Source organism: Rousettus aegyptiacus, unplaced genomic scaffold (assembly GCF_014176215.1).
Source record: "Rousettus aegyptiacus isolate mRouAeg1 unplaced genomic scaffold, mRouAeg1.p scaffold_m13_p_8, whole genome shotgun sequence".
Taxonomy (NCBI): Eukaryota; Metazoa; Chordata; class Mammalia; order Chiroptera; family Pteropodidae; genus Rousettus; species Rousettus aegyptiacus.
The window spans coordinates 8,247,101-8,772,718 of record NW_023416311.1 but is presented as its reverse complement, the minus strand read 5'-3'; the positions used below and the strand labels follow the sequence as shown (position 1 = coordinate 8,772,718).

At 50.5% G+C, this 525,618-nt stretch overlaps 10 protein-coding genes, 1 long non-coding RNA gene and 4 pseudogenes across 33 annotated transcripts in view; 4 read left to right on the top strand and 11 right to left on the bottom strand.

Moving 5' to 3' along the window:
- The first annotated feature begins 19,965 nt into the window (after positions 1 to 19,965).
- On the top strand, positions 19,966 to 20,084 carry LOC118606976 (annotated as a pseudogene).
- Positions 20,085 to 44,152: 24,068 nt separating this feature from the next.
- Positions 44,153 to 89,066, top strand: CIITA (class II major histocompatibility complex transactivator). 16 transcript variants are annotated; one of them, XM_016159647.2, is made up of 20 exons: positions 44,160 to 45,031; positions 66,642 to 66,785; positions 67,000 to 67,095; positions 69,356 to 69,418; positions 69,602 to 69,679; positions 71,552 to 71,605; positions 72,700 to 72,852; positions 73,299 to 73,442; positions 74,384 to 74,548; positions 75,104 to 75,172; positions 76,023 to 77,673; positions 78,459 to 78,617; positions 79,297 to 79,368; positions 81,964 to 82,044; positions 82,630 to 82,722; positions 84,135 to 84,221; positions 86,744 to 86,827; positions 87,005 to 87,088; positions 87,734 to 87,831; positions 88,393 to 89,066. In XM_016159647.2, exons 1-19 carry the CDS (start codon positions 44,749 to 44,751, stop codon positions 87,807 to 87,809), a joined length of 3,636 nt encoding a protein of 1,211 aa, XP_016015133.2. In that variant the 5' UTR covers positions 44,160 to 44,748; the 3' UTR covers positions 87,810 to 87,831; positions 88,393 to 89,066. The 16 variants fall into 16 exon arrangements, 15 of the variants coding, with proteins under 15 accessions (XP_016015143.2, XP_016015138.2, XP_016015140.2 ...); XM_016159646.2 differs by having other exon boundaries at positions 44,162 to 45,031; positions 69,599 to 69,679; XM_016159649.2 differs by having other exon boundaries at positions 44,164 to 45,031; positions 71,552 to 71,596.
- A 785-nt stretch (positions 89,067 to 89,851) lies between these two features.
- Positions 89,852 to 89,970, bottom strand: LOC118606997 (annotated as a pseudogene).
- Positions 89,971 to 92,556: 2,586 nt separating this feature from the next.
- On the bottom strand, positions 92,557 to 104,469 carry DEXI (Dexi homolog). Its single transcript, XM_016159662.2, has 2 exons — positions 103,541 to 104,469; positions 92,557 to 93,190 (listed from the first exon to the last, which is right to left on the bottom strand). The coding sequence occupies exon 1, from the start codon at positions 103,973 to 103,975 to the stop codon at positions 103,688 to 103,690; it is 288 nt and encodes a 95-aa protein (XP_016015148.1). The 5' UTR covers positions 103,976 to 104,469; the 3' UTR covers positions 92,557 to 93,190; positions 103,541 to 103,687.
- A 2,040-nt stretch (positions 104,470 to 106,509) lies between these two features.
- CLEC16A (C-type lectin domain containing 16A) lies at positions 106,510 to 305,837 on the top strand. 6 transcript variants are annotated; one of them, XM_036226101.1, is made up of 25 exons: positions 106,510 to 106,734; positions 119,564 to 119,692; positions 122,773 to 122,906; positions 128,326 to 128,474; positions 131,151 to 131,256; positions 132,571 to 132,576; positions 132,982 to 133,105; positions 135,819 to 135,993; positions 137,485 to 137,538; positions 140,971 to 141,084; positions 157,059 to 157,290; positions 169,697 to 169,823; positions 173,702 to 173,802; positions 186,478 to 186,600; positions 190,087 to 190,196; positions 190,950 to 190,994; positions 194,350 to 194,400; positions 197,441 to 197,569; positions 206,044 to 206,164; positions 253,694 to 253,845; positions 256,113 to 256,317; positions 258,011 to 258,178; positions 292,389 to 292,550; positions 299,037 to 299,160; positions 302,556 to 302,680. In XM_036226101.1, exons 1-24 carry the CDS (start codon positions 106,655 to 106,657, stop codon positions 299,111 to 299,113), a joined length of 2,874 nt encoding a protein of 957 aa, XP_036081994.1. In that variant the 5' UTR covers positions 106,510 to 106,654; the 3' UTR covers positions 299,114 to 299,160; positions 302,556 to 302,680. The 6 variants fall into 6 exon arrangements, with proteins under 6 accessions (XP_036081994.1, XP_036081992.1, XP_016015119.2 ...); XM_036226099.1 differs by lacking the exon at positions 299,037 to 299,160 and having other exon boundaries at positions 157,059 to 157,242; positions 302,556 to 305,837; XM_016159633.2 differs by lacking the exon at positions 299,037 to 299,160 and having other exon boundaries at positions 302,556 to 305,837.
- A 434-nt stretch (positions 305,838 to 306,271) lies between these two features.
- Positions 306,272 to 307,598, bottom strand: LOC107518188. The gene is made up of 2 exons (XM_036226103.1): positions 307,275 to 307,598; positions 306,272 to 306,976 (listed from the first exon to the last, which is right to left on the bottom strand). Exons 1-2 carry the CDS (start codon positions 307,488 to 307,490, stop codon positions 306,449 to 306,451), a joined length of 744 nt encoding a protein of 247 aa, XP_036081996.1. The 5' UTR covers positions 307,491 to 307,598; the 3' UTR covers positions 306,272 to 306,448.
- A 21,947-nt stretch (positions 307,599 to 329,545) lies between these two features.
- On the bottom strand, positions 329,546 to 329,664 carry LOC118607390 (annotated as a pseudogene).
- Positions 329,665 to 341,742: 12,078 nt separating this feature from the next.
- SOCS1 (suppressor of cytokine signaling 1) lies at positions 341,743 to 346,848 on the bottom strand. Its single transcript, XM_016159682.2, has 2 exons — positions 346,747 to 346,848; positions 341,743 to 346,186 (listed from the first exon to the last, which is right to left on the bottom strand). Exon 2 carries the CDS (start codon positions 346,134 to 346,136, stop codon positions 345,498 to 345,500), a length of 639 nt encoding a protein of 212 aa, XP_016015168.1. The 5' UTR covers positions 346,137 to 346,186; positions 346,747 to 346,848; the 3' UTR covers positions 341,743 to 345,497.
- Positions 346,849 to 357,721: 10,873 nt separating this feature from the next.
- Positions 357,722 to 357,840, bottom strand: LOC118607471 (annotated as a pseudogene).
- A 246-nt stretch (positions 357,841 to 358,086) lies between these two features.
- TNP2 (transition protein 2) lies at positions 358,087 to 358,548 on the bottom strand. Its single transcript, XM_016159630.2, has one exon. The coding sequence runs from the start codon at positions 358,546 to 358,548 to the stop codon at positions 358,087 to 358,089; it is 462 nt and encodes a 153-aa protein (XP_016015116.1).
- A 4,226-nt stretch (positions 358,549 to 362,774) lies between these two features.
- Positions 362,775 to 363,368, bottom strand: PRM3 (protamine 3). The gene has a single exon (XM_016159632.2). The coding sequence runs from the start codon at positions 363,357 to 363,359 to the stop codon at positions 363,006 to 363,008; it is 354 nt and encodes a 117-aa protein (XP_016015118.2). The 5' UTR covers positions 363,360 to 363,368; the 3' UTR covers positions 362,775 to 363,005.
- A 37,751-nt stretch (positions 363,369 to 401,119) lies between these two features.
- On the top strand, positions 401,120 to 405,869 carry RMI2 (RecQ mediated genome instability 2). The gene is made up of 2 exons (XM_016159631.2): positions 401,120 to 401,461; positions 404,868 to 405,869. Exons 1-2 carry the CDS (start codon positions 401,155 to 401,157, stop codon positions 405,014 to 405,016), a joined length of 456 nt encoding a protein of 151 aa, XP_016015117.2. The 5' UTR covers positions 401,120 to 401,154; the 3' UTR covers positions 405,017 to 405,869.
- Positions 405,870 to 430,804: 24,935 nt separating this feature from the next.
- LOC107518212 lies at positions 430,805 to 443,735 on the bottom strand. 3 transcript variants are annotated; one of them, XR_004952330.1, is made up of 9 exons: positions 443,534 to 443,735; positions 443,209 to 443,316; positions 442,452 to 442,554; positions 442,160 to 442,221; positions 441,988 to 442,045; positions 441,565 to 441,709; positions 440,904 to 441,070; positions 431,861 to 432,042; positions 430,805 to 431,732 (listed from the first exon to the last, which is right to left on the bottom strand). It is a non-coding gene; the product is annotated as an uncharacterized LOC107518212 (long non-coding RNA). The 3 variants fall into 3 exon arrangements; XR_004952331.1 differs by having other exon boundaries at positions 440,923 to 441,070; XR_004952329.1 differs by having other exon boundaries at positions 431,861 to 441,070.
- A 46-nt stretch (positions 443,736 to 443,781) lies between these two features.
- On the bottom strand, positions 443,782 to 475,115 carry LOC107518211. The gene is given in 8 exon segments (XM_036225878.1): positions 443,782 to 445,177; positions 445,180 to 445,291; positions 446,615 to 446,692; positions 451,209 to 451,345; positions 454,898 to 454,980; positions 455,959 to 455,988; positions 465,902 to 466,099; positions 475,021 to 475,115. Coding segments are annotated over 8 exon segments (975 nt in total). The 3' UTR covers positions 443,782 to 444,935.
- Positions 475,116 to 508,143: 33,028 nt separating this feature from the next.
- The window catches only part of LITAF (lipopolysaccharide induced TNF factor), a 25,630-nt gene continuing 8,155 nt past the window's right edge, over positions 508,144 to 525,618 (bottom strand). Inside the window, exons 2-4 of the mRNA XM_016159638.2 lie at positions 513,911 to 514,135; positions 511,353 to 511,509; positions 508,144 to 509,765 (exon numbers count right to left, since the gene is read on the bottom strand). Coding sequence (XP_016015124.1) covers positions 509,657 to 509,765; positions 511,353 to 511,509; positions 513,911 to 514,130 — 486 coding nt within the window. The 5' untranslated portion in view covers positions 514,131 to 514,135 and the 3' untranslated portion in view covers positions 508,144 to 509,656. The remainder of the gene's footprint in view (positions 509,766 to 511,352; positions 511,510 to 513,910; positions 514,136 to 525,618) is intronic.

Sequence of the window (525,618 nt, the reverse complement as noted above, 5' to 3'; positions counted from 1 at the left end):
GAAAAGCGTTGGGGAGAGAAACCTTCTGGTTTAAAGAGATTTAACCATATGCAAGGTGTGGACCTTGTTAAGAATCTATGCAAACAAACTGGGAAATAAAAATATTTATGAGGTAGTTAGGGAATGAACTCTGACGGAGTGTTGGAGAATACTGAGGATTATTACTCATTTTTAAAAGCGTTATAATAATATCGTGGCTTTCAAAAATTGAGATATACAGTGGGTCCTCAAATGACGTCGTTTCGTGCAACGTCGTCTTGTTCTAACATTGATAAGAACAAAAAAAAAAAAAAAAGGATTCCTAGCCTAGGCCACTGTCTCCCTACGTCTGCGTGGGTTTTCTCCAAGGACTCCAGTTTCCTCCCACATCCCAAAGATGTGCATGTGAGGTGAATTGTCACGTCTCGGTTGTCCCAGTCTGAAGGAGTGTGGATGTGCACGTGAGCAACCCCGTGATGGGAGGACCTCCTGCCTTGCATCTTGAGCTGTGACCCCCTTCCCCATGACTTTGAACCCAAATAAGCGTGTTAGAAAATCATTATCATACTCGTTTCTATTTATTTTTCTTAAGTTTGTGAATAGCTCACATTAATTTCATTCAATGTTTAATCTGAGAAGTGTTTTGGGTCTCCATTCAGAAGTTTGGTGATGTTTTCGTGACCAGAAATGTGCCGTAGGTACTTAACTGTTTTTCATCTCAATTAACCTATGGTAAAATTGGTTTTGTGTTATGTTGTTCCCTTAAAGTTACAGTTTCCAAGAAGCTATTGATGACGTTAAGTGAGGATTTACTATAATTCGCATACCATAAAATTTATCCTTTTACAGTTTAACATTTAGTGGTTTTTAGTATTATTTACAAAGTCATGAAATCATCAGCACTAATTCCAGAAAAATTTTATCGACCCCAAAAGACACAATTTAATAATTAGCAATCGACCCATCCCCAACTCCCCCCCCCCCGCCCCAGTCCCTAGCCACCACTAATCTACCTTCTGTCTCTATGGATTTGCATATTCTGGACATTTTATGTAAGTGGAATCATATAATATGTTGCTTTTTACATCTAACTTTTTTTGATGAGCCTCATGTTTGCAAGGTTCACCTATGTTGTAGCAGGTATGAGTACTTTATTCCTTTTTATTGCAGAGTAATAGTTATTGTATATTATTCTGGGATACTGATGGATATTTGGGTTGTTTTAACCTTTTGGCTGTTATGAATAATGCTGCTATGAACATTTCCGTACAAGGTTTTCTGTGCACATGTTGGGTACCTGCCTAGGAGTGGAATTGCTTGTGGCTTTGTTTTTCAAAAGAGTCAATTTTTAGATCTACATACCAAAATATGAAGGTGAAATGATAAGATGTTGGGGTTTGCTTTAAAATCACATGGAAGGGAGAGGAAGGAATGTATCAATGCAAAACTAAAAGGCTGTATGAGCTGAGAATTTTGAATTGGGATGAATATATGGGGATTTATTATGCGGTTTACATTTCTTTAAATATGTACATAATTTTTTTTAATGTTGGGGCTCAGAGCGACTTCCTGTCCTCTTTTTAAATTCCTACCCAATCGCTCTCTAGTAATAGAAATATAATGGGAGCCACATGTGTTATTTTAAATTGTCTAGTAGCCACATCTAGAAAAATAAAAACAGGAGAAATTGATTATGATCATAGTTTTCTTTAACCTGATATCCCCCAAACGTGATCATTTTAACATATAAGCAATTTAAAAATTCTGAAAAGGGTATTTTACATTCTTATTGTTCCTACTGGGTCTTCCAACCCCAATGTTGGAAGTTTACACTGACGGCTCATCTCTATTCGACCTCACCCCATTTCAAGGGTTCCATGTGACTCATGGCTTCCAGATTGCACAGGATAGCTTTGTTTGGTGGTATTTAGTGCACTTTTAAAAAAGCTCGTGACTTTTTTTTGTACTTGGTTGTTTTCTGCCCATTTACAACTAGAATGTTGGCCCGAAGAGGGCAGGCACCTTATGTGACTCGCTACATGCTGTGCCGCGTGCCTGGGCCAGTGTATCCAGCACAGAGTAGTTGGGTGAGCTGGTGAGTGAAGGACCCTGGAGTGTGTAGAGCAGCGATTCTCTCCCACGTGTATTTGCAAAGTTGGCGAAACAGAGGTCCAGGCACAGTTGAGATCCAGGACTCACTCCACGCCCCCGGCAAGATGAATGAGAGCCCCGACAGCAGCCCACGGAGGGGCCCTGCCCCCTTTTCGTGGCCCTCTGTTCTGCCTTTCTGGGTTTCCTGCCCTGGCTGCCAGCATGGAGAAGGGCAGGGGCCGGGTCAGGTGGAAGGAATACTGTGACATGGGCACAGGTTGTTCCAGAGGCAAGAGGGTAAGAGGGGAAGGGTCAGATGCCTAGCCACCAGGGTGGAGCCCCAGGCTCGTGAGTCACAGGGCTACCAGGTGAAAGACAGGACAACAGGTAAACTCGAATTTGAGATAAACAGTTGATCATTTTTTAGTATAAGTATGTCCCAAATATTGCATGGGACATACTTACACTATAAAAAATGATTTGTTCGTTATCTTAAGTTCAGTCTTACCAGCTAGATCTGGAAACCCTACCTGGAGTGAATAGCGGGGCCATTGCCAGGTGGGCAGATCTTAGGGACTAGCAGGATCTTAGGGATTGCCACCCACGGGGAGTGCCAGGCTGAGGGTGAGGAGTGGCTGCTGGCCTGTGAATGACAGGCCCAGGGGGCCACTGCTCCCACATTGCCTGATAGGGGAACAGGAGCAGCTCAGAGCCTTTTCTGAAAGCCCCAGGTCTGATGCTCACACTTCCTGCCCTCACTGCTTAGCCCTCTGTGCCAACTGCTCTTCTCCTGCAGACATTCTGGTATTTATCCCAGGCATGGCCTGGGATTTAGTTGGTTATCTGATGGGTGACTCAGTTTCCCCACTGGCAGTGCCTTAATGATATGCGCTCCTCCCTGATGGGATGGTGTAAGGATTTGCAGACCGATCCATGTCAAGTGTCTGCCACAGAGAAGCTGTGTCCTGGCTGTCCATTCTGCAGCTGCCACACCTGTGCCCTCCATGTGGTCTCTTCTGGGTGTTCGCTCGTTCTTGCTGAGGCCTTCTCTGCAGTCCTGTGATACTTCCTGTCTGTGCTGGAAGTTGACCCCCCCCCCACTTCCAGTCTTCTCTTGCCTGGGGTGGGAGGCCTTTGCTAGTCCAGCTGAGTGTTCTCCTGAGGGAAAACTTCAGGCCAGAGGACAGAAGGGACAGCCAAGCTTTGATATGTCCTGCTTGGCCTCCCAAGCATTCTGCCATCTTGTCAGGACAAAGAGGATTTGGCATATGGGCCAGAGAAAGCATCTCATTACTCCAGGGCTGGGACAAGGGGTGGAGGTGTCAGGTCCACAGCAAGGCTGGGCCTTTTCTTCAGGAAGCTGGGAGAGCTGGCTGTCCTCCTGGAGCTCAGGCCTCCTCTTGGAGTAGCAGGAGGTGGCAGGTCCCTCCCATGGATGCAGTGCCAGGAAGATCATAATGCTGGTCTCTGCTCTAGGAGCTGGAGGTCTAGTCAAGTGACCCCCATTAGAGAAGGTGGCCTTCACTGCTATGCCCTCATCGGGCCCTGCTTGGTGGGCACCTACCTGCCAGACTGTCCCACCTTGCCCTCCACCACTCATCATGCTCTGGTGACACTCACCAAACTAAGATTTGCAGAAACTTCCCACCCCCTTCCTACCTCAGGGCCTTGTACACCTGCTGTTTCGCTCGCCAGAAGCCCCCCTCCCCTCCATCTTTTCTTAGGACTGAAAATACGAGATTTCCCTTTAAGACGCCTTCCCTGGCTCCCAGTTCATGTCCCACCCAATCACTCAGTCCCTCTCTAGTCTGGGATCTCGACGCAGGAGCTAGCACTTTCCATGAACTCTAATTGTCTTGTTTTCTTATGAGTTTGGCAATCTTGCTCCTCCTCATTTCTGCGCCCCCCCCCCCAAGGTATTATCACCATAAGAACAGGTGGCCCTCCTGTCCGCCTAGCATGCTGCGGGGCACACTGTGGGCACTGGATATGTGCCTGGTGAGTAAGTGAAGAAGAGACAAACAGCGCTGGGAGATGTGCGGAGACATCGAGGCCCATTGCACAGAGGACGATGCTTCCGGTCAGAACAAACAGAAGCCTGGATTCCCGCCCAGAGTCTGGTCCGGAGCTAGGTTTTTCTCAAACACCACAGACACAGATTGGGATGGGGTGGGCCGCGGGGACTAGTTGGCCCAGGCCCCAGCTCTGAAGCCCTGGCCTGCGCTGACCTCATGGAGGAGGAGCCCGGGCACCTCCTGGCTGCTGGCCAGGCCTCTGCGAGCCAGCAGGCAGGGAGCCACCACTTACGGGAAATGCTTGACTGAGGAGAAAAGGTGGTGTTGTTTGGCTCCACATGGGCCTCATCCAGATGGGTCAGGAAGCATGTGCAAGCATGTCAGCCCACGCTGGGTTGCTCCCAGGAGCAGTAGCTGCTGACTGAGAAAGCTTGCCTTAAGAGAAGGCTGCGGGCCTCCTATCCATCCCTCCCTCCCCATTTACAATACCAATGATAATAATAACAACAATAACAGCAATAATATTGTTAATAATAACATTAATAAAAGAAAAAGCAGTGTGTAAAGTATTTTAACACCTTCTGAGAGGCAGCCATGTGTGGTGGCTGACAGACTCGGCAGTCAGCGTGCCTAGATCAGAAGCTCAGTTCCACCACCTGTCAGCTGAGAGGTCTTGAGAGTTACCTGACCTCTCAGCCTCAGTTCTCTGGTGAGTGAAATGGGGATAATTATGGCACCTCTTTCCGAGGGCTGGTGGGAGGAGTCAAAGAGTTAGCATTTGCCCACATGCTTAGGACATTGCTTGCACATTGTGTTTGCTAAAGTAATTATGTCAGTCTGCCTTTATGACCACCCCAGGAGGTAAGCAAGGTGAGCGAGATGGTGCCCATTTTACGAATAAGGAGACTGAGGCTCGGATTGGTTCTTTTTAAAGCAGATGCGCACAGGCAACAGTGGTAGAACCATGAGCAGATCTCGGGTCTCCTGCCTCTGGCTTAGAGCTCTGCCCATCACACAGAGGTGGGGTGTGAAGTCCTGCCAAGCTCTTTTTCCTTGTCTTTTCTTTTTCTTTTTTTTCTTTTTTTTTCTTTTTTTTTTTTTTAGCATCACATCCTTAGGCTTTGTTCTCTTATTTAAAGTATTTTTATTTTTCAATTATAGTTCACATATAATATTATATTAGTTTCAGGTATACAACATAGTGAGTGATTAGACGTTTATATAACATTTATATAACTTTTACATAACATTTATATAACTTAGGCAGTGATCACCTCGGTAAATGCAGTACCCATCTGACACCACACATAGTTATTACAATATTATTGACTATATTCCCCATGCTGTACTTTACATCCCCATGACTGGTTTGTAACCACCAATTTGTACTTCTTAATCCCTTCCCCTTGGTCACCCTCCCAACACCCCCCCCCCCCATCTGGGAATTCTCACAACGTTCTCTGTATCTGTGAGTTTATGTTTTATTTGTTCACTTTGTTCTTTAGATTGCACATGTATGTGAAATCATATGGCATTTGTCTTTCTCTGCCCGACGTACTCCACTCAGCACACTGTCCTCTAGATCCATTTATGTTGTTGCAGATGGCGAGATTTCATTCTGTTACGCATTTCTTTGTTTATCTTTATAGCCGAGTAATATTCCGTTGTATAGGTGTACCACCTCTTCTTCATCAATTCCTCCATTGATAGACGCCCGGGTTGCCTCTGTGTCTCAGCTATTGTAAATAATGCCGCAATGAACATAGGGATGCACATGTCCCTTCAAAGTAATATTTTCGTTTTCGTCAAATAAATACCCAGAAATAAGATTACTGGGTCCTTCTTTATCTATTGTTATAGCCTTTGTTTTAAACTCTGTTTTGTCTGGTGTAAGTATTGCTACCCCAGATTGTTTTTCATTTCCATTTCCATGATATATCCTTTTCCATCCCTTTGCCTTCAGTCCGTGTGTGTCTTTCAATCCGAAGTGAGTCTCTGGTAGGCAGCACACGTAAGGGTCTTGTTTTCCTTGCCAAGCTCTTGACCCGAGGTTGCAAAGCAGGGGCTTGAGGTGCAAGACGTGTTTGGATTCGACCTAAGTAGTTTAAAAGAACAAACAAACGAATGGAGTTAATGGAGTTAATTGCGAGCTTATAAAAAAAATCAGATACCACATTTTTATTTTGAAATCCACATTTCCAGTTTCTCTTGAGAACCTGGAAGCTCAGGCAGCATCAAGCCTGCGTCCCCCGTGGCGGGAGCTGAGCAGCGACTGTCTCCCTTTAGGTGGCGTTCACTCTACCCAGTGACGAGGTAGCTCGTTTACATTCTCCACCTGCCTCTGGTAAGATGCCATCTTTCCTTAGAACCCACTGTCTTCGGTGAAGTTTCCCAGAAGCTGACGTTACCCTGTGACAATGATTCAGGTGAATGTGAGGTAGTAGGCAGTGTCCCCAGGGAGCGCAGGGCTATGTGCTGTGACGGAGGAAGGCCACCCAGGCATGTGATATTAGGCAAAGTCCCACAGAGGCGTATCAGTCTCCTGGGGCTGCCATGACAGGTTGAGTGGCTTAAATAACAAAAGTTTTTTGTCTCATAGTTCCGGGGGCCAGATTGGGGTGTTGACAGGGTCACGTGTTCTCTGAAGGCCCTTGGGAGGGGACCTGTCGCAGCCTGTCCCCCGGCTTCCGGGACTTCCTTGGCTTGTAGCACCATCCCTCCAGCTCTCACGTGGCATTCACCCCATGCGTGTGTCCCTATCCACATTTCCCCTTTTTATGAGGATGCTAGTCACGTTGGATTGAAGGCCCACGCGACTCCAGCATGACCTCATCGTTACTAATCCCAATACCGTTACATTCTGAGGTACTGGAGGTTAGGACTTCAGTGTGTAAATTTAGGGAGGGGGAACACAATTCAGCCCGTAAAAGAAGGTAACCATGGCTCACTTCGAGTCTCCACTCAAATGAAGAAGTGGAGGTATTTATACTCCCCCACCAGCAGCCATTGGCTAAGGGCTGTCCCCAGCAGGGATGGGAATTCCCAGGCACTTCCGGCTCTGAGCACACACAGGCGAAGTGAGAGGCTTGTCCTTAGCAAAGAGGCGCAGAGGGTCCTGTTGTGGTGCAGCGGGCACTCAGGGGTGGGGAAGAGGTCAGAGGATGTGGGCGCCCGCTGCCTGCCATGCATTGGGCGCACTAGGTGGAACCTTCACTTCACACCTGCCATCCACTTTCTTTGTGCTAATTGACCCCAAACGAGTCCCTGGCCTCTCAGCGCCTTCCTCTCTCTAGGTACAGGCCACACGAGCTGGGTCTGGAGCCCCTGGGGATAGAGGTAGACCATACTCACTCACCCCCAGTCCATGTGTACCCTGAGTCAGCTGGCACTCAAGGACCGTTGGCAGGCAGAGGTACGCAGAGCCCTCATGCCCGTCAGCCTCATTTATAGAGGGGCTGAGGAGCCCTGGAGAAAGGGGACCCCTCAGCTCCAAAACCCCTCCTTGTGGATGCTCAGTTATAACCAAACACAACTCGTGAAATGCGGCATCTGTACGCGGGAAGGGGCACCAGAAATGAGGACAACTGGCAGGAAATAAGGGTCTCACAGTGGGAGATTTGACTTAGCACCAAGGCTTGGGGTCAAGGAAGAGTGGCGGCTCCAGGCATGTGAACAGCGGCGCCCAAATCAGTCCCCACCTCAACCACCTTGGCACTTAAGTGCTTGTGTGCAGTGTGCCTGGGGGCCCCTGCAGTCTTGCTGTGGGTCACCTGCTAGAGCATGACATGAAGAGGGGGGCGGCGATGCTGTCTGGGGAACGGGTGACCCAATGCATGGCAGCGTCATCCCGCGAGAGCATCAGGGTTTGAGCTGAGTCCCCGCTTGGCTGGCAGCCCACCCGGGATCTCTGTGCCCTGTCCAGCTCCACAGACAGTGGCAGCAGTGCAATGGCCCCGGCTCCACCTTCTGCCACCTTCAGCAGTGGCTGTGGTCATGAACCTGTGACTCTAACCCCACCAGCAGTTGAGCGTAGCCAAGGCCAGCAGAGGTGAGAGAATGAACCAGAGCTTGATGCGCTGGGGACGTTGGTGCTTGTAGAACCAACCTCATGGCCATACACCACGGCACATAAGAGCAGACACTTCAGGAGTCTGACAGCCTGGTTCAGATTCTGGCTCTGTCTCGTTCTGAGCACTGTGAAATAGCCCAGGCTGGGCTGCTGTAACAAACAGGCCTTACATTTTCTAAGCCTTCACATGAGGGAAATTTATCTCTTGTTCCCTTAATAGTTGTGGGCTGGTGTTCAAGCTGGCAGGACAGTTCTCTGCTTGGAAGAACCCAGTTTCTTGCTATCAGGTGTTTCCACTGTACCCGAGACTCATTGTCCTCCATATCCAGAAAGTGGAAGAGGAAGGAGAACATGGAGGAGGCAGAGCCAACTCTCTTAGGGGACCCAGAAGAGGCAGAGGATGCCACTGGAGAGCATCTGGTCATATGACCACACCCAAATGCAAGGGAGGCTGGGAAATGCAGTCCCGTTGTGTGCTTGACTACACTTCTGTTTTTATAAAGGATAGAGAAGATGGCTTTCAATGGGTATCTATCAGCATCTTTCACAAGGTGAATTAATGTGTCTGGGGTTCTATCTCCTCAGCTCTAAAACAGGAGTGATAACCATCCTTTCCCACATAAAGTGTCTGGCAGATGGTAAACTCGTGATAAATGAGTACTCACTGTTACAGATACCTATAGCCAGCCTTGGGGCCTTGGTTGTATTTGAGAAGGACCATGGACAAGGCTGAACCTCCTGGCACCCAAGCAGGCGGAGTGGGGGCACATCGAGATTTGGGGCATTAACTGAAACAGGACGGCACTTGGACACCATCGGGAAAACCCAAGCTTCTGCTGTTACACAGCCCTCCAAGAATTCAGTTCAACATTCCTCATGTTCAGATGTGAATGGTGAGTCGGTGCCGTGTTGCCAGTTACGGAGACTAGTCAGCCATAACTCCTGCCGCTCAGAGCCTTGGATGAGATGACCAGCAACCCCAGGGCTGGTTGGACGTGGCCAAGGTACCCTGAAGACTCAAGTCTTCATTTCTCAGACTCACTTCATGCCTTCAGGACACTGCATTCATCATTCATAATTTTAGCTCAGTTCACTTTCGGAAAAACCCTGCCATACGGCAGAGGCCCCACCCTGAACTTGATTGGCCCAGGCATGGCCACTTCTGCCTAAGGGGCTGTGTCAAGACTTCTCCCTCTGCTCCAGCCACAGCCAAGGGGGCCGTCACCCAACTGTGCTTGAGGAACTTCTGCTCACAGGATCTCAACAGTCACCAAATATCCTTCTGAAGCACATGAGGCAGACGAGGCCAGGCTTGTTGGACTCACTTTTCAAATGGGAAGTGGGGGCCAGAGAAGAGGAGGGACCGGACTGAGGCCATAAGCTGAATGAGACAGAGCCAGGCTCCTCACAAGGCAATTTCTCCACTTTGCCCTTGACTCACCTTCCTGTGATCCATTTCCCAGGCCACACTGAGAGGTTGTTGTCAAACAGTAACCAGATTCTGTCGAATCCTGCTTACAGCTCTGCAAAGGCTTCCCATCGTCTGCGCAATCCAACCCCAGCCCTGAACTTGGCAGCACTGCAGCCCTGGAGACTTCCCCGATCTGGCTCCTTCCACCCTCCCTGGCTCACTGACAGCAGCCACACTGCCATGCTTGCTGTTCTGTTCTGGGAGTGCACGTGCTCACTCCTGCCTCAGAGACTTTGCCCTTGCTGTGTCCTTTGCCTGGCATGCCCTCCACATGCCCTGGCACCTTTTTCTCATGTGGCTAGCTCTTTCATAGACTTCAAGTGGCAGTTCAAATGTCACTTCCTAGAGTAGCCACAGTCTGTGTCCCCCCTGGACCTCTCAGCACTCATGGTCCCCATGCCTGCAGACACCCTCTGTTTTTTGTTTAGGGGTGCTCTCTCTCCTCCAGAGCCTTCTAGGCCCAGCAGTGGGTTGGCAAAGCTCAAAGGAGCTCCCCCACCCTGTGACTTTTATCCTACCCGTATGGGGGCTAAATGCCCCATAGCCCTTGCCCCCCCACAAGTAGCTGGGTATCTCTGAGGCTCCTGTTGCATGAAGTCTCCCGGAAGTCCCCAGCAGGACTGAGCCCCAGTTGCCCACAGTGCTCATTTGCTTAGTAACACGCCCCAAATTGGCTCCCCCCCCAGCTCACTCTCCCGTCTCCCAGCCCTGCTTCCTTCCATCCCCTCACATCCTTGCCTTGGGGTCGCCTTCTGGAATGGTTCACACGGAGACACAGCCTATCTAAGGGGGGCCGAATGCAGCCCCAGAAAACATATGTCCACAGCCTAACCCCTGGAACTAGAGAACGTGACCTTATTTGGAAAAAGGGTCTTTGAGGATGTAATTCAGAATCTAGCGATGTGATGATCATTCTGCAGTCCCAGGGTGGGCCCTCAATCTAGTGACTGGTCCTTACAGGGAGAGCAGAGGATGCACAGAAAGAAGGAAGAAGGCCATGCGCGGACAGAGGCAGATATTGGAATGACGCATCCACGAGCCAAGCAATGCCAAGGATTGATAATGGCCCCGGAAGTGAGGACAAGTGTGGGACAGATTCTCTTTCAGGGCCTACAGAAGAAACCAACCCTCTGACCCCTTGATTTCGGACCTTTGGCCTCCAGAACCATGGGAAAATAAATTCCTGTCGTTTTGAGCCGCCCAGTCCATGGTGTGTTATGTAAGCAGCCCAGGGAGACAAACGCAGCACCCACATACTCTGCACCCCACATGACCCCGTTCACTCGACACATCACACAATAGAGCATCTTCTCTGAAAGGATCCAGGTGGTGTCTTTGTTTACTGCCAGTGTCTCCACCAGCATGAAAGCAGGTCCTGACTGTTTCCCCCACCCCCACCCCATATCTCCAGCCCCAGGACAGTGCCTGACTCATGATTGGCCCACTATACATAATTGATGAATGAACTCCAGTGAACCCTAGTCCAGTGGTCCTTGTTTACTCCTGCTCAGATCTCGCGTGACCCAAAAGACAAAAGTTCATTCCCAATTAAACTTGGCACGGTGCATTCTCTTCAGGCCCGGGGACTCTGAACCCATTAGAATCCCCTGGACATGTTTTCACAAGACCCATGCTCTGCCCCACCCTGAGACTCTGAATGAATTGGTCTGAGATGGGACCCTGGCAGCATTTTTAAAAGTTCTTCTAGGTGACCTCAAAAGAAAGGGATCCCCCATGCCTCTAAGAGAAGCCCATGGGTACCCAGCTTAGGCCTTGGATGCCAGAAAAGAGGGGAAGGGCCACAGCTGGACTTGGGGTGGGGCAGGGGTCCAGGGCTCCGACCAGGCCATCTACCGCTCCCCATCCCTCTCCCCAGCAAATAGGACTCTAAATAGAAGGCTTTTCCCGTGTGGCTTGTGGGCACTGCAGATTCATTGTGAGAATCTTTCAGGGTTAGGCTGGCTTTGTTTTCTCCTCAGCATCCTCTGCCTGGGCTTGACATATAGTGGGTGCTCAGTGAACAGGCTGAGGTAATGAAGGCATGCAAGAAATTGATAACCCGTCAGTTGGAAACAACCAGGTCTTTCCCCACTTCTCCTGCTCCACACATCCAGTGCCTGCTCTGGGTGGATAAAGAGTTGATGCTTGATGCATGTCTGTTAGGTAACCAAAGGAAAACGTTGACAGCTCTTCCAGAGGCACTTCTTCCTGACTCTAGCCTCTTGCCCATTACCCTGCTGGGGTTTGGGAGGCTTCTCCTCCCACCACTTAGTCTGAGCATTCATCCAATCACACAAATAAAAAGAAAATTTTCTCTGTTCTATTCTTAGATGTGGCAAAAACTACTAGCTGACCTCAATATCTTCTTACACTGAAAAAGAATTTTAGTTGGCTCATGCCCCAATCAATTGAAGACTATCTTTCTTGGCCTCCCCTACAGTTAGTGTGGTCATGTGACAAAGCTAGTAGAAGTTAGTTGTACCACTTTGAGCTGGTGCCTTTCCCCCTGGAATGCAGTTGTGATGACAGGAACTGGAGCAGCTATTTTGGATCCTGAGGTGGAGGCTGTGAGTGAAGATGGGAAAGCCAAGCAAAAGAGGGAGGCTGGATTTCTGTACCATGGAGCCACTCTTCCTGTTCTGGATGGCTTGTACGCACACTGTTACATGAGAGAAATACACTTCTACATTGGTCTTCGTTATAACAGCCATATGTGTATCTTTTCTCATGCCCTGCAACCTGCAAAAATGGTGAGATGGATGTTCATCCATTGTGGAGTTATGTTTGGGATAGTTTGAGTTAAATGTTGGCTTTGTGGCCCGTGTTTGGGGACACCTCTTAAAGGGACAGGCAGTCATCCAGGCCCCGTAGGAGCAGAAACCAGCCATGATGAGAGGTTCTCGGGACTGCCAGACAGAGAGGGGGACCTTCAGCATTAAGATGCTTGCCACAAAAAAACAGAGGCTTCCTTTTGAGTCCTGATCTAAAAGCCACAAGGGCAGACTCTCCAGAACCCAAGTGCTCCTTCTCTCATGGCCCAAAGACGTTAAGCACCTTGGCCAAGGTTCCACTGGTAAGTGGCAGAGCTGAGACCGAGTTCAGATGTGTGTGACCCGAACCTCAGACTTGTCTCCAGATCACACTGCCTCAAAATCTGGGGCTCAGGTTGAGGAGCGGGGGCTGCTAAGACTAACTCCAGGCCCTAGTGATGGTCCTGGGTTCTTTCCCCATTGCCCATTGTTTGAGGTAGGGTCAGGGAAGAAAAGATCTATAGCAGGGTTGGAGCGGGGCAGGCGGGGGCCCTAGTCCTGTTGAGGGGACAGTCATTACTGACTAGCATGGCGTCAGCCTTCTCTGGGTGCACTCAGGGCTTGGCTAGAACTCACTCTTAGCACCCTCCTTTGCCCAGGTTTCCACACCATGACCCTAGGGACACTTTGCCAGAAAACTCTACCGTGGAATCTTGTCCTGTGCACTGTAGGGTGTTTACCTACCATCTATACGCACTGGATGCGCAAGCATCCACCACCCAGTGGTTACAACCAAAAATGTCCGCCGACATTGCCAACATCCCCCAAGGGGCTCAATGTCCTGGTGGAGAATGCTGCCCCGACGCCTTTCCTGTGTACCCTCCAGGTAGGGGAACAGGCCTGCGGAGCCGAGCTCGCCCAGGGGTCTGCAGCGCCTGAGGGCCGCTCTCCCACATTCCTTGGTACACACAAGTCTAGTGCACGCCCAGTAACTCAGTGCAGATGGTGGCCATCCTCACCGTGGGCTCTCCGCCTGTGCTGGGCAAGAGGGAGGCGGCGAATCCCCAGGAGCAGCCCTGGGGTGGCGGATAAACACCCCATCTCCCTCACTCTGCGTCTCCACCACTCACTTGTTCTGCTTTCCTTTCCTTCGTGGGATCCCTTCTCGAATAAATTATGTCAACCCTCACCCTTCTCCCAGGACCCCTTATCCAGGGAGCCCAGGAACTGGGTCCCATTCTTTGTATACCTCCTGCGTTCAGAATTCTTGGTTCCCAAGAATTCTGGGCCTGAGAAGCGAACAGACCACTGTGTTTGCCCTTTGGCTGGGGTCACCTGGTCAGCACTGGTGTGGCACCGCAGGTGTACCTGGCCGCTGTTCATTTGGATGCTATGGGTCCTTTCCACCACTGATGCCCTGCTGAATTTTTTTTAGAAAATTTTTAATTAGAGTTGGCATTCAGTATTATTTTATATTAGTATCAGGTGTACAGCATAGCAGTTAGACATTTATATAATTTTCAAAGTTATCCCCCCAATTAGTCTAGTACCCACATGGTACTATACTTAGTTTTTACAGTATTATTGGCTATATTCCCTGTACTATACTTTATATCCCCATCCTACTGAATTTTTTATAACAGCCTTATCGAGATGTAATACCTATACCATACACATTGTGTATTTAAAGTGTACAATTCAGTGGCTTTTAGTCTATAAACAGAGTTGCCCAGTCACCACCACAATCAATTTTAGGACACTTTCATTACCCTAAGATACCGTACACCCCTTATTCGTTATGTCCCAAACTCCATCCGTTCCGCCCCCACAGCCGTAGGTGCACATTTATCTATTCTCTGTCTCTATACATTGCCTACTCTAAATATTTCATACAAGTGCAGTATGTCGTCCTTCGTGTCTGGCTGCTTTCACTGAGCATAATGTTTTCGAGGCTTATCCATGTCGTAGCAGATATAAGTACTTCGTCCCTTTCTATTGCCAAATGATATTCCATTGCATGGCTGGACCACATTTGATTTATCCGCTTGTCTGATGGTAGATGTTTGGTTTGTCTCCACTTTTGGCTGTTAGGAATATGCTGCTATAAAAATTTATGTACAGGTTTTTATATGGACATAAGTTTCCATTTCTCTGGTGAATACTTAGTGTACTTGCGGGGTCAGATAGTAATTCTATGTACCTTTTGTACCTTTTGAGTAACTACCGGACTGTTCTCCAAAGCTTTACTGAATCAAAAACAACAACAACAATTTAATGGAAGTATAACATAACACACATACAGAAATCATAAATGTACAAGTTAATGCGTTTTCACATGGGGAGCAGTCCCGTGCAACCAGCAGCACCCAGATGGAGAAGCGGGCCATTTCCAGCCCTGAGTCCCCATCTCCATCCCCTCCCTGCAGGGAGACCACTGCCCTCCCTGCCTTCCAACAGCATGGTTCTGTTTTCCTTTCCGGATTTAAAATATTCTGTACCCTGGTAAAGGGTGACAGCCCATTGTTCATAAGCCTCTCCTCCCAGGAATCCCTTTTTCCTGTTTCCATGTCCAAAGGAAGAAGCCTCAGGGTGGGACTGCGCTAGAGGGAAACCACACCCCCACATCCAGAGCCTCCAACCGCCGCCACCGGGAGTTTTAGGGGATTTCCTGAGGTTGCAGAATCAGGAGATGTTTTGAGTCTTTGGCCATAGCTTGGCCTCAAGAGCCCACACTCAGCCTGAAACTGAAAGCTGGGGTTTGGACCAGACTGCTACTTCTCTTGTCTGGGATTTGGCCATGGACAGACACAATCACTTCAAAGCCTTAACGTGCTGAATCTGAGAGGCACGAGCAGTGCACCTTATGATGACATCAGAATCACCCTGAGAGCCCACGTGTCTCAGTGTGGCTGGGACTGGCTGGATGGGAGGGAGCATGCGGGACTCGGGAACACGTGCTCCGCAAGCAGGGCTTTTTCAGGACTGTGCTAAGGTAAAACAATGACACGGCTGCTGTTACACTGTACTGAGAAGACCCCAGAGGAAGCTGAGTGCGCCCTTCTGCTGCCCTCCAGATGGGCCCTTCCACCTCTGCTCCCTTCCCCACCTGCACTCTGCAAGGGGCACAGGTTGGGGGCGGGGTGTGTGGCGGCGGGCAGACAGGCGAGGACTACTCAGCAGACAGGCTTCCAGGCCCCCTGGCTTCCACTGGCCAATGAGGACCCAGACAAGAGATGGGAAAGTTCAAGGAGACTAAACTAGAGGTAGCTCTTCTTTTGGCTCCCTCCATTAATAATCAACAAAACTAGACACTCATTAACAAAGTGCTGAGGACCATTTTTTCCAGTCATGCTATTGCAATCAGCCAGAGGGCCCAGCGAGAACTGGACTCAACGTCCCTGAAATAAAGAGCTGGCATCTGTTAAGGGAGAGGCGCTGAGGGATGGAGAGGGGGTTTGTCCATGTGACCAGACCACCTACCAAGATTTGTTAATTGATGCTTATCTGGAGGAGAAACAGACTTCTGCCATCTTTACGACAGGAGGCAATGCTGCACATTGAAGCAAGGTGCCCTGTGAGCTTATGCCCTTCCTCGGGACTGGAGAGGGTTCAGCTCTCCAGTGTTTGCATTTCAAAGAGACAACACTCAGGTCCTGGAGGAAACAGTTTGGTGTGGTAGATTTACATCTCAAAAGGCAGAGAAAGGATTTAGAAACTTCTCTCCAGGATTCAGTTAGATCTCTGTGACCTCCACAGCCCCAGCCCTTAGGGGTGATCTCCAACGTGCTCATCTCTGGCATCACGTGTTGGAAACGCAGAGTCTCAGACCCACTGAATTAGAGTCTGCTTTCAAAAGATTCCTGCAAGATCTTTGTGTGGATGAATACTGCTTTCAACTCTCAATCAGTGTCACCTTGGTTGCTCATTGGAATCACCAGGTACCTGGGTCCCATCCCTGAGAGTTTGATGTAGTGGGCCGAGGTGCGACCTGGCCATCAGACCCTTTAAAACGCCCCAGGTGATTCTAATATGGAGCCAGACGTGAGAACCATTGGTTTAAGTCTTTGTTTCTCAGTCTTGGCACCACTGACATTCAGGGCAAGATAATCCTTTGTTGCTGGGCTGTCCTGTGCCCTGAGGGATGTTTAGCAGCATCCCTGGCCTCCATCCATTAGACGCCAGTAGCACCACATCCCCAGTTGTATTAACCAAAAATGTCTCCAGACATAGCCATTGTCCCTCTGGGGGAAAGTCGTCCTTGATGGAAAACCAGCCTTCTAAATTCTCTACTAACCCTGCTCCAAACACACAACCAATGGCTTTCCCGCTTGTTCCCTCTGCTTCTTCTCTCTTAGTTCTTCTCAGTGTCTCTGGGGTTTACTTTTTTCTAATTGGCCCAGTTGTTAGATCCTTTACAGCTGCGGTTCTTCCTGCGTGTTCTGGAACCAGCAGCCTCAGCATCACCTAGAAACTTGTTAAAAATGCAGGTTCTCAGGCCCCATCCAGACCTACTGATCTGTAAAGTTTGGAGTTGGGGACCAACAATCTGGGATCCAGCACCCCTCCAGGGAATCCCATGGCGTGCAAATGTCCAGCCACCCCGTGAGAGAATATTTTTGTCTCCCTTTCCATTTTATGAAGTGGAAACTAAGGGGTCCAGAAGTAGAGCCATTGCTCGAGGTCACACACATTTGAATCTAGCTCTGTCTTTAGCTTCCAGGGCTGCCATAGTAAATTCCCACAAAATGGTGGATAATAACAACAGAAATTTATCCTCTCACGGTTCTAGAGGCCAGAAGCCCCAAATCAAGGTGCCAGCAGGGTCACGCTTCCTCTGAAGGTTTTAGGGGAAAGTCTTTCCTTGCCTCTTCCAGTCCTTGGTATCTGTCAGAAATCTTTGGTATTCCTTGGCTTGTGGCAGCACAACTCCAAACTCTGCCTCCATCTTTGTATGCCCTTCTCCCCTGTGTCCTTATGTTTCAAATCTTCCTGTCCTTTCTCTTACAGGGTACTAGTTGTTGGACTTAAGGCCGACTAACTCTAGGCTGAATTCATCTACAAAAAATCCTGTTTCCAAATGAGGTCAAATTCACAGGTACTAAGGGTTAGGATTTAGACATATCTTTTGGGGGGCTACAATGCAACTCACTACACTCTACTTTCTTCATTTCTTTCCACCATTCTGCTTTCTATATCGAGCAAGAGGGGAGGGGGGTGCAGAAAACCTGAGGTACATAAGACAGGCAGGCCTCTTTGCTCATTCTTCTTCTTGGGAGAAATCTGTGAACAGTCTTAATCACTATCAACATAACTTACGTAGGAATGGACCAAAAAGAAAAAAAGAAAGAAAAAGAAAAAGGAGAGGGGAAGAGAGAAAGGGAATAGGAGAGGGGATAAAAGCAGGCAAGGAGAATCAACACATTTTTGGAAGGTAAAGCTAAAGAAGATGATTGACTCGCAGAGCAGGAAAAGGGGACCATCTGAGAACTGACAAGATCAGATGCCAATGGGGCTGTACCTTACCTCCCAGAAAGTAGAACAAGAGGACCAAGATGCAGAAAACAGGAGGAAAGGGGTAAAATTCCAGGCTCGATCCAGGACGCCTGACATTTGACTAGAAGAGATTCCAGAAACTGAGAACTGAAAGCACAAGGGAGGAAATTACCAAAGAGATAATATAAAAAATTTCCTGGAACCGAAGAACACAGAGCGGCAGATGAGTGATGGTTCTTAAAACAGCTTGTGCCAATGAATGTGGCGAGACAGCACCTTGAAGGTGGTGAGCTTGGGAGTCATTTGAGGTGGAGGATCAAGAGTAATTCTTACCAAAACTGATAGGATACAGCAAAAGCCGAGTTAAGAGGGAAATTTATAACTAAATGTTTACATAAAAAAGAGAGATCTCAAATAAACAGCCTAACTTTATAACTTAAAAAACTAGAAGAAGAAGGACACACTAAACCCAAAGCTAATCCCGGGAAGGAAATAATAAAATTATTATATTTTAAAAATAAATATTGTTTTTTAATAAATAATAAAAATTAAAGCAGAGATAAAATAGGGATCAGAAAAACAATAGAGAAAATTTATGAAACCAAAAGTTGTTTTTTGGGAAAGATCCACAAAACTGACAAACCATTAACTAGATGGATTAAGAAAAAAAGAAGACCCAAATTACAAAAATTAGAAATGAAAGCGGGGGCATTGCTACCAATTCTAGGGAAATAAAAGGAGAAATAAAAGGAATTATAACAGTAGTATCAACATTCATACGCCAACAAATTGGATAAACTAGAGAAAAATGAACAAATTCTAGAAACACAAAACTATCAAGACTAAATAATGAAGAATAAAAAATCTGAATAGACCTAAAAACTAATAATGAGGTTAAATCAGTAACCAAAATCTCCTAAACAAAAATAGTCCTGGACCTGATGGCTTCTTTGATGACTTGTACCAAAAATTTAAAGAAGAACTAACACTAATCCTTTTCAAACTTTTCTAAAAAATTGAAGGAGGGAACACTCCCTAACTCATTCCTTAAAGCCAGCATTACCCTGATACCAAAGATAAAGACACTTTAAGAAAACTACAGACCCATATCCCTTATGAACATTGATGCAAGAATCCTCAACAAAACACTAACAAACCAAATTTGAGAGCATATTAAAAAGATTACATACTACGACCAAGAAGGATTTATTCCTGAATTGCAGGGATGGTTCAACATATAAAAATTGATCGGTGTAGTCACCACACTAGCAGAATGAAGGGAGAAAAACCACATGGTCACCTCATTTGATGCAGAAAAAGCATTTGTCAAAATTCAATAAACTTTCATGATAAAGACACCAAAATAGGAAGAGAAGGAAACTTCCTCAACATAAAAACTGTATGCGAAAAACCCGAAGTGAACATCATATTCAATTATGAAAAACTTGAAATCTTTTCCTTTAAGATCAGAACAAGGCAAGGATGCCTCCTTTTGCCACTTCTGTTCAACATAATGCAGGAAGTTCTAGCCAGGTCAATCAGCCAAAGAATAATAAAGGGCATACAAACTAGAAAGGAAAAAGTAAAATCTATTTGTAGATGATGTGATCTTAGATGTAGAAAACTAACAATTCCACACAAAAAGTTGTTAGAATAATCAAATTCAGCAAAGTAACAGGATACAAAGTCAACACACAAAAATCAATTGCATTTCTATACACTAACAATAAACAAACCAAAAAGGAAATTAAGAAAATAATTTCATTTACAATAGCATCAGAAGGAATAAAATGCTTATGAATTAACTTAAGCAAGAAGGTGAAGCATTATATGGTGAAAACAATAAAACATTGTTGAAAGAAATTAAAGAGGACATAAATAAATAGAATCATCCAGTGTTCCTGGACTGGAAGACTTAATTTTGTTGAGATGTCAATATTACCCAAAGCAATCTATGGATTCAATGCAATCTTTGTCGAAATCCCAAAGGCCTTTTTTTTTTTTTTTTTTGCAGAAATAGAAAAAACTGTTCTAAAATTCATATGTAGTATTAAAGGACCCCAAAGAGTCAAAACAGTATTGAAAATGAACAAAGCTGTCTACGGCCATGCTATACTGAATAAGCCCGATCTTGTCTGATCTTGGAAGCTAAGCAGGGTCGGGCCTGGTTAGTACTTGGATTGTAGACCACCTAGGAAGACCAGGTGCTGTAGGAGTAAAAAAATAAAAAATAATAAAATAAGGGATTGTAAGCTGAAAAGGTCCTTGCAATCTGTGAGGTTAACCAAGAGTTGCCTCTTCTAAAAAAAAATAATAATACTAATTAAGAAAAAGAACAAAGCTGGATGACCCATACTTCCTGATTTTAAAAGTGCAATACTTTTAAAGATAGACATATAGACCAATGAACTAGAATAGAGCACCAGAAACAAACCCTCATATATAAGATTTCTGGAGGTTTTTGAAAGAGTGCAAAGACTATTCAGTGGGGGAAAGGACAATCTTTTCAACAAATGGTGCTGGGAAAACTGTTTATCTGTATGTGAAAGAATGAAGTTGGATCCTTAAATAGCACTAGCTATAAAAATTAACTCAATGGATCAAAGACCTAAATATAAGATGTGAAACTATAAAACTCTTGGAAGAAAACATAGGAGAAAAGCTTCACAGCACTGGATTTGGCAATGATTTCATGGGTATGACACCAAAGGCACAGGTAACAAAAGAAAAAATAGACAAATTGGACTGAACAGAAAATTTTTAAATGTGCATCAAAGGCCACTATCAACAGATTTAAGAGACAACCCGCAGAATGGGAGAAAATGTTTGCAAATCTTATATCTGATAAGGAAATAATATCCGCACTATGTAGAAAACTCCTAAAACTCAACAACAAAAAACCCAACAACTCCATCTATATAGTGGCAATAAATGCATGAAAGGTGCTCATCATTACCAACCAGTAAGGAAATGTAAATCAAAACTATAATGTAGGAGGGTTGCTATTATCAAAGGGGTGAGAGAGGGAAAGAGGGGAAGGCAGGCAGGCAGGAAGGTAGGGAGGAGAGAGAGAGGGAGAGAGAGAGAGAGAATCAGAGACGTTGAGAATGTCGAAAAATTGGAATCCTTGTGCATTGTTGGTGGAAATGTAACATAGTACACCTGTTGTGGAAAACAGTATGGCAGTTCCATAGAAATTAAAAAAATAGAATTACCATGTGACCCAGCATATATACCCAAAAGAACTGAAAGCAATGCCTTGAAGAGATATTTGTACACCCATGTTCATAGCAGCATTATTCACAGTTGCCCTAACGTGGAAGCAACCTGTGTCCATGGATGGATGAGTAAAAAAGGAAAATATGGTCTACCCATACAGTGGAATATTATTCAGCCTCAAGGAAGGGAATTCTGACATATACTACAATATAGATGAATCTTGAGGACATCATGCTAAGTGAAATAAACTAGTCACAACAGACCAATACGGTGTGATTCCTATTCTATGGGGTACTTAGAGTAGTCAGACTCATACAGACCAAAAGTAGATTAGTGGTTGCCAGAGCCCGGGGGGAAGTGGTGAGTGAGGAGTTATTAGTTAATGGGTGTAGAGTTTCAGTTTTACGAGGTGATAAGATTTCTGGAGATGAATGGTAGCGATGGCAGCACAACCTCGCGGATGTATTTAACCACGCTTAAAATGGTTAAGACGATCCGTTTCATGTTATGAGATTTTACCAGGAAAAAGAAATTGGGAGAAAAAAAAAGTAGCTACCTTTTTTACTTTCCACAAGTAGCGTTTCGGTAGGTACAAACTCAAACACCATCAGGAGAAAAGAGGCGATGCAAATGAGTAAAGCGAGCCCAGATCAGGCGATAGGGAGTGGCAGAGACTGTGTCCAGCTAAGAGGACATTCCCGTTGTCTTAGTCTGCTAGGGCTGCCATGACAAAGTACCACAGAGTGGGTGGCTTAAACAACAGAAATTGATTTTCTCGCCATTCTGGGGCTACAAGTCCAAGCTCAAGGTGTTGTCAGCCGGGTTGGTGTCTCCCAAGGTCTCTTTCCTCGGCTTGTGGATGGCGGTCTCCTCCCTGTGTCTTCACATGGTCTTCCCTCTGTGTTCCGGTCTCCTCTTACAAGGACACCAGTCACACTGGATTAGGGCCCTCCCTAATGACTTAACCTAGTTACCTCTTTAAAGACCCCGTCTCCAAATGCAGTCACATTCAGCGGCACTTGGGGGCTAGGATTTCAATAGACGACTCTGAGGAGGGAGAACCAATTCAGCCCACAACACCCTCCCTGAGTGTTGCGTTAGAGATGTCTGCTGGACATTCACGTGGAGATGATGCATGGACTGATGGGCATGCAGGTCCAAAGTTCATGGAGGAGGTCTAGGTTGGTGATGTCAGTATTGGAATCAAGAGCATATGGATGGCATTTAAGGCCATGGCACTGGATGTGATCACCGAAGGAGTGAGCGTGGCTGGAGAGGAGAAGTGATCTGGAGACAGAGCCTTGGGTGGTGGAGGCAGTGGAGAGAAGCTATAGGAGAAGCAGCAGCCCCAAGTGGGGAAAGTGTTTCAAAGAGAGAGAGTCGTGGACTATGCCAGATGCTGCTGGTTGTTCAAGTTAAATGTCACCACTGGTTTATTTATTAATTAAAATTGTCGGGGTGACATTGGTTAATAAAATCAGATAGGTTTCAAGTATACAATTCAATCATATATCAAATGTATATTACATTGTGTGCTCACCACCCAAAGTTAAATTTCCTTCTAGTCACCAAATATTTGACCACTTTTACCTGTATCTACCTCTGTGATCATTGGTTTTAACAGCATGGAGGCAACAGGAACCTAAATTGCTCTTGACAAGAGCAATTTCAGTAGATTGTGGGAGCGCCAGCCTGATCGGGGGTATTTAAGAGAGAACGGGAGGAGAGGAATTCGAGACATAGGAGTGTAGGTAATGCTTTCAAGGAGTTTGACTTTAAAGGGAGCTGAGAGAGATATCACCTCATGCCTTTTCAAATGGCTGTCATAAAAAAAAAAAAACAAGTGATACAAGTGCTGGTGAGAATGTGGAGAAAAGGGAACCCTTGCACACTGTTGGTGGGAATGTAAGTAGTGCAGCCACTATAGAAAACAATATGGAGCTTCCTCAAAATATTAAAAATAGAGCTACCATATGATCCAGCAATTTCACTTCTGGGTATATATCTGAAGGAAATGAAAACAGGATCTCGAAGCGGTATCTTCTCTCCCATGTTTCTTGCAGCATTATTCACAATAGCCAACATATGAAAACAAGTGAAATGTTTGTCAACAGATGAATGCATAAAGGAGATGTAGTAAATATGTATGATGGAATGTTATTCAGCCGTGAAAAAGGATGGAAACCTGCCATTTGCAACAACATGATGGACCTAGAGGGTATTATGCTAAATCAGATAAGTTACACAGAGAAAAACAAACACTGCATGATCTCACTAACATGTGGAATCTAAAAAAGATGAACTCATAAAGACAGTGTAGAATGGTGGTTAGCAGGGCCTGGGAAGTGGAGGAAATAGGGAGATGCTGGTCAGAGGGTACAAACTTCCGGTTATAAGATGAGTAAGTTCTTGGGATCTGACACAGAGTATTGTGAACATAGATAATAGTGCCGTACTATGTACTTGAAAGTTGCTAAGGGAGTAGATCTTAAATGTTCTCACTACAAAAACAAGTGGTAATTATGTGATGTGATGGAGATGCTGGCTAACACTACGGTGGTGATCATATTGCAACATATAAGTGTATCACATCAACACGTTGTGTGATGTTGTGTGTTAGTTATATTTCATTACGTTGGAAAAAAATCAAAAAGAAAGAAAAAGAGCTGAGTAGTGGAGCTGGGGCTGGAGGGAGACGTGCAACTGAGCGGATACCTCAAAGGACTGTCCTCTCTTCCTGGCCGTCCTTAGCTCCCGGCGCTATCCCCCACTTGGCATCTCACATGGGCTTAGCACTAAATGTTTGTAAGATAATGACTATCATAGCAATGCCAGTGACCAGTTGCATTATTCCCACAAGATTGTTAGGGGATCATTAGAAGTAGAACAAAAGTAGCTAAGAAAGCTCATCGTTAAATGAGATTCATTCTTCTCACGTATGGTGCGCGTCATCATCATGGGCAATGTGATTTCTTCTCTCTTTCAAAAGCCTTGGCTTCAAGGCCGTGTGCTGTGGTTGGGAGAGTGAAAACAGGTGCAGCGTTTTGGGAGGGCCAACTGGCTCTAGCCAGCACCGTCTAGGCATCGCGAGGTGAATGACCATTGCGGCATTGTCCGTAACAACACCGAACAACATAAATGGCCAACAAATGGCCAACTTTTGGCCATTAAGAGGTATCGGTTAGGTAAACAAAAGAGTATCCATTCTGTGCAATGTATGGAGCTATTACAAAGAACGGAGGTTTGCAGGTACAGATATAGAAGGATGCCCAAAATACATGAAGAGGAAAATGTGAAAATCAAGTCGCTTAGCAGTATGCGTAGTATGATGTTAGAAAATTTCCCTAAGTTGCTCTAGGAAGAGGGACTAAACGTGGATAGCAGAATTTATTTTTTTTATCAGTTTTAGGGAGAAGAAAAGAGGCAGGGACTGTGCAAGAATTGATACCACTTTGAAGATGGGGTTATTAGTTTCCAGAGAACAAAGCCAACTCTTAAACCCCCTTACTGCACCTGAGGCTGAGCAGCGTGAGAGAGGTGATTCTTAGCTTCGGGGCACCTTCCAGGGAACAGTGGAGGTGACTTCACCCCAAACTGGGCTTTCCCAAGCATACCACTTTTAAAATTCCCCAAGCCCCCCTCACTTATTAGGGGAGCCAGGAGAGGTATGTGGACAAACACCATCTCCCTGCATCTGCTGAGAGCAAACAGAGCACATCCCTGCGGCAGACTTCTCATCCACTGTGGCAAGTGCTGTTCCGTCCCAAACTCAAACCAAACCCCTTCTAAAGGAAACACCCCTGGCCCGATCCTTCCCAAGCCTTAGCTATGACAGGACCAACTTAGAAACCCAGGCTTCTAGCTTCTTTGTTCATGTCTTCATTCATTTATTCACTCATTAAGTTGTTATTAGATGCTTAATCTATGCCAGGCCCTATGGTAGGCATTAAAAACAGAAAGACGAATAAGGTCCATTCCTAGCCAATAAGGGACAATTTAGTGAAAACCCAAGGATTTCGTTATAACCCCTATTCCCTGCTTGGTGATGAGATTGCCTAGGAAATCAAAAGTGATCATTACAAGAAAATTTTAATGAAGTATCTGGTCATTTATAATTTTAATTTATACATTTCATTCTCATGCATTTATTCTCCATGTTTCCTTAGTCTCTGTGTTTCCTTAGGCTCCTCTTGGCCGTGAGTTCTTTTTATAATATTTTTAACTTTTATTTTTGAAATAATTATAAGCTCATAAGATGTTGCAAAAGTAGCATCAAGTGGTGTATTGTGTCCCTCCCTCAGCGTCCTCCAATGGCAATGTCTCACATAACTACGGTGCATTATCAGACCCAGGAAACTGACACTGGTCCAATAGAATCAGCTACACTGTGGATCAGCCGAACTCCAATGTCTGGCTCTGTTCATCACATCAACATCCTCTTTCTTGGGTATTGGTTAGTCTGTCTGAGCATTTGCAACCCTTTGCAAAATAAAATTGCCATCTTTGCAAAGTTACAGAATTTCCTGAAGTTAATGTAAGTGATGTTGGAGAACTACTCAAAGCATTCCCAGAAATACTGACAAGTGAACATTTGGCTGATACAATTCTCAGACCAAGAAACAACTTAAGAAGAGGGTATTGGTATGAAGAAGACAAGACAGGTGCTTGAAAGAGAATAACTTCATTATGAAAATACTTAGGCCTGCTGGGAAACAGATAGCATCCTGTATTTTTGCAAAAATGATTCACGGTATGATCATGTTATGAAACTTGTAAGAAAAGGATGTCATATCATGCTTTCAAACAAATTTTTGTCAGGAAATTATTACCAAAAAAAAAAAAAAATACATAGTCCAGGCTTTATCATCTGTTTAGTCTGAACAGAATTGCAATTGTAATTTTGTTAGCTAAAGATAGAATAATGTCCATAAATTTTAGTTTCATTTAGTTCCATTTTTAAAGAGTCTCAATCAAATCCTTTTTGTTCCTCCTTGATATTTACTATGAAACTTTGTCCCATTCTCACTGGATTTACTTTTACTTGCCTTTTTCTAGTCCTAATGATCCTCAAAGATCAAGAATTTTCTGCAAAGGTATTATAGAGTGAAGGACACAATGATTAGTTCTACCTGGGAGAGGCCAGGAGCATGTTCTACTAAGTAACGTTTGGGCTGAGTAGTGAAGCATGTGTAGGAGTTCACTAAGTGAAGACGAGGAGGTGATGCATGCATTAGAGAATAGTGTGAGGTGAAGTCACAGAAGGATGGAGGCGAGTGGCTTCTCTGCGGAGACCGTGAGTAGGCTTCAGTGCAACTGTAACACTGTGGAACAGGTGAGGGGCAGTTCTGCGCAGTACGAGATGAGGTCGTAGAAACAGGACGTGGTGGGTGCTGCCATTTAGAAGACTCCTCCAGCTGCTGTGGGGGGAGAGTGAATTAGGGGGAGGCTGAAGGTAGGAAAACAGATTTAGAGAGTGGTGGCTGAGGTCGAGGCCCTAAATTAGAGCACTGTGCGGAGTCAGGCTGTACCACTGACTGGCCCTGGGACCCTCACTTAACCTTTATAAGCCTCAGCTTCTTCCTCTCTACGGTGGAAATGGTAACAGTACCACCTGCCTCGCAGGATTGCTGGGAAGATTGACTGTTAACTAATGTGCTGTTAGATGAAGAGCACATAGGAGGCTAGATGAGAGCTGATGGGGAGGATTTAGATGAAAGATTCTAACTTAGTCTGGGCAGAGATGAAGGAGGAAGGTGGATGAGACACTCCAGAAATACTTTGATCATATAATTCAATGACTTGGGAACACAGTGCCTGGATAGGGAGGACATGGGACAGGAGGAAGATGGACTCCAGGTCACTGACCTGGCTGCCCAGGTAGAGGGAATATCATTTGCTGACTCTGGGAACAAAGAGGGAGAAGCAGGTTTCGAGCCAGTGGGCTTGGCTTTGAGCACGTATAGAGTGAGATGCCATATCATAGGCAGCTTTATCTTCGTGTTAAAAGTGCTTTTATTATGCAGTTTGTCATAAATAGTTTCAGAAGGAACTATAGCAACTTATAGAGGCTATCTCAACTATTAGGAATCATGCCAAGCTTTTATAGTCTGAGGAACAACAGACTTTGTTCAAGGGAGGAGAGGAGGACTGACTGAGAAAAAAATTCTAGTAAATCTCACATACCTTCGTCACTTATATACTAGAAGTAATAAAGAGACGTCTAAATCTAGTACGATGGAGGATTAAATACCCTACTACTCTACTCACTGAAACAACCAAAGTGCTGGATAAAGTACTTGAATGCATCTTTTAAACACTTTACTCATCTGTTCTAGCATGAAGGTAAGGAATCAACAGTTCCCAGAGACACGGAGTCAAGGATGCTGGGTCGTGAGCACCCACCCGAACCAGTTATCTCCTGAGAGTTTCTGCCAAACTCTGGAGAACTTGAAGTTCTGCTTTAAAGGCTACAGAGTATGTAAGGGCAGGACATAATCTAGGGCCCACTCAAGGAGAAGATTTAACAATAGATCCCTTGTAGAGCTGGGCCCCAGAGAACTATACTCTCTTTGTGAGGACAAATGAGAAATAAGCCTTCCCAGAAAGAAAAGACAGCTTACAAAACTTACTGTATCAATCTTAGGGCTAGGCAGAGGGGAAGAAAAAGTCTCACCAGAGAATTTGTCATCTTCAGGGAGTCCTCACTCATGTTTGTGGCCTGAATTCATGCTACCTAGGTAGTCAAAAAAACCTCAAAACCTCAAGCAAATTGAAAGATGTCACGAGTTGGAAGTAGGGTTCCCAGGGATAAGCAGACGTGAAGTCAGTTGCTCATCAATGGAACTTACCTTTGTGTTCGAACTCAAAGGTCATCTACAATGAAGTTCTAAAGATTGAATAGTTCACAGACCAAAAGATCACACATAGAGAAAAGGAAGCACAGCACCACGAGGGAAATGACTAGAAGCAATAGAGTGTAGAAATGGATCCACAGACTTCAGACACTGGAATCTAAGTACAGACGTGTTTAAAATCAGTGATGTGCTTAAGTTGGCTCATGCCAGCTCCTGGGAGCCAGTGGTGAGCATTACTTCCCAGCTCCGTGTTCAGCAGCATCATGTTGGGAGCTTGGCCATAGTGGGAGTATTTACACTATGGAAGTTGATAAACACTGTAAATTAGGGTATTTATTTATTTGTTGTTTATTTATTTAAAATCTAGTTTTGGAGAGAGAGCTGGCTGAATTCAGTCAGGGCTTCGACGTGTGCCGGAACTCCCTCCAGGCCCATGGAGGGAGCAGCGACTGCGTCCCGACGGTGGTACCAGCGAGAGACACAACGTGCGCACCTGGCCCTGCGGAGGAGAGGTTGGCAGCTGTGGGGACTCGACCTGGTAGCGCACACCGTACACGTTGGCTGGGGGAGGCAGCGCTGTGGTAGAGGAGGAGGCGCGAGGAGAGGGGCGGGGACGAGACATGCCAGACCTGGACCCCCGCCTTCTCCCCTCTTTCAGTGGTGTGTGCCCACCGGCCTGGCTTGTCCCAGGACCACAGGAGATTGAGTAGTTCCCCCTCACCCAGGGGCGCGAGGAAACCCACCCATCCCAGTGGATGTCCCATTGCGAGTCTCGGCAGATAACTCTTTTCCCAGGTGTGACGGGGCTCGGTGTTCTGAGCAGCGCGGCACGCTGATCCAAGGTGAGACTCGGGGCGATGGCTGTTTCCCAAGGCTTCCGTGTCTTTACGGCACTGGGCGCCTCCTCAGGGGTCCCCGGTCTGGCACATGGGGCACTAGGACTACTAGTTGATCACTGAAATGTATTAAAGCCTGGGGTAGTACATCAATTAGTCTGCCAGCCAAGGCGGTTTTCCTTGTTAGTAAATTAATCTGATGCTTTAATATTCTGTTTGTCCTTTTCGTTGACCCTGTTGCTTGTTGGTTAAACGAGAGATGGACCCTCCATTCAAGGTCATGTTCTTTTGCCCAGTCTTGCATATCATGACCTTTGAAATGTGACCCAGATCATTATCTAGTCATTGAGGGTGTCTCCATATCTGGTACTCAGTAATGGTGGCAGCCTGGTTTGCATGGTGACAGGGGAAAGCTGGGGTTACACCAGATGCGTGGTTACACCACACAAACCAGGGCATGTTTAGAACCCTCACCCTCAGGGAGGCGGCCCATATGGTCAATTTGCCAGTCCCTCATTGGTTGGGAACTCTGGTGGTTGGCCCCGGACTCCTTTGGCAGTTGCTCTGAGCACACACATGACATGCTGCCACTGCATTAACCAAGTCACTGTATTTAAAGGGCAGTCCACACCCTTGCCAATGTGCCATCCCAGTAGTGCTGTCGTGGCTACTCTTTCTGTGCACCCGATCTGCTGTCTCTGCTGAAGAGTCTGTTGCTGAGGTTCGTTCTCAAGCCAAGGCATCAGCTTCCTGATTGTCAAGGGTGTTGGTGCCATATGAGCCGGGACGTGGAAGACAGTGAGACTGCTTCAGGGTCTTACAGGTGAACCCCGATGTCCCTCCATACATCCTGATACCTCATAAAGGCCCACGCATCAATCATCCATCCTTCAGCTTCCCATTGTCTAAGCCATGAGGTTAATCTCTTTGGAACAGCCGGCTGTCAGTGCAGAGGGTTAATGGCCAGGGCTTATGAGTGGTCACCGGCCGAACCACTCTGATTTCAGCCCACCGGCTGCGGCCTTCCCTCCCTTCCTTCCTGAGAAGCTCTACCTGGAGGGAATGCTCCGTGGTGTAATCAGGTTTCTGACCCCTTCCAGAGCTGGGACCAAAATCCTGAGGGCATTCTCCCCTCTGTCACCTCTCCCACAGTGCCTGACTCATGCCTTGCGGAGCCACAGGCATGTCTTACCTGCATGGTAGCTGCTTGAGAGATGCCCAGAGCTGTAATTGGCTTTACTAGTATTTTGCCTTCTCAAAGGTGGCTTGCTGTCCTGATCCCCAGTCCCCCATTTCTTTAGAGGCAGCATAAGGAACAGAGGCACTGTGCCAGGTAGGGAATGAAAGTCCTCCCAAACCCCCAAATTCTTACAAAATCTGGCATCCTCTTATATTCTCGAGGGTTGGATAGGCTCACACGTTATCAGTCACAACTTCTGGGACAATGTGCATCTTACCCAACCAAAAGACCCCCAAAGCCTTCTGGTGGTGCCGAGCCCTTGAATTTTCTGTGGGTTCACTGCCCATCTTCTCCCTCAAAGACGTTCCGGCAAAGCTTGCCCAGTGTCCTGCATGGACAGGTATTCACGTGCTCACATTGTGTCATCAGTTTCATGGGACATTTTCCTGGTATGGGGAATGAAAACAGGGGCAGGTCCCAGGCCACCACCCCAGGCTCGTTGTGGGGCTGTGCAGGTGGCATTGGGGAGACACTTGAAAGGTTCATTATTGTCCCTCCCATGTGAAGGCAAATTGATCTTACTTAGCAGAAACCTGCACTTGTCAGAATCTTTCCACGAACCTCCTTGAAGCTGAGACGCCTCGGCATGAACACTTTTTAGAAGAAGCATCAGAGTAAAGCAGTAAGTGTCTGCAAATGACAAAAGACTTCAAAGTGGCCATGGTTAAAGATCAGGTGAGAGTTCACACACATGCCAGATGATGCAGTTGACTTAGTTGTCTGTTCCACTCAGCGTGGCCACACACATAATTCCTTTCTCAAGATTCCTTTTCTCGGAACTTTCTGCCATTTCCACAGATCTTCTGCCACGTTCATGGACCTTTCAGCTTTTGTTCTTTTTATTTCCTATTTTGAACTATTCATTTTACTTTAGGACAAAATTATTTTATTTTTTTTCTTTACAAACAAATAAACAAAAAAACCCATATCCTTTATACTTCCTTATCCAAAAAACACATTCTACTTTCATTTCCCTCAACAAAAATACATTCCCTTTTTTCATACCTTCTTTTACGAAAAACGTATATCCTACTTCCCATATACAGTCATTATCTTTTTTTCTTTTACAGTCATTATCTTGTATCTTTATTATTTTCTGGTAGTTTTGTAAAAGGCCTTAGCTCTTTTTTACAAATCAGTTTGGGCAAGGGAACTATATTTTTAAAAGCCCTTTTTTTATTTCCTTTATTCTCTGTGGGCAGTGTTTCGGTTAGATTCTGGGTGTTTACATTGCAAAGATAAAATAAGATTTACAACTTTAAGAGACAGAAAGACTTAACAACTATAACTGAAAAATAACAAATATTATTTTTTAAAAAAAGAGAAAGACTGCAGGTTTTCTCTTAGCAATTTTGGGTTATAGTTCTCTAATATCAGAAGTCTAGGGTAATTGCTGTGTAACATTTTTTTTTTTTTGTATTAGGGTCAGATGACAAGGCGGACTCCATTCGATTCATTGTCCGTCATTATTACATCCTACCCTTGCCTCTCCTCAGTTTTCCAGGATTCCACCTCTTAGTCCCAGTCGGGCTTTGCTACAAGCTCTCGGACATTAATCCTGGGCAGCGTGTGCCCCCTTGCTTTACCAATGGCACACAAAGGTCTCCAGCTGGTCATCCTGCTCTCCCACCCTGTCTGCCAGCCCTGAAGCTAGCAGAGTAGTGGATAACTGCAGGTCCTTCTCCAATTTCACCCCTTTTTTGTCAGCTTTCTAACTTGAGTCCTTTTCCCAGAGCCCATTTCTTCAGTTTCCTGGCTCGCTTGCCAATTGTTGGGTTGAACCTTTTCGGGAGTTTCCCAGGTATAATCTGAAACCAATCCCCATACACTGAAGGCTAGAAGAGACCAAAGAAAAAGGCAGGCCACGCCAGGTTGGTAGGTGGCAGGTTTAATAAGCAAAGAAACTTTACTTATGAGACTCATCTTAGGAAACTGCAAGGCAAGTAGTTTTGTACACCTTCCCACAAAATCTATTTTTTAAATATTTTTATTTTTCACTTGTAGTTGGCATACAATATTGTATTAGGTTCGGGTGTGCAACATAGTGATTACACACCTGTATAACTCACAAAATGATTACCCCAATAAATCTAGTGCCCCTCTGACACCATTCATAGTCATTGCAATATTATTGACTGTATTCCTTATGCTGTACTTTACATCCCCATGACTAGTTTGTAACTATCAATTTGTACTTCTTAATCCTTTCCCTCCTTTTCACTGATCTCCCAACCCCCTTCCCATCTGGTAACCCTCAAAATGTTCTCTGTATCTACGAGTTTGTTTCTTTTCTTTCTTTCTTTTTTTTTAATGAGTATTTGTTCTTTAGATTCCACATGTACATGAAATCATATGGCATTTGTTTTTCTCTGACTCCCTCCACTCAGCGCAATACCCTCTAGGTTCATCACGAAATATCTTTTTTCATCCTCTTACTTTCCATCTACGTGTGTCTTTTAATCTGAAGTGAGTCTCTAATAGGTAGCCTGTGTAAAAGTCTTGTTTTCTTATCCATTCAGCTACCCTGTCTTTTGATTGGAACGTTTAATTCTTTTTCATTTGAAGTACTTGTTGATAGATATGTAGTTATTGGTGTTCTTTTTTCATAGTTTTGATACATATTTTTTCTTCTTCTTAAAGAAGTCCCTCAAACATTTCCTGCAATACTGGCTTGGTGGTTATGAACTCCTTTAGCTTTTTCTTGTTTGGGAAGCTCTTTATCTGTACTTCGATTCTAAATCTGAGCTTTGCTGGGTGGAGTAATCTTGGTTGTAGGTCCTTGCTTTTCATCACTTTGAATATTTCATGCCGGTCTCTTCTGGTTTGCAAAGTGTCTGTTGAGAAATTGGCTGACAATTTTATGAGAGCTCCCTTGTATGTAACTAATTGCTTCTCTCTTGCTGCTTTTAAGATTCTCTCTTTGTATTTAACCTTTGGCATTTTAAATATGCTGTGTCTTGGTGTGGCATTTTAATTATGCTGTTTCTTGGGTTCATCTTGTTTGTGACTCTCTGAACTTCCTATGGTTGTATTATTTCCTTCACCAGGTTAGGGAACTTTTTTTAATCATTATTTCTTCAAATAAGTGTTCAACTCCTTGCTCTCTTCTCCTTCTGGTACCCCTATGACACAAATATTGTTATGCTTGATGTTGTCCCAGAGGTGACTTAATCTATCTTCATTTTTTAAAATTGTTTTTTCTGTCTCTTTGTTAAAGTTCCCACTGAGTTCATCTACACTTCCCCTGAGTTCACTGAATATCCTTATAACCACTGTTTTGAACTCTGCATCTGGTAGATTGCTTGTCTCCATTTTATTGAGTTCTTTTTCTGGAGCTTTGTTCTATTCTTTCTTGTGGGACATGTTTTTTTGTCTCACCATTTTGGATGCCTCCCTGTGTCTGTTTCTTTGTGTTAGATAGGGTTCCTAAGTCTCCCGGTCTTAGTAGAATAGCTTTTTGTAGTAGGTGTCCCGTGGGGCCCACTGGCAAAGTCTTCCTTGGTCACCTGAGTAAAGGTGCATCCCTTGTGTGGGTTGTGCATGCCTTCCTGTTATAGTTGGGCCTTGGTTGCTGTTTGTACACCATTGGAAAGGATGGACCCTCGGGCTAATTGGTTGCGAGGCTTGATTGGTAAGAGGCTGACCCTGTGGAGCAGGATTCCCTTTAGCAGGGCCTGTCCAGTCTGCCCTTCAGGTATGGCCTTCTCAGATGCAGCCCGGGGTGGTGCACACCCACTGGGTGTGCCAGCCCAAGGGCCTCCTGGAAGGTCCAGCTGCACGCCAGGTTCAGCCACAGCCTATGCACCTCCAGGGCCACCTGTTAAGAGTCACTAAGCAATTTACAGATGGCTGCCACCCATGCTTGGTTTATAGGTACCTTGAGAGGCCAAGCCAAGAATCAAAGCTGGCTGTCATTAGTGTGGGGCTTGGGGCTACTCAGCAAGAAGTACGGGACACACCAAGGCCAGATACTGCTTTTGGGGGTTTTATGAGCCTTTGAGAGACTTTAAGAAAGTCCACAGCAAGAGCCAAGACAGGCCATATGTATGGCATAAACCTCTGGAAGCGGCTTGGGTGAGCCCACAAGTCGGGAGACGTGGAGCCTTAGGGGATCACTCGGGTGGAGCGACCTGTGTTATTCAGGTTGATGGAGACTCAGATAGAGTGGCCACCTGCATCCACACTGGGAGGGGTGAGGGCTCAACAAAGGAACAGTGGACAATGTTAGCACTTCTGTCTGGAAGAAAGCTGCCCCTCCAGCCCTCATCCTGAAACCCCACCACTCAGTGTCTCCCCATACAACCCTGGCGCTCCTCAGGCAGCTGCCCCAGTGCTGGAGCTCAGAGCAGGTAAGTCCTCACTGGCCCTTTAGGAGGAACGGCTGCGCCTCCCACAGCCCTTCGTCTCACTCAGCTGCAATCTGCACTACTTTTCACAGCCAGAGGTTGTGAGGACTGCTCTTCCTGGCCCCGGAACCCTGGGCTGGGGAGAACAATGTGGGGCTGGGACCCCTCGCTCCTCAGGTTGAGGAGAGGCTCTGCAGCCAAGATAATCCTTCTGATTCTTGATTGCTGTGTGCAGTTGTGGGACTGGGCTCTTTCTCAGTTCCACCCCTCCTACTGGTTCAAGGTGACCTCTTATGTTTGTCCCTAGTTATAGGGCTTCTGTTCAGCCAGACCTCAGGTGACTCCCAGTGATGGTTGTGTGTGTAGTTTTGTTATAATTTGAGTGCGGTTGGAGGAGGAGGTGTGCGTGGAATCTACCTTCTATGCCGTCTTGACCAGTCCTCGCCCACCTACCAAATCTTAAAAGTTTGTATGGAGGTGCTAACTGGGTTCAGACACAAGCCCAGGGGGCCTTAACGGGGGTCAGTCACATACCCAGTCCAGATAGTCTCATCATCACACTTCTGTCTCCAGGCTGTAACCTCGGAGCTGCTCCGGAAGCAGGGAAGGCAGGCAGAGTGCACATTCCAGAGGAGCTTCTACTTGGCCTAGGTCCAATCCTTGGGTCAAACTGGCAGTGACTTTTCCAACAGAAGCAAGAGGCTATAAAGAACGACTGAACATATTGCAGGAAGAATAAAAAAGAATTGTAAATAAAAAATATAATATTGAAAAATTCAAACTCAGTAGACAGATTAAATAGTAGATGGTTATATTTTCTGGTTCACTTACTCTTAAGAAGGATATGAAAGATATGTTAAACGATATGGAGAGTATGATAAGTCTAATATAAAACACATTGGAGTTTCAGAATAATGAAGAAATGGGAAGGTAACATTCAAAGATATAATAACTGAGAAGTCTCCAAAATTGCTGAAGATACCTGATCCTACTTATAGGTACCTCACCGAATCAAAGGACAAAAAAGAGAAGCTGCGGAGCAACGGAGCATAAGAGAAAAATCTCAGAAGAAGGCGGAGCAACGGAGCATAAGAGAAAAATCTCAGAAGAAGACAGAAAAATAAAGGACAGATTTGCAAAGGATAGCAATTCGTCTGACAACCTTTTACTCAATTGCAACATGGAAGTCAGAAAAAAGAGTGAAAGAACAGTACTGAGAGAAAATAGTTGTCAATTTAGAAGTGTTTAACCACCAAAGTTATCTTTTAAGAAAAATATCTAAAGGGAGATAGTTTTAGACCAAAACCGAGTCTACCACCAAAAAATCTTCATTAAAGGAGATTCTAAAATATGCTTAAGAAAGAAGGAAGATTCCAGCTTAAAAGGCCTACGATTCAAGAAGTAATGATGAACAAAGATATTGATAAATATGTAAGTGAATTGAAACAAAAATTAACTATAGAACAATTATAATGTCCAATTTGGGATTAGAACTAAAGTATTAGATTATAGTATTTTATACCTTAGGAGGGAATGATTGATGTTCAGGTATTTTAAGGTTCTTATATTGTTTTGGAAAAGGTAAGACAATTGATTATTTTTAGACTTTACAAAGTATTTTTGTTAAAATAGTTATATAGTGACCACCAAAAAGAATGGAAGAGGGTGTTTAACTTCCAAATTAATTCCAAAATGTGGAATGGTAAACAGAAAAAAATTAAAAAAAAGGCGCCAATCCAAAAGAAGCAAAGAAAGGAGGGAAGGAAAAAGAAACAAAAATAGTGAGACAAAAAGAAAGCACATGTCTTATTAATATATAAAGATAGATCTGTAGTCATGGTAAATGCGGATGGATCAAACTCTCTAGTTAAAAGACAATGATTTTGACTGGTTATATTATGTAAAGGGTTCTATTTAAAACTTAAAGACACTAGAGAGATGAAAAGTGAAATGATGGGGAAGATATATAGTAGGTAAATACAATAAAAATAAAGCTATTGCCACCATATTAGTATGAGACAAATAGACTTCAAGGCAAAAGCATTTTCAGAGGAAAAGAGAGTCAATGCATAATAATAATAAAATGTTCAATTCAGCCAGAAGATGCAACAATTCTAAACGTCAATACATCTAATAACACAGCCTCAGAAAAAATAAATAAATAAAGCAAATATTCATAAAACTACAAGGAGAAATGGAAAACTCTAGCATCGTTTTAGGAGATTTTAATGAGAGGCAATTGCCTCTCATTAATTGATAGATTAAACAGAGTCCAGTGCAGAGAAATAAGATATGAACAGGACAATTAATAGGTTCAATCTAAGAGGTATATGTAGAAAATTACATTCCAGAGTTGGGGGAATTCACATTCTTTTCAAGCATACATAGAATCCTTGAAAAAATTGACCAGGTAGTAAAATCAGCCTTAACAAATATCATTTGTTGCTACATTCTCTGACCACAATACTATTAAGTTAAAAATAAATAATGGAATAATAACTAGAAGAATGAAAAATCAGACTGTATGCATTCAAAGAACATTTATCTTTGACTCTTTTGATAATGGGACTTCATAAAAGGAACAAAGTGTACTCTGACCTAGAACCTTCGACTTTAGCTTACAAAATCCAACTAACTCACTTTGATTATGCAGTCTGCGCCCCGCTAAAACTTCAGGACAGAGTTAGTATGTTGGCCAACACTGGGTGTCAAATGCTCCAAGTGATTGCTTCCTGGCTTTTCCTTAACTAAAGTTGATTTCCCTTTTAGAGTTCTAGTCTCATATTTTTTCCTTCTCAAAGTGGAGGCTTATCTTATTTGGTTTTTACAGCTGTTAAGATATCTTCAAGATATTTCAGATTTAGCTTTAACTAATTGGATTCTAAGTTCCATGAGGAATTTTGGTCTTTTTTGTTCATTGCTCTATTTTCAGTACCTAATATAGTGCCACACTTGGGTTAATGAATGAATTTGTCGGATGCCTACTATGTGGCAGGCCATGTGTGTAGATGTTTTATGCTAACTTCAATAATTTAGCCCTCAAAACAGCCCTGCAAGGTTACGATCTTTAACACCATTTCAGAGATAAAGAAATTAAGGCATTAAAGCACAGAGAAGTAGAAGGGTCTGCTCAAGCTCATACACGGTGGAACAGGGATTCAAATCTACATATGCTAACTACAAACCAGCCACTCTTTCTTATCCCACATCTCCCTCTCAGTTAGCATGGGCCAGATGTGTATCACTGCAGTTGACTTATAATAATTTTATAGTTGCTGGAGAGAATAGTTATGTTAGTATATACTCATTCCATCGAGCTAAAGAGTGTGCGTCTCTAAAGTCAGGTCTTATGGCTAGGAAGGAAAACAATTCCCTATGCTCTGACAGTACAGACTTATACCTTTGTGTCATTTGAGGCCCTTTAGGGGAAGCAGACACCAAGATAGAGTTGGGGTACAAGGTATTTATTTATAGAGGATAATGTCTCTAAAAGATAAAGGGGAGAGAGAACAGAAATAGCAAACAGAGGAGAAGACAAGAGGGGAATTGCCTCAGGCTGTGGTTTAGTGCTGAGAAGGCTTGGCCAGATCGCCAGGAAGCCTGGGTACACAGATTACCCATGGAAGAGTCTCACACTTCCCAGAAATAGCAAGTCCTCGTGTCACTGCCATGCTCAGTCATTGCCCGGGGGCTGCCTAGGAAGCACCTGGCATGAATTTACAAGCCGAGGCAGAGCTGACTGTATACCTCTGGCAGGTTTTCTCTTGAAGACAGCTGAGTGACACATCTCCATGGCTGCCACAGCCTTGATCGTTTGCAAAGAACTTGTATCACCCCAGCTCTGTGACGAAGGCAGATTAAGCTTGTGATCCTGTAGGCTTTGACTGGGCATACACTCTGCTTGAATCCTGCCAGTTGCTGGCTGGGTGACCTTGAGCAGGACACTTGATGTCTCTGAGCCTCAGGTTCCTGTGATTCCCAAACTCCTTTTGTAGGTGTTGACTCACTTGTAGAGAACTGTTTGATCCTCTCTGTTTCTCCAGAACTAACCCACAGGGAGAAGTAGAAGGTATCTCCACATTGGATCAATGTCAATAAGTGGTCCCAACACCTCTTTGTTAAGACTATCAAGAGGAATCACACAGATCTGATTTTGAATCTTCTTCAAGCTTCATTATATCTTGGAGATAATAAGGGAACCCCTTTATAAGCTGGTATAGACATTTCTCAGTTGACGTGGATGAGGCATGGTGCCTGCCGGAAGTAGTGAAATTGCTGTGATAGGAACAGTGCTCATCATGGTGGAGGTGTGGAGCTGGTGGAGGTGACAGTGATCGTGAAAACGGTAGTGATGACAGTGGATATAAGAGAAGTGGTGTGTGGTGGAGAAGGTAAAAATGATAGAGACGGTAGGAATGATGATGTCGAAGGTGATGGAGATGATGGTGATCATGAGAGTAAAGAGAATGATAGAGGCGGCAGAGGAGGAGTTGCTGCTGGTGAGAATGGAGTTGTGGGGAGATGGGGATGGTGATGATAGTGGCGGCGGAGGGGGATGGCGAAGCCGACTCCAGCACCCCACTTGGCCCGGGTCTCCTGACTCCCACTTCTGGCCCATATGAGTCTCAGCAAGTTGTGTCCTCATCCTACATGGACTACATGCTGCTCTCCACCCACCCTTCCCATTCTTTCTGCAGTCACAAGCCAGGAATGAACTCCACGTGCCTTGGGGGAAAACCCAAGAATCAAAGGCAGCAGTCCACTTCCCTGAGCGGCAATCAAGGTGACTCGGGCTGAGACGCAGCAGCCTATTTGCTCTGGTCTGTGGGCAGACGCACGGCAGCCACAGGGACCAGCGCCGCCATGCCCACGGAGCCCATGGACCCAGGAAGTTGGTCTTCCTGTTCTCAGGAGGAAGCAGCTAGGCCCTCTTCTTCTTTTGCAAACCCACAGCTTGGAATTCTTTCCCAGGTTCCTGCTGTGGTTCTGTGACATCACGTCTCTGGGCCACATCTATTAATGGATATGGTTAATGCTTACCTTGTGGTGCCGTCGGTGATAGTGACACCATGTACAGAAAGCACCTAAGCTCCCAACTACTCTCAAGAAATGTATTTTAATACATCATCATTATCATCGTTGATCTCCAAACCAGAGGAGCAGGTGATAGAGAGAAGGTGATTGCCTCTCACTCAGCAGGTAGGTGACCTCAGGAGCTACCTGAGCCCTGACCTTGATCTGGGGGCCTGGAGCGTGTGACTCGGCTACACTGCCTCCTCTCTGCAGACCCCTCAACACCCTCTCCTTCCCCTGTGTCCAGCCTCAGACCGCAAGTTTCTCATCCCCAAGACCAGACCACAGGTCTCAATTCATGACAGAGCCATGTCAATGTTCACTAAATCGGTGTGTCCCAAAGTGCGGCTCCTTCATTGCCCTGCTGGGAACCAGATGGCTGGAGAGGAAGTGTTCACCTATAGGCTTTAAATAACAGTGGGTTACATGGCAAGAAAGAGGGTCCCCTTTCAATTCTTTATGATCATCACCATTATCATTTTATATCACACCATAAGAAATGGCTATTTTTGTAGATTAAACCAAACAAATAGCAATTTCATATGGCTCAGCCTAATAGGATATTTTAGACATACGAGAAGTTATAAAAAATAAGAATATGAATGAATAACTATGTAATCTCAACTCTTCTGTGAAATAAAACGTTTTTGCAGTCCCCTGTGAATTTTCCCCTGATGCTGTTTCACCTCTCCTACGTTCTTACCCCCTTTGCTCTAGAAATACCCCATCTCCTGAAAGGACAGTTGATAATTTTCATGTGCGTCCCCTCCTCATCTGTACCCCATCTCTAGATAATTCTGGTTTTTTTTTTTTTTGTTACATTTCTGAGCTTGGTATGTTAATATATGTAGCCCTAGATCATGTATTTTAATAATTATGTGAGATTTCATCATGGGAATATATTGTAACTTGTTACTTTCTACTTCTGAAGGATATTTAAGTCATTTCTAGGTTCTTGAGGTGATTATTTTATAGTCAGTGAAATGGCTATATTATTGGTTTTTGTTTATATATTATGTTTCAACTTTCAATAGCGAAATTCAGTAATTCTGATTCTATAATTGCAAAACCTTGCTTTACACATTATTTTCATGTTGCCAAAGTCAACAGCCACACAAAACATCACGGGGGCTTAATTGACTCTGTGCATAGTAACATCATATAGGAAATGGCTAATCAAATTACAAACATTCAAAGATGAAATTACAGATGTGCACGGTATATTTGTCACTGTTCATAAATATTATAAATACCTTCCTCTCTGAGACAGGCATTCTTAAGCCTCAGATACAATGCATAGACATTTACTATTAGCATAAAAACCATCCAACTTTATAATAGTAATCAAACCATTTCAAGAAACATAGAATATAACCAGAATTGGGAACGGAACTCAAACCTTCTAACGTCTTGCTCCGTTTCCAATAGTTGCCATCCATGAGGCGGGTTTAATTTGATCATTTTACTGTTGTGGGATTGTTAAATAGAAACCACTTAAAGATTCTATCCTTCAATACATAAAAAGGTGAACAGCACTTTTCTCTAAAATTATCAGGTTTTTTTTGGTGTGATTGCAGATAGCCCTAACGCTGCATAACTTGTAATGATTCTGGAAGGAATTACAGGTGTGTCATCATGAATGACCAAAGCCACAAAAGGAATGGAGATTGTACTAACAGCTGAGCTCATGAGAACGCCTATAGCTGAATTCAGAGCCCTAAGTAACTCGTTTTACAGGCCTCTTCTTAGAAATATAACACTGTTAAGGATTTAGCAGCCTCCAGATTTACTTAGCTGTAACACCATACTATTATAAAACAGAAGGAGAAAACACTGTAAAGACTCGACCATGAAACTTTTAAGACTTCAGTTATATTCCAACATGTAATTGATTTAACTTCATTTTAACCACCATTAAATTCCTTCACTTCAAGTGGGTCCATTACGTTTAATTCATGAAAGCCACATATACTTTGGAGTGTTTATAAAAGACATTTATATCTGTTCTCGTGTTGATTTATATTTCTTAGTTTTTACCATCATAAATAATGCTGCTTCGTGTGTCATACACACGCGGGTAGGAATTTTCCTGGGGTATATTCCGAGCAGTGGAAGTGCTAGGTTGTAAACTTCTCACTTCTTCATAGGCATTGCCAAATTGTTACCCAACGTGATCACACCGTTCTATATGATCTCTAGTAAAGTAGGAAAAGTTCTCATTTTTCTGCATCCATACTGGGAGCTTCAAAATTGTTTGCTAGTTTGCTGAGGCAGATGTCTTCAGCTTAGTGCTAGCCTATCTTTAATACCTCTGTAACTATGGCTAACCACACTTTGTCACAAAGAGAAATGGGACCTCGGAGTGAAAAACTTTCACAAACAGAAGACTCTAAACTTTTGTATTATCATTTTACTTTCCCTGTGGTTTGTTAGAGTAGCCTACTACCCTTAGGCATGTGATATGATTTTCCTTTTATGATAAATTAAGCCAGATGAAAGTGAAATATCTGGTAAATAATAGTACAGGTCATCACATGTGATTATGAGAAATAAAATCATGCAAGGGGACCTGAGTGACTGTCAATGGGAGAAATGCTCCCTTCGAGACTAATCACAGAGGCATGTCATGGAAACTCTACTAAGATCAGTGGGTTCTGCAGCCAGGTGACAGGTCCCTGAAAACAGCACCATTTCAGGAATGAAAGAAAACTTAGGGATAGTGTAATCTGACTCACTTATTTCACAGGTGATGAAATCGTGGTCCAGAGAGAGGAAATGTATTCCCTATGGTGGCACAGTGAGTCAGTGGCCGAGGAAAGGCTGACGTTCAAATTTTTCTGACTAAACTCACGACTGGTTAGAGGCTGGATTAGTAGGAAAGAAAAAAGTCGCCTTACAAGTGTCTAGGAGACCTTACTCTAGTTCCTGTTTCTGTACACTCAGTGTTTGCTTTTTCATTACTCATGATCCCTTGGAGGCTTGGGGACAGATTCTCAAGGCCTGGTCCTCTCCTCTCTTTCAAGTGCCTCAGAGGTGAGGTACTTAAAAAACAAGTTTCTTATCTGTCCAAGTAACTGACGCCTGCCAGCTTCTCCATGCATAGCTACGGCTGAAGATTATATACCATCTATTTCATCTATTAAAATTCTCCTTTGATTCTTTCTTTCCTAACTCCTAAGTTTTAAGCTCCTCGAATCTCTTTTTCGCTCAGGGCTAATTGATGGGCATTACCTCCTTGTCCAAGAAACCACATAGTCCTCTAACTGCTGGGAAAAGAAATCTCAGAAAGAAAGAGAGAATAAAAAGGGGAGAAAGTTTCCTCTCCCCCTCTAGCTGCAGTAAAGCAGCTACTGTTCTGCATCATAGTTAGTTCTGATAAAGTTGAGAATATGAGCATGTTTTCCTTTACATTCTTTATGTCTTTTTCATTTATGCGTATAGTCACTGCTTTAAAAATCCCCTACTAATTTCAACATCTGGGTTTTCTTGAGGTCAGTGTCCATTAATTGTCTTTTCTCTTGTGAATGGGTCCCTTTTTCCTGTTTCTTCAAAATAGTCAAGTAATTTTGGATGCTTGCTGTATGTCACGAATGATCGGTTATAAATACTGTGGATTCTGTTTGTTGTTGTTTCAGCAGGCTCATAAGTTGGCTAGCATCAAATGCTAAGTCTCCTACCCCCTCCCCACCCACATAGGAGGTGGCAACTCGAATCCCAGGTCAGTTGCTTTAGCCTTAGCTGAGCTGTCTGGACGCTGACCATAAATGATACATGGTTCACTGGTCAGCCAGATATTTAGCAGTTTATACACAAAATTTGGAGCAACTTCTCTCCGTCTTGCTTCTTTCTAGATTTCTACCCCCACTTTCCAGCAGCTATTGTTATCCCCAAATTATATCCCCTGGTCGTTTAGGGCAGTAACACTATAAACATTTTAACAGACTTTTAGTAGAGGGCATAACCGTGATTGGGATGAACCTTCAAGCTAAACTCATGAGCTGGGAATTCACCCGTGGTATTCTTATCTTCCCTTCTACTACCTGCTTCCTCTGGTCACTCTCCAGTGCCTTCAGGTAGTTGGTCTTTGGGGTTTTTTTTAAATTTTTTTTTTCCAGAGTTTATAGTTTTTATTTATGGTTGGGTTGATCAGATAGGAGCCACTCAGCCGTACTGGAAGTGACAGTCCTTATTTGTCTCATTTAAATGAACAATGCAAATGGTTCCATCTAAGAGGTGGTAAAGCTGGGGCCAGGAGAGGAAACAAGGTCACGGGTGTGTTTCAGAATGGGCAGGATGGGCAGGTAATCAGCTATGATAAAAAAAAAAAATTGAGTTGGGGACTTTTTGAGTGAATGAAATCGTAAAACAGACTGGCTCCTGTGTAAAACCTCTATTTTGTGCATTAGTAAATTGGGGGTAATATTAGTATATAGTCAGTGTTCATTAAGTGCTTACTAGGTCTAATGCTAAGCCCCTTAAAGGCATCATCATCTTTTAATCTTCAAGACAACTCGGTGAGATTGGATTACTTTTATTAGGAGATTTTGCAGAGGTGAGACTGAAGTTTAGTGAGGTTACGCCCAAGATGACAGAATTGTTTGCATGATTAACCAATAATAATAATAATAATAATAATGGCAATAAAAATGGTTTACATTTATTGAACTATTGTCATATCATGGGTAATGTGAGGTGTTCTATATACATTATGTCACTTAACCTCCCTCCCCCCACCATAACTCTAGGAGGTAAGTACCATTATTCCCACTCCATCCAACTCTATGAGGCAAATATTGTTATCATCACTCTGTCTTTTCAGATAGAAGAATGGGGCTAGAAGAGGCTGAGTAACTTGCTCAGAATCACATTAGTAGCAAGGAGTGGATCTGGGATTTAGCTCCAGCAGATTAGCTACAAACTTAATTGCTTAACCTCTATGCTCTAATTGCCTTCTTGTCAGTATAAAACATCTGAAAAATCCCATCACTTTAATGTTTTCAAGAGGGTCAGGTTCCCTTCCTCTTGGTAAATACTGGCTTAGATCAAATAGAATTGTAGGCTGCTCTGACATATGCACACAGATGGTACCTGAGAATATCTGTGGGGTCAGCCCAGGAACCCTCTTCCAACCATTCACCGGGCGCCCCAGCCTACAATGCAAATGAAGAAATCTTCCTAAGCAGGAATAAACTGCAACAAACTACAGTGGTTCCCTCATCCTGTTTTTCACTTCATGTTTTGGATGCTACAGGCTGGGTGAGCAGAGATTCCAGGCTCTGGCCTGGACATCTGTGGTGCCTCCGAGTGCCACCATGAACCACTTCCAGACTATCCTGACTCGGGTCCAGATGCTGCTCTCCAGCCATCAGCCAAACCAGGTGCAGGCCCTCCTGGACCACCTGCTGGAGGAGGAGCTTCTCTCCAGGGAATACCACTGTGCTCTTCTCCACGAGCCAGATGCTGAGGCTCTGGCCAGAAAGATCTCCTTGACCCTGCTGCAGAAAGAAAACCCAGACTTGGCCCTCTTGGAATGGGCCTGGAGTGGGCTGCAGGCCCCAGCCGCCAAGAGGGACCCCAGCTACAAGGACTGTGGTGGTGAGTTGGCATCCCCTTTGCTCTAGGAGCTCTGACTAGCCGCAGGCAGCTCAAGGATGTTCCTCTCCTCTCTGAAAGAGAAGTCAATGTGGTCATCCCCGTTCCAGAATGGGAAAGCAGACCTGGACAGCAATCGGGGCCTCTGGCGGAGCTGGCAGGGGTGGCAAGTGCTTGGAGAACTCAGTCTGTGTTGCCTTGTGTGCTGGAGGCATACGGCATACTTCCCACTCTGCTTAAGAGGAAACCCTCCTGGATGCACACAGACAAATGTCCACTTGGTTTACTCTGTGAGCCGCCTTGATGTGTCAGGCACTGTACTGGGCACTGCAGGGGTGGGGCACAGATGGACAGATCAGCTCTTGCACGCAAGGGGTTCACAGTCTAGTGAAGATGGATGCAGGCGCAATCAGTGTGGTTCAGTGATGGAGAAAATGAGGTGGCCCAGACGAGAGGGGCCAGAGAGCCCGGCAGCAGAGGATGCTGTGTGTGCATATGTGTGCATGTGTGCGGGTGTGTATGTGCATTTATGTGTGCGTGTACATGTGCGCGTGTGCGTGCATTTGCATGTGTGTTCATTTGTGTTGTGGAGAGAGACAGAAAGCCAAGGACAAACAGAGAGAGAAAGGAAGGGAGGGACAGAAGAGAAAGAGACAGACAGACAGGAGAGAAGAAGGGATGGGGAGGAAGGAAGGGAGAGTGGGGAGGAGGAAAAAAAGAGAGAGAAGGCGCAGGGGGTGGGAGGGAGGAAGCGAGAGAGCCAAGGAATAGGAGCCGGGGGAGAGCCGGTCTTATTTTTCAATTGGTACATTTGATGTATCCGAAATCAGAAAAAAAACAGGCCTACACCGTACTGTTTTAATCACAGCCTTGGCTCCTTAATCATCTCATTAGATCTTCTTTCCCAAGATCAAAGAGGTCCTCTGTTCGTTTGTTTGTTCTGTCTCCTTCTCTACACAAATCTGTGGTTTTCTAATTTTATGACTTGGAGTCATAAGTTCCTAGCCCTTCTTGGTCCCTTTATAGTTTTCAGAGTAACTTGAAATTTGAGGTAATGACAGTGATTCATATTTCTTGAGTACTTACCATGTACCAGGTATATCCCAAGGCCTTTGAGGATCTCCATCCTTACCTTACACATAAAGAAGAAAACAGACTGCCCAGAAGTGACACAACCTTGGGTGCCCAGGTGGGAAGTGGTGGAGGCAGGATTTGAAGACAAATAAGCTTCTATACCCAGCCTGGCCTTGAGGTGTGAAATGCTTTCGATGGTCTTGACTCTGCACCAGGGTGGTGTTGATATTTCTCCAACTCTTCTGCCAAGACACAAGCTTGCACGGCGTGGGCTCTCCTGTGCTTAACTTCTCCCTGAGGTGGTCTGCGGGACACATCTTTTACTTGCCCCCTTCTAACAGACCTCTTGGGGAATGGGCATCTTTACCACCTGAATGATCTCCTGGACTTCTTAACGGAAGTGCCCACAGCCTGTGTGGTTTCATTGAGGGTGCAGAGGCCAACCTGGGGCAAGGAGTCAAAGCCTTCTCTCCTTAACACATACTCCCCTGCAAGCTCCACACTCCTTCAGATACATCTGCCCCTCCCCCCTTCTCTCTCTGGTTCCTGTTATTTAAGTGTGTTTCCTCCCTGAGGTTTAATATTTTTATTTCTGATCCCATGTGACTCTAGAAAGGGAACCAGGCTTCGAGAAGCTAGAAAGTTAAATCTCTTTCTTTCTTGCTCTTTCTTCTGCCCTGCAGGCCAGCTTCTCTCCAGGGCTGAAGGCTTGACCCAGGACTAGGCAGGTGTGCTGCTGTGGCGCAGGTAGGGAGGGGGCAGCCTTCAGAGTGAATGCAGGAAAACCAGGAGAGAATTGCATGGTTTCTAAAGAAAGGGCACTGACTAGTTTTACTGGGGCTGCACAAAAAGGAAATCAAGTGAAGTTTTTGTAACTCCACAGCCGGATAACGATTTTCACCGGCCTGATAACGACTTCCACCCGCCCGACCCGCTCTCACCCCTGCACTGGTTCTCAGCGCCCCTCACAGGAAAAGTGAAAGCCAGACAATGACTCAGGAGGCCCTTCACACTCTGGCTGTCATCACCACTTGCTCTCATCCCCTCCTTCTGCCTTGCTCGCGTTCCAGTCTTGCTGGTTCCCTGCTGTTCCCGGGACAGGCTTAGGACCCTCCACCTCAGGACCTCTGAGCTGCTGTTCCCTGCGCCCAGAACACTCCTCCGGATGTCCTCTTGGCCAATCGCCTCGTGTCCTTTAGCTCTTTGCTCAGGTGTCCCCTTCTCACGGAGGCCGACCCTGACCACCCCATTGAGAATTGCAGTTTCCCCTCCACACTCTGAGCCCTGTCCCTAGATTGACATTTCCACCTCCTAATTATTTTACTTCGGTATGTTTGTTGTTTATTGTCTGACTTTCCCACAAAGTTCCACGTGGGCAAGGATCTATGTTCTGGTCATAGATGCATCCCAATTATCTAGCATGGTGCCTGGCACAGGACAGGTGTGCAATATGCATTTGTTAAATGCTGGGTAGATGGATAGGTGGATGGAGAGATGGATGGATGAGTGGGTGAACTGGGTCGATGGATGGGTGGATAGGTGATGGGTAGAAGGATGGGTAGGTGATGGATGGGTGATGGGTAGGGGAATAGGAAGTGGGTGGGTGGATAAGTGGATAGATGGAGGATGGATAATTCATGTACTGCCATTATTCTCACTTTATAGCTGAGCCCACTGAGGCACAGAGAGGCTAAGTGATTTGCCTTACGTCATAGGCTGGAGGTAGGGAGGGCTGTTAGAGCTCACTGAGTCCAGTTCTATCACTGAACTTCTCGCTTGGCTGCCTCTTCTAAACAACTTAACCGTAAATCTACCAAAAACAGACTGTCTGGCTTCAAAATGAAACTAGCCTAATGATTCAGAAGGCATCTACAAAGACTATAGTGCTTCAGCTGGAATTGTGCAGAAAGACCACTTCTGGGATGTGGCCTTGGGAGTTTAACTCTGTGGTACACAGAGCAGAACATGTGGATCCAGCTCCAGGCATGCTTGGGAGAGGCCTGAGCATCAAGGTCGTTGTCCTGATGGAACTCAGTTTTCCTGGGGAATCAGAGCAAATACTCGGGCATTCTTTGATAGACAATGGGCGACAACCCCTGTTAGGGCAATCCAAGGCCAGAGAAGAGAGAGTTGGGATGGCAGTGATGGAAAAAGAACCAGGCTGGAAGCTGGACCCCTCTGGGTCTGGGTCTGGGTCTGTGCTCTCCTACTTACAAACCATGTGACCTTCGCCTTGTTACTAGACCACTCTGACCCTCGGTTCCTTCATCTCTAAAATGGGAGTGATGATATAAATCTCCCAGGGCTATAGTGAAGGTTGAATGAGATGGTAGCTGCGAAAGTATCCAAGGCAATGAACATGATGACTGTGGCGAGGTCAAATACAGCCGGCCTTGGATTTGTGAATGGAAAGAGGGCCATAGCAGTGCATTTTGGGTATTCTTTCTTTTCTTTCTTTTTTCTTTCTTTTCTTTTTTTCTTTTTTTTTCTAACTCTGCCTTTATTTTTTTAAAATAATTTTTAAATTTTTCAATTACTGTTGACATGTATTATTATATTAGTTCAAGGTGCACAACACAGTGATTAGACATTTATATCACCTAGGAAGTGATCACCCCAAGAAATCTAGTACTTTTTCTCAGAAGCTGTAGAACCTTCCCAGCCCCCCTTCCCCTATCGTTTTATATTTTACTGTTTTCTTTGGCTTTCCTTTGTGGTTTTCTGGCTCTGTTTTCATGATGTGGTGCTTTTGCCCACAAGAACTCTGTTCTAGAAAACACAGAACAAAGTCTCCCTCTAGGATACTGCCTGATTTATTGGAAAAGGGAGGGACACACGCCAGGCAGCCAAGCTCTTCCTCTGGCTTCCTTCCCCATTTGGCCCTCTGGAGAGGCACCGGAGCGGAGGCCATGGCGAGGAGAGGGGCTGCGGCCTCCCTCCCTCGTCCTTCCTTTCCCCAAAGCCATTCCTGCTCTGAACTGGGGGTCCCGCTTTACCCCCTGGAAGGAACAATGTCGACAAGGACAACTGCCATCTTGTTTTACCTTGGGTGGCTTCCCAGCCAGACGCACTTCACCTTCACCCCCAGGAACCACAGAAAAAGAAACACCTGCACCCGGAAGTTGGCACTTCCCCATGGGTTTTCCCAGGCTGACCAGTGGCCTGTTCCGTACTTGGCGGGGCTCCAAGTCTGGTGGCTGACCCAGCTGGGGACGGTTTCTGTTCTCTGTTGTAGTTACCTAGAGCGGCTCACCTGTGTCCTTACTGCCTATTGGTCTCTCCAGCCACCTGCCCAGCTACCTGCCTGCCTGCCCTCAAACCTACCTGGTCTACCTACTCACCTACATCTAATTAATTCATCAACTTATATCTACTATCTACTTATATCTACTTATCAATTCATCAGTCTTTCTACTTATCTAGTTGCCTATATATTTAATGTATAATTTACCTGTCTTTCTGTAACTAAGCCATTTGTATATTATCTACTAATAAGCTTATCTTCTCATACACCTCCCTACCTGCCTAGTTTGGATACATACCAGTTTTCTTCTCTCTACTCACCTACCTCTACACTTACTAACCTCTTTTCCTTTTTTTCTTGCCTCCTTCCTTTCCCCCTTCTTAATCATGTATTTAGCACCAACCAGGGATCGTGCTGGTCACAAAGAAGCACAAAAAAAGCACGTCCAACCCAGTAAGGGAAGACTCTTCATCTATCTGGAGCATGAGTCTACCCTTATCGTTCAAATCCAGACTTCGCCCATTCATACAAATGAGCTTGGAGTAGTGTGTCTTCTAAATGAGAAAATAAAACGTGGGGTCCCGAACATTAATGCCTTAATGATCTAATCTGAGGCAAGGGGCTGTATTCACGAAAAAGGAAGTTCACAATGTATTGTCGAATACCTGACGATGAGTTTGTTTGTTTGTTTGTTTTTGTTTTGTTTTTAATGCACAAAGCAGAAGATTGTTGTTAGCTGGAAAAGTCAGGAAGGTGGGAACTCAGGCCTTGAAGGATGGCTGAACTACAGCCTGATGGAGAGGAGGCAGGAGTGGGCTCCTGGGAGGGGATGCTGCTTGAGTAGAGGTACCCAGGTAGGGCCAAGCCAGGTCTGTTTGAGGAGACTGCAGCAAGGGATGTCGAGTTTTGTGGAATGCTAATCTTGCTTGGAAGATCAAGTTCCCCCCATCTCCTCTTCTTCAGACTTGGCAGGGGACCCCACACTGGCAACCTTATCAGTGTTTCTTTTGGTAGCTAGTGAGTGGTCTTTGTCATGCTAGATCCTGACTTGAGACAAAGCCAGTCAGATGCCCAGGGCCAGGCTGGCTTCAGTAGCACTGAGAGGGCTTTTCAGACAGGAGGGAATTGAGTCCTGAGCTCAAGAGAATGGTCACCACCTCTGGGGGAGTTTTGAAGAGGAATGCAGAATGCTCTCCTAGGGAGAAAATCTGAAGTCGGCTTAAGCTTTCCACCCCACTCCTTGTTCTATCCACTCCGTCCAGGAGGCTTGTCATTCCGCCTCTGTGCCAGCCTGCCGCCATCCTCATCTCTCTGTCTCCACTGCCTCTGCTCGAATTCATACCCCCATCAGCTCTTGGCTGGGCACCACCGTTCCTCCTGCCTGGTGCCTCTATCCCAGGCCTTCCTCGTGCTCATCTGCTGCCTGTGTCATCAGCCAAACACACAGGCTGTCACATGTCACTGCCTGGCTCGGACACCATCCGTGTTGACAGAGCCATGATTAGATTCGGGTCTTTTTGTGGAGTGTGGGTACGGAGGGGTCAGGGAAGATGGAGAGAGACCGGGGGGTAGGCTGTGGCTCTCGTCCAGACGAGGTGATGGCACCCAGGCAGGGGCGCCTCCAGGCCTGGCCGACTGTCGTTCTAAGCTCTGCCCTGATGTGAAGATGATTCAGAGCTGCTTTGGCCATGGCCATTGGAGCTGGCTCCCTCTGAGGACAGGAAGGGACTCCTATAGGTGGCTGTAAGAAAGCCGAATGGCCAGGGGTGCCTCTCCCTTGGCACCGGGTCATGGGACAGTGACACTCCCTGAGATTTCTAACATCCATCCCTTCCGTTTTGTCGGCCTACAAAGTCAGGCTCTGTTTCAAATTGACTGTTCGCGTTTTTATTTGTCTGCCTACTTCCCCCCTGGGACTTCTGAAAGCAGCACCCGCTTCAAAATAACCACCGTGCAAAGACAGACCATCACTCTCCTCATTTTATACACAGGGAAACTGAGACCCGTAGGAAGTAAGGAGTCCCAGGTCGCACCCCTGCTGGCGCCAGCAGGGGCTACGCCCCGGCTCTTCCCCTAGTCGTGCTCTTTCAGTAATAACGTGCGAGGCACTGAAGTCACTGCTCCCCAAACTTCGTTCCTTTCAGTTCCACCCTCGCGGTGTCAGCATGCCAGCCGCGATGTTATTTACTTGACAGTGTTTTTCAAAAACACTCACATTCTCATTCGGCTTCATTTTTTAAGGAAGGTTTCTGTCTATCGCAAATGAAAAAGAATGCCACGCACAGACGGTAACCGTGAAATAGGAAAGCAGAGTACTGTTACTTGATTCTAGCCAAATACTGTGATCTGCCCACGGCTTGAGGCGGGGTGGGGGTGGGGGTTGAGGGGGGGGCTGCTCCGTGTGAAACGGGGAGATTGTACATTAGAAGAGTTAAAGACATTCTAGCCCCACGCTGAGACTCTCCCAGATGCCGTCAGGAGCATGGGCACTGACTTGCTTGTGTGAGTGAGTCCATGTCATTTGACACCACACCTGTGTGCCATCCCCAACCATCTGGCACATGTACCATATTTTGGGTAACACCTTTTTATGTGCAATTTATGTTTCAGTCCAATGTCTTGGAACAAAAATGGTGAACAGACCGCTCATGATCTGCAGGTAAACTCGGGGCAGTTTGGTGTGGGCTTAGTGGTAGAGGGGAGTGGGATCTAAGAAGCCCGCCGGAGCCCAGCAGGGACTCTCAGCTTGTCTAAGATTGTGGGGCTCTGATCCTGGCCCCACCCTGCAGAGGATGGCAGATATTGGCATCTGGTGCCAGCATGGTACCATTGTGAAACATCATTTTCAGAATGTAAGTGTGTTGAAGGTCCCTCCAACAGACAACTTTGCAACCTTCTCTAGCCACCCGGTTTGGTCCATAACAAGGAACTGAAATTAACATCCGAGGCATGGGGGCAGTTTAAGGGAGCGTGGACAAATTAGAGCATGTCTAGACTTGAGAAATCTGAGGGCACGAGGCTACCTTGCAGGGGGAGAGTTTTCCACCAGTCCCTTACTTGCAGACTTTGCATACTGACTTAGTCTTGGTGGGCTCCCGGCTGGCATAGGGAAACAGGCTAGAGATGAGGCTGCCTGCTCCTGAGCTGGACATCTGAAGGCACCGTGGGGCAGGCTGAGGGCGCTGGAAGGGACCACTAGGCTCACCGCGCTTCCCACACCATGCGTTGCTTGGCTCCACACCCTGCGGGTTCCTACCTGCCCGAGCCCCAAGGTAAAAAGGCGGAGCCCCAAGATAAAAAGGCGGGTGGGTGGAGGAAGCTGGGACTGAGAATGCTTCTTAATTTGGAGTGAGGTCTTAGATGGTCTTGCCATCCCAAATGAACAGAGACTTGCTCTGAACCTGGGGACCGGAGTTGGAGAGGGGTGTCCTTGTCCTGCAGGGGCTGTTGGAAGCTGTGAGGTGGTTGGTTATTTCCTTCCACCTGAGAGATTCTCGGGTCAGCCCAGAAGCCTGGAATGTGAGAGGGTTTTATCAGCCCTTGAAGGGTTCCAGAGGGCCCACTTTCAGGGGCCACTTTGTTAGCTCTCAGCGTTGATAGCCTGGCTCAGCCAACCACAAGGTCCTCTCTCTGCCAGGTAAACACTGAGGGGTGCCCTTGAAGGAAAGGGCCCTTGCCAGACCCCACGCCCAGCCCTGGGGAAGCAGGGAGACCAAAGCCAGAGTCGGCCCCTGTGTATAGTCGTCGAGTCCAGCCAGCTGGCAGTACTCACCCGGATGGATGCTGCCCTCCCGCCAGCTTCCAAATGGTGTTTTGGGGGAGAAATGGGGAACAGATGACGAGAGGCAGCATGGCACGGACGTCCGGCGCCAGCTCCAAAGTCGGAGCGGCACCTTTGGATCCCAGCTGCGCTGTCCACCGAACGGGTCGCCACCCCTCTCGGAGGCTGCTTTCTTAGGCCGTGCAATGGGGCGAGGGGAAGAGTTATGGCGGGTAATGGGGAGGGGTCGCAGGATCTGGCCCAGCGCCTGGTGCACTGTAGGAGCTGGCTGTCACCGCAGGAGCCCAGTGACGCTGGTGGTGTCGTCGTGCAGTCAGAGGGTTGCGACTCCTTTCCTCAGACACTGCTGAAATATGTGACTTCCCTTGAACCCCCAGACTGATGACAAGTTTGCTGGCTCCTTGGCCACAGCCAGAGCTTGCTGGGGGAGTTTCTGAGGAGCGGAAAGAGAGGTCAGAAGTTACCTGACCCAGCCCTTCAATCCAGATGAGGAAATCTGAGCCTGGGAAGGGAAATGAACTCCCCAAGTTCTGCGGTGGGCGGAACAGGGGGCCAGGACCTCTGGAGGAGGAGGGGCTGGAGTGATGCCGATGGGGGCCGTGGCGATGGACGCACCAGGTTGCTGGGCTGGCGCTTCCGGCCATTGAAAATCCCTGAGGAATTTTCTCTTCCTGCCCTTACTCTCTGGGTCCATGCGCCCTGCAGGGGCGGTTTGCTTCCCTCACGGTGGTGCTGAGCTAGAGAGCAATCAAGGGCCACCCTGGAGCGAGGACAGGAGTGGGGACAAGCTCGCGGCAAGCCAGGGCTTACAGAGAGCACACCCACGAGTGCTCTCCCGCTGCAGGGGACTGGCCATTTCAAAGATCTGACTGGATGCTCTGGAGGTGCCACTGACCAAAGCACTTCCGAGAAAGCACATGGTAGATCCAGCAAGGGGTGGCTTGGGTGCCTGCCTACTCCCCAGCCCGGCCCAAGCCCCGCGGTGCGGTGCAGACAGAAAGTGAAAGAGTACAAGGGCTGTTGCAGGGGGTGGAGTGGCTTGGCCAGGTGACCGACTACCCAGGCTCATAGCAGCCCCAGAGCTGCAGAGAAGAAGAGGCCACAGGCAGCGCGGGAGTCCCTGGAGCAGTGGTAGGTCACCGAAATCCCCTCTGCAGCCCCTAAAGTGGGGCTGGGAATCGAGACTCGAGACAGGCAGCTCTACGTGCCCGAGGTTACAGAGCGAGGCTGGGAGCAGCGGGAGGGAAAGTGCAGAGAACAGACCCGGGAAACTCCTCGTTTCCAGCATCCACTGAAGGGCTGCACACAGGAGCTGGAGCGGGCACCTGGAGCCGGGCTGCGGTGCCCAGAGGGCGGGCCGAGGGGAGGTGGCGGGGCGAGCGGGAGCAGGAGCGTCTGTGGAGGGGCTGGGATGCAGAGGGAGCGCAGAGCAGAGACAGGTGGTGGCGCCAAGCCCCGGCCGGCGCCGGTGCCGGGCGCTGTGCATCCTCGATTCTGTGGAGGTATGCAGGGGTGCGCGGAAGGGACACGGTCTCCCTCTGCAGGGGACCTGGGACCAGGGCCACCCCACGTTGGATCACAAGAGGGCTGTGGGGGGCCGGAAGAGTGGGAACTTTAGCGAGCAGAGAGCAGATTGTTGAGAATCCTCGCCTCTCTTTGACCATGTTGGGAAGCAGGGGCTTTCTCAGACTGCCTTGATGGTTAGCATATCTGTCTCACTTTGAGGTCCTGAGCCACACCCTCTAAGCCTTAGAGTCTAAAGAGATAATCAAGGGTGCCCAGAAGAGGAGAGTGGGACTGTCTGGGGTCCCAGACCACTGGAATTGGAGTGACATGTCTAGTTCTGTCTGGGACTCTTAACGCCGCAGTTCTCACCTGACACAGGGCAGGGGACACAAGCCTAGGAGTCCTCAGCGCCCCATCCCCAGCCGCAGCCAGGAGTTCCTCACTTTGGCAGGAAGTCTTCCATCCCTGCGCCCACCCCCGCAAAGAAACAGCACTTCTGGTCAGACAGAAGATTAAGGAAATCGTTGCTTCGTGCTCTAGGGCCTGGTGGAGCTGAAGCGGGAGAGGAGGACACCCCAGCAAATCATCATTTTCCAAACCCCGGGCTGCCTTTGGCAAAGACCTTGTCTCCAAGGCGCTGGGAGGTCAAGTGGAAGAGTCCTCAGAGATCACTGAGCTGGAGGGCGGGCCCAGACTTCTTACACAGGGGAATCACCTGGGAGGCTGTTTAGGGTGTAGGTTTCCAGGCTAGGCCTGGGGCGGGGCTCCCAATAGCAGGTGAAACCATCTATCTATCTATCCCAGGCAACTCCTATGTCAGAGGTCCAGAGGTCATACATAAATTGAGAGGCACAGATGTGGTCAACCTCTGTACTCTCTCCATGTTACAAAACCTCTGGGGGACTTCCCCGAGAGATTCTGTCAAAGTTCACATAGCCGAGAAGTTTGTAGAGTCAGGATTTGAACTCAGGTGTCTGGAGCAGACTTTGACACATGCATGGTGAGTGGTCCAGGACGCTTCCCAAAGAGGCATTAATTGACACTGGTTCTTGTAAGGAGGGAATTGGTGCTTTTCTGATTTTTTTTTTCATCCTTTTCTGTTTTTATGTGTAGGGATCTTTAACAGCATTCTAAATTATAGTACTTATTAAGTTTTCTTTTTAACAAAGCAGTGGGGCAGCTGACATTGTTTTGATAACATTGTTTTGTTTTCAATGGCAAGCGATACCTTCCTTTTTCATTCCATGTGAGGCTGTGATTAAAAGTTTTTTAAAAAAAAATAATAACAAATGTTACCAATGTGACCATTTTAAATGTGCAAATCAGGGGCATGAAGTACATTCACAGTGTTGTGCAACCATCACCACCATCCAGCTCTAGAACTTTTTCATCGTCCCCAACTGCAGCTCTGCCCCCGTTAAACAAGAACTCCCCATTCTCCTCTCCCCTCAGCCCCTGCCAACCACCATCCGGCATTCCGTTTCTATGACTTTGACTGATCTAGTTGCCTCACATCACTGGAATCATATCATGTTTGTCCTTTTGTGTCTGGCTTCTTTTCACTTAGCATAATACCTTCAAGTTTTGTCCATGTTGTAGCACAGGTCCGAACTTCATTCCTTTTCATGGCTGAATAATAATAGTGTGTGGCTAGATCACATTTTGTTTGTTCCTTCATCCGTCGACGGAGACTTGAGTTGTTTCCACCTTTTGTCTATTGTGAGGAACGCTGCTACAAACATTCGTGTACAAGCGTGTGTTTGAGCCCTCGCTTTTGATTCTGGAAAGTTCTGTTTTAGATGAAATATATCTGTTTCTTTAAAAATTCTAGAATAGGTGGTATGAAGATATGACCCCCAAATTGTCAAGGATGCAGAAGTTTGGGAGACACTAGTGGTAGCAATTAAAATGACCCAGGGGGGCTGCTAGATCAAAGGCATGGCAGCTAAGGGACTTTTGGAAGGAAAAAATATAAGAATCGACAAAGCATCCAATGGCGGCAGAAATGTAGGGTCCACTTAGGGGAAGGAGAATTGTAGACTTTCTGGTGTTCTAGAAAAGCCATTTATACCAAGAGTCAGTGTCTTCTTGGCAACACAAGCTGCCTTGGAAATCAAACCTCTCTTAGTTCGCAGAAGCACTGTGTATGTGTGTGTGTGCGTGTGCGTGTGTGTATCCCAGAGGGGTGCAGAAAGGGGAAGCTCATTTAAAAGTTCGGAATTCTGGCCCCCACCCCAGACTTACTGAATCAGAATTTCGAGAGGTGAAGCTGTGTGTTTGGCAACTTTTCCAGGCAATTTTGATTTATAGCCAGGACTGCCAACTCCTGGGCTCTGTCAACAAATCCTGGCAGGCTGGGCTAGCCCTTGATTCATCTTGGAGTCTCCAGGGCCTGGTACTGGCGTAGGTGCCATGTTAGGTTGAGCTGGGGACCAGGAATGAAGTTGGGGGCCTGACTCGCATCCTCAGTCCCCAATCCGCCCCAGCGCTTGGCTCAGGTTCTCTTCCCGAAAAAAACTCGTTGGACTCCTTTCTAGGCTATTGTTGAGTACAGCTAGGAATGTTGGGATGTGCAGAGAGAAGGCCACCTGGAGGTGGGAGAGGCCAGGTGAGGCTGAAGGGGGCTTGCATTCCGGACCAGCGCTGAAGGCACCCCTCCACCCCTGGCCATAGCTCTTACAGTTTGTGTCCTTCTCATCCCGGGACCACCTGGCTCCCCACTCCCAATAACTGAGCTGTTTACAGGCACATGCACAAACTGGGCTGGTCTCATTTGAGTTCCGAGATTTCTCAAGTTGTGATGACATGGCTGTCCTCAGTGGGGCTTGCACTCAGCGGTGTCCGGAGAAGACAGGTGGTTAACCTGAGTTCTCAGAGGTGGTCTCCATGGTGGGTCTTTTGTAGGGTTCTTTATGATTTCCAGGCCCCACTCGGGGAAAATCAGAACCGAGTTGTCTCAGGTGGGGTTCCCTGGAAAGCAGACTTGGAGATGGGGATTTGCACAGGAGAGGTTTCCTGGGGAAAGTTCAAGAGGGGAGAAGGAGGAAGCAGGACCGGGCAGAGGGAGGGGTTGGTTTGCAATACAGTCACAACAGAAGTCTATGCTAGTCCCGTGTGGAGCGCCGAAATTGGGATAGGCTTCAGGGTTATCTCAAACTGAGGCACGGAGGCCAGACCTTGGTACCCACCAGGACCAGTCATTGCATGCGGGCTACCTCTGGGGAACGGCCCTGACTTTGGGCTATTCCAAGAGAGGTTGAGTGGTGAGCTGTAAGCCACTTGCCCTCCAGCAGCTGGTGCTAATGAGGCTCATCTGAGCAGCAAACCACAGCAACTGTTATACAAGCTGAAACTGTGAAATCAAGAGTGTATCTGGAGGCCGAGGCCGTAACTGTTATCTGGGCGTGTGTTTTTAACTGTGCTCTGGGCAGCCCCCTTGGAGGAGCAGAGATTCAGCCTCCCCTAATCCCATTTAATCAGACAGCTCCATCATCACCTGTTCTGAGATCTGGGGTCCTTGTATGGCTTCGCGTGAAAACCACTGCTTTGGAGTGCCGGTCTTATTTAACAGAGGGTGGCACTGGAGAGAGCAGAGAGGAAAAGGGGCTTGGCTCGGGTCCTAGACTGTCAGACACAGAGCAGGCGCAGATCTGAGGTTTCATGACTCTGTGTGGATCCCACCCCACCGTCTGTTGTAGTAAACTCAGCTTGTCGCCATGGCTGTGCCGGTCCACTTCCTCCATGCGCCCTCCAACTGCTGAGAAGCCCTGCGAGCAGGGACTGGAGCCAGTCTTGCTTCAATTTTTGGCTTTCCTGCTCGGAAGTCCCTTTGTCCTGGCACAGGCTGGTCCCAGCACGGAGGGGCTGGGGAGCTGTGATGGGAACGCCAAGATTCTTGAGGGTGCTGGAACTCGGGGTGGGGGGAGGGGTTGAGGTAGAGCAGCAGGCTGGATCCAGTGGAATCCAGTGGCACTCCATGCCCCCACGGTTCTCAGACAGCTTATCTCTTAATCCCCTTAGTCTGAGCTGGCACGGGAGAAGCCGCAACTCCCATGCTTCCCGCTCCTGCCCTTTGCGGGACTGGCCAGTCCCCTCTGAGCCCATCCTTAGAAGAGACCCTCCTCTACATCTCAATTCCATTATGGACAGGACAGAATTTCATCCTTCCTCTTCCTGCCCCAATCACACATCCGTCCCAAGCCATTATCTTTCCAGCAGGTCAGAGATAGAAGGGACATTAAAGGGCTTCTGAGCCAAGGGTTGTGAACCCAAATACCTAAGGGGCCATAATGGTGCAAAATGGGGCAGGCAGCAGACAATAGGGAGTAACGGGGACTTTGGCAACAATCACTTGTATACTCTACGTGGAGACAGCGTGATGGTAATTAAGACACACATGCTCACACTGAAATTGCCTCGGGAAATAAAACACCGAGGTCTAGGGGCCTGACTCTGCTCGTTTTCGATCTATATTCCAAACCAAGTCCCCGAGGCACAGATTAGGAGTCTGCAGTCAGAGTCGGGTGCCAGAGCTGACCAACAGCAGTATTTCCAGACCTCTCCTGACGTGAATCTTGTCTGGCCTGCCGCCCCCATGATATGCTCACACACGCACATGTGCTACATGCACACGTCTGTAATCTCCCTGCCTGGAGGAGAAGCGACCAAAACCTCCAGCCACCTTCCAGCCCCATAAGCCCCTTAGCGTGGCCACCTACCTCATTTTCCCCTCTGTCTCACGTGACTTTTGCAAGCTCTTCCCGGAAGTGAAAGTCTTGAGTGAGACTAGCGGTTTTTGAAAGTTGTCTCTGTCTCATTTTCCTGGGACGCCCACACTGAGCTGGCAAACAGCGTGGGGCTTCTTCCTCTACAGATGGCACTTGCCTTCCCCTGTCCGTCTCCAGGTCCTGCACATTCTCATCTCTTCTGCCAGGATCGGGGGCTCTTGGGCCCAGATCGCCCCCTCCTCAGACAGCCCACGGAGCGGTGAGAGCACAGGTGTACCTTTTGAGCTTCTGTGGGTGCCAGGCTCTGTGGAGGCACAGTTGGGGAGCCACGGAGGTGGCCCACCCTGGGAAGCGTCCATCCTCTTTGTTTCTGCTTTGCTTTCTGTAAACTTCAGGAGCCTTTCCACCTTGGGTTAACTGCGTACCTCACCCCATAGTACTCTGTGATCTTGGGTCCACACGAGGTAGTATCCCTTTCCCCTTTCCGGCACCCATTCCAGTGCATTCAAGGTGTGTTTGTTTGTTTACATGTATCCGTTTTTAAAATGAAATCTGTTGGAGTAACATTGGTTGATACCGTTACATAAGTTTCAGGTGTAAAATTCTATAATGCGTCGTCTGTATCTTGTGTTGCTTGTTCCCTACCCAAAGCCTAGTCTCCCGTCTCCATGTCGTTGACCCCCTTTGCCCTCTTCATTCTGTTTGTGTGTGTCTTTGTGACACACGTGTTGCCTTTTCATGTGCGTGCGTCACTCTGCACACCTCGAATTGGGCCATCAAGAGGTCATTCTGTCCCTTGCTTTTTTACTCTGTGTCATTCAGATGCACCTGTGTCGCTCTCTGCGCATTTGGTCTGCCGCTTCTAATTACTGCATCGTCCTCCGTGGATTGTGGCTGCTGCTTCTTCCTGTCTCTCCCCCCAGCAATAGACACCCAAATGGCCTCCCATTCCCTGGCACTGCAAATAGCACAGTAGTGAGCATCCTCAGATGAGTCTCCTTGTGTGGTTGGAATATTTCTTTGGGGTGTATATACTCAAGAACTGAATTGCTGGGTTGTAGGATCTACACATCCTTAGGTATGCTAAATGGTGTCAGTTTCTTCTCTGGGGTGGCCATACCAACCCATTCCCATCAACCCATTAGAAAGCATTGCCCAGCTTTCTAATTTTTGCCGGTCATGTAGTGTCAAGCGACACTTCCCTATTTTCATATCGGAGCTTACATCTTAGTAGCACTTCCTGGATATGTCACTTCAGGCAAATCACAGCAAACAAGGGAGGTACACACTATGCCAGCCAAGTGCAGGAGGTTTCACGGCCCACTGAAGCCGAGTAACCTACATGAAGTCACACCGTTAGAGCAGAACTGGGGTTTGAACCCGGAGTTTGCCCTCTTAAACTCTGTACTGTTATTATCATGTTTTGTCTCGCTTCTGAAATATTATCTGAGTCTACACAACAAGCTTCTTGGCAGGGACTGTGTTTTTTACTTCTTTAGGGCCCCTGGAGACTTGAACCCAGTGACTTTCTCATAGGAGATGCTCAGTAAATCATTGTTGCAGATTTAGAGAAGAAAAGTGCAGGAGATGTTTTAGAGTTTATCTGGAGGACTACAGGGTTTAAGAGGAAAAGAAGAACCAATTTGATCTATGAACCCCACAAAGATGCTGATTGGGAGCTGGTCATGGTAGATAAGTATTTCTGGACTCCTGCTTCCCACCACCATCTCACCTCCAGAAGCAGCTTGTCATGAGGCTGGGGAGCAGGGCAGTGTTGGGGGGCTGGCCCTGGGGTCATAGCAAGGGGGGAAGGCCGACAGGTAATGAGGAATCTAAGGTCCCAAAATGACTTAGTCGAATGAGCTACCACATGCAGCCAGTGAAACTCAGGCTCAGAGGGGTAAAGAAATGTACCCAAAGTCAAAGGCAAAGCTGAAACTCAGACCCATGTCTCCAGACACGGTTCAGAGGTTTTCCATTCCCTTCTCAGGAGAAGTTTATAGTCAGCAAATAGGGAAGCATTCCTTCTCACGCTCTCATCACAGTGCAGAGAAGGGCCGAAGGCTGTTGAGGGCAAAAAAAGGAGCCCCTTTTTCCCTCTCAGTACCTCTTCAGACTCTCAAAGATATATTCCCCTTTCTGGGGGATGGGGGAAATCATCTGATAAACTGAGCCTAACCTCATTGTCATCTTCTGTTAAATGGGTATGATAATACCAATTTCCCAGAGTTGCTCTGACAACAGAAAGAAGATAATAAATATAGAGTACCCAGCATAGCCCCAGACACAAAAGAATCTTCCCAGCAGAGACGGGTGTGACATTGACACAAGAAGAGGCTGTATAAGCTGAACATCGAGTTGCTTAGGTCTGAGTGAGGACATTCTGGCCACACTCGATTTCCCTTGGGAGAGAGAAATGAATTTTATTTCAGAAAACATTTTGGTGCATACGCTCTTTCCAGACATGTGGTATAGTGTGAAGTGAGAGTGGAAACAAACCCCAAAAGGGACTTTCGGCGGCAAAAGGATTAGTAATCTTTTCTCAAGTTGGATGTAGAAGGTGGTGGCTCCGGGGAAAGGGCAGCCTCTAAAAGGACGTTCTAAAAATATTGCTCATTTACCAAAATGACACAACCACTCCTCAGCTGTGCCTCAGACGTTCCTCAAAAGGAGAAATCATCTTGCCACCCACACTTTCTCTCACCGAGTGAGGGCAGCCCCCCTGGGGGCCGGGGTCCAAGAGCACCTAGAAGAAGCTGACTTTGGAGCCAGGGAGTTGGTTCAGATCTCAGCTTCCTACTCTCCTCTCTGAGCCTGTTTCTTCATCTGAGAAGCGGGAATATAAATAGCTAATGTGTAAGGTAGACTAAGTGGGATAATGTCTGTCCATCATGTTGTTTGGTGCCTGGCACTCACTTGTGAATTTTAGTTACGCATTGTTCCTGTTGGTGGAGGGAGCCCGCCAGGTGCCGGAGCAGGCTGGAGCCTGTGGGTAGGGGAGCGAGACAGATGAGGACCCGCCCTCCCAGAGCTCCTGGCTTCTATGATCTGCCCTGTGCTGGGCAGCTGAAGGGCACTTTCTTCACTCCAGTGGGGTGATCAGGGCCATTTCTGTCCCCAGTCCCCTCTGGAATTGCAGGTGGGGAGAAAGAGTCCAGTTGAGGGGCGTTTGAAGCATTTCCTCAGCATCTAGAGACACAGGAAACATGGATGTGGGAACCCTCGGGGAGAGAGGGTGCTAGGCTGAATTGCACGTAGATCTTGGCATGAGTGGGAGGCTGTGGCTTGTGGAAAGAAGTAGACTGGGAACCTAGACTGTTGGGTCTGAGTCTCAGCTCTGAGACATCCCAACATCATGGGCTTCCTTTGGCTATGGGCCTCCTGTGTGCCTGGTGCACCACCCAGAATCCCTCTTGGCCCTTTGACGATCCCACAAGATAAGCTTCGTTATCCTGATCTACTGGTGGAATCTACGGGAGGCCTAAGGCCTCCCCGCCAGAATTCAACCTCAAGCTCTCCAGCTAGGTGATATTAGACAAGCTATTTCAGCCATTTCAGCCAGGCGTTTGAGTACCTTCCTCTGTCCAGTGTGCATGACACTCCATCCTACCTTCTCCCCGAGGCTCTTCGGGAGCTCAGATGGTGAGGGCACGGTGGAGGCAGAGTCCATTGTGAGCTGCAAATCCCTGTCTACTCAGAAGGAAATGGATAAAATGCAGAGTTCATCTTGGGGGAACAGGAAGGGAGGTGTTGTGATATATGTTAGGGGTGTCTGAGAGATTTCTTCTTGTCCGAGTCGAGCCAGCAACACAGAACTTGGTCCCGGGGATGACTTTTCTCCCAGGCACCTTGTCAGTGATGAAGAAGGGGGTGTGACTGGGCCTTCCAGGTTGCACTGCTGACCGAGGGCCTTTCTTGTTTCCGTGGGGTTTCCTGCCTCAAAAGAACAGAAAGCTTGGCTTCACAATGTGGTGACTCAGGCAGGAGTCAAAGAGGTAAGAGGTGGGTAGTAATAGTAATAATAACAACAACCACAACCACCATCATCCATACTGAGCTCATCATGTATATTTTGGATGCTGTTCTAAGTTTTCTTTCATGAAGTGCTTATTAAGCCCCAGTCACCTTCCTAAGGGCTCTACGTGAATTAACTTACCTAATTCTTATATGAGTTACCAAGTAGTAGTATTCTCATTCTACAGTTGAGGAAACTGAGGCTGCAAGAGGTTTAAAACTTGAACTTGTCCAGGTTTCAGTGAGTTGGTAGGTAAGAATAGTTTCAGAGTGAAGCAATTGGACTCTAAACTGCCTTCTTTCTCTCTGGCGTTTGACCACATTTGGCGATGTCGCCCAAGGTTTGAAGCTGAGCTTGTCGATAAGTGAGGCTGGGCTAGATATTTTCAGGCTTCTCCCCATTGCATACCCTGCCATCGCCCATCTGTGATAGTTGCTTGTCCCTGTTCCTGCACCTAGACACAACAGGGGTGCTCATTTGAATGAGAACATTTTGATTGGCAAGAAAGAGCAATGGACTGGGAGTCTCGTGCAGGAGGATCAGGTGCAGGCTTGGCCACTGGCAGGCCGTGAGGCCTTGTGCAAGGCATGTTCCTTCTCAGGGTCTCATCCTCTTCTCTGTAGAATGAAGGAGGTTGAAGGTCCCGGGCATCCTGATGGCCTATGAGAAAACGGAGTTTGAGTAACTTGACCAAAGTCAGACGATTCATTTCTAGATTTGCCGGGGTCACTTCCAAGCTGCTGTCACTAGATATTACTGCCTGGAAAAAAGAGGCAGATTGCTACAAGTTAGGCAGGCTCTCAATAACTAGCATAGAATGGAAATGGGAGGCAGGCAGCAGGTAAGGTTTGGGGCAGGGAGGTCTTCTCTTACCGTCCTTGAGAGAACAGTAGGTTGCTTGGCTAGCTCTCAGGACCACCCAGTGTTCGGAGAAATGGAGCCCTTTTCCCTCCCCCTCCTCCCAGCCTTGGCCTCCCTCCAAGTAAAGGGCGGTAGGTCTGTCTTTCAGTTCTGCTTCCTCCAGTCATAGCTGGCTGGGCTTTTGATGCAAGCCTGCAAGCCTGTTGTTTGCATCTTGCAGCCGCAACCCAATCTGTTATAAACAGACAGTTCCACCCAGGACCCCTTGTACTGGGAAGTTCATTTGCTGTGACATCTGGGGTCTGTGTTGAGACCCTCCGTAGGTAGTGAGAGTTGTTGATGAGTGAAAGGAAAAGAAGCAGCTGGAAGGTGGTGAGTTGTGTGTGTTTTTTCATAATGTTATCCTCCACTGTCCTTCCACGCTTCGACTCCATTTTCTTCTGGGCCAGGCGGGGGCACCAGAAGGCTCCTCACATCCTCTGGTCTTCGGAGTTGGCTCTCTTCTCACTTTCTCCAACAGACTTCCTCAGATTCCTTCCAGCATGTATGTGTCCCATGAACCGTGGGTCAAATGCCCCCCCCCAAAAAAAGTATGTCCACATCAAATCCCTAGGGCCTATGAATGCTACCTGATTGGGAATTTTTCAGATATAAGTTAAGGATCTTGAAATAAGATCATCCTGGATTATCCAGTAATGACGAGGGTCCTTATAAGAGAAGGGCAGAAAAATTAAGATACAAATAAGTGCTATAACCACTGAGGCAGAGAAAATAGTGGTTTGGCCACAAAGGCACATGTCAAGGAATGCCAGCAGTTCCTGAAGCCGGAAGAGGCAAGGAAGGACTCGCCCCTGGAGCTTCCAGAGGGACTGTGGCCCTGCCAACAACATGATTTTGGACTTCTGGCCTCCAGAGCTGTGAGAGAATAGGCTGTATTGTTTTAAGATCCTTGGTTTATGGTACTTTGATGCAACAGCCCTAGGAATTGAACACACCATGGAATTTTAGACTCTCTGAACAAGGGAGCCGGCCAGGGCACTGGCGCCGCACAGGTGAGGTTTCATATTGGCCCTTGCTGGCAAGAGTTTAACCTCTCTGAGCCTCAAGCTTCTGACCTGCAAAATGGAGACAATGATGCCTACCTTCCAAGATTAGTGTTTTGTTTTGTTTTAAAAGCTTTATTGGGATATAATTCACATGTCGTACAATTCACCCATTTAAAGTGTACTTTCCAGTGTTTTTTTTTTTTTTTAGTATACTCACACAGTTGTGCAACTTCTCCATGGTCAACTTTAGAACATTTTCATCTTCCCCAGGAGAAACCCCCATACCTATTAACAATGGTTTTTTTTCCCCCTACAAATCTCCCCTAACTTTAGCCAACCGCTAATCAACTTTCTGTCTCTAAAGATTTGCCTGTTCTGCATATTTCATATAAATGGAATCATACGATATGTAGCTCTTTGTGTCTCGCTTCTTTCACTGACCATAACTGTTTTCCGTTTGCATCCATGCCGTAGCATGTATCAGTACCTTACTTCTTTTTGTGGCTGAATAACCCTCCATTGTATAGGTTTACCACATTCTGTTTATCCATTCACCTACTGATGAACATTTGAGTTGTTTTTGTGTGTTGGCTGTATGAATTATGCATCTATGCAGTTATGCTCTGTATACAAGTTTTCGTGTGGACGTGTTCAGGGTTGTCTTGAAGACTAAATGAAGTAGCATCTAAGATATCCGATGTGTCCTTCAACAAATGATAATGTGGGATCTTACAGAGAATCCGTCCCAACCACTTCAATTTACAGATTAGGGAACCGAGGCATAGAGAGGGACAGAGACTTACTCGAGGTCACCCACAGCAGTAGAGCATAACAGATAAATGCAGGCCCGCCAGTCAGACTGCCCAGAACCAAATCCTGGTGCCTCATGAAGCAGAGTTACCTTATGTAAGTCACTTTACCTCTCTGAGTCTCAGTTTACTCGTGTGTAAAATGAAGGCAGTAATAGTACCTGCCTCATACGGTAGTTAATGTGAGGATTAAACATGCGAACCCGTGTGTCTGGCACATAGTAGGTGCTCTACCGGTCTTAGCTGTCACTCTTCATGGCAACACAACATATGGAACTCAGGTCCTCCAGCTCACAGGTGTAAAACATCTTGACTCTGCGCTTCCCCGGTTTGCTCTCCTGTATCATGGGCATCTTCCTGGTGTGATTTTAAGTTCCTTAAAAAAAGGGAATGTAGCTCCCTCTCCCCACTGCTCTGAGCATGTAAAAGGTGCTAAATGAACACTTTTCTCACTTTCTTTGGCTCCTTCCAACCCTGGCCTTCACCGAGTGACCCGGCTGGACACTGTGGTAGGCGTTAATTCTCTGCATCTTTTCAACATCCCTTCCAGGCAGTGGACAGTGTGCTGCCATGGATTTGGGGCCCCTAGAAGGCGGGTACCTGGAGCTTCTTAACAGCAATGCTGACCCTTTGCAGCTCTACCACTTCTATGACCAGATGGACCTGGCAGATGAAGAGATCGATCTCTGCTCAGGTGGGCTTTCCTCCCTGTGGCCCCATGCCCCCCCATGGCACACCGCGGGAAGTGCCGGCGGTGGAGCTCCGGTCAGCACCACGGATAGCTCCCGTGCCTGCGTGATGCTCTCCCTGAGGCCCTCTCTCCCAGCCCCGCTAGGTCTCTCACGCCTTCCGCGCCAGCCCCCTTCCCAGATCTTTCCTGCTTCATTCAAGAGGCTTTCCCCCCACAGAACCCGACACGGACACCATCAACTGTGAACAGTTCAGCAAGCTGCTGTGTGACATCGAAGGTGATGAAGAGACCAGGGAGGCTTATGCCAATATCGGTGAGGAAGTAGCCTGAGCCCAGAGAAAGGACAATCGAGAGGAAAGGTTCCCCCCCACCACCCGCTTTTGTGAATCTCATTTATTCTCTATCAGAGAGCAGGGCAAAGGGCATGTGGGGTGGCAAGGGTTAAAAGGACAGAGACTCCAGGGAAGAGGGGATGTGGGAAAGAGTGCGGGATAGACCCCTTCACTAATGACCCGCGGGCAAACAAAAGCTCACTTTTACATCCTCTGCCTCCATTTCTATACCTTTCTCTATTTCTTGCTCTTCTTTCCTTCTTCCCCACAAAGCCCATACCCTACACCCTCCCCCTCTTTTTCCCCCGGCCAAACTACTCTAGTATTTTCACTGTTGCGTACTAATCACTGGATGTGGGTTATCACATCAGATTCTCACAACAAAGGGAGTAGACACTGTTTACATCTCCATTTTACAGATCACAAATGGAGATTCAGAGAGGTGAAGCAATCTACCCAAGGTTGCATTAGAGATAGTAATGCCCATGTCTGAAATGCTAACCTATATCTTTCTCATTTCAAAGTCCTTATTTTTAACCACAAAAAGGGAAGTATCTAGGGTGGGGAGGTTTGGTGAGGCGTAAGCTGAGAGGCTGGTTTGCAGCTTTAAAAAAGAGCCACAGTTTTCAGATAAAGGAAGAACTCTTTGGGGAGAGGTGTTTCTGCTGTTCTTGTTTTGGGGGGGTGGGGACGGGGTAAAGGATCTCTCCTCACCAGGGTCACCACTGTCTCATACAGAGGCTTTATCGAATTAGAAAAAGATGCCCTGTCTTCTGGAGGACACAGCCCCCAACAGGAAGTAACATCTGAATTATCGAAGTGCAGGCTCCATTTCCTGCCCCCATTTCCCCTCTTAGCTGTGCGCCTTTGTACCATAAACAACCTGTACAATTCTTTTTAGTGGCCCTTTTCCTGGTAACCCAAGAACCGCATCACTCAGGAGATCTGTGCTCGGCACAGATGTGGCGAGGCTTCCCCCAGCGCGCAGCTAACCCGGCATCGCACAGGGGCAGAAAATGGCAGGGAGCAGTAACTGCGTGTCTCAAAACGACAGAGCCGAGAGTCTGCCTGCTTCCTCACCTTCCTGGGACTTCAGTCAGGGGAAGCAGAAGTGTTTGGGGCTGAAGGCACTCACACTTCCTCACAATCAGAGGCAGTAAGAAAGGATTTGAGGATCGCTTAGGATTTTCCCTTAGGGACAGCTACACGGGAAATGGAGCCTCCTGAGTAAGTGGAGGAGGCAGCTTCACTCGTGCGCTCCTCAGGTCTGCTCCTAGAAGGCCGCATCCTGGCCTGGGCATGCGCTCATTGAAGCATCCCGAAATACTGTGTCAGCTTCCACATGTGTAAAATGGGAATGGTAATTACACCAGTCTCATGCGATGGGCGTGAGGGTTAAATAAGTTCTGTGCGTAAAGTAGTTAGAAAAGGAATTTGCAAAGAGTAAGCATTCGGTAAGTAGCTCCACTGTAATCATCAGCATTGCCATCACCACTGTTGCTGCCCTCACTTCATTCTTCAGCTCAGAAGCCTTTCGTGGCTCCCTGTTGCCTCTAAACTCAAGTCCTAGCTTTCTCCAACATGAAACGACAGACAGCTCTCTGTCAGAATGCACCACACATACCCCGAACACCTTTCCCCACTGCTCAGAACGCCCTCCACTTTCCACGGTTCAGACACACTCCATCCCACTATATACTCTACCCCCTCCTCCAGCCTCCTGCTGCAATAACTGTCTTCCCATTGGTTCCAAGCCATGTTCTACTTCATATAATTAACCACTATTTGTTGAGTGCCTGCTGTATACTGACTACTGTGTCGGAGGCTTTACATGCAGAGCCTCCGATCTTCACCATCCATCCCTGGCTTATGGGCGTTATTTACTCTCATTACCCAGATGAGGAAATAGAGGCCTCGAGAGGTTAAGTAACTGGCCCAAGGTCACACAGCTCATAGAGCTAATGTGCGGTAGAGCTGGAATTTAAACTCAGCTGCGTTGCGTTCCACTACTTTATAACAAGAAATGAGTTTTCAACCTCATCCCTTCAATTAGATTAAGGGCCCACAAAGGCTCAGTGTTTCTTCATTAATTTGACCATTCGTTCCGCAAACATTTATTGAGCTTTACCATGTGCCAGGCCTGGAGGGTCACAGCTCGCTGATGCATAGCCCAAGGCCTGGTACACAATAGGGATTCCGTGAGAATGCCTTGATTGACTGTACTTTTCCTTGTCTGGGCAGCGGAACTGGACCAGTACGTGTTCCAGGACTCCCAATTTGAGGGCCTGAGCAAAGACATTTTCAGTAAGTTGGGGAGCTCTTGGTTCAGCCTGCATTTCTTTCCTGTTCCTTGGGGAGCACCACAGTACCCGATGGCCACCCTTCAGTGGGTGGTCACGTCCCTCCCCGACATGGGAAGAGTGGAGGTCCACCTTGGGTGTCCATTTGACTGGGCGCGTTCGTGTCTTCGGTTTTTCTTCAAAGTAGAGCACATAGGCTTGGAAGAAATAATCAGCGAGAGCCTGGAGGTGCTGGAAGAAGCAGGACAGAAAAGTCAGAAAAGACGTGAGTGAGCCCCTCCCCGATCCGGCCCAGCCCTGCCCGAGTCCTGGCCCTGCCTTGGCCCCAAAGCCTGTCGTGGCTCCCACTCCCTCACTGAGTCCTGTCCAGTCCACCGGGGTCTGGGTATCCCACTCGCCTCTCCCCTCACACTGCTCTCCAGGGAGGAAGCAGATGGCCGGGTGCAAGTGGCCACTCTGCTGCTGGATCTCTGTCCCTGGCTGTACTGATTGCCATTTCCAAAGGGACTTTGGGCTCTAGCTTCCCTTTCGTTCTTAGTTGTCACTCTTACATTTGAGAGAGGTCTCTTCCAGCACAGGTTTTGGAGTCAGCACGAACTGGCTTTTAGTCCTCTGTCTGCTGTTTGTGGTCTCTGTGACCTTGGCAAGTACTTGTACTTCTCTGCCTCCTCAATCTGGCCTCACCTGGCAGCCAACATGAGCTTTTAAATGCATATCAGATCATTTCATTGCCGTACTAACCTTCCAATGGCTACAAAATACATACAGCAAGGCCTGCATGACCTAACCCTTCCCACCTCTCCAAACTCCCCATTAACCAACTCTGCTCCAGACACACTGGCTTCTTTCCTTTCCTGTAACCCACGCACCCTTTCCAGCTCAGGGCCTTTACCCTTGCTGTTCTCTCTGTATGACATGCCCTTCCCCTACTTCTTTTCATGGCGGACTCCAAATCTTTTAGGTCTTGGTTAAAATATCACCTCCTCCTGGAGGTCTTCCTTGACCACTGCTTCACATAGATTATTTTTTTCCCCTTGTTTGTGTCTCTCTTAGCACCTTAGCACTTGTCACAATCTAGACTACTGTATTTATTGCCTTTGGAATTGTCCGGAGTTGTCTGCAACCAGGGAACACCCCTTCCTTCCTTCATTTCTTTCTTGTTTCCATTTGATAAATATTTTTCCTCTACATTTTATTATGCAAATTTCCAACATACGGCAAGGGTGAAAGAATTGCACTACAAACAACCCACCACTTACATCCTATAGTTAATGCTTGCCTATAGTTGCCTTAACACATCGCTGTCCATCCCTCTCTCCATCCAGCCATCCATTTGTTTTATATTCGGAACATTTCGAAGTACACGCAGACACCAGTACACTTCCCATGGCTCCTTCAGCATCCTCGTACTTTTTCCAGACCGCATGATATTTCATTGGTGGGTGAACCATAATTCGTTTGCCCCTCGGGTCACAAGGGTTTTTCTTCATTGCTGTGCTGAATGCTTGGTGTTCACACACATTTCCAATGTGCTCCTCCTACAAGGTACAGGAATCACCCCTACCCCCATTTCACAGATGAGAGATCAGAGGCTCAGAGAGGCCGTGTTGCAAAGATACACAGTTAGGAAGGGATCAAAAGCAGGTTGTTTTTCATTTTTTATTTTTTATCTTATTATTATTATTTTTTTTAGGTGAGGCAACCCTTGGTGACCTCACAGATTTCAAGGACCTTGTCAGCTTACGATCCCTTACTTTTTAAATTTGTTATAGCTATAACAAGCACATGGTCTTCCTAAGTGGTCTACCACCCAAGTACTAACCAGGCCCAACCCTGCTTAGCTTCTGAGATCAGACGGGACCGGGCTTGTTCAGGGTGGCATTCATTTTTATTTGTTTAAACTCAAACTCATCTTGTTTGTCACCTTTGTGTTTCTGCCACTTCCAGTGCCTCACTGCCCTGCGAGCCTTGAAGTGGTGTTGGGCAGGAATGGTCAGTGGAAGGGGAGAGGATGAGACCCCCAGGGCCACTTCCCAGCCATGTAAGGCAGAGCTGTTTGGCCTGCTGGGGTCCAGGAGCCCTTCCTGGCTTGGAACATCCCTTCCCGGGGGCTGATGAGCTCGTGTTCTCTCTGCAGCCTTCCCAGAGGAGCTCCCCGCGGACCTGAAGCACAGGAAGCTTGGTGAGCAGGGTGGGTAGGTCCAGGGAGATGTCGAGGCTCAGGCCTCCTCCGGTGCGCATATAAACTGGCATGTGAAAGCAGAGGCTCTGAGAGGTGGAGCCACTTATCCAAGGTCACACAGCTAGTGAGAGGTGGAGCTGGGAGACTCAGCTTCTCCTACAAAGCCTCTTCACTAACAGCCTCGTCTTCTTTATGCTGAGTTGAGCTGAGCCCCTGCCCCTAGCCTCATTTCACTGCCCCTCCAGGCCATACTTCTTTTGGGGTGCAGACTCCCCAAGGGTCAGCTGGTTACCCACTGCCCTCCTTCCCTCTTTAGAACCCCATGCCTCAGTGAGCCTCCTCCCTCAAGCTCACCAGCTCCTTTCACCAGATACTTCTTCCCCTTCCTTCCCACCCCCCTTCCACTCCCCAGCCCTCTTATCTAGTCCCTTCCCCTCCCCTCCTTCTTCCCTCTCCTTGTACCCAGTTGTCACTACAAAGGTGGAAAGACCAGCCCCTGGGTGGGGATGGATGGACTAAGGAATGAAAGGCTCTAGTAGAGGAAGCCAGGTCCCAGCCCTCAAAGAGTCCCAATCTGATGGGGAGAAAGCAGCCCTGCCCGTGAAGACCCCAGGACAGTGGAGAAGTAGAAGGACCTCCCAGTCTGATGTGGGGGTGGGGGTGGGGGCAAGTCTCTACCCTCTTAGTTCTCCTCATTAAACGGAGAAAAACCCTGTCCCAGTCTGATGAGGGTACAACCCCTCCTTTCTTTGGGAAGTGCTTGGGGCCTTTTAGGGTCCCCCTGAAGGGCTTCCTGACTGGCTGTAGAGGTTGTAGGGGCCTGAGACAATAGCCCTAGTGGCCTAATGGGGCCGCCAGTAGCTCTCCATCTTGGGAAGCTCTCAGGGCCCAGTCACAAGGAGAGGGCTGGCGGCAGGAGGCTGCCTGGCACAGAGCAGCTGCTGATCAAACGAGCTTCACCCAGGGCTGAGAAGAGGACAGGCGTGTCCTCCACCTGCCGGGAGAGGTCTGCCCTGCTCCTGGAGCTTTCCCCACCCTAGGGAGGCCCCTCGGGGCACCTACCCAGATCTCATGCAGCCTCTAACACCACCCTTTCCTCACAGCCGAGCCCCTCGCCGGGCCCATGGTGACTGGCACTTTCCTGCTGGGGCCAGTGAGTGACTCCTCAGCTCTGCCATGCCCATCACCACCTGCTCTGTTCAGCAAGGATTCAGCATCCAGCCAGACGTGGCTGGAGGAAACCGTCCCAATACCTGGTATGTGAGGGGCTTGGAGAAGGTGGGCTTGCCCCCGCCCCAGCGGTGCCTAAGACTGAGGCAGGGGCCACCGGGACAGGAACCCCACTGCCAACCACTGTCACCCTTTTCTGCCCCAGTCAGTCCCATCTTCAGAGTCCCCCATCGGTTCAGTCCGTACCAAAGAATATGCCCTGGAAGGAACCTTGTCCCGGGAGGCACAGCAAGGAAGGAATCCTTACCAATTAGGGACTTCACCCGCCTCAACTATGGAAGGAGCACTTTTCTGTGCCGGCCACTCTGCTAGGCACTGGGGACACAGCCACGGCAAGACAGACATAGCAGCCACTCTTTGGGAGATGAGAGCCCTTGAGAAAGGGAGTCGGTTGTTATTAAATAATCGCAAAGCAGGCTTGCAAACATAGGGGCTACGGAGGACCTCACCTCGCTGCCTTTGTCCCTCGCAGTGTCCTCCTCCACTTCCTTGTCAAGCTGCCTGAGTCTCTCGGCTGGACCCATCCACATCATCCCCGCTGTCCCCACGCTGTCCCAGGGGTTCTGGCAGATCTCAGGGCCTGGGACAGGGGTCTCCAGTATACTCATCTACCAAGGTGAGTGAGCGAGGCCTCGCTCCCCACTCCTTCTTCCTGCTCCCTAACTACTCCCGGACCCTGTCCCCACCCCTCCCGCAGGCATCTGACCATCGTAACCCAGTACTTTCTCATGATCCTCCTGACCCAGAACAGCTTTCCATGTCCCTATTTCCTAAAAAGCAAAGCAGACGAGCTGAGCTCCCCAAGGTGGTCTGGGTGAGTGACCCACTGAGTAGCTGTGCAGCCTTCTATGTCACTTTCCCCTACTGAGCCTTAGTTTTTCCTTCTTTTTTTTTTTTTTTAACTTTATTATATTTTTAGATCACAACATCAAGACATGCTCATTAACAAGCCAAACAATAAGAGATGCTTAAAAGAGTTACTGAGTCTCTTCCTCACTCTTTTGGTTTACCTTGTATGCAGTTTGATGTGCATCCTTGCACAGCTTTCTCTGAATTACCTTGTTTCTTGATCAGTCAAATGATTCCTTCTGACTGCCACACTGACAGGTTGTGAATGGTCCAGGAGAAGGCATGTTTGGGTTCTTAGGGGCGGGAGAGAGAATGAGGCCAGGGGAATACTTCTACTCATTTGAAGAGCATACTTTGAAGGTTGCATGCCAGTTTTTGTATGATGCACCGGTGTCCCAAGAATCAAGAGAACGTTGTATGCATCTAGGAAAATGAGCACTGACCATACAGTAGGAAAAGTACCATAACAGCACTTGTCCTAAGCTTCCTATGAGCTGATTATGTCCATTTCACAGATGGGGCTCCAGGAGCTAGATGTAATTCTAGGGCTCTCTCCTCAACTCCATCCTGAAATGCCATCTTTTGGAAGTTCTCCTGTCCTCTCCTCAGTCTTCTAAATCACACAGCCTGATTTGGGGTGGGAGATGACCTAGTGGGCTCCTGAGTGGGCACCGGGTTGTTCTTACACTCCCTTCTCCCCCAATGTAGGCAGGATGCCTGAGACCAGTCAAGCACCCCCTTCCAGCAGCCCAGCTGTCCACAGCCTCCCAAAGTCCCCAGATCGGCCCAGCTCTTCCAGCCCCTTTGCCCCATCTGCAGCTGACCTGCCCAGCATGCCAGAACCAGCCCTGACCTCCCGTGCCAATGTGACAGGTAAGGATCTCGGGGCCCGTAAAGGTTCCTAGAAGCAGGATTCAGGGCCTGGGAGAGGAAATTGCCTCAGACAATTATTAGATCCTCAAACAGCTGCCTACAAGGACAAGCGGGCTGTGTTGATGTAAAGCGGGGCAGCAGGGGTCTCCAGGGAGTGGAGGGCATGGGGGGTCGGGCGAGGGGGACACCTTTCCCATGTCCCACCTAAACGGGGCCACCAGCTTTCACCAGCTTGTCACCTGGCTGGAAAACTGGCCCAGTGTGGCCCAGATCCTCCGAATTGTTAGCAGAATCTGGAAATCTTGATTTTTTACATAGGTATTGTCATTTTTAAAACATTGGTGAAAAAATTTAAAAGTACAAAGGCCAAAGGCTAAAGAAAGACATTTTTGAGCAGGATACAGATTCGGGTCACTATCATCTGATTTCCTTCTTGGGGAGACCCAGCCCATGTAGGCTCTGCCCTCTAGATGCTCAGAGGACCGAATGCCAGAGGGAGGGAAGATTCTGGGGTACCCATCACCCTAACTCTGACACCACCTTCTTCGTCTCCAGAGGACCAGATGTCCCCCACCCGATGCCCAGCAGCTCACGAGGTCTCCAGCAAGCTTCCAAAATATCCTGGTGAGTGGGGGCAGGGTCCTTCTGCCCTGGGTGCCAGAGGTGGGAGCCCAAATTTGGCTTCACTTTACTCATTCACTCAACACGTATTTGTAGGCACACTCATTTATTCACTTACTCATCTGATTTCACCATCATTTCAGCATTCATTCTGTCACTCACTTATGCTTAAGTAATATTTTTTGAGGACCTACCTCTCAATAACCCCACCACATCTTGTTTGTGAGGCTGAGAAAATGAACCAAGGGAAGAACGGGTGATGGAGTGAGTGGGTGAAGGAAGAAGTCGATGACGGGTATGAGCGTGATGGAAGGTGAGAATGAAAGAGCAAACAAGAGAATGGCCAAGTTACCAAGTGCTTACTCTGTCCCAAGTGTAAGCATATTATGCCAAGTCCTCGGTGTCGCACACAACCCTCATATCATCCCCATTTTACAGAGGAGGAACCTGAGGCATAGTGGGGTATATAACATGCTCAAGATTACACTGATAAGCGGTGGGACTAGGATTTGAATCAGACACATGGGCTCCACAATCTTAACTCTTAACATCTCACCAATGGCTACCCTATCGTACGTAAGTGAGCGGCAGAAGGAGAAAGTTAGTGAGTAAATGAAGAAGTGGAAAGATAAACGAGTGAGAAGACGAGTGAGTGAATGGGGATGGGAATGAATGAATTAATAAATGAGTGGAGAACTGAATGAGGCAACTGATAAAGAAGGCAGTCGGTGAAGACTGCGTGGTGAACTGATGAAGAAGCTAGTGACGGTGGCCTGGCCAGCCTCTCGGCTGCCCTCATCACGGCCACTAGCATCCTTCCCTACCCTAACACACACCCCCCTTGGCTGTGCAGAGAGTGTGCGGCAGTTCTGCCGCTCGCTGCGGGACAAGTACCAGGCCGAGCCCGCAGGCCCAGAAGGCATCCTGGTTGAGGTGGACCTGGTGAGGACGCGGCTGGAGAGGAGCAGCGGCAAGAGCCAGGAGAGGGAGCTGGCCACCCTGGACTGGGCAGAGCGGCAGCCGGCCCGCGGGGGTCTGGCCGAGGTGCTGCTGGCTGCTGGTGATCGCCGGCGGCCGCGTGAAACACAAGTGATTGCTGTGCTGGGCAGGGCAGGACAGGGGAAGAGCCACTGGACCCAGACAGTGAGTCAGGCCTGGGCCTCTGGCCAGCTGCCACAGTACGACTTCGTGTTCTACTTGCCCTGCCACTGTCTGGACCGCCCAGGGGACACCTACCGCCTGCAGGATCTACTCTACTCCCTGGGCCCACAGCCAGTGCCCGTGGACGACGAGGTCTTCGGTCACATCCTGAGGAGGCCGGACCGCGTTCTGCTCATCCTGGATGCCTTTGAGGAACTTGAAGCCCAGGATAGCCTCCTGCACAGTACGTGCGCGCCCACTGTGACGGAGCCCCACTCCTTCCGGGGGCTGCTGGCTGGCCTCCTCCAGCGCAAGCTGCTTCGAGGCTGCACCTTGCTGCTCACGGCCCGGTCCCGGGGCCGCCTGGCTCAGAGCCTGAGTAAGGCCGATGCTCTGTTTGAGATGTCTGGCTTCTCAGCTGAGCAGGCCGAGACCTACGTGGTACGCTACTTTGAGCAGACAGGGATCGCTCACCACCGAGAGAGAGCACTGGCACTCCTCCGGGGCCAGCCGCTCTTCCTCAGTCACAGCCATAGCCCCACTGTGTGCCGGGCTATGTGCCAGCTCTCAGAGACCCTCCTGGAGCTGGGAGAGGAGGCTGAGCTGCCCTCTACACTCACAGGACTCTACGTTGGCCTACTAGGCCCAGCAGCCCGTGACAGCCCCCCAGGGGCCCTAGAGGTGCTGGCCAGGTTGGCCTGGGAGCTGGGCCGCAGACACCACAGCACCCTGCCGGAGGACCAGCTCCCTTCGGCGGAGGTGAGGGCCTGGGCTGTGGCCAAAGGCTTGGTGCAGCCCGCCCCCAGGGCCCCGGAGACCGAGCTGGCCTTCCCCAGCTTCCTTTTACAGTGCTTCCTAGGGGCCGTGTGGCTGGCTCTGAGCAGTGAGGTCAAGGACAAGTTGCTGCCACAGTATCTGGCATTGACCCCGAGGAAGAAGAGGCCTTATGACAACTGGCTGGATGGTGTGCCACGCTTTCTGGCCGGGCTGGTCTTCCAGCCTCCCGCCCTCTGCCTGGGAGCCCTGGCAGGGCCGGCAGCAGCCACCTCGGTGGACAGGAAGAAGAAAGCGCTCACCCGGTACCTGAAGCGGCTGCAGCCGGGGACCCTGAAGGCAGGGCGGCTGCTGGAACTGCTGCACTGTGCCCACGAGGCACTGGACACCAGCCTTTGGCAGCATGTGGTCCAGGGGCTCCCCACCCACCTCTCCTTCCTGGGCACCCGGCTCGCACCTCCTGACACCCATGTGCTGGGCAGCACCCTGCAGACGGCGGGCCGTGACTTCTCCCTAGATCTCCGTAGCACTGGCATAGACCCCTCTGGACTAGGGAGCCTCGTGGGACTCAGCTGTGTCACCCATTTCAGGTAGGGGCAGGGGATGGGGAGGGGGCTTCTCTGCACTGGGCGCAGGCTCTGGTCTTGGCACCATGCTGAGATGGCTCTGCGGGGTCTCAGTGTGCACAGCAGCCAGCTGGGGGCAGCAGTGATTCCCTCCTCTTTTAAGATAAGGAAGCTGAGGCTCAGAGAGGGCCAGCAGCTTGCCCAGCGTCACACAACCATGGGGCAGCATCATTCTTTCAACTAATACGTGAAGGCCTGCATGTGCCAGGCACTGAGCCATGTCTAGAATCTAAGTCTGATCTGGCTTCAAATTTGTTTTCTTCTATTTCCTGATAAAGCCACCATTGCATCATGGTTAGATTAAAGCCACAGCCTTCCCTCCCCCTCCCTGCCTCCATTCTCTCCTCTTCCACTCCACTTTATATTTAACCATCAGAACAATCTTCCCAGAACTTGAATTTGACCATATTCCACCCTTACTTATAATACTTCAGCCTAATCTCCAGAGAATCTCTCCCACCTTTTTAAACATACTTTACCTAAGCTATAAGGTCATACACCATTGTAGTGGTTTAACCAATAATTTAGCACTGAGCTTCCTGGTAGCCAAAGCAAAAAGGGAAATAAAAACAGTGGCAGAGGAGGAATCAGTGAGGGTGGGAGTAGTCATGGAAAGCTTTCTGGAGGAGGTAGGGGTTAAGCTGAGGAGGGAAAGTATCTGAATAGATAGGATGTCCCTTCATGTAGCTGCTGCTCCATTATGGTCTAGCCCGGTCACTGTGCCTGGGTCTGAGGCCTTCCCTCCACAGGGCCTCCTTGAGCGACACGGTAGAGCTGTGGGAGTCCTTACAAGAGCATGGGGAGGTCGAGCTCCTCCAGGCAGTGGAAGAGAAGTTCACCATTGAGCCTTTCAAGGCCAAGTCCGTGAAGGATGTGGAAGACCTGGGCAACCTTGTGCAGATCCAGAGGTGAGGTGGAAAGAGCATGGGAGGCAGTCCATGCCATGCAGTTCGAAGGCATCTAGGACCTAAGAGCAAGCTTGCCATTAGCATTTCCAATGCCTCCTCTCCTTTGGGACATCCCAGCACCCCTCCCCACTCCCCATCCCCCGGGCAATGGCCACCCAGAATCTCTCTCACTGCAGTCATCACCCAAGCAGAGCCCCCCAGGACTTATCACTTTTTCCCATTCAAAACTTGCCATCATGTACCTAATGCTTTCTCAGCTAAAGCCAGGGACATACTCTCTCTTGCTAAGAGTCGATGAGCTGCCTTCTGCATCTAGTAACAGAAGTGACACCTATGGCCACCTTTCAAGGCAGCCAGAGCCAATATTGTCCCCGTTTTATAGGTGGCAGAGCTCTTAAGGTCCACAGGGCAGAGGAAACTTGACTACAGAACAACTCTTTCATTCATGCCTTTATACATTGTTCGAGCACCTACTGCGTGCTGTCTAGGGTGGGTGTTGGTACGTGCCCACTCTGAGGCTCTTCTATAACACACACAGTAATGCCTGAATAACATCCGACCAGAGGTTTATATTTTTAATGGGAAGCGGCGGGGCAACAATAGCCACGAGGAACACATAGGTAGGGGCTCAGCAGAGGCAGAAAGCCTGCTACCATGTCATATTGCCCATTCTCTCCAGGACAAGAAGCTCCTCAGAAGACACAGCTGGGGGACTCCCCGCGGTCCGGGACCTAAAGAAGCTGGAGTTTGCGTAAGCAAAGGGGTGGATTGTCTCGAGTCCCCACAAGGTGTCTCCTCCAGTGTTAGCTGGGCTTGTGCCAACTGAACGAAGATAGGTCCTTAGAATCATTCTTACTCTTTGGTCTCACCCCTGTGGGAACCAGTTTCTGGCAGCTGGGGCATGTCAGGTCTGGTGAAGCTACTTGGTGAACATAATCATTCAGATTCATTCCATATACCTACTCAGGTGACCAAGGCCATCGTCCTCCATGACCTTGCAGTCTCGTGTAAATAGACAGTTACCCAGTGGCAGGGAACTCAAGGCTGACAACTCAGACTTGGAGGAGATCAGTAGACTTTCCTGGAGGAGGCTGTTGAATCATTACAGCTTGACAAAAGAGTGGGAGTGAGCCAGGTGGGGAGGCCACTCAGGGCAGAATTATTATTATTATTTCCCCATTGTACAGATGCTGGACACTGAGGCCCAGAGAATGTGAATTGTCCAGAGTCACAGACGTCAGGTCAGCCTGGCTCTTGCTCCAGCAAAGAAGCTAAATTCATGTTCGGTCCTTGTTAGGGAATCTGCAATCATCTAATGATCAGAAAGGAACTATTAAACACCTACAGAGTACTCAGTGCATTTTGTATATAATCTCGTTAATTTCAAGAGAGTCGTTATCTTCCCCATTTTACAGATGAGGAAACTGAGGCCCAGTGAAGTTAAGTGACTTGCCCAAGGCCCCCGAGCTACCTGTTTTTTCTGATCACCACTTCCCCCGCACCCCAGAAAAAGTAACATTTTCTTGTTTTGAACAGAGACAAGTTGCCAGATTTGTGCAGAGTTAAAAATATTGCTGAAAAGAGGAAACGTATGAAAAGAATCACTGAAGGCCCCTCTAGCTCAGAATTATTTTCAGCTTAAAAAGCCCCTAGTTCTAGGTCGGAACTGTGCTCTATAGAACAATAGCCGTGGGGTGGAACAGGAGACCAGCCACCTGGAGGCCCAGAAGCCCCAAGAAAGTTCTGAGGAAGGAAGGAAGTTAGGGAGGGAAGGACGATTTTGGTGTGTGACCGGCAGCCACTGCTCCAGGCACCGTGTAGAGTCTGACCCCTCAGCCACCCAGAAGCCCGAGGGACAGCGTCTGTCGGCAGGATCCTTCTCTGCTTCACCTTTACCTCCTGTCCTCTCTCCCTTGCTCCCTCCACTCCAGTCACGTGGGTCTCCTTGCTGGTTTTCAGTCTTACTAAGCATGGTCCAGCCTCTGAGCCTCTGCATTGGCTGCACCCCGGGCCCAGGATGCTCTTCCCCAGAAATCTGAACAGCCCACGCCCTCACTTCTGGTTTTCATTGAGCAAGGGCTTTTCCGACCCCCATTTTTAAAGGTAAAGTTCCACCCCACTTACCACTGTACTTTTCTCCGTATCACATATTATCTCCCACGCCAGACAGTTTACCAATTTCTTTAATGATCCTCTTGTCCACTGGACTGGCAGTTCCAGAAAGGCAAGGATCTCTGTGTTTTATTCACGACTGTCTTCGCGATGGGCTCTGTGAGCCTTGGCTCATAGTAGGAAAACAGTCAATATCTGATGAATGAATTCCTTAGTCCTTCCAACAGTTTCATAAGATGAGGGCTCAATTGGAAGAGATTGCGATTCAGAGGTGAAGGGATTTGCCCAAAAGACCCCAGGGGAGGGAAATGACAGAGCCCAGATTCCGTCGAAATTTCAGACTCACCTCTTATGACCTTTCACTAAGACCAGCGGTTCCCAGACTTTGGGATTTCAAAGACTGAACGTATTTCAGAGTGAATTTGAGTGACTACGTGCATTTACCATCTTAATTTTTATCAAGTACGTTCATTGAAACAAAATAACCACTGCTGATGCCATCATTTTATCAAAATTGAACATTTTAATGTTAAAAACTTCAAAGGATATAATTTCAGAATAAAAGATAGCTTTTTCTTTACACTGAGTACATTTAAATGTATTTTAAAAACAGATCAGCCCTCCGTTGTCTTTATTTTTTTCATTCCCTTGAAGTCTCATCTAAATGTCGATCCAGGCTATGTGACCTCGTATGAGTTAACCTTTCTGTGTCTCTATTTCCCCACCTGTAAAATGGGGTTAAGAAGTGCCCTTAGCTCAGAGTCATTGTGAGGATTAAATGAGATGTAATCTGAGTGAAAGACACTCGGTGTGCGCGGCACATAATAAGTCTGCAAGAAATGGTTCTATTTGTTACTGAAACACGATGGTAGCTAAGTAAAGCATCTTTCTAGGGACCAGTGGTGGCCTCAGGCCAGCATTTGGGGACCACTTTCCCAGGCCAGGGCTGGAGAAGGGCGCATGTAGATGTTGGCAGGAGTGAGAAATGGCTCCCCCACTCAGAGATAAAAACTGGGGAGCCCCCAGCTGGCCACTTGAGGGGGCTTTGTGAAATCTTCCTAGAGCAGAAAGGACTGGGGTTCCACCTGGGAGGAGGTAAGGAAGGCGCTGAGGAGGCAGGAAGGGGAGGGGGCCTCAGACAGACACACCTTCCACGCTCTGTCTTTGCCTCGCCCTGGGCCAAACTGAGGGGCCATGGCCATTTAGGATCTTACCTCTGCTCTTTGCTTCCTAGGCTGGGCCCCGTCTTAGGCCCCCAAACTTTCCCCAAACTGGTGAGGATCCTTGAGGCTTTTTCCTCCCTTCAGCATCTGGAGTAAGTACAGGCGCTGGAACCCTCCCCTTGACCTCAGGTTTTGACATCTCCAAACCCTACCCGTAAGAGCAGGGTCTCCCCTTTGTCCCGTTCTCTCCCTTCCCTTCTTTGTTTTGCTACCTCCTCAATGTGTCTGGAGCGAGTGCCCAGTGACCCCACTGCAGGGAAGGGACAGCAGATGGGAATCCCTGATTATTAAAACAAACAAGCAAAAAATCGAATCCTTTTGTCAGCTTTGAAATTTTTCAAAGAGTTTCATGTGCTGCTCCCAGCAGCCCCATGGGTAGGCAGGGTCAGGAAGCATGATCCCAGGGTACAAGTGAAGTCCCAAGAGGTGAAAGAAGTTGTCCAAGTCCGTGGGGCTCCCAGGAAGCAAAGTAGAGATTCGGGTCCTTTAGGGGCTAGAATCTTGTCCCCTGGCTAGCCCATCGGTGCCCCTGGGTGATGAAAATTTGCTCTCAAAGGCTTGGAAGCAGATGTATGCTATGGTGTGTCCAGGGGTAGGGGGATGGGTCAGAGGGAGAGGGAGGGCCAGGTGGTCTCTAGGGTACTGGCTGATGGCCCTCCATCTGATTTCACCTGCAGCCTGGACTCACTGAGTGAGAACAAGATCGGAGACGAGAGTGTCGCACAGCTCTCGGCCACCTTCCCTCAGCTGAAGGCCCTGGAGACACTCAAGTGAGTGAGCTAGGCTTGCCCTTCCTGTTGCATTTGGCCCCCACAAGGCCAGCTGGCTTTTGAATTCTTCCATTTACTTATCCATTCAATCATTTATTCATGTTGTCATCCATCCATCCATCTGTCCGTCCATCCATCCATCCATCTATCCATCCATCCATCCATTATTTATCCATTGACTCATTCACTTCTTTATTTAATCACTCATACAGCCACTTATTTATTAATTTAATCAACAAACATTTAAAGAGCACCTACTATGTGCAGGTACCATTCTAGGCCCTGGACACCCAACTTTAAAGCAAAAAGAAACAAAACATAGCTCCTGACCTCAGGAGTGTTCTAATGAGGAGACACAATAAATAAGCAAACAAACAAATCCATAATTATGAAGTAGATAGTAATGAACATAAACAATGTTTAGTGACAGAAAATTATGCCGGAGGTGAAATAGGAGACACAGATTAGTATTTATCATTAAACATCAAAATAGTACATTTTTGTTTTTTTAATGACTTTTGGGCCTTGGGAAGTAAGAACTACATATGATGTAGAAAAATCAGTATTTTTTTTTACTGAATCTAGAAGGTCTCATCCAAATTTATCCACAGTCCACTTCATAATTATGACAGAATGGCCACAGAATTCTCTAGAATTCACTTAGGGATCTCTTTGATGGTAGGACAGTGAGACTTCTCAAGTAGTTTATAGTGGTCTAGGTAACACTGTGAGTAAGCTAGATTTTCCTCCCTTAGTCCTTCTTTCTCCCCTCCCTCCCTCCCTCCCTCCCTCCCTCCCTTCCTTCCTTTCCTTCCTTCGCTCCTTCCTTTCTTCCCTCTCTCCATCTTCTCTCTTCTTTTCTCTTTTCTTCCTTTTCCCCCACCACTTAAATTTTTATTGAGCACCTACTATGTGCCTGGCACTGCTGTAGGCACAGGGATACAGTAATGAACAAAGCAGATGCGACCCCTTGCCTTGTGGAGCCCACGGCCATTAAACAAATAATAGGAGCACTTATTTAATTACGGTGCTGAAAAGTGGTTCAAAGAGGATGCTATAAAATCGTGAAACAGGTGTGGGAAGGAGAGAGCTCGCCCTCTCCCCCTCCCCTCCCTCTCTTATCTGCATCTTCACAGCCACAGGACCTAACAGTACCTTTTAACGTATTGAGTTAGCATAAGTCTACACACAGCTCCATTCATAGTTCATTACTCACAGCTCTCTTGGAGTTCACTGTCATGTGTTAGCTACTTCGGGCCACCCTGTGAGGAAGTGAGAGTTTCTCAGCTCTGCCCCCGGAGAGGTGGGGGTGTGTGTCAGGCGGGGGGGGGGGGGGCGCGGCGGTGGATGCTGATGGGGAAAGGAGATTGCAGGTGTGGCCCTGAGCCCTTCCACTTGCTGTATCTCTGCAGCTTGTCCCAGAACAACATCACCAATGTGGGTGCCTGCAAGCTCGCCAAGGCCCTGCCCTCCTTGGCTGCGTCCCTCCTCAGGCTCAGGTGAGTGGGTCCTGCCAGGATCAGGCACCGAGCCAGCGGGCTGGGGAGGGCGGAGAGCTCCCTTTGTGCCAGCTGCAGAGTTGCACCCTGGGACCCTGGGAGCATTCACTACAGGTTGTTCTGCTGCATCTGTGTTGCACAATTTCAGGGAGTGGGAGGTCGTCTTAAAATCCAGTAGGAACACAATTTCCTGGCGCTGGGCAATGCCTCCTCATTCTTGATCTGGAAAGTAGGCACCATTCCAGTGGCCTGTGGAAAGCACTTGGTGCAACGAATGCCTGGTGCTGCTGCACAATAAATATTTGTCCTCTTCCCTCAGGGGATGGTGGGATTGAGCTTTTTCTAAGTCCAGGGATAGTGATTTCTAGAAGGCTGACCACCTTCCAGCAGCCCTGGCTGGCTTCGGGGGGACGGACGGACGGACACGGACGGACGGACACACACACACACACACACACACACACACACACACACACACACACACACACACACACACACACACACACACACACACACACACACACACACACACACACACACACACACACACACACACACACACACACACACACACACACACACACACACACACACACACACACACACACACACACACACACACACACACACACACCACCCCCCCCAGTCAGTGCCTACACTGCCATCTTCTGATAGGCCTTGGTATAGCACCTCTTTTTATTACTTCCAGCCTGCTGGCCCCTGGTAGTACCAGGAGCTAATGAGGGAACTGAGTGAGCTTGGATGGGAGCCCCGGTCATTCAGCTCAGCGCTGCCAGCTCGCCTCTTCTACCAGGCTTGGAGGGAACTTCCCTCTTCTTCCCCAACCCTCATCGCCTGCCAAGGACAGACAGCCAGAGTCAGATTCCCAGGGGAGATGGCATCCGGTTCATTTAGTTATCTATGTCCATTCTTTATCCTTCCATTCCGGGCCAACGCGTGTAGCTGTTTAGGCTGTGTATTGTGCAAGTCGTAGTCTCTATGATCGGCGTCGAGAGTTGTGCCGGGCATCTCGTGTTCTCTGATATCAACCACGGGACAGAACCTGCGCTAGGAACTAGATAAAGCTACAGACAAAACAGATGTAGTTCTTGCTTTCTTTTTTTTTCCCTGCATAATAAGTAAGCATATGCATAAATAAAATATTTTAAAATAGTGATTCATGCTGAGAAGGAAACTAACAAGGGCCCGGGGGTAAAATAGGGAATACGAACTCGCCAGAGAGGTCAGGGGACCTCTGAAGAGTTGGCCCTCCCCTTTCTATGAGAAGCTGTGGGGGGAAAGTATTCCAGGAAGAAGGAACAGCAGATACAAAGGCCCCGAGGTAGGAAAGAAGTTAGGTCTTGAGGGCTAGAGGGGCCCCTGTGGCTGACTACAGTGAGCGAGGGACAGAGGGTGGCAGATGAGGTGGGAGAGGTAGGTGAAGGCCAGATCATGCTGGGAGGTCGGGGCTGGGGTGGAGTTTTTCTTCTGTGAATGATGAAATGGATGGAGTGTATGGAGGTGACACCTGCCCTGATCGACTCTTTAAGAAACCTCATATTTCATGGAGTCTAAGATGCCGTCCTTGTAAGACATCATCAAGAGGACAAAATGCTGTTAATTACACTACGACACTCCATGGATTATTAGACAGATCCTGATCTCAGTGTTATTCAAAGATGAGCACGTGCATCTCAGCATTAATGAAATATAGGGAGAGGGAGGGGCCTCCTGGGTTCTACGACCCACCCCAGGAAGAGATTACAAAGCCCCCTCCTGGTGCCTGCCCTGGTACTAGCCAACTTGTGACATCAGGGGATGCTGAAGTGTAGCCCGAATCCACTTTGCTGCAGTGTAGACCTGCCGCTTTTACATGTAGCCCTGAGGCTGTCGTGGCAAAGTCATAGCCTTGAAATTAGAACTATGGCAGCACGTGGCTCATTGAAAGGATGCTCAGTGATGAGTGTAGCTTCAGTCAGCATCAGCAACATCCGTTGAGCTATTTTCAACACCACAAATGGTGGCTGTGAATATACCACAGAAACCTGAGCTGGCTCGTGATTGGGTTTTTCTCTCTTCTTTATCATATTTTTTACAGTAACTCATTTAACTCCCATAAAACTGCCCAGGGTAGTAATAACCGTAGTTAACATTTAGTATTAACTATTCTGTGTGTTTTATCAGCATTAACTCATTTGCTCCTTCTCAGAATTACTCTATCATGCTCATTTTATGGAGGAGCAAACTGAGTCACAGAGGAGTTAAGTAACTCACCAAAGGTCACATAGACCATGAGTGGCAGAAGTGGGATTTGAACTCAGGAAGGTTCAGCCAGGAAGCTACCTCCTCTTAGTCCCGTTGCTTCCTTGGACTCACTGCGTGACCACGGAGAAGCAGCCTCAACTCTCCGGGCCTATGTTTTCCCCTCTCTAAACTGGGGCAGTAATCCCAGCAGGGCATGGGTCCCCCTGGGTCCTGAACTCCTTCCCCCTAGCCCCTGCCCTGACTTTTGTTTCTGGCAGCTTGTACAATAACTGCATCCGTGATGTGGGAGCCGAGAGCCTGGCACACGTGCTTCCAGACATGGTGTCCCTGCGGGTCCTGGAGTGAGTATGGGAGCCTGGGCAGTGGGTGGCAGTGGCCCAGTGCTTAGGGTTGCCGGGGTCTCTCTCTGGCATCATGAGAAGGACCGGGTGAGGTCCGGTTGTCGAGAACGTGGTGGTGGCCGTGGTCTGGGCCTGGATGGTTGAGGGCCAGACTCCACAACGGGCTTCTCTCCCCAGTGTCCAGTACAACAAGTTCACGGCCGCCGGGGCCCAGCAGCTCGCAGCCAGCCTGAGAAAGTGCCCTCACATGGAGACACTGGCGTAAGTCTCTGCAGCCCCGGCGGGCGGTTCCCTGAGCCCTGAGCTCGGGTCCTCACCGATGCACGGCCTTGGGTGAGCGGTCACCTCACCCTCCGGTATCAGTTTCTTCGTCTGTAAGATGGGGGTGATGATGGTATAGGCCCCCAAGCAGTTTGGTGAGGTTTAAATTAGTCCAGATGTGTAAAGCACTTAGAATAGAGTCTGGTACACAGAGTGCTGAATGTGTTAGGTTGAACAACATGAAATCGCTTATATAAGCCATTTTTGACCTACAAAATTAGCAAATTTATATGTCTCAAACTTATCATGTTACCATGATGTTTAATGCTCAATACTAGTACTTTATACTCTTTCAAAGCCCTTTCATTTACATAATCACTTATTATCTTCTAAGAGGGATTTTACAGACAAGGCGAAAAGGTACAGAGAGGTTAACTAACTTTTTGGAGGTCACACAGCAAGTCAGCAGCAGAACCAAGTCTAAAGAAGGGTTCCTAGGCCTCTGCTGTCCCCGTGACCCCATACCGGTCTGGTCTGGTCCTGTCCCAGTCTGGGCGGGAGGAGAGATTTGGGGGCAGCTTCTATTGGGGCTCCAGCCACGGTCTCTCCTGTAACCTGGCCTCTGTGCCCATGTCCCCATCACAGGATGTGTTCGCCCACCATCCCGTTTGGTGTCCAGGAACACCTACAGCAGCTGGACTCCCGGATCAGCCTGAGATGATCCTGGCTGTGCCCGAGACAAGGTAACTGGCATGGGCTTGGGAGGACAGAGCCGCAGGGGCGGCCGGGCTCAGTGTCCCGGAAAGGCAGAATCCATAAAAGTGGGCAGGGCAACAGGCGGGGTCTGGGTGACCACCCTTGGACCGTGCACCATCTGGCGCCACCCCGTGTCTCCGTAGGGCTCGGTGGAGGTGTCCTAAAGGCTTTGTGGCTTGGGCCCTGAGGACCCTCCCGGTGGTCAGACTCGGAGACTGGGGCAGGGACAGGGCAGGTGGGCTGTCCACGTCCCACGGCCTTTTGGGGACTTCCAGGGCATCTGCACTGCTATTTCAGCTCGTTGGTCGCGCGATGTCTCAAATTGTCCTCCTAAGAACTTGCTCTATGAATTTCTTGCCTCTCACTGTGCAGATGACTGTTTCCCTACCTCCCTGCTCCCCGACCGGCAAGGCCCCCCTTCAAACCCTCTGCCCCCTTCTCCACTCCCGCCATCCCTTCCCTCCCTGATCTCGACAACACTCTCTCCAAGTGTCCAGCTGCCCCCTCCTAGAGCCTTCTGACCTGCCCACTCTCCCTACCCCCCACAGAACATTCTCGGAGGACGCTGACCACGCTGGACCTTGAGCTGGTTATTTGTGGACACAGCTCTCCTCAGGTCGCATCCTGTGAGCCTCGGTGTCCTGGCACCCAGCCACGCCTGCTGCGGAGAGGACCCAGGCCCAGCTCCAGGCTCCTGTGGGACTCAGGTCAATGCCAGCCCTGCTCAGCTGCTGCGTCCCTGGCAGACGGACAGGCGCCTGGTGGCAGCTGCAGTCGACCCAGGAGCCCTGATGCATTTTCCTCAGGACACTCCACATAGCTGTGGCCAGGCCAGAGAAGAGAGTGAGGGACTGAGGCGGCCACATCTCTGCCTCTCCAGGTCCCTGCCAGCCCGGGAAGACAGCACTTCTCCAGGCCGCCGCCCCGACAGGGCATGCTCAGCGTTCTAAGGATACCGGCGGGGAACCCCCACCCGCTCATCGCCAAGCTGGGACGGGCTGGGACTCTGTGGCAGCTGATCTCTGTCTTTAGGACTCACTGTTTTGCACTAACTTTGTTTGCTAAGGCCAAAGCTACGCTTGGCCAGATGCACTGGACCTTAGCAAGATAACAGCTGACAGTACACTAATGGAAGAGGGAGGGGGATGAGCTGGAACCGCATCTGCCTCTGCCTTCACGTCCTGTGTTTCTTCACTACATTATAAACGGCTCGTTTAATCCCCCAGTGTTTGAATCTATGCCAGGATCACTGTTTTGGGATACCCACTCTTCCGATGATCTAATGCATCACAAACCACCCCAAACCGCAGAAGCTTAACACACACGTTTATTCTGCTCGCACACCCATCTTTTAGGCCGTGCTTGGTGGGGGCAGCTTGTCTCACTTCACTCTGTCAGCTGGGGTCACGTGAAGGCTCATTCACTTGATGCTGACTAGCGGCCGGGGCCTCAGTTTTTCTAAGGAACTGTCAGAGCAGGACCTCTCCATGTGGGTTAGTTTGGGCTTCCTCACAGCATGATGGCTGGGTTTCAGGGTGGTCACCCCAAAGGAAGAGAGCGGTGGGGCACAGAGAGAGGGAGAGAACAGAGAGGAGTGGTATCCTTTTTATCACCCAGACTTAGAAGTCACACAGCATCACATCTGTCATAGTCTTTGTCCAGTTTGACAGGGGCCATCGTTCCTCCATCTCTAACCCCACATGTACACACATGCAAGGCAGAGTCCGCCTCGGCTCAAATCCTGTCCCTCCTTCCCCCCCTCCCTCCCTCCCTCCCTCCCTCCCTCTCTCTCTTTCTTTATTTCTTTTCTCTCTCTCTCTCTCTCTCTCTCTCTCTCTCTCTCTCTCTCTCTCTCTCTCTCTCTCTCTCTTTCTTCTCTCTCTCTCTTTCCCTCTCTTTCTTTCTTTTCTTTCACTTTTTATTTTTTTTAGGCAAGGCAATCCTTGGTTGACCTCACAGATTGCAAGGACCTTGTCAGTTTACAATCCCTTATTTTTTATTTTTTTAAGCCGATAGCACCTGGTCGTCCTAGGTGGTCTCCCATTCAAGTACTAACCTGGTCTGACCCTGCTTAGCTTCCGAGATCAGATGAGACTGGGCTTGTTCAGGGTGGCCTGGCCATAGCCAAGTTCTGTCTTTTCACAAACAATTTTCTTTATGGCATCCTAAGATTTGGCAGAAAATGCATTATTAGGGGAACAGCAGGGACGAAGCAACTCTGTGAGCCTTGCAGAGGAGGGGTGCTTCCCTCGGCCTCGGCCCCTGCTGTATGCTGGGGTCCCCTCCTTAGCCCAGCTGGGCGCTTCCTCTGGCCGGATCGCGGCACTCCTGGCAGGAGAGCTCTCTGCCCAGAGAACTGCCAGCTTGACTGTTGTTTTTCACTGGGGCGTGACCTGTTTGGTCAGAAGCCCAGGTTTGGGATGACTTGGCTTTCTCCTGGTGGCAGTGGGAGCTGTCCATTCAGCTCTAGCCCTGATGCCCAGGCCCCAAACTCTTCTCCTCTTTCCAGCAAGTGGGAGTCAGGGGTAGGGCGGGCCCAAGGGACTGAGACCCAGCTGCCTGGTTGGCAGTCTTTGCAGAGGCGGGTGCCTTCTGCCTTGGCCAAGCTGCCAAGGGCATCAGGCATCATGACCCAGGTTTGGGCTTTAAATAGCTTGGGCATCACCAATGAGGGTGTCCTCACATCTGTGGACTTTGTGGAGTCTGTGGGGCTCCCATTTGTGTCGCCACAGGAGTGAGCACCTAGCCCATCTCCCTCCAACCTTGGCACCACCCACTGCAACGACAGCCGTGCATCGGCCAGATCTGTCGAGGTGACAAAATGATGCCAGAGGCTATAATTACTCAGAGTAATGATTTTAAATGAGAGCTGCCGTTCATTAAATGAGTTGATACATGTAAAGCACTTATCACAGTGCTCAGTAGATATTAGCAATGATTATTACTTTGTGTCAGGCACCATGCTAAGCCCCTCCTACTCAGGAGGCACCGGAGCCTCATGTCAGCAGCAGAGTGTAGAGCTAGACTGCTTGGGCTCAGTGCCCAGCTCACCACTTAGGCAAATTACTTCTCTGTGCCTCAGTCTCCCTATATGTAAAATGGGCACAATCACTGTACTGTCATCATATGGAGTTACGGTCAAGTCAGTGAGCTCATACAGAGAACGGCTCAATCCATATTAGTTGTCCTGATTACATTTGAATATGTTTCACTCATTTCTGCCTGGAATATTCTTCCCGGCTCTTCACGTGACCAACTTTTTCTCATCCTTTAGTACCCAGTTGACAGGCCAGCCCTGCAGGAAGGTGTACCAGGCCATTGTTAAACACAGACACCACTACCGCCCTGCCCACCCCCCCCCAACCTCGTCCCTAAGTTTATCTTTTTCACACTTACTTGTTGTGTTGTCTGCTGCCGTCCTAGGCTCTGAGCACCAGGGGCACAGGTGACTTGTCCTCGCTGTCCACTGCAGTGCCCTCTGCTCCCGGCAAGGTGCCAGCACATAGTAAGTGCCCAATAAACTCACGGAATGAACAGGCAGCCTCGCCACAGCCTCTCTTTATTCATTCCACAAAGAGGGACCAAGCACACAGGGATGAGTAAGACGCTCTGAGAAGTCTTGTATTTTAGTAAAATGGTAAAAGTCTCCAGGCACGGCTCTCGGGTACGGTCGGGCAGTGTGTGCTCTGAGCAGAGGGAGCGAAGGGGCCGCGCCCCGGTCTGTGCTCCTCGCCGAGCCCAGTCCTGGTGTGGCGCTCTGCCTGCCGGGAGGGGCACCTTCGTTATCACTAACACAAAGCCGCGTTATGAGGTCGGTAAGTTACTGTCCCCATTTCCCAGACGTGACTTGCCTAGGGTCAAACCCGTATAAAGGAGGCCGTCAAGATGCAAACTCACCTTCTGGCTTCTTTGGAGGGTCTCCCGGTGCTGGAACTGCTCCCCGAGCCTCACTTCTTCTTGGGCAGGAGAAGCAATGCTCACAGGAAGCGGGCATATGACATCTGGAGTCACACTGGACATTGATGGCATGTTCTACATTTAGTGGATTTCGAGTCCATGCATCTTTTAAACCCCCACTTTTCCCCTCAAAACTCCCAAAGCTCCCTTCTCACACTCACCTAGGGCCTCTTGAATGTCTTCTATCCCCATTTCTTGGCTCCTGCCAGACCTTTGTCCCCCACGCGCCATCTCCTCACCTGTAGGACGGAACTGTCTGTTCCTGGTTTAACGTGGTGTGCGTGTGAAGGTGCTTTGAAAAGCAGTAGAATGAAGCTATTTTCTTTTCATGAAACTGCAAGTGGACCCAGTTTCACTCATTGGTTCGTTCCTTCCCTCCCTCCTTCATTTTTACTGAAGTCTACCATGAGCCCAGCCTGAGGGTACCGCACCTCTGACTTCTCTGAAATTTGGGCCTGATTTCCAGCTCAGCCAGCAGGTCTTTGCCACCACACCCCAAAAGGCTGGCCCTGGCTTGTCAGGCTTGTGGAAGTCGGGAGGGAGGCTCGTCCAGGCCAGCCAGCTTGGGTGCTCCCCAAAACGGCTGGACCTCCAACATGGGAGGCCCTGACTCTCCTTCCGCCTTTGGTCAACCATGAGGTTTTCTGCTTAAGGATACCTTTCCCCAATCTCAAAGAAAAAAAAAAAAAAAAAAAAAGGCAGGGCCCCCAGGGGTAAGCCTGGAGGGGCACCTTTGTTATTAACACAAAGCCATGTTATGTTGGAGTTGCATACATTTTTTTAATTGAGAGGTTGCCTCCTAAGTATTGCTTTTACAAGTTTATCGAAGTCAAGTATTTATACCACTCGCACTTTCTAAAAATATTTCTGGCCAGAGGAGCAATGTGGCCCTTCCCCGGCACGATGGATCAGTTCTGGCAACTTGATGAACAAGCAGCTTTAAATGAGTAAGTCAAAACCCTACCCTCAGCCCCCAACACGGTCCTCGCCTCTTCTCCTGAGCCACTCCCGGAAACGGTCGCTGCATCTAAGACCAGCCTGGTCCAAACCCAGCGGGCTCAGGGCTCCACGGGCATCAGCTGGATGTGTGTGTCTGTGGTTGGAAGTGTCCTCTTGAAGGTTAAGTGGGGGAAGCAGGTGCAGTTGGGGGGTGAAAAGCAGGGAGGCAGACGCTGGCTGGTTCCTGTAAACATCCATCGCAACGGCAAAAGGTCAGAAGCCAAGGCAAGGCCATTTGTGCGAGTTGCAGGTGGGTGAGGTTTTCAGATGCCCCAGCCTTCTCCTTTTGGGGAGGGGGGCAAATGCACTCAGTCTCAACCTCTCCATCGCACTGTCCTGGGTCTGGACAGGAACCTCTCTGTTGGCACGGAGCTTTCGAGAGGAGCAGGCCTAACAAGAGGGAAAAAAGGGCATTACCAGCATGGAAGCACCGTCTGTCACCCATTCTAGGGAGATCTGGACTCCCCACCCCCCGCCAGGCCCCAGGAGGCTTGGGGTGGGCCAGGAAAGTCTTCCTTCATCTCTCTAATTCAGGGAATTACCAGAAGCCCCAAACTCAGGCTGGGGGTGTTTTCTGATCATTTTTGTGAAAAACTAATGAATTTGCCTGATTTCTAAGGACCCTGGGCTGAAGAACTGGTGTGACTGACCTAAGAGAGGGACTGTCCATTACTGGGGAGAGCAGTCTGCTCAGGAGTCGCCCAGGACCTGCTGGCTGACTTGAGCTGCAGGTGGCTGAGCGAGCTCTGGGTAGTGGGCAGGGCTTGGCAGCACCGCCCATGTTACCCGGAAAACGCTTTGCAGCCTATAGGAAGGCTGTGGCCACACCAAGCCACTCAGCAGCCCTGCTTTGCTTGTCCTTCTGGGATACACCACCATCCTCCACCTGGCCCCTGTTCCCTTCTCTCTGTGTCCAGCTCGGTGCCAGTGTGTCTGCAGCATCTCACACTACCGTGCCCAACCCCCTGCTCTGGGTCTCATCTTTGCCAGCTCAGCCTATTCCTTCTGCAAATGTCATCAAGCACCACATAAAATTTCCGTTAAACACCCAACACGTATTGTGCATCAGGGTGCTATCGACATTTGGGGTAGGAAGGTTCTCCAACGGGGCGGGGTGGGCTGTTCTGGGCATTGCAGGATGTTCAGCAGCATCCCTGGTCCTTGACCACTAAATGCCAGTAGCACTCAGAGGTATGTTGACTAAAAATACCCCCTTGCCCCATTACCAAGGACCACCCAAGAAGGCAGAATTGCTTCCACTGAGAACCACACATCTCCTGCAGGTGGAAGCTGCCTGTAGTTCCTGTGATCGCTTTCCAAAAAAACAATTTGCACTTGAATCTTTGTCCCAGGGTCTGCTCCCGGGAGAGTATACCCGAGATGGAGCCTCACACAGGTGATTTCATTCAACCCTCCGAACGACCCCAGGAGTTATATACCATTAATGAATCCGTTTTACAGGTGGAGACACTAAGAGAGGGTAAATGACTTGTCTAAAGATGCCAACCTCTCCAGGTCTCTGTCCTACTGGAGATCTTAAAGACTGCAAAATCTCACACCTCCCATGTGCCAGGTCCTGAGCTGGGTGCCAGGGACCCCGCGAGGAGTGTAGCTCCTGCCTTGGACACACAGTCTAGTGAGAAATTTCAGCCCAAGGTAATATGCCTGACAGTAGGAGGAAGATGGGAGGGATGGAGCCCAGAGTCTGGGGAAGGCTGTGTACAAAGGGCGCACCAGGAGGGCATGCAGGCGACCAGGGCACAGCAGGTCCTGGAACCTCCTGTGGTTTGGAGCTGGGTAGGGGGAGGGGCTAGGCGGCAGGCAGACAAGGCTAAACAGGTTAGCAGAGGCCAAATCGTTCGAGTTTCTTGTGACCTGAGCCAGATCCATCTCCTGGAGGCCTGCTGGGATCATGTCCTGCCGATGCTCTGAGACATTCCCTGCTTCACGATGACACAGGTTAAGCCCTCGTGTCCTCAGGCCCCATCCCACCTCCCCACTGGACCTGGCAGGCAGGAGGGGAAACTGGGGCCACAGCCAGAGCATTGGCAAGCTCAGTGCTCTCGAGAGGGTTCCCCTCCCAGCCCGCCAGGAGTCCCCCTTCGGCTCATCTCCCTCCTCTTCGGAACCCCTGGCGGGGGGTGCGGGGATACAGTCAGCAGTGGTGCGGGGAACCCCGATGTCTGCGAACCTGGAGCAGAACTCGTTATTCAGATTCACCCTTACCCGGGCTCACGACGGCCATCTCCGAGGCAGGGGACCCTACTTGAGCCCATTTGACTTGTGGGGACAGGGTGTTAGAGGACACAGAATCACTCCGCGGAACAGGGACTCTCTCCTTTCCCAGTTCTTGTGACCGCAAACAGCACTGAGTCCCCGACACTGTCAGTCTGGCTGGAACGACTCTCACGTGTGCTCATGTCTGTCTGAACAGGGTAAGGGCCCGGCAGGCGCTGGCTCCAGCTGGAATTCACTAGCTCTTCCGTTTTCAGGAAGCTTATCTGCAGTCACTTTCTATTTGTGGCAAGTGATGCCAATTTTCCATATTTGCTAGTAATATGAAGTTCCTCTCTTTCCAGAACATTAATTGCACTTTAAAAATTTAGAGACGGTTTAAAGAAAACAACTACATAAATAATAGTTCAGGCAGTAGGACCATAGAGCAAAAATTGTTGACAGTGTCATATGAGGTTGGGAGACATTGAGCCGAGTTGGTCCTGCTCGCTTCACAGAGACTGAAGGGGCCTAGAGAGGGGGGTGATGTGCCCGAGGTCACACAGCGAGTTGAAGATAGAGATGTGGTCCCAGGGCTCTGAGTGAAGTCCTGGAGCCTCTCATCTGTGCCACCCACAGGTGGCTGTTAGAGATCAGTCTCCTTGTCCCTTTGACTCCCAAGTCTGGCCTCACAGTAAATATCAGTGAATATAGCTGACGTCATCAATCAAGTACTTTATGCTCGCCTTATACTATCTGCTTTAGAGTTTTAGCTCATTTATTTCTCAAAACAACCTTAGGAGGTGGGGCCAAGGAGAATCATCATTCCTGAATTTCAGATGGGGCTCAGAGAGGTTATGTAAATTGTACAAGGCCACACAGCAAGAAGGGGTAGAGCCAGGATTTGAACCTCTGTGGTCTGACCCCGAAGTCTTAATTCCTTTCAGCACCTTAGGTTCATCTCTGTCCTCCAAGGCATCAAAAGCCCCAGCTGAAAAGCATCCTGGGGCTGCAGCTTATAGAATCCAAGGCAGTGGGTTCTCCAACCTTCTAACACCATTAGAATATGAGATAATTCATTAGCCATGGGCTTTTTTTCTTTCTGAAACTGTAAACTTTCATTCCAGGCCACTCCCCAGAGCTGGACAAAAGGAGAGGTGGCTATCTGACTGGCTTCTGTCATTAGAATGACAGTTGAGCACATGATGCATTTTTAACCAGCAAGGTCCCAGCTTGCTACCTCTGCAGAGAACCTGCCCAGTTTGGAGCAGGGCGTTAAGAGGGCGTGATGCTGAAAGGGGATTCTTTTGTGCAGTTCAGCCGTCCCACTGTCCTCCTCCTCTGGGGTGGCCAGGACAAGGTCTGGAACTGTCCTGCCTTGGGTAATGCTGGCTCTGCCCCTTCCTAGCTGTGTGATCTCAGGCGAGCCGCCTGATCTCTCTGTTTGCTCATCAGAAAGGAAGACAACAAATGCCTACCTCAGTGAGCTGTCTGTTATGAGGATTACACGAAATCGTGGGGATGGAATGCCTGCCATGCCTAGCACACAGGAGGCATCACTGCCTGCTGGCTCTTCTCCTTGTCCTCACCTGCTGTCATTCAGAAGACGCCGGGCAGGGCGACCTGCTCAACGCTGGGGGCCTTCTGAGAGGAGCAGCCCTTGTCCTCCTCCGCAGGCCTTGCCTGCTGGAAACCCATTACTCGTTCCCCTCCGTCCACATATCAAACGACCAATTGAAGTGGCTAAGTCACCAGAGACGTCACCCCGACATGATTTGCCCAGCATCTCCACTGTCATCTCCACGACGCAGGGGCCTCTGCCTTGTCTAGTTGACGAGTGCCTGGCCGGAAGGGGACAGGAGAGGAGAAGCTTCCTGTCTGCCCGGGTCCATGTCCCTGATGGAAGCCAGCATCCTGGAGAGACAAGGACCAGTTTCTCAAACGTGGATTCTGGTTTACGTGTCAGCTGTCGATGCTCATCAGTCATGGGTTTTGCGAAGATTTTTGGTCCAGAGGCTACCTCCAGTTAGTTGGTGCCCAAGACTCGGTGAGGCTCGTAGGGTGGCATTTGCCAACACCTCCACGAGTCCTGCTACAGCCAGGAACCACATGGACTGCTCTTTGTTTAACATTTTCAACCAACATGCCTTTCGTTAACTCCAAAATTTTAAAAAGAACCTTCTTTTGGAACTATCATGAACAAAAAGTCGTATACTTTGTCATAAACAAGACAATGTTAAAAATAAACATGATGGAAATGAAACTATAAATTCTAGAGAGATGCCCCCGGCCTGCAAAGGTGAGCCTGGGCTTGGTTTCTCTGATCAAAGGGAAAAGGAGCGAGTGCCACAAAGATGGCAGACAGCTGACGGCTGGGTGGCACTCTGCCTCGGTGTACCCACTGCCTCCCAGGATGCCTATGACAGAGGACCTCGCTGGGGAAGCACTGGGAGTGTGGCTGGCGGCCTGACTCAACCACCTCACAGCTGGGCGTCTGGGGTGAGTCACTGAACCTCCTCAAGCCTCAGTGTCCCGCCCTGCATAATGGAGCTAATGAGTCCTACCTACCTGGCTTTACTGGGTGACCTCAGGGGAAGCTATGGAAAAGTGGGGGAGGCAGTTATTTTTAACCACCCCACCAAGTCTCCTGCCAGGAAGGAATCCCAGGAATGAAGCCTTCCCCTTCTGGAGGTGACTGGAACTAGAACCAGCTCCCAGCCACCCTCAGGCTCAGGGCAGGGGGTGAGGGCTGTGGGGGGCGCAGGTTATCATCCCCGGGCTGCCCACACAGATACACCCTTCTTGGTGACTGGCCCCCAAGAACAGCAAGAGAGCCAAGGAAAGGGGAAGGCCTCCTGGGCTAAGTCTGAGTCTAACACACGATCAACACTGGCAGCACCATTTATTAAGAACTGACTACATACCCGTCCTTCGCCATCTCATCCACCGTGCACAAGCCTTTCAGTGGATACTGTTATCCTAGGGAGGCGAACTCACTTGTTCAAGGTGGTGGCGGAGCTGAGATTTAAACCCAGATCTGACTGCAAAGCTTCTATGCCACAATTTTAGGAGTCTATGGAGATGGACTCAAACAAGACCGCGGCACACGCAGCAAGCAAGCTATTTGCTTTTTGGTTCTAGGTCAGTCCTTATGATTACTTCCAGGAGAAAGTTCCACTTTGGAGCTGGGGTATCTTTATCACCTGACAGTTGCTAATCTGTCTTTTTAACAAAGAGCAGGCCAGAAGCCCAGAGCCTTTAGTTGGGTTTAGCATTTGGCCAGAAGCTAATGACTTTGGCACTTACTGTTTTTATCTGTGCCTGGTGATGCTGGTTTTCTCTTTTCAGTGACATAAACCTTCTTTAAAGAAACAGTAACTTTACAGTGGAAAGAACTGACAGACACCACCTGAGCCAAGTGATCAAAGTTAACATCACCAGTAATGGGAAAGACAGGTATCGTGTGTCTTCTGATACGATGCACTCAGAAAAACATGCATCCACTTCTCTGTGGTCTTCCTGCCAAAAAAGCATCCTCTGAATCTAATCTCAGGAGCATGCATCAGATAAACCCAAATTGAAGACACTCCACAAAATGCCAGACTTTTGCTCTCTAAAAATGTCAATGTCATGAAAGATACCAACAGACTAAAGAGCTGGTCCAGACTGAAGGAGGCAAGGAGACGTGACAATTCCTGCAAGGAATGATCTGGGGCTGGATCCTGGGCCTCATCCCCGCCACCTGCACCCACCCCCCTGCTTTTTATTGTGAAAGGACAACTGACGAAACCAAATAAAGGCAAAGATCAGATTGGTCCTACGATTGTTATCAGTGTTAAATTTGCTGATTTTGAACAATTGTTTTGTGGTTATGTAAGTGAATGTCCTTGTTCTGAGGAAATACACTGAAATATTTAGGAGTAAAAGGAGCATAAAGTCTGCAATCTGTTTTCAAATGATTTGGAAAAAGAACTACACGTGTGTGTGTGTGTGTGTGTGTGTGTAGCTTCATACACACAACAGAGTAAACATGTGTCTCATCCACAAGCAAACGTGGCAAAACGTTCATCAGTGCAACTGGTGAATTGGGGTGAGGAGTATATGGGAACACGCCTCTTATAACCTTTGTCTAACTGTAAATTCCCTAACAGTTTTATTGAAAAAAAAAAAAAAAAACTCAGAAAAAAGGGACGAGAATGCACGAGGCAGGCCCGGCAGAGCCAGGAGTGGTATTCCAACGGCAGGGTCGGAGCCCCTCCCTGGAGGTCCCTGGACCCCCAGCACTGGGTGGGAAGCTCAGCTATCTTACTCTGGCCCCTCACCCCCCGTTTCTGGGCCTCAGTTTCTTTATTTGTGAGATGGGGATAATGATGTCTGTCCCGTGTATGGTGATTTTGGTTTCCCAAAAGCGAACTAAACGTATAGAAGTCCCGCGGGGAAAAGTCAGCAGATACGGCAGGAATACGAAGGTCAAGTCGAGAGGAGCCCTTAATTTCTCATCTCCATGAAACAGACACAGGGCTGTGAGGGTGTCCCTCGGACAAGATCTCCAGTTTGCGCTAAAGGAGCGGGACCTCTGACATCTCAGCTACCTTGAATCACCTAGTGGGGTCTTCCCCTGTGCGAAGGGGCAGCCAGCACGAATGCACCCTGTGGACGGCGGCCTTCCGGGTTAGCTTCATGTCAGGAGGGAGCTGGAAGTCAGCAGGTCTGGGGACGCACATGCCTACCCGCCATCGTCACTGCCTGTCTTTCCACCCGGACCCCTGCCGGGAGCTCCACCAGCTGCCTGGGGCATCTCCCAGGACCTGAATCTATCATGCCCGTGTCCCCAAGGAAGGTCTGAGCAGAGCAGCGATATGTCCAGCCTGTGTGTTCCACTGATGGCACAGACCACAGATGGCACACAGGGAGCCGGGCAGGTAGATCAGGAAGGAGCAGCTGCAGCCCCCATGGGGAGACTGAAGCCTGGGAAACCTTGTAGTAAGTACACTGCTGGGTCTAGTTCCCTGTAGCTCCAAATCTGAGCTCCACCAGGCCACACTGACTCTGGCAGTTGCATTCTAAAGTCTCTCCATTTCCAGCACAGTGAGGCTCCTCTCCACAGCCCTCCCTCTGTGCCAAGAGAGGGCTGGCAGGCACCAGCGGCTTTCATCAGGAACCAGGACAAATCAAACAGGCTGAGCTGCCTCCGCACCGGAACTGCTGGGACCTGCAGACTCTCACCGGCTCCCAGGCCAAGCGCAGTGGCCCCCTCTCCTGGGAGGGAGGGAGCTCCTGACTCCCCACCCCATGCTCCAGGGCAACGTTTAATGCTCTAGAACAGCTCTCTCTAGGGCTCCAGATCTGGTGGCCACAGGGCCAAGGGCAAGGTCTCCCGAGGGTCCTGGGCCTGGAAGGCAGAGTGGGAAGCCTGTCTCAGTAGTCCAGACCTGCACCCACCCAGCATCATTCAGCCAGTTCTCTTTTGCTCATCGTGGGACATAAATATTCTCACACAGCTGTATGTGCAGATTTAGGCATTGCAAGGGCCCTACTGTACACATTTTCCATTATACCTGACTGTTAATAATAATAGTTTATTTTAATATTTACTATATGCAGGACAGTCTAAGGGCTTTACATATATCTCATTTAATCCTCACCAAGAGGTAGATTTTCATTATCCCTACTTTCTAGAGAGGGAAGTATGCTGCATGTTCAAGGTCACAGGTAGGATTGGGCATCTGAATCTGAGGTCCTCGACCTTAACACTGCCTCCTTAACTGTTGCTCAACAAGTGTTTGAGGACCTGAATGATGTGGGTACACACATAAGAGAAAAAAAAGGAGAGGGAGCAAAAGTGAGTGCATCTTTTTATCTTGAGATCCACCTGCATCCGCACTGCCTGGCACGTCCCTCACCCGTAGTCAGTGTTTCCTTGTGTGTAACATGAGACTGTGTCCACGTGAGAATGAGCGAGAAAGAACAAGATTTGGCCACTGGTGTTCCGCTGCTTATGGAAAGGGGTCTGGAGATGGGGAGTGGTCATATCATCTTTAATCTTTCCCAAAGGTGTTTCCTTCTGCCAGCAACCCCTCCCCCACCCAAGACTGGGCTTCTGAGGTCCTTGGGGCCAAGGTAACCTTGGCTTGGCTTAGGGAGTGAGGAAGAAGGAATGCTGTGTGTGGCTTCTACCATTTCTCTGGGCACAAGTATTTCCCACAGCATCGGGCCTCCCCACCTCCTAGGGTCTGGCCCTATCGCTTTGAAAGCTTTGCAGGGGTGTCCCTGAGACACACTTCCTCTGTTTCTGCTCAGACAATGTTTGCTGCAAAGTATGTCAAAGCATTTGGGCTTCAGTTTTTGGTTCAGAGTATGCCAATGTTTTCACTTGGAAGGGGAAGTGTTTCTGTTGATATGGTAAAGAGATAAAATAAGACATTCTTCATCAAGTTACACTGTCTGAAAGTCAAGCATTTGGCTTGGGAGCAAGGATTCATCTTGGGATCTCCAGGGCTTAGCACTGGGCTTGGCAGAACAGCAGGCAGGGCTAATGTTTGTTGAATGACTGAATGAGTGAATATGCAAACAGTCTAGAAGCAGGTGTGGTAGGTGATCAATATCAGTACAGGTTCTGAATGGCTCTCATAGGTTCTACCTTCAAAAGGTGTTCTCCTTCTGTTTGTGTTTCTCCATCTTCACTAACCTGGGCTCGTCCAAGCCTGTCACCTCTGGCCCAAGCCACTGAGCAACTCCTAACTGGCTTCCCTGTTTCCACATTTGCCCTATAGCCCATTCTGCCAATAATTGCCAAAGCCAGCTTTGTAAAGTGTGAACTGGAATAGTGTCGCTCCCATGCCTAAAATCTTCTGATGGCTTCCCACTGCTCATGGCTACTTCCATCAGTTTAGGGCTCAGCTCAAATGTGGCATCTCAGAGGGGCCTTCTCTGACCCCCGAATCTGCAGCAGCCTGTCTCTATTCTTTTGTGTCACTCACTCACTAGATATTGAGCACCTACGAGACACCAAGCATTATTCTAAGTGCTGAGGAAACAGCAGGGAACCCAACAGGAGATGCCCATGTCCTTCTTACCTGCCTTCATAGCCCTCGAAAAAATCTGATTATCTTGTTTGGGAGCCTGCTTGTCTTTCTCACCAAGTGCCAGGAGGGCTGGGGCTAAGTCCATCTTGTTCTCTGTTCCCCATCAGGCACAGTAGGTACTCAGTAAAGATTTGTTCCATCAAAGAACCAATGGATGGATGGCGGGCAGACTGGGTAGGTATGCAGAGCAGCTCAACTGAAGCTTTCTTCAAAGAAATCTCACTGCTAACCCGTCAAGGGAGCCCGTGGCCCACAGCGCTACTGGCAGTAGATCCAGCCCCACCCTCTTGGTCATCTTGGCTCAGACAGACAACAGAGGAGAGGTGTTACTGCCTGGAGTCAGGGGCATTAGTGTCTGTTTTCCAAAAGAAGCCCTTGCCCACGGCCTCAGTACCCCCACCCACTGCCACTCAGGCCTTGTGCCTATTGACACGCCAGCACTGGCCAGCTGACGGGCTCCAGCCAAGGAGTTCCTGCATGCCCCATGACCCCTCGCCATACCCCAAAGTCTGCCAGTCTCTCTCTCATCTAGTTCACCAGCCTCTCTTCCTTGCTATGTGACTTTGGCCAAGTTTTTCACCTTTCTGGATCTTCATTTCCTTCCCACCAACACACAAGGTGGGGCTGCACACGGCTTCCTGGTCGCAATCCACAGGAAGGACTTTAACATTTCAGTGCCGTGATACTGCGGTTCCTTCTCCTGCTGGCCCAAGAGCCCCCTGAGGCCTTGTAAACACTGCAGGCAAAGCCAGCCCAAGCACCAACCCCCAGCTTGCCTGCTTGATGAAGGCAGCCTGTGAAACTGGCAGCCCCTGCAGATTTGAGCTGCAGAATTGCTGAGCTGGGGCACCCTGAAACCTCATTCCAAAAAAGCAAACCCAAGGCCAAAGGTAGTAAGGGTTCTTTGTTGAATTCTCCCCTCATAGTCAGGAGCCTTGGTCTGAGTCCCCATCCAGCCCCCCAAGGGGCCACGGGACAAAGGCGGTCAGTGCCTGGCTTCCTATCTTTTCTGACACTCCAAGTCTTTATCCTTCCAGGACTAGTGAGGATCCCCCCTCACACACACACACACACCCCAAGGTCATCATCAAGCCAGGCTGAGGATGGGAAGAAGAGCTGACAGCTCTGCCTCCAACCGATATGGGTGCAAAGGCTTTTTTCACAAGCTGTAGCAGTTAGTACGCCAGCTAACCCAAATGCCACCTTAGGCCCTGCCTCCCTTCCCTTCTTGAACAGCTGTCACCTTCGTTAGGGAAAGCTTTCCAACTCCAACTAAAGACCTAAGAGGAGCCCAGCCATTCCTGGCACCCAAATAGACCTGGAGGAGGTAGACGGAGCAATCAGAAGGCTGGGGGAGGGGTGTGTGTTCGGCTTGAAGATGCCTCTCTCGTAATCACCAGTGCCCCAACCCACCCTCATTCCACGCAGAGAGGGCACTTACAGGTCTTGGAGGCCAGAGAGGGCCTCGTCCTGGAGGTCCCATCCCTGGCCAGACGATGCCCTCAACCAGCAGCGGCGGCATGATCTGGGCTCCTGGACCTGGCGGAGGGTTGCGGGTCTCAGGAGGAGTGGGGGACCGGAGCCAAGCCTACTCCAAGTAACCATCGAAGACGTCGAGCTCTGAGTCGGCATCGTAGAGTCCCGAGCCGGGGTCGGAGAGCACGCCGAGGTCCACGAGCGCTTGGTCCATGTCCTCCGGCAGGAAGACGAGGCCCACGTTGAGGACGATGTACTCCATGAGAAAGGCGTAGTACAGAATCAGCACATTGACGAAGAACAGGCCCACGTAGAACATAGAGGGCAGCAGCGGCGGCGGCACGTTGGCGACCAGGGGGCCCAGCGCGTCCAGGTGGGCCGCGACCCGGGCGCCGGGCATGCAGGGGACCGCAAAGACCGCAGCGGCCCGGCGATCTCAGCGAGCTCAGCCGCTGTGGTGCCCGGGCGGCCGGCGAAGGGGCAGCTCAGCCATCCAGGGGCGCCCTGGGGCTCGACCAAGGCGGCGCCCCCGGCGGTGCCCCCTGGGAATGTGCGGCGGCCGCTGCGGCCGCGCCCCGGCTCACGAAACGTGACTGGCGGGGTCACCGCACCCTCAGATGTGCCCACACAGCCCTCTCGATCAGCCTGGCTGCCAGGCGGGCCCCCTGAAGTGGCTGGCGGCTCCCTGGCTCCTCTGACGCGACCCGCTTGCAATCACGGGCCCTCGCAGAGCCGGCGGGGACCCCGCCGCGGCTCAGCGCCGAGGGCCAGTCACGGCGGCGATCTCTCTAGCTCAGCCAGGCAGTCCTTCGAGCCCCCTTCGCGCCCCCGCAGGCCCAGCGCCCATGTCTGCGGCCGCCGCGTCTCCCTGCTGGTCGCGTTCCGAACTCCGCCTCCGGAGCGACCCCGCGCTCATTGGTCGACCGCCCCCTGCCCGCGCTCATTGGCCGGCTCAACGCCCGCGCTCATTGGCCCGAACAGTACGGGGGCGGGCACCTACTAGCTCCGCCCCTAGGGTTCAGACCTCTGAGTTGCTTTCCTGGTCCCGGGCTGGCCCGTGGTCTCAAACCCAGTTTGCTCTGCGAATCCCCCACGGAGTAGGGGGAGGGGAAAGAAACCCAACACAGCTCAATTCTAGACATATCCTAAAGCGACAGAAGTTGGAGGAAACTGCATCTTCCTCCGCACCTTGTTGGACTTGAATATGGCCTCTTTGGGACTCAGTTTACCAGGTGAAAAAAGGAGACAAGATAGGGAAGGGGCGGTGACCTTTAATAGTGAAAATCTTTCCCAAAGTGCCAATTTTTCGTGATAGGGATGATCAGTTAGTGCCCCCTTCCTTTCCAAATTCTGGCTGCTGGAAGCTCTGCCCATGGCGGGAAGGCGGGGAGGTAGGCAGGTGGACTGCATCATAGGGACACCCAAGTAATGAGACTCAAAGACAGGTCAAACCTTCAGCCAGTAGGGTTGCTTCTTGTTTCTTTGTACTTTGTGAACCATGTTTGAAAACAATAATACATGTGGTTAAACATTCAAGAAGTACACAGAAAAGCGAGTCTCTCTGCCATTGGCTGATTTTCCTCTCATGGGCAACCTCGTATATCCTCTGGAGACTGCTTTCTCACAACGCCTTCTAAAGCAGTGTGATAAATCTTTTACTCTCAGGCCACACTGAGCTGCTGGGTGCTTTACATGTGTGGCTTAGTTGAAGTCAGACAGGACACAGTAGTATGTTACCCCTTTTTACAGATGAGGAAACAGAGAAATGGAGGGACCCTGGAAGATACTGGGCCCACCAGTGTTCGGAGGCCAGAACCTGCCCTCTTGTCTCTATGACAATTTCTTGCCTTTTAGACGAATTACAGAGCAAACCATTAACCGTCTACTACCTAATTTCTCAAACCGCACAAGGCGAAACAAACCTTCATTTATTCATTCACTCTGCCGATATTTGTTGAAAAGCCATTATGTACCAAGCCTTGTGCTAGACATTGGAGAGAATGTTGGCCCCAGCCCAATTCTGTCCTGAGCCCAGTAAATGGGACACAGTAGACCTTAGATAACTATGAGGTATAGAAATAAGTAAATGAATGAATGATGAACAGGGTCATCTTACCTCTGCAGAGCTTCCAATGCCTTATCCAGGAAAGAAATTTAGCTACATCTTGGCTCACTTAGGAAGTTGAGTACTTCTTTTTTTTTTTTTTTTTTTTTTTAATGTGGTAGTTTTGGAAGTGGCATGGATTTGGGGTGAAGACCAGAGAAATCCTCTGAAAGTACAGGAGTTTTAGTTTTGGTACACTGTTACTTGAAGGCCTTTCAGTATGTATTTTTTTAATTGGAATGGAAAAAGAAAAAGGCTGTGAGGACAACAAATAAGACCATTATCGATTTGATTCAGTTTATTGGGAGATAAAAATAATGGTGCCTGGGTTTGAACTCTAGTGCTGCCACTTACTAGCTGCATGATCTTAGGCAAGTCAACCATCTCTGTGATTTAGTTTCCTTGACGGTAAAAGGGAGATTATAATAGAACCCACCTCATAGTGTTGTTAGAATTAAACAACTGTACAGATGTAAGCGCTTAGGAGAGTGGCATTTTGTATACTCTATGCAATGGCTATTGTTATTCTTATTATAAAACTAATAATTGTTAATATTGCGGTTACTTTTATTCCCCGACATCATCAATTTCCTTCTCTGAGATCTGCTTAGTTTTCACATTCCCGCCCACCCAAAAGATACGGCGGACTCTCCTCTAGCTCCGCCTTTTCTCAAAGGCCGCAGGCTCGATGCTGAGCGATGCACGCCGGGTCTTGTAGTTGGTTCACAGAGTCCTGTCGGCTGGGGCCTCGCAGGTGAACTGCATTTCCCAGCGTTCCTTGTGGCAGCGGCCGTAAAGCGCGACGGTCGAACGGCCGGTTCCGGCTGAATGTCAGTGCGGGGCTGTGGGCCGGGGAGGAAGGTGGTTGGCGGTCTCTTCACCACCTCCGCGGCTTGCGTTGCCGCCGCGGGCTCCCGGCCGCTCGGCCGCTGGGACATGAGACCGTGAGGCGAGCGACGGGCCGGGGCCGCCAACATGTTTGGCCGCTCGCGGAGCTGGGTGGGCGGGGGCCATGGCAAGTCTTCCCGCAACATCCACTCCTTGGACCACCTCAAGTGAGTGTGTTGGGGGCGGAGGTGGGAGGCCGCGGGGCCGGACACGGGGATCGAGGAGCATAGCGCCGGGCCGCGGGTCCTGGGGGATGTGAGAGCGGTGGTGGAGGGCGGAGAGAGGCGCCCGCGAAAGGCTGTGCGGTGGTTAAGAGGGAGGGCTCTGGAGTCAGGGCGCCTGGGTTCGAACTCTGATCCCGTCACTCCTCGCTGTGTGACCTTGGGCAAGTCGCTTAGCTTCTCAGAGTCTCAGTAGTCCCATCTATAACAGAAGGGCATGAAATTTTTAGCTTACAGACGCAGATTTCGTTCTTGTTGGGGCAGATCGTGGACACCAAGTTTTCCGGGATCATACTTCTTAGGCTGGACAGCTGGGGGGTCGAGAGTCAGAGGTCTGGATCCAGGAGTCGGACGGATCTGGATTCGAATCTATGTGTGAATTTAGGCCTCAGGTTCCTCAGTTGTAAAACGTATTGTGACAGCACCCGCTTTGTACGATTGTCTTGAGGGCTGGATGAGAGAATGCACGTAGAGCTGGAAGCGCATACAGGTGCTCAGTGAAGGGCAATAATTAAAAACAATTTTCTTGGAGGAGTCTAGCGAGGAACTGTCAGAACTAGAGCTCTGGGGGGAGGACAGGTGCAAACAGGGTCGAGGTAAGGAGTACACAGAGTGGCTTTGCATTCAGACCTGTATTCAAATCCTGGTTCCACCACTTAATGGCTGTGTGACCTTGGACAAATTACTTCACCTCTCTGAGCCTCTAGTTGCCCCTCTGCAAGTGGGGATGGTGAAACATTGTGCAAGGACTCAGTTGTGTCATGCACAGAAAGAGATTGACCCAGTGTCTGTTACACAGTAGGTGGCCGGTAGTGGTAGCTGTGTTTATCAGTTAGGCAAGGCCTTCTCAGACCACCCACCTAAAGTGCTTCCCCCTTACCATCAATGCATCTCTACTATCTGCAGTTTTCCTGTTTGTTTTTACCACTTTTCTGTCGGCTACTAAACTGGTACTTCCAGGAGGGCAGAGACTGCTTGCTTTGTTTAGAGTTGTATTCCTAGCATCTAGCGCTATGCCTGGCACATAGTAGGAGCTCAACAAATACTTAAAAAAAAAATAAAAAAAAATATGAATGAACTGGGAAGAAGTGCAGAACATAGAGGCTGAGCCTAGGATTTTTTTCTGGTGAGGCGGGGGATATGGAAAATAGAGATCTTTGAGGAGGGAATAACTTCAGGGAGGGAAATCTAGCGGGGGTGGTGGGAGGGGTGAGGTTGGGGAAGGGAGTTGGATGGAGGAGGAGGCAAACCTTTGGTGGTGAGAAATAGGCTGGTTTCCAGAGGGAGCTCCCAAGATTACTGACGGGAAAGAAGAAGGATCGAGGGGGAAGGTGGGGAACAGCAGGAGGGAGACAGGGGTCCATGGAAAGGATTGGTGGGAAGGAAATTAGTTGGGGGCTTCTCATTTGGCCAGGGATGGGGGTGCTGTGATTCTCAGCTATGTCCTTTCTAGCATGGAGCATGCATTTAATAAATGTCTGGATCTCAGAGAGTGGGGGAGCAGGAGGGCAGATCCAGGGTGAGGGATGATTTTAGGGAGTGGTGGTGTGAGAAGACATGGGGAGGAGAGAGGCCCAGGACAAGGAGGGGGCGTGTGTAGGGAAGCAGTAATCTTAAAAGGGAGGGCAGCTGGACGGGAAAGGGAAGGGCTTAAGGATTTCAGGAATGTGGAGAGTGGGTGGATGTGGCTGAGGGAGGAAGGGGGGTTGGGCCTCCTGCCAGCACTCAGGTACCTGCAGGCTCTCACCTAACTGCCTGGCTCTAACCCTTTTACATTACTTTAATATTTACTGAATGCATTTTCTGTGCCAGGTACTTGCTAAGGACTTCCTGTGTGTTGTTTTTCCTGTAGTCCTCACGAGTCTATGAGTTATAGAAACTATTATTGTTTCCATTTTATAAAAGTGGAAACTAAGGTTCAAAGAGGTTAACTACTTGCCCCCAAATGACAACAGCTGGAAAATGTCAAAACCAGGATTTGACTTGGGTACTTGTACTCATTACACTGTCTTTTTGAATGAAGCTTCCTTGTAAGACGATTTGGGAGACTTTCACTTGGGTTGAGTCTCACTGCCCAATGGAATACCTTCACCTTCCTGCCAGCCAGGTAATGGTAAAGGTTCTCGGGTTCCTTTAAAGTATCCTGGGAACTGCCCAGGTAATTGATTAGGTTGCATGGCCATCAAGCCCTCTTTGGAAATCTGAGCTACCTGCCCTGGATCAGGCAGATCAGCTTAATCCATATTACAGCCTGAATAACCTGGCGATTTATGTACTGATGTGGGGCTTAGCAGATCCCAAGGTGACTTGGAAAAGAGTGCTACAAACAGCCAGTGCCCACCCCAACACTGGTGATGGCTTCCATTTGGCTCTGTAGTAAACATTTTGGGTTTTGGGTACAGAATAGCTCATTCCCTGAAGGATTTCGCAGGCCGATGGGAGAGAGCACAGAGCCAGCGACTGCACTTCATGGCAGGTGCTGGGACCGCTGTAGGCACAGGGTTCTGTGGTCCCGTTTGGAAACTTTCTGGAGGAGGCAGCACCAGAGTGGAGTCTTCAAGGTTGAGCAGGAACCACCGTGTGGGGCAGCAGGCTGTGTGTGTGTTAATGGAGGGGGGACCCTGGAATTTGTGGGGTTCAAGGCGAGACTGGTAGTTGTGGGAAACAAGGCTGGAGGTGGAATGAGGCTTGGGCTTTATCTGACACGTGGGGCAACCTAGCATCCTGGTGTGCCTGGGACTGAGGGGTTTCCCAGTGCATGGGACTTTAAATATTAAAACTGGGAAAGTCCTGGGGATGTGGTACAAATTAGTCTGCCTACCAATGACAGGTGACAGTTTCTAATTCACTCTTGCCCAGACCTAAGAGAAATTAAGATATGTAAAAGAAAATATTAAGATGTGTAAAAGAATTTAGAATTGACATTTTTTGAGGGCACACAAAGCATCTGCGAATGCCCCCCCCCCTTTTTAATGGACTTAATTTTTAAGAACAGTTTGAGATTTACAGAAAACTGAGATAGTCTGGAGAGCTAGAAACCAGAGTGGAGTCTTTTCGAACCATGTTATTCTACATAATATTCCCAGCTTTGAGACTAGAAAGGAACTTTCTTGTTAGACAGTGTTTTACTTTTGCTAAACAATGGAAAACTGTGTGCCTGTGGTCTTTGTCTACTGAATCGAGTTCGTGATTTAGTTGAGGCAGATTGAAATACTAAGAGGTTATTTGCAGCACGTCATGGGCGGTTTATTGCCCAGACTAGTGGCGAGGCTGTGACATTGACTAACAAATGCATACCGCTGAGCAGAACCTTTACTGAGAGTCCAGTGATTGTTACTGAAACATCACCTGAACCAGCAACTGTGAGTCCACAACTGATGAAAATTTTTTGTTCTTGTGTTGTGATTGCCATAATTCCGATCACCTTTTTGTATGGCTTAAGATTCTTGGGTGCAAGTAACAGAAACCCAGATGGAATTGCCTTAAGCCCCAAATGGAACCGATTGGCTCCTTTCTGTCCTGGCTCCGCCATGGCTGAGTCCAGGTGTTCAGGTGAAGCCATCTTCCCGTTTCCAGTTATCTCTCCTTTCTCCTGTATTGGTGCAATTCTCAGCAGGATCTCATGCCCATCCCTGAACTAGTGACTATGGCAGGGATTGTGGGGTGCTCCAGTTGGGCTTTCCCTGGTCCTGGGGTGGCATCAGCTCTACGCAAGCTAGTGGTCAGAGAATGAGAGGAAGGGGTGGTTCCCCATGGGAAAATTAGTAGTTATTACCCAAAGAGATAGGGAATGTATACCCAGCAAGCAGATGTTCACCTAATTGGTACATTCAACTTTTGTCTAAAATAGCACTGATTATTTTTAAAGCTTGGCGTACAATATTGCCAGATTCATTTTCTTAGAATATTCTATTCCCTGTGGTGGGTCCAAGGCACCCACTATGTGAAGTCAGAGTTTTTCCAGGCCTTTAGAGTGCTCCAGACTCTGTTCCCATCTATCTGGTTTGGTAGCACAGAGGAGGGTCCTCAGAGCCAGGCTAGGGAATAGGAGCATCCTTGGTAGCTGGATACCCATTTAAACGGAGACCCGAAGGATGAGTGGTTATCGCCGTGCTGGGGTGGTGGGGCTCAGGGTGGAAGGGAGGATGCTCAGGCAGAGGAAGCGGTGTTTGAGAAGCCTGGAGCAGAGAGACCTGGGTTGTTCAGTAAGGGCTGTGTATGTACATGGGTGAGGAGGAGGTGTAGGACTCTGGAGGAGAGTAATAAGGCGGAAGAGGTGACAGAGGCCAGGTCCTGCTGGGCCCTGTAAATTGTGTTATGGAATTAGAACATTAGGCTGAGACCAGTGGGGAGCCATTGAAGGTTTTTAACCAGAGCAGTGCTATGGGCCTGTCAAAGTTGGAGAATGGAGTGGAGGAGGCGAAACTGGAGGCGAGTGTCCACTCGGGGGGGCTGCTGCCATCTTCTGGTAAATTAGGGTAGCAGCCCACTGTAATCCAAGGATATTTCGGTGCCGTTTCACACTGACGGTCCTTCATACTCACTGTTATTATGTGCATCACATATGCCCGCCTGTCCGCATCTTTGTTCCCTCCACTAGAGCTCCCCTCCTCTTTCTGCCCATCCAAATGCCTAACTATCCTCGAAATACCAACTCTTCCATAAAAATTGCCCTGGTAACTTCAGCTAAGAAAAAGTTTTACCATCTTCTCTAACTTCCCATGTTCTTGTCCTCGCTGTCTCACTCAATTAACACATTGTCGTATACACTCTTCTCATAGCCAAAGAGTTAGAGTAGCCGTTAGATGCTTTATCCCTAGAAAGCTGGCCAGGGTTCCTCAGGCATGTCCTTTTGCCATCAGAAATGGTCTTACTTGGTTATATATTAGGTTGTCTGTCTCCTAATTTGAATATAAGCTTCATGAGGTCAGGGATGTATGTGGCTTGTTCACCTGGAAATTGTCAGATGCCGGCACAGGGCCTGGCATGTAGTAAGTGATCAACAAGTATTTGTCACAGGATGAACACAAGAGGCAAGTTCTTGCCAAGCTTTCCTTAACAACAGCCTGTCCTTGCCAGTTTGGTTACAGTGTTCGTACTGTGGCTGCGACTTTTTCTAGGGCCAAAAGCCCTGCCTACACGCATGCTGGCCATGATTGCCAGCTCCCTGGCATCTCGGACCCAGTCTCACTCGCTGGCCCTGCTTGACATCTTTCAGGGTGATTCATCAGGGGAAGCACCGCCTGTAACACCTTTCTCTAAGCCTCTAGTGCGGTTCCACGCTGGTTGGAGCTTCTCCTTGTCCTTCTGGCCAGAAGGCCGAACACTGACCAAATGGAGGTCACAGAATGGGACACTCTGGGGGAATATCTGGGGCATCTATCTACGCCTTGGTGCTGAGGAGGTCAAACAGGCTCCATGTACCCGCCCTCTCCTCCACACTAGATATCGTTATTTGGGGGGGATGTGCTTTGGGGCAGTGGATTTCTAGCCCCCGAGGCCTTTGTCACTCCATTTGTCCTTTCTCACACTGTAGCTTGCAGAAGGTTTCAGGATCTTCCAACAGGAACATCCTAAAGGTATATTATGTTACAAGTCATAAAACTTGTATGAACTTGAACTTAGTATATCTGTCTCTGAAGTGGACATAATTGTTATTAACTGTAATGGTTTAACTTGTGAAATAAGTGACTCTCTTGGGAAAGCAGGGTCTGTTGGGGTAGGATTTGTTTACTGTCTGTAGTCCTAGATGATGAGCCTCTAGTGTGTTGGTTGCACATTGGCAATAGGCAGTAGTTCTCCAGTCTCCAGGCGTTTCAAACTCTTAAGCTCGTCTCATGGTAAAGTTTGGTAATATGCAAGGGTCGGATATTGGGGCTTTACATTCTATACAGCTTCTGTTAAGAGATATGGTAATGCTGGCTGTTTTCTGAAGAAATGGAGTAAGGGCCAGTTATAAGACTTGCCTTAAGATCTGATACTTATTTTCATGCCTTTTTGGCTCGTTTATCTATTTGATTTTCTTGTATGCCAGGCATTCATGACTTCGTGTAAATGCTTGGCTAAGAAAAGTGTTGTTTACTTCATCATTTGCATTTTCTATACTATGATGGGTATAAGCGTGGGGTCTGGAGTCAGGCTGCCTGGGTTCTCTCTGTAGGGACTCTGGGCAGGTTCTAGCCTCCCAGAACCTCAGCTCTCCAGAGCATCCACTGGGTTTAATGAGTGACTGCATCTGAGGCACTCAGAGCAGGATCTGGCCGTAGGAGGCTACAGCAGCTCTGGTGATGATGATGATAAAAATGTGCACACAGAGTTTGAGGGAAAATGTTATCATTGTAACAGTTGTTATATTGTAAGAGAAAAGTCTTCATTTGCTGTAGTTAAGTGTCCAATCACTCTGTCCTGGGGAAACTTATCTGAGATAGGGATACAACTTTGTAACATTGTTGATCATCTAAACCCTTAAAAATCCCAATGCTCAGCAGAAGAGTAACTGCCAATGTTTGTCTTTTCAATGGTATACTATGTAGCCATATAGATGTTTGCAACAGTTGTCAGTAACAACAACAAAAAATGCTTTTATTTTAGCCAGAGGTAGGGAGAAAAGACGGGCTTGGAAATTGACATACAACATGAACTCAACTGTATAAATATCCATAGCAAAGGAAAAGACCCAGGGAAATACCTTGTATTTCCGACAGTGGTCATCTCTGGGCAGTGGCATGATTGACAGTTGTCATTTCTCTTTTGTTGTTGTTGAAGTTTCCAACCTTTCTAAAATGAGTGTTACATTTCTAAATAGAACGTTATTAACCTATGTTAATATCCTGGAGGTGGTTGAATTACTTGATTTTCCAAAACACTGGGATTAGATACAGCATTAAAATATTAAATCCTAATCCATTAGGCTTCTCCATCCCCTCCACCCCCCAGTATGTTTAAGCAAACATACATTGAGGGTCTCTTCTGAAACAGGGGTTCCCAACCTCCAGGCTGTGGACTGGTACTACTGGTCTGTTGCCCGTTAGGAGCCAGGCTGCACAGCAGGTTAGCAGTGAGCCAGCGAAGCTTCATCTGTATTTACAGTTGCTCCCCAGCACTAGCATCACCGCCTAAGCTCTACCTTAGACCTTCAGGCACTAGATTCTCATAGGAGCACCGGTCCTTGGTGGCAAAAAGGTTGGGAACTGCTTTTCTAAAACATTATCTAAAACAGTGTGCTGTGCTGGGCATAGTGGAGAGAAAAGATGAGCAGGTACGTGTATAATCATCGTAGAACTTAAGAGCTTGAGATCTAGTGCATATTTCTATTTACCAACAATAAACAATTAGAAAATGAATATTTCAAATACTACAATTTATGATAGCATCAAAAAACATTGAATATGTAGGACTAAATCTAACAAAAGATATGCAAGACCCCTCTCCAGCAAATATTGAAAAAAATGTGGTGAATGTCATAATGTCACACTACTGTAAAGGTATCAGTCTCTCCATATTTAGCTATAGATTTAGGTCAGTCTTAAAGGAAATCTTAGGTGTTTTTGTGGAAATGGAGCAGGTGATTTTTAAATTTACATGGAAATGCAACGGGGCCAAGAATACAATAATGAAAAAAGGAAGGAAAGAAGTCAGAGGACTTACATTGTCACATAGCAAGATTTATTATAAAGCTGTAGTAATTGGACAGCATGGTATTGGCACAAAAGTAAACAAATACATCCATGGAACAAGAGCATCCAGAAAGTCCCACATGTATAGTCACCTGATTAATGACAAAGGTGACATTGCAGTGCATTGGAAAGACGAGGACCTTTTCAGTAAATGACGATGAAATACCTCACAGCAAACATAAAAATCAGTTCTAAGTCAAAGCGTGAAAGGTAAAGCAGTGACTTTTTTTTTTTTTTTTTAGAGATAATAGCATTTCTTCCTGATCTTTGAGTTGGGAGGGATTTCTTAAGCTCGATTAACACTATCAAAGGGAAAGACTGATAAATTGGACTACATTAAAATTAAGAACTTCTGGTCATCAAAAGACCACTATAAGAAGAGGGAAAAGGAAAGCCACATTCAGAAAAATATTTGCCATATACATATCCAGTACAGGGTTTGTGTTCACAATATATAAAAAACTCTATCAAATAAATAAGAAAAAGGTAACTCTACCTAATAAAAAATGAGCACAAAGACTTGCACAAGGACCTTGCAGAAGATATTCAAATAGCCATAAATATATGAAAAGGCACTCACTTCAGTTATTATGCAATAAAGCCCCAATGCACTGTCACTGTGTACCCAGCAGAACTGCTCCACTGCAATAGGCAGAGGGCCACATGTGTTGGAGGGGCAGCTGGGACAGGCGGAACTCTCAGACCGGGCCCCGTGGTGGCCCTTTGGCTGTGGCCGAGCTCGTGAATGCCCCTCGCTTGCTGTCCTGGCTTGTGCGGCGATCACGATTTGCACATCCCCAAGTTACTGCAACTATGAACATGCGAAGCCCTTCACACAGAACCAGGCATGTAGGCCACACGCCGCACATGAGAGCTTCTAGAATTTTCTTTTCAGGACTTGCTACCCTGCTCTTTCCCCTGGGTTTGTCTGTACGGGCCTCCTCAGAGTTACTAGAATTTTTTCCAGAGGTTATTTAATGACGCAGTGATGTTAACGACAATAATAATAGCCAGCACTGGTGTCGTAGATAGTAACTGCCAGCTTAGATGTCTGTCTTTTTACTCACTTACTCCTCCTAACGACACCGTAATGGGCAGGTACGAAAGCATCGTGACACTGCTGCTTCTCCCATTTGACTGGTGAGAGAACCGAAGTTCCCAGAGATTACGACTTGCTCAAGATCACCCCGCTAAGGCTAGATTTTCTACTCGCTGCTCTGGTTTCTCTGTACCTTCCCATAACTCTTCCCTTAACGTCTTTTTATGACCGTTTAGGTCCGGCCTGATCTCTCCTTCCTAAGTTTTGGAATATTCCTCGTATACCTTAATAATGATGTTAATAACAGCCCCCACGTAACAGCCACAACATAATAATAGTAGTAGCTGCCACCTCTGCATCTGCTGAGTGTCACATGCCATGCTTGGCTCTTTTTGTGCATTGTCACATCAACTCCCTGGAGCAACTCAGTGAGAGGTCCTTGAACGTCACCACTGCTTCATGGAAACAGCTCTGAAGAGAAGCGCCTTGTCCAAGGCCACAGTTAGGAAATAGCAGGGCCAGAGGTCAGCTCCAAGTCTGTCCGTCGGACTCTGAAAGCCTGAGCTTCTCTCCACTCACTGACACTCGCTGTATTTGGCTTTTGGACCCTTGACTGTGTTCAGTCTTTGAAGGTTCTGATGTACCTTATGTTTATGATGACACCCCCCCCACCCCCACCCCCCCAGCCAATTCAGCACTTACTGAGCACTTACTGAGTACCAGACATTTTGGAGTATATTGGGGCACCAAGATCAATAAGATGATAATTCTGACCTTGACGGACTGAAGTCTAGTCAGGGAGGCAGATCACTGCAAACGAGGCTGGTCTGTGCAGCAGCAAATGCATATGGTTACGGAGATGCCAGAGAGGAGGGAACAATCAAACCCACTTGGGTAGGAGGCTGGGGAGGTTCTGTAAGGAGTGCTGTACCAAGAGCTGCCTGTGCTGGGTTTTGAAATAGGATTAAGAGTTGCAGCAAGGGCATTCCGGGCAGACAGCACAGTGTATAGACGTCAGGGCTAGTCTTAAAAGTTTTCATTTATTTATTATTTTATTTTATTTTATTTTATTTTTTAGGCAAGGCAACCTTTGGTTGACCTCACAGATTGCAAGGACCTTGTCAATTTCTAGTCCCTTATTTATTTATTTATTTATTTTAATTTTTTTTTTTTTGCACCTGTAGCACCTGGTCTTCCTAAGTGGTGTCCCATCCAAACAATAACCAGGCCCAACCCTGCTTAGCTTCCGAGATCAGGGGGGATTGGGCTTGTTCAGGTTTGTGTGGCTGTAGACTAGTCCTAAAGATTTTAACTCTACTATCCCTACCAGGGGTCTTTGGAGCAGACCCACTCAGCCAGGCCACTGCCTCCCATGGGACCGGGGGTATGAGAGCGTGATGCTCATCGCTGTTATCCTCCACACAGAAGGAAACACCAGAGCGGGGAGGCTCTGCCTCTCCCGTGGTACCAACGGTGCCTGTCACAGCAGGGAACAGGCATGCTGTGGACTGCGTGGAGTGTCGCTGATGGCCACGGTGTGAGTGACTCAATGGCTCTGAAACTAATGGAAGTTCCTTCAAAATGCAGATTTGGGGCCCTTCACCCAGGAGTCCGTGGGTTTCTCTGAAACCAGCGGGTCCTGATGTGCAATCTGTGTTGTGGACAGGAAGCCACTGTCAGGACAGAGTACGGAGACAGAATGGTTTCCTGCAGACGAAGGTGTCAACCAAGGGTGCATTTTATCTTCCTATTTGTTTAATCTGTACGCAGAACATACCGTATGAAAAACTGGGCTAGACCCAGAGGAAGGAGGAATGAAAATTCATGGAGGAAATATCAATAACTTACGATGTGCTGATGACACCATCTTACTGGTAGAAAGTAGCAGCGATCTGAAACAGCTTCCAATGAAAGTGAAAGGAGAAAATGCCGAGAGCGGGACTTGTATTTGAATATCAAGAAGATGACGATTTGACTACAGAAGAAACGCACAACTTTAACATAAACAGTGAAGACACTGAAATTGTTAAAGATTTTGCTAACTTTGGTCCAGTTGTCAATTCCAGTGGTGACTGCAGCCAAAGATGGAAGAGTCGGGAAAGATCACCAAGAGCACAGGTGTGTGTGTCATTAGAGGCCAAGGCTAAGATCATCTACACCCTTGAATTTCTAATTACGATGCAAAGATTGCAAAAGTTGGACCTTGAAGAAGGCCGATGGAGAAAAAAAAAAATGATTCATTTGAAATATGGTGTTGGAGGAGAGCTCTACGGGTACCCGGGACTGCCAGAAAGACGAACACCTGGGTCCTAGAGCAAATTAAGCCTGAAATGTCACTGGAGGCAAAAATGACACAACTGAAGCTGTCCTGTTTGGGGCACCCCACGAGGAGGCGGGGTTCTCTGAAAAAGACAGTAATGCTGGGAAAAACAGAAGGCAGCAGCAAAAGAGCAAGACTGAATATGAGAGAGATCGACTCTCTGAAAGAAGCCACAGGCCCGAGTCTCCAGGAGCTGAGCAGGGCCGTGGAGGACGGGACGCTGCGGACAGCACGCATTCATGGGCTCGCCCGGAGTCGGAGCCGACTCACCGGCACACGACGCACCCGGGAGTCAGTTCCGTGGGTCTGGGGTGGGGAACCAGCATCTGCAGCTTAGGTGATTCTGATGCAGGAGGCCTGTGAATCACAATTAGAGGAACTCTGCTCTTTGAGTCTCTTGGGGAGGATGAGTCAAGGACACGTGACGAGAGATTTCTGAGTGGGTCCCCCTGGCGGTTCGTCCAGGGTGGTTCAGTGCCGTGGAGTTGCCTAATCGCAGAAGGAAACTGGCCTCTGCCCCCACGTGCAGCCTTGCAGTAGATTTGGGCCCAGGTAGTGACTTCTGTTCGTGGAGATTTCTGTTCTAGTTATTGCATGGTAAAGTTGCAGGCAATTTTTAATTCAAACCCAGCTTCCTTAAGCAGCAGATTGTTCTTTATTGTTCCACCTTCAAGGTTCTACCTCTTACCAGTTTTTAGAGATTTTTGACTCTCCAATCTTGCCCTGTCCTGCTTTTACTAGCCCCCACCCCTAAACTGAAGGTGGTGATAATAAGTCAGGAGATGAGTCACTCCCTCTTCGTATCCCCTTTTCCTTCCTGAGTCTGAGGCTTCCGTAGCAGCTGAAATTTCCTCAGTCTGTGGGCCCTGGCAATGCTGCCTCTTGAAAGCTGTGCCAGGTGGCGTTCCTAGGACATCCAGCCAGGCCCCTGGGCCCCACACTGCTTATGACAGGCCTCAGCGACTCTTTGAGTTACCCTCACCACCAGTAGAGGACTGGGCTGGGCCTTCTTGTCTCTGCCTCAGCGGCTGGCACAGGTCTGGGGCAGCGTAAGCCTTCCAGGACCATATGGGTGGGTCAGGTACAGCGCCATGGTCTCAGGCCCACTTGACTTTGTGAATTCAACAAGCTGTGCTCCATAGATAACATAGGTGCCCTGCAAGCAACCCAGTTCACGTGAGCCATCAGTTTCGATGGGCGGTCTGCACTTTATGGGGGATTATGGGCAATTCAAGGGTAATCTTGATTGCAGGTGATTTTGATTTTTACTTCGGTTGGGACCTACCCTCCCTAAACTGTGGCTCTACCTCTTGCGGGTCTTATGTTAGGCATTCAGCCCTGGGCCATGTTTCTCTACATGCTCCACGAGCATCAGAATCACCTGGGAGCACGTGAAAAAGACCAGTGCCTGCTCTTCCCTCAGCCCCCCCTGAATCTGAATCTCCAGGTGGGCTCCCATAATCTCGCTTTATCCAGCTTTCCGGGTGATTCTCTTATGAGTGAGGATGGCCGTCTTCAAGGGCTTGACCATTCTGATGCCTCAGTTGGGGTTGGTGTGTTCCTGGTTATTTAATGCTTCAAAGCCATTTTTCTTGAGTGGTGAGTCCTGTCTCATCTGAATGGAAATTGTGCTAACCAGATCTGAAAAAGCACAGCCATATTGTCCCCCAAGTATTGCTAGTGGTCATTGAGCCTGGCTTTCATTTCAGTTGGTAATCTTTTTTTTTTCCTTTCTCTCAGGTATCTGTACCACGTTTTGACCAAAAATACTACAGTCACAGAACAGAACCGGAACCTGCTGGTGGAGACCATCCGTTCCATCACCGAGATCCTGATTTGGGGAGATCAGAATGACAGCTCTGTATTTGAGTAAGGGATGTTTTTTGATTCTTCTTCTTTTGAATATTCTTCTAAATGAATATCAGGAGTCATTTCTGATGTCAGAATTTCATGCCAATTTGGTCTTATACAAATATATATCTGTACCTCTCTATCTATAAAAATATCCTTGAAACACCGTAGAAATGGAAGCTGAAAATGGGGTAATTATGGAAATGAGTCTCTCTAGAAAATTTGACAATATCGTGGATCATTTTTCCAGTGGTATCTGATTATCACCCCCAAGGAAGGAGACGTGTCCTGGATGCTTAGACTCTAAGGGACCTGAAAGGACCCTGCCCTAGGGGAGATTTTAGGGTGGACTTGTTTTATGTTTACTGATGGATGAGGCTCAGTGCTGAGCTCTTGATGAGATAATCCCCCTATGTCTCTCAGGACCCAGGGTGGAGGCCCTGCTGTCCCAGTTGTGTCTAAGGTCACACAGCTGTTAGTGCGGTGTCGAAGCAGCGCCTCTTGCTGGAACCCACACAAGAGTTTCTCTTCATTCTTGTGCTTCCTCGATGAACAGTCTTAGGCCAGCCTCAGTTTCCTCTTAGTCCAGCCTCAGTTTCTTCATCTTTAAAGGAGAGAGAGAAAGTTTCTTGCCTAGCGCCTGATATAGAATAGGCACTAAGAAATGTTAGCAGTTCATAATAATAAAAAAAAAGGTGTCCCTATTGGAAAGTTAAAAAGAAAAGGCTATAAACTATGAACTAATTCCCAGTAGCCTTGGCTCAGGATCTGAGTGCAGAAGAAGTTGGGTTATGACAACCACCAAACACAACCACCAAAAGTATTTTATATTTTCATATAAAACAATCTCAATTATAAGTATCAAGGCCACCTTAAAACCCATTTTTAAAAAAATAAAGGTATTCCATTTCCAACCTGGATCCTTATTAGATATGCTGATTTTCTGCATAGCTCTATATTTTCATCAGTAAGATTAACTAAGATAAAACTATTTGTGGAAAGTGTAAACTTGTGACACTGGCCATGACCCCCAAAGGACAACATGAGTAATAAAGCAAGGTGTTTCTTATAAATGGGACTAGCATCCTTTAAGTATCCATGGGGAATTGGTTGGTCATTATATTTTTGGAAAGGAGAGAGACCCTTGTGTTAAAGATTAGAAACCGTGTCCCCGTCTACTAGAATGCCCGCTTAAAAAACTCCTGAGCTCTTTGAGGTCCAGTAATTCTTAAATGGCTGCCTAACAGAGTCCCCAAGAGAATTTGTTTTTAATACATTTTTTATTTTGGAGTAATTCATGAAGATAGTACAGAAAGTTCCTATATGCCCCTCCCCTGTGTCCCCCATTGTTAATATCTTTGATTACCACGGTGCATTTGAGCAGCTGATATCGGTACCTGATTATCGAATACACTCTAGACTTGATTTGGATTTTGCCAGACTTTCCCATTAGTAGCCTCTTTTTGCTCTAGGATCCCAATGCAGACTCCCGCAGTGCATTTAGTTGTCACACCTCCCTAGTGTGTTCTGGTCTGTGGCAGTGTCTTGTCTCCTCTTGTTTTTATGACCTTGACAGTTCTGAGGAATACCTATGCCCCCTGGGAACGTGGGAGGTACGCCTCACCTTCTGGAAGCGGGGAGTCTATCTACATTATTTGAAATTCTTCTGCATTGAAGATTTGTTTCTTCTCCCCGATTATTTATTTAGTCATTTAATCAATATGAATTCATGGATATTTATTTTATACTTCAGATTATAATCCAATACTGCGTCGTGTAGTTTGTTGCTCCGTTGGTCCCAGCTTTGGCCGTCGGGTCCTCTTTCAGGTCGGTTCCTGTGTCCCTTTGACACACCCCCGTCCTTTTGTTTTTTAAGCACTTCCTGACTTCTTGGTACTGTAAGATGCTCTAGGCTCATCTCGTATTTTCTTGGAAAAATGAGTCATTTTTTCAAGAAGCCTCCCCGCCCCCCCGGGGTGTTTTAAAAAATCCAGGTCCGAGGACCTCATGCTGGACAAGCTCTAGGTACAGGCATTTTGATGAGTTCCTAAGTGGGCCGTCATTGTGCTGCCGTGAGCTTGTTGGGTGATACTTGTAAACAAGGTAAACAAAATAGGTCAAATGATTGGAATATTCTGGGGGGTCAATGTGAATGGCTCGCACATTTTAGGGGTCTTTTTTGGGTCATTCATTCATTCGTTTACACTTTGATGGATTGAAACAGGCCCATAGCCCTACCACCCTGGAGCTGACAGCTGAGGGGCAAGAGACAACAAAACCAAGGCAACCAGCAGACGCACTTGGCTGCAGGAATTTGTTCGGAGTGTCCAGATGAGAGGTTATCTGATCTTAGCTTGAATTCAGAGAACATATAACTAGAAACACTGCTTTCTTCCTTTAAAGAAAGACACTAGGGCATTCTGTCTCCTTTTCAAGACTAAAAGAGCCAATGTGTACCCCCAACAGCCACGTGTCGCCAAGTTGTGTGCAGACAAATGTCCTGTCCGGAACAAGAATGGCAAATGCAGACGTGGGAACTCCTAGGGTTCCCCACCACATCAGCATCTTCTATTTCCTTCCAGTTCTTTTTCCTTAGATGTGGAAACTACAAACTTGACAAATTAGAAACCAGAGCTCTTAATATTCAGCATTATCTTGCCCCTTTGTAGAGAATTCCCACTGTTGTTGTTTAACACTCAAAAGACACGGAGAGCAAAGGAAATGCTTAGTTAGGAAAACAAAGGCTATAAAATACTTGATGGAAAATTCTGCTTGTCGGGTTTATAAACATAGATTACTCTGTAATCATTTCACAGGTAAAGGTCTTTCCCATTCTGTCAGGAATCTAGTTAACTGCTTCCCAGAATCAGCACTGTTCTCACATTCTGGGAGGAGTGTCTGGAAGGTCGCATTGGCCTTGGTGGAAGACGGCATCAAGGGAGCCGGATAGCACAGTGGCCGAGGCCGGGCGGGCGATGCGGCCTGGCCGCTCTGTGGATGCTGTTGGAGCGTGGGGGTACACATGTGCACTTTGCATGTAGCCAGGATGATTTGGACTTCCACACGTGGACACTGACACTTTCCCATTCCCTCCCTAGCTTCTTCCTGGAGAAGAACATGTTTGTTTTCTTCCTGAACATCCTGCGGCAGAAATCAGGCCGCTACGTGTGCGTTCAGCTGCTGCAGACATTGAACATCCTCTTTGAGAATATCAGTCACGAGACCTCACTTTGTAAGTACTATCCTCAACACCTACCTGCCTTTGTACCACCAAGCATCAGCGATATGTAGTTTGGCATGTTTTTTGTGTTGTTTTTGAATGCTTGCCATGTGTGCTTGGGCTGGGTGGCTTAGACGACAGATTTATTTTCTGAAGGCTGGAAGTCCAAAGTCAAGGTGCTGCGGGGTTGGTTTCTAGCGAGGCCTCTCTTCCTGGTTTGCAGACGGCTCCCTTCTCATTGTGTCCTCACGTGGTCTTTCCTTTGTGCACGTGTGTGTGCACACGCACGCACACAGACACACACAGTTCTGGGAGCCCTTCCTTTTATAAGGACACCAGCTCTTTTGGATTAGGGCCCTGCCCTAGGACCTTATTTAACCTAATTCTCCTTAAGGGCCATCTCCAAATATAGTCACATTGGGGACTAGGGCTTCATCATAAGAATTTGGGGGGTGCTCTGTTCAATCCATAACACCATGTTTAACCCTGCGTGGTGAGTACTGTGAAGGGGTAAGAGAGGGCTCCCCACTGCTGAGTGATTCTGTTTGCATTTCTGCTTCCTAATTTGTTACTAAAGAATTAGGAGTCACTGAATAATCAGTCAGCCAATGGAACAAGCATTGGAGCAGCAGGGGGAGGGAGAGCTCGTCAGGGAGTATGCAAGAGCGTGGGCTTTAGCACCTGCTGGACTGGCACGTGTGACTTGGAGCTTCTTCTCTGCCCTCACCATGTCCCCAGTTCTTCATCTGAAACAACCCTCGCTCCTTCCCCACTCCCGACAGGCAGGTGCTATCCCTGCCCTGATTTAATACTTGGAGAGTTTAAGTCATTGGCTCAAGGTGACAGCTCTAGCCAGAATTGAGAAGGGGTTCAGCTCAGGTGAGTTATATCAATGGTCCTTAACTGGGAGGGGGTGCCCCCAGTGGATATTTGTCACTATCTGAAGACATTCTTGGTTGAGGTAATGGTGGTGGTAGTGGTGGGGTTTGCTACTGGCATTTCATGGGCAGAAACCAGGGGTGCTGATAAATATCCCACCCTGCACAGGACGACCCCACAACAAAGGATTCTACAGCTCAGAATGTCAGCAGTGCTGAGGGCGAGAAACCCTGATTAACCCTGATTAAGGTTGAGCATCCTCTGTGCTCGACCAGCGTGCTATCTTGGTTATGACGAGATGACCACACCAAGCCCCAGACCCTGCTGCAGAAAGTAGGGGAGAGAGGACACGTGACCAAATGTCTGTGTCTGAGGCAGACTTTAGGTTCCCCAAGACAGGTCTGAAAAAAGTTTCTGGTGCGTATAAGGAGGTAGAGATGGTATCACTGACATTCCTTTGGGGAAGGAGGGAGAGGTAAGAAATAGCAGCTGAAGAGAGGCTCTCAGAAGTGGCCACTAGATGGTGCTCCTGTCCCACAAGATTCCTTACACTGCCCAGGGAATGTGAGTTGACAAATGTTGAGTTGACTCACTCTCCTTAAGTGGTTTCTCTTGTTATCAGCTTTTGTTACGCTGAATATGAATTATGTGCGGTTTCTGAAAACTCCAAGTGGGGAAGACCCAGCTCAGTAATGCAGGCCCTGGACTCAGACCCACATATTCCCCACACATGCGTGGGGAGTGATCCCCAACCAGACTGTTAGACGAAGTTTCCACTTCCATGAAGAGGCACTCATCCTAGTATCTGCGGGATGGAGCGATTAGAGGACTAAGCGTGACAGCGTGTGTACAGCGCATAGTATGGGCTCTGGCAGACCGAAGTGTCCAGAAGAGCTGGTTTTATCATTAGCTCCAGCGTTCCCCCAAATGTCTGTTCTCTGATAACCCCTTTCTAAGCCCAGCGAGCCATGAGCTATGGGATTAAAGATAGGGGTTGGGACAATGGAACATTCTGGGGTTTCTGGATCACATGGCTTTTCTTGTAACAGGTCTAAAAAGGGCTCCCCTGAGATGAGAAACGCAGGCCGATGCCACTGGCTCTATGGGGAATTCATCAGCGCGCTTGTATAAACACTGCCAAAGTGGCAGAAATCACTGCCTTGTTACAGAACTTAAATTTGTGGGCGGTGAGACGGATAGATGACTTTTGGTTTTATTTTTATTTTCTAATTATAGAAAGAAAATGTCCTCATTATTAAATAACAACCAAAAAAAAAAAAAATCGAGCATTACAAAACTATAGAAAGCAAAAGCTCTATTTCACGCTCAGTTCAGTGTACACATACCGTTCTTATACCATTCTGCTGTTTGCTTCGTTTCCCTCCAGCCTGCCAGTGTATCTTAGATCTTCGATCGTCCGTTTATGCATCCTTATGTAGTTTGGTTCAAGGGCTGCATTTTGTTGGGTCATAACTTATTTAACTTGACCATGGGCATTTAGGTGGTTTCCAGATTTTCGCTATTACAAGCAGCCACTTCACGAGTGCACCTGTTATTGCCTGTGACATAAGTGACAGAAGGCCCGAGAGACTGAGATTACTTATAGACTCCTAGGTTTATTATAAAAGGATACCACAGAAAGTTGGCTACACAGTGAGGGGGTAAGGAGAAAAATCCCAGCCGAATAATAGACGCACCGCCGCTGCCCTCATGGTGGCCCCCCACCACCCACAGAGTCACCTTGTGGAGCCCCTGGAAAAGTCCCCACGGGGCAGCGATTGGAGCATGTGGCTTTTCCAGCTCAAGAATGCAGGCAGGAGGCTCATGGTTGCATGTCTGAAGCTGCCGGCATTGACATCTGTACTTCTGGTGGCCCGGAAGCCACTAACCAGTCACAGTGGGGCTCAACATGACATCTCCACAGTCTCTTCTCTTGTCAGCCCATTGATGCCTAAACACAGCCAGAATGACAGAACGGAAACGAAGTGCTCTAGGCAGGAGCGTCCCCTGGGCTGCTTGGGTAGATGATGGACTGTTCGAGCATGGAATACTAATTAGCAAAAAGGAAAAAGGGAGTAAATTCCCACTACATGCAGCAACACAGATAACTCAGCTGTGATGAGTGAAAGAGGCCAGACGCAGGGAGCGTGTATGCTGTGTAATTCCATGTATGTGAAGTTCAAGAACAAACAAAACTAACTGGTCTATGGTGATGGAAATCAAAGTAGGGGTTGTCTGTCTTTGGACATCAGATAATGACTGGGCAGGGGAATGAGCTGTCTTCTGGGGAGCTAGGAATGGGCTGTGTCTGATCCATGTGGTGTGTATGGTGTCTGTGTTTGCAGAAATTCATCAAGCCGGACACCTAAGATTTGTGAGGTGTGTGTATATATATAAAAACACATAGGTACGTGTACTCACATTCATATTTCGTACATTTCCATGTACATTAAGCTGTACACTCAAGATCTGTGATATGTGGAGCTTCATTTTTAAACACGGTAAGATTAGGCCCTCACCCCAGACCTCTCTGGGAGCAGGCTCCAAGCTCTATCTCAGGAATTGTTCCAATTGGGAGATTCTGAAAACCGTTTTAAGACTACACCCTTCACGGCCAGTCTGCAAAGTCAGAAAACCCAATGTGCTTTTCTGAATGCAGCGGCTTTCCTGGAGAGCTGGCTTCTGAGGAGGACCCAGCTGTGGCCCGTGCCATGTCCTCTCACGGCCCTGGACTCCCGGGTGGCTTTTGTGTTGTGTTTGGTGATTCCAGTCTTTTCAGTAATACTTTGGCCTAAGGTCAGTACCTTATTGGGCCAAATAACTTAATGGTTTATTTCCAGTTCACTCAAGAGCAGTTGCATTCGGTCCTGGGAATACAGTGGTGGAGATTATGACTCCAGATGATAGCAGTGAGAATAATGGCAGTGCACGTCACCGCGTGCTGACTTTGTGTCCCTCACTGTCTTTAGTGCTTTTCGTGTATTATCTCCTTTAATCCCACAACAGCCCCATGAGGCAGGTACTGTTATTTTAGTTTTCAGACAAGGAGACTGGGAAGTGGGGAGGGTAAGTGGCTTGTGCAGAGTCACCCAGCCAGGACGTGCCAGAGGCAGTGTGGGTCCAAGTCCACGTTCGAACCCAGTGCATCTCACACACCAGACGATGGCAAGCCCTTTAGGGTTTTTTAGCACGGAGTGATGGGCCCACCCCAAAGATCCGGCTGGGGGTCAGGGCCGGGGCCCAAGATCCAGTGGGACACCAGCTCCCAGTGATGCCGTGCTGCTGGTCTGAGGACCAGTTTTGAGTAGTGACGCTCTGAACCACTCTGCTCTTTCGCCTCGCGTGTCTGCTGGTGGGTGCGGAGGTCAGCTGTGTTTTGCCTTTAACCATTTGCTGGGAGGCGGGTGGGATGGCACAGAGCTCACAGGCTGGCAGCTGAGCGACCAACCTGTGAGACAGACGGTGGGGACAACAGGGCCTGCTTTGCAGGGCGGCTGGTGAGGACTCAGAGGAGAACATGTCTGACAAGGGCCCAACGCCAAGGTCACGAACTGCAGGCCCACGGGCTGTGGCTGGTCTTTTTTTTTGCTGGCCAGTGTGGCTTTAAAAATGAACTGATCTAGTGGCCAGTGTTTCAAAATCAGGAGATGCAGCATTAAAATCTGTTTCTTAGCTTCCTTTGCATAGTCGGAAGCTCTTGCCAGGCTGATCTATATTTCTGCAAGGGCCTGGAACTGGGAGCTTGGAGGGGGTGGCCATTCTCCAGTTGGCCCCAGTATCCCAGACCCTTATCACCCAGTTTTTATTGTTGACACCCAGTAGTATCGATATTAACACAGGCTTTGAATTTGGACCTGAGTTTGAATCCCATCTCTGTGACTTACTGTGTTTGCATCCTTGGGCAAATTAATCAACCTCTCTGAGTTTTGTTTTGTTTTTACTTATCTGCAAAATGGGAAGAATGAGATCTACACTACAGTATCGTCATGGCAATTATAATGGAAAGCGCTCAGCTTGCTACTGGGCTTGCAGTGGAGGGTCAGCATAAAGTGGCTTTTATGAAATCGTGTTACAATATAGGGAGAAAAGGACCATATGAGGCCCTTTGTGGCTTTCAGGGATGACGAAGTGACTTTTGCTAGCATAATGGGGAAGCTTTTTATAAAATACAATGCTTTTTGCCCTCATCCATCGGTGGTTTGTGAAATGCCCACACACAACTCGTCTGTCCCACCCCAAGCTCTGTGTCAGACTGCACGGGCAATGAAAGAAAATGCTCAAGGGTTCTTTTCTGTTTAGCGTGGGAGGCAGGGGTAACCCAGGCCTTTCTCTGGCATTGCTCTTGAACTTTTTAGTGACTACGCATAGTGGCCTATTTCTTTCCTGGCTAAAGGTTAAGCTCTCTGCAAGCTTGTTTAACCTCACCCACCCAGAAGCCGGACTGGTTCAGGTACCTTGACACCATCATCTGCCTGTTGCCTGACGTTTTCTGTTTGTCTTTCCTCTAGCATGAATTAACCGGTTTTTCTTTTCTTTTCTTTTCTCCCTCTAGATTATTTGCTCTCTAATAACTATGTAAATTCTATCATTGTCCATAAATTTGACTTTTCCGACGAGGAGATTATGGCGTATTATATATCGTTCTTGAAAACACTTTCGTTAAAACTCAACAACCACACTGTCCACTTCTTTTACAATGAGGTAAGTAACTGCCACGTGGCACATCTGAGAGGAGAGCTAGCTGGTCAGAGCCCCATCTTCTTCCCTGGTGGCCTTCTCTCTGTTTACAAAGCACTTATGTGTTCACTGTTTCCTGACTTTCACAGCAATACGTTGGCCTTGGCATGCTTAAAATTTTTTTAAATTTAACAAGTTACCTCTCCATTTTTTATGTAAAATTCAATTTGTGCTACCTAAGAGCATTGTATCTGGCAGGGAGAAACGCTTGGAAGTTGACTTGGGGTCATGTTGCCCTGTGGGAAAATCAGGTACTCTAGACAGACCCAGCTTTGCCACTTCCCTGCTGTGTGACCTTAGAAAAGGCCCAGTCCTCTGAGCCTCAGTTTCCTCCTCTGCGAAATGGGAATGATAATATATACCTCATAGGGTTTTCCAGGGATTGCATTAAATGTGACGATGTCTTGAAAACACCTAGGATATATTTGGCTCCCTAAAATCATAGCCATTGCTGTTCTTTACAAGTCAACATCCCTGGTATTCTTTAGGAGAATCACTAGAAATTTAAATAAATAAATTGCTGTCATTTTCACAATTAAAAATAGCTTGAAAAATAAGGTCAGTTTATCTCACATACCAAAAGGTACATATGCCGGCTGTCCTGGGGCTGGTTCATCCTGTAGCTCAACCACTTTATCGAGAACCCAGGCTTTTCTATCCTTGGACTCCACCTCTCATAGTCTCAGAATGGCTGCAGCAGCTCCAGACATCGCATGCTCACACGCCACTGCTGAAAAGCCCGATGAGATCACTTCCTTATTTGTGTTCCTTTTTAACTCTCAAAAACTTCTTTCCCAGAAGCCTCCCAACAGACCTCCTCTCATGTATCACTGATTAGAAATCTGTCAGATTTATTGAACAGTGCATCCAGAATTTGGGAGTGGCCTGGCAGAACATTTCTAGTGTGGTATTTTGTGAAGCTGCAGTCATCTGAAGGCTGGATTGGGGTCGAGGATCTGCTTTCAAATGACTAGCTTATATGGCTGGCCTGTCGGTACTGGCTGTTGTCAGGAGACCTCAGTTATATAAGCTTTTCCAGAGGTTGCTTGAAGGTCCTCATGGCATGGCAACTGGCTTACCCCAGAATTAAATGATCCAAGAGACCAAAACAAGCTGTAATGCCTTTTATGAGCCAGCATCAGAAGCCACACACCATCACCTCTGCCATAGTCTTTAGGCCACAAGGACCAACCTTGATTCATTGTGGGAGAGGACAACACGAGTGTGTAACACAGGAGATGAGGATCGTTGGGCCACCTTGGAGGCCAGCTATCACACAGCCACGTGGCAGGCACCTTCTGATTGGCGGTTACATACGCTGCACAGCCTGTATTTGAAGTCAGACTGCAGTCTCAAACATATCCTCTGAGTCCGGGCAGAATCCATCCAGCTGTCCTCATAGGATGCAGCGACGGCGGTCTGAACCTTGCTTTTCTTCTTCTTTGGGGGAAGATCTGGCCTCAAAGGGAAGAATTACCAGCTGTCAACCACAAAATTTGTGGCAGTTTGAAAAATTAACATTGTGTGGCCCAGTGCCTAGCACATAGTAGGTGTTCAATAAATGTGTCCAGAGACCAGATGAATGACGTAGCATTCTCCAAAGGACTCTCCCTGGTGGAAGAAAACCCATCTGCAAAGGTCAGACCAGAGAAGGGGCCAGATTCTCCCTCCACTCAGGTGCAGCTGGACTTTTGTGCACCTGGGTGGGAGAGCAGAACTTTGGAATTTTAGGGCCAGAGTGATGCTTCCGGAAGAGAATCCTGCTGGTCACCAGAGGAATGGTACGAGCCTCGTATTTTGAGGCAGGCTTGGTGTCCTTTTTTACATGGGCCAGTACGGTAGCTACTATTAAGTGTACACTTGACTTCTAGTGCTCAAAGTCGATTTGTCCTTAATAGATGGTTGTCACCTCGCTGGAGGTGGCCTCTTCCCCATGCCCTCACTGTCCATGAGTGCCCTCCAGTTGGCCATGTGGAAAAACTGGCCAGAAGGGGGCAGCAGAGCATGTCGAGGAGCTGCTCCAGGCCCAGATCCTGTTGTGCCTTTTTTTCCTAAAGACTGCCACAGTGACTTCTGTGGTTCTGAGCTGTTTGGGTCTGTTCTGATGATCCCTTTGTAGTGTCAGAGGATTCCTGAGACCTCCTCCTCCATGGTAACGCTTATTACCCTTCTAGTGTTTCCAGATAGAGAAACATATACTAGCCAAGACAGCCTGAATGTAGGAAAACTTGACGCTTGCCTTTTTTAGCAGCATCTAATAACAACTAGCGTTACTACTGAATGCTTCTAAGGTACCAGGTGCTGGGGTTAGCACTGTGCTGGAAATAACCTCATTTAATCCTAGCAGTTACGAAGTGGGAATTATTATCCCTATATTCTAGATGAAGAAACCGAGGCTTAGAAATATTACATCACACAGCTAAGAAGAGATAGAACAGATCACACATGAGCCCAGGTCTGGACCCTTTTCTGTTTCTCCCATGGTCTCGCCTCCCCACGGTCCCCAGTGGGAATGAACCACCGGCTTAAGGGTCATGTTTGGTAACATTTATTGGTCTCTGATAGAGTTCAGAAAGCTGGGGTCTGGGGCAGGCCTGTCTTACGGGCTTGTGACTCCTTTTTGGTATTCTTTTGTTTTAGCACACTAATGACTTTGCCCTGTACACAGAAGCCATCAAATTTTTTAACCATCCTGAAAGCATGGTTCGAATTGCTGTGAGAACCATCACTTTGAATGTCTACAAAGGTACGTTTTCCTTCTGATTTCTACCGTGGCAGCTAGTACTTGCTCTCAGGTGTTCATGCATACAAATCTCTGGTGGTAACAGGGAGCCTGTTTATCATAGCTCCGGTTGCTTGTGTCACGAAAGGCTTATAGTTATTGAACATTTAGCTGGGCCCTTGCTGAAATTTTTATGCCGCTGCCTTCAGCCTGCACACTCCGTTCTGCATGCTAAAGTCTTAGTGCCCATACACAGAAGTGATCCTAAGAGAGACACATGTAGGACTCAGATTAAATAAAAGCAGAGTTGTTTTTTTAAATGTTAGATTTAAGTTTTTGTGTTTTGGCCTATAAAATAGACTTCCAGTGGGGATGTTATCTTTAAATAATACACAAAAGCATTTCACATCATGGACTGCAGGGGGCAGTATTGTATTCTCCACCAGCTGCCAAGCCCAGCAAATTCCTTCTTTCTTTCAAGATGTGCTCAATGCCCAAATCATAGCCTCCAGGAGAAAGCCTTCCAGGGCTCCCTGCCGGCACCAGCACAAAACCTGGCTGCTCACAAGTTTCCCCGACCTGGGATTGCCCTCCAAGGCGATATCTTCTTGGCTGAAGGTTGAGGTTATTTTCCTGTAATCACCATACTGGAGCTGGGACTATTTTCTCAGGGACCAAAGGGTATTGACCTTCAGGAGTTACGATGTTATTACTTAAGATGACCCCTAATTGGGAGGGGGCGGGAGCTCCGCAGGGACTCACTCCAGCCCAGTCTAGGATTACGTTAAATTGAAGAACCAACCTTCCTAAGGGCCCAGTGGGGCCCATCCAGAGGTCGCAAACTGAGGGCCTGGGAGCCAAATCCAGCCCTGACAGGTTTTAATTGGCTTAGATATATATTTTTTAAATACGTAGTTGCCAATATTTAAAAACTGGGAGGTCTTAGGTAACAATCCAGGTTCCTGACTTGAGAAGGTAGATTTGGCTGTCGCGGGCCCACAGACCTGCAGGGCGGTGGTGAGCTGGTGCTGAGAAGTAGCTGCCCCTGTGGGGTCGTGGTCCCCAGTGCACACACCAGGCCTGCCAGCTTCACTCACCGAGTCACTGGCCGGCCCCGCAGGCTTCTGAGTTTGCGACCCGCTCCGGGCTGCAGTTCTGCCGCCTCCCTCTCTCCGTTTTCTCCTGTTCTCTTCTAACCTGTGTCTTTTGGTCTAGATGCCTCCTGCCCCAGCTCTCTCCCTCTGAGCAGCTGTCTCACCATCCCAGTTCCTAACCCTGTTAACCGTTGTCTGTTTTTTGCCTTTCCTTCAATGACGATTCCTGTGTTCCTTATTCCAGTGTCATGTAAGTTATTAACCTCTGGTTTTCCGCTTTCTTAGCTTATCCTTACATGTACAGGAAATACAGGAAACTTGCTTGAGAATGGTGTAGCTTTCGTTGTAGCCTAGCTAAACACGCTGCTGATAAGTAGGCTTTCTAATGCATTATTGATGTTGAGCCCAATTAATTAATTTTATTAATGATAAAAATAGCATAAGAACTGCCTTGATGAGGATAATTTTATGAATAAGATAACCATTTATTTTAAAGTATTTCCAGGAAGCCAGAAAAGATTCAGATTCTAATAGAGAGGTTTTTCATTGTGGCTTATTTTTTTTTATTTTTTTTATTTTTATTTTTTTTACTTTCCCGCAAGTTATTTTTGGTAGCTTGACTTTTTTTTTTCTCTTCTTTTGTGAATTTTCTCAGTGGATAACCAGGCCATGCTACACTATATCAGAGATAAAACTGCTGTCCCTTACTTCTCCAATTTGGTCTGGTTCATCGGCAGCCACGTGATCGAACTTGATAACTGTGTGCAGACTGATGAGGAGTAAGTGACCTCCTGGGGTGCTTATTAGGGAGACAGAGTAGGGGAGGAAAAAGTAAACATTAGAACAAAACTTACCCGCCTATGTGTAGGCAGAATATGGCCTTCCACACTCAAAGGTGTTCCACTCACCTTTTCACTTTTTTATAACAGTGGAAAGTTGGAAACACTCAAAGGGGGTGAGCACACTTACAGGCGGGGTGCTAGGCAGCTGGTAAAAAGACGAAGATGATTCCTCATTGGTGAACGGATAAATGAAATGTGGCATTTGCATACAGGGGAATAGTATTCAGCAATAAAAAGGAACGAAGCTCTGACACATGCTGCCCCGTGGATGAGCCTGAAAGCGTTGTGCTCGGTGAAAGAAGCCAGACACAAAGGACCGCATATTATATGATAGCATTTCTCATATAATGACCTGCTCAGAATAAGCAGAGCCATAGATTTATAGGTTAGCAGTTTCCTAGGGCTGGAAGGGAGGGTTTGTGGGGGAAATGGGAAGAGACCGCCTGTGAGTATAGGTCTCCTTATTGGCAGAGAGGATAAAAATGTTCTAAAATTGATAGTGATGATGGTCGGACAACTCTGTGAGTATAGTTTTATATATAAATTATTAAATACAAATGTTATATTTTAAATGCGAATTTTATGGTATGTGAATTATATCCCAGCAACTGATTAAAAAAAAAAAAAAAAAAAAAGATGATGATTTGGGCCCCAGAGTGAAGAATAAGGATTTCTCAAACTCAGCGCCACGGGTCTTTTGAACTAGGTGATTCTTCGTCGTGGGGCCTTCCCGTGCGCTGTGGGGTGTTCAGCAGCCTCCCTGGCCCCCATGCATCGGATGCCGGTAGCACCCCTCTCCCAGTTGTGACAACCAAAAATGTCTCCTGGCATTGCAGAATGTTTCCTTTAAGGCAAAATTACCATCGGTTGAAAACCCCTGCTCCCAGAGTAACAGCTTTGCACAGAGCTGGGGAGAGGCACATCGGGTGGGGTCAGGTCAATAAAGGGACCCAGAAAGGCCTCCTAGAGGAAAGGGGGCGAGAGAGAGAGAATATTAGCTCTGGTATTGAGAAAGAAGCAAGGTTAGGTGGGTGGCAGATCTGATGGAGCATTTGGGAGGGAACATAAGGAGCCATGTGGGTGTGAGCAGTCGTGGACGTGAAACATAAGGATGTACTTTACTCCAGAAAGAAGCGAAAAGTGGCTCAAGGAAGGAAATGAATCCCTAGTCCTCTCGTTGGCTCTGCAGTGCATGGTTATGATAATGTCAGCACCAGTCGCTGATGGCTATTGGGGCGATGAAGCAGAGGGAACACAAAGGGCTCTGTCATACAGGATGTCAGCACGTAATGTCCGAAATGGCTCAGTCGCAGATTTTATAGAAATGTGGGGGGAACTATCCATGAGAACTAAAAAGAGTTAAAAACCCCCTCCCCTGGAGGCCGGGCCAGGAGCTGTTCCTTTTTATTATCAGCTTATCAGTGTTATTTGATTTAAAACCCATCTGCATATATTCGCTAAGATATTTTTTGAAGTAATGTTTTAGAAAGTGAAGTACATTAAATATCCTGCGGAAGAAAAATCCCCACAGTGTGCTAAGCAGGGTAAAAGCTTGCGAAAGGTTGCGTGTGGATGTTCTAGTCCTCTGAGCGGTGGATTCATAGATACTTGTTATAATGTTAAGCATTGCAACACATATTTGCTATAAATATTTACCAAGTGCCTTATTAAAGCGTAATAAGGAATAATTATCCAAAATTATGTACAAGAAGCAAAATCGATTCTGTTTTTACTTATTTTTTTAAAGCATGGATAGTTAGAGGGATAGGTATACCACCTGCATTTTAGGTGTGACTATAGAGAGACAGAAATGTGGGAAAACAGACTGTAGGGTCAAAAGTCCCAGATAACGTCTATTTGTTGTGGGACTGGAGGAGACTTAGATTTCTTTTTCCTTTTTTTTTGTTTTAACTTTCTGTTTTCTGAAATGACCACATATTACTTGAGTAATACTCATCATACAAACACAGTGTCTTACCCTGTCTAGATTGCTCTTCGCAACAGACAGCACTTCGGGGAGTAGGGAAAATGCCTGCTGGCTGTTTTAGGGGCTCTGTCCTTGGCGTGGGGGAAACTGACTCACCCATGGAACCCAACAAGCTTGCTTATTGCTTCACTGGAAGAATACAGAGACCTCCTGGGGCCCGAGGTGGGATGTGCACTTTGTTCCACATATTATCAGGGCCAGTGGGTTCCACGCAGCAGCTGAGGCCTGCTTTTTTCTTCGGAACTTCTCTGGAGTATTTTAATTAGCAAAGATTTATTGCTCAATTAATACTGCTTATCTTTGGAGCCAGGGGATCTCGCCACACTGGCTAGTGGCTACTCTTGTGAAATGGCTCGCTAAGAGCTGAGCTTGTTTTTGCTTTGTTTACACATCTTGTTTTGCGGTTGTGGTGGTGGTAGGGGGTGAATTATACTGAGGCCTCCAGAGGGTGGGGGGATCCCAGAAGTCCCCTAAAATCAATAAGCGTGGACATGTCTATATTCCCATCGTGTATCTTACCCGTAGGGCCAGGATAGGTGCCTCTTGAGAGTAGCTCAAATATTTATTGTTGAGGCCCCCAGTGACCTAAATCTTAGGCCATTGATTCTAGGCCCGAGGACTCAAGCTTCGGATTCCAGGCTCAGATTGTCATTCTCTCGCCAGGCACCGGAATCGTGGCAAACTGAGTGACCTTGTAGCTGAACACCTGGACCACCTGCACTATCTCAATGACATCTTGATCATCAACTGTGAGTTTCTCAATGACGTGCTCACGGACCACCTGCTCAACAGACTCTTCCTACCCCTCTACGTGTATTCCTTGGAGAACCAGGACAAGGTGGGCCTGGGGGCCTGGCCCCATTGCTCCTACGGGCTGAAGGTCATCTTCAGAAGTGGGGAAAACAGTCACCTTGAAAAGGGCTAAGCTTTGCAAGGGACCAACATTTTGAGCCTGAGAAAAAGTCCTTTCAAAGCACTGGTTTTCCTTTCCTTTCATTTCCTGAATTAGGGGAAGGTGGCAGTGAGAGAAAGAGAAAGCATGTGTGTGTATAGACTGCAAAACTGTAAAAGTGAATGAGAAAAGAACACTGACATCAGAATGAAACAGGAAACCTCTGCAGATTTAGGTTTTTGGCTTCTGTGCGTCTTTCTCTTGAGGTGTTCTCATCCCTGGTAACTTTTTCTGGTAGTTGCCAGAGCTAATTTATTTGGAGAAGATCCAGCCAGCCACAGAACTTGCACAGAATGGGTGGGAAGGGCTGAAACACACTTAGGAAGAGCTCCCAGGGCGATGACTGCCCCCACTGGCAGGCTCAGGCTCCCTCGTGGGGAGAGTGCTGTTTAAGTGCACATCCTCCCGTGTCCCCTTCCCTCTCTCAGGGTTGCTGGTCCAGCGGGTCAGGGGTGGACCAGATGTCTCGTAGTTAACCTGCCCCCAGGGGATTCCAAGCTGGTAGCTCTCAGCTTCCCCTGTGAGAAATGCTGCTTCAGGGAGGGGAGACCTTTCGCCCTGTCTCAGAGTTAAGGGGCAGAGGCCTCGGCAGGAGGAGGGACAGAGCCAGCTGGTTACTCTGCAGGGGCTTCAGCCTCTGCAGATGTGTCCCAAGGGGGGGGGTAGCTTTCTTTTTTGGAAACGGAAGATGGAGATTCTCACTGAAAAAGAGTACACAGAAGAAAATTGTAAGCCTAACTAGATCTAGCAGAGGCAGCTCTGGGAGGCAGACAGAAAGCATGGGAAATGGAGTTTCCAGACCTGGGTTTGGATTCTGCCTCTTTTTCCTCACAGTGTGACCTTGGACAAGGCAGTTAACCTTCCTAGCAAAACAAAGTTCCTGAAGATCCTTGCAGGGTTGGTGTGAGCTAGAGCTTGTTGAAGCTCAGTACAAATGAGGGGCTTTTCCAAGACTACAGCGACCTTTCTCTCCTTGCCCCATTGTGTAAGCTTTGAGAATAGCCCTCCAGGGACCTCTCTGGCTGGACCTGGCCTTGGGCGCTTGGTGCCCCAGCTGGGGGAAATTAACATTCTTAGTAATTTAAGGAGCCAGTTCTTCTTTTGGGTCCAGCCTCTAATCTGTGACTTATACTGAAAGGTTTCTCAGGTGGAAAAATCATGGTCTTGCAAATAGTATTGAATTTGGTTAGACTGAATTTCTTTTACAGAGCGGACTTTTGACTAAACCAGAGCAGCCAGAACCGCTCAGGGGCCTGGAGGAAATCAGGGGACAGGGTGCCTCCTCTCCAGACAGACGGCTTTTGGCTGCATGTGTTTTGCGCTGCTCATTTGTGTGACCGGATTTCTCTCTCTCTCTTTCCCATCAACTTTCGCTAGGGAGGAGAACGGCCGAAAATCAGCCTGCCAGTTTCGCTCTATCTTCTGTCACAGGTATGTTTGATCATTTGCCCGTGTCCCCAACACATTTAGGGGGACTTAGAACGCCCCCAGAAATGTTCCAGGTCACATCGCCTTGTCTTCTCTCTCCGTGTCCCCCATTTTGAGATAAAATAACAATAAAAGGAAAGAGGATTCAATTTTGTACACACCGAGAGGAGGTGCGAGTATCTTCTTCATGGTGGTAGATGGAAATTGAACAAGAAATGAAAAATAAATCTAATCTGGCACTTAGGTGGTTGTTTTACCATGGGGACTGGGGTTTCCAAGACAACCAAGGAGTGTTGTAAACACCCTGGGAATGCAGACTCCTGGGCCTTATTCGTGGAATTTTGAAATAAGCTCCAAACTGCAAGACCCAGTGTGTGCATACACACAGCAACCCTGGGTTAACAAACTTCCATTAATGAGGCTGTCGTTAAAGGCTTTATCCTGGTTCTAGTTCCCACATTACCTTCTGGAAGGTATCTTGTAACAGCCTCAGTTCCCAGATTTGTGTCTTGAGCCAATTTGTCTGCCTCCCCCCTTAAACAAGTGTGTTCCCTTCTTATAATTATGTAATATTTACAAGAAGGGAAAAACTCCATGGTGACCCAGTTACATAACTTTAAAAATATTTTTATTACAAGCAGTCCAGACTTTGAGGCCATCTCATTAGACTGTCAAGTAGTCAAACGTTTGACCAGAGCTCTGTTCTCACTTCTGCAATGGCACAGGTATTTATTTGCTTTGCTGAGAGAATGTCCTTCTAACTCGGTCCCCGGGCCATTCTGAGTTTGAAGTGGGGCTGTCTCCCCTTGGCCTGAAGAGAAAGGCAGACCCAGCCTGCTCCCAGCGGCTCAGCCCATCGGGAACTGCGGTGGCCCGCTTACTCTCTCTTCACCCCCGGAGCTGTGTTCTGGGGGCCCTGTTTGCTTGGAGCTCTGCGCTGGCGCTGACTCCTTCTGAATGCCCCTCTGTGCGACGGAGCTCAGTGCAAACCCCAGCCTCTCCTGGCAGCTTTTTCCGCCACCTCATTACGAATCCGCCAGCATCTCCCGCTTGGGATTCTGGGAGTCTGGCAGGACCTGAGCAGGCCAGATGCTCAACCGCAGGAATCTCATGGAACACACCCTCAAGACCCTTCAGCTGTCGGAGCATTGCATGGCACGGTCTCCTCCCAGGAGCAAGGGGTCCGGCCATGCCGCTTCTCTAAGAGCCCCTTTTTCTCCTTTCTTACTGAAGGACTTGCAGCTCAGGCACCTAGTTACTTGTTTTAGTATCTCACAGAAAGCGGAGCCTTTAGTTTGATGTCCTCCAGCTTGCGTGACAGAGCCTTCCCTCTCCTGCATTCTCACGTAGCTTCATCGTAGTGTTGCCTAAGTGTGTGAAAGCCTCGAAGCAGGTATAAATCTTGTGTCCTTAAGCCCTATATCAAAGCATCTTTATAAATTATTTCACAAGCACAGCCACAAAGCCAAGAGAATTCACAGTAACATTAATTTAGTGTGACGGGATTTTGTCCTGGTGAAACGAAACTGTCACTTGTAATGAGAGTGTGGCTGAGACTAGCTTTCCGAACCCGCCCTGCGCGTACTTCCATGTACCATGCAGTGACTGGCTCTCCCCTCACTTTTCCCCATCCAGAGCCCAGAGAAGAACGAACCCTGTGTGTGTCCACAGGCAAGGATTGGTTGGCCTCTGTCCAGTGGGCCTTGATAGATGCTCACTGAATGTTTGTGGCCTAACTAAAAGAATGAATAAATGAAGGCCACACAAGGTGCACAATAGGTGTTTATGGAATGAATGAACTCAGTGATTGGGTTTTGTTTTGTGGTTAAGCGTGGCAGTAATTTGGCCATGATCAAGATGAGAAAACTCACCTTTCTCGTCATTATAATTGCCAACAGCTGAATGCCTGCCACAGCCCTGGACGTGGGTGAACTCATAATCATTCACTATAGTTTCTATGATACTATGATAGTAAATATCACTCTGGTGTTTTAAAAACAGATGTGCTTATTTTTTTTTTTTTCCTTAGGTGAGTATCACATTTGGCTAGTCTGTCTATACCTTTAATTTGAATTATGTTTATTTTTTTAAACAAGATATTTCCCTCTTCAAACAATACAAAATGACATACAGGGAAAGGTCTCCCTCTGACCCCTAACCTCCGAGGCACCCAGTCCCACTCCCTAGAGGCAGCCAGTGTTTCAGTTTCTGCTTTTACTTTTTTTTTTTTTTTACAATATTTATTTAAAAATTTTTTTTTAAGTTAAAAAAGGTGAAAACCAAGTTTCCTTTCTGCTTTTGTTCAACCCCCCTGGATTCCGATCCCTAGAGACAACTATAGTTACAGGATTTTCCTCTGTCCTTCTGGAAACGTTCTTTGCCAGGGGTTCTCACCTGGGGGAGATCTCACACCCCTTCTTCCCCCAGGGAACGTTTGGCAATACCTGGAAACATGTTTGGTTGTCGTAACTGAGGTGGGGGGTGCTACTGGCGTCTAGTGGGCGGAGACCCATGCTGGCAAATCCCCGACAACGCATAGGACGGCCCCCAGCGAAGGACTGTGGCCAAGGTTGAGAAACCCTGTGACACGCATATGTAAACACATGTAAATGTGTGTGCACGCCCTGTTTATACGGAGGTGGTTGATAACCCCACTCTCTGCTACACTGGTTTGCCTTTACATTTTAAAGCAAAGCAGTGAGTGTGTCTGAAGCAACTTTGCAAGGAAGTTTTGAATACCCTGATTCCTGAAGCCATTCCTCTGAAAAGCAGGGCGGGGTAGCAGCACCATCCCAGATGGCCCAGTGCCTTCTGATTTGCATCCTGGCATGACTAGGTCTGTCTCTGGCTCGTGTGGCTTTTCTTCCCCAGTTTCCACACTTACCCATGCTGCCACGGAATCCTGGTGTGGCAAAGCCCACCGCAGGGCTCACTATTTCCTCGAGTGGTGGGATCACTGTGTAGCCGACCCTTTGCCAAGTCCTTGATTGGAACAAGACTCGTGGCCCCTTCTTCCCATATAACTAAAGCCTTGGGCCGGTGCCTTCTGGTCTTACCATAATCAAATTTGACACTGAGATGCCTGTGGAGAGGAAGGAGTGTGCTGGTTTGGCTGCTCTTTTCCCACGTTGCTTCACTTCAGCTGGATTTGGCCTCACCCAGCCATGAGGGACAGTCTCGCTTTTAATGCACTTCCTTCCGCTAAAGAGCAGCCAGCCAAATAGGCAACAGTCTGAATGAAGGAGGGGCCAGCCCTTGAGAGGAGAAACGTGGAGCTGGTGTCTCCTGAATGTGACCTGTTCTTTGGATTTTAAATCACAGGGATTGCCGTTTAATACTGGATTTTGTATCCCAGACTTGCTTCAGGTCGAGCGAGGCAGAATGGTTGAAAGACTGCGTGCTTTAATGCAAATCCCATTTGTTCTTTCTCACCAGGTCTTCCTAATTATACATCATGCACCCCTGGTGAACTCGTTAGCTGAAGTCATTCTGAATGGCGATCTGTCAGAGATGTACGCTAAGCCCGAACAGGATGTTCAGAGAAGTTGTGTAAGTCATTAGTGTTGGGACCACTTCTCGACCTTGATAAGAGGCCACGGGGCTCGTTTTGGTAAACTCTGTGTTTCTTTAAAAGCAGAAACCAACATTCTGCTTACAGCAATGATGATGCATAAGCTGGCCTGGGAACCTAATCAGAGTCTTGAAATGGGTACCTAGGAAAATCCGGGGGTCGGAACCAAGAGTGGATTCGTTGGTCGTGTGTTGTTGAACATGGAACTGTACCACTCCGGGCCTCAGACTGTGTATCCATGAGACACCATCGTGGGGACAGAATGGGAGTGACCTTGTCGAAGGCACAAATAGCTGCAGAGGCTGGACCTGAAACATCTGTGAAGGCGTAGGCCCCGTGTGAGAGCAGCGGGGAGTTGCTGGGACCGTGGCAAATTGGAGGGCGTTTGCATCCCTTGTGAGCAGTTGCTGTTCTACCCCTGCCTGCACTCATTCTGCAGGAACACAGATGCAGATCCCGGAGAAGCTGGGATTCTGCATTTTGATGCAAAATCTCCCAAGTTTTCAACGATCACCCAACTGTGGCCCACCCAGCGCATGTTTGCGCGTTTTGTGCTCTGCTGAAGGAACACGCTGGAAGACCAGCGAGGCTTTCCCAGCTTGGCCCCTGTGTATCTCGCCTGCCCGCTCTCCTGTCCTCCGGCTTACGTGTCCTGAGCTCCAGGATACCTCAGTGCTGGCCCAGCTTGCTCTTTCCCCAGTGTGCCCATGTCTCTGCCTTTGTACCTGTGCTCTTCCGAACCCAGTGTGGAAGGCCCTGGTGCCTGGTTCCCTCCTATCAGAGACCTTACCGGCTTTCGCAGCTTACGGCAGGCCTCTTGTCTGTCATTGTATCCGCGGCGGCACAGCCTCAGCAGGCATGTCTGAGATGAGTGCAGTGTTTTTCACAAAGACTGTTTCGTGAGGGCTTCTGGCTCTGCGGCCAAATTCTCGGGCAATAGCCACACAGGTAGAGGGCTGGCCGCACCCTTGGGTAGTCAGTCGGCTCTGTCGCCATATCTGAACGAGTAGGTGGAGGGCCATCCTGTAGCACGAAAGGCCAGAACTGCATGGTGTACAGTGACCAGAGGCCCCTGTCCTTCTGGTTTTTCTGGTGCACGATGGGTCGGCCAGGCCATTTCGCTCTTTAAGGCAGCATTTGAGCCTCTGAAAAGGTTCCCAGAAACTTTCTGTCCTTGTTGGTGGTGGCGTTAGTTCAGCTGAATTGAATGGGGCCTTTTCATGGCCCTTGTCTGGCCCATCCCTTCTTTGATTCATTCAGCAAGTGTTTCTTAAGCCCTTTCTTTGGCTCTGGCATCGTGCTAGTTCTGGGAATATACAAAATCCTAAATAGTTTCTGTTGTTTTGGAGCCTTATGGTTCAGGAGAGACAGACGTTGATCAGATATATAAAGGGCTGTACTATCTCGAGTCTTGTAAGTGCTCTGAAGGGAAGGAGTAGTGTTTGATGAGAGGATTTGACCTAGAGGTGACAGGGGTGACAAGTATTGAACAGGAAGGACTCCCCTACTGGTCCACGTCATGACAACACATGGACTAGAAAATGCAGAGCTGACTCGGTGTCCATGGAGCTAGAGGCATTTCTTTGCAGCGTTCTTAAAATTGCTTTTGCAGAATGAATGCAAGTGCTGAGTCAAGCAGAATCAGCCAAGCCTCCCAGTCAGAGCTGCTGAGGACCCGCCAATCAATGGGCCACCTTGGGCGAGTTGTTTCACTCCATTTAGAAAACAGGGATCAAGCCCTACTCTGGAGGGCTGTTGGTGAGGATGGGAAGGAAATATACAGGTTGCAACCCGGCCCTCGGAGCTGTTTGGTTTGGTGTTCACAGTATTTAAAAGGAAATTTGGGAAGTTTCACATGGAAACCCAGGTTTCAGGATTGTGTTGGACAGTCAGAAGATCTGGTTCCCATTGTGCATGTTTCTGCGGGAAGCTTCTCAGGGGTGGCCTCCATCACATGAAGCATAAGTTTGCCATTAAATTTGTCTGGTCCCCACCCAGCCTGCTGCTACCTCATCCTCCATTTAGTGGCAACGTATTAGACTTTCTTTTGTTTCGCGATTTCCAGAGAGCTGCTATGGCTTCATCGTAGGATGTCTTCCTGTAAGGCACACTGCTGAAGTGAGACTTGGTCTTCCAAGATGAACCCAGAGATCGCCAGGACACTGGGTTTTGCAGGGTTTTTTTCACTGAAATTGATTGGCATGCAGTTGTAAGAAATAATAATAACCTTTCTCTCAGTTTCCCCCAATGGTAACTGTGGGGGAAACTCAAGTACAGTACCACAAGCAGGATATTGACATTCCTACATGGGGTTTACAATTCGAGCAAAAACAAACTGCAAAAAGTTACTGGTGACCTTTCAGCTTAGGATACCCACTTTAGTTGAACCTTCTAATCAGAGGGAGTGTTTAGATCTGTTCTTCCTCCCAGTGACCTCTGCTTGGAATGAAGGTCGTGCCTCCAATGTGACAGACATACAGACGCTTTTTGTGGTGGACGCCTGAACTGAAAATGAGATTCTTTTGAATGTGGAAGGAATTGCCAGCCCAAGTGAAAGTGTCAGCTTTCTACTTCCGGTTTTTGCCTCACCCCGGTGTGAAATCAAAGTTTGTTGTATTCTGATGACGGCAGTTGAAATTTGGGAAGAGTGGAGGTGACTCTCATTTATGATTTGTTTGACAATAGTCCTGGTAAGATTCACCTTCCTTCCCTCTGAGCAAGAACAGTCTCCTGTTGTTTCCTGCCTGACTCGGATGTGGTTTGGTCATACTTGTTTTAAGTTTCTTGGTCTTTTTTAACCTACTTTCTCCTTCCCGTAATTTATAGATAAGTTACTGGTATTGCTTCATTTTACCAGCAGACCTTTCACAAAACCAAACCAAAATTGAAGAGAGAGAAGCAGAGAGGGGCAAGCGGAGTTATTTGAAAAGTCTGTAATTTAGGGTTAAATTTAAAACACATCAGCATGGTTAGGTAAATGTCTAATTGAAATTCATCTGTGCATTAAAATCATATGGTTCTTTCTAAGGGATAATTCTTGCTATAATTCTAATGCGCAGCAGATAGTGTTTCTTGCCAGGGAAATAGAATGAGCGAACACTAATTCTGAAACTGCTAACATCTCATTACTTTTGCAAAATGAACGTATAGATTAGATTATGGGATATGCCTCATGACCTGTAGGTACTTTTTTTTAAAAAATAGGGACTTTTTTCATCCTGGGTTTCTGTGGATAGTTTCCTTAGTTTTTGCATTCATTCATTCATTATTCAACAGAGATGCAGTGGTGCACAGGGGAGACATGACTCCTGGCCACCCCCTGCCCTCATCCCCTGTGGGGACAGGGAGCCATGTCTCGGAGATGACTGCATCGCCTGTGCCATCATGGGGGTTGCCAGAGAGGCTCAGGGGACACTTACTGCAGGAATTAATGACGCAGCGGGTGAAGTGGTGGGGTCACAAGGGCCCTCGTGAGGTTCTTAATGACTCTCAGGACAGAAATAGCCTCAGGGCCTGACCCTCACATGCCACTGTCTCTTTGATCAGAGGCTGGCATCTCGGGCAGTGTGAGTGGGTCGCCTTGGTGCTGCTCTACATTCTGCCTTAAGAGGTGGTCCTAGTGGAGTGGACTCTTCGGAGCCACCTGCCTGGGCCCCTCAGATCCGGGCTCCTCGTCTCACTGCGTGTGTCTCGGGGCAAGTCAGTACACCTCTCCTAGCCTCAGTTTCCTCACTTCTCCAGTTAGAATAACAAATGTGGATTTTTCGAGATGGTTAAATATAGCGTAAAGAGCTTCTTCCAAAACCGAGCAATCATCAAGTTCTAAATATTAGACGTTATCATTATCATGATCTTTGATTCTGAGCCGGCAGAACCACCCCGTGTCCCCTACTTGGGATCTCCCTTCTTGGTACGATTAACATAGAGGCACACTCAGTGTGCCCCTTAGGGAGGAGCCTTAAGACAAAGGCATGGAGCGCCAGGTGTCAGCGACAGTGGGACGAGCCCTCTGTGCATTCCGGTCCCTCTGGCTGAGCCACCCCGATCCGATCTTTGAAAAGTGCAAACACTTAACCAGCAGTTCACATGGTTATCTGGCTGTGAATTCAGAATGGGAACTGAAAATTCAGGAGAATACCCTCGTCTGTCCCGAAATGAGGATGTCAGCCATCTCTCTGTAGGCAACAGTTCAGCCAGTTGGGATGGTCTCCAGATGATTCTCTCGGGATCCGAAAGAGTGAGTGCACACCTATGAAATCGGCTGACAGTCCTGTGCGTGACTCCTCTCCTTCCTGGTACCCGGGCCCTCTGCTAGCAGAACGCTCCGCCGGGGCGAGGCCTGGGGAGCCAGTGACTGAGAAGGCAGCAGCCTGGCCTCCCTGGCCTGTCTTTGCAGAAGCCGAATCTGGGCTCGGGGACTCTGGCCGCTACATCAGTGCTCTCAACAAACCAAGCCTGAATCAGACGGCAGCCAAGCCTCCCGCATAGCGAATACAGCAGGCAGGATAGTCCCCCAGATTAGAGTTCCCCCACGTCTTTCAATGACCTTGACCTTACTCACGACCTCTGGTTAATCAGTGCTGGTTCTGAAGGACACACATTCTTCTTCCTGAAAGTGGTAATAGGCTTCGGGGAGAAGGTCGATTGTATCACCGAAGGTGAAAACAGACTTGTATAAATCAAGGGCCTTAACTGGCATTGTTGCAAGCGTTTCCACGAAAGAATCAGCACTCTGTGTATTCTCCCTTTTTGCGGGGCGTCGTGGTCTGTCCTGTGATCCCTCAATGGGGTTGCAGCTCCGAGGCACCACCGTTGCCTGCAGAAGTGTTGAGCGGGACAGCGCTGGTTCACAGATAAGAGGATTGGACAGAATCAGAGAGAATCCAGGGGCAGCGTGTTGCACTTATCGAGTAAGGCAGCGTTGCGCTGTAGATGAGCGACCTCTTAGAAACAGTCGCCTCTCCCTTCCCCCTCTGCAGAGCTGGGGCTGGACAACTGACCAAGGCGGTCCCATGGTGCGGAGGCTCACAGAGGGGCACCCTGCAGCCAGGGCTGCAGGTGACTGGACCCGAGGGGCTGGGGGTGCTGCTCCCGATGCGGTGAGCCAGAGAGGGGCCAGGGTTTCTCATAATGGTCACATCCCGGAGGAGCCGAAAGGGAAGAACAGAGTGGGCAAAGCGGGGGTGGGGGTGGAGAATTTCCGTGACTCAGACCCTAGCTGGCTTTTTTGTGTCTGCCGGGCAGCATGACACAGAAAGGGCTGGGGCGGCCACAAGGCTGGAGACAGACGGCTCCGGGGTGTGAGGTAGCGTCACGCCCCCTGCTGCATGGGTCTGCCCTGAGACTCGTCTGTACTGAACCACTGGTGACTTCTTCCAGGTTTCTGCTAAAATCAGGAAAATCGAGGATGGGGTCAGAAGAACGAGGCACCAATGGTGCTGGTGTAGACTCTGCCCCTGGGGCTTTGTTAGTTTTCATCAGTCGCCTGGTATCTTTGGGCATTTGAGGCTTTTAACCAGACTCTTGAGTTCCTTAAAGCTGGGTCAGCATTATTTATTCATCTATTCAACAGATAATTATTGGGCTAATATCAGGTGCTGTTCTAAGCACAGCAGATACACCAGGGAATGAGACAAAGACTCCTGACCTCTGGGAGCTTCTGCCGTGTTGGGAAAAGGGAGAGGAACAATAAAACTCTTAGTAAATATTGCGTATTAGAATGTAGAGAGGCAGCAGTAGGAAGCGGAGAAGGGGGAGGGGGCAGTGCTGGGCGGCTTGGGTGGGATGTGGTTCTCCACAGGGTGGCTTCACTGGGAAGGTGACATTTGAGTATGGACGTGAAGGAAGTGAGGGAGTGAGTCATGCGCATATCTGGGGGGAAGAATATTTTGGCCAGCAAGAGCCAGTGCAAAGGCCCCGAGGCAGCAGCATGCCCGGATGTCGGAGCAACAGCAAGGAGGAGTAGGAAGGGGGATGAGGGTCCCCGGCATGCGGCACCTTGGAGCCATTGGCAGACTTGGGAGTTTTCACTGAGACAAGTGGGAATGTCTTAAGCTCTGTGTCTCCAGTGCTTAAAGTGGTTTCTGCAGGAAACATCCATTGTCACAAAATAATGAATATCAGTGAGAGAATTGAGCGCCGTGTCTCTAATGCGCAAAGAGATCCGGGTCGGTCAGAGCCGAAGTCCTCCAGCCAGGAAACCTGGCGTTGCTTGGGGTGCTTTGCCTGATGAGAAGCCAGGGGCCGCACGTGGGTGAGAACAGGGCTGCTCTGTCCTCTTCCCTCTCCTGGTGCGCCAGCGATTTAATGACAGCGGGCCGGGAGGGGAGTGGTGTGTCACTCATTGCCTGGCTGAGGCCGATAGACATGGCAGGTGGGTGCAGCTCATCCCAGGACACGGTTAGTGAAGTTCTCCAGTGAGTTCTGAGGCCAGGCTGGCCGGAGGATGGCCGCCCGCTGCCCACCCGCTGAGATGCTCCTAACCTTCCCCTAGGGGACCTTCCTGGTAACCTCCAGCCAGGCAGAGGGACAGGTTCTCGAGAGCTTCACGAGCAAAGAGAAAGAAAAAGAAAAGCACATTCATTCCTTCAGATGATGATGTTCCGGTGACACCCGCCTCTGGACGGGTCACTCCCTGGTGTGAGCGGCGCCCATCTGTTGGGCACTTGCAGCGTGCCAGGCTGGCGGGTCTGCTCCCCTTTTCTCCCTCCCCCCACAGGGGTTTCTGGAGCACCCGCAGATTCCGGGCAGGCGTTGTGCTGGCCGCAGGGAACACAGGATGACCGAAACAGATGAAATCCCCTGTCCCGATATTCTGGGCTGGGGAACAGTAAACAAGCTCGTCAGCACAGACTTAAGACCAGATCTGGGAAGAAAGAGGAAACAGGTTTGGGAGGTAATGATGAGGGAAGTCCTCCCTGGGGAGATGACATTGGATGCGCGGACTGAAGGATGAGGAGCTCGCTCACCCCGATGAGAGTTGGGGAGAGGGCTGGGGTCAAGGGTCGTGATGGTCAGGGCGTGGAAAATGGTGAGTCAGAGCCCTCGGTGGGAATGAGCGGCCGTCTGGGATCAGAGAGAGGCCAGCATGCGAGAAATGTACCGGGTCAATGGGAGAGGGGACGTTTTCCATTTTAGAAAAGAGGAATGCGCAAGTTCTTCTAACATCTCGTTTAAGTCTCGTAACAGCCCGGAGGGTGGGGTCGTGTTATCTCCCATTCTCCCAGAGGATGCGCAAGTGACCATTCTGTTGTCACCCCGTTGCAGGGGCGACAGGTGTCTAGCCCCGAATCTTCGTGTTGTTTCTATTTTGTGTCCTTATGTCACTGTCTGAAGTCACAGTCATTTCCAGTTGAGCATGAGATGTAGGGTTCTGGACCTAATATTTTGGGTGCCTGAGGGTCACCAATCTTTCATAGTCCATTATCATTTTTCACAAAACAAAATAGAGTAAAATACTCTTCCTAAGGAAATACCAAATAAGTGCGTGATATGTCGTTATTTAATGAAAAAGTATACTTTATTTTGCATGAGCGTCGAACATGCCTCTTCAGTCATAAATATCTTGCAGTTAATTCATCCCGTAAGCATGCATTAGCTCCTGATTGACTGCCAGGTGAGGCCTTGTAGGGGACAGAGAACATGGCCTGGGGTGGAGGAGGCCGGGCGGGGAGGCGGGTCTCCTGCAGACCCAGCAACACCCAGAGGTCGCCGTCTCAGAAGTCACGGCCCTGTCTTGTTATTCCCTGCTGTCCCCACAAGAGTGCTGAGCGAGCGAGCGGTGCGCGTCTCCTGAGCTGAGCTCGTTCCGGTTCCAGATAAACGGGCGTTGCTGTGGTCTATGCCTCTGCAGCTGCGACGCCCCCTGGTAATGGGCCAGTTCGTGGGGAAGAATTGCCACGCTCCTCTTGTTAATGGAAGTGGCCTGTTTCCTCCTCATGTTTCCCCCTCGCTAGGTTTTATTTTCCCCGTGAAATCTGGCAGCGTTGCCCAGACGCCTCGCTGATGTGGTCGCGGTGGTGCGTTCCGGACGCGCGGTCGGCGTTGGTTCCGCAGCCGCACGTTACTCAGGGTTTGGCGCGTAACACTCGCCCCCGTACATCACGCTGGAGTTGATTCGGTCTGATGTCTGCTTGCTGGTCACCTCATCCTGGAATGAGAGGAGGCTCACTCTGCAGCGATTATTGGCCCGTCTCCCTCTGCAGCCAGTTGCAAAGCCACGTACTGTGGTGCTGTTGGTTATGCTATGCTTGGTGACCTCCTATGATGTTGGGAGCTCTGTGTTTATGAGGCGAAAATGGGAAACAATTACGTATTATGGCTAGCTGTAATGATCGTCAAGTCAGAGGGCCACCTGATGAGTGATGGGTAAACTGTCCCTGAGCTTGTGTTCCACAGGGCTGGCTCCCTGCTCCTCCAATTAGTGTGACAGTGTAATGCCTTTACACCAGTCCTCCAGGGGGCTGGCCCCACGTTGGGAGGCTCAGCAGTGCTTGTTGAAGGGGATGGGTGTTTGAGCAAAGCAGCAGAATGGTCGAGCACACGGGCAGTGAAACTAGACTTCCTGGGTTCAAATCCTGGCTCTGCCTCTCGCTAGCTGGTGACCTTGGGCAGGTCCCTCACTCTCTATAGCTCCCTGCCCCATTCAGTTGTTTGGAGCACCGGTCCCCAACTTTTGTGGCACCAGGGACTGGTGCTCCTATGAGAATCTAATGCCTGAGGATCTGAGGTGGAGCTGAGGCGGTGATGCCAGCACTGGGGAGCGGCTGCAGATACAGATGAAACTTGGCTCCCTTGCCTGCTGCTCACCTCCTGCTCTATGGCCCAGGGGTTGGGGACCCCTGGTTTGGAGGATAAAGTAAGTCCATGTATGTAAAGTACTCAGAGCAGTGCTGGGCGTGTTGCAGATGCTCACTGAGTGTTACGGTTGTTATTACCTGGAAAAGGTGACAAGAGAGTGTGCTACCTCTCGGCATCCCACAGCAACCCTGGGGGTGGAAACCGAGGCCCATAGAGGAAGAAGTGGTGAGCAGCACAGCCAGGACTCACAACAAGTAGAGTAGGACACCGAGTCCAGGCTCCGGCTGCTCCCGTGTCCCTGGGGATCCTACCCCACCTTCGCGCTGTGCACCCCACCGGTCCCTGCCCCTGAGGCTGGAGGGTGCGGAGAGTGGCCATGGTCCCAGGAACACTTTGGAGAGGCTGAGTCTAGACCACTAACAAACCAGAAAGCCAGCAAACAACAAGTTGCTGGGAATTAGGGAGTCAAGTTTAAAACAGAGTGCAATTGTTTTTTAAAAGCCCTTCCCCCTGCCATCTCTTCCATCCTAGTGAGCTGTTTGCCAGAGGGTCGAAGGTGAACAAATATTTCTAGAGTCACCCATTTGTGGCCGGCAGTATGCCAGGCATTTTTGCAGTCAGGATCTCATTTCGGCCCCATGGCAGCATATGATGGATGCTATGAACCCTGTTTTGCAGATGAGGAAACTGAGGCTCATTCAGTCAGCGTCACTCAGCCAGTAAGTGGATGTGAAGTCTGGTCTCACCTCTGCCCTTGCGTTGGGGGCCTGTTTCTGTGAGTCAGTATGGCTGCCTCCTTTCTTGGGGAAAACCTTTTTCATAGTTCTCAAATCCCTTCGCAGAGCTGTTTGAACAAAAGGATCCTAGTTGCTCTCTCGAAAGGTGAGTGGGCTAGGCCCAAGAGAGCCTGAAGGTGAGCTTCCTTCGCTTTGTTATTATGACAGATCCAGGCAGAATCCTGGGGCTGTGTCATAAGTCCTGTCCCTTTCTTGCCCCCGTTAGCCGCCAGTCTCTTTTTTCCCCATTTCTTTCTCAACCAAGATTCTGCCCGGTGTCCCACATTCCTTGTCCTGGCCACTCTCCAGCCTCTTCCTTCTCCCCTCCCCGCTGCACCACTGAAACACACTCAGCAGGTAGTGTGACTAGTGAGTAGGGTGCTGGGGCAAGGGCACCCCGGCGGCGCTTCCTAGGCCATGAGCATCATGGGCTCCTTCATGAACAGCTGTCTGGAGAGGCCGCCCGGCCGGCCCAGCACCACCCCCTGACTTCCCATGTTTGTGCTGCCGCCTGGGGAGCTGGCCAAGCACATTGTGTCCCGGGCACAGCTGCTGTCACCTCCTAAGCTCCCCTGACCCCTGGCCTGGCACCGTTCCCACTCCGTGCCCCTGGCGTCCTCTTCCTCCCACTTGTCTCCTGGGACACGCGACAGGACACTACCTGCCTCTGCTGGGCTGCCAGCGCGGCGAAGGTGTGGCCTCGGCTTCCTGGCTCTCAGCCCCACACTTGGTGTCTCCTCGGGGCGCAGGGAAGGACTGGGTCAGCCCCCTGTTGGCTGCAGTGAACCCAGCTTCCTGAGTTGTCCGATGGTCTCCTAGCTTGTATTTAGGGCACTGTGACAGTCTGACTTTATGGAAAACAAAGTCTAGGAAAAAAATTTTTTTTGAGAGATAATAAAGTGCATAAAAGTGGAGTATTTTCGGTGTATTGCTCGATGGCTTTGTACATATGATTATGTTTAGTGTGGTTCAGGTGAAGACAGAAAACATTTCAGGCATCCCGTGCGGATCCCTCTCAGCCTCTAACCAGCACCCACCCCACAGCCCCTCCCCCCAGCTAATCACCGTTCTGACCTCCAGAGGTGCCTTTTTAAAGGTATTTTTTAAAATTGTGGTGAAATATGTTTAATGAATAACGTTTACGATGGATTAACCATTTTTAAGTACACAGTTCAGTGGCATTAGTACATTCTCTCAAAGTGGCCTTTACATTTAAATGGCACCGGTCGTACTTTCTTGAGTAAAATAACTGAATGATATAGAAGCAGCTAGAGTAGAAAGTGAAAGTTCCCCCAACCTCAGTGCCTTCCTCAGAAGGAACCACTGTTTTCAGTTTGTGTGGCCTCCCAGACCGTGCTCGATGCGCCGTCGTGCACATATCTATCAGCACAGGAAAACATGAGATATATGCACATGTTTTTAAATGGAGAGTTTGGGTTTTTAACTGTAAGCAGAATCCTTGATTGGTTGATTAATTGATTGACTGATGGCAACTACCCTTTTCACGTGCAGCCTGTGTCTGGCCTTCTAAGGGGGGCGAGCCAGGCCTGGTGGAGGACGTCCTGTTTGACATTGTGGCATCGGTGACGCTGTGTCTTCTTCGCTCAGACGCTGGCCTTATGTGTTTCTGTCCTCCTCCTGACCCCTTGCTCCTGACCCCTTCTCATTGTCCTCGCAGAGCCTGCTCTCAGATCCCACAGCCCCTAAAAGGCCTTAGCTATTGTCGACCGCTGAGGAGTTACCTCGAGCATTCAACTTTTAAGCAAGGCCCAAAGCCTTAGATTGGAGGGGTGACAGCTAGTGGAAGGTGTCGTTAACCAGCAGGCAGTGACAGACACGTTAGGGAGCAGTTAAGCCCTTGGGCCACCCCCGAAATCACATTGCTGGCCTTCAGCTGCCCCTGACCCCAGAAGCCAGCCTGAATGTCCAGCCAGAGCCCATGGCTCTCGCCCTGCATCCCCAGCTTGGGCACCTGGCAGAATGTCTGTGAATCAAGGAGGGCCCCGGATCGCCACGCCCCTGCGGCTCAGGATCCATCCAGGTCCCTGGGAGCTGAGCCCTCAGTCCAACCTCTTCTGCGGCATTTGGGAAACAGACCATACTTGGCAGAATACTTTTCTCTGGGGCACGCATGGTGTGTTTTCTTTATGAGAAGGAAAACCCGAGCCTTCTGATTTTTGACTCTGAAGTGGGCTTCACGACTTCCGGGTAGTTTCATCACACTTGCTCGCTCTCCCACTGTGCAGCGGTCAGCTCCTGATGGTCAGGCAACGTGTTTCTTCTCTTCTTCCCTTTCCTTCTTTGTTATACTCTGCTTCATTTTGGATACAGTGTGGTACAGCCAGCCCTGAATTCACTCAGCGCCCCATCCCATCAAGGCCCTGCCTTTTGCAGGCACCTGGTTTAGTGTCAAGAGCACAGTGGGAAGTAAGATGGAAGGGACCCTTCTGGGGGCTTTGCATCTGGGACGTCTGGGATTGTCCAGCGCGACAAAGAGGCTTGCAGTCGGAAGGCTCTGAGCAGAACAGCAGGAATGATCTCGAATCGCTGCCCCCGTCTCCCAGCCAAGCCCTATCAGCTTCTCCATGTTGACTGTGAGATTTGATGTTTGTATTAAGAAAAAAATTAGGTTTTTTTTTTTTAATATGGAAGAAAAGAGGGAAAAACAAGTCCATAGTTCCAATGTCCAAATGATCCTTGTCAAATTTTTTAAAATGTCAATGTGCATACATGATGAGAAATTTCAAACCCAATGGAAAAATGTAGACATGAAAAAATTGTAAGTATACTTGGTGGGTATACACCCACCCAAAGGTGAAATACCAATATGTTCTTATGCAGCTTTCCAGGAGAAATTGTGTTAGTACCATCACGTGGAGCCTTTGATAAGCTTCACCAAAAAGGGACCCTGTCGTGTTCCCTGCTCTTGCTTTTTTCATCCTGGTGCTGTTTCTGTATCAGTATCGCTAGATATAAAAAAAGACCTCAGTCTTTTTAGCATCCACGTGGATTCCCACTCTGTGGACAGACCATAATTAACTGCTCCCTTGTCGATGGACATCTAGGTTATTTCCAGCTGTTACTGGGTAGGTTGCATTTTAAAGGTTTGAAATTTCCCTTCTTCCACTCCCAAGCACCTGATCACTGAGAAAAGCAGATCCCTTGGGAAAGTTTTTAAATTCATTTTCACAGTTGATTTTTTTTTTTTTTAATGTAGAAAGGGAAAGGAAGGTGACTGTCCTTCATACGTTGGCTGCTTACTGTATTGCCAGGTTCTGAAGGAATGTTATGTCTATGATTTCATACAGTTCTAGGTCAGAGTTACTTGTCCTATGTGTTAGACGAGGAGCCTGAAGCTCAGAGAGGCTCCACAGCTCAGGTGGCGTTCGGCTCGGGTTCGCACAGCTCCACCAGCCCTGGGCTTTGTGCACCGTTTCACTTCCCATAGATCTGTCAATTCTGTACATCTGAGTCTGCACAGAGCTCAGGGAGAGGTTTCTACAGCCATCCTTGTGAATTGGCTCGTAACTTCTAACTGGGTGGTGTTTTGCTCCGCATTGGGTCTCAGTTTTCTGTTTCTGAAAGCTTTGATTGTGTAATGGCATGCTCTGACACTCGCCGGGATAAGTGGCTATCGGAGGAAGCAGTCACTTCATCTAGGAGCCCTAACTTTTAGCAGGTTCGGGTACTTCAGGAGAAGATACGGTGGGGATCTGGAGCTGCATTCCATCACGGCATCCTGAGCGGGCTCTGATGGATGCCGTCTGTCAAGCAGCGCACACTCGGAAGGCTTCTATCTCGGCTCTTGGGGGTTGGCATCTGTAATGCGCTCTCTGGGTTTCCTGGACACTAGAATTATATCTTAATTCATCTGTCATTTCTGTGGTTGAATAATTCTACGTGGGTAAATAAAAATTAATGTTCGAATTTGGATGCTAATTTCGCTTTCAATTACGTTTTGTTTTGAGTGTTATTGAAATTAATTTGTGTTCCTTAAACACATTCCACTTATTGGCAAGATACGGTGGCCCCCCCGGAATACAATTGGTGGTTGTTTGGGGTAAATTCAGAAGATGGATAAATCATATCAAGATAATGGAAAAGTTTACTTTAAAATTTTCTCCTTCTTTAATGATAAAATGATGTCTGAACATCATCCAGACCCTGGAAAGAGAAAAACACTTCAATCAGAATCCTTCCCCAAATAAATCAGACAGTTTTCTTTTGTCTCTGCTTCTTTCTAATCTGTTTGCATGTAAATACTTTTCAGAAAGTACTAATTATAGAACTGAGTTCGAGCTCCTAGTGAAGCACTGTTATTTTAGGAAGAGTTTGAGCTTCAGAATTGGGCAGGCTTCTATTTAAATTCTGACTCTGCTGCTCAGCAGCTGTGTGACATCCGGGCAAGTCACCTAACACTTCTGAGTCTCAGTTTTCTTATCTGTAAAATGAGACCGATAATCCTCATATCTCCTGGTTGTTACAAGGACTGAAATACAGCCATGTTTACAACAGGCCTTCTTCATTTCTCTTAGAAGCCTTCTGACTTTTTAGGAAAAAACTTCTTCCTTTGAGGCAAGCTTCCCTTGGGATGAGCGTTATCACTGATACTTGCTAGGCCCACTTCTGAGGAGAGCCAGTATTTGGCTATATCCAGTTACCTTGCTTTTTCTTTCATGTTATTTATATTTATAATAGCGACGTACACTGGTGTTCCATGTCTTGTGTTATGCAGTTTCATTCATTCATTCATTCATTCGTTCATTCATATTATTATGGTGACATTGGTTAATGAAATCCAGTAAGTTTCAGGTATACAATTCAACAGTAAGCCATATATATTTGCACTGTATTTTCACTGCCCATAGTTACATTTCTGTCACCACATATTTGACCCCTTTACCCCATCTACCTCTCCCATTTCTCTCCCCCATCCTCTGGTAACCACTAACCTACTGTCCACATCCACGAGTCTCTGTTTGTTTGTCATATTTGTTTGTCGCTTTTAGGCTTATATCCCACAAATAAATGATATCATGTGGTTTCCAACTTTTTCTGTCTGGCTTATTTCGCTTAGCATGATTATCTCAAGGTCCATCCATGTTGTCGCATATGGAAGTATTTCATCTCTTCTTATGGCTGCGTAATATTCCATTGTATCTATGTACCACATCTTCTTTATCCAGTCATCTATCGTAAGACACTTCAGTTGTTTACATTTCCTGGCCACTGTGAATAATGCTGCTATGAACATCAGTGTGCAAATATCTTTTTGGATATATGTTTTCAAGTCTTTGGAGGAAACACCTAGTAGAGGGATTGCTAAATCATATGGTAGGTCGATTCTTAGTTTTTTGAGGAACCTCCATGCTGTTTTCCATGGTGGCTATACCAATTTGCAGTCCCACCAGCAGTGTATGAGGGTTTCTTTTTCTCCACATCCTCACCAACACTTGTTATTACTTGTCCTGTTGATAACAGCCATTCTAACAGATGGTATCTCATTGCGGTTTTGATTTGCGTTTCCCTAATAGCTAGCGATGTTGAACATCCTTTCATATGTTTGTTGGCCATTTGTATGTCTTCTTGGGAGAAGTATCTCTTCCGATCCTCTGCCCATTTGTAAATTGGATTGTTTTTTGTTGGTGTTGTTGTTATTGAGTTGTATGTATGAGTTCTTCGTGTATTTTGGATATTAGGCCCTTAATGGGAGGCATTGCTTGCAAATATATTTCCCCATTTGTATGGTTGTTTCTTTACCTTGTCGATGCCTTCTTTTGCTGTTGCAGAAGCTTTTTAGTTGGTTGTAGTCCCATTCCTAAAATGAATTTATCTATATTAGAATAACATCGGTGTGCTATAGTTAAGACATAAATGTGCAGATGGCGTATGTGTTCGAATCCTAGCTCTTCCACCTCCTGGCTGTGTGACCTTGGGTGGATCATTAGTGTCTTTGAGCTTCAGTTTCTTCATCTGTAAAATGAGGATAATAACAGTACTATCTTATGGGGTCATAAGGTTTAAGTGAGATAATATAGTCAAGAGCCCTTAGAACAGCATCTGGCACATACCAAGTACCATAAAGTATTAACCAGAAATCTGTATCTTATACAAATGACTTGCCTTTGGGAAGCAGAGAGCTGGTGTTGGTGAGGTAGGGAGTTTCTGACTTTGGATGGAGGGCAGGAAAAGGGAGCTGGTGCTGTTGTCTCGATTATTTAATAATGATGATGTTAATAATCTAATTGCAAGCTAGGAGGTAGCATTTGTTGTTTCGGAAATGAATTTCTTGGGGCAGAAACTCCCGGGCAGTGTGATGGGATCCAGTGAGGTACCAAGGTTCAAATCTGTCTGTTGTCTTGGTTCAACTTTCCCAGGCCAAGCCCAGCATTCGGTGCTTCATTAAACCCACCGAGACGCTCGAGCGGTCCCTCGAAATGAACAAGCACAAAGGCAAGCGGCGGGTGCAAAAGAGACCCAACTACAAAAATGTTGGGGAGGAAGAAGATGAGGAGAAAGGGCCCGCTGAGGATGCCCAAGACGACGCCGAGAAGGCTAAAGGTACAGAGGGTGGTTCAAAAGGCATCAAGACAAGTGGGGAGAATGAAGGTGAGTGCGCTGCGAGCCAGGCTGTCATTTGTGTCTGGTCCCCTCTCGTGTGTCAGCCGGTGCGTCTCTCCATTCCTGACACCTGTGTACCTCACTCTGTACAGCCAGCCCAGCCATTTGGAGGCAGATCTGGTACAAGGCCTGTCCTCACCGGACAGGTGACCTGGAGTAGGGTTCTTTACCCTTAACCCATGCCTCAGTTTCCCCATCTGTAAAAAGAGTGTAACAAGTAGTATTTACTTTATTATAAGAATTAAATGAGTTGACACATGTAATACGCTCAGAACAGTACCTGGCCCATGTCATAAGTATTTGCTGTTACTGCTGCTACTGTGACTGCTGTTTTTATCATCATTGCCTCTGTCATCATCGCTGATCTTATTATCCCTGATAACTTGGGATTATGATTTTCAACAGAAGTCATTATTTCCATTGCACTGCAGGAAGGAAGGGGGCCGATGTTTAATGAACTTAACTGCTTTCGATAAGATTGGGGGTTTTTCGGAATCAAATAATCAACTATAATCCCCTAGGTTCTTATATTAATATTTTCCAGAAGTCCTGTCTGTTTAGAGTGAGGTACACTTGTGTTCGGTGGCCGTGTGCCTTTGTCAGAAATGATTCTATTTTATTTTTCACCTCCCTCTCGTTTAGATGCTAAGACCTTCTCAGTCTGGGAGCATGGTCTGCTCTGGGATTAAGCAAACATAAACCGTCCAGTTCCTTGTGTCATGGGCTGGGCACACAGCCACACAGAAGGGGTCCCTGGCCACGGCTCTGGGCACTCAGGGTGAAGGAGGCGATGGGGTGTAAGTGGAACGGGGGCTCTGCTTGCTGGGCATGAGCTCCCAACACACCTCCTGGGACAGACACCGGGTCTCCTCAGACTGTGATGTGCTGGGGTTGTGGGGAGCACTTCCTACAAGCCATCCTCCTGGGTCTGGGCTCGCAGCGGCGGCTCTGAAGCCAGCTCTCCCTGCCCCATCAGCCTGGACTGTGCGAGTCTCTAGTCCCAGGCATCCAAAGCTGGGAAACAGAGCGCCTCAGTAAATCGGTGACTGGGAGCCCATTTATCTGGGGGATTGTGCTGTCCAAACCACTCCCACCCTGTCCCCTTCCAGCTGGCCTCTTTCTGATTCTTGACGGTTCTCAGTGAATGTCACGAACACATTTTGATAAATATCACCAAAGTATCTCTCTGGTGCCACCCAGCCCTCCTTTTGTGGCTGAGAGCTCCAGTATACTTTTATTTCTGCTCAAAGTGCGGGGTAAGCATTTTGGTTTAGGAATGCTCTTTTGACTCAGAAAACTTCGCCAGCAAATATCACATTGGTGGTGGTGGGGGTGAGGGGCAAACACGAGGGAAGCCATACTTGTTTGCTTATTTGTATCGTTTGGATATATATATTTTTTTTAACTCGGGAGAAAATTGTCTGCTTAAACCCTAGGTTTAGCCGTCTTATAGCCACATGAGGGGGAAAACGACAATTTTACCCCATTTTGTACACTGTGTTCTTGTCGATTTTGTTTTGGAAAGATGCTACCTCTTTCATTCCAGTCCTTTTAAGGGCTGCTCTCTAACCAGTCCTGGGCCGTGACTAACCGTGGTGTGGACAGGGCAGGCTTGGCCTCAAGCACACAACCAAATGAGTCAGCCAGGCGGCCCAGGCCTGTGCACAGGGCCTTCCGCGGCTTGGCAAGGCTGCCATTCCAGCTCCCTGCCGGGGTCGGAGTAGGGACGCCTGCACGCCCAGCCCACCTGCTCTGTGCCGGGGGCAAAGGGAAGAAGGTTTACCAGCTTCGAGAAACCTATTTTCTAGGCGGTCGCTTGGCCAGGTTGTGCCAGACAGGGCCCAGGAATCCCCCAAGGCTTTGCTTGGACTGTTGGTGTCGACTTCGAAGCCCAGTTGAGCACACCTCTCAGCGAGGCCCTCCGAATTTTGGTGCCTTATTATTTTCGAGAACTTGCATTAGTCTTCCCACTCAGCTCCCCATAAATAAACACAGCTTTCACAGCCCCACCCAGCAAAGAGACACCTGACTGGGCAGCAGGAGTTGTATTCTGGGGCTTTTTGAATCACATATTTGATCTCTTAGCTATTCTTATATTTGAAGGCGTGGCTGGTGGGTGTTCTCTCCTTAGACTGTTTCTGTGTTCGGGTAAAACCACACAGCTGTTAATTCCTGTGACTTGGAAGGGCGTCAGGCACATTCTCTCATTCAGTTTCAAGCCAGAGGACAGTGTAGATGGAGGGGCGCCTGGCAGATGGGAGACCTGACCTGCAGACTTGCACCCCTGTCTTGACATCCAGGTTGCTGTGGGCCTCGAATGGTCTCAAGTCTGGGCTTCATTTTCCCTTCTGGAAATTATGAGTATAGAAAACATAATTCATGTGATGATCTTTTTTTGTTTTTGTTTTTTAATGAGGACATGTTAGGAGTCTTGAATTTGTAAGATTTAGAAATTCAACTCAGATTGGCTTAAGCAAAAAGGGCGATTATTGTTCCTGTAACTGAGAGGCTTAGGCAGGGCTAAAGCCAGGTGCAGATTTGACTGTCGACAATGCCAGGCTTGCCTGCTGCCAACTCACCACCCAGTGGAGAGGGAGGTGCCCCTTCCCTCGGGCCGCAGCTGAAGTCCCGGGGCCGATGCTCGTCAATGCCAAAGGGCCTGGCTTGCCTATCGCTGGAGAGGCACGTTCTGTGCTGACTGGCCAGGCCTGGGTCACGTGTCTGCCCTGCAGTGACTCCCTCAGTGAAAAATGAGATGCATTCGTCAGAAGAAAGGGGGCACAGATGCCGGACCAGCAGAAACAGAAGATGCTAGCCTAGAAAGCCACAGCGCTGCTGTTACTCCCGCCCTCTGAAGGCCATCTTCTCCCTTCCGGTTTGAGGTAGATAGGTGGCTGTTTTCTGCTCCTAATTAGTTCTTCTCTAGCAAGCATCTCGCATTGTCTCTGGATCTAAGTGTTCTCTGACAGACTGGTTGTAACAGACAGGCACAGGTGACTTTTCAGTAAAGACAGGCTGGCACCAGTTACCCGCTGCCCACCCCGCCGTCCCCATGTTAGTGCCGAACTCTTAAAAAGGCAGCCCAAAGCACAGGAGTAAAGAGGCATGTGGTTACAAGTCACAATTTTGCCATGACCTGATTTGAAGGTGGCATTAACATGTTTTTTTCTACAAATGCGGCACCCAAAACTCACACCTCCTCCACATTTAAGCCCAGACGAGGAAGCCGTGTGAAATGAATGTGCAGCCCTCGACCTCCCCATTCCCATCCCCGGTTTGCAAAGAAATTTGCTCTGCCTCAATGTGACGGGCAACTCATTCTGAAACCAAGAAAATCACAGGGCCCCTAAATTTTCAGAAATTGAATACCGAAGAGAAGACAAGGGGTGCCCTTGCCCTGCAGCCGGAGGAGTGTGCGTCCGCGTCCCAGCCTGCTCTTCGGTCTGAAAGGGCATTCATCTCTTTTGGATTCACTTAGAGCAGTAACTTAATAAACATGCCTGAGACAAGAGAATCAATCATCTGAACTTCTCGTTTGAAAAATAGGGTTTGGCTTCTGTATTTTGCCTGTGGAGAAAGGAGATATCAGTTTCACGGCCTGACCTTCAAAGCCTGCTCTTGTCTTGGAATCCCTTGGAGTCCCGGCAAGGGCATGGAGTGCAGGTGACAGCATTGACTTTGAACCCGCCAGGTCAGCGGGGCGTTTGCAGCCCCAGCTTTGCTTTTTTTGAAGTCTCTCCTACTGACATGAAATGGAACCAGCCTTATAGCTGGCGCCTGTCGTAAAGCCACAGTAGACCCCAGGCCCAGCAGAATTCCCTGACTGGGGAAAGCCGGGGACTGGCCATCAGGAGGGTCTGCATCCCAGACCTGCGGGCCTGCCCCTGAGCAGCTGTGTGACCCTGGGCAAGTGAGTCATCACCCTTTCTGTGCTTCTCACCGACAGGGGGCGCTTCACAAGGCCCAGCCCTCAGCTTGTCAGAAATGAGAACAGCGGTGTCTCCGCACTCAGCCCGTGACACATGGGCACTGAATAGGAACCCCAGCTGAGTCGGGGAGCAGGGTCAGGAGCTTGGAAGGGGTACTTGAGCTTGGAGAGGGGGACTTTGAGCCTGGGCACCGCGGCACATTTCTGTCGGGCCCGTTTCCCTTTTAAGTTTCATGAGGAATAGTGAGGTGGCTGGTGTGTGTGTGTGTGTGTGTGTGTGTGTGTGTGTGTGTGTGTGTGTGTGTGTGAGAGAGAGAGAGAGAGAGAGAGAGAGAGAGAGATAGAGAGAGAGAGAGAGAGAGTGGACGGGAGGGAGGTGGGTAGGCTGGGCCAGTGTGGCAGAGAGCTGTGGGCGTACCAGCTTTTCAAATGGGCTCAGCTAGTATAATGAGAAGGACTGGAGGTCAGTTTAGACAAATGCTCTGAAAAGCAACTTCCCAGAAAAACATTCTGCGTTCAATCTCATGCAATTCAGTAAAAGATAATAAAAACAAAGAAAGGGGCGCCCTAAACACTCTGCACATACGCACCCAGTTGTTGCCAGGTGCTATCACCTATTGAAATTTGCTCCAAAGCCAGTAGCATGCGGTCCTCCTCTCGTTCCCTAGGCAACCAGCAAGGGCTTCTCTCTCCTGCTTCCCTTAACCTTCTTTTTAAGGCCTTCTTTTCTCCGCTTCCCCTCTGTTTATTGTCTGTCCTCTCCATGATTGCTGGAATGTAGAACACAGGGAGCAACTGAGAAAATCCTGGAATTCGTGAGGTCAAAGACTGTCGAGAGGTCATGCCTGCCATTTCCCTGAAAAGCACTTTATTTACCAAATATTAATCAGATTAAAGCGTACATCATCTCAGACCAGTTGATGAATTATTGCTGTTATCTTAAAACATCAGAGTGTCAGAGTATTGGGGAAGCTCATGGATTTGGCCAGAGTCGTCGTATCGAGAGGCAGAAGTTGACGTCCCTGGGTCCTGAGTGCCCTCAGGCCTCTCCTGTACATTCACACCGTTGAGGAACCACCGCCACCCCCGGCCCCAGAACCCTTCTCGTGTTCCCAAACTGAAACTGTCCCCGTTAAACAGCTCCCATCGCCCCTCCCCTCAGCCCCTGCCAACCACCGCTCCACTTTCTGTCTCCGTGGATGCGAGCACTCAAGGCACCTCACGTGATGGAATCATGCAAGACTTCTGCTCTCGTGACTGGCTTCTTTCACTGAGCACGGTGTCCTTGGGGTTCATCCAGGTCATGGCAAGTGGCAGGATTTCCTTCCTTTTTAAGGCCGAAGAACATTCTATTTTGGGGGGTATGCTGTATTTTGCTCATCCGTTCATCCGTCATCAGTGGACACTTGAGTTGCTTCCATCTTTTGGCTGTCGTGAACAGTGCTTCTGCACATGTGGGTGCGTAAATGCTCTTCTGCTCTGGAGGCTTTTGTGGAAATGAGAGAGGCCGAGGAGGGCCTGGGCAGGGCCCGCTGGAGCCCGAGGAGCTGGCGTTTTGGGGTCCTATTTCCAGCATCTTAAGACTCCAGTTGTATAATGGGGTCATACCACCCAACAGACCGGGCGTCTGGAGCTTTCAGAATTGTGGGCTACGGTGTCTGGTGCAGGAACTAATACCGCACAGGTGCTCATTTACAAAATGCAGCCGACAGGCGGTGCGAGAAGAGAAGGCCACGGCCTCCGGGAGCGGAGGCCCGCCACCTGAATCCCTCTGTGCCTCAGTGTCCCCTTCAGCAAAATGCAGAGGTTACACTAGGTCATCATCGCCCCAGCCGTGGGATATGGAGATTTTTTTAGGTTGGACAGAGCGGGCCTTAAAGGCCATGGTGAGAGGATTTTCAGTGAGTGCTCCAGGGAGCCTCAGATTTGGGGTGCCGCGTCCGTACTCCTCTCTCACGTGCCTGAACCTGCCCCTCCCCCCCCAACTCACAAACTTTAGCATCCTGCTCCTTCCCTCCTAAATTCTTCAGTGTGCATTTGCTAAGAATAGAGCATTCTCTGTCACGACCCAGTACAGTTATCAGCTTCATAATAGTTTTGTGCTGTCCGCGGTTCAGTCTGTCTGTTGGCCTAATGACGTCCTTTTCAGCGTATTTCCTCCCCCAGCACGAAATCCTGTCTAGGGTCACGTAGTGCCTTTTATTGCGTTGTCTTTTGAGCCTCCTACACTCTGGGGCATTTCCATAGCCTTTCCATGCCTTTTAAAACATTTACATTGTTTGAAGACTACAGAACCTCCTCCTCCTCTGTTTAAATAAAATGTTCCTCATGCTGTCTTTGATCTTCCTTGGCGAGTAGATTGAGGTCGTGCATTCTTGGTTGGAATATGGCATAGGTGGCATCATGTCCTTCCGCCCCTCGCGTAGATGGTAATTTTGGTCTCCCGGTTAAGGCATTGTCCAGTTTCTCCGCCATATAGTTACTCTCTCTTTTCTTTGCAACTAGGCAGCAATCCATAGGGAGACCCTGATACGCAGATGTCCCGTGCCTCATTAAAGAGTCCCCCTCAGGCTTGGCATTCACCGATGGTTCTTGCCTGTTGCAGTCTTTGCAAGAACAGTGGCAAAGTGTTGGTTTTCCAACATCGATACTCTTTCTATGTTTAAAAGTCCCCATTCCACTATAAGCAAGATTCCTCCCCTTCTCCCCATTTATTTATTTGTCTGTCTATTCTTGGCAGGGACTCATAGATTCCAGATTCTTAGTGGTTTATATTTCATTACTATATTTAATTAACTTGATACTCAGATTGTCCCAGATTTGGCCGTCGGGAAGGAACCCTTTCAAACTGGCTGCTGCGTCCTTGTGATAAGGCCCCATCATTTCTTCGAGCAATCTTTACACTTTGTGGCATAACAAGGTATTCCAGATTCATCTTGTACCTACTCTGCCCATCCCCAGGATTAGCCATTCCTCTGAAAAGCCCTCATTCCTCTCAATGGGCGATGGTATTAGAGGCCAAGATCTGGGCACTGGATGTGCTCATCGCCACTGGGCTGTCGTGCTACTTGGCCTTTTCAATGGACAGAGCTAGGAAATACATGCATGTATATACACAAAATAAACATTTATTCATGCATACATATAGATACCTTCAAACATGCATATCTGTATTTTAGAAATCACATATTCATACCAGTACCTCTAGTTCTGATCAGTTCCCAGAGGGCTCTGTCCTGCCTTCCTCTATTTCAGATTTATATGTTTTTTTCTTTTTCCACAGTGAGAGCTCTAGCTCCCATCGACGTCAATAGAATCGTTTTCTCAATTCTATATTCTACACATATATACTCTACATATAACATCTAAAAAATTTCAGAATTGTTTCTTATTTAATAAATAAAGAATTGTTCGCAATTCCCAACCACCCCTAATACTTCATCTGCCCTCAAACTAAAGGTATAGAGTCAAGTATTGTGTTTGTGAACTATTTGGACTAGTCTGTCCTCCTTTTCTCTTTTCTTTTCCTCTTCAGAGTAGGTCCAATATTCATTTGACATAAATTTGGGTCTTTTAAAAAAATTGTTACTATTATTCCATTTGGGGTTCTTTCTTCTTATTTTTGTTGATTTAATTTCTCTTTTTATATGGAATATTAACAGATTCAAAACCATGCCAAAAGTCTGTTTAAAAGAGTGTCTCCCCCTCCCGTATTGCTCCCATATTGTTCCCCCTGCCTGTCACAGATAAGGAACTTGATCGTTTTGTGGAATATCCTTCCTGTTTCTTCTTATAAAGAGAAGCGTACGTATGTATGTTTTTTATTTTCCTTTCTTCCTCACACACAGGGCAGCACGCCGTACATGCTCTTTGTCGCTTTGATCGTTTCACTTAACAGTATCTCCGAAAATCGCTTTGTATCAGTTCACAGAAGTCTTCCTCAGTTCCTTTTACAGCTGCCCTGTGTACACATACCATAGTTTGTTCAGCTAATCTTTATGCTTGGACATTTAGGTAGTTTCCAGTATTTTGCAATTACAAATAATACTGCAGCGAACACCCTGGTGCATGTGCATTTTCGTTTTATTGGAGGCATATCTTCCAGATAAATATTCCTGCGAATGTGATTGCTAGGTCGAAGAGGATAATAGTGTGATTTAAAATGTCCTTTTTTTTTTTTTAAGCTTCTTTAAAGAAATTCTTTTTTAATTGATAGTTTCTTCTGAAATGTATTTAGGTTTTAAAAAGTGAGTTCAAATAAAACGATTAAGTAAATAACAAATAATACAACACGGAGACATGGCAAAAATGGTAAAGGCAGACAGGCGACTGAAGTTTGAGCCAAACTAGGCTAGGTTATTGCTGTCATCCCTTCAGACTCCAGATTGAAACCTGGCTGAGGTGCGGGCTCATGGTATAGTAACTGAGGTTCAGAGGGGGCCCCCTGGGAATTTATCATCAGGGCCTGAGTCCTGGCCTTGGTGACTGTCAGTGGAAACCTGAGTCCACACGAGCCCACCGGTCCGCTTTCCCCAGTGGTGGCAGCGTGGCGCGTGCACCCCGGGAGGGGAGCTGGGCCACACTGAAGCAGGCATGGTGTCCGCAGGGAGAGGTGGGAGGGGAGCAGCTTAGAAAGCCATGCAGAACCATGCCAGGTATTCTGATGTGGCCGAAAGAGGGGTCCACTTTGATCCTGGATTACCAGGAAAGGTCAGATCCTCTTTTAAAGATGGCCGTAGAATTTATTTTAGAGCAGTGAGAACGTGGGAGGCAGACCCTCTCTCCAGAACCCTGTTACCCACGCCTGTCATGCCCATCCAGCATTTTGCATAGTTTCAGGGCATTGGCAGGCTGTAGGTAAGAATTACGACTCTTAAGAGTTGTTGGGATAAAATTGTTAAAAAGAAGCTGAAAAAATACTTTTGGCATCGGAAGAACTGTTCTATATTCATCTAGAAAATGAATCTAGGTGGAACAGCTTCCTCCACAACTATGCGGGCAGGATGAGGCGTATGTGGGAGTGGGGAGGAATGGGGGTGCAGCTGTGGAAACCAGCTGACCCAGCCGAGGTTTGGGCTCCCCATTCTGCATGGAGAGGCCCTCGCGGGCCTGGTCCTGCACCAGCACCTGACGAGGGAGGTGGGAAGGAGGAGCAGACCCGGCTTTCGCTGCTGCTTTTCTAGCTGTGTCAAGCGTCACTGCACTTCTGGGTTTCTGTTTCCTCATATACAATGCCCAAGACCAAGCCAGTGGTTTTCCGCAGTTTTGTGGGAAGTTCTAGAAATCCAGAAAGGGGCCTCTGTGGAGTGCATGAGGGAACCTGTGTTTGGAGACATTTGGAACCCACCTGCCCTTCACCTGGAGCAGCTCTGCTCCCAACAGGTTACCAGACCATGGTGGTGTGCCTTGGGAAGCCGTCATTCAGAATTAATAATTAGCCACTTAAACTAAGTTTGATGAGCACTGGACTAGATTATCTCAAACCGCCCTTCTGCTCCAGAGGTCTGATGGTATCCAGGAGATTCAAAAGCTGAAAGGGAATGACCACGTCACAACAGGCTTGTTCTCCAGGCTGCGGCACCCGGGCTTGGGCTCGTAACCTGCGGGAGCTGGTTCTTGGAGCTGAGTCTTTCCCTTGTCAGCTGGCTGGGAGGCGGCTCAAAGGTCACAGGGCAGAAACCAGAGTGAGAAGCTGGTGCCATGGTCTAGCTTTGTAGTCTTCAGGTGTCTTTGTTGGCATGCCTTAATAGTAAACATAAATAAATACATAAGCGTGCATCTCCCAAATATATATATACACATTTATTTATTAAGAATTTTACATTTGGCATTACTGTGCTAATGGTATATACATTATAAAACAAAATAGAATTTTTAAGAGATGAGAATAATGAAAAACGAAAGAGGTTCTGCCCAGGGGATCATCTTGCACACCCACCGAGGTGTGTGCGCTCTGCCGTGAGGACGGGGTAGTGGGAGGCACCGGGAGGAGGTTGGCGGAGGTGAAGATGCCAGGGCGGAGGTCGTTGGTTCCCAAACGGTGGCCCCTGCCCCGCCTCCCACCCTTGGCCACGTCCATGCGCCACTTCAGCTCCTGTGCACTCAGTAGCTTCCGTGATTCACCCTCTTGTTTTTTATTTCTTAAGTTTAGCCTCATCCTAAGCAGTAATAGCCACAAAAGAACAGGTTGTTTTTTGTGTGCAATTAGAATTTCCTTCTAATGTTTATTAAAATGAATACAAGACTATGCAAACAAAATGTTTGTCTATGTACCACTTAAAAAGCATGTGTCAGCCCCACCTCTGTGAGGGGGAGACGGCCCTGTAACACTTCGATCTGTGGCATCTGACTCCAGATTACAGTGGGAGGGAAGTGGCTGGCGAGGGGTGGCCCCCTCGCTGTCCCCCGAGGTCTGGGGCTGTGTGGACATGTGGGGGGCGCACTCCCCCGTGCCAGTGGGTGGTCACAAGCACAGTCACACCGAACAGAGTCCCAGTAGAGTGGTAGCAACGCAGTGCCTCCCTGTGAGAACACTGTGCACAAATGGGTTGCAGGCCGGGTGGGGCCGTGGACCACCCCGCGACCTGTCGCAGCCGCCGTGCGTCTTTGCCCGCCGCCCTGCCCGCAGCCCGACGCTCCTGCGCTGAGTTAGAGCAGTCACCCGTTCATCCACACCAGAGGCACTTACTGAGTACTCGCCACGTGCCAGGCCCTGGACTAGACACTGGGGTCCTGGGGGACAACATGGCCGCTAAGGCAGCCACTCTTCTGAAGCACGCATTCTAATAGAAGAAGGCAGGCAGGCAGGCAGCAAGCAAACCAATAAATAGGAAATCCAGGTAGTTATAAATGCTATAAAGTAAAATCAAGAAGGGAAAGGACAGATCTCTACGGAATTCCAAATCATTTACGTAGCTACTACCCCCTCAAGGAGCTAGAACTCCCCACTCCTCAAGTGTGGGCTGCGCTTAACGACTTGCTCCCAAAGAGTATGGGATGAAAGGAGGAGGGAAGGGAACTTCCACCGGAGAAATGTGAGCAGCGCTCACGGGGCCCAGTGGTGCAGGTGAACGTCAGCAGTCACGAGCCATGCTGGTACCCTGGACGCTCGATGCGGTGTGATGAGAAGGCCACTTCCCCTCTGTGGTCCTTCTCCCGGAAACCTTTGACCCCTGTCTGATTCCCAGAAAAACGTCAGACAGACCCAGATTGAGGGACATTCTACAAAATACCTGACCGGTGCTCCTCGAACTGTAAGGTCATCAGAAGCCAGGGAAGTCTGAGAAACTGCCACAGTCAAGAGGAGCCTAAAGAGTCATGACAAATACATCTAGTTGGTACCCTCGCATGGGTTCCTGGAACAGAAAAAGGGCGTTAAGGAACTCTGAATGACGTATGGAGTTTAGTTAATAATAATTTGAAGAGGTAAAGGAGAAACAGGTGGAGAGGATGTCTGAGATGGTGACATTTGAGCTGAGCCTTAAATGGTGGGACTGAGTCACACCTGGGTTGGGAAGACGTGGGGAGAGGGCATCCCAGGCAGAGGAAACAGCCGTGTAAAGATCCCGGGGCAGAAACCAGCTTGGGCCGATCTCATGAGAACGAGAAGACGCGGCACGGCTGGAGCGGTGCCGGGCGGAGGGGGCCAGGAGGTGAGGTCAGAGGTGGACAGGAGCCAGGCCGTGTAAGGCCTAGACGCTGGAGGCATTTGGATTTCATCTTGAGTGTGATGGGAAGGCAGCGGGGAGTTTGGGGCAGAAGGGTAACATGAGCTAATTTCCGCTGAAAATTACTTGGATCTTTGTGAAGGTCAGTGGACCTTCACAGTGATACCTATGTGGCAGCGTCTGTAACAGGGACACCTTACAGCGCAACGACCACCCACCCCTAATTCAAGATGTTTTCCTTTATTGTGTGTACCTTTTTCTGAAAAGTAAAATGTGCACCATGCCTAAGTAGTTTGCTACAGGTAGCACTTATTTAATTGGGAAAACTAGAACATGGCTCCGAACCTCTCTCTGCCTTTTGGACGTTGTAAATGGAAAGGGTAAATAGTTTCAGAATATTTTCAGCGAATTTGATTATGTTTTATTAACCACATATTTCTTCTATGCTGCCTCAGCTCCTTCGGGAAGGAAGTGAGTGTGGTATCAATAAAGTAAAATAAATACCTTTTTTTAAAAAAAAAAAACAAAAAAAACAAAAAACCTTGACATAAAACAAATTATTGCAATTTGTGCTTTCTTGTCAAAATCAGGGCCTTGTTTCCTGGTGATACCGGGAAGCAAGGACAGAGGGGTTCCAGCCGGTGTCTTATTTCTCCCGCAGCGTGTTGCTGGTGCTCCTGAACCCTTGCTGATGTGGTGGTAGTAGTTCCCTGGGGCTTCATCTGGAACATGAGCATGTCTGTAAACCTCGGTCTGGGACGCCGTCCGGGCTCATCCTGGTCTCTGCATTTGCTTCCAGAGATCGAGATGGTGATCATGGAGCGCAGCAAGCTCCCGGAGTTGGCCAGCACCTCCGTGCAGGAGCAGAACACCACGGATGAGGAGAAGAGCGCCGCCACCGGCTTGGAGAGCGCGCGGTGGAGCAGGTAGCCAGCCACCTGTGCTGGGGTGCGGTGGGGTGCTTACTGCTCATTCCCTGGGAGCAGGAGCTGGGCTCCTGAGGGTGCGCACCTGAGGGTACGGATCGCTCAGGGCCTCTCAGCCAAGCCGTCTCGCTTCCTGCCTTTTCCTCTTCTCCATCCCTTGGCCGCCAGAGGCCCAGTTCCTCTCGAGAGGCATGGGCACAGCTGGCACTCAACACTGCAGTGCTCACCCCTTGGAAAGAGAATGATGGAGACATGGCGCCACCCCGCCCCCCAAGCACTGTGGTGCTGGGTCCCGTCCTGAAGGGTCCTGGCCACTCCCGGCAGTGCTCTGTGGCTCCCAGGAAGGGTGCCCTTGGGAGCAGCATTTGGATCTCCCCGTCTCATTCATTTGCTGCCACACACACCACCGTCCGCACAGCCTGCCCTCATGACTCAGCCGGCATGATTTAATACTGCTGTCCACCTCTGACTTTGTGCCTGATTATTCATTTCAGTGATGGCCTGCCAAAGCTACATCCTCTTAAACCTTTGAGATGCCCTGTTTCTTGGAACCTCGCTGTAGCACCACCCCTTTCAGAATGGACTGGGGTGGGAGCTGCCCCCCAGGTGTGCAGTGGACTGCTAGGAGGGCCTCTTTATTTTGGTATTATTTTCCCGTCAAGTGGCCGCACTGCACGGATCCCTGTCATAACCTCCTAATCCTACTCTAGTGTTAATAAACGAGTAACAGCATGATTTCTCTGTCAGCCCACAAGGCATTCACTTCCTCAACTCGCGAGGTGGGGTGGCTGAAATCACACACATCCCCATCCAAGCCGGATTTATTCATCCAACTTGAAGTGAAGAGTTGAAACACACTAATTTTTTCCTCCGAATCTTATTTATCTCTTTGCTTGGCAAATGTTTCAGTTGTCTGACAGGATTAATTTTTATCAAATGCACGAGGGAGCCATTTTTAGTTTTTGGTTAAATAAAGCACGAGTGCAGAGTGCGGTGCGGGCCGTCGGTTGTTGTAGCTTACAAAGACCTTTTTGATTTTGCCTGGCAGCAAAAATAACTCCGAAAGCTCTGAAAATTAAAGAAATCATTCTAAACACAGAAAGGGAGGAGAAAACAACCTTCAGATGCCGGGCACAGCATTACTTAGAATATGAATAATTGGAAACCCCACGAATGATTGGAAGTGAGGGAAGCTTAAGCGAATAAAGGGGCATCTGCTTAATAGAATATTAGCTGCTGCTTTTAAGTGAATACTGTCGTGATGTGTTCAGTTTCTTAGGATCTAATAAACGGAAACAGCACATTTTTTACATAATATGGTAACACTATAGCTTTGCTAAAGGATGAAAAATACCATATATTGGGGGGATGGGGTGGGTGGGGGAAAAGTGAATATACCAAAATGTTACGTTTGTATGTGGGGGCTGAGACTTCCTTTTTTTTCTTGAATTTTAGTGAAGAGAGGTTTTTCCCAGAGTTGATTTGAGATTGTTCCTTAACTTTCAGTAACTTTAAGTGGCATCTTCTGCCACGTGGTTTATAATGGAAGGTGTTCCTGGTGCTTTGAGTTGGGCCACATTCAGGCTTAAGGCCCCGGGAACTTTGGGGCCAGAGTCCTGCTCTGCTATGAGACCGAATGCCAAGGGGAGACCGGCCCAGGTGGAGAGTTGCCTTCTCCTTTGCAAAGGTATTGAGTTGTCGGTTGTCAGAAACACTGCCAAGGACTCTGTCCTCCCAGTTCCCGGCACTGAGAAGGAAGGAAGGCACCGAGGGTGAGGGAGGGGACCGTTTGTTCTCCTTGATGTGAATTGAATCTTGACAGTGGTCCACTTGTCTGAAGAAAGAGCCTAGTACAGAACGTAACTGTTCCTACATTATGGGCTATATCTGCATGCGGGGTTAAATATGGGCCAAGAAACTAAAAACCATTCAAAATGCTCTTTTCTTGAAAGGGAGAAAGAAAGAAAGAGAGAGAGAGAGAGAGAGAGAGAGAGAGAGAGAGAGAGAGAGAGAGAAAGCTTTAAAAAATTATAGAATTAACACACATTCAGAAAATATTTTAAAAAGCTTGAACAATATAAAGAAGGGAAAAAACGGTTTCCACGATGCCAGCATTTAAGGGCAGCTGTTACTAACATTTGGGTTATTTCCTGTTGGTCATTTTCCAATGCCAATTTAGTGGGAATTCTCCCCTCTTTCTCCCCAATAACTTATACCATACCATATCTCATTTTTCTTCTTTTTTTTTTTCTGTCTAATAACAAACACTAAGCACTTTTTTCACTTTATTATTGTACTCTTAGTAAACAAAATACTAATGGCTTCATAATACTTCGTTTCATAACAGATGGTACATCTACCCAGCCCGCCTTCTGCTATTGGGCGTTTGGTTTTTTGTATTATTCCCAAATGAAAATACAATCCAAACTCTAAGCAGCTGGTTTATAAGAAAACATTTTCTCTTTTATCACACTCTTAATTTGAAAGTGTTATCGCTGTGGGCTCACAAGAACCCACATACACACACACGTGGCAGAACTATTCACGAGTCTGAAAAGTCTGGGGATCCCTGGGCTGGGGATCCCAGGAGACAGAGCCCAAATATAAACGTCCGCTTTAAGGTTCCTCCTGTAGTTTCTGTGTATCCCGTGTTTATTCGTAATGTATGAGAAGTACATTTTCACTACTTTCTCTTTTACATTTTTCAATGTAATATTCTGAATCAATGGTGCATTTACAGAGTTCGAAATTCGAGGGTATAAAAGGTTATGCATTGACCAGTCTCCCTGCTTCTCTGTCTCACTGTGTCACTCCCCACAAACAGCTGATGTCGACAGTGGCTGTGTATATCCTTCCAGGGGTCAGGTGCGCCCTTGGTCACCCATCGAGGCTCTCTGCGCTCTCAGCTTCGACCTGGCATCCCGAGGGGCAGCCACAGGCGGTCATGGGGTCAGAGCCTCCTGCCTCCGTGCCAGATCCGGGCATATGCTCCTATCCTTGTGCCGGAGAGTCTTCCGGGCCAGGCCTTCCACCTGGAAAGGCGGCATTTGGGGTGTGCGGTTTGCGATATCTGCAGCCACTCTGTAGATCTCACCCACAAAGCATCCGAGGTGCAGAGACCTCATTGGTTCTCACCAGTAGAGAAAATCTGTCCAAGAAATTGCTGGGCCAGGACCTACCAAAATGAGATCATGGAGAAATGTCCTTGAAATATTCAAAATGGAAATCAAATGGCAGATCCTGTGTCCTAGCACTTTCCCTGCGTACCTGGCCCTACATTAAATGCCTTTCAACCTTCCTTGTACTCAGATCCTCATAATAACTTTGTAGGGTTTAATCCTGATCTGTAAGGAGAGGTTTTAGACAACTAACCCAACGGGTTGCAGCTAAGAAGGGGCAGGATCAGGATTTGGACCCCAGGAACCTGGTTCCAGGGCCCACGTTCTGAAATTGTTCCGACTTGGTGCCTTGTCTGGTATCGTTAGTCTGCCACGTTGCCCTGTTGTCCTCATTGCTCTTTGAGGTGACGATGCAATCTGTCTGTTCTCTGTCTCTGCCCACTGGCACGGGAGTGCCACAAGAGCAGGAACTCTGTATCATTTTCCCCTGATGTCTGGGACCGCTGGTGAACGATTGCGGAGTGATTAAGTGGTCTGTTCCTCAGCCAGTTTCTCCTTGAGATAGCAGCTTCCCACGGGCAGAGCTGTCGCTCATTTGTCTCGTCATCAGCGCCCGGTGCTGGACGGGGCGCATGGCGGACTCGCACATGCTGGTGGCAGAACTGTAAGAGGCAAGGGCAGGTAGCTCTGTCAGTGGGAGAGGACAGCTGTTCTCCCATGTGCACCGCGAAGCTCATGAGTGTCCCTCCTTTCTTCCAGACCCTTCCTGGACATGGTGTACCATGCCCTGGACAGCCCGGACGATGATTACCACGCGCTCTTCGTGCTCTGTCTCCTATACGCCATGTCTCATAACAAAGGTAAGCCCGCTCGCCTCACCCGCCTCCCTGGCATCGCTGCCCTCTGCTCTCTGGACGGAAGAAGGAAAGCTGCTTTCCTTGGGGAATTTTATTTCTGGTTGGCAGACTCCTTCAGAACTTCTCTTTAGCCTTGTTAGAATTTCTCAGGTGCTTTTTTACAGACCAAAGCCATAGGAATTGGTTACTCAGGCAGTACCGGGGAAAAAAGGTTCAAGTGTGACTGACCCAGTCTGACTGTATTCACGCTGTGGTTTTCTTTCGACCCCCTGCTTTACACCTACCTTAGCATCTGACCTCTTTCCTAACATCGGAACCAAAATCAGTCAAATCGTAATCTTGGTTTTGCTATTTATAATAGTTGATGTTCTCGTTCTGTGTTCAGAGCTAAAATAGACTCTGGTCGGATTGTGTGGAAACGCACATTTCCTTTCTGAAGAAAGGTGTGGTTCCCCGGCTTCCCCTGCTGAGGCTGCGTGGTCAGGTTCGGACTCCCGCAGAGCTGACGGATGTCAGTAGGATTCATTCATTCACTTCCTCCCTGGGAGCAGCCTGGTGTGTGCGCTGCCTGGCTTGACAGGAGGTTCTGAAACCTCCATGTCAGAGCCTCTTCGAAGAAGAAATCAAGAGTATTCCTGTGAGCTGGGTTTGGCCATGGATGGGACTTTACATCAAGGGATGTTTTAGTTGGTTTTTCGTAACTTTTTTTGTGAAATAGGTGGAGGTATGTTTTACCAAGATAGCCTGTGGCTAGAAACATGTAAAAAGCACTCAACATAAAGCAGTATTTATTCGTTCTTAAATCGTTAATCATGATAAGTAAGATGACTAGTGGCAAAAGAATATATGGTGAGAAAAGTTTCCCCTCCATCTTTGTCTTCTGACTCTTCTTCGAAGCAGTTCGTGCAACCAGTTTCTTTTGCATCTTTTTAAAGATAGCCCAAGTACGAGTATATGCACTTTTAGCTCCACAACTGCCACCCCCCAAAAAAACATAAAAGGAAGGATTCCTTGTTTATTGTCTGTTCTGTACCTTGTTTTTCTCACTTCGTCATGTATCAGCACATCATTTCGCATCCCTATAGAACTGCCTTCTTTTTAATCGTATGTCCGTGCCATCATTTATTCTGCCATTCCCTTCCTGAGCGGCACTGATGCTATTTCCAGGCTTTTCCTATTACGACAGGACTCATCATGATGGGTCCTCTCCCTCCACAATCTCCTCATGGCTTCCCGCGTCCCCTCCAGCTCCCAGCGTGGTGTCTGCAGCCTCCTCGAGACTAACCAGCTCCCACCAGTGGATTGCTTGCCATTTCCCCGGCTCCCACCTTCTGTCCCCTGCTCATTCCGGCTCTGTAATCTGGAACTCCTGCTGGTTGCGTGTTGGACGCTCTATCTCGGTATTTCAGCAACACCTGAAACAGTCTGTTTATACCACACTCGTCCTTGTAAATGTACCCTGACCTCATCATACTTCCTGCCATTTCTGGTTCAGTCGAAATTGCCAGCCAAGGTTGAAACTGCCTCGACCTTTAGCTCTTTCCCTCCCTGGATCCTAACATTTAGTCATCAAATGTCACTGATCCCTCTTCAGCCTCTGATCAGCAGGATTTAACTGAGTGTGACTCAGTGCTTGGCTCTATGCTGAGTGCTGGAGGAGACAACCAAAGGCATGAGAGCAAGAGAAATACGGACACATCATTCCAGTGGCCGATTTCACAGCCTCCCCGAGGGATCGGACATGTGGTAACCCATCCTCCATGGCGCTGCGAGGTAGTCCTGTGTAAGACTGTGTTGACCATGTCCTTCCCTGGTTCAGAAACCTGTAGCGCCTTCTTGCCCTTAAACTTCGCCCTCCCATACCTGTCATTTTGAATATCCAGACTGCATTCATTATTCCAATTTGATCTGATTGCCCTGACTTCCCTTCACAGAGCCTTGGCTCTGGCCCGGGGATTAACCTTTTTATGTAGTGATCGAACTCTTCTGTAGAGAGAAACTTGCTGTCGTGGTACTCATTGACCTCTTAGATGTTCTTTGGGTTGCAAGCAACAGAAACCACCTCACATTAACCTAACTAAAAGGGAAAGTCTATAGGGAAGGCCCCTGGGGGGTGGCTCACGGGGTCCTAGAAGTTACTGAAAAGCCGAGGAATGGACAGGCACCGACCAGCTCTGAGGACCTTTCTCAAGGTGGATCATGATTTGGCCCCAGCAAATCCCAGGCTGGGAATCTGTCCCCATCCAGGTTTCAAATTCTTGGGCAAGAGATGTGACTGTTGCAGCTTGATGGCATATCTCACTGTGGGAACAGTCAGGCTTGGCGGGGGATCAGGGTTGCATAGCGCAGACTTGGCCCCATGGGCCGAGCGCCTCTCTGGGACTGTTCTCAGTGAAAACGGCTCTTTGGAAGCCTGGCCGCCACCCCAGCCAGTGCCAGCATGCCCGCCTGTGCCTGGCTAGTCAGCCACCTTCTCGTATTCGTTTGTGGTTTTCCTTACCATTTTTCTGCACCATCAGCACCACCAGACCCTTGCTTATCAAGGGTCTTCTCAGAGTCACCTTCTCTAGGAAGTTTTCTCTGATTCCTTCAGGTGATACTCACTCTGGGTTATTACCATCTAACGTGACAGGCACATTTTATACATTGCTGGATTTGATTTGCTGACGTTTGGCTAAGGATTTTTGCATCTATGTTCATGAGTGATAATAGTCTGTGGTCTTCTTGTAATTCTCTTGTTCACTCTCAGAGTTATGCTCAGCTTATGGAATAAATTGGGAAGTATTCCCCCCTCCTGAATTTTCCGGAGGAGATTTTGTAGAACTGGTTTTATTTCTTTTTTAACTGTTTGGTAGAATTCACCAGTGAAGCCATCTGGAGTTTTCTTTGAGTAAAGGTTTTTATCTACTCAATTTCTTCAGTAGATACAGGGCTATTGAAGCTTATCTATTTCTTCTTGAGAGAGCTTTAGTAGCTTATGTCTTTCAAGGAATTTGTCATTTCTTCTAAACCGTCAAATTTATTGGCATACACTTGTTCATTATGTTTCTTTATTATCCTTTTAATGTCATTAGGATCTGTAGTGATGTCTCTTTCTAATTCATGGCATTGATAATTTAGGTCTTCATTTTTTTTCCTGATCAGTTAGGCTAGAAATATATCAATTGCATATTAATTTTATTGGTACTCTTATAGAACTTTCTTTTGGTTTCATTGATTTTTCTATATTGTTCTTCTGTTTTATAGTGCATTAATTTCTGTTCTTATCTTTATTTCTTACCTTCAGCTGCTTACTTCAGATTTAATTTACTCTTCTTTCTGTAGTTTCTTAAGATGGAAGTTTAAATCCTTGATTTTTTAAATCTAATCAATTTATTTTACTCTCAGAATTAGCATACAGCAAAATTAACTCTTTTCGTGCGTAATTCTATGAATTTCAGTGCTCACGGATTTGTGTGAGCACCATCCTAATTAGGGTACACTACAGTCGCATCGGCCAGAAAGGTCCCTCATGCTATTCCTTTTCAGTCATACCCTCCGTGTACCAGTCATTGTTTTTTAAATTTTCCTTCTTTTATAAAATAAGGGTTTAATGCTCTAAATTCACCTCTAAGCATGGCTTTCAAACCATGCAGTGCATTTTGATATATGTGGTTTATTTTATTCACCTTAAAATATTTTATAATTTCTCTTCTGATTTCTTATCTATTCTGCCAACTATGTAATGTCTAGCTATGTTCTAGATTTTTCTCCTGGTTTGGGTCATATTTTCCCGGTTTGCCAGTTTGTTTGTTTGTTTCTTTTCATGCCTGGTAACTTTTGATTGGTTGACAGTTTTGGCAAAATTGGTTGAGTTTTGACAAAATTAGTTGAATTTTACATTGTTTGATGCTAAATCCTTTCTTCCTTTCGATATTTGTGAGCTTTGTCCTGGGACGTGGTTGAGTTACTTGTAATAGGTTTGCTCCATATCGGGGTTTGCTTCGAAGCTTTCTTGGTGGGAGTCCAGAGCAGCCGTTAGTCTTAGGCTCACCCGGCCCACTCCTGGCACAGTCCCCTTCCGAAGACTTTACTTGATGAGCCATGGTTAGGTGGTTTTTCCACGCCGGCCGGCGGGATTGTTTGCCTGCTTCGTTCCAGTAGGTTTTTCCCTTTCCTCACGTGCATGCGCAGAGCAGAGCTTAGCTGAAGCATCGAAGAATCCTGCGCACATCTCTGCAGCTCGCTCTGAGAGGCTCGCTCCTCTCCAGTACTCTCTCCTTTCAGTTCTAGCCCCTTGGCCTCCCTCAACTCCAGGCTCTGCCTTCTCATCTCAGAAAGACTGAGGCTTTGTTTGGGTTTTCTGTCTCTGTGCTGAGGCCTGGAAACTCTTTCCAGACAGTGAGCTGGCATGCCGGACACGCTGCTTTTGCTTCCTCTTTCTTGAGGGTTACTCTTTTGTACTGTCCGGTGTCTTATAACCATTGTCTTATGCATTTTGCTTAGTTTTTTAATTGCTTGAATCAGGAGAGTAAATCCAATCCATCTTGACTGGAAGCTGTAGCAGATTTTTTTTTTTTAAGTTTTATTAAGATGTAATTGACATATAATAAACTGCAAGTATTTAAAATGTGCAATTTAATGAGTTTTGGCATGTGTGTACTCCCATGATACCATCAGCACAATCAGGGCAGTATATGTCCATTATCCCTGGGGTCCCCAGCCTGTTAGGACCCGGGCCACACAGCAGGAGGTGAGCGGCGGGTGAGCCAGCGAAACTTCATCTGTATCTGCAGCCGCTCCCCAGCGCCAGGATCACCGCCTCAGCTCCGCCTCAGATCATCAGGCATTAGATTCTCATAGCAGCACTGGTCCCTGCTGCTAGAAAGGTTGGGGACCTCTGCATTACCCCAGATGTTTTCTCCTGCCCTTTGTCATCTCTCCTCACCTCTCTTCAAGCAACACTGATCTGCTCCCTGTCACTCCGGATTAGTTTGCATTTTCAGGAATTTTATGTAATCATCCAATATGTACTTTTTTTTTCGTATGGCCTTTTTCAATCTACGTTTTATTTTTTTTTTGAGGTTCATCCATGTTATTGTGTGCATTGGTAGTTCATTTCTTCTTGTCGGATAGTATTCCTCTGTGTGAATGTACCACAACTTGTTTATCCATTCATCTGTTAATGGACATTGGGTCGTTCCCAGTTTTTGACCATTGCAAATAAAGCTGCTGTGCACATTTATGTACAAGTCTTTTATGGACATAGGGTTCCCTTTCTCTTGAGTAAGTATCAAGGAATGGGATGGCTGAATCATATGACAGGTGTATGCTTCTTTTTTCTCAAGAAACTTCCAAACCGTGTTCCAAAATGGCACTGTAATTTATATCCCCCATCACTAGTGTATGAGAATTCCAGTGTCTTCACATCCTTGCCAGTGTTTGGTATGGCCCCCTTTTAAATTTTACCTGTTCTAATTCCTATGTAATGGTGTGTTGTGATTTTAATTTGCATTTCCTTAATGACTAATGATGTGGAATATCTTTTCGAGCACTTCATTTGCTATCTGCGTATCTTCTTGGTGAAGTGTCTTTTCACATCTTTCGCCTATTTTTAACATTATTTATTATTGTTTAGTTTTAAGAGATTTTTAAAAATATGTTCGGGTTACAAGTTCTTCATCAGATGAGTTTTGCAAAGGTTTCCTCCCGGTGTGTGGCTTGTCTTTTCATCTTCTTAACAAGTGTCTTTTGAAGAGCAGATATTTTTAATTTCCATCAAATTCCCATGGCCCTGTTTTATACCCCTTTTCCTCTGCATGTTTCCTCTCCTGTTCTGGACTGCCAGGCCTCTGAAGGTAGAGAGAGAGGCCACGTCCCTCCCGATGGCCCCCTGGAGCTCTGAGCACCTGGTGCATACTCAGCCAGAGCTGGCCGACTGATCGCCGCTCAGCCCTGCGGCTGTTCCCCCAGGCTGCTCTTTGTCTGGCAGCCTGTACCCAGGGCCTCAGCAGGGAAGATGCTACCTAGGGATGGAGATGCCAGGCTCCAGGGGGCCAAAGGGCACGTGGGTGAGCTCTCTATCTTGCTGGTGGTTGGCTTCTCCCATGGGCTTCCTTCCTGGAGCCCCGTACTGGGGACTGAAGAAGTCATGGTTTGCACACGCACGTGGCAGAACTCCTCTGTTCAGTGCTGTGGCCAAGAGACAGCCCTGCCTGAGGTCCTGCCTGAGGAGCCTGCCTTTCTCTCCTGGGGATTTCTTCTTAAAAGGGTAGAACTGAATATTTGAGGGCATTTAATTCCTCCTACCACTTCCCACTAATGCTATTCATTTATTTATTCATTCATCCTTCTAACAGATATTTTCGAAGCCCTCATTAGATGCCAGGCACTGCTGTTAGTATTGAGAATACAGTGGTGAAGCAAGCAAATATTTTCATGGAGGCGAATGGCTGCTGTGGAGGGAGCAGGTTGAGAGTGGTATGAGGGGAAGGTCAGTGTGACAGGCGAGCGGGAACACATCGTGGCATTAAGGGGCTTAAACCGTATTCTAGTGGAGCGGGAAGCTCTGAAGGTTGTTCGAGCAGAGACGGGTTGTGTAAACTACGTGTCTTCCGTGGATTTGCTTTCTTTTGAAAGTGACCATCTGTTTTGTCTGAAATCTCCTCTGGTTCCAAGACCACGCATTCATGTAGTTTCTTCATGTAGTTATTCGACAAATGCATGTGGGGCACCAACTGCGTGCCAGGCCGTGCGCTCAGCATGGGGCTGCAGACTCCAGGCTTCCCAAGACCCTCGCCCAAGAGGACGTGGACCTGGCCTGCAGGAGTCAGGAAAGACTTCCCAAGGACACTGGGCCGAGGGTTCAGGGAGCAGGGGACGTAGTGGTCAGACGATCGAAGGGATCGCTGGCAGAGGGCAGCGCAAAAGGAGCGTAAGAGCCTGTGATGCATCTGTAAGCTCACCGTTCGTTCATCAGGTGGGCACGCAGTGTGCCGCTGGTGGGCAGGTGCTCTGAGAGGTGGCAGGCTGGAGCCAGTCCTCAGGGAGTGGATGGGCAGTGGCAGTGGACTGCATCCTATGAGCTGAAGGACGGTTCAGCCAGGAACTGATCCTGTCTTCTATTGTGGGTTCACAGTAGTACAGCCAGAAGACAATGGAATGGAGATTTGGGCAGGTGTGGGCAGTGTTGAGGTGAAACTGAAAGCCGTTCTCATCGTTCTCCAGATATCTACATGCTAAGCGCCATTGTGGGCATTGGAATGAGTCTGACGAGTCTTATTCAAGTGAATGGAAAGACAAGTTGTGATTGTGGAGTGAAAAAAGTAAGCCGGTGGTGGCGGTGCAAGGGTCACTAGCCGGGGTGGTCAGAGAAGGCGTCTGTGAGGAAGAAACAGCGGAGCCAAGCCCCAAGGAGTGACAAGGAGTTAGCTCTGCAAAGTTCTGGGGCAAGAGCTCGCCGGGCAAAGGAAACATCATGCGCAAAGGCCCTGAGGTAGGAAAGTGCTTACAGGCTTGGGGAATTCCGCTTGCTTTAGATGGCTGGGGCACCAAGGGAGAAAGAAGTCCGACTGATGCCCAGATCTCTGGTTCCTGCCATTGTGTGGCTGGCGATGCCGTTTCTAGAGCCAGCGAGCATGGGCCATGGAGCGGGTTTGGAGAGGGAGCCGGAGAGTTCAAGTTTGGCTCCCTGACTCTCAGGGCAAACTTCCCAGTGGAGGAGCTGCCACCTGGTTTTCGCTGTCATCCTGGCCTGTGGGCACAGGTCTGTGTTTGCTGGGGATTTGTTGGTGGTGGCGGTGGTGGTGGGGGTGGGCTGGTTTTGTGGTTAGGCAGCAGGCATTTAGCTGCTCTTCAAACCTTCAGCCTCGCTTTTCCAAGTCTGTGCCCTCCAAGCAGGCCCCCTAATGAAATGGTCTCTTTCTGATAGATTTTTCATTATAAGACAATTTGAACATAAAAGCAATGTTAATAAAAACCAAATGTTAGTTCAGGCCTTCCAGTAAATCATAATAGATTAGACGCTGCACCGAAATGAAGATCCCACAGTGGAGAGGGCTGACTGGTTGGAGGAAGGCGCTCGTCATGATTCAGCTGGGCCACAATGAATTCTGGTTATAGCTATAATAGAAAATTCAGCCTTCTCTCCTTTGTCAGGTCTGCAGAGCTCTGGCCTGGGGGGGGGGGGGTGGTGGTGCTTGGGGGGTGAGTTTTGCAGCTTTTATATTCTTAAAGTTTCCCCCACTCCACCCACCGTCCACTCCTGCCCCTCCATTTATCATTGTTTACCCAAGAGGCATCTTAGACTTGTTTATTTATATATATATATATATATATATATATATATATTTTTTTTTTTTTTTTTTTCTGAGAAGTTACTGGAACATGGATGAGAGAGGTATGGGAAAGGTCGAAAGGTAACAGGATAAAGGGAGGCTTTCGCCATAGAGAGAGCTGGCAAAACATCATTTTGGATCTCTACTGACACATCGTCAGAACTAGAAGTACGTTGGAGATCAGCCCAACAGCTGCATAGGTTTTGAAATAGTTGGTCTATAGTTTTCCAAAGTTGGCAATGCTCGCGTGACTACAGCCAAGGAAACCTTGCGTGATCAAAAGAAAAAAATATTATTTTGACCATTGTTTACCTAGTATCGTTGTGGTCTCTTTGTCTGGGTTCGACTGTCTACTTCTTTTTACATAACTTCAGTCTGGGCTTTTTCTACCCCTTTCCTGACTAGGGGCGACCAAAAATCAGGACTTACAGGGGAGGCTTAGTAACTAGGCATTGACATCGCAGAGCCAGTCTTCCTTTTGCTCGGGATTTTGAGTCAGTTAGTTGGGAGCATTCCACCCCCACCCCGCCCCCACCCCTGGAGATGCTGGGTGGAAGCAGTGGAAAGGGGAGACCAGTTCTGACTCATTCGGGCAGGATCTCGCCCTGGCAGGAAGGGAGCGAGGCAGCATGTGGTCTGCTGGAAGCCTGCTGGTGCATCTTCGCGGGCCATGCGAAGCACATCTGGGTTTTTTTGGAATTTGTCTGTTGCTCAGCGCTCAAGGGTTGAAGCAAATAGGACAATACATTATCCCCAGTTTATTTCAGTCAGGGGGAAACGGTTAGCCAAGAAACTCTGCTTAGGTTTGCAACAGAGCCTGCCTATCTGTGACCAAACGTGTGTGTGTGTGTGTGTGTGTGTGTGTGTGTATACACGCACGCACGCACACAGAAGCACACACACGTTAAGGATATGCCCTCTCACGGGCGTATCCTTGCCATATGGTGCCGTTGATGTTATTCATTCTCAACTGTCAGCCGCTGTTTTGTTTGGACCCAGAAGAAAGTCTGGAGCTTCCGAATGACTGCACAGGCCCTGAAAGCCAGGGGCCAGGCCAGGCCAGTTCAAAGTAATAGAGGGTGTTAGAGGCCATGGTGGAGAAAGAGGGCGATAGGGAGAGGAAACGAGGCACCTGGCCCAGGAGGAACTCAGGGGACAGAATGTGGTGTTCAGAGGGTTTTGTTTTTTTTTTTTTTATAAAGTTTTGCCATATGTTGTGTGGAATCCGCCCTGCTCTCTGTCTCCCCGTGGCCGATGGTAAAATCCACCTCACGCAGAACGCGCTACAATGCCAAGTCTGTTTGGGGAAAGGGCCAGAGCGTGGAGATCACCTCAAATGGCCGGGAGAGTGGGGACCACTTCAGAGTCAGCCAGAGCACAACCAGGTCACGTCACCTCCCCCAGCTGCCCTCCATGGATCCTGGCATCCAAGCCTCGCCTGTCCCTCCCCTGCCTGCCAGCGTCTGCCTCATCACTTCCTCCCAAAGCCCCTCGCCCCACCTTCCCCAAGCTCTGCCACACGCTTTGCAGTAGCACCTCGGCCTGGCAAGTCCTGGCCCCTGTGCAGCTCAGGGCAGAATCCAACGTGTCCCTCAGAATCCACCCTGAGCAGCTTGTCCCCTGAGCCGGCCCCCAAACGGCCAGCATGCCTTCATTGGACCTTCTCAAATAGCTTGATTTTAGCTTTTGTAGGGTTTCCTTTTTGGTCCTTGAGTTCTTTCATTCTTTCCTCTTACAACACGAATGATATAGAACTGCATTAAGCCACGCTCAAAGTAAAAATCGCCGCCAGTGTGTGCTAACGGCAGGCTGCAGTCGTTGAACCGTGACTGCGTGCTTCTCCTGGATCCTGAGAGCACACCTGAGACAGACAGTTACCGTAATTATCCCCACTGCACAGGTAAGAAGACCGAGAGTCAAAGAGGTTGCGTAGCAAGACACAACTGCTTCTGCATCCTGCACCCTGCACCCAGCTCTCACTGCTTCCATCCTGCCGCAGTGTGGAAAGTCCCTGGGAGAGAGTGAGCCCCAGGCCACCATGAAGCCTTGGAGGTGGTGGCTGCCACCAGCACAGAGGCAGGCCGCCTGTGCACTGCTTGCCACGGTCGGCTCACGTGTGGGCAGTACCACCCCCCCAACGGGACCCTCTCCACCGTTTGCAATCATCCCGGTTCCAAATGTGACTCTAACGTGCTCTGTGACCTTGGGGGTGTGATTAATGTTTCTGGGCCTTAAATTCCCCAAACGGAAGAGGCCGTACTGGAATCTGGCCCTGTGACATTCTGGAAGTGTTTCAGTCCCCCAGGGTCCCCTGCCCCCCTTCACAGACAGCGGACCTTGGGGAAGATCAGGATAACCTTGAAGTGTTTCTTTTCCTGTCAAGAGGTTTTGCCACAGATTTCATTCTTTTTGACAAGTTTCTAAGAGAGCGGGGGCAATAACAGGAAGGAAAGAAAATGGAGCTCACCGTAGAAACCCCAGCCCTGGTCTGAGTCTGCGTCTCCGGTTCCGCCGGCCACCACCACACTCCCAAGGATGTCAGCATCTGGGCTCCCTCCGCCGACCGTTCTCTTTGAAGTGGATGATAGATGGTCAGGTCATGAAGTCGGGTGATGTGCTGGGCAGGCCGAGGAGCCATTTTTCCCCCAGAACCACTGACTGACAGAAATGGAAAGAGAGAGATGTTAGGACAGTGTCGATATCTCCGGGAAAAAAAAAAAAAAAAAGAACGCCAAAAAGATTCAGTTGACGTTCTTGCCATTTAATAAACCAGAATGCTTCAGAGTTAGACATTTCGCATCAAGATGAGATATAGAATCCACAAATTACATTTTTGTTGCGACCGCATTTTTTTTTTTTTTTTGACCGAAGCCACTGCAGTGATGCGTGAGAGCGAGAACTACCCAACTCAGACCCTCAGGCCGTCCCTCACCCATGTCGTCTCCTTGGCGTGACTTAGCCTCTGGTTTGGAGCTGGAAGGAATTCAATAAAACAAGATATATTGTTATGGTTTCTGACGTCAATGTGTGTGTGTGTGGGGGGGAGTTACTTAGAATCCAGACAATCAGCTCTTCAATGCTATCCTCCACTGTTTTGTCAAGGTTCTAAATGAAGCGTCATCTAGTACTCAAGGGGCCGTATTTCAAGAGTTCCCAGAAGTGCCACCTTCCCCCCTTTTGTAGAATAACAGGAAAAGACGTGCTCCGAGCACAAACAATCTGTTCAGCTCCCCGCGCTCGGATCAAGAGAAATGTTTGTTTCTGCAAGCGTGTTTTGCCAGAGCCGTGTCAGATGAGAGGATCAGGGTTTGGAATACCTCTCGTCCCACACCTGGCCCGTCGAGGTAGCCCCGACAGGTCTTCCTGTCAGTGAGACCTGCAAAGCCCAGCCTGCAGGTTTCGCTTTAGGAAGAACGGTAGTTCACGGGTAGACTTTGCATGCTCCCTCTTCCCCCCACCCCCCACCCCGGTCCCGTCTTGTCTTTTGTCTTTTCAAAGCTGCGAGTTTTCACTGGAGAATAAATGATTCGTTTGCCTCTTAGATACAGAGCCACTCTGTGGGGGTCATGGTATTTGCACCTTTCTGTGATAAGGTTCAGCCTAGTCTCTTTTTGCCACGCCACCGTCCGCCCCAGCGTGGTGCCCGCTGCCGCCCACGTACGTGTCGAGTGGTGGCCCCAGCCCTGTGAGTTTGGTGTTAAGACCTTGAGGCGAGATTGTTGGGTATGACTGTCGTTTTCTTTCGGTCTGATCGCTCTTTCTCTAGGTCGGCGTCCCCCCGCCACTGTGGCATAAATCTCACACCGGGACGGCCTCAGATGGCACCCGGACCCGGCGTGAAATGGGAGGGGAGCTCACTGTGCGGAAGTTAACCCCTTCTCCATTCCCGTTCCGTTGTCTCTGTCTTTGTCCAGGAGCATGTCACCATGTGGGACTAGGGTGGCTTCAGCACCTTTTAAGTCACCTGCCAAGCTCCCATTTTAGTACAGACAGAGCAGGCCTCAGGCCCAGTAAGCAGCCCGTCCACAGTCTGGTGAAAATGTAAAAACATCATTTGCTTTTCTTTTTTCTTTCTTTCTTTTTTTTTTTTTTTGTTACAGTTACTCTTAATATTTCAGCAGTGCCGATCTGCCACTTACAAATAATGATAGAAAATTTATATTTTAATATATTTATTTAAATCTTATTTACAGAAAACCCCGAGGTGGAGGTTAAGTTCTAGTACAGACACACCAAGCCACGGCAGAACCAGAAGGATGGACCGAGGCTGGCTGAGCCCTGTTCTAATGAGCCTTTCAGGATGAGGACAGAGCTCGATAGGGTGGCTGCCCTCACTTACAGCTTGCCCCTTCCTCCATTCCAGGCATGGATCCTGAAAAACTAGAGCGAATCCAGCTCCCAGTGCCCAGTGAGGCCGAGAAGACCACCTACAACCACCTACTGGCCGAAAGACTCATCAGGATCATGAACAACGCTGCCCAGCCAGGTACCGGGGGCGTGTTGGCTGTTTGCAGGGGTGGTGGAGTTCACAGGGTCCAGCCCCCCACACGGGGCACCAGGAGCCCTGGGCTCTAGTCCTGACTATCTGGGGCTCCAGGAAGATCTCGGCCACTCTCTCTGCCACCCACACCAGGGTCCTGGGCCACCCCTACCCTCCTGCGCTGCCACGTCTTCCTCTCCAGTCTCCCCTCTTCCCTGCCCACCGCAGCGTTCGTGCCAGGCCTTGCCTGTCCTCCCCTTCCGTACCCAACCCTTCCTTTGCCAGTTTTGCCCAGTGTATGTGGTGCTCCTCTCGGGGTGCAGGTTTGGGTCAGGTGCTTCTGATAATAAGATGCGCCCAGTGCCCGGCATTGTCAGCCTAGCTCTGAGGTTTTAGCCAAAACCGATCTACAGCCACAGCAAGGGCTGTAGAAATAGCAGGTAGAATGACCTAGCACAGTGGTTCTCAAGTAGGGCAGCTTCGCCTCCCAAGGGACATTTGGCAGTGTCTGGAGACATTTTTGGTCATCACGACTTGGGGAGGTGGTTGCAAATGGCATCAGGAATGCTGCTGAACATCCCACAATGCACAACAGCCCCGCAACAAAGGATTATCTGGCCCAAAAAGTCAGCAGTGCCAAGGTTGAGGAAACCTTCCTTGTTTGCAAGGCAGATTTTCTGCAAAGGCAGGAAGAGAGGCCTTCAGGGTGTGAGTGAGTGCACGGGAAGGGAAGGGGTCTGAGGAGGGCGAATGGCTGAGCTGAGCCATCAGGAGCAATTCCGGGGGTGGGGGGTGCCCAGGAGAAGGGTGGGGCGGGGCTCAGGGCTGTGATTGCATAGGAGGGCCTCAAAAGTCTAGGAGAAAGGCCTCCAAGTGGTGGCCAGAAGCACAGGGGACTGCTGGGGAGTGAGTATTGGGGCTTAGAGAGCTGAATTCATGGCCTCAAAGGTGTCAGTAGGAGATCGATAAACTCAACAAATGTTTATTGGGCACCTCCCGCATGCCAGCCACTGCGTGTGAGTGATGGGGGGACAGCAGCCCCCACAGGGGGCCTGTGAAGTCCCAGCAGTTTAGGGCTCCACATGGAGATGGAGTCTGGAGCTCAGAGGGGGGTGAGGGCCTGAACGGACACTGCGGGCCTCACAGACATGTAGCTGGTCTCCAACGCCGCAGGAGAGGAGAGGCGTGTCTGGGACCGAGCCCTGGGCTACTGTGGATGTCTGGAGGTGCTTGGAGGGGAACCAGCACAGGAGGCTGAGCCAGGCCATGCGTGGGAAGAAGAGGGGTGGGAGGGGGTGTCTTGGGCGGGAAGAAAGGTGTGTGCAGCTCAGGACCAAGGGGCACTTGGCGGGCTCAGTTTCTGCTAAGTCCAGTCGGGGAGGCGCAGTGTGTCCCTAAGGGTGGTGGCCAAGGGGGAGGTCGGCAGGAGCTGTGTGAGCAGGCGCGGCTCGGTGGTGCAGGAAGGTGGACTCCCGCAGGGATGCTGGGAGGGGAGTCCACGGTGGGGAGGACGGCGGGCCCTGGAGGGCTGGTGTGTAGAACAGCCGGGTTTCTGAAGAGCAGGAGTTGGGGTAGCTCAGAGGGACAGCCTGGAAGCTGCGATGAGCACCAAGGAGGCTGCTGCCCTCTCTGTTTCCCCCACAAGACAAGCCGGGCGGGAGGAAGGCAGCCTCTTGGTGGGAGCTTGCGAAGGGAGAAGGGTCTGGGGGGGAAATCATGTCAGTTTCCTGGAGGCAGCAGAGGGGTGTTTGTGACCTGGCCACCGGTGTGGCTCGGCTGGGCTCCGGGGGAACCACTGAACTCTAGGGAGGGCGGGCGGTGGGTGCCGCTGGGGCCAGGCAGCAGTGCAGACGTGGGGCTAGTGCTGGGCCGGGGGCGGGCGGGGTGGGGGCTGAGGCCAGAAGAATAACTGAGCCGAGACCAGCCAGCCTTCTTCCACGCCATCCCGCCGCCCTGGGCGTGTGTCATGCTTAGGAAGGCCTGCTTCTGCTTGCATATAGCCTGTCCATTTTTGAACAGATGATTCTGTCTTCTCGTCTGTTCCCCACCGGACACCTGCGGCATCAGAGCTGGCGGGGGGGGGGGGGGGGTGGTCTCTCTGCCATGAGGTTTTCCCAGTGGCGCATCCAGGTCTCTGGTTCCTGGAGACGTCCCCCTCCCCCGGCCCCTCTTCCACATTGTGGCCTCTCCCCAGAAGTGAACAGAAGGACCCAGGGAGGAGTTTGCGTAGGAGCAGGTTGCCCTTCGGTCGGGCAGTCACAGATGCTTCTAGGAGAGACGTCAGCCATGAGCCGTGGCCTCCGTAGCGCCTAGAGTGCAGCACCGCCCAGGCTGAGACTTTGGACAAGTCACCTCACTTCCCTAAATCTCAGTCTTTAGAGCGCCCACTACAGTGGGTTTTTATACAGATTCCTTGAGGGAGCATCTATAAAGCGCCCAGACTGTGCCTGGCTTCACAGTAGGAAAGCAAGCCTGTGTCACTCAGAACTTGGTCATACAATTGACAGACACCCAACTCGGACTGGCCAAAACAATACAAACAGAAACAAACAGAACCATTGGCTTGTGTAACTTTAAGTCTGTTGGGCCCCATCTTCAGACCCAGCTGGGTGGGTCCAGGGCCTCAAACTGTTGACAATACTGTGTCTAGACTCTGTGGCCCTCTTGGTTGGCAAGGTGACGGCCAGCCCCTCCAGCCCTCTCTTCTCCTTGGAGAGACAACCCAGGCAACCCGGTGGGAAGGGAGGCTCGGGCTCCATTTGCAGAACACTGGACAAAAGACTGAACATGCCGGCGAGGGTGGGGAGACGGCCGCTGTGGATCGTATCACTGTGCCACGCAGGGCCCCGCCACTGCCCCTGTCCTCTCCACACCCCCCCCCCCCCCACGAGGAGAGATTCTCTTGCCCAGTTGTTTGAGCACATTTTGGAATTGAGTCTTACTGGCTCTGACTGGCTCCTTTGCCCGACACCTACCTAGTCACTGTGACCAAGGGAATAGCACACCCCTGCCAGCCTGGGTGGCGTGCCCTCCCCTAGATGCGGGAAAGGGGACCAGCTTCACCCAAATCGCATGTCCAGCAGTGGGGCTGGTGTTTCTCCAGAGGAACTGGTGTGTGTGTGGGCGGGGGGAGGGGGGTGTGCTCATCCCTGAAGGAGAGAAGGAAAGCTGGACAAGCAAAGCAGCCACAGATGTCCGCTTTCTAGGCCTTCGGTCATAATGGCGAGTGTCCCCTTTTTCCTGCGTCCCCTCTCCCAACGAAGAGACTGCAGGGCAGTATTGGGCACATGCAGTTTTGATGGGGATATTTCATTGTAATTCACTGGGGAAAGGATTGGCATGTGGCATTCCCTCTCTGTTCCCGCTGGATGTCGGGGGCTTTGAGCTGTCCGCCCATCAGCTAGCTGACCCATTAACCTTAAAGTCAGGCCAGAGACTGTTGAGGGGTATGTAGCCCTGGCCGTGCGAGGCTGACCCCCGTGTGCTCCGCAGACGGGAAGATCCGGTTGGCGACGCTGGAGCTGAGCTGCCTGCTCCTGAAGCAGCAAGTCGTGACCAGCACGGGCTGCGTCATAAAGGACGTGCATCTCGCCTGCCTGGAGGTGAGGGCCTCCCCACACCCTGTGCCTGTGAGCCACTGCCCCCGAGAGAGTGACGGAGGGAAGCTGGCGTCCTCGGGACCGCCGAGGAGAAGCTGGGCCCGTCCGCCCTGGCGCCCGCCGCGACCCACCCGTCCCCACAGAACTTCCCTTCTGTTGGGGCCGGCTTCGTGAGCCCACTGAATTAGTGAATTTGGGTAGTTTCTGTTGCAATTATTTGACTCTTATTTTTCTCTAGGATTTAAATTTTTTTCTTTGTATTACAAAAGTTTTATACATATACAAATATGTACACACACATTTATCGATAGTTTATTGTGCTGGTATCTACATTTATTGTTTTAAATAGCTTTCCCCCCCCCCCCACTTTTTTTTGTTTATCTTAGAAAATTTAGAAAGTGCAATTGTCAAAAGTAGCAACTGTAGTTGATACTTTGGCATGTGTCTTTCTAGATACACACACACATATTTTTAAAAGTAACTTTAAAAATAAGAGTAAAGCCATCATGGACCCATATTTTATAACCCTCCCCACACACACACTTAATTAACTGTATATTAACAACTTTCCATGTCATCATGTTGATTGCCTGTCCTCTGCCCATTTTTTATTTCGAGCTCTCTCTCCACCATTTTATAGATTAAGGATATTAGCCCCACATCTGTCAAATACACTCAGATTGTAGGAACTGTGATGACCCAGCGCACCTGCCTCCACGAGACCTGCCTCCCTCACGCCCTCCCTCTCTTCCACAGGGTGCGAGGGAAGAAAGCGTCCACCTCGTGCGGCACTTTTATAAGGTAAATGGGCAGGGCACGGGGGACAGTGGTGTGGCGTGTGGCGTGTGCAGGATTGTCATGTCTGGCCCTGCACACACACAGAGGCTCCTTGTCTTCAGTTATTTCTCTGCCGCGGTGCCCGAGTGAAATCCTGAAGTCCACTATCCCCGGTGGTCTCTCAGCCTCTCTGCCCATGCTCTTATCAGGACGGCTTTTGAGGACTCACCCCTAGTATGTGACAGTTTGTTTATCAATAAGATATGAATTTGTTGATTGATGAAGTCACATGTAAATTATGTACACGTGACTAAATTATACATATGAACTGATGTGCTCATGAATTATATGTGCTTATACATATAAAATTATAGTTGACTCCTGGACAACTTGGGTTTGGGGCACCCATCCCCCTGCACAGTCGAAAATCTGCATATAATGTTCGCCTCCCCCAAAACTTAAATACCTTTGGTATCTGTGGGGAATTGATTCCAAGACTTGCCACGGATACCAAAATTTGAGGATGCTCAAGTCCCCTATATAAAATGGTGTATAGATCAATGCATACAGTCAGCCCTCTCTCCACAGCCTCAGACTCCCATCCATGAGTCAAAAACAGTACAGGTATTTATTGAAAAAAAGTCTACATTGGACATTCGCAATTCAAACCCTCGTGGTTCAAGGATCGACTATACTTTTGAATTACATATGAATTTTTGAATCGTAAACATGTATATTACATACATGTATGCTAAGAAATGTCATACAGGCTTCCAAACATTTATCATGAGGGTTTAGGGAGATTTGGGCAAGGACCACCATGACTTTTCAGCAGCTGAAAATTTGTGGATTTGGCTTCAAGTTTAAGATGATTGGTATTAAATATCTCATTGCGATGGTTTCATTTTGCTCTTAACCTTAAGGCATGATATATCCTTAAGCGGGGCTCATCGTTTGTCAGTAGTAGTGGATTAATCCACATGTCCAACCGTCCTTGCTTTCTGCTCCTTTGGCTCCCGCGTCGGATCTCCCCAGATCCCGTAGTCATGGTTTCCCCTCGCAGCCTGACTGATAGAGAGATCCTCTCAGGCGGAGTGAAAGCATCGGTGCTGCCATTTCCTTGTGTATCTGCGTTTCAGCTTCTGTATTCTCTCCAAACTGCTGTGGATTATACGCGTATATGCAAGGAACCTTTTTCATTGTGCGAAGCTCTTTAAACCGCTGGCCATGATCGTCCATGTTTGCTTAGCTAAAACCAGGTCACATAATCTGGAAATCCAGCTCTCAAGGGTCAGATGACCTCCCCCCCCCCCCAGGCAGCAGCAAACACAGTGGACATGCCCAGATGAGGGTGGCACCATTCTGGGCCCCCACACCCTGGTGAGGGAATCCTCGTCTCCCCTGAGACCGTCCCAAACCACACATGGCTGCCAAATGAGGACACATGTCCTGTAGCAAAGCCCAGAAATAGGCAGAAACCTCACGGCTGCATTAGTCATCTTAGAATCTCTTTCCAGTATAATTGTTCTCAGTGTTTTTCCCCCTAGAAAGCTTTTAGGTCACAAAAACGGAAGGACACATTAGTAGGCACTTTCCCAGAAGGTTTTTCTTTATCATTAACGGGAGAGCTATACGCAGGTCCTTAGATAACATCACTTCATTCAGTGTCACTTCATTATAATATTAATGAGGGGAAAAAAATGGATCCCCATCCTGGGCCACTGCCTGTGTGGAGTTTGCACATTTTCCCCACGTCTGTGTGGGTGTTCTCTGGGGACCCCAGTTTCCTCTCACATCCCGAAGATGTGCACGTGAGGTGAACTGGTGTGTCTAAATAGTCCCAGTTTTAGTGAGTGTAGGTGTGTGTTAATGGCCCTGTGATAGAAGGGCGTCCTGTCCAGGTGGGTCCCACCTTGCGGCGTGAGCTGCCAGGACAGTCTCCGGCCACCTGCAACCCTGAACTGGAATAAGCAGGTTGGAAAAAAATGAACTCACTTGTTTTTATTAGTCTTTCTTAAATGTATGAATAGCTCACATTTATTTCAGTGTTTAATATTAGAAGTGTTTTGGGTCTTCATTTAGAAGTTTAGTGGTGTTCTTGTGATCAGAAATGTGGTAGGAACTTAACTCTTGTTTGTATCAATTAGCCTCTAGTAAAGTCGATTTCGTCATAGGCCATCACGCTTAAAGTCGCAGTTTCTAATCAACTACGTTAAGTGAGGACTTGCTGTATTTCAACTGCAGCTCTCTTCTGCCAGCTCAGATTTGTGTCTTTTATCCTATAAGGTTCACACCCTAAGCGGACTATCAGAAGCTTTTGGGTTTTCAGGGGTTATTTCTGTGGTTATACAGCACACAAGAGTATTCAAGTTTATCTGTAGTTCTGATAACTAGAAAAATGTATATAAAAAATCGATTATTTTTCCCATCCCAACTCTGCGTGCAGCAAGACTCTGTGTGTGTGTGTGTGAGTATGAGAGAGAGTGTGTGGGGGCGAGGGGAGGGAGAGAGAGAGAGGGAGAGAGATTGATTGATTCAGGATTTATGAGAGACAGCACAGTTCCAACAGTCATGTTGCGTTCAGCTGAGGCTCCCCGCCCCCCAGCCGTGGTCCCATCCAGCAGTGATCTGAGCTCTAACACTTACCAGCCCTGACCAGTTGGCAGGCTCTGTGCTCAGCACTTTATGCGCGTTAACTCATTTCATCTTCACAAGGACCCACACAGACACGGGCAGGCATCCCAGTCTTGCAGCGAAACAAAGAGAGGCTCTGAGAGGTAAAGCTGGGATTCGGCCCCTGGCTTATGTGAGCCAAGTTCACACCCACCACCCTGTTCAGAGAGGAACCTCCTGGACAGAGTCCTCAGGCCTGCAGGGACTGCAAAACCCCAATGGCGCAGCTCAACAACGAGCGGAACAGGCTGTATAATTTTAGTGTTAGGCGTATTTAATTCTTTTCAGACGTGTGGAGCCTCACAGTTTTAACACGGCAGCTTAACCATGGGTTAATGGGTTCCCCATTTCTTCAGCCATTCTCGACAAATAGAGGATGTTATACACTCGACGTAGTAACTGTTGTCAGATTTTAATTACATGTGGTGTTATTTTTAGTTCGTGTTTCTTAATTGCCTTGACAGAAGAAATCTAACTACATGTGCTTTAAAAAGAGAGAAACACATTGAGAGGCGCAATTCGATATCTGGGCTTTCGTTTGCGCGTGTGTGTTCATGTGCACGTGTGCATTTTACTTCCTGGTGATTTACGAGAACTCACTAACGAGAAACAGATGGCCCCAAAAGCCGTGAACTGGAGTTTATAATACTTTGTTGTTTATGGAAAAGAAATATGCATAATCTCCTCTCTCCTCCTTTCCTTTTAGGGAGAAGAAATATTTTTGGACATGTTCGAAGATGAGTACAGGAGCATGACAGTAAGTGAGGGGCCAGAAGGCACCTGTGTGCCCCCAAAGCTTGCCCTGCCGGCCCGGGAGAGAGCACTCTAACTTGGGGCTTGCTGCCTGGATGGCAGAGACTCGGGGTTGGGGAGCGAACTGGAAACGGTGATCCCCACCACCGTGGAAATTTCAGATGACATTCCTTCCCCCTGAGTCGGTCAGAAAGATTCGCTTTGATGTGAATAGTACTTGACTGCGGACTTACTCTGTGTCAGGTGTGGAAAGCCTGTTATGTATATTAAATTCCTTAATCCCCACATCAACTGCCACCATTAGCCTCCCTTTACTGATAAGGAAACGAGAGTCAGGTTGAGTGAGGTGTCCACGTGTGCCAGGCCACCAGAATGTTCCAGCATGTAGCTCCTCCTTGAATCCTCAGCATCAGCCCAGAGCCTTCCCTTTCTCCATCCAGCAGGCGGAATCATGGGAAAAGACAGGTTCAGAAGATTACGGCTTTCTCGGTGTCGTTCCTTTGTCTCCGCATCCCCAGCACCTGTCCCTTAGTTGGCACTCAGTAAACAGAAGACAAATGATCCCTGTCATGGACATTACTCACCAAAGAGTAAAGTGATTTGGGAGTTTATAGTAAGCCTAAGTGTTTAAAGTGTTCAAGAGAAAAAGGCCGGCAGTGTGAGTGTGGCTCCCTGGCTCCCTGGCCTGTCGCCGGGCATCTGGACAGCTGGGCCATCACCACATCCTCTCCCACGGCACGTCTGAGCCCCCGCGGAGTCTTTTCAAGGGAAAAGCATCAACTGGCATAATTCATCTACAAAAGCACGCAGACCTCGCCGTGATATGCGAGGGTACCTGTGAGCACCTCACTCCCGTTGCTGGCCACAGCCCCCCACTCATCCCCCGACCCCCCAGAAGAGTGTCGGTCTTCTGCTCGTTGGACCATTAATTAGAGTAGAGTGGATTCAGTGGTTAGCTATCGTTTTAGCCCTGTGACGGCCCCTTCCGCCGTGTCATTCCCCGCAGCTTGGTTTCCTGTTTGGAAATGTAAGGCTCATATGTCATTTGATGGCGCTGAAAAGCTCAGGCTTCCAACCCCCACTGACTTTCTGCTTTTGCTCCGAACTGTGCGATCTCGGGCAGGTTGCTGACATTCTGAGCCTTGGCTTTTCCGTGTGTAAAATGGGGCCCAAGCCACATAGCTGCCCAGGCTGGATGTGAAGCACCTAAGGGGAGCCTCCTGTATGGTCTTTGTTCAATGACTATTCAGTTTCTCTCCCTCCCGCTGTAGGGAGCTTCTTGGGTTTTATTTGTCTTAATCACACATTTGTGTGTCTTGCACAGTGGCTGGCACTCTAGAGAAATAAAACGTTGACACGGCCCCAGTCCTCTTGTCTGAAAGTCAATACTAAGCTCAGACTGTAGGAAACCAGCCACCAAGGTAAATGCAGTGAGCGCAGGCCCTTGGGTGCTGCTAAAGTGCTCACGGAGGCTCCTGCACTAAAGCCAGGCCTTTGCTTTTGACCCTTCACTCATTTTTCTTATCACTACCTCTTTTTTTAATGCAAAAGGCATACAGATCGGTATGGTGTACCCGCTGACAGCAGGTTAGGATGGGCTTGCTGGGAAGGAGGTTGAGGGCTGTGGGAGCAGAGCAGAGGGGATTTGCAAGGGTACAGAAGGCGGGCTGTGAAGGCTCTGCTGGAGGGTCGATGCCAAGGGCAGCCCTGGGGCAGGAAACGGGGCTCCGCCTCCCCTCCTCTGGGATAAAGGGATCGAGGATGGTGAACCACAGGCCTCTGGAGGAAAGTGCCTGCAATGTCCAAAAGTAAAAGGCAGGCGGCATGTGCAGAGTGGCACCTCCGATCCCTGGCCCATTCGCCAGGTCTCTGGACAGCTGGGCCTTCACCACAACCCTGCCCTGTTCAGTCAGCTTTATGTTACAGGAGGGACAAAAAATGTGATACGATTGAAGCCCACATTCTAAAAAAGACGCAAAAATAAGCTCGTGATGCGTTAAGGAGTAAAAGTAATTTCATAGAAAATTCACTTTTGTGAGGCGTCATTCCTTTATGAAGCCAGGTAAATGAAGTCCAACATGTGTGCATTAACTAAGTGGTCAGTGCTGATGCAGCAAAGTTTCAGGAGGGGAGGGGATGGTTTCAGGTGCCTTAGTAATCAGAGAGGGCTTCATGGAGGTGGTGTGAAGGAGGCAGGCAGCCCTGGCCCCGTCTGGCCCTGAGGCTGTGGGCATACACCCTTTCTCTGAGGTCGGTGTTCTCCTTTATAATATTGGACAGCACCAGCCCCTTCTGTCCAGTACGAGGTGAGCCCTGTAGTGCCTGGCACTTAGTAGATGCTCAATAAGAGGGTTTGTTATATCACCCCAGGCAAGGTGCTAAGGGGGCGAGGAAGGAAGGGGGAATGTTGGTCGTGTGGTGGAAGTCATAGGGTGTCTGTGTCTGGGCTGCGGTCAGCCAGCTGAGGTGGCCCGGATTCAGTCCTCGGCTTCTCCGAGTCTGTTTTCTCATTAGCAGATTGGGAAGCATCCCCTCTGTTGGGAGCATGACACAGGACCGTACCCGCAAAGCCTGTCCCGTAAGCAACGCTCCTCAAATGGAAGCTGCCATCACTACGACTGTTGTCATCGTTCCCAGAAGTACAAAGAGAAGGAGCCGGGCAGCAGTCAGGGCCACACACGGGCAGATCACTCTAAAGGGACTATTGTAAAGGGACCGGCCTCCTTCCCGAGTACCCCACGCCCTGCTGCTGGGTGGAGGGGAATGACGAGGACCCCACACCCTGCCGCTGGGAATGAGAATAGGAAAGCGAAGCTTTTCATAGCAGGGAGGCCATTTCTCAAGAGTGTCTAAGCTGTCACTTCAAATGAAGGGAAATGCACCTTAGAAAACAAAAGACACTTCTCTCACAGGCCTTCCTGCCTCGAGGCTTCCCCTCAGCCTTAATCCAGATTTCACGGGCTCATTTACTATGTGCGGGCCTGTGTGACCCGTCCGGTTCCCTTCTCCCTTCAGTGAGGTCTCCTGTGACATCTCTCTTCTAGATGAAGCCCATGAATGTGGAGTATCTTATGATGGATGCCTCCATCCTGCTGCCCCCCACGGGCACGCCGCTGACAGGAATAGACTTTGTGAAGCGACTGCCGTGTGGTGACGTGGAGAAGACCCGGCGGGTGAGTGAGCGCTGGACCACTCCCGGGGAAGGGAGGGACGAGGCTCCCCCCGGGTCAAGAGCCCCCGTCCCACACGAGTTCGGATAGTGGGTAGACAGACAGCACCTCCCCACATCCTGCCGCCAGGCGAAACTTCCAAAGCCTGCTGCCCTCTGCCAAAGCAGGGATCGAAATCCCATCGCACCTGGCACCGGATGTGGGTTGCAGGCAGGCTGCGTTCGCGGCTGGTGCAGGCCGCCCCTGAGCTGTGGGGGAGGAAGCCCTGGGGCTGGGCTTCTGAAAGACGTGGGGGAGTGAGCAGCGTCACCATCAATGCAGTGCAGGTGAGGCTGGTGTGAAATCTTAGCCCAGATAGGCTCAGGACCCCTGGAGATGGTGTGATGTTAAGGTATCTGCGTGATCTTGGGGTGAGGCGCACGCAAACGAAATGGCAGTTCTTGCCGGCCTGCCAGACGACGTGAGCGAAGGGCAGATTAGTTCTCAGAACCCAGCTGGAGTGTGTGCTTCCGTTATCAGTGCTTTTTTTCTGAAGCAGTCTCGCAGGGCTGTTCACGGTATTTTATCTCCCTCATAAGATCACACTTTGTTTCTTAGAAAGTACCATAACCTTTTCCTAGAAAATCATTCCCTGGAGACGCGAATGTTAGTGGATAAATTAGTGGAATTCATTGAACTCAGCTCCTGTTATCAGCCTGCATCTTCTTCTGAGTTAATCCCAGCGTAACCAGAGCAGCTGAGGTGTTTAACTTTTGGATTACGAGAAGCAGGAGGGACCTGCTAGATCCACCTCAGACCGGAGGAAGCCTGCGGGGCAGAGGAAGTGGGACGCACGTGTCTCTGAGGCAGTCCACATTCCCTGCTCTCTGACCAAACCCGCAGGCCTCACCACAGGACCCGCCCTGGCCTTCCTCGTGCTCCCGGCCAGTGCCGCAGGCCCTGCGGTGCGCGCACAGCAGTGTTTGTGGGTGGCGCTGTTTGCACTGGGCATTCTTGGTGTCAGCTTTTATAAGGGGACTGGTTCTGACGAGTGACTCCGTGACGTGGGCGCGCTCACCCTTAGCCTTGGGTCAGCCTAAGAAGCGCTGCCTAATAAAGTTACAGCAAAGCTGTGCACCTAGAGGGGCTGCAGTGGCCCCAGGCCGGGAGGACTCTGTCCCCGCGGTCCTACTCCTCAGCCTGTGAGCACTGAGAGCCGCCGCGCTGGGTCGCATCTGCCTGCTTTCTGGGTCACAGGCCATCAGGTTTAACACCTACGTGAGCGCCTGATCTTTGTTACGTAGTGGATCATTCATAGTAGTTCATGTGAACTTCCTCGAGTGATTCCACACCCGTCCTAGGAGACCAGCACTATCCTCCCCATGTTACCGAGGAAGAAACTGGGGCACGAAGAGGTCAAGCAATTTGCTCAAGGTCACCTAGCTAGTGAGTGGCAGAGCCAGGATTCAGCCTCGGGGGTGTGGCCTCCAGAGCGTACACTCTCAGCCACGCCGACCCGCTGCTCCCCACTGCTCCCCACTGCTGTTTATTAGCCCTGCTCGGTGCTGGACACTAGGGACAGAGAAAACACAGCCCCAGTCCTCGAGGAATCAGAGTCTAGAGGGGGAGGTGGGAAGAAGCAGTTATCAATCCATGTGCCTGGGGCCATTGGGGAAGGAACATGGGATCAGGCCCCTAAGCCTGCCTGGTGAAGAAGGCGGAGCAGGCAGCAGAGGGATGCGGCCCTTTCCAGGGGACTGTGGCCGGAGCCAGAGCGAGAGACGCGCCTTAGGGAGGGATGAGTCTGGTGGGCCGGAGGAGCCGGGTCTCGGGCGGCCCTGGCATTGTTAATGGGTTCTGACACTCTCCTGGCCTGGGGCAGGCGGTCCTGATCCACAGGAGAGAATGGGGGGATTCGGGAATGAGGCCTATGGCAGAGGGAGAGCTCCTCGGGCTTTGGGGCGCCTCCTCCCTTCTGAGCCACTCTCTCCATCTAGAAAGCAGCGTGTGCTCGCCTTGCCAGAGTCATGGCGAGGACTCAGTGACAGGAAGAAACGCGGAAGGCCGGCAGCAGTTCTCGGTCACGGGGCTTCGCTTCCTCCCGGTGCCCCTCACATGTCACTTAGGTGCGGGGCCCTAGGGCTCTGCTGCCCACCTCCCTCGCCCCAGATGACACGCACGGTCCAGACTGCCAACCGAAGCACAGACAGAGCTCCTGGGAACGTCCCAACTTCTCTGGGGCTCTCGGTCAGCCTTTGTCCATGTGACAAGTGCACAAAAGCAGCTCTCCCGTCCCATAGTCTGTGGGTTGAGCCACGGAGAGGTGGCAGAGTGATATAAAACAGGGCTGGCCACCTCCAAGCAAAGCCGTCCACCTAAGAGAAGCCTCACTCTGTGACTTAAAGAATCGGTTTCTTTCTTTTTTTTTCTTTAAGTATAGTCGGCATACTTAAGATATTATGTTAGTTTCAGGTGTACAGTACCATCTCCGAAGGGGAATTTCCACCACTCACCTCAATCCCGTTCCTGTTGCAAGGCAGCTGTTTGGAATGCTCCAGAAACTTAGCTCCTGAGCCCATCCCAGACATCAGAACACAGCAGTGTGCTTTGAGCTTAAGGAAGTGTATGGTTTAGCAAGCAATTGAGGGCTTATGTGGTTTGTTTCAAGTTCTTCGCTTCTATCCAAATAACATTCCATTTCATCCTTTTGGATTCAAAGGTTTTCTTTTTCTTTTCTTTTCTTTTTTTTTTTCCTACCAAGTAGACTTTTCTAACTTTTAGGAGGCTTTTTAGAAATCCCACCCTTTATTTTCCTTAAGGACTTGTCAGAAAAGTTCAAACAACCCTGACTAGTAAATGACTGCCAACTTGTAAGACATCCCTGTTTTCTGGACTTCACATGACATGGAGAGAGAGAAAGTTGATTAAGAAATACACAAGTGTCCAGTTTGATGTCAGAGGGCGGGAAAGGCTCTGCAGTAGAGCGGGGTGGCCCTCCTTTAGAAATAGAGTGGTCAGGAGGGCAGCTCCACCAAGGCTGGCGTCTGAGCTGAACCTGAAGAGTGAGGTAGCAAGGTTGATCAGCGAGCCAGCCTCGCAAAGACTTATGGGAGGCGCTTTGCACACAAAAGGAACAGCGCGTGCAAAGCCCACAAGATGGGGCAGCGTATGGTGTGTGTTCAAGGAGCAGGTGACTAAAGAAGAGCGAGCGAGGGGAGAGGAGGAGGGGTGGGGACAGGAGAGGAGGGCAGCAGGGCCTTGCAGGCCATGCGGAGGCAAGAGAGTCACGTTTTTCCTCTTGCATTTTGCAAGTTACATTGTTTATTCTTTCGTTTGACATATTTGTGGGGCGTTCTCTAGGTGCCATTCACCGTGCAAGATTTAAGAATAGGCAGTGAACAAATAATATCAAATTAAAATAAGACCAAAACAGCAAGAGTGCCACTAAGCTGTGGCAGTGCCTGGGCCCACACGGGTCCCAGCCCTGAGTTTCGCAGCACGTAGAGGTAGCACAAGCAGCATTATTCGGTTTTTCATTGATTTCCTACCTCATGGGAAAGTTAGGAGGTGCAAACCTTACGGAAGAATAGAAGGGAAATGCATGTCGAAAGGAGGCTCATTGGAACTGCTGGGGTCGAATGAGACCTGCGAACAGGACCGCGCGCTTGGGCCTGACTCGCCCCATGTGTAGGGTCCGTTGAGAGAAGCAGTTAACAGAGAACAGGCTCGTGAGTCAGACCAACCAAGGTTCCGTGCTATAGCTGTATGACCTTGAGCAAGTTACTTGACCTTCCTGAGCCTCAGCTCCCTCGTGTGTCATGCCTTTCGGCTCTTGCTCAAGGTATATGTGAGAGAGCGACTGTGAGGTGACCAGCTCAGTACCTAGCACACAGTAAATGCTCAGATGTTGGCTGAACAGCAGTGGAGCATTCTAGCATCTTAGGTGGGAAAGAAATAGTCTTTCATGGCCTAAATTTCCTAAAGCTTAATGCTGGAGAAAAGAAAGATAGGAAGAGGATTTTGTAGTGAACATTAAAATCTGAATATAAGCCTCTAGTCATATGTAAGAATCTTGGAAGCCATTATAAAATAAAGGTATTTGCACAAAGTTTTATTTATCCCTGCATTCTCTTTCCCTGTTTTCTTATAAAAGTGCATTTTTTTGTGTGTTTATTAGTATCGACCTTGAGGAAATAGAATATTTTACTTTACTTTTCAAATGTGTATTACACATTACAGAAAATACAGTGGCATCTCATAAGGTTTCAAAAGTAGAGAGAAAGAACTTTCCATGATTTCATCACCCTAAACAAACAACACTTACACATTTTTTGTGACTCCGCCCTATTTTTGTTTGCAAATACATCTTTTCATGGCTGCAGGGAGAGCGTACCATGACCTTGCTTTATCCTCACCCCGTTTTTCTCTTTTGTAAAGCAAGAAGTTTGTCGTGTGGTAAAACAGTTTTAATAAGTCTAACTTCTTACTGGTACTTAAAAGTTCATCTGCTGACTTCTGCCATCATTTACTTAGGCATTTTCCTACTGGTAGACATTTTGGTTGCTTGCAGTATTATATTATTTTCAACTAAACTGTAATGAGCAGCTTCACAAATACAGTGTTTTCTTTCTTTTGGCTTATTTCTTTAGGATAAGTTCCCAGAAGTGGAATTTCTGGTTCAAAGGGTATGAACATTTGTGTGTGTGTGTGTGTGTGTGTGTGTGTGTGTGTGTGTGTGTGTGTGACTCTCTGCATATTGCCAGATTGCTTTCCCAAAGGTCTGTGCCCACTTTAAACTGCTTCAGCACTCTGTGCACGGCCACATCCACGGCCTCGGTGGGCTGCTAACCCTGAGTGACTGTCGCCTAAACTCAGCGAGCGGCCTGCAGATGCAGCAAGGGATGCGGGGGAGAGAGCTCCAACAGCATTTGATCCAGGACCAGCTCCAGGGCTCTCTGTGTCACCTGAACTATGTTATTGCATGTTCATAGTGGCCCTGTGACCAGGGGTGGTGGGTCCCCATTTCTAGAGCTCGAGCCTGGGCCTGGAGAATTCACGGGATCCACCCGACCCCAGGTTGAGCCAGGTCTGCCTGAATCTGAAGCCGTCCTCCTGCCCTGCTCATCGGACTCATTCCCTAGGACTCTCCAGGCCAGAGTTTGCTCCTAGGTGCATGGAAGCAAACTGGAGAAGTCTCTTCTTGATATTTGAGCTTAGTTAGTAGTCAACCCCCTTTAAATCTAATCATAATCTGTTCTTTCAGAGTCTGTCTTCCTGGAACTCTGTGGAAGCCTCTGAAAGAAGAGTATTTCCTTTTTAATAATACTTTTTGATTTGCATGTTTATTTAGCAAAGTAAAGAAAGCACTTAATAAAAGCCCGGGTCCCAAGCCTCAAATCTGTTGAAGGCAAGCGCTTGTGGTTAGATGAACATAGACTTTGGAGTCCGATTATTAATTGAGTCACTTTGGGCAGCCTGCCTGGGTTTTGGTTTCCTGTCTGTAAAATGGGAACCACACAGATCATTAAAAGGCTTGAATGATATGACTTGGTGCAGTCCCCACCCGTACCCAGCAGGCCATGGGTAAGCAGAGGACCTGGCCATTGTTTTAGGGATGAATTTGACGGCCTTTATTCTGGTATCTTATCTTCCTTTTGTGGATTCTTGGAGTTGTGTCACTGGTCAAAGTGCCTGCCAGACCCTGTAGCACCCCGTGGGAGCCCAGCTTTTGCACAGGTAGAGCACCCTGCCCTGTGGGAATCTGCCTTCCTCACGTTCATGAACGTGGACTTCTTTTGCGCTCTTCTTTCTCTTAAAAACTGGGGCAGGAACTAGGAAAAGTGTTATTGGGGGTTTTATTTTATTTGTATTATATTCTGCTTTATATTTTTTATTTTTTTATTATTTTGTATTCCTGGAAATATCTTCCATTTGCTGTTTACAAAGCGAAAGCAGATGTTTTACCAGAAAGGTCTACATTAGGAACCAGATTCCAAACTCCTTTTATATTGGAAAGTTTCTGGTTTCCGGAGCAATGGGCTATAGAAAGCTACACACATTTCTCTTTCCACATCCCCCAACCAGGGTCCTGTTTGATTTCTCTGCCTTCAGAACCCCAAGAAGTGATGTTTATTTTATTTTATTTTATTTTATTTTATTTTATTATTTATTATTGTTTATGCCTATGGCACCTGGTCTTTCTGGGTGGTCTCCCATCCAAGTACTAACCAGGTCCGACTCTGCTTAGCTTCTAAGATCAGACATTGGGCTTGTTCAGGGTGGCATGCCCATAGACCATGGACCATGGCTCCACTGGGGCATGAACCCAGGACTTTCTGCATGTAAAGCAGACGTGCTAACCGCTACACTATGGAACCACGTCCAGGAATGGGTTTTTGACAGACATCAAGCATCTACTCAATGTGGACCTGACTGCAACGGGCCTTTCTCCTCTTTTTCCTCTCATCTCTAAGGTCATGACTCCCTATTCAAGAGCTCAGACTGCCAAATAGTTCAAGTGCCCACCCACACCTTGGGCTTTCTGTATTTGGGCTGGTGTGGACATTCGATTTTCCATGTGAGCTTGGTTACGTGACACAAGTCCCAACCCCGGCTCAGCCACTCATCAGCCACGTGAACTTAGAGTGCTCTGCCTTTCTCAGCTCCATTTCTCCCTGCATAAAATCTTTACATTGCGATTAGGTGCCCACATTGTCTGGCACACAATAGGAGCTTCGGAAATAAAAGCTATTTCGATTTTTTTAAATGAAATTATCTCTCTTCTTCTGATTGATGCAGTTGTCTTTATGAAGACTGTACCTTAATAAACTAAGATCAGATCAGGACAAACGCTGCCACCACCATCATCTGTATTATAATATAAAAGCTTATCTTTCTCTCGTGCTTATGATTGACAGAGGGGAATCATGACCTCAGAATAGGTACAGGAAGTAGGATTGTTCTTCTGGTTTTCTATGTTAGATTAATTAGCCCAAGTGTCCCATGGTTCCAGGCCAAGGCGGGATTAGGATTAGACGTGCCAATGGGTATCTTTGCTGCCTGGGTTATCAGGAGCCAGTGCAAAGCTGGCTCCTTGCAGGCAGTAATCTGTCTCCTCCTCCTCGTGTCGGGAGGCACCTTGTGGTGTAGAGGCAGCCTCTTCTCTCAGCAGGCCACGCCTGTAGCCCTCAGAACTGTAAACTAGGAGACGCAAAGAGGGCTGGAATTCATCATTGTGTGCTCACCAGTGGCGACAGTGGTTTGTCCCCATGCCCTCCCCCACGCCCAGCTGTCCAGTGATTGGAGTAGAGGATGGCCTCCCCTTTACAGAACACACTCCACCAGCATTATCTCAGAACCTCCTAGCAGCCCTGGAGGTGCCACTCCCGTTTCACAGGTGAGAAGAATTGAAGCACACAGGGCCATGCCTAGTGCGGTGGAGCTGGGAGTCCAGGTAGCCCCCTCGTATCCGACTCCCAAGCTGTTTCCCTCAGACGCACACCCTCAGGCAGGCCAGCCAGCCAAGGTCAGGATGGGGGCCTGGAGGCGGCCCCTCCTGCAGGCCGGCTACCCTGCCACTTCTTGGTCTCTGGTCGGTGGGCAAGTCAGCGCCAACCTAGGACTCCGGGGAAGGGTGCCACCAGGGAAACCTGGCCCCAGGTGAAGGCTGCTTTCTGCACAAACTTCTCTGGCTTCCGGGGCCTGGGATTCTGCTTTTTTCTGCTTTCTGGAAATGCCTGATGGCCATGCTGGATTCTGCCCAGACACCTCTTGTATGAGTCAGGAATCCCAGTGCTGAGAGGGCCACTCTGCCCCTAGAGAGCTGCTCTGGGGAGGCCTGAGAGGCACTCGGCACCGACGTGACTGCACACCTGCCAGGTGCCAGGTCTACTTTCCCGTCAGTGGCACACCCCTTATTGTAAGGCCAAGGGCTCACGGCTCCAAGGTGAAGGGGCTCATCCAGGGAGGGGCTGGGGCAGGGTTTCAGTTGAGTCTGGTCAGCTCTGAACCCCACCAGCAACCACCCCCTCTGTCTCCACTGCCCCTACATTCAAGTGGTGGGACCTTGAAACACTTCCTCGTGATTTGAAGTTCCAAATTCCGCACTGTTTGGGTTAGAAGAGTCCTGGTTCTAGCCCTCCCTGGGTGTGTGGCCTGGGGCAGGTCACGTCTCCTCCTTGGGTATCAGTGCCCTGGCTTCGAAGTGGGGCTGCCTGCTGAGCATGATGTCATGAAGGTCACATGACATTAGGGAAAAGGGCCTGGCAAATGATAGGTGCTCAGTCAAGGTCAATTGGTCGAAACCTGAACCCATGGATAACTGATTGGAGGCAAAACACCGGAACCATGATACTGGGAGAAGGGGAGAGGCGGGCTTTGTTTTGTTTGTTTATGTGTTTTTTGTTTTTAACCGAGCATCACAGTGTGATTTCTCCATGTGGAGAATCTCACCGAAACGACTGCCGTCTCACCCTCTGCTCTCTGAACTGCTCATCCAGGCCATCCGGGTGTTCTTCATGCTCCGTTCCCTGTCCCTGCAACTGCGAGGGGAGCCCGAGACCCAGTTACCACTGACGCGGGAAGAGGACCTAATCAAAACCGATGATGTCCTCGATCTGAGTGAGTTGGCCTCCGAGGCACAGCAGGGGGGGACGCGCCATGCTGACTCACACGTCACTGGGAGGGTCGGTGTGCGCCCTGCCTTTTGTACTGTGGTTGATCTGTGACCATGAGCTAACAGTGTGCATGCCTCACAAAACTTTCAAAGAAAGGACCCTAGATTCTGGGCACCTTGAAATCAATCAGCCTGCAGGTTCTACTGTCCGGAGTCAGGCAGGGCCATGCAGCTGGCTTGCTGAGATACATGTGTGAGGGGTTTGGGGGTCCTCGGCCTCCAGGATCCCTGCCCTCCATGGAAGCATAGCAGCATCAGTTTAATTGGTTTTAGGTATGATTCCAGCGATGAAAGGATTCTGCTGCTAATTAAAAAAAAGGCTTGCAAAAATGCAAATCACCAGTGTTTAGGTAAAGACCAAGGCTTTGAGGCTGGAGAACCATGTGTTCAGGCTGTACCTTGAGCTACTTATTTAACCATGCAGTGCCTTTGTGCTCGGGAGACTGAGACTTAAAGGAGACAACAGGCATATTGGGTCACGTTCCTGTAACCCTGCTCGCGTCTGTATAACTCTTTCTCTCCTCCATTTGCTATGGGGCAGGTAAGATGGTCTTAAAGGCCTTGTGGTGTATTAGGACTCTTTGATCATAAGGGACAGAAAACCCAGCTTAGGCTGGCTTAAGGAAAAAGGGGAATCAGCTGGTGTCACTAGAAAGTCTGCCTTCAGGAATGGCTGGATCTAGGTGCTCAAGCAGTGTCATCGGGAAGCTACCACCCTCCATCTGTCAGCTCTGCTTTCCTTTGTTCTGTCTTCATCCGCAAGAGGGCTCTCACCAGGTAGTGACAGTGGCCATCATCAGCTTCAAGATGTGCTGAACCAGCTAAACAGCCCTGACAGGAACAGAGCTTCTTATTCTCTTTTATAGAAGTTCAGGGCAGTGTTCTCATTGGCCCAGCTTAGGTCATATGACTGTCCCTGAACCAGTTAGTGGTCAGAGGAATGAGATTCACTGATTGGCTAGGCTGCAGTCACATGCCTGGCCCTAGAGCTGAAGGTAGGGCCTGTTTCTTTTGAGGCCTGTCACCCGAGAGTGAGGAAGAAGGCTCTCAAAGAAAACTCACGAAGAAGAAATAGGGAAGTGGGAACAGCAGATGGCCATTCGTATAGTGCAGAGAGAGTCCTCGTCGTTTTGAATCAGCTTTATTGAAGTATAGTTTACACCCATAAAATTGACCAGCTTTAGTTTACAATTGGATGAGTTTTGACAAACTATTCGGCCGGCCGCATGGCCAGCAGTCGTGATAGAATCACTGAGGTTTGGCTTTCGAGCCGGACACCCCTGCTCTGCTTAGTATGCCCTGAGCAAATGACTTAAAGTCCCAGTGTCCGTTTCCTTGCCCGTAAAATGGGGATGATCTTCTGTAACAATGGGGTTGTTTCGACACATGAGTGAAATATAACATGAAATATAACGTGACCAAGCATAGCGCCTAGTACGTGCCCGTTCTCAGCAAACTGTAGTCGGTATCACCCATTAATTAAATGAGGTGTCGTGTGCGAAGAGCAGGGCGCACTGCCTGACACGTCGTGGATTCTCAGTAAAGGACCATTATGGTTTAACTGGTTGTCTGTCTTCTTTTTCTGCCTTGTTTATGTTCTGTTTCCCTTCTCTTTCTTGGAAGAACAAAAAAGCTTTGTCCCTTCCCTGCTCTACCCCCATCTCCTTTGGCCCTTTACCCTGGAGAAATGGCCACAGGGATTTCTGTAAGGGTTGAAATGGATCAAAGTTGGCTGGAGAGAACCATGACCAGTCTTTTTCTGATTCAAGGAAAGCGAGGGAAACAGCTTGCTTTAAAAAAGAAGGCCACTCCATCAGGGCAGCAAGAATGTTTGTATCTATGAAATGGAATTATGCTGGGAATTCACATTTCTTCCCCTCCCAGGAATGGCCTACTGAAATAAAAGTTAAAAGTGTTTCACTTATCCATTTTAATTGATTAGCTTAGTAGTCGAGGTCACTTAACTGAGCCTTTTTGGGTAGTTGGCCATTAAGAAAGGAATGACTGTCTCTCTTTACCCAGCCCGATTGCAAGTTATGTCTTTGCTGAAGAGGGGCTGTCCAGAAAATACTAGGAGTTTTGGGCTTTGCACACACATGGTACTAGAGTAAGGTCCGCATGTGTTGTTGACCTTTTTTGTGTATGTGATTGTTTTTAAATACTGGAACTTTTGACCCTCATTGGGGAAAAACTAGCATGCTTTGAGTTTCATAGAATGCCTTCTTGAATAGAAAATGAAAGAAGCATTGTAATGTAGGTGAAGGCATTCATACTTGCAGAATGATTGGAAGCTGGGTATGCTTCTTATGAGCTTAGCTTTTTGTCTTTCTGACCAAAAAAAAAAAAAAAATGCTGACTCAAGGAGAAATGTTTGGGGTTGGTCAACTTTTATCTAAGGTGATAAGGTCTGACAAGCTTTAAAGGAATGCCAGTCACACAACAGGAAGAGGTGACTTAGAGTGTATTTACTAAACTTGTCACGCCTTGATAAGGAACTATAGCATAACAGTACTAGGAAACCATCTTACCAGCAGCAGGCCTCTGGGCCAGGTGTGGCAGGTGAGCTGTAGCAGTGTGGCTTCTGACAACATCAAAGATGCAGTCACCCTGCCAGCATCCCTCCAGAAAGAAGCAAACTGTGCTTAAAGCTGTATTTGTTTTCCCTGGAAAGGAGAGTGGGGTGGGGCAGAGGTCCAAACTAGCAGCAATGAAGGAAGGAGGAAGGAGGGGGGAGGGAGGGAGGAAGCAAGGGAGGAAGGAAGGGAGGAAAGGAGGAAGAGGAGGGACAGAGGGAAGAGGAAAAGGAAGTGGGAGAGGAGGGGAAGATAGGTAAGACTAGGTAAAATAGATTAGACTTTTTAGAGAGAACACGAACCTCCATATACCCAGGTTTCAGCTTCAACAGTTATTACGCTTTTGCTAAGTCTCATTGTATCTGCCCCACCATTTCCTTTTTAAAATATTCCCCGTGTCCAGTGTATTAAAATGAATGGAAGACATATATATCTATAAAAATGTCTCTGTAACAGATAAGGACTTTGGTTACTCTTAATTGGATTGGTTGCCACCATTGCTAATTGTGAGCTTCTCTAGCCGAGGGTCATGGGGAGGACAGCCCCCAGACATAGGGCCTGCGCTCCCCTGCATTCTGGCATCCTGGCCCCATTGACATTTGATTTTGTGGTCCCTGGTGTAGTTAGAAGTAATCAGCTTTGTGATCTTTTTCAGAGTCTTAATGCTTGTGAGGCCCAGCAGTGGCCTTGCTAACTTTAAAATGGTTCTAAAAGGTTTTGGAAAGGCTGTCGAAGATCACGTGAGACCATGCGCATAAGGCACGGAGCACCATGCTTGGGCAGAGTAGGCACTCAGGGAATGAGAGCTGGCCGTCGCACTGTTACAGCTGCTGAATAGCAAGATCTAACTCTTAGAGCGGGGCGGCGGGAGGTGGGTGTTTTCTGTCTTGACAACGATTTGAAGAACGTATCTTGAATTATTCAAACCAGTGCTTAATTCATGTGATGATATTGTTTTGGGGGGTACGAAACAGCTCTGGCTGCTTGGACCCTATCCGGGCAGGGCACTCTGCACCTTCACGAACAGGCCTACTGAGGACAAGCAGGCTTCCAGGAGAAGCCGGGCTTCACCTGGACTGGAACTGGAGCCTTCTGAAAGGAATCTTACCTGTTTCCGAATAGCACGGGCAGTCACGGCAGGGGAAAGCACCCCATTGTCCAAACACCCTAAGGAGTTACCAAGCAACCACGCATCCTTGGGAAACTTCCAGTTTCCTTCCCAGCCTATCCACGGGGGCTCTTGACCTTTACATAAGCCATACCATGTGCCATATGCACCTAACCTTGTATTCTGATTTTTAAATCCATTTATGAAATCCGTTCAGCAAAATCCATCCATTCATTCAAGTATGTATTGGGCGCCTGCTGTATGATGGGCACAGTGCTGGGAGCGGGGATGTGATAGTGAGCCAAGGCCAGGCTTGGTCTCTGCTCTTCTGCTTCTAGTTGGAGGAGAGGAAAGGAATGGGGGCGGTAAGGACATAAGTGGACCTTCATAGGATCGCTGAGATAGCTCTGTGGAGATGATGAACAAGGTCCCGTGCTAGGAGAAAGGACCTCAGAGGCTGATGAGGGAGGGTCTCTCTTGAGAGGGCCATGCAAAGGAAGGGCCAGAAGATTCTATGAGAAAATGCAAAAATGAGGTCTGCCACTTGGAAGGGATGACAGAGGTGAGGCTGGAAGGTGGGAGGAAGCTTGGATCCTAAAGGATCCCAGGATCCTAAAGGAAGCTGGCGTGGCCGGCAGGCAAGGAGCAATTCCAGTGCAGTGGAAAGCAGGGACATCTGTCTTGAAAGTGTACTTCCAGATCCAGAACTGCAGGTCAGACCGTCTCAGCAGAGGCGTTTGAGCCGTGTCGAAGGCCTAGGGAGGCCACGGAGCATAGCATTTATGAGCGTGGTGGCCCTGGAGGCAGACGTGCCCGCAGTGAAGCCCCGCCCTTGCCCCTTGCCTGCCCAGTGCATGGTCTTCGACAAATGAATTAATCTCTTGGAGTTTCAGTTTCTTCACCTGTAAAATGGGAGATATTGGGAGGAGTAAATTAGTTAATATGTGTGAAGTGCCCAGAACAGTGCCTGGCACAGTTGCAAGGAGGCCGTGTAGGAGGTTGTGGCCAGGGGCCCATGCCAGTGGAGGAAGGATGGGGACACAGTCTGGGGACAGCATTTGGTGACCGACCTTCTATGACGATGCTAGCAGTCCAGCTTTACTCTGGGTTCTGAGCTTGGGGACAATCCTGGCATCAGGGGGTTGGCAGACAGTGATTCTGTGATCCAAGGGCCAGCCCCGAAGGAGAAGCTGGTTCCAAATGGGAGAGGATGAGGCGGGCTGGCTGGCGAGGCGAGGCCTCAGCAAGCAGCTTGGCTGAGATGTCCAGGTTGGAAGCCCCTTCCCGCCCGCCTCAGAGGCCGTTTTCCATGTTATCCCACAGATTTCAGAGTTACTGTAGCTCGCATAATGTTCTACTGACGGAGATGTCTCATGTCACCATTCCACGGTTGGGGGCACTTCCACGTTTGCTCTGTTATAATTGAGATAGCCGTTTCTCAGAGGAGCCCCGCACAGCTGTGAGAACCCTATGTCATGAGGTCTGGGAGAGAGGGCCACATCCCCAGAGAGAGGTCCACACATAAGCAGGCCTCTGTGCTCTAGGTCTGATTCCACGCCAGGCTGGACGCACTTGCCAGGGTCTGGGGGCCTGGAGGAAATCCATCGCCGTATAGAGCCGTGGTTCCCAGTGGTTTCCAGGCCTTGGGACTTCACAGCCCAGTGAAATGCCAAAACAAATAAAACCCAAAAAAGCCTCCAGAGATAGGATCACCAACCTTTATTTCACCAAGTAGTCATATGGGAAAAAAAGCATTTATGAACTATTATTTCATGAAAGAAAGGACACTGTTAATACCAGATAAATAGGAAGGACATCTTTTCAGAATGAGGGACAGTAGGCCCACATACTGTGCTCTAATGGGGTGCTTGAAATAAAGTCGAGTGCAGACCAGTGACAAGAGCGAAAGCCAGTGTCTCTGTCTTTTCCAGTCTAGTCTTATGGGGGAGGCAAACACCGATCACAGTGTGACGCAGTCCAAAGTCAGATGCCACTACGCACTGTGGGAGCAGGTAATGGCGGGGGGTGGGGGGAGGCCGGGGGCAGTTGGCCTGCCCAGATGTCGGGGAAGCTTCTGGGGGAGCAACGACCCCTCTGAAGCCTGGATGTGGATGCGGGTGCCAGGAAAGGGGCCTGGCAGAATCAAAGGTTCGGGGGCCAGTGGGGCGTTGAGAAAGATGACAGACAGCCATGTGAGAGAGGGCCACGCCAGTGGTGAGATGAGGCCGAGGGGATCGCCCGATGTGCAGGCCTCGTAGATGCACCAGTGATTTGGGTTTTATCCTAAGAACAGTGAGAAGAGTTTTTAACCAGGTGACATCAGATTTGAACCGCCGAGGGCACCCTCTGGCCTCAGTTGTAAAGAGTAGATTTATGGAGTTATAGGGGGAGGGGATAGTTACAGCAGGGAGCTCCCTTGGGAGGCCAAGTATGCAGGACCCATCCTGCAGAAGTGTCCAAAGGGTGATGCCCATGTGTTTCTTGCACATCCTGGTTTTCCCCAATGAATTGTTCTTGCACTGCTGTGTTCTGCTCTGTGACCTGGGCGCACAGACACTTAATGACTCAGAGACCCCTCCTGTTTGATCTAACTTGCTCCCTGAAACCCAAGCATCATTCCTCTAAAGTTAATGATTAACAATAATACTATTTCAGTTGTGGTCATCCTCTGGTAAGGCAGGCCTTGGACCTTCCCTCTGCTCGCCTTCTGGCTCTTTCTAGCCCAGGACCTGCCTCTTTAAGAATGGGCTGAGGGTGTGGTGGAAGCCTTGGGTCTCAGAAAAATACAGACGTTAGAAGACATCTGGCATCTGGATCCCAGCTCTGCCTCTTTCTTGCCATGTGACCTGGAACAATTAGATTTGCTGCTCTGAGCCTCAGTTCCCTCATCGATAAAACGAGGGTAGCGGTGCCCACCTGTTGGCAAAGAGGCCCACAGATGTAGTTTGGTGGCCGATAGAACGTTTGCAAGCAAATTTATGTTAATTGCCAACATTTTAAAATCAGGATATTTTATTTTTCAAAACCAAATATCTATCGCTTTGAAAATGAGATGGGCTGGCCCCATGGGGCCTCCGTCCCCATAGGTAGCAATTGGCTGCCTCTCTTTCCTGGGCGTGCACCCTTTTCACCAGCTCACCCTGTCTGCAGCCACGAGCCTCCCTACCCCTCCTGCAGCCTTCCCATTTCCCAGTTGGTGGCAGTTCCATCCTGATGTCAAAAACCTTGAGCTCATCTTGACACCACTCTTTCTCTCAAGCTCAACTTCCAGTTGGTTAGTACACCTATTCAGCCATCCCTCCATACAGATCCAGGATCTGACCATCTCTCCCAGCCCCACCCCTCAGCACCTGGTTTGTGCTGGCGTCATCGTTCACCTGGATTGTTGGAATAGCCTCTTAGTCACTTGCTTCTGCCTCATCCCCTACAGTTAATTCTCGATACAGGGTTCAGTTCATGCTCTTAAAATATGTCAGATCATGTCTCCCTTCGCTCAAAGTAGCTTTCATCTCACTCTGACTAAAAGCAGAGACGTGGTGACTTTTGAGGCTGAGCGTCATCTGGCGCCACCTGGCTCTCTCTGCCTTCTTGCCGTTCTTCAGACACACCAGGCATGTCCCCGCCACAGGGCCCTTGCTCGGCCTGTGTCCCCCACCTGCAAACTGCTCCTTCAGCGAAACAGGTGCAGCTGTGGCCATTTACTAGGCCACAGAAGCCCACGTGTGGCAACTGTGCTCCAAATTCTCAGTCCGTGTTTGAATCCCGGACCAAGTCGGGACGAAGTCCCCCTTCTTTATCATTCTTTCGTTTGTGGATAAACATGAATGTGAATGTCGCGAACGACCTCAGCTCCTGTCACGCCCCGCGCTTTGTCCCAGTGCCCTTGCAGGCGGGAGCCTTTAGGCCCAGCGGAAGTCCCTGGCTGTATTCATCTGATGGTCTAGAGATTCGTTTCCAGCAAGAGTGTTATGAAGCCCAAGCAAGTTGTGGTTTGATTGTAAGTCCGTGACAATGTGAGCTCATTGATTTGCTTCTCTTGCAAGACCGATGATAGTCTTGTGGTCCTGGCTGTCAGTTCTGGAAAATTGTCTATGTTGCCTTAGTTTGCTGATGGCCCAGTCATTGTCATCCTCACCAAAATGAGAAAATAGCTTAAGTAATAAAGACTGTGCAAGACAAATCTAGAATGTGGGTCATTCTAATAGACAACTGACTTGAACATTTTATAAATGCAAATATCATGGCAGACCAAAAAAGGCCAGGGGGTGCTATTCTTGGTTATTGAAATGAAAGAGACATAATTATCAACTCGGATTGGATCTCGGATTAGGGTGGGGAAGTAGCTTTAAAAAACATTTTTTTTTTTTTTTTGTAGAATAGGAATGTTTTGCATATAGTCGTGAATAGATAATACAGTTGAGGTCAGCATTTCTTAGGTGTCACGATGATGTGGTTCTGTGCTAGATGTCATTATTCTTAGGAAGTGCAGGCTGAAGTGTTTAGGGATCAAGTGTCATGCTGCCCACACCTTAGGAATGACTCACAAAATAAAATAGTGAATGTGTGGGTATAGTGAAAGAAAAGGCAAATGCACCTAAGTATCAACAATTGATATTTCTAGATGAAAGCTGAAGGCAGTGGCAAGAGGGAAATCAAGTTTTCGAAAATCCAGCCTTTAATTAACAAGGAAATGTACTGTTTAGGAACTAGCGCTCTGGATTCCGAAAAACCTGAGTTTGAATCCCGGCTGCGTGACTTTGGGCAAACTACTTAACTTCTCTGAGCCTTTCTCCCTCATCTGTAAAGTGGGGATGGTAGTGCCGGTGTCGACTCTTCTCTAGGTTCACAGAGAGGATGCTCAGCTACAGCCTCCGAGTGTGGAAGCTTCCTAGTAACAGTAGTCATCAGCCTTCATCATCCGGACCACACATGGGGCACTGAACTATTTTTTCATCAGAAGCTTTTCTGCACGAGTTCTGACAAAGGCAGGTCTCACTTTCTGTCCATGGGATACTCTGAAAAGTGGAGGAGGTCACACAGGCTTGTTAATTAAGTTTCTTGGAAAGATGACTTTCAGGAAAGTGGGTACTGGCTGTTTGGAGAACTGCAACCTGCAGGGGAGGCCGGATTCAGACCCAGATGGCTCCTTGGGGGCAATTTAGTTCAAGCCTGGAAGTTCAGGCCTGGAAGCCCCAGAGAAGTGGTTTGTGTAGTGCTACGCCAAAGTGGACTGATGTGAACGTGAAACCCGAGAGGCACGTACGGGCACAGCATTAGAAGTCCATTCTTGAGGCGGGTGTGGTTTTGTGGCTCTCCAGCCTGCCTCCCTCGCCACGTTTTGTCCCTAAAAGGAGAATAGTCCACACTGGATCTCCTCATGTGTAGGCGTGTGGTGGGGCATCCCGGTGCACAACCTCACCTGCCCATCACCGGACCTGCCAATGTGGAAACACTCCTGAGCCCGTCTGATCTCACAGTCGGGGTCACCAGCCATCCCTCCCCAGCCTGTGCTGTCCGTGCCCAGCGTCTCCCACGTGGGATCGCAGCCCATGGCCTTGCTCCACTGGTGCGTCCACCCCGCTGCCCGTGTCTAAGAGGCACAGCTAGCCCACCATCACGCCCTGACAGAAACTCTCAGAGCTCCTGGCGCAGCTGCCTGGGCCAGCCTTGGCCCTCTGCTCCCGCCTTCCGTCTTGCTGCAGCTGAGCCCACCTGGCCGTGGTGCTGCCTGCAGGCTGCTGGACACAGCCCACCTGCCACTTCCCACCTGTGGAGCTTCGCTCAGGCCGTCCCGTCTGCCCGGCTTGCCCTTCCAGGCCCCACCCCCAGCCTCCTTCCTCCTCGCGGCAGGATTCGGTAGCCCTCCTCCTCCTCCTCCCCTCTCCCCAGGCACACCTCACATGTGCAGTGACCACCTTCTTGTTTTCTGTCCCTAGTGCCTGGCACAGGGCCTGGCACGTGGCAGGCACTCGAAGACTTGTTGGATTGAACTGATTAAAGCTTTAGCAGTTGCCGTATTCATAAACACTTAAGGCACTTTCATTAACACAATGGTGACATTTCTAAATGTCATTGAGTAATTTGGGGCAGTTGGCTTGTGAGTCGAAAGAATGATGTTTGTTCATCATTCCCATAAATTTGAATAATCAGGCTCCCAGTGCAGACTTCCTCCCGCCCCCATGAAATATACCAAGGCTCTTAAACCCGCCTCGGTGTTTTCTAAAAATGTAGATTTGTCTTAATGTCAACTGTTGAGCTATCCCAAATCATTTTCCTAAAGAATAAAATGCTGCTTTTTTTCCCGCCTCTCTTTGAAACTAGGACCCCGAACTAGACTGATCAGGAAAAAAAAAAAAAAAAAAATCCCATTTGAATTAAACCACCAGTTCTCTAAGGGAACAGAAAACATGGAATTAACAGCATGCCCCCACCTCTCTGTGATCAGGCCGCTTCTCCCTGTGCTTGATGAATAATGTTGCTGGCCCCTTTTCAGAAATGAAGTAGAAATATGGAGAAATGAAATTTGTATCTTATAAAGTGACTGGAAATGTGATTATAATACAGCTGTCAGTTTTGTTCAAGTGGAAAATTTTTAAGTAAATCCAATTGTAGCATTATTTGGTTCTTCTAAAGCAGGGTGATGTAGCTGTTTCCTGCGTATTGATTATTTGATTGGTACCTGTCTGCTGGACCTATTTTTTTTCTCAGTAGCGCTCATTGATGTGGTTTAATGTATATTCCTGTAATCTTTCCCTGTTTTATAAACTTACGATCATAATTGAGCTGCATTAGAGAGACATGTTCTGCTGAAATCACAAGGTCACCTAATGGCTGTGCCCTCTGTTGTTGGTTCTGTATTGAAGTGGTCCTAGGACAGTTCTTCTGAACAAGACAGAAGTCATTATTTTTTTCCTCTACAAAGCAGAATTTCTAGATTCCATTCTAAGCACTGGGGAAATGAGGCATTTGAGTAGCAGAGACTGGGTTTTCAGCTTTTTCCTTCTTGGCTTATGAAAATGATCTTGTCTGCCGAAGGCAGTCTACAATTTAAGTTTTTTTTTTTTTTTTTCCAAAACCTAGTCCTTCCCACTCATTCGAAAATGGGACCACAGTTTTGATTTCTCCCATCAGATGGGACCTGGTGGCTTAGGTTTGTTTTGCTCTAGGAGTGACATTTTCCAAGGCACATCACAGCCTCCTGAAAGGGGACGGGTTCTGGATGCAGCTACATCTCAGGGCGGCCAGGAGAGCAGACAGGGTTCCAGCTGGCCGTAAGGTGCCAGCCTGGCACTCTCAGGCTCTGTGACCTTGGTGTGGCTCCCTATCCTCACACCTCTCTGTCTGTACCTCATGAGGCTGTTGGGAAGGAGAGATGTTACTGGTGTGCTGAGAACAGTGCCTGGCGTGACTTTAGAGGGCTCAGCCAGCAAAGGCCAACAGAGAAGCAACTCAAACTTGACAGTCTTCCCTAGTCTCTATCTGGCAACTCAGTCTTTCTCGTCGCTCAGGCAAAAAGCCTGGGAGTATCCTGTCTTCTCTCTTTCTCTTATCCCTACAGCCGCGCTCTCTGCAATTGCTGTCTGCCAGTTGAGGCATTAGAGAGATCCAGAGTCCGCCCCTGCTCCCCACCATCAGCACCTCTACCGTGGTTCTGATTCTAGAAACCACCTTCTGACTAGGGCGCCAACTTCCCCTGCTGCCCTTTCTTCATCCACAGCCCATTGTGTCCTTTTAATTGTCCATCGGAACCCTCCAGAGACCCTGGCTGCCCTTCTCAGGGTTGGCTCCAAGTCCTGCTTGTGATCTACAGGGCCTGTATGATGAGTGCCAGCCCCCTGCCACCTCCCTCCCCACCCCACCCCCACCCTGTGCTACTCCAGCCATAAGGAACCTGGAAGTTCCCACCCTGACTGCTGGCTTCAGAGTGGCTCCCCAGGCCCCACTGCCTCGAGGTGCTGTTGAAGCCAGCCTCCTTGACCACCCCTGGCTGGCAGGGGGAGGGCAATGAGCTGCCACAGGAAACAGGAATTCGTGGGGGGAGTGGGGTTGAGGGTTAACGTTGAGTTTCGAGACATCCCTCGCTCCAACCCACTCGATGGGGCTGTCTGGGGCTCTGCCCACACAGGGCTCCTCACCCCGAAGCCACCAGTTCCCCGCCCACCTTCACCACCCTGCCCCGCCACCAGGGACAACACAGGACTGCTGGGGCCTCGAGAGGGGAGGACCGGCTCCAGGCCCTGATATCTCATCAACCACAGAATACCCCAAACAAATCTCTGGGGAGACTGAAGCAGCAACAGACAGCGTGACCTTTACCAAAGGTCCATGACAGCAACAGGCTGCCGGCCCTGCACCTGTCCTCCAGCCAGGGACACCAGCGCCACTTATCCCAGCACCTGGCCTGCTAGCAAACCTGCTCTGCTTTTAGCCAGTCACCCTGAGCCCACCCAAGCCCCCGCTAGGAAAAGCAGGAATGGGGGAGGGGCCCGGCACCTTCTTCCTTCACTGAGGAGGGAGATGCGTTTGGTTCAGTTTGTCACCTAGTATTCTAAGTAAGGGTCAAAGTGGAGACATCGGAAGTACCTGAAATGACAGGGAATGACCACTGAATCTCCGATTTAAAGAATGTCCCGATTTAAGACTTCTAGGCTCCTGTGACGAGGGTGCCGTGTTCCCGGGGACCAGCATGATTCGGGGAGCAGTGGGCAGTCTGAACTGATTTTTCAAATGAATGTCAAATGTCGTTTGCTCTGCTAAGCTTTTAAGAAATATACAGACTTCTGATCTTGGGACATTTAAAAACTTAAATTGTCATTTCACTTTGACCTGCCTGAAAATAGAAGTGAAAATTGGATTGCCGTGCTGCCCTCGCGCGTGGCCACACATCAGAATTGCTGCTCTCTGGGCATCTGACTTGCTTGTGAGTTCATAGGACGGGGCCGGGCCAGGGCCGGGCCGTGGGTGGGTTGTGGGAGGGCTGGTGGTTTCTGGCCTGGGGCTCTCTGTGACAGAAGAGATCGACAGCAGAGATCCTCAACCCGAGTTGTGCCTTAAAATTACTTCAGCATCACTTGAAAAACTCTGTGCCCAGGCCCCACGCCAAAAGGTTCTGATTCATTTGTTCCAGGGATGGGGCCCTGGCAGCTGTTTTTAGATGCTCCCTAGAGGATTCTATTGTGTGGGCAGCGTCAAGAATCATTGGTTAGAGTGGGGAATAATCTAGGACTTGACATTTAGTTTCTCCTTTGCCGCTCTCATGAAATCCAGCTCCTTCTCGGAGCTCAAGCAGAGCTCCTCATCAGCCAGGTGTTGTCAGGCTGGCTTGGGTGGCATGATGTGGTGATCACATCTCTCTCTAGGTTCTGATACCTGCTTCCAAGGTGGAAACCTTGTGCCATTCAGGTCCACCCGTTCAGATTCCTTGGGAAGGTGACATGTAGGAAAATGACATCTCTCGAGGCATCTGACACAGCCGGTCTTCCCTGCAGGGCTGACATAGACCTGTCCCTGAGTGCCAGCAGATGGAAGGCCACGTTATGTGAGAACGGACATCTTTACCTGGGAGACTCTCACCCGGCCACTGTGAGAGGTGCTCAGGAAAGAAGCAAGAGGGGTCACAGGGAGGCACAGGGTCGCACCTGCTCCTCAGGCTCAGTCCTTCAGTGAGATGATAGCCAGAGCGACCTGTGGCATCTAAGCCGTTACGGTCCTCACCCCACTCCCTTCCTGAGCGCGTACAGTTTGCGTAAGTTAGCCGTGCATGCAGCGTGCCTCTGTCTCAGTCGAAGGCAGATCGCTTCACCTCTCAAGCCTGGGGCATCTCGTTGGAGAGAAGAAGGGCCTGGGTGAGAGGCTGGGCCTCTTGGACCGCTCCCCGCAACCTAGCCCTACAGCCCCCCAGCTACACATGTGCTCAGGCAGCCTCTGAAGCACCCTGTGCTTGACCTCGTTTATAACTGATATGGGCTGGGGGAGAGGGACCCTCGCAGAGCTGAACCCCCAGCCTGCCCCTGACTGTCCGGTTGTCCTGAACCAGCTCCAGTCCTGCAAACAGCCTGCTCCGCTTCAGACAGAGCTGTAAAAATGCCCCAGAGAAGACAGGCAGACCAGGACGCTTAGAAGTCATTTGCCTATAATTAAGAGCTAAAAGTTCTCATCCGTCTTTCCCTCCTTCCTCCCTTGGTCTGGTGGGGGCCGCCATTTTTATACCAAAGTGCAATAGACCTTTCATCTCCCTGCCAAATCTTCATGCAGAAAAGCCTCATGCAACTTCCTGGTTTTCAGCTTGGCACATCCAAGTTATATTTTGCATTCATCTGTTGTCATTACCCATACCCAGGCCTTCGAGTTGTATGATGTACTTTGCATTTTTCTAAATGCAGTTGGGGTTTTCCAGAGCTGTGCGAAGCCAGGAAATATGCATGTCATTGAAATGACTCCAGTTAACCTTTAGCCTTTGGTTGCTCATAAAACTCACTTCTCTCCTAGTGATGGGTTGCATTCTCCAGAGCAGCAAAATTGATGATCAACAGCTCTCTTAGTTGCGTGCTGGGCCCCCGTCCCTCTGCTGCCTCCACCTCGATGAGCCCTGGCCCCAGACTCTTATAGAGGAAGCTGGAGGTGGAAATGGGAGTCCCGGGTCGTGTCTGCTGAAGGTTCTAGGCTAGAATTGTGCAGCCTTGTTGACACTCCTTGCGGTCTTCCTTGGCCCCGACTTCAGCAGCCTCTCTTCCTGTTTGGCACCCTCTGTTGGATCACACAGTCAAGGTGGTAGATACCATCTATTGATCCATTTCCTCGAGCCAGGCCGCGTTGTAAGCATTTTACACGAGTTATCTCATTTAACCCTCACAACCTAGCCAAGTAGGTCCTGTTATTATATCCCAGCTTTCCAGACGAGGAAGCCAAAGCACAAAGAGGTAAAATAACCTGCCCAAGGTCACACTGTGAGGACACAAAGGCAGGATCCAAACACAGAACACGTACACTTGACTCTGGGGCTGGGACACCTCTCTCCATTCAGTTACCCACTTAACGTGTCCAGCCGTCCATCCATCATTTACCGAGTGGTGGGCACCGTACTGGGTGCCAGAAATGCAAAGCAGAATAAGACAGCTGCTGGCGCCCTGGCAGGAGTCACGTCAGCAGGTGGATGGAGGTGCCCTGACGGACACCGCAGAGTGCGGCAGGGAGAGCAGAGAGGCCTTGGGCCTTTGCCGGTGATGGCGGGCGAACAGGGACAGGAATTGCAGCTGAGAGCCCCAGCTGTTGGGCCGAGTGTTGTTCTGAGTGGCGTTTGGCTGGCAGACAAGCTCGGCGGGACGGGGCAGCATCCTAAGGGAAGTCACGAAGGGGCGTGTGGCGGCTCTGGTCAGTTCCCTGTGTCCTGAACATCGGGTGGCGTGTTGCTTTTCTGTTGCCGCTGTAACAGATTCCTACAGACTTAGTGACTTAAAACAACAGACATTTATCATCTTACAGTTTTATAGGTCAGAAGTCTGACATGGGTCTCAGTGGGCTCAATTCAAGATGTCGGCAGTCCGGCTGTTCTTTCTGGAAGTTCCAAGGAAAAATCCATAGGCTACATTTCTGCACGCCTTTCCAGTTTCTAAAAGGCTGCCTGCATTCTTTGGCTCATGGCCCCTTCCATCTTGAAAGCCAGCAGGAGTGGGTCAAACCATTCTCATATCATTTCATTCTGACCTCCTCTTCTGCTGCCGCTTTCCACTTTCAAGACCCCTTCTGATTAGATCGAGCCCACCCAGATAATCCAGGATCATCTCCCCATCGCAAGATCTTTAATTTAATCCCATTTGTGAATCCCTTTTGTAACTTTTTCACAGCTTCCAGGAATTAGAGCGTGGACGCCTTTGGGGGCCATTGTCCTACCTGCCGTGGGTGGAGTGTGGAATCTGGCAGCAGGTGGGGACAGAGAGCTGAGCAGAGGCTCTGAGTGACACCCTGCAGTTGAAAAGTCCCCACAGACCAGTGGCAGGTGCACATGCTAGGGACAGTGACCCCTTGGATGCTCTTGGGTTATGTGACCAGGCCCCACCCCCAGCCACACCCTGGGCAGATCTTTCTGACCTTTCAGCCCCACGTGGGGCTGGGCCTTGCCCTGCAGGGCCCCACTTTGGTGGTACAGGTTTAGCTGCTTCTCCCTGTGCCTCCCTGCTTCCTGCCACTGTCTGTAGGATGCCCCTGGTATCTGCCCACTGACATTCCCCAAGTTGCCTCCCCCAGTTTCGGACACCTAGCCACTTCCTGCCCTTCTTGCCGGTATTCTCCATCCTCCCCCTGGGTTCCTGCCCTAGACTTTCCTAGGATTGGTGCTCTCCCAGGCAGCTCCGGCTTCTCCCCAGAACTCCTTTTGCCCTAAAAGCCTCAAATGTCACCCTCCCTGGCCATCTGACCACCTCCCACACACAGACACACAAGGCAGCACTCCCTTGGGTCCTCAGACCACAGGGCCCTTCTTGTTTCTGCTCATGCACCATTAGCCTAGGACACTGGCGCCGAGAATGGGGGTTCTCTCCAGCCGATTTTAACCCGGAGGCATTTTAATCAAAAGCCCCAGTTTGATTTTGAGAGGGACCTTTCTCCAGGAAGGTATTAGAGAGTTCCAGTCATTAAATGGTCTGTTGCAATGTTTAGTCCTTGACTAAAGTGGTTGAATTTAGAAATAAAATAAATGTGTTTTAGTTGTGTGTGTGTATGTGCATGTGTGTGTGTGTGTGTTTCCAGAAATGAGATCATTGTCGACCATGATGGAAAAACATTCTGATTCAGGCCTAAATATATGTGTGAGAATTGAGGTTCTACAAAGTCCTGCATGTGCCATCCATGATTTTGATGGCTCTTGTTAAAAAACAAACCCACGATAACCTTAGACACTGTGTGTTACTCTGTGTGTGCACGCAGACGTGCGTTTATGTATATGTGAACGTACATGCACGCACGCACGCATGTGTGTGTGTGTGCGCGCATGCGCGTGCAACAGGAAGGCACAGCAACCTGCTTCATGGAAAGCCAGATCCACTCCCTGATGGTTACTCACCCCTGTGGGCCAGGGACCGTGGGCTCAGACCGGTGCCGCTTCCCCATCCAGGCCCGCCCCTCCCTAAGACTCAGGTCCAGGCTTTCACTTCTCTTCCTGCTATGAAGAAAGTGTTTCTCTTGAAAAGTGACAGCCCCGCCCTCACTCGCTAAATGATAGAGTGACACCAAAGACAGGAACTCATTTGGGTAAAAACTTGAAGGTTAAAAGTGAGAGTTGACAAGGCTCAAAGTCCTGATGAGTTTACTCGTGAACTGGCAACGAGTATTATGTCTCGGAGGCCAAGGGGTGTTTCCTGAGGCCCCACTGTGTGCCAGGGCCAGGCCGAGCACTGGGAATAGAGGTGACACCCCCACCTCCACCTCTTGTGTCTCTTTCTCCACCCTTCTCTTGTCTCCTGAAAAGTGGCACTTTCTTCCTAAGGCCAGACTCATTCACAGCTGGGTCCAGGGTAGCTGGTTCCTTCCGCCTGGGATGTACAGTTCTAAAACTTCCATATTTGGTGAATCTATATCCTGGTTTTGTTGTTTGGTTGAGTGTGGGTGTGAGATTATATTTAGCTCTGAAAATGGTGGGAGGTGGAGAGCCAGCTGCACATCCACGGCTTCTCTGCCTAGTGAGGAAAGCAGCGGGATTTCCCCGGCCGGGTCCGAGGCTGCGGATTCTCCTCGAGCTCGTCTGGGTTTGCCCTCCCAGCTCTAACCTCCATTAGTAGCAGTAGCCCCTGGAGAACCTGGTCAAAGGCTCTGAGAAGTCCCGCAGACCCAAAGCCATCGAGCAGGTGGCGGTAGCAGGAGTTGCCCCTCATCGGCAGCTCATTGTCACTTGGCACTGCCTGAGGGTTTACGTGTAGACGCTCCCTCAGCTGGCGCCTGATCCCAGGTCCATCCACTCCGGCACCTGCCCTCTCGAAACGTGCCCCGCCGCCTCCCGCCCATTCCCTTCTGGCGTGGCCCAGTCGTTTTCGACCCTGAAGCCTCATTCTTCCTCAGCACATGTAATAATATCTCTAGATTCCCCAACACTGGTTTCGGTTGGAGGTGGGGCTAGAAGCCCAGGATAAGCACAGTGCCCTGAGCCACAGCACTCGTCCCAACCTGGGGCGCCTTCCCTCCGACCTCCCCCTGTCTGTGGAGCCGCTGTCAGCTGCCGGGGCTGGGCAGGCTGTCCAAGGGGAACCTGTCACGGAGTCCGTTGGACTGAGGGAGAAGGGATGGCTCTTACTTGCTGTTCCATGGGTTCACTCTGCCGAGACGGAAGCCAGTGGTGGCCTTGTTCACGTGGGCAGGGAGGGGGGTGCCGGGGCGCATGGCTTCCAGTCTCTGTCGGCAGCTACTCCCAAGTTCAGCTCTCCCTGGCTGGCTCCCCCGTTCACCGAGCCCTGCTCGGCCACCAGGGCCCGCGCAATCTGACCCTCGGCCCCTCTGCAGCCACGCTGTCCACACTGGGACGCAGCCACACCACCCCTTCGGTCCCCTGACCTGCCTCGCTTTCCTCCCCTCTGCTGTTGGCTCTCGGACAGGCCAGTCTCTCTGCCAGGGGCGCTCTTTCCTGCCACCACAAGCCTTTGCGTGGCTCACCCCCTGACATCCTTCACATCTCTCCACACGGCTCACTTCCCAGCAAAACCTCTTCTAGTCACCAGCTCACTCTCTTGTCATGGCTTTGGCCACCATTTGTAATTATCGATTTTCGTGCAGTTATTTGATTCACGGCATCAAGCTGCTTGGGGGCAGAAACCCCGACTCTTTTTCTTGTACTTGATTCCTGGGGCTGACAGCATAGTAGGTACTTGGTGAAGATTTGCCGGATATGAATGAATAGACATGAGAAAGAGGCTTAGGAACCGAGCCCATTGGCCTCGTTTTCAGAAATCAGACCGTGATTCCAGGGCCCACGGGCATACTTGTAAACCTCGCTGTTCCGACAAACTCTTGACATTCGTTCTCACTTGGGGTTGGTCTCTCGTTTCACTGGGAAGTTGGAATAAGATCAAGACTGGATCCGAGGGTCCAGCGTTCGTTTTCTGAACTTGCCCGGCTATGTGAGTCATTACCGTGGCTGGAGGAAAGTAATCTGAAACCCAGAAGGTCAGTCAATACGTCAAAATACGCAGTAAATCACTCAGCCCTCTGCAGGGGCTCCTTCCAGTTCCTTGAAACGTCTGCCCTTGTGCGGCTTCCCTGGAAGATGCTGCTCAGGAAGCGGCAGCCCAGGCACAGCCGGTGATTACCTCAAGGAAAATTAATACCGTGCCATCAATTCTGCAGGCAGAAAGGGCCCGCGGCCAGATGGCTGTGCATCGGCTGGAATAACGCACGGCCCTGGCCCTGCGTGTAAATCAGGAGGTCTTCCGAGGAGAGCCGTCGGCCGCCTTTGCCGGGGGTTGGGGGAAGGGAACCAGCACCAGAGCCCTTCTTCCCCTGTCGTGGGCCCAAGGCTTGAAAGGCACCTCCCCAGGCCCTGTTCTCTGCCCAGTGCTGGACTCGTTCATGGGTGGGGCTGTGAAGCCCACATCCTCATTCCCAGTAGCATCGTTGGAAGGGGCTTTCAGCTTGGCTGTCAGAGCGAAAACGTGACAGACCCATTTTCACGCCGCAAGCCTTAATTGGATGGTCAGAGGGCACATCTGTGGCTTATAAAAAACAAACGATGCGACAGTTTTCCTCAAGGAGAGAGAAGACTCGTCTCGGATTCTCACATCGAGTCCCCAGGGGTGGAGATGCAGGAGGCAGCAGGCTGGTGATCGCGGATGGAGCTGAGCCCCGTCCCGACGCTGTCGTTTGCCTCAGTTACTGTCTTCATCTTTACAAGCCTCTGCTCCTCCATCTGTAAAATGAGGTAAATGAGGCCAAACAATGTAACACATGAGGCTAGAAGGAGGATTTGGTGGGAAAAAAAAACAACACACATTTAAAACGATTTAACACAACGCCCTTGTGTTATAAGCACTCACTGTTGTTATTGCCCCATCGTGGTCTTGGGCGGCCAGACCCAAGAACAACCTCACGTTTTAGTCTTAAGTGGCTTTATCTCAGTGTCTGTGGAAACCAGGTTCCAAGTGTCACGTGCTATATTCTTCAGGCCAGGCAGGCCATGCCGTGGGGACAGATTAACCTCCATGACTTAAGATTTATATCTTGTTCACTCTGTTTGTCCTGCAAAGGTCAGCGGGGGGTCTCGCACCCCCACGTCACCAAGACGAGCCTGACAGGGTGCTGCCGTCCTGTAGCTGCCCTGTCTGGCACTCACCCACCTCCTCAGTGTCAAGGATGGAGCAGAGCGAAAAATCTGGAAGGCCATTCCCCGGATTTTAATTCCTTCTACACAGAAGGGACGCAGTTTTTTCTCACTGCCCGCGTGGACTCGCCAAGCTGTCAGCGGCGGGAGACGGGGGAGGGCATGGCTCTTTGGCGAGCCGTGACTGCCTCGTGAATACACAGCCTCGCCTCTCCCCTGGGAACCTCTTGATTCAGCCATTGGCATTTGGGTGTTTGGGGGAGCAGCTGTACCCACGAAGCCAGGGAGAAATCTGAGGAACTAAGAATGCGGGAGGAGCAAAGGCTGAAACTGAAAGGAAAAGGGAAGACAGCGAATTAAGGCCTTGACTGATTTCAAGACAATAGGCAAATTCTGGGCCGGGCCAAGATGGGGTAGGCCAGGGGGGTGCTTTGCAAAGAGTCCAGCCCCTCCTTAGACTGTCACCGTTGCTGGCTGACCATCAGTACCAGAGGAGCTCCAGCACTGCCCCGAGGTTACCCCAAAACACCAGGAAGGGGAGAAACTAGGAGAGTGGAGGCACATCCCGGCCATCCTGGCCGGCTTCCCTTTGGGGGTTCGGAGCTGGTTCGGACCGAGCGAGCTAGTAACACCATAGTAGGGCTGAAGCCTACGTGGCAGAGAGGCTGAAGAGCGTACTAGGTATGACTGTGAGCTTTGGGGGCTGGCTGGCCTGGGTCCCAGTCCCCTCTCTGCCGCTTGGTGGCTGTGTGCCATGGGAAGCAACCTCACCTCTCAGGTCTTGTCTCTTTCTCAGCGAAGCAGAGAGAATAATAAACAATGGCTACCCAACGGGATGTCGTAAGGGTAAGATTAGATGTGTGTAAGGCACAGAGCCACTGTCTGTTGAAAGCACACTGTTACTATTATTGCCTTTGTCATCGTTTGTGATGGAGATTTGGTCCAAGCAGCTCTGGCTGCTTTGTCTTGTGGGGTGGACGCACAAGCACCAAAACCAAGGCTAAGGCTCAGGTGGGGGTCCCGGGATCGTGCCCTGGCCTGGCAGGCGGGGGCCAGGGGTGTAATGGTCAGGGGCACGGGCGCTGCCCGCTCCACTGGCTCAGGTCCCCACTGCTGTCTCTGTGCCCGGGCAGGTCGTGAAACCTCATCTGTAAATTCGGAATCATAATCGATTCCGCGTTCTGGAGGGTTATTGTGAGGATTCGGTGAGACGATCCATGTTGTTTCCACCGTGCTTTGTCACACTAATGACCTGGGATGGTAACTCAGGGTAATCAATTTCCTTGTTAAAGACGTAGCCAAGATGTAGTGTTTTAGATGGTGGCGGGAGCCACATCCCGAAAGGGACAGGCAAGACTGTCTGAGCGTCTGGACGTGGCCCCAGTTCTTCCTTTCTGGAGCCCGGTGTCGTCTCTAAGGTGGCGGCGTGCTAGCTCCTGAAGTCATGTCCTCGTCCGCTCAGCAGGGGACCGGTGCTCCCACACAGCAGGCTGGGGGGTGCCGCCTCGGAGATACGAGCCGTGTCAGAGAACCATCTGTGTTATCGTTTATTTAGTGTTTTTCTTTGAATCTGTTCATAAGTTCTCCCGCTCAGGGCCAGGTGAGGTAGGGTAAGCTGGTCCTAACCTATACCCGTGAATCTTGGGATCCGTAGCTCAGTATATATTTTTCTCACTACATGTAAAGATAAATGTAGAATGACTAAAAATTACCATCCACACATGTGCCATCTAAAGCCATCTCACGTCCCCTGTGGTCTGCACATAGGTGTCTTTGTTAGTCACCCCCAGGCCGTCCACCTGCCCGCAAAGCCCCAGCTGGTCCCCAGAGCATCCAGGGAGAAGCCTTTCCTCCCTAGCAGTTGGATGGTTATCTTCATTCTGCAGTGGCGGGCTGTGGGGACAGTTTGTAGAACCACGTTTAATATTTGGTATTGACATTTTTAATTTACAAAATTAACCTAAACTCCTACTTTTTTATGGCCACCTGTAGATGTTTAATGTGGACAGATTTTGCCTGGTCAAGCACCCATTAGAAGGCTGGGTTTGAATAATACTGGTAGGATTCAATCAGGCAAAAAAGTTCTATTTCCGTCTCATCAGTGCTTCTTCCGGGGAGGCAGGGAATCTGTACAAACAAATTATGTATCACAGTCACCAGGGATGGGTATTTAAAATGCTGATTTCTTGCCTCATTGCGGGCCATGATGGGCAGGGGGCTGCTCCCACATGAGGTGGCTGGGAGGGAAGGCCCAGCAGGTTTGGGGCAGGAAGGATGCTGTCAGAGCTCCTGCCCTAGGCACAGTTGTCCTGGAAGCCCCTTTCATGTCAGACCCTTCATGAGCACGAGCTGCTTGTGCACTCTGGGGCAACTCCCAGGGCGCTTTGAGCCCTGCAGTCCTGTGGCTTCCAGGCTCCTCTCATATTAGAGCCTGGTAGATCTTTCTGTCACCTGGGTTTTCTTTGTCCTCAAAGGGGCCCCGATGCCGAGACCCCATCGTCCCTCCGTATTGGTAACAGTGGGCCCTACTCTGTGATAGGCGCCCAGTGGCGCACTTGTATATATTACGTGAAAGGAATCTAGAGGGATCTTTCTGCACCCCTGAAGCAGGTAGCATCTTCGTTTTATGCCGTTGAGGACTGAAGCTCCCAGAGGTCACGTGACCAGCCCAAGGGTACACAGCTAGGATGCATGGAACAGCCGCAGAGCCCTGGCTCCCTGGCCCCCAAGGTCCCTTGCTTTCCTCTCCACAGCCAGGCTTCTGCCCTTGGCCTCCTCACCAGGCAGTCAGGCCACCCTTAACAGAAGGTGACATGTTTTCTGTGCAGGGACTGTTCCTGGTGCTCGTGGACCATTCCCTGGGCATCACTTTGAGCTGGGAGCGAGTAGAGCCCTGATGGGGAGGAGGGTGGGCCCGGCAAAGCCTCTGGGTGCTGCTTTCTAACATCCAGAGAGAGCTGCTGGACAAGGCCCACAGTGACCCCGGCCACGCAGGCCAAGGAAGCTCAGTGCCCTCCGGGCGTTTCGCCCTCTGACGCACAGCCTCAGGCTTGGGAAGGGTGCCCTTGACTCATGCCATAGGCTGACACCTTCTCCAGAGAAGACTGATGGGCTGCTGAAGACCACGCTCTGCAAACCTGTTCTTTCCAAACAGCCTGGAAATGATGCAAAGCCGAAACCCTGGCATTGGTTGGAAGACTGGCCCCAACTGAGCCCCGTTCTGCCCCTCACCCGCTCATACAGTGGGCATCGTCCTGGGCCCTGTCAGGTTGGACTCCTGCCACCAAGTCAGGAATTTAATTTTTCCTTTTTCCTGTTTAAAAGTCACCACATAACAGAGAAACATATTCATGCTATAAAAAGCTCTGACAATAGCGTGTGAAAAGTGAAAGCACCCCTTCCACCCCTCCCCACGCCCGCCGGCCTCGCCAGCAGGATCGTCCAGACCCCGTCTCCACACGTGCACACTTCTGAGTTCACACTCATAGACACGGACCTCATCTTGTTCACCACGCCAACCCAGCCCTGACACAGGTCCTGGCACTTAGTAGGCATGTGATAAATATTTATTCACCGCATGGCTTTCTATGTTGTTTTTATGCAAGTGGACCGTGTACAGCTTGGTCCACAACTTGGTTTTTGCAATTAAAAATGGGGCTTCCCTGTGTCAGGACACATGGATGGAGCTTATCTGCACGGCATTGCATTGGACGGAGGTGCCCTTGTGCGGCCACCCCCATTGACGGGCACTGGACAGCTTCCAGTTGGTCACTCTTCCAAAGTACCCGGGAGAGCTGGGCCTTCAGGGAGGAAGGTCTAGCCCTGAAGTCCCTGGGTTAGACTCAGGTACCTTGATGTGTAAGACAGCTGTTACCAAGATGCCCTTCACAAAAGCAGCCCAGCCCGTCGGGCCTCCTGCCGATGATGTAGGAGGGGTACCCATTTCCTCGCCCTCCACCCGCACCGACCAATCTTTTTAATTTGTGCCAGTGAGACCGGCACAAGCGTATCCATCTACTAAATTTTATCAACCTGGTCAAGTAGTCAAAGGGGGCTGCAGGAATTCCGCCTCCCAGACTCTAGGTAGCCAGGGGCAGGGGTCAGCTCAGGGAATGGTGTCAGAGGGAATGGCAGGGCAGCTTGCTAAGAAGCATCAAGGTCCGCCTGCAGCGCGGGTTCAGCACCCCAAGGCGCCATCCAAACCAGTCACCCTTATGCCCTGCTCATCAAAGACGTGCCGGAAAAGGCCTCTGCAGCTGGAATTCCTGCTTCCTTCATGCGTGTGTAGAGGACAGGCAGCTGCGTTCTCTCAAACCTCCACCATCCTTCACACTCAGGATATCTGTTTAGACATTCCTAACCCTCCGCTTGGCAGTTATTTATTTTAAAATAGGACCAGAAATATGCTTGCTCGGTTATTTGGTTCTCTGCCAAATCTCCATCACGTGAAATAGCATGTCCCGCATGAAAAAATAGTGTTCCTCAGAACCACCAAAGGGGACCTGCCCAGTGAGACTAAAGCTTCATCAGTTGATTCTTGGAGGCTGGTCAGAAAAGGGACCGCGGGGCACCCTGAGTGGAATTCGTACATGACGAATGTCCTCAGGAGGCAGAGCGGGCTGTCAGAGGGTGTCTGAAATAGCGCCGTGGAGCCTCTGCATCTCTGCAAAGGACCGTTTTGTTAGCACATCCTTCCAGGAACACCCCGCCCACACCCTTCCCCTCCACCGTGGAATCGCAGCCCCGTGTCTTGGGAGGCGCCCCTGGATTTCACTTTTAAAGCTCCCAGCCTTCTTTCTCAGGAAAGGCCTGACGTAAGCAGTTTTCCCTTCTATGTTTTATCCACCCCAACTCGCACCACGGACTGCTTCTATTAAAAGCAACAGGAGATTGATAACTGGTATAGAGAAAGATATCGCTTATCCCAAAGGGTGAAAGGGAAGTTGCGTGTGGCTTTCACTAAAAGCTCACTGGCCTTTTTAGCGTCCGCCACTCGATGGAGAAGGCCTGCTTGTGGGATACTTACTCTAGGGTCTGAGAGAGCAGGGCCAAGAGGCAAGAGCACGGCTTTAGAGGCTGGGACTCCGGCCCGGCCATGCGGGGCTGGCAGAGCCGTGTGCCCCGAGCAGCACTTGCACCCCGAGGGCTCAGGGCCTCCCGCCCACCTCTGCACACTGTCACAAGGTACAGGGCACCGCACAGGGTGGGGCCCCAGCATGGCTGCGAGAGGGAGAGGATAGGATAAGCAGGGCACATTGGACCGTCAGCCCTCAAGCCAGCTCTGCTGCTCACCAGCTGGGTGGCTTCGGCCTGAGGTTTCCTGCATCTGGAAAGTGAGGAGCATTGTTGGGAAGGCCTCGAGCACGGGGCCTGAAACACAGCAGCCTCGGAGAGGCGCGAACCAGTTTTATGAGTGAGGCTGCAGAGTGGCCAGCGCCTGAGCACCCACTCTTCTTTGCAGGAGAGGCATGCGCATGTCACCGTCCCCGGCTTGGGTGCCCTGGGGACGCTTCTGAGCAATGTCAGCCAGCCGCCTTGGTCGGCTTGGTCAGAAGGCTTTCCCACCAGCTAGCCCACTCACCGTAGGGGCTGCTGGGGTTCAGTGTGCAGGAGACCTCCATACTCACTTGGAAGTAAGCTCTTAAAACACACTTATTCCATTCACTAGTTTGTAGACATGTCTGGCATTTCCTTAAAAGGTAATTTGCAAATACCTATTTGAAAACAATTGATTTCAGTTTTTACCCCCAAAACTTTTGGTTTTCTTTTTTTTTCTTTTTTTCTTTTCTTTTATTCTGGGCACAGTAGTAAGAGAAGGGGGCCTAGAGTCAGAATCCATCAGGGTTTGAGGACAGGTTAGTCGTCTATTCACTGGCAAGTTCCTCAAGCTCTGTGGGCCTCAGTTTCCTTATCTGTAAAGCAGGGTGGTCGTGAGATTCAAATTACTTAATTTACCAGAAAGAGCCTGGTCCAGGGCCTGGCTCATAAGGTAATGCTCTGTGTATGTCAGCCGTCATTATCGTTCTCAGTGTCATGATCGTCCCCATTCTAGTAGGAGACAGAACAGGAGGCAGGTGCTCCTCACCCCCACCCCCGCTCTCCCAGAGTGTTGCGGTCCCCACGGAGCAGGAAGGAGCCAGGACAAGGGCCCATCCCAGGAGTCCTCACCCCACCCCAGGGAGCCTTCAGGACATTGCATGGAGTGCGCCTGCATCTCACGTGAGTCCAGCTAGAGCTGCTCAGCAGAGCAAAGGGGGGCGGGGGCGAGTTCCAGCTCACAGTCACTGATAGAGGGGCCCAGCCCTGCCATTTCTGGCAGAGAACCCGGAAAGGAAGCCACTTTTCCTCAGCCAATCTCATTTCCCACGGCCATACTCATCCCAACAAGCATGAGTCCAGGACTCAGTAGTGTATATTTTGAGTGCACCGTGGCCTTCTAAAGGCCAGCCGGCATATCCCGTGGTGCTCGGCCAAAGAAACAGCAGGCCCCAGTGCCGAGGGCCGTGAGCATGCCTCCCCGACACTCCAGGGGGTCGCCTGAGCTCGCTGCTCTTTCTCCTCTACTCCCCTTGGCGGAAGGAGGGCATGACGGGTTGGCTTTCTCTGTGCCGTGCTGCCTGGCACCTGGCACAGAGTAGTCACCAAGTGAATATCTCTTGGAGCAGGATGAACTCATTTTTGAACAAGTAGACATGAGCCAGGCACCCAGGGGTGGGCAGAAGCACACCAGGCGGAGGGCACAGCTCAGGCGGGGAAGAGCAGGGCTTCCCCGGGACTCAGTGGAGCACAGGGCGGGAATGCAGAGGGCATGGAGGGCGTGGCAATGTCGAGGGGGGCGGCCCTCAGCAGGAAGGAAAAGCTGTGCCCCCAGCAGAGGGGCGATTCACTGGGATGTGTGCTCCAGGAAGGTCACTTGCATGGTTACAGTCACGGGTGATGGTGAGATAGTCTTGGACCTGGAGCAAGATGATGACGACCCAGACCGAGTCAGACTACAGGACGGGGCAGCGAGTCTGCTGGGTGGAGGCTGGAGGAAGGGTCCGCCGGCCTCATGACCCGTTGGCGAGGGAGCAGGTAGGGCTGAGGGCCTTGGGACAGTAGGGAGGCAGGTCTCCTCAGCCTGTTGGGGGCCGTAGTGGTTTAATTCTGTCTTCTTTTATAACAGTGACATTAGGAAGCAGGACTGACCCCGTCCTCAGTGATCCCCCAGTCCCTGCCTTTTCTGTGGCGTACTTGCTGGCTCTGCAAGGCCCTTCTCAGCCCGTGTCCTAATGAACTACCTTGTAACAGGTCCCGCTGCTGCGTCACCTTTGAGTAACAGAAGATGCAAGCCCCGGGGGCTCAAAGGGAAACTGAAAGGTGATGTGAGTCAGGGGTTCCAGAGGCTTGACCCAGAAGCTCTGCCCCAGTCCCAGCCAGGCCTCGCCTGAGAAGTTTCCAGCTCTCCTGTGTGATTACAGTAAACAGCCTGAAGGGCCCCTCCCCAATCCCCGGAGGCCAGGCTTCACCTACAGGTGCAAGGTTGTGGGAGGAGGTAGACGGGGCTCTGTGGCTTAACGGGCCCTCTAGGCACCAGCTGCTCAGAGCTAGGTAGCTGCCGCTCACAGGAGGCCTTGCGCTCTGAAGTCTGAGGCACTGTCAGCACTGCCCCCACTCTCCCAATCCAAGTCTCGGTCGCCACAGCCAACCGAGTACACCAGGCCTTTCCTTTCTTGAGAACTGGCCTCACGCATCTCTTTTGCATCTGAGTTCTTTAGAAAGAATCCCGCCCTTTCTTCCGCTGGGTTCCTGCCTGCCTGGGCCCCTGCTGCCCAAACATGCCTTCTCTCATTTCCCTACTGCCTGTGCCGTATTCTTCACAGCATAACTCAAATGTGAAAAATTAGCTTTGCATGGTCGCCATAAATTTTACATGAATCACATTTAAATCAATAAAGTCTGTAGAGGGATTCCAGTTATCCTTATTATGAAGACGTGGGGGCCAGTTTAAAGGGGCCGTGGGCCTTTAAGCACACCACCCCTGACAGAGCAGTGGAAAAAGTTGTCCACCAGTGGATCAGCCATGAAATAGCAAGTAACCTTTCACAGGTCTGGGCTCCCTCAGTACCCGGATGCCTTTGAAGTCTCTGCATTTTTCTTGGGAGGTGTGATCAAGCAGAACCAGAATGAAAGTCAGATTTTCCATGACTTGTTTCTTCTTTGAACAGTTGCTAATCTTTTGCTTTTTTTTTTAAGTCGGTAATCTTTTAAATGACATTCGGTTTCAAAAGTGTGAGCTTGGGATCTTTGATGTAAATAGCAGGAAAAAGTGGGTGGTAATGTTATGGACCGTGGAAAGCCTGCCTTTTCTAGGCCATGCTTTAAGAGCGAAAACCAGAGAGAAGAAAGACAGGAAGGGCAACAAGCAGAAGAGAGTGGAGAATGAGCAAGAAAAAAACCCCCGTGAGGGAGCGAGGCTCTGTGCAGGCCCTAATCCCCGCCTGGCTGCTGCGTGTTCTACCCCGCCTGCCCGTCTTCACCTTGATCAGACCTGGTGTTGTCTCCACAGCCAGCTCTGTCGGGGGGTAACAAGTGAGCTCTATGCCAGGCAGGACCATCTAGCTTCCTGAGCAGAGGCTGGGCGGTTGGCTCTCTTGACCGTGGATGGTTACGGAAGTTGGGGACCGGAAGCTTGGCAGTGCCGTAAAATCGACGCCAAATGGGACCTCCACTTTGGAAATTAATGTTTTTTATTAACTTCTAATTGCACAAATACCGTACAAATACATCGTCCTTGTAAGAAAACAAAACTAGGTAATTCCGGCCCCTCCCTTGTCCGCTCCCTCCCACCTCCCCGGGGATAACAGTCCTGTGTGTCCTTCCAGATCTGTCTCCCAAGAATGGGGACCTACCTGTAGGAGAGATACGGGGCCACCGAAATTTTATAAATTTATTTTTTCATTTAAAGAGTGTTATCCGTTCACTGTGGAAAATTTAGAGAAGAGACAAGCATTTAAAAAAAATCACTTGTCACTGTACCGTAACCCAAAGATAACCACGCGAATTTATTTGACGTAAAACGAGGTCACTCTGTGCGTGCCATTAGATAGCCTTCGTTTTCACGCCAGGCCCTAGGGACATGCCTTTCCAGGTCAGTTTTCGGTGGTACACCTATGAATGTTTTTGTCCGTATGAATTGCAATGTCCTCTGTTGACAGACGGTGCTAATTTTGTACTTACATAAATGATACCGAGTTTCCTTTTAAAATAAATTTAAAGGGAGAGACGTAAATTTAAGAAAAATATCAAATAAATGTAGCATCAGATCAGATGTTACAACTATAAAACATCTTTAGGGTGGTAAAGATATCCCTGAGGTTTAGGAAACACTATTTTAAGAGCATTTCGAAAAAACCGACTATGTGATAACACTCCATCATGAGGGTCTATCAAGATTTAGTTTCTCTGTTCAAGCGTTCGTGCATGTTCCCTTCCCTTCCCCACCTCTTCTCTGTCTGTCTGTCTGTCTGTCTCTCTCGCTCTCTCTCTCCCTCCCCCCTCTACTTTGAACTTCCCTGTAGCTGAATCTCTGAAGCGATAACTACGATTCCAGAAGTGGACTTGCAGGTTCAAGGGCAAAGCCAGTTGATAGGTTTTCTTTACTTTCTGCCAAGCCGCCCTCCTGGAAGCCTGTAACAGTGTGAGAAGCAGGGTGGGTAACAGGGGCTGTTTCCTCGATTTAAATTTACAGCCGTGAGTGCCTCATGCATGACCAATTCCCTCATCTAAGAGATTTAATCACTTCCCTCACCCTTGACAGATATCATGCTCTCCCTGTGTTCTGGGGGCCTCTGTAAGTGCCTTTTAATATTTCCATTGTGTGTGTTAATCTTTAATTAGAATTTGATGTATCAGAAATATTTTTAAAAGGCTTTCCTCAATTAATTTCATCTCCTGCCCTATTATTTTTCATCTTTCTTTACTTGAATCATTAATGGCAAAAAGTGCTGACATATAGGACTGAGATCAGGGCTGTTCTAATTACTCCCGAGGACGCCTAGGCAATCCATCAGACCCGGATGGCATTAGAGCGTTGTGTGTTTACCAGTGTTTTTTTCAACACCCCCTTCTTGTCCATGAGAACCTCACCAGCTTTTTGGCCCGTTAGACATCTGTTTCCTGAATGGCCTGAAACATCTCGCCCCAGGGTCTCAGAGTCCGATGAGAAGGATGTTGCGCTTGTTTTGTTCTGAATTAATTGTGGGCTTCCAGTTCTTTACATTATAATAGAGGGATCATAAGCCTCTTCATCAAGGCTGGGTTCACTGTTGCTCACAGTGTGGCCTTGGCCAAGACTGCATCCTCAGGTAATGGTGGAAGGCAGTGGTCTGTCTGCAAACTTCGCTGCAGAGTCAGGTCACCTGGAGAGCTCTTAAGACTCCCCGTGCTCAGGTCACAGCCCATGCCAGTGAAATCGGAGTGTGCAGGGGTGGGAGCTGACCTCATTATTCCTAAAGAGCCCTGAGTGATGCCACATGCAGCGAAAATTGGGAGCCACTGCTGCAGGTTCCTGAAGCCTCTGAGGCACACTCTAGCATGGTGACCAATAGAAGAGTGCTCAGTGGCCCCCTCCCCTCCCCAAATAAAAGAGTTGGTTTGGGGAGGAGAAGGAGGAATGTCAGAAGTCACGCCCTGCACAGCCCCTGCTTTGGAAGGGCCAGGTGAACCCGCATCCTGGGAAGGATGCCTGTGTGTGCCTGGGCCCCAGGAGAAGTCAGGAGGACTGAGGTGTGGTCAGCCTCTTTTTCTAAACCGCCACCACTTATCTCTACATCTTGACCTGTGTAATGTCACTGCGGAGTCCCCGCCACCTGGGAGAATCATCAGGGTCCTCGATAAGGGGAGCAGGGCCTGGCTGTGGCTTCTTCACAAATAGCTGTGAGCACAGGGCCTCAGCGCGACTTTATAATTGAATCTGGGCTGCAGCAGGTCTCCACAGCTAGTGCCCACAGCCTCTCCCAGCCGCGCCCCTCAGCCCTGAGGCCTGGGACCTGCGCCTCCCAGAAGCCCAGCCACCCGGGCTGCCAGTGGCCCTCACAGTGAGAAAGCCGGCGTCCTTCCCGAGCCGTTGTGTCTGAGTGGCAGCCTTCGCCTGCACATCCTCCTCCAGGTGCTAGATGCGCGTAACTTTCTAGCTCATTCTTCCCCAAGCCTTTCTTGCTCCTACACTGTGCCCAGCTCCTTATGGAGGCCAGGACATGGCGAAGGTGGGCATGAGAGCAGTGGACACGCCAGACCCTGCCCCGCCTCAGGGGTCAGGCCGGAGAGCAGAGCAGGTATCCCCACCCAGACGTGAGACAAGGGTGCGCTATCTGTCGGCCTTATTATTGTCCCTCGTGCTCCAGAGAGCTGTGTGGGATCTGCGCCTTTGTGGGACCTGCAGGGCCATGGCAGTGTTGGGCCCAAGAAAGGGCCAAATATTCCACAGTTGCATGTGGATTACTTTGAGGTTACTTGTCAAGCAGCCTGGGCCAAAAGGATACCTCGACCCTCCCTCGTCTCCTCGAGTACAGGAAATACATCTCCCCCATGAAAGGTGTCCTCCCCACACCTGGAAGACCCCTCATCTCTAGTGTTTAACAACTCAGAGCAAAAAGTCCATGTTGTCAGACCGTACTGCCTCTTTTGTAACTTACTAGTTTAAATTCCTCATCAAAGAATTCCCAAATCTTCGTAGATTCATTGCTCTCTAATGAGTACTAACTTTCTTCATCCTGTTAGTTTCTCAGAAATTTACTGTGTCTTTGTCTAAAAAGTAGAAAAACAGTGCCTGGTTCGATCATTTCTTTGAGCCCTATTTTATTGTGGTTCTTCCGTGCGCATGTATTAAATGTGGTGTTCTCCCGTTGATCTAGTCTTGTGCCCATTTCATTGTTTTATTATCGGTTCAGCCGTGAGAACTCTGGCAAAGTAAGGGCGGTGGGATTCTCCCACCTTTGCACCAACAGCAGCCAAGGGGACACACAGGCGTTAAGGCTCCCACATTGAGCCAAGAGCGCGTGTGGCCAGAGCACCCCAGGTCAGGGAGCTCCCAAGTCCCAAGTCACCAGGGTTTCCTGAGAGAGTCATCGGCCTGTGCGCTTCCAGCCAGAAATGGAGTCGGGCCGTTGCCCACGGTCCCCCACAGCGGTCAGCGTCTCCTCTTTCTCTGGTTTCCTCTCGCCACAAGCCACATGTGGCTCTCTCAGTTTCCATTAATGAAAATAGCGGTAAGATAGAATCAAACTAAAGATTCTGTTCCTCAGCCCAACTAGCCTCGTTTCAGAAGCTCGGTCGCCGTGCGTGGCTAGCACAGCAGAGGATGAAAATTCCCATTGTGTTTCGCGTTCGTCGAGACAGCAGCATGCGGCCGGTGGCTCCAGGACTCGCCAGCACAGCACGTGGGCCGACGACGCCCTCAACACTGCGAGTCCTGCTGGGCAGCACCGTCCGGCGGGTGGGGGTAAAGTTAGGAAACGGGAAAAGCACAAGTTTTGGGGTCCTTCAGGAAGAATCCCAGCTCCATGTTTTTAACCCTGCTGGACCTCAGGTGGCCTCACCTGTGGCCCGGAGGCAGGTGAAGCAGCGGTGATGACAAGGATGTTTACTGGACACCGACTCTCCTTATTCATCCATAGCATCTGGGAGCTAAGTACTGTGCTCACCCCCCGCGTACAGATGGAAAAGTGGAGGCCCAGAGCCTGCATTGTGGGCGAGCACCCAGCTCATGGCAGAAAGCAAAAACAACAGGGCTCGTGATTGTTGTCCAACCAGAGTTGCATCCGGGGGCCTGGCCATCTTCCTCCCTCTGCCTGAGCCTTACTCTTATTTATTAGTGGACCACCTGACATAAAGGTTCCTTTAGCTCTCACATAAAGAAAGCAGTGCCCGCCTTTTCTTATCTTTTCTTTTCTCTTCTTTCTCTGTGCCCGGGACATGCCTGGGACACATGACCCTGGCATCCTGGCCCTGCAAACGTGCGCTGTGCATACGGTCGAGAAGGCGCGGGCTCCTCAGTGGAGGCCGCGCGGAGGCAGGGAGGCAGGTGCGCGGGGCGCTCAGCTCCTCAGGGTCTGGGCTTCGCCGCCACGGGTCATTTCCTCCTACCCTTCTACCAACGTCTCTGTCTCTCTTTAATCTTTTCCTTTCTTTCCCTGTGGGTGGATTTTCTCTGACAAGAAATCAGCAAGCAGCCGAAGGCAGCGATGTTCATGCAGCCCGGCCAAAGTGAAGTCACCCCCAGCTCTCGCTCTGAACACAGCTGGGTTCTAGCAGAGGCAGTCAGACAGCATCCTGTCTTAGCGCTGGAGGTCAGAATGTCACGATGTCTTAAGACAGGCAGTGAAGCCTCATTCTCCCGGCTGGTTCGGATTCATCTAACTTAGTATGGTGTGTGACCCACAAGATCTATCTATGGGACTGGGGTTGGGTTTCAAGTGTATGGAGGAACTTAGACCTGACTCACAATGGGTATTTCCTGCCTGGGGCCCTGGGAATTGACCTTACTGAAAGTCACAGCAAGGCACAACCTCAGGCAAGTTAATGACCCTGTCGGGGTCTTGATTTTCTCATCTGGAACCTGCAGCCAGCAGTACCTTCTTCACTGTATTGATTTGAGCGCTTAGCACAGAGCCAGGAGCTTACTGAAATACTCAATAAACTGTAACTGTTATTATTTGAATTTAGCATAGATTTGCAGATGGAACTTTTGAAAAGGTCTTTTTGCAGGATTTGCAAATGGAACTTTCTAAACCAGTCTCTTTATTGGCAGGATTTGCAAATGAACTTTTTTGAAAAGCATTTCCTTATAAGCAGGTAAAGCATTGCCTTCCCATTGTGTTAGCATAATTTACGCAAATAGATTTATTTAAGTTCTTTGTTTATAGTCTGTCTGCATCTACCAGACTGTGATCCCTATGAGTGTGGGAACCTTCTTTTTCACTCCTGCATCCTTAGTACCTGGGACTGTGCTTGGCACATAGCAGAGACACAGTAAACATTTATTAAATTGATAAATAAGGAATAATTGGAAACTGTTGTTCATTCGTTTCATATGCTTAGTAACCCCTTTTTCATGTGTAGCATAAGTTCCAGTGTGGGTCTTAATTATAAACTTCCAATTAAAGACCTGAATTTAGTTTTAGTAAATAACCACAGGCAGAAACTTTAGTTTATGACAACCCTCCCTTGGATGCCCAGTTCCTGGGCATCTCTTTCTACAACTTGGCATGGCTTGAATAAACAGCTGGTACTGACGGGTCCCCAGCCTCTGCACCTTACCCCCCACCAGCTCTCGCTGCCTTGTCGCATGCTTTGGCCCCACCAAAGGACAGACTTGCCCAAATTCACGTGTTCTCCCATGTCTCCGGCCCACGACTCTTGCTTTTCCCTTGCCGTCTTCACCATCTCCTTCCGAAGGCTCTGTGAGGACCCACCGCCTCGAATGACTAAAGTAAAATGAACGAATCCGTGGAGTTCCCTTTCTTATCCTTTTCTCATGAATCTAACAGAAGATCTCATGTTCAAGTTCATTTTTAAAAGAAAAAAAAAACTCAAAGGGAAAAATAGTTGAGATTCTCGATTTTTATCTTGTTTGCAACATGGTTTAGTAATTTAAAGAAGGCCTCCTGATTGGTTGTGGAGGATCGTGAAGAGTTAGGCTGATAAAATTTAGTTTCATATTAACCATACCACTTTAAATCATATGCTTTGGAAGTTTTGTTCTAGTGCCAAACGTTTATTGACACTCAATTTGAGCGCAAAAGATCAGGAACATAAAGCAGGCGATTCGGTGTGTGCAGTATACAGCTTTTGTTTAAGCCCAAAGGTATGGCTTGTCTCCACCAGAGGTCTCCCATATTTTACTGTTAATGTTTGAAGTATACTGAATTCCCACAATCTAATTAAAAATCAGACTGCTATGCCGGTAAGCATTCACTCTGTGAACTAATTTCTGCCAACCAGCCATAAATGTGTCCCCTGCTATGAAATTTAGACGTTCTTTCCCATCAGAAAAGAGGCATGTGGTTTAGTCCCAACCTCTTCGTTTGAGGGAGAAGGAAACTGAGGCCCATTCAGAAAGGTCAGTCGCCTAGACTAAGGCCACGCGGCCTTGTCAGTGCCCAGCCGAGACTCAGACCTGGGCCTCTTCTCACCAAGCCCTGCTTGCTCTTGCTGAGCTGAATTCGGAGAGCTTCTGTTTTTCCTAATTGCCAGGTGCCACTCTAGCCCTTTACGAATATGGTTTAGTCTTCATAGCAGGCCCAGAGGGAAGGTACTGGTACTGTCACCCCCATTTGCTACACGAGGTCCCTGAGGACCTGAGGGTAGGTGACAGCATGCAGAGGTCCCACCCTGAGCCATCTGTCCCCTCCCCTGTGCTCTTCACCATGAAACTCTGCTGCCCCAGGGGATAAGACCCAGAGAAGGGACAGACATCGAGGGAAGACCCAAGTGATGGACAAGGGGGAACAAAGTGAGGCAAGGAGCCTGGAACCCCACAGAGTTGGCGGATAATAGGAGGCTAGTGCTGGGCCAGGGTCGCATGCAAAGGGCCATCAGAGAGGAGCCCGTGAGCCATCTCGAGAGGGACAGTGGCTTAGTTCTGCTTGAAGTGCCACTGTCCTCTGCTCGGCCAATTTCTAGGCTTCTTTCAGGATTCAGTTAAGATGTCGCCTCCTGCAGGAAGCCTTCCCGACCCCCAGCTGTGTCGGTGGCCCCTCTTCCAGCCTCCTACAGCCCCTGGTCTTCCTCTGCTGTGCCCATTATCATACTTTAGTTGTTATTTGTTTGGTCTCCCCGCTAAACGGGATGTCCCAAGGGTGCTCCTTGCCCGTCTCTGTGGCCTCCTTTGCCCAGGCATATGGTCCAGCGTAGAGGAAAGTGCCATGGAAATGCCTGAACGAAAGTCTGGGACAGTGAGGGGGACAGTGGTTGTGAGCAGGTCTATCTACAAAGCTGTTTTCTTCCACCAACTGGCCTATCACGCGAGGAGGGTCCAGGTTAGACATTAGCAGAGAGAACACGCCCCACCCGAGAGGAGCCTCGAAGGCCTACGTGAGAGCCAGTGAGCAATTCTCCCTGCAATCTAGCCAGCCTCTGGGGGTGCACAGACCCCCTGCAGATGCCTGTCGGCACCCATATACGCCTTTTCTGGTGGTGTTAACAGTGTAAACCCTGGGGGTTTTGACACTTGGGGAAAACTCTCTAGCTGGTATTCTCTGCCAGGTGGAACCCCTCTCCCCATCCAAGAAGGGAGAATTCCCTGGGCAGGATGTGCTCTCTGGAACACCCGTGTGCGCTTTCCTGATGAAATATCTTAAAAAAGAAATCCAAGGGAAGAGTCGGTCCTGTCTTCAAGAGCTTTCTCTCCACAAGGAGGAAGTAGACATGTGCCTGCAAGACCCATGCAGAGAAAAATCACGGGCTTTTTCCACATCTCTTCACATTTGCTCCTCACAGAATCCCTCTGAAGTAGTGTGTGCATTTTTCAGATAAGGAGACCGAGGCTTAGAAAGGTCACCCAAAGCAGGAAGGTGTCTACCTCCTTCATCCCTGCGGCCCAGTCCCCAGTACGTAATAGCCAGCAGGCAAATAAATACTGGCTGGAGAGACCGGTGGAGGAATAAAAGAAGGAAGGGAAAAGCCGGCCTTGATCCTGTGGAGGGGCCCAGAGCAGAGAGATCGTGATGGGGGGGCGGGGGGTGGTGGGGAAGGGGGGGGCACATGGGCTTCTGAAGGCCTGGACGTCCTCCACCCTCGGATGCCAGGCTGCTGAGGAGCAGGAAGGAGGGCGCTGTACTGAAAGTCATGCTGTGCTAGACCATGTTGCAGTCCATGGTGAAGAGCTTAGGCCTTCAAAGCTTTTCTTGGAAATCTCAAGTATTCCATTCAGCTGCCTCAGAGTTAGGTAACTTTATTTACTCATGCTAATAAACAGGGCCATTTTCAGAGAGGAAATTATGCAATGTACTATGCAAATGTGGCATTCTGGGGAGAGTGAGTGTAGAGATAACTGTGGTCACCAATGCATTATAAAGATCAGATTGCTGTGCCTTCTGTGGCAAGCTGTGTGTCACTTGATAAGGGGATATGCCAGGCTCTACTTGGAATTGCTGCGCATTTGGATTCTGTTTCTGGTAATTACGTTTTACGAGTTGTCTATCGGTGAACTTTGTTTAGTGCAAAGAAGGAACAAGGAATAAAGTTTTTGCAAGTCACCCATCTCGGTGTAGACTTGAGCAGTCAGAGAGAGCTGCCCCACACATGTCCAGACTTGTGGGGACAGGAAAAGTCATTCTCACTGTTTGCTCTCCCAAGAAGAAAGTCTCATCAAATTTTCCAAGGGGAAAAGGTGAAGACATGACGGGTTTTCTGGGCTGCATTGTGACAGTCGGTCACATCGTTTTTACTAGTCATAGCATCTGCATTTTAAACAAGAGAAAGGAAGTAGCCATGGAAAACCCCTCCTCTTGATGGAGGGGGTGCTGAGCCCAAGCCCAGCGCTGTCCCCAGCCTGTGGGAACCTGGACAAGGTTCCTGGCCTGCCCGAGCCGTAGGTTTCTCACCTGGAAATGGCACTAGTGCCTTTCTTCTAGTTATTTATTGAGCCTGGGTCATTAAGTCACCAAGACACTGATCCGCCACACAACATCTGCTTGAATAATTGCCGAATGACCAAAGGGCAGACTTACCCACCCCTGCCAACAAAGTGAGTGTTGATATAGTGTCCTTGGTGGCCCCAGAATCCACTGGGCGACACTAAGATCCTGCAATATGAAGAGGTGCTAGAAAGAGCACTTGCCGGTCCCCTCACATCCACGCTTCCTGTCCACATTCCTTTTATTCAAATTCAGGAACCAGATAGATTTTCACAGCAAGAAAATCTTGTAGTAATCACACAAAACGGTTGTATAAAGAAGACCAGAGAATTAGCCGTCACGTCTGCAGGTACCAGTGATGGCCCAGCACCCGTGTGGCGTGCACGCGGCTGTGTTACTTGCGTCGACTTTCACAACAACCCCAGGAGGTCAGTTCCCCCCTCCCCAACGTCTTATTTTGGAAAATTTCAAGCATCAATCGGGCGAATAACTCGTACAGTGAATCACCCACATGCCCCCCATCTGCATTCCTCCACGGACGTTTTACTAGTTCTGTCACACATCCACTCCTCTATTTGGCCATCAACCCATCTTTTCTTTCTTTTTTTTTTTTTTCAGTACGTTGCGGAGTAAATTACTGACATTAGTACCCTTCTCCCCAACTATATCAGCATGCGTATCATGAAGTAGAGCCATAAAGCCATTTGTCATTTTATTACCGTGGCCTGCAGATGAGGCACCCCAAGCGGAATCGGCGCATGCAGGGCCAGCACAACCGGAGAATGGGGCCTGCGCCTCCAGGCGGCCAGCCCTCAGGCCTGGCTGGGGGCCGTTCCCAGTGCGCCTCCAGTTTCAGGTGGGGAAGTGGAGTTGGAGTGCGTTAGGAGACCATGGAGCTCTAGGAGCTGTGCGTGGGGCCGGGAGGAGAGGTGACGGGGGACCAGGTCGCCAGTGTGGCAGCCGTTGGGTAGCCTCGGGGACCTTGGTTTCAATCTTGGAACCGAGCACTCGGTCACAGTTTCCCCGGATGACTGGATTTCAGCCCATCTCCTAATATCGACATCCCAAATTGCTGTTCCCCTTGCAAATTCGAGGAACAACACCGGTACATTTTTTTTTCCCCGTTATTCTTGGCGGGACTGCCCTGTATGCCTGGCACTAGAAATGTGACAAGACGTGCTCTCCATCCAGGAAATGTGCTTTACACCTGCCTCGTGCTGTGCTGGGAAGGAAGGCTTTAGGGAGCTTCAAAGAAGACAGAGTAATTGATTGCTGCTTGCAGCAAATAACCCATAAGCTGTTGCTGGGTTGATGGAGAAACGGTTACTTAATTTTCTTCGAAGGATTGATTCGACCGTCAGGAGAAGCGGCAGCCTAATTGAGTGCTGGTTCACACCCTGAGCGGGAGCAACCGGATCTTTTTCTCGTTTTGACTTTCGAATGTCATGGGCTGTGCGTGGAGTCTCCCCACTGGTATTAATCAGGCTGGAGAGGGTCTGGGCGTCGCTTGTACAAGACCCTTCTCCTGTGGTGGATGCAATTGACCAGGCTCCCTGTCGCCCCAGCTCTGCCGGTTGCATTTGGACCGGCACAAGGCTTCCTTCTCAAGGCACTTGGGGTAGTGCCCAAGGAAACGTGTGTGAGTAGCTTTCTTACGCCCCCGAATGGCTATCATTTTTGTTCTCGTAGTAGATATTGATAGAGTGACGACATCTGGAAGATGGATGGCACTTTCCCGCTGGGCTTCTGACTGACTGCCTTGTACCGCCTGTGCTTGCCTCTCCCACTCCAGAGTCCTCCAGAGAGCCTGCTGGTGCCCAGTGATTCATCAGTCACTTCCCAGCCATGCATTACTGGTCAGTGAAGGCCTCTTCCTTCAGCTGCATCCTGTCACCAGGGAGCCGTGCTATGTCGCTTCTCCCTGGAGTTGCTGTCGAGGCAGAGTGCCCTCTGTGCCTCACCCAGCTGGTGCCCAGGGTCGGACAGCGCCAGAGGGCTGCCATCCATCCACTGGCCTGAAAGCTCTGTGAGGGCAGAGGATCTGTCCCTCTGTGGTGCTGGAAGGGGCCAGAAGGGGCCACCCTGTGCCCGGCGAAGGGGAACCTTGCCAAGGCCAGCCCAGGAGCACACGGGTGGTTTCGTGTCGTCAGGCACCCTGAGGTCAAAACCCCTGGGGCCTGCCTGTGGAGAGCTTGGGTCATGTGACCGTCCCCCCTGCCAGAACCAGCCCCCGTCTCTGAAGCAAACGAGGGTCGGTCCTCTTCCTCTGGCCCCGCCCAGAGCACAAGGTCCCAGGTTACAGTCAGCTTGTTCCGGATGGCATGAGGGTCGCCCGTTTGCTCTGGCCCCACGCCTCACCACATTGTTATCCGTGATGTGTCGTTGGGGAAGTTACTTGATGTCCCGCGGTTTGTGTCCTCTGGAGTCAGTGAACCCACCTCATAGTGTCCCAAACATGTCAAGTGGCAGCGCAGTTCCTGGCACACAGAAGCACACGATAGAGGTTGGTCGTGGTGCCAGCAGCAGTCATAAACTGGTGGAGGCAGGCGCGGGTCCCCTGTCCAAAAACTCAGCCCTGGCCATCTTTCAGTGCATGGCTTTAGAGAACCAAAGCCCCAAACAGCACCGGGTCCCCACAGGACGGGGGAAAGTTAGCGATCCCCTTATCTTAGCTCGCCCCACAGGGCTGCTGCAATCTCCCTCACTAATCCCTGGCGTGCCTGGGGACCCCTAGAGTAGAGACCAACCTGCCCCCAATGCAGAAGGGGCAGGAGTCATATGCCTTTCTGCTGACAAAGGAACTGTGGTCTTGTCCGCTGTGCAGTCTTCCTGTGGGCCCCGTATCTTACATCCCAGAGCGAGCCCGCCTTTCTCAGGGAGTCAGTGGACCCTGTTCCCGGGCCCTCCGGACCTCTGATTAACAACATGTGCCTGAAAGATGAGGCCGTGTTTACAGCGTTGCTGATCTGCACTCCAGCGGTGGTGGTGGCCCAAGAATTGGCCCTACAGCCCACAGGATCGGATTTCAAAGCACTGGAACTCCTCTGGCTTAGAAATCTCACTGCGAGGATAAACACTTCAGTGCTGGATGTAGGTGGAGCCACCACCGCCAAGAATTAAATTATGGTATTGGCACCATATTTTACTACGAAGGGATCGTTTAAATATAGCAAAAGTCAATCAGCCCCAGTTATTGCTCAGTAATGAGCTACAGCCTGTCAGAGAGAACTGTGGAGGAAGTTCGCAGCCCAGGGCCGAAAGGACAGCTGCTCGAGTGGTCCTTCGCCTCCGGACGAGAGGACCAGAAAACATTAGCATCCCTCCATCTAGTGACGGATGCTTCTTCAGCACCTGCCATTGCCCGTGCACCCGGCACTGCGCTGGGCACAGCTCCAGGCCACTCTCGAGTCCTCCTGGGGGTGCAGCAGTGAAGGAGGCAGATCAGGGCCCTGCCTTCTTGGGGCTCACGGCGAGATAGGGAGCAGGCCTCAACCAGGGAGGATGGAGTAAGTGGGGTAATGGGAGGCTGGCCAACAGGGAGGTGCAGTAGGGGCCAGCATGGGTATATGTGGTGGAGTGTGACTGGGCGGGTGGGGCAGCCACAGGGGTGGGGTCGGGCGGGCCTCTCGGAGAGGTGGGGGGCCTGTGTAACTCACTGCCCGTGACCCCATGGGAGTTCTGAGAAACAACCAAAAACCGTGAATCATTTTCTCCCTCTGTAGAGGTTTGCTTAGGTTGGAGCCTGCATTCAGAAAGCATGACTTCACCTCAGGCAGAAGGTTCCGTCGAGAGAGTCATGGCCCCAGAAAGCAGGGCCCTTCGTTAGCCACAGCTGCTGAAGCCCACACGGCCTGTGATCATGCCGCTCGCCGCACATGGCACCGGGCACAGCTCCAGGCCGCTCTCAAGTCCTCCGGAGGGTCCCCAGGGGATCAGGTCTTAGTTTTATACACGAGGAACCTGAGACTCGGGGGGAGTGGCTCGTCCAGGGTCGCACCGTTATTAATGGCAGAGCTGGGATTCGAACCCCGGTCTCCGTGGCTCCAAAGCCCAAGATGCTTTTTTCCAGGCCAAGTCGCCCTGATTCTGCATGTCAGGCTAAAGTCGCTCTTTCATGCTTTTTCCTTTCCTTCTCCTCTCTCACAGCATCTTAAACTTCCGTTGGAAAATGCCTACACTCCTTTTCCTTCATTCTGCTAAACACTATGGGACCGTTTGTATATTCCAAATTGCCAGCCCTGAGCTGTTCGTCCCAGCCAGCCTTCCACACTGTGGTGTGCACCCCCTGGGTGTCGGTGAAAGAATTTTAGAACGTTAAGTGTACCTGGACATAGCACTGAATTACATTAAATTACAATAAGTCACTGATGAAATTTCCTATTTCTGAGTAACAAACCATCTAAAATTTAGTGACATAGAACAACTACAGTCATTCATTTTGCTTACCAATCTATAATTTGCCCCTGGCTCAGTGGGAATAGTTCCTCTCTGCTGCACATGGCATCTGCTGGAGGGGCTCCACTGGGGACTAGAGGGTGAACTGGGGGCTGGCAGGTGGGGACTGGCTGTGAGCCTGGGGCCTTGGCTTCTCTCAGCAGGTGTCTCCATGGCTGCTTGGGCTTCCTCACAGCATGGTGGACAGGTTCCAAGAGCATTTTTATGACCTTGCCTCAGAAATCATCTAGGATCACTTCCACCGTACTCTCTTGATCTAGCAATCATAGAGGTTCACGCAGGTTCAAGGAGAAAGGACATAGACCCCACCACTTGATGGGTGGAGGGTCAAGGTCACACTCCAAGGGAGCATGTGGCCATCTTTGGAAAGTATGGCCCATAAGAAAACCCATTTCCGGTCCCCTCTGGTCCTTTTTGTTACATCATGGAGAACGTCTCTGATTGGTACTAGTTTGCCTTTGAACTTCTCTGATCTCGGGGCTCCCTTTTTATCACAAGAGCAGTCTTTAGGCTACAATTTAATAAAGTGGTCTTTTAAATCTGTTTTCACGGTCACCTTGTTTATTCTAAGGAATTTTAATTTTTCATTCATGGCAATGATACGAAGTTTCCTTTTGCAATCGCTTTTAGTAGAACAGTGCTTTCAAGAAAAAAATCAGGCACAAGCTCTACCTCGCTCCTGGGGAGCGGTTAAATCTCTTCCTTATCCCCATAGTGGGGGAGGGTACGGCTCTGAAAGAGAGTGAGGAGGGTCTCTTTGTGTCGCTAGGTCGCCAAGACACGTGGTTAAGTGACCAAAATACAACACAGAGGGTGTGACATGCCACCGTTTGTGAAAGGCAAGGCGGAAGGAACATACCCACACGCACCCTTGGAAACACATAGCGGATGGATAACAAGAAATTCACGCAGCGGTTGCCTCTGGGGGGATGTAGCATCCGCTACATAAAATTTCATACCTTTTTAAATGGAAAGATATGGAGGAGTTATTATCTATTCAAGGTTTGATAAACTTAATATTTTTAAGTAAGATAAAATGCCAAATCTCTCCTAGGGCTAGGAGGGACTTGTCACCTCTCCCAGGAGTGAGGTTCTTTTGGGAGGCATGCCACACCTTCGTGGTCCTGGGGAGCAGAAGAGACATCTGTCACCCCACCTGCTCTGTCCGTAGGGTGCCTGGATCGAGACTTGGTCCACACAGGTTTCGCGGGCCTTGCCCCAGCATCCCTGCCAGCCTCCGAGCCCCTTACACAGGTCCAAGCCTCATTCTTCCGGGTCTGGTTCCCTAGGTCCAGCTCCCGACACCCACGTGTTTGTCGAGCTGGGTACCAGAACTCTGCAGCTCACCCCCCTAGCCAGTTTAGAAACGTGCACACCTGTGTACCGATAGGCGCTATGGGAAAGCCCTCAGCTTCTTGCCTTTTCGAGATGATTATCACAGCCCCGGGGATCGGGCAGAGCCTGCTGGCCAGCAGCATGGTGGCCCGGCACTGCTCCCCTGTCCCCGGCTGGGCCCCAGAGGACCTGAGGCCCTTCGCGTATGAGTGTGGAAAGAGGTTCACTTCTCTCTTTATTTAATTTTAGATACTCAGATAACATACCTCATTTCCCTTAGCAAAATCAGAACATAGCATGATAACGAAAATGACCTTGACCCTTCACCCTCCATCCCACTTCCTGCTCCCCCAAAAAAATGGGTATCACTGTACACCCACTAGACATTTTCTTAGATTTTTCTTTTACATCCACATGCTTAAACCCATAGAAAATGTGTAGTATCGTTTTGTGTGGTTTCAGTTTACAAGAATTATGTTATACTGTGTGTGTCATGCTGCAAATTGCTTTTTCCACTTAACAGTATATTCGTGAAACAGCTTGAGATCTAACTCATTCCTCGTTGTTGCCATATGGCTTTGCATTGAATGAAGAATGTACCTTTTTTTTTTTTTTTTTTTTTTTTTTTAGGTTTTCCTCTGTTATTTTGGGACATTACAGACCCAAATTCTGCTGCCAACATCCTCATTTGTGTCTTTTGGCCCACAAATGTGTTTTTCTTAGGAACATACCAATTGCCAGGTCATACGGTGTGAAACTTTCAGTTTTAATAAATAATGCTAATTTGCTCTTTAGAGTGGCTATGTTAATTGATTCTCCTACTACTGGCAGCATTTGAGAATGTCAGTTTTCGTTTGTCCTCACCAATACCTGACGTCATCAGACATTTTTGTTTTTGCCAATCCATGGGCAGAAGATGGTATCTTGTCTTACTTTTTTTCTCGATTTCTCATGAGAAGGAGCACCTTCGTGCGTTTAGTGGCTGTCCCTCTTCTGTCATCTGTGAATGGCCTGTGGGAGCCTCTCACTGCTCTATTTGTTGCTTTATTCATCTTTTGCCTCGTAGAGATATTTTGCAGATATTTCCCCTAGCCCAGTTTATAAAGTCATTTGTAGTGTATGAGTTAAATTTTAATTTCGATGGAGTCAGTTTATCAATCTTATATTTACTTATCGTGCTGATTCTTAGTTCTTCTTAAAGAAACCTTTCCCTGCCACTGTGGTCACATGGATATCCTCCCACGTTGTCTTCAGATAATTTTCTGTAATTTTTTTTTAATAGAGCGCTAGGTCCTACCTCTTTCAATGTTAGGATGGTGAAGAAAGACCTGGGAGATTCAGATGGGCAGTGGGATTTAGTGCCAGTGTACGGATGATCCGTCACCTACACTGGCCTTCCCTAGCGCAGGCCACTCCTGAGAAGCAGACGGGGAGGCTCATGAGGCCGCCACACATCCCAACATGGCTGCCAGCTTCCAGGTCCTCTCCTGTGCCCGAGTCCCTCCGGGTACCCCATCCCCTGGCTCAGAGCAGCATTCATAGGTATCTGCGTGAAAGCAATAGGCAAAATTGGGTTCCGTTCTGCAGCTCTTTCCTGGATCCCCTTCTGTCCAAGACACTGCGGCCATCCAAAGTTGACAAGACGACCCCTCTCCCCCAGGGCAGAGCAGGAGAGAGCCAGGGTGGTGAAGGAGACCCCTGAAATGACACCTAGAGGCCCACAACGGAATCACCCCACCCGCATCCCCTTGATCTCCTGAAGGACACGCCTTTCCCTTTAGTCCTCGGAAGCCGCCACACTTTCCCCTAGCTGCCCCCCGAGTTCTGCAGAGCCAGGTCTACCTCCGTCCCAGACGGCGAAAGTCGCTTTGAGTTTTCTTATGAAATTTCTCACAGGGCTTTGATGTCCCAATTGCATCGCCGATAGTTGTTCCGCTTTGGGGTTTAGTTCTTCCTTTTTCTGTTCTTTGTGGCAGAGGTGGTAGGTCTTTTTTTCCCCTAAAGCCCCTGAGGCCACCAGGCTTTATGCGGGTATTGCCTGCTGCCTGCTGACAAACCCCACTAGCATGACACACCCCACCGACACCGACACCTATGGCCGGGCCTGCTTTTCTAGGTCACACCCTTCGTGAATGTGGAAAAGGGGAAGGCAGAGTTGTCCTGTTTAGAGAGGGGAGGGGAAGACGGGAAAGAAAAAGGAAGGAACAAAGGGCTTGCATTTCCGAGAATACAGAATACTAGATGTCTTCCAGTGTGGAACTATAAATTCTGGATAAAAGCATTTTTAGAACTCTTTTTAAATTATTGAGAAAGGAAGGAAGATTCTCGCCTCTGGTGGTAAGAAAGTAAGAGTCCTAGAGTTCAGCCTGTCTGGTGCTGGTGTTTGCCCGCGGGGCATCTGTCTGTCCTGGGCGGTCACAGGCTAGGGAGAAGCGACAGAAGCGCGAGGCCGGAAGAGCCAAGAGGATGGACTGGAAGTCATCCCCATGAAGCCGGAACCCCAGATGGAGGATGCTCTCAGAGGGGGAAACTGGAGGGCGGTGGGGGGTGGGGGGGTAGTACCTGAGAGGGGAGAAATGTATCTACGATCCCTTAGATCTAAATGAAAAGTGAAAACGGGGGAAACCTTGGTGAACACCTGAGTCCAAATTGGTTGTCATACACGTTTGGGGCCAGAATTGACACCATCCGTGTAATTACCCCCTCCCCCCAATAAACTTAAGCCAAATATTAGGTTACAGTGATCCCGATAGGACTTATCGGGGTGGTAGGAGTGTTGTACAACTGGAACATAGTAATGCACAACTGTAAATTTACACAAACTATTCTTAAGATGGGTAAATTTTACGACATATAAATTACGCCTAAATAAAGCTGTTTAAAAGAAAACCACCTAGCATTCTTCTAAGCAGAGACTTCTTTTAAGGTTTTAGTATATTCTCTGCACTGTGTTTCTTTGTAGGGATATCTTTTTATTTTTTTTTTTTAACATCAGAATCAAATAAGATATTTTTCTTAAGTTTTCAATACGTATTTCAAAAGTACATCTTGAGTAGTTTCTCATTTTAAAATAATTTCAAGCCGTACAGTGGTATATGTAGCAAAAATCGAGTTCTCCCCTACATACTCCTCACCCTCGATTCTCACTTCCCTCCCCATAGGTAACCACTGTTCACAGTTTGGTTAAACATTTTAAAACGGTTATATGATTTTCCATATGATGGGGAGAAATGTCATTCTCAAATTGTTCCCCTATTTGGGGTCTTTTAGGTTGTTTCCTGGTTCAGCTATTTCTTTTAAAACATGTAGCAGAGGGTTCTGTTGAAGGAAACTCAGAGCAGACTGTAGATTTAATGGTCCTATGCTACTCTGATGATTTTGTAGCCATCAGGACAGGCACTAAGTCAGACTTCGAACTGGGATAACTTTGATGTGAGAGAAGGGACCCAGCATACGCCAAGGACCCCATGCTCAATGCTTTATCTGTCTGTTCTCATTTAATGCACCAAACATCTCACGACAGAGGACATTATTCCCATTTTACAGATAGGAAGTCTTGGGCTGGAGCAGCCAAGTGTGTCGGCCAGAATCACACACCATCTAGCGCAGAGCTTGGCTCCGAGTTGCTGGACACCAGCTTGAGGGCTTGGTTCTGTAGCCCAGCAGGGAACAGTTGCCATCACCACTGATTTTCGGCGAACGCCATCACAGTGCAAACCTCCAGTGGTCTGCAAACAGATTCTCGGTTTGTTGGTGTGTTGGTTTGTTTTAGCTGCAATTTGAGTCCCTGGTGTGCAGTAAGCATTGCACTGATGCTTTGTGTACCTCGTATCCGTCCTCACAAATGGTGCTTAGAGAGGGCTGGACATTATCCCCATTTTTCAGATGAGAGCTTTGAAGCCCAAGAGGTAAAGAGAGTTGCCAGTGTAACTCAGAGGAGGGCGTCAGACCCAGGTGTGTGTGATTCCGAGCCTGGGCTCTGACCCCCGGGCTCTGCTGCCCGGCAGAACACGAGTCGGCTCGAGTGTCCCCATCAGGCTGGGCAGCCGGACTCCGCCTCATTCTGCTCTCCGTGTCCCTCCCCGCAGACAACAGCGACCTGATCGCGTGCACGGTGATCACCAAGGATGGCGGCATGGTCCAGCGGTTCCTGGCTGTCGATATTTACCAGATGAGTTTGGTGGAGCCCGACGTGTCCAGGCTTGGCTGGGGAGTGGTCAAGTTCGCGGGCCTCCTACAGGTAAGAGCTGTAGAAGCTCTTCTAGGTTGGCTGTACGCGCGCACACACACACACACACACACACACACACACACGAGTATCACCTTTACAGTTTCCTTTTTTGAATGCTTTTTACTTTTACAGTTAGTTTCTAGGGACACAAGAACTACGTTTTATTATCGAAAAAAGTTCAACTAGCTCACAGATGCAGGCCAAGTCCTCTTTGACCCACACCCAATTCTTACACGCCCTTCCTCACATCATCCGTAATCCTTCCTGGCTCTCTGGCTGTCTGCCAGATGCATATATAAGTATAATGACATGCACTGTGTTTAAAAACCGTGTACATAAACTTGAGAAGGGGGATGGGTGTGTATTTTTTACAGTGTCACATTGAACGTATTCTCAGCTTTGTTTTTTCCACTCAACATGTGTCTGGGAGAGCTGACCGCGTTCCCATATGCAGACTTACTGGTATTCTTTTAATAGCTACCCAAAGATATCAAGGCGTATTTAGCCAGTACCTTGCAGCTGTTTCCAGCTTTTTACCTTTATAGACAGTGTTGCTGCAAAGAAGATTGGCCTTAACTTCCTTGTGCGCTTCGGCCAGGGGTTTCCCTCGGCAGATCCCAAGAAGTCGGGGTGTGCCTACTTTCAGTGTTCAGAGATGCTGCCAAAATCCTGTCTGAAGTGATCGTTGCCGCTGGCAGTGTGTGAGAGTTCCCTTGCCGCTCACCCCCTCTCCAGGAGAGCTGGACTCTAAATTGCCAGAAGCCAAGTCGGGGCTTGGGTTTCCTCATTCGTCTCTGTGATAGGTGACTAATGCCAGCTGATTTGTTGAATGAAGTGTAGAAATAAAAGAGGTGAACACAGCTTTCTAGCTCACACCTCCTATCAGACCCCCAGTCCATGAGCATGCAGCAGACTCTTCCAGGCCTGAGACCTGCCCGGCTCTGAGGCAGTCCATGTCCTCGCCGGGCCAACCCACATCCGCCTCTCCGCAGCGTGACCTGCCGGCGCCACGCTGCTCTCCACCCGTGTGTTCGAAGCTGCCGTCGCGGCCTTTTCCCCAGCCTCCTCTCTTCTCAAGATACTTCCATTTGAAAAATGTCTTTTACTGAGGGCGATGCGAGAAACAACTCTGGGAAGAATCTTTCATTTATAAAAAGACTTCCACGTAAGCGGTTGTCCATTAGGTGACTTAGTGCTTCTTATTTATCTAGGCTTATGATCAATTTCCTTTAGAATTTAGTGTCAGGAAAGTGTTTTTCTCCCTCAAAGGACTAATACATGTCCTCCCTCAGACAATGAAAGCCACATAAACCTTTTCTTTTGGTGGTATTCCAATAGCCACTATTCGTCAAGCCGTGACTACGTGCCAGCCTCTCCGTTTTAAATGAGTAACATCTCATCTAATCCCCACTGCATCATTTCAATGCAGGTATTATTTCGAAAGAGCCTGTGCCAAATTTAATGCCTACAAATAGCAACCGTCTTACTTCTTGAGGCTTTTTCAGTGTTTTTCCCGCCGCCTCTGGCACGTCTTGTGTTCGTGTCTATCTCCCGTCTCAGGCTTTTATCTCAAATCACCTCAGACCTTTGTGGGAAGCACATTTTTTACACGGAATCCAGTCCGAGGTTTTCGATGGGATTCGTCGTTATTATACTTGCTATTCTCGAGTTCCTTCTCCACCTTTCAAATGTAGCTGTCTTCAGATGTCTGCTAAATTGCCCTCTCCTCTCTTTCTTGGAGTTGGTTTTTTTGCGGGGGGAGGAGGGACCAGAAATTCTTCGGAGACATACAAATGGGTGCCAGCGATGCCCCCTTCTTAGGAAAAACAGGAAGAAAGTGGTCCATAGATGAGTCAATATTTCTGAGATCACGCCAGATGGCATAGGGATTTTGGTTTGTTACCACTGGCTTCTCAGAAGAATTTTGGAGCTGACTGTTGGTTTCCCCATGGCCCCTGGAAGAGGCTCATGTACCTCTTTGTTCACTGGGTGCCACAAGTGCCACCGAGTGCCATACTGCCACCACCACAACCAGCGCCCGTTCCTTTTGAGTGCTCTGCCCCCCAACGCTGTCTTCTCCCACTAGGCCTGGCCAGGTTTGTGACCATCCCCAATTCTCAGGTTCAGGAGGCTGATGATCTCCCTCAGATTGAAGGCAAAGTGGAAACGGGGGGGGGGGGGCATCTTCTAGATGAGATGTGGGTCCCACAGCTTCTGAGCAGCCACCCTCCTCTTGAACCTAACGAACCACTTCCTTTTGCCTCCTCCCCCTGCAGGACATGCAGGTGACTGGTGTGGAGGACGACAGCCGTGCGCTGAATATCACCATCCACAAGCCTGCGTCCAGCCCCCACTCCAAGCCCTTCCCCATCCTCCAGGCCACCTTCATCTTCTCAGACCACATCCGCTGCATCATCGCCAAGCAGCGCCTGGCCAAGGGCCGCATCCAGGCGAGGCGCATGAAGATGCAGAGGATAGCAGGTGAGTGGCTGGTCCTGACGGAGTGTCCCCTGAGCCCTCTGAGTGCTTCTGCCCCAGAGGGCTAGCTGCGTGGTTCTCACATTGACCTTGAGAATCCCTGTGGCTCCCCTAGAAGAGGGCACAAATAGTTCAGGAGTTGTGTTTTGGTGAGACAATGGAGAATCTGCTCAGAACTTCCCACTTCCTAGGTGTTTGATATCTAGGGTTTCTGGAGCTGTGGGGAAGAAGAGAAAGCTCCTTACTGGGCAAGTGGCCACGCGCAGGCAGGCATCAGGGTGGGACAGCTGTTCTCACTCCTGCACGCAGATGCCTTCCCGCCGGTGTTTACAGAATGCTTCACATTCCTCTGCCGCCTTTGATCCTTAAAACAACACTTGAGACCTGCAGGGCCTGTTCTGCCCATTTTATAGAAGAGGTAAACTGAGGCTTGGCGACTTGCCCGAAGCCACACAGGCAGCTTAGTTGGAAGAAGAACCCAGATGCAGAACTTCTTACTCTAAATCCCGCCCCTTCCCAGCTCTCTTGAGACGCCGCCCTGCTTGGTGACCGGCGGCGACTGAGCCCAAAATCAGAAGTCATTTCGCATTTCACAGAGATTTGTGAGGAGGCCCAATACTGCCCAGCAAGGTCCCAGCTTTCTTAGACAGAAGGCACTGCGGTGAGGATGTTCCGTTCACCAGGGCAGAAGCACCACACTATCCTCAGGGAAAGGGCATGCTATCAGCTCCTAAAAGTATACACAGACTCTCAAGATACCAGCGCCTTTGAGTTCAGGCACTGGTGTTCATTCTGGTGTAGTCTCCGAGAAGCTTCCCACTGGGGGAGGAGGAGAGCTTTCTCAAGGGATTACCTAAAAATAAAGATCGGAAGGCGGGGTTTCTGGGCGTGCGGATCCTGATCTTTCTCACACAGGCCCTGTTGATTTGTGCAGGCCCGCATCTCATATAGTCCTCATCTTCTTTCTCATTTAGTTGAAACTTGGCCTGCAAAATCATTACAGAAGCATTTTGTAATGTGCAAAGTGACTTAAATCATTCAGTCCTTTCTTTCAAGATTTATTTTTGGAGGTTTTTTTTTTTTTTTTTTAATGTAAAGCCATTTCTCACAGCTGGCATGAAGGCTAAATATTTCATTTGAAAATTGAGAATTATGCCATAAAGTGGCTGTGCGAACTAACGCCTTGGATATTTCTTCCACTTATTTTTTAAAAGCCCCTCCAAATTGCAAGATCATGAGGCTTGTTTATGAGAGGGAGGATGCAATCGTGACAGATGAGCACACACTCATAAACATGCACACGCGCGCGCCTGAATCCTCGCTCCCGCACGCTCTGCCCCACGCGCGCACGTGCATGCGCGCTCTCAGGGCAGGACGGGCCCCGAGAACTGGTCCTGAAACTGTGCCTGAGGCCGAGCTGTGGCCTCTTGTGCGTGGAAGCCGAGGATCCCGGTCGGAGCCTGGCCCTGGTCCATCCGTGAACCCCTCGCCAGGCCGTGTTTTGAGCCTCAGGCAGGACCTGCGGTATCACGCTGGTTTCCCCAGCTCAAGGCTGCCAGCCGCCTACTTGGCATCACCCAAGGGATGCGCCCGGGAGAGCCACAGCCGCTCCGGCTCCAGCCGCCCCACACAAAGTCTCGTCACCTACGCTCCTGTGCCACGCGCTGAGTGTGACCCTGCGTTTGTTTGAATGTAGCCCTCCTGGACCTCCCGATCCAGCCAACGACCGAGGTCCTAGGCTTTGGACTCGGCTCCTCCTCTTCCTCCCAGCACCTGCCTTTCCGCTTCTACGACCAGTGCCGCCGGGGCAGCAGCGACCCCACGGTGCAGCGCTCCGTGTTCGCGTCCGTGGACAAGGTACCAGGTAAGCCGCCTGCTGGGCCGGCGTGGCGGGGGGCAGGGTTCCAGGCCTTTCTTTCTGTCAAGCCTGTGTAAGCTGCTTCTCCCTTCTCAGAAATCCAGCCAGTTGGAAGCACCAGATACATTTCTGAGAATTTCTCAAAGTATAGCATTAAGATTAAATACAAGCCCCGGAAAGAAATATTGGCTTTCTCTTTGGTGTTCCACTGCCTGGGTTTGGTTTTCCAGAGATTTGTTGGGGATGTGGAGGAACTTCTCAGAATTAAGACTAAGAAATTTCTTGGAAATTTCTTAGAAATACTTAGATGATTAGTAATGAGGTTGTGGGAGAGTAATTTCCTCCTTCATGTAGGATGACTAGAAAGAGATAGTGTGTGTGATTCCTGTGACAAACCCCTGCAGAAGTGAGACTTCGGTAGAAGGGCCCGCTGCCCACGGGCGGCTGCCAGTGTCTCCCGTCTGGGAGCCTCTCTAACCACTTTCACCGAAGCTCGTCCCTGCCCCCTCCTCCCCTCTCCCAAAAGCGAGACTTGAATAGAAAGTCCAAGGTTGGCGAGGCAGAGCAGGAAGAACTGCTTCTGCAGAAGGGCGGGCTCTCCCCTGCCCATTCTCACACGTCTGATTTAAGTAAATCCACATGGCCCCCATCCCTCGAAAGAGAACCTTGCTCGTGATTATGACACTTGAGAAAATTGGCCCAGCGTCCCCTGCAACTTAGTCTCCCCCACGTTCAGGGTTTTGAATTTTAATCACCAATGTTTTCAAAATCAGTTATCAGTTTAAGAATGCAACGCAGCCTTCGGACCTGTCCAAAATCAAGGTTCTTGTTTCCCTCCTACCCCATGATTCGTCGTTTTCATTCTTTGATTCGATTTAATTCATTTTAGAAATGTGTATACTATAAGCACGTGATATTTAAAAATCCGAAGAGGACATATATGATAAAATGAAAAATAAGTCTACTTGGCCCCTAGAAGTAACCACTTCTAATAACTTCTTACATATCCTTGCAGAAATGTTTCTTCGTATGTCATATATATGTCTTTGCGTGTCTGTTTTTATACCGGGCTTATACCATGGACGTCATCCCGCGCCTGGCCGTTTTTACTTGGTGATAAGTCAGCGTTACAGGTTAGCACATGTAAATCAACTTCGTTCTCATTAACTGTTGGCATTTTATCATACAGACGGACCAAAAGAAAATCTTTATAACATTTGGTATTGATGGATATTTGGGTCACTTCCAGACTTTTTAGTGTCACCATGAACGCCTTCGGGGTATCTTTGTGTAATCGTGCAGATCTCACATGGCTGGGGATGTGCCGCGCCAAAGGGGAGGTTTTCCGTCTCGAAATGTGTGGTCCCGGCGTGCGCTCCGGAGAAAGGGCGCCAGTCCACACGGCCACCCACAGCCCGCGCCTGTTCCCACTCCCACCGCCGGGCCTGCTCGGGCTGCGAGGCCGATCGCAGCGCGGCTTCTGTTTCCAGCTCTGCGGTGTGAGATGGTTCTGCCTGCTCCGGGGTCTGGGGATTCTTGGTTAAACGTTCCCTAGGTCACTAAGTAAATATTAATGATGACCATGAGTCTAGGTTAAATAAATTTCCTTCTTTTTTATTTTATACGCCGTCGTAATTTTATTATACTCATATAAGTACCACTTTGTGATGTTTTCATTGAGATGTAATTGGCATATACTGTTATATTAGTTAAGAAATCATTTCTTTAGGCTCATCGAGGCTTCTTGCAGCTCAGAAACGAATGGGTTAAGGAGAAAAGGCCAGGCCTCATTTCCGCTCCATCATTTTTGGAACAAGGCAAGTGTAAATAAATAAACAGAGCCAAATGTCACATTCTTCAGCATCTGCATAATCATCTCTCTGTTTGCAGCAGGCTTTACAATGACATTGCTTACTTCCCCAACCCTGCCTGGGTTTACTAGGGAGCTGCAGGGTCATCCAGCCCCATAGTGTGGCAATGTCTGCAGTGGCCTGGGCCTGCCTAACAGAGGGGTTGGCGTCGCTGGAATTCGCAGTGTCCTGTTGCTGGTCCCAGGGTTGCTGTCTGTGAGGTTGGGCCAGTTGGGACTCTGGCAAGTCAAAGGTAGCTGTCTGAAGGTGGCCATCGACCCTTTGGCTGTGTCTCTCCCCAGGAAGTGCCGCTCAGGTGTGGGAGTGAGGTGGGGACATTCTCACAAATGTGCCCCCCAGGACGACTGCTCTGGGCCCTTGGGTAGAGAGGTCTGGCTCCCAGCCTGCCTTGGCTTGGGCGTGGGAGATGTGACTTGAAGAGCAAGGTGGAAGCATTGAGCCTCAGCATGACGGCAGAGGGCGGGCGAGGACCTCTCCCTAGCTCCCGCCCTCCTCACCCGGCGGTCTCCTTAGTCGGCCCCCAGCCTCCTAGCATCTCAGAGTCATCCTAATCCTTTCCTCTCCCACACCCACTGCCTGCTCTGCTTGCAGAATATACCACACCTCCCCCCCTCCCTGGCCCCCCCACCTCCCAGCCACCAGCGTCACTCCCTGGACTACGGCAGCAGCCTCCTCAGTATTCTCTGGATTCCAGGCTCATCCACCGCCCCCTCCTTCAGCCAAGGGAGTCTTTCTAGAACAGAAATCAGATCATACTTTGCCCCTGCCTGCAATCCTCCAGTAGCTTCCAGTTGCGCCTAGAACAAAATCCAGATCTCTCACTCTGCTCTTGGGTGATCAATGTGCGAGTGGCCCCAGCTTGTCCCTTAGACGCAGCTGCCCAGCTTCATGCCACACCTCACGCCACCCCGCACCCTGGTCGTACCTGCCCCATGGCTCCTCTTAGTCAGCACTTCCAAAAACTGTGGTCTCAGGACTCCTTTACACTCTTTGAGAAAGTATTAAGGAACTTAAAGATCTCTAGTTTATATGGATTTTATCTATTGCTATTTCAAAATTAGAAATTATAACAGAGAACTGCTTTAAATATTTATTCAGCTTTTTTAAAAATAAACCCATCACATGTAAATAAAAATAACCTATTTTATATGAAAAACTCTGTTCTCAAAAAAAATTAATGTTTTGTAGTTTTGTAAATCTAATATCTCTTTTAATAGAAGGCAGCTGGATTCTCCTATCTGTTTCTGCTTTCGGTCTGTCGTGATAGATTACATTTTGCAGCTTCTGGAAAACTCTGAAGACTCCTAGGAAAGTGGAAGTAAAAGGAAGAATGCTGTCTTGTTTTATGAAAGTAGTTCTGACCCTGGGAGCCCCCAAAGGTTCTCCAGGCCACGCTTTGAGAACCACTACTCTAAGTCACTGAGCTCTCTCTTGCCTCGGGCCTTAGTCTGCATGCCACCTCCTGATCACCCCCCAGGAGGGTTACCTCTTCCCTCCATCACACTAGCCTGGTTTATTCTCTCCATGGCCCTGGCTTCCTTTCCTGGCTGACGTATCTGTGCACCTGGCGGTGGTCTTTCTCCCCCCGGAGAGTGTCACTTCCATGAGGACCCGGTCCGTCGTGCTCACCACTGTCCCCTAGCGCCGAGCACTTGCCTTCGTTCACTAGTTGTTGAATGAAAAACAAGCACAGCCTTGGCGCAGTTGCCACGAGGGAACTGTCGCTAGGGCCCTGGGCACGGAGTGGTTTAGTCGGTGCCATCTCGACAAGGGAACATGAGGGAACCAAGACCCCCTGAAGATCATAAGCAGCGTTCCTCTGCCTAATTCCTGTCGCCAAAGTGAGGGAGAGGTGCGTCCCAGGAGGGCGCATGCAGCAGTGATCGGTTGGCGTTGGTCGTGCACCAGCTCTTCTGAGGTTTGCAGAAGCCACAGAGTGGGCCGAAGGGGGTCGTCGGAAGCACGGCCCGCGCTGGCCTCCGATGCTGCGGCCTCCACGGCTGCCGTCCAGGCCTGTGAGCCCAGCGGCTCTGCTGTGGCCCTGGCCGCGGGCTGCACTGGTGCAGGCTCCCGGCTGTGTGCGGTCCTCGCGCTGGCCGCCTGCCCCCGGGTCGCTGCTGGAGGACCTAGCACTGTCGTGACACTTCCTCCAGTTCTGTCTGCGGGCCCAAGTAATCGTCACAGAGCAGTCGTCTCCCCCGTAGAAGCTGTAAATGATTCTATCTGATGAAAATATACTTTTCATTTCCTTGGGAGAGAGATTAAAGTAGAATATAAATCAGGGCTAATAGACGACTGGCCACTTTGGTATATTTTTCTTTTTCCATTTTGCTTGGGAAGAAATCACAAATTCTGTTTATTGGCCGGTTTTATGTTGATGGCCCTCAGAACACGCAGCTGCACAAAGGCGGAGGCCCGCGTGTGTGTCTGGCCTGGGAGAGATGGGTCAGCGGTGACCCATGTGTCGGGGCAGGTTGGCACGACTGGATCTAGAACCTGGCTTTGAGGTACAGTGAGTACTCCGTGGTTACTGCCCTCGAAGATCCATCCCACCAACCCGCAGTGGCTGCCGAGTGCCAGAACCTACCGTGTGGGGGGTGGAGGTGTCCAAACTAGCCCAGGAGGGCAGCCTCTCCATGAACACCAAATGGACCAGCAGACCCCAGAGCAGAAGCTGCTCCCCACAAGTGACCCTGGGCATCGGGGGGCAGCAGCCTCCCAGAGCAGCCTCGACTCCTACTCCTGGGCTCCTACTGGCCGAGAGGCTGCTCACAGGTGTTCACCTGGCGGCTGGGGCGAGGGCTAGCGGGGGCAGCACACCACAGTCCGTCTTACTCAGGTCCTCCCTGGGCCCTTCCTAATTCTTATCTAAACAGAGGGCTGTTTAGTAGGACAGAAAGTGGGGATTTGAGCAAGTCGACACCTACTGGCCCTCACTGATGGGGGCTTAAGCACGTGACCAAAAAAAGTGAACCCTTCCCACCTCGTTTATCATCAGCCGCCCCTCACCAGCCTTTTAGCTCCAGTGGCAGGGATGAGCTGGCCGCCTTCACTGCTCTCCGCCCTGCTTAAAACCCTCCAGCACCCCCTGTCCCCAGCCCGTCTCCGTGGCCTGTTGCCTGCAGCCTGGCCTCTGTGCAGTCCGGGCCCTGACCCCTGGCCGCCATCAGCTCCTCTCTTTCCCCCTCTCCCTCCTTTAGCAGATAGCGCAGCCCAGCATTTCAGCCGCACTGGCTTCCTGTCTGCACCTCACAGGGGCCAGACGCATCCCGTTCTGGACCTCTGTCCTTCGCTGCCCACTGGCTGGAACCCTCAGCGAGGCTGGATCCTTCTCAGCACGGAGGGGTCTATTCACACACCTCCTCGGGGGCCATCCCCAGGCCGCCCCTCACCCTCCCCCCAGGCCCTCTCTGTGCAGCAGCTGGTTTTTATTTTTTGAAATTGAGGTGAAATTCGTATAACGTAAAACTGGTTGAAAACGTACAACTCACTGCCATTTGGCACATTCACAAGCTCGTGCCACCATCACCTCTGCTAGTTCCAAAACATTTTCCGTCACCCCTAAGTAAAACCCCATACCCATTACACAGGGGTCCCCACGCCTCCCTCTCCCCCCAGCCCCTGGCAACCGCTAATCTGCTTTCTGTCTCCATGCATTTACCTGTTCTGAACATTTCATATAAATCATATGGTATGTGGCCTTTTGTGTCTGTCTTCTTGCACTCGGCATCACCTTTTCAGGCTTCACCCGTGTCGTGGCAGGTATCAGGGTTGCGTTTCTTTCTCGTGGCTGAATAATGTCCCATCGTGTCGGGGGATCGTGTTTAGTTCATCCATTCCTTCACCCCTCGTTGTCCACACTGGTTGTTTCCACCTTTTGGCGAATGTGACTAGCGCCGCTGTGAGTGTGCATGTGGGGTGTGTGTTGGCACCCCAGTTTTCGGGGATTTGGGGTGTCTACCTAGGAGTGGAATTGCTGGGTCATGCGGTAATGTGACTTTTGTGAGGAGCCCTTTTCCCGTGGCCTTCAGGGCCCTCGCCGTGAGCCAGAGTTGCCCCGTGTGTCTCCTTGGTCGCCTCATGCCCTACATAGCATGGAAGGCGCCAGGGGCCCTGGACACCCTGCCCTCCACTGCTGACACTCAGTGAGTGAGCAGGGGCTGAGTGACTGTGGAAGACAGGTGGAGACGTGGACTGGCAGGGGGAGGCTGGGCAGGGCGAGTTGTTTCGCATCGCGGACTGTAAACCCCTGCGGCAGAGATGGTACTGTCTCGCTCATGCCTGGGTCTGGCACCTGTGCGGTGGGTGTGGCTCGGGGCACCGGCTGCAGAGTCAAATTTCATCCCACCGTGGCCCAGCTCTGCTCTGCTCACGGCTTGCCAAAGCTTCTTGTGCCACTTGGTTCAGGGCGCCATCTGGCTCTAGGCAAACACGTAAAAGCTCCTGAGCACAGGGGGAAGGCTGCGCATTTTTTCTACAGGTGTTATCTTTCTCGAAGGCAAGCAAACCTGCCCTGTGAGACACCGCTGACCCAGAACACTTAATAGTTCTGTGGAAAGGCAGTTCCAGAGCCAGGCGGGCCGCTGAGTAACCCAGCAGGATCGTGAAGACTACAGTGTGCCCGGAGCCAGCCGAGCTGACCACAAAGCCTCTGACTGACATCTAAAAAGAAGGGAGGGAGAAAATCGATGTTTAATTCATAGACCTCGGCTCTGACTTCACCCCTGGGGATAATGTCCTTGGGTGCTCATGTCATCTCGTGGCAGTGTTTCCCAGAAACTAATTTTTTAGGCTTCTTTTTCTTGTTTCCAGTTATAAAATTGGAGCCAATTCTCTCCTTCCAGCTCCCCAAGGTGAAAAAAAATACCCTTTCTGGAGTCACACAGAAAGGACAGCCCATCTGCCACCTTCCTCCAGTCTCCCCGGCACCCCCAATGACCCCTCCTCACCCCCTGGTCAGAGACTCCAGCCATGGGAGGGTGACTTACAGAAACTCGGTTCTGATCCTGAGGACTTTTTCCTTTTTATAAGCAAAATGTATTGGGCTGGGGAAAGGGGCATCTGGTACCCTATTACGTCCTCATGTGCAAAAAAAGGAAAATGGTAAAACCTTCCTTCTGCGTGGGGCTTTGAACTCAGGTCCACCCGGGCCAGACCCTGAGCCTCCACCGCCATGCCCTTTCACTTCTGACTCAGTTTTGACACATCTGAGGAGAATTCTCACCACCTGAAGTTTTACTGGTATCAGGGCAAAACCACGTTGTTGGCTCCAGCCCTAGGCATGTTTTGGACAGAAAAGTCATCTATTTCTAGAAGTGCCGGTTGTGGTGTGACTGGAAGGGTTACCTGTGCCAGGTGCTTTGTATGCATTGATTGTGCCCTCTGGACAGCGCTGGAAGCTGGTATCACTTGCTCTGTCCCGCAGATAAGAAATTGAGTCTCAGACCCCAGCCACAGAGCTCAGACGAGGCCGGCTGAGACCTGCGCCTCCACTTCCTGCCTCTAAATCCCATTTGCTTCAAGGTGGGCATTGCCGATGGCTGAGCGGCTTCCCGTAACAGCTCTGCCACCTGTCTCCGCGTGTGACATGGTGGCGGGACCCTCATTAGAGCCTTCCCCTTTCCCATCTTCGTATGACACACTCTCACATACCTAAGTCCTCGCTCTCCGTTGGATCAGGAACAAACCTGCAAAGCGGTGATGCATAAAGACGCTCTTCAAACCAGGCTAAAGGTCAGGGTCATGCAAAGGCAAATCCTTATACAAATTTGTTCCTGGCATGTCATGAACAAAAAGCAGAAATGAGACTTCAAAATCCTGCCTGGGCAGGATTTAAACTCCTTTCAAAGCTCTGTGCCAATTGCCTCTAAGAGCTCAGCCTTCAAGTGGTTGGGCCTGGGGTGTGGGGACCTGTTCCTAAGCTGAGTCCCTGCCTGCCAGGCCTCTTCTCAGAGCTCCCAGGGCAGCCTCGGGGAGAGAGCGCCCGCGGACATTGAGCACACCCCCCAGGAAGGAACCTCATTCCCAAATCAGGTCCCACAAGGTTTCCCCGTCGGGAACACGCCCCCAGCAGGTGCTTTCCCCATAGCGACACCAGCACTTGTCTGAGGGGCACCGCCCCTCGCAAGCTACAGCACGTGGCAGGCAGCGCCAGCCAGCCTGCCTGACCCTGTCCTGGGGGCGGAGGCAGGGAGGAGAGAGAGTTCTGAAGAATCGAGTGTTGCTTCACTTGGGTCGTTACCCACCTGAAGTGACTCCATGCCCCGGAGCCTCCTGGTGAAGACAGTGTGTCAGAGAGTGGGGAACACTCCCCGCGTTGGTCGTGGGAAGAGACCAGAACCCCAGCTCCACTCCACCATTGGCCCTTGGTCACGCCTCACAGTGTCCCGCAGGCTCGGGCGGGCCCCCCACGGGGGGACGTGTGCCAGAGCAAGCGACCCAGCCGCTGTGTGCACGCCGGCCCCTGCCCCGGAGAAGGCAGCCCCTGCCAGTCCTCGTCTCTGAACTTCCTAGTACACATCAAGCGCATTTAGTGCAGAACAATTGGAGAAAATGAAAAGGTAGAATGTTCCAGGTCTGGAATCAGGAAGGGCAGGGGAGGGGGCGGACAGGAGGGAGACCCAAGGCGCACTCAGCCCTTCCCCTGGCTCTGACCTGTGCAGTAGGTGGTGCAGCGCTCTCCTTACGGATGAGAAAAAGTCTCTCCACTGAGGGCGTACCCCCTCCTCAGCCTGGCGCGTACCCGCCATACCTTTTTCTGGACATTGTATACTATACTTGTATTCTAGTATTATATTCCCCCTTTTTTTTTAACCTAAATGGAACAATGTTTTCACTCAACAATACGTCTTTGATTTTTTTTTTTTATATTCATTCATTTTTGACTGCTGCAGAGCAATTCATCACGTGGGCAAATCACTGTTTATTTAGCCAATCCCCTGATGATGGATGTGTAGACTGTGGCCAATTTTTCATCCTTGACAAATAATGGGTGTCTCTGTGCAAGGGTTTCCCTGGGGTAAGTAACTGTGAAATGAACCCAGAAAGATCTAGGCTGTGAAACACAGGATTTGGTGACCAGTGAATGGGATGGAATAGGATGCCACAGGGCTGGTTCAAGGCATAACATTAAGGATCCTCAGTTTCTCTGAGTGCTGTCTGTTCATTTAGCATATGAGGGCGTTTGGATGATCCCAAGTTCCGACCCAGCAAAATCCTCATTCTTTGTGGATCTTGTTCTATCCAGGAGGCCGTAGGGAGCTGTGATGACTGAAACGGTTCCCAGGGGCAGGCAGGGGTCTCTAGGCACTGGCCCACCCATGGCTTGACTCCTCATCCCAGACAGAACGTCAGAGCTTGGCGTAATGGGACCACCGCTGGGTTCTGCTCCTGCCTCCTGGCATCTCTGCTGAGGTTATGACTTTCTATGATTCTTTTCTCTCTGTAGCCAACATCTCATGACTAAAATACAGCTTCCTTTGTTTGTGTTGTCCAGCCATGGCATTTTGTAGAAACGTGCTTTTCTCCAAAAACATACACAGTATTATTTTTTTAATATCTCAAATTCTCAAAGGGCCGAAAAGTCAATATTATCCCGATGTGACGAGAATGGCTGTTTTGTGATATCTCTTCACACTTAAGCAGCCTGCTTGCTTAAGCCGCAGAGTAATCACAAAAACATGTTCTGAGGCCTATCAGATTAAGGCTCATGAATTATTTCACTCTGTCTCCAGAGCTCAAATCCTTGAAAGCCACCTCCTCACAACATGATTTTGGGAGTAAACGCTTTAACCATATGAAATACTAAGTTTAAACTGTGATTTGCAGTGACTCCTCCCAAAATATTTGTGAGTTGGTAAAAGTTCAGGTGCATGGCCTCAATGGCATATTTCTAGCATCGCAGATTTAAATAGGATAAAAGTCCTATTTATTAAATGCCAACTATGTGCTAGGCACTGACTAGTTGCTTCACATAAATTAAGGAGATTAATATATATAAAATAAATCCCACTTTCACAGCTGGGGCAAGCAAGACCCAGAAAGTAAAGCCACTTGCCCAGGGTCCCAGAGTCGACAGAAGGAGAGAGAGAGAGACAGAGACAGAGACAGAGACAGCTTAGTCTCAGACATCTGCTCTTTTTAATACTTCTTCTGGCTGTTTCCTGAGAAAAAGTTTATCTCATGCTCACTTTCCTTTCCTGCTTACTTGACTTAAAGGCTCCATGGAGCTTCTGAGTTAAAGCCGCCCTTTGTTGTGGTTTTCTGAGCGTGCTGACTTCACAGGCTGACAGCTGGGGCTCAGATGCTCGGTCCCACGCACACTCCAGCCTCGTGGATCACGCAGGTCCCCATAAATCACCAGGACAGCCGTGTGGCAGGAAGAGTCAGTGTTGATGGAACGAGCCTCCCTGAACACCCCCACCACTACCCTTAATAACCTGGAGAATGTTCTCGAAGTAGTTGACATTTATAAAATCTTGGGCGTTTTGGAAATATGCGTGCTTTTCTTGCCAGATTTCCAGCCCGATGCCCAGGGAAATGTCCACCAACTCAGAGCAGCATTCTCATATCCCGAAATGGGGCCCGGGCCTGCTGGAGGCCACGGCCCGCGCATCGCCCCTCTCTCTGACCTTTTCACTCCACCCTCAGCTGCTGGCCTCGAGCAGCTCAACAGCTCCCAGCACTCGGGCACCGACTGTATGCCACCGTGCTGTGTAAACTATGCCACAAACCACACTGTTACCGTGAGGTTAGGGGCACACGCGCTGGGGTCGGCCCACCTGGCTTTAAGTCAGCACTTGCACATTGACAACTGTGTGATATTAGGCAGTTCTCCAAGGCCCCTGAGCCTCCCTCAGGTTCCTCTTCTATAAAATGGGGCCGACAATAAGACCTGTCCCGCAGGAGCAGGCACTCAGCCCTGGGCCAGCACTCTGTGGGTGTCTCCTGCTGGCCCAGTGTCGTTAGGCCGTCGATGATGGGGAGCCAGGGGGCGAGAGCGTCTGCCCAGGGCTGCCAGCTCAGGATGGCCAGCCAGGGCTCCCAGCCTCGAGCAGCTGGCTCTGGGCACTCATAGCTATTATAGCTGACACTTTCAGGTCCTGCCAGGGAAGGGGACTTCTATCCTGCTAGAGCCACTAGAGAAGGCACCGTCTCAGGCATTGTACATTCCTCTAGCAAGTGTGTACTGGGCACCTCCTGTAGCCGTATGCCAGGCCCTCCTGCAGCTAGCAGCCTGTGTGGCAGAGGCAGATGTCAAAATGTGGTGACCGCTGTGCAGCGATCAGTGGAGAGAGAGCCATTGACGGAGCTGTCACCTGGAGGACCTGTGCAACTAGACTGTAGAGAACAAGTAGAGGGGATAGGGGAGAAGGTCGCCCAGGTGGCGCCGGGGTAGGCTTGGGGGCGAGGGGTGTGGGTTCCAGCCTGAGAACTCTGGGGGGCTTGGAGCCAGGGAGTGCTGGACCTGATTCGTGTTTGAGCTCTTTGTGGCTACTGGGTGGAGAGTGAATTGGAGACAGCAGTGCAGGGGCCATTAGGGTCCCCCAGAATCGAGAGCAGCTGGGCAGGGCAGAGTCACACCCTCGGCCAGCATGGTCAGTGACCAGGTGCGGGCACCGCTTGCCTGGCTGTGACAGATCTGCTCCTGAGGGTGGTGCTGCCCCTGCACGTCGTGTAGCGCCTCGGGGCTGGCAGAGCATTTCCCGTCTGGGACCTCCGTAATGCCGTGAGGGAGCGAGCTGGGGCAGCTGGGGCCAGCCAGGTCCCGCCTCCAGGAAGTGCTATGCTTTGCATTCTGCCCTGCTGAGCTGTTCAGAGGTCGAAATGTCTAAATGGCTCGGGCACCCCCAAATAGACGACTGTTTCCTGGGGCTCATAAGTTGCCAGAATCAGGCTGAATGTCACCACGATCAGGTGTCACACCGGGAGAAGAAGGCCCTATGACTATCCACTTAACAGGTGAGGCCGAGGTCCAGAGCACTTAAGTAACTTGCCCCTGGTCACACAGTGGTAGGTGGTGTCGCTAAAACCCACTCTCAGGGCATCTCACCCCACAGTCTGCTCAATCCAGTATCCAAGGATCCTCCTCAGGGCCTGGGGACCTGAAGGAATTCTTGGCCTTGCCCTGCAGCCCCTCGCGCACAGCCCCTACGCCCCCTCCTTCACTAGCGGGCCAAGGAGTCTCTGAGCGCGCCTGTCAGGGCTCGCCGATGAATCAGGCTGACATGCCTGTGCTTGGCGGCAGCACTAAGTGGTTGTCCAGGCTTCCCCAAGCCAAGTGACATTTGCCCAAGAGGTGTAATGTATCAGCAGCTACTTCTCCTACTTTTCACAGCCCGGCTGGCTCTCAGCCAGGACTCTTTCTTAAAAATAATAAGGCGCTGACCTGCCGTGGAAAACACTGGTCTGCCCGCGAGCACAGGAGCTTCTGCAGCACAGATTTAAGGACTGCTGGCCAGGGATGAATTTAGAAACTTTCTGGAAGGTTCTGGGGCTGACCTAGGCTCTAGTTAAGTCCTTCAGGGATGCAAGTTTGGGGACGTCTCTAGCTCATTGCCTTCATGGATCCAGACGGGTGGGCTTCTCTAGAGAACCATGGAGTTCGTTTTTCCATTCATCCCTTTACTCAACACGCGTTTGTTGAGCACCTGCTGTGTTTGGGTTTGGGGTGACAGCCATGAGCAAGCCAGGCGTTCATGACCCTGCCACGTGGAGCTTGCAGTCTTGTAGGTGTGACAGGCATTATTCAAGTAACCATACCAGTAAATAAATGATAATGGGGACCCTGGCCTTCCCTAGCAAGGGTCAGGGAAGGTGTCCCCGAGTCGGTAGTGTGAGCTGATAGTGGAAGAGTTCACTGGAGCAAACCGGATGAGGAGGTGAGCACTCGTTTCAGGCAGCGGACAGCATCTGGGGGGGCCCTGAGTCAGGAAGGAACAGGGGCACAGAGTGAGGGGTCAGGCTCCCTGGCTCCCCACCATTGACAGAAGGCAGGCTGCCTGGCTCCCATCGATGGGACAACTTCTGTGCTTTAAGTTGTACCAAGCATATTGCACAGATTCATTATCTCACCTCAGGAGCCTCCCTGAGGAAAGATAGGCATGTGCTCATTTTGCAGTTGAGCTTTTCTGAGGCCCAGGGTGGTTAAGTCACTTACCTGGACTTGCACAGCGAGTCAGCAATACCGGCATTGCATCCTACCTCTGCCTGACCCTGGCACGTGCTCTTGCCAGCCTCCCTCTACTTTCTCATTTGCACTCTTATTCCCTGTTCTGTGTTATTACCGATAGGGCTCAGAGGCCTGCCAGAAAGATCAGAACCCCGTAACTAACAAGGCCTTTGGAGGATACTTACCGTTTAAGTTATTGACCTCAAATCCATGAACAGCTGGAAACCCAAAACCATGGCTTGTGAGCATCTCCTGTTTCGGCGCACAGCGCTTTCTCAGCAAACCGCTTGGCTGATTGACAACCAGCCTCACTTTATCTCCCTTAGAGGAAGCACGTCCCTGAATCTTGGCCAGGAACAGCACTAACATGAGGCACAGCAGTGCCAACCCCAAGGAGCAGAGAGGCCTCATTCTCCCATTGCCAGAGGCGACAGGGCCTGCTCAGCGTAGCCTTCGGGGCAGCTCCTTGCTCCCCCAAGCAGGTGGACTTGATGGTCCACAGTCTCGTAGAGCCACGGCTTTTGTGGGATGGTCAAGTAGGAGATGAGGAAGTCAGCCGGCTAGCATCAGCCAGAGAGGCCCACAGGACCTGCCCTCAGGTGCCTGGGGCAGAGGCATAGCCCTTTTGGAAGCGTGGAGTCTGAAACCATGAAGGGCTCTCTAGCTGGAGGCCCTGGGCCGACCCAGCCTCACCTTGCGGCCCTCCACTTGGCCTCACATTTCTAAACGCCTCGAGAGCATTTGAAAAGCCCCAGTGCCCGGGCCTGGTGCAGCACGGTTAAATCGGGGTGCATGGAGGGTCCCTGGTGTTTTCTGAAGCTCCCTGACTCATTCTACTGCTCATTGAGTCCTGACAGCATTCATAGAGATGAAAGATCTCACCGAATTTCTCTTAGGGGGCTTTTCAAGAGGTATCTGGGTGACCATTGGGGTCAAATGCTATGGCTTGGTTGTCAGTCCTTTAACCCACAAATGTTCACCGAGTACCTACTGTGGACTTGAGTGGCATGGGACCCAGCATGACTGAGGTCCCATCTCCTTGGAGCTGACATACCCCTGTGACCAGCCACCTTGATTATGGTGTGGAGATGGGCTGATGGCGTGGCGAGCCAAGGATGCACCCAGACAGCGCCCTCCTCCATCGGCACAGCGGCTCCTTAGTAAGCCTTGGGTACCGGGGGGCTCGGGTATGGGAGCAGGATATGTTTGGCACCCTGGGCCCCGTTTCAAGAGAAACCAATTTTTCGAAGCTTGTCACGCTTTCCAGAAACCCGTTGTGGCCTCTGCTCTGCACCATGCTCTGCCCACGACCGGTGCGCACGGCATTACGGGGAAGGCAGCGCCTAACCCACTGTTGTTATGTAGTCTGATCGTCGCTGGGGTGGCGTGGGAGCCCATGACGGGGCCCACAGTGGGTCTCCGTGGATGGGCCACCACCGGCTTTGAAATCATGTCACGCACGTGGGTCCTGCAGGCAGCCCAAGCCGCGTGGGGCGGGGGCAGCAGGAGCTGAGGCCACGTGGCAATGACCTCCTGTGCCGGGCTGACTGTCTTGGACTTCCTGGGAGGGCCCAGGGGAGCATCGATGGGCTTCACGCAGCGGGGCTGAAGGCCGCCCTCCAAACCGACAACAGAGCCCTCATAGCAGGAAGACAGTCCCTCACGGGAGCCGGCCCAGGCTAGGCTGCCCGTGGGGTCTGATGATCTGCACTTAGCCAGAAAGAAGCAGCGGCTAAAAACAAGTCCTCCCATCAAGCAGCTGGAAACCAAATCACTCGTCCATCCACCCCAGGGCCGGAGCTTACCCAGCCTGTCCGCGCTGCTACCTGGGAAATGCAGTCAGAGTCCAGTCCCCTCTCACCCTGCTCCCCGTTTCCTGGGCCAGGAGTTGGTAAACTTTTCTCCAAGATTCAGATAGTAAATATTTTCGGTCCTGCAGGCCATGTGGTCTTTGTCACAATCTGACTCTTCCCCGCAGCCAAACAGCCCTGGACAATATGTAAATGAGCGGGTGTGGCTGCATTCCAGTAAAACCTCACTTAGAAAAGAGGCCCGTTGTGGATTTGGGGATTTGGCCTGCAGGATATTGTTTGCTGACTTCTGATCTTGGCCTTCAATGTCTCCTTGGCCTCTTTGGTCCGTTCTTAGCACCAGAGCTAGAAAGATCCTTTTGAGGTAAAAAAAGTCAGATCAGGTATGTGCTCCGCTTCAGTCTGTCAGTGGCTGCTTCGCTCCAAACGAAAGCCAAACGCCTTACAGTGACCCCAAGAGCCCACACAGTCTGCTCCGTCAGCTCCTCCTAAGACTGACCTCACCTCTCCCCACTGTCCCCCCAGCCCACTCCAAGGCGGCCACAGGGGCCTCCTTGCCAGGCTTGCCCGCCTTGCAGCCCCTGCCCTGGGCAGCCTCTGCTTAGAACATTCTCATCCCAGATTCCTGGTGCCTCTGTTCTCACTGCCTTCGGGCCGTTCTCCATGCCTCCCCATCACAGAGGGGTCTGCCGCACCCTGCAAATCACGGCCCTGTGCCACCCCCAGCGCTCCAGACGTCCCCCACCCTGCTTAATTCTCCTCTCATCACTGAACTGTAAGCTCCAAGAAAGCAGGTGCTGTGTTTTGTTTACTGCTAAGGCCTAGCTCCTGGAGCCGAACACCGGGAGCCGCGTAGGTGGTACTTGGGAAGTGGAGGTGGAAGGAAGGAGAGAGAGATGAATGGATGGAGCCCACAAGTCTTCAGTATCCCCTTTATGTGCTAGATGTTGTCCACCGTGGACTCGAGTGCGCCGAGCAGATCGGTCCCTGTGGCACTCACTCCCAGGGCCGTGGGACACCAGAAATAGTCCAGAGCTTCCGACCGTGATCGGGGCCCTGAGGGAGCGGGCCGAGATCCGGGCCAGTGCGCAGCAAAGAGATCTGAGCTGGGCAGGAGTCTGGAAGACCTCTCTGGGGAATGGCTGTCACCTGGGAGGAGGTGGAGGAGCGCAGCTGGGCAGCAGTCTGTCCCACGCGGACGAGAGAGCCTCGACGCCTCGGCCCACAGGCTGCCCAGATCCCCAGGGAGTGAACACATTGCGGTCCACGTGACTCCTGCCACTGGTTTGGCTGGGCCCAAAATTCCCATTGTCATCAATATCCTCCCTGGCAAGATAAGTGGGGCCCCAGGTCCCGGTCTCGTTCCTCGGGAAAGTATTCAGCTCAGCACTGCCAGCAACGGCCCCTCACCAGCAACGAGCATGAAAGAAGGAATCGGACCCGGGACATGTTTCTGGTGAATTCTGTTGGAAGGCTCAGGCCTGGTGTGAAAAATGAAATGTTTTATGCCACATGCAGGAGAACAAGTGGCAGAATCTGGATTGGGCTTTTCTTTAAAAGGCCTCTTCTGTGTAGTCGGGGATAAATGTATCTGTGACCCCCTTGCTACAATTTGTAGTCACAACTAGTTATGAGAAGGATGAAAATGTGCTATAATCGATCGTAGTGATGATGACACAACTCTGGGAATAGACTAAAAATCGTTGGCTTGTACCTTCTAAATGTGTAGAGACTACAGCATGTGAATTATATATCACAATAAAGGTGTTATATTTTTAAAAAGCCGTTCTAGTCAGACTGTCACACAGCTGTCCTCTTTCTCAAGATCAGGATATCTCATTTGTGTCCCATTTTGATCATAAAATAGTCTAATTTGTCCAACATTTTCCTTAAAGCAGTCCAAATGTGAAAAGAAATTGGAACCCACAACACATTCCAGAATAATTTGGAACCCTTGATGCAATCCAGACTCACCTGGCACCCTTCCTCTTCCCTAAAATTTGCCTTTTTTTCCATTTCTTTTTGACTTTGAAGAAAAGACTCTGTTTTTACTGGTAAAATAGCCTCCTGTTCCCTTTTCTTTCCTGTAAATTATGAGATAAGTTTGCATTTCATACCTTTCCAGAAATCTCTGTTGCTTGTGGTCTGACCTCAGAATCATGACTTCTGGGAAAGAAAGTAGGCATTAGAATCACTGCTGCGAGCATTTGATAAAAATCTCTGAAGTGGCGAACGGTTTGTGTTGTGGATTTGAGACAGAAAACAGGTGAACAATACCTGCTTGTTGCTCTGGAAGTCACAGGTGCTGGTAGATGATAGCCTCTTTGTCTAACTCGCCCTGATGACCTTTTAAAAATCTGGTTCCAAATACTCCGTGTTATTTTCTGAAGATGGTCACGGCTAGTTGTATTCCTCTTTTGTGTAGTAGGATAAGCTGGAGAGAAATGCTCAGAGCCGTGGCTGGTGCTACAACTTAATAATGCCAGCTAGTGTTTGAGCAGCTGCGACATTATCAGCCCCCTGTGCTAAGCGTGGTTGGGTGTATTCTTCTCACTTAATCCTCACAACCAACACTGCGTGAGGTAGAGATCATTTCCTCCATATTGTACCCAGGAAAACCGAGGCTCAGGGCTCCACAGGCTGTCAGCATCAGGCTGGGATTTAAACCCCCCTGTCTGTCTCTAAAGCCTACGCTCAGCCTCTTATGCTATATACCTCTATCTCCCCGTCTGTAACTGGTCCTTAGACACCCACCCTCCCCCACCCCCTACCCCGGGCCAGTGCTCCCTCCTCCACATCCCCTCGCTGGAGGATGACTCTTAAAGCACGGCCATCTTGTAGGCTCGAGAGTAGCTCACGTAATGAGAACCCCACTGGCACCCTTCCCCCCACCCACAGTGCTGGACCAAAATGCTCTCCCTCGGGTGACAGGTGATGTGCCCTCCACGGGCCCGGAGGGACCCCGAAAGAGACATTCCAGCAGTTCTTTTTAGGAGGCAGGATATGCTTCTGTCCAAAGATGTGCTCTCACGATTATTTATTAATTGTAAAAGGGAAGAAAAAAAAATATAGGGTTTCCTGGAAAGGGATAAAAGTTCAATATGATAAACTCCCTAAAAGCAATCAAAGGCCAAAGAGGGCAGAAAAATAAAGGACAGAGAGGAAGAGAGATGATGAATCAAAGCAGCGCCCCGGGAGGGGCCGTATTTCACAGCCGTGGAGGTGCGGCCACTACTCAGCTGAGACCTCAGGGCAGGCGCAAACCCAGGGTGGTGGCGGCGGCAGCGAGTTACCGAGCCGCAGGGACGCACCCCTGCACCGGTCCCGAGGCCCTGGGCATGAGCTGCGGGTGACAGAAATGGATGGGACCCGTCGGCCGTTCCTGCAACACCCCTCCCCTTCCCACCCCCCCTCTCCGGTCTTCATTTACGTGTGTTCATTAATGTACAAATGAAGAAAATCATCAGGGAAAGCGATTAAAGCACCAGGAAGAAGAGATCACCACAACCCACCACCCCAGAAAAACACAGCATTAACGTCTCAGTCTGCTCCGCATCCGTGTCTTGTTTTCTCTTCATCTTTTTCCCCCCTAATTTTTAGTTATTCGAGAAATACGTGAGTCGATTTTTCAGTTTAAAAAATGCATATTACGAGTGGGACCTAAGTCCCCACTGACTACACCTTTCAACACCCCCGCCCCCGAGACCTCCCACTGTTCGGCTTATCTCTTTCCAGATCATCTCTCTGCGATCGCATTTCGTACATGTGCCCGTAGACACGGGATGCAACAGGGCGATTTTTAAATCCAAACGGCACTTGAAAACCAAATGATTTTTCATAACTCACTTTTTGGCACAACCTGCCCCTAACTGTTTATAGGCTGTTTATATAAGAGTTACAGATGCCGTTTATGGTGACTTATGTGTGCTTTCTTCCTGCAGAAACTTAGTATGTTGGTTTTATCTGCCGAAGACCCAGCTGCAGGTGTGACCTAATATAATGTATGCACCATGTGGCCTTATAATCCTTAGAGATTCTAAATTCCAGAACACATCTAGCCTCAGAAGTTTAGGAGAAGGGATTATGGATCCGTAATTGTCTTATGATTTGGGCTTCCCTTTTTCTAAACCTAAACAGAGTCATTATTCTGTATGCCCTGCTGAAGCTTGATTTTCAGACACCACTTTGAATCAAAAATCGTTCTGTGTTATCGTGTACGGATTCCGCTCACTCCTTTTCATGGCCGTGTAGTATTCCCGTGTAGATACGCGTGTTTCTTTGGTTGCGCCTTTGTTATTTCCAGGTTTTCACTATCCCAGACGGCACTGCAGTGGGCATCCTCGGACCTCCTGTATGTTCACAAGTGCAAGCCAAGATCAGAACCACTGGGCCATAGGGGTTCGTTTTTAAGATCACTATTATGTCAGGAGTATTTCCTCTACCTAAGCTTCCTTTTTAATGGCTGCACTTAATCGTCTTTTTTCTGAGAATTGGTTTCTTATCGCTACCATAACAAAGTACCACAAACTGAGTGGCTTAAACAAAAGGAATTTATCATCTCACTGTTCTGGGGGCCGGAAACCTGAGACCAGGACTCAGCACTGCTGGTGCCTCCTGAGGAGGAATCCTGCCCCTCTCCTGGCTCCTGGTAGTTTGCCGGCAATTGTGTGGTTCCTTGGCTTGCGCAAGCGTCACCCCGATCTCTGCCTTCGTCATCACCTGGTGGTGTGCCTGTGTACACCTCTGTGTCCAAATTTCCTCCTTTTATAAGAATACTCCTCATTTTGGATTAGGGTCCACCTTACTGGCCTCATCTCAGCTAATCACATCCACGAAATAACTTTATTTTTAAATAAAGCCACATTCTGAGGTACTAGAGCTTAGGACTTCAACGTAAGAATCGGGGCAGGGAGACAGAATTCTACCTATACCAGCCTCATTAGCCAAAATGTACTGAGCTAGTCCTCTGATATCGGCTACCTATTTCTACTGTGCTGTGAATGGCCCTACAATGAACGTCCTTATACAGAAATCTTTGCCCATGTTTCCAGTCACTCCTTTAGAAATCACTCCTTAGGGGCCCTGGGAATACCTGTATTTTAAGTCTCTTGATAGCACCTGGCCAGGTTGCTTTCCAGAAAGCAGAGCAAGGGATGCCCATCTGGCCATACGTGGGCCCCGTATTTTCGTCTCCTGGTGGCTTGCAGAGATGTCAGCCTGCTGGGTGCTTCCAGACACAACCCTCTTTACAGCGTGTGTGCCCGCGCCTGCCAGCATGGGCATCTGCATTCTTTCTGTCAAGTCTCACTTTAATTTGATTTCTTATTCCTGCCAAAAAGAGAGAGAGAGTCCACAGGTTAACAGCAAAATAGAAACCATAGCTCAAAATGTCTGTTTAGGGCCTGTTCCCTTGCAACCGCATCTACGAATAAAGATTTCAGAACTACTGGGCTCTCTGGGCATCAGGCATTAAATCAGTCAGGGCAATTTCATCCACAGGGCATCTTGCCAAGCGAGACCAGGAGAGAGAAATAAGTTCTTTGGTGTAGTTCAGTCCGCAAAGCCCCTGGCAGCCTGCATCACCCCACTCGAAAGGCAATTACATAATGAGCATCAGCTACTTTGGGGGCTGGGGAGGGGCTTCTCAAAGCCATTCAAACAGAGCCAACCCGATGGCTTTTCAGGGTAGATCTGGAGAGCTGGGGCCAGATAAAGAACTCAAGAAGCAGGGGCTTGGTTCGGGGGGACTGCAGAGAATGAGGCAGCGGAAGAATCCCTAAGAGAGCCGGGGGGCGTCGTGTGCATGATGAATTCAAGCACGGGGCCAGGTGCTGGAGCGCTCCTGCTCGGGACAGCGTGGGAAGACAGACGCTTCACTCAGCAGGGCAAGGGCCAGCGCTGCTCGCCAGAGAGCAGGATGCAGGGAAGGATAAATTTAGCTGGCGTTTCAGGGGAAAACATCGATCTCAAATGTAGTGCTGTCTTTTAAAGGAAAGTGAGAGCTGCAGGCTGGTCATTTGGGACAGTTTCACTCGAACAGATAAAAGCCCAGGAAAAACGACTGCTTGTCACCAGCTTATCCTGCTAGCAGGCCTAAAGGGTCTTCCTCTTGACAGGAGAGTGGCCGGTTTCTGCGTGGGAATGACACATGGGCCACCCTCACCCGCCCTCAGTTGTTCCCAAGAAAAGGTGTTGCCATGTTTTCCGGAACGATTTTGGTTTATATTTCCAGTCCCAAATGTTCATCTTTACAAGGAATGACGATGACCCGGGCTCTGTGTTTGTTTGGCTGCTGGCCCAGGCTGCCGCGTGTGACAGGGCAGGTCCCTCGCCAGTCCCCCTCCCAGTTGTCTGAGCAAAGAACCTCTGGTGGCTGTAGACGAGATTATTTTTTTAGACGGGCACTTCTGACATTCGCATGACATCATGGCATTGTTTCTACCTGGGCGAAGCCGAGGGACGCGCGTGTGTCCCAGACAATAAAGCGCTTGTCCGAATGACGTTTCCGCAGCCTCCCTTGTCCGGTGGCGACAGCATCCTTCATGCATCCTCCCTCTGTTTGGGAGGGGAGGAACGTCCAGGCTGTCAATATTTGGGGCACTAATCATCTGCAGTCGGGCGCCAGGGGTCATTGAAAGGCTGAGACGTTTCCAGGAATTCATGGCTCTGAAAACGTGGGGCTGACCGTAAAGGATTTCCAGCAAGGGTATGAAAGAAAGAGACCCGAATCTCAGCCCCACACCCCGCCAGCCACCCCGAGCATTGTCCGTTGTTTCTTGGATTCTTGGGGAAGAAATGGTCAATGTAGACAGCGATGCGGGTCCAAGTTAATAATGAATGTGGAGGAAGGAGAAAGGATGTTCAATATTTAAACATTTCAGAGCGCTTCGTTTGGGCTGCCAGTTACTGCCCTCCGCCCACTTCCTGGACGGGTTCTGTAAAACCGGGCGTTCTCTCCCTAGCCCAGGAGCTGGCATCTGACGCCAGTACTTTAGATCCAGGAGGTAAACAGAGCCTCTTCTAGGCAACCCTGCACCAGCCGCATTTCTTCTTGTTTTCTGTTGGCTTTCTTGAAGGGACATGACAATGTGCAAACGGGGGTTTTAAGAATCCTGGAGCACTTGCAAGGAGCGTCTAAGCTTTGAGGTCATGTCCAGGGTTGTCTTAATTTTCCCACATTAGCCTCTCCTGGAACTATCTTGTATTTTAATAAAACTTCGTGCTTTGGTTCTTACCCGCAACAGATAAAAAGGCTTAACGATGAGACACTGAGATCTTGTTTAGGAAATGTCTCTATCCACCATACCTACTGGGTACGTTTCTTAAAAGTTGCCTATAATGCAGAACTCTGTGAATCAATTCCTTTTTTCTCCTTGACACATTATATAAAAGGAAAAGCATTCCTTGGGGGAGGAGGGAAAAACATTTGGCCCCAAGACATAATAAAATCATGCTTAAGGATGCAGCAAACTTTAAAGTCTCTTAGTTAAAGGAAATCAATACTTTTATGATGAAATATTAATAATACTAAAAAAAAAAAAAGTCAAAACTACAAATGCAGAATAGCCAGGATGATTTTAACGTCAAACACATTAGCTTAGCGTTTGCAAGGAGGCACAGAGGGAAAACGGGTCCCACCGGCGAGCCTCCGAGAAGCCCCTTCGAGGCCTGTAAGCTGCGTTTTCCATCGGGAAGACACATAGCTCTCCTTAAATGCGAAGTGTTTCCAAGTGTTTTGTTGAAGCTACTGCCTTTAGGAAATGAAATGACAAACCCCAGCCGGGGAGTGGGGTGCACGCACGTGTGCGCAGACACACACAGAAGCACACTCAGGGAGAGATGGGAGCCGAGAAGGGAGAACTAGGGAAAGCTACTTGTTTGAATACCCAGCTGGCTGGTTTCCCTCTGCTCCCTCCGTGAATTCTTTTCGGTGGAGATCTCTGAGAGAGGCAAGTTTGTGGTAAATTGAGCCATATGCGTTTGCCGTTTTCGTGGGGGTCATGTTGGTGGAATGTGGGCAATTTTATACGATTCCGAAACCTAATTATTCAACTCTCTAGCGAAGAAATACTAACAAACAGCACATAGTCACATGTGTCTTGAACCCAGACACAAAAGAATTGCGGTGACAATAACAAGAACTCTATTTTCTCACCTACTGTTTTCATAGAAATCTCTTAAACTTAGATATTTAAAATTACTTTAGAAAAGCTCTGTTTATTAACTCCAAAAGCCTTGAGCCATAATGTGAAACTGAGGAAGAATTTTGCCTCGTGTTGTTTTCTTTAAAGAACAGAGCCATTCCTTCTGCCTCATCCTCCCATGGGTAAAGACACTTAGAAAAATGAAAGTCCCCTGTTCTTAGCTCATCGGACCCTAGTTCATGGTACCATAAATGACAGTTAAGTCATCAAGACAGCTCACCCTAACTGAACTTTGAAGCTCTATAACCTCGTTCAGCCCTTCCGGGCCCCCGGGGTGTGTTTTTGTTACCCCACTTTATATGCGAGAGCCGTAGGCTTGCAGGGTGTGTCCCGCGAAGTCACATGCCCACCCGGGGTGGCTAGACCCTGTGTGCTCACTTCACCCCTGTGTCCTGTGCCCGGAGTGGGAACTGCAAGCCCAGACCCAAGTATTTACTCTTCTCAGGTGTCCTCCCCTGTAGAAGACAGCTGTGTGTACACAGCCAGGCTGCCTGTGTCCCCCGGGTGCGCCAGGATGTAAGCTGACAGAGTCCTATCTGCTCAACAGCCTCAGTTACGGCTTGCAAGGCGCGTTCTGAGCCGAGACCCATCACCGTCTTTGTGTGGCCTTGCGCACACTCCCCGATTCTATCTGACCCACGAAGATCCAGATAGTATCTCCAGTGCTTTTCGCAGATGATGTGTAATAGCACGTCATCGTCTGTCAGTCTGGCCTAACGCCAGTGTGTTGAGACACAGTGGGAGAGGCTTCGGTGACGTGGCCCAGCTACTGAAGCTAACCTGTGTCCTGGCAACACATACAAACGGATCCACGAGCGCGGGTGAACGATTCTGCTTTTGGGGTGCATCAGTATGTGTTGAGTGCATGTGCCTTTCGCAGAAGATCCAGACTAATTCCCTGGCCCCTTCATGCACCACCACTTGTGCAGCGCGGGAGGCAGGGTGCACCTGTCAGTGTGGGGTACACACCATGTGGCCTCACCCCTCCCAGCCTGAGAGCACAGAGCGGGCCAATGAAATGAGGCTTACTGGGAAGAATCAGGCAACCCCGGGGCCTGTGAGAACCTCGGGAGATGGTCCTTTGCAAGCAGGGCTGTAGCTGACCCACCCCAGCCCTGGCCAGTAGTTCTAGGTCTGGCCCCGGGGAACCAGAGGAGTGGGGTCGCGACCCCGCCCCTGCGTCTGGAAGCATTGCCCGGTAACTGTCTAACCCACCTCCCTCTCGCTGCTTTTTCAGCCTTTGTTGCTGCCTCGGTAGAGAGGCAGCCGAGACAGCCACAGATGGGCTTTCTCGTGCCTTTGCTGAGAGACTGTTGTGGAGCTCTGTGCTTCCTAATGTATAGACGGTAATGCCATCGGAGGAGGGCAGGGCTGGGTGAAGCCGGGCCTAGGTCCTTGGGAATAGGGCCACGTCCTGGCAACCTTCAGTTTAAAAAACCCAGAGCGAGGTTGTGCCACTGAGAGACCCTCAGAGATCCAGTCCACCCATGCCCACATGCCCGCCCATCCTCTGTGGCCTGGGCGGGACCTGCGTCCGAGGCGGCAGGGGGTCGCCAGCACAGCCGGGCTCAGCCCGGGGCCGGCATGCACGGCCCAGAGGGACCCTGGCAGCCGCAGGGACGTTCCGACCTTGGATCTCTCCCGTGGGTGGCAGTCACTCAGGCGGGCTTCGCTTGGGAGCACGGACACTTTGAGGGGCAAAGCGGGGAGAGAGACGACACCGAAAAGAAAGCGAGATACTGAAAGACCGTTTTTTTCTTTTCTGCAGGTTTTCGAGTATAGTCCATAAAATCCAAGAGGATTTATCCATGGATAAAGAGATATAGGCAGAAAAAAATTCTGCAAGTTCCCAACTATTTTTATATGTTGAACATGTTATCCCTTTAAAAGCAACCAGAAATAAAAGTCTTGAAGCGTTTTGAGGCGCGGCCATCAGTGACCTGGGAGGTCGCCTGTGGTGATGCTGCTCAGGCTTAGCCGAGCGAAGCGGTAGAAAGGCCCCTTCCTTCCCCAGACGCCTGATTTGCAGATCTGCCACTTGGGCTGCACAGGACGTGCACACAAGGAAAATCAGAAATCACACAGGGCGACCACGTTGGGGGAGCCCATAGATTGCCCCTAGAGCCCAGAGTTTGTGCACGCAACCCCGAAACAGTGACTCGTGTGTGACTCGCTGAAGGGTGACTGACGGACAGTCTCTATGCAGCTATCTGAGTCTTCTACATTCCCTTAAGCCTCAGGGTGCTGGCAGTGAGTCAGGGGACTATGGGGGCCCCCCCCACCAAGGGTCCTGTTGGCCGGCAGGGTTGCTGCCATCAGAACGCCGTTTCCGTGTTGGTAGAGTCCTTCGTTGCTGTGCAGAGTTCTGGGGGAGCACACCGGCCTCCCCCGACCCAGTGGGTGCGCCGTCACTGGACGTGACTCTGACCCCTGCTTCCTCGGCGCCCCTCCCCCACACAGTGCTCTCTGACCAGTTGCGGGGTCGTTTGGCTTTTCCGGTGTGGCGCCCCCCTCAGCGGCCTCGGCCCCACTGCCCTCAGCGTCACTCTCAACTGCCCCAGGGCAGGGGGTGGGGACCAGCCTCTCAGTGAGAAGCGTGGCGGAGAAACCTCAGTGTGGCCTGTGGACCCTGCAGGCTGCAGTCTGGCCAGAGCCAGCAGCAGGCTGCAGACCCGGGCTCAGGCCCACCCCGCCCCAGGGAACTGGCTGACTGCAGCGGGGGTGAAAGGGCATCGCCGAGGCCGGAGCCGGCGAGGGCAGAAGCAAGGCCGCGGCCACACTTGCTGTCTTCGGTTCTGTGTGCGGGGTCACGAGGCCGATTGATTTTTTTTTACTGTTTCCCAGCACTGAGGGGTGGTGAGAGAAACTCCGAACCCTGCATGGTGGAAACCTGAGCTGAGGCCGAGCGGAATGAATTCGCTAATGGAAGGCGAGCTCAGGGCACCCTCACCGGCCCTACGGTCCTCATTCAGGTCAGAGACTGTCAGAAACATGTGGGTTGCTTCTGAATCAGCCCTTGGTGGGTTTTATTTTTCTGCTTTTCAGTATGGAACAAGTATAAATAACTGTCGCTTTCTCTTAGGGCAGACAGCTAGCTCTCCCCTCTGAATCTTAGAGGTTTTCCTAAAAGAGATCTCTTGAGAACTGGACTTTTTTGAAGCACATCTGTCTGAAACTTAAATGACTAGGAGTCATGTGCTTCAGGCTGGGAAGCCCCACACAGCAGGAGCTTGGTCTGGGTGGCCTCGGGGTATGACACCCAGGTCTCAGCCTGGAGCAGAGGTTATGGTTGATGGCCCACATGGACAAGAGATGCACTGGCTTTGGCCTGCCAGAGGTCGCACGCTTCTTGTTGAAAAAGGGAATGTGACATAAATTGTCAGCAGTTTTAAAAATCAGGAGCTTTCGCATAAAAATCTAGATACCCATCTTGAAGAACAGGAAACCGCAGCCACGCCGGGCCGTGTTCCCAGGCAGCAGCGGTCAGGAGCGGCTGGGGAGCTGTCCCCAGTCTCTGCCAGTCCCTATCGTCCCCTTGACGCAGTCTGCATGTGCCTGGTCCCGTGTGTATTCTCCTGACAGAAGAGAGCTGTTCTTTAGCGCCATGTCATAACCAAATGGGAAGACGATCAGCCTCTCCCCGCCGGCCCCCTCCTCATTCAGCAGCCTTACCCATCCAGCCCTGCGGTTCCCAAGCTTGTAGCCCGCCAGCTCGAGCCTTTGAGGTACCCGCTTGCTGTGCCTGTGATTTTCAGAGGCGGGACCTGCAGAGGTGTCTGGAAGTAATGGGAAGGCTGCCTTTCGTGAGGCACCATACGGCCAGGGCAGTTCCATTTCCATCTTGTGAAGAGATTAGAGTTTCACAGTTGAGGAAAACAGTTTGCAAAGCGCTGTGATATGGCAGGATCTTTCCAGAAAGAGGCCCCATCTCCAATCAGGCAGCTAGCTGCCTCTTCCAGGAAGCTGCCTTCGGGGACCTCGCCTGGGAGGGTGTGAGAGGACGGGAACCTTGCGCATCAACTGGAGTATCTCGAGAGCCAGGTCCCCTGGGACAGTTTCCATTGAGGTCTTGGCTCCCAGGAAGCACAGAGCCAGGTGGTGACTTCGGCTTCCCACAGCTGGAAAGCCGGAAGTCCTTCTGGCGTAACTTTTAACTTTCCGCCCACTTTTTGTTGCCGGGCTCTTGTCATTTAGCTTGTGTTTTTAGTGGCGTTCGGTATTTAGCATCTGTGGCGTTTGGGTTTGGAAGCAGGCGATGTGGAAGAGCGTCTGTCAGGGGTGAGGCTGCGGGGTGAGGGTCGTGCCGTTTAGCAGAGGGCTGAATCCCTCGGGCGACCTCGAAGCCAAGTGGGTTCCTGCCGCTTCAGCTCTCGAAAAGGCGCCCGTGGGATCCCCCCGCGTGCTTAGTTCGTTTTCACATCTTCCCATTTGCAACCTGAGAGAGTTGCACGTCAGTCGCGCTGCCCGTAGCTTCGGAGGAATCGCGATCTGCCAAACAGCACAAGCTCCGGGCAGACCACAGAGGTCAGCTGGGGCCTCCCTGCTCCTCAGAGTTTTAGGAACCCTTTGGCTCAAACCCCCAGGCCTCTGGCCCGAGCACATGCTCGCCTGTGGTCTCCCGTGGCCCCCACTGTTTCCAGGTCTTGGCCCTCGTGCATAATCTGTGTGACCCGGCGTGAACCCAGATGGAACTCTGTTCCTTCACTGGGTTTCCACCAAAAAAAAAAAAAAAAAAAAAAAAAAAATCCACTTGCAACATTAGGAAGGAGTTGAAGGAGCATTTCCTAAAGATCGAGGGGTCATGGGAACGTCGCGTTCCCCATCGCAATTGCCCATTCCCCTCTTTGTCCTCACTCCAGCTCTCCCAGATGTCCCCCAGGAAGGGCAAGGCAGCGTTCCCTCCAGCAGAAGCGCCGGGGTCAGCCGGTCCCTGTCCCTGCGTTAACAAAGCTTTTTCACGACTGTCAGTTAAGACGAGATTCCATGACACAGTAAAGAAAAACCCCAAAGAGAAGTTTATTTCCCTTATTTCCCTCAGATGGAGGAAACCTAGGTGAAGGTGTAGACAGGGGCTCCACAAAGGCATCAGGGGCCCAAGCTCCTCCCTGCTCAATTCTCCGCCGCCTCAGCGCCCCCTAATATGCGATTCGTCCTCATGGCGCAAGATGGCTGCTGGAGTTCCACCCAAAATATCCACGTTTCAGGAAGCAGAATGGAAGAAGGCACACATCTTCCCTTTTAAGAAGCCTTTCTTGGAAGTCTAACACTCCACTTTCATTTCTAACTCATTGGCCACAACCTAGTCACATGGCCATGCCTAGCTACCAGATTCCATAACAGCAGATGGAGGGGGATGGGTTCGGGGAGACAGCTCACGGTATCAGAAACGCTATCCAAAACCTTCTCGACCCCAGAGGATTCCAGGTGCTCGCTGTGAGAGTGATGATGGTCACTGCATGAAATAGCAAAGCATCTTTTTAGTCAAGTTTCTTACACCTTACCTGAGAAGGCCAATTCCTATACAGCCGTTGAGGCCCCAGGGTGGATATGGCAAGCTGCAGGAGCACAGGGGAGCACACGGTTAATCCCGCCAGCTGTGGAAACGCTTGCCCAAGCTAGCCGCGAGCCGAGTGAGCCACAAAGGGTAGGGAAGGGATTTGTGAAAACCATAAAGAGGCAAGAGGGAATTCCAGACTGAGGGAACAGCCCAGCCGAGGCAGAGAGAAAGTGGTTCTTGTCACACAGTCTGAGGCTCCGCCCAGGCTGCCAGAGGCAGGTGGCCCCATCCCGACGTGTTCGCCCAGTGATTCTGGGGTGTAGGGTTTGAGGAGGCAGCTGACACAAACGGTCTCTGGGCGTTGGAACTTCCTTGAGTCCTGTGTTTTTGACCAAGAATCTAAGGATCAATAACAGAGATTAGCAACTGAAATGCCCGCAGAGAGGAGTAACTCGCTCGCTCCCCACCAGTTGCTTCTGCGTGAGAATGGGGCTCAGTCATGCCAGATCTTTCTATGTTATAAAAAGCCAAAACTTCAGATTTGTATGTAAAGTCTTCCAGTGTGTAAATGGTGTTACCTAAAACAGACACAAACGTGATGTGAGCCAAGCATATCACATCCACAAGCCCCTGGCCTGCCCATTGGTCAGCTCCAGGTCCTGGCTCTCCACGGGAAGGCTTTAGGGCGCGTGCCACCCAAAGAGAAAGGGTGTATACACAGTATATTTGGATGCACTTTTTCGTGGCTTCTCATAGAGCTCAAATAAGATCCAGATGTAAAGGTGAAAAGAAAACTGTGACCACTTAAGCCAAGAGATCCTCACCAATAGAGAAGAGGGGGCTTGCCCAAGGTCACAAAGGCATTTGGGCAGAGTTAGGACTTGAGCTTGGGCTCCTGACTCCCAGCCTAGTGCTCCTTCTATCAGTGGGCCTCGAGTAGAAGGCTGATCTTTTTGTTGTATTTTTGTACTTGACAAATGCCAGAGACTTACTCATGAGTTCATCTTCCCGGAATAACTGGCAGAATGAGGCCAGAGGGCAGCAGGAAGACCCGGCGCACCCCTGGGAAACCGGGGACCCTGGAAAGTGGGGGACGTGGTTTGCAATTAGCACAGGTCTACCTGCTTCCGGAGCACCGTGCCTCGTCCTGGCTTTGGGGAGGCTCTTTGTGAGTCCCAGGGGGAGAGCTCTGGAGACCAGCATAGATCCTAAGGGTGTGTTAGGGACCCGGGAGCTTGAGACAACTCCCAGGCAGCCTTGCGTCCCTTCCTTCAGCCTCCCTTTTTTTTCCTTGTTTAAAATAATAGTCATAGTTGGACTCCTGGAAAATTTAGGCAAGCACTAAAAATAAAAATAAAACTCACCGTAACAAAACCGCTGGGTTCTCCTGCGACTCAGTTCCGATCCCTCCAGCCTGTCTCTCCTGCTCCGTTTCAAGGAGGGAGGCAGAGCCTGCATTTTATTTATCTTCTTTTGCCACAGTGGAAGTATGCGGAACATGTGTTTTCTAAACTCTTTTTTTCATTTATCACGTCTTGAACGTTTCCCTCTATACCGTATCGTCTTTTATAGCATTCTTAGCCGCAGCAGAGGATTTCGTCATGGAGACGTGTTAGAATTCACCTGGCCTCTCTCTAATTGTTGGAGCTTCCGGTCGTCTCCAGGCGCCTGTTGTCCACACCAGTGCTTTGGACATCCGTGTGGTTCACTACGTGAATTCACCCACCGTGCCTTCCGCAGCTCCCCTCTAAATTTCTGGGTGTGGAATCACTTAGGTTGTGTGAAAATCCACATGACCTTCGATACACATTTCATGATTTTTGCTTGAGACAAACTTGGGGAGAGCCAAGAATGTTATCTGCCAGAAAAGATCTCAGGGAGGCCTCTTTGCCTGTCGCCTTGTGCCGTGACCTCTGGCTCGTCGATGTGTGTGCAAGTACTAGGCAGCCCATGGTTCTTGACTCAAGCCCAGAAGGCCCCAAGAACGGGGCAGGCGCTGCGGTCACAGGCCCTTGTGCTGAGTTTCCTGCGGAGACCTCCTGACCCTCTGACCTATCATAGTGACTCGAAGTGCTCACCTCTATTTGAGAAGCAGCCCCTTGAAAGTGCAGGGAGAGTCTGGGCACCTGGCAAAAACAAAAAACAAAAAACCCCACGTTGTCTAGCCTTTCTGGCTTTCCAGTGCTATTGATGGGGTAGGGGACGTGGGGGGCGGGAGCCAGAAAGTGGGGAAAGAAGGAGGTGGGTTTCTAGTAGCAGCAGGCGAGGGAGAGGCGTGTTTAGTCTCCTCCACTCAGCTAGACCCTGCAAACGGGTGGAATCAGAGGTCGGTGGCTTTTTTTTCTATTTAACTCTCAGCGCATACAAATGGTGTGCAGTATTTACTGGCAACCTATGGCTTGACCCTCTGTCCATTCCCACAGTGAAGGAACTCTGGTGGCCTGACTGCGGCTTCAGCATCTCGTCTGCTGCCCCCAGGCCCCCACCGAGAAGTCTTACGGTAATAAAGCAGGGCATTATAGAGCTTGAGAGAGAAGACATATGTCTTAAGAGAGGGGTGAGTGACCGCCTTGGTGACAGCCCCATCATTCAGCGACTCGGGCTGAGGCATTGTCGGGAGGGCGAGAGGCTTAGCCTCAACTCTGTTCCCACCCTCGCAGGCCCCGCTGTTCGTGGCTGTGATAAACACACGACTCGGGAAAAGCTGTCCTGATGTTTTGATTTGTTGAGGGGCGATTCGTTTTCGAGGCAAGTAAACAGCTTGTGAACTCGAGGGTTTACCACTCGGAGTGATTAAGCAGCGAGCAGCTCTGCAGCGGGTTGTGTGGGGCTGTGGCCGGTCGCCCGGGGAGCCTCCTGGCTCTCTGTCACAGTCCATCTGAGGCCCCCACCACGCGCGCAGTGCGCGGCACCACGCCTCTTCCCGAGAACTCCAGCACGCTGAGCCGACGGCGGGGGTGGGGAGTAGCCTCCTCTACAAAAGAGGGGCTGGCGAATTCACCCTTGGTGCTCCCACCAGGCCTCACATCTGCCTGCCATTGCATCCCCCCAAACCAGAAGGGCCTGGCTGGGGTATGAATGGAGACCCGGCTCCCAGGAGCTGATCCATAGACAAAGATAACTTCACGCAAACATTGGTACAAAATAGCCCCTCTGTGGTGGCCAGGTGTGTTCCCACTAAGTCCTAAGAGGGGATAGAGCGGCAGGTCCCCTTGCACACGCACACACACACACACCCTCAGCCAGGCCCTGTGCCCACACACCAGCAGGTGAAGGGAAGAGGCCGAGGGAAGTACAGACTTGCCCAGGGTCCCATGGCCGGTAAGCGAGCAGAGCAGGAATAGAAGCCAGGCTTTCCTGTCCCCAGAGCCCCTGCTTCCAGGCTCAGTTAGGGCCAGAGAGTGAAATACTTCAGACTTTGCAGGCTCTGCAGTTCCTATGGCAAATGCTCAGCGCCGCTGGTAAAGCCGAAAAGCAGCCACGGGTGGTACATAAGCAAAGGACCATGGCTGTGCCAGTAAAACTCTACCTACCAGTCACTGTGCCCCAGTCCGCTGACCCCCTGCTCCACACTCTGCCACCTTCCTGAGTCGAGAAAGGGTGAGGTCAGGTTCTAGGGAACCTTCTGGAAGAAGTGTCAGCGGGAGCTGGACTGTGTGACATTCAAGCAGGTGAAGTGAACGAGGTTTGGAGCTGGCCGGGGTGAGTGCGCTCAGGAAGCAGGGAGGCTTGATGTAACTGGCAAGGAAGGTTGGGGTCCCTCTCTCAGCCAGAAGGAGGACTTGCCCCCCCTCCTGCACCCCAATCTGACTTACAGGGCAGAAGCAGCAGGGCCACAGAGCACCGTTCCCATGGCCCTGCCTGGAGCCGGAACCACCGTGGTCTGCACGGGCTGCTGGGCTTGTCCGCGAGGCATCTGCTTCCGTGTATGTGGTGAATAAAATCAGAAGCCGTGGCCCACGCTTCAGGAAAGCAGGCGTCAAGGATTAATGCCTCTGTTTTTATCAGACCGAACCTTTCAACATGAACTTTAGCTCAGTATATTCAGTATATTTCTTGTTCAGTGGGTACCCAATAAAGATAATCTATTTGGCAAAACAAGAAGAGGAAAGCAGACTGTAAAAAGGACAGATGTCACAGTCTGCAGAAGGCGCACGTCCTGTGGAAAAGGCGCTCCCTCGTGAGCTTGTGTGGAAGGGCCTCGCTTCGTCAAAAAGAGCACACCGCCCGCCACGCCCCGTGTAGGAGTTTGATGGACGCCCTCCCGTCGTCCCCCCTCTACAGCGGGGCGATGAGAAGTGGGCGATGGCTCCCCCAGCGAGCGGTGGGACGGTGGCCTTGGGCACGTGTCCCCGTGCCTCTGCACGGGGAAGTGGGGTTGGCCCACGTCTAAGCGTCGCCAGATCATGGGGCTCGCCCACTCCCCCGTCCCGGGAAGGCCACGGTCCCCAGAAGTGTGTTGTCCCGGCTCCAAGCCCAGAGTGTCTCTGAGGGTTGTGTGGACCGTACTGTGAGTCACGCGCCGCTTAGCGACAGGGGCACGTTCTGAGAGACGCGTCGTGAGGTCGTCATGCGAGCATCATGGACGGCGCTAGCACAAGCCTAGCTGGCGCGGCCGGCCGCACGCCCGGCTGTGCGACGTGGGCCGCCGCTCCGGGGCCGCAGGCCGGAACGACACGGCACGAGGTCAACTCAGGCACAAGAGAAGACGACACAGTCGAGAGGTAAACGCGAGGCGTGCGAGGCTGCTGCCCGCGTAGCACGGCGCCGTTTTACATTTAACTTTGTTTATGTACATAGAAGGAGTACACTCCGAAATACGATAAAAGGAATAAAGTAACAACAAAAAGTACAGTGAGGTAAATGCGTGAACGGTAGCCCCTTGGCCGTGCGCGATCGTCCTCAGGTGGTGCACACTGCGCGTGATTTGTGCAGCCGGCAGCACAGCAGGTTCGTGTGCTCCAGCATCGTCACACACACGTGAGTCACGAACTTGTGGCCGTGACAGCTGTGACCGTGTCGCTCACTAAGCAACAGGAATTTCTCGGCTCCGTGATAATCGCGGGGGACCACCGTCGTCGGCAAAAATGTCGTCCTGTGCTGCGTAACCGTGACGGAGCCTTGGTTTCTCTCGCACCAGACTGGCCAGACCCCGCCGGGGCAGGACGCGTTCTCCGGCGGAGGGGGTCTGGGGGGCTCACCCCTCCTGCTCTGCCTTTGGCAGAGCTCGGTGCATCAGCTGAGGCCCCGTGATTTTCCCACGAGGCTGCTCACGTCTCGGTGGGAACTTCGCCAGGACTTCGCCCCTGAAGCTCCAAGGCTGAGCGTCCCTTTCAAGGGCACGGCAGCACGTTGCTGAGCCAGCATCAGGCACTCAGATTTACAGCTCTGTGGCCGGCTGCCCCCTTTTCCTTGAAACAGCTTTAAAGTGTGTCCAGGTCAGTCTCGTGGCCGGCGAGGTCAGCTCCCTGCAGAGCCGACCCAGACTTTCAGGGATCCGGGTTTAGGTTGGTTAGCGTGGCTTTTACAGGCAGGCCCCAGCCCCACTTTCGAGGCGGGGGTCCGGCCCACAGGGCCCCGCGCACAGTTGGGGCAGATGCACCCGCTCCTGCCAGGCCTGCTTCTTTCCTCCCACTTGGTCACGTCACCACCTTGCCTTGCAGGCTTTGCCGTGGCCCAGTGCATAAACCAGCACAGCTCGCCATCGCTGTCCTCCCCGTCACCTCCGGCCAGCGGGAGCCCCAGCGGCAGCGGCAGCACCAGCCACTGCGACTCAGGAGGTGCCAGCGCATCGTCCACCCCCTCTGTTGCCCAGAGCCCGACAGGTATTGGCCGTGGGACACGACGTGGGGGAACTTCGGGGAACCCTGTAATCTCTTGACGCCGAGACTGCTGACGCCCAGCTCCTCCTCGCCGCTGTGTTTGGGGACCCTGCCCCTCGGGGTTCCGTGCTCACTCTAACACGATGCTGCCCACAGGCCAGCTGGGTTAGCCCCCCGCAGGGTGGGAACCACTCCTTTTGCAGGCTGGCCCGCTGAAGGCCCTCCCTGACCGCACAGCTGGAGGGGACGGACGGCAGGCCCAGCCTGAATCCACCCTCTCATCACCTCCGAAGTCTTATGTGTCACGAGGAAGGTGCTTCCGGATGCCAGTGCTTGAAGCCTGGCCAAAGAACCATGTCCTTGCTAATTTTTTTTCTTCCATAACATACCAGTTTCCTCTTTAAACATTTGGTGCGGTACAGTTGTCTGTGACCACGGTGCACCTTGCTGCCTTCGACAGCCTGGCAGGACATGCGAGGGTCATGTCTTGCCCTCCTGCAATTTATGCAAGTGCCAGCGCAGTGCAGAGAGACCCTGGAATGGGATGTTTGAGTGGGTGTCCCCCCCGACACCCCGTGCTCTCAGCTGCCGGGAGTGCCTCACTGAGCTGCATACGATCCCAGGAGTAAAGACGTCAGGCTACTTCTTGAACAGCATAGCCCCAGAATGCAGTCTGAGCAGCAGGACCCGAGCACGGACGGTGGCGATGGCCTCGAGAGTATGTGAGGCTTCACACCCCAGCTGCAGGACCGCATGGGTGCGCAGGGCCCCAGTTCGCACCCCCATTCGGGGACCCTCTGTGTCCTTTGCTGTTCTTGCAAGGTCCCATCCAGAGTCCTCCCCCATTATATATATCAGAGCGCCTGACCAAACTGTTTTAAGCTGTGGGTTAATGGGTCATAACAAAAGCAGTATGTCAGGGCACGAGCTACCTCAGTGCCAGGGAAATCGAGGGCCCCTGGCTTCTACTGTCCCCTCAGTTCCAGAGGCAGAGATCTCCTTGGTGCCCACGCCACTCCAGAGTTTGCAGAAGCTCAGCAAAGGGTTAAGCTGGTGTGGTCTCCACGCCTCAGCCTGCCTGTACCCCCGCCCCCATCCCAAGCACCCATTACCTCCGTCACCTTTCGACATTCACAAGGTCCAGGCAGCAAGGTCACCCTCGAGCCAGCTCACTCAGACCCTCCTCCAGGCGACACCTACTCTTCTCCGGCTGGGGGGAGCTGACCCCACCCCCACCCCACCCCCGGTTCTGAGCTATTTCTGAGCCCGATTTAAGGATGGCTGCACATCCAGGCAGTTGTCACTGCCGTTCCCAGGCTCGTATCTGGGAAATAATTCAGGCGGAGATTTCTCCAGAAGCCAAGAACAACTCTGAGCCTCCCTCTGAAGCCTGGTCTCATGATGGCTCGTGGGGCCCGAGCGCAGGGTTGTGTGTCTGTGTGCTCGTGTGTGCATACACGTGCCGCCTGCATGTGCACGCTTCTGTGTCTGCGTTGTGTGCACCCCCTTACACGTATACTTACGATTGCATTTTAGTTGAAAAGCCTCTTCCTACCGTAGCTATGTTCACCTTTCTTTCATTTTTAAGACGTCACTGCCAATAACTGAACAAATGAGCCATATACTTCTTTGCATAAAACTGAAACCACCAATGAGCCATATTATCAGAATCGGGCCACATGTGCGGATGTCTCCCTGAGCATGGCGCCTGGGGCTCGGGCTCGCGCCTCCCCCAAGGCTCGGGGTCTACACTGTGCCGGTTTCTTTTATCTTGGCCCCTTTAGCCCCTCTGTCCCTACCCCCACCATCCTCTGCACACGTGCAATTGACATGTCTGTCCTCTTGTATCAGGAACGCAGGGGCTGTTGGCCTGGCTGTCGGGTAGCCAGGCAGTTCCAGGCGATAAGTGATGGTTGGGCCATCCCTGGGGTCTGCTCCTGTTCGGTGCGTCCCCGGGGGGTATATGGAGGCCAACGTGTGAGTCTCCGTTTTTTACGAGGCCCAGCCTGCCTGTTCGAATCTCTGCAGACACTGAAATCACTGACCTCCTGCTGCAGGGCTGGCCCGTCAGGCAGCTTACGCTTCCCTCTTAACCAAGGGCCCAGCTGCTGCTGCCCAGAAGGAGACAGCGGCAGAGCTCATGTGCTCCTCCCCGTCACAGGTGCCCGGCCCCAGGAGCCAGCTCCGCCCCCGGGCCCACGAGCTGGGGCGGCAGGTGGCGAGAGGACCACCGTTCATTCACTTCTCTCTCGATGCCGAACTTCCAGGTCACCCCTCAGCCTCCCGGGGGTCCATCCGGAGGACACGGGGTTTTCATGTGCCCTGTAGGGGCAGGCCTACCCAGATGGTTCCAACATCTGCCTGGCATCTTACCGAGCCGTACCGGATGGGCAGCCAAGGATGGAAGAAGGCAGGCGGGTTTTATTGAGACGGGTGCCCTTCAGCCAGTGTTCAGGGTGACGTCATCCTGGAGTGGTGACCCAGTGCTGCCTGCTCAGCAGACTCTCCACCCACAGGGTCTGGCCACAATCTGCCAGGGGCGGCATCCTTGGAGGGCCAACCAGGCGACAGAGTGGTCCAGGGCCTCTCCCCATAGCCCAGCCAAGAGGCCACTTGTCCTCAGAGTGGTTTTTGAGGACACAGTGCTGAATCAGAAGCATTCCTATCCCTGTTCGCAGAGCGTCCGAGTCCGGGAAGTCCCCAGTGTAGACAGCAGCTGCCAGGCCCTCTGCAGCCGGAATTCGCAAACCCCAGCGGCTTCTTTGCTCTCGAAGCCACAGAGATTGCCAGTCAGGTGTCGGGGCTGGGAAAGCACGTGAGAATTGCCATCCACCAGAGGACAAGACGGGCTCGGTTTCCGTGTCTTCGCTCCATGGTTTTGAAACCTGGAATCGTGCAAGGCAATCCATGAGGCCAGGGCGTCCCTCACGCTCTTCGGACAGCTGCCGTGGCATGGCTCCCACTGCACGGGCTCCTTGGTGGCACCGCTGCCCGGCGTCCCAGGAGACGCTCCTCCCCACCTGAGCCCCGTGTTTGAGACACTGCGCTCGGAAGCGCCTCACAGACACCCCCACATCGAATCTTGCCTCACGTCGTACAACCGAAAACACAGGCTGAGAGACGACGTGCAGCTCGGCCAGGACGCTGCGAGAAAGCAGAGGAGCCCCCCGTGAGCCCCGGCCGTCCAGCTCCAAAGCCTGCGCTCCACCTTCCGAAACAGCCCTGTGGGGTATCGATGGGCTCTCTCAGTCAGTCTCGGGTACCTCCGAGGGGAGACCCAGAGACCTGGCCCCGGGCACAGATCCCGGCTGGGGGGTAGCCTCTGAGATGCGCAATCGCTCTAGAGCCCAAACGAAAGGCCACAGCCCGTCCACTGACGCCCAGGTCACTGTGCAGCGCAGGAAGTGAAGGCTGGGCTCTGCGGCCCCTGTGGGGGGAAGCTTGGTGGCTCCCCAAGTCAGGAGCAAAGTGAACCCCAGATGACCACATCTCCTGTGTCAGCCCAAACGGATTTGTCCCCAAATGATGACGTGAAACCCTTCTGATGCCCAGTTGCGTTTCTCCCTCTACCCTCTGTCCAGCCCAGGGGACCTTAAACTTCCTGCCTGGGTTTGAAAGAGGCGCGTATGTATTCCAAACGCAGATTTTGTTAGCTCCCTGTGGGGCCTTCGGTCTGATCGACTCAGGTTTTGTGGAATCAGACCTGGTCTCAGTAGGGCCCCTCCTCCAGCTCAGCCCCACACCCAGCCCCTCGTCTTCTTAGTGGCTCGTCTCTGCACCTTTTCTGTCTCGACCTTCGTACCCCACCACTGCTGGATCCACTTTTTCTAAACGCACAGGTTTCTTTTGCGCCCCTGCTATGTGCAGGATAGCAAAGAACGGAACACAAAGGCCGGCTGGGGAGGCCAGGATCCGTCAGACACCCACACAGATAAGCATCGCACGTGCGACAGCAAATCGGGAGAAGCCGGGAGGCTCCAAAGGTGGCCTCCCTGGAGACCGAAGCCAAAGGATGAGGCGTTGACTAGGCCAGGGCTCCGTGAGGAAGGCAGCCTTCGGGTCTCCCACAGAAACAACCTGGAATCTGGTAGGAGACAAGCCGATTCCTTTTTACCCATCTCTCTGGGGTCTGCCTGTAAAGTCTGCCCTTCCGAAGACAGACCAGAGGCGGTCTGTTTCTGAGAAGTAGTCCCCACGCCCATCAGGGCCAAAGCCTTTGGCCAAGTGGTGGCTGCAGGCCCCTTGTGGCAGGGGCAAGAGTCACCAGTTTGCCAGTTGCCCTCTGTGCTGGGAGCACCTGCTTTTGAGTCTCCAGCATGTTCCAGAGACAGACAGTAGACCCTTGTGAGTGGCTTTTTAGCAAGTACCAACCCTCCAATCAGGGCCAGGAGATGCCTCAGATGGAAGGAAAGGTCCAAACCAGACTCCCTGGTAACCGAAGGGATCAACTTGAACGAGTTGGGAGCAAGGGCTTTTATTTTCATCATCAACAATTTACCCGTTAAAGGTATGCTGTTTTAACACCCGATGCATGAATCGATCTATCCCCACTGCCCTTTGAAGAAAGTGCTTTGAGGTCGTCGGGCCCTCCAGGGGAGACCATGGCGACCTGCACTGGGGGCCTCCAGGAGCCGGCGACTTGTCGCCCACTCGTCCGGCAGGGCTGGCCCGATAGGCCTCAGCTCGTCCCCCACAGAGAAAATTACAGGGTTGGCATCAGCGCTTTTTTTTCCTTAAACATTTTATGGTTTTGAGAAACTGAAATTGCAGAGAACTTATGGCAGGAAAGAGAAAATAGGCCCACTTGTGGAATCAAATGTAAGACCAGCAGGAATACTTTAAAAATGTTTTCTGAGTCATGCCTGTGCACACACATGATGATGGATACACACACGCCCTCACACACACAAATGCACGCCCGCATGCTCCCACATGCAGTCACTAACACATGCACACTCACACAAACACACTCACACATTCCCACACGCAAAAATGCACGCACACTCACAGGCACACTCAGAACAGGGATCCTGATAAGAAAATCGCCCCCTCAGTCAAGAGCTCTGTGACCCACACCAAGTTCCTTAACTAGCCACGCGTGCCTCCCAGCCCATACCTGTTGCATTTCACACGTGTCCTGGGTAAAAAGGAAGGAAAATTGTTAAAAAGGAAGCGAGAATGAAAGCCAGCTGCTCTTCCAATGGCCCTTCTTAATTAAGACACATGGGATTATGAGCTGTGGCCACTGTGACTCTTCTCCAGGGTTTGCAGAAAGAAGGAGGAATTCGGTTCCTGGTGGCCCAGTGTCGGGAGCCTGAGAGGGGCAGGGCTGTGCTCTGCCGGCCCTCCCGCCTCGTCCTCCCCTGCTCTCGGAGCCAGTCATCGGAACACATGACCTTCGCCCCAGGACGCGGTTCTGTTTGAGCCAACTGAGAGCCACAGAGCCCGAGATTGCTGTGTGTGTCACTGAACCCAGTTCCCAGCCAGGCAGGACTTTTAAGGACAGAAGCCCGAGAAAGATGTGCTATCTTTTCTCTGCAGTTTTCTCCGTGACATTAATTTTTTTTTTAATTGGGGTAAAATATACATAACAGAAGATGTGCCATTTTAACCATTTTTAAGCTTATTAGGTACAGTGATTAGATACTTTCACCTTGCGGTGTTCTGTGGCCTTGATTTTAAGCTTTGCTGTGATCCCGTTGGTCTCAGAGATGACGGTTCCTCTCTTCCCAATGAGATGCTCCTAACGGTTTTGTTTCAGCTCATGAGAACCCACTCTCTGGCTCCTTGGCTCCTGGTGGCAGATCTTCCTGCCACAGTTCAGTCTTGGTTTTCAGAGGCTCAGATCACCAGAGCGTCACCCGAAGGGTGTCACCTCGTGGTTGGGGAGGGGGTCTTGGAGCGCTTCGCCCATCCGAGGCTTTCCCAGAAATCACAGAGCTGCGTGCTGTTGGCTTTAGCGCGGCGACACCGAGAACCGTCAGCCTCATCAGTTGGATCAGGAACCTGCTTGTTTCACTAGCTGGCTTGGCTTCGATCCCCCAGCCACACCGCCTGCCCTCCTTAGACTGTCCCAGGACGCACGGTTTGCATCGAAAACTGATGAGCGCTTTTGTTCTTCTGTCCCCTTGAGGTTTCTCAGCAAGACCGGATGTTGCTGATGACCCCAACTCTCTCCTCTCCGACAGGACAGAACCTTCGCTGTCTTGGCCCCGACCGAGTCCCACGAGCAAACGATTTGTTTCTTAGCTGCCCTGACATCGCCTCGTCCAGGGGCGGGGGGCACAGTGGGGGAGTGTCCTACCTGCGCGGCGGGCTGCGCCCCGCGCCCCAGCTGCCACGGCACCCGCTGGGACGCTGCCCCCTCGCCCCTCTCATACTCTCGTCGTCGCTTAGTGTCCGTCTCTGCGCTGTGCCCTCTCTCCATGTCACCTCTCTCCGTCCCGTTGTTAAAGGCTTTCTATGATCTGTCGCTGTGTTTCCCTCTAGTCAGGAGTGGCAGGAAAGGACGCCGGCGAGTGTTCAGCCTGTCGGAGGCCGACAGTCACGGCGGCCACTGGGTTTAGTGCTTCGAACGGCAGCTGTCACGGCAACTCTGGCACAGTCGATTCAGGCAGGTCTCCTCCGCCAGCCTCCACGGGCCCACGGCGTCTCCACCACGCTGCCCTCCCACGGTCCGCAGGCTCCGCATGGCAGGCTGGGCCGGGCTGGGACCCGAGGGCCGTGCCCCCGAGTGGGCACTTCCTCAGCTCCCCCGGGCTGGCTGTCCCGTTCCCTTCGTGACCTCGTCTCGTCTGAGGACAGAATCCCCTGGCCCTCGACCCTCATGGCAGTTCTTCTGAGCCAGACCTGGGCAGCCTGGAAACGCTGCCGTTCTCCCTGACCCACCGGGCAGGCCAGCCTCAGGCTCAGCCCAGGCCCTGAGCTGGAGGCGGGTGTCCCAGCCAGGCCCCTCCCCTCTCCCCACCCAGTTCAGGACACAAGGATTCGGGTGGTAGAATTTGCAAACAGCATCCAAAAATTCAGCTCTTTTTTTTTTTTTTCTCTTCTGGTTTTTTTTTCCCCCCTGGGCTTGTTCAGTGATAAGTGGTAGATTAATTCTCGTTCCAGCCAGAGGCCTAAAGTAACTTCACTTATAAACACACCAGTAGATGTGACTCCATCATCCTGCTTCTTACGTTTAGTGCTCCAAACTGTAGCAGGGGTGGTCTGGGGGCCGCTGACTCACAGCGGTGTGCTTCACGGGGCCCCTTGCTACTGCCTTCTCCCTCCATGCTTCTTTTAGGGTTCCCACACATGCCCCCCACTTGGCAGCTGCACTAACCAGGCAGGAGCCTTCTGCGTTCTTTTGCGTTCAAAAGCTGTTTCCCCTGAGCTTCGCCCTCCTGACTTGCCATGCTGTTCTCTTCCCCACGTCACTCAGGCCCACCTTTTCCAGACTGAGCACATCAAACCCAAATTTTTATTGGAAACTGTCACTCACTCGACAAGGGTCAGCCGAGCGCCTGCCCCAAAGCGGAATATCAGCTCCTGAGGGTGCCGGCCAGGGACGCGACGGTCAGCTTGGGACAGAGCCGTGGGGAGGCCAAGCTTCACTTGTGGAAACCTGGACGTCCAGGGTTTCCGTCTCCCTGGCCCCTAGTCAGGAAGCCAGAATGTTCTCTGCATCCCTCCTTCCCTGGGCCAACCCCCAGCTCGTGGCCTTGGACCACAGAAACGCCAGCCGCAGTAACCTTTGCAGCTCAGCACTTGACCAGAAAACGTGTCCTCGCTGCGTAATTCTCCCCCTGGCCAGGTTCTCCCTCCACCACCTCCCCTCGAAGGAGTAAATGTGAAGATCACATTCAGGGAGCCGTTCTTAGTTTCAAAAATATTAATGAAGTCCAAGAAGTAAGTAAAAGTAAGGCAGCGTTGTGAGTGATGGGTAAGAGGTTATTTTTTCTTATTAAAAAAAAATAGAGGCTATTTTTACGAGGAAAAAACCAACCTCTTTAATAAAATTGTTGGTTCTTTTCCCAGCCTCGTGTGTATGGTAGTGTTCATTGGTTTGTTTTTTAATACATTCAATGGCAACTTTCCCACCTCCTTGGTTATTCTTATTACCAAAACCCCCGTTCGGGGTCAGGGAAAGCATCTGCCCGCTTTTTTTGAAAATCTGCATGCAAATGCAGACTCGAGCAAAGGGGGAACTCTTACATAGAAGTTTTGAGAAAAACATGAAGGAAATGCTTTGCAGCTCTGTCTCCAGATGGCACAAAAGTGCCATTTGGAGAATTACTCATTTCTAAACTGCCCCATCAGCAGTCAGCTTACGTGTGGATTCGTATGCACAGGAATTCACAGACACGCTCCCGCCCCTGTGGAGGGAGGCAGAGGCTGCCTCCCCCACCCCCCGCCCCTGAGAGCCGCAGGTTCTGATGAATGACAAGCAGGTTCTGCTGGGTTGGAACCAGCACAGCACCATGGGTGTCCTTGCCGAATGCAGCAAAGCTGTGGAAATTCAGAGAAACCAGAGTGCGTGTGGAGTGTTTACTCAGCGCTCTGGACTCCAATCACACCCCGGCTCGCATCATTTTTTCCACGAGTTCTCACTGGCGCCCCACTGCCACCCTCCCAGAGCGAGGACACAGTACCTAACGTCCCACGCAGTGGGTGCCTCTGGCCCTATTTCGCTTTTTAAAAACAAATAAATAAATAAAAGGCCTTACGAAGAAATTAACCGGGACCTGGTGGAGCTCGGCTCGCCTGAGAGCCTTGTGGGAAGAGGCGCCGTGTGCTTTGGGACACGCGACCTGTTGCTCATGCTTCCTCTCCCTGACGGGGACCCCCACCCCCCCGCCCTCTCCTTCATCCCATTCTGCGTGCCCTTTGGTTTCATTTCGCTCCTGGTTTTCCCGTTCTCTCACCCTGTGTTCAGTTCGCACTTCTGTTTTGTTTTGGCTTTCACGTAGAGGAAAACACCGGCTAAACTGGGATCACGTTGAAGGACAGAAAGCCTGCGGCCATCGCCAGGTCCCAGGGGGCCTTTCAGACTCGTAGCTGCACACGGTGCCGTCGGCACCTGCTGCCGATGGCCCGTCGACCCCAACGTCTGTACAAATAAGAATTCGCTTTCCAAGCAGGATGCCCGCAGCCTTCTTATCAGTGTTTTCAAATGGCCGTCATGTGACATCCTAGAAGACGTTTCCCGCAATGCCTTCTAGTCACAGCTGGCGTTTCTGTCCAGACAAGCCCGTCATTGGAAAGCGAATCAGGCCATCTGTCTGTAACCCCATTAAGGATTTTGGAAATCACCAAAAAAGAAATTGCCACTCTGAGAGTAACTGTCTCAGGCAGAGCCTCCCGGCCTTCCTCCCGCTTTCTCTCCGTGGGAGACAGGAAGGGCCGTGGGCCATCACGGTCCCTTTCTGAGGGCTAGCTCAGCACAGCACTGAGACAAGGACCAGGAGACAAGCCCCAGTTCACAGTTTGGGTTTGGTTTTGCAAGTGGAAGAGTTCTGTAGAATTTCTTTCTTTTCTTTTTTTCTTTTTTCTTCTTTTTTTTTTTTTTAATATTGCAGTGTGTTCCCTTCTGGGTAAGTGTCACCAAATCTGACTCTGGAAATGGCGTGAAATGATAAGCACACCCAGGCCCATTTCCTCCCTTACGGTGCGTTGTCATCAGGTGGGTGGCCCGGGACTTGTTCACACGTGCGGCCCGCCTGGGCCGTTTCTCAGCATCCCTGGGCTTCCCTAATCCACGCGTTGATTTTGCACAAGCCCCTCATTTTTCTCTTGTGTCGCAAGTGAGGGTGACCCTGGGCGCTGACAGGGTTTCTCCCAAGCCTAGGTCAGACTGGATTTATCAGCCTCTGTGTCCCCAGCAGGAGGAAGTGGAACGAGCCGTTCCCTCAAAACTTCCGTCTCCCACCCAGACCTCCCTGGGCCTTTGTTCGGGATGGAGCAGAGGGTTCATGCGAGAGCCGTGTCTCGGAGCTAAGGGTCCCTCTGTTTTTCCCCTCCTCCCAGATGACCCCACGACTATGGAACAGCCTCAGCCTAACCTCCTCGACCAGTTGGTGATCGTCAGTGAAACGGAAGCAGGTGCCAGGCCCGGCAAGAGCCTGGCAAAGAGCGCGGATGAGCCAGTCAGCCTGTCCCCCAGCCTCATCCCCGCGCAGCAGCCCACCATCTCCCTGCTCTGCGAGGACACCGCCGACACGCTGAGCGTGGAGTCCCTGACCCTCGTCCCGCCCGTTGACCCCCACAGCCTCCACACCCTCGCCGGCATCCTGCCACCCCCCATGCCAGCCACAGAGGGCACGGGAACCCCGGGCGAGGAGGCCGGCCCCTCGGAGCCAGCGGGCCCCGCCCAGCACTGAGTCGGCGCCGGGCGGCAGGGACCCAGTGCCTCTCAAAAGACACGTCGAGAGCATCGCGGTTCTCCACGGCGCCCAGTGACCACCTCCACCACCCACCCTTGTGCTCCCCGGCTCCGCCGAATTCCTCTTCCGCTTCGTACCTGGCGCAGACGCCCCGGCGAACCCGGATAACCGAGACGGCCACCTCGCGGTGGGGGAGCTCGGGCTTCTGGTCTCTGAGCCCAGCAGCCCCAGGGGTCAGGGCGCCTCTGCTTTCTTCAGCCAGCCCCCCCCACCCCAGGCCCCGCGTCCCCAGCGTGCCCGGAAGGAGAGACAGGGTCACTTTAGGTAGAAACTTGTAGAAAAGCAAACTTCGATAAACATCTCCTTTGGGTATTTATTTCCACTTTTGGCAGCAGCTGAAAAGCATTTATTTTAAAAGCATCTATTTAAAAAGAAAAAAAAAAAGGAAAGGAAGCAATCCAAAAAAAAAAAAATCCTCAACACTGATGTTTGATGTCATGTAAAAACTGTAATATTACTGTTAAGATTTCATTTTCGTTTTCCCTTGAACTTCCCATGTTTTGATTTCAAGTTCTCAGTCTGGCTTTCTCCGTTTTCTCAAGTGATTCTTATTTCTGTATTACTCATTAACTCTGCAAGCCTGTGGAATGATAAAGCACCTCCCAGGAAAGAATAGAGTATTTTTTAAACAAAGTGAGGGAGATGCATGTATTCTCAGGTACGCACAGAGTGGGGAGGGCCAAGAGTTTCTCTGTGAGGCAGCCAGGGGGGGACCTGGCATTACCTGGTAGATCTTTCCAGAAAGGGGACCATGTGGTCAGCTCCTGGCTTAGGACCCAATTCCTCATCTCTCTGGACCGAAACCAAACAGGACAGCTGCCCAGCATCGCCAGACTTGTTGCCATCTCCGCCTGGGGCCGTGGTGGGAGGAAGACGGCACGGAAGGGCCCCTCGCAGCGCCGGCCGCGGCGGCCCCTGACCAGCCACGAGGGTGTAACCTCGGAGCGCGCAGAGTCATCGCGGGAGCTCAGAGTTTGTCACTCTTCCTCTTGGATGCTGCCGCAAAGACACAAGCTTGCTTTTAAAACGAGTCCCCCCACCCCCATCACCACCACCAAGTTCCTACTCCCTCTGGGCTGGCTGTGTGGGGCCAGTTTGTCACCACATCCAGTAAAGCAGCCTAGCGCCCCTCCCTTCCCCTCTACTCAGTGCTGAGACCGCCCACAACTTCCCCGCTGGCGTCCACCAGGGGCCTAGCACACACCATGTCGGCGGTGGCCCGAGGAGATGCCCTGAGTGCCCACCATCCACCTGTTAGAGGACACGGTCCTCACCGCCTCCTTCAACCAATCTGCTGAGAGTTCAACCTCTTGAAGGAAACAGTGATCCTGAGGAGGAGGAAGAGGAGGAGTAATACCCATTGGGACAGGTGCCTGTCTATTCATCAGGAGCCTCCCAGGTAGCTGTGCCCACCCAGCTTCAACAAAGAGAAGACCCAGTTCAGAAAGGAGGCCGTTTAGGCCGAAGTTCAGGGGCCCCAGCAAGAGGGACAAACTATGACCATCAGCAGAGTCAGGCAGGACGGAAGAAGGGGAGGACAGTCCATGCGAGAAAGAGGGGGCCACCAGGGAAGATGGCACCTCGATCCTCCAGCGGCCATCCACATGTCCTGCTAGGACAGAAGAGCAGGCTAACCCTGGGGCCAGGCACTTCTGGTTTTCAGATGACTCTGGGGCAGCAGAAATGAGAAGGCAAGTGACTTCCCGGGCCAGTGGCATTATTGGGAGGAACGAACCCGTGCAGGTAGACCCAGGTCCTTCCTCAGGACCTCCAGCCTGCCTTCCGAAGTCCAGCAGTTCCAGGTGGCTTTGTGGCTGCCCAGTACCGAAGGAGAAAGGTCGAGGCATGGGAGACAGCGTGCTGAGGGGACCTGCAGCAGCATCGCCCAGGCCCGGGGAGCTGAACACAGCCCAGCTTGTCAAACCAAAGGTGCAGATCGGGACAGGCTTCTGCCCCACGCCCCTGGCCAAGGGCAGGCCTCTCCCAGGGCCTTGCAGGCTTGGTCTCACTGCAGCCCACAGCCAACCGGCAGGTCGCCTGAGCAGGGTGCCTGTAGGTGCATAGGTGGGGACTGCTTTAACCAGGGTCCCAGGACGCCCTGCTGCTGAGGAGGGAGTGCGTCCTTGTGCTGGGAGTCCTGGGGTCCAGAGGAGGCAGGCAGGGCCTTGGCTCCGATGAAGGTCCCGCCTCACCAGGGCTTGGCCATCTCGGCAACAGTGGGCACGGCTGTGTTTTCAAGAGCGGCAGCAAAACTAACAGCGGACACACGCCCAGGCTGGCCAGTCCGTACAGGGCACTGGGTCTCTGGGGCCGGGCAGAGAGGTGGAGCCAGGAATTCTTGGAGAATATGGAGAAGGAAGCCATAGTCTCTGACCCGCAGGTCCGAGGCTCAGATCCCTGGGGTCAGTCTCAGCCAGCATGTCCAGTCCCCTAGCTCTGCATCCCTACAGGGGCTGGGGCCGGTCCCACCCTCCCGAAGTCCACATTGGGCCCCATGGGTTTGCCAGGTCAGGGGCAGGGTTGGTTACATGAACCCCCAAACCACAGCTTTGAAAGTTGCCATGGAAAAGTGCGTGTCCTTTCCGGTTTGAGGGCTCGAGCAAGTGAGGGCACCTCTCCCCACAGATCAGACGGGGGGAGCTGAGGAGCTCCCCTGGGAAGAGCGGGGGGCCCACCCCAAAGCCACAGCAGAGGCCACCATCCCAAGAAAGCGTGGGCAGGAGGGCCCTCCCTCCTCCACTTCCCCTCCATCAAGCCTAGCCTGCCCACCGCTCTCCTACACACCGGGGTGAGTGAAGGAACACACCCCCTTACAGACATCGCGAGATGTCTCTAAGGTCTCAAGATGTACTGTAAAAAAAAAAAAGCATGGGTGACCTGGTCCTCATCTTTTCTAGACGCAATAAATAAGAAATATTTCATATAGTCATGTGGACGCTGCGTAAACTGTAAGTGTTTCTTATGTTCCTCTGAGCTGAAACTGTGTAAATAATTCTTGTCCCAGAGAAGAGCAGGGCTGGAACACCTCCTGCTTCGGGGACTTGGGACTGTTCCAGGGAAGTACCTGCTCTCGCCAGTGTAACTCAGGCTTCACGAGTACTGCATAGCGGGGCGCAGTGAACACTGGAACTTCCTTGTAATTTTGAACTTGGCAATAAAATCGAGTTACCAGAATGTGGCTGCTGCTTCGTGGCGCTGAGGCCTTGGCCACCAAAGGGTGAGGTTCCCGGCCTGTCTGAGCCCTCGGCCCCGTGGCAGCTGCCCAGTAGGTGGGCAGCCCCTTCCTGCCCTCCTCCTGGCCAGGAATTCCCCAGTCCCTAACCCAGGGCGGAGAAGACTCAGCGGATGCCACGGGTCCCACCCGGCGCCTGCCCCGCCCCCTCCCACCCCACCAGGTGCAGCAAGTTCGGCCTGCGCTCTGCCGTCCAGGAGGCGTCAATGTCCGGGCCTCGGACGCCGGACCTGTGAACGGTGCCGTCAGCAGCCCTTCCCCGCCGGGCCGGCACAGGGACTCTGCGTCATGGCTGCGACGGGGGAGGCAGGAGGGCCCCCAGCCAGGACGGCGGTGGGGGACGCACTGGAACCCCCCGGAACTGGGTTCTCGCAGAAGCGCCTGACGCTGCAGCTTAAACGCAGCCCAGACACGGCCTGAGGTAAAGCCTGAACTGAGTGCAGCGTGAACGGGCACCCCCACTCCCGTCCTGCGCCGAGGGCTGGGGGGGTGCTGCTGGCAGGGAGAAGCCGGCGCGGGGTGGGGGCCGCCCTCCGCGTCGTCTCGCACTGGCCACCAGCACACTTCCCTCCCCTTCCGGCCTGGGTCCGTCCCAAGTCAGGTCCTCCACAGTCACCCACGAGGCCGAAGGCCGCAAAGGTGCGGGGTCCCTGGGTTGAAGCTGGATCCGCGCCGCACGGTGGCCGGCTGGCTGCGGCCTCTCCTGTCCCCAGAGCCGCGGGCATGTGGGCACTCCTGTGTTGTGACGACTTCAGTCTAGAAAAAGGAGTTTGCTGGAAGGATACCAGAGAGAAGGTGGGAGACGGGCCTCAGGGTGGCGGAACCAGGGACAGCAGCTGTGGGGAGACGGGTGCCAGGGGTGAGGGTGGGTGCCTGCGAGGGCACAGCATCGCCTTTGCACAGATGAGGAGACTGAGGCCGGGGGGTGCTCAGCCCTGCTCCCCAGGTGCCTGGACTGCAGCCCAGGCCTCGCGTTCTCTGCACGGCCCCTGCCCGGGCTGCCGGGCAAAGCGTCCTGGGCTCAGGAGGCGAAGCAGCAGTTCTCTGGTGCAAACGGGGGGGCAGACTCACTCGGAACTCCTGTCCACAGTCCAGACGTGGTCCGTGGCCCCCGAGGCGGTGCCTGGCTGAAGGCCCTTTGCACGGTGCGAGCGCAGAGGGGTGCTCAGTGGGCGCCGGCTTTTCCTGTCCGACCTCCCGGCTCTTAGGGAGATGTCGGCTTCCGTTCAGGAGATGGGGGCTCTGCGGCTGTAGCCAGGTCTCTACTCTGTGCTTGGGTTTCCTCATCTGCAAAATAAGGACAAGAACAGGCCTTCCTCGGCGGTGGTCGGGACAGAGGGAGTCACGAGGCCAAAGCACCCAGGGCGGGTGTTCTGAGGCCCTGGGGCTCTGGGCCCGAGACCCTCAGTGGCAGCCTCCTCACCCCTCGCCCCAACCCAGGCTCAGACCCAGTAATGGCCTATGGCCTGATGGTGGCCATGGGCCAGTGACTCTGCCTCTCCGAGTCCCCAGTTCTTCCTCTGGATTTACGTCAGAGGCCTCGCCCCGAGCATGTGTCCCTTCCCTCTAGCTGGAAGTGGCCAGCATTCCCCGGAGGCCCATCTCCTGGTCAGTGAGAGAGTTTAGGGGCTCTTCCTCGGTGGAGGTACCGGCAGGCCTGTCCACGCATCTTCTGAAGGTGCCTGGAGGGTGGACGGGCAGGTGGGGATAGGCCGTGTCCTGCACCCCGGGAAGGCCACTTCCCATCCCCTCCCCTTCCCGCCTCCTGCAGGGCGGTGGGGAAAACCCTCCCTCTCTGCAGGGCTTTTCTCCAAAGGAGAGCACGTCTGAGGCACCGAACTGGGGACACGTGGGGCCCCCTGGGAATTTACTCTAGTGTGCAGCGAGCAGTGTGAGGCCACAGGGCTCCCCTGCCTGAGCCACCATGGCATCCGCACCCCAGAACCTCCACTCCAGCCCCTGCCCACCTTCCCCGCCGGGCCACACGCCACCCAGCTCGCCCTACTTCCCCTCCAGACGTCACATGTGCCCACCCGAACCCACTTGCGCCCGACACCTGGACTTGAGTCACTTCCTTGACTCTTGACTCGCCTTATAAATTCAATGTACAATTGACCCTTGAATAATGCAGGGACGAGGGGGGCCAAACCCCGCCCCCCACCCTCCGCGCAGCTGAAAATTCGAGTATAACTTCTGATTCCTCAAAGACGTTACTAAGAGCCTGCTGTGCCTGGAAGCCTTACCGATGACACAAAGAGTCGGTTAACACATGTTTTGTGTGATATGTGTATTACATTCCATGTTCTTTCAATTAGGTAAGCTAGAGAAGAGATAATGTTATTAAGAGAATCGCAAGGAAGAGAAAATACATTCATAGTATTTGTTGGGGGAAAAAAACCCACATATAAGTGGACCCGCAGAGTTCAAACCCAGGCTCTTCAAGGGTCAGCTGCATTTAGGAGGGGGTCTCCAATGCCGGAAGAGGAAACCCAGTACAGTACCTACCGCCGGCTGTGTTCATTTCCTAGGGCTGCAAAGTGCGTGGCCTAAAACAACAGAAACTTATTCCCTCAGAGTCCTGGAGGTCAGAGGTCCGAAATCAAGGGGTCGGATGGGTGGGCTGGTTTCCGGTTCCCTCTGGGGCTCCGAGGGACCCCCCGCTCCCCGCCTCTCCCCTGGCTTCTGGTGTCACCGGCGCTCCTGGGCTTGTGGCCACATCGCTCCAATCTCTGCCTCCGCCTTCCTGTGGCCTTCTACCCTCCATACCTCCGCATCAAATCTCCTCTCTTATGAGGACACCATTCCTCAGAGTTAGGGCCCACGCTGATCTAGGATGGTCTCATCTCCAGATCCGTAACTTGGTCACATCTGCAAGACACTGTTTCCACATGAAGTCACACGCCCAGGTACCAGGCGTGAGGATGTGGACCTGCCTTTTCAAAGGCGGTGGGCGTGGTCACCATTCAACCCACTTAGACTGGCCAGAAATTAAAGATACCAGAAAGGTAAATACAGTTAAAGCAAATCCCTTTCATTAAATTTTAACCACATCCCCTCACCTGCCTTGGGCTCTGGGCCCATGGCCCGCCCTCTCTTAAAAGGGAGGCAGGCCAGCCCAGTCGTTTCCTTTGATGGGATCAGAAAGGCTGAGCAGAGAGAAACAGCAGCTCACCCAGGGACTCAGTTGTTTCGGTCTGTGTCCTTGTGCCCCTTCAAGTCACCTCAGGACCACCAGCTTGGAGACACTGCTGTGGTGGTTTGAGAGGACCTGGCACCTGCTACAGAGTGGGCATCAGAGGAGCCGGTTGTCCCGCCAGGTTTTGACTACTGTTGTTATTATGTTGAGGTAAAATTCACATAACATAAAATCAACCGTTTAAAGTGAACAATTCAGCGGCTTTAGGTCCATTCGCAATGTTGTGCACCCACCACCTCGATCTAGTTTAAGAGTGTTTTTATCACCCCAAAAGGAAGTTCTGGACCCCTTAGGCAGTCCCTCCCTGTTTGCCCCTCCCCCACTCGCCTTTCCGTCTCTATGGCTCTGTCTGTTAAGCTTCCCATAGCTGGAATCATTGCAGTACGTGGCCTTTTGTGTCTGGCTCATCTCACTTAGCCCGAAGTCTTCATGTTTCCTGTCGCAGGCTGTATCAGAATCTCATTCCTTTGTAAGGCTGAATAATATCGCACTGTATGGCCGGATCACATTTCACTCCTCTGTTCATCCAAGCGGGCTCCTTGCCAGCTCCGACTTCCCTGGCCGGACACCTGCCCGCCCCGCCTGCCCAGAGAATTCACAGGAACTGCTTGGCACTCGCCCTATCTCCGTGTCTTCTCTTGAACCTGCTTATCTCCTGCGCTTCCCTGCCGATCCATCCTGACGGGAACAACCCTTTTGAGGCAGCCACTGCCAAAATATCTTGGGAAATGCACCCTGCCTCTGGCGTTGCTGGCATCTGTCCCTGAAAAGAAGTGACCACAAAACTCCACCCCCCAACCCCTCCCTGAGGGAGGCCCCAATAGGCAGGCCCTTATTGTTTGAATATTTATTCAACAAACACTGAACATCTAACCATGTACCAGGCACTGGGGAGGCAGCAGCGGAACCGTCAGACCAAACTTAATGCCTCCTGGAGCCGACCTCCCAGCAGGCAATAAAGTAAATAAACAGGTAAATTCTGTAGTGACCAGAAGGTGCCGCATGCACGAAAATATGCAAAGAGATCCCAGAAAGCGGGAAAAGAAAGGGGTCTGCAGTTTTAAACAGGGAGGTCAAAGGAGGTCGTGTTGAGAAAGGACGTTTGAGCAAAGATTGAGGGAGCCTTACGGATGCCTCTCCAGCCTCCAGGCAGAGGGAACTGAGATGCATCAGCTGCGGGTAGGAGGTGAGGCTCAGATAACCTCAGAGCACAGGAGAGAAAGCGATTCTCCTATTTTCCTTCCCTTCAGTCCTTCAGGCGAAGGTAAAGAGAAAGTCTCCTGTGGGTGTACGCTGGTCTTGAACAGCTATTTAAACATTCGCCAGTTTCCCTCTTTTTGCAAAAGAAAGACACCCTTCCCCTAGTCTTCGACAGGCACCCTCTGACGCAAGCACTGTTTTATTTTCACGGCGCTCGTTAAAGTTATCTGCTGCTGGTGGCGTGCCAGACGGGTATTCTACTTGCGGCAAAATTGTGAAATGCCTTTTTTGATTAACATTAGTTTTTCAAAGTATCGCGTTTAAAATAAACGTGTTAACCACAGTGAGATGTCACCCCGCCCTTGTTAAAATGGTCATCGTCAAAAAAGACGAGAACGGCAAGTGCCGGTGAGGATGTGGGGGGAAAGGCGGCCCTTGCACACTGTTGGGGGAAGAGTAAACTGTGTGGCCACCACGGAAAACAGTGTGGATGTGCTTCAGAACATGAAAAATAGAACTTACCAGGTGGCCCAGCAATTCCACCTCTGGGCATTTATCAAAAAAAAGAAAAAGAAAAAGAAAAGAAAAATCGAAGCACTGATTCAAAAAGATATATGCGCCCCTATATTCATTGCAGCATGATCCACAATGGCCAAGATACAGCAGCAACCTAAGTCGTCTATGGATAGACGAGTAAAGATGTGGTGCGTGTGTACGATGGAATGCTATTCGGCAATAAAAGAAGGCAATCTTACCATTTGCGACATGGACGGACCTAGAGGGAATTGTGCTCAGTGAGATAAATCAGGAGGAAAAGGACCACTACCCTATGATTTCACTTCTATATGTAATCGAAAAAACAAATGAACCAACTCATAGATACAAGGAACAAATACATGAAAAAAATGCTCAGCATCACTAGCTCTAAAGAAAACGCAAATCAAAACCCCAATGAGATACCACCGCACACCGATTAGAATGCCTATTATCAATAAAACAACAGATAAGTGTTGGAGAGGATGCGGAGCAAAGAGAGCCTCTGTGCATTGTTGGCGGGCATATAAGTTAGTGCAGCCGCTATAGAAAACAGTATGGACGTTCTTCAACACGTTAAAAATAGAACCACCATGTGACCCAGCAATCCCACTTCTGGGTATTTATCTGTCTCAAAGAGATATCTGTACTCCCATGTCAATCGCAGCATTATTCGCAGTAGCCAAGATATGGAAAGAAGCTAAGTGTCTTTCAACAGATAAATGGATAAAGAAGATGTATATACACACAATGGACTATTCAGCCATTAAAAAAAAAAAAATCCTGTCACTTTCAACAACCTGAATAAACATAGAGGGCATTATGCTAAATGAAGTAAGCCAGACAGAGAAAGACAAATACTGAATGATCTCACTTATATGGAATCTAAAACAAACCAATAGAAAAAGAGGTCAGATTTGTGGTTATCAGGTGCAAAACAGGGAGCCCTGGCCACCCAGGAAGAGAGGATGGGGCTCTGGGAACCCAGAAAGGACGGAGGGGGTACCACGGAAAGCAACGTGGGGTGGAGTCCTGCCTCAGTGGAGCACAGAGCAGCCTGCAGGTGGCCGTGGCCGTGACACACACCCAGGCCAAGGGAGGGCCTGAGATGGCTCTTCCTCCGTGACCACAGCCTGCAAAGGGCTGGAAGAAAAGCCAGAACTTACCATATGCCCTAGTCTTGAGAACTCCAGAATCCAGCTAAAGGCCCAGGGGTCTGCGTCTCCACCGAGGTCACGGTGGCCCAGGTTATACTGCGGTGACAGGTGGCCGAACACAGCCAGGTGTAGGTCTCACCCACCATGTGTTCAGCGTCAGATGCAGGGGCTTTGCCTGTCACAGTCACGCCTGTCCCAGGCTGAGGGAGGGCCATGCATCGAACAGGAAGGGACAGAGGAGGAGAGCAGGGGGATCCCACCAGCTCCGACGGGCTTCAGCTCACAGGCGACGCATCTGCTCACATTTCGCTAGTCAAAGCAAGGCCCTGGAGCACACCGACCTTGTGAGGAGGTGTGGGCCCCGGAGGCGAGGAGGCCTAACAATGTCTTCTGCACCCTGGAGGACCCCAGACCTGAGCAGCCCGCTGCCCTGAATGAATGCCACCACTGGGCAGGTGCCAGCCGAAGACACCAGGGACAGGGACCCAGGGACCATCAGAGTCGTCGAAGGCCTCTCTCCCCACAGGATGTAACCTCTAGTAAAAGGGACCGAGTGGGGAGGAAGTAAGAAACAAGAGTCCTGAATCACAAGGGTTAACCTGAGAGAGACAGCGCTTAAGCCATGAGTGACAAGGTTCTCTGCCATCAGCAGGAAAGAATGAAGCTGTCGCTGTCAGCACATCTGGGTCGTAAGCATGGTCCCGGCACTGACAGCCCTCACCTGACCCATTCCAGGCACGTGTGCTCATCAGCCCCTTTCATCCTCCTATGAGAAGGCCCTGCCACTCCCCATGTCACGGAGGTTGGCACAAGAATACTCCAAGCACATTACCTGCAGGGTCTCCAACTGCGGCCGCGCCCAGCGGAGTGGGTGCTATTATAAGTCTCATTGCACAGAGAGGCAAACTGAGGGCCACAGAGGGAGAGTGACCTGCCTGAGATCCCAGAGCTGCTCAGGGCAGTGCTGGGGCCAGGACCCTGTCCCTCTGACCTAGACCCCAGGCTCTCACCCTCTTGACTGTATGTCCTTGTCCCCAAAATCAGAACGTCTGCCCAGCCTGGGCTCGCTGAGTAGCTCCCTAACAGAGTCCTTGGCCCGGCCTTGGGATGGCCGTGATGGGCAGGGCCTTGCCCACTTCTTTGAAGAAAACCTCCAGGCAGCCTGTTCTTAGAAGGAAAAGTCACACCCAGGGTTTACTTGCCGGGCACCTGTGCCAGTCAATGGCCAGGCAGGTCCTGCTGTGTGTTGGCTTCCTCAGGAGAGAGGGAGTAGCCAGCCAGCCTTGGGCAGGCACCTGAGGCACCCCATCCCCCTCCACCCCCCACACAGGCAGGGCTTCCTCTGCCCCCTCCGCACCTCAGTTTCCTCATCTGATTCATGGACACACTAATTCTTCCTGGAATTGTGCAAATCATGCCATGTGTGGAGCTGGTGGGGCTGTTTCAAAGAACCCTGACATATCCTCAAAGCCATGGGAAGCCCTGGCGGGGGGATAAAGATGTAATAAGTAGAACTGATGAGAAAATATATGCTGATAACCTCGAAAGAAAGAGAAGTGCATCCCAGGTGCCGGCAATGAAGAGGGAACTCAAGGCAGACCAAACATGACCTACGGGGGTGCTGGGGACTTTCTGGCCACCCGGGGCCAGGGGACGTGGCCTTGGTCTAGGACATAAGCAGGATCAGAGCAGCAGTGTGAAGGCCGGACACTGAAGGTCTGACCCCTCCTCAAAAGGGACAGCCCACCAACCCAGGGGCAGCCCCAGACCAGGGATGGGGAAGAAGTACCTCCCAAGAACTGGAGAGTCTGAGACTGGGCAGGGGTCCGGGGTGGGGAGCCACCTCGCCCTGGGTTCCTGCGACCTCAAGCGGAAACCTCAGCTGGCGAAGCCCTTGGGGCGTCCACCAAAGCAAACTCAGCACGGCCCTTAGGGACTCTTCCAATCCAAAGACTCAGGCACCTAATCTCCCCGCTGAAGATGAGCTCACGAGCAACCTTAGGACCCACTGGAGAGTCCCACCTCACTCGGGTGGCCTCTGCCGGAGGCTCAGCTGCTCTGCCGTCTGCTGTTGATGTAACCCCGAAATGTTAGGCGCTACCGCGACCAAACCCCTCCCATCTGCACCCCCGATCCTGGGAAGCACACCCTTCTGAAATGCCTCGCGGTGTGTTTTAAGGAATTCGTGGAAGTGTTGAGTCTCCCACGAAATGAGGAACAGGGAGATCCCGTGTGTGTCGGCGAGACATTGGGGGGCACGGGAAGTCTCTGGAAGTTCTCTGAGAACTGAAGGGAAGGGGGTAGAATGCAGGTGTGGGGGCCTCGTGTAGCCACAAGGGCCAATTGGCTGCATGGGGCAAATGTCTAACAGCCGTGCGTGAAGATGCCTCTGCTGGGCGAGGGACCAGGTAGTCAGTAAGGTCCCTGCCCTCACACACCACAGTCTGCCGGTAAGGCTGACAGTCACAGTTACCTTAGCACGTGGCACTCGAGCCGCATTGGGGTGCTCTCGGTCTATTACAGGAGCACAGAGGAGGCATCCCCAGCTCAGTAGGGGAGGCGCAGCTGGAGAAGGGACGGTGACATTTTGTCTAGAGATGGTGGCAAGTCTGATTCAAACGCCGACGCCATGTGGTAGGGAGTTTTCCTGTGCCTCACTTTCCTCACTAATGGGAGTAATAAGCCCTTCTCCTGGGCCCTGCGAAGATTGCAGAAGAAACTGCACTTGGCAGGGCAGCCACTGGAAGGACAGGCCACAGAAAGATGGCTGGGCTCATTACTAATGAATGAAGGGCTGAACCAGCTCATGAGTCACCCGTACGAGCCACTGCGATCGATCTAATGCAATGAATGGACAAACGAGAGAAACGAATCAATGAATGAAATGCTCAGTACCTGCCTCCCAGCCGTGCAGAAAGGGGACCTGATTCCCCAGGGAGGGGAGGAGGGGCCAGCCCTAAGGTCAAGGGCAGGCAGTGGTGCCTCATCACACATGGCGCAAACCCGTGACACCCCACTTAATCACTCCCCGGTGACAACGTGCCAAGGCCTAGCAGGATTCCCTGAGTCACGTTTCCTGCAGGCGGGCCTCCAGGCCTGCAGCTCTCAATGTCCCCGGGCCCCACCTCCTGAGCTGGCAGACAATGAATCAGGACTTTGCGGGGTGGGGGAGGGAAATCGGGATCAAAGACTCAGCAGGCCAGTCCAGGGCTGTGGCCAGGCCAGGAGGGGCTGGCTCCTAGCACCTCCCCGGACAAGTTTTCAGATCTTGGAGACGTCTGGGTCGGAGCTGGGGTGCCCCCTGCCCTGGGCTGAGCGACAGGATGCCGAAGTGTCACTTCGCAGATACCCCGCCACACACGTGATAAGTGATAGCAGTGACCATGAAGCATTTATGGAGCCAGGCACTGTGCCAAGGGCTTCCGTCTGTTTCCTCCTTGGGCCTCACCGAGGGAGACACCTGACCGAGCCCGGAGCCCGCGCCACTTCCCACACTCCTCCGACTTCTCGGCCCGCAGAAATGATCGTCGCGCAACTCACGCCGTCTCGGCGTCTCGATATCCGCACGCGGCAGAGAACTGAGGCTCAGAGTGGCTGAGCACCCTGGAGAGAAGGACGGGAGCGGGCGGTGCTGCCCCCCGGCTCTGGGAGGTCCTCGAGGAGCACTTGGGGACAGTGCGGCAGAAGTGAAGCGCGCCGGGGACAGCAGGGCTGCCTGGTGATCCCCGGTGGGGGAATTCGGCGCTGGGGTTTTGAGCAGTTGGAGGCTGAGGCTGGGGCTTTCTTGCCTTCCTTCTGGAGTGGGAGTGTCCAGCGGTCACGCCTCCCTCCATCCACCTGTCCCCCTCCAGTGCTGAACCTCACCACAGGGGTCTCCGGAGCCTTCCCAGCAGTGTGTTCGTTTGCTTTTGAAAAGGAGACCCAGGGGGAGGTCACTGCCAACCCACAGGCAATAGGGTGATGGCGATGTTCAGATGTTCGCGTAGACATGAGTACGGTTTTGTGTGATGAGGGCGCCTTTCTAGAACGTTGCCGCTCCAGGGCCAGCAGCCCCAGATGGTCCTGGGAATTTGGAGACCAGCCCAATGGAAGAGATTCAGATGCTTTCTGTGCAGGGGGGTGGGGGGGGAAGGGAAGGGAGGAGGCAGCCACCACCCCCCACCCCCACCCCAAGCGGTTTCTCCCTCTGCCTCCAACTGTGGTCACACGGGAACCCTTCACTCCTCAAACCCTGACTTCCAGTATGATTCAAGTAACATCACTACCACCGCTTGCCACATAGCCGGGGCGTCTCCTGTCTATCTACGGGGCCCTGTGCTTAATTAAGTGCAGCTCACCGGGTCTCCAGAAAGTCCCACCACAAGGAGTAAACAGAGGCTGCTGCTGCTCTTTCCCCCATCTTTCAGGAAAACAAAAGCAGCCAGAGAGGTTGAGTAACTTGTCCGGAGTCACACAGCTCTAGGAAGTGGAGCCAGGATCCGAACGCAGAAGCAAAGCATTCTGGGCCCTTGTTTGTTTGGCAGCTCAAATCTCAGCTGCCTCAAGAAACGGTTGCTGAAATTATAGACTTGATTAAGTTCGTCGTAGCCCATCCATAACATGGTCCATCCCCTGGCCATTAAAATGGTGATTCGGACTCTTGCTTGCTCTGGGGAAATGCCCGTGGTGTATGGTTAAAGGGAAAAGCAAGTTGCAAGAGTTTGAGACCCCCGACCTCATTTGTGCTCATTTAGAAAGTGTTTGTGTAGAAATACGACCAGAAAACTGTTGTATACGACAATGCCGATAGCAGCGACCCCGAAGGAAGGAGAGTCCACAGAGAAAGATGACACCCAGCCCATCAGGCACGGTGCCACCGAGCCATCCTGCCTCGCATGTGACAGAGGCTCCCATGTCCTGGGAAAGCAGGTGTCCCCATCAGTGGAGGCCGGAAGGCACCAGAGTGAGGGAGAGAGTGGCCGTGACCAGGTGGGGAGGCTCGGGGCCCTGGGGAGGGGCGTGGGGTGGGGGGGCGCGGAAGGTGCCCTGGCCGATTCCTCTGCTCCCACCCTGGTCGTCAAACCTGTCAGTCATGCCACCAGCTCAGATGTCCCCCTTCTCCAGGAAGCCTCCCTGGCTGTCCCCACCAGGCACATGCCTTCCTGGGCCCTCCTCTGGGTTCCTCATGTGGGACTTAGTGCTTCTGACCTCCTCACGTTGACTCTGACCTCCCTAAGGGCCACGGCCATGTGGGGTTTGTTTCTGTAACCCCGGCACCTCCCACTGGGGCTGCCACTGAGTTGAGCTTTACACCCTCTCCGTGGGGCTCATGGTTGCCTCTCATTGGACTTCTCCTCCAAGGTCCTTTTTGTACTTTATCCCAGTTTTTCTTCACCCTAACCCCCAAAGGGTGGGTACCACTACTGAGTCTCATTTACAGATGCAGAAATTGAGCCTCGGGAGAGCTAAGGAGCTGCCCTAGGTCACACAGGCAAGTGACAGACAGAGCCAGAACCCAGACCGGGGTCGGGCTCTGTCTGAAGAGTAGCCCAGAGGGTGCTGACCTTTCTCCACTGGACTTCGTGAACTGTTGAAATCCGGTTTCTCTTTCAGTAGCCGCCACAACAAAACCAAAAGCATTGCTACTGAGCGGCAGATAGGAGCTCCAAGAGTTGCAGTAACTGGCATGTCTATGGCTCCCTCCCTCAATTTCTCTCCTCTTTATCAACCCTGAGAGGTAGGCACATGTATCCCCATTGTAGAGAAGGGGAGACTGAGGCCCAGGAGGTCCAGGGCGCCAAGGCCACCTGGGTCTGATAGGACTGAGCCCTGGCTTGCCCCTAAAGTCTTAGTTTCTGATTCCAGCTAGGCACATGGAGTCTTTGACCTCTGCCTGCACGTGCTAAGGGGCAACTGAAAAATCAGCTTCCTGCTCAAAGTCCAGCTCGGCTTTCAGGAAAGGAGCTAGGGAGAACCGGGAAGAGACAGAAAGGGGCCACGTAGCAGATAAACGTACTTCCTGCAGGAGGAAAGTGTATCCACCACTTCTGGGAAACTGCGATGTTTCAGAGGGAACATATTGCACCTTGACGCTGGTGGAGCACCCAGCTGTCACTGTTGGCGGCCCCGCCTCCTTCCTTCCAGGGGGACGCAGCTGGCCTGGCGTGGAGTCTCCATACTGATAGACATCTAGGTGTGCCTATCCTGCTATCTATCTGGTCACCAGCTGGTGCTTTGGCCAGCCACGGGGGGGGGGGGGGGCGCGGGACGGGGCTAGGGTGAGCAACCCAGGCTGGGTCATCGAGCTGAGCCCCGATCCAGCCTGGCCAGGCGCAGCCCCTGTGGATGAGGCAATGTGCGTCCCATTTCCTGTTACTGTGGCTATGCAAATGGGGGGGGAAATCAGGGCCTCTCCTAGTGCAAGCTTCCCGGAATGAGGCATTGATTGTCCGGAGAAACCTGCCCCCAGGGGGGCCCCCTCATGAGGGGGAGGAAGTAAATGACTGAGATCCCTTTCTCTCCTGGTACAGCTCTTGATATGGGAGTCTGCCTGCTGGGGGACTGCCCTGGGCAGATTAGTCACCTGACCAGCCCACCTGGACCAGCCTCCCGTGAGGGACAGACGGCAGCTTCCACATCTCATTACTGCATCCCCAGCTCACGGGGCGGGGAACAGGAAGCAGAGCTGGCCTCACTGGCTCTCAGACCCTATCTCAGAGATCACCACGCCCAGCCCCCTTCTATTTACAAATGAGGAAACTGAGGACACCACACTGAGCCAGGGACTTGCCCAGGTCCTGCCTCTCTCCCACTCACCCCAACACACCCCAGCAACAGTGGCAAACTTCCACTTGGCCACAGAAGCCTCCCGAGCCTCTCAATCTCTCTTCTGCCTCAGGTCCCAGCCCCAGCCTGGCAGAGTGGGATTCTCACCACACCTCTGGCTGGCCTCCCTGGACCACCACTGCAATCAGGCTATCCAACTGGTCATTCTCAAGCTCACATCTGACCATGTCACTCTACTGCCCTGGCATCAAGTTTTTGCTCAAAGCCGGGGCCCACAGATGACCCATAATCAGGTCCCTTCTGCCCCATGTAGCCTCATCTCTTCCCACTCCCCCCGCCTCACCTCACACATACCCCAGATGATGCCAGAACTCCCCCCCAGTTCCCTCTTGTACCTCTGTGGCTTTGCTCAAGCTGTTGTCTCTTCCTGGGATGGCATTTCCTCTGCTTTTGTTTCTCTAACTTCTATTCATCCTTCCAGACAGCATTGCCACCTCCAGGAAGCCTTCCCAGATGCCCCCCAGTAGGACCAGGTGCCTCCTCTGGGCTCCCCTGCTCCCTGAATGTCCCTCCATTAATCATGGCACACTGGGCTGTCATTGTTCCTTTAGTACCTGTCTCCTCCCCTGGCCTGGGGGCTCTTTGAGGAGCTGGGAGGAGGTAGGGAAATGCAGACTGACATAAGGCCTACTTAGGGCATTCAGCCTGTAGGGGTGCTGGTGAATTGGTCACGGGGTAAGGCAGAAGGAGGTGTCAAGGAAGGAGAGACCACTGCGTCCACTGTGCCTCTGCCACAACAGGGAATGCTGGGAGTTGGAAAGACAAGTTTTAGTCATTTTCGAGCCCTTTACGCTCTGAATCTCTTTCCCACATTTAAGAATCTCACCCCCTGCCCACCATGGGGCGTTGGGGAAAGGCAGAGCCACCTCCCACTGGAGGAGCCCAAGTAGGAAGGCGCTAGCTTTCCCATTCTCCCTTGCGCCTAAGGTGTGGTCATGTGACCTGGGCTCAGCCAATCACAGGCGCCCACCCTGGAGTTTGACTCAGGAGCTGGTCCTACAAAGAAAGGCTCTGGGAAAGTCTTTCTGGAGGGAGCCTGAGCAATATCAAGGTCCTGAGGTATCTGCAAAGAAGCGTGAGCATCACCAGGCTGGCTCTGTGGCAGAACCGGAGTTGGGGGCTTGTCTCTCATCTTCTGCCTTCTTTTTCACGTGGGCCTCCCGCCTTCTCGGGAGTTCGGTGAGTGCACCGATATCCGTTCAGTATGTTCTTTTCCTGTTTAAATAATCTGCAGTCGGTTTCTATTGTCTGCCACTAAGAACCCTGAAGGCTCCTCTGGGGAACACCCCTGGAATCAGCCTTGAAAGAGGAGTCAGTGTCGACAGGAACAGGAAGTATAGTTAGGGAGAAGGGAACAGGTGACCAGGGTCAAGGTCAGGCTTCAAGGGCAGTATAGGGAACGTTGGGGATGACCACTCATCTGGGGTTCAGGGTGAAGGATGAGGTCAAAGATGCTGGCGGAGATCAGATCTAACACGGCCTCGAATGCCAAGTCAAGAGCAAGTTTGGATACTATCGTGCAGGCAGCAGGCACCGAGTGCTTTACCTAGAGGTGTGACTTGATCCGATTTGTGTTTTAAAAAGCTCTGTCTGCTGCTGTGGGGAAGCTAGACCAGCTGGGAGAGACCGGGTGAGTGACTACTGCACTCGTCCCAGCAGAGAGTCCTGGGAGCCAGACAGAATGAGGCAGTGCTGAAGGGCGAGGGCAGAGCTGGTGTAGCTGGCAACGAGGAGCCCTCAAAGTTTGGGTGACCCGACAAGGCCACAAGAAAGTAGAGTTCGAACTCCATGGCTTCCTGGACATAGGTTCAAAATATTATCCAGCCCTCGGACAGCCCTTACAGTTTCTTGGGATTTTCTCAGGTTTTCACCTTTCAGGGATGAGATGCTGGGTGACCGCCCCCACCCCCCACCCCTGAACCAAGCTAATGTAGACCTTCAGACATGTTTTAGGAATGGAAATCAGGTCTATGAACTCCATACCACTGCCACGGCATGCCCCTTGGCCACGGGTCCCAGCGGAGGGGCAGAACCAGAGAGTCACCTCAGTCCAGAAAGAGGGACTTAGATAGGGCAGCCAAGATCTAGGAACACATGAGGAAAGGTCAAAGGGTTGGAAAAATGGGGAGAGGGGCACCCAGCGGCCCCCAGCCAACCCTGAGGGAGGCGGGGCAGGGGAAGGAGCTAGGTGAGGTGGCAGATGGATGCCAAGTCCAAGCATCACCCCACCTTACCCCCAAAGCGCACTGGGCTCACCCCTGCGAGTCCTCTGTGCTCTGTAGCTTCGGATGGGGAAGAATGTCTGGGCTTCTTTTCCCATTTTACAATTGAAACCTTGGAACCTGGAGTCGTATAGGGTACTCGATTCTTTTTCTTCTCCAAATTACACAATTGAAAAGCCAAGTAGGGGATCCTAATGGGCTCTCTCTGTGCCAGTTTCTTCACCTCATTGTGCCTTGGTTTTCCTCCTCCAGGAAATGGGGACATGCACAGATTTCAGCCGAAAGCCTGGAGGACAGTAAGTATCTTTCAGATGGTTCCTCCATATTCCTTCCTTTCCCGCTGTCCAGAACAGCCCCAGGGGACCCAACCTCCTTGGGGAAGACAGACAAGCAATTTGACTTGACAATCAGAACTAAGTCTTGAAGACAAGGATAAAACCCACCCCAGGGGCAGATTCCACTCTGGGCAGGGTTTGCTAAAGGCCAAGGCAGCGGGGCTGGTCCCCCTGCAGTAGATGAGGAAAGCAGTGTTGGGGGGGAGGTGATTATACCTCAATGCAGGTATGGGTGGCCTCGGACATGGCCCTCCCTCACCCATACGATGCGCGAGCCCCCCACTTTGCACCACTGAGCTCAGATTGGACCAAGAGCCTGACTCCCCCGCTCCCAAAGCAACCAAGGTCGGAGGCTTCTGGGTGTCCTAACGAGAGATGAGGGCAGCTGTGGGAACAGAGAGAAGCAAATATTTTCTGGAAATAGACATCAAATCAAGAGCATTTTGCAGCTGTAGACAGTTCACACCCCCCAGGGATAGATCGAAAGAGGTTGTGGGGGGTGGAAAACTCCAGCTCATGGATAAGTAATCCTCACTGCTCCAGCACCAGCCCCTTGATGACAGAGAGGGGTGGAGCTGTCCCTTGCTGAGCCTCCTTCATGCCCCACTGCTCTACACCCTTCCTGGGAATCTGTGGAACCCTCATTTTGGCCTGCTTCTGGGGAAGCCACACTGAGGACAGTCACTGATTAGATTCGGGGCCAAGAAAACAGGAAGGGCTGAATCCAGGCTTCAGCTCCGGCAAGGGTGGCTGTCTCTAGATGAGCACTGGTCTGGGAGCCCCAACTGGGAGCGAGTGAGGGGCACAGCGTTCCCTTGTGGACAAATCACTCTATTGGTCACATTGCCAAAAGTGCACCCGGCAGTTCACCATCCAAAAAAGGGTATCTCCCCACCAGTGATGCTCCCCTCCTAGCTGGGGGTGACTAGCCTTTTCCTGGTCTGGGCAGGGCTTAGCCGAGGCCTGGACATCTGCACAGGGGGCCAACTGGGGGCCTTCCTGGAAAGTGCTTCCCAGGGGACAAGGCTGGTCCCAGAAAGAATGAGTCATGAGCAAAGCAACCCCAATGATTCTCTCCACTCCCTTACCCCAGGTCAGGGCAAGGGGGTACCTCCCAGACTCTGCCTCAAAGGGCACAGCCTCCCGCCATCCTCTGAGTTGGAACAGGCAGCCCATAAACCCCACAGGAGCAGAGGGTGCACCCATGTGGCAGATGAGGGCTGTGCCTCAGCCCTGCTTCCCAGCACCTTTCTGCTCTACTAGGCCAATGCCCAGGTTTGCCATGTGGGAATTCCCCAGGTCTGCCCCCCCCCACCCCATAGAGTCATCACAGCACGCAGGGGCCAGTCATCCAAACGCCTTTCCTCATACAGGAGGGAGAGGGAGCCAAGTTCTGGTTAGATTGAAGCCCAAGGGACCCCAACCTCAGAGCCCCTCAGCCTCTCTCCACACCCCTCAACCCTCCCTCTCTTCCACATGATGCCTTGTGGTTGGCGAGCTCCTGCCCCGCCCCGCCTGGCCATGAGTCCTGGAGCAAGGCCAGAAGGCAAGTTCCAGCACTGGACATGCCAGGGAGCCCGGGAGAGGGCAAGCCCCTTCCTTCTGGAGTGGCAGCCAGCTCCTGCCCTGCAGTTCCCACCAGGCTTCGTGGAGCGAGCAGTTGGCAGGAAGCACGGGCTTCCCCATCGACCCATCCTCACAGAGAAGGATGGGGGGCTTGGTGGAGAGGTTATCCTGCGTTGGGTCACTCTCTCCCTCTGGTCCCTCCAGCCTTCGTAAACCCCTCACCCAGCTAACTTCTCCCTTGACATGATGGCTCAGCTGTCCCCTGCGGGTCACCTACATAGCTATCTTCCAAGGTTGAGGACAAGGAGCAAGCTCTGTCCTCCCTTCTCCAAGCCCAGGGTGGGATCCTTGAACCTTAATAACAAGAGCCAAATCTTAATTAAGTGTTTACCCCATGCCTGGCCTTTGGCTGAACACTTGGCCTCAGTTATACTGATGATCTCCATTTTTCATATAAGGAAACTGAAGCTCAGAGAGGTTAAGTGACCTACCCCAAGGCACACAGCTAGTACATGGTGGGGCTCTTATGTGACCCTCAACCCCTGGCCTTTCCTAGTCTTCATAAATCCATGTTGTAGATTCTGCCACACATACTTAAGGAGGACCTCTGGCAGCTCAAGAAATAGTTGTGGAGTGAAAAATCACAGCTGCTACTCATTGAGGGCTGCTGAAGGTTTTATTTACTTATTCGACATTCAATAGAGCTCTCTGAAAGACGATTTCAAGAGCCAAAGGGACAAAAGGATGCCCCCCTTCTCTGTCCCTCAGCTATCTGGCTCCCTCCATGATACTAGTGACTTATCTTTACTTTGAGAGAGAGAGTTAATGCATTCATTCCAATGTTAGGATGCTACATGCACTGTATTAGTCTCTTATTGCTGGATAACAGGTTATCCTCAAGTGTAGCAGCTTAAAATGTCAATATACCTATATTTTCTGCCGGTTTCTGAGGGTCAGGAATTAGGGAGCAACTCGGCCGGGCTCAGGGTTTCTCACGAGGCTTCCCTTGAGCTGTCGCCTGGGGCTGTAATCCTCTGCAGGTTCAACAGGCTGCAGGACTCCCCTCCAAGACGGCTCACTCGCGTGGCTCTTAGCAGGAAGCCTCAGTTCCTCACGATGCTTGCATGTCCTCATAATACGGCAGATGGCTTCTCCCTGGGCAAACCATCTAAGGGGGGTGGGGCAAGGTGTAAGCTGCACATCTTTTATGAGCAAGCGTCAGAAGACGCATGTTTCCGCCATCTCCTATCGGTTACTCGGGTCACTAGTTAAAGCGAGAGGAGGGCCTCGCAAGGGTGTGAGGAATAGGAGGGAAGAATTATGGGGTCACCTGCAGGCTGCGTCTCATCCTTCGCCTTGCCTTTTTTTTTTTTTTTTTTTTTTTTTTACACTGAGCAATGGTTTTCAGAATAGTTCCATATCAATACACAGAGAGAGACTGTTTTTCTTGACTGCATAGTATTCTCTGTGGAGGCACCGTGATCTGTTTACCCAGTCCTCTATTGAGTCCTCTACGTGGGCTGTTCCCGATCGTTGGCTGTTACAGTCAGGGCTGCAATGATTGTCTTTGCACAGGAATTCTTTCCAGTGTATCTGGGGGAGTGATACTTGGGGATGGTGGGGAGGAGGGACGAGGGACAGGGTGGCCTGAGGGGAGAGAACTTCGGGGGCTAGAAATGTCCTAGATCTAGACCCAGGAGGCGGTTCCGTGGGCATACACCCACGTCCATATATATCAAGGTGGACACTTGGCGTGAATGCATGCTGCTGAGTGTATGTTTTCCTTCAATAAACACTTTCAAACATCATTTAAAGAACTAGCTGATGGACTATAGGAATCGCAGGAAAGAAGCGCTGATTCACAGTAAGGATGGATGAACTGGGAAAACACAGCGCTCGGTGAAAGAAGCCAGATGCTAAAGACCACGTAACGTACGATTCCATTTACATGAAATGCACAGATTGGTGGTGATTGTCAGGGCCTGGGGGAAGGGGCTATGGGGGGGTGACTGCTGATGGCTATGGGGTTTTATTTGGGGGTAAGGACAATATTCTGGAACTAGATAGTGATGATAGTTGTACAACTTTGTGAATGGACTAAATGCCACTAAACTGTACCATTTAAAATGGTGAATTTTATGTTATGTTATCCTACAATTGTTTAAAAAGTAATCAATGATCAAAGAAAATATTTGAACTTCACTCTTGATCCACACAAGGCTCCTTCACGTGATGTCCTATTTTCTCTGTCTTGCAAGTGAGGGAGCTGAGACCCAGAGAGATGAGGGACATGTTCAAGGTCACACAGCCTCCCCAGACCTTGGCTGTGAGCCATTGCCACCATTACAGGAAGTGTTCTTGGAAAGCAAGCCAGCCCTGAGTTCCTTGTAGAGATCAGAGGAGCCACAAGATCCCCTGGCCAGGGCAGACGTCCCCACCCTAGAATCTGGTGACACTTCCCCCAGGGAGGTGGGACTGGAACATGCAAGTCTCAGCCCCGAACAGCATGTCCTCTCACCTCACAGTTCTCAGTAGGTGAGGAACAGTCTGTCCTGTCAGAGTTTCCTGTCACCTCTGGCTGCCTGCTGGCAGCGGGGTGGCCACTCCCAGCTGGGCCCTCGGAGGGCCTGGTCTCTGGGGTGTTCGGTGTGTGTATGTGGTAGAGGCGGCCCTGGGCCATCCTGAACTTGGCTCTCCCTAAAAATATTTTTTTTAGTCAACTCAAGTGGCGCATGGTGGTGTGATAAAAGTATAAAATACAGAGAAACAGAACAGATGCCCCACACCTAGAAAGAGCGTGGGTAACAGTTCTCCCTTCTCCCACCCTCCCTTCTTCCTTCCTCCCTCCCTTCTTATCTTTCCACAAATATTTATTGAGCACCTGCTGTATGCCAGCCACTCACAATTCCAGGTACTGGAGACACACACTAGTGAACAAATCTGAGTTTCAGCTATTGTGCCATTTACACTCTGGAGGGACTTTGCACACATGTGCATGCATGTGTGTATGCGTGTGTGTGTGTGTGTGTGTGTGTGTGTGTGGTTAACTATACATGTGGATAATGGAGAATGCAAGCTAAGATGTTTCTTCAGCACTTCCTCTGAGCCGTTCAATCTTCTCACTCAGCTAATCCTCAGGACACCCCCATGAAGCAAGCAGAGGCCCAGAGAAGTGAAGTGATTTGCCCGAGGTCACACAGCCAGCCAGTGGCAGAACCAGGATTGAACCCAGGCTGCTTAACCGCTGCCCTGAACTTCTGCTGTGACAGTGGCAGCAAAGATACAGATGTTAACAAATCAGTTTCTCTTTACAGCGCAGGCTCCTTGCTCACAGGCAGCTTTGTCTTGACGGCTTTTGTTCGTCCCCGAATCCTCCTAGCTCATCGCAGGAGATGCCAGCAATGTCGAAGTCTGTGTAGTCAGCACCGCCCCCAGGCCACCCCTTCACCCCTATTTCTAGTTCCACAGTTTGGGGCATCAGGCCCACCAGCCACGTGGGGGCTGCCTGGGTGAGGAGGGGTGCCCGCCAGCCCGGCTTCCCAGGCCCAGAGTGCCCTCCCCCTCCCCGAGACAGCCTGGTTTCTCTCTCTGGCGGCATCTGCAGTCCCCTGCTCTGACACCCGCAGTTATTCTTGGCCTCTGGCCCCTTTCACTTTCTGCTCTGCCTCTTCCTGCCTCGGTGGTTCCCCGACAGCCCCTGCTCCCCCTTGCCGCTCCAGCTTTCTCTTCTTGCCCCTCTCTCGCTGTGGCCGGCCCTGGCTCAGCCCAAAAGCCATAGCACAGGCCAAATGCAGAGCGCTGTGAGCTCTGCATTCAAGTCCCCGCTCTGTCCCTTTCTGGCTGTGTGACCCTGGCAGGCCTCTTCCCTCTGAGCGCCATGTCCCCTCTGGAAAGTGAGATGCGGCTCGTGCCTAACTTGTAGGGCCGTTGGAAGGATGGAGGCTCCCAGGAGAACCTCCCCGGGTTTTCTCATCCTAGCACAGGACCCAGCACATAGTAGGAGTGCAGGTATCCTTCCCCTGCAGTTGGACTGCCACAGCAGGTCCCCAGTGGGCTAGGGCGTGGCGGAAAGGAAAGCAGCAAACAGTGCGGGCAGCGCAGTCAAGACGGCCCCGGGCGGGGCTCCAGCTCTGCTCTGCCTTGAGCAGGCCACTTTCCCTTTCTGCACCTCAGTTCCCATATCAGCGAAGTGAGGCAGCTGGACCAAAGGATGAAGAGTCATAATGCAGTGATGAAGGCAGGGTTAGAGGAAGCCCAGGGGACACCTGCGCTGAGTCTCCAAGGAGAACAGTGTTCATGAGTCACAGAAGGGGGGGCCAGAGCAGTGGGGAGGGAGAAATAAGCAGGTGCAAAGGTCTGGGGGCAGAGGATATGGGGGGCTTAGGGAAGGGCAGAGGGGCAGGGGAATGAACGAGGCTGGTCTGCAGCCACAGAACACACAACCTGCTAAACTTCGATCAGACCTGGCTCCCCAGGCAGTGGGGAGCCACGGCGAGGTGCTAAGCTTCAGCTGGCAAATCTGTCTCCCAGCCAGACTGGGGCTTCCTGAGTCAGGGGCCAGGCCTCATCAGGCTTCGAGTTCTCTGCATCTAGCACAGAACCTGCGTGAAGTGGGCAGGAAGATGTAGACAATGAATGAACGAATGACATTTCCTACTCCTCTAAAAGGCCTAGCGTCCGCTGAGCAGTTAACTGTGCAAGGTAGTCGCTCCCATGTCAGTTGGCTGGCGCTGCCTAACCGGCCTCCCCAGAATGAGCGGCTTAAAGCGATAAGCAGTTACAGTTGCTTGGGAGGCTGTGGGGCAGCCAGGTAGTTCCGGTCTGGGAAGAACTGGAGCCATGTGGGTCGGTGCAATCTTGCATTTACAGTAAGCCGATGGGTCGGCTGGGGCTGGCTGGTCTGGGGCAGCCTCAGCCAGGACGGTTCCTCTCCACTCTGCATGCCCTCGTGTCATCCAGCGGGCCAGCTCGGTGGTTGCAGAGTCCCAAGAAAGCAAGTAGAAGCCAGAAGGCACCTTGAGACTTAGGTAGGAACCAGTGCAGCTACTTTATTCCTTCCAAGTGATGAAAGCCTTGGGACAGGATATAGACTTCTTAATGAGAGGAACAGAAAAGTCATATTGTCAAGGGCATGTATACAGGAAATCAGGGCCATTTTTTTTTTCAATCAGTCTGACACCCTCTCCAGTACCATAGCAGTTAAAGAAGTTCCAGTCATTGGTCAGTGATCATTTCACCAATGGTAACGAACGCAATTCTGGCCAATAGGATATGGGACGGCTGCTAGGGCTTTTCTGGGAAAGGTTTTCTTGCTCCTGGGAAGAGGTGGTTTCTGGCCTTCCTCTGGATGTGACACCAGGAACTGCCTCGGCCACCCTACATGAAACCAGCCTGCAGATGTCAGAGCAGAGAGACAGCAGGAACCTGGGTTCACGGTGGCCTGGCGGACCAGCCAAATCAACCAGCCCAGAAATCCCCCCTACCTCTGGACTTCCTGTTGAAAGAGGTCTTACATTTCCAGCTTCTCTAAGCCACTTTAGTCCAGGCTTCCTGTTACTTGGACCAATGCCCTGGTGGACTGGGGCCCCTTTTGGGCTCTGTGAACCTCTTCTGCCTGAATGGGCCAGGTCAAAAGCTCAGGGGCTCCCAGATTTGCTCTCCAAGGATGGTGGAAAGTCTCAAGTACAGCACACAATCTTCTGCCTCTTGTCTTGTAGAGGAACCACCACCTGCCCACGGCACAAAGGACTCTCGGCCCCAATAGCCAAAGCAGCAGCCATCAGCCTGGATTCAGAAGCCCTGGGTTCTGGTGAGTCGTTGGGCTCTGTCCTTCTTCACTGTGCAGCGCCAGGCAAGTCTCTTAACCTCTCTGAGCCTTAGGTCACTCTTCCGTAAAATGAAGAAATGAAACCTACCTTTTGCATGGTTAATGCTTAATGATGGCAAGTTGAAAATATTTGAGAGGCTCCTTCAGGCAATGAAAATTTGCATCCCTATACCTTTTTATAGTTTCTAATTTGCTTCCTACTACCTAAGCAATGATAATAACAACAGTAATAATAATAGTCAGCAATTATGGAGCCCCTACTACGCAGATCCCACAGAAACTGTGTGAGGTTAATGTTCATTGCTTTAAGCAGCTGTATGGGTTTTCTATTGTTGCGGAACAAATGACCACAAATTTTGCAGCTTAAAACAACACGACTTTATTTTTATTTATACTTATTTATTTATTTTAGGTGAGGCAACCCTTGGTTGACTTCACAGATTACAAGGACTTTGTTAGCTTACAATCCCTTATTTTTTAAGCCTAGAGCACCTGGTCTTCCTAGGCAGTCTCCCATTCAAGTACTAACCAGGCCCGACCCTTCTTAGCTTCTAAGATCAGATGGGATCGGGCTTGTTCAGGATGGCATGGCCATAGACATGATTTTATCATCCCACAGTTTTCCTAGGTCAGAATTTGGGACCAGCATGGCTGGATTCTCTGCTCGGGGTGTCTCACAGGGCTAAAATCAAGGAGTCAGCTGGGGTTTGGGCTCCCGTCTGGAGACTCTGGGGAAAAAGCCGCTTCCAAGTTCATTCTCGATTTTGGCAAAATTCAGTTTCTGTGGTTGTAGGACTGAGGTCCCCCTTTCCTTCCCAGGTATTAGCGGGGGGCTGCTTTCAGCTGTAGAAGTGACCCGCATTCCTTGCCGTGTGGCCCCTCCCCCTCTGCTCCAGCGTCAGCACATCAAATCTTTTTTGTACTTCAAATCTCTGACTTCCTCTCCCTGCACCCGCCAGAGAAAACGCTCTGCTTTTAAAGGGTGCGTGTGATTAAGCTGGGCTCCCCGGACAATCTCCCTTGTGTGAAATCAACTGCGCCATAAAACATGACCTCATGGGGGAGCAGAATCCATCAAATACACGTCTGAGGGCTCGGCAGGGTGGCAGGAAATAATGGGTCTGTCTTGGAACCCTGCCTGCCATCGCTGCTAAGAATTGGGGGAACTTTTTACACAGAAGAGAAAACGAATGCTGCCGTCGATGAGCTTTTCCAGTACAGAGGCTCATATCTGTCCCTTTCAGAACATTTTTTCCTTTCATTTCTTCTGTTCTCTCTTTAACGCCTATGGGACTGACGTGATGTCTTGTGCAATAATCTTCTAATTTTCTTACCTTTTCTCTTGTATTTTCAATCTCTTCGTCTTCCTGGGAGATTTCCTCCACCTTCTCTCCCAATGCCAATGTCGACCTTTTTCTTTCTACTCTCACCTCTCTAGTTCTTTCTCGTTCGCTGAATGTCCCTTCGCACAGACTCTTGTTCTTGTTTTACGGATGCAACATCTTTTATTTCTCCGAGGGTTTTCTGTGGTCTGAAAGGGCTTCCCTGCTCCCTGTACCAATTGTTTTCTAGGAATTCTTTTCCTCTGCTGATTTTGATCTTTGCCTTTCATGTCATAAGCTTGCTTCGGTGGTTGTTGGCTGTGAGTTCATATTGAAGACAGGAAACAGAAAACAGATCATCAGAATCTCCATGCCTGCAGGCAAGGCATGTGGACAGGTGACTCTCATCCAGGCGACCTGGCAGGATCTGGCTGTCATTGTAGGAACTCAGAGTCAGCATCTGAAGTGTCTTCTCTTGGGCAGGTCAGTGTCTACAAAGAGGACTCCCCTAGGCTCCTGCCTGGGGGAGAGCAGGGCTGCTAGCCACCAAGGACTAAGCAGGAGGCTGGAGAAAGGGGCGTCTTGCTGATTGGCATGTGGCCTTTCCCTGCATCCCGTGTGTCATGCCTGACCCCACCCTCAGTTCAACCTGCTACCCTCAAGTTGGGGGCCTCCAGCACAGTTCTTATTTAGATGGTATGTTAATTAGGGGTGTGAGGTGAGACACTGATAGAGGTTGAAGGGCTAAGTGCCTCTCAGATTATCCCTTGGCACCTGTGTGCTGCCAGGTGATGGGGTGTAAAATGAACCAGACCTGGTCTGCCCTCAAGGTTGAGAACCTACTAATTTCTGAGCACCTGCTATGGGCCAGGCACCGAATTTAGATCAGGGTCTTTCCCCTAGGAATATTTGGCCATGTATGGAGACATTTTTGGTGTCATAACTGGGGCCTGGGGATGGGTACTACTGGTGCCTAATGGGGAGAGACAAGAGATGCCGCTAACCATTCTGTAATGCGTAGAATAGCCCGCACAGCAAAGGGTCACCCAGCCCTGAAGGTGATAGTGCCGAGGTGGAGGGACCTTTCTCCAGAACGAGACAGGTTCCCTGACTTCATGGGAAAGGAGCAAGGAATTTCTGTTTCCTTAGTACCTACTACCTGCTTTCACAGTGGCCCTGGGCCTAGGGATCCTCAGCCCCATTTTCTGGATGAGGAATCAGAGGCTGAACCAGCTACGAGGAGGATACAGGCGGTGTTCTTGGCTTATGCCAGGTTGTGTAGGGGGCACGAACGCCTGCCTTCCTGCCCAGCCTCCTCCTCCCCGTTCAGCCTCTGAGGAGAGCAGAGGGCGGCAGCCGCTGCCAGAGTGTGAGCCGGCCCAGACCTGTGGCCCTGCCTGACGTTGGTCCCCACCAAGCCATGTGACGAGACTAGGCCACAAGAAAGAGGTTTCAACAAGCGTTATCGCTTCCTGGAACTCCGACTCGGTGACTTCCCCGAAGACCGGCTGTGCCTGGCAGGCGGGCTGTGCACAGCGGGGACCAGGCTGCCCCTTTCCTCCTCCACTGTCTCCGCAGCTGCCACCCTCTATCTCAGTCTGACTACCTGGAAATACGCCCCCCCACCCCACCCCCCGCCTCGGGCCCAGTGCCCCTATAGCTTGGCTGTCAGTTCAGCAACCTCCCCAGCAGTGGTAGGCAAGGCTGGTCCAGAGGGTGCTTCCAACAGCCTCTGGGATGCTTGGGCCGGGCTGGACCAGGCTGGGCCTCCTGGCTATCCAGAAACACTCCCTCCCCTCTCCTCTCTGCCCCTGACAGGGGCACTTGGCAATCAGGCCTGGCGCAGATTTGCCTCAGTGTGTCTGGTAGCAAAATGGACACAAATCTCCCACCGATATCATCTGTTCACCAGATAGGCCACCTGGCAGGCCCTCAGTTCTTTCTGTCTCGCTGGTTTGGGCTTGGAAATCTAGAGAGGGGAAAAAATTCCATTTTGGTGGCAGTGACAGAGTCAGTCAGAAACTTAGGGTCTTGGATGCCATTATCTCTGGGTGGCTGCCATGACTCTAGAATAAGTCACTTCCTCAATTCCCCAGTTCACAGAAACCTAGGCTCTAAATATAGACTCGGCCACAATGGGGCGGGGTTGTGGGTACACCAGGTAGCCAGAATGAGAGGTGGATAAATACGGGGAACCGAGGACAAAATCTGAATCCTCTGAGCAGGCAGAAGACTCCAGGCCCTGCCAGTGGGGTTTACTTAATCTGTGACATGAAGAATCTATTCGATTGAACCGTATGAAGTTAACAATATCCTTGTGTCTCTGACCTACAAAAACGGCAATTTCATATGACTCAGCCTAACGTGATCTACCCAGAAGATTATTTTAAGAATTAAACGAGATACTGCGAAGCGCTTAACACAGTGCCCGCACATAACAAGTGCTAAACAAAATACCGCCCTTATGTTATAATACATACTTTGTATCTCCTAGCTAATAATATATCGCCAGTTACAATGGTGACGCTAAATGTTACCAGTTTCCTTCCTGTGTTCTCTCCCCTTGCTGAACCCATAGCTACTTCCATTTATTGAACATGTAGCGTATGCCCAGAATGTGTGTAAGCGTCCTTCATTGTCAGCAACACTCAATGTCACCCAGGGTCCCTGAGCATGCGCCATGTGCAGGCATGGCATGAGGGCTCAACATTCGTGTATACAAGGCGCATAAGCCAACACTGTCACCGTGGGTCACTTCTCACTCTGAGCATCCTTGCGGGAAGGTCCTATTGCCGGATTAACTCGCAACCACACTGCACTCGTGGTTAACCTTGAACTTACACTCAGCTTTAGTCATAAGACCAGAAGTCAACCCGTATTGAGACAAATGATTTTTTTTTAACCCCAGTATCGAAAGTTTACATTAATACCTTAAATTTCACCATGGCATCCCCTCCATGTCTTAATCCAGAGCTTGTTGAGGATCCTGACTCTGTCGTCCAATGAATTCACTGTCCTTGCAATAAGCAGGTTGTCTGGATTCTTACGAAGGGATCCAGAAAGATTAAAGCAAAGACGTAGCTAAGGCCAGAGTACTGCAGCACACTATTCAAGCCTGTTCAGAGCCCGTTGGTCTGTGTGTGTGTGTGTGTGTGTGTGTGTGTGTGTGTGTGTCCGACAGTGTACAAAGTCAGAGACCCTACCTGGATGTCGATGCTTCTGTCTGGATTCAGACCTCATGGAGGTCTGATTTTGGTTTTACCACGTGTTAGCTTGCGTGACCCTGGGCAAGTCATTTCACTTGTCTGGGCCTCAGTTTCCTCATCTGAGAAATGGGGATCATAATTGCCCGATCTCTCCAGGATGGTAAGAAGGACTGAGACCATGTGGGTGGAGGTCCCTGCAGTGCCCAGCGCACAGCAGCATGGCCAGCATCCCTCCTCTCATGACAAAACTCCCAGAGCCCATGCTGTGCCCAGTTTCATGACCGCTGACCGGGGGCCCCTCCCCACCCTGCCGAGGGCCCCCCAACCAGAGTGACTTCCTCTGTCTGAACAGCAGTTTTCCCTTCCATGAAAAAGCAACAAAACCTTAGTGGACGATTGAGAACATTTGATGAAATGTGCATTACGAGGTCAACACTGGACCTCTTCACTGGTCTCTCACTGATCAGGTGGGTATATCAAAAAGGATGTTGTCTTTTTCTTTTTAAAGAAAAAAATATATGTATCTGTAGAAATCAGGAAAAAATATGCGATATATTTAATAATAACATTATCGGTAGATTCTTTTAAAAATTTAAAAACAAATGTGGAAATTAAAAAATAATGCAGACAAGGATAGGGTGTTAATAGTGAGGGAGGCTGTGAGTATGTGAAACTCTGCTTTCCAGTCGATTTTGATGTGAACCTATAAACTGCTCTAAAACTAAAGTCCGTTTAAAAAAATGAGAAGGAAATTTTTTTTTAACGTAGAATTTTTTTCCTCAGTGAAAAAAGTAAGTTATTAAGAACAACCATGAATCAGGAAGTATGGAAGTGTCTGCATTCCAGCCTCCTGGGTGGCCGACATCAGTGAGAGAGGGGATCTCGGAGGGACCCAGATCCTAGCAAGACTAGTCTTGCCTCTTCCAGACCAGACAGTCGTTTTGTCTCTTCCTAGGATGCATGGCTCCATTTCATCGATCGCCCTTCGTCTGACCGGACCTGACCCCTGACCCTTGCTGCTCTTCAAACTCTGATTACCCAGGACTCTTTGGATTGTAAGGGACAGAGACATAACTCAGACAAATATAAGTGAAAAGGAAACTTCAGGTGTGTGTAACATGTAAGTCTAGACATGGATTTCAGGCATGGCTGGATGCAGGCGCTCATGCCACACATCAGTTATCTGTCTTGTGTTCCTTCTTTTCAATTCTTTTGCCCAATGGGCACAATGGCTGCCAGCAGGCTCCAGTTTAGAGCAAATCGTTTGTTTCAGCAGCAAAGTCCCAGGAGGGTCTCTGATTGGCCCAGCTAAGTTCATGTGCCCACCCTGAACCCAGGCATGGGGAACTCTGATTGGCCAAGTCTGGTCCATGTCCACCTATGGCCGGGGCACTGTGACTGACAGCTCCTTCAGGACTATACGGAATGAGGTGTGGCAGTCCGAGAACAAAGCACTCGTCACAGTACAGCATATGTGGACCCTGCTTTCCAGCCGCAAAGCCTGTCCTCTTGCCGTCCCTTCCATTTTCTTAGAATGTGGGGACAGAGACAGTCAGCTCGGTTCTGTGTTCTGTGAGGTACCAGATGCCTCACGCAGAGGAAGAAGGGGGCACTTGGAGGTCCCACACAGCTGGGTGAGAATCCCAGCTCTCCCCTGGCCTTCTGTGTGACCTAGAAAGGTCACTTTACCTCTCTGAGCCTTATTTTTCCTCCCAACTGTGTCTTCCCCACAGAGTGGTACCAAGGATTTAAGCGAGGTGTGTAGGAGTCCGAGGCCTGGAGCAGAAGGAGTGTTCCAGGTGAGACAGCATGATGAGGATCCGGGGTGCAGAGAGGTCCATCACACTGGCTGCACTTGGATCTCCACTGTAGCTGTGAGGTCTTAGGCAAATAAATCACTACTCTTCTCTGAGTAAATCACTTTGCACATGCTTTTCCCTCTGGATGAGATGCACTTCCCCACCAAGGCTGCCCAGGTGAACTCCTTCCCACTTACACTTGAAGACTCAGTGACCCGTCCAGGGGGCCTCCTTGACTCCGAATCTCTCACCCTCCTCCCCATGATTCCTAGGCCTAATTAATTTTCTTGGTGACTCCCACCAAACCCTCCAGGCACCCTCCCGGTGGGGCCTGGCTCAGGTGATACTGAAACCATGCCTAAGTCCTTGTCCTCCTAACTCTCTGAACAGCTCAAATTCATCTCCTCCCTGTACACCTGGCACACGGGAGGCATGAATAAACATTTGCGGGATGAATGCGTGAGCTCCACACATTATGGCCCCCCAACTCCAATACAGGCCTTTGGCCCCATCACTGCTGGCAATGTGGTACCCACCAGGGGAAGGGACCTCTGGGTGAGGGAGGAAGTCCAGGCTGCAGCTGGAAGCCCAGGCGGCTGATTTCTAAGAAACCAGCTGAGGGACAGGAAGGCTGGGGCAAAGCTCAGGATGGCTTTCGCTTTCATTTTTCTGGGGCTGGAGTGCAGTAAGTACCCAAGGTACATGGATGGGAGGGGAGAGTATTGCAGGCACAGCTTCCCAGGGTCAAGTAGTGGCGGCACAGCTAATCTTCAGGACATGGACCAGGCTTGTAGCCCAGAGAAGTCCTACATGGCCCCTGTCACAGCTGTGAGAGCTGGCAAGAGCATGGGCTGCAGGGCTAAGGGCCTGCCAATTGGCTTGGCCACCAATGCTTCCCCTTCATTAATTTGCCCTTTAGTTTATATGTGCCTTGGATTATTTATTTCTTTGCCCATTCATTCACTTACATATTCAATGATTCATTATTCACTTACTCATTCATTCCACCTATTTTTCATTCACTCGCTCTTTCATTTACTCATTCATTCATTCATTCATTTACCTATCCATCCCTTTGTTCATTCTTTTATTCTCTGGCCCTCTGTTTGCTCGTCCCTTCCTTTTTTTCCTTCTTGTCTTTTCCCTCCCCTCCCTTCCCCTCTCCAACTCTAGTTCCTATCAATCTCTACCTCTGGCTCTTTCCCCCTGACCATTTTCTTTCATTAGTCCAGCATTCCTCAAACCTCATCATTCACCTAAGACAATTTTTAGCACATTTCCTAACCAAATGCCTCTGTCCCAAACTGTAAAAATTCTGTACACCTACTTCAATGTTGTCTCAGGCAGTAATAACCATAACATCTCGGATTTGATGTGAGACATTTTTTCCTAATAGACACTGAAATAAACATGGAAGAGAATTTTTGTGTCTTACACCGAACATATCTGAGTGGGGAGCAGGGTGGCACACCTGCCCCTCAGGGAAGGGCCGTGTTAGAGCCTTGTTCAGCTGTGTGGCCTGGTCCATCCTCTCTCTCCTCAGGACTCCTCAGGTTAGCCTGTCGTCTTGTCATCTTCAGTCATTGTGGGATTGACATTCCATTTCTAGAGAACTTTGCTTATACAGGCATGCTTCTAAACACTTTATAGCTATTAATGCATTTACTCCCCCTAGCAGTCCTGGGAGATAATGTTGGTAATAATGGGGAAACCGAGGTCCAGAGAGGCTAAGTAACTTGCTTGTATCACACAGATAATGGGATGGTCCCTCCTGGCACTCAAAGTCTAGGAGACAGAGCAAACCAGTCTCGGCTTTAAGGGAGGCAGAAACGGAGGTAGTGGGGGCCTGGCAGAGTCAAGGAGGGCTTCCCGGTTGAAGCAATGGCTGAACTGGGCTTTGAGGGTTGATTGAGTAGGAGTTTGCCAAGTGAAGCTGAAGCAAGGAGAAACATCGAAAGGCTTTCCCCCGGCTGCTCAAAAGGCCTAGGGAATAATCAGAAATTAGGGATGATGGAAGCAGACAGGGAGTATGAAGGGAATGGCGTGGGATTAGAAATGTATGTTGCGGTTAGGTGGTGAAAAACATCACATCCCATGGGAAAGGGGTGATATTTTTATATCTAGTGATCAGGAACCCTGGAAATGCCCTGGAGCCATCCTGCTTGGTTGAAACACTGCTTCTACTGCTTTTACCAGCTGTGAGATCATAGACAAGGAACAACCACTCCTGCCCTCATTTGCCTTGTCTATAAAATGAGACGATAATGGTACCAACCTAGATAAGGGGGTGCTAATAGTAACTCATTTGCAGTGGGAGCTAAGGAATGTGAGGTGACCAAAAGTGCAATCTGACCCAGTTTCTTTCTAGTGCCTGCAAAGTTGGCCAGAGCCCACATCTCTGGTCTTCCGTTTCCCCATCTTGAATCCAGTGAAGGAGAGGTGCGCTTTAAGGGTCGAGTGTATGTACATTCCTCCCCTGCCCCCTACCCCTGCTTACCTGGCTGGGAGAACCTAGCAGGCCCCTCCCAGCTGGACCTGAGGTAGTTTCACTTTTACCCACCTCCCAGAAACTATGGCCCTTCCTGTCACCAGGCTAGCACAGAGGGGATTTAATGAAAGATAAGAAAATGGCACTGAAGAACCCCAGGCTGGGTGTGTCAGGGTTTCATTTTCAGTGTCCTAAGCTGGGGATGGGGGCAGGGCCCCTGACATAGGGCCTGGCCTGCCCTGCGAACATCACGCCTCTTGTAGAAAACGGACACTATGCTTAATAGTTTATAATCATTTCCTTTTAATCCTCCATACCCTGTGAGATCCGGATGCTTACCCCATTTCACAGGTGAGGAAACTGAGGCTCAGAATCAGTGAAGGGACTGCTTGCTCACGACGCATAGCCGGCAGCACTCTGGGCAGTGTTTCCCAGGCATGGGATGCGTGCCCTGGAGGCTTTCTAGATGATGGTTTTCTGTGGGACATAAGGGTATTTTTGTAAAGCACTGAGCCCTACCCCCGCCATGAAACAGCAATTTCTTATTTTCATTCTCTTATAGTCTTTCTGTTTAAGTTAAGGAGAATGTCTCGGATGGGTGCTATTGTGTCTTAAACACACCTCTGACACTTGACACTTCTCTCTCTTTCTCTTTCTTCCCTCTTTTGCCCCAAACACGGAGCAGACCTCTCCGAGCAGAGCAAGATACCCAATCTAGGTAGAATTCTCTAATGTTCAGATTTCATTGTATTTTTGTGGTAAGCAATTCTGGCATTCTTATGTATGGTAATGATTTTTCCCTTAAAAGAAAACTTACAAATCAAGTAACTTGATTTGAAGAAAATTACAATTGAATAACAGAACAGCTGGAACTTGGATAGAACTGGCAAAAATCATAAAAGTGGATCTCCAGTATCTGACAGTTTGGCAACCTCAGCTTAGAACTAAAAAATAAGGAAAGGCTGTAAAATTGGGCTGCCTGGCTGGAAGCCCCTGGGTTCTGCCACCTTGCTGTGTGTGATCCTCTATTTAGCCTCTGGGTACTTTATTTAGCCTCCCTGTGCCTCAGTTTCCTCATCTGCAAAATGAGGATAATAATAATAATAAAATTTGTTTCATATGGTACTTATGAGGATTAAATGAAATACTATGCACGAATTACACAGAACGATACCTAATGAGTATCAATTACACAGAATGTGTCTAGTGAGCATTGCATGTGGATAAGCTGGTAGCCATGGCTATTTTTAGCAAATGACAAGCTAAGAATGGGACCAGGCCCATCTGACTTCATGGTTATGCTGCTTCGAATACATCTGGGCAACCCATGTGATAAATAATAATAATTCTTATAATTTGTATATTTGGGTGCTGATTCATTTTGTTTCCACTTATATTAAGTCATTTGATCCTCATGACCCTTCTGAAGCAGGGCAGTGGGTCTAATTGCATCTAATTCTTATTTTCTAGGTTAGGCTACTGCAGTCACACAGTCAACAAAGTCAGGACTTGAATCCAGGTCCTGGGTCCCAGCTCTTTCTGCTGCCTCACAGAAGGAAATGTTGGTGGGAGGGGCCGCCACGGCTGACTTAGGCCTTGCCCCCTCTTCTCTTTCATCATGTGTGGAGAGGAGTATGTGTCTCACCACACAGGCCCCTGCAGGTCCTCAGGTGGGGGCGGCCCTGAATGTCATCCTCCCAGCTTTGACCTCACACAGGATCCAGCCGTCTGGCTCATACCTCCCCTGTCCTACCCCATCTTCATTTGTACCCATGACCTTCCCCATCCCCCCCCCCCCCCACCATCAGCTGCCATGGCTGCCCCAGAGCCACTTCTCAGGATCCCTTCTAATTAAGCGTCCCTGGCCAGTATCCTAGGCTAAATTCTGATGCGGGCATTTGTGGAATTACCAGCCCATCAGCCCACTGCCTCTCCTGGTTTCCCAGCCTGTGCAGTGAAGAAGGGACAGGCGCGTGAGATGTTTTGAGCCCTGGTTAGTTCTGAACATCCTTCAAGGCGGTCCTAAGTGTCAGAAATGAAGCATAAACCCGTGACCTTTGAGCTTCATAGTGGGTAAGATCATGTGCTTAGGCATCAAGGCACCAGGAGTCAGACTCAGGCTTGGCCATTTACACATGCATGGGGGCTATACCTTCACCTTTCTGAGCCTGTCTCCTCAAGATGTAACTTGCGTGAATTATTAGCACCCATGAGGTGCTCAGCAAGTGGTGTTATTTTAAAACAGCAGCAATGTAAGGGTCAAGAAACAGAGAGGGCCAGTCCCACTTTTGGGATATCTTTACAGGCACCCTTTTACTTAATTTCACCCATGGGGTGGGTACAGTTATTAAAATCACGTCCAGGTGAGGAAAAGAGGGTCCCTGTGGACTAGGATGGGGTAGAAACTTTTACGTCTCTGAGGACTGCAGGGGGCGGGGGAAGGCATGCTATTATGACCGTAACTTGGCATGCCCTTAGGACATGCGCTCTCTGGGCCTCCGGGTCTTCTCAACGCCCGGAGAGACCACGGATGGCCAGCTGGCAGCTTGTCCAGGCCGGTGTTAGAACCACACGCAAGCGAGAGGGGCGGGGGAGCTTGGAGAGGCCATGCGGCAGGCCAAGCGCAGCCTAACAGAGCCGACCTAGGCCAAATTCGCATCGGGGTGGGCTCGGCGGCGGCGGACGTTGAGGGTGGCGTCGTGACGTCATCAGCGCGCGCGGCACGCGGCAGCACTGGAGCGCGGGAGCCGTGCGGGGCCCTCGGGCTCCGGCGAAGGCAACTTGCGTTTGTACAAGCCTTTACTGCCAAACAGGCTGGGAAACACCATCCACGACCCCCGAGGCGACGAGGGGACGACACGTGAAAAGGCTCAGTAGCAGACGCGAGCGTGGTCGGTGAGTGCTGTCGAGGCCAGACGCGCGTGCAGGGCCTGCAAGGCCTCATGGGTCCTCGTGGGCCCTCGTGGGTCCTCCTGGGGCCTCGTGGGAGGCGGGCCTTCGCCCAAGCGCCGCAAGGAGTCACTGGAGGGCTGGTGCTTGGCGATGCCGATCTCACGCTGGGTGTGTGGCAGGGAATGGTAGAGGGGTTGTACTGGGGTCTGTCAGTGTAGAGCGTGGACCCAGGTTTCCCAGAGGTTGTCTGTCAGGTTCCACGGCCAGGACCGGGTTAGGCCGGCGCAGTTTGAGCACCCACCGTGGGCATCTGCGTGAATTTGTTTTGTTGAAAACTACACTCTCCTCTCTGACGGACCTTGAGACCCGCCCCCCCCCCCCCCATTATCATGTCAACTCTGCGTTATTCCCTGGAATCCTGGAGCCCTAGAGAGTCTCTGAATGATGCTAGTGGAGGCCAGGTGAGGGGGATGCAAAGCAAGCATCCAGAGTAGCACTGGCCACACTCACCCTGTGTCAGCCCAGACTTCCTTTCAGGTCCGGCGCATCCTTCCCCAAAGTTGAGGCCAGCTCTGCCCTGCACAGATAAACACTGCTCCAAGAAGCCCCTTGAGTCTGGGGGGCCATGCCCTGGGGCTCTACTCAGACCCAGGCTCAGAGTCTAGTCATACTTGAGGTTCCTGACTGATGCCGGCTGGTCACTTCAGGCCTGGCCCCCTCCCAGTTCCAGCATTTGGCCAGGTCTCAGCATTCCTGTGGCTGTCCCTGCCTTGCTATTGGTCTGACTAGTTGGAGCTGAGGGGTCTGGCCAAGAATGAGATGCCCCCACCCCATTCCACACCATCCCCAAATACACAAATAATAAGGGAAGAAGCCTAATGCCACCTCACCAGTCCTCCCTGCCTTAGTTCATCTCTACCCAGCAGTCAGAGGATCTGGTCACAACACAGATTAGATCAGGTCACTCCCATGCTCCCTGTCACGCTTCAAATCCACATTCCTCACCAAGGCCTACAGGGCTATGGCCCCTGCCCATTGCCCACCCATTCTACCTCATCTCCTGCCACTTGCCTACACTGGATCAACTCCAGCTTGGCCAGCCTTCCGAATTCATCCCATCTAATGGCCTGTGCACTTGCTGTTTTTCTGCCTGGAATGCTGACCTCCCAAGCTGGCTCTATCCTGTCATTCCAGGCACAATTTCAGTGTCCTCTTAGAGGAGACTTCCTGACTTTTTTTTCTAGAATACCCCACCCCCACCCCCGGTCCAACCACCTTGTCTTCATCTGAGCACTGTCACTACTCGGAATTTTTATTTCTTTAGTTTGGTGTTTAGTTATTTACTGTCTGAAGCCCTGAAAGTAAACTCCATGAGAGCATGGATCAGACTCCCTCAATTTGGTTCATTCCTGTATCCTTTGGGCTTAAGGTAACACCTAGAACACAGTAGGTGCCCAGTGAATGAGTGTTATATGGACTGAGCTCTCATTTATTGAGCACTGCATCATTCAGAGATGTATTGCCAGATTGTATGCTAAGTGCTTTCCGTGCATCACCTCATGAAGAGGCTCAGTGCTCCACTTCCTGGCTCTCGGACAATAACAGTTCTACTCATAAGCTTGGGAGGATCAAGCAGGCTGAGGTTAGGCCTAGCAATATGCATTTTTCCATGATTCTGCCCTCTGTCCCCCCGACCCCCATTCTTTACAAAACCAGTTGCCTTTAGAGTGAGATAGACTTGGTGGAAGTCATGGCTATCACTTTTGAGCTGTGACCCTGAGTGACTCGACTTCTCTGCACTTCCATTTCCTCATCTCTAAAATGAGGATCAGAGTCCCCAACTCAGGGTGGCTTCGATGTGGGTTGAACGCTGTTCCCACACCTGCATACAGTCCCCATTGTTCTAAAGAGCTGCCCCTTTCCCATTCTGTATGCCCCATGCTGCCCGGGTAACTCACTCCCACCTCTGTGGCACCAGGGCCCCCAACCCAGTGCCCTGCCCCTCACAAACCCTTCTCTAACTTTTCAGTCTTGTAAGTTGACGTCAGCGCTGCTGAATCATGAAGCTGAGGTTTGAGAGAGAATCTGCACCGCTGGGGAAGCCGCATGGCACACACCGCCCGCCCCAGCCCTTTTCCTCTGCACTGGGACATGCACAGGATCTGTCACATGGGGCCTGGAGCACCGCTCCCCGGGGGCTTTCGGTCACTTTAAGCCACTGTATGTTAGTATAGACTTTAAAAAAATGACTTACAAAGAGAAGGGGCCAGCTCTGGGGAGTGTGATTAAAGAGGTCTTTATTCTTAGCTGTTTTGCTCCCGGCTTTATAAGAGAAATGAGTTTGTCTAATGAAGAAGTGGTTTTTAAACTTTTTTTAAAGGAGGAAAAAACTCTGAAAATGTTGTTGACTGTCTAATTCATCCCTTTAGATGAGGACCCATTTCCTCATCTGTAAAATGGGGATGTTAATAGTACCTAAATCATAGGGCTAGGGTGAAGGTTGAATGTTTTAATATAGGTAGCACGGGGCTTGGGATGGTGCTTGCACTGTAATGCTAGATGCTAACAGCTGCTATTGTTATTATCGGGACCTTGGGTCCGTTAGGTCCTTGTGGGAGGTCATGGTACCTAGTGGTACCCAGCCTCTGAGATAGTACTATCTAAGTTTGAAAATCTGGCTCCTCCACTTGCAGTGTGCCCTTCTGTGCATCGCTGATCATCAGTTTTCCCAACTAAAATGGAGAGAGAGGTTTCTAACTCACAGGATGGTTATGATGATTAAACAAGGCAGCATAGGGCCCTGCACACATGTAAGCGCTCACTGTGCGTCTGCGGTATGCCCAAGCATTACCTTCTTGGATTTCTCCCTGTTTCTCCAGGTACTGCCCAAGCTGGGTAGGAGACAGGGAAAATCATAACAATGACAATCATAACAAGGACAGGAGTTGTAATGACAGGACTTGAGCCACACAGCAGAAAAGAAAGGGCAGGGAGATGGTTAAAGAAGAAACAGCGATTCTTGGAGGTAGAGACATCACTTCCTTCCCTCCCACCCCTTATTAAAGGACGAAATTGCCGAAGCTCTCTAAGATCCTAAATCTCTCCTGGCCATCCTTCACCTTGAGGCCTGGAACCTATTTAATTCCTAAGACAAGCCTGGGCAGGTCCAGCTCACAAGTTAATTTTATGCTGCACTTTCAAGTCTGAAAGGTATTATTAAGTATTAGGACACTCCATTGTAAGCATGTCCAAGGCTGCAGAGGGCCATTCTGACTTCTAAAAATGAACTGGCAATGTCTGTTTAACCCTAAACCTGAAAATGACCCAATTCATCGGGTGTGGTAGTATAGCCCTGAGTTGCCAGCATGGCTTATCTGCCAGGCTGCCACAGACACAGAAGTGGCCCTAAAACCTGTGTTGTGAGGACTTTCTGGTGATATGGGCCAGTCTCACCAGCATCCCAGAGCAACCTTTCCCTCTCATGACTCCTGAAATCACCACCTTCTCTGTGATGCGTAGACTTCTGCTGCTAAGGGTTCCAGCAACCATGTCCTCGAGCAAACCCATTTTAGAGGTCTATGCTGAGGCCCAAGAGGGAAAGGGAATTGCCCAAAGCCACCAGCAGGGCCCTCCTGCCACCACAGACCACAGAGCTTCTTTCTGACTCCAAGTTGTATGTTCACCAAAAAGTACACAAGACAGAACAAGGTTGGAAGGAAGTCAGGCCCAGCCCTGTATCCCCCATCCCATCTAAAATATGTCTCTTTCGGTGCTGAGTTTCAGAATGTGCCACTCCTCCTTCCATAGACTCATCAAGCTCCCATACTATCCTCCTTCCTACAAGTGTGGTCACAGAATGAAATTTTCTCTCTGTCATCCATTTCAAATAGATTCTGGGGACAGCCAAATGGCCCAGGTGTCTTCTTTGACACAGGAATAACCACAGGCAGATTTACCCCTGCACTTGTTTTCTCTTCTGTAAAATGGGGATAAGAGCCTTGCTTCATAGGATTGTCTCTATAGGATTAAGTAAATTGAGGCATGAAAAGCTCATAATAGGGCCAGGTATACATTAAGTGCTCAAACATGAGCTGCCATTTTGTCCAGACACACACCACCAAAACTAGACCCACAGTTCCTCTCTTGTGAGAGTAGTAGGGGGACCAAGCAGTGTTCTTAGCCACAGACATACACGCCTCCAAACAGGTCAGTCTTGGGGTCTCTCTCCCTGGGACCCTTTCAGAACCAAGGAAAACCTCTGACCAAAGCACACACTCTAGAAACCTTTTTTCTTTTTAAAAAAAACTTTCATAATAAAGTTTATTACCTAAACTGGTTGTAAAAAATATAAAATAGGATTCTGCACAGCAGAAAAATAAAGCCAGAGACCCTCCCCCAACCCCTGGTTTGTGCAAAGGTACTAGTCATATGTAAACATGAAGAGGTAGGAGGTACAAGTTCAGGTCCTGGCCCTAGATAGTTAAGTTAAGCTGCTACTACAACCAGGGGGACCCAGAGGGAGCACCAAGAGGGGGGCACGCCCCCAAGAGGTGGGAAAGGGCCTGCAGCTTCGCCTCCAGCCGAGAGGGGGGGTGCCTCACCCCCCCACACCGGCTCCCTCCAACCCAGGCAGGGAGGGCGCCCATGTGGTTCCTAGTAAATAATAATTAATAATAATTAAAAAAAAAAAAAGGGCGCCCCAGTTAATGCTGCCTGCGCGGCCGGTCAAATTTGAAAGGGGAAGGAGCTTAAATAGTCGCGCAGGACGGGATTGAGGGGGATGCGCGCCAGGTTCTCGCGGCCCACCGTGGCCACGATGCGCTGGCGACACAGCTCCTGCAGCGGCCGCACGCGGCGCTGGCGCAGCGGGGCCCCCAGCATACGGCGCGGCGCCGCCACGTAGTGCTCGAGCAGCTCAAAGAGGCAGTCGAAGCTCTCGCGGCTACCGTCCAGTTGGAAGCGGCCGGCTTGGAAGTGCACGCGGATACTCGTGGGGCCCGAGGCCATCTTCACGCTGAGGGCGAAGAAGCAGTTCCGCTGGCGGCTGTCGCGCACCAGAAAGGTGCCCACGGGCTCGGCGCGCAGCCGCTCGTGCGCCCCGTGCACGCTCAGGGGTCCCCAGTAGAAGCCGCAGGCATCGAGGAGCGCGCTGGCGCGGGTGATGCGCCGGTACTCGGCGTGCGATCGGAACGTGCGGAAGTGCGTGTCGCCCGGGGCCGGGGCCGGAGCCGGGATCGGGACCGCGGGACAGGGCCTCGGGCGCGCCGGGGCCGCGGGAGAGGAGGAGGAAGGCTCTGGCCGCCGTCGGGGCTCTGCTGCCGTGGAGATTGCATTGTCGGCTGCCACCTGGTTGTGTGCTACCATCCTACACGAGGGGCCAGCCGGAGGAGTGGGCCATAGCGTCCGGGGGTGCGCTGATGGGGGAGACAGAGGCAGTGAGCGGAGTCTGGGCGGGGCTGGGCAGGTGTGGGGCTTAAGGCTGGGCCGATAACCCTTAAAGGCAGAAGGCATAGGACCAAGTCAGCGCGGGCCCCTTTGAACTTCAGTGGGCTAATTTAGAAAATGGCTTGGCTTCCTCCTCTGCAGAGCACTTCCAGGAGGTGGGGGCCCGGTAAGGGCGGAGTCCAGCCTCTGGGACGCCAAAAGTTTGGGTAAGGAGCGGGCCGTGGAGAGAGGTGTCAAGGAGAAGCCTGCCCCTGCTCCGGCCACCCAGCCCTCGGCTCGCCGCCCCAAGGCCGCCGCCTGCTGGCCAGGCCGGGGAATGGCGCCTCGTCCCGGCGATTTGGGCACAGGCAGGAGAAAAGCTGCGCTGCGGGAACCTCGCGCGCGGGGGGCTGCCAGGGTGGGGTCGGCGGGTGCCAGGGAAGTGGCAGTCGCTACCCCACCACGCAGCCCGCTTAGGCCAGACTGATACTCGATTTTCTTTCTGTTTTTCCCCTCTCCCTCCCGCTTCCTTGCCTAGTGCCGGGCTCACCTGGCGGCGGGGCGCGGGGCGCCGCGGGCGGGGCAGCAGGGGGCTCCGGGGCGGCTCTCGCGCATGCTCCGGGGCCGGGAGCCGTGCAGCTGCCACGGCCGCAGCTCGCTCTGCTCCACGCCCGCCCCTGCACCAGTCTTTAAGACCAGCTTCAGGGGTGGGGCTTGCAACGGGAGTCTCCGCCCCTCGCGACTCCACCCCCCTCTGCAGGCCCAGTCCTTCCGCGCCACTTTCGGTTTCTTTTCTCCACACCAGCTCGACCTTTTTGCGCACACCGGGGACCCTCCCCGTGGAAGCCCTCTGCCCTGACCTTGCCTTGCACCTGTTCTAGGACCCCTCCATCAAGGTCTCTGGCCCTGCCCCTGAACCCCTGGCCGCTTCTCGGATGTCCCCTTCGGCCCTGGCGCCCCTACTTTTGCCCCTCTACACTAGGTCGCAGATTTCTGCAGTCAAGCACTGTAGGATACTCCCGCCTAGCCCTGACACACCCCTTTCCCCCGCCGGGCGTCTCAGCACCCATCTCGGCCGATCTCTGGCCTTTACTTCCCTCGAACCAGACCCCTCCACTCCACCTGGGGTCCAGCCAAACTGTTCCCGGCCGTGGACCTCTAGGGATGTTACCACTGCTCGGGTAGTTCCGGAGCGGCCGCCCTCCCCCGCAACCCCCCGACCCGTCGCTGTGCCTGGTCTTGGCTTGGGCTTCCCAGGAAGCGACAGCCTGACCACAGGCTTCAGAGGAACCCTTCAGCAAGGCAGGAGGGGTGCTTGATGGCAGGCTGAGTTCCTCAGAAACCGGGCGGGGCTCAGCAAGGTTCCCCGAGGCTGTGGCTCATCCTCCTACCAGTAGGAGAAACTGAGGCTCAGGGAGGGGCCGTGATTTGCAGTGACTGGCAGATGGGGTCCTCCGGAGGAGTCACGCCCTCCTCACTTTAATTTGGGGAGAGGAGCAGCTGGAGAGACCAATGAAAAAAATCATTCATTTACAGATGCAATGATTCCCAAAACCTACTTTGTTTTTTCCTGGCCACTCCTCCTCTTCCTCCACTTCTTTCTTATATATTCCCCTATGGTCGCTCCATCAAGTAGCTGCCTTCCCAGGCATCCACACCTTGGGCTTGGGATCGCGGGGGTTAATGGTGTGGGCTACAATTTATACATCTGCGTGTGATCCAGTGATCCTGTCTGGTGGAAAGGCATTGAGTAGATGCCTAACTGGTACATGTATTTTTGAAGGAAAGAAAGAACAAATGAGGGTTGGAGCCGGTGGGTGGGTGGGTGGATAGTCTCAGTTTGGAGGGGTCACACAGAAGACGGGACAGGCTTGGGGCATGGTGGCTGGCCTCACGCTGGCACACACTGCCCTCTACAGGCAGCTCTCAGGCGGCAGCCTAGCCAGCTCCTCTCCTTGAAGCCCCGGTGCCAGGTAGGTCCTCCTGCATGCCTCTGTGCCCTCAGGCAGAATCCAGGCCCCAAGGAGGTGGCCCCAAAACAGTCTTGCTTAGGACCCCATCAGCTTCCCGAATTTGTGTGTGGCAGCAATTAGTGTTGGTCATTGATACAGTGGTCTTGGGTTGTGTGCGTGTGCAGGCATTCATGTGCCGGGGGTGACAGAAAAGATGCAGAACTGTGCAAGTACCAGTGGTCAGTTGCTGTGGTCATTCCAGAGCACCTGCTGGGGGCTGTGTCCTATGGTGGGTGACGAAGATAATATAAAGTAGTGGTTACATGCCAGACTATGGACGCAGACTGCCTCGGTTCCAGTTTTACCTCTGCAACTTTCTAGCCTTGTGACCTTGAGCATGTAATTAACCCCTCTGGTTTCTTCATCTGTGAAACAGATAATAATAGTACCTCCCTCAAAACGGTGAGGATTAAATGAGTGATCATGGGTCAGTCAGGTGCTTAGAATAGTCCTTGGTATATAATAAGCATTCAGTAGGTGTTTACTGTTGCTAATGTTCACCCAAGGGTGCCCGTGGGTGTGGCAGCATGTTGGAGCCCGCAGACACATACATGGCTTTATTCCTCATGCTCATCTTAGAAGCCTTCGCTCAGGAAGCACAGGCCAGAAGAGGCATAGGCAGAGTAGAAGGAGGAGGAGAGTTTCACAGGGCAAACCAGGCCTCAGGGGGTCATGGAGAGGGGTATCACCTCCTTCTCACTTGAGCTGGGGGTGGGTGGTGCAGGCCCAAGAAGGCGGCCAGGCTGGGCTGGCTCCTGCATGACTTGTCATCCTGCCAACATGTCTCCTTGGCCGGCCTCTTAGCAGAGGGAAATCTATAAATAGCTGATGGTCCATATGCCCTCACCCCCCATTGACAGCCTTGTTGGCTACTTGGGAGAGCCACCCTTTTTTCCTGGGGACCGAGGCCTCCTTCTCTCAGCCTCCTTCTTGCTGCTACCCTTCCACCCATCCTTGTGGAGCCCCCTGCATTTCATGTACTGATGCCTGTGATTATTGGCTTAAGCTGACTATATGGTAAATGCTTTAAAGGCATTAGATTATTGGATTGGTGCACAACAATCTGCCCATTTTATAGATAAAGAAACTGAGGCTCGGAGGGGAAGTCAGTTGCCCAGGGGCACACAGCTTAAATGTGACAGAGCTGAGATTCACACCCAGAGCTTTTGCCTTTGTGCACTGTGCTTTAAACTTCCTCCCCGACCTGGCGATCTCGAGTCTTGGTCTGTCTTCTGGAAAAACAGTAGATGCCAAAGAAATCATAGATTCATTTGGATGCTGAGCCTGCCTGGGGAGGAGGGGGGACAGGTCCGCCGGCTTCCCTCTCATTTAGTAAGCTTGGGGAGCTCCAGAGCTTGGCATCCAAGGCTCCGTCTCACCCTGTATGGCTTTGAGTCCTGCTGAGTCTCAGTTTCCTTGCCTGCACAGTGGGACTGGCCCCATCCTCCACCCCAACCAGATCCTGGTTGTGAAAGCAGTAGTGAGTCAGGCCCCAGTTGCTAAACCCACGTGGGTTCTCTTTAGTACCAACAGCAACGGTTACATAGCTTTGGTTTCATTTTCTGAAGTCCTGAGTTCAAAACGAAACCAAATCCAGATGGCAAAAGGGAAAAAGATATGTGCTGATTGACAAGCATCGGCCTCCCTAGACATTCTCCCTGGAGGACTGGCACAAGACTCAGGGGAAGCATGGGAGCCCCAAGGAGCCCAGACTCTATACCCCTTACTCTATAGTAAGACTGGGCTGCATTTGGACTCCCTACTTACCACCTCCCAAGTGTGTGACCTTGGGCAAAAGCTGCCCTCTCTGAGCCTCATTTGACCCATCTGCAAAATGAGCCCTAGAAGTTTTGTACCTCCAGAGCAGCAAGGCATGCTAAGACTGATTCAGAGTGCCAGGGCCAGAGAACATGTGCCACTTAAGTGACTTCTTGTCACAGGGTCAGCCCTATGTTCATAGCTTGCTAGGCCACAGCCAGACATGTGGGATGATTCTCCTCCCCGCTGCCCTCTCAACAGGCTCTGGCAGCCCAGAAGTGAGGGGCCCAGACAGTTTTGCAGTTTTTCTTTCCAGTTTTGGCAGAGTCCTGCTGGGAAAAGCAGCCCCTGGTCAGGACGTGTCATCTCAAAATTGCTGTCTGCCCCAGTGCTCCTCAGCCCTCCTCTTCTTTCACAAGAAGGCAGCCAAGGTTCCCATGGCAGCCTGAGCCTCTGGGGAGCCCCGAGCTATGGGATATAGAGCATGGATTCCATCAGCAGGCGTGGGTTTAAATCTGTCACTTAATAAGCATGTGGCCTGGGGCAAACTTCTTACCTACTCTGTGCCCCAGTTTCTTCATCTGCAAGGTATACAGAATAACATATCTGTTTTACTCTTTCAGTATTTATTCAGCAGATATTTACTGTCTGCCAAGCACTGGGGACTCGGGGGTCTCCCAGCAGACCTAGGGGAGACTGACAATGAATTCACAGGGTCATTTCAGATCTGGTGAGCGCATTGGGGGAAAGAAATGGAGGAGAGACCAGGTGTTTGTGGGGTGGGGGCGAAGACATAAGCCAAGGCCCCTGGGAAAGCCTCTTGGGGTGGCGACGTGGGAGTTGAGGTCTCCCTAGAAGCCGATGAGGAGAGCTCCAGGTAGAAAGAGCTGGTGCGGAGGCGCTGAGGCGGGAGTGAGCAGCGTGCTTCAGGACCAGAGAGGAGCGCTGCGTAGCTGCTGCGCAGAGCGCGAGCGCGCGTGAGTGCAGGGGCGAGGCCTAGGGCTGGGCCCGCAGATCTGGCAGGGCCCTGCCCAGGCAGTGGGAGGGGTTTGGAATTCATCCTGATTGCAGGTGCCTGCCCTTAAAGCCCAGGAGGCACCATAGGGCACTGTAGGATTGAGTGTGGAAAGCGCCCTCTGGCTGCTGACCTCCTGGACAGCCAGGGCTTTAGCCAGGATGACCTACAGTAGGGGTCTTGGGACACACCTCACAACTGTCCCTGACCTTCCACCCCCAGCACGTCACTACACTAGACCCTGGAATGGGTGTAAAGACAGTCCTAAGGGAGAGTCGGGTCAGTTACTCTTCCTCATAGTTCTGTGAGGTGGATGTCATGTGTTGCCATTTACCAATGAGAAAAGCAAGACTCAGGAAGCTGGTAGAATTTGGTAAAGGTGTTTTGGGGAGCCCTCCTTCATTGTGTGGGGTAGACAGTAGTCTCAGCCCCTCCCAGCAGCAAGAAAGATCAAGTATTTCGGTGGGGGGGGGGGGCTATACAGCTGGGGACACTGGAGTCAAGGAGAAGGTTCTGACAGAGAAGGCTGAGGCCAGGGAGTGATGACATGAGCTGGTGGCTGAATTCCAACGTGATGACAGGCTGGCTCCTCAGCGATCCTGGGGAGACATGATGAGAACCTTCTAGCAGGCCCAATTATCCCCAAGTGACAGGTGAAGAAAGGAGAGATTGGTCCGATGTGAAGTAGCTGATACTAACCAGCTTTCAGAAAGCAGTCTCTATTATTGTGTTAATAACTCCTAAATCGGAGGCGGGGGGAGAGGACTCCTGAGAGCACTGGTTGTAGAGTCTAGGCACACCTGGTTCCAGTCCTAGCTTCCCGCCTCCACCCCCACCTGTGCTGTGGCTTCAGGCAAATCGACTTAATCCAGAGGCTCCAAGAACTGTCACAAAGCCCAAACTGGCAGGCTCAGGGCCTTTTCATCAGCAAATCCCTCAGGACCTCGCTTGGGGCTATTTATTCTGCTTTTACATACTATTACAATAATCTGATTCCCGTCCTACCCCTTCCCAAAAAGTGGCAAATTAGGAGACTGACAGCAAGTAGCATTACCAGTTGCCTTTGGGAGTTGACGTAGAGGGGAGAAAGAATTTGCAAAAGCTGTGAGACTAGACACAAGAATTGACACATCGCAGGCCAGAGACATTGAGGGTGGGGGACAGGATGACTCCTCGGCTCATTGGCCCTTCATTGTGAGAAAGCTGTTGAGAGTGGCAGGCACCATGACAAGAGGATGAACTCGTTTTGGGGCACATGGAACAACAGCAGCCTCGACAGTAGCCCGTGATGTCGGAAGGCCCAGTGTTTAGTGGCACAAGAGGAGGCACCTGGCCAAGCTGGCAAGGCCCTGAGCAGGCTCCAGGAGGAGGTGATCCTTGACCTGAATTTTAAAGAACAAGTGGTGCTTAGCCCAGGGAAGGTAAAGGAGAGCTCTTCTGGCAGAGCATTACAGGTGAAGTCCTGGAGACAAAAACCAAGTATCAGTATGAGCCTACACCAAGCAGGAGAGCCCCCCTCCCTGCCCCTTAATGCCAGCCCCCATAATAGTCTATAGGCAGAGGCCTGGCTGGGGGAAGGTGATGGGCTGGCCTTGACTTCCCCCTGCCCTGGGGCAATGAGTCCCTCTGGAGAGAGGCTTCTGGGTCACCTTGCTGCAAACCAGCCAGCCCAGAAAGGGACTGATGCCATTGGCTTGAAAGATTGATTACACTTCGCAATCACAGTTTATATTCAGCATTCCTGTACTCTCTCTTCAGACTTACCAAAGCTCTGCTGAGCACCTACTGGATGCTTCGCTGATACTCATTTCTTTTTTTTCCCTTAATTTGCTTTTCTGTTTCCTCATATAAAATAATTAAAGCATCTCCCCTACCCAGATGTAACGCCAGTTACCAGCTCGATCTGTGTCCTTCCACGGAAGGTGCATTCACACACCTGCATTTTCCCCCCATAAAAACACAGTGTTGGTTTGCATAGAATTTTTTCCTCTATAAATGCTATATCTTTCTCCATCTTCCCCTTTTCACCCAACAACATATCCTGGCAACTAGGATAGATCACATACAGACAAACCTCATTCTTTTAAAAACTATAATATATCCTTTTTCAAAATTGCATTCTCAGTGACTCTCGTGTGTTCTTATCCATCCGCTGTGGGTGGGCACATGGGTTGTTTCCAGGTTTTTGCTCTTGCAAACAATGTAGCCCTACACCTCCCTGTACAAGGTTCTGGCAAACAGCATTGAGAAACATTTTGCATACTTTAAATGTTAGTAGACATTTATGTTAGTCGCCCATCAACATGCCTGTGCACATTTACCACCTCAGTAGTGGCATTTGACTGTATCTGTTTCCCTGTGCCTTCGCCTGTACTTGTTATCAATTTCATTTCCATTTTCTTCCATTCGACAGGTACACAAGTAGCATCTCACCATTGCTTAACGTCTGTTCTTTGTTTCATTTATTCAGCAAATATTTACCGAGCTCCTAACATGTGTTGGGATGCTGCTAAGTACTAGGGATGCAGCAATCGAGAACAGCATGCCTCATACATTGTTGGTGGGATTGCAGATTGGTATAGCCACTGTGGAAAACGGGGTGGAGGTTCCTCAAAAAATTAAAAATGGATGTACCTTTTAACCTAGCAATTGCACTTCTAAGTATTTATCCAAAGAAAACCAAAACAATAATTCATAAAGATCTATGCACTCCAATATTCATGGCAGCACAATTTACAATAGCTAATATATGGAAGCAACCTAAATCCCCATCAACAGACGATCAGATAAAGAAATTATGGTTCATATATACAATGGACTATTAGCCATTAAAAAAATGAAATCCTACCATTTTCAATGACATGGATGGACCTAGAGGTTATTAGGCTGAGTGAAATAAGTCAGACAGAGAAAAATAGTTACCATATATCTGATTTCACTTATATGCAGTATCTAAGGAACAAAAAGAACAAACTAATCAAAAGCAGACTCACAAATTTAGTGGACAATTTGGTGATGGACAGAGGGGAGGGGCGTTGGGAGGCTAGGAGAATAGGGTGAAGGGTTAAAGAAGTACAAATTAGCAGTTGATAGGTGGGCATGGGGAGCATGGAAAAGGGAATGCAGTTAGCATTAATACGATAGCTAAGTGGAGGGCCAGGGGAGGGAGGGAGCCATTGGGGGGATTGTTTTATGAACATTATAGATGTCTAACCAATGTACTGTATACTTTAAACTAATTTAAAGGGATAAATATATTTAAAATAAATAAGTATAAAGAAGCTTTTAAAAAAAAAAAGAAAAAGAGTAATGGCATGGCCCCTGGACTTCTTCACGAAGTATTCGGTGCAGATAAGCCTCAGAGAGGTTAAGAGACAGGCCTGAGGTCACTCAGCGAGGGGACAGGGGAGCTGGGTGTTGAATCTGGGTCGGCGTGGCTACAGAGTTTGAGATATTTTTCCTCCTGAGTCATACCTCAAATGGGCATATCAGCCTAGGCTTTGCAGGCTCTTCCCTGACTGCTCCCTCCTCCCCCAGGACTGCTGGGTCGCCTAGTGCTATCTAGGGCCCACAGGAGCGACAGTGCCCCAGGCAGCTGAGCTGGCAGTCCCACCACAGGTTGGGCTCTTTCGGTATCCCAAACCTCACCTCACCCCATTATCTTACCAAAATTAACCAGAAAGGCAAGATCTGTCAACTTCAGAATCTGCATAGCCTCTCTGTGGCTGAATTGGGCATCTGTTTCTCTCTGTTTCCTGAATTTGGGTTTCCAACAGGCCTGCCCCCAAGCTACTGCACCCCACCCCAAACCAAGCAAGTGAAAGAATGAATCTGTGGTTTGATGTTTTTCCTCTTGTCATGTGTCTGAATGTGAGAGGGTGGGTGTGTGCCAGTGAATGCTCGCTTGAGAATGTTTCAGTGTGGGAGGGGAGGCGTGTGAGAGCCTGCGTGTATGTATAGGGGTGTGTGTGTATGTGTTTGAGTGAGAGTCCTCATGTGAATCTAGGTCTCTGTGTCTGAATGGGTTTGAATTGTGATTTCTTTGTATATGTGACTGGGTATCTGTGTGTGTTTGTGCCCCCTTTTTTCTGCCTGTTGGTTTCAGGGAAATGTGGGGTTAAGGATAGGTCCATAAACCAGACATGTGACCCAGCCTGTCTGCTTCCCAGTTCACTTCCTCTGTGATAGAGATTTTGTCTCTATAATAGAAGAGCTCCTGCCTTCAGGATCGGATTATCAGAGGACACTGTTCAGGGATTAGGGAGATTCCTTTGGTGAGTGGAGCTCAAAGTCCCTGACCTTATTCTCTGACCCTCTTTCTCTACCTCCTCCCTTAAACATGCTCCCTACCCAAACTCTTTTGTACTGCAGAGTCAGTGACTATCATGGCATTATGTGGCTTTACATTTTTAAATAGGAAACCAGGAGGTTTGGAGTGAAGGTGAATCTCTGATCTCAGACTGCCCTCCAGGAGACTTTGATCCAATCATTTCACCTCTGAGTCTCAGTTTCTCCCTTTGTAAAGTGGGACCAGCTTCTCCCTTTGTAAAATGGGACCAGCAATGCCTTCTGCTCTTCAGGTGTGTGGATCCAATGTCGACATCTGGCATCTGGCTTAAGCAATGGTCATTTCCCCAGTCTGCTCGGGCCCTTCCCCTACATCCTCCCAGAGTGGTGTATCAAACCTGCTGTGAGGGGAGGTCAAGGCACAGTGCAGTCCATGTCTCAGATCCTCTGCTGGATGCTTGCATGGTCTTCACCTCAGTGACCCCTAAAGGGAGGCACTTCAGTCTCCCATTTCAGAGACAGAGACTGGGGCACAGGGAGAGGAAATGACTTGCTAAGGACATACAGCCAATGTTATATGGACATATAACATTTTGTTAGTTACAGCGAATTGATATTTGCGTCTGTTACAGAGTGACTGCCACAGCAAGCCCTTTTTCCCAGGCTCCCTTTCGGTCCCTCTGCCTCCACTGCAGACACCTCCATCATCTGCACACCTGCCCCATCCTCCATGTCCACGTGTCTACCCTGTTCTTTCAGCCCAAATGCCAAGTGAAACACAAAAGAGAGTAAGAGCAGCCATGTGTGGGTGCCGTGCTAGGTACCTTCACAAGCTTCAGGCCCCTGAGCCACCCGAGGTCAGAATTATTACCCTGCTGACAGATGAGTCGAGTACGCCTCGGAGTGAATGTGACTAGTCTGAAGATGCCCAGCTAGGAGTGAGGGAGCCAGTGTGATCTACGGTCTGTCCCTAAAACCAAGGCTTGTGGATTTGAAGGTCGGAAGGTAATTTATGTGGGACCCTGACCATTCCTAAATCCTTTTATCCGGCCATTAGCATTTCTTCAAAAGATTGTCTAGTACTTGATATGCCATATTAATAATAGCATAGGGTCATTGAGTACCTACTGTGTGCTGTGGCTAGATACCACTTCACACACGATCTCCAGCCACCCACAGATGAGAAGGCTGAAGTTCTCTCTTGAATTAGACACATCTTATCCCTTCATTCATTTGGAAGCTATGTGGGCATTGGGTTCGGTTTGCCTTTGCCTTCCCCTCCTGGCCGTTAGCCCAAGGCCTTTGTAAGCAAATGCCAAGTAAATGTTTGCTGAAGGAGGAACTTGCTCCCTCGGCCCATCTTCTGTTTCAGAGGATATCCAGTGCCATTCACCAGTCCCTCTCCCCTGGCCGCTCTCTGCCGATGGCTTTCCTCTTGTCCCGTCTGTCCTCCACAATCGTCTGCACACGACAGCCAACACCATCTTTAAAAACACGCTAGGCCCTGTGTCACTTTGAAGGCTTCTTGATGTCTCTACCACTGCCCCCCACCCCGTGCATCTCCGCCCATCTCGGCATTGGCTCCTGACACTCTAATTAGGTCCCATCACAAGGCATGTCCCTGCTCCGCGTGCAACCTCTTTTCTGCTTTGCGCTTCTAAACCAGGCCCCAAAACACGTGACACCTTTAGTGAAATCAAAACGTCGACTCAAGTTAGTCCTCCAGTGTGCAAGGCTTTAATCATCGTTGCATAGAAATCACTGTAGTAACGTGTTCCTGCAGAAAGTTTGACTTCTTCCTTCTAGCATTCCATGTGTGGTGGTATTTCTCATTTGGATGAAATCGACACAGGAACAAGCCACAGAGTGCAATCTCAGTTGTATTTCCGCCCTAAGCGATAGGAATGAGACAGGGACCCTTTAGCAGTTGTCCTTTGTGAAGTCACTCACCCTCTCCTTTGGGTCTTGGACTGCTCGCTCATTTGTAATCAGATATGGGGCATGAACAGGGCTTAGATTATTGTCAAGTTCCTTTTGACCTATGTGAATCCATCCATCCCATCCATTTGAAAAGACTGGATGACTCATGACCCATATCCATGAGTCAGTTTTTATCCAAGTCATTTAATTCTTTCAACTGTATCCAGGCTACCCATCCAGTTTCAGTCCAGAAAGCTATTCTTCCACCCATTGGTCCATTCATTTACTCCATTCATCCAGTTAACTATATCTGAGTTCATCTACCCTTTTGTTGGTCCACAGTCATCTCATCATCCATCCCCCTAGCCAACAACTTAACACATTTACCATTCACCAGCCACATGTTTTCAACCACATCCAAACTTTCCAGTCATTCAACTGATGTATTCTTTGATCCATCCATCTAATCCACTTTTAAGCAGCTATCTATCATCCATCTCTGTACCTAATCACCCTTCTCATGATTTATTTTATGCTTACAGCACCTGGTCTTCCTAGGTGGTCTCCCATCCAAGTACTAACCAGGCCCGACCCTGCTTAGCTTCTGAGATCAGATGGGATCGGGCTTGTTCAGGGTGGCAAGGCCATAGACCTTCTAACGAATTATTTATCCACCCAGCCTCCTATCCACCCATCCATTCTTCTGTATAGCTAATCTGCCACCTGTTCATTGTCCCAATCAACCCATCCAGCATATTCGAAGAGCTAGTCCAACAATGCATCATATATGCAGCTGCCATAGTTTCTTTTCCCTCTTCACCCTTGCCTGTGGTTCCTCTGTGCTCTGGCTTGGTGACCTTCACCCCACTGTCCCCAAGGTCCAGCTAAGCAGTTTTCCCTAATTTCGGGGGCCCCGAGGCCCTTCCCCACCTGCGTGAAAGGTACCTGAGCTCCGCCTCTTTGTTTTGTATACCCGCTGGCTCCTCTTGACCACCTTCCTCCTGTTCATCTTCCTTTCCAAGTTCTTTCTGTTCTTGGGGTAGCTGCAGGAATGGCTGATGGGCCGCATGGGACAGTGGTGGGAGTGCATGGCGTGTCTTTGATGCTTTTGGGGTGGGCGGGGGCTTGGACTCTGGCTCTGGTGGCCAGGCGGGCCGCAGTGCCCGGCTGGGCTCTGGCTGGAGCTCCGGCTTCGGCTGCAACTCTGGCTCCGGCTGCAGCTCTGGCTCCAGCTGCAACTATGGCTGCAGTTCTGGCAGTGGTGACAGCAGTTGCACTGGTTGCAGCTGTGGTTTTGGGGCCGAGCGTTGCTATGGGGCTGGGTGTAGGTGATGGGAAGGTTCTGTGTCTTGGTGTCCATGGGATGCCACGCGTGGAGGGGCAGCAGCCTCTTCCTCCCCTCCTCCTCTTCCAGCACACCCAGCTTTGCAGAGGCCCTGGCATCCCCTGCTTATATAGTTGGGGCTGATTGTGATGGCACAGGCCACAGGATGTAACAGATGTGGTCCCACCGGGACAAAGCCCCCTGCCTCTTACCCTAACCCCTAAGGCAGGGTGGCTTTCAGGGGCCCTCTGGGGTAGTCTCATCTGTTGGTTAAGAGTAGGAATCCTTGGGTCCGATCAATCTGGGTCCACGTCCCAGAGCTGCTTTTCTTTCCTTATGGTCACTCACCTGGGCATTCACTTCTCCAAGTCCCAGTTCCCTTTGTCCAGTGAGGACAGTAAGAATACCTACTTCCTAGGGACATCAGACAGATTAAATGAGAGAATCTATGTTCAGCAGTTGGCTCAGAGCCAGCACAGTAAGAGCTCAGCAAATGTCCTCTGAGCATTCCAGCCCTTTTTCTTATTCCAGCCAGGCAGCTAGGAAGGCAGGAGCACAGCCTTGACCCCAGTGATAGTTGGCTGGGGGAGGTGGGGAAGGTCTCTGGTTGATAAGATAGATTCCTAGTGCAAGGATATATGGAGGAGCCCCGTGGATGTAGAATGGATTAGATGGCTTATTCATGGGTGAATGATAAGAGTGATCCAATGGATTGATGGGTGGTCCAGGGTCCCACCTGGCAAGCCCACTTCCCCAGCAAGATTTAAATTCAAGAGATTTAGAGCCAGGTTCAATCCCAATTTGTCTGATGTCTGATCTTGGGAAGGTCATTTTGATTTTCTAGGCTTGGCTTCCTTATCAAGGAAGGGTTGTCATTCTTTCCTTTTTGGTATTCTTATGAGCCTGGGATGCTTGTCAAGCCACAGGAGGCTCTTAAAAACTCTCTTCTTCCCTCCCATTCCTGCCTCCTGACTCTACTGCCCTCCCTGCTAATGAAGCCCTGCCTATAGTTGGAATCAGCCAGCCCCACCCAGACTTCCCAGCACTTACGGAAGAAAACCCAAATCCGCATCTGCACAGGAGGCCCTATCAGAACACACAGCAGCCCACTCCTTCCTACACCTTCACCAACACCCTTGGCCACTCTTGGCTTGTGCCTCCCCATTCTCCCCCGTGAAACTCCCTGTCTCCATCTCCTGTCCCCTGGCAGGCCCCCAGTCCGTGTGTAAGTCTCCCTCTCTTGCTCGTATACAACTTTGCCTTTCGTTACAAGGCTTTGCTATCATCTGCTTATTTCATTTATTTAACATATTTATTGGCCATTTGAAATGTGTCAGCCACTTTCTAGGCACCTGAAATACTTTCATGAACAAAACTAAGAAATTCCTTGTCCTACTTAAACTTACAGTTAGGTGGAGTGAAACAGTAAATGGAAAATACAATCTGGAAATTATAAAGTATGTTCTAAATAAGGACATATTTTTTGGAAATATACATATTCTCAGACAGACTGTATCACATCAGGGCTGCGGCCAAGGAAGCCTCTGGTGCGGAGGGAACACTTGGGAAGGCAGTTCTCCGGTGCGTCTTCAGGCGGCAGCGGAGGTGGCCGACTGGGCGTAGCATCTCTGGCTTGGGGAACATGTGGGGCTGCTCTCCCGTGGGAATTCTCTCGTTACCCAGAAGCTTGGTTCTGTGGCTGAAGGATGTTGCATGCAAGCTATGCCTGAAAGGCTCCTCTCCTGCATGAATCGTCTGACGCACGTGTGGGTCCAAGGCCTGGAAGAAGCCCTTGCCACACTCGACACAAATACACATCCTTTCGTTATTGTATCTTCTCTAGTGGACTTAACTGAGAGAAATACATAAAGATTTTGGACATTTCAGGCCTAGACAGGCCTCTTACTGGGTAATGGGTAGGGAAGTTGTTTGCCTTAACTAGTGAGATTGTTGTTTAATTAACAAGTTCTGGAAGAAATGTTTTCCCCATTTTCTCTATCTTCATCTCCTTGTCCTGATTCCAAGGAAGTCCCTTGAGGAGTCCAGGAGGGTGACCCCATGTTTCCTGTGTTGAGATTCAATTGGCAACTGTTTTGTTAGATGAACAATGACTTCTCTTAATTAAGGGCATGTTCTCAGAAAAGAGGACTTCCTGTCCCCACATGTGGTTGAGGACCTCCTTGAGAAAACTGAACTTCAAACTGGGTGCTCCTGGACTGCTGTTATCATCTGCTTTTCCTAGAGTTTATTTCTTAATAACCATGTCACATTACTCATGATGAAAACTGCCCTCACTTACTGAGCATTTTCTAAGTGGCCGACCTCTACGTCTCCCCTCCCACCCCCAGCCAGACAGTTTTGTTCTTGAACCTCACAGTGACCCTTTATAGTGGGCTGAATGGTGCCCCCTAAAAGATATGTCTATATCCTAACCTTGGAACCTGTTGGTATGGCCATATTTAGAAAAAGCATCTTTATAGAAATAATTAAGGATTTTAAGAGCATCCTGGATTATCCAGGTGAGCCCTAAATCCAGTGACAAGTATCTGTATGAGAAACAGAAGAGAGGACACACAGGGAGATAGGACCACATTAAAGCAGATTCGAGTTATGTAGCCACAAGCCGAGGAGCGCCTGGAGCCACCATGAGCTGGACAATGTGAGGAAGGATTGTCCTAGCACTTCCGTGGGGCCCATGGCCCGCCTGATGCTTTGATTTCAGACTTCTGAAGGATAAATTTCTGTTGTTTTAAGTCACCAAGTTTGTGATAATTTGTTCCAACAGCCTTAAGAAACTAATGAATCTTGTGAGGCAGGTATGATTATTACATTTTGTAAAGAGGGTGGAGGCTCAGAGAGGTTGAGTAACCAGCCCAGAGTCCCACAGCTAGTTAGTGGCAGAGCCGCGATTCAGATCTAGGTCTGGACCCCTCTCATCCAGCTTTGCGGTCACTAGAGGGTCCGCGGGGATTGCGGAGGGCACGTGAGGCTCTTTTCTAACAGCCCTGCCTTGTGTGGGCTCCGCGGGGCCAGTTGGGGGCTACGCTGTGAAGACTCCTTCTGGGTCCCTTGACCCACTACCCACATCCACTGCTGACCGCCCACATCCTCACCCTCTAGTGCGTGGTGGGGTGGAGACTTGTTTTAATCTTAAGGCCCATGGTGACTGGCACATACAGAAGGGGCTTGACAGATGTCTGCTGGGTGAACGGATATGGATCTGTGGGACAGAAGGACAAAGCTGGCTGGCCCAGTTACTCGATCATCAGTAGGGGTGGAATCGGGGACAGTGGAGCCTCCTCCTTGGGATATCAGTCACCTCAGCTGTGGCCTCCCTTCTGAGAAACCCAAGACCTCTCCTTACCTGCCACATCCCCCCAAAGCAGCTGAGGCTTCCCCAGCTCCCACCCCCAGCAGCTGTGATCAGGCCCAGATGGCAGGTGTTGAGGGCATTACTGAGGGCAGAGGGCAAAGATCACATTCTGATGCTTCGCGAGCAGCCAGTGTGGACACAGGACCTGGGTTCTGCACTTGTGTCTGGCAGCTTCTTTGAACTCTTTGCCCATTGCTCTGGTGAGGACCTGGCCTCTGCCCGCATTGAGGGGACCCTTGATGAAGACAGACGAAAGCCTCTGGGAGAAGAACCGCTGACTGGAAAGGACTCAGACCCCTCCACATACTGACCCTAAACCAGGGCCGATGAGACAGATGGAGTCACCACAACCCTAGCAACGATACCTGTGTTAAACACTCACTGTGTGCAAGGCCCCCCAGCAATGATACCTCTGATAAACACTCACTGTGTAAGGCCCGGCCCACCTAATATCTCAGTACATTGTCCTGATCCACTAACCTATGGGGTAGCTATTAATCTTACCCTTAAACAGGGTCAGGCAGACCAAGGCTCAGTGACTGGCTCAAGGTCAGAAAACGAGCAGAAAGAAATTTGAACCCAGGTGTGTTGAACTCCCAAGTCAGCGCTCTTTCAGAACACTGTCCCGGGCTGGAGCAGCAGAGAGAGAGTTTGCTGAGGGCGAGTGTGCTGTCCCAGCCCATGCTCTCGGCCTGTGTCTGCTCAGACTTGGAGAGGGTTTGCCCCTCCTTCCTGTCACGCCACACACACACACACACACACCCCACCCCCCCACCCCGCCCCACTTCTGCCCCAAGACAGGACTGGCCGAGATGATGTTCTAGCCCAGGCTACCACATGTTCACCCCCAAAGCAGGGGAGGGCAGCTGAGAAGTCACGGGGAGGGAGGGGACCTTGTGAGAACTTTCAGCTGGACGTCGGGAGCAGGGATCACAGATTTCTGCTTTTCAACTTCCCTAAAACGCACAACACATGCACGCGCGCGTGCACACGGTACCACAGGCATGAGGCCGGGGGGGACCACAAAGGAGAATTCCTCTGGAGACTTTATTGACTCTTTTCTGAAAGTTCTTCTCACTGTCACAGCAGCAGGCATCTCTTCCTGGGTCGTGGTCGGAGGTCAGGAGTGCATCGGCTTGGGCTCAGGGCTCTGCTGGGCCACGGGGTCTTCTTCGACGCCCTCCTCCTGCTGCTCAGCCTCCATCAGCAGCAGCTTGCCTTGTACCGGGAGCTCCTCTTCCTCCTCTTCCTCTCCTTCCTCCTCTTCCTCTCCTTCTGACGACAAGGAGAAGTTATCCTGACTCACGCAGGCCACGAGCTTCTTCATGGTGGATTCATGTCCCCGGCTGTGGCCCGTGCTGAGCTTGGCACAGCGGGAACCCATTGCCTGCTTTGGCCACCTCTCTGGACTGGGAGGGAGGGCCACTGTGGGGAGGTGGAGGGGTTGTGAGGGCTGTAGGTAGGGTGCTGACATCACAAAGGGGCCCTTAGAGCCGCCCCCTCAGCTACCTGAGTCTGGGCCAACACTGACTCGGGCCTCGGCTACCAGCAGCCCCCACTGAGTTCTCACCACCTACAGCGCCGGACAGAGGCAGAAGACCAAGCCAGCGCCGAGGCCGCCTCACCTGCTGGGTCACCTGGTCTCCATCTGGCCTCATTTGCCCTAGCAGAAGTTCTCGTTTAGCTGAGACAAAAGCTGAGAGTTGGGAGTAGACTTTAGGGAAGCGTGCACAGACTCCTCCCCGCATTCCAGAAATACCTAGCCCGGGAGAGCTGTTGACAGTGTGCGATGATGGGGTCAGGGTAGTGGCTGCCGCTACTGTGGCACGTGGGGACACACGGGAGCCTTCTGGTGGGAAGGCTGGAAGTGTCCAGTTTCTTGACCTGGGTGGGCCTGCGCAGGTTAGCTTAAATCCTGTATCCTGTGTGAAGAAAACCCTACTAACTCTGTCGCGCTCTCCAAGTTACCCTTTAAAGCAGCAGCTCCAGGTCTCTTTAGCTATACATGCCCAAATGACACAGTTTCAGTATGAGGGGGAGAGTTAATTCCTCGTAAATTGTTTTCTAACTTGTAAATCAGATCTTGCCAGTTTTCTGCCCCAAATCCTTGGTGACTATGGTAGGCTGAATAACGATCCGATGGGGAGATTGTCCTGGATTAGCTGGGCGGGCCCTAAGTGTCATCACAAGTGTAAGAAGGAGAGGTGGCCATGTGACCATGGAAGCACAGACGATACTGATGCAGCCACAGCCAAGGACCACCAAGGATCATGGGAAGGCCCGAGACGCTAGGAAGAGGCAGGAATGGATTCTTTCCTGGAGCCTCCAGAGGGAGCGTGGCCCTGCAGACACTGGTACACAGGGTCCCACCTCAGGACTCTAGTGGCCCGTGGGCCCCACGCAGTTCCCTGGCCCTTCGTTCCCTTCACCCAGACCTGCTTCCACCCTCAGCGCACTCCCTGGCTTCTCCACGGCCCATAGAGTGAAGAGCCCTGGAGATGTGGGTGGCAAAGTAGGATAAAGCCCAGGATCAAAACTCAGGATGTCGCCCCCTGCCCTGGCCACCAGCCCCATCCCATTTGCATAAAGACCGGCCTGAAGGCCAGCAAGTTTCTTATCCCAAGCTTTATTTGACAGATGACTCAAGAACTTGTGGGCTCAGGGCTTGGGCATCCAGCATCGGGCGAGCGCCTGTGGTCTCACAAGGTGGTTCTTTGGCAGGTGACTTTTCCTGAATTTCCACCCAGAGCTGTGATGGGCCCAGGAAGGTTTAGTGACGCCTTCGGCATCTCCTTCTCCTCCTGCTCCTTCTGCAGCCTTTTGAAAAAGAAAGTCGGGGTTACAGGGCTGTGGGGGGGGGGGCCTGGGTGGGGCTAGGGCTTTCTGTCAGATGGGGTGGGGTCCCAGGGCTTCAATGAGCCCCCACTGCCTGTCTGTGCCATGCCTGGGGGGTGCCAGGGGTGCCCAGAGTGCGAGTGAGTAGGGGGGGCCGAACCTCTGCGGTGCCTTCTGTGCCTGCAGGCGCGTCTGCGGCGTCTTCGGCAGGAGCAGCGCCGCCGTCTGTGGACCCTGTACAGCCTCCTCCGGGAGCAGTGCCTGCGTCTGTAGTGGTAGCGGCCTCTGAGCGTCCTTCCGTCCACCTGGATGTCCTCGGTGTTTGGCTCTTGCTCTTGTTCCTGGCCGCCCTGCTGTGGAGTTTCACTCGGACTCCTCGTGCGGTGTCGGACCATGGTGATCGCAGGTCAGGCACTCAGGCTGCGGCTGGAGCTGGCCTTGGCAGCGGGGAGGAGGGCTGAGGCCTGCCCACTTGCTCTTGCTGTTACTGTTGGTCTCGTCTGCCAGCAGCTCTTTGGGGACTTGTATATAAAGGGCCCCCCTACTGTGACTCAGCGGCCCCACCCCACCATTGTCCTGTGTCGTAAAGGCAACACAGAGCTGGGGTCTACAGCCAACAGGGACTGGAAGGGCAAGCCACTCCCTTGTCTTGCCCATAAAACGCGGTGCCTTGTAGCAGGTGGGACTCTCACCCACCTTTTCTGGTCCAGTGTAATAAGCCCTCATCTCACCCAGCTGATAGAAATTCACACGTAGCCATTCCTGAGGCTTCCTCACTACTTTAGAGGCTGTGCCATGGTCTGGGTGGGACTTCATTCTCATCTCTTTACAGAGTTAGTAGTGGTTACTTATATGCCAGGCATTATTCATTTACTTTCTGTACATTTACTTATTTACTCCCATTTTTCATGGAGGAAACAGGCATGAAGAAGTTAAATGACTTGCTCAAAGTCACTCTGCAAATAAGGAGCAGGCCGGGCCTCAGAGTCCATGCCCTTGGCTTTCTACCTGTGGATTTTCATTAAAATCCAGAATCAGAATCAGCAACTGCTTTCCCTTCCCTAGGCAGAGGTGTTCATGCCCTAATCCCTGAGCCTGTGATGCCTGTGATGTTTTCTCATGGACTTCTGGAGACTGGGAGCTCATCCTGGATTATCTGGGTGGGGTGGGGGGCGTTGAGGGGGTGAGGCAGGCAGGCCACAGGAGGAGAGATTTGAAGATGCTGCTCCACTGGCTATGAAGATAGAGGGGGGAGGGGGGAGGACGAAAGAAACACAGCTCTGCCCTCCTTGATTCATTTTGTTGGATAATAAAACAAATTTACTAAACTGTGACATTTGTGGTAATTTGTTATAGTGGCCACAGGAGTCAGGCTTGATTTCAGCCTGGTGGTCACATGCATTATTAGCACCCTGAGGCAGGGTAAGCTGCTGAGGGCCCAGACCCCCCAGACCTCCCAGCCTCCTCAGACCCTGCTAAGCCAGCATCTCCATGGCCAGAGCTTGGTCTGTAAAGCCTTCCCTGGGAAGGGGGGTGGTCTATGTCCAGCCATCTGCCATCTGGGAAGCCGTCTACTGACTGGGGTCATGGAAGTGGCTTCAGCGCCCTGCTCAGTGTCTTCACCTGAAAGAGACAGGTCGGTGTGAGGCCTGGAAGTGAACGCAGAATACCTGCGCACCATGGTGCGCAGCACGTGCTGCGGCTCTGACGTGTCTGCTCTCGGTCACGGGTGAAACGCCCTGGGCTTCCCCCGTGTGAAATTGGTAGGCTACCTTGTAAACGTAGCTCAATCACTACCTGGGGAAGTGACCCACTGGGCTGAAATAAACCTGCAGGCACTTTGGGGACCAGTGGAATTAGTGATGAGCTTGGCCTGGCTCTCTAGTGTGGCATCAGGGGGAATAAGCTCTAATTTGTAGCATTTGCACAAATTTCTGTGGACATTTCAAGCTGCCAACAAAGCCAGAGCACAGAGTTGAGAAGGGCCCAGAAACTAGTGTGACCCGGTTCCTGTGCCCACTGGACGAGCATCTATAAAGGGTGGCTGAGGAGACAGATTTTGGTTGTGACTTGGCAGTCAAGAGTTTGGAATAAGATTTAGTGCTGACATCACTCATGTCCCCTCTTCCCGGAAGCCCTAAGCCCTCCTCTCCCGAGGTCCCTCTCAAGGCAAAGAGACAAAAGTGACTTTTTCAACGTTTATTGACAGGCGGCGTTGTTCGTTAGCAGGCTCCTGTTCATTTCATTGGGATGGTGGCATGTTCAAGATGTGGCAAGAGGGTCTTGAAGGCTGGTAAAATTCAGGCAGGAGTGTGGTGGACTTGCTAGCTTGTGCCTTTAGCATGTTATCTTCTTCTTCTACACCTCACGGTGTAGCGGCGGCAGCACACTGGGGAAACCAAGAGGTGGGAGGAAGTTTCAGCGTGGGCTGAACCCCCGGCTCCGCCCAGCTCCCCAGCTTCCCCACGCATGGAGGGGACCCCCTTTACCTCTCCTCCGCCTCCGACAACAGCGCCTCCTGCGTCTGCGACATCTTCGTCTCCGACGGCGGCATCTGCTCCGGCTTTGGCTGCGGCAACATCTGTATCTGGCCATGGTGCTGGATGGGTTCGGCCTAGATGCTCAGAGCAGGGTACCACCTTGGCTGAGCCAGCCAACCTGTGAGCAGGTGGAACTTTGTGGGCTGTGAGCCAGGGGCTGCCCCCTGGGCCTCTTATAGACACAGTGGGGGCCCTGGGCATTGTGAGGTCACAGAGGCCTGTACCTCACAGACCATGGCCAGAGCTGGCCTGCATCATGTCCATATAAGGACATGTTGGAGACCCTTGGTGAGGGCAGGGTGGGGCCGTCCTAGGGGACATAAGTTAACTTCTCTGTAAGGACAAGTCACTCATTCACTCATTCAGTCTGTTAACAAAATATTATGAAGTACCTACCATATATGCCAGGCTCTGGGCCAGGTCCCAGCACACAGTGATAAATAAGGCAGACACGTTCCTGCCTAATAAACTTTCTAATCTAACTACAGGAAACATGAGTGAAGTGACCACCAAGAATATATTTGTGAAAAATGTTGAGAAAAGGAACTTCAGGTTTTTATGAGAGGTGTGTTGGGGAGACTTGACTTCATAGGAGGCCCTAGGAAAGCCCCCTCAGGAAGTGCTGGTGAAGCGTATTCCTAAAGGATGAGCCAGAGTTGGAGGAAGAAAAAGCATCTGGGAAGAGGGAACAGCTGGTGCGAAGTTCTCAGGCAGCACAGAATGTGATTCCATTTATATTTATATTAAGTGTCCAAAAGAGGGAAATCCACAGACACAGAAATCGATTGGTGGATGCCCAGAGTGGAGGGTAGGGGTGTGTGACTGCTTCATGGGTATGGATTCCCTTTTGGGGTGATGAAAACATTTTGGAGCTAGATAGAAGTGGTAATTTTACAACACTGTGAACGTACTCAATGCCACTGAATTCGTCCACTTTAAAATGATGGATAAAAGTTTTGAGGCTGAAAGATGCTTGGCAGGTCTAAGGAATGAAAGGGAGGCCCACGCGGGTGGAACGGAAAGCGCAGGCAAGGTGAGGGGTGACCACTCAGCTCCCCGCGAGCCTTCCAGGCCCCCCAGGAACTGCAGGGATAAAGAGGGTATGAGGTTCGGTCTCTTTTAACAGAAAATCAAAATAAATGACTTTTGGTTAGAAATTTTGTTTCACTTAGGAAGTCAAAGGCGATTAGGATGGTCGTTAGAATGTCCTTGTTTCAGGGGTATGCACACGGGAGGATTCAGGGATGACGGGCATCCCGTGTGCCAGGTGCTCTCAGGTGATGCAGAGGGAGAAGAGTGGCAGCGGATGCAGAGCCCGAAAGCAGGAGAGGGAGCGGGAGCATGGAGAGGAGAGGAGGGTAGTTGAGGAAACGGAATAGGAGGTAACGATCGACTAGCTGATTGACTCGGTCTCAGTGAGGGGGAGTTCTCCTTGTGGTTCTTGGAACTTTTTTGTTCCTTTGAAGTTATTTCAAAATAAATCATTAAACTTAGTTTAAAGAAAACAAAAGGAAGAGAAGTCTGAGAGGAAGGTGTAGGGGTCCCACCCTCATCAGCAGCCCAGGCTTCCTTTATCTTCCAGCTCTGCCTGCAGCAAGTGCTGTCCATCCTCAGGGTGCCTCCCCGTAGGAAATCAGGGCTGCAGTGGAGGCTTTTGCATTTCGTGTACCGATCAGAGTTCTTAGCCTGGGGATTGGGTGGGGATGGAAATGCAGCCCCTGTCTCGCTCACTCAGCCTGGCCATGCACCCACAGGCATGGGTCTGCCCACAGGAGCTGTCTTTTCTAATTCAACTGCTCACAGTGGAAGTCTTTTTCTAATTCGAACAAAGGCACACTAAGGGCTAGCCTTGGCTCTGCTGGAAATTCATCCCTATTCACCATCCAAGCGAGAAGGAGGAAGAAGAGGGCGTTGAAAGGAGTCAACACCCTGTAAAGAGTCTCCTGGGTACCTCACTGAGCAACTTTCCCTTCTGGCCCATTTGCCTTACTACAGGAGCACCCTGCCCCTCAGGATAAAGCTGGGGTTTCTTAGGAAGGAGAAAAAAGTGTCAGTGGATAGTTAGATGATTTGTATTCTGTCCCAGAGGGGGGTGAAACTTCCAGAATCCTATCCTCAAACCCACAACAGGGTGGGAAAACCATAAATTGGAAGCTAAAATCCATTAAGTTTCTAAGAGGGCTGCATCCTGGCACATAGTAGGTTTTCAATAAATTTTCTTTATTGACTTGTGTCTAGATCGACTTAAAATTATCACCCCCAATCCCGTAATACTTAATACTTTTTAAAGAGAACCCACATGGTCCCAGAGGAGCCCCGAGAAATGACAGTTTGGTATTTACTGTTTTACAAATGAGGAATTTGAGACATATTTCAGGTTTTTACTGAGCATCTAGCATGTGTCAGGCACTATTCTAGGCAATGGGGATATAACATGAGCAAGAGAGATGATGAGTCTTCTCACTCCCAAAACCTTCTATTCTAGTTAGGACAGACAGTATTCAAATGGACAAAGAAATGAACAAAGAACTTTGCAATTTATCACAAATATGCATAGAATCGGTTGATGTTACAGAGAGTGACTGGAGGGTTACTTTAGGGTGCTTGGGAGAGGCCTTTCTGAGGCAGTGATGTCTGAGCCTAGAGCCGAGTGATATGACACAGCCAGCTGTGCCAACAGCTGTTCAGTGTGGGTGAGCCCGATGGGAGAGCATGTGGCTCTGCTCCACGCAGCTGTGCCTCCTTGGGCAGGTAGCTTCCAGCATGTCCCGGATGTCACATCCAGCCACTGGGTGGAGGGAGAGAGGGTAGGGAAGACCTCTCTGTTTCGTGACTGCCTTGGCCTGGAAGTGACACACTCCACTTCTGTGTCCACGGCATTGTTGAGCTGGTCACATGACCCTGTGGGAAGAAAGGCCTGGAAGTCAGGTGTGTGGGCTTCTGCTTGGCAGTGACGTCGTGCTGTGGAAAGGGGACCGTGACTCTTTAGTGTGCTCTCTCTCTGCCACAGAGCTGGAGGAACACGAGAGCAGGTGGTGAGCAGAGTGGCTGCAGGACGCTGGTACCACAGGGAGGCCCAGAAAGGCCACTCTGAGGAACAGACCTGTGAGCCGAGACTTGGCTAGGGGGGTTTGGGCTGTTGGGTGGAATACTCAGCAGGGGGACAGGAAAAAGCTTAGAACTTGAAAGACAGACCTGTTGCTACAGAGGGAAAAACAAGTTTTGGCCTTAGTGAGGGAGATGGCATTAACCAGATCGTCACAAAAATAGGTTATACGTCTAGAAGAGGCTCTTGGAGCTGTGAGGTGGGGCGTTTGGCCTGGTCTGGAGTCGGGAGGACTTCGGTGGCCTTCTGAAATGTTGGGTCTTGTTCATTCTAGCAGCTGGTTGTTACCCTAAATAGTGCAGTATTGTCACTAATTGATACTTAATGTGCTTGTCTCTAAGTAGAATATAATTTCTGTGGGGTCAGGAACTTAATTTTGTCCACTATGGCAGTCCTAGTACTGAGAGTAACCAGTACATAAACCCAAATATTTGTTGAAGAACTGAACAATAAATGGATGCTTTGTATGAGAAAATTCTTTTGTTGTCGTTTTCCAAATACAAAATCATGGTATCATATTTGATTTTGAAATGTCACACACCCTCTCCCTGCCCTCTGCCCTAGTTTTCTTGGGTGCAGCCCCAGGCTGAGAATCAGCACTGATCACCGAGACCTTGTCATTCAGAAGCATGGGCAGTACTGTCCCCTGAGGTCCTGGTTAGTCAAGTTGCACAGTGTGGCTTGTCTCATCCCCACATCTGTGATGTCACAATAACCCCACAGAGCCGCCTTGATCGAGGGGAGACCTCACCGAAAAGGTGAGGTAGGGGTTGGAGCCAGACAGATAATTCTCAGAGGGATGAGAGGACAATTTAGCAGCAAGATGCCAGTGTTTTCAGCGTGCCGTCACACCCACAGTTCCGTGGCCAGGGATTTGTCCTGCAGAGCTATCACATGTGTCCTTAAAGGTGTGTGTAAAAGGGCGTTCACGGGAGCATTGTTTATAGGAAGAAAATGAGCAATAACTTAATGTTCATCTTAAGGAAATGGTTAGTCAGTTGTTACATCCACAGTGCAGAACAGCTCACAGCTGTTCAGAATAAATCATCAACACCTAGCAGGTTACTAAAATGTGGGGCGTCACCTCATGTTTGTAAAAAACTTTTAAGTAAGCGTTCACATGCGCCTGGGGAAAAGTCCAGACTATGATACATCGACTTAGTGGTGGGGAGTGGAATCATAGAAAGTTTCATTTTCTATTTTATTTATTTTTGTATTATTTGAAATTTTTTACCTAAAAGCCAAAGCATTGCTGAATGTCGAGTTATTTCCATGATCAGAAAAAAAAAAAAAGAAAACTAATAATACCCATTACTGTAATATCCGAGCATTTGCTTTGTACCATGATCCCGCTTAGTTGTGAGATTATTTCTTTTCTTTAGTAGACGTAGGGTCTTTGCACTGGCTGTTGCCTCTGCCTGTGATGCTCTTCCCAGATATCCTCGTGAGTGACCCCCTTTATTGCCTGTCGGAGATACTCAGATGTCACCTTATCAACAAGGCCTGCGCTGATCACCTGAATTGCAACTTGTCCCAACCACCCCCCCATGATCCCGGTCATCCTCATCTTGCTCTACTTTCTCTGTTTTCCTTTCAAAACACTATGTACTTGACTCGCTGAGAATTCACCCATGTATCAGCAACAGGGCGGACACTGGCAAACTTTAAAACAGTCCATGTGAAGTGACGAGGTGAGGAGAGCTGATGGGAGCGGGTTTTAGGGAGAGGGAGAATCGGGGAACTGGAGCGAGCCAGACCAACAGGTTTTTCAGGGACTTCTGCGGCAGAAAAACAGGAATGTAGCTGGCAGAGGACGTGGGGCCACAAGGTTTGGTTGGGTTTGTTTTTGAAAAGGGAGAATAGAGCATGATTGTTTTGTGGTGGGAATGAGAAGGAAAAATGATAAGACTGAAGAAGTTGTTGCTGGAGCCTTGCTTGTCCCAGAGCAGGTGAGAGGGGCCTGGATGCAGCAGGACACAGCTGGTGTCCGGACTGGCCTTAGGAGCAGGTGGTCCCTGCCAAGGGCTTCTGCTTTTCCGGTTAAGGACGGGATCAAGTCTGTGCCAGCTGGCAGGCCTCTATCGAGCTTTCTGGCTCATTGGTCGATGGCAGCTCCGTACGGTCGGGAAGGGTGACGGTCCCGTTTTGTAGGAATGAGGCCCTGAGGTTTAGTGAGTTGCCCAGGTTCTCACAGAGTGAGGATTCAGACTGAGACCGAGTCCCGCCCTGCCCTTGCTTCCAGTCCCAGCCATCCCTCCTCCCACCAGGACCTAGATATCAGCCTAGACCCCAAGTCCTGCTTCGGAGGCACATGGGCCTCCACTTAGAGAACCATTGCCTGAAATGGGGAGCTCTGCCTCCCTTTTAATTTGTACATCTTTCCAAGATGACTTTTTGTTACTTAATAAATAAAGCATCCTGATGAAAAGAATTGATACCACCAAGACAGAGATGGAGTGAACAGCAGTGGCCCCCCTTCACCGGCCTCCCCTCTTGGGGAGCCAGTTGAATAGTTTGGGTGATCCTTTTAGACCTTTGCTGGCACGCGCGCGCGCGCACACACACACACACACACACGTTGTTTGTCTTTAAATGAATACATAGTAAATCCCACCACATTTCTGCAACATACTTTTATTCACTTGACCACATATCAGCAGTGTTTCTGCAGGTATCTTTGGACTGAGCAGTTCCGCCTGCATAAGTCTACCTGCCCCGCCCTTGGCCCAGGCCATCCTATGGAAACAGAACGCCAGCCACAAGTGTGGGGTGTATGTCACTTTAAATGTCCTGGTAGCCACCTTAAAAAAATAAAGCAAAAAGAAACAAATGAAATTCATTTTAATATTTTATTTAACCAAGTAATATTCAAAATATTATCCATTTTACATGCCATTAATATAGAAACGACGAGCTACTTGGCACCCTCCTGTTCCTACCAGTCCTGACGAGCCCGTTTCAGGCGTTCAGCAGCCCCTGGGCTCGAGGCTCCCATATTGGACAGTTCGCCCACAGTGATGAACCGTGAACTCTCACAGATGAGCAAAGCACGCACACGTGACCAATGCATCACAACTCTGCTGGCGACAGCCACAAAGTTGCAGGCAACCTCAGAGCGTATTGGCAGGGGCTGGCCGTAACTCCCAGCTGGTCCGCTGGGAAACTGCAGGCCATCAGAAAGCATGAGTGAAAGGACAGCCCTGAGAATGCTCACGGGGAGGGCGGCCTCCATGTGTTACTGAGAGCTGCCTTTCATTTGAAAAAACATGGAAACGTCCATTAAAGAAAATATTCATTTGGGGATTTATTTAAATTAATAGACTTTTCTTAGAGCGGTTTAGGTTTACAAATAGTTGAGCAGAAAGTACAGAGCGTTCTCATATCCTGTCCCCATAGCCCTCACCTCAGTTCCCACTATTATTAACATCTTGTTATAATTGATGAACCAAATATTGATACACTGTTATTAGCTAAAACCTGTGGTTTACATCCTGGGTAACTCTGTTGTTTACGTCTGTGGGTTTTGGCAAATGTATGATGACATGTGGCCATGATTACAGCATCGTGCAGACGAGTTTCACTGCCCTAAAAGTCCTCCGCGTCCCTCCCCCCAGTCCTTGGCAACCACTGATCTCTTCACCGTCACCATAGTTCGTCTTTTCCGGAGTGTCACATTCATTATTTTTTAAGACATAAATAGACCAAATTTTGCTAGTCTATTCACCAAATATTAAGAGTAGGTATGAGGTCGAAATGGGAGACCTTCACTTTTAACTTTATATGTCTACGAGTCATTTTTAAAGAGCACGTAGCCATTAAAATTATTTTAATGAAGTTTCTCAGGCAGGCAAAGTACCTTATCTCCAATCTCTGGGGATTAAAAACATCAAACATTTTATGTAGATCTGAATCCCCCCCTTGACTCCTTCCTTCCCCAATCTCGTTTCCTTTCTCCTCTCTCCCCAAATACTGGTGGTGGTTATCATTATATTCCCAGTCGGAACACTCCTGTGCTGCTAAAAACTTTGTGTGTGTCACGTAACTCGCTTTGTTTGTCGGGAGTCGTGTGTGAGACCTGCCCCGATGGTCACGTGCGGGTGAGGATGAGTGGGGGGCTGAGCTTCCATTTGCGCTGTTGATAACCACCTCCTAACCGATGCTGTCACTTCTCCTCCATGGATGCTTACGGCGTTTCCAGTGGTCTGCCATCGCTAATGGTGCTGCAGCGACCAGCTCTGTGCCCGTGCTCAGCAGACCGCGTTCGGCAGGCCTGTACTTCTTGAATTCCCGCGTGCAGCAGTCACCCGGAGGGCTTAGGGAAACACCCATTGCTGGCACCCAGCCCAGAGGGGTGTGTGTGTGTGTGCGCGCGTGCACGCGCCTGTGTTTGTTCCCCAGTTTGGAGTGGAACCTGAGAATCTGCATGTCTTAACAGTTCTCGGGTGATGCTGGTGCGGTGGGGGGGGAGGGGTGCGGGCTGAGGACCCCACTGTGAGGGCCGCTGGCAGTTGTGGAGGGATGTGGGGCTGCTGGATGAGACCATTTTGAACATGACCCAAGGTGTTAAGTGGCTCTGCTGGGTGTTAGTACACACACACACACACGCACGCACGCACACACACACGCACACGCCTCTTCCTCTGACCTTTCTCCACATCCTCACCAACATTTGGTATTGTCAGGCTTCACCTTTTTTACCAGTCTGTTGGATGGCTTGCATTCCTCTTTTTTTTCCTTTATTTTTTAAGCTTAACTTATGTTGAAATCATTTTAGATTTACAGAAAAGTTGCTGGGTTAGTGCAGAGAGTTCCCCTCTACCACTCACCCACTTTCCCCCTCGTTCACATTGCATTTACGAACACTGAAAACACAGCATCGGTCCACTGCTCTCGCCATACTATAGACTTTATTCAGATTTCAAGTTTTTACTGTCCTAGGATCCAAACTAGAGTCCCATATTGCATTTATTGTATTCTTTTAAAATTAATACAATAACAAGCACACCCAGGGGAGCCCCTGCAGGTGGAGGTGTGTTCTTTAGGGAGTGGGGGAAGGGCAGCGCAGTGGCTGGCTGGGTGCAGCTGGGGCATTGTCAGCTCTGCAGGCCCTGGGGTAAGTGGGCTTCCAGTGCTGCCACCACCATTAGTGGGATAAGGGATGACCTGGGCTTTTCCATCTTGGGGTCCTAGAAGAGGATGGGGAAAGGGAGTTGGGGTCCCCTGTGTGGAGGAGGTTAGGGTGGGGGGAAGAGGCTCTGGAGCAGCTTAACTCAGAATTCAGGTCTTTTACTCATATAGTCCAGGTCGTAAGGGGGAGAAAGAAGGGGAGGTCAAGTTTAAATTGGGGAGTGTGGTCTGAGAGAAGTCTCTGCTAAATGACCTTTAGCTGAGACCCCACAGGGCAGGTAGGAGTTAGTTGGGAAGGGCATGAGGAAGCGCGTTCTGAGAGAGAGTTTGGGGAGTCAGAGGGCCGGTGAGAGTCCCCCTGATTCTCCCTCGCATGCACCCAGCTCACCCCCTGCACCCTGCTGTTGCAGAACCCGGGATCCTGAGGCCTCCTGGCTAGTCTTCCAACACAGCCGGGCGTTCCAGCATCAGGGCCTTCTCGCTGGCCAGTCTCTGTCTGGAGCACTCTGTCCCCATAGCTTTGCCTGGCTGGCTGCTTGTCACACAGGCCTCTGGCTCTTGAGAGGGGTCCTCCCTGGCCTCCCTGCCTGGTGTTCCTCCTCCTCTTCCTAATCATTAGCACTCTCCTGTTTCATTCGTCATAGCCCTAACCGTGATCTGAAGTCATCTTTGTGTGTTTGTTTACCCCTCGACCTTGTCTGCCCCGTTCCCTGCCACGTCCCCCAGAGCCCAGTGCAGGGAGCGAAGGTACATTCTAGGTGCTTATTGGATGAATGCTGTCTGTCCGCTTCCTTGTTCTGCATGGTTATAAATCACTGGTGCCTTCTCCCAGGAAATGCTCTCAAGGCCCATCAGAGATTCTCCTCCTCAGCCCTTGGGGGGTTAGAGACAGCCTCTTGGGAAAGCGGAAGGAAACTATGGCCCTTGGCCCAGAACTCAGTATTTTGCACACACATTCAGGTGGTGTCAGCTCCTCTGCCACCGGACCCTGCAGTTCTGGGTGAGGATACCTGCTACACAAAGAATTCTGGAACAAGTAGCAAACAACTATTGCCAAGTGTGCACTGTGGGCTTGGCATACAGGGGGGTTTGAGGCAGGCCACGTGCTCCAGACATAGGGACCTCAGTGCACTAACCATGATAGTTCCCAGTGCTCTTGTCCAAAGGGGTGTGACATCAGGGTCACATAGGCTCTGGACTTGGTGAGGGGTTGCGGGGGAGGCTGCAGTTCCCTGTATCTAGAGGGCTTCATGGAGGTGTGGGCCTTCGAGTGGGGTTTTGAGGGGTGAGTAGGAGTTCTCAAAGCCACTGAGGAAGGAAAGGACATACATTTAGGTGCTAAATATATTATTCATGAAAATCTTACTCCAAATGAAAAGCAGTTTTGGGGCGCTATTGTCTCCTTTGTCAGGCTGCCCAAATCTGATTGCGGAGACACTCTAGCAGACCCACCGAGCAAAGGCTATTGAGCCAAATAATTTCAAAAAGCAAAATTAGAAGAACCTCTGAAAAAAAGTGTGCTTACACCCAAAAAAGAGCTGTTTCATGTGGCTCATGGGTCATTTTGTAGGTTTTCTGTGATGTGGAGCTGGGCCTCCTCAGGAAATCATTCCAGGGCCTTTGGGGTCTTGAAACAGCTCTGTACAGCCATGCAGGACCGTGTGTGGCAGTTTCTTCTGAAGGGGAACATACGTCTGCCCTGTGACCCAGCAGTCCCACTTGTAGGTATTTGCCCAGGAGAAAAGAAAGTGTATTTCCTCCAAAGATGTGTACACAAAGGTTCGAATGTTTGTTCAAATGTTTGCAGCAACTTTGTTCCTAACAGCCCCAAACTGGAAACGCCCCAGATGGTCACCCACAGTAGTTGGGATAAAGATTGAGGTACATCCACTCAGTAGGGCTCAGCAGTAAAACAGAGCACATTGTCCGTACACAGAGCTTTACACGTCATCGTCACACACGCCTGGTGAAAGAAACCAGACAAGAAAGGGTCACACCATGTGGTTGTTGCTTTGTATGCAGTGCAAGAACAGACAAATCTATGATAAATACAGAGGCCAGAGCAGTGGTTACCTCTGCGAGGGGGTGGGGGTTGGGAAGGAGCACAAAGGAACCTCTGGGAGGCTGGGGATGCCCTTGGTCTTGATGTGAGTGGTGGATACCTGTGTACAAAAGAGCGTGTCAAGCTGGACGTTTAAGGCTGATACAGTTCATATACTTTGTTACGTAAATTTTATATCTCGAGGAAATAAAAAGCAGCCCTGGGGGTGCCTGATAACACACATAGCCCAGCTGCAACATGCAGAGTATGATAAGGCACTTGTTTGACGAGAAAGAGAAACTCAGCTGCCAGCCGGCGTTAATTTTCACTTTCTCGCCTGATCAGCAGTGATGCTGGGGGCGGCCGCACAGCCAGCTGTTTGCACGTGCCCTTCCCGAGGAGGGCCGTACGCAGAGACCACAAGTGCCACATGATGGACACAGCCCTGGCAACCAGTGGCCACTTGTCTAGTCCCCGTAATCTCCTCCTCCACAGTCTCTCTGCTTGAGCTCTCTCCACTCGCCAGGCTGGGTCCTCAGTTTCCCCATCTGCAAAAGGGGATCAGAGCCCCGTCTTCCAGTGTAGGGATAGAGGTGTTTACAGCATGTGTTTGTAATCCATGTATTGATGTTGGGGGCTGTCAGGGAAAATAAAAAAAGCATGCAGGAAACACGAATGGTTATGAGCCCCTATTTTAAAAACTAAAATATAAAATAAAACTAACAGAAGGAAAGCCGAACTGTGTCCAAATATGTTTCATGTGAGGAGAGAAAAGTGTGAAATTCATATTATACCAAATTATTAGCATAGTTTTTCCCAGAAGGTTGAATTAAAGAAAGGGAGGACATCAGCACTTTAGCACACCTACCTTTGTCCTGGGTGACATCTTTCAGCCTGCAGGGGTAGTAGTTTGTGGTTTAAAAAAAGAAAAAGTTAATAACTATGACAGAAAAAAAGTGCTTTGAGAACTATTTATAACTGTCCCCAGACCCTGCGGGTAAGGTCCTCCTGGGGCATCTGCTGCCATGCCGGAGCCTGCGTGTCCAGGGAACGCCAAAGGCGTCTCCTGACGAGGGCGGCTGCGCCGACACTCCCCACGTCCGCTGTCCAGGAGAAGTCCTCAGACTTCTTCAAAGATGGGGAAACCGAGGCCAGCGTCGTTTTGAGGCTGCCCCGAGTGCCTGCAGTCAGCTGGCTCTCTCACCCACAAAGCCCCTCAGTGGAGGCTGAGGGAGAGGACCTGACTTACCAGAGGTGAGGGCCAGCGGAGGGACTTGGGGCTGAGGTTCTTTTCATTCCCCTGGGGGAGCCCATGGCCTCACCCTTTCAGACCCTTCACCCTTGCCCTGAAGTCTGAGTTCTCTACAACCCACAGCCTGCAGAGTCCTGGCCTGAAACTCAGCTGGTGGCCCTTTGGCTGTCAGGACGAAGGGGCTGGGCAGCTGCCAGCCCTGCCCTCTGCCGCCCTGGTGGGTGGGAGGTCATCCTGTGTTTTCCTGCTGGGACAATGGGGAGGGTCAGCTACGCTTCAGGCAGACAGGCTACCAGAGTGCCAGGTGACAGCACTGCTCTGGGCTGCCGCTGGCCCCTCCCAGGCTCCCCGGCCCCAAAGCCCACCTTTGGACCAAAGGACGGCAGAGGAGGGAAAGGAAGCCACCTAGGGAGTCAGGAGGAAATTGAGCAGGAGTGTTCAGCCCTCTGAGCCTCAGTTTCCTCATCTGGAAAGAGCTGGTAAGCTCGACCTTGTAGGTTCCACACGAAGGACATTTAAGGTTGATACAGTTCATACACTTTTATTATGAAAATGTTACTCCTTATCGGTAAGGTCTAGATACAACCCCAGAGAAGGGACTGGGACATATGGCAAAAGGCAGTACAGGGGGATGGCCGGGTTATGGCCAGGGGTCTGGAGCAGGGCTACTCGGGTTCAAATCCCAGCTCTGCCCTTATCAGGCACGTGAGCTTGGGTACAGGACTTAAATTCTCTTCTGTCCACCCAGTTCACACCTAGCAGGTGTTTACTGAGCACCCAGTGTGCCAGGCACTGTGCAGGGGCTCTCTCAGCCTCAGTTTCTCTATCTGCCAAACGAGAATAATCATCCTCATGAGGTTGTTGGGAGCATTTAACATCATTTTATCCATGAAGCCTACGAGTGGTGCCTGGACCGGGAGCTTGGTGAGCTGGTCTGGGAGCAGGGGCCCTCCTGGAGTGGGGGCTGGGTGACCAGCAGGGCAGGGAGCGGGGTCGTGGCCAGCACTGCTTTCCAAATCGGGCCTCTGCTTCCTTGCTGGTCTGGATTTTGAAACTCCTTGCTCAGGCTGGCCAAGCCTTCTTATTCCTCAGCTCTGTCCCCTTTACCACAGGCAGCGGGGTTACAGGGCCCCCACAGGGCTTGCTGAGGGCATGAGACTGACTCTAAGACCGTGGGCAAGACCGTAGAAATCCTAGCAGCTGTCTCTTGTGGAGGCCCACTGTGCGCCCGCATGGCGCCTTCCGCCTCACATTTAGTGTTTCATTTAATCCACTGGTCATCTTGGACAGACGAGGAAACTGAAGCCGAGGAAACCACAGAACTTGTCCAGGGTTACACAGTGAGCAGTAGATTCGAAACCAGGCAGGCCGCGTGAGGGGTCCCCAAAAGTTTTTGATCTCCTTCCCCATAGCAATATAAAATATCAGCAAGAACCCCTATGTATACAAACTTGTTAATAAATTATATGCGGTTATCAGTTCCCTGGGGTGGCTGGAACAAATCTACGCAGGCTGGAGGTGGATGCCGGAAACCAAGCTGTTGGCAGGGCTGGTTCCTTCTGGAGACTCCAGGGGAGAAGCCCTTCCCTGCCCGTCTCCTGGCTTCTGGGAGCTGCCAGCAATCCCTGGTGTTCCTTGGGTCATAGACACCTCGTTCCAGTCTCTGCCTCCATCTTCATTTCACATGGCCTCCTCTCCCGAAGACACTTTTCATCGGAGTTAGGGCGCCCCCTAATCCAGGACAATCTCATCTTGAGATCCCTGACTTAATTACTTCTGCAAAGACCCTATTTCCAAATAAGTTTGCCTTCACAGGTTTGGGGGTTAGGACATGCACATAACTTTTTAGAGGCACTGTTCAGCCACTACACATAAGGTACAGATAAATGCTGGAAGGGATCAGAGGAAGCTGTCTGAAAAAAGATGATCGGGATATCTTAGGAATAATGGTAATATCTTAACCTATGACCCAGTGCCAGGCACACAGTGGGCACTCAAAAAATATATACATATATTTACAGAGATAAAATGTTCCATACCAGTGAAAATGTCCAGATGCTCCAGTTTTGCCCAGTTTAGAAGTGTTAGGAAATGCTTGCAGGTTTGGCTGCAGCTGGGGCCCCTTCCCTGACTTTGTTGAAAACACCTTTAGTCTCGTTTTCTGTTTGGCAAACAGCCACTGTTCCTGTGGCTGCTTCAGGTCAGTGCAAGCCCCACATGTGACACTTTACCTACAAACCGGGCCCTCTGTTTCCCCAGCCTCAGGTCTTTATCGCTGCCTGCCTTGGCCCGATGCCTCCACCTCCAGGCTGTTGAGATGTATTTTGTAAAAGTGCTCACTCTTTGGCTGCTCTCAGCTCCGGAAGAGCTCGCCTGAGTCTGGCCCTTCGTTACCGTGTCCTCTTGCCTAGAAAAAGAGCCAAGGCAAGAGGAGCCAGACACAAGCATTTGTCAGTGGCGTAGCTGAGACCTCTCACTCTGCCCCTACCCGCCTCTCCGTCTCTGGCCCGACTCCCCTCTCCTCCCTTAGGTTTCAGCTCCACAGCTCCCTTTCCGTTCCTGGAACTGAAATCCTGGTTCTGCCCCCGGGGCCTTTGCCAGGTTGTCTCCTCTGCCTGGAATGCCCTTATCTCAGCAAAATGTCACAGGCCTCCCCTGCCCTCCCAGGCATGGCACAGCTCGGCTTCTCACCTCGGGGCATTCTCTTCCTGCCCCTCACCCTAGATGCCCTGGGCGCATCTGTAGGTGTTTTGTCCCTGCCCTTGAGAGCAGCCCGGGCGAGTCAGATGCTCAGACAATAATGTGTTCCGTGTATGATTACATTGTTCTCTCTCCACATGATGAGGGCTTTCACTTCTTGTGAACCAGTGGGCTTCAGAGGATGGAGGATCCCTGTAGGTGTAAGCAAAATGTGGTCCCCGTCTAGTATTTTACGGGAAACGGGATCCCAGCATGTCCCTCAGATTCTCAATGGGGTCGGCACTTTCCAAGGACCGGGAACCACCACTTATTTAAAACAGTGGTTAAACCATCACCGACCCTCCAGTCGCTCTTCTTTTCCATTCTCATTTTATCCTCCTTGTCATTAAACAGAGGCCAGGCTTTCTGTGCTGGTCAAGGATACTGATAGAAAGGAATGTTTCAGATTTGGAGCTTATGGTGCCTGCATACAGTCGGCACCTCATTAATGCCGGCCATATGAAGGGAGGAAGCTGTCCTGTCTCTGGGACCCAGGGCTGGTGAGGCCCCCTCGCTGAGCCCCGATTTCCTGGTCTATGAAGCGATGCAGTGAGTCCTGCCCTGGAAGCTGGAAGGAGCAACGGCAGGAACCGCCCAGGGAACTTTACAGATCTCGTTGCCCTGCCCCCGCCCAGCTGTTTGGATCAGTGTGTCCGGGGCGGGCACCAGCACCAGTGGGCATATCACAGAATTTTATTCGGTGATGAAAAGTAATGAAGTACTGATACCTGCTACAACATGGATCAGCCTTGTAAACATGCTGCCTGGAAGAAGCCAGACACAAAAGACCGCATAGTGTTGGATTCCATTTAGATGGCAACGTTTAAACAGGCAAATCTGTAGAGACAGAACTCACATTAGTGGTTGCCTAGGTCTGGGGGGCGGGGCGGGGGGAGGGAATGGGGAGTGACTATAAATGGGTACAAGGTGTCTTTTTGGGGTGATGAAAATGTTCTCAAATTGATTGTGGTAATGGTTGCACAATTCCGTGAATATACTAAAACCACTTTTAAATGGGCGAAGTGCATGGTATGTGGGTTATATCTCAATAGAGCTGTTATTAAAAAAAAAATTCCACAAGAAAAAAACTTCTCACCCTCTCTGAGAACCACAGAGCTGGGCTGAAGAGCAAGGAGGACTTGGCCCCACAGAGGTCCGCAGGAGCAGAGGAAGCCGAGCAAGGTAGGGTGTGGCCCCTCCCACAGCCTCATTAAAATGCAAGTTCCTGGTCCGCCCACTGAGTCCCGCGCTGTGGAGCATGGGGGCTGGGAATTTGGATTTTCACAAACCTCTGAGTTTAATCCAACTCCCTGATCTAAGATAGTTGGGTGTGTCTGCGGGGCACAGATGCCCTTAGACAAGCTCCTGAGGTCACAGACCCTGCATTCTGCTGAGATTTCAGGGGGTTGAGGACCCCTTGGTTCTGGGGACATGCCCAGCATGCAACTTGTAACAAGATGTAACCCTTGAGAAGTCCGTTTGGTGGTACGGAAGAACCGGAGGGGAATAAACAAGTTAAAAGTGTCCCAGAGTAAAGGATCCTCACTAACTCAGAGGCGTGCACACACCACCACCACCACCACCACCACCGAACACAGTGGGATCCTGCAATGGAATGTTGCTGGCCTTCGGAAAAGCAGACAGCTTTTGCATAGTGGGTCATTTGGGATTCCTTGGGATCCTCCTGGCTGCTGCCCCATACTGTGGAATGATTGCCCTCAGGAGGTCAAAACCCTCTCTGGGGTCTAGGGAACCGAGTACAGAGGCTGTGCCGGGGGTGATGATGAGAGTGATAACCATAGCTAATACTGATCGAATGGCTCCTCCGCCATGTCTAGGCTCGGGCTAAGTGCTCGCTATTGTTCACACTGTACAGACAAGGACGTGAAGCTCAGAGAGGAGAAGTGCCTGGCCCAAGGTCACACAGCCGGTCAGTGCCTGGCTGAGTCTCCAGTCCAGTCCAATTCCATAAGTTATAGCTTTGAGACCTCTGTCCTGTTCCCTCCTCGCGTGTGTATGTGTAATAGTAAAACAAAATTGTGCCTTTGCAGACTCATATTCACAGCAGCATTGTTCGAAATAGCCAAAAGGTAGATGCAGCCGAGTAGCCATCGATAGATGAATAAACAAAATGAAGTACGTTACTATCCAAGGTTTCTCTTTCCGTGGTTTCAGCTTCTTGTGGTTAACACATCATCAGAAGCAGAAGGGTGAGTACATACAGTACAGCAAGATATTTGGAGAGAGCGAGAGACCACATTTACGTAACTTTTATTATAGTAGACTTATAATTGTTTATTAGTTATTGTTGATCTCTTACTGTGCCTAATTTATAAATTAAGCTTTATCATAGATATGTATGGATAGGAGAAAACAGTGTATATAGAGGTCAGGACTATCTGTGGTTTCAGGTGTCCGCTGGGGGTCTTGGAATGTATCCCCCAGGGATACAGGGGGTGGGGACTACTGTATATTCACACAACGGAATATTTTTCAGCTTTAAAAAAGAAGGAAATTTTGAGCTGTCTTAAGGCATGGGCGAACCTTGAGGACGTTATGCTAAGTGAAAGAAGCCAGCCGCAAAAGAACAGACGATTATTGTATGATTCCACTTATATGAGGCACCTGGAGTAGTCAGATTCATTGACAGAAAGTGAAATGGTGGTTGCCAGGGGCTGGCGACACCGGGGAATGGAGAGTTACTGTTTAATGGGTTCAGAGTTTCAGTTTTGCAAGATGAAAAGAGTTCTAGAGATTGGATACAGAACAACGTGAATATATCTACTTAAAGTACTGAACTGTGCACTTAAAATAAGTGGTTAAGATGGTAGATTTCATTACATGTATTTTACTACAATTAAAAATAAAAGAAGCAATTGTGGCGTAACATGGAATTAGTAGAGTGCCCGAGTTGCTGATGGGATCTTACGCGTGCACACACCTGGGCGACCACGCAGACTGAGAGACGCAGCTCTCAGAGGCTCCCGCGGGGCGCCGCAGATCAGACTCTGTCGCCAGGGTCCCTCCTTTGTTCTCAGTCATCATAAATGCAGAGCCTGCGGCGTGTCCTCTTGAGTCTGGCTCCTTTGTCTGAGCTCTGTGTCCACGCGCTCTCTTTGACGGCGTTCGCAGTCACATTCTTTCGTTCTCATCGCTGTATGACGTTCCATTGCATGAACAGACTGCAACTTATTTATCCGGTCTACTGTTGATCAGTTCCATGTTCCCAGTTTGGGCCGTTAGGAAGCACTCCTCTGAGCGTTCTTGTACCTGTCTTTTGGTGACCATGCGACCGCATTTCTCTTGAGCATATACTGAGAAGGGAGGTTGCGGAGTCATAGGCCGTGGGGTGTCCAGCCTCAGGAAACGCTGTCAAACGGGTCTCTGCACCATTGTACCAACGCGCACTCCCAGCAGGCCCTAAGGAGGGGCCCAGTGGCGCCCCATGCTCACCACACCTGCCCTCGACTTCATTATGCTCCTTCTGGTGGGTGTGTTGTATGAGACCTTCCCTGAAGAATCTGTGGTCCGAGGCCTTGATGACCAGCTCTTGTCCAGTAAAGGGTCCTTATGGATAATAGCCACTAGTAATCGGCCTGTTTCGAGAATGTTCTAGATAGGTGATAGCAGCAGTTCTCACAGGGCAGTCCCAGACCTGCGGCATAGCATCACCTGGGACTTGTTTGGAATGCAGCCTCTGGGGCGCCACCTCACACCTACAGGTCAGGGAGCCTGGGGGCCACCGGGCATAGTGTGTTTTAACAAGCCCCCCAGGGGATGCTGGAGTCATGGTCTCTGTCCCTCACTAGCTGTGTCACCTGGATGTGGTTCTTAACCTATCTGGCCTCAGATTCCTCACTTGTAAAATGGGCATAATAACCATACCGCCTCATAGTATGTTTTCAAGGATTAAATGAATTAATGTCTATACCGTTCTTGAAATAGTCCTTGGCGCCCAGCTAGCACTCAGTAAATAGTTGTAAAATGAACAGATAAGGCCCCGCCTGGCCTAAGGGAGGTTGGCACCAACGCTTCAGTGCCATATAACCGTTGGATAAGTGAACACACAGAAAGGTCTCCACCGCCTTCCAGGCCTGGCCTAAGGCAAAGGTCAAGTCCGAGGGGCTTCGAGTATGTGAGTGGGGTCGAGGTAGGAGCCGTTACCCCAGGATGGTCAGGGAAAGGGCGGCTCTTGGCCCTTGTCTCTGGACAGGTAGCTGCACAGCCTGGTCCCCGCCTCCCACGGAGCCTCTAGTTCACCGACACCTTTCTCTGGTTCCACTTTCAGGTTCTTGGAAAGCACTGACCTTCCCTGCTCTAGGCCCCTCCTGTCAGCCGCCACCCAGGATCCGGGCACAGGAGGCGCCAGGAATATTGGCCCCATCCAAAACTGGCAGATAAGAAATAACCCTTATATCTTCCAAGGTCAAAATCACACACACCAGGGCTGGGCGGTTCCACCTCTGGGTGGCATCCTGCAGAAATGCTCACAGAAGCACAAAACAACCCAAGTGCAAGGTGGCTTGGCACAGCAATGCTGTGGTTGTTGGAGATGGGAAGCCGCTAGTGTGCCTGGCAGCCTGGAGCTGTGAGGCGACCTGCAGCACATCCACCCCGTAACCCAGGTTTCATGTGCTGACCGGGAGACGAAGTGCAGGGTGATAAAAGCCAAGGCACGTCTGGGTGTAGAATACGCTTCCATCTGTGCGAGTGAGAAAAACCAGTCTGATTTCCGTGTGCTGGTGCCTGCAGAGCATTTCGTAGACATACGCATGGGAGACGCATCACAGCGGTGGCCTCCAGGGAGGGCAGCGGGAGGCTGGGATGGGGCGGGAGGGAAGCTGATGTTTTTTCTGCAAAGCCTTGGGATGTTTTGGATTTTTGTTTAAATCATGTGCATGCATTATTACTGTTTTGTTTTGTTTTTTTTTTTAAGGAAGGAAGAAAAGCTTTCTTTCATAAACCAGCTTGCTGTAGGGACATCCTATGGTGCTCACTTTCTGAGAGATTTAGGTTAAAATGAATTATGATTTCGGATTCAGTCTGGGTTCAAAAACAGACTCCCCCACTTTGTAGCTATCTTGGGGAAGTCACTAAACCTCCTAAGCCTTGGTTTTCTCTCCTTTAAAATGGCACATTATCGACATTCATACTCATATGGTGTTGATATTAATCAATACACCATACCAATATGGATATAATAATAACAGTTCTTGCCTTATAAACTTACATAAGGCAGTGTGTGGGAACAGTCGAGAAAGTGCCAGGCGCATCCCAAGCCCCCAGTGTACAGGGCTCCTCCCACTGCCGTGGGAGGCAGGCTGGGCAGAGCCCTTTATGCCTATTTGCAGATAGGTAAGTTGAGACACAAAGTAGCAAAGTGCAGGATGAGAGGCCTGGTGCCTGGCCCAGTCAGTCACTTGCTGTGATTCTGTTCCTCTCTCCTGAATCGGAAAGGAGCTCTGGGGAGCTGTGAGACGCTGGGCCTCCGGGCACCCAGTCTGGGCATCGGAGCCTGCTCCGAGGCCTGGGGCACGAACCCTTCCAGGTCTTGTTTGATAGAAGGCAGATTCAGACCCACTCAGTGCTGGCAAGGCTGGCAGTTCGCCCTGGAGGTGGGTGCTACTGGCCTGAGGACCACACCAAGTAGCCACGGCTTCCGTCAGGCTTGCGCCTTATGCGCGTGTACACGTGTGTGGAAATTCATCAAGCTGTACACTTCAGATGAGTGCACCTCGCTGTATGTCGCTTATGCTTCGGTGAAAAAGATCACACACACAGATGATGTGGGGTGCTATGTGGTCAGAGAATTAAACTTTAAATGACATTGAGACAGAATCCAGATGGTCTTAAAAGGAACCCACATTGCTCTTCAGCCCTCTACCTTCCTCTCCCCCGCCCCACCCCAACACACACCCATCAAGGGGGCGGGAACTCCACACAGCCTCCCTGGCCTCTCCTTTCTCAGGAAATGTGTGTGGTCCCTGGATCTGGAGACAAAGCTGCCTGTATTGTTGTTTGGCCCCTCCGAGGGGGAAGGGAAAAATTTCCGCAGGAGAGGTTCCAAGAAATGGGATTATTGCTTCAAAGGGAGTGCACAGCTAAGGTGGCCGGTAACTGCCTGCCACCTCCAGCGCTCCCGCTGCTCAGCGAGGCCCTGCACAGGCCGGTGCTGCAGCAGGGCCCACCCCTCAGCTGTCCCTTCCTCCCTTGCTGTTGGTGACCCCTGGGCCCTTCTGTAAGGGGCCTCTGCCCTCGGCGCCTGCCCCTGCCCTTGGCTGCGGTCACTGTCACCGTGTCCTGCCTGGCGCCTCCCTGCCCCTTTATTTCATCACTGAGTCTGGTCCCCCAGGGCGAGGGGCTGAGTGGTGCAGAGCGTGGGCTCTGGAGCCAGTGCGCGAGGGCAGGATCAGCTCCGCGCTGACTTGGGGTGTCCGTGGGCTGCTGCTTCACTTCTCTGTGCCTTGGTTTCCTTGGGTCGTTTGTGAGAAGGAAACGGTAAATACAGGTGGAGCCCTTAGAAGTCTCCACTCTAGTAGGTGTTCAGTGACCGCCGCCTGGTGTCCGCAGGGTCCTTCACTCCCCTGATGTTTGTCCATGGCCTCCCCGTCCTGGGCCGTCAGAGCCGTCCTAGTGCTGGGGAGCTGAACTTGCCCCAGCACCCGCCTCCTCCTGGCCCCAGCTCTCTGCCTGTCTGCTGAGGCCTGAGGGGCTCCGTAACAGAATCAAGTGGGGTGCAGGGGTCCCACAGTCCCCACTGTGACAGGCGATGATTCTGCTGTGCTGTGCTTCTCTGTTCTCTCCCTGTGAACACTGGAACCTTGGCAGGTGGAAAGGGGCAGAGGGTGGGTCAGGAGCCACAGCCTCCTCCGCCCCCCTCAGCCCTGGCCAGGTCAGGCTGGGGAGCTGGGGCGTGGCAGCTGGGAGTGCCCACAGGCCCCAAACTTGGAGGTCCCAAGGCTTGGAGATTCGACTCCCCGGGTTTGAATCCTTGCTGTGTGGCCTTGGCCTTTGCTTCCTCCACTGTCAGATGGCTGTCCCCACCTGGTGTCACTGTCACCATCCCTGCAGTGCCTTCCCAGACCCAAGACCAGCGTTTCCTGGCTCCCCAGGGGTGCCTCTGCCCAGGTGAGGTTCTGAGGAACCCCAGGGCCTGGGAATGGCCTCTGCCTGTTTCCTTGGCGGGGGCAGCACAGTGAGATTTGCACGGGAGCCAAGCGTGACTTCCCGTGGGGTTCGTGCTCCCAGTGGGGCCCAGAGCAAGCACGTGGCGCCATCTCAGTTCCCAGCAAGCTGCTGGGGAGCCTCGGTTTACTCACTTGTGAAAGAGCTTTAGTGACTCTGACCTTAAAGCAATGGTTCCTTGATTTTAGGATTTCAAGGATCAGCAGACACGATTGGTGGAGTTAACTATCAACTTTAAAAATTTACCAAGTATGGAGTTTTAAACAACCCAACTGATACCTACAACTTTCATCCCTTCCTAAAAGGAGGGATATTTAGTGTGCGTGTGCGCGCGCGCCCGCGTACACACACACACACACACACACACACACACACACACAGTTCACACTGTGGATGAAAGCTAGTCCCTAAAATGGAATGATTTCAGTGCTCAGCACCTGTGCAGTGCCAGGTACGAGCTCACTGGGGCCTTGTGCAGCCCCTTGCACTGGACAGAATCGTTACCTCCATGTCCAGCTGGGAAGTGGACGCCTGGGGACGCGAAGTCATGTGCCCAAGGCCACACAGCTTAGGTGGCACATCTAGGATTCCAGTCCTGGGGGGCTGGCTCCCCATCTATGCTTTGCACCCCTAGGCCAGTGGTCCTCAGACTTCAGCATGACTCTGGGGTGGCTGGAGAATGTGCATTCCTGACACGCCCCCAGGCAACGCTGTCATTGATGGCCTGGGGACCCCACTTGAGACTGTTGCCCAGGACTCACTTTAGCTAACGGAAAATCTACTGACTCGCCTGCTTTTCTCTCTTTGCTTTGAAGATGTGGTTGGGGGTCAGACTTAGGCTGAAAGCTAGCACGTGGGACCCTCGGCTGGGGCCTGAACACTAGGTTTGGGGCTGTCCCCCCTTGCCAGGGCTCAGGGTTCCTGTTTGAAAAGTGAGATGATTGTGACCTCCTCTGCCTCTCTGCAGGGAGGTGGGGAATGAGTAGGGGAACCCAGGGAGCTGCTTGGTGAGGATCCTTCTACGGCCACCCTCACACAAGAGTTAGCATTCAGTGAGCATTCACAGTGTGCCAGACATGATTTTGTGTATTAAACATTTCCAGAGCGCTTTCTAGGTTTCAGGCAGGCACTATTCTGAGGCTTTGCATCTGTCAACTCATTCATTTACATTACGAGCTGAGGACTGTCATATCCTCATTTTACAGATGAAGAAACCGAGGCACGGAGAGGGTGAATTACTTGCCTAAGGACCCACAGCAAATAAGAGATAAGGTTAAGATGCCAGGCCAGGAGGCTCCACAGTCTGTCTCTTGTCCCAACCCTGGTCCAGCTATAGATGTCCCAGATCAGGGCTGGGTTGTGGGGCGGGCTCTGTCTGGTACCATCCCTGGCTTACTGGTACAGCGGGTTAAATAGTGGTCCCCCAAAACACAGGTCCATATTCCAAGCCCCAGCACATGAGAACGTGGCCTTATTTGGAAAAAAACGTGGATCTTAAGAACATCTGGATTTAGGGTGAGCCCTAATTAGACCTAGTGAGAGTTCTTAAAAGAGAAAGTTGGGGTGGAGGGTTGCGGTTTAGACACACAGAGACAGAGGTGGAGGCCATATGAAGATGGAGGCAGAAATTGGAATCATACAGTTCCTAGCCAAAGAATGCCCGGAGCCACTAGAAGCTGGAAGAAATAAGGAAGGATTCTTCCCTAGACCCTCCAGAGGGACTGTGGTCTTGCTGACACCTTAATTTCAAACTTCTGGCCTCCAGAACTGTGGATGAAGACGTTTCTATTGCTTTAAGCCACGCGGTGTGTGGTAGTTTGTTACAGCAGTCCCAGGAAACTGATATGCTGGCTAACCCCAGGCAAGTCCCTTCCCCTCTCTGGGCCTCTTTGTCCTTGTCTCAGCCCCCACCACACAGCCCCCATTCTCCTCACTGGCCTCAGATGCCAGCTGGCCAGGGACCTCTCTGGGAGCTGCGTGGGGTGTGGCGGGTCGCGGAGCTTCCCCCAGGACTGCACTGGGCAGGCCCCGGTGGGGTCAGGCCTGATCCTACCTCCCCGACAGACACCCTGGGCTCGCGTCAGGAGATGTGGGCTCCGCTGCAGACCTCAGTGACTCAGACAAGATGCCACCATCCTCGGGACTTCAGTTTCCTCTCGCATAGGATGAGAGCCCTCTCGCCTCTGGGGGCTGCTGTGAGCATTCCCGGGGTTCTGCCTGGAAACATGACAGGCCCTCGATCTGTCCTGAGTTTGTTTTCCTCCATTTAACAAGCTTTTGCTGAGCGCCTGCTACGGCTCAGCTGGCCACGCGGCCCCTCTCAAGGAAGCAGGTTGTCAGCATCACAATTGTAATCACCTCCACTTCAGTACTAAGGGAGACCCAGGTCCAAAAAGGTTAAATCCTTTACAGAAGGCACCAAGCCAGCAGAGATGGCCCAGGCCTCTGCAGCTTCTGATCAGCTGCGATTGCTGGGGGTCTTCGTGGTGGGTGGGGGTGGCGAGAATTGGCTGTTTGAGGTGGTGGGGGGAGTTGCAAGGAGGGGAGCGCGTGTGTATGTGTGTGCCTTATGGGTATGTGTGCATGTACACACATGCATGTATCTCTGTGTGCATACTTATGCGTGTGTGAGAGTTTTGCTTTCACATTTGGTGCTGATTCCTGTAAACCTCACGGTCTAGTTTCCAGCAGACACCGCACAGCAGTGGGGACCGCTTGGTCCAATCTGTGGCTTCCCCTTCTCGCTTGTCTGGCTACAGGGTGTGGAGGGAATGTAAATGAAGGCAGGGTGTCTGGCCCCACTGCCAGCTGCAGGGGCTGTGACATCTGTCTCTTGACGCCAACTGCAGAGGCCCGAGGGAAGTCACGTACTACCAGGGCTGGCGAGGGCAGAGCGGCTGCAGGAAATGTGGGTGCATCTTGGGGACTCTTCTTGGGGGTCACTGGGGCTCAACTGGTCAGAGAGAAAGACTCATTTGGAATCCACCCACAGCATATCCAGCTGTATGGGCCTGGGTCTCTGTTTCCCCTTCTGTAAAATCGGGGAGCAGAGCTGACCTGCATGCGGGCAGTGCCCCACACGTGGAAGTAACACTGGCTAGCCGCTGTTGACGCTCCTTATGTTGCAGGAGCTAAATCAGAGCTCCTTCTTTAATCCTGCAGCTACCCCCATGTGGTCGGCACATTTTCTGTCCCATTTTGCAGAGGAAGAAATTGAGTCCTATTAAGGAACTTGCCCTGGATCACGTGCTAGGAGATAGTCAAGTTGGAATTCAAATCAAGTAGGTATTGGCTTTAGAGCCAGCCGCTGCCCCCACAGCCCTTCAGAGGCATCCTTAGAGGAGGCGGGGCTTTGACTCAGCCCACAGGAGAGGCCAGGACCTCTGGCAGGGGGAGCAGCCGAGCAAAGATCGTGGAGATGGGACTGAATATGGCATAGCTCCACAGCTTGGGGCACAGTGTGAAGTCAGGAGAGGCCAGAGGAGGCAGGAGTGCGGAGTCCCGGAGCGTTGGCGTGAGCTCGCTGGGCTCTCCTTCTGGGTGATGGAAGCTCAGGGAGAGGGAGGGACAGTCATTTCCTAGCTGGGTGACTTTGTTCAAACCCTCCTGGTCTCAGTCACGGGCACCTCTATCTGCCTGGTTGCTCAGACTCCAGACTAGGGCATCATGTTTGACTCTTCTTTGTCACCCCTTATTAGGCCACCAGGGGGATGGGATGAAACCAGCCACTTGTCCTCATCTGCCAGATACCACCCTGCTCCAAACCTCAGCCATCTCCAGTTACTGCAGTTATGGCCTCTGGGCTGGTCTTCCTGCTTCTCTGCCTCTGCAGTTCATTTTCCACACAGCAGCAGGGGGCTCTACTGAAAACGAAAATCAGAGCCTCTCTCTGTCTCCTTTTCTCTCTCTCCCTCTGGAAAATCCCTCTTGCATTTAGAACAAAGCATGAATCTCTGCCCAATCAGCCCCGACCTACGTCTGGACATCACCACCCACTACCCCGTCCTTCACAACACCCACCCACACTGGGCCTTCTGTTACTCAAACTTGCAGGGTTATTCCCACCCCAGGGCCTTTGCATCTGCTCTTCTCTCTGTCTTGAGGGCCCTTCCCCCGATCACTGGCTCCTTCTCATCATTCAGGTCTCAGACTAAGCATTGCCAACTGACAGAGCCTTTCCAGATAAAGACCGCTTCTCCACGCCTCCTGGTTTATTTCCTTTACTGCATGCATATCACCCCAAGCGGTCTCTATCCCTCTTCTTGCCCCTCACCAAACTATAAACTTCCTAAAATCAGGATCCTTGTCTGCTTTGTCCACTACTGCACCCCAGTGTCTGGCACACAACAGGCATTCAGTGAATACTTGTCCAATGAAGAAATGAATAAAAGATCACACTCAGTCTTTCTCTCTGTTAAATGGGGCCACATCAAACCTCCCTGGCAGGGGTGTGGTATGGTTCAGAGGTAACACTCGCACACATCTGGGGTTCTCCCCTCATCCAAGGACTTCCCTGGCCAGCCCTCCTGCAGCCAGGTTCCCTACAGCTCCCCCAAACTCTTCGTCTTGGTGCCAGGGCACAAGGACCCTCCTGTGAGCTGCCAGGATGGCAGAGCCCAGAACCTCTACAGGCGGTCTCTGTCCACATGTCCCTGAGGACAGCTGGAGGGTTGGCACCCAGAGCCCAACCCCAGGCTCATGCAAACTCCGACTCCCAGCCCCACTGCAGTGGTGCCCTAAAGCAGCCTTTAGTTAAGAACTCTGGGGTTGACTCGCACTTCCTTTGTCCCCAGCTGGGTTCACTCAAGAGTGTCTCTGTTTTGCAAGGCTGAGGTTTTTGTGTCCTTCAGAGGACAGTGCCTGGGCAGCAGTGCTGTATGCCTCAGTGAACATACAGTGACATTCACGCCCCTCCCCCCACCAGAAAACCTCAATCTCAGGACAGTTAAGAAACCACCCTTCTCTGGCAGTTGAGGCATTCTGGTTTGGAGAAACAGCTTTGAGGCTTTGACAGGTGGTCATAATGTCTGTCCCTCTGTTTCCCAGCCTAAGCCCACCAGAAGACTGTGCTTGTTGCTCTCGGGGGGCCATTTCAGCACCCCACGTTTCCCACTTTTCCTTCCTGCCCATGAAATAAGGCATTCCTATTCACTGCCTTGCTTGAAAGTTTCTTCTTTCTTTCTTTTTTTTTTTTTTCTGTGTGAATATTCATGGTGATGCTCAGTCTAAATTTTCTAAAACAGTTCCACTGTCACAGAAATGTCATCATTTCGGGAAAAGCATTCATAGATTGGCCTGGTTTTCTTGTTTACACCTCTGGAAGATAAATCAGGTCACACCGCTGAGGGGGAAAGGCATCCTGGATGGGACTCTGTCCCCAGTTTTGGTTTGTAAAAGGTGTTCTTTGAAGCCACACATATACTGATCCAAGGTCATCCATGGCAGAGGAGAAGCAGTTAGTTGGCCAGAACTGCCAGGTAATGACTGATCAGATTTTTGGGTGATAGTCCATTTTATCACGTATGCCCAGTGGAAAAGACTCAAGGTTTGAAGGTGGACGGTTTCAAGGTCAACTTCCTATTGGCTGTGTGACTTTGGGCAAGTTACTTAACCTCTCTGAGGCCTGGCTTCCTGGGGAGTAGATTTAGGGCGCAGCTATCTCTGGCTACTTCTTTTCTGGTTTGAACCTTTTTAAAAAAATAAAGGGGAAATTTACATATTAACCATTTACAAGTGCATAACTCAGTGGCATTTAGTGCATTCACCGTATCCCACAACCACCACCTCCATCCAGTTCCAAAGCACTTTATCAGCCCAAAAGGAGGCCCCCGTCCAACAGCCACTCCCCACTCCCAGCACCGTTCAGTGTTAACTTACACCGTCAGCTTTCCTGGGTCTCTAGGCTGAGCTCCCTGAAAAGGAAATAAATGGTGCTTTCCTGCTGGGCCACAGCCTGGGACAATAGGCAGTCTGCGGCTATTTGCATGGAGTCACCTAGCCTGGGGCTGGGATCCTGTTCTGTGTGGTGTGTGTGTCCCTGTGTACAGAGCTTTGAATTTTAACACAGACGTTCATGTAACTACCATTATAACCAGGACACAAAATAATTCCAGCGCCCGAACGTTCCTTCCTCCTGCCCCTGTGCAGCCCGCCCCCTCCTCCACCTCCCCCAGCCCCTGGCAGTCTCTGCTCTGTGTTCTGTCCCTACAGTTATAGCCCTTGCAGAATGTCATGTAAGTGGAACTCTACAGTGTGTGAAGTGTGTGTCTGGCTTCTTTGGCCCAACGTAACACACTTGGGAGTCACCCGAGTTTCTACGTTCATCAGTTGTCTGTTCCTTTTTCTTACTGAGTAGTATTTCATGGCGTGGATGTACCACGGTTTGCTTTTCCATTCACCTGTTGAATAATATTTGTGTTATCTCCAGTTTGGGGCTATCAGAGTGTTCACAGATCTGCCAGAAACAGCAGAGATTGCCTTCTCAGTAGTTTGTGGTTTACTGAAAAGTCAAGAAAAATGTGGATAAGTTGTACCTGGGGCCATGTAGCCAGCAGCAGAGAGGGCCCTGCCTTCCATTACTCAGAGCTGTGCTAACATGATAGCCACTAGCCACATGAGGCAACCGAGCATTTGAACTGTGACTAGTGTGAATTGAGATGGGCTGTCAGTGTCAAATACACAGTGGATTCCAAAGACTTAGTATGTGCAAAGGCCCTGAGGCAGGAAGGTGCCTAGTGTGTTTGAGGCACAGCAGGGAAGCAGGTGGGTTTGGAGTGGAGGGAGCGAGGGAGAGAGGGGAGGAGATGAAGGCAGAGAGGTGACCTCGTGGTGTCTGTTGCTGTGTCTGTCCCCCTACCTGACTGTTGCTCCTTTTGGGCAGGGCCGGGTCTGCCTTGTAAGTCCCAGCATGGTGCCTGCCACAGAGTGGGTACCTGTTACATGCTTATTGAATGAATGAATGAATGCATTGATGGGAACTAAAGGCAGCTGGGCTAAACTGAGCAGCTGGGAGGGAGAAGACAAACTGCCTGCTGTAGGGCCACCGTAGTGTGTGTCTGGATCCGATACGCCTTCTGGACTGAGGCACTCTCCCTGCTGGGAGAGTTGGTGGTTGATGGCTTACCTATCTGAGCATGGCCCCAAGTTACAAGCCCACGTCCAATGACTGGTCAGCATAGAGCACTAAAGCCTGGCCCCCTTTCCCCCAGGCGGGGCACTTCCGCAGGGCCGCTCCAGCTCTAGAACTTCTGGTGGGATGGCATCACACTTCAGCTTCTCTTCTGCTTCTCCTGCTTCCTTCACTCCGTGGCAGGTGCTGCCCCGGTACACCTGCTCAGCCTTCCAGTTTCCCAGAGAACCTGCCATGCCAGAACCTTGCCATTCACTCACTTGACAGATGTGCATTGGACAACTGCGGAGTCCCAGGCACTGTTTCGGGATTCAGCAGTGACCCCAAACAGGCCAGGACTGTCTGTCTGAGGGATGTGCACCATCAGGTTTCCAAATTTCACTGAGACCAACTCATCTCCTAGCCCCACAATTGTCTTGCCATCACCAGGTGATCTGACTGCTTCGGCTCCCTGGACTGGCCTTTAGAGGGTATGGACTTGTGTGGGGGCAGGAGGGGGCAGACCCAAGAAGTTCAGGTCTCTGGAGTCAGACCTAGGCTCAAGTTTGAGCGTAGCGCTGTTTTGCGTTTCCCTAATGACCAATGATGTTGAGCATCTTTTCATGTGCTTATTCATGTGCCATTTGTATGTCTTCTTTGGAGGAAATTCTGTTTAAGTTTTTGCACATTTTTAATTTGAGTCTTCGTCGTTTGTTATTGAGTTGCAAGTGTTCTTTATATATTCTGGATATTAGACTTGTATCAGATGTGTGATTTGCAAATATTTTCTCCCATTCCGTAGATTGTCTCTCCATTTTATAATGTCCTTTGATGTGCAAACATCTCAAATTTCGATGAAGTCCAATTTATTTTTCCTTTTATTACTTGTACTTTGGGGTCATTTCTGAGTCCATTGCTGTATCGAAGTCATGAAGATCTATCCCCATGCTTTCTTCTAAGAGCTTTGTGGCTTTAGCTCTTACATTTGGGTCTTTGATCCATTTTGTATATGCTGTGAGGTAGGGGTCCGCCTTTCTTTTGCATTTTGCTCCAGCACCATTTGTTAACAGACTATTCTTCCCCATTGAATGATCTTATCGACCTTTGTCAGAAAACAACTGGAGATTATATATATATATATACAATGTTTATTTCTGGACCCTCAGTTCTCTTCCATTGATCTGTATGTCTGTCCTGTGTCAGTACCACATGAGTCTGATTGCTATAGATTTAGTGCCTTCTGAGCCTCAGTTTCCTCTTCTGTAAAGAAGGGTTGAAGATTTGTTCTTGGCAGCCGTTCATCAATGAAATGAGCAGATACAGTTACCAAGCCCGGCACCAAGCCCTGCCCTTCGTGATGGTGGGACACACAGTTGCTGTTATTATTGTCATCACCCTGGAAGGGTGGCCTTTAACTCTGAGGAGTGGGCTTTGCTTTGGGGCTCTCCCGGAGCTGGAAGCAGGGCCAGCCACCTTGTGCGTGCAGTGAGGAAGCTGGCGTCGCCACTGGGCGGGCGTCCTGGAGGGATGGAATGCCACCTCTTCCCATCAGTCTCTCCTGAGCCGAGCCCAGGGTGGGCCTGCGCCTGCAGCTTCTGTGGCTGGGGCCTGTGGAGAGGAGGACCCCACGCTCTGGCATGGAGTGAAAATAAAGAGTGTCAGTCTGTCCAGCGACCTTCTGATGTTCTGTGAATGATGAGGTAGGACGTCTAAAGTAGGAAAAGTGTGCTGCAGGCCTGCAACCTAGAATCACCCGCAACACTGTATCACTGAAAGAACTGTGCAGTGAACACCCATGAGCCCACCATTTGGATTCTGCAATGAACAACGGACTCACCTTATCACATCTCTGTTCACCTGTCCCCCTCTCTGTCCATCCATCCATCGACCTTTTTGTTGCATTTCAAAGTAAATTGCAGACATTTAGATGCCCCCCACCCCTGCATACTTTCGTATGCAGCTCATTAAATAAATTTCAAGATTTGTTTTTTGACAGAACCTATATTTTTAAAAAATTCTCTGGGGAATTCTTCCCTGGTGATGACCCAAGATTGTGGATAAGAGTCCCCTTAACCTGGGCCCTGTTTGTTGAAAGATACCTGAGGGACCCTTTGCTCCAGGTGGGGATCTGTGGTGGTATTGGGCAGGTCACATTGCCTCTCCAAGCCTCAGTTTCTTCATCTATAAAATGGGCTTAAGAAAAGCACTTTCTTCCTAGGGTCATCACGAGGAATAACTAAGACCCTGCACATGAAGGAAGCAGCTGGCATGGTGCTTAGCACAGAGTAAACACTCAATGAATAGCTACTGTTATTTTGAAGACACCACAGCATGTGTACCCTTACAGAACAAATCCCTATTCTTAGGGTGGTAGGGTTCAGTCTTTGATCCTGGCACCAGAAGCGTTTTTGACCTGATCTGCTGGGAACTGTTTATTGGGTAGGCTGAATGTGAGGGCAAGGCCCAGAATCCCCTTGGCCTTACCTTTGTCCTCAGGTGGCAGGAAATCCCCTTTCAGGAGGCTTTGATGTTGCCGGGAAGCTGAGGCCCAGGAAGGCCTGCACAGGGACTTCCTTCAGGCCCAGAGTGAGGGTGGTGGGTGGGGAGAGGGAGAATCTTCTATGGAAGAAAGGCTCACCCAGCATGTGCCAACAGACCCGGTTGTCTGTTCATGACAGTAATTTAAGACAACGATATTGCAACTCTGGGAGCTGGTGGGATGTGGCAGCCTCTTGGATATTTTTCAGGCGGTTCCAAGGAGCTGTACATTAGTTAACACAAAAGCCACCCGGGGAAGCAGTCGAAGAACTTGCATTCAAGGGACTGAGTTTGCAGACTGGCTGCCTGTGGGCCAGAAGTCACCCTCTGATAGCTGTCAGGGCCATACAGCCTTTGTCTGTTTGTCTTGGACTTGAATACACTGTCAACAATTATTTAAATGTGGAGGTTATACATTAAAATGTCTTGAAAAATCAAATCTGGCAATGCTGGGCCCACATTCCTGCGTGGCAACCACGGGCTGAGTGTGACTGGCCTTTTTATTGGGGCACATGAAGGCCAGTTTGTCACTTACACCAGGGTTACCTGCCCGGCTGCTATTGATGTCTTTGGCATCTGAGTTTGGCCCCCGGCCTAGCTGATGAACCAGAAACAGACTCAAGTATTTATGGTTCAAGACAGAGGACAGTGAGTATCCTAGATTAGGGCAATGGCCCTCCACATGGGTGACTTAGCCCTCTGGGGACTTTGGCACTTTGGGCTGCCACAATTTGAGGTTGCTGTTGGCATCTAGTGGGTGGAGGCTGCCTGCTCAACATCCTACAATACACACAGGTCAGCCCCACAACACAGAATTAGCCAGCCCTAAATGTCAGTAGAGTTGAGGTGGAGACACGCTGGATTAGGGGTGTCAGCAAACTGGTCTGAAAGGATGGGATTGAGTCATGGGGCTCAAGAATGGCTCTCCGAAGAGAAGTGGTCTTGCTGGTGGCAGGTACTCGGTGACTGAGCTGGGTTTCAACTGAAAGAGACTGGAAGAGGGCAGGTGAGGCAGAGAGCAGTATGAGCAGAGGTACAGAGGTATCTCTGATGGGAGAGAGAAGCTACAGTGTGGACAGTGAGATGGTACATGTGGTTCAAGGAGTATGAAGTTTGGGGTCAAATGGACTTGGCTTTGAGTCCTGGCTCTATCCCTCACTAGCCATGCGGCCTCGAGCTTGTCAGTTGCTCCGAACCTCAGTTTCATCATCTGAAAAATGGGGGAAAGAAATGAAGTTATGTAGGTACAGCCTTGTCTGTCCCCACACTGCCATTCGCATTGTGCATTCCAGCTGTCCTGAAATACCAGCAGTTTGCTTAATGCTTCGTGCTCTCTCCTCTCTGTGCTGTCCACGTGCAGTGCCCTCTGCCTGGTGCTCACATTCCAGGTGTATGCCTTACACCATCAGGAGGTTATAAACCAGAGATGCTCAGACTTGTGTTGTGGAAAGATCACTCTGCCAGCAACGAGGCATGGGGTTTGAGGGGTGTGTGTGTGTACGTGTACATATGCGCACATGCATGCAGGCACATACCCGTAAATTTCAAGGTCAGGAGAAAGGTAGGAGATTCTCAGGCTCAGACAATGGGGCCTGGGAGGCTCTGCCTTTATTCCAGCTCTCTTTCCCATCATTTCTCTGGTCTTTAGGTGCCTTCAGGAAGGCCAGTGGAGACACACTGGGCATGAAGGGGTAGGGTGGGATTCTTTTGGTTAATGCCTCAGTTCCCTTCTCCAAACAGGATCCTGGTTACTCCACAGTTGAGGATTGAAATGTTGAGGCCAGGACCCCACAGAGGCTATTGTCTAAAAGACCATAGGCAAGCCACCTAGCTTCCCCAAGCCTCAGTTTCCTCATCTGAGTAGAACAATTTACAGAGGGTATGGCAGTCCAGGGCCCAACTCAGTATGTCTTTAGCTGCTTTATAAAAACGAAGCTCTTGCTAAATACCTTCTGTATACCTGGTACTGCCAGAGGCCCTGGAGTAGAGGCTCTTAAGGATTGGTCTTGTGACTTTAAGGATTGGTTTAGGATTTGTGGATTTTGCTGAATGGGGACATCCAACTTTTAGGGAACAATTTCTAGGAATTTACCTAAAACAAGTACACAAAGATTTAGCTCTAAGTAGGTTCACACTAGTGATTTTATAAAATGAAATACTGGAAATAGCCTTAAAGTTCAGCCCTAGGATATTGGTGAGATAGGTAATGAGGCAGATAGATCTTGTCATTCAAGAGGAAGCAGGGGTGTTTGTTGATATGAAAGATGTTTATTATTAAAAGAAGTTATAAAACTATTCATATATCAAAATTATACACACACACACACACACATTTTTAAAACCTGGATGCTAATACACTCAATATTAATAGTGGATATCTCAGTGAATATTACATTTTTCTTATTCTAGATTTCCTTTTCTAAATTTTCAACAATGAATGTACATTTCTTTTGTTAAAAATATAGTACTATATGTATTATTTATTAACTTATTTTGTTATATTCCTTTCAGTATTTACTAGTGTTTATTAACCTCAGAGTACCCTCCTATGCGAGGCGATAGGAGGCTCACGTGAATGCTCACGTTCTCCAGGTGATTTGCATGCATGCCAAATTTTGAAGCGCGTTAAACATGGAGTTATTTACCTCCCTTTATTTTTTAATTCATGTCATCCATTCATGCCTGGCTTGGGGACGTTTGTTTTACGAGCGCATGCGCACTCCTGGCGCCTGGTGGGCGGGGCGCTCCGCCAGTGCGCCCGGATGTGCGAGTTGGCGGGAAAGCGGCGGCGGGGCAGAATGGCGGCGGCTGCAGCGGCCTCAGACTCGGTGGCCGGCGGCGGGCTGGCGGCAGTGAGGCTGCCGCGGTCGCCGCCGTTCAAGGTGCTGGCGGAGCAGCTGCGGCGCGACGCGGAGGGCGGCCCGGGCTCGTGGCGGCTGTCGCGGGCGGCGGCGGGCCGCGAGCCGCTGGAGCTGGCGGCCGTGTGGATGCAGGGCACGGTGGTGGCGGCGGGCGGCGGCAAGGCGCGGCTGCGGGACCCGAGCGGGGCCTTCTCTGTGTGCGGCCTGGAGCGGGTGCCGCGCGGGCGGCCCTGCCTCGCCCCAGGTAACCCCGGAGTCGAACTTAGGGCTGACCCTCGTTTTGTGCAGCCAGGGGGCGGGGCCTGGTCGTTCTGCCTCCGCGCCTTTGCCAGTGCCTATCCCTGGCTTCAGGACCCTTTTTTCCTGTCCCAACCCCCAGTCGAGTGCCATTTGATGATAAGTGTCACCTGCAGCCGGATTTAAAAAAAAAAAAAAAAAATGGCTCTTAGGCCTCCCCCAGCCTTCCTAGTCGGAATCTTTAAGGGAAGGACCCCCAGCATTTTTATTTGTAAAAAGCCCCCTTCCACAGATGATTTTCCCGTCATGTTTTGGAGGATACTGTACTAGGAAACTTCTGTTCATCCTTAACGTCCCGGAAGCCTTCCCAGACCCCTAGGAATGGGGAGCCCCACCCGCACCTCTCCCTTGTGGAACTGCCTTAGTCTGTAGGTCACTAATGTTTGCCTCTTTTAAACCAGTGGTGTTCAAACTAGAGAGTGCGTCAGACTCACTCCACAGGCTGGGCTCCACCCTCAGGCATTGTGTGTGTAGGTCAGGGTGGGGCTGGAAATTTGCATTTTTAACCAGCCCTGAGGAGACTCCCTGATTCCAGTGCTGCTGCCCCGGGGGCCACACCTTGAGAACCACTGAGCCAGACTGTACTAAGGGATAACGGGACTGGACTGTCACACAGCCTTATCTCCAGCATTAGGTTGAATTTCTGGCTCCGCCCATTTCCTGCTGAGCTGCCTGGAATACTTTTCCTTATCTTTCTGGACCTGCCCTGCCTTCATCAAAAGGGGCTTGTAAGTCCTGCCTGTTGTGTGAATTCAGTACAAAAAAAAAAAAATGGCCTAAACACTGCTGGTTCATAGTGAGGGTTTGAAAAATTCTGACCATCAGGCCTTGCTATAAAATACTCCTGTTCCTTTCTCGCCCCTGCCCCACCGTTCAGCCTCCCTCTCTGCTGCAGCGTTAATCTAGCCAGCAAATTACAGGCTGCCTCCTTTCACAAGGTCCGAAAACTAAAAGTGGTTTTTACACTTTCAAATGGTTGAAAAAAATATTTCATGACGTGTGAAAAGTATATGAAATTCAAATATTCATAAGTAAAGTTTTATCATGCTACATTTTTATAGTATCTAGGGCTATTTTCCCATTACAGCTACAGACTTGAGTAGTTGCGACAGAGGCTCTGTGGCCTGCAAAGCCTGAAGTTTTTACTCTGGCCCTTTACAGAAAAGTCTGCTGACCCTTGGGCTAGCCTGTAACCCCCGCTACTGGGTGTTTTTCATGTTTGGTCTCAGCCCTGGCATGAGGTTGGCACCAGCAGGTACCTTTGCATTTGAACAGATGAGCATTAGTGAAGCTGTCTGACTTAGCCACTGGCCTGAATACCAGCTGGCAGGGGCTGTGCCGCTTCCTTTAGCTACTTAATACCAAGCCTTAAGTGATGAAGCAGGGAGCCAGGAAAGTAAACAGGCCACAAAAACTCAAATACCTAAGCTTGAACACAGGTTACTGAGGGATCAGACAATAGGGACAATTGATCCAGGCTTCCAGGGTCAGAGAAGGCTTCCTGGAGGAGGTAGCCCTCCCTGAAGGGCGCGTTGGAATCATATGTAGGGACCAACCCTCCCAGGTTGTCTGGGATGAAGAGGGTCCTGGGATACGGGGCTTTCACTTTTAAAACCAGAATAGATGGTCACCATACGTCTGCCTGAGGCAGGAGATTGCTGGGGTCCATGGAACAACACGTGCAAAGGCTTGGAGGTGAGAGAGCCCCCTGCCTTTGGGGAGCGTGAGGCAGAATGTGGGTGGCAGTGATAGGTTTCAAGGTGGCCTTGAGCTGTATTCACATCAGCACAGGATCCCTGCTGCTGCCTCCTCTGAAACATCCAGCAGTTTGGTCCATAAACGTCAGGTGCTGCGCATGCAGAACTGAGTCAGAACTCCCTGCCCTCAAGTTGCTCCAAGTCTGCAGGGCGGGAGGAGAGAAGCAACGACTGCTCTGATGAGAGGGTTCTGAAGACAGGAGCTGCATTTGAGGAAAGTCACTGTCTTAGGATGGGGATGGTTGTGAAGAGGCAGCAGCTGAAAGCAGACCAGCTGGAAACCACTGAAGCGACTAGAGGATGAAGGCCTGTTCGAGGGGAGGGGAAGAGGTGGAGACTGGACAGAGAGGGTGGGGGTAGGGTGAACAGGGCCAGTACCCAGGTTGACCTCAGAGCAAAGTGCTCACGCCTTGTGCCTGACCCTCTAGTCACATGTGTCTTCGTAGTGGCTGCCCTGTTCACCTCTCCTGGCTGGGATCTCCTTGGGTGTGTTCTTTCCTTCCTGGGTCATTAGTCATTTCTCTGAGGGTTCCATCCCTGCCAGCACTTTACAGCCATTCAGAGGGTATGTCAAGTGTGTTTTTAGAACTAGCCTCTGTCACTGAGGAATCCCACCTTACTTGCTCAAGTAGAATCTGGAGATGAGTACAGAGAAACCTAAGTACATCCAACTAGGAGTTGAAAACCAGAAGGCCAGCCTGGCTTCCTTCAGTCGGAGCCCTGGGGCCCTCTTGCAAACGCAGCCCTGCTGTTGGAAGCCATGTGATTAGAGCAGGGGCATGCAGTGGGAGCTGGCAGCATGCCTGCCCTTCCTGCTGTCTTTGGGGTTTTTTACACAATTGAGTTTTGTGTGGTTAAGGCCTGCCAAGTTTTGCTTTCAAGGAGAGCCACTTCCCCAAGGGAATGGGAAGAGAGTCTCAGTTAATATGTCATTAGATCATCCTGATGGCAGCCTGCCCTCTTGTTGATGTGCTTGCATGTGCCCAGCTGGTGGTCGTGATAAAGGGGGACGTGGCAGAGGTTGGTCCCGGGCAGCTGGAAAGCAGGGCAGCCTGGGGGTGCTGCTTCTTGCCTAGCCTTTTTGGAAACATCAAGGGAAAATTGGATTTACTTTGGGGTTGTCTGGGGGTGTCTTTGCAGAAAAAGAACTGGTCCTGTGCACAGAGACCAGTCACATACTCTGTGACATCGATCAAGGAACAAGGACAAGAGAAAAGCTTGGGTTTTCTGCCCCTGCCCGAGAGCAGTCTGACTAATAACTCATACTCTGATGTGACTCTCTTCCATTCCTTGGGCATGCTCGTTTTGTTTGTGATGATAGCTTGCTGCCTTTTTTTTTTTTTTTTTTTTTCCTAACATTTTAAAACCAGAAACCAAAGAAGACAGAGATGTCACCCTTCAGGTTAAATGTTGGACTTTTCATCCGTGTACATACATTTTGATCCCTGACCTCCCTGGCATTTTGGTCTCTACTCTCTGCATTTTTTCTTTCCTTATGCCTCTCCGATAAAGTTAAGCCCTCTGAAGGACCGGCCTCTGCTTTGTTTTTGTTGTTTCTATCAACATGAACGATACCATGGGCTTTTCTTCTCCTAGGAAAGTACGTGATGGTGATGGGAGTAGTTCAGGCGTGCAGCCCCGAGCCGTGCCTTCAGGCTGTGAAGATGACAGACCTTTCCGATAACCCCGTCCATGAAAGCACGTGGGCCCTGGAAGTGGAAGATTTACACAGGCATATTCCTTAGATGTTGGAAGTGTCCTTAAAAACAAGCGAAATTCTGAGATGACTTAGGTTCTTGTACTATGTGGATTTCACGGACATTATTCAGTGTGTAGCTCTCAAAGGTTTCTCGGAAAGCTTTGGTTTGGATCACCAAGTGATCCAAATGCAGGGTTTCTAAATGCTGGGACATTCCAAGTAACTCAGCCCCTGCCGCCCCTTTGCCTTGACTGCTGTTTGCTGATGAAAAGCAGATGTGTTCTTTCCCTCTCTCTGTTTTGGTTTACGTTTGTTAATCCTCTCTAAAGCACACAGAAATCTCATGTTGCATTTCCCAAGTTTTACATGTGATGATGCTTTTTCCGTTACCACTGTGACCTTATTTTAAAACGCACACTTTGAATCTCAGTCGTTGCCCGTGGTGATTAAAGCGTGGTCGTGGGCAGAAGAATGCTGCGTGAAAGGGATGACATCATGACCCCACGTCTTCTCCAGCAACAACTTCCACATCCAGTTTGGAACTCAGACGGCCTCTCAGAGACACAGCTCTCTTTCTGCCACTCAGCCTGTTAAGGTCCGCTTCCCTGAGATGTGGGCGATGATGGGAGATGCGGACATGCTTTCAAATTGATTGAGAACAACTTTCAGGTATTAACATCCACCTCCTAACTTTTGCTGAGACGCTGTGAAGGAGCACCCTCCTGGTATAGAGTGCCTTTGTTGTGATTGTATTGGATGTTGGGTTTCTGCCTCTTCCCCAACTCTCACTTTTCCTTAGATGATAGATACCAAGGGAGTCAGGTTTTGTTCCAACATTGCTGTAGAGTTTTGCTGGATTATTGATTTTCTACCACTAATAAATTGTTTTATGTGTTGTATATATTTTTTAAATAGACTTTTTTCTAGAGCAGCTTTATATTTATGGGAAAAAAAGCAGAAGGTACGGAGAGTTCCCGTATACCCCCTTCCTCAGTTTCTCCTGTTATTAACATCTTGCTGTGGTGGGGTACATTTGTTACACTCGATGAGCCAACATTGATTCATTATTATTAACTAAAGTTCATAGTTCACATTAGGCGTCACTTTGTGATGTACCGTTATATGAATTTTACGTTTATCTACATTATGGTATCATAACGAACAGTTCCACTGCCCTAAAACTCCGTATCTGTTCATCCCAATCCCCTTCAGGCTTGGCACCCACTGATTTTTTTGCTACTGTCTCCATAGATTTGCCTTTTCCAGAATGTCATATGGTTGGAATCATATAGTATGTGTTTCTTTCACTTAGCGATATGCGTTTACGAGTTCTCCATGTCTGGGTAACTTGATAGCAATTTCTTTTTATTGCTGAACACTCACTCCGTTGTACGAGTGTACCATGCTTTGTTTGTCTTTCACCTACTGAAGGACATCAGTTTGATTCCAGTTTTGGGCCATTATTTATGGAGCTGCTGTAAATATTCACGTGCAGGTTTTGTGGACACCACTGGGGGCCATGTGGTGAGCCTGTGTCTGTTTAGCTTTGTGGGAAACTGCCAGACCATCTGTCTCAGTCCGTTTGGGCTATTGTAACAAAACACTATAGACGAGAGGTGGGGTGCGGGGAGGCGGGTCTTAAAAACAATCAGAATCTATTTTTCACAGTTTTGGAGGCCAGTAAATGCAAGATCCAGGTGCCGGCAGATTCAGGGGGCGGCTTCCCGGTTCATAGATGGCTGTCCTCTCACTGTCTTCACGTGGCGGAAGGGGGAACGGAGCTCTCTGGGGTCTCTTATAAGGCCACTACTCCCATTCGTGAGGGCTCTGCGCTCATGATCTAATCACCTCCCAAAGGCCCCGCATCTTAACATGCGAAGCCAGGGGGACACACGTTCAGTCAGTAGCACTGTCTCCGCGGTGGCGGTAGCGTTTGCTTTCCCGTCAGCAGTATATGAGCGTTTCTGTTCCACATCCCTACCAGCATCTGGTGTTGTCAGTGTTCTGGATTTGCTGTTCTTAAACTATAGCATTTTCTTTTAAGGTGGAGCAAATTTGAAATTACGCATCATTTTTATTAACGATCTGGGTTTTTTGACCACTTGAAGCTCGCTTCAAGCAGGTTTATGTTCAGAGTTTGGGAGTTTTCAGGCATTGGTGCTGAGTTATTGCGAGAGCTTTGCAGCCCTATGGACCTGAATGTAAGCCCTTCTTCTGTTAAACTTGCCGTGTGAGTGTACGAAAGTTAACCTGATCTCTCTGCTTTAGTTTCCTCATCTGTAAAATGCAGGTTATACCCAGATCATAGCACTGATATGAAGAGTAAATGAAAATGCATTTAAATCACTTTCACATGTGCCAGGCACATGGTAGGTACCAAACGGTTGTTGCTGGGAGGAATAGTAAGTTCTTATTTACATCTGTCAGTTGCCTTAAAATTTTTTTTTAGCATAATTTTGGCTCAACATAAAAATTGCAAAGGCAGTATAAAGAGTTCCCACATACTGCATCCAGTTTCCTTGATTATTAACATCTTACATTAGCATGGCACATTTATTATAATTAATGAATCAATATTGAGATATTGTTATTAACCAAAGTCTATAGTTTATTTAGATTTCCTCAGTTTTTTTTCCCTGCTGTCCTTTTCCTGTTCCAGGATCCCATCCGGGTACATTCAGTCTTTGTCTCCCTAGGCTCCTCCTGGCTGGGATAGTCGATCACTTGCTTTTCGTTACGTTGACATTAGATTTTTGATGTAGTCCACGGGGCCTCTGTTACAGGATCCTTAGGTTAAAGCTTTATTGCAAAATTATCATGGGGTTCCCAGTAGTAGCCCTTGGAGCTGGGTGTGTGGCCACGTACAGACTTACACTGAATCTGTCCTACTGAGGTTCCCTTATCTGAAACCTGCTTTTCTACTAGAAAACTGAGCCGGGCTGCCGAGAACCTCCTGCACCATATCCTGCCCCGCGTGTCCTCACCTAACTTCTGGTAAATAATGCTGGACTGCAGATTGCTGATGGGGCTCATATTGCTGCCTGGGCAGCGAACGATAAGGAACATAGGAGGTGGAAAAAGGAGGGTGCCCTGTGTTTTTCTGACCGTCCCCACAGCCTCCAGTGGCTCCCAGCGCCTCCGTGTTCGAAGTGTGCCACCTCAGTTTGTTAGCTGAGCCCTTGTGGTTTCCCTAAATATTAATAACTCTCACTGCTTCAACTAACGTTTCCTCCTTGACATCACCAAATGAAAAGGCACCTCGGGTGGGGGTTTTAGTTTTCTGGTACCAAATCAAAGTGAGTGCATCAGCGAGCGGCCCTTGCCAGACGAGGGCAGGCAGTGTGCTCAGGCAGTGCCGCTTCCCTTTTGAAAGTGGCTCTTTTCTAAGAACTGAAAATAAGCACCCTAGGCTGTGACTTCACTTTTCTTGGAACTGCTTTACATTAGAAGAAAAAAAGAAAACCCTCATGTAGCTGGTTTTGGATCGCTGAGTTCCCAAATTCTGTTGCATATTCTTGTAAAACGCAAGTTTTACCACAAAAATCTTATGCCTCAGGTGAAGCAGCAAGGGGAAGGGATGACCATGTAAAATAGTTGAGTGTTTCGCCTCCAGGCCTGTTTGTGTGTGATTTATTGGTCGTGGAGAAAAAGAACCACACTGTGTACGGTGGTCCTTTAAACCCCCCAGGGGCGTTGGCCATGACGGCATGGTCCTAAGACCTCTTGGGCCACCAAATAGCCCATGTTGCTAGGCTGGTATTGCTAAACCTCAGGCCATGGTCCAAGCTCACTGAACAGCTGCCTGCTTGCAAAATTAAGGGGGAGAAACACATTTAGCAGACATCTTGGAGCCTGTGCAAAAGGACATCTTCTAGGGGCCCTGCCTGCTTAGGATCAAGGAGAGAGTGGCTCAGCCACAAACCCGGGCTCTATTCTTTGTCCTGCCCTTTCCTGTCTGACCTTGGGCTTGGAGGTCAGTCTGTGAAATGGAGATGCTTCTTCCTGTAGGTTCATGGGAACCATATGAGAGCCCCCTTTTCAGGATGGATCTCTAGATAGGCACGTTCATCGTTTTGAAACGTCCCTTGGTATCTCTGTCCCCATCGGAGGGGCCTCCAGTGATGTGATCGTTTCTCATTTATCTCTGTCTCCGCCGAGCATTGGGCCTTGCATAACAGACATGAGCAGTGAGTAAATGGTCAGTGAATGACTGGTTCGTAGGTAGGAAGGCAAAGGAAATATACAAGCAAAGGCACAATAGTCTTGAATTTACTCTTGGCACACAGCAGTTTTCAAATGAAAGGGGCGTTTACAGTCCCTACCCAGGTGTACCTTGGAATCAGGCACCCAGAATACTTCGTAACCAGCCCAAAGGTGCTTGCTAGAATGTTTCAGGGCGTTCTGAAGTACAGCTAGGGATGACTTGTTTGGTAAAAATAGAAAAGGCTAGAGGAAAAAGACAGCTGAATTGAAAAAAAAAATGTGGTTTGGGCAGAATCTAAAATTCTAGTCCTATGAGAATCATTAAACATCTCTTGATAAAGAATGCAAATTCAACCAAGAGTTAGGGCCAGGGGACTGCTAGACAGTTTCCCTGTGTGACTATTTTTACTGTGTCAGGGCCCCTAAGGCTATGAAAACAGCAGCCAAAGGGATGAAGTCCTTTGCCCAAGGGCGCCTGGCCAGCGGGCTGTAGCAGAGATGGGTGTCAGACTAGCCGGGGTCCCGCATTGTAGGGGAGGTGGCCAGGGCCTTCTTTCAGAGGTGGCTCTTCCGGGGGAAAAACTCCTGAGACCCACTGTGGAATCTCATGGTCTAAATTTACTTAGGTGCTAGCGCCCCCTGCTGGCCTCTCCCGTCGGCAGTGGGATGACAGCCAGTGACCCAAGAAAGAAGCAAAGGAATAAAATGGGGCCATAAGAAGCTTCGCAGCTGCCCACCCTAAGAGTGTTGTTACCCATTGTGGCCGAGCTCTCTTGGCAGTAGGCAATATGATGGTGTTGGGATTGGCAAGCAGATGGGCTCTGATGGTCGAAATTCGAACCCCAGCCCTACTGTTTATTAACTGATGACCTTGGGAGAGTTGCTTGCCTTCTCTGAGCCTTATTGCTGTCATCTGGAAAGAAGGGATGATCTGAGGCAAAGAGATGGAGTAGCTTTCCACGTGGCTGTTAACTAGAACCAAGCAGTCTTAGCAGGTACTCGGGAAATGTCCTGTTCCTTGGTCTTTCTGTCACCAAGCACTATTTTGAGCACCTACTGGGTTCCGGGCTTTGGGGGCACACACAGTGAACGAAAGACACGTGGTTACTCCCTGTGCAACACGCTGTCTTCTTACCCTTCAAATCTCTCCGACCTCCCACTCTGCCTCATCTCTCCTGCTTACAGCCTGGGCTCTGCTTTTAAGGACTCGTGCAATTAGAGAGGGCTCACCAGGATAATCTACTCAGCTCAAGGCCCTTAATCTAATTACATCTGCAAAGTCCCTCTTGCTATATAAGGTAACATATTAGTAGGTTACAAGGATTAGTTAGGATGTGGACCTCTTGGCGGAGTGGGTATCATTCTGCTTACCCAGCCTGCCCTCTGGCCCCTAAAGATGAATGTCCATCCCAGATGCAAAGTACATTCACCCTGTCCCAGGGTCCCCAAAGGTCTCATCCCATTTACAGAACCAACTCAAAGTCCCAAATCTCATCTAAATCATCTATATCTGGTGGTAGGGAGACTGCATATAATCCATCTGTGAACCTGTGGAACTCAAGAAATCAGTTAATCTATCACCAGAGTACAATGCTTGCAACCCACAGGGGATGTGGGTAGCTCTGTCCCTGATCCAAGGGACCAGAGACATGATGTGGGCAAGAAAGATGAAGAAGAAACGACGACTCTGTAGCCCGTGGAGATACCAAACTACGAAGCTTCCTTTCCTCCTGGGCAAACCTGAAAAGGAAAAGCGTTAAGTCTCTGCCCACCGAGATGAGGAATGAGCAGAGCCAGAGTTATTAAATATTTAGTGCCAGTTTTAGAAAGCAAGACTCAGGCCTTCTAGTGCATGAGGGTGCTGCCCCTGGGCTCAGAGACTCAGTACCACGGCGCCTGGGCGTCCTGCCCTGCACGTGGGCCTCAGGACTCATCATCATCAGCCCCACCTGGGCTGCCTTTAACCTCCTCGCTACTCCTATCTTTAATTAGAATCCACGTGGGTGGGCTCGGGAAAATCTGTTTAGATAGCTCTCCAGGTGATTCTTATAACCAGCCAGGTGTAGCAGCCGCTTATCTGTGGCTTTCTGGCCTGGAGGCAACTGGCAGGAGTCGCAGCCACCCTGGCACTAGTTGACTGCTGAGCCCTTTGCCTCCTCCGATGGGACACTGGAGCCCAGAGGAGCTGGGCCCTTACTTAGCCAGAGGACGGACAAATGAACTGAGGACCAGGACCGAGGGGCCACTTGTCCCACAGCTTCCTTGAGGAGGAGAAACAGGGTGGAAAAAGTTCGTACGGAGAGCTGGGCCAGACCCCCCGCCGGCTGTTCTGGATGTCCTGGACCCGCCTCGGTGCTGGGCTGCTGCTGAGGGCGACGAAAGGTACCCCTTTCTAAAGCGAGTCTATTTAAAGGAAAATATTAAGTGAACAATAGAGCGGGTGGTATGTGTGCCCTATGTTTGGGTAGACCGTTTGCTTTTACTTGATGCTCTGGAACAGGGCTGCACTGTCCAAAGCCGTGGCCACGAGCCTCGCGTAGCCATTTAGCACTTGACACATGGCGAGTGCCACTGAGAGGGTTGCCACATTTAGTAAATTAAAATCCAGGGTGCTTCTCACTCCTTAAGCGTGGGCTGTGCATGGTGACTTCCCTCCAAAGAGGACACTGTGGAAAGGTGGAGAAACCTGACAAACAGCCAGGCGACCCAGGTCAATGTCAGCAGTGATAAGTCATGCTGACTGTATATGCATCCTCTGTACGATGAGAATGACACTTTTCTGTGGTCTACCTCCCCTAAACCCATAATCCCCAGTCTACCCATGAGAAAAACAAACAAATCCTAATTGTGGGACTGTCTGCAAAACACCTGACTCCAGTATTCCTCTAAACTGTCGAGGTCATCAAAAACAAGGACAGTTTGAGAAATCGTCACAACCAGGGCACGCCAGATTGCCGTAGACCAGTGCTGACCAATGCCACCAGCCCCATGTGGCTATGTAAATTAGGTGGAGCCTCAGGAGACATGATGGCTCCATGTAACGTGGGGTCTGGGAACAGAAAGAGGAAAAAACTAGGAACCGTGAGCAGAATGTGCCCTTTCGTTATAATATGGTAATATTTTTGGGCTATTGATGATAAACGCACAATTAACATAAGATCCTGACGATGGTCATAGGAGAGGGAACTGGTGTGAGGTATGTGGCAACTTGGTGCTCTTGTCACAATTTTTCCATGGATCTAAAACTGTTCTGAAAATTGAATTTTATTGATTAAAAAATACGGGCTTCCCAGTTAAATTTTAATTTCTGATAAACTAATACTTTTTTAGTGGAAATATGTCCCATGAAATATTTTGGATTTAGTTATCCTAAAAAATTAGCCATTTATCTGAAATTCAGATTTAGCTGGGCTTCCCACATTGCATCTGGCCATCCTACTCAGGGAACTGAATTTGTAGTTCTACGTAATTTTCGTGAGTTGGAGTTTAAACAGCCACATGCAGCTGGTGGCTATGGACGGTACTGGGCGGCACCATCCGGAGCGGGCCGGCTTGCCCCGCGGTCAGCAGTTTAGAAAGCAGGCGAGACAGCTGCAGCCCTGAGAGGTTCAAGACTTGCTCAAACCTCCGGTTCCGGGACCAGTCCTCTTCCCACTGCACTGAACCCGGTCCCTGCAGACAGGAGCAGTGCTGTAGGCGCCCGCAGGAGCCCACTATGGCAGCGTCCGGCCTCCGGGAAGCCTGGAGAGGCCGTTGAGGGTGCAGGGTCTTTGGTGGGTGTTGCGGCTGGGACTGGTGCCTGAGTAACGAATTGGCACAGGTGTCGCCGCTTGTCTGACGGCATGATTGGGTTCTCCACTCAAGGCCTCTCTGGGCTGAAATCAAGGTGTTGGCTGGCCGAGCCCTTTTGAACAGGCGGCGGGAGGAATCCATGTCTAAGCTCACTCAGATTGTTGGCAGAATTTGGTTCCTTGTAACTGCGGGTCTGAGGTCCCCATGGAAGGAACTGCTGTTAGCTCCTGGAGGCCACCCTCATTCCTCGCCATGGATCCCCCTCGTCTTCCAGCAGCAACACTGTCAAATTCTTCTCGTGCTCCCAACCCCTGATCCCCTCGTCTGCCCTCCAGGCCCCAGTTTAAGGGGCTTCTATGGTAACGTCGGGCCCATCCCCCTCAAGGTCGGCTGACATGGGACTTTAATTTCCTCTGCAGACTCCCTTCACGGCTACCTCTCGATTGGCATTGGACCGAATGAGAGAAGGTGTGCGTACACCAGGGCGGGGGTCTTGCAGGGGGCCCCTCAGAGTTGTATCTCCCACAAGGACCTGCCAGAGGCACCAGTGTTAGGCCTGGAGCAGGTTCCAGGGACAGACAACATGGTTCCAAACCCCAGCCGCAGCGCCACGGGAGGTGTGTGTGGCCTGTGGCGCACAGCCGCTCTGAGGCTGTTTCCTCGTTTGTCGGATGGGAATAACAACGACCTGTCAGACCCGCCGCGTGCGCCGTGTCTGGCAGATTGATGTTCTCGCTCTCCTCCTGCCAGAGCCGCCCAGCTTGGTCTTCGCAGGCGTGAGGATGCTGTCGCCCCTGCTTCCCCCACATTCTCCGCCTTTCGGCTCCAGCCAAGGCTCTTTAAGGAGCATGAGCTCACCGGCTTGGGGTCTTGGTCTCCCCACTTTGGCAGGCTGGACCAGACTTGGCATAGGAAAGAAATGTCAGTGGAAAAAATATCTTCCAAAAAATGTATGCATGTAGGAAAATGTATATCCAGTTGCAGCATAAACGTAACTGCCCTCCTCAGGGTGTGTGAACGCACCCGAGGTAGGGATGCTTGGTCGAAGTTCTCTTCCATCCACTCGCACATTGCAAGGTTCACGGAAGATGAGACTTTTGGCGTTAGCCTTCTGGGGGAGGCATTTTGCCATAATCATCCTGTTTATTCCATGGTTATGGGCCTTCAGGACCCGATTTGTTTGAAAACCTCGTGAACTTATTAATGGAGAAAGAATGAGGAATCTTGGGTAATGCGAAAGCCAGCAGCCAGTTTTGTGAAAGTTCCAACATGGGTGGTTTATAACTAATTGGAAAAACATGCCTCTTCTCTGTCGCCTTAATCCTTTTTGCAGGGCCCACACCTTAAGTGTTCCCAGAAGGTTTAAGGGGGCATAATTGGCTTCCAGGGTGGTCATCACAGTGACAAAAGAGGCAAAGAGCTCTTGCCTGTGTCTGAAGCTCCTTTAGGTGTTGCCAGTTCAGTCTGTCACCAGCCTTCCTGGCTAGGGCAGAGGGAGGGAGAGGTGTCGTGCATAGCCGAGGGCAGGGCTTCATTCTGGTTTTAAATTTAGCCTTTGGAACCAAAGGTTCTGGAGGCCAAGTTGGGGACTAGATGCGAAAAGGTAACAGCCAACATTTTAGTCCTCTCTGAGCTGAGGACTCTAACTCTTTGCTTATAATAAGCACAGTGCTCGGGTCCTTGCATCCTTTTGCAAAGCTGTCTGGAGAAACGCAGAAGCTGAGGTCCTGCTTTCTCTTCCTCGTTGGGTTTCTCTGTAAGAGAATGTTCCCAGGGACAGATGAGCTGGCTGGGCCCTGGCCCCACCAGTGTCCTTAACCTGGAATCCTCTGTCAGCAGAGTGAAACCCAGCCCTGGCTCACGCCACCGGCCCCTGTGCCTCAGGCGCAAAAACAAGCATATGACCTACGGCCCCTGGGTCGGAGAGGCCCGGTGTGTCCATGTCCCGGCTTTGCTGGTGGTCTCGGTCCCTGGGCCTCATCTCAGAGCTGCTGCGGTGTCATTTGTAAGATGAGAGAGCAACGTGCTCCCCTCCCTGAAGGGTGGTTTCGGGATGAAAGGCAGCACATGGAGCCACCTCCGGGAGGGGCATGGACCAAGAAGCGATGCTGCTATTAGAATTTTTAGGGGTTCGTGGTTTTCTCTGTCTCCACTTCCTTCCTGAAACCCCAGGAGAGGCTTCGCAGGAAAGGAAGGGCCTTTCAGACCCAGGAGCACAGCTGGGAATGATTGTCCCCGGTTAGGCTGGCCAGAGCCTAGCATGACTTGGCTGGGCGGTAGGTTTGGTCCGCCCGGGCCACTGAGGCCCAACCAGCCTACTGCTGGCCACCAGCAGCCATCCTGCAAACGCCACCATCGTTCATGCCTGGGAGGTGCCCTCGTGTTGACGAAAGGGATAGTCGGGTCTTGTCCTGCTCAGGACAGACCTGGTCCCTCCTGGTCCCGTGTCTCCCAGGGATTTTTAGCATAGAATGTGCACAGCATGTCCCAGACCTTAGGCACTGGCCTTTCTCGTTACTGTTAATTCCACAGTTACTTAAATGGCTGGGCTCCTGTGGAGGTGGGCGGCCAATCATGAAAACAGTCGGGCAGGTTTCATTAGGAAGCAGCGCTGAGAAGGTCATCCTGGACCCAGGGACTAGAATAACCTGTTTGGAGGGGCTCTGTGGCTGGCCAGCCCCTTGTTTCATGGAAACAGACCTCTCCAGTCACCCAGGACCTGCATGAAGTGGCTCTGAAGCAGGACTGGCTATGTAATCTGCAGGGCCTAGGACAGGATGAAAGTCTCGAGGTTCACCGAGGTGACAGCAGAGCGTTCAGGGAAGCGCAGGGGCACAGTCTGCACACCCCTGAAGCCTGGTCTGGGGAGGGAGTTCAAGGCGAGCAGCTGGTCTGTGGCATAGGGCCAAGTTTGGTCACCCTACTCTCTGGGTGAGGTGGCTTATCTTTTATAAACCGTTGACCAGGTGAGGGCAGTGAAGTGAGCAGGGCTCACTCTAGTCTAGACGGAGAGCTTGGCTGAGCGTGACATGCAGTGACAAGGGGGTGGCGTGCAGAGCTCTAGGCCAGCATCTTTTCTCTGGAACAAGTACCTAAGCATGGACACCTGGCTTGTCATCATCTGTCACTGGATTCAAAGTGAAACCCAGAAGACCAGATATTCCTGCAAATGCTTTGCCCATGGCCCACCTTTGTGAAAATCCAAACTCCTCTGTTTTTAGTGAGATGAACTTCTGTTGGCTGGAAAAGGACAGTCCTGTTACTGGAGAGCGATTTGTATTCAAAGAGAACAGGTCAGAGGTTGCTAAGGAAACCATTGTTTGCAGAGTTTTGCTTATATAAGTTATTGACAGAAAAAAAAAAAAATGTGCTATTTTATTCTTTCTCCCAGATGGAATAAGGAAGGAAAGCCTGTGACTATGTCAAGTGACGCACTGAGCGTGGGAGGCTCGGCCCCACCAGAGGTTCCTGGGCCTCTCCACTCGGGGCCCCTTCCTAATCTACCTGCCAGGCTCCAAATTAAAAGGCAAACAAAGGTCTTTTATCTGATCAGGTGGCAGCAGACAAAAGATTCTCAGGATGGGTGGAAGGGGATCCGAAGTCTGCAGAAACTGAGCAAGATTTCTTTTTTTGGAAAAGAATCTCTTGTTTTATTGTGAAACCAAGATATCATTTACAGTGCTTTTCTTTTCCTATGAGTCTTTTTAAAAGAGTTGAAATATTTACATACCATAAATTCACCCCTTGAAAATGTTTAATTCGGTAGTTTTTAGTGCATTCACAAGGTCATGCAGCAACCACCACTATCTAATTTCAGAATATTTTCATCACCCCCACAAGGCTCTCCACTTCCCATTCGCGTCATTTCCCCACCCCTCATTTTCCCATCCCTCTCATGCCCTGGGCAGCCACTGCTCTACTCTCTGTCCCTCTGGATTTATCCGTTCTGGACATTTCACGTATAAGGAATCATTTAACATGTGCCTTTTGTGTCTGACTTCTTTCACTTAACATGATGTTTTCGAGGTCCAATCATCTTGGAGCATATATCAGAGGGTCACCCCTTTTCGTGGCTGAGTAGTATTCCACTATATGGGTAGACCACATTTCATTTATTCATTCGCCAGTTGATGGGCATTTGGTTGTTTCTACTTTTTGGCAAAAGGGACTTCATGACACCTAATGAACTGCAGGAATCCTGGAGGTAGGCCTGGGTTCTAGGAAGCACTTCACTGGAAGTTAAGAAAAACAGTGCAATATTTGGTATTCCTCATGAAAAAGTCTTTTTTCTCAGTTTTTAATTGTTCCATCCAAAAGTACTGAAGGGTAGCAGAATTTGCCACCTCGAAATATGTTTCTTTGACATAGGGATTATTTTGAGAAACAGCAGACACGTGAGAAGCTCTAAAAACAGAGTAAGTCACCCTTTTGTAGGAGGACTCTCTTTGTAAGGGTGTCTCTCTGCACCGGAGAAGAAGGATGGCCACGTCACAAGGTGATCTTAACAATGAACTGAGCGCTCAGCTCTGCATAGCAAACTTCCGCTCGTCTCCCATGCCTTTCCTGGTACCCTCCCCCCAACCGGCTTCCCTGCTTTCTCTTGTCTTTAGCTGAAGATGGTGTTTAAGCAGGTGGCTCAAGCCGCCTTGGGAGTTAACTCATTTTCCCTAGGTGTCGCCTGTGTTTACAGAAGGTGTACATGTCTTTACACTTTTGTTTATTTTTCTCTTGTCAGGCTGTCTTTGGTTACAGAACTCACAAGGGTAGAAGGAGAATCATTCTCTCCTCCTTTCAGTTTCTGAGCAATTCAGATGGAACCCGTCAGGACACTGTGCTTTCTGTGGGGCCTGCAGATAGGATTCAGGGAAACTGGCCGAAGCCAGTGGAGGGTGAAAATTGCAGACAAAAAGGGGGTTCTATGGAAAGTAATCTCACAGGGCGATCTCATCGTAAATGCCTAGCTAGGCAGGTCGTGGTGGGTACAACTTCTTAGCAAAAGGGTTTAAGCCTGCCCTGCCCATTGTTCTTGTGCATCTAGGTTAACACACTTGAAATACTAGAAGTAATACCCCCGGAAAGGGGTATTAACCCTCAGGAAAGCACATAATCTTATTAACCGCCCCAGGATCCAATCCTTGCCTTGCCTTCTACCCCTCCAAGTATGTTCAGATGTTCAAATGCGTAAAAGAAGCTGCAAAAACTGTTATTCTCCAGAGTATTTAAGATCTCGCTGTCTGGCACATGTGATCAGTTTAGATCAAATAAGTTCTTACAAAAATTCTCTACAGATTTGAATGTTTCTCACATCAACGAAATTTTACCAAAGTCAGCTCTGCCCAGTTGAGGAAGATAAAAATTACTCAACCTTTCCAAATTCAGATTAGCAGGAGAAAAGCGTTTGTAAAAACGATTTCTTTGGATTGTTCATCATCACTTTACAGATTTGGGCTTCCATGAAGAATCATTTTTCTTAGGCATGAACAATTTCTCTTAATCTCTCTTACGTCGAGAGCCTGGTGTCAAATTCATCATTGCCTGAAATTTTATTTAGCATTCCTTTTTGAAGGGCGTTTTTTGTCAGATGTGGACTAGTAGGCTGGCACTATTTTTTCCCACCGGTTTCTTCTGCTACTATTTGTTTCTAATGAATTCAGCGTCAGTTCTTACTGTTCTCATGAATGTCTTCTTTCGTCCGTTAGCTGCTTTGAAGATTTTCTCTTTTTCTTTGCTTTCTACTAATTCGATTATGACGTGCCTAGCATCATCTTCTTTGTATTAATCCTATTTGGAATTACTGAACTTCTTGGATCCATAGAATACCTTTTATCAATTTTGATAAATTACTAGCTATTATCTTTTATGATAGTCTTCTGTCCTATTCTCTCTCCTTCTGGGACTCCCAGCTGCACGTGTATTAGGCAACTTGACACTGTCCTGCAGGACTCAGACATCTGGTCTTTGTGTCTTCCTTTCTCTTTTTCTCCATTTCCCTTTTAATTCTTTCTTTCCGAAGCATTTATCTGTCTTCAAATTCACTGATTCTTTCTTGGGCTATCTATGTCCAGTCTGCTGTTAAATCCATCTAATGGATTTTCCTCATTCAGCTATTTGTACTTTTCAATTGTAAACTTCTATTTGGTTCTTTTTATTTTTCTTTTAATGTTCCATCTTTTCATCCATTGTCCTTTTACTTCCAAATTCTTTAGCATATTATAAAGGCCGTTTCTGCAGTTCCCAATATCCGGGTCATCAGTGGATCTGCTGTTATTAACTGTGTTTCCTGTTTCACATACCTAGTAATTTCGAATTGTATGCTGAACATTGTGGATGATATGTTGTAGAGATTCTGGATTATATTATCTCCTCCAAATAATGGAGTTTTATTCTTGCAGACAAATTACCGACTGATCACCTTGAACATATCGAGTCTTCATTTTCAGCTTTGTTAGGATAGGTATATTTCAGCTCCCTCCCCTTTCCCGTTCTAACATATAGCCCCTACTCCTAGGCAGTGGTCCATAGTCTTAAAGCTTAGCCTTTCTGGGATAGCAACTGAATGCCTAGGCTGTTGATCACAGTCTTTCCTCTTAGGCAGAGTTGGAACTGTATGACCTTTAAACTTTCTGTTCAGTTCCCAGCCCTTTCCACTAAGAACTGTTTCCCACCAGGCCTCATAGTCTCACCCTGTATATGCAGAGTTTAGGATTTGGCCAAGGATCAGAGGCGGATGTCCATGCAGATTTCTGGGGCTCCTTCTGTGGGGCTCCTTCCTGTCCTGCGCCTCGCCCTGCAAGTCCTAGGGACCCTAGCATTCTTGAACCCCAGTCTCCGTTTCTTCCATTCAACAAGGTTGTTGCTACGTCTCCACTCAGGAGTTTGGAAAGTGGTCCTTCCAAAGAAAGCCGTGGCGAGCGTGGATTTCATCTGTTACCTCTCCTCTCTGAGGCTCCTGCTCTATGCCGTGCTGTGCAGTTCTCACAGAGAACTGTTTAGTCTTAGAGTCGTTGCAAAAGGGGAGGGGTAATCCACTGGGGCCAGCCATACAGACTTAGAACTTTTTATTTAGTCATGTAATAAATAGGGACTTCTGGGTTTTGAGTCATTCTTAGAAAGGACTTTCCTACCAAGAAATGGTTAAAAAGGTTTCTTTGGGTTTTCTTCTACTTTTACAGTTTCATTTTTTATGTTTAGATCTTTGACTCATCCAGAATTCATTTTGAAAGAAAAGGTAGAGGGATATAACAATATTTTTCCAAATGCTTGCTACCCACTCGTTCTAATACCAGTTAACTTCAGAATACTTTTCCCCCACTGATTTGAAACGAAGTCTTTTAGTTATATATTAAATTCTTAAATGTATTACATGTATTTCTGACTTTTTCTTCAGTGTCATTGATTTGTTTTATGAATGTATACATGCACATTTGACGGTATGAGATTGTATTGATATTTGATATGATGCTATAATATCTTAATCTGATTTAGTATCTAGGAGAGTGTGTTCCTCATTATTTTCTCAGTGATTGTTGTTTCTTTAAATGAACTTTAGCATCAGCTGGTCTAGTTAAAATATTATGCACACACATACACATGCACATATATCTCTGGAGTACTTTTATTGATATTATTTACATATTAAATTTAAGAAGTTATTTTTAATGGCTTTATTTTTATATCATAAAAATCACCTATTTTAAATATTAGCAGGTCTTTGGATGTTGTTTTGTTCAATGTTATAAGGTTGGTGAGATGCCATAGGAACTTAAAAAAAAATTTTAATTTTTAAATTATACTTGACATACAATATTTGTTTCAGGTGTACAGTGTAATGATAAGACATTTACACAATTTATGACGTGATCACCCCACTAAGTCTGGTCCCCATCTGACACCATACATAGTTCTTACAATATTATTGACTCTATTCCTTATGTTGTACTTTATATCCCGTGACTGTTTTTTGTAGCTGGCAATTCGCACATCTTAATCCCTTCTTTTTCACCCATCCACCAACCCCCTCCCTTCTGGCAACCATCAAAATGGTCTCTGTGTCTATGAGTTTGTGTCTTATTTTGTTTTTTTAAATTTCACATATAAGTAAAATCAAATGACGTTTGTCTTTCTCTGACTTATTTCACTTAGCAAGTAACTTCTAAGTCCATCCATGTTGTCACAAATGGCAAGATTTCATTCTTTTTTATGGCTGACTAATATTCCATTATATATATGTACCACATCTTTATTCATTCTTCTATTGATGGACACTTAGGTTGATTCCATATCTTGGCAATTATAAATAATGCTTCAGTGAACAAAGGGATACATATGTGTTTTCTAATTAGTATTTTGGATTTCCTCAGATAAATACCCAGAAGTGGGATTACTGTGTCATGTGGTGGTTCTATTTTTAATTTTCTGCAGAATCTCAGTACTGTTTTTCATAGTGGCTGCACCGATTTTCAATCTCACTGACAGTGCACGAGGGTTCCCTTTTCTCTACATCCTCGCCAACACTTGTTGATTTATTGATGGCCATTCTGACAGGTGTGCGCTATCTCGTGGTTTTCATTTGCATTTCCCTGATTAGTGATGCTAAGAATCTTTTCATGTCTGTTGGACATCTGTATGTTCTTTTTTGACTCTGCCCATTTTTTGATCAGATGGGGTCCTGTTTTGCTTTGTTTTGATGTTGAGTTGTAGGAGTTCCTTATCTATTTTGGATATTAACCCTTCATCTGATGTATCATTGGCAAATATTTTCTCCCATTCAGTAGGTTGTCTTTTCATTTTGTTGATTGCTTTCTTTGCTGTGCAGAAACTTTTTAGTTTAATGTAGTCTCGTTTATTTATTTTTTCTTTTGTTTCCCTTGCCCGAGGAGACATGTCCAAAAAAAATCACCCTTTCCTTCTTTTGCACGTGTCTGTCCAGTTTTCCTGACACCATTAAAAAGACCATTTACTCCATTGTGTCATCTTGCTGCTTTTGTCATAATTTATCATATACGTGTGGGTTTATTTCTTGATTCTCTATTCTGTTCTATTGATCCTTGTCTGTTTTTATGCCAGTACTATCCTTTTTTGAGTACTATAGCCTTGTAGTATAGTTTATTTGGTGGCATGAGACCTCCCACTTTGTTCTTAAGATTGCTTTGGCTATTCAGGGTTTTTTTGTGGTTCCATATAAATCTTAGGATTATTCATTCTAGTTCTGTGAAAAATACCATTGATATTTTGATAGGGATTGCATTGAATCTGTAGATCGCTTTGGGCAGTATGGCCATTTAATGGTGTTAATTCTTCCTATCCTTGAGCATGGTATATCCTTCCATTTACTTGTATCTTCAGTTTCTTTCTTCAGTGTCTTATAATTTTCCAAATATAGGTCCTTTACCTCCTGGGTTAAATTTATTTATAGGCTTTTTTTTTTTATGGATTTGTAAATGGGAGCGTTTTCTTAGTTTTATCTTTCTGATAGTTTGTTATTAGTGTATAAAATGCAATCAATTTTTATTAATTTCATATCCCGTTACTTTACTGAATTCATTTATCAGTTCAAATTGTTTTTCGGTGAAAGCTTCAGGGTTTTCTCTATATAATATCATGTCATCTGCAAGTAAGCCAGTCTTACTTCTTTCTTTCCAATTTGGATGCCTTTGATTTCTTGTCTGACTGCCGTGGCTAGGACTTCTAATAGTATATTGAATAAAAGTGGTGAAAGTGGGCGTCCTTGTCTTGTTCCTGATCTTAAAGAAAAAGTGTTCAGCTTTTCACTGTGGTGCATGATATTAACTGTAGGTTTGTCATTCGTGGCCTTTACGGTGTTAAAGTATGTTCCCTCTACTCCCACTTTGCTGAGAGTTTTAATCAGTAATGGATATTGGATTTTGTCAAACGCTTTTTCTGCATCTATTGATATATGATTTTTATCCATTTTATTTATGTGGTGTATCACATTAACTGATTTGTGGATATTGAACCAGTTTTGCATCCTGGGAATAAATTTCAACCTAATCATGGTGTATGATCTTTTAATGTATTGTTGAATTTGGTTTGCTGATATGTTGTTGAGGATTTTTGCATCTATGTTCATCAGGGATATTGGCCTGTATCTTTTTTGTAGCGTCTGGCTGGTTTTGGTATCAGAGTAGTGCTAACTTCGTAAAATGAGTTTGGGACCCTTTACAATCTTGAATTTTTTGAAATAGTTTGAGAAGGATAAGAATTCATTCTTCTCTGAATGTTTGGTAAAACTCACCAATAAGCCACACATGGTCCAGAGCTTTTGTTTGTTGGGAGTTTTTTCATTACCGAACTGATTTCTTTAGCAGTTATTAGCCTTTTCAGATTTTCTGTTTCTTCCTGATTCAGTCTTGGAAGATTCTAGGAATATATCCATTTCTTCCAGGTTGTCCAGTTTGTTGGCATTTAGTTGTTTATAGTATTTCCTTATAATCCTTTGTATTTCTGTGGAGTCGTTAGTGGCTTCTTTCATTTCTGATTTTATTTATTTGGACTGATCGTCTTTTATTTTCTTGATTAGTCTGGCTAAAGATTTGTCAATTTTGTTTAACTTTTGAAAGACCCGTCTCTTGTTTTCATTGATCTTTTCTGTTGTTTATACTCTTTATTCTCACCCGATCATTATTATTTTCTTCTCCTCACTTTGGGCTTTGTTCTTTTTCTAGTTCTTTTAGGTATAAGATTGAGATTTTTCTTGTTTCTTGAGGTAGGCTTGTTTTGCTATAAATTTCCCTCATAGACCTGCTTTCACTGTGTCCTATAGATTTGGGGCCATTGCATTTTCATTTTCATTTTCATTTGTCTCAAGGTACCTTTGATTTCTTCTTTGATCTGATCATTAGCCCATTCATTGTTTGATAGTATGTTATTTAGCCTCCATGCGTTTGTGTTTTTTCGTTTTCTGTAATTTCTAGTTTCATGCTATTGTGATTAGAGAAGATGCTTGATAGGATTCTAATTTTTAATCTACTGAGACCGTTTTTGTGGCCTCACATGTGGTCTGTCTTGGAAAATGTTCCAAGTGCACTTGAGAAAAAAAATGTATATTCTGCTGCTTTGGGGTGAAATGTCCTAAAAATATCAATTAAGTCCATCTGGCATAACGTGTAATTTCAGGTCATTGTTTTCTTGTTGATTTTCTGTCTGGTGACCTGTCCATTGATGTCAGTGGGGTGTTAAAGTCCCCTGCTATGATGGTCGCACTATTGATCTCTCCCTTTGTGTCTGTCAGTATTTGCTTCATGTATTTCGATGCTCCTACACTGGGTGTGTAAAATTTGATGAGAGTTTTACCCTCTTGTTGGATTGATTTCTTTATCATTACTAAATGCCCTTCTTTGTCTCTTGTTACAGCCTTGTTTTAAAGTCTGTTTTGTCTGATGTAAATTTTGTCACTCCAGCTTTGTTTCCATTTGCATGAGTTATCTTTTTCTATCCCTTTATTCTTAGTCCGTGTGTGTCTTTGGATCTGAAGTGGGTCTTTTGCAGGCAGCATATGTACAGGTCTTGTCTTTTCATTCAGTGACCGTTTGTCTTTTGATTGAATCATTTAGTTCATTTACATTTAAAGCAGTTATTGGTAAGTATGTAGTTATTGCCATGTTATTGTTTTCTGTTATTGTTTTTTTTATAGTTCTGTTTCTTTCCTGTTCTCTTGCACTTTTCTTTTGTACGTTGATGGCTTTCTATAGTGTCGTATTTAGATTCTTTTCTCTTTATCTCTTTATATCTCTTACAGGTTTTTGGTTTTGTGGTTACCATGTGCTTCATATGTACCAAGCTATGTCTATAGCAGTGCATTTTAAGTTGATGGTCACTTAAGTTTGAACGCATTCCAAAATCACTACAGTTTTTACTTACCCTTCCATGTTTGTTTTTGTCATTATTTTTTACTTTTATGTGTGTGTGTTTGTGTACATCCCTTTCTTGTTGTAATTACACATGATCTTTTTTGTCTTTTAACCTTTGTACCAGCTTTATGGTTAGTTGATCCACTGCGTTTACCAAGTGTTTACCTTTATCAGTGAGATTTTTTCCCTATATTTATTCATATTTTTTTGTTTTCTACTTAAAGAAGTCCCTTTAACATTTTTCAAAATACTGGTTCAGTGGTAATGACTCCGTTAGCTTTTTCTTGTCTCTCTTGCTGTCCCTCGACTCTAGATGATAGAGTTATAGGTCCTTGCTCTTCATCACTTTGAATATTTCCTGCCAGTCTCTTCTGACCTGCAAAGTTTCTGTTGAGAAATCAGCTGACCGTCTTATGGGAGCTCCCTTATAACTGCTTTTCTTTTGCTACTTTTAAGATTCTTTCTTTGTCGTTAACCTTTGGCATTTTAATTATGTGTCTTAGTTGAGTCTCTCTAGGTTCATTGTGTTTGGGAATCTCTCTGCTTCTTGGATTTGTGTTTGTTTTTCCCGGTTAGAGAAGTTTTTGGTCATTATTTCTTCAAATTACTTTTCAATCAATCTTTCTCCTTCCATCCCTATGATGTGGATGTTGGTAGGTTAATGTTGCCTCAGAGGTCCCTGTAAACTGTCCTTATTTTTTTAATTCTTTCTTTCCTTTTTTCTTTTTCCTGTCCTGATCGGTTATGTTCTGGTACCTTGTCTTCCTGATCACTGATTTGATGCTCTACTTCATCTAATTTGCTGTTGATTCCACCTAATGTGTCTTCAATCGAGTTATTGCATTAGTTTCTGATTGGTTCTTTGTTTTCTTTTTCCATTTTAATGTTTTCTCTTTGTCAGAGTTCTCAATGAGATCATCTACTCTTCCCTTAAGTTCATTGAGCATCCTTATAACCACTGTTTTGAATTCTATATCTGGTAGATTGCTTGTCTCTATTTCCTTTATTTTTCTAGCTTTTTCCTGTTCTTTCATTTGAAACATTTCTCTGTCTCCTCATTTTGGCCAATTCCCTCTGTTTATTTTTGTTTAGGTAGATTTGCTACATTTCCTGTTCTTGGCAGAGTGGCCTTATGTGGTAGGTGTCCTGTCGGGCCCAGTGGCACAGTCTCTCTGGTCACCTGAGCTTGGTGATCCTGGGGTACCTCTCATGTGGGTTGTGTGTGCCCACCTGTTGTAGCTGAGCCTTGATTGCTGTTGGCACGTCCACAGTGGGTAAGATTGACCTTCAGGCTGACTGGCTGTGAGGACTCACCACAGCTACAGTGGACAAGCTCTTGCATGGGACCTGACCTAAGGAGCGGGAGTCAGTCTACTGGAGCTCTAGTGCCAGCCGAGTTCATCCTTCTGGTGTGTTGTTCGTGGGCCTGATTTGGGAGCAGTCTGGTGTAGTCTAAAGCTGGCCACTGGGTATGTTGGTTCTAGAGCCTCTTGGGAGGGGCTCTTGTGTCGGTCAGGGTCAGCCACCATTTGTGCCCAGCTTGGGGCGACCTGGTAGGAGCTACAGTGTGATCTGCAGTTGGTTGCCACCTGTGCTGGGCTTGGAGGCACCTTGGAGAGGCGAGTCTGTGAACTGAGGCCAGGTGCCACTAGTGCTGGGCTTAGGGCCCCTTAGCAAGAGGTATGAGGGACACGTAGATCAGCCACTGCTTGTTTGGGGTTTGTGGACCTTTTGAGAGACTTTTTGAAAAGTCCGTGACAAAAGCTGAGGAAGGCTACTTGTGTGCTGGGATGGTTCGAGCCAGGTGCACGAGTTGTGTGGGGAGACTCAGGGAATCACCAGGGCAGGCGAGGGGTGTCAGCCACATCAGTGAAGAGCTCAGATGTGCCGCCTGCCTGTTCCTGCCTCTGGGGGAAGGGTCAGCCAATGAGCAGTGGTGTCCACCAGTATCTCCACTCCCAGAGAGAGCCGCCCTGACCCCTGCTCCTCCAGCCCTCAGCCTGATGCTAGTCAATTCAGCTCCCTTGTGCCCTTGGGGTTTTTTGATCTGCTTCCCCAGCACTGGAGCTCAGATTCAGCGCGTTTGTGAGGGAGCAAGTCTGTGTCCTCAAGAGGAATGCTTTGGGAGTCCAGCAGCCTTCCCTCTTACCCGGGTGTAATCTCCGCTAGTTTTCACAGCCAGGTGTCATGAATTCCTCGTTCTGGCTCTGGGGAGCCTACTGTGGAGCTGGGACCCCTCGCTGCTCAGGGGGCACCTCTGCAGCCAAGATATCCCTCCCAGTTTTTTACTGCCACACACGGGTGTGAGACCAGCCTGTGCCACGTCTCTGCTCCTCCTGCCAGTCTTTTAGTTTCAGGTCAGACGTTTATGTAATTCATGAAGTGCTGCCCACCTCGCACTGCACACAGCCACTGCAGTATGATTGACCGTATTCTCCATACCATTCTCCACACCCCGTGACTGGTTCGTAACTACTAATTTATACTTTTTCATCCCTCCACCTTTGTCGCCCGGCCTTCCAACTCCCCTCCCTATGAGTCTTAAAGTGGCTTTTTCTTTATATTATTTATAGGAATTCTGTTCAGCTAGACTTCAAGTGGTTCTCAATGATGGTTGCTCTGTAATTTAATTGTAACTTTGATTTGGTTGTGAGAGGAGGTGAGCACAGCCTTTAGCTACTCTGCCATCTTGACCGGAAGTCAGGAACTTGACTGTTTTTTACTGTAGACTAACTGCTATAAACGAGAGTTTTGTCATGCATCGTTTTACTTGTCACAGAACGTGTCAGGGCAGTAAGCGAAGGACTCACTGTACACATTTCAGTGGTGTTTAGTGAACTCACACTAAACAGTGTGTGCGCCGCCATCACCACAGGCCAGTTTCCCAGCCTGCCATCACCCAAGACCCCCTGCGCTCGTGTAGGCGCCCCTGCTCCTGCTCTGACCCCACGTGACCACGGGCCTGTTCTCTGTCTCCGTCAAATTTCCTTTTCTGGACACTTCACATCAATGCAATCATACAATATGCAGTGTTTGCATTGGCTCCTTTCAGTTAGAATGACGTTTTTGAGCTTTATCTCTGTAGCCGGTGTTAGTGCTTTACCTTCATGGCCGAGTGGCATTCCTTAGCGTGGACGCACTACGGAATGTTTATTCATTCGTCGGCAGATGGGCATTTGCGTGGACACGCTACATTCATTTAACAGTTAATGGGCATTCGTGCACCAGTCCTCGTGTGAACATATGTTTTCATGTCTCTTGGGTAGATACCTAGGAGTGGAACTGCTGAGCCAAATGGTAGACTTATATTGAACCTTCGAAGAAATTGCCAGACTGTTTCCCAGGGTGTCCACAGCTTCTTACATCCCCTCCGGCACGCGCGAGGGCTCCGGTCCCACATCCTCCCCAGCACTCGGTCCTGACAGCTGCGTCTTTTTAGTGTCGAACCTTTCTAGAACACACGCAGTATGGCTTGCTTTGCCTTTGAAGTGATACATCCCTCGGCCGCTTTTAAAAAATGTCTTTACACAGATGGGACACATTTTAGTGCATTGATATCGGTGGGGGGCGGGGGGCTGTCGTAAGTGGTACTAACTGCTTGCTTTTCGCGCATGGAGAGGCTGAGTGTTTGGGCTCATTACTTCTGGGTCAGACCCCTTCATGGAGTCTTACTATCTGCTTCTCTTAGGTTTTCCAGAATAAACAATTATTACACCTCTTCTCTTTAAATTTTCTATTTTTTTTCCCCTCTTGCCTGCTTTATCAGCTAGGACCTCCTGAACAAAATAGTGATAGAGGGCATTCTTTTATTCCAGAGTCTCATGGAAATTTCTACTGCTTCCAGCTGCTGTAAATGATGCTGATTTGGGGCTTATTGGGGGTGTGTCATTTTATTATTTTAAGGAACTATAGCTCTTTCTAATTTGATGAAAGATTTTATAATAAACGGTAAATTTTGTCAAATGCCTTTCGACATCTATGAGGGTCATGATTTTTTAAATATATTAATGTAAAGCGAATTAAAAGATGTTCTAATGTTGATGTATAAGGCTCACTTGGTTTTTCCTTTAAATATCAGGTGGATTTTAATCATTAATATTTTAGTTGTTTGCATTGATTTTTACGTAAATGGATGGAGTTGGCCTGTGGCTTTCCTTTATTTTGCTGTGATTATTAGTTTTTGATATCAGTATTCTACAGATTCCCAAAAAAGAATTTGGAAGTGTTTTTTCTTCCTCACGGCCCTGATCCAGTTTGACTAGCGTTGGAATTAGCACTTACCCTGGCTGAGGTCCCCTGGGAAACTGCCTGTACCTGAGGTCCACCCCGTTCCTCTCCCCGCATGTGGCTCGGGGGTCGTGGGGTTTTTCTAACAACTTTTTCAGTTTCTTGTATAGTTAGATATTTTATTTTTTGGTGCTTGTTGGCACTTTTTTCACACATACACCCCCAAATATCCATTTTGTCTAGGTTTTAGTTTGTTTGCAAGACAGTCAGCATTAATACCCCACTTCTTGTCCAGATTACCTTAACCACCGCCCCACCTCAATAGAATAGCTTTTGGATTAATTTTAGGCCATCGTTTTCCTGTTAATTTATTAACTTATAAAAACTTTGACATTTAGGAATGCATACATGCCTCCAAGTTTTGGCCAGGAGAAACAGAGTAAGACACAGCTCCCGCCCAGAGCCCCAGAGGCAGCAGGAAGTCCCTGGAAGCCATCCCCTGCATCAGGCAGTCAAGGGTCTTCTCTCCTGGTGGCTCAATGCCAGGTTTGCTGGCCCGAGTGCTACAGCGTGACCTCATTGCTACCCACTCCTTTCCTGTCTTTACAGAATAATTGAGAAGTGAGGTTAGGCAAGAAAAGCTGACTCGGTTTTTCCTGCGCTGTGTGTGGACTGAGTCAGTCTCCCGTGCTTTGACGATGGTCAGATGCGAGCGGTTTTCCTCTTTCTGTGCAGGCTCCGCTCGGTGGCTGCACGTTAATTTCATTATGATGAAAGTAAACCCGACAGATGGCAGGCATGGGCGCGACGGAGGTGAAGGGCAGCAGATTGCCGCTAAAAATGCTGAAAATGTGTCACTCTGGAGTAAGGAGGCAACTGAGCTTTCCACCTTCCCCTTTCTGCCTGAAGGGACAGCAATGTGTAGAGGTTTCCCCGCCCCCTGCCCACTCAGATTCCAGGAAGGACAGAGGGCCATCCCTGGGGATAGCTCTAGACCCCGTCAGCCCTGCAGGCTGCGTAACAGGCCCTGCTGGAAACTGGCCCTTATCTACCATTGGTTTCCCCAGATATTTACCTTCCCACAGATTTTCCTTTTTCTAGTCACTTCTCTAAAAATGCATTGTTCCTGTTAAGATGCTGTGTAAGCCCAAGTCGCACCCTCCACGCCTGAGTTACGGTCTCCGAGCTCCTGTGCGTGCTTGATGCAGGTGCTAACGGACGTGTGTGTTTCCCTTGTCGGCCTGAGTTATAGGGCCCCGCCGTGACTCTAACATGGGTAGAGGGGGAAGGTTTTTTTACCTCCCCTACAGAAGTTCCTTCTAGAAAAATGACTTGCATGCTATTCGCCCTGAAGATGGAACCCCAGCTCCAAGTGGGGAGGGGCGCCTGCCTCGTCGCCAAGGCTGGACCCCCGTCCTTCCAGCTCCCCATCCCACCCCGCTCCTCACTCCCTGCTGCCCCCACCCGCCCGCTCTGTCCTGTGAACACTGCACCGCGCGCCACTCCCCTGACCCCCGAGTCCAAAGAATAATTCCTTCCGGCCACTTATTTCCTTCCTTCCTTCATTTTTTTTTACTGTAGTAAAATACAGATAACATAAAATGCACCATTTTAACCACTTACGGGTGTAATTCAGTGGCGTTAACCACGGTCACAGTGCTGTGCCACTGTCGCCACCAGCCATCTGCAGAACCGTCTCACCTTCCAGCTGACACCCGATACGTAGCGAGAGTTCGCTTCCCATCCCCCCAGCGCCCAGCGCCCTATTTTCTGTCTTTATGACGCTGACTAAGTGTCTCATGTACGTGGAGTCCTACAGTATTTGTCCTTTTGCGTATGGCTTATTTCCCTTGGCAGAAATAATGTCCTCAAGGTTCATCCACGTCGCAGCACGTGTCAGAATTTCCTTTCTTGTTAACACTGAACAGTATTCCACTGTACGGATGTACTACTATATTTTTACCCATTCTTTCACTGATAGACACTTTGGTGCAGGACAAGGCAAATCCCCTGAGCGGAGGAACTCAAGCCCTGCACTGGAGAGAAAAGGGTTCTTGGCTGAGCGTGAGGAAGAATTCAAATGCACGCCACACTTAGAGTCAAAAGGAAAGTTTATTGGGGAAGGGGTCACACTCTATAGGCAGAGTGTGGTCTCCTCTCAGAGGCAGAGTGAGACAGCCTAAGAGAGACCCAGAGGGACAGAGACGCCAGAGAGAAACACTTAGAGGGACCCCAGGTGTTCAGGGAATTCGGTTTATGTGTCGTTCTTCAGTTCCTGTGAATTACAGTTTAAAGACTTTGCCCATGTCCTTTGACACGGACATCCAGTGAGGAAGGATGCCAGTACGCAGCATGGAAAGCTAAGAGGGTGTGGCAGAAAGGCCTGCTGGCGGTTCCCAGCCTCTGATCTGTAGGTTCCCCTGGTTTGGGCCAGGGGAACGACTCTCAGTTCCTGGTTCCCCCTCACCGTGTGGGGAATGGTCGTCAGGAATCCCAGCAGAAACCCTCCTTCGTGCTGCAGGTGATGCGCCCAGTTGGCAACCACTGGCTGCGGGCCGGGCAGCACGTGGCAGTCTGCTATGTTCTTGGTAAGCGCTTGATGGACAGCACATGGGGGCGGGTGCTGGCAGTCCTCTGCAGTTCTCTCTCTGGACCAGAAATCACGGGTCCCTGGAGCAGATTTAGAAGCCAAAAGGTGTGTGGTTGCAAACTGGGCACATCACGCTCTGAGCTGCTCAGCCCTCCCTTACCCACCTCGCACCCCTTAGATTCCCTTCCGCTGTGAACCCTCTCCTTACCTCCTATGCCTGGGCCAGCGCTTCTGACGGTTGTAGGCGCGTTTCTGACGGTGTGTGACATGGCTTCTGGGCATTTTAATGCATATTAGGCAAAAATGAACAAGCAACCGGGTATCATCACTCAGGACAGGGCTAAAGTTCACTCGACTCAAAGTAAATGGTAGACAATACGGCACCAGCAACTGTGAAAGTAGAAGGGGATGATCGAGGTTAGGTGGCCTTGGGGGGCAGACAGGCCCAGAGCAGAGCTGCCAGGCTGGCTGGCTGCTGGTTGTATGACCTTGAATAAGTGCCTTGAGCCTGCTGCTTATATTACATGGGGTCGTCCGTGCCCCATCGGTCCATTAGAAGGTCTAAGAAAAGATCAGACACCTTTCAAAGAGTAGTTCCTGGACCCTGGGGTCTTCTGGTCGTAACCCATGACAACACGGCACACAATAAATCAGAACACTCCTCCCCCGTCTTCCTCCAGCGTGTGGGCATGCGCAGGGCCCGCGTCCCCATTCCGTCCGTCTTCTGAAAACTCTCAAGCTCTCTAGAGGTTCTTCTAAGCTTTGGTGAGCACCTGCTGTGTGCTAGGATTTGTGTGTGGGGAGGCTGAGGACAGCAGAGTCTGGTGTCTGGCCTCATGTTGCCCCTCCTTGGGGCCGACACTTCACCCCTTGCGCTGGAGTCCGGGCCCTAGGACTCAGGGCGGAGGGCTCTAGGGCGCACCCTGCTGGCGGGCAGCCTCACAACCTCCCCGCCTCCCCCCCTCCCCAGTGATGATCAGCCCCGCACTCCAACGCATGTGTTCTCGGATTTCACCAGCTTTATTTTTCCGTTGAAAACTCAAGGGAAAAGCTTGTCCCCGCCCCCCTAAAAAAGTGAACAACTTTGCTGCATCCTGAGGCCTAATCGCCCAGGTGCCCGTGGCATGTGTCTGTGGGAAGGCCTGCTCAAGTGCCCCCTCAAACATTCAGTTCTAGATTCAATATCCACCCCAAAGAGGGAAGCCCCCCCCACCCACACTTGTAACGATAGGACTTTGGACCGTCAGGCCCCCTCAAGGAACCACATGCCTCAGGGGAGCCCCCTGCAAAGGCAGGGGAAGCTAATCCCAAGCCAGGAGGACCCCAGGGCAACCCCGGCTTGTAGAGTGGGCGCCTCAGAAATAGCTGAGCAAGTGACAAGATATCTTGAGCCAGAGTGGCTGCTGGATAGAGTCTCCTCCCCAGAGGCGTGTCCAGCTGGCCGGCTTGCTCCTAGATTGACGTGCAGGTGTGGAGAAAGGTAGGGAATTATCCAGACCAGCGTGGACTTCATTGTCCCCAGAAGCACTTTGAAAGCCTTGACGAACAGCTCTTTTTTCCTGTATCTGGAGCAAGTGTGATCTCTGCGCCTCCTGGCTGTGTCACATGGTGGTTCTGCCCCAGCCAAGACACTTGACCTTGAGCGGCTGGGCTTGTGGGTGGAAGTTAAGGAGTCTGAAATCTTTGGCAGCCTGGTGCTGGCTTAGGCAAATGTTTACAGAAAAAGGGAGAGAAGCCAGGCTGCGGAGTGGGCCCAGAGGATGGGGGCTCCTCTGTTTCCGGGAATTGTGCTGGGGGCCCCATTTGAGCCCCCCCCCGCCCCCCGCAGGCCCAGCAGTGTCAGGCCTAGAGTGGCCTTAGTAAAAAGGACAGCTCCCCCTTTAGGAGAGCGGAAGACAGTGGCTCCCTGCACCAGGGGACCCCAGCCGAGAGGGAGGCTGAACCCCCAGCACACAGCTGTGGGAGCACAGAGGATGCACCTAACCCGAAGTGGGGGATAAAGGGACGTTCAGAGGTGATGTCTGAGCTGAACCCCGATGGACAAAAAAGATATTCTAGGCACGAAAGCAGCAGGAACATCTGGATGCTCCTGGAACATTCGCTGACCTCTGAATAGTCTTCTCCACTTTCAGCATGAGCCAGCCTCACCCTCGGATCTCGGGCTCACGCCGAAGCATGGATCCCCTCAACGCCGGTCCCGGGCCCCCACGGACCTATGTGCTCCCTCCAGACAAGCCACCGTCAGCAGGCAAGTTCGAAAGTTTTTTCCTTTCCGATCTCTTACACTTCATTTCTTTCTCTGGTCTCGGTGAGTGGGATGGGATCATCAGTACAACACGCAGCAGAGGCAGCTGCTTTCTCTTGTTGCCGATTTATTTTAAAGGGACTGCTTCTAGGGCCCCACCGACTGATCAGGGTCAGGACGCGCCCTCCCGTTCCTCATTTGCCAGGAGAATTCTTAATTTAAAATATGAGCATTCGAGAGTTTTATTCAGTGCCTTTTCCGTCATCTGTTGAGATTACATTTTTGGGTCTTTTTCAGACATGATATTATCTGCTTAATATTTCTAGTTCTCTGCCAAAATTGACAGTCTGTGTCTGATAAGCCCATTTCTGAATTCCTGTGGGTTTGTCTATGCTCTGTGCTGGTTCTCACTCTTAGCTTTTGTCTCCTTAAGTGTGCGGTTATTTTTATAATTAACAGTATTTGTAAGTACAGTCTTGGTTGCATCTCCTTGCCTTATCACACAGCAGGTGCTCGGTAAATGTTCCTTAACATTTTTAATCGCGGTAAAATAAACGTAATAGAAAACTTACCATTTTAATCACTTATAAGTGCACAGTTCAGCACCGTTAAATACATCTCCAGAAGTCTTTTCATCTCACAGAACTGAAACTCTGTCCCCACTCAAGGAGTCCTCACTCCCCCTCCCGCCACCGTCCTACTTTGTCTCTACGAATTTGACTCCTACGGGCTTCGTATAAGTGGACTCGCGCAGTATTTGTCTTTTCGTGTCTCGCTTATTTCACTCAGCATAAAGCCCTCAAAGGTCATCCAGGCTACAGCATGGTCAGAACGTCTGTCCTTTTTAAGGTTGGATAATATTCCACTGTACGTATGTACGTTTTATCTGTCCATCCACTCGGTTGCTTCCACCTTTCGGCTGTGGTGAACGGTGCTTTCTTTGTACAGATCTCTCTCTGAGACCCTGTCCTTTGGGGCATACGCCCACAAGCGGGATTACTGGTCATACGATAATTTTATTTTCATTTTTTTGAGGAACTGCCCTGTTTTCCACCATGGCTGCCCCGTTTTACATGCCCACACAGTGCACAAGGGTTCCTTCCAATGTCTCCACATCCTCACCAACACTTCTTATTTTATTTTATTTTTGATAGTAGCCATCCCGATGGGTGCGAGGTGGTATCTCATTGTGGTTTTGGTTGGCATTTCTCTCATGACTAGTGATGTTCAGCATCTTCTCAAGGGCTTATTGGTCATTCGTACATCTCGTTTGGAGAAATGTCTGTTCAAGTCCTTTGGCCATTTTAGAATCAGGTGTTTAGTTTTTTGTTGTTCGGTTGTAGAAGTTCTTCATGTATTCCGGATATCAACCCCTTATCAGGTACGATTTGCAAGTATTTTCTCCCATTCCATAGATTGCCTTTCCACTGTCGATTGTGTCATTTCATGCACAGAAGTTTTTAATTTTGATGTTCAGTTTTTCTTTTTTTTGCCTGTACTTTCGATGTCGTACCCAAGAAACCACTGCCAAATCCAATTACAAGATGCTTTCCCCCATGTTGTATTCTAAGAGTTTTACAGGTTTGGGTCTTACATTTAGATATTTGATCCATTTGGAGTTAATTTTTGCTTATGGTCTAAGGTAAGGGTCCAACCTCTTTTGCATATAGATATCCATTTTTCTCAGCGCCGTTTGATGAAAAGACTGTCCTTTCTCCATTGAATAGTCTTGACACCTTTGTCAGAAATCATTTAACCGTATAGAAAGGGCTTCTTTCTGGCTGCTCTTTCTACTCCATCGGTCTGTATATCTGCCTGTGCCGGTAACGCACTGTGTTGATCACTGTCGCTGTTAGGAGTTTCAAAATCGGGAAGTGTGAGACATCCACCTTGGTTCTTCTTCAAGATTATTTTAGCTACTTGGGGTCCCTTGAGATTCCATGTGAGTTATAGGACGGATTTTTTTTTTCTCCAAAAAACACCAATGGGATTTCGATAGGAAGTGCATTAAACCTGTAGACCACTCAGTGGTGGCAGCACCGTGACAATGTGACATCTTACAGTCCACGAGCATGAGGTGTCTTTCCGTTTATTTGTATCACCTTTAATTTCTTTCAGCAACGTTTCATAGTTTTCAGTGTACAAGTCTTTCACCTCCTCGGTTAAATTTATTCCTAAGCATGCTATTGTAAGTGGAATCGTTCTCTTAATTTCTTTTTCGATTATTCGTTGTTAGTGTGTAGAAATGCAACTGATTTTGCAACTTTGCCACATTCGTTTATTAGTTCCAACAGTTATTATTTTGTGTGCGCGGAATCTTTGGGGCTTTCTGCATACGAGAGCAGGTGGTCTGAGGACAGAGATAACTCTGCTCCTTCCTTCCCGGTTGGAACGCCTTTTGTCTCCTTTCCCTGCCCAGTTGCCCTGGCTGGGACGTCCAGGACTGTGCTCAATATTAGATGGGGCAAAATCAGGCACCTGCATGTTCATCCTGATCTCGGAGGAAAAGTTTTCAGTATTTCACCATTGAATACAAAGTTATTGGGGGCTCCTTATCTATGGCCTTTATTGTATTGAGGTGGTTTCCTTCTGCTTTTGGTTTGTCGTGTGTGCTCATCATTAGAGTGTCAAATTTTGTCAGATGCTCTCTCTGCATCAGCTGAGACGATCATGTGTTTTTTGTCCTTCATTCTGTTAATGTGATGTTCTGTGTTCATTGATTTTCCTCTGATGAATCATCCTTGCATTTCAGGAATAAAGCCACTTGGTTGTGGAATTTAGAATCCTCTCGGTGTGCTCTTGAATTCTGTTTGCTATTATTTCGTTGAGGATTTTCACATCTGTATTGATCAGGGATGTCATTCTATAGTTTCCTGAAGTGTCCTTGTCTGGCTTTGATATCAGGGTAATGCTGGCCTCATAAAATGGATTTGGAAGTGTTCCCTCTTTCGATTTTTTGTAAGAGTTTGAGGAAGATTGATTTTAATTCATTAAATGCTTGGTAGAATTTTCTAGTGAGACCATCTGGTCCTGGGCTTCTCTTTATTGGGGGGTTTTTGGTGACTGATTCAGTTTTCTCGCTAGTTACAGGTCTGTTCAGATTTCTATTTCTTTATGATCCAATCTTGGACGGTTATGTTTCTAGGAATTTACCCATTTCATCGTGGTAGTCCAATTTGTTGTCATACGGTTGTTCATAGTACTCTCTTATAATCCTTTTTGTTTTAGTAAAAATTGGTTGTAATGTCCCTTATTTCATTTATTTTAGTTATTTGAGTCTTTCAGTCCATCCAGCTAAAGATTTGTCTGTTTTGTTGATCTTTTCAAAAACCAACTTTTGATTTCACTGATTTTTCTTTTATTTTTCTATTCTCTATTTTACTTAACTCTGCTCTAATCTTTATGGTTTCCTTCATTCTGCTAGCTTTGAATTTACTGTTCTTTTTCTAGTTCCTTAAGGTATAAAGTCAAGGTGTTGATTTGAGATCTGCCTAGTTTTTCAGCTTAAGCATTTACAGCTGTAAGTTCAGTTTTAGCACTACTTTCTCTGCATCTCATAGTTTTGGTACATCGTTTTCAGTTTCATTTGTCTCAAAATATTTTCTAATTTACCATGTGATTTCTTTGACCCATTGGTGGAATATGTTGTTTGGTTTTGCACAATTTGTGATTTTTCCAGTTTTTTTCTATTGACTTTTAGTTTCTTTCCGTTGTGATTGGAAAAGATAGTTTGTATGACTTCAGTTTTTAAAAATTCACTAAGACTTGTGGCCTAACATATGATATATCCTGGAGAACGTTCTGTGTCCATGAGAAAAATGTGTATCCTGCGGCTGTGGGGTTGAGTGTTCTATATAAGTTGGTCAGGTTTAATCCAATAGTGTCGGTCAAGTTCTTTATTTCCTTATTGATCTTCTGTTTGTTGTACCCATTATTGAAAGAGGGGGGCGTTGAAGCCTCTTACTGCTATTGTAGCGCTTCTTCTCCCTTCAATTCTGTCAGTTTGGTGCATATACATTTATAATTCTTTGTAACAGTTTTAAATAGAATTTTCTTAAATTCTCTTTGCCTGATATTAGTATAACCATCTCTGCTCTCTCTTGGTTACTATATTTGTATGGAATATCTTTTTCCATTCTTTCACTTTTAACCTATATGTGTCCTTAGATCTAAAGTGAGTCTCTTGTTTTTCAGCCCCAGGATTTTGGTTGTTGTTGTTATATTTTTGTTGCTATTTCGTTCATGTATTGTTTTCCTGTTCCCTTCCTTCTGCTAATTGAGCATATTTGAGACAGTTGTTTTAAAGTCCGTGCCAAGTAAGTTAGAGGCCTGCGCGTCTTGAGAGTTGGTTTCTGGAGATTTATTTCGTCCTCTCGAAAGGCCCTATCTCCCTGTTTCTTTGTTGTCTTGTCATCTTTTGTTGAAACCCGGCATTTGAAAGGACACCTGCCTCTCCCAAGCTTCGCACCGTCCCTGTGCAGACTTTTACTCGACCTGGCGTAGAGGCTCGGTGCTCTTGCAAACTTTCTGGGGGTGCCTCGTCTCTGGGCTTTTGTGGGCGCTTAGTTCTACTTCCCCAACAGACACAGCCGTTTTAAAGGTTCTCGTTTCTTTAGGAGCCTCCCCCTGCCGCTTCTCAGGGGTTTGGATGTGGCCTTTCATTCTTCTGCCCATAACCTTGCCCCGAGCCCCCCACAAGCCCCCAGCCCCCTGCAGCGGCACCCACCACTGCTCTCGGCAACCTCCGCCCCACATCCAGACCACGCTGCCATTCTCATCAGTGCTCCGAGGCAGGAGGGAGCAGCCAGTCCCTCTGGCCGTCCCCAGACAAGCCAGAACATCTCGAGCAAGTCCCACTCTTCCCTTTCCGTCCGGGGCGGAGTGGGGGGTGGAGGGGAGCCAGGAACCGGTGGGCTTCCTTAGACCCGCACTGCAGAAGGCAAGCAAAGGCGCCGTGAAATTCCCTACCCTGAGAGTGTGGCTGTCTCTGGGTTAGGCACTTGAGCGGCAGCAGCAGCAGTCAACTGGTTTCCCAGGCTGTCACAAAGCCACCTTGGTCCATGTGTTACACACTCAGCGTGTCCACGGAGGAGCGAGAGGCTGTAGCCTCCCAGCCTGGCCTGCTGCTGCCGTCACGCTCCTGTCGTCCCCTGGATTTGGACCAAGACGTTCTGCGCACATTTTCTGTATCCTGTGTGGTGTGATTAGTTGTCCCCCAGAAGGGTCGTTCTCAGTTACTGCTTCAGTACGTTGGCATTAGACACCAGACTTGGGTTCCAGAGATGAACTCTAGTTGGTCGTGATGTTTTGTTTTTGCTTAAACACATCCGTGTTCAATGTCAGTGCGCCGAATGTCCGCGTTCGAGTGTGCAGCGGGCTTCTGACATTCCTCCCTTGTCCTTGTGGGGTTTTCATATCCTATGATAATACTAACTTCACTAAAATGAGTGGGAAGGCTTCATTTTCTTGTTCTGCAACAGTTATGGAAGATGGTTCCAACTTGCCTATAAAACTCCTTGGGCCTGGTGTTTTCCTCTTTTAAAACTTTACTTTGAAGCCATTGTAGATTTGCAGGAAGTTGCAAAGGTAGTATAGAGAAGTCCTGTGTAGCTTTCATCCAGTTTCCCCGAGCACTTGCTTCTTCTTAATTATACTATCAAAACCCAGAAACGGACATAGGGAGGATGTAGCTATAGTTCTGACTTCGTCACACATGGAGGCTTGTGTAACCACCATCGCCCACCACCAGATACAGAAGCGTCTCCCCGCGACCTCTGACCCCAGCAGCCACGACTGAGTTCTCATCTTTATAACCTGTCGTTTTGAGAATGTTATAGGAACAGAGCCCCACAGCAGGTACCTTTCTTCAGTGCAATGCCTTTGGGGTCCACCCAGGTCGTGGCCCATGTCCACAGCTGCTTCCTTCTTATTGCTGTGTAGTGTCCTATGCTGCAGCTGTACCAAAATCTGTTTAACCGTAGGGCAATGGAGTCCGTTTGGGGCTGTTAATAATAGTGCCATGAGTAACCTCGTTCAGGTTTTGTGTGAGTGTTTTCATTTCTCTGGGGTAAATGTACATTTAGCTTTTTAAATCTGGTGTCGCCACGATTTTTTCATTTGAACTGTTTTAAGAGGTGCGTGCCGTTACCGCCCGTCCCTGTGGCTGGTCTTGGGGAACATGTGTTCACGTGCTTAGTTGCCATCCACATGTTCTTTTGCGTGAAATGTTTTCATGTATTTTGCCCATTTTCTATTTAGGTTATTTTGCTCTTGAATTTTGAGTTATTTGTCTATTCTGGACATCAGTCCTCTGTTAGATATGTGGTTTGCAAATATTTCTTCCCAGTTCATATTTTGTCTTTCTAGCCATTCTACAGGGTCTCTCATAGCCCCCAGCTTTTTAACGCCGATGGTCCATTTTCTTTTATGAAGGACACTTTGGTGTCATGAGTAGCAACTCTTCACTAAGCACCTGTTGTCATTTATTTTAACCTGTCAATTCAGTTGACAGAATAGCTTCGATATTTAGTTTGAACTTCCTGTCTCAAATCAGTCTTTCTAGGACATAATTTAACCTAGGTTTTGAAATTTATTGGCAAAGTCATTGGGTGACTTTTTGAGATCACTACTTAGGAATCTGTAGTTTTAACTTCTATCTCATTCCTTGTGCTGTTTGTGTCTGTTCTCGATCAGTTTTATTGTTCATTTCTATTTCATTAATTTATCTTTGATTGCTTCCTTCTGCTTTTTCTGTAAAGGACTGAATAATAAACATTGTAGGCTTTGCAGCCAAAGAGTGTGACAAATACTGTTCTAACATTGTAGCGGCCGGAGGCGTGCGACCGACTGTGCATGGTGTGTTCCTGTAGCGAGTGTCCCCTAGTGGTAAAGATGTTTCCAGATAGGCCTGAACTAAGAACTTATGTCACCGTAAATCCTAAATGATGGTTGAACTGGGCATAAACTCTAAGTGGACAATTTTCTAATGCTTTAAAGAACATCTTACTTGTTTCTTAAAAGATCACCTTTTTTCCATCCTTGTTAGTGGCTTTTAGGACCTTTGCTTGTCCTGCAGTCCAGTCTGTGGTGTCTTGGTATGAGTTTGTTTGTATTGTCCCGGACACCCCGTGCTTCCTGAACCCGAGGAGTCACATCTCACTCTGGAATTTCTTCCTGTTGGACAGAAACATATGCCATTAATTTTCTGCTGTTGACTCTGTTAAGTCTTAAATTTCAGTGAAAATAATTTTGGAATTATGCTTAAATTTCTTTAGTAATCTTGAATCCTAGCATCCAAAGGCTTCAAAGAAAGATGTTCTCCTTGAGCAAACCCTCAGACTCTCATCTCTATGAGGCCCCGACTTTGGGGCCTCGGCCTCTGGATTGTCCAACGAGAGTTCTGCTGGCACCTGGGCTGCTGCGCCCTCCGTGACTGCTCACCATGCCAGCTGGCTGGGCCCGTGCCCGGCGCTTTCTGCACAAATCCTGTCAGCTTGGCTTAGCCAGAAGCCCCCTCACCCCCAATGCTTCCTCTTAATGATTTTCTATCCATTGACCCTCCCCCGACCCTTGGCTTAAATTCCTACTCTTCCTGGTGGTTCGGCATTGAGCCCAGTCCTGCTCCCCTACACCTATCACGACAGCCCCCCGAGTGAAGCCCGCCTTACCCTCTTTGACGAGTGTCGAATGATTGAACAGGGCTCTCTTGGCTGTTGCAGGTGCTGACTGCCGCATCGGTGCAGTGGGGTGGCAGGCGTGCCCAGTTTTCCAGACGTCAGAGGGAGCATACGTCCAAGTCCCCAAATGGTAGGCCTGTGGTTATACATTTTCAGGAGGTGACTTTATAGCCACCTAACACCCCCCACCCTGAGGTCCTAGAGCTCGCTAGATCTGGCTTGGTGTGTGTGGTGGTGGTGGTGGGGGGGTGTCTTTGGGGCTCTTTCTCTTAATAAATGTGCCTTTGTACATAACTGACTCAGCTTACTGATAAAGCTCTGCCAGGGGGAGAGGCAGAGAAAAGAAAAAGGAACTGGTTTTCCATCCAGGTTGGAAGGCAGGGGCCAGAGTGCTTGGTGGCCAGGGTGACTTACCACTCTGGAAGAGGATCCAGGGGCACGAAGCTGCAGGCACAGGTATCCTGGGGGCCACCTGAAACCCAGCAACCATCGTCACTGTCCTCGCATACCCACTCTGTCCTGAGATGTCCCCTGGTCCAGCTACCCAGTGGCCTCCACAGGGGGCCAGGCCCAGCCTTGCACTCACCACCCCGAAGCAGGCCTGGCAGGGGGGGCGCTGAGTCTTCTCCACAGCCCTGTTGTCACCACCTGCAGGGACAAACACAAGACTCAGGCCTCCTACCTGGACCCCTTTTCTCTTGGGCAGCTGGGCTGAGTAGTTCTCTGCAGAGCATGCAGCTCGGGAGCCTCAGCGAGAAGGGCCCCGCACAGACGCGTCCCTCTCTGGAACACAGCCAGAGCACTCCTGCTTCCGGGTCTCCATCCCCAGACCTAGTAATGACAGGCCTGGGGGTGGGGGTGCTGGCCAGCCAGCTCACCTGGCAGACGAGGGCGAGCTCCTCCGGGCTGTGGGCCGCTGTGTCAGCTGGCAGCTCAGCTCATCACCAGCCTCGTTGGTGCCCAGAAGGCCAGCGGACACGCCTGTGGGGTAGTCAGGACATGCCGTGAGAGCCTGTTCCCTACCTGCACAGCTGGCCAGGGGCTGGCCGAACTACACCCTCTTCATGCCTGTTCCCCGTAACACTGGCTCCAAAGCTTCGCCAGAGGGCAAGAAGGAAGGGGACTGAGGAAAACATTGCAACCCCCTGGCCCCTGCCTGGTCACCGTCCCTTCCTGGAGGGCCAGGACGGGTGCCCCTGGGCCAGGGGACAGCTGTTCTGAGGCTGCCTAAGGGGTCGTGGGAGCATGAGTGGCACGTCCCAAAGAAGGAGCGGAAGCTGGGCTCAGAGCCCTCGCTCCAATCCCAGCCCTGCTGCTCCTGGCCGTGGAGCTCAGGCCATCTGTACCACACACGACACCGGGGTGAGTGCACGAGGTGGGGAGAATGTGCATTACAGCAAGAGCAGGATCAGCAGGTAGCGCCCGGAGCTGAACTGTCATTCTGCATCGAGTTGGCCCACTGGACATGGTCAGAGAGAGGCCCTTTGACCTTCACAACCTGAGCTGTTCTCACACCCCCTCTGGCTGTGAGCCCCCAAGGGGCAGCCTTGGCCCAAGAGGCCCTGGAAGCTGACTGAGGTCTAGTCGGCACCAGCCCCACTGGTCTGGAGGCTGCCAGTCGGGGCCCAGACCTACCATGAGACGAGAGCTTGGAGTCAGGCTGCGAAGGCCAGCTGGGATGTCACAGGTGATGGGGACGCTGTCCTCGCTGGTCAGCTCGATCCTGGGCCATCCGTCCTCATCCTGCAGGAAGCAGATCAAGGTTTGGACAGCTCTGCAGGCAGGAGGGAGCTGGACAGCCTGTAGGTCCGTGGGCCAGCAGGGACGGGGCAGACAGGTGCCCAGCTCCACAGGGCACCAGTCTGGGGCCTAGGTATGGGGATGTGACAGGAGGCAGGCAAGTCTCCCCCCCGCCCCGGGCCCCCGGCTCCCTTAGGGGCCAGCCTTCCCCCATGCTCACCTGCAGGCTGGGGCAGAGGAGGAGGGTGCTGCGGTCCAGTTCCCTGTCAGGGATGTGAGCCCCAAGGCCTCCTGGGTCAGGGTCAGCGAGAATGTGTAGTGAGCAGAGCTCTTGGCCAACAGCCGCTGCTCAGTGGGCGCCAGTGCCCCCTGCCGGGCCACCGAAGCGTGGTCTGAGAAGAGGCCCCAAGGCAGGTGAGAAAGGCCAGCTCTGCCCGCTGCAGCGGGGGCCCCAGACCTGCAGGGCCTGCCGGCGGCCAGTGTCCCATGGGCAGCCCGGGGGGAGGTGCAGCCCGCTCCCCACGCGCTCCGGGGCCTGAGAGGGACAGCTGACAGCCAAGGGTGCACGAGGGACAGTCACGTGCAGCAACCTCGAAAGCTTTCTGCAGGGTGAAAAGCTGTCAGTCGCATGTTACATGATTCCCTTTATACAAAGCGTCCAGATTGGCAGATCCACAGACAGTAGGGCTGGAGGGTGCTGGCTAAAGGGTGTGGGTGAGCCTTTTGGGGTGATGACCGTGTTCTAAACTTAACAGCAGTGATGGGTGCACCCTCCGAATATACTTGAAGCCACAGAATTGTACGCTTTAAATTGTGTGGTACATGAAGCCATTGGAAAAAAACGCATTAAGAAGATTTTGGCCGAAGGTGCAGCCAACACAAGGGAGGAAGCGCACAGCCCTGGCTCTGCCCTCCGCACAGTGGGCAGTAGATGGCCCGGGGAGGGGACCGTCCTGACCCATCCGGCCGGTGCTGCTGCCGAGCAGCAGCTTCAGGGGCGTCTGGCTGGGCCGAGGCAGCGCTATCTGTGGATCGCAGGCTGGGCACTGGCAGCTGCTGGCCCAGGCCGGCCTCACAAAGGGGACAACAAGCTCCTTTGTCAGATGCTGGAGCTGAAGGTCACAGGCCAGCCCAAGGTCACACTTGTGGAACTCAAAGATGAGGCCACCTAGCAGTGAGAAGGACCCCTGACTCCAGGAAGGCCAGCAAGGGCCTAAGCCCCCACGTCCCCACTCATGCGATTATAACAGCCTCACACTGATACCAGTCTTTACCCAGCTCTGGGTGCCAGGCCTGCCCACCGAGGTGAGACCCTCCTGGCACCAAGGAATTGGACTCAGGAACAGCACATGCTCGTGGTCCACAGGCGAGACGCAGGGCCACCCTCAGGCGTGAGCTGCACCCAGTCCTGACCTCACCTGGCTGCAGACTCCGCCTCCCTGAGAGTCGACTCAATCAGCCGCCTTCCAGCTAAACCGGAGGTCTGCCTGTCACCTCCCTAGCGTGGCCCTCCAGGAGGGGGCTGGCCTGGCACCCCAAGCCCCTCTCCACACCTCTGTGCTGGGCCCCAGACTCAGGCTTTTCTATTTTGGACAAAAGCCTGGCTCTGTAGCCCAGGAGGCCTAGTCCCATATGACCTTGGGCTGTCGAGTAACCTTGGGGCTCAGCCTGGGACCAGAAGGGCCCAGGCTCCCTGCGGCCCCTGGAACGGCCATGCTCCCCTGCCTCTGAAGGTCCTGCTGCTGCGTCTCAAAGGGCAGAGGGGCTCCCAGGGAGGAGGGTGGCGCAGGACTCACTGTCAGATGGGCCCCCAGCAGGCGGAGTGGGAGCAGTGGGAGCGGGCAGGGCTCGGCCGGCACGCGGGTCCGTTCGGCTCTCCGAGCCTCCGCAGCAGCTTGTCTACCAGGTAGCTGGTCGCCAGGCCAGGTCCAGGGGCTTGTTCCCTGCAGGCGGCCGCACGGCCACCACTGAGCAGTTCCTGCAGGGAGCACAGACGGAGTGTGAGCTGTGCCCGACTGAGCCCCACCTCCCGGACCTGCAGCTCAGCGGTGACCAGGGCCCCACGTAAACCGTCCCCACAGCAAGCGTCAGCTCCTCCGAGGGAGGGACCTGGCTCTCGTGGGGAGACCGCAGAGTGAGGTGGAGGAGGGAGCAGGCTGGCAGGAGAGGCTGGGGATAGGAAGACGCAGCTGCCTGGTCGCTGTGTGTGAGGGACGGGCCACGTCTGGGCTCCGTGAGCTGCTGCGATGGCCCCGGGCAGCAAAAGCACCAGCAGAAATGGGAGGTCGGACCAGAGGGCACCCGGAGCGGGAGGCCTCGGGGATCCCACAGCCAAGCGGGGACTCTCTCTGGAGCGTCCTCGGATGTAGGGAGGGGGATCAGGTCGACCCTGTGGGATCTGAAGGAGCAGAGGGGCCTCGGCCCACGCTGGGGTTGGGGGGACGTCACACCCTCTGCTGAGCGTGGAGGGGGGCGCAGGTGGGGCGGGGGAGGCGGGTCGTCCCCAGGAGCAGGGAAAGGAGTGGGTCCTCCCCTCAGCCCCCAGGAACCAGCCCTGCCGCACCTGGACATTACCAGACCCTTAGCGTCAGCCCCCTGAAACTCACTCGGACCCCGACCTCCAGAACTACAGGGGAGCACCTGTCGTTTTAAGCCACTACGTCTGTGGCGACTGGATTTGCTCCCGCAGCCGCGGGAAACGGATGAAGCCATCTGCTGTCCCCACAGCCCCACCGCTTCCCAAAGGGACCCTCCGCCCTTCCAGTCGTCAAGGCCAAAAGCCTCGCGGCATCCCTGGGTCCTCTCTTTGACCACTTACATCCCATCTGTCAGCAAATGCTACAGGGCGGACTTCCCGACGCCCAGAATCGGGCCCCCGCCACCCCTCCCCGGCTGCCTCTCTCAGCAGAACCACAGCCGCAGACACTGGGCTCCGCGCTGCTGTGCCCAGCCCCCGCCCCGCCCGGATTCTCCACGCCAGGGGCAGAGGGGTCTTTTTAAAGGTAGATCGAGTCCTTCCTCAGCTGGAAACCTGCATAGAAGCCGCAGTCCTCACAAAGGCCCCGGCCACCTGGGGCCTGTCACCTCCCGCCCTGGCCACCTGGGGCCTGTCACCTCCCGCCCCGGCCACCTGGAGCCTGTCACCTCCCGCGGTGTCAGCCCTCCGTGCACTGTCCACCCCCGCCCGCTGGCTCCCCGGACAGAGAGGCCGGACGCGCCCCCTGCGCTGGGCCCTGCACGGCTACGCCCTCCGCCTGGGCCGCCGACCACGGCCGCGCCCTGTAACGCGCCCGTCACCCACCTGGCTGGGCTCGTTTCTGCAGCATTCGCCACCCGACGTGCCAGGCGCAGGCGGGTAAATCGCGGTCCGGTGGTTAGCCTGCAAACAGAGTGGGTGTCACATGTTTAAAGGGTTGTTAAAAAAACAAAATAAATAAAGACCACTCTAATGAGACCACTGGGCCTACAAAGCCTGCGGACCGGCCTCTCGGGCCTTTCGTGGCAAAAGCTGCTCACCGCCGGCGTAGATGCCTGGGCAGCGTGTCCAGACCCGCCGCCCAGCACACTGGTCTCTGCAGGGCAAAGGCCTGCCTCGTTCTCGGCGACACCCACGGCAGCTAAAGCCGCACCTGCTCGGAGGAAGGGCTCATAAAACATAAGTGGGGTGAAGAATTCTCGGTTTTCTCACCCACAGAGCGGGGACTGAAGGAGTCTACGTGCAATCGTCACAGGAACGTGGGCCCGCGGGTGCCAGAGCGCAGTGCCCGGCGGGGGCAGGAACACAGGGAAGGACAAGCCCCGATGCCTGGCTGCGAGGCCGCACAGGTCCAGCAAGCGCTGGCAGAGGCCCCTCGGGGCCCACGAGAAGGTGGCGTTGGCATCTGGTGGGCAGCCTGGAGAGGGCACAGCAGAGCCATCGGGGCCACCCCCACCTGCCACGTCCTGCCCCTCACCCCTCACCAGCCTCAGAGTGCCTCTCATGTCCCCCAGGGCTCCCCTGAGGGGCCCAGACACCCCTTGCTCCCTGGCATCCTGGACGCCCAGGCTTGCGGCTGCCACATAACTTCCTGAGCCCCCTGCTGCCACACCTTGTCCAGGGGCCACAGTGTCATCTCCAAGTAGGCAGCCTTCAGCATGGCCAGGGGCCCTGCAACAGGCAGCCACCACCCACCGTGAGGCCTCCGGGGTCCTGGTGGCAGGCAAGATGCCACTGCCCACATCCCAGGCCCAGGCAGGAAAACTAGCCTCCCTGATGACCCAGGCCTCCAGGACATAGGGCCTGTGACCTGGAATAAGGCGGGGGCACTGGAGACTGCCCCCCCGGGAGACCCACGCACAAGGTCGCCCTTGGCTGGCATCTGGGCACCTGGATTTGGGGAGGCCTCCCACCATTCCCAGAGCTGGTAGGAGGGCCTCACTGCACCTAAACTGTATGATCGGGCGGTTTATGCTGAGAGTCTGGAATGGAGGCGCGTGCCAGGCGAAGGCTGCCTGCGTGGCTGGCCCCCCGGAAAACGCCTGGGCACGGGGTCTCTAATGAGCTCCCCAGGTAGACAACATGTCACACGTGCTGTCACACTTCGAAGCTGGCGTGCTTTGCGCCCCGCTGGGAGAGGCCCCTGGAAGCCAGCGCCCGGTGCCCCTGGGACCTCCGCCCCGCGCTTTCCACTTTGGGGCCTTTGCTCTGCGTCTTGTCACTGTGACGAACCACAGCTGCGCTGAGAACTGAGCATCTGAGCAAATCTCCAAATGTGGCAGGGGTGGGGGTGTGCAGGAATCAGACCGACCTCGGGGACTGTGGCAGAGACATGAGCAGGGTCGAGGGCACATTTAACAGTCAGAGGGACGCCGGCCTTGGTGCCGGGCCGGGTCTCGGGGGCCTGGCGCGCTTGGACTGTGGACAGGCCCGAGGTCCCCAGCACCGCCGGGAGGACGCTCAGGGCAGCAGCCACTTAGGGACCAGGACAGAAGCCTTAACGACCATCGAGCCACACACACAACCAGACACAGGTGCCGGGGTCCTACGGCAGCGGCCTAAATAGAAACAAAGCCGTGTATCCAACAGCAACCAGATGGGGACTGAAGGAACGTGGGTGGCCGTCCCACAGGGAGTAAGACAGGGCGAAAGGGACGTTAGCTTCGGGAACGCAGACAGCATGCCGCAAGAGCACGAAGGCTGTAGGCCCGTGGGAGACGAGGCGGGAGAGTCGAAAAGCAGTGGGGCTGGGCTGCAGGCCCGCCGTTCTGACGGAGACGGTGCCCCGGGCCAAGCGCGAGGGCCCGGGCTGGGGGCCCCGGTGTTGGGGGCGGGTTTGGGTGCAGGGCCACACCTGCCTGGCCCAGCTCCGGCCCCACAGCTCAGCTACCTGCAGGGCCCAGCGGCAGGAGGGGGCCCGCCACGCCGTCCAGGATGCCTGCTGGCTACAGCTGGGCAGGGACGCTGAGGCGGGATCGGTTTAAGGCTTGAGGCACAGAAGACCCACATGCCTCTGAGCAGGGGGCGCAGGGGGCACAGGGTGGGCCAGAGGGCCGTCCCCCCACAGAGCCCCCTGCCCTCTGTCCCATTCTCCGAGTGCACCCCTGACACACCCCCGGGCACAGGAGCCTTGTCACAGGGGCGCCAAGCCTCAGGTCCTCTCCAGCTGGGCTCGCCCTTGAGTGCAACCCTGGGCTGCGGACACAGGGGGGCAGGTGGGGGCCTCGCAGGGATAAAGTGGACACAAGGTCCTCGGTGCCAGCGACAGGGACCGGGACGTGTTCGTCACCTATGGCTTTCCTGGCACTGCTAGAACCAAAGGGCTCGGGGCTCCTGGCGCTGTGTCCTCTGCCCTGGAGTGTGTGTGGTGGGGGAGGGGGGGCAGCCACAGTCCCCCCCACCCCAGCTCTGCCACCTCCAGGGGTCCCCACAAGGTCCCCCAGCAGCAGTACTCAGCCAAGCAGAGGCTCTGGTTGGCAGCCTGTGTGGGCAGGCCTCCTAGGGGCTGGACAGGCTGCCTGCTGTCCTGGAGCACGGCCTCTGCCTCAGCTGTCCACCTGTGGGCACACGCCCCAGCACCAGGCTCCCTGGGACCAGGAAGGGACCAGATCCGTTCCTCTACCTCCAGCCAGCTTACTCTTCACGCCACAGCCTTCTATAGCTCCCCATTGCCCACAGGCGTTCGAGGGCCTCAAACCCTCCTGACCCCCATCTCCCAGCCCACAGCCATGTCAGGTCTGCCTGGCTGGTCCCTACCTGCCTCTCCCAACATCATGGTCAATACAGGTGGCCTCCTAGCCAGGGGGTGGGGGGAGAGCCGCCAGGTCCTAACAGGGCTTCCTTTGACTTCTGACCTCCCTCCAATCTCTGTCCTTTCTTGGGCCAAGTTGGGGCCCAGCCCCGGCTGACTCCATGTACCCCTCTCATGAACCAGAGGCCTGGAGGCGGAGGACACTGAGCCCCACTTTCCCCTCCCGCTGGACCAAGCGCCCAGAAGGCGAGGTGGGGGCCCGCCCCAGCAGGCCAGGCTGAGCCTGGGGCCGCAGAGCTGGGCAGGGGGCAGAGGCCTGAGTTGGACCTGCCACTGGCCCCTGGTCTCTGTCCCCTACCAGGCCCGGGCTCAGGGAGGGGCTGGCTAGGGAGGCTGAGGCTGGCCCTGTAGGGAAAAGGCTGTGCCCGCCCGCCACCTCCAGGGGCCCTGTTCCCCCCACACTCACCTCGCGCCCAGGCCACAGGGCTCAGAATACTACCGACTGCAGGAAGTGCTTATTAAATCCACACCCAGGGGCCTAGCAACCCGGCGTCCAACAGCTTAAGGATTCCTGATGCCCAGACCTCCCCCCAGAGATTCTGCCTTAACTCATCCCGGAGGCCCTGGGCATCGCCAACACCGCCAGTGCCCAGGTGTTTCTACCCGCAGGCCAGGTTTTCCGTGAGGGCCACTGCCAACGTCTCGGCAAGGTGGAGACATGTGGGTAGCACCTGGCCTAAAGCCAGCCACTGAGCCGTTCATCCCAATCCTTGTGGGCACCAGCCTTGGGGGGTGGCAGGGGTGGTGCTCAGGACAGTTGAGCTCTGGTCCCCGCTAGGGTACTGGCCTGCAGTTCTGACAGTGGCCACTAGATGGCAGGGCTGCCCAGGCAGCAGTGGGCCAAGGAGACTGAGGCGGGGAGAGGCGGGAGAGGCGGGCGGGCCGGGGCAGCAGTGCCAGTGCCGATGGAGCGCCCACTGCGTGTCTGCGCTGCGTGGGCAGAGGGAGCGGCGCCCAGAACCGCACCAGCCACCTTGTGAAGTGCATCTGCTCCCCTCTCACAGAAACGGATCACTCGGCCGGCCGGATGAGGGCAGAGCAGGCAGGGAACCAGCCCCGCCCGGGTCCAGCTCCCTGGGCGGCCGGGTTGTATAATAACAGCAGCTAATGCTTCGTGGGCGCGTTGTGTCAGGCGCCGTCCCGAGTGATCTACAAGTTAACACACTACTCCTTGCAGTATTAATCCCATGGGAAGTGGGGCAGGTGCAGTCATCACCCCCCACGTTACAGGCGAGGAAACCAAGCAGAGGCGGAGCAAGGTGCCAGCTCGGGAGAGGCTAGGCTGGACCCCAAACCCAGACAGTCCAGCTGCTGCCTCTCGGTTATAGGAAGGGCTGGATGTTGGGGTGTCAGGGCTGCCGACAGGAGACTCCCCGCAAGAGGAGAGCGTGCCAGAAATCCCACCATTAAAGCCCAGGTCAGCCAGGCCCAGGGGAGTCTCACCCACAGTTAAGCTCTGGTCCCCACTAGGGTACTGGCCTGCAGTTCTGACAATGGCCACTAGATGGCAAGGGCTCCCAGGCAGCAGTGGGCGCTCTGGCCAGAGGAAAACAAAGGGAGGTCACAGCATCTTCCCAAGCGGCAGGCAGCCCCGACCCAGCCACCCACCTCCAGCTCCTGGAGAAGCAGGGTGTCCCGGGCCCGCTGTGGTTGCGGAGGGTCAGGTGCAGGCCGTGGTCTGGGTCTGGAGCAAGACCTGGCTGGCAGTCTTGACCCGGGGTGTGCTCCTTGAGGACTGAGAGGACCTGGGACGAGAGAGTGGCACGTCAGGGGTCAAGGAGGCACAGGTGCATGGCTTCCTCCCCCGCCATGCCCTGATCCAGGCCACCGGGACTGTTGTGATAGCCCACTGGGTCTCCCGGCCCCCACCCCTGCCCCCAGCCCCTCCTCTGCTTGGCAGCCAGAATGGTCTTTAACAAAATGCAAACCACACATTATTCCCCTGGTCCAAGCCCGCGGCCTTCCCACGCACTTAAAGGAGAAACCGGTCTCCCTGGCACGGCCTGTGGGTCTGGGTTATCCCCCTCACCGCCTCTCCTCACACCGCCTGTAAGGGCCCCGCATGTTCTCCAGGTGCCCTAAGCACATGCCCACCTCGGGCCTTTGCCCTGGCCGCTGCCTCTGCAGCCTGTCGGCAAGGCCCCGCCCACTCTCCTCCTGCCCAGCGGCCGGTCCTCAAACATGCCAAACGCATCCCTGCCCCGGGCCCGTGGCGCGTGCTGTTCTGTGTGGAACACCCTTCCACCAGATTCTCAAATGGCTGACGCTTGGCTTGTCATCTGCGGCTGGCTCGAATGTCACTGCCTTAGTGGGGCCCTCCCTGGCCCCATGAATAACTCCCAGTCACACCCACGGATGTTACCCGTTTTGTTGTCTCTATGGGATGTCTCACCATCTGGTATGTTTTCTTATTTACTTATGGAATATTTTGTGGGTCGACTTCCTCACTCGACTGCACACTTGATGAGAGGAAGGACTCTAAGCAATAGCCCAGCTTCTAGAATGGCACCTGGCCTAGTACCTAGTAGATGCTCAATAAATGATGGAGGAGGAAGGGAAGGGAGAGAAGAGAGGGGCTGCCGGGCCCTGGCTGTTCTCACGCACCTGCGGGAAGGTCTGTTCCCGCCTGATGATGTTGGCGTGACTGGCCTTGGCAGCCGGCAGCCTGGTGCCGTAGTGGAAGTGACGTTCCCCCTCCGCCCAGACGAGCGGGCTCTCGGCTTCGCCCTTGGAGCACAGTAGCTGGGCCAGAAGAAAGGCCAGCGAGAGATTCCTCATTCAGTCTCCGACAGAACATTCAGGAAGATGCTGCTCCGGGCTATAGGTTCTGCCACCCAGAACCCCAGGACTGAGAGACCCGTCGCCTCCTGAACTGGATGAACTCTGAAGAAATAAGGGTCCCTGGGCTCAGTTTAGGTCACCAGGAGTGGCCAGGACAACAATCTCCCTATGTCCTTCATGCTCTAGCACTGACTTGAAGATAGCTACTGGCCTGGGGGCCGGCAGGCGAGGACTCTAGCTGTACTGCCATGTAGACAGCAGGGGCGGCCTAGCGCAGAGGACAAGCACGGGCATTGCTGCAAACAGACCAGACGTCCGGCTCGTTCCTTAACCACTGGGGCCTCTACTCTCTCACCTGATAAATCGGGAAAGCGATACCGGCTTTATTAATGTGTTGACATGTGAAACTGTATGAAATAATGTGCTAACTAACCTCCAGCATGGCTGAATAGCTGACCTACACAGTGCACTTGCTAAAAATACAGAGCTGGAAAACAGGACCTCCGTGAACAGAGTTGAGAACGGCATGTTTCAGATCTCCCCAGAAGCATTGTTACCTTAGCGATACGCCTGTCAAAAACGTTCAACCCAAATCTCATCTCGAGCAAACAATCTGACAAATCCAAGTGGAGGATGCTTTGCAAAACAGCTTCCTAGACACTTCAAAATTGTCAATGCGGAAAGTTTTCTTTAAGATGGTTTATGACAATGACATGTTTAAGGAGAAGTACATCAATGTCTGTAAGTTACTTTGAAATGCATCAAAAATTCAGATGGATATAGGGGCAGGTGATAAAGAAAGCGGAGGGAAATATAAATGAGAAAATCTAGGCTGTGGGCATGGGGAGTTCACAATGAAATAGTTTTAATAAAGTTTTATTAGAATATAGCCACACCCATTTATCTATATACTATCTGTGGTTGCTTTTTTGTTGCAAGGACAGAGTTGAGTAGTTGCAACAGCGACCGTGTTGGGTGAAAAGACTAAAATATTTTCTATCCGGCCCTTTACAGTAAACGTTTGCAGACCGCTGTTCTGGATTAAGAAACTGAAGAGACAGGTGAGCGGGTGCCCTGCGTGAGCCAGGACCGCCTCGCCCCGCCTGCCGTGGTCCCGGCGGGGGGATCAGATGGCGTGGCCTTCGAGCTGAGCCAGCGCCACCTCCCAGGCGTCCCATCTACCCTCCCAGGGCCCGGGGCCTCTGCATGTCGTCTTGCCCTTGTCCGTGAATCCCGTTCCTACCGGGCCTTGAGGACGATGGCAGGAAGACATGCATCCTGGATGTAAAACGAACAAAAGAGTTTGAAAGAACAGGACTGGGACGACAGGGAAATTTTACCATGGACTGTCTAATAGTATTACATCATGTTCCTGAATTTGGTACTTCCATTGTGTTATATAAGAGAATATCCTTCTCATAGGAAACACTCTCTGAAGTATTTACAATAGAGGTAAGATGTCTCCAGAAACACCTCTGTATCAATACTCAGTGATACAGAAAAAAGAGAGAGAGAGAGAGTGTGTGTGTGTGTGTGTGTGTGTGAATAGACGAATGTGTATAACATATATAAGTTTCACAAGATATTAACCATTAGTGAGTGTTCACTGTCTTGCAGTAACTTTTCTATAGGTTGGAAATTATTTAAAATAAAGACTGGGGAACACTAAGAGGCCCCCTGAGTGAGTGTACGGGTGCGGTGAGGCTTGGGGAGCGGTGAAGTCAGAGTGAACAAGCTGGTGCAGGGCCTGGCGCACAGTAGGTGCTCTATAAACAGGCTGCCTGGGCCAGGGCGGCGTTTGACAAAACTGGGGGCGGGAGGGAGGATGAAGCGGCCAGCCGGCAGGTGTGATCACGCACGCACGCGCGCAGCAGTCATTCGTCCTTCCACTCGCTCGGTATCTGTCACTGAGCATCCCCGACGGCTGGGCCCTGGGCCAGGCGCGGGGCTCGCCCTCCGGGAGCAGACAGGGAAACCGAGACCAGCAGCACAGAGGGAGGGGGCACCCCAGCCTGGGCCTCGCGGGCCCTCCCGCCCACTGCCAGGACCCCCAGGTGCCATGCAGAGGGGAGACGCGTGACTGAGGGATGTCCTAGGGGTTCCAGAGGCCCGGTCGGAACGGGATTCACGGACAAGGGCAGGACGACATGCAGAAGCCCTGGGCAGGTAGAAGGACACCTGGGAGGTGGTGCTGGCTCAGCTTGAAGGCTGTGTCATCTGATCCCCCTGCCGGGACCATGGCAGGCGGGGCGAGGCGGCGCCAGGCGCCAGTCACTGGGGCGGCGGGCAGGCTTCCCCTGGCTCCTGAGGTCTCGTGGCCCTGGCTGGGGGCCGTGGGGGTGGGCCCAAGGACAAGAACCTGGCATGTCTGGGAAGGCCGGAGCCAGGAGTTTCCGAGGGTGGCCGCGGGGGCTTGCTGGAGGCCCGCGGACACATGTGGACGTGGTAACACTCCGCAGTGGGGCCAGGGCATCTGGAACCGGTTAAGGGGCTCAGGGCGGCCGGGGCACGGTTACCTTGGCTGAGACTGAGGCTCCGCTGGGGTGGCCGCCTGGGAGGGCGGGGAGGCCGAGCCGACCTGAGAGCTGCAGCCCTTTTGCTGGAAGACAGGAAAGAGTGTGAGGCGCCCGGCAGGGAGATGCCCCGTCTGGGGCTGGGTTGCAACCAAGCCGACCACTCGACAGAGGACCAGAGTCCACAAATACACCAACAGCCCGGGGAAGGGCCACGCCTGTGCCCACGGCCCGCAGGCCGTGTGGTGACGTGGTCAGGGACGGAGTCCGGCGCCAGGCGACCTGCGTTTGGACCCCAGCTCGGCCTCTGCCCAGTTCTGGCACGTGGGGCCAGTTCCCCTGTCGCCCTCTCCGAGCCTCAGTTTCCCCTTCAGTGTAGAGGCCTCAGCGGTCGGAGGCGGCGTGTCTCCCGTGGGCCGCTCCTGGCCAGGACGCCAGCTCTGCCCACGGTCGCGGGGCCCAGGTGCTGCCCCCACTGGAGGCCCCTCCACAGCAGGGGGCGTCCGCCTCAGCCTGGCTGACGCCTGGCCACGTAGTTCATTGTGGGCGGATCTGTGCGCTGCGGGAGATGAAGCGGCATCTCCGGCCCCCACCCACCATTAGCCAGCAGCTCCCCCTGCCCGGCTGTAACTACCAGAAGTGCCCCCAGCCACTGCCGAATGTCCCTGGGTGGGCAAACTCACCCCTGGAGGGAAACGCTGGTCTACGCTGTTAATCGGTGGCCTACTCATCCCCCTCAATGGCTCACTGAGTGCCAGAGCCTGGCTGGTGGCCTACTCGCCTCCATATACATGTGCCAGGCACCCAGTAGGGCCACAGACCGAAGAGCTGTAGTTATTAGCATGTACTTGAGGCCTGGGATGCCTTTGGTTTGGGGGATCAAGTAGTCCTCATGCGCATCCTGATACCAAAGATTAGTTATTTTATTAGCTGTGTGACCTTGGGCAAGTCACCATGCCTCTCTGAGCCTCTTTCCACATCTATGCAGTGGGACTGTGGGGAGGATTCAAGGAGGCACTGGGGGGAGGGGCACACAGTAGGCGTGCAGCTGACGGCCCCCTCACCCATTCCTGGTCCCCTGGGGGTCCTCAGAGCTGCAGAGAACCCCTCACCAGAGCACTGGGTTCTAGCCAGGGGTGTCGAGGACCAGGCCGGCGTGAGCGTCACAGGTCAGCTGCAGGGAGGCGCGCATCTTCCTCTGCCCGGAGCGCCCGGGACAGCAGCTGGGGAGACGACAGGAAGGAAGCAGGCTGTGAGGCGTGTGTGTTGGGGGGGGGGGGCCTAGGACCCTCATAGGCCGGACCGCACTCTGCAGCCGCCGGTTGCCCCGGTCCCCGAGCCTGGCGTGGCAGGTGCCCAGCAGGCCCAGACCCTCCCGACACCCCCTCGGGACGGTAAGGACCCATGGGCAGGGCCTGGGGCCGCTCCCTCACTGCAGCCCGGGTCGGCAGTGCCCTCTGCGGGCCTCCAGTGCAGACCTGCGCCCCAGATAGCAGCAAAGAATGTGGTCTCTGTCGACGTCCCCACCCCCCAGCACCAGGGAAAGGGGGCTCGAAGAAGACAGGGAGGAAGGGGAATCGGCCTGCTCAGAGGTAAAGTACAGTGACATAGACCCTCTGCGTGAGGGGTGACGTCCTGGCCCTCTGGGAACTGTCCCTCCATCCGTGGTGGGGGAACCAACCACCAGCTAATCTGTAACAAGAGTCTGTGAAGGAGGCTCGATGCCCGGCTCCAGATGGGCTCCGTGACTTGTGAGTGAGTGGGAGGGCCCGGCCAGGCAAGGAGAGCTCACGCCAAGTGACAGCGACCAGTGCCTGGTCCCGGGCAGTGGGGCCACAGCAGATCCCCCTTCTCAGAGGCGGGAGGGCCCCCCGGGAAAGGCCCAGGCATCAGGCCAGAGTCCCTGTTTTGCTACCTACTTGCTATGTGACCTCGGGCAGGTCACCTGCACTCTCGCGTGGGACCCAGAGATGATGTGATTGCAAGGGCCATCATCATCACGACAGCCACAAAAGGCTCTAAAGCAGCGGTCCCCGACCTTTATGGCACCAGGTACCAGCGCTCCTATGAGAATCTAACACCTGATGCGAGGTGGAGCTGAGGGGGTGACGCTGGCGCCGGGGGGCGGCTTCAGTTCCTCGCCACTCACCTCCTGCTGTGCGGCCCGGTTCCTAACAGGCCACGGACCGGTATCAGCCCACGGCCCTGGGGCTGGGGACCTCGGTTCTGAAGCATTGACTCTACCCATGCGCCGTCCTAGGCGCGTTACTGGTATTAACTCGCCTGATCCTCACAAACCCCACACTACTGGTGCAGTTATTACCCCCATTTCACAGACCAGGAGACTAAGGGCAGAGAGAGGGTAAAGGAGTCGCCAAGGTTGCACGGCCAGCAAGTGGCAGAGGTGGGACCTGACATCCAGAGACGGAATTCGCAGGAACTGTGCCACCGTGACTCTCACTGGGGCGTTAGGAGGAGAAAACGGATCGACACAGAAAAAACCCTGAGAGCAGGGCCGAGCGCACGGCGGGACCTCTGCAGACGGGAGCTGGGCCTTGAGTCTGATTGAGGAGTGGAAGGGCGGGAAGGACACGGGGCCAGGAGCCGGAGCACAGGCTCCAGGAGGCCCGTCCACACCGGCCTCACAGCTGGGGAGCAGGGGATGCGCAACAGATGCTGGTTACAACTGTTACTGTTAAAAAGCCTTTACAGACTCTGCAGTGCTGGAGACACACGAAGCAGGAACATGCCCATCAGTCGTGCACACAGTGGGTCCCCTGTGCACCGGGAACCCGACGAGAGCTGAGGGGCCTGGGAGGGGGCCCTGGCCCGCCCACTCCCCACCTGGCAGGCGGAGGGCAGGAGGCCGCGGCTGGTATCCGCCACCGGCTCCAGAGTGCCAATCAGCGCCAGGCCACCAGGGCTGCCGCGCCCACGCCGACCCCACCGTCCCCGCCATGGAAGGCCACACTGGCCTGGGCCTCTGAGGCAGAGACCGGCATGGACACCCTGAGGATGCCAGCGGGGTCGACCCCGGGGAGCGGGGCAAGCCTTTCATGTCTCTCAGCCCCTGCGACATCCCGTCAGGAGGTGTCCCTCGGACTCGGCCTGGCCATCTCCTTCTCTCATGGGGTTGCTGCTCAAATGACACCTCCTCCGAGCAGCCTCCCCTGATTGCCCACCTAGAGCACATGCCAACCCTTCCCGCTCCCTCGTGGGCAGGTCAGTCCCACGGGGCAGGGCCTTGCAGGCTATATCCCTGCGATGTCCCCAGTGCTTAGCACAGCTCCTGACACACACACAATAAGTGTCCAGTACTCACTGAAGGAATGAACAAAGGAATGAATGCTTCTTTCTGGGGTCGATCAAATATCAAATCAATAGCAATTTACATCTACCTGCAGCTCACTCAACCCAGGCTAGAAGGTCCCTACCACCTCTTCCAGTCCCTGCCTCTGAGCTGGACCACACCTCATCTCCGCGGGCAGGTGGAAACCCTCCTGCAGGAGGCTCCAGGGTCTGGAACCCCACGGTCAGGAGTAAGTTCCTGATATTGTTGGACTAAGGCTCCTCCATCTACAGTTAGAAACAGTTCCCTGAGTAAACAGATGGAGTTCACCCTGTGTCAGCGGCCGGGTTCCCGGGGACGGCTCACTGTCCCAGCCCAAGTGCCACCTGGCCCGGCCCCGTCACCTGCCTTTGGGGCCATCAGGGCAGGTGGTGCTCCCAGGCAGACGCGGACAAACCTGGCAGCTGAGCCTCAATTTCCTCGTCCATAAGGTAGGCACCGCCCACCCACCGCGAAAGACGTCACCAAGATTAACCAGGAAAACACACCTGAGAACATCGGCCCCGGGACACAGGTCTCAGAAGACGTTCCTTTATGCGACATTCCACCACGCGCACCTACTATGTGTGAGGCACGAGGCTGGAGGGGAAACCTGTCGACAGGGCACAGTCCCCGTGCCTGGGGAGGTTCTCGATTGTTGGGGACACTGAGAATGTTAACGCCAGACAGAAAACACCCCCTGGAGGGTTAAGAGGGCCAAGTGTGGACGATGACTATGGCCGTGGAAGGTCACTGTGGCTGAAAGCCACCACACCAGGCCTCCCGGGGACGGGGGACTCGGGTGGTGTGGACAAGGCCATCCCTGGAATGACCGTCCCGTCGCTTACCCACCAGGCCCTCAGAGCGGTCCGTGAGGTCAGCTCACACTGACACGGACCCTGCAGGAGGCGGAGGGCCACGGATGGAGAAGTTTGGAGCCAGAAGATAAGGGACTGGGGTCCACCAGGGGCCCTGATCTCCACAATCGGCATGGGCCACAGGGTGGCTCTGGAGTCACAACGCCTGGGTCGAAGACCTGCCTGCTTCGTTAACCAGCTGTGTGGCTTGGGCCAAGTGACTCGACCTCTCTGAGCTTCCCCTCCTCCCCCACAGAATGAGGACAGCGTTACTGACCCTGCCTCACACGTTCGTGCAGTCCCCTGACAGACGTTCGTTCCTTTGAACACCTACCGTATGCCACTCCACAGAATGGACACGAATCGCCCGTCCTCGTGGAGTGTGTGTTCTGGCGGGGAGGGGGTGGAATGAAGATGTTTAATCCACAGCGTTAGAACGACAAAGTTGGGAAGAGGGGCGGGGAGGGCCAGAGGGAGCGTGGGCGCAAACGCGTGGGTTGGGGGGAAAAGGCCTCGCTGAGGTGACATTTGGAAAATACCCAAAGGAGGTGAGGGGGTGAGCCAAGCGGCTGTGCAGGGGACGAGCTCGCCCGGCAGAGGGAGCCGGTGCAAGGGCCCCGGGGCCACATACCCAAAGACTGTGCCACTCGGGAAAAACACAAAACCGGGCCCGCGCGAAGCTCAGCGGGGTACGAGCGGAGCGTGGCGGGCGTTTAGGACCATGAGCCATTCTGTGTGACGTAGGGAAGGTGGGCACAGAACATCATGCAGCTGGCAAAACCCGCAGACGCGTACGACACGCGGTGAACCCCAATGTGAAACTTTGGGCCTCAGTTGGTGACGACGACACGTTGACCGTGGTTCGTCAGGTGACAGACGCGCCACACTAAGAAGGCCAGGTGTTAACGGTAGGGGAACTGGGTGGGGCTGGTGGTGGGAATGCTGGTACCTTCTTCCCAACCTTTCTATAAACCTAAAACTGCTTCGAAAAATGAAGTGTATTAAGTTTTTTTTAAGTATGCCTGGGACCCCCCTGACTCAGCGTCGCTGGGCTGGGGGCCGGGTCTGCTCTAAGCTCCTGGGGGATTCTACATGTGGCCGTGGGTGAGAACTTCCGGGCTACGCCCCCATTTTCTCCATCTGGCCTCTGCAGGCGCCAGGCCTCCTGAGGAGCCTGCACTCTGAATGGGGGCGCTGTCACCCCAAATGCAAAACTTGGCTGGGGGGAGAGTAAAAAAAGCTTACTCTTTTTATGTATGCACACGGCACATAAGTAAAGTATATCTGTAGAATTAAAACTTCATAAAGGGGGCGATGAGGAAAAAAATGTCTAAGAGGCTCCTTTAGAGGGGCAATAGCGAAGATTAGGTAGAGAAACCTGAGCACAGAGACACTTTGGGGGGCCTCAGGAGAGGGGGCAGGGGTTGAGGAGGCTGAGCTCCTGCCCCTTCCTCGGCCCCCATTCGGCCCCAGAGATAATGCAAACCAAGAATGCAGCTGCTTCAGAAAATTACAGTAAAGTCTGCACCCGTTAAGGGACCCAGCAGCCGAGCTTCCAGGGGGGTCCGCCTCTCCTGGACGGACCGGGGCAGAATGTGATTGGTGACCTTGGGCAAGTCAGTCACCTCTTTACGTCTTGGATTCTTGCCTGCAGAATGGCGTGACAGCAGCATCACGAGGGGTCCGCGAGATGATCGTGTAAAGGCTTAGAGCAGAGCCCAGCCCGGGACGGACCCTCGACAGACATCAGCTCCTGCTGCGGCTGAGCAGTGACGGCATGGCCTCGGGTCCCAGATACCGGCGGCCCCCAGATGCGCCCCGATTTTATGGACTGTCTTGAAAGCGAACGGCCACTACTGAAACAATGAACCCGTGTCGGTGTGAGGGCACCTCCTGATCTCAGACGTGTCAACACGTGGGAGAACGTACGCCTTAGGACGACCAGTGTCCTGGACTCAGAGCCCTTCTCGGGCTCCATTTCAACACCCGCCGGCGCAGGGCTGAGCGCATCACAGGCATTTAGAAATTGCTGTTAAGTTCCGGGCCTCGTCACTGTTGGATTAGCCGTCCGCACCTCCGCCTCCCCGCTCCACGGCCTGATTTCTGTGCACACAGCACACAATGCTGGCTCCGCGAAGCCATCGACACATGGACGGACGCGTTCTAAGTGCCGGGCCCTGGGGAGCCGAGCACAGCATCCATCCACCTGGTCCTTTCTCCGCCCCTTTATTCCCCTGTAGAGTGACAGCCTTTCGACGTTTCTACCCTACACGGGGGTCAATAAAGGATCACACGGGCTTCTCCCAAACACAAATACACCACACGGTTTAGAAGACAATTCTGTTTCTCTCCGTTTTCAAGGGGGAAATGTGATCCTTTCACCCCCCCAGGGAGCTTAAACCCCTTCTCGCCTAGACAATCACTTCCAAATGATGGATCTGGAAACCTCCCTGCCATCTGTTCTTGATTCTGGAGGGGCTGCCTGGCTAAGCCCGCCGTGCTGGTGTGGCCGCCCCCCGCCCTCCTCCCCCTCCCCGGGGCCTCCGTCTCCCTTCCTTCCGCCCCATCTTCCAGCAAGCTGCCTGAAGACAACACTTGGCAGGCAATTCAAGGTCATCCCAAAGGGACCGTCATCCACACCTGCAAATCTGGAGGAAATGTAGGTCCGTGGGGACGTCCAAGCGGGAAGACCACCGTGTGGGAGGCAGAGCCGCACAGCGGGGCCAGGGCCTGCTGGGAGCGAGAGTTGGAGAAGGAGGTCGGAGGGCGCAGGGAAGTGAGACGTAGGAGCCCAGGAGGTGGCAGGCTGGGCACCCGAGAAGGAACAGTTTGTCCCAGAGTTCATCCCAAAGTCCAGGCCCAGTAGCAGATGCCAAAAACCACCGCCCTCCCTTGGCATTTCTCAGCGCTAAATCTTACTCGGGCCGCCTTACTAGGAAGCTTATGAAGGGAGGTCCTAGACGTGGGGCTGGGAGGACAGCTCTGGGACCCCTGCCCGCGCCTCCCATGCCCATGCCGGCCCTCTGTTTGACTCTGACCTCGAACCAGGCACTGCACTTCTGGCTTTATAATTATCACCTCCATCTCGGAGGCTAAAAAACCTGAAGCTTGTGGGGTTGGGTAATTTACCCAAGGTCGCACAGCTAGTCGGCAGTGGCACTAGGATTTGAAATTGAAAGCTCCTTGGAGATGGGGAGAGAAATAGTCACGTGCACATCCCCAGTTCCTAGCCAAGAGCCTGGCACGCAGCGGAGGCACAATCTGTATATGGTGACGAACTAACAAATATACCTACAGTAGCCCTTTATATATTCACCAAACGGCATTTCCTTTTCCTCCTGGACACACAGCTAAAACTGCATTTCCCAGCCTCCCCTGTAGCTGGGTGGGGTCATGTGATGTGTTCTGGCCAATGGAATGTGGGCAGGAGTGACATGGACTACTTATGGGCCTGGCCCGTAAAAACCTCCTGCAAAATTCTCACCCTCTCCCCTCATCCACCAGCCAGCCAGCAGGGTAGAGCCACAAGGTGGAGGGAGCCTGGGTCACTGAGTGACTGGAGCAGAGCCCCACTGAACTGTGATATGACTGGGGAGTAAACTCTCTTGGCAAAGCTAACTTACATTACGACAGAGCATCCCAATTAATCACACACGCACACTGCCAAAATAAGGGCTGTGCTATCAACTTTCCGGGATTACACTGTCACCTCCCCAGCCGTCCCATATGGGACACCTACACTCCACATTAAAACCCCCCCTCCCTCAGCCTCCCCACCTGGGATGTGACATTGTGGCTGATGGTAGCTCTTGCGTTCATGTTGCAGCTGAATGCTCCCTGGGGACTCCATCTGAAGACAATGTCCCTGTCCAAACTCAGGGCCTGGGGAGACCTCAGCTCGGAAGAAACAGACAGCATCCTTTACTTGCACCAGCATTTGAGCTCTGCTTGGACGCCACAGATCAGCATTTTCTCAACCTGGGGACGAGAACCCGGTAGCAGTGAGTCACGTCCAAGGCCACGCTATGCCAGGCTTGCCCGTGCCAAGGTCTGTCACGGCACATCCCTCTAAGTGCAGCACAATTTTCTGGTTGACTCTCAAAGTGGCCTCGATCTCCTGTTCTGAGCCTGGGTGTACCAGAACCAGAGGCACTGGGAGAGGCTGCTGCCACCTCTTACACACCTGCAGAGGCCACGCCTGGAACCCAGCAGTCAACGGAAAGTGGTCCCAAGACTGAAGAGTTAAAGCACAGTCTACACTGCTCCATGCACGGGACAGAAAGTGGGAACGGATGCGTGTGGGGTCTTTCGAACAGGGATGGTAAACCCCAGCGCCCTGGGGTGGGCTTGAGGGGGCAAACCTGAAGGCCTGTGTCTCATTCAAAGGGAGTGCCCTGGGGTTAATCTCTTTTGTTCAGTGCTGATTCCTAACACTCAGCACAGGTCCTGGCACGTAGTAGGTGCTCAATAAATATTCGAAAGACTAAAGAAGCACGAGTTGTAGTCTGAAAACCCAAGCCAATGCTATGCTGGGTGGAATGTTTAATTCCTAGTGTGGCAGGCAGAGCAGCCACCCTCCCAAAGACGTCCCCGTCCTCGTTCTTAGAACCTGATAATACACGATCTTACAGGGCAAAGGGGACTTTGCAGTTAAGGGTCTTGAGACAGAGAGATTATTCTGGATTATCCGGTGGGCCCAAGGTAACCACAAGCATTCTTAGAAGAGGGAGGCCAGGACATCAGAGTCAGAGAGACGGTGGAAGATGCCACTCTGCTGGCTTTGAAGATGCAGAAAGGACCGTGAACCACAAAATGAGGCATCTTTTAGAAGCTAGAAAAGGCAAAGACACAAATCCTCCTTGGAGCCTCTAGAAGAAACAGAATCCTGGTGACACCTTAACTGTCACCGACTGAACCCCATTTCGGACTCTCTGATCTCCGGAAGTGTTTTTTGAGCCACTAAGTCTGTGGTGATTTGCTATGGCAGCGATAGGGACTAATACACAGCTCCTCGGTCATTTATTTACTCGGCCACTATTGAGCATCTGCCGCAGGCCACGTGGACGGCAGCAGGCTGCCGTCTTTCTGTGCCTGGGCTGACTGAGAAGTCGGTATCTTGCCCCTGAGTCATCGCTGGCCCACGTCTATGAGCAAGTGCGTGGCTTTACTTTAAAACCAAGAAGGCAGAGGAATAAGGGTCCAAGAGAAGAGACACTGTGTAAACAAAAATGGGGTTTAAAAAAGGCCGGCCAGTCAAATTAAACCCACATTAAAGGGTCCCCATCTACTTGGTTCTAACTTTCCCAGTGGGTTTTTAGGCCCCGTGTGTCAGAGATTCTGACTTTTTAAAATTAGAAGCCAAAATCTGGGTTTTATCCCAAATCTTCTGATTTTAAATGTTGACAATTAATTGAAGAAAAAAAAAAATTAAATGCTAAGCCAGCCAAACAAAACACACCTGCTGGTGGGATTCAGCCCAGGGCGCCAATCTGCAACGTCCGGTTTAAGAATCAGCAAGCACCTCTGGGAAACACTTCTGCAGGTGTTTTAGGTTGTCATCCTGCCTTTGGGCTCCCCTCGTGGGCTCCAAGGACTTCAGCGACCAGCCCTCTGGGAGCCATTCACAGCCGCTTTAACTGGAGCGGGGAATAGCCAGCCACGGAAGGACGGGTCTCTGAGCTCAGCAGCTGGCCCGGCTTCTCCCTCCTTCCGACAGATGTTCGTACATCCTGCGAGGGAGAAATCACCACTCTCTTCCTTTCCCAGGGCCCAGCACGTGGTGGGTGCTCAATAAATGCTTCCTGGGGCCTCGCCTCCTGGAGGGGTCGAGGAAGAGACTTGGGCGAAGGCCTAGCAGGCCTGTTTTAAGGGAGATTATTATGGTACATTTTGATTCTCACAACCACTGCATAAAAATGAGTACTGCTGTCTCTATTTTATAGACACAGAATCTGGGGCCCGCAGACATGAAATAATTTTCTAAGGACATGGAGAAAAAAAGACTTTTGCTGCTAGGAAGACTGATGTCAAGACCCCCTAAGTCAGGGGTCAGGAAACCACAGCCCACGGGCCAGACCTGGCCTGCTTTGGAAGATAAAGTTGTCTTAGGCAATGCCCGCTGCTGTAACGAAAATACCACAGCTGGCTGGCTTAAACGGCAGAGCTCTCTCCCAGGCTCCTGGGGGCTGGAAGTCCGAGGTCGGGGCGCCGGCCTGGCTGGGTCCTGGCGAGGACTCTCGCCCTGTCTGCAAGCTGCCACCGCCCCGCTGCACCCTCTCACGGTGGAGAGAGGGAGAAAGGGTTGGCCCTCTTCCTGCTCTTGTAAGGAGGCTCGTCCCGTCATGGGGCTCCATCCTCATGACCGAATCACCCCCGAAAGGCCCCCACCTCTCAACACTGCCACATTGGGGCCTCAGGGTATGCGTCTGGGCTGGGGGTGCGGGGGGGCACAGCAAAAGTTTTCTGGGAACAGTTGCATCCACTTAGTTATGGATTTTCTGTGATGTTTTTATGCTATGGCAGCAGAGATGAGTTCTTACAGCAGAGACTGCAGGGCCGGCTCTCTGGGTCTTCACGGCGAGCTTGCAGACCCCTGTCTGCGCGGGGAATACGGTGGATTTTCAATGGCACTGAGGCGACAGCTATTCATTAAGCACTGAGCATGCGCCAGGCCGTGTGGAGCTCTGCAGGTGAGGGTGAGAAATCAGGATGTAACTCTGTGTCACAGGACACCTTAAAGGTGTGAGTCAGCCAGGCAAGCAAAAGGCAAAGGTGTTCCAGGTGTGAGGGGGCAGCCGGGGCAAAGGCCTGGAAGCCAGATACCTGAACTGCTGAACCCAGAGGCTCCCTACGCCACACGGGCCTTCACGCCCCAATAGGGCTGCCCAGGAGGTGTCCCTCCACTGCAAGCCCGCCATGGAGGGCACTCCTGTGCCTTCAGGTGTGTGCTGCTCCACCAGGGGCTCGCAGAGGCTCACGTTGTGCAGCTGAGCATGGTAATCCACCTGCTCTCTTGGGCATCTGTGGCACAAACTGGAGAAGACCCACACCCAAGAAGCTAATCAGACCTAGCACATTCCATGAGCTCTCATCTACAGCCAGAGGTTGGCCTGAGCTGGCTATCAGGAACTGCCCGGCCACCCCGAAAAGAAATCCTGCCTCCATCAGCAATCACTTGTCACTCAGCCCCTGGAAACTATTAACCTACTCTCTGTCCCTGTGGATCTGCCTACCCTGGACCTTTCCTATAAATGGAATCCTACCATATGTGACCTTTTGTGTCTGGCTTCTGTCACTTAGCATGTTTTCAAGGTTCATCCATGGCGTGGCATGTATCGGTGCTTCATTCCTTTTTATAGCTGAATAATATTCTGTGGTATGGATAAGTCACATTTTATTTACCCATTCGCCCATTGATGAACATTTGTGTTGTTTCTGCTTTTTGGCTATTATGAATTTTGCTGCTATAAATGTCTATGCACAGGTTTTGTATGGACGTATGTTTCCAATTTGACAACCTAGAATTGGTGGGTCATCCGGTAACTGTGGTTAAGATGTTAAGGAAACACCAAACTGGTTTTCCAAACGGTCACACCATTTTTATGACCCCACAAATATGTATGTGACAGTTTTACTTTATCCACATCTTCACCAACACTTGTTTTTATGTATTTTCAATTTCAGCCAAGCTAAAGGGTTTGAAGTAGTATCTCACTGTATTTGAATTTCCCTAATGACTAATTATCTTGAGCAACTTTTCATATACTTATTGGCCATTTGTGTACCTTTGACTAGAGAAATGTCTAGTCAGATCCTTTGTCTTTTTCTTGGTGAATGTTAAGAGTTCTTTATATAGTCTCTATGTAAATCTCTTACTAGAAATAGAATTTGCAGATGTTTTCTTCATTATTTCACTTTTTGGAAGGTGTTCTTCAAATCACAATTTTTAAATTTGACCAAGTCCACTATCTATTTTTGCTGTCATTACTCATACTTTCGGTGTCGTATCTCAGAAACCATTGCCTAATCCAAGGTCATAAAGATTTATACTTATGTTTTCTTTTAAACGTTTTATAGTTCTTAAATATAGGCCCGTGGTCTATTTCGAGTTAGTTTTACGTATGGTATGAGAATCCAACATGATTCTTTTGTACATTTTGTTGAAAAGATTATTCTTTCCCCTCTTCGATTGTCTTGGCATCCTTGTTGAAAACCAACTAACTACGAATATAAGGGTTTATTTCTGGACTTCCAACTCTACTCCATTGGTCTATATACCTATCCTTAAGCTCCTGCCATACTATCTTAATTACTGTAGCTTTGTAGTGAGTTTTGAAATTGGGACGAGTGAGTCTTCCATCTTTGTTCTTCCTTTCAAGACTGAGTCCCTTGAAAATTCATATGACTTTTAGGTGTGGCAAGGGGCAGAGTGAACACAGAATGGCACTGTCATTACTACCTCGTTCGAGTTTCTTCTTGGATGGAGAAGCATAGGTCAAGCTGTAGCCAATATCCGCCCCGACATCCCTGGGCACGCCCATAAAGAGGTGGGCTGGGACTTCCTGAGGGAGCCAGCTGGCTTTCTGGAAACACAGTCCTCAAGATCGAGGACCCCACCCCAGTCTTGAGGGTCCCCTCTGCTCCCAAGAGAAGATCCTCCCCATGCTCTGTGCTCAAAAACCTGAGTTCTTACGCTCATCCCTGACCTCACCAGACAATTTAGGGTCTAAAACAGCACCTTGGGGAAGAGCAAAGCCCTGCAGGACAGACCACGTCAACAGGGTCCCAACGCATGTGGCAAACAGCCAGGGGGGAAGGCACGGGACACCCCATTGGCACGCTGCCCCGATGCCCTCGGAGCCCTTACCCAGCTGTGTGTCACCTCCCAGCCTCAGCCCACTTAGCTACTAATGCCTGGCCCCCGGACCTCCAGAACACTGTCATCTTCCCGTTTTCACAGGAGTAAAAAAACAAAAAACAAAACAAACAAAAAAACCCCCCACAGCTCCTCAGCCTCAAGGGACCAAACTCTAAGAGGCAACACAGGGTCCTGGGCCTCCCAGGGACCAGGCCAAAGCTGCCACTTCACCTGACATCATCCTCTCCACTTCCCCTTCCCAATCCTACTTTCTCCACTCCCTCACTGAGTCCTCCCGGAGCCTTTTCTTAATCAATCACTTTTACCCAACTCCCTGGCTCGGGTTTGCTTCTGCAAAAATGCGGCCCAAGACACAAGCCCCCTTGAGGGTCCTGCTCAGTGTAAATTCATTCACCACCACAAACACTCACGGGCACAGGAAGCACAACCGAGTGCGAGACACACAAAGTCCTGTCCTCATCGTGCCTGCATTCTAGGGGGAGGCGCCAGATCGCCAGACACAAAAGGTGATAGGGCAGCAGCCAGCGATGGATGCTCTGCTGACGAACTCAGCGGGTAAGGGGCCCTGATGGGCTCACTGTCCTGAACTCGGTGACCCGGGGGGCACTGCCTCTGTCCAAGGAGGGGACGGATGATGAGACTTAATGGAAACAAGGGAGGGAGTCAGGGGGATGTCTGGATGTCTGGAAAAGCGTGTTCCAGGCAGAGGAAAGAGCCATTGCCAAGGCCCCGGGGCAGCAACATCTTGGCATTAAAAACAGGTCAGTGTGTCTCGGAAGCAGTGAGCCTGATCAATGGACGTAGGGGAAAAACAGATGAGAATTTCAACAAAGGTATAAAACCCATAAAAAAGAACCAGTCAGAAATTTAAAAACTGAAATGAATACATTAGAGGGAATTACCAACAAATTAGATGAAGTAGAGGACCAAATTAGTGATCAGGAAGACAAGGTAGCAGAAAATACCTGATCTGAATGGCAAAAAGAAAAAAAATTTAAATGAGGATAGCTTAAGGGACCTGTGGGACAATATTAAGTATACAACATTTGCATCATGGTGGTACCAGTAGGAAAAGAGAGAGCAAAGGGTTGAAAACCTATTTTAAAAAATAATGACAAAAAACTTCCCTACCCAGGTGAAGGAAATAGACATACAAGCCCAGGAAGAGCAGAAAGTCCCAAACAAGAGGAACCCAAAGAGGCCCGCGACCAAGGCCCACAACCAAGGCATTTAATTAATCATAATTAAAATACCAAAGGTTAAAGACAAAGAGATTCTTAAAAGTAGTAAGAGAAAAGAAGTTACTTATGTACAAGGAAGCTCCCATAAAATTGTCAGCTGATTTCTCAACGGGCGGCCTGACACGAAATATTCTAAGTGTTGAAAAGTAAGGACCTACAATCAAGATTCTCCAGCAAGGCTATCGTTTACTTGAAGGACAGCAAAAGTGATAAGAAAAAGCTAAAGGAGTTCATCACCACTTAACCAGTATTTCAAGAAATGTCAAAGGGACTTAAGTAGGAAAGAAAATAAAAAAATATGAATAAGAAAATATAGGAAAAACATTCTGACGCAAGTAAAAACTTTGTAAAAGCCGTGGATCAACCAACCATAAAGCTAGTACAAAGCTTAAAAGACAAAAGTAGAGAGATCATGTGTAATTACAACAAATGAAAACTAAGGCATAAACACAAATACGCACACAAAAGAAGTAAAAATAACAATGACGAAACAAATATGGAGGAGGTAAGTAAAAATTGTGGTGATTTTTTAATATGTTCAAACTTAAATGACTGCCAACTTAAAACAGATTACTATAGACATAGTTTGGTAGGTAGAAAGCTCATGGTAACCACAAACCAAAAATATATGAGAGAGATACAAGAAATAAAGAGAAAGAATACAAACACAACAATATAGAAAGTCATCAACGTATAAGGTTACAAGAGATTAGGAAAGGAACAGAACTACAAAAATAATCAGAAAACAATGAAATGGCGAAACTACAAACCTATCAATAATTAATTTAAATATAAATGGACTAAATTCTCCAATCAAAGGACATAGGTTGAAACATAGGCAGCAATCTCTCTGATATTGCTACTAGTAATTTATTTTGAACATATCTCCTTGGGCAAGAGAAACAAAAGAAAAAATAAATAAATCAGACTACATCAAATTAAAAAGTTTGTGCGCAAAGGAAACCATCAACAAAATGAAAAGACAACCAATTGAATGGGAAAAGATATTTGCTTAGGATACATCTGATAAAAGGTGATTATCCAAAATATATAAAGAACTCATACAACTCAACGACAACAAAAAATCTAATTTAAAAAGGGGTAGACAACCTGAAAGGGTATTTCTCTAAAGAGGAAATACAGATGGCTAATAGCCATATGAAAAGATGCTCAAGGTCACTAGTCATCAGAGAAATGCAAATTAAAATCACAATGAGATATCATCTCACACCTGTTGGAATGGCTATCATCAATAAATCAAAGAACAAGTGTTGGCAAGGATGTGGAGAAAAGGGAACCCTCATATACTGCTGGTGGGATTGTAAATTGGTACAGCCACTATGGAAAACAGTCTGGAGGTTTCTCAAAAAATTTAAAATGGATATACCTTTTGACCCAGCAATTATACTTCTGGGTATTTATCCACAGAAAACCAAAACAATAATTCCTAAAGATCTATGCACCCCTATATTCATGGCAGCTCAATTTACAACAGCCAAGATATGGAAGCAACCTAAATGCCCATCAACGGACGATTGGATAAAGAAGTTATGGTTCATATATACAATGGAATATTACTCAGCCTTTAACAAACTGAAATCCTACCATTTTCAGTGATGTAGATGGACCTAGATGTTATTATGCTGTGTGAAATAAGTCAGAGAGAGATAAATACCATATGATTTCACTTATATGAGGGATCTAAGGAACAAAAAGTACAAACTAATTAAAAATAGACTCACAAATATAGAGGACAATCTGGTGATGGCCAGAGGGGAGGGGCGTTGCGGGGCTGGGAGGAAGGGGTGAAGGGTTAAAGAAGTACAAGTTAGTAGCTGACAGATGGTCACAGGGATGGGGGGCACGGCATAGGGAATGCAGTCCGCATTACTGTAATGGCTAAGTGGACCGTCAGGAGAGAAAGAACAATCAGGGAGATCATTTCATACACTATATAAATGTCTAACCAATGTTCTGTATACTTGAAACTAATAATAAACTTTTTAAAAAGGTGGCTCAACGAATTAAAACACGAGACCAGTACACACACTATCTTCAAGAGACCTACCTCAAGTCAAAAGATTCGAAGAGATTGAAAGTAGAGGGATGGAAAAAGAAAAAAAAGTTGGAGTAGCAACATTTATATCAGGCAAAATAGACTTTAAAACAAAGGCTGTAACAAGAGACAAAGGAGGGCATTTTATTATGATAAAAGGGATCAATCCAACCAGAGGCTATAACTCAAACATCTATGCTTCCAACCCAGGAGCATTTAAATACATAAAGCAAATATTGACAGAAACAAAGCGAGAGATCAACAGTAAGACCGTCATAGCAAGGGACTTTAACACCCCACTGACATCGACGCACAGATCATCCAGCCAGAAAATCAACAAGAAACAGCGGCTTTAAATGACACATAAGGCCAGATGAACTTAATTGATATTTTCAGGACGTTTCTCCCCAAAACGGAATATACATTCTTTTCAAGGGCACACGGAACATTTTCCAGAAGAGACCACAAAATAATTCTCAACAGATTAAGACTGAAATCCTATCAAGCATCTTCTCTGCCCACCATGGTATGAAAACAAATCAATTATAAAAAGAAAACTGAAAAATATACAAACATGTGGAGGCTAAATAACATGCTACTAAACAGTGAATAGGTTAATAACGAGGTCAAGGAAGAAATCAATAGATGCCTGGAGACCAATGAAAACACAATGACCCCAACTCTGTGGAATACGGCCACGGCGGTTCTAAGAGGAAATTATATCGGTACAGCCCTACCTCAAAAGACAAGAAAAATCTCAAGTAAACTATCTAACTTTACGCCTACAGAAACTAGAAAAAGAACAAAGGAAGCCTAGTGTGAACGGAAGGAAGGAAACGATAAAGACCAGAGTGAAAATAAATGAAATAGACTCTAAAATATATATATATATATATATATAAGATCAATAAAAGATTTGTTTATCTTCGAAAAGATATACAAAATTGATAAAACTTTATTTAGCCAGACTCGTCAAGAAAAGAAGAGGAGGCTCGAATAAAGTCGGAAGTGAAAGAGGAGAAATAACCAATCCCACTGAAATAGAAAAGATTGAGAAAATACTATGAGCAATTATATGCAAATTGGAAAACCTAGAAGAAATGGATAAATTCCTAGAAACATACAGTCTTCCCAGACTGAATCAAGAACAGAAAATCTGAACAGACCAATAACTACTAAAGAAATCGAATCAGTAATTAATAAAGCTGCATGAGAGACAAGCCGCCTCTCCTGGGACCATGTGATGCCCAAGGAGAGGTCACAGGCCCTCCATCTATAGCAGGGTAGACAGAAACCCGGAGACCTGGGTCCTGCCACCCAACCAAGCCAGTATCACCCGCCTGTCGTTCCGGGAGTGAGGGGGATGGGCTGGTGGGGGTGGGGAGGGCTTCTGGCCACTGGGTCCCCTGCTTGTCAGTTGGGGCGACTGTCTGGGGCCGCCGGGACCACGCTGTCCTGGACATGGTGGGGGCTGAGGGGCACCTCTCCTGCCAGCATTGCCTTTGCTCTTCTCTGGGGTCTTGATAGGAAGTTGGGCGAAAAGGATGTACTCTGAGCAATTAGAGACTCTGTCCTTAACCAAGGCGGCTCTGGGGTCCAGTTTGAAGGAACCAAATTGGAAGTTCATGGCCAGCAGCATGAGAGTGAACGGTTAGCAATTGCCCTGGCTGGTGTGTGTGTGTGTGGGGGGGGGGTGCATGGCTAAGCTCTAACGTGTGCAAATGCTCCCACCGCGGCCAAGGTCAGCAGACTCGCTGCACGTGGAGCTGGGAGGCGGCCAGTCGGCAGTGAGCTCACGGTCCTGCGACAGACGCAGCCGCCGTAAATGAACCCAAGGGCACAGGTGTGGTACCGTGTAGTGAGAGAATTAGGAATTAACTATTACCTTTGTTTTTAATATAATTTGTAATTATATTAAATGTACATTTAATAATAACAATGTAATTTTTCTAATTGCAAGCTTAGATCATTTAATTTTCAACACGGCTGTGTTTATCAACTGCTCGCAAACTGCCTGGAAGTCAAGACCCTCCCTCCTCCCGCCTCACCCTGAAGCACCTGCCGCTCTCCGAGAAGCGGGAAGACACCCCAGCCTCCCTTCAGGGCCAGACTGCCCACCCACCCAGCTCCACCAGGCCCTCCTCTTCCAGGGGCCTCGCAGTGGCAGTGACCAGACCGAGGCTGCTTCACACCAGGGTCGTTCCAGCTGCTCGGCGGAGCCCACCAGACGCCCAGCTGCCCTCACCTAGCCCAGGACACTGAAGCCTTCCAGCACGAGGAAGGCGAAGGAGCAGCGAGGGCCGAGGGCTCCGGACAGGGGTGAGCTGGTTCTAGGCCCATCAGAGGAAAAGTGAGAAAGACGTATTTTATTTAATAAACACTTGGCTAGACATCCTATGTGTTGGGCTCTGCTGTTAACACGTCACACCCATCACCTGCTTTAATCCTGAGACACAGAGAGGTCAAGTAACTCGCCCGAGGTCACCCAGCCAGGAAGTGGTGGAGCCGGGACTTCGCCCTGGAGGCTCTGGCTCCCAGGCCAGGTGCCACCCCACACGGCTTCACAAAATGCAAAGTCTGGGTTCACTCGTGAACACCAGGCCCCGGGTGCTGACCCCGGGTGCTGGGCGTCAGGCAGCGGCCTCTGTTCGACCTGTTCCCACCCCACCCAAGCAGGGACCAGCCGGCGGCTCGAGCAAACGCACCCTCCGACCAGCTCTGCTCTCCCTGGAATTCGCGGCTCTTACCCAGGTCGGCGTCCGGGGCGTCTCCGCGGTGTCCGCGCGCCTCCGGGTTTTCGCGTGCTCTAGCGTCTCAGTGTCGGTCTGCGTGTCTGGGTGGCTGTGTGTCCTAGTCTCAGCGTTTGCGTGCATCCCCGTTGGGGTGTGCGTGTGTCTCAGTACCTGCGCACCCCAACATACATGTCTGCCCGTGTGCACGTGCCTGAGTGTGACCCGGGGAGTGTGTGTGACCCTGTGTGTGCACATGTCCCAGTGTGCCCTGGTACGCACGCATGTGTCCGGGCGTGGTGGATGTCCTCACATGTCTGTGTGCGTGTGTCCTGGTGCACATGTGCGTGCTCATGTGCCATGGCTGTGCGTGCACATCTGCACGTCTGGGCACGTGTGTGTGAATCTCGGCGTGCATGTCTCAACCTGCCCCTGTGTGAGTGTGTGTCCCCACGTTCCCACATGGAGTCTCAGGGTGCGTGCATGGGAGTCTCGGTATGTGTCTCTCCACGTGGTTTCTTGGTTGAAGGCGTGTGTGGCTTGGAAAAGCACATTCACTGTTATTCTAGATTTGGCGAATGAAAACAAACTCTGTTTTCTTAATACAGGGGAGGGGAAGCAGGGATCAGCCGGGAGGGCAGGGGTTACACAAAGATGGAGCGAAGCCCCCCAGACACGGGGCAGGAGGCTTCCCGTCTGCCAGGGGCCACCTCTCAAAAGGGCGAGCGAGAGCCACTCGGCCCTCTGGGAGCTGCAGGGTTGGGACGGCACCGGGCCTGACGCCCCAGAGGGTCAGTGGCTGCCCCGGGGGTCCGCCCAGAGCCGCCAGCCTGCCTCCGTTTCACGAAAAATCCGAATGCCAGATCTTAATGCAAACATCTCTAACGTAAAAAGGTTTGGTTACACTTCGAGTAAAAGTCTGTTTAGAATGGTCCCTCTTTTAATTTTTAAAGATGGAAAGATGAAAATTATCCCCAGACCCACAACCCTCAGACGACCGACTTCACTTTTCCAAGGGGACTTTGATACTCGCTCACCTCGTCCCAAACTCGGTTCCTTCCTCATCTCCAAACCAACGACCCTCTCGGAAGGTCCACGCTGAAGCTGATTGACAGAAGAAAGCAGGGGCCATCGTGGCCTGGGCGAGGGGACACTGGCTGGGAAAGGCTGACGGCTAGGAACGGAGCCACCAAAACCAAGACATCAATCCTTTCAAGGACGCCACTGAGCGAGGAAACGGCGAAGAGGCAACAGAGCACGGCCCAGTAACGGGACAGAGCGGAGTCCCGGCGAGTCTCGCTCAGAAGAACGGGGGAGAAAGCAGCCGGACTCCGGGTGCGCGTGGGCCCACGGCGTCGGCGCCAGGGGCAGACAAAACCACGCGATGGGCCAGAAAGCCATGGCCTTGGAGGTCGCCCGCTGGCAGGGCGAGTTCTGTCCTCTGTCTCGTTCTGCGGCTGGCTACGCAGCTGAGCGCGGGTGCAGAAACGCCCGTCTGAACACCGGAGAGCAGTGCGGGCTCCCGAATGAATCGTTTAAGATGTAACGGAAAACGCGCGCCCAGTAGGAGCAACGCGGTGCCCTGGGCGGGACCCTGGGACGGACAGAGGACATTAGTGGAAAAGGTGGCGGGAGCTGAACAGCTGGAGTTTGGTCAATAGTCAGCGGCCGGTGTCACTGTCTTGGCTGTGACAAACACACCTCCCGACGGAAGACGTCGGTGGGGGAAGTCGGGGGGGGGGGCACAGAAACCTGCTCTACTATCTTTGTGACGTTTCCGCAGATCTAAAATTATGCCGAGAGGTGCGTTAAAATGTTCTTGCCTTCCTTCCATCTGATTCCCTCCTCTCCTCCCTCTTCCTCTTTTTCTCTGTCCCGCCCCCCGCCTCCCCGCCCTCTCCTGGCTGCACAGAGCGAGCCTGCACCCCGGGCCTGCACCCCGGGCACACCCCCGGCACACGGGCGTCTTGTGGCGGAGGGCGAGGAGTCCACAGCAGTGCAGGCTCCAGTTCAGAGGAGCAAGGACCCCCGTGAAGCAGGTGACGGACGATCCTGGGGCCCCGACTGCTCCGCTGTGTGTTCCCGACGAGTGGTCCCAGCGGCGACGCCAGCCGTGTGCCTAACACTTGGCGCGTGTCGTAACGCAGTAGCCTGCGCCATCGCCCTATGAGTTACCCCCCTGCATGGACAGGGAGGCTTCGGTACAGAAAAGTGCCCCGCCGAGGTCCCTGCAAGGGACAGGGCTGGGATTGGAGGCTGGGAAGGCCGCCCTCCTGCGGACCAAACACAGGAGGGAGGGAAGGAAAGGCGGCCGAGGGAGACGTTTTCATGGGCGCTGACCCTGGCCAGCCCTGGCTGAGCCCCAGCAGCTCCTAGACAGCACTGGCGTCCTGGTGGCCGGAGTGTCACCTGCTAGGGTGAGAGATGTGGGCGATGCCCTTTGGGGCCCAGCCGAGGCCTGTCTCTGACTCAGTGCTGAGTGGAGCCAATCACATGTCCTGCCCGAAGGCCCCACTGCAAACCCTGGGTCAGGGGTCAGGCCTGGGGGGAGTGTCCCCTGCACTCCACCTGGAGGGTGAGCCAGAGCCGGACCAGCATGAGGGACTGAAAGACCCTGCTGGAGACCCTGTGGGCCAACGCTGGGGTCTCATGCCCCAGGGGACCCTGGCTGGCCCACCGCTAGCTCTGGAGTGACCTCTGAACCCTAGCCTTACTACCAGGGACAGGGCGACGAGCAGCAGGTGACAGCAGCCCCAGGTCAGTGAGGACAGGCCCAGAGGTGAAGGAAGCAGCAGCAGTGCCCCCGGGGGAGCCGCCCTGCCTCCCAGAGGCACCGTGGCGGGTAGAGGAAAGCCCCGTGTGTGCCAGACGCAAGGCCCAGCTTCGCGCGCTCCGTTAAACGCGTTTGTTTACAATAACAGCAGTTCTCATGCCACGTGCCCGGACTCCGTGCCAGACAGCAGGACGGCTCTACGTGCAGCATCTCGTTTCTCAGCATGAGCCTGGGAGGGAGGTGCTGCTCCCTCGCCATCTTACAGATCATTAAACGGGCTCAGAGAGGTTAAGTCACTTGCCTGGGACCACACAGCTGGGGGGAACGTTGCTGAGACTCAAACCCAGATCTCTCTGACCCGCCTCCGCTGGTCCCACGAGGGGCTGGCACAAAGTCCGGAGGATGGCACATGGCCCCCCAAGTCTGATTAGCAGTCAAGCCAGGCAGGGATGACATGGGGGCAGGGGGCTCACCAGCAGCCTCTGTGGGCTGTGGGACAAAGGCCCGTGACCAGAGCCATGCCTGCCTCCTCCTCCTCCCCCTCCCTCGACGTGATGAGCTCATTCATGGGGCCCATGTGGGGCTCAGTGCCACAGGAGGGCAGGGCGTCCACCAGTGCTTGCCTGAGATCGTGAGAGGCCCGGAGAATGCCACCAAGGTGACCTGCATCTTGTAGCAGGCTTAGGTCATTATGGAGCACCCCGAGGCTCGGAGAGGCACAGCAGGGCCATGTCCACACTCACACCCAGCAGGGGCCGCGCTGGGCCTGTGACCCAGGCAGCCTGTGCTCTCTCTCGGCACCCACAGGGCCAACAGTGCCCAGGTCAAAGATCACTTACATTTAAGCCCATAAGAACGGGATGGAGAAGCACAGACCGCCTGGACTCCATCCCAGCTCCGCTGTGTGCCGCTGGGCAAGCTCCCTAACTGCTCTGGGCCTCACTTTCCTTCTGCAACTATACTTCAGGAATAAAACCACCCACTCATGCGGTCGTTGTAAAGATTAAATGAGCAAATATAGCTAAAAGGCTTGAAACGGTCATCATGAATTAGCTGTTATGCTTCATAGTCATGCGATTAGACATTTGACACTGTTATTTTACAGGGTCTTTTTTTTTCATATTTTGGAGTGGATAAAAATTTTTCGGGTCTCAAAAATCTTTTTAAGAGCATTTGAAATACTCGCAGGCTTAAAATCTGGATGCCAGGGGCCTGGTGAGGGGGTGGAGTCTGGGACGGAGCCCCACACTTTCCTCCGCGCAGCCCTGGGCACACAGAGCTGGCTCCTCAGAGGTTCCCCGCCACGCTTGGGGGGTTCTCTACACCCCTTGCCGGCCCACATCAGCAGGGGCCAGTGGGGAGATCCCCGCCCTGCCCAGCAGAAGGTGCTGAGAGGCCACTGGAATGCTAATTCCAGCTCTTAGCAAGAGGATTCCAGGCAGGGAGGGAACAATGGCTGCCTTCCTACCACCGGGTCCTTCTTCTAGAAGGCTTGGGCCCCATGGGAACCTTCGAGCTTCCCAGTTAATCTCCTTGACAGACGTCCCCAGACTGAAGGATGAGTCAATATCACAGGGAAGAGATGAGACATCGCCACCATCTCTCCCTAGATGGGGAAGGGGGACAGTGTCAAGTCCACCCAGCTCCAGGGACACTTGGCCACCCCCTCCCCCGGGAGAGGTCATTACCGCCTGCCTCGGCATGTACGGAAAGGCTGTGGCCACGGTTCCTTCGGCTCGTCGCTGCAGATGCCCTGGAGCACAGAGGCCAGGAACAGCTCCGCAGCCTGGGGCCAGGCAGTGTGGGGGGTGGGGGCGGGGTGGGGGAGGGAGGGGGGCGGACCACAGAGGAAGCGGGGGTAACGTGAGCATCTTTCGCTCGAGGAGCCACTGAGACGAGGTCGCACGTCCGGGTTTCTCACCACTGAATCCGTGCCCCAGGCGCACAGGCTGGCCCATTTCGATTCTTTAATTAACAGGTATTTATTGGGCATCTACCACATTCCAGGCACTGCACTAGGAGCGAGGGACATGATGGCGAAAAATAGCGTGGCAGCTGCCTTTGCGGGCTTTACACGCTAATAAAAGCTAAATAAATGTTCGCCGTGATTATAACTTAGTAATTACCATATTCCGCAGTTAGCGAGGTGACGCTCTTTTCCAACATTTTTAATGAAAAAACACATAAAAGTTTTTCAGAATTACAAACAGTGATGGCTAATAAAGGGTGATTTGTGGCTTTTTCCCTTGTCTGAAGGCCTAACCAGTACTGCCTCTGAATATCCCAAAACTTACAGGGAAAGGACGGACTCTTGAGAGCACACCGTCGGGTTTCAGGAGATGCTGGGTTTGGTCCTGGCTTCCTGCTAGCCAGCCCCATGCTTCCCCCGGGCTTGGCCAAGGCCAGGACCGAAGCCCCCTATTCCTCGCATCCCCTGCCAGGAGTCCGCTGGTGCGAGGACCAGGGACTGAGTCCTCGGCATACACAGCTTGATTCAGCAAGACACATCCTGCGAAACGGGTCCCTCGCTGGCCAGTTCGGCCCGCCTGCCCCTGAAGCCAGCCTGTCCGTGCCCCCGGGGCCAGGCAGCATTTCCGCAATAAGCCTTCTGTTGGCAGAGCTGCTGGCAGCCCTGAGCTCAGCCTTTCCTTGCTCATGCGGGACACAGGAGCCAGCCTCTTTGTGCGGGCCGACTGCACCATCAGCCCCAAAGGCTCCCTGTGAACCCAGTTTGGAGCAGCTGCCCCAGGGACTCTCAGTTCTAAGCCCGCTACCTGCCTTCTAGCTGGGCTCGGCTCCACTGCCCTCTGGCTGGTGGCTGCCCGGCCCCGGCATCACCAGACCCTCTCCAGGCTCAGACACACGTGCTTTCAAGGCCTCTGGCAGCTGTGCACATTGCTGTGCCTGGCTGGGCGTCTTCCCGCCGGGAGAGGACCAGGTGTCCTTCGGCTGCGGCCCCAAGTGCTGGCTTCAGAATGAGCTTTCCAGAGCCAGGCACAGCAGGAGGGGTCACGGCAGCTCCTCCTGGCTTCCCCTCCAGCAGGGAGAAGGGGGTTCGAAAGCAGAAAAGGGGTGGGGACAGGGTGGCTGCGGGGTGGAGGGAAGGGTTCGAGGCCTGTGGCCACTAGTAATGAGAACACTCAATACCGGCAACAACAACAATAGTACCACCACCACCCGCGGTTACTTCGTGCGGGGCCACGCAGTGTGCCAGGGACACAGGGACGTGCTCCATCTCCTCTGACCTAGACGCCGTCCTGTGAGGAGCCGCTGTCACTACGCCACTCAACAGAGGAGGACGTGACATTGAAGACAGGAGTCAGTGGTCCCCCAGCTACTAAGTGGCAGAGCCAGAACTTGAGCCCAGGCCATTCATTTCCTAAATCCACACTCGTGCGTGTGCGTGTGCGTGTCCATCCTCCACTTGACGTCATGGGGGAAAAAGGAAGCCTGGATTTTCAGCGTTTGCCAGTTCCCGTGGTGTAAACACTCCCACCGTGTCCACGTCAAGCAGGCGCGTGCCGTCCCTGAACACGGCTACAGTCGCGTTGCAAAGGTAACAGCAAACTGTAGTGAGATAATGGGGTAGTGACAGTTTTGAGTGCTCGTTACCTTTGTTTCTAACATGATTCATTTCAGTCGTAAGATGGGATAACTTCGTCTTTTGCCGTGGCTCTTGCAGGCCGTCTCTAAAACACTTTGTTGTATACAGCTGGCATTTAATAAATGCTTGAGACTTGGGCTCCCTGTTCTCAGAAGACCCGATGGTGGTCATGAGCAGTGCCCTCTCCTGGCCTTCACTCCTGAGTGAAGCCCTTGGCAGCCCCTGTCCGCTGCCCCCATGTTGAAATTCTGGGCCTCTCTGCAGAGTCAGGCTGGGGGATTTGCTCTCTGGTGAGCACTGAGTCTGCCTTTGTTTCTAGACTAGAAAACCAGTCTTGCCTCCTGCCCGCCGCCGACGGGAGGGGCGAAGGCATTCCAGCTGAAGCCCGCGAGGTTGGTCCCCTGGCGCCCAGGGGGCCACAGGGCTGCAGCTTCTCTGAAAAGCCATTTCTGGAACTAGGTGCTCAGACACACCCCCAGCTTAGGGGACCTCGCCGAGGGAAACAATTTACTTCTTTTCTCACGGTGGAAATACAAGACAGTCACGCTGCGCCCTCTGGGGCTGGCGCCGCCAGTCTCCGGGAGAGGGCGCAAAGGCCCACAGCATGCCTGGCCCTGATCTACCTCTGCCAGGGGAATGCCCAGCTAGGGGCTCAGAGGGTACGCTGAGCCCGGATGAGAGGAAGCGGGCCTGTGCTTCCCAGCGTTTCCTGAGGTCGGTCAGCACAATGGTTAGAACACAGGCGTAGAACAGCGGTTCTCATGGGGGCAGCTGGGCTCCCAGGAGACACCTGGCAACATCTGCAGACACCTTTGATTGTCATGACAGGGGTCAGGGGGTCATGCTGGCACCTGGTGGGTAGGGGCCAAGGATGCTGCTGATTATCCCACAGGGCGCAGGATGGCTGCCGCAATAAAGAAGGTGCCGAGCGGACAGGCCCTACTGTGGGGCCAGGCTACCTGGGTCCACACAGGTTCTGTCACTGACTGGCTGGCGAGGCAGATGGCTCTTTGGGCTGCTCTCTGATTTCCACAAGGACCCCCAGGGCAAGGCCCACTAGGCCCAGGATTTGAGAAAGCAACAAGCTGGGGTCCTGGCTCCCAGCCCCCCAAACAGTGAAGAACCAGCTGCAAGTGAGTCTCTCTGCTAGATACTTATATACAGAAAATGTATGTATGTATACATGTGGGTTACATATGCATTCACTACGTACATATCTAATATGTAGTCTACACACAGTTGACCCTTAGACCTGGACGTTTGGGCCAATGACCCCCCTCTGCAGTTGGAAATCTGTGTCTAACTGTTGACGCACCCAAAACTTAACTACTAATAGCCTACTGTTGACCAGAAGCCTTACTGTTAATATAAGCGGTTGATTAACACATATTTTGTGTATTCTATGTACTATATACTGTGTTCTTACAATAAAGTAAGCTAAAGAAAATGTTAAGAAATCATAAGGAAGAGGAAGTACATTTACAGTACTGTACTGTATTTATTGATACCGTAAGTTCACGTCACCTGTTTAGGCTACACAGTTCAGCTGCAAGTTTTTAGAACTGTCAATTGAAAAAAATCCAGGTGTAAGTAGACCCATGCAGTTCAAACCTGTGCTGTTCAAGGGTCAACTGTACGTACACAAAACACATAATGTGTGTGTGTGCATTTAATATGCATTCAACATATATGTACATGATAGTCTACATAGACACAGTCTATATTTATTCAGTGTATATATTCTATATACATTCAACACATAGTCAATAGGTAAACTCTCTCTATATACACACGATGTATGTTTTCAGGGCGCCCCTGGACCGGACCCGGCTCAGCCCTCCACCGCCACGCAGACCACGCCTCCTTCGTGCAACAGCCTCTTAACCCAGCACCCAGCACCCCGCCAACCCTGCCTATTCCCACCCCAGCCAGAACGCAGCACTGACACGTGTATCAGATCGTGACCTGCCTCCTCTGCACCACACCCTCCAAGGCTCCCCGTTTACCCTGAGAAAAAGTAATCTGTGTGCCGGTCCCTTCGCCCCCTCGCCACTCTGCTCCAGCCGGGGGCTCCTTGCTGCTCAGACTCGAGCTTACTGTGCAGCTCCCGCCCCAGAGCTTTGCTGTGGCCTCGCCCCATCCTTCTCCACCCTGACTCGGCATGAAAGGTGCCAAGACGCACAAAGCCGTGCACCCAGAAGCCTGGTTCGTGGCCCAGACCTGCCAGGTCAGGACCCTGAGGCCTGGGGTCTGTGCATCTGTGAATCTGAGCAGCCCCGTATCCTGCAAGCTGAGCTTCCAGAAAGCAGGAGGTGTGCCAGGTACGGCTGGCGCCATGCCTAGAAACTGGCGCCTCCCCCGGGGGCCCAGCTCCATCCATACCATGAACAACCCGTTTCTGTTTGTGTTGGGCACAAGACAGTCCCCAAGCCCTCAGTCCTGTGAAAGCAGCCAGTGAAGCAGGGATTCATTTAGCAGCATCCCTAGCAGACAAACAAGCGTATTTTGAACACTTGCAAGCTGTTATGGGATCCAAGAAAAAACGGCCATTTTTTTTTCCTCTCCCTGCACACAGGCCCTGGGGTCTGAATCAAAAAAGTCCCAGCATCTTTAATGCCTTCCACGAAAGGCCACGTTTCTCATGCTAAAATCAACACCAATACCGAGATGGGGCAGAAATAACAGGCATAGTGAAAGTACTCAAAATGTCACTGGTGACATCCAGCCCTGAGCTGTGCACGGCAGCAATGGTACAAATTGCTATATGCCTAGAATGTTCTGGAAGTCATCCTGACCATGAGGTCCTGCAGGAGCTGACCCTGCTGGTCCTGTCTAGTTCCCATGAGGCTGGCCTGCCTGCTCCCCAGGCACAGCCACTATATGCAGGCTCAGGACCTTGGCCCTGGCCAGTCCCTCTTTTCAGAGCAGTTTCCCCCCAGATTTTCAAGAGAGCACCCCAGGTCTCACCTCCAGTGTCTTCTCCTTTAGACCCCTGGTGTGCAGTGGTCACTCGGCCACATCCCAGCTCTGTTCCCACAGTGCTCATCGATAAAACCCGTTTATTGGCTGTGGGTACGGTGTTGTTGCCCTGACACTGGACTTCATGCTACGTGAAAGCGAGGACTACATGTCTCGTTCATCATAAGGGCCAAGAACGGCGCCTGGCACACACTGAGCTCCACGTCTTGCTAAACAAACCGGAAGTTCCCCGGCTGGGTGCACCAGCCCTGCCGGGCCCCACCGATGGGAAGAGGGTCTCTGTGAACATGGGAGGGTCTGTGAGGGCAGCGTGGGGAGGGAGCCTCAACAGAGAGCCCAGCCGCATCTTCTCTCAAGCTCTCCTGTGACATGCGGGCGCAGGGTTCCATCCGGAAGGCACATCGTCATGGCATGGCCTCGCTGCTCTCAAACACTGTTGTCAGTCACAAAGGCGGGAACCGGCCAGATGTCTCGGAGCTTTCTGAACCTCTCCGGTTCAGAAAGGCCGCGTGGCCTTCATGTCACATCCATGCTTTAAACAGCTGGAAGTTCCAGGGGAGGCTTAGGCCATGTGCCTCTGACTTGTTTGGGACTTGATGGGAAGTCCTCGATACTGAGGCCTGGGTATGGCTAGATATTTCCTGAGATCTCTAGGACAGGCCAGGTTCAGAAGGGCAGGCTGGGGACCCAACGGGACTGTTTGCCCATGGACAGGGGAGGAAAAGGCCTCCTCTCGGGGGTAGCAGGCCCTGCACACACCGGCTAGATTTCTTCCCTTCTTTTGCTTTCGCAACCAGTCACAGTTGTGCAGCGCACAACCTGCTCAACTGTACACAGCAGCCCTGCTATGGGACATCAAGAATCTGGCTGGAAGAGGGCAGTGTCCCAAGGACCTTGGCCCGGGGCTGGAGAAGCCACTTAACCTCAAAGCCCGCGGTCTGATCAGGCGCAGCTTCGTCACTGACGTGGCCACTGCAGCCGGTAGAGCATCTCCTCCCAGTCACATCAGGCTGCTGGGATGAAGTCTCCATCACCTGGCTCTGAGACGGGAAACTCTGGACAGGTGACCACATGGGGCAACAGCGGACGAGCCAGGGGGCCTCCGGGAGCTGCCCCCACACCCTGTCACCGTCTCCCTCAGCAGGCCTCAGGCGACGGACGAGGGGGACGTGCGCGAGAAGAGTCACGGCGGTGTTGCTGTAAGAGCGAAAGACGGGGACCGACCCGTGTACCCACCAGTGGGGGATGGTCAAGTGAGCCGTGAGGCTGTGCGCTTTCCCCAACTGCCCAACCTCCCCGCCCTCAGCCTCGACGCTCCTCAGCAAAGGGCTGCGCCTCCAGGTGCTCCCCCACACGCTCTGCCTGTCCTGTGTCTGTCTCCGCGCGGGCGCACGTGTCTGCCCACCTGCTCCTCCGACCCCTGCGTAGCCCCGGGGCATCTGGGGCACCTGGGGCCCGAGCCTGCCTCGGGTCCTTCGCACTCCCGTTTCTCCCTGGACGCTCTTTCCCACATCTTCCACACCCTGCTCACCCTTCAGCAAAATCCATCGCTTCCTCCCAGAAGCCCTCTCGACCATCCCACCTCGGTCACCTGCCATCATGTGGCTGTTGAATTTCATTCCTTACTGCACATCGATATCTCAGACCACCTTGTTTTTACCTGTTGGTGGTTTCTCTCTCCCGTAGGGTGTCAGCCTCACGGTGACAGGGATGGAACCTGCTACAGTCACAGCTTTATCCCCAGAGCCCCGGCACACTCCTAAATACCCGCCAAAGGTCTTCGGATCCAGGGAGAATTCCCCCACAAAAGCTTGGGACCACATAGGACAACCAGGAAGAAAGGACTAGACAAGCCAAAGCTATCAAAGTTGGGTGCTGAATTTAAAGGGGGAAGAAAGGCTCGTCTCTGAGAGTCTTTGGGAAATTCAGACTCTATAAGAAGGGAGGCAGGGGGACATGCAGCCGAGTTTACAGATGCCAGTCTCTAGGCCCGGTGCCAAAGGCATTAACCATCTCCGTTAAGTCTCCCTATCACCCCCAGGGGAAGGGTTGGTGTTCTCCTATATTTGCAGCTAAGGAAACTGAGGCACAGAGAAGCCAGTGGCCCAAGTCACACACCACGAATCAGGACTGGCATTCAGCTCTGACTCCCAAGGCCTCTTGGGACTGACAGAGAAAACACGTAAAGCTCATCCACACAATGGAAGGTTATTCGGCAACAAAGAAATGAAGTTCTGACACACGGGACAACAGGGACGGACCTTGGAAACAAGACGGGGACTGAAAGAAGCCAGACGCAAGACGGGGAGGCTGGGGAGGCTGGGGCGAATGCGTGCAAGATTTTTTTGGGGGGGCGGGGGAGGGTGTGACAAAAATGTTGTAAAATTGTTACAATAGATGAAACACTGAAAACTGAATATATATCAAGTTGCTCATTTTAAAATGATAATTGTACAGTATGTGAATGATTCTCAAGGAAGCTGTCTTTAAAAAAAAAGAAAAGATAAAAAGCTCATTCAAGTCCTGGTGTGACCAGATGCCCCAGTCGGGCTAGTGTCTGGGCCTGAGGGAGGGTTCGGGGGCAGGTGCTCCATGGAGCCCAGGGGAAGAGAGGGGGAAGGGAGAGGGAGCCGGAGGGGAGGAAAGGGGAAGGAAGCAGAGGAGGGGGGAGGGAAAGGAGGAGGTGAGAAGTGGGGGAGGGGGGAGAAGCAGAGGGGAGGAAGGAGGGTGGTGGGCAGAGGAGAACCGGGAGGGAGACTGAGGAGGGAGAGGAAGGAAGGCGAACGATGGGCGGCACCAGCCCGGCACTTACTGCCCCCCCCCAGCCAAGGTCCCAGGCCGCAGGATCCCTGCCCCGCCTGCAAGACCCCCTCCTTTGGGCCAGCCCCCTAGGAAGCACCCACGGAACCCCTACGGGGCCCCAAAAGGCCTTGCCTCCCTCCTCGGCTGGGCTCTCCAGCAGCCTCAGAATCAAACGACTCAAGGGTGGCAGCTCTGCTCACAGCTGTCCCCAGCCTCGTCACCGCCTGGACACACAGGATGTGCGGCCCGGCGTGAAGCCAAAGTGCTGCCGCGGGCTTCTGCATGCCCACGCTTCTCACGTCCCCAGCCCACCAGCAAAGTGTCTGGCGCTGCCCCCCCCCCACATTACAGATGAGGAAACTGAGGCATGGAGCAGTAAAATGACTTGCTCAGGGCCACAACTGGGACTGGAACCCGGGGAAGCTAGCTGGAGGGTTCCAGGGCTCAAGAACCCTGAGTGGGGAATGAGTTGGGACCGTGTGATTGTGCAGAGGAGGGAGAGTTCCTGGAGGAGTCACAGCAGGCTGGGGAGGAGCCAGGCAGAATTCAGCCCAATGCCCTTCCCACCACCCCTCACCTGGCGGAGAGGAGCCTGCATCTAGTTTCTGCCAGGCTGGGGAGCGGGGGGCGGGGGGCATGGATGGCGAAGTCCCCAGGTGTGTGCACGGGGTAGGGGAGAGAAGAGCCCTACGATGAAGGGCAAACTGCCAAGGCCCCAAGCCCCACGGGCAGCCCGCAAGGCAGAACCTACACAAGTGTCCCTACCTGTACCTCCCCAGAGGTCAGTGCCCCCCTCCGCTCCACCTGGAGGCTGGGCCTTGTGGAGACAGTCCTCGGGTCTCGGGCCTGGTGCTAGAGAAATACTAACAGCACCGGCCCCGCCAGGACAGCAAGTGTCGGTCTGGACTGAAGGCTCTGGCAACTGGGCCCAGCGGCAGCATCTCTGGTGAGGAGCCCAGACAGCTCTGCTGGCCCCTCGGAGGAGACTGGCCCTAAGCCTTTCAGTGGACACCCTCCCATCCCTGTTGTCCTTCCTACACAAAGGCTTTATTTTTTTAACAAATTAATTTGCAATAAAAAAGGAAGAGGAATCTGGGAAGATGGACTTGTCTTCAGGCTGGGGCTGAGCTTTGAGGCCACTGGGGTCACTGTCGGGGGTCCTGGGAGATATTTCAGAGGGAGAAGTCCAGACCTGGCTGGGTCACAAAGGGGGGTTAGCTGGGAAGGGAGAAGCCACGGGTCTCCCCCATCCTGGCAGAGAGGGAAGAGGGGTGGCCTCAATGGCGCCCAGTGTCTTCCAGAACATTCTCAAGGACGACGCTCAGAGGGGGCGTGGCGGACATAAAATTTAAACATGCTAGGGGAAACATGGGTGACTCCCTTCTACCTGGTAAGGGAAGGCTACCTAAGGCTATTTGGGGGACCCTCAGGACTCCTACATCACGACAGCTCCCAATGTCTTCATCAGGGTCTGGTCTGAGTACTAACACGGTCGAAACCTAAGAATGGAGCTCTCCGTGAACCATAGTCCAGGGTGGCATCTTCCTACTGCAGGGGGTCAGTCTAACTGGGTCTTCCCACTTCACCCGGTGCCCCCAGTGCCCGGCAGCCACAGCGGAGGGTACGGGGCTCACATATGCAGCCCTCGTCAGGAGCAAGGTCCAGCGTCCTACATCAAACTCTCGGACTCATTCAGAACTTCCCATGTGTCCCCAGGAGGGACGTCACCTGAGAGTCTTGGAGCTGAAGCAGAAGGCACCGTGAGTTGGTGACCTCTCCCGGGACATTCCAGGATGTACCAGCACCCCCAACTGCAAAGCAGTCCTGGGGCCCGGCAGAGAACTTGCCCTTAAACAGAAGGGTCTGGTGTCTGGGTGGTGGGTGCTGAAAATCTCCATGGGTAAATAATTTACACAGACGGGCACCTACTGCTCCCTGCTAAATGCTCAGAAAGTTCTCATCGGCTTCTCATTTTACCCAAAAAGGTCCTGGAACTTTGGGTGAGGGATCCATAAAGCTATACAGTATGAACAAAAATATTAGGATTGCAATGGAAACAGACAAAAGCTTTGCCCATCAAGAATAAAAGGCCCGGCTGTCCCAATGTCACCATGGTTGTCCCGATAACACCAAATACACACGTGTGTATACACTCATTGCAAAAGAAGATGGACTTTCTAAAGAGGAAAAAAGAAAATCTCCCCTAAAGCCTTAAATCATCCCAATGGGACCGACTTCACTTTTTAAAAAATGGACTACTTTTAGAGCAGTTTTAGAGTCGTAGCAGACGGGCCTCCCCCGTCGTCATCACCCCCGGCAGAGTGGCACACCTGTCGCACGTGACGAACCTACGTCATCACCCGAGTCTACGGCTGACGCGAGCGTTCGCTCCTGGTGCCGTGCACTGTGCGGGTTGGACAACTGGGCCGACGCACCCCCGCTCCAGTCACACGGAGACTGGTTTCACCGCACTGCGGCTTCGTTTCATTCATGTTGCCTAAAACCCGATTCCCCTGTCTTTCCAAAAGCAGCCCTTCTCCCCCGTTAGCGGATCCGTCATCTCCCTCGTTGCCCGGGCTTGAAATCTCGGGGCGAAATACAGCCCGCCTCGGCGAGATGCTGTCCCGGACAGTCCACGTCTCGGCTGCGTTACCAGTGCCCCTTACCGTCTGATACCTGACCGCCTGCTTAAAAGCTGTCCACTATCACTGTGCTTCGTATGTTCGAAAAGTTAAAGAGAGAGAATGGAAGATACTACACACTTTTTATCGCAAATAAAAACTATTTTTTTTTTAAAGGACTAAAGTTCGGATACACGTTACAGTGTGGATGAAGCTTGAAGACACTGTACGAAGTGAAAGAAGCCAGACGCCGAAGGTCACATATTGATTATGGTAATAGTGATTGCACTTATGTGAGGCACCGAGAATGGGCAAATTCACAGAGCCATCAAGTAGGAGAGAGAGAGATTACTAGGAGGAAGTGGGGAGTTAACATTTAAGGGGTACAGTGCTTCTGTTTGGGACGATGAAGCTCTGCAGATGGGTAGTGGTGATGGTTACACATTTTGGTTCCACTAACGCCACTGGACTGTACACTTAAAATGGTAACTTTTGCATTATGTATATTTTCCTGCAATAAAAAAAAAAAAAAGAAAAGAAAAGAAAAAGAAGCCAGACACTAAGAGAACATCCCAGATAATTCCTCTAAGGAGAAGTTCGAAGGCAAGCACAGCCGATCCGTGGTGCTGGAATCAGGGGGGCTTCGGGAGAAGAGACCAGACGAGGGGGAGGGAAATTACAAGGGTCATAAGGGTCATGTTTGGTTTCTGGTCTGGCGGTGGCTACGCAGACCTGTTGTTTATGAAAAGTCCTTGTTCTTGTTCTGCATACTTATTTTTTCTCTCTCTCTCTTTCTCTTTCTCTCTCTCTCTCTCTCATACACACACACACACACACACTCACACACATTTAATTGATTGTCTCCTGGCTGTAAAATTTCCATTTTCACTGAAAATCTCCAAAATAAGCCAATTCTTTCTACCCTTGCCAACTTTTGACATCAGTGATTTTTCAAATGCTAAACACAAAGCAAACAAATGAATACGACTGCGGCGGGTACACGATCTGCTTTGTGAAAGCTGGCCCTGCAGGAACAGACTGCTGGTGTCCTGATGGACACGGAAGGAGGCAACGCCTCCCAAACCTGGCGGCTCTGACCGGAACAGACATTTCGGATAGTTTAAGACTTTGGAGGCCCCGTCCTGCCGTCTACATGAACTCATAACAAAACAGTTTTGAGAAACTGATCAGCAAGCACTCCGGCTAGCCCAAAAATGTTTCAGTATAAGACCTTGGTGGAAACTAAGAGGCTATTTGGGCAGGTGTGGGAGGGTTTGTCCAGAAAACACATTAGAGTCATCAGAAAGCGGACAGAGGAAAACGGACAGGCACTTCCACTTGCAAGAACATGACAGAGTTTTCAGGAAAGTCTTGATGAAAAGAAATCTATAACCACCAAGAGAGTGTAGCTCATCACTCGGCCTTGACTGAGCGCAGGACAATGACCTGACCACTCACCTGTACGCAGAGCCTGCGGACCCAGGCAGCGCAAGGCCAGTGTCCAGTACGAAGGAGCCCAGGGTGGGCCTGGGGCCCCAACCAGGCCCTGAGTTTCCACCTCAGTTGCTCCTGGTCTACGAGGCCCTGACCTGGTTTGATATTTTGCTCACCCCTGAGACTCACGGGTTCCCCAGTTGTGACTCTCAGTCCTCCCAAGGACACAGCTTGTCCCATCCTATGGCTCCACCCGTTCCAAGGAATGCCTTCGCTCCTTCCTTAACCGCTGCGACTCCCCACTGGACGCACCGTGGCACCTCCTATGAGGAAGCCACGTTCCCGTGTTCCTCTCTGGGGCCCTCGCCTGCTGGACTAGAGAAGCCTCAGAAAGCTCCTCTCCGTTATTACACAACTGGGAATTTGAGAGGCTGTGGCTTCCCCTTGGCCCTCCTCAGTGTCAATGTGACTGCCTGGTTGCTCAAAGACATTTACCCATAAGGCCATCTGGCAGGGGCCACATTCATCAAGGGTGACAAAGCCTTGGAGACCAAGACCACTCCCCCGCACTGGGCCCCTGCAGGCCAGTGGAGATGGAGAAGTGACAGATGTATCTGCTGCCCAAGGAAAGGTGATCGGCTGACCCTGGAGGGCAGACGGAAGGCGCAGTGTCGCTTTCTTGACAATCTGTCACCCTCTGGGGCACAGGCTGCCTGCTCCTGGCTCGACGGAAGGCTGGGGGGCTGCAGACCCCTATGAGGGGAAAGAAGAAAATGACGATAACAATAAGTGCTCGATAAATGCTAGCCGGTGTTATCGTGCACTGCGTCCTCTTCTAAGAGCTTTACACACAGCAGGGTTTCTCAGCCGAGGCACTGTTGACATTTCAGGCCATACAGTACTACTGCTGTGGCAGGTGTCTTCAGCACCGCCGGGTGCTCAGCGGCATCTCTGGCCTCCAGCCACTAGATGCCAGTAGCACACCCCAGTTATGACAAGCAAGTGTCTCCTGACATTGCAAAATGTCCCTGGGGGAACAATCGTCCCCAATGAGAACTGACCCACCTCTACATTAATTCATTTAAGCCTCATAACCAACTTTGAGGTAGGTACTCCTATTTTCCCCATTTTATGGAGTTGGAAACTGAGGCTCAGAGAGGTTGATTAACTTATCCAAGGTCACACAGCGATGATCCAAACCTAGGCAGTCTGACTCCTCACCTGCTGCCTTGGTGGATGTTGAGTGGGGGCAGTTGGTGGATGGAGGAGGTTATCCTGATCTTTACAGAAGACAAAGCTGTAAAGCTGGCCAGCCTTGGGGGTGTAGGAGGGGGGAAGGGGAGAAGCCGCTCTGGGAAAGATCTAATTTAGGGAGCAGAGAGGTCTGTAATTCTCTAGCCTATTGAGACCAGGGGACCAATTGCAAAACACAAAGGATTAACTGTGGCATCCCACCCTTCTCCTTGCAACTGAATTAACATCTTCATGTCATTTCACTGGGCTCCACGGTAACCAACCACACCTCGCATTCCCAAAGTGCTTCTCTCTTTGCAAAGAATTCGCCCCAAGGTTCTCTCATCTGCTCCACTCCAAGGTGCAAATGAAATCACTCCCGCAAAAGACTTTTATTCTGGGGGGGGGGGGGCGGGGGGGGCTCACAAGGGATGAGGAAAAGCCCCAAGGCCTGGGGCTGGGATGGCTTAAGGCATTTTACCCTGAGTGTGCTGTTGGCTTCTCTAACCACTGATGACTGGGTGGCTTTGCAGACTGGACTTGCTCCTTCCAGGCGGCCTCTCTGGGAATGTGGGCAAGGCCCTCCGGGGTTGTCCCTAATGATACCTTGCAGCTGGTCAGCATCATCCCCAACTCCAACCACTCCCAACCTGTCTGGTCACAAGAGGTGTGACAGGTGTCCGGAGAGACTCGCTCACTTGCGCCTGCCCTCATGCAGGAGGATGCTGCCCCTGTGGCGAAATCTGGGATTTATGAAATCGCAAATCAGATGGAGCCAGGGCAAGGCCAGAGGAAGCATGGGACGGCCCCACCCCATGGGCACGGATTCGCTCATGAAAGAAGACATTACGGGTCCAGGGGGCCAAGGGGCCAAGAGGAGAGAATACCAGCTCTCCACTCTCTCCGAGGGACGGTACCGACCTCCCCGCCCGCCAGCCAAACTCTCTTTTCCATCCTGGGTACAGACACCACCGTCCCCTCCTCACCGCATCGCTCGAGCCAGCACTCTTTTCCCTTACCATCAACCCCACGGTCAACGTTAGCAAGTTCTGTCACTGCCATCGACAAATGCAGGTCTCCCTCCATCTGCCTATCCTTCCCTCTACCCATCTCTCTCCCTGTCTCCCTGTCCGCCCGCCCGTCCATCCACCCATCCATTCGCCCACCCCATCATCCATCCCTGCACCCATCCATCCTCTCTCCATCCACGTGTCTCCATGTCCGTGGCCATCACACTAGGCAAAACCATATTTTCTCTTGCCCAGACAAGTCCAGTAGCCCCCTAACTATTCCCTGTGTCCATAATTCATCCTCCACAGCGAGAGTCATCTTTTAAAAGCCTAAGTCCAATCAACATCACTCCCTGCTTAACAGCCCCCAAGAACCACGCCCCCCCACACACACTCACTCGCACATGATAAAATCCTCACCAGGAGGGGTGGCCTCTGCCTCCCCATCGGCCATATCTCACCCCCTCCTGCCCGCCAGCCACACTGGTCTTTCTTCTCCAGCTCAAGGCCTTTGCGCATGCTGGGCGCTCCTAACTGCATCCCCTTCCTCTTGCTCCCCGTGTCCTTGGCCCCTTTAGGACTCAGCAAAAACACCTCCTGCCCCCCGACCCCGTGGGGCGCTCCCTAACCCCATCCAGAATACGTCCCTCACATTCCAGTCTCTTAGTGCTTTATTCTCATTATCGATATTATGATTTAATAATAGTAGAGGCTGGAGTGAATGAACAAATGAACGAATGGATATGACGAACACTTGCATGGTGCTTACTGTGTGTCCCGCACTGTTCCAAACAATTCGTATATTCCAGCCCTTTAATCTCCCAACACCCCCCTGAGGGAAGTGTTATTACCCCATTTTAGGGATAGACACTGAGGCGCAGAGACCTTCGGTGATTTGCCCAAGGGCACACGGCTAGTTAGGGGTGGAGCCAAGGTTTGAACCAAGGCACCCTGGAGTCCGCGGCCTTCCCCACTACATTACCATGAGAGTGGGTGGGTGGGTGAGTGAGTGAATCAACCAACCAACAAAGGCTACGCCAAGAGGCTGCGGGAGTCAGTGGTGGAATCCAGCGCAGGTCCCTGGTGGGTCTCGTGACACCTCGCTTCCCCTGCCACCTAAGCTGCAGAGGACAACAGAGCATGAAGAGATAACGGAATGGGCCAGGGGCCTCCTCAGCCCTCCGCCTCAGACCCCTGAGGACCTCTGCAGGGGACCGCCAGCCCCTCTTCATGGGAAGGGTCAGCATCTTCCCCTCTGCCTCGCCCAGGCCGAAGCCTCCCCATCCCCACCTACCGTCCGCCTCATTTGTCCTTCCCTCCAGCCTGTAGCTTCCCTGGGCACCACCTGTGCCCTCCCCAGTGGCCTCAGCCCGGTGCCCCGCTTTCATACAATGGCTTGTTAATTGCCATCCTCGAAACCACACCGCCATGCCTCACCTGGGAATCATCACACATGCCAGCTGTCTAAGCCCTCAAAACCCAAAACGCTTCCCCAAATGGGGGTGAAGGGGCATTTTACACCGTTTGGTTTAGACCTCCTGAAACACCAGAACACGGCGGGACACTGGGCAGGGTTATCTCCCTGAAGATTTTGGCTCCTCCAAACAAATGCTCTTGGGATTCAAGCAGAATGCCATTAATCCAGCCGATTTCCCTTCCAAAGTTCCTTCGACTCTTTCATGACCTGGACTCTGGGCACTAAACTGAACACGTATACACACGATCATTAAACTCTCAGCCGTGTGCAGACCCAGATTCTGCCTGTTTGCTCGGCCGACAAGACCGATAACGTCTAGGTGGGCCGGACCGCCCGGCCATGCTGGGGTGGGGGGTGGGGGTGGAAGCCTGCCTGTCCCCACCCAGTCCTGAGAGCAATCTGCTTGAACTAAGTCTACTTCCCTTCCATTTCTCAAGCACTTAAAGAAAGACCAGTCAAGGATGCTACTCGATAGACTGACCACAAAGAGGAAAACATTGAGTGCTGGGAAGTAATCCATCTTTCCCTCGGAACCTACTCACTTCCAGGGAGAGATCGGAAATGGACTGAAATGAGCAACCTCTCTACAGCCGGGAAATGAAATCGAGTCTCATTTCAGCTTTCTCGGCTGTCAGCTCGGATCCGCATTCACTCACTGATCCAGCCGACACAGATTCACCGAGTACCTATTGCGTGCCACGCCAGCAGGTATTAAAAATGCACTGGGTTAAACAGCTGGGACCTGAACTGCACCGTCCAGCACAACAGCCGTGGGCCACATGTGCCGCGTGAGCATCTGAAATGTGGCTGGTGTTATGAAGAAACTTTTCATTTTGTGTCATGCTAATTAATTAAAGTGGAAAATTGATACTCAGGTCAGTTACTAGAAAACTTTTAAGTATGCTTGAAGCAACTTAGTATATGATACTACTTATTCCATTCTACATTTCAGAAAGTCTAAATCCAGAGCAAATATTTGCAACAAAGATTTAGCATCCACATTGAACCAGGCTAAGTATAAAATATACACTGGATTTAGAAAAATGGAAAATGTATCTCATTAATCTTACATTGACTACATTTCCTAATGATATTTTAGATATATTGGGTTAAGTACAACATATTAACTTCACCTAATTTTTTTACATTTAAAAAAAATCTGGCCACTAAGAAATTTTAAATGACATATTGACTTGCATTCGATTTTTATTGGAGAGCACTGCCCCAGCTCCTCCCGCAGCAAATAAGCAATAAAAATTCATTTCACAGCCGTTACCAAAAACAGCTGTTTGGTTATCTTCAAGCACATCACCTCACGCCCCTGCGGATAGCAAACACCCCGAACACCCCTGCACTCAGGACGCCCGCCTGGGGGGCCCAGGAGTCAGCATTCCACCTCTCAGGATGCCAGATCTGGTCCATTTCCGGGGGATGCTGGTGGAAGATGGGAGAGAGATGAGGCATCCACCTGTAACCTCCCCCTGAAAGACAGAGCCTGTGGGGGGGGCGGGCAGAGGAGGAGCCAGGGGACAGGCATCGTGCTGCCCCAGGCGGGCCTGGGCCGCTGCCCCTCCCCCAGACAGAACCAGGACTGCAGCTGCTTTACTTACTCCTTGAGGTCCCTGCCGCCAGTGCCCAGACCTGGACCAGACCCAGGAGCCCCGTGGGCACTGGCTTCGCCGCTGGCCCGAGGGAGCCCCACACCACCCGCCTCTCTCTCTCTCTCTCTGGAGGGCTCAGAGCAGCTCTGGCAGGAACCTGCTTTCCCAGAGAAGCGGGCTCAGCTTCAACCTGCTCTCCCGGCCCGGGGGAGGGGGGGGGCGGAGTGGAAGTGGGAAGGGGAGGAAGGGCCTCCCGGCAAAGATCCAGCCAGTCAGAAGCCTCCCATAGAGTTATTAGCACCCATCACCACGGTCTGGTTCTGAGGTCTGAGTTTCGGCTTGTCTTTCCCACTGCTGGGGCGGGGAGGCGGCCAAGCCAGGCCTTGGTGATGGTCTCGCCATATGGCGGACAGCTGCAGGGTTTTTCAGTGCTCAGGTCCAAGGCCGCCCTCCCTGGAACCAGCTGAGAGGACAGAAAGTCCTTCGGGAGGCCGTCTGCTCACATGTGCTGAGTCCCCTCCCGGCACCCCCTCCGCTTCCTCACCTCACGTTCACTCCCCTCCACCTGCAGCTTCCGGGCTCCGGCTCAAGGCAGCCGCCCTGTTCCGCCGCCAGCTAGCGCCACCACCCGGGCAGCTGTCTGCAGGCCGGGCCGGCCCCGCGCACGCGCCTACCTCCCACCACAAATGTGCTCCCATCAGCCACGTTACTGAGGTCTAACATGTTAGGCAGTTCCCCCATTTATACAATGCAACGTTTGTTTGTTGGTTTTTAGCATTTTGCAGAGTTGTGCAACCAACAGCACAATTTTAGAACATTTTCGTCACCACGAAACAAAGCCACACGCCCATTAAGCGCTCACCCCTCCTTCCTACCGCCCTGGTCCCTGGCGACCCCTGACCTGCCTTCTGTCTGTGCGGATTTGCCCATTTTGGATCCTTCGTATGAACGGAGTCATTCAATATGTGGCTTTAGTGTCTGGTTCCTTTCACTGAGTGTCATGCTTTCAAGATTCTTCCACATTGCAGCAAGAATCATTCCTTTTCGTGGCTGAATACTACTCAATGCGATGAATAAATGGTAGTTTTATTCATTCATCCCTTGATGGCCAGTTAAATGTATTTGTCATTTTGCCTTTTTTTTTATTTTTACAATATTATTGACTAGAAAAACATATTTGAAATATAACTTTCTTAGTGTTAAATTAAGACCCAGCTGAGCAGTTGACACATCACGTTCTATGAAAACAAGCAATTATGCTTTTAGATTTGGGCCATTTTCATATTCTGAAACCAATAATTCTGTCTTCCCCTCCTCCAGCTCAAACATTTTCACCGGCAGCTCTCAGAAGCCCCCAACCCAGAAGGCTGAAGATATAAAAGGCCCCTCAGCTTACAGGCACCTGGGGGCCCACAATGTGTCCTTGGCTGGTGATAAATGCTGTGAGGAACAGAAGAAAATTATGTCCGATGGGGCTGGCCTGGAGGAGCTCACATCCCAGTGGGGAAGTGAGAGGCACAAGATGTAACACGCACCAAGGAGAACTCCGGTTCCAAGAAAGGAACAGTTGCTGTGCCGGGGGAGCAGTTAATGAAGGAGGGATTTCCTCGGGACTTCGAAGAAGAGATAATAATAATGTCATTAGGGCACTATATACTTGCAGCCAGTAGATGAATAGGCCCTGGAGACCCAATACACGGTACAGTGATGACAGACAACAAAACTGGATTAGAAACATTAAACTTGCTGAGACTAGATCTAAATTGTTCCCTAAAAGAAATGATCATTATGTGACAAGACGGAGGTGTTGGTTAACACTGCAATGGCAATCATATTGCAATATAATGTATCATATTGCTATGTTTATACCTTAAACTTACACAATGTTGTACATCAAATATATCTCAATTAAAAAAAAAACTATCAGGCACTGAGCAAAAACACTCATCAATATTAACTCGTACAATCAACCCTCCTCCATGTCTGTTCCCAGCCAAAAACGACCTGCAAGATGGAACCAGCATCACCCTGTTTTACAGATGAGGCAGACACAGAGAAGTCAGGTCATTTTCCCAGAGTCACACAGCTCGTGAGGATTTTAACTCTGTCTGGCTCCAGAGTCTCCTCTTCTAACTCTAGCCATTTTGCTCAGTGGTTATCACTTCCTCCACCTTCTCCTCCAGGAGACTCTGGTCCACGGTCCTGACCTCCTGCCCTGTTCACAGTTAGGAATCCGAGACAAAACCCTGCAAGGTGCCACGTGGTGGTTTCCAGTCAAGACAGCAACATTGCAGTCTAGTCCTGGAAAATCCGGAGCTCCAGGGCGGGGCCCTCTCTTCAGGGGCCGTCACCCCAGGCTACCGGAGGCGGCCAGGGCAGGGCCCCGCATCTCTGGCTTCCTTTCCCCGTATCTGTATCCTTACTAGACAAAACTCTGGTGAACGTGTTGAATGGAGCACCGGGACTCAAGGACGCGCTTCACGATCAGACCCCCTAACCAAACCGTCCCACCTTCTCTTCTAACAAAACCAAGTCCTGCTTCCTCCTTGAAACCATCTGCAGGACTGGGTTTGCCAACAACTGGGGATCGAGCTTCCAATTCTAAATTAAAGCATAGGATAAATTAAGGCTCCTCACAGCCAAGTCAGAGTTACCAAAACTAAGAAGCCTTTTTTAAACAATCAAAAGACGGTATTATTTTGTAGAGCTGGAGCAAGTGATATACCATGTAAAGAACCGACCAGTTGGGGTGCAGCGAGCTCCTCCTACCGGGGTGGAGGATTTTATGTGAGATTTTGTCCTATATGAGCCATTGCCACCATATTTTGACTTTTTTTTAGAGCAGTGTTAGGTTCATGGCAAAAATTGAGAGGAAGGCAGAGATTCCCATATACCCCCAACGCCACACGTGCACAGCCTCTCCCGTCAACACCCCCTATCAGAATGGTACATTTGTTACAATTAATGAAGCTATACTGGCACATTGTTACTACCCAGAGTCCCTGTTCCAGCATAATTTGTAGAAAAGACTGTCTTTGTATTACCTGTGCGCCTCTGTCAAAATCAGTTGACTCTATTTATGTGGGTCTATTTCTGGGCTCTGTTCTGTTCCTTTGACCTATTTGTCTATTCTTTTACCAATACCACACTCTTTAATATTGTATTATATTAAATATTGTATTATATTAAATCTTGAAGTCACACAGTGACATGGATGAACCTCAAAATAATCATTCTGAAAGAAGACTGAGGGGAGGAGTGCATTCAGTAAATTTACATAAAATTATGGAAACTGGAAATTCTAGAAAGTGGATCAGTGGTTGCTCGGGGAGGTTTGGAATGGGGAATTTCTATGACAAAGGGGAATGAGGAAACCTGTGGGTAACAAGTACGTTCTCTATCTTGATTGTGGTTGTGATTTCACAGGTATAAACATGTCGAAGTGTATCACGCTGTATTCTTTAAATACATGCGGTTTGCTGTACGTCAATCACACCTCGATAAAACTGTTTTTTTAAAAGCCTATCCTGTGATATCCTGTTCATCTACCAGATTGACGAGATAAAACGCTACGAGAAAACGGTTGGTCTTCTGACTACACACACACTATGGTGGGCAAACACGCACACGAGCTTCGAGGAAGAAATTAAGCAGCTGATAAAATTTAATGCGCATTTAGCTGAAGCGCCTTTTACAACAAACACTCACAGCCTGTGAAGAGTTCGCGACCTCCGCCCCGGCCACCTTTTGAGTAGTATGACACGTAGTGCTGCCCTGCTGTCTTCTGTTCGCTGCTGTCCCCCACGCTGTGTCTGTAAGTAAGTAATCTCATGGCCTGACTTCCTCCATGTGGGCATAATGAAACGATCTATCTTCAATCTAAACGGCAAAACTATACTTTAAAAAAACGACCCTGGGATTTTCACTACCCCAAAAGTGAGGTCTGGGATGCTGAGGGAGCTATCTGCCACCCACCCCGCGGGGGCCTGTGCCTTCTCATTCGGCAGGTCATAATTTGCATATTCTTTCTAAAATCTACTCAAACATTTTTTCAATTACAGTTGACAGACAATATTATATGAGTTTCAGGTGTACGATATAGTGATGAGACATTTATATAATTTAAGAAATGACCACCCCGATAAGTCTAGTGCATATCTGACTCTATATAGAGCATGGTCTTAATTTAACACACCAGCTACAGGCCCTCCGATACAGATGGCATTTCACAGCCAAGATCCAGTACCCATCCCAGCTGTTAGGAGCTCGGATGCAGCTGGGAGAGCAGAGCCGAACTGCCAAGGAGTCGCAGATTAAAGCAAGGAACCAGAAAGGAACCAGCGAGCCTTTAGTCACTGACTCTCCCCGTTCCTCTTTCCCTAAGGGACCACACGCCCACTGAGGGTCTGGTGGATCACCTGGACGTTGACATCCTGTCACTGCTGAGGCAGTTTTGTGGGTGGGAGCAGGAAAGACACCGAGTCCTGAATCTGAGTGAGAGGTGACCACTGCGCAAGCCTCAGATAAAGAGACCTAAGAGCTCAGTTCCGGGCCCCAGCAGGGAGGGCCTGAGCCCTCGGCTGCCTGGAGACTGCAATGCAGTGTGTCACCACACCTCTCTAGGGGAGGGCAGCTTCCCCCCGGGGGCCTTTGTAACGGCCTAGTCCTGAGAAATCACACCTAGGTTCCCACTAGCAGGGACCTCCTCAGCCTCTTACCCGGGCCCGTGGGGACGAGATGGCTTATTGCTCTCACCTGGCCCAGGAACGGGGCGTCCATACCTGGATTCACATCTAAAGTTTCTTCATTTGCCACAATAGTACCAGATTTTAAAGAATACAGAAGAAAACTAACAATTGTTTTACAAGAAATGGCACACAGAACAGTGAGTACAGTGAGTAGCAACTTCAGAATGCCAAATTTCTTAGAAAAAAGTCGCCATCAACAGATGAACAAAGAAAATGGGACCTATCCGCACAAGGGCTAGGCTATCTGGCCAAGGGACCCAAGCACTGACACCTGCTACAGTGTGCACGACTCTTGAAAACGCGACACAAAACACGTATCACACGATTCCATTTATAGGAAATATCCGGAACAGGCAAATTTAGAGACAACGTAGATTAGTGGTTGCCTAGGGCTGGGGGTAGGGGGGAGAGTGGAGCATGATGACTAAAAAGTATGAGGTTTCTTTTGGGGGTGATGAAACTTGTAAAATTGAGTGTGGTGATAGCTGCGAAATTCTGCGTGTGTACCGAAAACAACACTGAACTGTACACTTTAAACAAGTGAATTGTCTGGTGTGTGAATCATATCAAAAAACAAAACAAAAAAATCCAAACAAACTGGTTCTTACCTAGAAGTCCTCTGTCAGTGGCTCTTCAGGGGCGCTTCTGCAGTGGAGTCTGAACACCCGCCCAACACCTGCACCCCCATTTCTTAGCTACTCAGAGACCCACCAGCCACCTCCCCTTTCCTCAGCTCTATAACCAACACCTGCTTCCAACCCCACCTCCTCCAAACACACACACCTGGCTGACAGTCCATCCACACACCAGCTGCGGGGCCTGCACAGTAATAAACGAGCTCACGTGAGGACTATAACCAGGTCCACGCTGTTCCTGCTCTCAGGGAACCGAGCGTTAATTACAACCCAGGGAAGAAACGCCACCTCCCAGGTCAGCGAATGCAAACAGGCACTCTGTCGGTGGCATTCCTGTGGCTCACCTGCGAAATGAATATGGGGCTTTCAAATGGTGGCCCCTGGCTCCTTCCTCACGCTGAGCCCCGTGTGTGCGGCTACAGACGCTCACACCGAGCGGCAGATGGTGGGAAGGGGGCACAGATGGCCGGTTCTTAAAGTCTCACCTGCTTCGCTTATTCTGAGCCTGCTTATCGAAGCTGCACACTAGCTGGCCCTGGGTGAGACTTGCTCTTGGGTGCTGAGCCTGTGTCTTGCGGGGTCTCCTAGCTTACCCGGGAGCTTGCGCCTGACAGTCTGAGAGAGCCAACCCCTGGAATATTCTCGCCCAGCACCGAAATGCTAGCACTGAGGTCCTGCCCACAGACTCTGCCCTTGCTTTTAAAATACTATCTAATTATATGTTATATTCTTATTACCCTTGTGCACGGTTACGACCTCGTTTAAATTCCCACTGGCACTGACACGGCATGCGCAACTCCGCCCCCATTTACCAACTGTCACAGTAAATCACACAAAGTGGCACTTACGTTTTCTATTGACGTGAAACTCACATAACATAAAATTAAGCATTTGAGAGTCAACAACTCAGTGGCATTTAGGACATTCACCTGGTTCCAAAACATTTCCATCTCCCCAAGAGACGCGGAACCCCTGGGCAGGCCCCCGCCACGCCCTGCTCCCCACAGCCCTTGGCGACCACCAATTAATTCGCTGTCTCCATGCCTTACTGATTCTGCATATTTCCTATAAATGAAATAATACATGTGGCCTTTGTGTCTGGCTTCTTCCACTTAGCACCATGGTGTCAAGGTTCATCCATGCTGTATCATGTACCAGTGCTTCATTCTTTTGTTAATGGAAATTAGCATATGTAAACTTTTAACCACATGTTTGAGTCAGTGAGGGCCACTCCAACTCCAAAACACGAGAAATGTTTGCTTCAACCCATGTACTTAAATGGGGTGATTTTGTTCCCCTGGGAATGCTTAGCAATGTCTGGGGACGTCACAGCTGAAGTGTGTGCTTCTGGCCTCTGGTGAGTGGAGCCCAAGGATGCTGCTCAACACCCTGCAGTGTCGAGGACCCCCCGCCCCCAAAAGGAACGATCTAGACCCCGGGCCGGCAGTGCCAAGGTCGGGTCCCCACTTGGCTTGGCCTCAGTCCCTTCTCTCTGACTGACCTGGTCCCCGACTCACAGAGCGTTTTTCAAACTCGCCTGCCCTTAGGAACTACTCAACAAAACAAAAGCATATTCCTGGACCCTCTCTCAGGCATTGTGAATGTGGATCTCGAGGGAAGAGGCCCTGAATCTGTATTTTAACAAGCTCAAAAGTATAGTTTAGGACCAGGAGTCACTGTTCTGGGCTGCTCAGTAGGCCTGGGTAAATCATACTTATTCTGTGTCTCTCTTACTTTATCTGCAAAATGGCGATGACGTTTTTCTTTTTCATCTGGAAGATTTCCTGGCAAGATTAGTAAAGACAATGTTCAAGGAAGTGTTTATACGCAAGATAACCTTATCAGAACATGCAAAGCGACCCCAAAATGAAGCTCTTGATTAAATTCCCCAAGAGCAACGGCCGATCTCTATCACTGCTACGACTCTGGAATATGTTTCACACCCGAGAAAAGCATTTATTGAGTGAACAGAGGGATGAGCGATTCTATCCCATTAATGATAGAACCTTGCAACGAAACCCAAACACCAGAGTACGCAACCTGGGGACATGCTGGAGCCTCAAGCTGATGTCTCTGGGTTTCCCTCTCCATAAAAATATTTTCAAAGGTGTATTTTAAGACTGCGTTGGAAGAAGGAGGAATATACTCCAGGTTGGGTTTATTGTTATGTATTCGTTGTTATTATATACAGGTTCTTCCCTTCTGATTAAGAAATAAATAGAATCGAGCTTTTCCCTGGCTCCTGAATTATCAGGGACCCCAGGGACTGTGCCGCCCCCGCTCCCCACTAGGAGGTTCCCGCCCCCCACCCCCAGGCCTGAGCACACCCTGGGGGATTCTGATTCATTTGCTCTGGGGTGTGGCCCAGCATAGGTTGGGGGTAGGGGGTCATAAATCCCCCAGGGAATTCTGACTGCAGCCCTTGCTGAGAGCCATCACCTGCCCTAGTCCTACTGGGGAGGGTTCGACTGGAATTTCCCTGCTGAAATCACCTGCCTGAAGCCTAACACGGGTAGTGACTGAGGAGAGATTGCGAGGCCAGGCGCATCCGTGCCCATGCCTTGCTCCAAGCAGCTTAAATGTAGGGACTGAGAAGAATGATTGTTCATGTTCTTTAGCCCCCAGATCAGCCAGGTGATCCCCTGCTCGGGTGGTTGGCTTGAAAGTCCTTGAAAGGCTCCCTACCTGGAGGACTGAAGGCATGTCTGAGAAGCCGAGGGGGGAACCCACAGGAGGTGGCTTCCAGATTGCTAACTCCAAGCATCTGTCACTTACTTCCCTTTTCCCTGCCAACACCCAGAGACACACACAGAGACACATGCAGAGCCAGACGCTCATGGCACCTAAGATGCCCAGAGCCTCATACACAGCACGGACACGCAGAACCTTCCCTAACACCCAATGACACACCCACGCATGCACAGACACACGCGGGCATACCCAGACCCCCACGCACCCTCCAAGAGGAGCACACACAGTGTGTGCGCACGCACCACACACCCGCTCAGTGAAGTCACTAACAAAGGCCCGAGCTGATCTAAAACCAGGAGACAGAGGGCGAGCTGAAGATAAAGCCAGGAGGAAGTTTGAGAAACAACAAAGCAGGGTGAGTCAACCAATAGAACACAAAGAAAGGCTATCAGTTACCAGGGGACAGATGCCTGTGACGCACGATGATGAATGCCCCACGACTAGAGCCCTCTTGGCTGCTGGGAGCTCGCTGCTGTGCCGAGTTTCAGGTTGGAGCACGGGCAGAAGGATGAGACCCCAACTCAGGACCTCCCCATTAACCTTCCAATCAGCATTTTTTCCTACGACTTTAATTTCAGACATGAATGAGAAATGCAAACTGTGGCTTAGAGAAGTCTCCAGAAGGGCTGTCTGCATTCTCGCCATATGCTCTCTTCCTGCTCTCTCAGCTGGGGACCCCTGAGAACAAAGCCACAGAAAGGTCACAACTGGGAGTTGAAAGTGACTGTCCATTGTTTCCCACTTTCTCTTTTCCACAGTGTCCTTCCTGGGGACAGCAAGGTCTGCTCAGGGGAGCCCAGGTTCAAGAGGGGAGCCCACCCCCATGAGCAGAGGCCTGGGAAAATCCGTGGCCTTCTGGAAGATGCTACATTTTCTACTGACCAGGGGCAGGCATGCAGCCACACCCCGCCGGAATCCACCTACTTGCTGGAAGGCAGCCCGGTCCTTCCTGCTTATCAACAGGAAATTAGAAGACCTTGAGCTAGAGAAAGGATTAAGTTTCACGGGCTGCCACTCTTCCAAAGAAAATGGAAAGATTCCAGCGATTCCACCCAGAGAGGGAGAAACAGCAAATGAAGTCGCAGGACTACAGGAAACAGCAACAGCTACCCCCCTGCTGCTTTCGGCCGGCATGCCATCCTAAGTGCTGCCTCCGCCCACCAGGAGACAAAGGCACAATGACTCGCTCATTCTGGAGGATGCGGCGCCCCTCCTCCCAATACCATCCCTGCAACACTGTTTTTCCTGCACTTTTTCTCCCTCGTCTGCCCCAGTTTGTCATGTTAGGTTTGCTTATTTGATGTCTGTCTCTCTCCCGCTCTACCGCCGATTCCACACGAGAGGGGACAGCACCCCCTCTTTACTGCTGGACCCCAAGCTCGGCGTACAGGTAAACAGGACCCACAGTGAACACCTGAGGATCCTATTTTCGAGTTCATAGCACCTTCGCAAAAGAGGGTCCATGCAGAGGGGCTGAGATGTGGCGTCCACCCCGTCTCAGTTTTTCAGGCTCAGGGGAGCCCCAGAAGGACTGAGTGGGGTTCCGATGAGTTGAGGTGTTGAGGCAGGCCAGCCGGGGTGCAGGTCTTCTTGCTCCGAATCCAGCCGTTGCCACCAGGCTGCTCCAAACAGCTGTTTCTGCAGATAACTTGGCTAGCTCTCCACACAAGGACAGTTCCGAATGGGCGGCCTTTGCTAGATATGGCTTTGCAACAGGCAACATTTAAGAAGCTACCAGGTGGTTCCTCAAAAAGTTTGAAACTGAATTATCACATGATCCAGCAACCCCACTCCTACGTACGTACCCAAGAGAAAGAACACACGCCCACACAAAAACCTGTACACCAACGTTCACAGCAGCACTCACAATCGCCAAAAGGTGGAAACGACCCAAATGTCCATCGACGGGTGAAGGGATCAACAAAATGTGGTACATCTGTACAATGGAATATTATTCAGCCGCTAAAAATAAAGCGCTGACACATGCTACAAAGTGGATGAACCTCAAAAACATGAGGCTAAGTGGAAGAAGCCAGACACAACAGGTCACACGTTATGTTCCACTTATGTGAAACATCCAAAATAGGCAAATCCAAAGAAATAGAGGGAAATTGGTGGCTGCCAGGGGGAATGGGGAGTGAGTGTTTAATGGGTATGGAGTTTTATGTTGGGCTGATGAGAATGTTGTGGAACCGGGCGGAGGTGACGGGTGCACATTATGAATGCACTAAATGTTCCTGAATTATGCACTTTAATGGTAGGTGAACTATAACATATACACAACTATATAACCACAGGCTTCAAAACTGTACTGTGCTCTCTGACGACACTGTGATGTTGGACACACCTGTGAGATTGACTTTGCCCTTTGGGGAAACTGGGTATAAGGATCACTGGAGACACTGCAGCACTAAAAGCTTTAGAAGTACTTAAACATATGGTACATCCAGACAATGGAATACTATTCAGCACTGAAAAAGAATGAGCTATCAAGTCATGAGACGACATGGAGGAACTTTAAGTGCATATGCCTAAGTGAAAGAAGCCTCTCTGAAAAGGCTACATACCATATCATTCCAACTATATGAAATTTTGGAAAAGCAAAACTGTAGAGACGGTAGAGAGATCACTGAATGCTTAAGGAAGAGAATCTACTTTCTGTATGATACTATAATGATGGCCACAGGTCATACGTTTGTCCAAAACCTCTGAACGTACAGCACCAGGAATGAATCCTAGTGCAAACTATGGACTCCGAGTGACGACGTGTCAATGTAGGTTCATCACTTGTGCCAAACGTGTCACTCTGGTGGGGATGCTGATAATGGGCACGTAGTGGGGTATACGGGAACTCTATTTTCTTCTCAGTTTTGATGTAAACCTGAAATTGCTCTAAAAATGTTTATTGGAAAGGAAAAAGAGGTACTTAATGTGTAAACATTTTCTTACGACTGCAGAACAGTCACAAAACAGTTAAGCAAATGCGCTAGACTGTATACTTGGCCATGGAATGTTTTCTTTAAAAAAAAAAAAATCTTTCTGAGCCTCAGAATCTTGTTTCTTTAAAATTCTTAAGACTGAAAAAAAAAAAAAAAAATCCGCTTTCTCTCTTTCACTGCCCTCGCAGGGTCTACTTTCAACTCACTCATGCGCCTCTGCAGAACAGACGACTCATTGTAAACATGAGTCATAAATTCGAGAGATAACTTTAATAGGCTCCCCAATGCAAATCAGAATTTTCTAAGTAAAATTCCAACATCTACACTTACTCCTAATGCAGATCTCTGAGCCCAGAAAGTCAGAGGATTTTAATATCCCAAATAAGAGGCCAAGTCACTGGGGAGAAAACCGAGGCCAACTGTTATGCGTGTATGAAGCCGTATTTATAAAGTCAGTGCCCATGTGAAGTGTTTTCGATAGCATCTGAGAAGCCAGTTGTCCCAGAAAAAACATTTTCACGTGTAGTGCTGTGCTAGGCCAAGAATCAGTCATGTGTTTAAAGGTGGCTTCACTAAATGTAATAACTGAATACTTTTTGTCAACAAGACACAAACCAACACTTAGGTATAAGGTTACCTCGCTTAGACGGACTGACAATGTATAAGAAATGCAGCCCTTTTGGGCTTGAAATTGGCAAAATTGTTCTTTGAGGTCCAAGTAGATATAAAGTGCTTTCGATAACTGAATGTGATTCAGTGTTTACAACAGACTAACACCAAAATCCCCAACAAACAGTGGCAGAACAAAAGAGCCTTTTAATTTGCACAAACATATGAATAAGCCCACACTTTAAACAATAAAATGGAAGGTCCAATAAATGCTTTGTACTCCAGGCATCAGACATTTTTAAAGTTCCACCGAATATATATTTTACGGTTCTTGAAACAAGGTTCTTGTCTTGAAGACTTTGCATATGCAATCAGTACCAGCCTGAGAACACATATACCACCCTCTGAATAAAACTGCTAAATATGCATGGCCTTCGATCTTGTCAAATGAAATAAAAACACATGATTAAGACTGAGAGAGCAGCAATTTTTCAAGGCCATAAGATAGGGTTTAAATGACAACGTAAGCCACACCAAGGTGCCCTTATTTTCCTGCACCCTGCAAAATAAAGCTTTATCACCAGGTAGGAAAAGGGAGGATGACATTCATATTCCTGGACAGCTACAATGCTCTCCTTCTAGCATCTCACAACCACCCGATCAATTAACAAAGCATCTTTTGTTTGGAGAATGAATGAGGACGGCTTTCTTCTGTGCATTTTATTAAAACTTGAAAGCTATGGCTGGCTGCCATCGATGACGCCTATTGGGTTCCAATAGCCTAATGTTCAAATCTGACTTGTTAGCAATCCACCCAACTCAACATCCATCATCTTGACATTGCGGGATATTCAGTAAGTCTCAAGTTTTTATCAGGAAGAATTTCCTACCGTTATGGAGCAAATAAAGGTTCTTTGTAACGAATGGAAACACAACACGAGACCTTTTTCCATACCATAAGAATTGATAAATAGTTCACCGAGTGAACCAAAGACTTTATTTTTTAATAGCAGATAAACACCAAAGTACGATGTAGTATCCATATTCGTTGTAAAAATAATTACTGGAACTTTCAAAACAGCAAATGAATAAGCTGAATCAATGGTTACGACTATAATTTTCAGCCAATATACAGATTTTTGTTCAAGGTCTAGGCTTGATTTCTACATAATTATTATTCACATGCATTCCCTGTGCCTATTTACTATCAAAATGGGGACTCTGGGAAGTTGAGTCCAGCTTTGTCTTGATTTCAAAGATAACCCAGCAGCAAACCGAGAACTCTGGCTTGCTGCTCGGATCCTAGAAATCATGTCTTCTGATGTTACATAACAAACTATATTTCTGAAAAATAAAATCAGACTTTAGATTCCTGTGAAACAGTTCGGGTCTCCAAGCTTTTCAGCACCGCGGTACCTAGATACGCTCGCCCATGCTTTTGTCTTTCCACACACCACCAGGAACCCGAAAGGGGCCCCGCTTTCAGAGTTCCATTATGCAGGTTTTTAAGAACCACGCTAAACCCAAGTGAAGGCAGTGGATGCAATTACCCATCACTTTTTCCATTAAGGAAAAAGGAATGCGCAAGGATGCCCTGGCAAATGGGAAAACGATACTGATGACGTGGTTACAGAAAATGGTCCTCGGAATAATCCTTTCAAAATTACGTTTGAAGGTGTCTAAGACCAAAGGGAGGCCATGAAAACTGTTAATACAAACAACTCCTTATTAAGAAACAGCCACTCATGGAAAGTGTCTGAGGATGTGGGACAAAGAATCCAGGGAAGGCAGAGCAGGGGTAAGGTCCAGCTCTCTACTTGCAGTATGCATTTAGGACCTCGTGGATATGTCTGGTGGGTGTGCACGGCCCCTTCGTGTGCTTAAAGACAAATTAAGAAATTAAAGTAAATTTGTATGCTAATGAAAAGCCTACAGTTACAGACTCTGAGAGCCAACGCCTTTGTCTACAAGGCAAGATTTCTGTCACCACAAGTGGACACAGATGGATATGATGGCAGGTAGCACGAACTGGTTCAGCCACACTCAGGCAGAACTGTCTCAGAATTAAGGCAACCTGTGGCTTCTCAGTTAGAGCCCACCACCCGAAAGGCCCACCGAGGCAAGAAAAGAAGCTGGCAAGGCAAATCACCAGAAGATATATAGGCGGGGCTATGATCACAGTTAGATGGGATGACCTGGGGTCAAGGGCAGGCGGGAAATCCTTGACCCAGCACTCAAGGTGAATGTCTTTGCATGTCCTGTGCACGACTCCAAGCAGCAATTTCTGGGGTTTGGAAGTGTGCTACTTTTGCGATATTTCCCCCCAAAAGAAGACACAAAGGTGAAGCCCCTGGAGAGATGTGACCACCAAGGTGGGATCTCCACCAGGGGTGGGGCTGGGTGAGAGTCGGAAAGGACTTCCTGCCACACACGGCTCCCTCCAGGTCTGGCCAAGTCCTACAAACGCTTGTAGGTGCCCAGGAGAGCTTTGCAGTTGGGACAGTAATGGTCCACGTCCTGCAGAGCGTCCACACAGAAAGGGATGAAACAGCAGCCCGCGATGCACCTGGGAGAACAAAAACAGCCACACACAGAGCACGTTACCGACTGGAACAGTTGGGACAGTGGCCGCCAAAAAGATACATCAGGCTTCCTAACCGCCGCCCCCTCCACCAGAACTTTATTTGGAAACTGGTCTTTGCAGGTGTAATCGAGGACTTCAAGACGGGATCATCCTGGATTAGCCAGGCGTCCTTATAAGAAGAGAGGACACACAGAATACAGGGGGATGAAGGCCGTGCGAAGACAGGCAGAGATGAGAGAGATGCAGTCGCAAGCCAGGAAACAGCTGACGACCAGAAGCTGGAAGAGACATGGAAGGATTCTGCCCTGAGAGCCTTTGCAGGGAGAGTGACTTTATGGGCACCTTGATTCTGGACTTCTGGCCTCCAGAACTGCGAGAGAATACAGTTCTTTTGTTTTTAACCAACAAGCTTGTGGGCATTTGTTATGGCAGCTCCAGGAAACTCATACACCGACCAACGCCAAGGCTGCTCCCACAGACTGTGCTGAGTGCATTTCCGTGTCTTAGGTTACCTGGGCATCCTCCAAGGTCTTAGACTGAGGTTGGTGCGTTCCTTAATCCTTCTAAATAACGCTACATACTTTCTTTGTCACTATAGTGTGAAAGCAGCGATAGATAATCCTCACACCAATGGTGTGATGTGTTCCAATAAAACTTAAACTGGGCTAGAGTCGGCCCCTAGGCTGTAGTTTGCTGACCTGTCTCAGACTGGTCTCTATGGAGAGGCTACTTCTCACAGCAACAATCAATAAAGTGCCCCACGGAATATCTCTTTGCCTACATAGTCAGCAAACACAGGCAGGGTATTCGCACAGCCTGCGGCATAAGAAAGAGCCAGCGGTCCGAGAAGTTAAGGGCTCCTGAAGAGAAACAAACAAACGCCACTTCCTTCGAGGAAGAAAACAGAGCCCCTTGGTTTCCTGAGTGATTCCCATAATCAGGAATAAGGAGGCTGTCCTTTTCTGTTTGGGAGAAAAAAAATTAAATTGTGTTTCTTCAAATTTATCCCAGAACAGAAACTATTATCTCTTTCAATGTAATACTCTCGGTGCCGACATAAATATTTATACGATCTCCTTGTGGAGGCAACAGGAAAAACACTTGGGGTCATGAAAGAATAGAAGTTTTGAAGAGATGACTATCAAGTATTTTAATGTACGCATTATTTAAAGCTCCTCTCGGAGTCGGGCAAACATTATTATTTAGGTCGTGAAATTCTAGAAGAAAAAGAAATCTCTAGGGTATCACCCTACACAGATGCAAGCGGCTGCTATGCTTGTCCCTACACGCAGGGAGTAATCTGAGTAGACGAGCAAGAAGAAATGACAGGACAGTAGCTCCCGGGCGTCAACATGCTCAGGAGCAGCGGTTCTCAAGTGGGGATGATTTCTGGTAAAGGCGACGCGGGGAGGGCGCTGCTGGCGTCTGGTGGGTGGCAGCCAGGGACGCTGCGCGCACCCCACGGGCACAGCATGGGCCCCCACAAGACAGAGGTACAGGCTGCAGTTGAGCAATCCTGCGAGAGAGGAATGTGGGAGGGCCCGCGGGCTGAGTGGACCCCGGACTCACCCGAGCAGGCACAGGCTCCCGCAGGAGAGCCAGGTGAGGGCGCCGGCGTTATAGGACAGCTGAGTCACAATCATCTTGTTGCAGGAAGGACAACACATCTGCACTGGGCGGTCGAAGAAGGAGACTGGCTGCTGCACGTAGACCGTCTGCACGGCAACTGATGCGGGGGAGAGCAAAGAGAACCCGATCAGGAAACAGGAAAACGCCCCCGCGATCGCAGAAGCGCCATTCACAAGGGCCGAAAGGTGGACGCAGTCGAGTGCCCATCGATGAATAAATGAGTAAGCAAAATGCGGTCTATCCGTATACTGGAATATTATCTGGCCATAAGAAAGAATAAAGTTCTGACATGTGCAACAACATGGATGAAGCCTGAAGACATTATGCCAGGTGAAAAAGTCAGGAAAGGACAAATACTGTATTAGTCTACTTATCTGGGGCACCCGGCGTAGTCAAATTCAGGGAGACGGAAAGTAGATGGTGACTGTGAGGAGCCGCGGGGAAATGAGAACGCAGAGTTCTTGTTTAATGGGAAGAGGGTTTCAGTTTTGCAAAATGAAAAGGTTCTGGAGATGGATGCTGGTGATGGCTGCATGGCAATGTGGATGCGCTTAATACCATATACACTTAAAAAGGCTCAAGGTGATAAGTTTTATGTTGTGTATTTTACCACAATTATAAAAATGGGAGGGAGGGAATGACAAGAAAAGAGGAAACAGGGGCAGATTTCCAGAGCTGTCATTTAAGGGGCTCTCGAAACCTCCACGCAAGAAATGGGGGACAGGGCTGTGTTCCTAGAGGGACTTGGTTCATCCTGGCCAGGCTTTCATACTTGACGGCCTGTGGACTCCTGTAGGGAGCTTACTGAGCATGAGGATTCCCAGGCCATGCCCCTAAGACAGTCCGATTCAGTAAGTATGTGGCAGAGTCCCGCAATGCTTCTTAAGCTCGCTGAATGGTTCTATGAAGATGGTAATTTCAGAAATCGTGCTATGCTGGGCTTTAGCCATTTTCTTCATTCATAGATTAGTGGTGCCCAGGGGCTGGGGGCAGGGAAGTGGCTTCTTTCTGGGGCACTGGAAATGTTCTGGAATTAGTGCGAATGGTTGCACAACTTAAATACTAAATACTATACTAAAACCACTGAACTGTACACTTGAAAAGAGTGAACTTTATGGTCTGGGAATTAGATCTCAATGAAGCTGTTATTTTAAAAAATGCAAGTAAGAGAGTTATTGTTAAGACTAAACGAGATAAGGCTGGTAAAGAAAGAACCTCACACCATGCCTGGAACGGAATGACTCCTCAATAGACAACTCCCTCTTCTCTTACAAAAAAATCAGCCGCAGCGCCCAGCGATGAGGCTGGGGTTACCGAGCCAGGGAACACTGAGCCGGTTCTCTGGAAGACAGGGAACCGTGAAGGTACGTGAAATGAGCATATGAAATCATGCTAAAAAGAGAAAATTGTGCAAAATGTGCACAGATATCCATAGCCACCACAAGGGAATCGAGGTGACGCCAACCCTGAAGCCTTTAGAGTTTTGCATGTCCTTTTCGGTCCTTGGCAAAGTCATCTGAGTTCATACTTCTGTCAAAGTGACTTCCTTCTGTCCCTTTTACATTGTTGGAATGTCATTTCTATAATCTATGTATCAGCGGAAACTAGATTGCTCAGAGCTAAATGAACCCAATACCCCTAGAAAGACCCTCTTTTTGAGAGAAGAAGAATTGAAGTATACTTTAGCACTTATGTGTAAATTTTATTAAGTCTTTTTTGGGTGCGAGGATGAATTCTTTACTGATCAGAGTGTGATCTGAAATAGTCTAAAGTCATCATCTTGTCCTCTTCCATCTCAAGGAGTCAAAGTTACTCGAGCACTTTTATTGAAGGATTACTCCTAAAACTTTATTTCCTCTTCACAACCCACTGCTGTAGGTACTTGATGAGCCCTCTCTTACAGACAGGGAAACTGAGGCACAGGAACTTAGGTGAACCAGGCCGTCTGACTCACAGGCGCACTGTGACATGGCCATTTCCTTCTGAACTGTCTGGGATACTGAGGCAGCTCCGTACCTGTACAGTGGCAGGTACCCGAGGGCTCGGCCATGAAAAAGTTGCTGGAAGGCAGGGAACCACCTGCATGAATGGCACTGGTGGGCTTAGGCCCTCCATTCCTCAGGGCTGCTGCTCCCTCTCCTCCTCCAGGCCTGGCCTGGGGCAGGGGTTCTCACATCAGATTTCACCACAAAGGGTGGGGGCCCTTAGAGGCAAACTCTCACTGCCAAGTTCCTCTGGCTAGTAGGTGGTGCCTCTATGGTCAGGGCTGAAGGGTCTGTCTATAGCGGACTTGGGGAAGCTCAAAAGCTCCTTCATTATGGAAACGCCGTGAGTCTCACTGGCGTGGAACCTAAAAGACTGATGTGACATTTCAGGAAAAGGGGTCAAGGTGGACTGACGGGCACTTCGCTTAGACTCAGAGTCACCTGGGTGGCTCTCCGAGGTCTCGGAGTCCCTAAGGCCAGGGCGGTAAAGGGGACTGGGGAGGCCACACGTACTTGCATTGGCGTTGGGGACAGGCACTGGCTGGGTGTAGTACGCAGGAGGGTTCATACCCTTCCCATCTGGGCCTGTCATGAGCCCCGTCGCTGGCCCAGGCATGGGTGCGGGAGGCGTGGGGTAGTAACTGTTAACGGCCACTGTCTCTTCATAGGATGGGGGCGCTGTGGGCACTGACGAAGGCCCAGCGGCCGCCTGGTAGGGTCCTGGAGCAGACATTTTACCTAAAGAAAAACCAAAAGATACCACGTCAGAAACGCAATTGTCATCTTTCTTTCACTCTTTTCCACCCTTATCTTTAATTTTCTACCTAACGAATAAAAAACCCGAGAAAAATGACTCATGTCCAGCCTTGCCCAAAAGCCAGAAAGGACGTTCAAGACCCTTCAAGACCCAAGAATCAGCACCTTAACAAGGATTCTCTAAATAAAAACGAAAAGGTCATTAATGACAACCAAAAATCGCCAGAACCTAGACAATCCCAAGAGCTAACAAACATGAACTGAATTTTTTAAGACAAAGCAAAGTTCCTTAGAGAAGGAATAATGCTCCATAGAGCACGGTCTCCTCCCAGGGTCAGAGAACGAGAGTGCTTGAGGAATTGGGTTTATATGTTTCAGTTTCTATGAAAAATTACTGATTACAGGGAGCAGACAACAGAATGAATGGTCAGGTTTATCTTTCACTTGTGCAAGGTACAGCTTAAAGTCTGTTTTCCTTTTGTGGTGTGGGTAAACAGCTGTTGACCATCTCTGCAGGCATCTTCTTCTGTTCTGTGGGTTCCCGTGGTCTGGCTGGAAGGCTGGTCGGCCAGGGTCGGTCTAACAGTGCCCGGCAGGCTCTGAACGCCAGCTGGTTTAACGTTCAGTCAACCGGTGTAGTTCTCAGACTTCTTCCCTATTCTCATCCCCCCGTTGGAGATGTTATTCCCTTATTCTTATTAAGAAGATGTCGAGGGATGGAGGCCTGTCTTCTGTGGCGTCTTCAAAGCTGAGATAGGGCTGTAGTCCCTGCCTAACTGTTGGGAATAAAAAGCTCTGGAATCAGGTTCTACGTGCCCCAGAGGAACACAACGTGGAGTTGGGGTTGCTTCAACATCCACCTAATGCGAACCGAAGTTTTCTTCGCACTTCAAACCACCCCCCAATAAATAACCTGCCTTTCGCATCTACTGTTATTATTTTCTTTTTCTCTCTCTCTTTTTTTTTTAGCCACTGTGGTTTTTACAAATAGCATTTAAGGTGATGGAGATGACGAAGGCATTCTAAAAACCAACCACAAACTACTGCAAATAGAGTGCTGAGCAAAAGCAGCCAGACACCAGAAGTGCACGCCCTGTGATGCCATTTATATAAAGCTCAGAACCGTGCAGGGGCAAAATGAATCATGGCACTAGGGACACGGTCGGGGACATGCTGCCTCTGCGGGGGAGGAGAATGTGGAAGGGGAGGGGGTGACGGGTGGGGGGCTGGTACTTGGGTACATAAGTTAACTGAAAATTTGAGTTGCACTTTTCTGTAGGTAAGTATAGTTTATAAATAATAGTTTTAAACAACAAATACGCACACATACTCGGGTTCCCATTTTGAAAAATGAGCATTAGGGCAGCCAGGCATGCATTTCCTTTTGTGAGGGTAAAGAAAGGAGTTTTTTTTCTCATTGAGCTGATGTTTGCCTAGAATTTTGTGGCCTGAGCCCGGGGTGTGTTCCAGTCTGAAGGGCCCATGTTCATAGCCCCGGGGCGGCCGGAGCAGGACACAGTGCTGTCCTTTGTGGGGCTCTGATTTCCAACAAGGCAGGGCCAGGCCTGCTGGGTCAGAGGATCCATTCGAACCTGTCTCAGGAGAACTGGGGACATGAGCTCCCAGGGCAGCGAGCCTCGGTTGGGGGGGCCCGGACAGGCCTGCCGCCCCTTCCCATGCAGTCTGCCTCATCTCCCAGAACCCGTGGGAAGCAGAGGAACAATTAATTCTGCTGCAGGAAGAAGGGGAGCAGCCTTCGAGGAAGCTCTGCTGTTAAGCCGAGCACGAAAGAGGAGATTTCTCTAGGGGAAGGGAAGAAAGGGCATTCATTTTGAAGTGGAAAGACGGGCGTGGGAAAGGGAACAAGTGCAGCACAAAGCCAATAAATAAAGCTAGACAGGGGCCAGGTTCTAGAAAATTCTGAAAGTCCTTTGGAGGTGTTTGGACGTTATAAGCCTGGACTATCCAATGGAAGCGTTTTCTCTCTGGGCTGTCCAACAAGGTCGCCACCAGTGAGCTGCACGAGGCTGCTGAACACTTGACATGCAGCTAGTGCAACCAAGGAACTCAATTTTTAAACTGTTTTTAAGCGTAAGCAACTTGAATGTAAAATCGAATACACAATTCAATTACCGGAAAACGTTTACGTAAGTCTGGGACACCTTGGGTATATGAATCTATTTTTTCCAACAGCAAATTCAATAAAATGAATTGAGATCAAATGTTTTTGATAAAATTTTAGCATCCAATGTGGGATATGATGTCAATGTAAAACACATCCTGGATTTCAAAAACGTTTAAAAACATAAACGCAAAATATCTCATTCGTAATTGTTTTCTGTAGATTGCATGCTGAAATGATAATATTTCAGATAGATGGAATTAAGTAAAATATGTTGTTAAAATTCATTTCACCTGTTTCTTAACTTTTTAAAATGTGGCTACTAACCCATTTAAAATTACCTACGTGGCGCCTTTTCTAGTGCTACGGGACCAATGCTGCGGAGAGATGGGAGCCATGGAAGGTTATAGAGAAGAGGAAGGCCCAACCCTAGAAAGGCAGATGCCGCAGGCTGGTTAGAGGAGCGAAGGGCAGGGGGCCCCACGGCAACCACACACGACTTCATTTCTTTAATATAGTCTTTTTCTCTGATCTGGTTTTGTGCAGAGAATGGCACTGTGTGACTCACTAGCTTTTCCCACCATTTCTGTGTTCCTGCTCCTTTAATCATGACGCCTTAGGACACTAGATTAACGGAGCCTCAGGTCTTTAAACCGAGGACAATAGGTTTCCGCTGGACTTTAGACTGAGGATGACACGTTGGCTTTAGGTGTTTCAGCTCCAGGCCCACTGAATCACACAGCAACCCCACCGGCCAGAGAGCCACAGGACCGGGCCACCGGGCCAAAAGGAATGGCGCCCTGGGTGACTTCAGAAATGAATGAACGTGATGATTCACTGTCCCAGCCCCGTTCAATCAGGAGAGCCCACGACCTCGACTCCCTCAGTTTCCATGACTGCTGCTGTTTTCAGATATAATCAATCCCCTCGAGACACCAGGGGAGTCAGGCCTTGAGCAATAGCTTGCGTGTATCTCCAGGACTCGCAGCTCCCCGAACTGCGAGAACGAAAATGTTAAATCAAGCCGCATTCAGAGACTACCCTGTGCTGCTCGGCCCTGCAGCCAGGACACTTGCAGAAAGAAGGAAGATTTCTGCTGGGATTGCTGACAACCATTCCCCACACCTCGTAGGGAAAACAGGAACAACAGTCTTTAAGTGGCGTCCTACACAGAATAAAGTCGTTCATTCCCTATGGCTAAAAACCATGGGGAACTTGAGGATTAAAGGCTGAGATCTGCCGGAGCCTTTCACACTACACTCTTCCCCTTCCTCACTCAATGTCCATATCAAAGGAAATGGGTAAACAAAGGCTTTTAAACTGTAACTCACAGGAACTAAACGCATAGTACGGAAACCCAGGAATTCCCCCAACACTCGGGGGCTGCCGTTTCTCCTCGTCTTAGATTTGTCTTTACTTTACCACTACTTTAATAAATTTTCCTTTTGTCCTAACTGTGCTGCGCGTGTTGAATTCTTTCTATTCTCTAAGATGAAAGACCCTCTTCTCACTTGGGGAAATGTGCCCTGGCCTGCATCGGGTGGAGGGGACAGGGGGACAGGAGAGCCAACACCCGAGAGTCTGCAGGAGGGCAGAGGCGTTTAACAAGATCACAGACCATCTTTGGGAAAACAGGTTCAGGAGTTAAAAAAAAAAAAAAAAAAAAAAAACAAGAATACTGTGAAAAGTGGATAAGGAATATTGCCAGTTTCCTCTGACAAACAGGTACAGAAATGTAGGAGGAGGTTCAGGAAGAAAGACCACAAAGATCAGGCCCAAGACACTTCGCCAGCAGGCAGCCCCCCAGGTTGGCGGCTGTTCCCTCCGAGGGGCCCCGGGAACTCCCCCATCTGCTGCTGGCAGGGCCTGCCCTGGAGGACACGTCAGCCGGGGGAGAAGCCGGGGTGCGCTGCAGTAATTCACATCCGCGTTCAACGTCAAGGACGTGCCGTCCCTTCCTGTCTCAGGAAAGGCAGACCTACAGCTGCCCACACGATTTATTATGAAAACTGAGTCATACGAAAAAACCGCAAGAGCAGAGAACGTCGTGTGTACAGAAAGCCTAAAATAGCCCCATTTGCTGTGGCTGCAAACGGAGTGCTCGGGGAGCGGAAAATCAGGTCTGGGGCGCCCTAAACTGCGCAGTTTGGGTCAGACCGCTGGCAGTCAGTGACTCAACTCAGAAGTGGAATTCCTCTACTTCAAAACCAATGCCTCGCTCCACCAAAAGTAAAGAAACATGGTCAGAAATTGTATCGCAGAGTGAACATACAAGTGAAGGGTAAAGGGGCCCCTGGTTCTGGAAATTAAGGCCTGTACCCCTGCCCCCCCCACACACAACACACACACACACACCCACACACACACACGCACCCTATTTACTGATCAGACATCATCTTTCTTACAGTTGCATCCTATTTTCTGGAACTTTAGGACACTGCCTCTTGGGACACACTGCTTTTGAATCAAACAGCCACATAAACATGCTTATAATTCTGAAAAGAGCAAGAGCAACAAGACTAGTATGGTAAGAAAAGAAGAAAAAGAAAGTAACCACCCCATAACCAGCTGGTTTGAAAGCTTTCTGCATAAATTCCACAGCATTCCTTCCCCAAGCCCCAGGCCAGGAAATGCCACTTTGCTTTGTCCAGTTTCTTCTTCTCCCCTCCCCCTCGGTTTAAAAATCGGTCCTCTCCCAGGGGCAGGAGGCCCATCTAGCCACCCACCTACCCGCCCTTCCAGAAGGGGTCTGCTCAGCCTGCCGCCACTTCCTAACTTCCTGGACGTGACACTTAAGAGCAACAGCCTCTCGTCCCAACTCACAGACACACGTACACACTCCCCTGTCACCGAAGAACCCTTCGTCACTCCGATAGGTGCCTGTGAGCTGAGGCGCTAGCACAATCACATCTGGGACAAACTAGAAACCTGAGGAAAGCTTTTCGGTTTAACAAAACAGCAAAGCCACAGTTCTGCAAATAAAGGCTCAGCTCTGAGAATCTCAGGCAGCGGGGGCGGGCTCTGCCCTGGTTGCCATGGTTACAGGGAGCGTTGCGAGTGTGGGGGGGAATAAAGGAACAAACAAGGGGTCTCCTCCCTCCCTTCCCAGTTGTTTAACTTTGTTATTAAGCCTCTGAGAGTGGCTTTTCTTGATTGTCCATTTAAAAGCTTCCACCAGCCCCCACAGAAACCAAGACGCCAGGGGTTAGAGATTTCTGTTTTCACCATCTCCGAATGACTCTTTCATTAGCTACTTCCAAATGCAGGGAGGTGTTCCAAACGCATATTTTACGTATGGAAAATGTGAGCAGGCGGGCCTCACAGGAGCATGACCTGTGCGGTCCCACAGGGCTCTACACTAGGAAAGCCACGCAGGCCGTGGAAACTGCCATCTTGAAATTCTGGGTACTCTGTCTGAAGGAGGGGCCCGTGCTGCACTGGGCCAGAATGCTCTGTCGCCAAGAGTGACCGCTGGTCATGGAGAAGGAAGAGGAAGTGTTTGAGATCCACAGGGCTTGGCCTTGGAGACTGGCTCATGGCCACCTGCAGAATCCTGGCCCCTGCCTACTTCCTCATCTGTCCGTATGCCACTTGGAATTTTGGGGTCCCTAGACGAACGTTCCCCTTGTCCCAAAATGCAGCAATGTGCTTGGGGGAAGACACTCCCTTAAAGGGGCAGTGAGGGGCATACGGGTATTAACTCCTGGGCCTGCAGGAAAGAGTCTGAGTAGCTCATTCATCGAACCCAAACCTGGTGGAGAACAGGACTGCAATCTTGTTTGCATTATAGCTGGCCCCCCTCCCCGCTATCCCCCATCCCTGCTCCAAGGAGAAAAATTAAATTATATTTAAATTTAATTAATCAACTTAAATATAACTTAATTTCTGCCTAACAAGAGAAATGAAATCCTAAGAAATAAGATTTCATTGGGTAGGGTTGAGTTTTGGCGGGCCACACACCATTTTAATATCTAAGACTTTTATTTTGCCTCTTCTCTCCCCCAAGAACCCCACCAAGAACCTATGGTGTGGGTCCAATGAGTACTTTAAATCACCAACATTTATTCATTTACTATTCCTAAAATGTGTCTCTTCTTTTCTTGCTGTCATAAATGCAAATGTCCAAACGCTTTGTAACCTTTTACTGACCAAGCCCTAATGTCCCTTACATTGTATATTCTTTTACAGGCCTGCCCAGCCCTCTCAGGCCTTAATCTCATGAGCTACAACTGGGGGAGGTAGGCAGGAGTGGCCCTGGGGACACTCCACTCTGCTGTGCTGAGCCGGCTGGGCTCACGCCTATCACCAGTCACTCGTCCGGGTCTTAAATATACTGGGTTCTCACCCCAGGAAGGAAGTGAAGGGTATTAGGAGTACCAGACACCCAGGCCGTCAAAACCTTATTTTGGCATCTCTGTGTCCAGAGGTCCTGACCTGAGCAAAATCTGCTACTCCCCACCCCCACCCCAGACTCACGACCATAATAACGGGCTCTTACTTTACTGCAATGAGTCCTGTAATTCATGCCCTTACATGCACCAATCCAAGTAATTCTCACACTGCTGAGGCAGGAATTACTATTATCATCATGCTGACTTACAAACAAAAAAGCTGGAGCCCAGAGAGGTTCAGCTGCTTGTCCAGAGTTGCACAGACAGAGTGGCGGCAGTGGGTTTGAACTCAGGCTCTTTGGACCTCACCGAAACACCTCCCGGGCTGGGAGATCCAGACACAATCACCAGCCTCATTCTGCACAAAACCTTGCCCCCAAATGAAATGTGAAAAGAAAATAAATTCTCAGTGGAAGGAACACACTCCAACGCCTCTGGACGTGCCCCCTCTCTCTTTGCCTAACACGTGTAAAAAGATGCATTTCCTGCAGACTTTCACACCACACACCCAAAAGGAAAAAGACCTGCTTACAATGGATTCTAATTTTGTCACTGCCGGCTTTCCAGTTCAAAACGACCTGCTTCTTCAATAAAAATGGGGTCAGCATGCTAATGATCAACCAAAGGTAGAGGCCCACTAAGTTCTCCCTTCTCCTTTTGAGGAGACAAACAGGAAAAGTGGGAATCTCAGAATTTCGGAGATGCTACTTTTGTCCAATGCTGCATATTTAAGTGACGGCGTGAGGCTGGGCTATTTCAGCCACTTGCTGCAACACCAGGAGAGAATAGGTAAAGACCTCTGGCCAGCTGGGTCTCCAAGCAGCTCAGCCTCTGCTTTTTAACATGGGTCTGATGAAAGAGAAGGAAAAAGCCCTGGAAATCCTAGAGCAAGGCCACCCCTCCGAGCCCCGGGATCTTCATGCCCTGAGCTGATATTGATGAACTGATCCTGAAACGAGGGATGTGGGAATGAACTCCACAAGGGACCTCGCTTTCAGCAACAGATCTGCTCCTCAAAAATTTGGCCTCCACAGCCTCAGAATTCCCTGAAACACACTGGAGGAGCTGCTCTTGCAGGCGCTCACCACGAGCCTGAGCGTCGTCTTACTTGTTTTGTGCCCGCTCCACACGGTCATTCGATGTTTTGGGAGCCGAGCCTGGAAGCGGTCTGTCTGCCTGGAGTCCCAGACTCACAGGGAGGGTTCTGACTTCTGGGAAGTCTAGAGATGGCCGGCCGGCCTTAAGTCAGCTCCAAAACACCATCAGAATGAACCTTGAAGGCACAATGCTAAGTGAGAGAAGCCAGACTCAAAAGGCCACATCTTGTATGTCTCCATTTGTATGAAATGTCCACAATAGGCCAATCCATAAGACAGAAAGCAAACTGGTGGCCACCAGGGGCTGGGGGGAGGGTGTCGAGAGGAAATGGGGAGTGACTGTTAATGGGTATAGAGTTTCTTTTTGGGGTGATGAAAATGTCCTGGAACTAGACAGGCATGAAGATGCACGAGGCTGTGAATGCGCTACAATGCCACTGATCATACTCTTTAAAATGGTGAGTTTTACGTTATATGAACTTTAATAAAAAGAAAGAAAAGGCATTGCTGGAAATCTCTGATCTTCTCGTCACCAGCTGAGCCTTACAATTCAAGCTTCCAAATTCACCATTAGTCTTAATTCAGGATACCCAATGTCTTCATTTATCTAAAATCAAGACCACTGGGGTCTGACAACCCCCAACATGTTCTGCCACAGTGACCAAAGGCCCTGGGTTGCCCAGGATGGAGGGGCTCCCAGGACGCATTGGACCCCTACCCCGCAGCCATCTCTCACTTCACCGTGTTGCAAATGCGGGCCTTCGTGTGTCCGCAGCCTTGCTTAAAATGACCCACACATGCCGGGCACCCTCTTTGTTTTGCCTTCTCCTCCCCTCCCTCCCTTCCTCCTTCCAAAGGCCTCTGCAAGTTCCTCTCGCCTATTATATCCCAGCATGCATGTCACTTTCTCCAAGAAGCCACCTCTGGCCTCCCCCAGGAAGGAATTCCTCCCCCAACCTCTACACAGTGCAGAAATCAAGGGTGCAGGGTCTGCGGCCAGACAGCCCGGGGTCACACCCAGGCTCCTGCACACCCCGCGGCATGACAGCGGTGCCTCGGCTCTCCCATGCACAACAGCACAGCGGCAGTTTCATAAGGTTCTTGGGAGGATGAAGTGAAGCCACTGCGGAAAGCACCCAGGACGAGGGACAGACGGGCACTCAGTATGTGACCGAAACGCGTTTCTCTGCTGTACTTGCCACAGAGAAACACGTTTCTCATCCGTCTTCCTGACCAGTCTGTGGGCCCTATAAAGGCGGGGACTGATATTCATTAAAATCTGCAACCCCGGCACCTAGAACTAGGCTCCGAACAGCATAGGTGTCTCCTAGGGTGACCCAACATCCTAGTTTGCCTGGGACCAAGGGGTTTCTCTGAATATCGGACATTTGGTGTTGAAACTGGAAGAGTCCTGGGCAAACGAGGACACGCTGGTCACCCCGATGCTTTAAGAAAAGTCATGGAGAACAATATGTGGGTACAAAAAGAACGCCCAAACTCATCTTGGATGGTATCAAGATTTGGAAGCAGACATAAACGGGAGGGTCTTAGCGTATTAGCTTCAATTAAGAATCAGAGAGAAAAATTTTAAAGGATGATGTTCATGTGATGCCAAGTCTCCATCGCAGATGAGGTCTTGCAGTTCAGCTCAAGTTAACCGGGGGCACTGGCCAAAGTGTCACCAAATATGCTCCAGAGTTGGAATCACTTAATTGGGTCTGGAATTCTTCGTTTCCTCCTATTCCTGGGCAGACTGGTGTTTCTCAACAGGGCACCCTGGGAGAGCGAGTCAAGATGTGGGTGGAAAAAACTTGAAAGGGGAAGTTATGGAGGTGTGCAAACACCAACAAGATAAAATCAGACGGAAAAAAAAAAAAAAAAAAAAGCCACAGTCTCCAAACCTCAAGATCATTTCATTTTCACTCCCTTAATGCAAGCTTATGACATCACGGGCATTCCCACGCTGAAGAGGCACCTGGTTTTCGCCAACATCACTCTTGGTTCCGTGTGGGGTTACAGAAGTAAGTAGGGAGCGGGTGCTCCCCGCAACTGTATCAGCCATTCACATCTGGAGGTGTGGTCATGCTCCTCGCTGCCACCGCCCCAGACTTGGAAACATCTGTCACTCTGTGTTCATTACTTGGTCCTGGGCCAGGTTCTAAAGCTACTTATCGTCATGGATGATGTGTCATCCCTTCTTGAGAAACGACAAGCTTTTATTTGTGAGTATCAAAAAAAAAATTCAGAAATTCTAACTCGTTTTTACCCTAAGATGCCATAACATCAGCAACTCCTGCAGACATGCTTGGACGAGAAAGGGGACAGAGTTCACATCTTTGCAGGTACCTCCATCCTCAGTACTAGTGGCAGACGAGGGATTTAAGGAGTCGCAGGTCATTTTTCCTTCCCACCCCTACCCCTTTCTGGTGAAATGACCAACAAGCAGGCAAGGCCCAAAAGCAAAGGAGGAAGAGGATGAGAGATAATGCCCAATGCTGAAAATGGTCCTTAGAGACAATTATACAAGACACAAAGGGCCTCACGGTGAATTTTAATCACAAAATGACCTGGTAGGGAAACCGAGGCCACAGCCACTAAGCTCAGAGATGTCGCAGGAGAGACGTCTCCACTTGGTGCTCAAGACACTACCACACGTGGCGTTTTCGGAAACACCTGCATGTGTTTTCTGGTCATTCAGAAGGGTGAGCGGCTACCACATCTCTCAGGGGACAGCAGGAATGGCATGGACCTTGGCTTGGCCTGCTGAATACCCAATGGTTACTCCAAGGAAAAAGAAGACGTGGGAGAAGATGAGCAGGTGGGCAAGGAGAAGGGGACAAAGAACGCTGCAAGGAAATTAAGACAACGGAATTTTAAGGCAGGCCAAATGTTTAAGAGCAGGAACTCTGGCACCAACTTCCCTTGGTTTAAATTCAAACCCTGCCGCTTTTAGGCTGGCTGGGTGAACTAGGGTAGGTTGCTTCATTTCTCTGTGCCTCGACTTCCTCATCTAGAAAACGGGCTAATAGTACCTACACCTCAGAGGGTTGCTGTATTAACTGAAACAAGTGGATGTGCTCAGAACATGGGGCTTATTATAAACGTATTCATTCTAATCATTCATAGAGAAGCTGAGTAAAGCTCAGGGAGGGAGTCGCTTGCCCACGGTGACACAGAGGTTTCACAGCTAGGATGTATGAGGACTCAGGCACACAACCCGTCATACATGCATCGCACTCTCTATGATAGTTCAAGCCTTTCCTCGTTAAAGTATAACAATAAAACACCCTTCTTCACTCGGCCTTGGTCCTCATCTCTAGGCTCCCTGCCTCTCTTTCACGTCCACTGATCAACCCCCAACCACCACCAGCCTCCTTCCTCCCTCAGCCTTGACCTCGCCAAGCCCACCCCACTTTCTGTCTTCCTCTCCGGAGGCTGCTGAGTGCTTCCTCTGGAAGGGCTGCCTCATGTGGCCTGGCCTGCACCAGTCTCCTCCTGCAGGGGCTGCTCCTTCCCTATCGGCCCTTCCACGGCAGGACCCCAGGGATCCGGGGGTCTGCGCACGGTTCCTCTGGCCCCGCTACTCCTCATTCCCAGCTGACCATGGTCCACTCCTGGACGACTTTGTCTTCACATGCAAAAAGATGCTCATCTCTCTCCAAAGCAGGGAGATGTGGTTTAAACGACATGGAGACGGACGGTCAGGTTCAATAGCGCCCGTGGGAAGTCATGTGGACGTCACATACCTGCTGATGGGATGGGGCGAAAAGGGCACTTCGGCTCTGTGATCTTCCTCCCAAAACCTCCGACCCCGGGCTCGTCCTGAAAAAACACCGAACAAACCCTAACGGGGAG

Excerpts from the sequence above, each read along its gene's own strand:
- SOCS1 (XM_016159682.2), bottom strand. The coding sequence starts at position 346,136 with ATGGTAGCACACAACCAGGTGGCAGCCGACAATGCAATCTCCACGGCA.
- LOC107518188 (XM_036226103.1), bottom strand. The coding sequence starts at position 307,490 with ATGAGGAAACCCAAGCACAGAGTAGAGACCTGGCTACAGCCGCAGAGC. Across the intron at positions 306,977-307,274 it reads ACTGTGGACAGGAGTTCCGA|CAAACTCCTTTTTCTAGACT; the intron begins GTGAGTCTGCCC and ends GTATCCTTCCAG.
- DEXI (XM_016159662.2), bottom strand. The coding sequence starts at position 103,975 with ATGCCCGGCGCCCGGGTCGCGGCCCACCTGGACGCGCTGGGCCCCCTG.
- CLEC16A (XM_016159633.2), top strand. The coding sequence starts at position 106,655 with ATGTTTGGCCGCTCGCGGAGCTGGGTGGGCGGGGGCCATGGCAAGTCT. Across the intron at positions 122,907-128,325 it reads CAGTCACGAGACCTCACTTT|ATTATTTGCTCTCTAATAAC; the intron begins GTAAGTACTATC and ends TTCTCCCTCTAG. Across the intron at positions 137,539-140,970 it reads CGCTCTATCTTCTGTCACAG|GTCTTCCTAATTATACATCA; the intron begins GTATGTTTGATC and ends CTTTCTCACCAG.
- PRM3 (XM_016159632.2), bottom strand. The coding sequence starts at position 363,359 with ATGTCAGCACCCTACCTACAGCCCTCACAACCCCTCCACCTCCCCACA.
- CIITA (XM_016159646.2), top strand. The coding sequence starts at position 44,749 with ATGAACCACTTCCAGACTATCCTGACTCGGGTCCAGATGCTGCTCTCC. Across the intron at positions 77,674-78,458 it reads AGCTGTGTCACCCATTTCAG|GGCCTCCTTGAGCGACACGG; the intron begins GTAGGGGCAGGG and ends TTCCCTCCACAG. Across the intron at positions 86,828-87,004 it reads GTGTCCCTGCGGGTCCTGGA|TGTCCAGTACAACAAGTTCA; the intron begins GTGAGTATGGGA and ends TTCTCTCCCCAG.
- RMI2 (XM_016159631.2), top strand. The coding sequence starts at position 401,155 with ATGGCGGCGGCTGCAGCGGCCTCAGACTCGGTGGCCGGCGGCGGGCTG. Across the intron at positions 401,462-404,867 it reads GCGGCCCTGCCTCGCCCCAG|GAAAGTACGTGATGGTGATG; the intron begins GTAACCCCGGAG and ends TTCTTCTCCTAG.
- TNP2 (XM_016159630.2), bottom strand. The coding sequence starts at position 358,548 with ATGGACACCAAGACACAGAACCTTCCCATCACCTACACCCAGCCCCAT.